At 44.5% G+C, this 576,716-nt stretch overlaps 4 protein-coding genes and 1 pseudogene across 7 annotated transcripts; all 5 read left to right on the top strand.

Annotated features, from left to right (window-relative positions):
* The first annotated feature begins 113,282 nt into the window (after positions 1 to 113,282).
* Positions 113,283 to 376,611, top strand: Pip5k1b (phosphatidylinositol-4-phosphate 5-kinase type 1 beta). Its single transcript, XM_038338361.1, has 15 exons — positions 113,283 to 113,394; positions 218,912 to 218,998; positions 222,076 to 222,144; positions 261,626 to 261,756; positions 269,188 to 269,305; positions 277,595 to 277,747; positions 283,205 to 283,504; positions 301,146 to 301,357; positions 303,415 to 303,498; positions 303,628 to 303,676; positions 306,587 to 306,671; positions 315,702 to 315,857; positions 319,091 to 319,235; positions 363,224 to 363,341; positions 376,232 to 376,611. Exons 3-15 carry the CDS (start codon positions 222,076 to 222,078, stop codon positions 376,232 to 376,234), a joined length of 1,623 nt encoding a protein of 540 aa, XP_038194289.1. The 5' UTR covers positions 113,283 to 113,394; positions 218,912 to 218,998; the 3' UTR covers positions 376,235 to 376,611.
* LOC119820259 lies at positions 172,250 to 172,598 on the top strand (annotated as a pseudogene).
* On the top strand, positions 188,536 to 195,378 carry Pabir1 (PP2A Aalpha (PPP2R1A) and B55A (PPP2R2A) interacting phosphatase regulator 1). The gene has a single exon (XM_038338374.1). It carries the CDS (start codon positions 188,651 to 188,653, stop codon positions 189,509 to 189,511), a length of 861 nt encoding a protein of 286 aa, XP_038194302.1. The 5' UTR covers positions 188,536 to 188,650; the 3' UTR covers positions 189,512 to 195,378.
* Positions 376,612 to 388,532: 11,921 nt separating the features above from the next.
* Fxn (frataxin) lies at positions 388,533 to 408,904 on the top strand. The gene is made up of 5 exons (XM_038317484.2): positions 388,533 to 388,720; positions 392,278 to 392,375; positions 395,816 to 395,936; positions 403,391 to 403,488; positions 408,610 to 408,904. The coding sequence occupies exons 1-5, from the start codon at positions 388,571 to 388,573 to the stop codon at positions 408,758 to 408,760; spliced, it is 618 nt and encodes a 205-aa protein (XP_038173412.1). The 5' UTR covers positions 388,533 to 388,570; the 3' UTR covers positions 408,761 to 408,904.
* Positions 408,905 to 437,053: 28,149 nt separating this feature from the next.
* Tjp2 (tight junction protein 2) lies at positions 437,054 to 553,069 on the top strand. 4 transcript variants are annotated; one of them, XM_038343471.1, is made up of 23 exons: positions 437,054 to 437,377; positions 513,627 to 513,680; positions 516,974 to 517,098; positions 519,160 to 519,262; positions 520,326 to 520,938; positions 525,740 to 525,843; positions 526,548 to 526,701; positions 528,926 to 529,034; positions 529,116 to 529,249; positions 530,691 to 530,757; positions 531,500 to 531,650; positions 534,251 to 534,359; positions 535,564 to 535,774; positions 536,571 to 536,758; positions 537,225 to 537,320; positions 538,562 to 538,641; positions 539,965 to 540,175; positions 545,915 to 546,015; positions 547,206 to 547,418; positions 548,572 to 548,682; positions 549,863 to 550,177; positions 551,145 to 551,230; positions 552,135 to 553,069. In XM_038343471.1, exons 2-23 carry the CDS (start codon positions 513,636 to 513,638, stop codon positions 552,292 to 552,294), a joined length of 3,486 nt encoding a protein of 1,161 aa, XP_038199399.1. In that variant the 5' UTR covers positions 437,054 to 437,377; positions 513,627 to 513,635; the 3' UTR covers positions 552,295 to 553,069. The 4 variants fall into 4 exon arrangements, with proteins under 4 accessions (XP_038199399.1, XP_038199391.1, XP_038199405.1 ...); XM_038343463.1 differs by lacking the exon at positions 437,054 to 437,377 and adding an exon at positions 463,067 to 463,186; XM_038343455.1 differs by lacking the exon at positions 437,054 to 437,377 and adding an exon at positions 479,862 to 479,990.
* The last annotated feature ends 23,647 nt before the right edge of the window (positions 553,070 to 576,716 follow it).

Below are 576,716 nucleotides of genomic sequence, written 5' to 3'. Positions count from 1 at the left end.
CGCTGAGGAACAAACTCAGGTCCTCATTTACTTGCTGTGCCATCTCCCCACTCTTCCCTCCACTCTGTTGATGCCTCAGAGGCTGTCACCTCAGGAGACGAATTTGGCTCGAATAAGATTAGATCCTTCCAGAACAACACACAACCCAACTGTTGTTCTTCATTTGTCCTCAGGTCTCTATTCCCTATAAGTTCACAAATGCTTGCAAGGCAGAGGCTGTGCCTGTCTCCGCCCTTTACCATGGTCCTCACAACACCATGCCCAGGGTCTGGCACTCAGCAGTGGCATAGTCATTGCTTTGCCACTAGACACGTGTGGTGGTTTGAATGAGAATGGCCCCCATAGGCTCATATTTTTGGATACCTAGACCCCAGCTGGTGGAAGAATTAGGCAGTGTGACCTTGTAGGAGGAGGTGTGTCAATGAGAACGAGCTTTGAGATTTCAAAAAAATCTATTTCATTCCCTGTTAGCTCTCTCTGCCTCATGCTTGTGGATCAAGATGTAAGCTCTCAGCTATCGCCTCAGAGCCATACCTACTCGCCTGCTGCCATGTGTCCCACCATAATGGCCATTGAGTCTCACGCTCTGCAGCTGTGAATCCCAAATTAAATGTCTTCTGTTCTAAGTGGCCTTGATCACCATGTTTTCTCACAGCCATAGAAAAGGAACCGAGATCTATATGAACAGCCCATCTCTCTAAATGATTCATGAACAACTAGCATTGTACTTCTTTACACAAATTCACCTGGTTTCTTGAAGGTGAACTGTTACCAGTTGAAATATTCTAGGACGTTTGGAGCTGTTTAGCAGTCCGAGTCAAGAATGTCAAGCGTGGCTGAAGTTCATGTGTCGTCTCATAAACCCTCTGACTTTGCCATTTATCTCACTGTAACATCCCGGCAAATCAGATCCTGACAAAGTCTTGTCCCTGTCTGCTTTCTCTGTTCCTCTTCAGGGATGCTCAGAATACGCTGTGATCCTCTCTCACACTCCTACCGCCATTATGGGTCTGTCTCTTCTGGTCTCAGGTCAGTGTCAGCCCTATAGACTGACAGGAGCCAGCAAAGCCATTAGCTTGGCTAATGGAGGCCTTGTTTCTTTTACATGATCTGTCCTAGAGAGGTACTATCACAGTTGCCTTGGCCCGGGCCTCTCTTTGAAGTTGAAAATTAAAATGAGGTTTCTCCAGTTGCTTTAAGTAATATAGTTAAATATTACAGCGTGGTTGACCCCTGCCTCCCGAACTGCTACTCTTATGACGTGATTCTGCCTTGTGCTGACCAGCTGCTGATTAGACAAATATGGATAAGCTGCTGAGGAGGTGGACGGAAGGGATGTATTAGACTTTAATAAAGAGCAATTGAACAGTCCCTAGTTACCCTGGGACAGACTGTGGATGGTCATGGACTGCATCCTACAAGACCAAACCACGCCATCTTTTTTTTTTTTCTAGCCAATGAAATAGGCAGTGGAAGAACAGACTCTTGCCTGCCGCCGCCAGCCCTCCTCTCCATCTTGGAAAAGTGTCAGAAATGATGAAAGCTGCAAGTCCAGCCTGAGATACAAGCAGGGTCAGGGAAGGATAAAGTTCCCCTGGAGTTGCGACTTGAGCAGCATCTTCGGTCTCTGCTGCTTGTCTCCCCCTCGCTCCTTAACCCAGAGAAAGCACCGGCCATTTTGCTGCCACCGGCCACAGAAGGCCCCTGCTGGAGGAGCAGATTCAAATCCCAGTCCCATCCAGACTTTGGCACTTTCTTCTGGGCTGTTTGTGGGGCACAGAGAAGGCTGAATGGTGTCTATGCCTTGCTGGCTTTAGGGAATGCTACACATGAGGCGTGTGGAAAAGCTTCGGGGAAGTTATTTTGCTCTTGGCCTTTTTGCTTTGGGGCACTTTTCGCTTCATATTTGTCTAATGTTTCATAGAAATTCTCTCAGCTCTTCTCTCTCTCTTTGTTCTTTCAGGCCAATTCCTCACACCATTCCCTCTTCCCAATAGAATATTTTTGAGGAAGCTAACTGTTTCCGTTTCTGTCCATACATGGCATGATATGATAGCAATGGTGAGCTACACGGAGAGCTCCAGCACCTTGGCTTACTCTGAGAGGGAGAAGGGCAGCAGCAGTGAAGGAAGACCTAGGGGCAAGGGAAGGCTGACCCTCGACAGGGCTGCAACACTAAGACTTTAGTCAGCTCTGCAGGGAGCTCTGGATATGATGTCTGTCTAGATCGGTGGTCCTCAACCTTCCTAATGCTGTGATCCTTTAACACAGTTCCTTGTGTTATGGCGATCTCCAATCATAAAATTATTTCATTGCTGCTTCATAATTGTAATTTTGCTGTATTGTAAATCATAATGTAAATATCTGGTATGCAGCATATCTAATATGTGGCCCCATGGGTTGAGCACTGCTATCTCTAGTGTTATCCCAAATTGAAGCAAGGGGATAAGATTTTTTCTTCTTGGTTAACTAGCTACTGGCCAGAGGCTCTTCCTGGGAAGGGATAGCTCTTGAGCAAGGTCATTGCCTCCATCTCCATTGGAAAGAAAGCTCTGATGGAACTGGGATGCGGCCCAGGGCCTCTGAAGGAGCGGGGAGAAGCCTTGTCGCTGCTGGTGGTTTGAAGGGGATGAGGCCTGTGTGGGAGTATGAGAGAAAGCAGTAACTGAATCCACTGTCACTACCTGGGTTACCAGGGAAATTATTGTTCCCTTCTGTGGGCTCTCAGTCAAATTTGGAAAAAGAAGAACTTAGAAACAGACTTGGGAAGGAAGCCTGAGGACACATTTTAGGGAAAAACAAGAGGACAGGCAGATGGTGAATCTTGGCAACTGCCAGAAGGAGGAGAAGGAAAAGGGGGTGAGAGAAGGTCAAGCCCTTTGAGTTAAAGTGGCAGAAAGAAGGTTTGTTCAGCAATGGAAGTCAGCCACTACTGCATAGAGGAATGGGAAATGGGCTTCAGATAAAGGGTTAAAAGGCCCAGAATATTAAAAAGTATGTGTTTCAGTTTTTGCCAGTGTCTGAAAGAAATAGAAGAAAAAGGAAAAGTTAGGCTGGCTTAGAAGAACCACACGTGAAGGTTCCACTATAATTGAGGGGTTTCCAGGATGTTAACACATTATCTCATTAAGGGAATAATTATTCCTCCCATTGCTTCAGCTTGTGTTCAGGTCAATCAGATTTCTAGGTAGGGGTGGGGTGACCAGTGAGTGACTGACAGGTCCAGCTAGACTACTTTCAAGGGAGGAAACAACAGTTTTAATGTTAGTTTAAAACATTCTAATCTTTAGAGATCAGGATACCTCCACCTAGGACTGGAGTTAGGTTCTGTTGTTTTGACCAGGAGACTGAAGGATGGTCAGTTGTGATGCTTTTCTTTCTAGTGTTACCAGGAAAATAGGAAGTAGGGCTCAAAGCCAGCTATGAGGAGAGAGGAATGGCTTTGTGAGCTCTCTGCCACCTAGTCTTCCAGCTAAGACTAGGTCTTCAAGTTACTCCAGGTCTCCAAACACTATGAATGTTTCCATTGCTTTCGGAAATCCCCATCAGCCTCTCCTGGGGACCAGTGACTTGGTGGCTCACATCCCGCCCCTTCCAAAGGGTTGTAGGCTTCCTGTTCCTGATCTGCATGTTACTTGTACAACTCAGCACTGCCTTGACTTTCCTGTATTATCCTTCCTTGAGGATACCAAGGAAGGTCACTTAGAAGAGAGTTTCTCAAGACAGGCCAAAACTCCAAATGAAGCAAACGAAATTACGATTTCTTTATCTGGAGTTGTCTCTTTGTTATAAAATCGATGTAATCGGGGCTCGGCAGGTCCATTTTTCTGAGTTTCTACAAGTACTTGATTAAAGTACATTTTAGTAGTTATTTAGTCAGTAACAATTTTGTAGACTAAGATCCTGTAGCCCAGACTGTGGAGATATGGGCTATAAGTCTCTAAAACCTGTAACGTTCTGAGCCTAGAGTGGCTGGAACAGAAGGAAGCTAACAGGGGCACCCAGAGAGAAGGCCCTGCGAACCTGACTTCCACTGCCTGTCCTTTGTCTCCTCAGCCAGGAAGGTACAGGTCCTGTAGCCCGTCAGATCCTTCAGTGTGAGGGGCTGAATGCTGTGGTGTGTCTGGTTTTTCTGCCATTCTAAACTATCCAGGTCTACAGACATTTGTGTCTCCTGACCACCCTTCGAAGATCCTCAGCCTATTCCTTCCACCTGCAGCCACCCAAAGGTCGCTAAGAAATAGGAGTTTCAACCAGCACCTCCTCCCTGCTCTTGTAGTTCTGATACTCTCAAACAAGAGTCCCCAACATTTGGCAAGAGACCCTGGCTAAAGGATCTGGCGCTCCTTTCTCTGCCCATATCATGTGACCACTGATCATAATTATCATATCATATTATATCATAACTCTCATCTATTGGGCTCTGCAGACGGCTTGTCTAAGCCTCAGAGATTGTTCTCTCTTCAGACAGAAAACTGAAGTTCAGGACCGTGAGGTGTACAAGGCGAGGCAGAGATCTTCAGGATTTGTGATGACATCCCTCCCATGATATGAAAATGACTTGTTATGAATATGTTAAAGAGCATATGTTATGAATACATGCTTTTATTTATTCCTTGGCTTTATTCTGTCACCGATGCATAATTTTGTATTAATATAGCTTGCACAACTCTCTAATACTTGCTCTTCTCTGTTTCCTCCTTCCTCATAAGGAAGACACAGCAGAGCTCTGACTGGTAGACAGAAACCCACACAAGGATTTAATCAGGTTGTTTTTCCACTCTTTGTATCCATTTTTATAGTCACTTGCTATTTATTACAAGTGATACTGAGTTTCAATTTATATTAAAGATGTGAAACTTCTTTTCACAATAAGCTTTAGGGCTGGGGGTTGTAGCTCAGTGGTATAGCACATGCTTAGCATATGTGAGGCCTTGGGTTCAACCCAGAGTACCACAGAACCCACTCAACAACCAAACAAACAAATTTTAAAAAGAAGAATCAAATTTTTAAAAAAAAAAAATAAGCCAGTAACTAATAGCCAAAGTGATACTTGGCTGGGCCAACCAGCCCAAAGAATGACCTCGCATTCCACGCTGAAGCATTTCTATGTCATGGGTTCTCCAGGATAAGAACAATACCTCCCTGCAAGGTTATTGTGCAGTTTAAATGTGTTAACCTAAGTTAAGAGCATGAGGCAGTACTTGAGACACCCTCGATGGTGGTGCTGTGCAAATGCATGCCATTTAGGAAAGATTATCATTTAGTTCTTATGTGCTTCCTGTAGGAAGGCAAGCTGCGAAAGCAAAGACAGCCAGGGACATTTAAAGATAGATTTATTTGTGAAAGCTATACTTAATTCCATACAGTTCTGTAAGATTGTAGGGTTTAGGGGAAATTTTTACTGTGATGTGTACTTATTAACAGGTGCTTTAAAAATATTCAAACTGTGTTTATTTCCTTTATAAAGAACATAAAGTCTCTGAAGTATCCTGTATGTTTCCCCAGCCGCCCCCTTCCACAGGAAACGAAGAATAGCAGTCAACCTGCAGCGAGAGCTTTTAAACTTGTTTACTAAGTACAGAATCTTATTCTTAGAAGTATAATTATGAAGAAGTAGAACTTAGGTAGCATAAGATAAAGCACCCAAATGTGTCGCGGTACAAAGTAAAAACAGTGTGCCCAGGAAAGCCTCTAAAGAGTTTGAGAGACATACTGGTCATGTGTGTGTCATGGAAACTTAATGCTTTCAACAGCTTACTGTTAAATTCCAGAGGCCAAGACTCTTTAGTGTGGGGTATTGATCATCAGAGGCAAAATATAACTCACCAGAAGACATCATGCAAACTACCAAAGGAAGGGAGGAACCAGTACTCCTATACAAATATGATGACTATGGATTACAACAACCAGCATGGCCAATTAATCCTAAGCATACAGTAGTGCCGCACACACCTTAGCTCCAACCAACAGGTCTTTCATTGGACTTATGGCCTGCTCAACAAGAAGAAAACCATGCCTGGTAATGGAAACCTAACCCAGAGTGAGTGAAATCATAGATCTTGGAGGAGATCCTACAAACACCACTTTACAAAGCCAGGACAATCCCTAACTACATTCTAATTATTTATCCTTATACCCACAGATAAATATATTTCTCATCACTTAGCAAGGACACTTCTCTTTGCAACAGATGGAGACCATTACAGAAAACTACAACTGATCAAAATACAGAGTGGTAGAGTCCAGTCCCAACTGATAGCATCTAGAACACAACTCTTGCCTCCTAGGTTCGGGGATCTTTACAAAAGAAGGGGAGGAAAGACTGTAAGAGCCAGAGGAACAAGTTTGCTGTGACATTATAACTCCTAGACATGGCAGAGAAGCAATACCCATACATTCTCACCAACGTGGCTCCCTACGCAAGACCTGAACAAAGGTGACACTAACAAATATGCTAATGTGGAAGCAGGCAAGCTCCTGAAGAAAAAAAAACACAAAAAAACCTCTATAGACAAAAAATCTATAGGCAACCAAGAAACGTGAAGAGTGGTAGAGAGTGGGCTAAAGAGTCTTCCCTGGAGAAGAGCACACCAATTGGTTATCCAACACCAAATGGAAACATATACACAGAGGTAACACAGGAACTGATTGGTAACAACAATGAAAGGAAACGAGGTGATTAATTTGAGAGAAAGTGGAAGGGATAACATGGGAGGGGTTGGAGTGAGGAAAGGGAAGAGGAGAAATGATGTAATTAAGTTGTAATCTCAAGAAGAAGGAGGAAGAGGAGAAAGAGAGGGAGGGGGAGAGAGGGGAGAGAGAGAGAGAGAGAGAGAGAGAGAGAGAGAGAGAGAGAGAGAGAGAGAGAGAGAGAGAGAGAGAGAGAAGGGAAGGAAGGAAGGAAGGAAGGAAGGAAGGAAAGAAGGAGAAAGAGAGAAGAAAAAAGGAAGGAGAAAGGGAAAAAAGAAAGGAAGAAAGGAACTCAACTTTATCTTCTCTGACTTTTGACTAAGAGCAGAAAGAAATTTTCAACTTTACAAAGGTGTTTTGACTGTTTATCTCATACACACATAGAGCTTGCTATGCTAAGGAAAGCTGTACTTCACTAACTTCGTTATCTCTTATACAACACCTTGCTGTGTATGTCTGGAGCTCTTACTGGTAAGTGTTGCCATATGAAAGAGAAAGATGTCTCTAGATAAGCTCCCAGCCGCAGGAGGCAAGCTGTGTAAGTTCAGTCTCAGCTCTGACAGCCATCATATGCCTGATAGAGGGCAGGCTATTTAACCGCTCTGCTTTATCTTCCCCACAAACAAAATGGGACGGCAAGAGCACATCATGGTACAAGTCTGGGGTTTGATGGGGCTCAGAAAGGGCTTAGAATAGTTTGTCTCCTTCCAGATGTCCAGTGGGGGTGTGCTTTTGACATCTTCTACAAATCTACTGTCCTTGTATCATCAGCTGGACCTAGTCAGCTCCCCGTTGTGATGCAGACCCCCTCCTGCACCCCCCAAGTTGCCCTCATCTGCATTACCACAGACGTCTCCCGTCCCCATGAATTCCCACAGCTGAGAAGTGTCAGCTGTCCATCAAGACCTTTAGATGGGAAAGATAAGCCAGAGCAGCCTTTCTCTCCTGTGGGTGTCTTTACCCACGGTGGGGAGCGGCTCTGAGCCACCTCATGACTTGATCCAAGCCTATTCCAGGCGTCCAGAGCTCTCCTGCCCAACCACTCACTTAGACATTGCCCATTGTTTAGAATTTGCTTACAAATGAGAGGATCATGTCCTCCTTCCCCTGGCCAAGGTAAAAGTCTCCACTGAAGCACTCATTTCCTGCCCTGGTCCAACTACTTCTGGGATGACCGAAAAGAGAATGTCCCCAAGCCCCTACACCAGGGGAGGGAATTTTCCTGCATCCTCTTCAGGAAACATGGACTAACTGATGATAAGTGTATGGGGGGGGGGGGCGAGAATGCAAATTCGTTAAAGTACAAAGGGGAAAAGCCATAGCTTAGGATGGGGACAGTCATGGATGTGGTCGTTCACTTTCCCAACAGGATTTTAAAATGTGTACATTGTGGTAGTTTGAATGTAATTGGCCCCCAGAAGCTCAGAGGAAGTGGCACTATTAGGAGGTATGGCCTGTGTGTTGGAGGAAGTGTGTCACTGTAGGGTGGGCTTCGATGTCTCCTGTGCTCAAGCTATGCTCAGAGTGACTCTGTTCACTTCCTGTTGCCTGCAGATCAAGATGTGGAACTCTCAGCTCCTTCTCCAGCACCATGTCTGTCTGCATGCTGCCATGTCCCACAGTGAGGATAAGGGACTGAACCTTTGAACTGTAAGCCAGTCATTTCAATGTTTTCCTTTATAAACGTTGCTGTGATCATAACGTCTCTCCACAGCAGTAGATTCGTAACTAAGAAATACATTATAGGAGGAGGAAGAGTATTTGTATGAACAGTTCTGAGGGGCTCTAAGGAGGGGGAGGAGTGATCTGGACAGACTCTGTTTGGAGTTCGGATGAGTGCAAGGGACAGACATTATTTAGTAAGGAACCCCCTGCAGGTGTGGTTAATCTCCTGTCCTTTTCAGCTAGCTCCTGGGGTTTTCCTGATGGAAGGCAATCGTGCTCTCTCTATAGTCTGGTCTTGATGAAGATAAAGGAACTTGTGGGGAAAATCTTGCTCTTGACTTTGGGTAAAAGAAGCCAGGAGGCTTTTAAAGTCTTCTCATTTTCTGCAGGTCAAATGGGTCAGCATGCTAAAGAAGAAAAAAAATCCACTATATTTAGGGGTTATCTTTCCCTGAGTCCCAGCACCATATTTTATCCACCAGGGTATGGAATGACTTAATCATGACAAGACAATCTCCGTTCCACTAAGGTCTGATCTAGGGACTGTCAGGAAGAGCAGGCATCACTGCCCATGGGCATCACCACTGGGTTCTTACCAACAGCCCTGGCTGATCAGCATTTCCAAACATCTTAAGGTTCAGTCTTATCCAGAGCCACTGTGAGCCAGGGGATTTTGGCGTGCTGAGAGGTCCAGGTGGTGATGTAGGAGTCAGTGTTCCTGGCCCCATCAATGACTGTTTTAGCTATCTTACAGTTTTGAAAGAATGTGACAGTCCCTCTGGGAACCGATTCTATTTATAGCATCGTTTCTATGGGAAAGTGGTCCAAGCCACAGTCGGTCTGAGACGGATAGCTAGAGGGAGCTGATAATTGTTTCTTCACATGTGGGGATTGCACTGAGGCTTTAAAAAAAATCTAGCAAAAATGAATAGAGCGAAGATAAATCAGATGTTGTGCCATGCATTTTTAGAGGAGTTTCAAAGGTCATCTTCTTAAATAAACAACTTATTTCAATGGTAATATTTATCAAGCTCTTGTTGCTCACAAGCAACTGAGTTATGGCTGTATATGTTTTACCTCATTCAGATGCCCCCAAAGATAATAAGAATCTGACCCCACTTATTCCACTTATTAATTTATATTATTTATTTATTTTCAGATTCTTATGGCCCAAGCTGACCTTGAACTCATGACCCTCCTTCTAAAGTGCTGAGACAGATGTCGACTGCCTAGTGTTCTGACCCGTTTTTGTTCTCTCACCACATATGGCTTTCAGTCTGGACAAACTAAACAAAGAATTCCTGGTTCTCCTTGGCCCTGGTGGAAATTCAAACCATGTATACATCACCTGCAGAGAGTAATCCGTATCCCCTCTTCATCCTTCTGCCACCACGAAACACCTCTACAGCTATGACAAAACACATGGAGAAGCCACTTTTAAAAAGCAAAGGTTTCCAGGCTCTAGCTATCATAAATAATGCTGCTATGAACATAATGAAACAACCTAGATGCCCCTCAACCAAAGAATGAATAAAGAGCATGTGTCACATTTACACATTAGAGTTCTACTCAGTGGTAAAAAAAAAAAAACAAACAAACAAAAAAAAAAACAATGACATCTTGAATTTTGCATGCAAATGGGTGGAATTAGAAAACACTATCTTGAGTGAGGTAACCCAGACCCCAAAAGATGAATATGGTATGTACCTCCTCATAAGTGGACACTAGCTATAAACAAAGGATATTGAGCCTATAGTTCATGATCCTAGAGAAGCTAAGTAATAAGGTGAACCGTAAGAAAAACATATATAGATCTACCTGGAAAGTCGAAATAGACAAGGTAACCTGACAAATTTGGGAGCATGGGGGTGGGGGCAGAAGGGAGGGTAGAAGGAGAAGAGGAGGGGAGAACTTGAGGGAATGGGATAGTCGAGAAGGAGGAAGGACAGAAATGAGATCAAGGAAAGAGATATCTTAATTGAGGGAGCCAATATAGAATTAGCAAGAAACCTGACTCTAGAGAAATTATCAGGAATCCACAAGGATGACCCCAGCTAAGACTCTAAGCAATAGAGGAGAGGGGGCCCAATCTCGACTTGCCCTGTAGTCAGACTGATGAATATCTTAAATATCACCATAGAGACTTCATCCAGCAACTAATGGAAACAGAGGCAGAGACCCACATTGGAGCACTGGACTGAGCTTCCAAAGTCCAGTTGAAGAGTGGAAGGAATGGGAATATGAGCAAAGAGGTCAAGACCACGATGGATTCACCCACCGAAACAGTCTACCTGAGCTAATGGAAGTTCACCAACTCCAGCTGGACTGGGAAGGAACAAGCATAGGACCAAACTAGTTCCTCTGAATGTGGTTGACAGTTGCATGGCTGGGGCAGACTGAGGGGCCACTGACAGTGGCACTAGAATTTATCCCTACTTCATGTACTGTCTTTTTGGGAACCTATTCTGTTTGGATGAATCAGCCTAGATATAATAGGGAGGGCCTTGGATCTTCCCTAAAGCAATGTGCCTTACCCTCTCTGAGAATTAGATAGGGGTGGGGTGGGAGGGTATATGGAGGAAATGGGAGGAAGGGAGGGAGTGGGGACTTGGATTGCTATGTATAATGAAAAAAAAAGATAGTTTGTTTTCTTTAAAAAATAAATAAAATAGCAAAGGTCTATGTTGGCTCTTGATTTCAGAAGTTTCTGTCCCTATCTGCTTGGTTCTATTGCCCTGTACTGTGGTAAGTTAGAAAACTGTGAGAGGCCATGGTACAGCAAGCTGCTCACATTGTGGGGTCTGAGAAGCCTTGGCTTTGGGCCCAGGGGTTCACTCTACTTACTTCTTACCTTATACAGTGTCTTCCTAGAATATACCAGTCCTTGTGTTTCCAGAAGTTCATAGAGCAGACGGGCAATAATACCCCTCTGGCCTTCTCTACCTCAGGTCAAAACTGTCTTGAACTTTAGTGAAGAGAGCTATATTGAGGGCTATTATCATTGCTAATTGTTAGTAGATACTGAGCCCAGACCCTGTTTCAAGTGCTTTCCAAACTTGGTTCATGTTGGTTGTTTTGGTTTTGTTGTGATTGTGGTTATGTGGTGGGGTACTGGGAATTGAACACAAGGATGACCTTGAATATGAAACCCTCCTGTCTTAGCCTCCTAAGTAGCTGGGATCAGAGGTGTTGGGGACTGTGGGCCCCAGACCCTGAATTTCCAGTGACCCCCTGCCTGCTGGAGTAAACAGCTTGTTTTCCTATGCTTGCAGCTACTCTGAGCAAACAACTTGTTTTGCAGCTGCTCTGAGCACAAGACCCTCAGAAGGAGTTCCTGATGGCAGAGGAGTGGTTTCTGGTGAGCTTGCAGCTGAGAGTTAGGGCGTGGCCATTAGTTAAGGAGACCTTAAGTAAGCTGCCCTGGAGCACAATAAAAGTGCGGAGCATTCTTTGCACAATCTCTCTCTCTCTCTCTCTCTCTCTCTCTCTCTCTCTCTCTCTCTCTCTCTCTCTCTCTCTCTCTCTCTCTCTCTCTCTGTGGGTGTGTGTTTCAATCTCCAGCCCCTTGCCCAACTCGCGAACCATACTGTAGTGTGTGAGCCACCAGACCAGATTTCAGTGTGTGTTAAGTTATATTGCCCTCTTAACAGCCTTGTGAGCCAAATGCCTTTGTTATTGCAATTGGTATAGATGAGGAAACTAAGAAAAGACAAAGTCAGCTAGCGTCCTCGGTCACCCCACTAAAATAACTGGCAGTTTGGGACTTGAACAGAGGCAGTCTGGTTCAGAGCCCATATCTTAGCACAAGGCTCCGATGCCTTTTCTATGGTAAACGGATAAATAGGTCAATAACTAACTCAGTCTCTAAGGATTTAATTCTTGCCACTGCTTAACTGGATGGCTGCTGTTTAAAGGCAAAAACTGTAGTAATGACAAATATGTGGGTCTCACTAAAGTGTCCGTATTATCTGCATATCCACTCAACATTCTTAGTAAGGAAAGACAACGTTGGCTGTCTTTGACACATCTGCCTCTTTCTCCAACAACCAGGTGCTTGCCTTTGGTTGCTCCAACGACCAGGAGCTTGCCTTTGCGACCACAGGGCTCCAGAGGAGACATTTGATTGGCTTGCAATCAGGAGGCATTGCTGAGTTCCCAAAAGTCCCTCCAATATCACCATTGACCTAAATACTGCACCAGCCATCACTACGCAGAGGCCCGGGTGTTCCAGCAATTGCCATGGAAACCTAGAATTCTTGTTCTCTGCCTTGTGCCATATGTCTGAATAAAGGTACAACAAGGAAAATAATGATCTATAATTTCTCATAGGTAAGTCCCTCAGATTCACAGGAACAGAAAATATATATTCCATCTGCTTTCTCTCCAAGCTTTCCAGCAACTTCTCTGTAGCTAATAAATGAAATTGTGTTACATTTTTGACAGCTGTTTTATTGTACACGATTCTTGGAAACACAACTATACAAAAAGTTAGGATTAAACCACCTCAAAAAACAAAGAGCAACAACTGTGCTTCAGCTAAGATCAGCATGGGGGGCAGTGCTCACACTGTGCATCAGCTGAGGTCAGCATGGGGTGCAGTGCACACACTGTGCATCAGCTGAGATCAGCATGGGGTGCAGTGCTCACACTGGGCATCAGCTGGGATCAGAATGGGGTGCAGTGCTCACTGCGCTCACACTGTGCATCAGCTGAGAGCAGCATGGGGTGCAGTGCTCACTGCGCTCACACTGTGCATCAGCTGAGAGCAGCATGGGGTAGAGTGCTCACAGCTGGAGAGGTGTTGAAAGTCATCTTTTATTTCAGTCTGAGTACCAGAGGCAAGATTTGCTTCTTTTAAATTGGACCCTGATCCTGTCTCCCTTAAAAGCCTTGGGCAAATAATTTGCCATTGCCCATGAACAAAGTTAGCTTAATAATGGCTTCCATGCAGAGCTGTTAGAAGATAAAAGAGCCTGGGAGGATATTTTTTGTGGGGGATAGGATCTTGTGGGACATGGTCATTCCTTTGAGGAACTAGATCAAAGCCAGGGGGGTTAAGTTTTGGACCTGGAAGGCAGTGCTCAGCTCAATGGTTTCCAGTTGGCCTGTGGAGTCCTGGGTTTCTTCTGATTTCCATTGGGAGCCACGGAGACAAGAGACAAATTGACAACTCTCATTTATTGGATATTGAACTGAATGTTTTCATAAAGCTGTGTATATTCAGAAGGCCCTGATGTCACCCAGCCATCTCATTTTATACATGAGGACGTAGACCACTGGGCTAAGGGCCTGGAGATACTCAGAGCTGTGGTTGGAACTCAGAAGGCTCCTGCTTCCTCAGCCTGCCATGGCCTTGGTGGTCATTTGTGTGTTTGAAGAAATCAGATACTATCACCTATGAGATGGGGTTCAGAGCAACGCCTCTATGCCCTCAGACTGAACTCATTCTCCTGTCTATTTGCCCCTTGCTTCTGTAACTGCTCATTGGATTTGCTGCTTAGTGCAGCTTTTGCAACAGTAATCTGTTGCTCTCCAGGGAGATAATTATTATGGACAAATGTTTATTTCTTAAAGGTTCCCAGCATTCTGAACTGGGGAATGAAGCATGCAGACACCTATCAGCAAGGTCTGGATCTTGTTAATCACAAAATAATTGTCCCTCATGTGGCCCCCTTCAAATGTGTGAGTTTCCTGTAAGGTGTGCAGCAATAATTAAAGAAAGCCTGTACCTCTGAATAGCCAGGCCACCACGGCTCTGGAGCTGGAGGGACTGTGCAGATCGTTAACCTTTTAAAGACCCCGTGGTTGCCAGAACTAAACTATAATTCTCAATCCTGCCAGCATTATCTTGAAACTAGAAAACTGTAATCCCTATAAATCCAGTTATTCTCCCTACTCCACAGAGATGGAAACCGAGGTTCACAGAGGTTACATCCGAGCCATGGTCCTGTGGAACTAAGAGAAACATCAGTCACTTTGTTCTCTTTGAAAATGGACCCATATGGAGCACAGCGCAGCAGCCTTGGGTTAAATGAATCCCGTCTTTGCAGAGCTGGTAAATGACCAAAGCTGGAATCACCCCGAGGACTAGCCAAGGCCCTTGATCTAAGCATCTGTTCCATAAGTCCGAGTCGGTATGCGGATGCTGCGAGCCTTGTAGCAGTATCAAGCCAAGAAAGGATGTAGTGGGCTGTCAAGTACCAGGCACAACTTGAACCCAAGACAAGTACCCAGGGAGACTTCATTCATATGGATGCTCCTTTCTCCTACTGAACTTCCTCACTTATGGAGGTGAATGTTAGTTTCATGGTATAACTTTAACTTTTATTCTTAAATGATTTGAAGCAAGCAAATAGAAAAGAAGTCCCATCAAGAATAAAGAACTCTTTTGAGACATTGAGATGGTTTACTGGCTAAAAGCAGCACCGTGGCAAACACACACACAAAAAAATAACAACAATAGCAATAATAATGGAAATTAAAATAAGAAACTCCCCCATCCCTGCCTTGTCTAGCCAATTAGCTACACTTTGCCACACTCGTATATTTCCCACCATCCTTCTATCTCTCCTGCTCTCCCTCCCTCCTCTTCTATTTTCAGGTATCACATTTACACACACACACACACACACACACACACACACACACACACACTTCAAGTTTGAAACAGTCTCACCCCAGTGATCCACTGAAGCATGGAGCTGAGACAGCACTCAAACTCCAACAAGCTGTATTTCGACAGTTCACCAGGTGATTATGATGCTTGCGTTCGGCGAGCCACAATCCTATGGAGCACACATGGGGTGGAGGGTGGGGATGATTGCTTCAAGAACTAGCTATTTCTTCCTCACAGAAGAGACATTGAGAAGGACTGGGAAGTGTAGCTCGGCTGTCTCTATGATTGATAATGACATACACAAACCATCGCTGGATTTTACTTCATTCAGTTGATTTAGATAAAGAGATGCTGTAGGTTCAGGTAAATTGTAGCCCTCAGTGTGATAATTAAAGATTAAATGTGACTTGTCGTGTTCATTTCTGTGTATTTAATACCTCTGCAAAGTTTTTCGATTTTTATTTTTCAAGACAAGGTTTCTCTGTGTAGTTCTTGCTGTCCTAGAACTCACTCTGTAGACTAGGCTGGCCTTAAACTTGGAGATTAAAGCAACATTTGTTGCCACCACCACCACCTGGCTTCTGAAAATACTCAAGCCAGAAAATTCAGGAATACCACTATGACAGAGAAGCTGGGTAATAGAATTTCTGGGTTTAACAAAATTGTATATGACTATAGGTAGAAGTTTTCCTGTCTTGACCACCCACTCCCAGATAAACACACTGAGTCTTATATTAATTGTAAATGCTTGGCCATTAGCTCAGGCTGTTTACAGCTAACTCTTACACTTAAACTAACTCATATTTCTTATCTATGCTTTTGCATGTGGCTTGGTACCTTTTCTCAGTACCAGCTTCTTTCTGTCTCTGCTGGGGACTCCTCTGACTCTGCCCTTTCTCTCCCCAGTATTTTCTCTGTATCGGGCTGTCCTGCCCAATCTCTTTTTGCTCTGCTATTGGTCAGTCAGCTTTTTATTAACAATGAGAGAAATAATACATATTTAAAGTGTACAAAAGTCATTCCACAGCATAGGACACTTTCCCAAGAACAAAAACTTGAAGAAAATTTCCCCTTTCTAGAAAGCAGTTCCATAAGGTCATTGACAAAATTATCATGCACACAAAACTCCCAGTCTTCACAAACACAAAATCACATCTCTCCCTTTAAATAAACGATTCAGGATTTACAACCCAAGGAGTTAAGATTCCCTGAGGAGTGGGGTGAGATGTGGGTATGAAGTGGAGCCTGAAGTTCTCTAATAGGTTGATGACAGGGTTTCTAATATTGTTTACTCTGTAATCTGTGGCCATATGAGCTGCCACAAAACAGGCTGTCCCTGGTTGTGTATACAGGGCAGGCATATTCTTCTAAAGAAGGAATATGGGAAATACTTGTCTGGGCTGTGAAAGTGTGGGCACACTGCTATGAAGCAACCCTTTTAGGGAGATTTCTTGGTAAAAAAAAAAAAAAAAAAAAAAAAAAAAAAAAAAAAAAAAGGGAAATCCAATCAATGACCAGGAACAGAATTTCAACACCTCGGTGGTACTTGGAGTTTTTCTAACTCAAGCCCTCAAGTCAATGGGAATGAGGAAGGACGAGGTGAAAGGCAATCATTTCTTGAGGCTGATAAGCTTTAAAAATTGAAAGTTTTCATGCTTATTCTAAAACAGAAAGAATTCCCTAAAGGGGGATAGTGGTGGCACACACCTTTAATCCCCGCTCTTGGGAGGCAGAAATAGGCACATCTCTGTGAATTCAAGGCCACCCTGCTCTACAGGGGGAGTTCCAGGACAGCGAAACTCTGTCTCAAAAAATATTAAAACATTCTATCTCACCAATATGCCAGACAACAAAGACGAGAGAAAAATAAAAGCCCAAACAAGTCTGAAGTTTTCCCTTCTATTGGCAAACTGCTTTTTGAAAACTCACTATATACAATAACATTCTGCTCTTGTGTGTGCACGTGTGTGTGTGCACATGTGTGTGTGTGTGCATGTATGTGTGTTCGGGTGTGCATACATATGCATTCAAAGGCCAGATATCAGGAGCAGATGTCTCCTCCTCTTCCTTCTTCTGGTTTTTTGAGACAGGGTCTCTCTGTGTAGCCCAGAAGTCACTCTGTAGACTAGGCTGGCCTTGAACTCAACAGAGATCCTTCTGCCTCTGCCTCCCAAGTGCTGGAATTAATTAATGATATATGCCACCATCACCCGCTGATTTTTCTCTCTGTTTTATAGTAGAGGTAAATCCCCGCGATTACAGTTGAAAACTGCTAAGTCAGAAGGCTACAGCTGTAGACCCCGCTAGGGTACTTGCCTTGCAGATACGAAGCCATGAATTTGATTCCCAGCCCAAGACACACACGCTCTTGCAAGTGCACATGCGTGTGCAAAGGTCTTGACTAAAAAAAGTGCCAAACCTATCAGACCTGCAGTACTTCCTGTTTATATCTAAACCCATTTACTGATGGACGAGTGTCTATGTGTTACTTTCATTATTAATAAAGATACTGCCTTGGCCCTTTAAGAAACAGAAAATTAGGTAGGCAGAGTAGACAGAACAGAATTGTGGGAACAAGGAAGCAGAGTGGGGGAGATGCTTCAGGCAGTCGCCATAGTGAGTCTCCATGCTTCTCCTCTCCGAGATGGACACAGGTTAAGATCTCTCCTGGTAAGCCACACCTCGTGGTGCTACCCAGATTACTAAATATGGGTTAAAAGAAGATGTGAGAATTAACCAATAAGAGGCTGAAACTATGGGCCAGGCAGTGTTTTAAAAGAATACAGTTTCCGTGTAATTATTTTGGGTAAAGCTAGCCGGGTGGCGGGACACAGCCCACCGTTCCTTCTACAAATTTACTCTATATTTTCAATCGTTAATAGAATTTACTAGATCTTCCACATCTTACTGTGCTGTGGTTTCGATACAGTTTGTTCTCCAAAGATTTATATGTTGGAAGCTAGTCCCCAATGTAAAGGGGCTGAGAGAGAGAGGGGGGATTTTTATGGGTGAGGTCTAGGAAGTGATTAGGTGGGGAGAGTGACAGCTTTACAAGAACTCATGCCAGACTTGAACAATGACGTGTGTCAAGCAGGGGTTGAGTGGCTCCCACCAGAACAGGGTGCTGTAAAGGAATGAAGCAACCCCTCCCCAATCTCTTGGTTTTTGCCTCACCAGGCAGTGCTGTCTTGCGTTTTATGACACAGTAGGGAGCCTGGACCACAATGCTGACATTCCGGCCACCAGAATCTCAAGCCAACTAAAACTCTTTTCTTAGTTAAAAAAACAAAACAAAACAAAACAAAACAAAAAAAAACAGGGGCTGGAGAGATGGCTCAGCGGTTAAGAGCATTGCCTGCTCTTCCAAAGGTCCTGAGTTCAATTCCCAGCAACCACATGGTGGCTCACAACCATCTGTAATGAGGTCTGGTGCCTTCTTCTGGCCTTCAGGCATACACGCAGACAGAATATTATATACATAATAAAAATAAAAAAAAAAAACAAAAAAAACAAAAAAAAACAAAAAAAAAACAGCAATCAGTACTTTGTTTTAGGAACACAAAATGGACCTTGTGCAAGTTGGCCTATATCTAAACCTCTGTATTCACAGTACTTGGTGACACAGTTAGGAAGTACAGCCAGGTGTTTTTAGTGATTAATTCAGACGGGACAAGTAGCTTGTTTAGGGATTAGCTTTCTGGTAGGCAAACCATAAAGGAAGGCATTTTTCATAAGGCCCCGCTGAGATTTCAGAAGGGGTTCAAAGATTCACAGTGGATATTAGAGAAAGCTATAAACTGTCTTCTGGGGAAACCACCAAGTGTCCGCTCTGAAGGAAGCTCTCTAAAAAAGCCTGCCTTTGTTTTAGGAATTGTATGTGTTTTGGGTGATGTGTGATTCCCACAGAAGGATATGCCAGGCACCCTGCCTGGAAACGGCAGCTCTAGAAGCCCATGTTGAAGAAAGACAAGAAAAAAAAATCTTCCTTTTCCCAAGACCTGCTTAAAGAAGCCATGCAGGTCCTGGATCCACAAGTAGAGGCCCCATCAAGGCAAGACAGTTCTAACCAGGTGGTGGTGGTACACACCTTTAATCCCAGCAGAGGCAGAGGCAGATGGATCTTTGTGAGTTCAAGGCCAGCTTGGTCTATAAAGTGAGTTCCAGAATAGTCAGAGCTGTTAGAGAAACCCTGTCTTGACAAACCAAAAAACAGCAGCAGCAGCAACAACAAAACGAAAGGAAGGGAGGGAGAGAGGGAGGGAGGGAAGGAGGGAGGGAGGGAAGGAGAGAGGGAGGGAGGGAGGGAGGGAGGGAAGGTGGAAAGGCAGTGCTGAGGGTGGTGCCCTGATGAAGGCAGGCCAGGCCAACCATAAATCTTACCTCTCCTTTCCTTTACCAGCTTCTGTGCCCTGGAGCTGGGGTACCATGGTTAGACGAGGAGGCAAGCCAACTAAAACAACTACTACAGGATGAGTAGTAGATAACCATGGGAGAGATGGATTCTGGGTACTTTCAATATCTGACTGTTGAATTATCACTGTTTATAGAGTTTTCAAGACTTAGGCTTCTGAGGTAAACCTCAGAGATTTGGGGGCATTTGGACTGCCATTTCCAACTGTTCATGTTAGGATGGTTTTGTCAACTCAATATAAGCTAGAGACACCCGGGAAAAGGGACCTCAGTTGAGAGAATGTTTCCATCAGCGTGGCTGATGGAGGAGTGTCTATGTGTTACTTTCATTATTAATAAAGAAAACTGCCTTGGCCCTTTAAGAGAACAGAAAATTAGGTAGGTGGAGTAGACAGAACAGAATTGTGGGAACAAGGAAGTAGAGTTGGGGAGACGCTTCAGGCAGTCGCCATAGGAGTCTCCATGCTGCTCCTCTCCAAGATGGACGCTGGTTAAGATCTCTCCTGGTAAGCCACACCTCGTGGTGCTACCCAAATTACTAAATATGGGTTAAAGCAAGATATGAGAATTAGCCAATAAGAGGCTGAAACTATGGGCCAGGCAGTGTTTTAAAAGAATACAGTTTTCCGTGTAATTATTTTGGGTAAAGCTAGCCGGGTGGCGGGACACAGCCCGCCGCTTCTTACTACACGTGGCCGACAGGCAAGGCTGTGGTGCATCTTCTTGATTAATGATTGATGTGGGAGGACCCAGCCCAGTGTGGGTAATACCACCACTGGGCAGGTGGGGCTGGGCTGTATAAAAGAGCAAACTGAGCAAGGCACAGAATAAGCCAGGAAGCAATGCTCCTCTGTGGCGTGCACTTCAGTTCCTCCCTCTGAGTTCTTGCTTCAAGTCCCTGTGCTGATTTCTTGGTGGAGTGTGTGTCAGGCGTAAGATGACATGAACTCCTTCTACTAGAGTTGCTTTTGGTCATGCTGTTTATCACAGCAGAGGAAAACAAACCAAGCCAGATGGACGCTAGATTCATCCTTGCCCCTACCAGTAATTTAGAGGCTTCCTGATTTAACTCATTAGTACCAAATCAACACGGCTTCCAAATCACTCTTCATTTTAGACTTTTCAAGTCCTTGTGTTTGCCACAGGCAACAGGAAGAACTTTGGGTTTCGAATAACTGCTCTCTGTGTGATCACGCTTTTATAAACACAGCAGGACAAGTCTGTTCCCTCTGCGAGAAAAGCATCAGTGCCAACAAAGACGAGGAAACAGCTTTTGTCGTTTTCCTTTCTTGTCCACGAAACTGTGGCCACAAGGGTCTAGGAAGTAAAGGAGAACAGGAATGGGGTTTGTCACCAAGAGTACAAAGTCAGAAAGAAGACTGGGGAAAAAAAAAAAATCAAAAGGTAAGTGATTGTTAGTATCAGACGCTTTATGTGACAGGGGAAGTTATTTGAGGAAAATATAATCTGAGAAAAGGCGGGATCTTGTTCCAAGGGAGGATGGGGGTGGTAAGCAAGGAGACCCTGCTGTGGAAGGGGCTGGGCCCTCAGTCCTTCTGTGTCAGAGACCAGAAAGAATACGTCAGGAAAAGGAGATCAGAGGTCAAGCTCAAGAGAGGGATCGGAGATGCCCAAACCCCAGTCAGCTCATAAAGAGGGTAGGAATGTGCTTCCAGAAACTTCTCTCTCCCACCCCCACCCCCAGAATTGAACCCAAGACCTTCTGCATGATGGACATGCACTCTGCCACTGAACTGTGAGCGATTTCCCCATTTTCTCTTGATAGTCGATGCTGTCCTGCTGTGCAGATGGCAGGTTTTAGCCACCCGACTGCAGCAGCTCTCAGTCCCTTTAGAGTTTCACTCGTGGTCCTTGGTACCACTTCTGTCTTTGCTTTTGGTTGGTAATAGGATCTCTGGCTCTTTTGCTCTCTTGGAACCCAGTTTCCTCCCATCTCAAGGGTGAACATTAAGTCATCGTTTCAGCCTGACATTCAAATTCAAGACTCTGAGGGGACTTGTCTAGCCTGGATACCTTACTAAGGGACTGCAGATGTATTACAGTTTAATAATAACTCACTTTCCGTGTTAAGATGGCAACAAATTCTATTTTGATTGGGTGACATTAATGCACAGTTCACTCTCACCATCTTTGGCTCGAAGCGGGAAGTTTTATAGTCTTGAGTTAATGGGTCAGGCTTTTCATTCCTCCATGGTTAGGCTTCTTAGTCTCCTGTTCTTTCCTTATATGACCTTCCCCACTCTTCTCTCTACTCGCCCTACTTAACACCAGTTTTCAAACAAGATTCTCTGACGTCATGAAGGGATGGGTTCCTGCCGCGATGGCGGTCAGGTCAAATCCTCAGCATTTGGGTCAGAAGGTAGATGGATGATTTAGAGGGTGATAGAAGATGGGAAGCAGTAATAGAGAATGAATGTGTAGATAAAGGTTTTCAATGTTGTGTCTAAAAGCAGCATACACCAGGTTTGGAGAAAAACCCATGTTTTGAAAGGTCTAGGTGAAGTCAAGACCTGTTAATACAGCTCTGGAGGCATCTCCCTCCACTTGCCCGAAGATGGTTGTAGCACTTTCTATTGGTTCTTCTCTGTGCCGCTTCCTCTTCTAGAGATCTAGAGAGTAGCATCAGGACGACCTGGAGATTGTGGTCCTGACTCAGACCGCTCAATGCACTCATCAGAGAAGCTTTGGGCAGATGCTGATACCCAGGCCCTTCCCTCAGAGAGGCTGTGATCATTGGCGTAGGAGAAATGGTTTATTTTTCTGATACATTTCCCAGGCAACACAAGGGCAGAGTTGAAACCTGAGAGTTCCTCCTCAAGGATGTCAGTACAACTTACTTTAAAAGCTGACCGGTGAGGGGAGAAGGGTGATCATGTCAGAACTTAAGTGATTCTTGTAGATACGCAGTAACACAGCTCTTTGTCCGCCATGTTTTCCTTTCATCATGAGACATGCTTGTATCTGGAAGTTTCTCATCCTGCCTGGTCCCACGGTCACTTTTAAAATAACCACTCAGAGGCTTAATATTAATCACATACTGTTTGGTCTATTAGCTCAGGCTTATTACTAACTAGTTCTTACAACTTAAATTAACCCACTTCTATTAATGTATATTTTACCACAAGACTTGAGGCGTGTTACCTTACATCTTGCTTCTCTTCTCCAGTGGCTGCTTGCAGGTCCCTGACTCCGCCTTCTTTCTCCCTGTATTCAGTTTGCCTTTCCCACCTAGCTATATTATGCCCTCCCATAGGCAAAGGCAGATTATTTATTAACCAATGGTAATAAAACATATTCACAGCACACAGAGGGGCATCCCACATAATATGCAATCTGAGCAGTGATCATAGAAGGTGGTTAAGAAGACACTGGGTCCCGTCAGATAATGTACCTGAAATTATAACTCCTCCCTCCAGTGAGATTCTATCCCAGTCATAGTATTTGTGCAGAGCCCTGATTACAGGGAGCTCCAGCCCACTAGGTGACAGCTATTCCCAGGAGGAGGGTGGCTCCTTTCTGAAGACATTAAGTAGACCAGGGTGCTGGGGAATGATGGGTAGAGGAACAAAGGTCTGAGCCTGCCCTAAGGAAGTCGGTCTTTGGACCTTCCTGTTTAACACAGCGACTTGAATCTGGGCAAATGGCCAAGAGAGCTCTTGATAGTAGTTGCATTGCTAACAATGAGAAACACTCCCCAAGGTCAAGGCCAGGGACTTTACCCATACGCAGAGTCAAAGGTGAAATAGACTCAAATGTTAGTGGCTTTCTTCTTTACTTTTTAAAAAAAAGATTTATTTATTTGTTATGTATACAGTGTTCTGCCTGCATGTATGTCTGCACACCAGAAGAGGGCACCAGATCTCATCATAGATGATTGTGAGCCACCATGTGGTTGCTGGAAATTGAACTCAGGACCTCTAGGAAGAGCAGCCAGTGCTCCTAACCTCTGAGCCATCTCTCCAGCCCTCTTCTTCACTTTTTAATATTCCCAAATATGTATGAAATTCCTTTCTATGAAGTTACTAACCTTTTTATCTTAAAATTTCAACAGGGAAAGGTTCTAATTCACTACTGGACCATTGCTCTGGTCTGGATGCTTGTGTCCTTCCTAAAACATATACTGAAATTCTACTTACAAATATAATGATGGTAGGAGGTGGAGTCATTGGGAAGTGATTAGATAACAGGGGCCCTTATAAAGCACTTAATACCTCTATAAAAGAGTCCCCAGAGCACTGTGTCCTTCCTCTCTTAGGGAGGAAGGACACAGCTAAGAGGCATTGTCTATGAACAAGGAAGCAGGTCCTCACTGAATACCAAATCTGCTGCCACCTTGGCTCATAAAACTCCCCAGCCCCCGAGGACATCAGAACTACAGTTCTGATGTCTATAAGCTAGCCATTTGGTGTGTTGTGATATGGCCTGAGGGGACTAATGCCACCTTTGTTTCTGCTACAGACATTCTCACATTCTCAGGATAAAAACTTCATCTAACCTGCCTTTATTGCCTCATTTCTGTCACCTTTATTCCTAATGCAGATCAAGGCATAACACAGGCTAATGGGCTAGATAGACTTGTCTGTTTGTTTTTGGTTTATGTTTTACGATAAAATCAGAAATTCCCCTGAGTACCTGCCATGAATAGTTAGAGCTTAGCAGTACTGACGGACTGGATTAGCTGTGCATTCTCAACTGCAAACACATGCAAGTTTGTGGTCAGGGCTTCTATTCCTGCTTCCGTTAGAGGGTGAGTCAAGGCTCTGGCCACTTTCTTAATCCTTTGAATCAGTGTGCACCTGTCCACAGTGAAAAGGACATTGGAACCTTCCAGATTCAAACATGGCAGGCAAAAGTATCCTGGGCTTCCTTCTGGTCCATCATGGGCTGAGATTCAGTCCATTGATCATGCACTACCCTCAGCTACTAGGAAGACAGCCGAGGCTTGGGACCTACCTTTTTTTTTCTTACTCATTTCCAAGGTAAAGGATTGAAGACACACAAGCTTTTGGTAACAAACTCTATGAACCAGGACCTTTTAAAAATATATAAATATAACAAAAAACAAACAAACAGAAATACGCCCAGGAGAACTAACCAGGTTTCCACAAAAAATAATCCTTTTTGAGGTCACACTCTTTTATCCCAAGGACTTCCTATTGAGCCCTGTATTAGTTGTTGGTGGTTTTTTTTTTGTTGTTGTTGTTGTTGTTTTGTTTTTCGAGACAGGGTTTTTCCTGTGTAGTCCTGGCTGGCCTGGAAGTCACTTTGTAGACCAGGCTGACTTCAAACTCACAGAGATTTGCCTGCCTCTGCCTCATAAGTGCTGGGATTAAAGGTTTGAGCATCCACCCCCATCTTAAAGGTCTACACCATCATCCAGAACTGCCATTTTGAGGGCCAAGCTCAAGGAACTTGTTGAATATCTTCTTTCGCATTTCCAGTCTTTTAAATCAGACAACACTGGAGACATTTATTTGCATGCGTCCCTCAGATACACACACTCCTACTATGGTTCTATTCTTATAGGATCCTTCATCAGGGACTTAAGAAGGAATAGCTTAGTATCTTCTGAACACAGCCATTTCAATACAGAAAATGTATAGACTTTCTACCAAATAGTTTAACACATGTTGACTAAAATAAACATGGATGTTTCCGATATGGTAGGTAAATAGGGCATCTGTTCTTGAGGGTACAGGACCCAGGCACCATCTTGCTTCAGATTTGAGGGTTTTAATCCACACTCCCATGCTTTCTCCTGGGGGTTAATCTTTATTGCAACTTGGCTGGATTTGAACTCACCTAGGAGACACTCTTCTGTGCAAGTTCAGGAGGGTGTTTCCAGAGAGGTGTAATTGAGAAGGGAAGACCCACCATGAATGTGAAAAGCTCCTTCCTACAGGCTGGGGTCCTAGGCTGGGCAACAGGCTGACCACACACATCCATAGCCAGAAAGCAGTCAAACATAAATGCCTTGGAACAACGTGATCAGTGGCCACTAGCTCCTCCTGCCATGACTAGAGCTGTTCTTACCACCAAGACTTCCCACTGTGATGGACTGTAATTCGGAGCTGTGAGACAGCCTTCTTTCTTTATATTGTTTTTGGTCACAGCAGTGAGGAAAATAATCAGATGGAGCACCACATGAAAACACCTTGCAAACATTTTATCACTGCCGCAGATGTCCCTAGTATTTCCGAGGCATTTGCCTTGGTACTGTCTTCCTTCCTCGTCTGCATCACACTCACTTTTCTAACCTGCCTTGGATTCGTGGAGCCCTGTGTTTTGTTTCATGCTGTTCTATCCACTTGAAGGCTAGCTTCATGACTTTACCAGGAACACAATGTTTTATTCTCTCTTTCTCAGTCTCCTCATCCTTTCTTCTCATGTCCTGGCTATTCTATCTCTTTAGATGTCAGGGACCATTTTCCTAAGGATAGATTTGACAGGGACCATCGTCCTTACAGGGATAGCAGAGGTCATTGCTATCCCTCCTCCCAAACTATCTTGAGAGCTATCCGTTAACGGAACCCACCCTTTACTCCAATGTTAATGAATCACATGCTTCGGCTTACACCAGGTGCTGGCTGATGACCTTCAGTTACCCCGGCAGAGTCCCTGCCTACCCCTACCTCCACCCCATTCAAGGGTATATAAGCTGTAACTTTCACCCCAATAAACGGAGACCTTGACAATAGAATTTTGCTTGGTCTCCATTCCTCTTCTTCAGCCCATGTCTTGCAGGTTAGCGCCCCTTCAGAGGACCCTGAATAGCTGACCCTGCCAGCGGGGTTACATTTAGAAGATTGTTGGGACCATTTGGAGTCCTGGCCTCCAGCTGCTCTTCCCGGCTAGCGATCTTTACTTTCCTTCTGATTTGAATTACTGAAAGCTGTGTCAAAATTGTTTACCAGCTCTGCTTCCTGAGCACGTGTTGCCTTGCCTTGAGGATCAGAGGATAAGGTTTTCACCTTTTGGCCCACCTGACTGTTGGGTATATAAGCCTCCATGGTGCTATTGAGTAAAGGGCCTTCTTACCAGTGACTAGAGGTCCGTGTCTCTGTCTGTCTGTCTATATGTGTTTGTGTGTTTCAACCTCCAGCCCCTTGCCTGAAGCTCGCGAACTGTATGGTAGCGCTTAGAGTGCAGACAGGCGTTGTGCGCTGCAGAAGATCTCACTCTGGCAATAGACTCAGTACTTCCATCTCAGTGACTGAGGGCATATTTCTCACTTCAGCATGATGGATAATTTTATGTGCCAACTTGACGGGAATGCAGTGCTGTACAATTTGTCCTAGGGAGATGCACAGAAATGCCTGTCTACCCCAGATAGGAGATCCTTAGTCCAAAGGAAGTATCCCATCCAACGTGAGCTTGATCAAACAATGGGTTTGTTGAGGCTGCTTACAGGAGTCATTTGCAAGGGCAGCACTGACACCATCATGGGTAACAACTCAAGTCCACAATCCTGGTTAACCTGTCATCTCCTATGTACTCATAGTGCATGCGCGTGCACACACACACACTGCTTTAGAACATAATCCAGACCAGGCCAGCAGGAAAGGCTTCCCTCTGGCTAGATAGGGAGAAAAGGGAGCAAGTGGCTGAAATGACTCCTTACTGCCACTTGAGGGAATTTTGTTTGGCTCTGAGGTTTTTTGTTATCATTTTTGGTTGTTTGGTTCGGTTTTTGTATGATGCAGGGTCTCACTTTGCAGCTGAGAATGACCTTGAACTTCTGACCCCCATGCCTTTGCTCCCAAGTGCTAGGATTTCAGGCAGGGTTCACCATCCTGGCTACGAGGGACTGTTGATAGCCCCAATCTCCTTAAAGTGTCATGTGTGTAAGAACAGCTACTGATTTCAGTCCAGCACTGGTCCCATCATGCCCAGAAGACAGAGTTTCACTGCCTTTGGATAGCCAATAAAGCATTAGTTCTGGGTGTGTCCATGTGAGGATGTTTTGGGAAGCGATTAACACTTGCATCAGCAGGCTGAGGAGGGCAGGTCCAGGCTTGGTAATCTGAGGCAGTGCATCCAAACAGCTGAGGGGCAATTAACACTTAAACGGAGAAAGAGTGAAGCTTCTCTTTCTTTTGGGGTGAGGTCATACATCTTCTTTTGCCCCTGAACATCAGAACTCCAAGTTCTTGGGCTTCTTATACCAGTGACTCCCAGGTCCTCAGGTCCTTGACATTAGATTAAATTATTTCTATATTAGCAGCTTTCCTGTTTTCCCAGCTTGCAAACAGCACACAATAGGGCTTCTTGACCTCATTTATGTTTCCCAGTTCCCATACCAACTCTTGAATGCATGCATGTATACATGCCTGCATGCACACGTGTATGTGTGTGTACAGCCATCTATCAGTACATCGACCTATTGCCATCACCTGATTGGTTCTTTTTCTCTGGAGAACACTGACAAATGCACCCAGTGTCCTGAATGCAGAGAGATTAGCTTTCTAGTTGAGCAATGTTTCTTTACCAAAATTTAGTCTGTGAACACTATGTAGTATGGATGCAACTATGTAAATATAAAATGAAAAAAGAAGACTCCTTATATGCTACAACAAGAGTTTTTAATTGAAAAAAATTTGAGAGTCTTTACTCATTTGTCAATTTGTTTCCCGGATATCTCATGAGAATTCTGGTGGAAGGTGTTGGCACACTTCCTAGATCCCTTGATCCTGCATCCACTCCCAGCTTCTGAATTCCTTGCTCCTGACTTTGCCCAGCTTTGCCCTTCTCAGAGCTTTGAAGAAGGTTTCTGAGTAGATCTTATCCATTTAGAAAGTTGAAGAGCTAGGAGTCCCCCTCTACACACACACTGACCTCTTCTACCAATGCCTAACTCCAGGTGTGGGAGGAGACCTCTGACATGGCATTTTCCTAGACTTAAGAGACACTCGCTAAGTGCACTTTCTGCCCAGAGGTCCCATCTAGTGGGGGGAGACTCTAGCTGTCCCCCAACACCATGCCATTCCTTGCCTTCTCCCTCCTCTCCATCCTCCTCCCATTCCCGAGGCAGGGCCTTCGGGAAGCATTTCCTTAATGACACACCTGCCCTTGTAATTTGGATTTAAGGTTTGTGTCTCAGAAAATCCATCAAAGTCGTTCACCCTCCATACGCGAGGCTTTGTGATTATACTCTGGAGTGAGGGATCACAGTAGAAAAACTGGTGAATCAGAATGTCAACCCTGGTAACATACAAACAAGTAATATTGTTGCGACTGAGCAGGTCATATTTAGGAATAAATATGCCTATCCATATATGCACATATTAACAATTAATGAAAAAGGAGGCCATGAATTTGAAAGAATGTAAGGAGGGGGTATAGGAAGAGTTTGGATGGAGAGATGGTGTGATTGTTTTATAACCTTTCAAATAACAGAACAACATTCTTTTTAATGAGTTGGCCAAACTGCATTAGGCTTCATGGTTCCCTAAAGAAATGTGTAGCTCAGGCATGCAGGAGGGAAGGGATGGGGCACCTGGTTCTAGGCAGCGAGAGGAGGTTGTATGTTTGTATGTCTGGGGCCGTGATGGGGATGGAATCCAGAGTCACGAGCTTGCTAGGCAAACACTCCACCGCTCCCTCGTATTGTTTTATATAGCGCTGAGGATGGCTTTGTAAAGCACTTGTCTATAAGGTGTGGGTGGACAGGTGGCAGAGCTAACGGCTGGATATTGAAAGGCCAGCTGAGGCCTAGGCATGATAGTGTATGTTATAATCCCAGTGTTCAGCAGGCTGAGGCAGGAGGATTGTGAGTTTGAAGCCAGACAGGACAACTTAGTAAGACCTTGTCTGAAAACAAATGATAACATACGGCAGTAGTCGGTGATTTGTGAATCGGGCATCTCTAGAACACAACTGCTTTAGTGCTGCACAGGGGGAATGAGAAACTAAACTTTTACAAGGTGTCTCCAAAGCAAGACAATGAAGATGGGTTTATTGGTTGATGAGAGATTGGATTTTTTTTCTTTACTGTTTACAGTGCATTTAATTTCGGCCTGTTTGCTTAGGAGCCAAGGTCATCAATAATTTTAATGAGTGTTGTTTCTTACCCAGCTGGCATGGAGCACACAGATTAAAGGGCATGCATGTGCTGGGAAGGGAAGCCGTGTGTGCGACAAAGAGAATCATTGAGACGCTCGGCTGGGATAAGTTTAGTCTGCTGCACAAGGCAGGATGCTCACAAGCGTGGTGCTTCATTTCTTAGTCTGCAGCGCTTTAGAATGCAGGCAGGCCTGAGAAGGGTTTTATAGCAAATCAGCAGGCCTGTGAGGGAGAAGGAGAAGTCCAGATAGGAATGAGGACTTAAATCCTTATAGGTTGATGGCAGCTTACATGCAGCCTTTTAGCTGCGTAGGAAACGAGAGAGCCACACTCAGACCACAGCTGCCTCTCTGAACTTAATGGTTTGATGTAAGAGTGGGAGGCAGTTTTTCCTTCCTTCCTTCCTTCCTTCCTTCCTTCCTTCCTTCCTTCCTTCCTTCCTTCCTTCCTTCCTTCCTTCCTCCTCCACTTTTATTCAGAAAAAGGCAGGTCCCCTTATGGCATATCAAGTTGCAATAAGACTAGGTACAAACCCTCATGTTAAGGCTGGACAAGGAAACCAAACAAAGACACAGAATTCAACCACCTTGGAAGAACAAACAAAACTTGGTCTTATTCTGCTTTTAGGAGTCTCTGAAGGAGAAAAATATTCACAAACGATCGTAGAGGTGATCCCATGTTTGGCAGTGGCTCTTGCAGGCCCAGGTTGTCTGCTTGGGCTTTGCAGTCAGGCAGGCTTCCTTGCAAAGGTCTCCAAGTTCAGAACGGCAGAAGCCTTCTGCTGCCCTCCGGAAGAGGGCTCCAGAGTCCCCAGACCAAGACTCAACCGGATGAAACACAGCTCGACCACTAGAGGGAGATAGTGAGGCCCTCGAGCTTCAGCGGGATTTCAAATTTGTATTTGTTTATAAAATCATCATTTTAAAGATGCTTTCATCTAAGAGTCGGGCTTTATCCAGCACTCATAAAGCCCACGAAAAGGTGCCCTCCAAACCCAGGAAGCACACTTCAGCTCAGCGCTGCTGTCTCATTAGCGTCTATCTGACGTCTGCTTACCTATTGTCTGCTAAATCAGTCACGTCTCAAGAGTCTTTCAGACCATGCAAAATATCTGCTTCTTGTTTACTCTTGAGGTAGTGGCAGTCAATACAGAATGTACAAGTGGCAGGAAGGCTTGCACTGGGCCATAAGAAAGTTGCTCACTCGGTCCCCAGGCAAGCCACTCTATACTCATTTAATAGAGCCACCTATTAATCTCTTCGGATAACTTCGGTGTGCTTTCCCAAGTGTCATGGTAAAGGACTCTGGTGCCAAACACAATGACAATGATGACAGGTGGGCTTGTTTTTTCGAGTGGCTTTGCACACACAGTGGGTCCACTAGGTTTTTATATGAGTGGCAGTGAGGGGTTGGAGAAGATTAAAGATAATCCACAATACTGAATCATTAGGCTGGCAGAAGTGCTACTTACCCAGCCCAGAAATGTTGCTATACACCCCAATAGGTGCCCTCCCTTCACCTGGAACCACAGCCCGGGTACCCACAGGTGCCCAGCGATGATGCTGTATTTCAGTGAACAGTGTCATACAATCACGTGACGGTACAGGCTGGGGTCTGGTGTCCAGGAGCTCTAGAATAATACTGGTTGAGTGGTGTAGATGTGGGCCATGGATGCATTCATAGTGCTAGCTGTAACAGGAACGACCTTGTAATGTGCTATTCTGCTGCAGCCAGTGCAGCCTGGATAGCTGAGACTGGCGGCGGGTGTTCGGGTAGAAGAACAGCAACCTTTATTTTGCCCAGCAACCTTTTATACCTCTACTCCTTCTGTGGAGACCCACAGGCCAGAAAAAAACACAAACATTTTTGTCAATTACAGACCACAAGGAAGTTCCGCTGTCAGTCAAGGGGAGTGAGGGCAGCTGGATCTCAACACTATCCGGCCGGCCTTTGAATGGAATGCGGTAGGCTCGCCCCGCAGCAGCTGAGCCCCACCTTTACAATTGTTTAAGCTGGACGCAAACAGTATGCACTCACTTGAGTGACCGTTATACAACATGGAGGGAAGGACCCCTGTCTAACTTTGCAAGCTGACCTTCTCTTTTCAGCCTGCCAGTGCCCTTTGCGTTGTTCAAGGCCTAATTCAAATGCCTCTTGAGATGTTTGTCCTGGTGCCCAGTAGCATGTGACCTCTCCAGGGTTTCAAGGAATAATGAAGCCAAATATCCACATTTCCCAGGATACAAATGTTGGGCAATCCCCTCCTCTCCTATGTAGGCACAGAGGGTATCAACAAGGCCAAGTTATATGGTTTAGCCCTAAGAACATAGAACCAACAAGAGTTGCCTCAGATCCAGGGTAACTCAGACTGTACTCTCTATGGTCCTGGCCAATGGCTGGGAAATTTCCGTGGGGCAGGTGGAAGACACCGCTGTTAATTTCCCATTCTCTCCCTGTGAAGGCCGATTCTAATGTCAGCTTGCTACAAATCCAAACCACCTGAGAGCCTCACCTGAGAAATCATCCTGATTAGTTTATTGATATGGGAAGACTCACCCCAAATGTGGGCAGCACCTTCTGCGAGCAGCCCACATCCAAAGGGCGTGGCAGAAGGAAGGTTGTTCACCTTTTGTTCCGCTGGCCTTCCCTCTCCTTGCAAGTTGATTTACCCCATCACTGCTGTGGATTTCTTTTCTGCCCTCAGAACCAGGATTTCCGGGATTCCACTGTGGACTGAGGACCAGTGACTGTCCAGGAAGCTTCCAGGTTTCCAGGGCCTGATTGAGACTCTCAGGCACCCAGCCACGTGTTCTGAGGAACTGCTAGGTTGATGGTCTTCCTGGCGAGAGACAGCTACTACGGGACCATCACCACCTCAGAGGCAGCAGGCCTCAGGGACTAAGGAACTGGGTTCTTGGCCTCTTGAGTGCAACACAGCTATACAAGTGTGAAAAACTACCCTAAAATTATATATGTAGATATTCGTTCCATTGGTTCTGCTTCTCTGGAAAACCCAGACTAATGCAAGATGTAGTACCAAGAGCGGTTCTGGAGAAGCATAATTGTAAGAATGACTTTCTCTAGTGGACTTGGCTGTGTCTGGACCTGGCTCTACTACTCAAACCTACAGTCGCTAAAGAGTCGTCTGGTAGCGTGGGATACACTGAAAATCCATGGGGTAAAGTCATTAAAGAACTAGGCAAGATAAGTTCATTTTCTACTCATGACTCTCCTTTTTTAAGGATCAAGGGATGGAGTGACTCTGTGTGTAAAATATTTGAGTAGTTATGGGGGGAAAGATTCCGACTGGTTCTTTTTATCATCTTTTCCCAAGGTAACCAAGGGGGAAAGTGAGCTGAATGGGTGATAAGCTTGACCAGCCCTAGACGCACATAGACAATCTCAAGTTTCCTAAGTGTGCCCTGGAAGAGAATCTTCTCTCTAGCAATAACAGAGCCTAGCAAGTTTCAGAAAACCCAACCCAACCCCTCATTACGCGATTAGCTGATTACAGGACAAATTTAATCCCCTGCCTCCCAGGGTGATAGCAGTCAAAGTGAAGGCACTGATTGGAATCCTGTGACTTGGGCTGGAGACGTGTAAAAGGACCCCAAGTTCCCATCAAGCTGAAAATCATGGCACAGTGTGATTCTCCAAGGCTTCCAACTTGAGGGAGAATTCAGGGGCAGCGTTAGCCCCCAACCACATGGTTGCCTAGCAACAATGACCATTTACCATCACTCCCCAGTTCCCAACACCAACTCATATGTACCACCCAGTGAGCTGGTGTCATCTGTTGGTCTTCAGCATTTAACTGGATGGTCAGCAGGGATGGAAGGTTCAAGATGGTTTCACTCATGCCTGGCATTTGGGAGCTCTTGCTTCTTCATGTGACTGCTCATCTCCAGCAGGATGAGGACTTCTTCACACCACAGTGAGTAGTTTGTGTTCTGTTTTATTCATACACACTCTGTTGTCTTGTGAAGAATGCAGTTGTGAGCATCTAGCTCATATGTCCTGGGGTCATGGCATGTGTGTCTTTCGCTTACTAGGCAAGGCTTTAGTACCATCATTGTACAAATGGTCTAGCCTCTGGAACTACCACGTTGTCTTTGCCGTGTTCTACGGATTAAAGCAAGTCTTGAGTCCAGCCCCAAATTCAAAAACAGATAGATAGCATTGCTTGATAAGAATGGCAGAGCCACACAGCAAACAAAACATAAAGCCCTGACCCACCTGGCCAGTGTAATAACCACAAACCCCACATGCCTGGGTTTGCTTAGTTATTTTATCTCATTTTATTTATTTATTTATTTATTTATTTATTGGTTTGCTTGCTTGTTTGTTTGTTTTTGAGATAGGGTTTCTCTGTGTGGCCCTGGCTGTCCTGGAACTTGCTCAGTAGACCAGGCTGGCCTCAAACTCAGGGATCCACCTGCCTCTGCCTCCCTAGTGCTGGGGTCAAAGGTGTGAGCCACCACAGCCCAGCTGCATTTACTTATTTCTTGAGTCGGCACTCTCAGTGACCTTGCTGTGCCGTGCACTGCAGTTTAACAAAAGAAGTTGCCAGAATTCCTCTGAGGCAGAGGTTACTGTCTTTGAAGTGTAGAACTGAGAGCAAAATTACACTGGTTCCTGAGAGCCACATAGCCAGTTCACAGCAGACTTGAACCTTTGTATCCATGTGACAGTTTCCCCTTCATATTGAGAGATATCTGTCATTGAAAGTGTGAAACTCAAGTATGAATGACTCAAGTCATTGTCCATGCATCTGCCCCTACACTTAGGAGGAGAGGGTAGCAGTTCCCCTACAGCTCCACCCCACCTCAGCTCCCCAGCATACACCTCCAACATACACGGCCATCCCATTCGGCATTTGGCACATCAGTGTGCAGTGGTATACATTTTTACACAGCTTATTTTCCCTCAGTGCTGGGTATCAATTCCCTGGCCTTGAGTTCATGCTAGGCAAATGTTCTACCACTAAGCCGCACCTCCAGCCCTCTACAAATTATTAATCTATGAACAACAATGACCGTGGGTTATTATTAGGCACACCAGTTTTTCACATTTTTGTACCACTGAAATCCAGATGCTCTCATAATTGATAACATTTTGCAACAGCTGTCAATCAGGTGTGCCCTGGTGTCACTGCCTGTACATGTTCCAATACCAAAAGAACCAGGGACGAAACCGTAGAATGGGTCTCAGGAGCATGGGGACATTGTGGCAATGACAGAGGACTTATCTTATACTTAGGAGTCAAATGTCTGTGTGATGAGTGTCAAGAGGCAAATTAAAAAAAAAAAAAACAGTAATGGTTCAGAAGGAGGGACCAAAGTAGGTCATTTATAGCTGCCTGCGAAGTAGGTTAAAATCCAGTTACAAGGACTTTCCCTTGGTTTGTGGATTCTTTAAAGGTGAGATTACAGCAGGAGTAGAGTATTGGAGGCAGGGTCTGTTCTGTGGGAATCACAGGTACCAGAAAAGGTCTCCGAGAAGTTAGGCTTTAAATGTGGAAGACCTTGACACATTCTCTGACTTATATTTTTCATTTTATACATGCATGATATGTGATTTTAAAAATACTTCTAGCTGAGTGCACAATTATAAATGACAGAAAACCTTTGTCAGAATTTAATTCTTGCTGTTTTCCACCTCAGTGATATGCAGTATAATGGTATACCTTGTGGTAAAGGGTGTCAAGCTATATCGGTGTTTCTGAAAACTATGCTTGTTTTCTCGGCATTATGTTTCTGAGATTTTTCAGTGGTTAGCGTGAGATTACACTGTGTAAATATACCATGGCTTATGTGCCCATGTGAATGGACATCACCCAATTCATCTGGGCCTGAACAGAGAAAAAAAGCAAAGGAGGGCAAACTTGTTGTCTGCTGGAGCTAAGACCACCCTCTGTCTGCCCCTGCCCTTGGACAGGAAGGTTCCTGGTTCAGACCAAGACTAGAACTTCACCAAGGGCCACCCACAACCACCATTTGCAAACCTTTAGACTCAGGCTACACTTCCCTTACCAGTTCCTCTGCTTCTTCAACTTGTAAAGACTTCTTCAACTTGTAAAGACATGATTTTTATTAACCAGTAACTACCACTATATAAACATGAGTGTATGTATGTATATGTGAGTGTGTGCATATATGTGTGTGTGTGTGTGTGTACTGTGTATATGTGTATGTATATATGACAGGAATCACATACACACTATCGATTATTTCTTTCGCTGGGAAATTCTAATATACCAAAGAGTTAATTTTCTTTATCCATTGGAGCATTAACATTAATTATTGATTGACTTGTCATCTCAGAAATCCAAGAGGAATTTATTAGAACGTGGGTGTGAAAGTATGCATTTTGATGAGTGGGAACGAATGAGCAACTGGTGTCTGTTGTGGACATATGAATGTTTCAGATAGTCTGACTCTAAAAAGATGAGTCTGAGTTCACTGGAAAACAGTAGATCCTGAGTTATTGATAAAACCATTTCAGCTTCTTGGATAATAGGATTTGATAAGACGTGAATGGGGTGGGGGAAGCAAAGGAAGAAACCTAACTACCTGAATTAGGGGCCTGAGCAGGTTGTCCAACTGTGTGATTCTCAACAGATGGCACATCAGTATCACCTGGGGTCATTTAGCAGCATCCCTTTCGCTGGGGGAACTGAGAAACAAATGATGGTACAGCTCTATAATGGGTTAGCGCTCATCAGAAAAGTAAAGGCCTGACCGTTGATTCAGCTGACTCTTATCAGCCGGTAGGACCATCTGAGATGCGTTCTCCTGGGCAAAAGCAGCAATGAAAGTGTACAAACCTGAGTCCACTCACCTGACATTCTGGAACAGGCAATCTTGTAAAAAGGGGGGTCAGTGATCACCTGGAGCAAGGGCTGGGCCGGTGCAGGCTGACTGCAGAGGGGCCGAGGGAATCTGGGGGAGACTGCAGAACTGCGCTATGCAAATGAGATAGTCACATGACTGTATGCACTGGACAAAATTCACAACACCGTAGTCAAATGACATGGACTGCATTCCATATAAATACAATGCTAGTAAAAATAAATAAATACAATTCCAAGGACCTTTTCCCCAAACATTGCAATTTGTTTTGTCTGAGCCAAGAGATTGTATTTTAAAGACCCTGGGGTGGGAAATATCTGCTTCTACTGCAAACATGGACTTAGAGTAGATTTCCTCCTCTCACCCGAGGCAACCAAATGACAGAAAATGTGGGGGACAGCAGATTTCAAGACACTGACATCAGGCCACCAACGATGGCAAGCCCTGTGATTTGGAGGTGAGAGAGATATGAGTTGGCTGTAGGAATGGTTTCATGGGTTTATATGTGTAATAAACTGCCTGCTTTCTTCTTAGACAAGCAGGTTATGGCACATCAATCGTGTCTTGATACAAGTTTTTTACGTAAAGTCCTTCATGTGGTTATAATCCTATTGTCAGAGCTGAGAGCCACTAGCTCTTGCAAGACTTTACTTGACCCTAGGATCTAGTATCAGAAAACTCTGGTCATTTGACTTGGTGTGATTCAACTGAGAGTCACCATCACGTGTAAAGTCTAAGGCTAGGAATACAAAGAACTCATTTTGGAAAATAAGTTTGCACTTGCAGATAATTCCTCTGGGCAGGGACTGGGCCTCCCACACGCCACAGGGCTATAACCCCAGCCTGATGCTTTTTGCTGGTTCTTTTAATAGTGATTGATGTAGCACTGCAAAGCCATAGAAGCTAAGCTTCCATAAAGGGTTTGTTTTGCTGTGATTTTGCCAGTAAAAAAGCTACTAATGATGACTAGGCATCTTGACTTGTTTATAAAATAAATCTTAAGATTGTTCATAACATTTAACCCAGGATTTGACCCAAGGACATAAGAAATGAGTGCAAATTCAGAACTGCTATAAAATAATAAGACTTGGCAGAACTGTGTCTGCTGGGGGTGGTGGCTCATACCTGGGATACTGAGGTGGGAGGATTACTATGAATTTGAAGTCAATCTGAATCATAGAGGGGGCTTTAGGCTTAGTCTCGAAAAACCATTAAGGAAAAAAGAAAGGAACTCAACATTAAAAAATAGAAGTAATTTCATGAATTGTGGTGTTTAAGCAGAATGAAAAATATAAGCCACGTGAGCTGCACAGATGTCTACTGTGAAGTAAGATGCTTTTCATGGCAAATGACAGGAAAACATTTAAGTAGCAGAGATCTTACCATTTGCCAAGATGCCCAGCTATGGTTACAAGGTCTGTGCTGGGTCCTAAATTCAAGAAGCAGTCCTGGGTCCCACAGGTTTTTAGCTGCTCGCCCCTCCTTCAAGCTGTGTCCTCTATTCTCAGCTCTGAGAAGTGCTGCCATTGTTCCAGACATGTCCACCAAATGTTCAAAGAAGTCAAGATTTCTTTTTGTAAATCTCAGTCTCTCTCTCTCTCTCTCTCTCTCTCTCTCTCTCTGTCTCTCTCCCCCCACCCCTCCCTCCTTCCTTTTTCTCTCTCTCTATTCCTCCTTCCCCTGCCCCATCCTTATAAAAGGAAGTGAATACAAAGAGAGTCTGAAGAGGAAACTTTTGAAAATGCTTATCTCTAGTGGATGGAATTATGGGAATTATTTTTTCTTATTTTTTTATATATTTAAAGAACATACCCTCAACACTACAATTGTCTTCAATGAATATATAACAAATTCTAATTCCTTCAAATATTTTTTAAAAAATTAACATAAACAATCAGGGGCTGGAGAGAAAGCTCAGTGTCTAAGAAAGAATAGGAGCTGTTCTTTCAGGGAACCGACATGGTGGCTCACAAGTGTCTGTAACCCTCGTTCTGGGGATCTGACACCCTCTTTTGACCTCCTCAGACACCGCACACATGTGGTGGACAGATGTACATGCAGGCAAAATACCCCCTCACATGTGCACACGCACGCTCACACACACACACACTTGCACACACACACATGCACGCACACACACAAATAAAACACTTATAACTCACCTAGGCCTGTTTACTTTTATTTTTTGAGTTGCCTCTGAACAGAACACATATAGACTTTTTAAATTTTGTTTTGCTTATGTATGTGGGTGTTTTTGCCTGCATGTATGTATGAGCTCTGTACACTCACAGTGCCCAAGGACGCCAGAAGAGGGCATTGTGAACCACCACGTGGGTGCTGGGAACCAAACCTGGGTCGTCTGCCAGAGCAGCCAGCCAGTCTTCTTAACTACTGAGCCATTTCCTCAGCAGCTCCACCCCCTTAAGTGAATAGTTTTCTTTTAAAAAGATGGTCACGTAAACTGAAAACAGGGATATTCACCTCAGGCTGAGCCTTGTCTGACGCAGCCTCCCAATTCCCAGCAATTCCTCTTGCAGCATGACTCACCACATTCAGTGGTGCTGCCTAGGTGGCATGCCCCTTCCGCCTTGAAGACTGTGCCCTGGCCCTCCTCTTCCCACAAGTAGAGGGTTGCCCAGTACAAATCAGGTACCATGTCAGACCTCAGCACCTAGGGGCAAGAGAATAGCATAGATTTGTCTCACGGAGCAAGGTGACCCAGGGTAGCTTGGAAGATGCTGATGGAGGAAGAGAAACAGGAAGCCTGAGAAGAGACAGCTGGAGCAGAGCCAGCTAACTCTACCCTGGACCACAGGTCACACAGAGCCCTTGCACACATTCTATGGCCTCTTTGGAGTGGAACTCTGTCGTGATGTTTGTCTTGCCACTTCCCAGCTATCCCTGGATGCAAAGGGACAAGGGAGACTCCAGTAGAGGAAAGGAAGAATTGGTTTCCCGTCCCGCAAACCTTGGCTTCACTGAACCCCAGCTGTACTGGCTCTTTGCCCGGAACTCCTAGCTCCTCTCCCATTCCAGGTCTAGACCACAGCAAGCAGTGCCCTGGAGACAGAGGAAAGACTCAAGAAAAGAGACCCCGGTTTCAGAGTAACGTGAGCCTCAGTTCCAGGTAGTCCCCATCAGCTCTTGCCCGTGAGAAGTTGAGCGAGAGCAATCTTGGCCTCTCCACCCCTCCATCTCTTCAAACCTGTTAAATGCAAATGTGACTGGCAGGTTCCCACGTGAGCCACGTGTGCAGATTGCAAACACCTGAGTGAGGGAGCCCACAAAAGCACCCGCAGCCACTGGGAAGCAGCGGGCACTTCACCTTCAAGTCTGCAGACATTAATCAAGAGCTCCGGGTTGTCAGCCTCACTTCCTGACCTGAGGTTTTAACGGAGGCAGATCACTGGAGCTTGCTCTGGTTGGAAAACAACAAAACAAAGCCGGTTCAGTGAAAATTAGACCCGGCTAACTTCACCTGCTCACTGCCTGGAGCCGGGCAAATGAGCTCTGACTCCGGGGAAGAACAAAGTGCGCCTGAGGGGCCTGTGCAGAAAGTTATGGATGAATCTCCCAAATGGCATAGTGCCTGCAGCAGGCTGTGTGGACTCAGAGCTAAGAGAACAGAGGAAGAAAGAAAATAGAGCAAGAGGAAGAACCAGCGTTTATGCTGTCTTGGGAGCAGCTTCTTTGATTGTCTTCCTTGTGAAAGACTCTTGGCTGCCCCTAGCCCGGGAGCACAGCTCCTGAAGCAGGGAATGAATTATCTTCACGGGAAAACTGCCTATCCTTCCAAATGTTCCATCCGTTCCACACAGGCAAGGGACATGCAGGAGACTCTTCAGTGGTAGAATTTCCTAGCCGATTATCTGGACATTGAATTTGGGCTTAGTAACTACTAAAGCTGTCCCAAGGAAAATATGGAATGGGTGAAAATGAGAACACTCACCATCATAGTTAATCTCCCCAAGTGGCGTTAGAAGGAAGGCGTGTTTTGTCCAAAGCTTGTCTGAGCCTTGAAAAGACGCCATGACACGATGTGCCTAGTTCATCATCATCCTCGGTTTTGTATGAGTGTGTTTTGTGGTGAGCTGGGGGGAGGGGAGGTTGTAACCCACGATGTTTTTGTTGAGTTAAACACATTATCTAGGGGGAAAGAATGTGTCTATGAAATTCAAGAGTGGTCTTTCACAAGGTATTCTACAAGTTTGTGTTTTGAGAATAGTGCCATGTCTGGTGAGTTCAGAGCTTATCTTCCAAATGAAGAAGTTGAGACCGGAAGAGGTGAAAGGATCCACCCAGGGTCACGTCCTACTACTGGGCTGGGCTGGGGCTGTGTGGAAATGTTTGCATGTTTATTGGATTTCAAATAGTAACCAATGTTTCTGTCAAAGTAATGTTCAAACAAGAGCATGTGTGCATTCACATGAACGCACACGTACACACACACCTATACATACCCACCCCAAACCCACCCCCCCACAGACACGCAGACACACACACACACAAATACACGCACACACATACACACACACTCTGACTCATATATCGCTGCAGAGTTTACAGCAGCATTGGGTCTTGTTTCCTGAACACAGACCTCGTTAGACCTACTTCTAATTTCCCATTTCCTCTGACTCGTTCCCGGCTATCGTCTAATGATCTACTGATATTTGACTTCTTGTTCCATCAGTTTTAGGTTATGTTTATTCTGTTGGTTTTTCTGATGTTGAAAGTGAAGACTTAGCACTTCCCTGACTTCGCCTTTCCTGTCCTATCTGTAATTGACAGTTTAAAGAAAAAAAATGGTTAAATCAGTAGCAGCTAAGTCATTACAGTGTCAAAGAGCTCTGGATAAGTCAAAGGGTACGTCAGATAGGATTGAATTTCCTTTCCCAGTTCCTCCTCCTCTTCCTGGAATTAACAACAGCGTTGGTTCTTCCTTCTCTGTCCACACTGATTCTTCTCAAACCCTGTGACAACATGTGTTGCCCCTGTTAACACAGCCCTCCAGTTCCAGCAGGCCTCCCTTGGCGCGTGACTCTCTACCCCAGTGGCTCACTAGGCTGTGCCCCACATCAAGCTGGGAGAGCCCTTGGTAATCCCTCTACCTTGGGCAGGGTTCATCTGTTTCTTAGACCCCACATGTTTTTCTTGCATGAACGACTCAGTTCACTGTCATGGAGTGCTGCTGCCTAAGCAATGATACGGAGGATAAAAAAGCTGTGAAGCTGATTGTGTTCTGTGTGCACACTTAGTAGACAGTTTGCCCGGATGTAGATGTTTCTGTTTAATCGATAGTGGAATATAGACTTTCCCTCATTATTATATAGCCATTGACTCTTGGTCATTTAGTCTCCAAGTCATGAAGGCTCACTTTTCAGAAACCTGGTGCCGCCATGACTCCTGGTTCCTTTGCTTGTTTAAACACAATGTTTCCAGAATGCACTCTTTATCCCTTTATGATGGGAATGTTCTAAGCACCCACTACATATTTGACAAATCCAGTGCTTCCTCTGTGATTATCTTGATGTTCTTTAAACCTACAGTAGAAATTGCTTTTTCTCCTTTCAAGGAAGGAAATGTAAGTAATCTAGCTCATGCATGGGACCTGTTGTTACAGGTGGTGTGTAGTGACAGCTCCCAGACCTCACAAACATTGTCACAAACGTTGTTGGTCCAGGCCACGTGTAGTGATAACTCCCAGGCCCCACAAACATTGCTCATACTTGTTACATGCTTCTCCTGAGTTGTTGGTCTGTTAATCACAGCCACTCCTGGCCTGAGCGCTGCAGAGTCTAACTTATTCTATCTCAGGGATTTTGTTCTGTGTTCAGCACACAGGAAAGGGGAAATGTGAAGAATAAGATGCGAGGCTGTTTTTAGTTGGAAATAGGAGTGAAAATCAAGAAAACTGGGGTGAATGGGGTCTAAATGTGACAGAGGGCTTCTGGGGTCACATTTAACAGTGTCCGCACTGAGGAAAGAATGTGAGGAGGAAGGCCTGAAAGGAGGTGATGAACTTCAAAGAGAACGATTGCCATGATGAGGCCCAAGGACCAAAAACATGAACTTTAGCTTCTGATAGTTTCCATTCAAAAGCTGGATTTGTGGTCTTGGCCAGGTTGCTGACGTGCTCAGGCCTTAGTTTGCTCATTTGCCAAATGGGAGCAGTAACCTTGAAGATTATTTTATGAGTTAAATGCCTTTACAGCTACTTAAAATAGAAACAAAACTTTTAGGAAATGTCTGGAATCCAGAGCATGATGATGATGAGATGAACAGTCTCTTCCAGAGACCTCTGGTACTCTGGAGAACTTTCCAACATGTATTGCCATAGAGATTCTGGGAGAGGTGAAAGCAGCGGCAGGCATGAGCATCAGGCACACACACGGTGCACAGACATTCATGAAGGCAAAGCACCCATACACGTAAAATAAAATAATTTAAAAATAATAAACAGATATATCTGATATATATATAGATATATACTATTTCTTCTCCTCTTTCTCCTCCTCCTCTTCCTCCTCCTCTTCCTCTTCCTCTTCCTCCCCCTCCTCCTCCTTTTCCTCCTTCTCCTTCTCCACCACCATCACCACCACTTCCTCTTCCTTCTCCTTCTTCCACTTTTTTGTTGTGGTCATCATATATCATCATCCTTGAGAAGTAACAGATATGAACTCTCTCTCCCCAGTCCTCAAGCCTGTTGTAGAGTGGTGGTGCGCCCTCTGGTGGTTCAAGTGGCTCCACCTGCCCCAAGAGCATATGTTGTGGTAGAAACCTATCTGAAAATAAGAAACCACAGTTTGGGGACATTTCCTAGAAATGGCTAGTCAGGGTGATTTCCAGGAGATTTTAAGGTATTGTTGCTTTGCATGTGCACATGTGCTATTGTTAAGGACATATTCTGGACACATGTGGCTTGCCTTGATCTGTCTGGCTTGAAATGAGGCCAATGAGAGGAGGCAGCATGAAGTGGACAGGAAGTGTTTCTGGTACAGCGGCAGAGCAGCACCCACTGTCCTGCTGCTGAGCTCAGATACCAACTCAAACCGTATAGTAGATGGGTAGAGAGTTGAGAAAGGAAGTAGTTGAAAACACTTCTTGGGTTTTTGACTTCGGCCACTGGGTACACAGGGGTAGTGTTCACTGGTTTGAACTCTACCGGGAGCAAGGATTCATGGGAGTCATGAAGAGTTCAGTTTGTGCCGTGCTTGTTCTACATGAATGTGTGGGCCCTCCAGGCTGTGAGCTCGCTGACTCTCCAACTGAGGTTCCTTCTGCTGTGGTGTGGATGCGTGACCTCCAGTCATATCTTGAACTTGAGGTGGCAGAAGGCAGGTGCTGGCAAGGATTTCCAGTCAAGGCTGCCATGTATGGGCCTAAATGGTTTGGCTGGAGCATGCCTTTTGATGTTAGATGAGGAAGAATCTCATGGAAGAAACCCAATAATCCAGTATTCCCTTTCCAGAAAACATCTCTTCAGCAGGCTAATATTATCTCTGGTGCACACATGCAAGGGCCATCCACACATGCTGAGCCATATTTTTTAAATAAATAAACTATTTGTTAGGTGGTTTTCTCCAGAATCACTTATTACAACACAAGTGGAGTTTTTGTCATAAAGGAGGCAAGATCACCACTGGTATCTCCTAGAGATGATTTATTAGGGGAAAGAATCACTTGAAGTAGGGAGCTCAACTCACAGTTTGCATCCCCACTAATGGGGCACAGTGGCATAGGCCGCTCTCCACGTGCTATACTGAGGGGGACACAGTTTGCACATATTAGAATTGCAACAGATGGAAATATCAAACAACTCCCCCCCAAGGGGAATTCTAGCAATATGCTAGTTAGCTTACATGCTTCAAATATAACAACTTCAAAGGCTTGGGCAGGCACCAGAAGTAGATGGTGAGACCTGTTGCTGGAGACACCATCCTTTAGATGAGAACACAGAGACCCAGCTAGAGCTGAACTGGAAGTTCCTTGTTGGATAGCATCCATAATGCTGGAAAGTACTATGTAGGTGGCTGGGAGGAAAGTCGTCAACAGCCTTTCTCAGCTGCGGACCCTGTAGCTACGGTTCTGACCCTCCCGACAAGAGAAGCCCATTGGTTCCATAGTGGGAAGAATGTTTGAGGGTTAAGTCACCACTACCCCGTTGGATTTGAGGTCTGCTCTGTGTGAGGGGCTACACCGCTGGGTCTGTAAGCCTGGTCGAAGCTTGTGAGTGGGAGGAGTGTACTAGCGATGATTGCTACATGGGAATGCAGCCGAACTGCCTCCTGAGCACACGGGCTTACGCCTGTAGACAGTGCTGCTATGGGCCTTGGCCAGGGGAGTGTCTTCATCCTGCAGAGAATGGTTAATGCAGAAACTCACAGCTAGTCAAAGTGCTGAGAATAGGTGACATTGAGTGCCCCGCCCTAAACAAGATATCTGTGTCACCCCTCCAGGATTGGGGGAATGTGACCGAAGAGGGAAAGGAAAGATGGTGAGAGCCAGAGCATGGAGAACACGGCCGTGAAACACTGTCTTTCCGGGTGCTGCATACTGTCAGAATCATGAACACACAGCAACCACAGCTAAGGGCAGAGGGCCTGCATCCCCATAAGATGACATGGGGGTTAAGGGGAGGACTGGTTGGAAAGGAGAAAGAAATTTGCCAGGGTGGGAGGTAGGTGAGAGAGGGCACTGGGGTTGGATATGATCACATGTTCTGCACATGTATGTATTTGTCAAAAGTAAAAGATGTGGGTGACAAGCTGTCCCGAAGTAGAAGAGGCTGAGGAAGCAGGGCCGCTAAGTGGAAATACAGGATAGTTCAGGGGCAGCGTGGAAAGACTGGTACGACTTGGATATGTGCAGTGGGGGACTCGTATCACCGTTAGGTCCCCGGATGCGGTCACTGCACTGTGTCTTTGTTCTATGGGCACGGTGGCTGTGCTTGGGTCCCTGTGTCTGCAGCTGACCTCCAGTTGCTTCGAGCAATAATGAAACTGCTAATTATCTATACATGCATACATAAATAAATACATTAAAGTGTGATAATTGGTAAGTATACACAAAATGCCTGTGTATGCAGAAGTATACAAACATTTACACTTTGTGACTTTCTGGGTTTTATATATATAACAACCATATGTACATATATTAAAATTAAAAAGGGAAGGTGCAGCTGTCCAGCCTACACACAAGCGGAGGAGTGTCTAAACACTGAAGACCTAGCCATTGTTCCTTTCTTAAGGTCAGATATTGTAATATTATCTTTTCTAGTCTCTAAATCCCATCTTGATGAAATGTCAAAATAGGAAACAGGCGAAGGCCTAACCCCCTGCTCTGATGGGCTCTTAGGAATGTACGGTATTTGCTGTAAATCCCAAACTCGCAATGTTTAGAAAGGGATTTGCGTCTTTTAAATCCGGGTACCTAAGCAGAAAGCTGCCTGCAGGCACTCCTGTCCCCTTGCCATGTCACGGTGGGCAGCTTCCATGGCCAGCTGCTCTGCTGAGAGGAGTTGGAGTCACAGACACACGTGGGTTCACAGGGTACCACCTGCAGCCTTTGTGGGTCTCAGTTGTCAGAAGCCAGGCTGTCAGAACGCTGCAGGGGGCCAAGGAAGCGCCCATTCCAGCTCTACCTGCCCTGCATCTGAAGCTCCCCTGTCTACAGCTTCCTACCTGGCTGGTCGCCAGCCAGCTGATTCAGCTCTGAGGAGTGGAAGCAACATGAGAGCCTTGTCTCATCAGACCAGGCATTAGAAGGAAATATGTTTCCTTTTCTCCGGGCATCTAGTGCATTTTTAAAGAAAAAATGTCAAAGTAAGCCAAGGGCGGTGGCATGTGTCTGTAGTTACAGATAACCAGATACCTTAACTTCTCTTTTTATTTAATGTATGTGCATATAATTATTGTATGTATAATCCAGAAACTCACAAGGAGATTAATACCTATATACTTTTGTGTAGACTTATTAACAGCTATGGTAGGGGATCACCAATGCACAGAAGTCTAGGCTAGCCTGAACAACATAGCAAGGTCTGTTCTACACACACACACACACACACACACACACACACAAAACCAAAACAAAATTAACTTTAATTAAGTACGGCAAGTAAAACATTTCATGCCTTCAGCAGAGTGTCTTCATATAGCATCAGTTAGAAGTCCTATTTACATTTGAAGGGCCTTGTGTTTATCTCCTTCTAAGATATGCCCATTTGATAGCTATACGTTTAAAATTGAAGCTGTAAGGCACACACATTAGGCATCTGTGTGTGCATAGGCTTTGCTTATGTGTACCTAAACAGTATCGAAAGATAAATGTTGCAATGCATTTCATTTGTATTTTAATAAATAAAGCTTGCCTGAAAAAAGTAAAACAGCCACACTGACTAGCCTTGCAGACCAGGCAGCAATGACACACACCTTTAGTCCCAGTAGCCACACTAGTTGCCATAGAAACCAGGAGGTAGTGGTGCACGACCTTAATCCCAGCACTAGAGAGGATTATAAAACAGGAGGAGACAGCTCTCAGCTCAGTCTCATTCTGAGGTTTCCTGGAGGCAGGATCACCATTTTCAGACTGAGGTCAAGGTAAGAGCCAGCAGCTGGCTGCTTTGCTTTTCTGGTCTTCAGACTGAACCCACTATCTGTCTCTGAGTTTTCATTAATCAAGCTACAAAATGCCAAGGGTATTTCTACAGACTGGGATTAGGTAAGGGCCCCACTAAGCAGGCATCTGCTTCTCACCTTAAAAAGTTTGTTAATGTTTGAATCCTTTTTAGAAAACACTAATACTTAAAATATTTCTCTACCAGTCATGGTGGCCCATACCTGTAATTCCGGAGGTGCTCCTGTCTCCTAGCCATGTCGCAGTGGGCAGCTTCCTGTGAATGCACCGGCTATTCCTGTTTTTGGAGGCAAGAGCCACTTAGTCCTGTGCACTCAGAGGGCTGAGGCAGGTGAATCTCCGAGTTTGAGACAGCCTGGTCTGCACAGAGCGTCCCAGGCTAGTCTGAGCTATATAATGAGACACTGCCTCAAAACAATTAAGCAAAAGAGAGAAGTCCTATATACTGAATTAAATCTGAGTGGCTGCACTGTGGGCAGCCTGGGATAAGCCTGTTCCTTGTCCTCAAAAAGAAGCACTATCCCGTACCAGCCCTTCAGTTCCTCTTGTATTTCTCCCAGCTAAATATTTCCACTTCCTTCAACTGTGTCTTAGTTGGCAGAGTGTCAGAGAATCATACATGAGAATAAAAAGGGAAGATGCAGCTGTCTAACCTACACACAAGCAGAAGAGTGTCTGAACACTGAAGACCTTTCTTTTTTTAAAAAAAAATATTTATTTATTATGTATACAATATTCTGTCTGTGTGTATGTCTACAGCCCAGAAGAGGGCACCAGACCTCATTACAGATGGTTGTGAGCCACCATGTGGTTGCTGGGAATTGAACTCAGGACCTTTGGAAGAGCAGGCAATGCTCTTAACCACTGAGCCATCTCTTCAGCCCCCTCATCGTTCCTTTCTTATGATCAGATATTGCAAGGCTATCTTTTCTAGTCTCCAAATCCTATCATGACAAAGTGTCAAATAGGAAATCGGTGAAGGCCTAACCTCCTGCTATTGGCACCCCACCACTGTCCAAGGAGACTGAGTGAGTCTGAGGCCGACAGAAAGCAACAGAGTGGCAACCAGTTGTGTGCTGAATGGTCGTAAAACCACAGTTGCTCAGGTTTATGGAGTGCCTTGTCCAGCATTTGGGGGTGCCCTACTGGAGGACTCTGTCAGGAATGACAAAGGCAGGCCAGCAGGCTGTCCACTGGGTTCTTGCCAGAACTCTGGGTGAGCTCTGACAGCACTTGACACATCTGACTGAGGAGTCAGTGGTCACCCAGGGCAAGAATGACACGGCTGTCACCTGATATCTTAACTGGGAAAAACCTGTGCTGTGGCTTGAAGATTCCAGTTCTCTCTCTGTAGCTAAGGTGACAGCTTCTCCTCAGCTACCCATCACGTCATTTGTCCTTGCGTACTTAAATGGCCCCCTCTCCTCTTAAGTGTACCGCCACTGAGATGACACAGAGTATCGTTATGTTTAGTAGTTACTTTTTTTTTTTTTTCTGTCACAGAGACCTTACAGTAGCAGCGTGAAGGAGGAGAAAGGTTTGGACTCTGAGTTTAAAGGGGACAGTCGCTCGTTGTGGGCAAAGCATGGGATCTGGAAAGACTTGATCTGTGGCAGTGGGGACTTGTGGCTAGGCTCCTTCCTATCTTAGCAGACCAGGAAGTGGAGATCTTGAGCCTGAAACATTGCTGGCCTGTAACCCTCAAGGCCCACCCTTCCTGGCTATGTCAGCCAGCTCTGCCCCTCCCCAAAGATCTAACCCTCCTAAAACAGCACTCCTGTCCTGGCAGGGGTCTAAGGGCTTTGAACCCAGAAGCCTGTGGTGGACATTTACCACCCAAACTTTAAACCTGTTGGCAATATCTTCTTCACACAGAGATATGGTCTTAGCATTCCAAAAAGAATATACTATAGCTTCACCAGAATCTAGGGCACTTCTGAGCATTTTGGAACCAAAGATGCCAAGTTTCAGAAGGTAAGGCAGTTACTAAAGTGGCTTTTCCTCTCTGAAATCACCTAGTTATCTTTGAGAGGATCCCCAGCCTCACTCTGGGAAGCCAGGTATTTGATTCCTTGAGACAGCAGCCGACTGTGCCCCCGGGGGTTAAGAGAATAGTCATGCTATATTTTCTCTTTTCCCTCCTATCAATAGGCATTTCTCTTGAAATTCCTGCCCTACCTCTCCCACCCAGGACACTTCATTCTCCGGGACCTAGGAGAACCAAGAAAGAGAGCTTTCTGGTGCATCAGTCACAGCCAAAGTGATAGCGAAGTGGTCAGAAACACTACCTCTGCCACTTGCCGGCTCTACAACTTGAGACTGTTTCTCTCCTCTGGTCCCCAGTCTCCCCATCTGTAAGAGGGAACTTGATAGTATCTTCCCTAGGGACGCTAGCAGTGGGTTTAAATGAGCTGATAAGCAGCATCTTTGATATTCAAACAATAAAAAGGCAACTTGACCCTGATTCTGTGGCTCCTGACTGGAGAGAACAGAGGAAAGAATATAACCAAGACGTGCAGGAATGCCCATTCCAATGTGACCATTGAAGGAGCCTCTGTTAGGAAACACAAAGAATAGAATTCTGTCATCTGAGGTATTCCACCCATTACCAAGGACAGGCAGCCGGCAACCATCCCTTCTTAGATGCCTATCCTGGACACCTGCCTGCCCTGCGTCTTCTTTGTCAACAGAGGCTAAAGTAGACACGCTGCGTTAGCACCAGGAGGCCAGGAGTGAGTCCAGTGGCTTCTACTCTCAATGTTATTTGAAAACAGTGACCAAGAAGGAAATAATGATACTCTTGACTACTGCCACTCTTTCATTCATTCCCATGGGGACAGGGGATCCAAAGCGCTTCTCTGGGCATGCTACGGAAGAGCATTGCCCACAATTCCTTCTGCCAGTCATCAATCTCTTATTTGATTTTTATTTTTCATAAAGCAGATGGAAAGCCTTGGGGAGCCAGAGATCTTTACTAGACTGGATCTATAAACAAAATACAAATTAGAATCGAACAGTCTCTTTTTTAAATTCCGAGTTCTTCTCTCACTTTCTTTAGCTTTCCTTCTAGTCTAAATCAAAGCCCTGGGAGTTTAACGACCTTCGCCCAGGACTGTACGGAGCACACAGTCTGCTCTGGATATGGTGTTGATTCTGACAGAAGAAAAAATGACATTGGCTCTCTAATTACTTGTGGGGGATTCCGAAAAAACCACCTTTTAGCTCTGAGCATATTTGTCAGCCTTCTCAGCGCTGATTGAAACCTGCCATCCAGTCTTTACACAGCCACCAGGAGCATTAAATGGTGTTGATGCAAGGACTTCAAACACTCAACTGGAATTCTGATCAGATGCTTGAGGCTGCCAAGCAGGTGACATCAGTGTGTTGTCTGAGTCATGTACCACACAGTAGTCAATAGTGGTGGCTGTACAAAGACATCCAAAGTCAAATACAAAAAAAAAAAGGAAAGAGATTCTGGCAGAGTGGAAGAAACTGTATTGTTGTATCAAGTAGATCTGTTCTGGTGTGGACCAGTTGAGACAAAGGCGAAAGTAAAGGCAGAAGTGGAAGCAAAGGCTGAAGCAGAATTGGAAGTAAGGGCAGAACCAGAAATAAAGGCGGAAATGGAAGTAAAGACAGAAGCAGAAGAAGAGGCAGAAGCGGAAGCAGAAGTAAAGGCGGAAGCAGTAGTAAAAAAGGCTGAAGCGGAAGCAAAGGCGAAAGTTGACCACAGGTCTGGTCTGGTATAGACCGGTTGAGACGGTTCTAGACCAATCTGGTTTGGTCTGAACCGGTCTGTTCCGGTCTGGACCGGTCTCTACTGGTCTAAACAGGTCTGGTCTGGTCTGAACCAGTTGAGACCAGACTAAACTGGTCAGGAATAGCCATATCCATAAGCATCTAAAATGCCAAAGACTTTATGTCATTTGGGTCTAGTCTGACAAATCCAAAGGCTATATATTTGACTGCATTTGAGACACCTTTGATATCCCCATACATATTGGGATAAGCTGAAATGAGAGTGCCCCAATATGTCCATATCCGGACCCCCAAAGCCTTCAAAGTTGCCTTGTAGGGCAAAAGAGACTTTATGAATATAACCAAATTAAAGACTTGACATGGGGAGGTACTTTGTTCTGGTTTATTCATGTGGTACTGATCCAATTATAAAGATATTTGTGCATGAAGAAGCAGTAGTCAGAGTTGGAGAGGGTGCTGTAATGAAGGAAACAAAGGCTGGGGTGATGGGGCCCCAAGCTGAGGAGTGCTGCCAGTCTGAAACTAGAGAGTACAGGTGAAAGGTCAGGTGACCAGCCCCGCTGACAACTGTATTCCAGCCTACTGAGCCCCAAGGCAGGCCTCTGTTTTCTAGAACCATAAGAAAATAAACTTCACAGTAATTCATTGCAAAAACAGCCATGCAGTTAGTTACAAAACTAGCATCTTCACAGAAAATTATTTTTTTTTCTGGTTTTGGCCTGCATTTATTCACAGTGTTTGAGAGAGAGAGAAAGAGAGAAAGAGAGACTAAGTTCTCACCTGGGAGAATAAAAACATGGGTTTCACAAGTCCAGTGTGTGCAGCCCCCTGTCCCGTCCTTAGGCCACCAAGCTCAGAGCGCAGAAAGATTCATACAGCCATGCTCCTTAACACTGACTCCCATGGTTGCCGGGATTGTTTCAGAGTCCTTGAAGCTCAGACCTTGGAAATCATCCTTCCTACCTAAAACCATTTTCTCAAATGCTTTGGAAAGCGTCCTACATTTCCTAATTCTGAGCCATAGACCAGCTCAGCTGAACAGAACTTTTTGTAACAATGAACATTTCACAGAAAATTCTTAACTGTACCCCCAAATCCAACCCTTTTATTTTTCCTATCTCTATCATTAAATCTTCCACACCAGAAACTGCCTTGGGTTTTCATTTTCCATTCATTGCTGGGAATTCTAGTGCTACATATTAGCTATTCAAATCAGTTCCATTGTTATCTTCCATCCAAAGGTTCTTAATGGGGATGAATTCCGCTGGTGATGAAGGTGCCGCTACTGTGTAGCATCTAGTAGTTAAAAACCACGGATGCTGCAGAACTTTCCCAGCATCCCCAAACAGACATCAATGTCCTAAGAAACCTCTGGACTCAGCTGAGTCTCTGCCCACCACGGTAGACCCCAGTCACGGTCATCACAAATGCCTGTTCCCTGGGGATCTTTTCTCATTGTTGCACCCAAAGTGCCCAGCTCCAGGGACTTTATCTTTGGCACTATGCTAGAGAGAGGGCTGAGGGATGTTGAGAAATGGGTGAGGTGCTTGCTGCCTGACATTGATTCCTGATGCCCACATGAAGGGGGAAAGAGAGAAATGACCCTACAAAGCCACCCTCTGGCCACCACATGTGTGCGGTGGCATATACACCCCCATACCTCACACACAGAATTCCTTTAGAAAAGAGAGATGGGGAGAAGGTTGGAGAGATGGCTTGGTGGTTGGATGCTTTCTGCTCCACTAGGGGATCCATGTTAAGTTCCTAGCACCCATAACTGCCTGCATTTTCAGCTCCAGGGGATCAGAGATCCACTGGACTCTGAACATACACACACACACACACACACACCAATAAATCTAAAAAAAAAAACAATGAAAATTTGGGGGGGCATCAGATTGCAAGCATGCACCACCACACCCAGGTTTATGAGGTGCTGGAGATCAAGCCTGGAGTTCCAGACCTACTAGGCAAGCACTCCAGCAACTAAAGTACACCCACAGCCCCTAGAACACCATCCCTAGTCACAGATCAGCATCATAGTGTTGGGAGCAGTGAGACCCCAGATCCTGAATTTCTTGTAATTCCCTGATCTGAGTGCCTACAGCTGCTCTGAGCACGAGACCTTCAGGAGTTCCTGATGGCTGAGTGGTTTCTGGTGGGTTTGGCTGGGGCGTGGCTATCTCTATATAATCTGCCCCTGAACACGATAAAGGGGCATTCTTGGGGAATTCAAGGATTACCTGTGTCTCTGTCTCTCTGTCTCTGTGTGTGTATTTTAACCTCCAGCCCCTTGCCCGAATCTCGCGAACTGGGTTCCAGTGCACAGAGCGCAGACACGGGGGCGCGGTGCGCGGCATCATAGCCCTGTTTTCCCCAGTCCACCAGGTCCATATGGTCAGAATGACAGCACTTGGGCGTTCTCCAATATGAAAAAGGCAATTGACTGCTTTCTCAGCCCTGCAACTGTGTAGTGATTATTGCCATGATTCTTAGACTTCTAGAGTAAATGTTCTATCAGTCCCCAGTCATTCACGAAAGAAAGCTCATTTGAGCATCCATAACTATTGTCCTCATTTCAATCTGACGAAACACCCTGACCAAATTTAGGTATCAGGGACCTCTGAGTGCCAGCGTCAGTGTCCCCGCAGGTACAGAAGAAGACTTACAGCAAGCGAGGGACTTAGATGAGGTGAAAATGAACTCCCCGCTACGTACTTTTCTGCATCCGTTTCTTTATTCCTCCTTTCTCCCGCTATGGTTCCAGGTTATATACACGCACAAAACAAAAGCAATTCTTTGAGCATGAATTTTCTCGGATCAAAAGACAGGTAAGAGCTATTCCGAGGTACACTGTTGGCATCTTTATGGCCCTGGGGAGGTGTGGCCAGAAAACAAGCCCAGGAAGCGCCAAGGAGGCTTCTAAACTCTAAAAAGGGGAGAAGGGAAATTCGTATGTTACACTGCGTTCTTAAGCGTGGTTAGTTAAACTAGAAGTTTGTAATCAAAGAATATAGAAAAATAGCGAGGGAATGCAGCAGCTCTGCACTCTCTGAGCAATCCCTCTAGCACCTGCGGAGGCCAGGAATGGTGTTTATGGTGGCCATGGAAACCAGAGTAAACTGCTGAGGCAAATGTGTGGCCTTTGATTTGCATTAGCATTTTCGGCAGCATCGCTGGCTAAAGGGGCCTTTTCAGATCTGAAAATTACATCTCTCACCCTGCCTTGTTTTAACAAGGGGGATTTAGGGTTACACAGTACAAAATTCACGATCTGAGGCCTTCTACCTGCCCAGGTCAAACAGTGGTGCTTGGCCCCCATGCTGTGCATATGAAAGGGATTTAACAGCTTTTTTTAGAGTAGGGGGGAGGAGGGATTAACATACGCTAGCACTTTTCCAAAGTCAGCTGTGGGAGAATTTAGGGCACCCATCTCTGTATCAGGAAGGACTAAGAATCAAACAAGCTGGGATGTGCCACCCCTATCTAGGAGATCTGAAAAGTGATCCATATGAAGGACTCCTCTCCTCACCAAACTTCCTGCCAAATAGAAGATAATTGCAGGGAGCTGGCTACTAAGTTTGTCTCAGGGAACGAAGAGGAGATTAGACTGTGGGAACCAAGGCTATTGACTGTATGACTAAACTTCACAATAAGGTGCCACAGAATGAGAAGAGACCTAACATACCAAATACATGGGAAAAATGTGTCAAATAATCTATAAACTGCTGAATCTTGCACCAAGGGAGAGTGCTTATGGTTTCAAAGAGATGTACTGTAAGAACAGCTGATATACAAAAGTAGTTATGTAGAAGAAGCGGCGGGCTGCGTCCCACCACCCGGCTAGCTTTACCCAAAATAATTACACGGAAACTGTATTCTTTTAAAACACTGCCTGGCCCATAGTTTCAGCCTCTTATTGGTTAATTCTCACATCTTCTTTTAACCCATATTTAGTAATCTATGTAGCACCACGAGGTGTGGTTTACCAGGAGAGATCTTAACCTGTGTCCATCTCAGAGAGGAGAAGCATGGAGACTCACTATGGCGACTGCCTGAAGCGTCTCCCCACTGCCTGCTACCCAGCATTCTGTTCTGTCTACTCCGCCTACCTAATTTTCTGTTCTCTTAAAGGGCCAAGGCAGTTTTTTATTAATAAAAGTAACACATAGACACCCCTCCATCACAGTTAGACCCAGCACCTTGCGAACTGGATTATCTCCGTCAGAAGACATTCATTCTGATGGGTCAACCTGATGGGTCAACCTTCTGCTCCATCAGCTGAAATCTCACTGAACGATTCCTGTGGACTGCAGCGTTTAGGGAAGGAAAGGATTTATTTTGCTTGCACTTCTAGGTCTAACACTGAGGGAAGTCAGGGTAGGAACTCACATGGGAGCTGAAGCAGAAACCATGGAGAAACGCAGTTTTCTGGCTCACTCATTGGCTCCTCACTGTCTCGTGTTTAGCCAGCTTTCTAAGACAGCCCAGAGACACTTGCTTAGGGATAGCAATGCCCACAGTGGACTGGACCTTCATACATCAACTAATCAGGACATTATCCCATAGCCATGTCCACGGGCCAGTCAAGGCCATTCTCCAATCAAGGCTTTCCTCTCAGATGACTCTAGCTGACAATACGGCTAACCAGCACAGGTATATCACTGTCTTTTCCATTTGTGACACCACCACTGTCCCCTTCCTCCCCCCCAAAAAACCATAACAAAACTGTGGGACCCTCTTGTAGAATGGATTCTCTGCTATGGATTGTAAAGTAGTCAAATCTGTTCCTGTCTTGCTAAGTAAGAGTCAAAATGTCCTTATTAAAGCAGCTGAGGTAACTGTTGTTTAGCTACAATATTTTGCACTCTAAGTGCATGGATATTAGGTGTCCTTTCTGCCTGGTTTCATTTAATACTTAACAAGTCTGTGGACGGCAGGGGCGAGTGGGACTTACTAAGTGGTTCTCTTTAACTCTTTAAGCATAGTCGTTGGCTCCCATGGAGCCCATGGTAACCATGAGTATCAAAATCCCACGGTCTTCACTATAGGACTGACAAACTCGCTCTGTTCCAACTGAAGCTGACCAAGCTAATTAACAAGTAAGTGTAGAACTAAGATCCAAAGGACTCTTCACTTCCAAAACCCTTGATCTTTTAAATATAGCTGCACCTCCTGCATACACAGTTTCAAACTCCGGCTTGTCATAACTATTCATGAGCCTTGCCAATGAGAAGGTGATTATCTCAAAATGTCCATGGCTTTGACCAGTTAAATGACACTGTTAGTGGCTGGAAATAAAAACTTAAGACCATAATACCTTCCATCAACAGATGGAGGAATAAGGAATATGTGAGCACCTGTGTTCACACTTCTAATCCCAGTTCTGGGGAAGCAGAGCCAGGCACTACTGGGAGCTTGTGGGCCAGAGGGAGCTTGCTGGCCAGATAGTCTAGCTTGATCAGTAAACTCTGGGCCAATAAGAGATGGGCCGGCAGAGAGAGGAGGGAAAGAAAGAGAAAGAAAGGTAGACTGCAGAACTATAGCACTAAAAGGTGGACACGATCTGAGGAGAAGCATCCAGGGTTGTCCTCTGGCCTACACACACACACACACACACACACACACACACTGACCAACCTGGAGGCTGTGATGCAAAGCAAAGGAAGACAAGCACAGAAAGATTAAACCTAAAGGAGTCGAACTCACTTTTTAAGAAGGAATATTGATTACTAAAAGCTCATGGGAGGCAGAGGACAGGCTGGTATGGAGAAGAGATTTTTGGAGAGCTATGGCACATCAGAAAGACTATAGCCAAGATCTAGTTCAATGTTTCTGTGCTGTGGGATAACCCCTCTCTATGCTGTAAATATGTTTTTATTGCCGTTGGTTAGTAATTTGGCCCATAGCCAGGCAGAATAGAGCCAGGCAGGAAATCCAAACAGAGATACAGGTAGAAAAAGGGTAGAGTCAGAGAGATGCCAGTGGCTGCCAGGGAAGCAAGATGTGAGGTAGCAAACCATGAGCCTCATGGTAAAATATACTATAGAAATGGGTTAATTTAGTTGTAAGAGTTAGTTAATAATAAGCCTAAGCTAGTATGCCAAACTGTTTGTAATTAATATTAAGTCTCTGAGTGATTATTTTTAAAGGACCCTGGGATTAGGTTGGACAGAAAAAGCCTTTATTTACGTTTCTGAAAGATTTTAATCTGTAGGTATGAAAGACCCCCAGTGTGGGGAGACTCTTACTCAAGTCTCGGGATAACATGACCCCCCTCCCCCCAGTAACTCACGAGAGACCGTCCTTGCTGCAATCACACAAGGTTTTAATGATGAGATGAGACCGGAACCAGTGCACTGGGGCCGAGATTCATAACCCACGCAGGGGAAGAGTTCGACCCCGAGTGGCCAGGAGAAGGAGTTTTTAAGGGAAGAAACCACAGCCCAGTGATCCTAAAGGGGCAGGGAGGGTGTAGAAAATTCCTAAAATACCAGTGATGATCACAAGGGGGGCAACTCCCTGCCTCTTAAGACCACTCTCAGGGTCATAATCAGCTAGGTCCTGAAACACAGTATTCCAAAATACCAATGATAATCACAAGGGGGGAACTCCCTGTTTCTCAAGATTATTCTCAAGATTACAATCTAACTTTATCTTCAGCTAGTTCCCTGAAACACAGTCACTGAACCGGCTAATCCTAGATTTCTGATTCTTCTTTTCCTGCTTAGATTTTTGGCTATTTTCTTCCTGCTGGGGGTGGGGAGGAAACCTGGATTTATCCAGGGATTTCTTTGGGGATCCAGGTCTTTCAGGTAATGAGTATGTTAACAGCTTTTATCCTTTTTTCCATGTGCACATATATTAAAAAAGTAACTTGTTCCTGTGAAGGAAAATATTTTTTTTTTTTTTGAGACAGGGTTTCTCTGTATAACAGCCCTGGCTGTCCTGGAACTCACTCTGCAGACCAGGCTGGCCTTGAACTCACAGAGACCTACTTGCCTCTGTCTCCTGAATGCTGGCATTAAAGGCATGCACCACCACCGTCTAGTGAAAATAGGTTCTTGGTACAGTCACTGTCTAAACGGCAATAGTGATACAAACATGAAATTTCCCCCACAGGTTTGCATGTGAAACACTCTGTCCCCAGCTAGTAGAAGGTGCTGGGAACTTAAGCAAGAGCAGCCTTGCTGGAGGAAGTAGAGCATGTGTGTGGGGTACTGCAGGGTAGCCTGGCCACACAAGGGGGCCCAGGCCACACAGCTGCCATAGTAGGCAGCACTGGGTTCCAGAAAAGGCTATAAGGCAGCACCACCCAGGAACAGACCACCCAAAGGAAATTCCTAACATTCCAACCATTGTAGACAGGATCACCTGCCAGCACACACCCATTGCTTTTCACCAGGATACTCCTGGGCAAAGGTCAGTCAATCAGAGGTCCTGAACCTTAGAAATATCTCACACCTCACTTCCTGTCTGCCATGTCTCTGGCTACCATGATATTCTGCGACATCTTAGGTCCAGAATTAACACAGTTAGGACCTATGATGGAGTGAACCTTTGAAACCTTAGGTTAAAGTACCTTTTCATCTCAAGTTGTTCACAGTAATGGAAAGCTAACTAACCCTCAAAACTGGCAAAGAAGTAGGGTTGTTGGTGTGACTAAATGTGACCATGAGAGCACCTGAAGGAAAGGGTTACTTTAGTTTACTACTCTGGTAAACTGAGGCACATTAGGACAAAAAAGCAGGAAGGTGGCTGGTCACACTGAGTCTAAACCAGGAAGCAAAGAACATGGATGCATGTTGGCAGAGACTGCTCGTTTATTCCTGACTGCCCAGACTCAAAATAACCACACAGAAATCTGTATCAATTGCAGAACTGTTTGACCAATAGCTTAAGCATATTTCTGGCTAACTCTTATATTTTAAATGAACCCATTTCCATTAATCTGTGTATTGCCACGTGGCTGTTGCTTACCGGCAAGATTCTGGTGTGTCTGTCTCCTGTGGGCAGCTACTTGGCTTTTCACTGGCTCTGCCTACTTTCTCTCTCTATAACTCTTCCACCCTGGCTACGTTCTGTTAAGTTGCTGGCTGAAAGCAGCCTCTTTATTAACCAATAAAAGAAACACATATACAGAAGGACTTCCCACACCAGAATGACTCTTTTAAGTCAGTCCATGACCCTAGCTCATGAGATGAACCATTTCTACTTAGGGGAGTCTTCTACCTCAATAACCTAGTTTAGAAAATCCCTCATAAACAAAAATGACCGAAGACTTGTGTCCTTGCTAAAACTGACAATATCAACAAGCAGAGAGGGAAACTTTAAAACCTGAGCATGACATTGGGGATCCTTGCAAACACTACTCTAAGGGAAATAAGCCAGGCACATAGAGACTACGTTTTTGTGGTGATTCCACTTACACTAGGTACCATCTGTCAAATCCATAGAATGAGGAAGTAGGACAGAATTTACCCCAGGCAAGCAGGAGGAGAGGCCAGGGTATCAGTGTCTACCGTGAGCAAGGCTCCTGTCTGTGATGATGACAGCTTTGGAAATGACCAGTGGTTAACAACAATTGTATGGATGTCTGCGATGCCTCTTAGCTGTGCACTTAACAAGACACTAAAATGCTAAGTTTTTTACATATATTTTGTTACATATACACAAAAAAAGCATTCAAAATTTCAGTTGTCTTTTAATATAGATTAAACCACTAATAGATAAGTTTGACTTAAAAATATACCTGACTGAAGAGGCCATGACTTTGGTCTGGTCTGTCTGCAGGCCCATCACATAGTCTATAAACCATTGTATGGTGTTGTTTGGGCTCATAATTTCGCAATTACTTTCCTTTTAATACATGTCACTATCTGTGGTGGGTACACTATCTATCAGTGAAAAGGCCTATCACGATTTATTTACCACCCCTCTGTTGTCTTTTTTTGTTAGAGACTCGTTGTATTATGAAACACAGCTATAAATTTATTTTTCCATGAATCTTAGGTTTTTTTTTTAATTGCATCAACTTTTACAGAAGGATCCAGATTTCATGGAGTAGAGGAGTCTGGGAAATAGTGGGGGAAGGAGACTGGCTGAAGGTTGCAAGGAACGGGGGGTGGGGGGAGGATGGGCACTAGAAATATAGCCAGGATGTTTCCTGGGTAAGGGGGATGCTTCATGGGAAAGGAGATGCAGGTGGAAAGTATCGGGGAGGTGGGGTGATTAAGGAGGACAGGAGTGGACTGTGGAGTTTGAGTAGGGGACAGGCACTGAAAGAAAGTACACCCAATGGTGGCCGTAGTCACAGAAAGGTAACTGATGAGGGTCATGGGAAGGTCTGGGAATCAAGTGGCAAGTAGAGCGAGTTGTAAGCCTTGAGAGCAGCAGCAGTGGCACATTTGCTGCCAGAATGTGAACTGGAAGATGACCAGCCAGCAAGTGCCTGTGACCTGCATTCGCCCTCAGCATCCCAGAAGAGGACTGGGCAAAGCGGGCCAAAGGGAAGACCACAGGCTGGGGGCAAGCCTGGTGGGCTTGGCGGGAAGCAATAACCCCCTCTGCTCCCTTTGCTAGAGTTGCCCATTCCATGCCTAATCAATACTGCTGCCATCCTGATGGCTTTGTCATTGGTTAAACACTGGTAAATGTCACCATCACCACCACCTGGGGGGAACAATCCTTACCAGTTCACCATGTGCCAACGAGTACTGTCAATGCTCTCGGGTTCTTCTGGCGTAATTTTTACAGCCTCCCTCATGTGCCTCCTCCCCTGTCGGCTGGTGATGGCTCAAGGGGGCACAGTCCCAAAGTTACACCAAGCGACCACACCTCTGTAGCCTGGGTTACACTGCTCCTTGGTAGTCTGTACCCTGGACAGCGCCACAACTCCTACGCCCCAGACCCAACTTGGGCAGCTTATTTCAACCTGAGCAACACACCCCATTTCTTCGGGGATTTTATTCCTCTATAATTACACAAGGAAGCTGAGCTGTGTGGTCTTCAATTTTTTCTCTGGGGTTAGGAAAAGGATCTGCAAGTAAGAAACTAGAATCCAGTGGGAGTAGAAAGCAAAGTATGAGCTGGCCGGGGAAGGAGGAGAGGGTGTTAGGAGGAATTGCCAGCTAAGGTGTGGAGCAAAGATGTGCTCACTAAGTCCAAAAGCACAAGGTCCTGGATTCTCCCCTTTGGAGAAGGCACAGGCTGAGCCACGTGCGGCACTATACTCCATGTCCAGCAGATGGCAGGGTCCTCACTACTGCCACTAGCCAGCATGAGCCTCCCAGTCATAACATACATCAATTTCTTTATTTGGAGTAATTCTCTATTTTCAAAATTTTATTTGGTAATTCTCTATTTAACCATTTAAATAATTACACACATAATAAATGTTTTTCAAAAGCACTTTCAGAGGTTTATGATCTCACTAGCCACCAGAAATACACAGAGATTCTAATCCCTCCATATCCTAGCCACTTTCAATATTTTCAATATTTTCTTACCCCCAACTCCTCCCAGATCGTTCCCCTTTCCCACCCATCCTACTCCACACCTTCCTTCTCTATCTTAGAAAACAAACAGTAAAAAGCAAACACATTTTGAAATTTTGTTTTTGAAAAAGAAAAATTACAAAGCAAGCGCAAGAAACACACACAGATGAGTCATACACACACATGCACATACATTTACACATGAGTCTCACATACAATCACACACACATGCACACACACACGCATGCATGAGACACACACACAGCAAGTCACACACAGGAGTGTCACACACACGAGTCTCTCTCTCATACACACACACACATACACACACACAGGAGTTGCACACACATGCATACATAAAACAAAAACCTTGAAAAATATAAAATTGGAAGTCATAATATACAAGTCACAGATCAGTAAGACCAAAAAAAAAAAAATGCTCAAACAAAGCAATTTGAAACAAAAAGTCTACAAAATTACCATGGAGTTTATTTTGTGCTAATATCCACTGTTGGCCATGCCCACCCTTAAATGTGGTTAATACCCAATGAGGCTCCACTGGGGAAAACTAAGTTTTCCTTTCCAATGGATGTCAACTGGAGGTAGCTTCTTGGCGGGGGATGGGAGGTCCTGTTTACTCTTATCTCTCAGTGCTGGGACCCTGTGTGGCTTGACCCTGTGCAGTGTTGTGCATGCTGCCCCAGTCTCTGGGTTTGTCTGTGCTCAATCCTGCTGTGCCCTGAAGATGCTCTTTCCTCAGAGTCAGCCATCCCCCCTGGCTCTTAGAATCTTTCTGTCTCCTCTTCTGCAGAGCTCCCTGAGCACTCAGAGAAGGGTTTCAATTTATTTTATTTTATCTTGTATTTTGATTTCACAACAAATATTTTAATGTTAGTTTCCTTTTATTGAAAATAGATTTTTTTTCCCCTACGTAATGTATCCTGACTACAGTTTCCCCTCTACTCCTTCCAATTCCAACCCTCCCCTCCCATCCAAATCCACCACCTTTCTGTCTCTCAGTAGAGAATAAACAAGCTGGGACAATAATAAAATATAATAATACCAAACAAAATCTAACATCAGAAAAGGACAAACAAGCAGAAGGAAAAGATTCCAGGAAAAGACACAAGGAACAGATATATACGTGTTGACCCACATTCAAACACTCAAGAACCCCATAAAAACCACTGAACTGGAAGCTATAACATATACACAAAACATCTGTAAGGGAGAGAGAGAGAGAGAGAGAGAGAGAGAGAGAGAGAGAGAGAGAGAGAGAGAGAGAGAGAGAGAGAGAGAGAGAGAGAATACACATAAAAAATAAGATTAAATTAAAAGACAGCATTATGAGACAGGGAACCTCTGAAGACATTATTGAGGTATTTTTCTGTTGGCATGTTGGCATCTCCTGCTGGGCAAGCAGCCTGCCCTTAAGAGTGGTCTGTTTCCCCAGTGAGACTCCCTTGGAGAAAACTAAATTTCCATTTGCAAATGGTTATCAATTGGAGACGGCTTCTGGGTTGGGATGTGGGCCTGTGTCCACTTCTCCTTTCAGCTCTGGGACCCCATCTTATGTGCAGTCCCTGTGCAAGGTCTACCTTTTCTCTGTGAGTTCATGTGTTCATTGGTCCTGCTGATTTCCAGAATCTTCTTTTCCCCCACCCCTCTGGCTCTTAACCTTCTTCTGCCTCCTCTTCCACAGGGTTCCCTGAGCCTCGAGGGGAGAGAGTTGATGGACACCCTGTTAAGAGCTGGCGACCTCCACCTTATTAACTCCTCAGAGAGGCAGCTGCCTCGAGCCGGTGGCATTCTTTGTTCCCACCACTAGAGGTGCTAAGTCAGATGGCACCTTTGGGTTGCGGCATTCTGCCCTGCCTGGCTCCAGTCAGCTGCCTCCCTTTGTCCTCACTCTGTCTCCTGTGGAGCTGCCCATCTCCAAGACTGGGGATGTCTCCACAACTCGGGAAGAGATGCAGGGAGGACCATTAAGGAAATGGAAAGGGAGCCGCTGTTTGCTTCCTTCTCATGTTCAAGAAGAAGAATTTTTTTTTTTTTTTTTTTTTTTTTGGTTTTTCGAGACAGGGTTTCTCTGCAGCTTTTTTAGAGCCTGGCCTGGAACTAGCTCTTGTAGACCAGGCTGGCCTTGAACTCACAGAGATCCGCCTGCCTCTGCCTCCCGAGTGCTGGGATTAAAGGCATGCGCCACCACCGCCCGGCAAGAAGAAGAAATTTTTATCTTTAAGATTAGTGTTTTGGGGGCTTGGGGAGATGGCTCAGGGGTTAAGAGCACTGGGTGCTCTTCCAGAGGTCCTGAGTTCAATTCCCAGCCACCATATGGTGGCTCACACCATCTGAGATGTGATCTTGTACCCTCTTCTGGTCTGCAGTGCAGGCATATATGCAGGCCAAACTCTGTATACATAATATATAAATAAATCTTTTTTTTTTTAAAGATGATCGATGTTTTGACTAATACCTGAGATCTAATTTTAGTTAGTGGCTTGGCCCTGGAGAATTAATTACCTAGCAGGAAAGCTGGTGTTGAGGCAGCCCACACTAGGAGGTTGGACCAGTCATTACAATACCGAGGTCTTCACGGACTCATTGGTAATCAAGGCCTTGATGTCTCTGAATGGCTGAGCTGCCATGATCCTTCTGGAACATTCTACAGTTCCCACAGTGTAACAGAAAGTGATTCCTGACCCAGCAGAAGCTGTTGGTTCCATTACTTGGGCCAGAGAAATCCCAGTTGTTAGGGGCTGCAGCCAGACCAATATATTATCAATAATCAATAATGCACCCATGTAAGATTGGCCAGGGAAATGTGAGGACCTGGACAGATTTGCTCTGGGGGCAGAGACAGAACCCTTCCACAGAATGTGTTTTAATATGCAGTGTGGTGAGGGGGGCTACTTAGACTATCTGCTACACTATTGTGCATGTGCGTTCAACCCGAACTCCATAATAACGCCTTGGAAAAGTGAGTCAAATCACGGAGCAGAGAAATCCACACAGATCAGTGCTAAGCTGGCTTAAAACATAACACAAGTTCCACTGACAACCAATAAAAAGAAAAAAAAAACACATTGATTGCTTCATAAAGTGGATTTTGTCAAGGAAGCAATTTTTAAATTCAGGGAAAAGAAAAATAAAAGCAAGGTGTGGACCAAATGGAAAAAGGACATCTGCTTAAGACACAGAACAGCGAGAGGAGCATCAGCATCAGGAGAGAGATGCGAGGCTTCATCTAAGCCACTAAGAAGGGGATGTGGGAGCTCCTACTCTCCTAGTGACCCCATTGTTGGACCTCATTCTTATAGTGACTCCTCATTTACCAGGCCTCACTCCTGCAGTGACTCCCCATTGACCAGGTCTCACCCCTGGAGTGACTCCCCATTGACCAGGTCTCACCCCTGCAGTGACTCCCCATTGACCAGGTCTCACCCAGCAGTGACTCTCCATTGACAAGGACTCACTCCTGCAGTGAGTCCCCATTGACCATGCCTCACTCCTGCAGTGACTCCCCACTGACCAGGCCTCACCCCTGCAGTGACTCCCCATTGACAAGGCCTCATCCCTACAGTGTCTCCCCATTGACCAGGCCTCACTCCTGCAGTGTCTCCCCATTGACCAGGTCTCACTATCATAGTGACCCCACTAGCTGGACTCCCTCCCAGAGTGATCCTATTGGCTGGGTCACTTACCAGCACTTAGCACCAAAGACAACAAAATGTAGTCAGTGCCTGAGGTCCCAGATGCCCATGTGGTTGCTCTGCTGTAAAAACTCTGCTCTGCTTGACACCACAGCTATCTTGCCACCAGACAAGGCTGCTACCAATTAAGATAACGCCACTAAATATGAGCGTATAAGCGATAAAGAACTATATAAAAATGCTGATTATTAAAAACGGTGTGCTCTCTTCCCTTGCTCCAGAATGCCCAGAAGTCCCTGCAGCTCCCATAAGCCTCATGTTCTCCCTTTCTTAAGTTTTAAGACATGAGCCTGGTTTGTCTGCCTTACAGCTGCCAATGCAGAGTGAGCCCCCGTGCTCAACTAAAGCCTCCATGGACAGAGGAAAACGAGAACGCGGTACTTAACGCACAGGGACAGGAGACTGAAGGCTGTGAACAACTTGTTCTATCCAGCACAGGAGCTGGTTCCTCCTCAGAGGAACCTGCTGCAGGTAGGACTCCAAATGCAGCTCCTTTAACACTTTCCTGCCCAATCCCTGCACCCCGCAAAGCAGAGGTGGTAGGAGAAACTGCACTCAGCTTTGGTAGCTCCTCAGCTGGCAGAATTTAATACCCCCCCCCCCGGGAGGGTACTGCAACTGGATGAGACCAGTTGTAGGAAGATACTGAACTACCTAGCTCCAATTTCTCTCACCAGTCACCAGTGATGTATTAGGGCTCTTTTCCAGAAGCTGGGTGCATTCCTTCCTTGCTCAAGAACAGTATTTGCCAAGCTCCTGGCTTGGGCTTTGATGTTTTAGTGGCTGCCTGGGGCGTGAATACCGAAAAGGCTTCTGAGGAGATGGCAAATTCCCTCTGATTCTTGGTGCTTTTATCCTTTCTCTCTTTCCGTAGCTTAATTTTTCAGTTTTAAAACTAAGTTTTTGTGGCGGCCGCACTTACATTTCGCCATTACAAGATGGCGCCGAGGGCTAAAGTAAACAAGTATGTGGCGCGAACTTTTCGCGCCACATCTGCCTAGCAACAGGTTTCCACCAATCCTTTTCTGCCACGTCACCTAATCAGTAGACACGCCCCGTCCTCCTGTATATAAGCCGCCACCCAGCCCGGCTCGGAGCCCCCTGCTTCCAGCTCTCCCTCAACCAAGCAGCGCTTCAATAAAGTGTGATCAGAGAAGAATCCTGTGTCGGTGGTGATCTTTCCCCGCTGGTCGGGGCTCGCTCGCCGCAGCTGGTGCCGAAACCCGGGAACTTCGGCGGACACACACGGGGGGGCCGAAGAGGATTCAGAACTCTACACACGAAGCGGTCGGCGCCGAATCGGCCAGATCCGGTGTGGATCCCTACCAGACTGACAAGGATCGTGACAACACTGGAACAGCCTGACGAAGAGCAAGGAGATGTTGCTGCTCCTGATCCTGTTGGTGAACCTGCCGGTTCCAGTTGAATCTGAAGAATCTTATTTCTGGGCTGTGGCTCGTACATGGCCCATTCCAATTCCTGTTCACAATGAGTCCACACTCAATATCTAAATGGCAATTGGACAAGGGAATTGGAACAATTGCAAGCCAATTTTAGTTTGAAGATTTTGGCTTTGAATCAAACCCAGGCGACTATGGTTTCGCTGGGGGAATTTACAGATTGGCTGGTAGATACCTTTTCATATATTAAGGAATGGGCAGGGGTTGGCGTGCTAGGATTAATATTAACTTCGGGAGTGATATTGGCGTTGTTTCTGATTCTAAGGCTGATTCGGGTAAGGAAACGGGAAAAGGTGGCCATTGCACGTGCCCTCGCAGCCTTGGAGGCCGGTAACTCCCCCCAAGCTTGGATCAGCATCTTACAGGACTCCTGACCCTGATCCCTGCTTTTGCACCTGAAGGCCATTGAGCCATTGCACTCGGAAAGAGGGATCGATGAGGTTCCCCTGAATCTGGGGATGTGTTGTCCTGGACAGGAGGTTTTGCACCTAAGAGTGCACTGAGTAGATCCACTCAGGAGATCATGACCTTATGCATATGGGTAGTCCCGCTTATTTTTCCCATCCCTGAGAAAAACGGGACATGTCTACATTTTCAGGGTAAGGTCCTCTGACCTCAGCCTTGACTGTCTTTTAAATGTCATAAAATTAAAAGGGGGGAACTGTGGCGGCCGCACTTACATTTCGCCATTACAAGATGGCGCCGAGGGCTAAAGTAAACAAGTATGTGGCGAGAACTTTTCGCGCCACATCTGCCTAGCAACAGGTTTCCACCAATCCTTTTCTGCCACGTCACCTAATCAGTAGACACGCCCCGTCCTCCTGTATATAAGCCGCCACCCAGCCCGGCTGGGGGGGCCCCCTGCTTCCAGCTCTCCCTCAACCAAGCAGCGCTTCAATAAAGTGTGATCAGAGAAGAATCCTGTGTCGGTGGTGATCTTTCCCCGCTGGTCGGGGCTCGCTCGCCGCAAGTTTTAAGATAAGTGGACAACTGGTGAGTTTCCCGATGGTGTTTTCACTCAGAAACGTGACTACACCTGGCTCTTCAAGAGACAGAAACAATCCTGCAGGAAAACGACCTCTATGGATGAAAATAGGCCACAAGATGGTGACTCTCCTGCTCCAAAAAGGATGACTGAGGGCTGGAGAGATGGCTCAGAGGTTAAGAGCACTGACTGCTCTTCCAGAGGTCCTGAGTTCAATTCCCAGCAACCACATGGTGGCTCACAGCCACCTGTAATGAGATCTAGTGCCCTCTTCTGGCCAGCAAGCATACAGACAGACAGAACATTGTATACATAATAAATAAAAAAAAAAAAAAGGATGACTGAGCTGGTGTGAGGACACAGGTTCAGAACCTCAGGATATGATCTAGAAAGACCTTCCCCACCTGGCAGAGCCAACAAGATGCAAGGAATGAGAGCAGGGACTCATGGATCAGGGTTAGAATGGGTGAACAGTCGGTGCTTGCAGGATGGAACAGAAAAACGGAGAAATGGGGCATCTCCTAGTATCAAAATACCTGTGTCCCAGCAGGTCTGGGATACACTGATCCCAGGGGCAGATATAAGCATCCTTCTGGTCTCATGGTCTACAGATGAGTCCGTAACACAGATATTTCTTTTTTTCAATTAAAAACAAAATCAATCCTTTCATGTTGGCTTTTACACGTGTGGGACAGCCCTCCCTCCCACGGTGTCACCACCACCAGATCAACAGTGCATTCAAAATAGCTCACTGAGGGAGTCAGGATGATTAGCCACACAGAATGCCCAATAGAACTTTGCTCTGGCCTTAGGTAATTATTGGAAGCAACGGAACTGGGAAGGCAGAGGAAGTTTGCCCCCTGAAGGGTGTTAAGCAGGACCAATGATTGCATCTTTGCTAGCACACATTTAAAATAACTGATGTTTAAAGGAAAAAGCACTTGGTCTTCCCTTTCACAATTCTACAGTTTTCAGCTTTTGTTCTTTATTCTTGTCTTGGATCTAGAATGTTGCATAGCCACCCGGGACAGCTTAGATGCTTAGTCAGTCTTGTAGCTCATTTCAGGGAGATGAGCCATCAGCCCTCATCTGGGCAGTCAGTCACGGTTGCACATTGAACTTGAGTTAGACCTAAATCCTTTAACTCAGGATTGCCTGAGACATGTGAGAAGACCACGTTTCCGGGGATTTGCTCTCACTCCTGACTGTTAATAAATTTAACCTTGAATCAGGAGGCAGAGTCAGTGACTAACTGACCAGAATTAACCATAAAGTAGCCAGGAATAAGGATAGGGAAGCCAACAGGGAGGAGAAGGGAGGGACTTGGAATTTGCACGTTCTTTTCAATCTGGGAAGTGTGGAGGGAGGGTAAGATGGTCGATTCTCCACCACTTTCTTGATTTATCAGGTTTTTACCCTAATATTGAACTCCCATGATTTTATTAATAATAGAACAATTTAGGCAAATGCTTCTTCACACAAGGAGGATAGCTCACTTTTCAGAGCCGCTCTTTGATCATAGATAAATGTTTAGAACTGGGGTGAATTCTGATGCTACTAGATTTAAGATTCACATGCCATTTCCAGTCTCAAGGGGACCATTAAGAATAGGCCATTATGTGGAGAGCACGAGCCAGGCTCCAGGAAGAAGGCTCTGGCCAAAGAGAAGACTGTGGTATGTAATGGGCACACCATGCATATGTTGAGAGGTTTGCGGTGAGGAGGAAGCTCATGTGTGTCCATGTGCATACTTTCTGGTGTAGCATGGTTACCGCTGCTGACTTTTCATCTGCGGAAGCTGAGTTGGGGTCATGTATGTCACCACTGGAAAAGCTGGGTCCTGTGAGGATGAGGAAATGAGGCACCAGGGTGTCTGGATGTCAGTGGCAGTGCCAGGCGCGCTCTGTCCGAGGCTCGGTGGATAGAGGGCCTTCACCATGATCAGGTAAGTTAGGAGATGGCTGACACACTTAGGAGTTGTGTTGTCCCATCCCACAAAGGATGAGGGTGTGCACACAGCAGCGCTTCTGCACATCTGGGTGACCTCTGGAACTCCACCATGATTGGGTGAAGACCTCGCCGTTACAGCTTTCCCGTGTCTAACTCTGGGATGATTTCGCGTCTTCACCTTTGCTTTGATACAAGGTCTTTGTCCTTGTTCTGCCAGTGACCACTGCCTGGCCACTCTAACAGCTGAAAGTCAAGTCGTTATTGCCAGCAGGCAGCTGCACGGAGAAGTTTCCCAAATCATTCAGGCCGGAGTCTTACAGCTCTCTGTCTTTTATGCACAGACTCCACATCCTGGCTGGGACATTTCAGATAGCAAGAAGCAGAACTACAGAAGCCAAAAATCAAGTTAGTCCATTTAGGGACTTTCCTGGATCCTGGAACTGTGGACTAGGTCTCAGATGGGTTAGGTCTGCATTCCCATTTTAGCAGGTGTTGGGGACCTGTGTGCTGGATTTTAAGGTCAGAATGGTGCTTCCAGTGCAGCATCTAAGCTGTGCTAGAGTCTGGGAGCCTTGATACAATTCTGATCTGATGGAGGCCTGCTACCCATCCTCCAGGGGCACACTGGATCAAAGGTACAAAGTTCTGTGATCTTGGACTTTTGCAAGCCTTTGTGTCCTTATAAGGTGAATGATGATGGTGCCTGCTTCCTGTGGCTGTCACAAGGACTGTGGAACTGTACTGGTTTCTTTCTTTCTTTTGGGTTACTAGATATTAAATCTGTCCACCAAGTTATATACCCAGCTCTATTTTTGTGTGTTTTTAAAAAAACAACTAGGTAGACACAACCTTGAAAAATCCTTATCAGTCTCTTGTCTTTAGACCCGGAGGAGCTCTCGGTTCCAGAAGTCCTTATTTATTTTGTGAAAAAATGACCAGACTAGAAAATTTTAATTATTTCAAGTGGAACTCTCTGGTCTAAGTACAAATAAAATTTCATATACCACTGCCTTCATTTGCCCAACATAGGATAAGTTCTGTTTAGTTTATTTAACATAAAGTATTTACACAACTTTTGTACGGACCAGACCTGGGGCTCGTGCTTTGTGGATGGTAAAGAACTCCCCCTTCATAAGATCCCATATTATGAAGCGGTGCCATCATATGAGGCTTGGTCATAGGCAGGCAGGACTCCCACCGAGGGGCCCTAGCATCAGAACCCATGTGTTTGTCACTGTGCCGTCCCCAGCAGCAGGGTGTAGTGGCTAACCCATTTCCCACCCTGTCATCTGCCTAGGAAAGTGCCTGGTCTGTGGCAGCCACTCGAATATGAGTTGAGCCTGGCTGCCTGTCACTGTCTGAAAGCCTCTCAACAAACTGTAACACACAGGCTCTGCTATCAGACTGAAGTATCATTCATCACCCAAACAAGGGCACTATTAACACTTAGAGCGGGAAAACACGTTTAATCTAGAATGTCTTGGGCAAAGCAGAGTGTATGGTGACCCATGTTATGACTGTCATACGGGAGATGGGATCAAGGCACAGGAGGTTCAGCAACCTGGCTGAGATCCCATTCTGGTAAGTGATGCCAGCAGAACTGGAAACCAGGAGGTCCCTGCAAGGCTTCCGTGGTGTCACACTGCTAAGGGGGATGAAACCTGCAGAGCTGCATAGACACCTACCCTCCTACTCCACACCACACCCACGATTCCCACCTCCCCTTCTAAGATATGTGCACCAAAGAGAGCATCAGGGTACCTCATTTGTCCCCTACTTCATCTTTGAAGAAAGGTCTCTACAGGGAATGGACAAACTCATGCAGGGATATGCTTGCTGGAAATATTCAGCATTGTTTATTAAATGTTAACTCACAAATATCTGGGGTCTACACACACACACACACACACATGCACAAGCACACACCACACAGAGTTTGCTTTTCAAGACCGGGCCTCACTATGTAGACCAGGCTGGCCTCAGATTCACAGCTCACAGAGATCCACTTGTCTCTGCCTCCCAAATGCTGGGCTCAAAGGTGTGCACCACCATGCTGGTATATCTGTAATTGACTTCTAGTTAAATTATTTTATAGTCTGAGAACATTCTTCGCCATACACACACACACACACACACACACACACACACACACACACACAGACACCGTGCCTAAGCAGAATGGAGCCTTGTTTAACCTCTGAGGAAGTACTTTTATTATTTCTGGTGAGAGCTGTAGCGCTGTCTTAAGAAGAAAGAGAAAAGGAGAAGGAGAAAGGGAGAAGCTCAAAAGCAATTGGTTGTCAGTGTTTGCGGCTTGTTTGGTATCACAGAGATTGAGAAAGACGCAAGAACATGTAGCAATTCTTCCTGGGCACTTACAAAACCTATGACAAAAATGTAATGCTCCCGATACAAGAGAAACTAATGTAAACACTCAGTGTTTTGGGAAGGGAAAAAAAAAAACGAAGAATGACGTTGTCTCTCAATGCCCTCTACGTTCACAGAAGGGCTGGCTAAATACTGTATTCAGGAGCTTGTGTGGAGCTAGGCAAATGTTATTAGCACTGAGCTTGGTCAGGGATGCCTTATATGCTGGATAGCGTGTGCGTGTGTGTGTGTGTGTGTGTGTGTGTGTGTGTGTGTGCGCGTGCGTGTGTGTGTGACTCATTGTCTACAAGGAAGATGGCCTATTAGCCTTTCCCACCCTCTTTAGAGTCTAGGAAAATTATCCAGTTTTCCCGAAGTCACACTGCTCATCACTGTCCCTGTGACCTCCAAGTTTGTGGCATTAGTCTGCTTGCTACCTTTCCCCTCAAAGTCACACACAGCTAGGGAATGGCAGGCATGCTGCTAGCTCTGGTTGGATTATTCTACTCATAAAACGGAGACAGAAGAGGGAAACTTAGCTTGCCGTGGGCCCTGGGGTAGGTGTTGAGCATCGCTAAAGCCCAATTTAGATCGGTATTGGTGTTAATGAAAAGTTCTAATCGAAAGTGTTCCTTCTGATATTTTATTGGCATTTTATCGTAAGTATGCCAAGATATTGGGGGTGAAGGCGGAACAATTTGACTTTCAATCGGCAACTGTTAGACGCCCCGCATCTTCCCCCCACCCCACCCCCCCCGGCCTGTGTGCCTTGAGGAAGCTACACAAAGATCGCAGCTGCTTGATACCTCTCCTGAAGCTGCAGCCCCTAGACAAGACTGTTGCTAACCGTTTGTCCTGACTTCTCCCGAGCGCCAGTCTTGCTGAACTCTGGTTGCCTCTGCAGCCCTTTCTGTGCGGGCCACTTCCCCTGAGGGCCTGGCAGGGCAGCTGTCGTGACTACTGTATGACTGTTTCAGACACCAGCTTTGATTTGTAGGGCAAGTTTGCTGTGATGGGTGTGAACATTTTGCAGGCTGGATCAGTTACTTTTTCTGTCGCCGTGTCAAAAATGGCTGACAAAGGCAATTGGAAGGGAGGGTTTCTTTCAGCTCATAATTTGAGGGTACAGTGAATCGTGACAAGGCAGCTGGTCACAGTGGACCCTCAGTTAGGAAGCTGGGTTTCCTGAATGAATAAATGTGCTTGGCTTTCTTACTCCATTTTATTCCTTTTCTTCTTATTTCTCATGGTGCCACCCACATTCGTGATGAACCTTCCCTGCCCCCTCGGTTAATTCTCTCTGAACGCCCTCACAATTACACCCAGAGTTGTGCCTTAGACTCCTGGGTGATTAGTAACCCAGTCAAGGAGACAATGAAGACGAATCATCTCAGGTAGTCTCTTGTCACTAGGAGAGTTTCGGAGGGTTGTCAAGTCTTTAGAGCCAAGGGTCTCAGATGTTCCAGGCTTAGGAGCTGTAACAGTCAAGAGTTGAGGAATCCCAATGCCTGGGCCCTTCTAGAGGCTTCAACACTGCCAAGGACGGAGGACCCCGACTTTATAGGCCTATATAAGAGCTGGGCCATTTGTGAAGCTAGTGTCTGGCTACTTGAGGTCTGCATGAGTTAATGCCACCGGCTGCTGTTCCCACCTGTCTGCTGACACCACCTACTTTGATGAAAGTCCGAGGACATAAAGATGCTAAAGGTTAGCTCTTGAAGAGCTTCTCCTGGCCTCCCACAATTTCTTTCAGGATAGAGCAAAAGGCCCAGCACATTAACCAGGAGCAAGGCTTTCAGGCCCTAGGTTTCCAAAAGCTAAATTCAGAGACAGGCACTGGGCATGGGAAATGACGGATGAAGGACAGCATCAGTTCTGCAGCAGGACGGGCCATTCCTGTGTCCCCAGACTTCCCCCATGTGAATCTTTTCCCTCCCTCTTGTATCCTGAAGAAAAATCTGTGTGTTGAGTTAAGAAACATTGCTTTTGAATAAAGAGACTCCCCAAGGCTTCTAAGATGTGGCGGTGAAGAGAAAGTACAGAATCGTGTTACATTGTTACAGCTCTGTAAGTTCCCTCCCTGCTGCTTTCCTCCTGCCCCGCCCGCCCCTCCTCTCTCCCTTTCCACTCTTATCGCTGACCTCATTCTTTGAAGGCCAGCTCTGGTCTCAAGAGCCTCTTCCCCTTTTCTGGAAGCAGAAGAATTTATGATTTTAGCGCTTAAATGTAATTGATTTCTTCATAAAGACTCAATCTTCACCATAACGATCGTGTGATTTCTTCGCCCAGGGGTTTGACATTGTCATGAACCCAGAAAGTAGATAAGGGCACGCCTGAGTCCTTGCTGAGAACCAGACTGACTGTACCATCCACAAGACACCCATCTGGTAGCGAAGGCCAAACTGAGAAGCTGGCAGCAAGCAAGTTTTAATCTCCATTGTATTTCATAGAGAGGGGGCGTGATGACAGACTAGCGGCGTGTATATGGAGGGGCCTGACAGCAAGATGGATCATAGCTGACTTCAGGAGCTGCTGGCCAGCCTTAAAAGGGACAATGAGAGTAAGCCTCGGGGCAGAGCCTGCCACACACTGGGAGCTCAGAGTTGTCTGCGGGTATTCTCAGGAATAAGAAAAGCAATTGCTTAAATGCGGAGTTGAAACAGCATCTCAGACTCAGGGTATTGCCTGGATGCGTTCCAGGTAGTGGAGCTGCTGTCAAGTTATTTGAAGGTGTTTGGTGATAAGCGCCTAGTTTGTAGTGACTGAGACTTTGCTGTCTATGGCCAGTCTCTGTGCAGGGAAGAGGGAGGGACCTGGAGCTGAAGCGAAAGGAAGGAACCTGCTTCGGTGCCTGGGAAGAGACTCTGGTGTCAGTCAAGGCCATTACTGCCATCTCTTAATGGAGTCACAAGAGCTGACAATCCCAGGTGGTGAACTTAAGGGGCTTTGTTGCTAAAGATTCTGCTAAGAGAGAGTGCTGAGACCTCTGAGCCATGGTGAGCTGTATGATAGACCCCATGCCAGCATCAGGTGTCCCACGTCTGAGGTGGCTCTGGGGTAAAGATGTAGGCATAGTTGATAACAGAGAATCAGGGCTGTTTGTCTCCGCATCCTGTGAGAGAGTGGACTGGCTCATGGAATAACCTGGTTAACTTTGGCATGGGAAGAGAGGGTCTGTACTCCTGGGAGTGGCTTTGGGCCACATATTTACCAAGGGAGATCCAGGTGTTCTTTACTCTTGTGTCTATTGGTTTCAGGGTTGGTGGGTCCTGGTAGAAATCACAAGCACTAAGTTATGGCTCCTGTCCCCTTTGCATTTGGTGTGTGTGTGTGTGTGTGTGTATGTCTGTGTGTGTGTGTCTGGCGGGGGGGAGCAACAAGAGGATCCATTTCAAAAGCTCCTGTTTCAAATGTAACCTAATTTCTGTGTGAATGTGGTTGGGACGTGGAGGTGGCATCTGCCAAAACTGTTTCAGATCGATTCTCGTCTATGTTCCCCGTGGTTGAGGAGGTTGCAGTGCCGAGTCCCACTTAGCTGGACTGTGACCCTGGATGTGATCATCATCCTCGCCTGAGTGGAGATGAAAGAGAGCCCCCTGGGATGGCAAAATCAACAGAAGTACAAAGGGACCTGCGGGCTAGAGAGGACAGACTGAACCTCGCTCAGGAAGGCGGTAAGGCACATATGCTAATGACGCGTGAGAGTCAGCCAGGGAAGGTTCCGTGCGTGCCTACTTTGCCAGGAACCGTACTGTGATGTTTCTCGGTGTTCTTACCTCATTACCGTGACCTTCCTTTGACTGTGGCGGTGTCAGAGGCACAGAGAAATTAGGTTCCTGCCTAGAGTCACACAACCGGCAATTTCAGACAGAGCGGAGTGCAGACTGACCTGATCCCAACATCTCGGCTCTTTCTATCAAGCTGCCACTCTCAGCCAGTGTGTGGTTGTATGCATGTGAACACAGAGAACCTTCTGGGGACAGGGCAGTTTAACATCCAACCACACTTCAGTGTAGTCCCAAACAAAACAACGAACTACCTAATAGTTATATTGAATTAGAAGAAGGGCTAGATCCCAAAGACAATAGTCGTTAAGGGGGAAGCCCTAGATAGCTTTTTAATACTTTGTTCAAAGGTCCGTGCCAAGCCAGCGCTAGGCAAATTTGTCTTGATGGTGAAGGAAGGGGTTGCCACTTCAGACTTCTGTGTGAGAGAACAAAAGTTGTTTATGTTTAAACTCCTTACAGTCTGGCTCTAGGTTTGAACTTAATTCCTAATGTATCTCTGACTCTACTGTGTACCGCACACAGTTTCCTGCCCCATTCTCAGCCCTGTGCTTCCAGCGTAGCCACTCCTGCCTGCTTACAGTGGTCCAAACACACCATGCTGCTTCCCTACACAGAACCTCTGTGCCCTCTTCCCTCGATAGCATTTCCTCCCCAGTTCCTCATTCTCTAGTCCAGCCCAAACTATCTTTACTCACCCCTCATCTTGCAGCCGGAGAACTTACGTTTCCAAGGATATTGTCTTGAAATTACATCTTTCCCTTGTCACACCCTCTCCCCAATGTAGGAAAGTTTTCTCTGCTGAGTGGAATCATCAAACTGGGCTCTTTTGCTTCAGACACTCATTTATGCAAACTAAAGTATCTCTCCTCTACTAGCAATGAAGTTCATGGATGGATGGATAGATGGATGGATGGATGCAGTCCTCTGTTCTGATTCTCATACTCTTTGTTTGCTTCTTCATTCTCTTTGGCGTCACTTGCCAAAATTTTCAACAATCCTTCTCTAACAGAATTTGCAAAGTGTTCCACAGTTTCAGAGCATCTTCACACAAATAGTGATGTTTTCATTCCCTTTCACAGGTCTCTATGTCATATAAATACCAACCAATCTTCTCCAAAGATTTTCAGCATAAAATTAGTCCCTACTACTGCAATGACTATCAGAGCTTGTGATCACATTTAAATTTGAGGACTGAGCAGTTAATTGCTGTTCTATCTTTATTGTCATTTAATATATATTAATATTTAACTTAATATATATTGTATGTATTAATATATAACATAGTACATATTTATTTTTACATTTTTATATATATTTTATACATATATATGCATATGCAAACAAACAACAAACAGGGCAGGGACGATGCCTCAATACTGCCTTTGCTCTCCCTTCCAAACATTGCTCTTAAATCCAGTGCCAGACTCCTGACTTTATTTTTATAGCAAGTGGTTCTCAGGTTTGAGCAGGTCTGAGAATCGCCCGAAGCTTTGTTACAGCACAAATTTTGGACTCACTGCCTGATTCAAAATTCAGGAAGTCTTGATTGTAATATCATACTGCCCTAGTTAGGGTCTCTATTGCTGTGATAAAAACAGCATGAGCAAAATCAATTTGGAGAGAAAAAAAGTTATTTGGCTTATACTTTTCTCTGTCCTACAGGCCTCGAAGTCTAGGCCCTGAACTCAAGCCAGGCTTTTTTCTGTCCTATAGGCCTCGAGGTACAAGCCCAGAGATAATTTTGGCCCAACAAGTGTGGAGATGACATAAAGAGCCTCATGAAAGAACTAGTTAGGAACCAGCCTAAGCTAAGGTCGAGTTTTCATAATTAATAATAAATCTCCTTGTCTTTTGTTTGTGTGTGTGTGTGAGCTGGAGGCTCAAAGAAAAATCCGACTACACATCTTCATACCTTAAGGAAAAAAATAGGTCTAGACCATGGTTATCAGTGGCTACTTATATCAAAGAGAGCAACAAGAAAACATTAGGCCCTTCCTCAGAGGAACACAACACACGCTGTGGAGTCCGCATAACACAAAACAAAAGCAAACACCCTGGAAGCTCCAGACCAACTGTAATACACAGGAAGCATGCAGGCCTATAAATCTAGATTGCAGAAAATTCTACAGAACAAACTAGGTTCTTAGCTGAAACTTTTTTAGAAAGAATAACAAAGGGAATCTATAAACTAAAAAAAAAAAAAACGTAGGGGGCCTGTGGACTAATTGCAACGAAAAATCATCTTCGGTTCTTGATCCAAAATGTTAAAGACATATATAATATAATCAGAAAGCTATAAACAGGATATGGCATGATATCATGGTCTAACTTTAGGCAGGCTGAACGGATCTGGTATGTTAAGTGCACACACGTGCACACACAGAGTCCTTAAATAAAGTGGCTTGGCTGAGCATCGTCGGCTGTCTTGTTGATTAAGAAAGTGAAGATTCCTAGGAAGCCTAGGACGGAGCAATGAGAATTGATGTTCCAGTATCCACTGGACAGAGCACAGTAGGGTGAACAATATAGTCCTCCCTGCTTATGATCAGCAGCAACAACCAAGAGCTGGTTTTCATGCTGCTTGGGAGTGCTAGTGTTATAGGAACCCTTTACTGAGAACAGCTCTCTCGAAGCTGTCAAACTGCACTTCAAAAACACGGCACTTCATGGAAAGACAGGGACCACTTGAGATGCAGCTTTACACCCTCTGCCATCATGGTGGGGGAGGAGGTAGGTGAACCGTTGCCGGGAAAATGGAGTGCACGTTTTGTTTTCAGTACTCTATAAAATCCTAACTTTAAGAGAGAAAAATGATTGACTGTAACACAAAACGGTCACATTAGAAATATCACAAAAGATAAAAGGCATTTAAAAGGTAATCAGGTAAGTACAGACAAACTGCAGAAGTCATTTGATGTAAAGGGGAAAGTTAATGAAAGATACCGGGTCACCTGACACCTCTTTGAACTGTGTTGGGATACTGTGCTAAGAGCGGAGTCCAAGGTGTTCTCTTGATTCCTTCTGAAATGCTCCTCATTTTTGTTGTTTGTTTGTTTGTTTGTTTGGGGGGACAGGCTGGCCTCAAACTCCCAGAGTTCCACCTGCCTCTGCCTCCCTACTGTTGGGACTCAAAGCATGCACCACCACGCCCAGGGAGTTCTCATCTCATATAAAGATCTTTTCCCTTTGAGAATGGGAATTAAACTATTTGGATTGTTTTTATAGCCATCAAAAAGAACATCCTCATGATGTGTTATTGTACAAAAATAACTTTTTAATCTTAAAAAGTAGACCTATAATTCATTTATAAATTATAATGGCAAGTATAATTATTTCAAATTAAACAAAATCAGTAAAATTTAAAGCCCAAAAGGAACAGCATGGCAGTTTAATGCAGCTGAAAGGAACATGAAGTAACCTTAAAAAAAAAACCAAAACAGTAGGAAACCATAATATAAGAGCACAAATTAATGGAATTAAGAACAAAAATGTTGGATCCAACAGAGCCAAAAAAAAAAAAAAAAAACCTCCTCTGATCTCCTTCAGACTCTGAGCTTACGAGAGAGAAAGTCACAGATGTGAAGGCAAAATCAGAGTGAGTGAGCAAGAGCCAAGCAGGCACAGTGGTTCCTGCTGCTCATCCTCCACTTGTGAAGCACAGAGCAACACGGTAGAGAGAAGCAGACATGTACCTCCCCCAAATTTCTATGTCTCTTAGTCTGAGAGGTAGAAAAAGGCCCCAGTTCCCTGTGCGTAGACTACTTGATGATTCACAGCTGCTCAGTCACTGGCTGAGGATCAAAGGCTTAGAGCACAGATCACGAGCTCATTACCACACAGGTGGGGAGTGATAGGCAGCCGTCAGAACAACTTAGGCAAGCTGCCCAGGGATGAGTTTCATTTTCATTTAAATACAATAAAGAGGATCAAACCAAACCAAATATTTCACATTTGATTTAAAAAAAAAGACACATTTTGGGCAAAATTTTAAAAATTAAAAAGGAGAGACGTATAATAAATATGAGATAGACAGTAAACTAAGACAAAGCAGATATTAAAATAATGAAGAGAAATGTGAATTTTATACTAATAAATGTAAATTTGGATAAAAATGGTTACTTTCCCAGGAAAGTATATTTTTGCTTAAATGAATCTAAAAGAAACAGAAACCAGCTGCACCTATAATGACTAAAGAAACTGAACTTATAATTAAACTGAAATTCTATTCCAGCCAAGTGTGGTAGCGCATGTCTTTAATCCCAGCACTCCGGAGGCAGAGGCAGGTGGATCTCTGAGTTCCAGGTCAGTCTGGTCTACAGAGAAAGTTCCAGGACAACACAGAGAAACACTGTCTCCAAAAACCAACAGCCAACCAACCAAATAAATAATATAAAAATCTATCTTCTTCCTCCTCTGCTCCAAAAAATAAGGAGAAAAAGAAGGGGGAAAGAAAGGCTACATTTAGGTCTGCCTAATATATGATGGGCCCATCCAATCTTACACAAATGTAGGTCAACAATGTGGACCATGAAGCTTTCTCTCAACAATGGGGTAAATTAATTTGCTGAAAGGGAAGATTGTCCTTGATTTATCCTCTTCGTTTTTTATCACATGTTATTTTCATACAACTTTGAAACGGAAAATAAGAGGTTGGTAAAAATTACTCCTCCATTTAACGGAGGAATGACCAACATAAAATCTGGTCTGTTGGGGGTGGGAGCTTGTTGTTTATAGTCAATATTGGTCTTTAAAAAGTACAAACACTAAACCCCCTGATAGAATGGTCAAAAACCAAAAGACTGACAACATCAAATGCTGGCAAGATAACTAATAAGGAAAAAAAACAATGGCAACTCTCATTCATTGTGTGTGCACATGAAAATGATGCAGCAACATTGAAAGACACACCGTTGGCTCTTTCTGTCTCTGTCTCTATCTCTCCCTCCCAAAGTTGAACACATGCCCTAACAACTGGACACCCTTGGTGTTTGCTCAAAGAAGCTGAAAACATATATTCACTCAAAAACTTGCACATGGGGCTGGAGAGATGGCTCAGAGATTAAGAGCATTTCCTGCTCTTCCAAAGGTCCTGAGTTCAGTTCCCAGCAACCACATGGTGGCTCACAACCATCTGTAATGGGGTCTGGTGCCCTCTTCTGGCCTGCGGGCATCCACACAGACAGAATATTGTATATATAACAAATAAATAAATATAAAATAAACTTGCACAGGCAACTCCATTAAAACTGCCAAAATGTGGAAGCACTGAGCGGTGTTTCAGTAAGCGTGTAACTGACTTTGCATGGTGGGATGTCATTCACAGCCAAGAAGAAGTGAGCCGTCGAGCCTTGACGTGACATGGAGGAAATGTAAACATAGCTTACCAACTGAAAGAAGGCATCCAGAAAAGGTAGCACACTTTGGATTGCTGAGGGACATTCTGTAAATGTCGGGGGAAGGGAGATGTGACCGGACAAACCGCCAAGGACTTTTAGAGGCGTGAAGCTATTCCGGAGAATTCTATAATGGGAGGGACATGCAATATAAAGTTTTTAAACTCATAGAACGAAAAATATTGAGCTTTCTCTAATGGTGATAATAATGAGTGGTGATGTATGTGCTAGAGGAAGGAAAATAAATTTGGTCAGAAAGTCAAGAGTGCCACCTAGGCAAAATTCCCACGAGTCTAGCTGTACAGTTCATGTCAAAGTTCTTTCTTTTTTTCTTCCTTTCTTTCTTTCTTTTTTTTTTTTTTACAGGATATAAATAGATTTTAGTATCTGGGCTCTCCTTCCCACTAAGAACTAGGTCAAATGGCAAGCAGCGTCTTGATTCTGGAGGCTGCAGATACCGTGTTGGGGGGGTGCTATTCTACTTCTCCTACTAAATTGCTCAAAGACTATCAGTCTTGAAAAGTGTCCGGTCTTCTATTCAATATGCTCCGCTGCAGGGTCATGTGACCCAGCACTTCCATGGATCCCACTGTATCTGGTACATATAGATGCTGCGAGGAGCCTTGGAAAGTCCCCTTTGAATGAGCCACAGTGAATGTCTTTAGGATTCTGGATTATAACTATAGCATCTTTTGTAGGTATTTGTTTTCTTTTTGAGAAATGGTTGTTGGCTTCGAATTGCGCTCTAGCACAGACAAAACCCTTGACCATAGATTACACATTAATATAGGCCAAGTTGCCTGCTATTGACAGGGTATTATTTGTCCCATATGTCATAGAAATAAGCATGTCCAGTGTTTTTTTTTTTAATCGCTGTGATAAAACACTATGATCAAGGCAACTTAGAAAGAATGTAATTGATCATAAGTTTCCAGAGGCTTAGAGTCTGTGCTGGTGAAGTAAGCAGGGCAGTAGGTGGCAGGAGCTGCAGGTGACAGTGTGTGAGTTCACCTGTCCTTTCTCATGTTATCTTATGGCCATCAGGACTATAGGCACAGAGATATAGATGCTGTGTCTACCACTATTGCAGTGGGTAAGACTCTGTCACCTGTAAAGTGCAGGATTCTTGTGTTTGTGAAAACAGGTGGGTGAGTTCCCTTGAGAGCTGAGTAAAAACTCAGGCTTTTCATAGGTCTTGACTGCCGGGTTGGCTGCTAGGCAGGAGGGTTTGTGCTGTGATCTAGGTATAATTTAGTCAAGTAGCTATAAAGCAGTAGGAGTGGATATTCCAGCTGAGCGGATGCTATAAACAAAGGCACGGAGATGGGAGTCTACTGTGGTCTGTCTGGGAGGTAGATAGTTTAACTTAGCTACAACAGAGGGTTTGAGCTGGCAAATACCAAAAATGTGGTTATAAAATGAAATTGGGACTAAATTACTACATTAAAATGTTTTCCAAAAGCCCAGAGCTGGTTATCGTGACATATTCCTGTAATCCTAGCCCTTTGGAGATGGAGGCAGGAAGATTCAGACTCCAAAGGCAGCTTTGCTGTGTAGTGAGTTTGAGGTTAGCCTAGGCTGCATGAGATCTTGTCTCAAAAATGGGAACAAGGGTCCGTGAGATGGTTTAGTGCAGGATGGCACTTTCCTCCAAGACTGATGGCCTGAGTTGGAGCCCCGAAATCCATGAGACAAGAAAACCAACTCCTGCAAGTTGTCCCTGATCCATTTGTTTATTTGCTTGAGTTTCTAAGCAGGGTAATGACATTGAATTGTATGTCACGAAAGAGTGAATTATTATGGGAAGAAAAGAAAATCATTGGGTTCTTATCTCGATACTGATGACCACTTCCTAGCTATGTGATCTCGGATAAGTTCCTTCTCTCAGGCCAGTGTCCTCATCTGTCATGGGAAAATAATTGTCATCTTGACCTAGTAAGGTGTTCCAAAGGTTCTAGATAATGTCCCTAAAATGCTTGGTGTGGTGCCCAGGATATTGGAGATCAATGCATTGTGATGGTTTTTATGGAGCTTTTATTTGTCTAGATGAAACAAGATCTCCTCTGTTCTGAGGTCATTACAATTGTATGGGGATAAAATAATAAGGACCTAGGCTAAGCTAGTGATGTATTGACAAAAATATACTCAGTAAATGCAAACCTTAGAGACCAGTCTGGCATAATGATCCCTAAGAGTTATTGAGTACCTTACGATTGCCAAATGTTGTTATAATCCCTTCAAATATCGATTTAATCTTCTAAGAATGCTCTGAAGATGATGTTGCCATCTCACGATTGGAAAAAAAGAAAGAAAATAAAGTTCAATGAGATAAAAATAACTGTAAGTCAAGTAACTAAGAAAATGCCAGCGAGGCCTCCCGCAGAGGCAGCAAGACCTGCATCCACATGGTGGAGTGCCCGTCTGCACTCACTCCCCAGGGGAGGAAGCTAAGGAGCAGACATACGGATGCTGTGGCCTGGGAAATGAGGAGAGCAGGAACTGCCTAACCTGGCTTTGACATTGTGATGTCCTGTCCTGTTCTGCTGAGCTGGGGGTGAAGGGGAGGAGCTTCTGAGGAAGAGTTTGAGGTTCACCATTGCAATTTGCCTCTGTATGAACACAGGTTCCCGGGCAGGAGTGTGAGAGTCCCTGCCGAAGACAGTTGAGCTGTTCACCAGCGCCACCCTCTTTGATTACTCTGAGCATGGTAGTCCTAGGTGAATACCGACTGGTGTGACTAACCAGAAGTCCATGTGGCATCTTGAGGACTTGGGTTCCAGGAGGTATGGCTATGTCAGGACATCCTGTTTTCTCAGATGGAACTCAGAGGTCTGCTGCCACCAACTTCATTATCCAAGAACAAGAAAACAAAGCTTACTCTTCCCCTTTTAACCCCATGACTCCCAGAATTTCCCCATTTGCTATGGTTGGCTGTATTTCTCTGTATAAACATCATGGTCTTGCAGACAAAGGTTAGGATTAGATGTTCATTTAACCCCAGTTGCTGTGACAGCACCATAACTCACTAGCTCAGTCATCTTGGGTGATTTCATTAGAAGTCGCTCGATCTTGAGTATATGTTCTAGGCTATAAAATGGTTTAAAAATGCTTTATATTAAGATTCTGGGGAAAGACTCATGGGAAACCTCTAGTTAGTGGATATCGGTTACCTGCCCTCAGCTTCTCATATGTTTACTTCCAGGACTGGCTTAAAGCTATGGTCGCAGACTCTTTTGTGCTTTTCCATTGAGAGGCAGGCACCAGTTCTCCTCCCTTGAAATCTGGGCAGGCTCTTGAATGTTTTAACCAATGAAAGAGGAAGAAGATTCATATGACTTCTGTGACTAGGCCGTCAAAGACAAGGACGTTCTTGTCTGGTTGCTGAATGTTTGCTCTAGGAGCCAGGAGCTGCCTCTGTTTAACTGCCCTGTAGGTGGGCACCTGCAGCCGAGTTCCCCATATGGTTGCTCCTGCCAGGCACATTCTGGATCTTTACAGTCACCGCAGTGGCAGCTGACTGCCACCAAATGATACTCATTAACACTACACAGAGTCAAAGGATTGCCTAGACCAGCCCCGCTGCAGTAGCCCACCTGCACAAGCATGAGTAGAATGGGCTGGCTGTTTCAAGCCGTGACGTTTAGGGGTGTTGTTCAGCAAACCCTCCCAGCAAAACAGCAGCCATGCTTACAAGACCAGCTGTGTCTGTTTGCAAACCGTCATCTATCTCAACTGGGTTTGTTGACTGTGGACATTCCCTCAAAGAAGGAAAGGCTGGGAGAGCCACTCCTCACCTGAGTAGCCACTCCTCCTGGATATAAGTGGTTCTGCCTTAATTGGTCTTGGGGAATGGCTTGAATATACATTATGGAGTAGACAAAGAGTGAGGGGGTTCTGTCTGTGCAGAAAGTGTAAAGCCATGTGTTGGATGAAGACTTTCCTAAGTGTCTGCTTTGAGGTTACCCACACTATACTCCCTCCACTAGGCTTTATAAGTAAGCGCAATCAGACGACCATTGGTTTCCTAGGGTAAACTGTGTGTGGAATTGTACTTTGGCTTATGGTTGGAATCTTTCTGTTTTGTTTTGTTGTTGACAGGGTAACAGTCCTAACTGACCTGGAATTAGCTCTTGTAGACCAGGCTAGCCTCGAACTCACAGAGATCCTCCTGCCTCTGCTCCCGAGTGCTGGAATTAAAGGCATGCACCACTGGCCGGCCTATGATTGGGATCTTAATAAAGGAGGATAGACATTATTCGTATCTACCCCAGGGAGGGGATTTTAGCAACAGGAAGTAATGTACTACTCAGTAATAGTCAACTAAAGCATCTCTTTTTATTCTAGTTCTTGCCCTCTCTTGTCTGTCTGTATCTTAAACAGCCTACCTGAGAGAGCTTAGTAAAAGAAGGTTCAATCTAGTCCTATCCCCTTCCCTTTCCCTGCTTTCTTCCCACCATGAAGGGAACAGCTTCCTCTTCCATTCACACTTCCCACCTTGGTGGACTCACCATGTGCCCAGAATGAACGGATCCAAGGCCCACCCAGGGACGGAAATTCTTGAGCCTGTGACCTAAATTCATCTTTCCTTCTTTGAGTGGTTCTGTTAAATACTTAGTTATAGTGACGGAAAAGTAATGGATATACTTCTACTGCCAACTGCTGGCCCTCACATAAGAAAGCATGTGATCAGGATCGTCAGTCTCATTAATAGTAGAGCATCTTATAGGTAAAAACCTACATCCTATATGTGACCCACAAATGACATCTCAGGGTCAGAACTAGTCCTGGAGCCTATCAGCTAGGGTGAAATGGACCAGTACAGGTCAGAAGAACAGTATTCAGCTCATAGGCTCCTCATGGATTTGTCTCCAGGATGCAGCTAAACACCCAAGCCCCAGTGCTAACAATGCTTTGGAACCTGCTGCTGTCTTGCATCCACTCTTATCATATGCCCACCCCTTTCTTGACTCTGAATACTTTGTCATGATTCTGTTTCTAATCATTTGTAACTGTATCTCTCTCTCTCTGGATTCTTACCCTTCTCTATTGTGATTGTCTTTCAATTGAACTTGCCACCTTTAGAATCATCTGAGTTTGGAGGCTCCATGGAAGAATTGATTGATGTGGGAAGGAACACCCTGAGAGTGGACAGCACATTTTGGTACCAACTCAGATAGATAACAGTGGGCATGGCAGAGGAAAACTATTCACCTTTTGCTCTCATGGCCTTTCTTTTTTTTTTTTTGTTTTTTTTTTTTTTTTTTCGAGACAGGGTTTCTCTGTGGCTTTGGAGCCTGTTCTGGAACTAGCTCTTGTAGACCAGGCTGGTCTCGAACTCACAGAGATCCGCCTGCCTCTGCCTCCCGAGTGCTGGGATTAAAGGCGTGCGCCACTACCGCCCGGCCTCTCATGGCCTTTCTTTAGCACGGAGTTGACTTATCCTGTTGCTGCTGCTTATTCCTTCACGGATATCAAACATCATTTCTTGGATTCCAAGGTCCAGAGGCTCCAGGATATCCTAGATTCTCAGTAGCAGAATAGGACTGCCAAGGTACCCAGCCTCAAGAATCAAGCACCTACTAGGTTCTCAGTCTCTCAACTGTTACTATTTCAATATAAGCTGATGTAATAAATTCTTCACACATATATGTATATTTATCCTGTTAGTTCTGTGCCTTGTGAGAACCCTAATTTAAGTACAGGCTTGGACTCAGGCTTACTCTGTCTGCTCACTCCATTTCATCCCACCTCTGACGTTATCCTGACCCAGCGAACCTAATAAAGGAGAAGCGTATAGGCTAAGCTGCTATAACAAAATGACCTCCACCATAGACGTGCATAAATAAACATGAACTGGGGTCTCTCTCAGGTAACATTCAGGGGCTGCCATTTCCTAAGACCAGCAAGTTGTGGCTTCTTCCTCTAGAACCAAAGTAGTTGTTCCTATGTTAAGTAACTGTGTCAGCCAGTGGGTTATGCTACAAGCAGCTTTTAGTTAGAGGCTGGGGAATGATCCACATTTGGTGGGATATAAAGTCAGTGCAATGCCTGGGGCCCTCTTTAAGATAAAGAATGCAAAATAATAATCAGGAGATTATGACTCGAGGGTCTTTGAATGTCCTATAGCCAGTGGGGGGCCAGAAAGCTTAAATTCTGTTAGTTCATGATCACTCAGCCTGTGGTTAGGTTTACTGATCAATGTTGCAATCTAAAGTTCTCTCTGTGTCTGAAAGGTATGGTTTGGACCATTTCTACAGGTTTGGGGAGCATTACAAGGCCACCGGAAAAGATGGTGGAAATTTTTTTGCTAAGTAGCAGTAAGACAAAACAGAATAAGTCTTGAATTTCTCCTTCCTGGTATTTTTTACTCTAGTTCTTCACTGTGCATCCCAGTCCATTGGTGGACTGTCTTCAGCAAGGGCTGGAGACGATCCTGCCGGGAATGGAGTCTAGGCTGGTAAAGACTCCTATGTGGTTTCCTCTTGAGTTTCCTATTGCTGCACGACCCCTGGTTGTGATTGTTCTGTATGGACAATAGAGCATGGAAACTCTGACTATGTCTTTATTTTCACACCAACACACACTGTAGGGGATAAAGAGCAGAATGTTGTCCTGCAGGCGGTCAATCAAGACCAAGCTAATTGCATTTCCCAGGTGTTGGACACTGAGGGACTGAGGTGTTTTTTTTTTTCCCTCGTGAATGCACAGATAAATGTACCTGTCCACAAGGACCAAAGAAATGCTGCAGAAGGCTGCAAAATAAGCCTTTAGGAAAAACCCGGGTTCTTTAGCGCTCCCTTCTCCCTACCCCTACCCTCCCCCTCTCTCTGCCTCTCTCACCTCTCTTTGGAAACATAATGAAACTTCAGTATAATCAAAATGCTTGGATCTGTATATTATTAATGAGTTTTACCGGGTATGGCAATGTTCCTTTAAGAAAATGAAAATTTGAAAAGACACATGCCTGAGGTTAGATTAAATCAAATATATAAATACTAACATATTAGAGCAAATATTCAAGAGCTGTTTGCCATGAGGGATAATGATTGCTATTCATATCTATGTTTATATGTCCTTGACTTCATATCCAAACTTTAAAAATAAAATCTTGTTCTTTAGCTGTTAAAGCTATAGCAGGCTTCCGGCTGTGGAAAAGCCACTGGTCTGGCAGTGAGCATATGGCTTCTGAACGGGTGCTCTCTATGACCTCAGCATGGCCTCTGGTGCACCAGTAACTGTGTGTGGTGCACCAGTGACTGTGTGCAAATGTCATGGCCTCTCGCCTTCCTTCCCTGTGAAGAAAGGCACTCCATCAGCAGCTCCTCCTCTCATCTGCTGGATATTCTTCAGGGCCAGGCTTTAGCCATGCTCCTTTTCAGTTGGCCTTCATATATTGACGACCGTTCATGCTGTCCCTCTTCCTCCTGCCTGGGCATTGAGTCATGTCTATGGTGGGTTGTCTCTATGAAAGGCGTACACACACACACACACACACACACACACACACACACCACATACTCACACCCCAGGCAGAGCCTAGAAGCTATTCTTAACTCCCTCCCCAAGGGAAACCTGCAAGCAGGCACCAGGTCTTACTATTCTCCTTTCCAGTTTAGCTCCTAATGCCCACCACTCATTCTCCACAATAGGATCTTCCTCAGAATCTCATTATCCACTTTGTGTGTGTGTGCGCGTGCGTGCATGCAGGTACGCATGTTTGTACAGCTGCGCGTAGATGTGTGTGCACATGAATGTGGAGGTCAGAGGTCAACCTCAGACGTCATTCCTTGAGAGCTATACACCTGTGTTTTTAGACAGTGTATTTCATTAGCACTTGATGTTCTGCCAAGTATAGGAGGCTGAACAGCCAGGGAGTCTTCCCATGTTGGGATTACATGCATGTGCCACCACACCCAGTTCCTTTTACAAGGGTGCTGGAGGTTAAAGGTGACTCCTCATGCTTGCACAGCAAGGACTTTACCCACTGAGCCAACTCCTCTGCTCTCTAATCCCATAACCTCATACTTCAATTAAGGACCACCATTTTTGTCTTCCCATCTTATTACCAGAGTGACAGATCAGTTAGGTTCCTCTCTGCTATAAAACCCTTTCAAACTCCCCACAAGTCTCAGAATAAAGCAGTGTCCTTGCTGTGGCATACAAAACCTTCACTTCCTGTCTCTTGTTTACTTATATAATAAACTAAAATGACATCAGAACCCAGAGAAGTCCACTGTCCCTTTGTGTTCTGCATTTAAAGGTTCCTTGCCCTCTTTCATTTGGATGGTTAACATCAGTGACTTCCTTCAGTGACTTCTATGATGCCACCACAAGTGGTTTCAGGACCTCTTTTTTGTATTGTCAAAATCCGCTGTATCTTCCTGCCCCTTGATTTCTACCATACTGCATGGGTGCTGGCCTGAGCACCCCACACTGAGACTGACCATGGGTGCTGATCTAAACGTCCCACACTGAGAGTGAGCATGGGTGCTGGTCTGAGCGCCCCACACTGAGACTGAGCAATGAGGTGCTGATGATCTGAGAATCACACGCTGCGACTGAGCCTGCCCCATGCTGAGACAGAGCCCTAAAGTGAATCTTCTCTTACCAGAAGTAGACACTGTGCCTCATTCTTCTTTGTGTTGCCTATTTCTTGGCATGGTGCCCATTCACAATAGGCATTCAAGAAGTGTCTATAAATTTTATAGAAAGGAATCATGTATTAGATGATTAGACTTGCTATTTCTAGAAATCATGCATATAAAATTTGCTGGGAAAATTCCATTCTGATCAAGCTATCACTTCTCACTCCTGAAGTTCAAGTTTCTTATCTATTAAACAATAGCTATTCTGTGAACACCTACTATGTGTCAGATATTTCACTGTGCTCCAGAGGTGTCTTAAGATATGAAATTCTTTATAGCACTCATTCTCCGTGCCTTCCAGAATGACATCCCAAGTGAAATATGGTTAATAAGTAATTATATTACAATGAGTCAAATACTATTCATGTAATTAAGGACATATGAGGAGCCACAGAATAGAACACCACTTTCAAGAAAAAGGAAATAAGGAAGAAATGAGATAGGATAATGGATTGGTGGCTACCAGCATAATAAGGGGGCTTGGCTGGCCTGGGGAGGGCTTTACAGACATGAAGAACAGTCTCTGTATTTGGAACATGGCAAAGGCCCAAACAAGAGACTTGAAGTGCTCAGCTTTAGTCAAAGACCCTGAAGGATAATTCAAATCGTGTCAATAAATTTGGGTTATGCCTTATAGGGAATGAGTCATCTTAAATGGTTCTGAACAAGTATAATATAATCAACACTGCTGAGAAGGCTTGGTATAGTTACATGGAAAGTTTTAGGGAAAAAAAAGAGGTGGCAGTAATAATAGAGGTGGAAACCATTGCTATGTTCCAGCCTGGATATCTTGGTGCTTGTGCAGGGGCCCTTAGTCAACTGGATTTCTCAGGTAGGTTGGTTCACTTGCTTGAACAAGCATCTTCCTTAGAAAATGAGATTTATAATAATTAAAGAGATTATCTAGGTAGGGTTAAATGAAACTTCATACCAAGAGCTCAGAATGGTGTTCATAAGCCCATAAAAGAATTTCTCTTTTTAACCTGTGACGGCTTAAACCAACAAGAGGACAGAAATTGATAACGAAAAGTTAGAAAACACTGGGAGCCTTTGGGTGTGGTTGGATGCTGGGGTAAGGAATGTAAGTTAGGTCAAGGAGGATCTCCAGTTCTAGACTTGAGTGACTGAGTAAATGAAGAGCATCACCTTCGTATAAAGAGCAAGGGTGTTTTGTTTGGAGGTCAGAAGTTGCTAGGAAGTGTTGAATCATAGTGTTAAGTATTTTCTGGCCAACAAGCCTCTCCACCGATGCAAGTAATCCCAATCAGACCAAATCAGACCAAATTAAAAGATACCCAGGTTTAATGGGGGCCAGCTCTCCTGAGTGGTCCTGGGAAAACACGGAGGGAGGAAATACATAGTTGCTCAGAGCACACTGAAGATGACACGGCCCAAAGTCGTAGAACATTATTTTAAGGTATATTACACTTGTTTATGTTCTGGGACATTTGTTTAACGATATAAAGGTGTGTTACTTTTGTTTATGCTGCATTGTTTAACTCTGTAAAGCTGTGATTCTTTGCGTGTCCAAAATACTTGATGATCTAATTAAGAGTTGAACGGCCAATAGTGAAGCAGGAACAAAGATAGGCGGGGCTGGCAGGCAGAGAGAAGAACTAGAAGGAGCAAGGGAGGAGGAGAACAAGATAGAACAAGGAGAGGAGGATGTCAGGGGCCAGCCACAAAGGAAGAAGGAAAGTTAAATATATGGAAGTAAGAAAAAGAAAACCCAGAGGCAAAAAGCAGATGGGATGATTTAAGTTAAGGAAAGCTGGCTAGAAACAAGACAAGCTACCACCAGGTATTTATGAGAAAGAATAAGACTCCATGTGTAATTTATTTGGGAACTGGGTGGTGGGCACCGCAAAGATCCCAAAGAGCCAAAGAGTAAGACAACCAACAGCATTTGGTGTTCCAATGTGGGGCCAGAGTAAAAGAAAATGCAACAATATTCCAAGGTTTGGGGAAACACAGATCTACAGCTCCAGAGGGATATTCTTAGACAGGGAATACAGAATTGGATCCATCTGCATCCAAATGGGGACAAAAGCCAGCTGTGCAGACGGGGAAGGTCACTGAGAGGGGAGTTCAGAGATGGTGACAAAAAGTGGTAGAGAGGCGGAAAGGCCTCAAAAGAGGACACTGAGAAAGACAAAATAGGAATCAGATAAAAATCACAGCACCATGAAAAAAAAAAGATAGGCAAAGCCACTTGTTGCTCGGCAATGGCATGAACACAGGATCATGTGCTTCATCATGAACCATGTAATTCACCAGAGAAATGGCCCCAAACCTGAAATGCTATGCAAATTTGTCTGTGGCCCGTTCTGTAGACTCCAGCTCAAATCTTTCAGGCTAGTTTGTATGGACGGTTTGAATCCCAGGGGCAAAACAAATGCATGACTTTATAGTTTTAATGCTTGAACTTTCCATTTCAAGAATCAGGTGTGTGCAACTCGGCTTTCAAGTAAATATGGATGGCTTGTTAAATCAAGAACTAAAATGCCTATACACACTAAATCTTCAACAGGGCAATTACATAAGGGATGAAAAAAGGCCTGTGCCATTCTTAGGCTTGCCTTTTGGACAGATGAAGGATTTAGAAGAAATTGCCTGGTGTGATTTATCTGAACCATCACCTAATCTACCATACATGAAAAAAATAATACCAGCAGGTCACATTAGCTCACGAGAAAATCATGATGGTATAGAATTCTCATAATTAGATCACACTGGTAAAGGTTGAATGGGAGACAGAATCAAAACTACCTTGCCCAGAAATGCATCTCTCCAGCATTTAAAGGCTTTAGAAAAATCCCAAACCAGTGTTGGAACATGCACAGTGAACCTGTGTGTGTAATTTTGAAGTTCGGGTTCTCATTATGTATTGAATCTTAGTCAGCACTGTGAAAATAATTGGGCATGCAGCAACATTTAAGGGAAATAACCCCTTCCCTTCATTGGACCTCACATCTATGCAAGGACAACTCAGAAAATAAGAGAAAAAGATAAACCAAAGTGTGTCTGAGTGCTGGCACAGCTGGCAAAAGTACTTGCTTCCAAGCCTGATCACCTGAGTTCAATCCCTGGAACCCACTGTGAATTCCACTGTGGAATGCACATGCACACATGTATGTCAAAATATACAAATAGCTTTAAAATTTGTAATAAACACTGTGACAAGAACAGGTAGCCAGGAGCATTAGAGAGAGAGGAGAGCGAGAGAGCCTGTTTTCATTAGGATGAAGAAGGCAGGTCTCCCGTAGGAGGTGATATCAAAGTGTGACATACACGACAGAATGAGCTAGTCTGTGAAAGCGAGGGAAAGCATTTGGCAAGACCTAATATTTCTCCAAGTTCAGTGGATAGAATTACCCTGGGGAGAGGTGATGTGGCTTAATATTGTCATTGCTTTTCAAAGGTGAACGGATAAATGTAACTTATTGTTGCCTTTGCTTTCCAAGGGCAAATGAAAACCGAAAGAAGACCAGAAGAGGTGGGTCAACATGGGGACTCTTGTCAGAGCCCTGGGCAAAAGATGATGGTGGCCAAGACTGAGAGGGTGACATTGGAGTACAGAGACAATTAGAGCCCAAGGAGAGTCCTCAGAGCTGTAGCTGACGTCACTCTTTTCTCGAGGAGATGTGGGGAGATAGTAGGCAGCATGGGAGAATCAAGGAATGGGGAGTGATTCCCAGGATTCTCCCCATTAACATGGTGGCTGCTGATGCCACCACGTAAGGAATGCAGCATTATGGGTAGTGATTGCTTTCAAGCTGTCCGTAACGTGTGTGTGTGTGTGTGTGTGTGTGTGTCTGTGTGTGATGTCCCAGAGGGGCAGTTGATAAAACAGACAGTGTAGTGAGTCTGTGGCTCAAGCAGAAAATAAATCTGTGAGTGCTATCCCAACCCACGCTTCTGAAGAAACCGAGTTTCTGGTGCCAGTCTCTTCCTAAATTGTTTCTGCATGTGTCCCATTTGCAGGAGCAGTTTGTCTGTAAAATAAAATCTCCCTCGGGGTTTTAGAACCACATGGATGCCCTTGGTTATGTGGAAGACGCTTGTGACGACCAGGCATGATGGTGTACATCACTGATCCCACCACTTTGAAAATACTTGTCAGGATGAGAGAACCAGTCCACTGCCAGATATATTGATAGCTGTTTCGGGAACCCACACAACGGCAAGAAACGCCCTTTCCCCAGCACACTATCCTGGCAGCTTGCCAGTGGGCATCCGAGACACCCTCCCCTCTCTGAACTTTATTTTCACTTTAGGTTCTCCCCCCTCCCTGACCATAAAGCTAGGCTTATCCTTGAGGCCCAAATTAGATTCTTTAAATATCTTGCACATTTCTGGAACTTTCCATAATTAATTTCTACTCCAGTGCCTCTTTAATTCCATTTGCACATGTAGCACCTGTTAAGATGCAGTCTCCGATTTGATTGGCCTGCAGTAGGGTCTGAGTGTCTGCATTTCTGATGCAGTCTCTAGTGACACAGAGGTGTCTGGTCCATGGACCCTAGCACCTGAGGATGGTCGCCACATACAGTGTCATTGCCATGCATTATACTAATGCAGAGTCTGTGGTTTTCCTCCTGATGGAGGCACGTGGGTGGACTGGTTAAGACAGAAGGAAAAAACACCTCACCTCAAAAGCCTATCTTTGAAGGCCTTGTCTTTATATTTGTTCTGCAAAAAGGCATGAGCCGTGAGGAATTATCTTCAAAAATTGAACTCCAGAAAGATTACATATCTGGTTCGTAAAATACTTTTCACAATTTCAAATGTCACTTGAGTTTCTCCACATGGGCCAAGACCTGGGTGATAACGCTGTGGCCATCCACATGCGTCCTCCTGCACTCTACCATAAACCATGGCAGCATTCCTATCACCAGAAGAGCTAAGATCCTTTCTTCTCATTTCCCCAGACAACAGCACCCAACATGCACTCCTTTGTTCTTGCCTTCATCTGGTGTAAGTGGAAGAGGTGACCCACCTCAGGACAGCTTTTGGATCTCACTTAGGAATCCATGCTTCAGTCGGGAGAGTTGGCCCTCCCCAGGCAGGATAGAGGATCACATTCAAATACAGCACTAACAGTCCTATAAGGAGGACTTTGAGAGAACCAATGGGTCTCAGAACGCAGATAGAGGGCTCTCTCCCCACCACTGACAAATACGTGCTGCTTCTGGCCTGCAGTTTAACAGGTAGTGGATAGTATCTGGCTGTCTGAATGAGGGAATATTCTGGCACAAATTGCGAAAGCAAACAGGTCTAACTGAAGGCAGCTGATGTTTGAAGCCAGACAGAAGAGACCACACTAGGACTCTGGGAGTCGTTGCCTTTGCCTCTCTAGTGAGGGATGAAGGATGCTTCCTTAGGAAGTTGGTATCTCTCTGGGAAGTTAGAATGGGGATTAAGGGTGAAGTATGAAAGCATCTGGCATACTAACTGGTACTGATTATTTGATTGTTTCTCAAGGATCATCCCAGGCTTCTCTCTTTATTCTTTTACCTCTTATCCACTCTGCAAATCATTCTACCGGGGCTTAATCTCGGCTCCTGTTGTCAGCTAGCCAGTCTCTGCTGGGATGGGAGTTTTCACTCATTTGTACAGGTACCTACTCAGCAGCTTCTCCAGCCTGCAGGCTCACTTCCAGCAAAGCTTCTTCCCTGTCCCGCCTTTCTTCCAGACACACAAGACTACACTGGTCTACAGCCACTTCCTCCTTTCTCTGCTGTCTTGGATATAAACAAAAAATTGAAACCCACTGAAGCCTCCTCTCCACCCCGTTTACCAAGAGTGAAGCCAGGGGCTTCTGCTTACAATGCTCTCAATATTCTCTGTATGGAGTCTAGCCTGGGGTAATTCTTCAGATCCTTTCCAATAAAGTCACACGTCAAAGCCAAGCAAGGTAAAGGTAGCTTCGGGGAAATACTGGGATGCCCTCCTCCTCGTTGGAGAAACTGGATTCTGTGAGGCACACCCTTAGCTAATCTGAGACAATAAAGACTGAATTGACTTGGTATGCACCTACATAGCATGCATGAAGAAGCAAGAATGAAACTAGGGTTTCTTGGTTTGTTTTTCAGAAAGAATGCTTGGCACTAGGAGTTACCATGTTAAGTAAAATAAGCCAGACCCACAAAGACAAGTAATAGCTGTTTCCGCTCATATATGTGATTTACTGGGGAAGACATGAACATGAGAAGACTATTAGGGCTGTGGGAGGAAGGGAGGGAGAAGAGAGTTGAGAAAGGATGAAAAAGTGAATGTGATTGAATTAAATATCCATATTAAAATGTCATGATAAAACCCCTTGCATCGTGCAAAGTGAAAGACAGAGTAACATAAAAAAAATAAGAAGAGTGAATCGTGGCTTGTTTCTGATTGTCATTGGTGGGAGGGGAGGAAGGGACGGAATTGGAACCCATACTGTATCTATAATATTTTGTTGGTTTGGTTCTTTCCATTAAGAATTCCTGAAGGAAGTGAAATATTTTTAAAAATCTTATCAAGCCTGCCCAGCATTGTAGTTATTTATTGTATTATTGTTAAGACTTGTATGCCTGTAATATTTCATAGTAGTTTTTATCATAATGATTGTTTCGCCTTTGCCTAAGTCTTAGGAGGTGTCTTAGCTTTCACAATATACATGGAACCAGAACCACAGAGACCGCCCAAGCGGTAGAGGGTTCTTCTTTTCTAAATACTGAACACCCTCCGGTGTCTATTTTGGGTTTTCTTTTCGACCCAATGTTTCAGCGAGTGAACTGCATGCAGGTCGTGGGAGTTGAGTCTGGAAAATCACAGTGGTCATCAGACTCCAATCTGCCCAGTGGAGAGCTCCGAGCTGTGTGTGAGTCATTCTCCCTGCAGCCCTGACCTTGGCTGACCTCCATGGTGGCTGGGGCCACAGCAGAACAGAACTCCGGACTGAAGGAGCTGGAGGTAAAGAGGCCTTAGCTGGTCACAGGGCACATGACCACACCCTGCGCGGAATGTAATGAGGCAGGTCAGATCTCCCTCAAGGACTTTCACTAGGTAGACCTGCATTCCAACTAGCTGTACTGCTGGACTTAACTGCTGAGAATTTGAAGGAATGTCACAGAACTTCTGGTTGAGGACCACACGTACACAGATCTGGAGATTGTGATCAGCAACCTGTCTGCCTACAGAAATTGGTCAACTGACATTTTTTGTCATTATGAGCTTTTGCCTAAGTTAAACTCTTCTGAAAATTTAAAAACCCACATTATCTTTGTAAATGAAAGTATTTATATACAAATTCATATTTATATAGAAAGTTAAAGAAAACAACAACAAACATCTTCCAAGAAGGTCACTGCTCAGCTCTCAATGGCTAGCTTCTAGTCTTTTGTTTTCCTTGTTTCGTGTGTTTTGGTCTAGTTAGTTTATCCTCTCAACAGTGGTTACTGACCAAGTATCAGGCTTTGTTCTGAGAGCTAGAGATACATACATATAGGGAGAAGCCAAAATCCTTGTTCTTATGGAATAGACCAATCAACCAATCAATGAAGAAAATAGGCATGAATGTGCAAGGTAAAGCTAGATAAACAATGATATAATGGGAACTAACACAGGAAATAAGGCAGGCTGAAGACTTCTAGGGCCCTGGTATGCGTATCTCATATAATGAGAGAGATGGAGGAAGAGACAGGGGGAGAGCGGGGGAGAGGAAAGAGGGAGGGAGGGAAGGAGAGAGAGAGAACGCTTGAATGAGACAATATAGAAGCTAAGATTTCTATGAAAAGAAGACAGCCATGAGGAAGTCCAAGTTAAGGGGATTCCTAGCAGAAAGTTTATCTGCTCTGAGCATAAAAAACAAATTCAACATGTTCATGAAACAAAAAGGAAAGACGGGTGTGTCTGGAATACTCAAGAGCAACTGAATTGTTTCTGCCTTGTGGTTAGGCCACACAGGGACTGAACTGTTTCTGTCTGGTGGAAGGCCAAAGCAAGGACTTTCATCTTTATCCTAAGACAGTGCCTTCAGAGGAGCTTAAGGAGCAGGACAGGATCTGATTATCCGTCCTTTGAAAGGTCCTGCTGGACAGGATGTGGCAGGTGGATTTTAGCAAGCATGAATTAAAGCCAGGAAACAAAGCAAGGTTGATATGGTCAGCCACAGGGAGGTGATAACTCTCAGATCAGAATTAGCAGAATAGATGAAACAAAGCAGAGTTGATTTTATGGAGGTGATATTGGTTTTGTAGTGAGATCTATCTGTCCGTCTGTCCAGACGGACACCCATCTATCTATCTATCTATCTATCTATCTATCTATCTATCTATCTATCCATCCATCTAATCCATATGTATGCCTTGCTTATTTGGCTTAATTTTATAAAATAGAAGGGAGCTAAAAATATTCTTCTAAAACACACTATAAAAACAGCCTTATCACAACTCAGAACACCAAATTGGGGCGAATATTAGAGATCAAGTCGGGGTGTCTAGGAATGCCAGCCACATCATGAGACTTTAGAAGGCTGATATCCTTGGGGCCTTGTGGGAGCAGCAGAACTCAGGGGTTCTTCCAGCTATTCCATTTCCCCCACTACACCCCTACTTCATATTCTTACTCCTGCATGAAGAAAGGGTGGCTTTTCCTCAGCTGCTCCTCATGATGCAACCTTGTGCTTGATGGACCAGCATCTTGTAAACAGAGTCTGGCTGGAAGGAGATGGCTCAGTAGTTAAGAACTTTTCCTGTTTTGTTAGAGGCCTGGAGTTTGGTTCCCAGCATCCACATTGGATATCACTCAACCACCTTCTAACTCCAGTTCCAGGGAATTCAGAGCCTCTGCTGGTACCTTTATACACACATACGCATGCATGCACACTCGTGCACATGTTCCCTACTCCCTCCAGACACACACACACACACACACATATATAATTAAAAATCACTTATTCTTTTTAAGAAAGCACAGAATCCGAAGTGGGGGCTTTATCTGCTAAAACCACCCGAGAGCCAGTCCATGCCAAGTGAGGGCAGCTGCAGCCGAGTTTGCATGAGCAGCCAGGTGCCAGCATCCTTCCTCACTTGAGAGTCCGCACCTACTATAAACAGCAATAAGGCCAGATTCCTCCTCTAATTGTAAGGTTTTGACGATTGAAGTTTTTTCACTAATAACTAGGTAATTTCCTATCTTAATTTCCTAGCTGGAGTTTTTATATTCTAAACGTTGCTGATGGATTTTTGGGGTATACTTTCACATATTTAACAGTTAAACTTAACAGTTACACCTCATGGTACAATGTATCATATTTTCTATAAAATGACGGTTGGTGTCCTCCACACACATCATCTTTTGACAAAACAGAGCCACTAATGTCCCCAAATTACAAAGCAATATACTAGTCGGGCGTGATGGTATTTGCCTTTAATCCCAGCACTCGGGAGGCAGAGGCAGGCAAATCTCTGGGAGTTCAAGACCAGCCTGGTCTACAGAGTGAGTTCTAGGATAGTCAGAGCTACACAGAGAAACCCTGTCTCAAAAAACAAAACAAAACAAAACAAAACAGTACACTGAGGGACAAAAAGATGACACATTAGAAGTTGTGTAGCTAGAAGTAGAGGAGACAGGGTTTGAGTTCAGGCAGATGCTTCTACCCACCATGGTACACACACACACACACACACACACACACACACACGCAATGCCTTTAAAATACACTTAGGCAACTGACATTATCTGGGAGCAGGTGACTGGTTGATTTCTAAGAAAAAAAATCAATGAACTCAATTAGCAAAGAACTGCTGAGCACCCTCAGTGCATGCTGGGCTAACCTCTAGGATACAAGGATGAACAAGCTGACGCTGAAGAGGCTGAAAGCCACCACGCTGGGAATGTAGCAGTGTGCCAGGTGGTGTGGCTGTGGCGGTGCTCATCACAGCTCTGTAGAGCATCACAGAGCTCTGTCTGGCAGAAGACACATGACCACCGTGTAGTAACGATGGGACCCATGCAATGGTACTAGCTACTATTTACATTAGAATTAAATAACATTAAAAATGCATTTCCCTGGTCATGTTAGCCACACGATAAGTGCTATGTTGTGTGGTGTTTTACTCTTTTGGCTTTTGGGGGGGGGGACGCGCTACCCAGATCCTAAATAAATCACACATGGAGGCTTATTCTTTGTTATGAATGCCTAGCCTTAGCTTGGCTTGTTTCTGGCCAGCTCATTTTATCTGAAATTATCCCGTCTACTTTTTGCCTCTGGGCTTTTATCTTTCTCTGTTTCTATATACCTTACTTTGCTTCTTTCTCTGTGGTTTGCTGTGTAGCTGGCTGGCTGGCCCCTGATATCTTCTCCTTCTCTTGCTCCTTCTCTTCCTCATTTCTCCTTCTATTTATACCCTCTGCCTATCATCCCTGCCTATCCTTGCTCCTGCCTTGCTATTGGCCATTCAGCTCTTTATAAGGACCATCAGATGTTTTAGACAGGCCAAGAATCACAGCTCCACAGAGTTAAACAAGTACAGCATAAACAAAAGCAACGCGCCTTGAAATAATATTCCCTAACAGTGCGGTCCGTGCTATCCTAGCACCCAGCACAGAGTAGTGTCACCACACAAGTTCTCCATCTAGAGGGTTTGGAAGCACAGAGAGGAGACTGCACATCAAGACGTGGCAGTGAGGACAAGTGCTGGGAAAGCGGCCCTGACAAGTCACGGCTGGGAGCCTGGAAGGGCGAGTGCCTTCCGTCCTGACTCTGTTCCTGTGGAGGTTTTGCATATCTCTACTTAGTGAGCCAGGAAATGGACTCAGAATTGGAGAAACTAAATTTGCCTGACATCAGGAACGATGAGCAAGGGCACATTTACTTCAGACCTGTCCGACTGCAAGACTGTGCTCAGAAGCCTAATGCTGTAATTAAGGGAACTGTGGCTAAAAGAGATTAGCACTATCTTTTGGGAGGCGTAGGTGGCAACTTCACAGTATGAACTGAATACTTTGCTGTGTTCCAGTGCATTCTGTGAAGCACTGATGGGATATGTGCAGTGTACAGAAAACTAAGATCCCTCGCCACGTGGAGACAAAGACACGAGCCTGTGAATTGCTGGCAGAACAAGCAAGTAGCCTCTAAACACTGCAGGAAATCCAAGAGGGGGCAGTAACGTCATACCATGAAGACTCGTTGAATAATGTCTTCCCATGAAGAATCATTAAATGGAGGAAAAGTCGAAGGTGAGAGGGGAGGGAGCTGTCTCGGAGTTGAGGGTGTGTGAATAGTGGAAGCATTCTGGCAGGAGCAGAGGCTTAGAGAAGTTGGGCGTGGTATCCGCATGACCAATGCTGATGAGACAGATGGGTAGGCATATCTGTGGCTGAGGCTGAGATGGATGGGTAGGCATATCTGTGGCTGAGGCTTGAGGGTTAGAAAGATGAGACGACTCAGTCCTCCAGGTAGCCATGGGCTCTCAATCAAAATCTAGAGGAGTGTTTATGGATGAGCCCTACGCAGTTCAACTCAGGAGCAGAGCAAAGAGATCAGACACCATGCTTCCATCTCAGGAAGTATTAGATACCATGAGACTCCCTCTCTTTTCAGGAAAACGCCTTGGGGAGGCTTTGGGGGTTCCACTTCTTTGTTCTTGCAGTATGCTGCATTTCTTTCACTTTTTCTCACACTTCCCTTCAAGCCCTCAATGAGACTCCAGTGCAGAGGCTTCAGAATTCCTTTCTGGAACTTGAACTCAATACATGTACACATCAGGAAAAAAAATAAATGAAGTCCTTTAGACTTGTGAATAACAAAGATAGGACATGCAAATACTGCATCATGCTGTGGCTAATTTGCCAACATTGCAATGCATTATGGATATGTTCACTGTTTACACCGTATCTGCCCTGTTCTGTTTTTGTCTAACACTAATCTATATTTTTTTTCTGCACAAGAAAATCATCCAAAAGACTCCATTCTAGTTTGAGTTTATAGTATAATCAGTCCTCAATTGTTGGGTGGTGAGTATATCTAACATATCATATAATGAACACTTTTGTACAATATTTTTGGCATGCGCTTTTAGTTTTAGAGAGCATAGCCCCAAATGGGGTGAAGAGGATACAGGTTTGGGTAATTCCACACTCCCTCGTTCTTCTCTAGGAAAAACTTTATCTAATGCATCTAATTCTCCAGAGCATATTGAGTTTGGGCATTCTTTGGGGTCATGTAATGCCCAGCTGTTCTCATACGCCCCATCTCTCCATGTGGTGTAGTGGAGACTGACATTGAACTCTTGCTCCTCGGGCCTCCACTTCCCAAATGTTAGGATTGCAGGCATATGCCACCATGTCCCCTTTACAAGATGCCAGAGATTGAACCCAGGGCCTCATGCCCTAGGTAAGCATCCTACCAACTGAGCCACATTTCCAATTTTGAACTATTATTTTGCTTTTGCTAATTTAAGGTATTTGCCATCGATGAGAGTCCCAGCTCTATTAGCTTTGGGAACATTGCCTCTCTGCCTCAGTGGCTAGCAAGATTAAATTTCAAGTTTTGAGTTGAATGAGATCACCCGGGAAAACCACCTAGCTGAGAGCATGATGCATAATGCAGAGGCAGCCAGTGCCCCTGCCGCATTCGTAAGAAGTATGTAGAGGTGCTGCAGCCCCTTCCCTTTGCAGTTTCCCTTTATTGCTAGCTTGAGTAAGCATCTGTTTCTGATAGTGCCTATTATGGTAATGTCCTATTTGGGTGCAGGCTTTTATTTTCATTTCAATTTTATTCTTTATATATTGGGTGTTTTACCTGCATGTATGTCTGTGCTCTACATATGTATGTATGTATGTATGTATATATACATATATATGTATATAGGTATGTGTGTATATACACATATATGTATATGTATGTGTACGTACATGTATATGTATATATGTGTATATGTATATTGTGCCCATGGAGGCCAGAAGAGGGCATCAGATCTCAGATCTCCTCAGACTGGGTTTACAGGTAGTTGTGAACCACATATAGGTGCAAGGCATTGAACACATGTTATCTGGAAGAGTAGCTAGTGCTCTCAACCAAGGTGCCATCTCTTCAGCCCTACTGGGGCATGTTTTAATACCACGGTTCCCTTCCTATTCTCTTCCATCTATTGTGTCTCATCCTCTACTCACCACCTGGTCCAAGATCATCACTATGGCAACCAGATTCAAAGAATAATGTTAGCAGGATACAGGCAGATGCTAGAAGGGAATAGCATCCTTCCTACAAACTTAGAGTTCAAGAATTGCCAGCGTTCCAGGTGGAAAGGACACCCCCCAGTGACTGCCTGTTTAACTCTGCAGTCACATGACTCTTTCCCATCAGCAGAACTGGTCTCTCCAGAGTGTACCAAATAACACCTATTGAATAAATACCTGGAGGTGAGGAGGCAGAGGAGAGAATTTGTTCTGTTCATTCTTGGCACCTGGGTACCAAAGTCAGCACTCTCCCCCACTACAATCAATTCCCAGGTAATTATAATATCTCTGAGCCAATTTTTGAAGCATCTTCGAGAAACATTCAATTAGGGTCTTAGCATGTAATTAGCAGGGCATGTAGCAATGTTGTGCAAGAGGACTCAAGATTTACTCTGGTGGGCTTTTCCCTTGTAGTGTTTTGCCATGAAATGCACACCCTTTACTTTCTTCTTGGTCTTTAATGGCGAACTAAGAAAAGGGGGGGCACTTAAGTATATCACTTAAAAGGATAAAAGTGAAAAGCCTTACAAAAATAAAAACTGAAATTTTGGAAGTCCAGAAGGAGAGAGGCTATGGGGAACAGTAAAACTGTTAGTGTATTTTTTTCCCTCTTTCAGAATATAATACCAAAAATAATTGTGAAAGAATGGCTACATTTTTTTTTAAAAAACTATAATTACATAATTTAATGTTAAGATTGGAAACAACAGAAAACCCAAAACAAAATAAAACTCAAAACTGCTAAAAATGATCTTATCTTAAACTTTAGATGGTAAGGTAGATAGAAAAAAATTACTTTTAACTTTAGTCTCTTCTATAGCATATTAATGTATTTTTTTTACTTTTAAAATATCTTTATTGAGGTATGTTAGATATTATTCAATTTATCCATTAAAAGAACACGATGTTCCCAGAATAGCCAGTGTTATATGTGCGATATTACGATGGGCTATCGTGTTGGGCCTCATGAGGCCTGGGCATGAGGCACAGTGTAACTTTCTGAGCCTAGCTTGACTCTGGAGACCTGTCTCTGGCTACCTGACCTAGACCTGCGTCCACCCAGCCATCTCTAGCATGGCAGAATATTATTGGCCCTTATTTCTTGCTCTGTCTTGGCCCATACCAGGCCTCTCCACCCCATCACAACACTATATAAGTCCCTGCTTGACACCATTAAATGAGATCTTGCTTTGACAGACTCCCTACTCAGTGGGTGTGTTTCTCTCTGGTGCCCAGTGGGGAGGGCTGAGTGGCTACACTCACCATCCTGTTCAGCCCCAGGGAGAGTCCAGAGGGTCCAGCTCTGCCCACCTCCCCCCAGCTCTTTCTGTCAGAGAACCCGGCAAATTGGTGCCCCGTGTGAGGACCTTTCTGCCAGAGAACCCAGCACTATAGGAGAGTGTCTCACCCTTGGCAAATCTACCTGCTAACAGTCACTCCCAGTGTCCCTAGCAAGCCCTGCCCCCATCTCTAGGCAACTGATTTCTGCCTCTCTAGATTTCACCATTCTTGATACTCTATTAAAAATGGAATCAACTCCAAAGCCACAGAGAAACCCTGTCTCGAAAAAAACCAAAAAAAAAAAAAAAATGGAATCAAATAAACAGTGTATCTGGCTTGGATCAGGTGGCTTGTTTTCAGGATTCTCCCATGTCGTGCCATTTCTGTCACTTAATTTCTGTCATTGACAATTAGCAGTCTATCGTGTGGACATAACCCATTTTGTTTACCCATTCACCAGTTAATGGACATTGGCCTGTTTTCACTCTACGCTGTTACTGACATTTGGGTACAAGCTTTCTTGTGGCTTTGCTTCCACATTTCTTGGGGAATATACCTAGGGATGGAATTGACTTTAAATTTTTAAATTTCATTTTATGTATTTAGCATGTATATATGTGTGTGTGGACACATGCATGCCTCAGCATGTTTGTGGCGGCCAGAGAACAAGCTCCAGGACTAAATTCTTCTTCTACCATTTGGGTTCCTGGAATCAAATTGGGCTCATCAAACTTGGTGACAAAAGCCTTATATTTAGCCCTCTGAGCAGCTATTGAATCATTTTCCAAAGCAATTTCACCTTTTAATATTCTCACCAGCAATAGATGAGAATACCAATTTCCTTACTTGCTTATAAGCCACTGTGGCTAGCTTCGTTTTTGTTTTATTTTAGCTATGGTAGTGGGTGTAAGGGGCAGGTGATCCTGGATTTTACAAGAAGGTGGGCTGAACAGGCCTGGGGAAGCAAGTCAGTAAGCAGCTCTCCTCCATGGCCTCTGCATCAGCTCCTGCTTCTGGGATCCTGTCTTGTGTGAGTTCCTATCCTGACTTCCTTCAGTGATCAACAGCAGTGCTGAAGTGTAAGCCAAATTAAACCGTTTTCTCCCCAGCTTGCCTCTGGGTCATGGTGTTTCATGGCAGCAATAGAAACCGTAACTAAGACTGTGTGTTACATCAGTTTGCATCTCCTGATGAACTCCTTCCCGTTAGATGGCTGTGGCAGGCTGTAGGCATGTTGGCTCTGAAGGGGGAGTCAGACTACGATACTTCACTCTGCCAGCAAAGCACTCAGATGTGGCCGAGAAGACAGCAGAGGCTTGTTAGGATCATCCTTCAACGGGCAGGAGAGTCACTACTGTGTTTTCAAAAGATGAAAAGCAGAATCCATGCTGTGTCTTACCAGTGCATTCCCAGGGGCTTGGCGGATCTTAGCACCTCACTGCAGTTCTGAAGCTAACATTCATTTCCAGGCCACAAATATTTCTTGTGTTATTAGCATCACGTGTGCCATTCTATCTCCCTTCAGAAAATGAAGCTCAAGAGACACGAGCATCGATCGTGGAAGCTGCCACTCCATCTGGGAGAAGACTCAGACTTGCTCACTGTGGTGGTGTGAATGAAAATGGCTAGCTCAGGCCCACAGGGAGTAGCACTATTAGGAGGCATGGCCTTGTTGGGATGAGGGTGGCTTTGTTAGAGGAAGTGTGTCCCTGGGGGTGGGCTCTGAGGCTTGAGATGCTCAAGGCAGGCTCAGTGTTTCACTTTCTTCCTGCCGCCCGCCTGCGGGATGTAGAGCTCTCAGCTACGTCTCCAGCACCATGTCTGCCTGCACGCTACCATGCCTCCCGCCATGATGATAATGGACTAAACCTCCGAAGTGTAAGCCAGCCCCAGTTAAATGTTTCCTCATGAGTGTTGCTGTGGGCATGGCCTCTATTCACAGCGACAGAAACCCTAGGACATTCGCTAATCAGCTGGCACTTGGGGAACTGGCTGGAGGGAGGCAGGAGCTGCAGCTTGGTGGGACAAAGATGGCTCTACCTAAGAAACATGAACGGTTCCATCAGCATCACTGTCTTCCTCTGCCTCCCAGAAGAGTCCACTATAGTCTACATATTACGGGCTGTGTTTCTGTGGATTCTACCCAAGGATGGATCAAAAATCTTAGGGAAACAAGAGCTGGGTCTGTTCTGAATATATATGGACACTTTATATTGTTATTATTTCCTAAACAAGGTACTGTAATTGTTCATAGAGAATTTACATATCATTAATCACTATAAGTAATCTAGAGATTAAATGTATGGGGCAGATTCATTTCCAGCACCACAAAAAGTATATATGAGGACCGCATGAAGCATCTGTAAATCCTCCACTGTTTTATATAGGCCCTCAGCATCTGCAGTTTCACATCTCCAAGAGCCCCAGAAATCAACCCTACAGGTATAAAGGTACAAGTTCCTGTTATTCTTTTTAGACCTGTCAGCCTTTTATTTTTAACCTATTTGATGCCAAATGTGTTCACTATCGATGAGAAAAATTTTGACATTTTAGGGAAGTAAAAAAGCCAAAGATTTTACACTTCAGTCAAAACATTTTGGCGTGGGGAACCCAAGTTCATTGAGACAACTTTGGGTACATTCAGAAGAACTCTTTTTTTTTTTTTTGTCTGAGAACAAAATGTCCTTCAAGAACTTGACCACTGATTCCCCAAATGATTTTTGTGACTTTCAGAGCAGTGTTTTAACACACTGCTTTTCAGAGGCTCCCGGAACACAGCGACTTGGAGCTCACTACAATCTCCCTCTTCTACCGCAAGTTTTCTTATTATTTTTCCCTAACTCCTATCTCAAGGGTAAATCAGTGTGTCCAGCCAAAAGAGGATTCGTTCATCCTTTATCAAGATTCTGACTTATGATGGGCGTGGTAGCGCAGGCCTTTAATCATGACATTCTGGTGGCAGAGGTAGGTGGATCTCTGTGAGTTCAAGGCCAGCCTGGTTTACAGAGAGAATTCCAGAACAGCAAAGGCTACCGTGGAGAAATGCTGTCTTAAACAAGGAAGCGCCGGGCGGTGGTGATGCACGCCTTTAATCCCAGCACTCGGGAGGCAGAGGCAGGCGGATCTCTGTGAGTTCGAGGCCAGCCTGGTCTACAAGAGCTAGTTCCAGGACAGGCTCTAAAAAAGCTGCAGAGAAACCCTGTCTCGAAAAACCAAAAAAAAAAAAAAAAAAAAAAAAAACAAAAAAAAAAAAAAAAAAAAAAAAAAAAAAGCAAGCAAACAAGATCCTGACTTGCAGGTTTTAAAACTCCAATTCAGGGGACTGCAGAGAAGGCTCCGTGATTAAGAACACTGACTCCTCTTCCAGAAGACCCAGGTTCAATTCTCAGCACCCACATGGCAGCTCACAACTGTCTGTAACTCCAGAGCCAGAGGATCTGACAGCCTCACACAGACATGGATGCAGTCAAAACTACCAGTGTACGTAAAAAATTAAATTATTATAAAACAAAACAAAAAATTTCCAATTCAGACTGGATAAAAGAAAATGTATGTGAAGGCATAATATATCTTTAGAATGTTTTCTACTTCAGTGTGGTTCTCTTGACCATCCTTGAAATTCTCTTTTTTTCTTCTTTCTCTCTTCCATTCTGATAGCTGCTACTTCTCTCCACTCTTCAAATAAATCATTTTTGGCTTATGTTGTTTTTGTAACTCATGCACAGAGTGAAAATTCACCTGGTAAGGATGTTCACGGGAGTCTGTTCCTAACAAGAAAAAGCTACTGAGGAAAAGAGGAGTAAGTGAATCTGACAGGAAATGGGTGTTACAGCTGCATGGAAATAGGAATGCTTACGGTGTATACAGTTTTAAATGCATAAAAACAATAGAGCATCAACTTACTGGAATTCCCCACTCAACATGAATACTTCAATTCTCAGTAATTTTATTTTGAGAGGTTTTTATGTACAGTTTTTGTGCACTCATAATCTTAGTGCATATGCTTTTATTTGGGCAGAAATTTGTTAGAGATACCCTTCTTAGCTCTTTTTCATATTTCTTAAGTTTTGGGGGAAGAATGTTTTAGGGTTATACTTGCATGCCTGTTAACATGGGGCCTCTAGTATTCATATTGTTTCTGACTGAAGAATGCAGACATCAGCGAGTTTTCAAGAGAGCTGGGATAATGCTAACCTTGGGCAAAGAATGATGAATTAAACAGGGCTTATAGCTGGAAAAGCTTCATGCTTTCTAATTATAAGGGAAAAACAGGAAGAAGTCTTGAGGCATTGGGAATCACACAGGGTTTTAGAGAGTTCTTGCTAGTCAAACTCCCTTTAAGCCATGCCACTGTGTACACGGCAGAAGGCAGTTAAGGATCTTATAACGTAAAAAAAATAGGAGGGACATTTCAGAGCACATCTCTGCTAACCTGGTGAGGTAGACCAGGAGTCTGAAAACAAGAGAATGCTGACTTCATCAGGGTCAGAGGCTGGATGAGACGGTCACATGCATCAGTCACTTTTCTGTTGCGGCGACAAGATGCCAGGAGTGTGAACAATTTACGGAAGAAGGTTTTATTTCAGTTCGTGTTTCCAGAGGCAAAGAGTCCTCGTGCGTGGTAGGGAAGGCAGGACCGGGCCTAAGGCATGGTGGTAGGTAGCAGGAAGCTGGTTAAGCAAGTTTCTGTCCACATACAGGAAGCAGGGCTAAAGAGCAGGAAGTGGGGTAAGACTATAAATCCTCAAAGCCCACCCTCGATGACATACTTTTTCTAGCAGTATTTTACCTCCTACAGGTTCCTTAACTTCCCCAAACAGTGGCACCAATGGGGTACCAAGTGTTTAAATATATAAGCTTACAGGAGACAGTCTTCAATCAAACACTGCACAGGTCTTATGACTCTTAGTTCCATGTTCTTTTGAAACATGATAGGAAATTGGAAGGAGGGATAAGGGGATGACGGGGATTTCAAAAGGGAAAAGGCAGAGAGCCTGCACAGGTTCAAGCCAGATGGGATCCCAGCTCTGAGAGTGGCAAACCAGACCCCATCTCCTACCCCTAACCTAGAAGCTGTTTGTAATTGATAACACTTGCAAAGGGAAAAATAAGTTTTATCCAATAAATTCTCATCGAGTATATGAGCCACACTTAGGCCCCGTGTCTGGGAATAGTTGGCCAACACAAAACCAACTTAATGGTGTTTTTGTAGACTTTTGTCTTATACTGCTTTGTCTGGGTACTTTTTGTCTTATTGACCTTTTGCTTATATATTTTAGTTTCTGGATTTGTGTATGTGTGTGTGTGTGTGTGTGTGTGTGTGTGTGCATGTATGCATGTTTCTTTTTTTCTTATTTTTTTTTAACAGAGAGAGAAAGAAAGGGGTAGAGTAGGGTTGGTGTGGTGGTAGGGAGGATCTGGGAGGATTTGGGGAAGGGGATAAGCATGATCAGAATATACTGCATAAATTAATTTCTCAATTACAAGAATCAATATATAAACTTTACAAAAGGGAAAAGACAGAGGAAGCAAGGAGGGAAGAAGGGTCGGAAGAAGAAGGGAGGAAGAGACAGCTACCAGAAGGAAGGGAAAAGAGTAAAGAACAATTAAACAAGACAGGAAAGTAGTCATGAGATTTCAGGATTTAGCTAATCTTAAGAGTGAACTTGAAGCCAGGCGGTGGTGGCGCACGCCTTTAATCCCAGCACTTGGGAGGCAGAGGCAGGCGGATCTCTGTGAGTTCGAGACCAGCCTGGTCTACAAGAGCTAGTTCCAGGACAGGCTCCAAAGCTACAGAGAAACCCTGTCTCGAAAAACCAAAAAAAAAAAAAAAAAAAAAAAAAAAAAAAGAGTGAACTTGAAATTAGAGACCATGGAGTTTTCAGGGTAAAGTTGCCCTCCACAATTAGAAAAATCAAGCTATACAAAATGTTTAAGCCCCTTTGTCTATTTAGAAATTACATTTCCATAAAAAAGAAGGCAATTCTAAGTTGTGAAAGGAAAGGATTCTGCTGTCCGATGTCAATGGCTACAATCCCAGGCTTTCCTCTGGATTCTTGTTTGTGTTTGTTTCCCCGGCTACAGCATCCACGATAGATGAACTACCCAGTTGACAATAGAATGAAGTGGAAATAACACAGAACTTCCAAGTTCTATCCTTAAAATATGGACAGTTTCTAGTTTCTCCCTTTTAGAAACGGGACGCCATGGAAGAAGTATGAACGCTTTGCGGTAGAAGCCCAACTCAGCCACATGAGAAGTCAGAAGCTGTTACATGGGGGACTGAGATATCTGAGATTCAAGTGAAGCCTCCCGGCACCTTGCAGCTCTGTCAAGCTGACAAGGGAATGAAGCCAAGTGAGTTTTTATATTAATTCATCTACAGTCCGATTAGTCAGTCATCAGCCTTTGGGGCTACTGTGTTCTAGTGTGGTTTGTTGGGCAGCAGTCGGTAACTGAAGTAGTTGCCTACAGGTAGCAGCTCCTTATTATTTGTTACAGACCTATGGTTCGGATGTATGGTCTGTTGATCTGGACCAAGCCTGATGAAGCTCGCTTGGACTTGTTTGTGCCTCTGAGAACAAATCTTTGCCTAGCAAAGATGACCTCCACTGTGATGACTCAGCTCTTGCTTGCCAGGGTCTTTGTCCAGCAGCAGACTTGGTAATGGCAGAATCCCAGGATCTGATACAGAAATGCACATTTTTCAAGACATGCCTTTTATCATGTGTGTTCTTACTCCATTGGCCAAAGTAGATCACATGGTAGGAGGAAAGACACTGAATAAAGGCAAGTTATCAATTGCAGACCATTAATATTATCAAATCTGCAATAAAAAGAGCATGCATGTCTCCTGTGTAAGGGCAGTATTAAAAAATAATAGTAAGAATTTGGGCCAAGATCTGGAATCCATGGGGAAAATATTTGAAATTAAGTAAACCATTTAAATGTGTATTTTCTGGGTTTTAAATAGGCTTCAAGTCGCTATATCAACTGGCCAAGTCGCTATTGCTAGTGACATGAATGCTTTTTCTATTTCCAGTAGAGGATGACTCTTTGAATTCCTACTGAGGTAGAACCAGGAAGAGATTGTTGTCTCACCATACAGAACTAACGCTACAGTATCAAGGCTTTTGTGTCTGGTTTCCCAGCGTTAGCTCTCTCCAGTAGGCAGTTGGCTTTGGATCTTCCCTATAGAAACTCAAGGCTGTTTGCATCTGTGACTACAGAAAGCAGTCTAGGTGCTAATGGGAAAAACAGCTTTGTGGAGAAAGCAAACGAGGATGGGGTGTCTGAGAGTAATGCATCTGACCAGTTTTGATCCACTGAGATTTTTGAGCTTTGCTGTTTTTCACATCCCCTGAGGCATTTTTACTGACACCCAACCCCAACCCCCCCCCCCCCCCCAAGCAAATTCACTTCCTACTCCTTCAGTTTCAGAGTGGAAGTCTGAGAAGCACGCAAAGAGAGACTGTGATTCCCACTCCCAGATCTCAGCTAGTCTGCCACTAAGAGCAGTGTGATGCTGCCCCCTAGACAGTAATTCACAGTAGGAGGCTGCAAGGTTCTTTGATCTTTGATCTGTTCCTCTTTGTCTGCTGCCCTCTCCTCTGGCCCCATCTTGAACTCAGTTAAGCCGGTTTTCTGTTACTTTTTGTTCAGGGACTAAGAGTAAGGAAAATTGTGCTCTGGTCTGTGTTACTGGATGTCTTTGAGCCATGGTTTTCTCATCTGAAAAGCGTGCAAGCTGGACCACACATGCTCTTACTCTGTACTTTAATAAGTTCAGGATGCCAGGTCCCAAGCAGAGGGGTCCTGAGTCAATGGTGCCCTGGATCTCCAGTAGTGGCCAGACACACCTGGAAGAAATACACTGGGAATATAGCCAAAGAACAATTCACATCTATTTGATTTGTCCGTTTCACTTCAATAAAACCTTAAATCAATTTTACAACGGATTTATTGTTCTCCATCCCAGGCTGATATCAAACCACGACAAAAAAAAAAAATCACTGGAGTTGGTGGGGGCGGTGGTAAAAGGTTTCAAAACTGCAGACAGTGTTCTTTGCAGAATCTCAAGGGAGTGTCCCCCCCTCAAGCAAGGATCATCAAATGCTGTCCTCCACCACACAGAACGGGAGCTCTATTTCCCACAACTTTTTGAGAAGGGAAAAGTGGAAGGAAGTGATGAAGCTGAAAAGCTCCAATTGCTTCGACCCAAAATGAAAGGAGTCGCTACCTTCCCGTGCCTATTTGATAAATTTAATATTAGTGTCCAGGACAGAATAACGCCAAACACATCTTTAGGTTTGGTCCCCACCCTCTTTGCAGTTATACTAACTTAGGTGAGATTCCAAGAAGCTCCAGCAGGTGTGCCCCATTGCTGCATATTTGCGCGGGACCCCTCTCTAACCTATCCCTACCTGTTGGATAGATCTACTTTCCATAATACACCTGCTATCCTTAGAAAGGGGACAGCTGTGGTCTCAGAACCTTTGCCTGTCCCTTCCTCGTGGAAGAGGGAGCCTGTACTTAAGTGCTAGCTCTCCAAGGAAGAGGAAGCAAGTCAGGCATAACCTGGTTCAGTGGCCTGGGGCAGGGACACGCTCTACCCCAAAACAGAGCTCCGCAATGGGGGCTTCAAGACTCCGAGAAGCACCTAGAAGCCCTGGAGCTTCGGAGGATCCTGCTAATTCCAGGGAGCCGCTTCACCTTGACCCCCCACCCCCAACCCCCGTTCAGGTTGCGGGCAGCGGCACAGGGTGCATAGTCCCCACGCACCGACTCCGGCACTTGTTCCGACTGCGGGCCCCGCCGCTGCCGCAAACCGGTCTGGCTTCCCTGCAGGGCGTGCGGGATAGAACAGTGGGTGGAGAGAAAAGGGGAAGAGCCTAGGCGGCCGGCGGGCGGGGCCTGCAGCCTCCTTGAGTCGCTGCCGCCGCGCAGCCTGCTCGCCGCCCGCCTCGCTCGGACTCTGGCGCGCCGTGCGGGGACCCGAGGCCGGCGGGTGCTGCCACTCCTCGGCCTCCACCCCGGATCTTGCCTCGCCTTGCGACCTCCGGTTGCCGGGTCCTTGTGGTCCGCTTGCCACTCTGCCGGCGAAGAGGAGCGGCGGGAAGGAAGGGGAACGCGGGGACACGCACACCGGCCGCGGCGCGCGCGCATTGCACACTCGCAGCCGCGCGTCCCCGTCACCGCGTGTCCGAGCCGAGTGTGGCCCCGCGGCAGGGCCCGGCACCTGCCCGCCTCCGGCGCTGCCCCGGCCCCGCCCCACCCGCTGCCCGCCGCAGCCACCCGGGAGCCCGCGACATCCCGACAACTTGCTCGCCGTGGCGCAACTGGTCTCGGCCGCTGAGGCTACAGCACGCCGGCCGGGGAAGGTAAGTTTCCTGCGCGTCCTCGGCAACCCTGCTTACACCCTCCCTAGCCGCCGCGCCTGGGGCTGTGTCTCTGCTGAGACCTGACCTCTCCACCCTGCCACTTTGACTGTCTGAGTTGTGCTGGGGGTGACATGGAGGGGGCGCCCGTGGTTCCCTAATGAGGACCTTAGTTCCTCGGGGAGCCTCAGCTGCGCATTCCCGGTGGGCATCCACCGGTTCCCTGCCCCATCCCTGGGGTGGCAATGACACCCGCCGATCACTGTGGCTCACTTAAGCCTGAGCTCCCACCCTCGTTTCAGGGCAGTCTGCTGAGTTTGGCTGCAGTGGGAGAGGTGTCCCCGTCTTTCTCCCCTGCTACTAAACACCCGCGAACTTGTTAGACGCCCCTGGGATGTCCAGAGGGGCTTGCATGAGTCAGTGTTCTGGTGATTTCTGGCTCTGGCGCTGGGTGGAACAGGTGAGGTACGGTTCCAGCCTAAAAACAGCTAGGGACTTTTATGGGGCCCCTCTCTCCACTGGCCCAGGCAACGTGAAGCTTCAACATCTGGAGCAGGGGACTGGGAGTCTGGGGCCGTGGGGTGGGAGAGTGCTGGAGTTGATTTGTCGCTTTGGTGCCAGGAGTCGTCAGCACCCAAGACAACAAACTGCTTATCTCTCATCTATGCAGATGAGCGTTCTCTCGTTGCTTACCCCCACCGCCCAAGCCGGCTCTCTGCCCTGCACTGCATGCTTGGGTAGAAACCTGTTCCTGAGAAGTTGTTTGGGTAGGTCAGTGAATTTTTTTCTTCGTGCCTACTGAAATCAGGGCTTCGAACAGGGATGTGATGCTATTTAAAGTTCTGGCCCCCAAGTAACACCCCTGACACTACCCCCCCCCCCCGTAGAGGTCCCCCGCTGTAAAATGAATGGCCCCCAAGGACCGAGAATTTGTTAATCTGACCTAAGGAGTGATCCAATGATCCAATTCCTTTCTCTTGAACTTCGGCTCGGAGGGACCCTTTTTGTCCCTCTTCCGGGAGACTTGCCTCTTGTTCTGTGGAGAGGCTGTAGTGTTTTTGCAGTTGTTGGAGTGGATCAAAGTCCAAGGATTGGTTTTCCTTCGACTCCAGTGTGATAAAAATAAATGGGGGTTCGCGGAAGCTTTTGTCAGAGGGCTACCAGCAGAAAGGAACCCTTGGAAAAATTCTTGCCCAAACAAGTTCAAGATTGAACCTAAGTGTCCCCTATGATCTCTGAGCTGAAGGAAATGCTGGTTATGAGAGCAAAGGTGGCGACCCCTGAGGACTGATGGGAAAGTCAGGCAGTCAGCTCTTGATATGTGATGTCCATCTTGGGAAGGAAAGCTGTCTGGCACTCACAAATACAGCCACATTACATCTTTGTCCAAACTAAGAAAACTGGAGGGACTGAATGCCACCTAATAGTTGCATTAGCGTTTTTCAGGTTTTAAATACTTTTCAGTATTCTCATTGATTCTCAATCGTGTCTGAGGGGGACGAGATAAAGATGACAATTGCACATTTGCAGGAGGCCTGGGACACTCAGATTCTGGGATTTATCACAGTGACAAGTGGTTGTTAGAGTCCCAGCCAGGTTTGCTGTTCCTAACTCAGAGCCAGCTCTGTACTTGAAGTCTTGGTGGTTTTTTTGTTTGTTTTGTTTTTTAATAACCAGACTTGTCTTCCCTTCGTGGTGGTCAGTACAGTCTCTTTGTGACTTGCCACTCACGTGTTGCAGATGTGAAGAAACTCAGGGTCAGACAGCCTTGGGAGTTGTGCACTGCTTCTCTGCGTGGAGGTTCTGACCAGAGAGTTCATGTAATCTCCTGGCCGCTTGGTGCTTTTGTGTTTTCTGTCATTGTCCCACTTCTGATCAGGATGAGGTCATGCTGTTCAGCGTGCTGCTTGGTGACCTGGGCTGTAACTCCAACACAGCTTTTGTGCTAGACCTACCACCTCCAAGCCTAAAATCTTTCCCATACAAAATGAAGTGCCTATGGAATTCTGTTTCTTTTGCCAGCTTTAGCATTCCGTGGTGTCTAGCAAGGCGGTATTACTTCTTTTGGGTCCTTTTCTTCTCAAGTTTAGGAGTAGAAAAATGTCCACCTCGAGTCAGCCAAGGGGTTTAGTTGATCATGGATGCCAGCTTCAATTTACTTTTTCTGACTTGGACTGTGGACCACTTGTTGGAGGGAAAGAAAATTGCAAGTGTGTTTAATTTCCCACCTAAGCTGTTCAGTGCTTCTGTTTGACGTTAAAGTACTCAGGGTGAAGTACTCTCAGGAACAAGTTGGGTCAGTACTTCAACAGTATATGTGCACATTTATTGATTTATTCATTTAATTAATTGGTTTTCTTGAGATTGGGTTTCCCTGTGTTGCTCTGGCTGTCCTGGAATTCGCTCTGTAGACCAGGCTGGCTTCAAACTCAGAGATCCACCTGCCTCTGCGTCCCTCGTGCTGGGATTAAAGGCGTGCGCCACCACCGCCAAATCATTTTTTTTAAAGTAACCCCCCCCACACACACACACGGCTGTTTGGTTACTAGAAGTGAATGAAATCATTCATAAGGAAAGCATGCTGTAAGGCATACAGCACCTCACATGTAACTTCCCAGCACGGAAGGTAATTTTCCTGTGAGAAGAAGCTGTGCCTTCTTAGGGGCCCATGGGTGATCACCCGTGTCGTCTCCTGAGCTCATCTCATGAAGCAGGTTTTCCTATCCTCATGCCATCTATGTCTTGTTCGCTTTCATGCCTGTCCACCACGAGTAGCTGGCTAAAGGATCCATCCCCAGAAACTGACTTGTGTCGTCTTATGAACGGACTTGTCTCCTTTTTACTCAAAGTTGCTGAGGTGCTTTCCAGTAACAACTAACACTGGCTCTGTGGTTTTGCAGGAGGAACCTAATTAGTGAAACCGACCTAGTGAAACCTACTCCCTTGAAGAATTGTCTTCTCTTTCCACTCCTTCCTATACACAGGAAAAGTGTTGTTTTGTTTGTTTTATGTAAGGAGGAATGAGGCAGGGAATACAATGGATCTTAAATACTGCTCATAGACCTTGCTGTTTATTAGGGGCTGGGATATTTTTTCCTTTTGATAAAGAATTCGAATGGCAGCATTAACTTGTTTGGAGACGGACCATTTACAGGTACGACAGCTGAAGAGTTAGGAAGGAAACTGACTGGCTCACGGTCACGTGGGTGTTGGGACAAGGCCAGAGCTAATGTAGCATTGTTAGGGAGGCTTACTTTCAAAGTTGTGAGGGTGCAGTTTTGACTTTTAGGAACCTTAGAGATTTTCTGAAAACTTGTTTGTTGATAATTTATGGAGCAGGTATGTTTTTAAGTGGTTTTCTATTTGTTTTTAAATATTATTGCCTAAATAAATGTCCATTCTTATGCATATGCTATTATTCTCATGAGTAAGATACATCGGCAGATTCATAATTAATACTTTGTTCCATCCAGGGATTGAAGAAAGGGATTTGTTTGACTAGAAACAAACGCAGGGTGGTTTTGTGCTGGTAACTAAAGGTGGCCCTGTCACCCAGCCAGTAAAATCATAAATATGCATACATTTCATTTGCATTTGGTTGTACTCCTGTTAAACTGTAATTCAAAGCAGAAAAATAAGTGTGTGTGTGTGTGTGTGTGTGTGTATGTGTGTGTGGCTACAGCCTTCCTCATTGTTCTCTGAAAAACATCAAGTCCTAAATGTGTTATTTGTTACAAGAGAAACCGTTTCCCTTTGTAAGGACTGCATTGACTGGAGGTGGGGGAGTCCTTTCAGTTCTTCGGAGCGGCCCTCGCTTGTGCTCTTTATCTCTGAAGCTGGACGTGTTTCTGCTGAGATCCAGGGAAAGGGCTGGAGGACCTTCACATCATTTTGTCTTACTAATTTTTCTGATTTTTTTGTTTTGTTGTTTTTGTTTTTCAAATCCACCTCAAGCGTACTTTTTAAAAATAGACGATACCATTGAGTTTTTTTTTTTCAGCCATGTCCTACTAAAATAAACACATGGGTCAGCCTCAGTTTTGTTCAATTTATTCTCAACGTTATCATCCTGTGCATGACTTCATCAGAATGGGCAAAGGTACGTCCATGGATTCTCTTCAAACTGGGTTCCTCTTGGGATGCGATATGAGTCTCAGGTGAGGATTCTAATTGCGAGTGCTGGGAGCCTGGGAGATGTAATTTACCTTGGGGTGAAGCTAAGGTTTGGAGAAAGGAACGGTAGGAAGTTCATCTGTTTTGTATAGAAGAAAGGGGGTATTTAAGCTACATCCGGCAATGCTAATGGACGAGTTTCAAACGCAGCATAAAGACATCGCTAGTCATAGACATGTATAGAAATGTTTTTCTTTGCTTCGCAGAGAGACTGGCACAAGAAATACATGGGTTGAACATGCTGCATGATGGGTTTCTTTTCTTTCTTTGTGTTTTTGGTTTTTAGACAGGGTTGCTGTGTATATAGTCCTGGCTGTCCTGGCACTCACTCTGTAGACCAGGCTGGCCTTGAACTCAGAGATCCGCCTGCTTCTGCCTACCAAATGCTGGGATAAAAGTTGTGTGCCACCACTGCCCAGCAATGTGATGGGTTTCTCATGCTTAATTCATACCTTTTTTCTTTGTTGCTGAATCTGTGCCCACCGTCATATGACCTCTTTGAAGGAGCAGGAAGCATGTCGCAGGTGTTAGGCAACTCTCCGTCAGTGGGAAAGGTTTGGCATCTGTTCTGTTTATGTTGATATTCTTGGGTTTAGGGCTATGATAAGTGGTGAGAAATTTTAAAATGTGTCAGCCACCTCCAAATTAATGTTTAAAAATCTCAGGATGTTTCTTAATTATTCAGTGATTCTATTCTTTCTGAGTCATTTTAGGAATACCAACCAGACTGGTGGGAAGCAGATCCAGGGCTTTACGGTGGCCCTTTATCACTCAAAACAGGCTTTATTCAATAGACTCCAACTTTTTAGTGTAGTTTCATTTTCTTAAAGTAACTAGAAAAACTAATATAGTTTAAGACTCCTGTTTAGTTACTTGTCTTCTTTGTCAAGAAGATTAATATAAATAAAAATTTTGCTGGATGGTGGTTGTCTTTGGAAACACCCCCAAAATACCCAGAGGTGTGTTGCCTCTAAGGTGGTTCCAAGCCAGTCAAATTAAAAATGATGATGGGCTGCCCCACGTGACCCTTGTCACTGGAGTGCATCCCTTCAAATCATGACATCGCATCTGGCCCCACAGGCTCCTGGCCATCCCATACTGCAAAATGTATTCATTTCAACCCAGAATTCCTCACAGGCTTCTGCTTCATCACTAGTCCAAAGTCCAAAGTCTCCTCCAAAACTCAAAACAGCCTCTTAACTTGTTCCCTTATAAAATGACATGTTCCACATATCCAAAATACAATGGACACTGAATAAATAACCTCATTCCATGAAGCCGTGACTGGGAGCATAGTGGGGAATGAGCAGCCCACGTGAAACTGAAAACGAGCAGGGCAAGCACCACATCCTTTAGTTTGAGGTACCGCATCTAGAGCTCCTGACAGTCTTAGCGTTCCAGCAGCCTTCAGTCACTCTATGTGCCTCCTGTTCTGCCCCCTTAAGCCAGCTCCGCACTGTGCCTACAGCTTTCCTGGTGAACCTTATGGTCCTGACATGCCCAACGTTCTGGGGTCTCCACTGCAGCTTGGGCTTTGCCTTCACAGCTTCACAGGGTGTTCTCTCAGGACCCCCTTACAAGAAATCCGACAGGCCATACATTACCTGGCCTCTGTGACCTTCTAGAACTTTGGTGCAAACTTCTGTGACGCTGTAACTCTTGCTATTTCACGCCTGTAAGTTCAGGACCATATGGACAGTGTTGCCAAGCTCTGTTGCCAGATGGTGATGTAGTGTGGCCTCCTTTATCACAGCTGTAGTGATCTCTGGGTACCTCGGTGACTAAGCCTGGGAAAACACTTCCCCAGGTGATTATTTCCCAGCAGACAACACCCCGTTGGTGGCATTTTCACCAAGTTCAGTCTTCCTCCTCTTAACTGAATTCGATTGAGCCTTCCATGGACAGGAAGAGGATCTTGCCTTCAAGACAATTTCTTTCTTGCTAGTGCAAAGTAGTAGGGTTCTCCTTAACTGGGCTACTCTCTTAGTAGACACTTTGTCAATACCAATGGTTCTCAACCTGTGGGTCGCAACCCCTTTGGTGGATCGACTGACCCTTTCACAAGGATAGCCTAAGATCATCAGAAAACACAAATATTAAGTCGGATGGTGGTGGCACACGCCTTTAATCCTAGGACTTGGAGGGCAGAGGCAGGTGGATCTCTATGAGTTCGAGGCCAGTCTGGTCTATAAGAGTGAGTTCTAGGACAAGACAGGCTACAAAACTACAGAGAAACCCTGTCTCAAAAAATAAACAAAAAACTCCCCACAAATATTTATATTATGATTGATTCATAACAGTAGCAAAGTTACAGTTATGAAGTAGTAATGAAAATAATTTTATGGTCGGGAGGTCACCACATGAGAAATGTCTTCAAGGGTCACAGCATTAGGAAGGTTGAGGACCACTGGTCTTTGCTCTTCTGGTCCATCCACTCTTTTCCATACCAGTCTTTGTGACTTGAATTCTTATTGTAAGCCTCAGTAATGTAGTGAGTAGTATCAGTACCGCTACCTGAGTATTAAGCCATCTTGAAATTTCCTCCGTTAAACAACTGATTCCATTACATTTGAATTCAGACTCGATCAAGTAATCAGGACATGGGTTAAAAGCAGGCAGTTTTTTCATTGGTTTTTTGTTTGTTTTTGTTTTTTTGAGACAAGGTTTCTCTGTAGCTTTGGTGCCTGTCCTGGAACTAGCTCTTGTAGCCAGGCTGGCCTAAAACTCACAGAGATCTGCTTGCATGTGCCTCCCGAGTGCTGGGATTAAAGGTGTGCGCCACCACTGCCTGGCTTAGTTTTTTTCATTGTCATTGTCAAGATGTAGCGTTATTTTCCTCTACTCTGCAAGAGCATTTCTGAGAACGGACTTGGTTGAAGGGCTCTGTGGAGTCCCAGCTCTGTCACTCCAGTCACTGGCTAAGCAGTCTCTTCCGAACTATTTGGTGATCAGTCCTGAGCACCAGCTCATTCCTGATCTTCCCTATAGCCCTGTGTGGCTCCGTCTGGGCGTGCCTTGCCTAGAGTAGCCATGTGTTGGGGTAGTCCTCAGGCGGCTTTGGAAGGAGGCTCTCACCACCTTTCTATTGGAGACAGGGCTGCCTGCTCCCTGGGAAGGGTTCAGTGCTGTGTCTGTTGAACTCAGTGCCCCTAGAGGCCCTCAACGTCAGAAGGGTAGACTGCACGCTGTGAGCGTCTTTCCCCTGTGATGTCCTTAGCAGCACCGTGCCCAGCATATCTAAAAGTGTCGAATAGATACAGCAAACGAATAGTGTTGCTTTCATCTCTTGAAAAACACAACAAAACTTTTGCAAAATCCCAGGAGAGAGAGAGGAAATGCACAGATGTCCCGCACGCCACTGCACATTGTTAATGCTGCCCGTGGACTTTCTCCAGCTTTCTGCTGCTTGGTAGCATAACTGTTGTGATCAGCTTTTCTGTAATGGTCCCTGCAGTAATTATCCCCAAGAAAGGTTGCCTACAGTCATTTCGAGGATGATGCTCCTGAGACAATGAATTGGCTCCCTGGGAGCAGGGATGAAGGGAAGCTTTTTATCATAGACCCTTTTAAAACTCTGAACTTGGAACCATATGAGTTAGTTAAACTAAAATTGCAACAGAGGAAAGGATGTGAAAGTCGGATGTTCTTGTGAGTCAGAGAAAAGAAGATAGAGGTGGGATCAGTGGTGGGAGGGCTGGCCTCTCATTGCGCACCAATGGGCATCAAGTGGCTCCTAGTCAAAGAGGATGCCACACTCTATAACACGACACTGAAAAGGCTTGCCTGTATGCTCCCATGACAAAATAGGACATTTATTCAAAGAGGAGAACGTCAATACACCCTGCATCCACAAAAACAAGTGGCTGTCAAGGAAAGCATTTCAGTGCTAAAGCATTCATCTTGATGATGCTCAGAGAACCGATAAGATGTCCTGACCTGCTGGGCCTGTTGGTACAGACCTGCGATCCCAGATATTGGGTTGCTGAGGCAGGAGGGTCACAGATCCCATGGCAACCTGGGCTACAGAATAAATTCACAGACAGCCAGGACATTGTAGTGAGACCCTGTGAAAGTCAATGGAAAGATAACCACCTATCTCAGTTCAGTCTGCTATTACAAAGTACTCCCAACTAGATGGCTTATACACAACAGAATTTATTTCTGATGGTTCTTTCTGGATGCTGAAAGTCCAAGATCAGAATGCTGGCATGGTTGGCTTCTGGGTTGAAGTTGTGGAGAGCTGACCTCACATTATATTTTTATTTGTCAGGAAGAGAGGTGGAGAACCATGTGAAGATTGCTTTTTTAAGATTTAACTTAAATTTTGTGTGTGTGTGTGTGTGTGTGTGTGTGTGTGCACGCGCACGTGCGTGTGTATTGTATGTCTATTGTGAGTATGTGCACATGGTGCAGTGCCCACAGAAACTAGAAACATCAGATACCCCTGGAGCTAGACCCATGGGCCACTGTGAGCTGCCTGATGTGGTACTGGGAATGGAATTTGAGTCCTCTGGAAGAACAGTATGTTCTCTTAACCACTATGATCAAAAATTCCTGAAATAAAGCTCTGTCTGGCTATGAACAGAAAACTTGTAGGACTCTGTGTCTGCAGAGATGGACTGATTGGAATTTCAGTTCTGTTGAGAGACTGGAATTTTGTAGCTTCAGAGGCTAGTTACTTTATCTTGGGCTAGTTTTAGCCTTGATTTTTTTTTTTTATCCCACTCTGTATCTGAACTGATACCTCATGATAATAAATAAAACCTCTTAGAAGCTATTATAATCTTATCAGAACACTGGCTTCCACCAATCCAAGTGCTAAGATAACATTTTAGCCCCATAGAAAAACTCCCCCATCTTGATGTACCCACCTCTCTGGTGTACTCACCAATGCATTTTTAACGTGCCTTGATTTGTGGCTCTCTGCCCTAAAAACTATAAAAACCCCATGAAACTGCTTCCACACTGCAACATGAAACTTGGGGTAACCTAAATCTCTGTTCTTGGGCTGTGGTCACTCAGAATGATTCCAGAATAGACTATCTCTTACTCCCTTTAAGATGAGAGCTGTTAGATTTCAACATAACTCTGGGGGAACACAGGATTTCAGTCTGGCATGGCAGTCAATGCCCTTAAAAAAGCACAGCCAATGATAACCATAACAAATAAAAACAAAGCTATATAAATAATACTTATAATAAAAAATGGTTTCATGAAAGAGCATGTCCACAGTATATGAAGTATACTCTTATTTTCCGGAAAATTCTCTCCTACCTCTAAGTTCTAATAAATACTGGCCTTGATACATTAGATTGGCATTATTTCCACTGTAGGGATCTGTGCTTCAGAAAGCCCGAGCCTTATCTCTTGTTACCTCTCATGCTATCTGTGGTGTGCCTCATATCTAGGACTCTTGGCCTGTTTGTGCCAACCAGAAGATGGGGAGTTAATGACCAAGTGAAGGCTCTCCCCATAAAGTTTTATTTCTGTTAGGAAGGCAAGGTGAGTCATGGAGAGTAGACACCTGTTGGAATTTGGACCTTGAGGAGAGAGGTTCATAAAGCCACCCACCCGTCTCACAGGATTCATAGGCTTCAGCAATGAACAATGACCTTTAAATTGAGCATGTCTGTATTTTTTTCACATAATGTTCACCCTCAAGTTTATGCTATGTTATTTTTAACAAGAACCTAAATCCTGTTTTTATAAAAAAAAAAAAAAAGAAGAAAAGAAAGAAAGAAGTGAAAACAAAAAACAAAACAAAAACCCTTTCTTAAAAACATGTCAAGGAGCTGGGTAGTGCTAGTGCACGCCTTTAATCACAGCATTCGGGAGGCACAGGCGAGAAGATCTGTGAGTTCGAGGCCAGCCTGGTCTACAAGAGCAAGTTCCAGGACAGGCTCCAAAGCTACTGAAACACTCTGTCTTGAAAAACCAAAGCGGGGAGAACATGTCAAGGACAATTTGAGAGTGGTTTTTTTTTTTTTTTTCCTGAATTTGAACTTCATTGTTGTATTGTCTTCCCATTTTAACTGACCACATAAAGCACAAAATGAAAAGGGATCGATTGAGCGACCCTGTGGTTGCGCAGAACCTCTGGGCAGGCTGCTTTATTTCTAGAATACATTTCCAATTTGCAGAGGGCTGTCTGTCCCTTGAAGTACAACATTGATGTTAGACATTTTTTTTCAACTAGAAAACCTCCCCAAAGTTGTCACATCTTCTTCCCCGCCTTTGGAAGATGGCACAGAGCAGAGTGTGGCCTTTGATGGGGCGTGCGGTGTTCTTTGTCCCACACCCGTTGGCCCCGTTTTGTTATTCCAAATTCCCTCTGATTTCATTCATTTATTTTAAGGACGCTCTACCCCGGTGGCTTTGAGGGTAAGCCTAGGAGATAGCTTTTCTTGTCATTGTAACAGGATACCCTATGGAAACAACTCAAAGGGGATTTCTTTTGGTTCCAGGTTCAGGAAATAAAGTTCAGCATGGCAGGGAAGTCACAGTGGATGAAGCAGGTCTGTGACAAAGGACACTTAACAGTGGCAGTGCCTCAGGTGGTCGACCCAGGAAACAGAGAAAGCTAGACCCAGATTGGAGGCCTACCCTACCATGCTATGCTGTTCAGCTAGACCGGTGCCAAAGGTTCTGCTTCCTTCCAAAACAGTGCGTTCAGCTGCAGACCAAGTGTTCAAACTTGTAACCCTGTGGGGGACATTTCCGATCTGACCGGCAACAGCTTTACTCATTGCTTGCTAGGCTGTTGAGACTGTTGTGATCTGGGGACTACATAATACCTATGTTTTCTAAAATGTGACTCTGTAAGACTCATTCATTATATGTTGAAATGTTTATTTTTCTTTTTTTTTTTTTGGTTTTTTTGAGACAGGGTTTCCCTGTAGTTTCTAGAGCCTGTCCTGGAACTAGCTCTTGTAGACCAGGCTGGCCTCGAACTCAGAGATCCGCCTGCCTCTGCCTCCCAAGTGCTGGGATTAAAGGCGTGCGCCACCACCGCCCGGCTTTTTTTTCATTTTTTAAAGACTCTTTCTCTCTGTCTCTCTGTCTCTGTCTCTGTCTCTCTCTGGCTCTGCCTCTGTCTCTCTGTATTTGTGTGTGTGTATACACATGCATACACATATGTACATTCAAGAACATGCAGGTACCCACCAAGGTCAGAAAAGAGCATCAGGTTCCCTGGATCTTGAGTTGCAGATAGTGATGAGCTGCCTGATGTGGGTACTGGGAACTGAACTCAGGTCCTTTGGAAGAGGAACAAGTGCTGTTAGCTGCTGAGCCATCTCTCCAGCGTCTGAAATTATTGTTTCTTAAAGAGAGAAAGAGTGGGGATGACCCATAAGGGGTTTTTGAGAGAGGATCTCAAGAGGTCTCTGCTCAAATCCTTTGCTTTGCACTTAGTTGAAAGGCCAATAACAGGCACATTTTCTAAAGTGCTACCTTTTAAAGCTGAGGCGGGCATCATTTCCTTTTTATTTTCTATGAAGTATTTATTACGTGTTTGCTAATTTATCTGATCTAAAGCAAGATTTCTAAACGTTTTTATTTCACTTAATTGTAGTGGTAAAAAGGATGGGCATTTTGATGGCAGTTTCATTTTCGGTTTTTATGTTCTTAGAACTATAGACGACAAGTCGCCTTTGTCTTTTCCTTGAAGAAATTGCACAGAGAAGTCTCCCAAATGTCCTGTCTCCTATCAGCAAACCTCCAGCAAAGCAAGGAAAAGGAATGATGAAAAATTCACTTTAAGAGGCTGTAAGCAGGTTTTCCTCTGGCCTAAGAATTCGTCTTTGAAAAGGAACAAGCGAGACATTGCTTTGAGGAGCTATTTTTAAATGATGCCCACTTATTGTTTTCCCCAAGATGCATGGTTTCCATGGAGTGGTGAGGGTAAAGGGAAATGGAGCAAGTGGCAGCCCTGCCTCTGGTGCCAAGAGAAACAGGACTTTCATATATGTTTGTTTATAGAAAGCAAAATGGAAATTCGGCTTATGAGGTACATGTACGGTTGGGTTTCATCATTTTGTTAAGTAACAGCTTAGAAACAGTCTCCCACCCAGTAGCTGGTAATGTAAGCATGATGCGTCACTTCCTTCTGTGCAGACTTTGTCTGAGGAATAATCGTTTCCCACACGTGGCAGAACTTCTCGCAGCAGTTTGTAGCTCAGCATTGTGCCCTCCGCCTGGTTGAGCAGCTTCAGAGTTGATGGACACTCCTCCCATGACCTTGTCCGCATCCTTCACTTAAATGTCACCTTGCGCTCACCATCTTACGCTCGCGTGTTCCCCCCCCCCCCCCCCCCCCCCCCCCCCGTGCTTAAAAACAGCATCTAGCCCAGCGAGTCTCCACTTTCCTGGTGCTGCTACCGCGTAACCCAGCTCCTCATGCTGTGCTGACCCCCAACCATAACATTATTTCATTGCTACTTCATAACTGTAATTTTGCTACTGTTATGAATTGTAGTGTAAATATCTGATACGTGACCCCAAAGGAGACATGGCCCACAGGTTAAAACCACTGGTCTGGCCCGGAGCTGGCCTGCACTTCATATTTGCCGAATCCATTCTTTTATAAAGCCGTAACTTACTTTGCTAATCTGGTTTACCCTTTCTTTTGAAAATGTGAGCCATCCATCTTCTAGCCTGAACACCTTTTCAAGTCCTTGTCCCAATAAGTGGCCTTGTGTGCTGTCAAAATTTTGGGTGGACGGCTATATCTGAGATAACTTCATGACCTCACGTGTCTCTTTTGGAGACTCATCTACTCTTAAGACCCCGAGTTTTTTCACAGTGAGGAGTAAGTGTGTGCCCAGGAACCTTTGGAAACCCCAGCCTGCCTCTTTCCCCAGGTTCAGCGTTTTCACACTAACCATCTTTGCAGATTTAGACAGTTGCGGCTGTCTGGCTTCTGCTCACCCAAGGCCTGCATAGCCGCTAAGCTTAAGAAGATATTCTCTGTCCTCACTTCTTCCCCATACGGGCCCCTCTTAACTGCCCTCCTTCAGCAGCTTCCCAAGCGCCTTAACCTCCCCCTGTTTCTTTGTTTATTTTTACTTGCTCCTGGAGCTTCAAATTTGTTGCCGCCCCCCCTCAACCCTTGTGTGTCTTGGTTTGTTCCATTGAAGCATCCACTTTCTGGTCTAACATGCCTGTTGACCATCCTTTCCCACTGTTGTCGTCATCATGAGTGTGGTGTTAGAGCGGGGACAGCAGCTGTACAGCACATACGACATTCGAGATATGGAACCGTAGATCGTAGTGCTTTATACTTGCATGCCTTGGTGGTGGGGGTGTGTGTGAGAACGGATGGGAGGACCTGCGACATGGTGTGTTGGGGCCCCACCATGGACACATTCGCTGCGCTGTGTTCAAAGCTTTCTCTCTGAAGACGGTGCGACAAGAAGAGTTGAGCCCAGGTGATGAGGTCGTGTTTTCACTCAGCCATGTGAGCAGTGTGGGGAAGTGGATTTGAAAGGAAAGAAGCCAGGGCCAGAGAGGCTAATGACGGATCTGAGACCTCGGTAAAGGGAGTGAGCGCAGCGAAAGGGGAGCAGATGGGAGACTTGGAGGTGTTGATCTACTGAGATGCGAATGTTGGGAGAACATTAGGAGTCGGAGGAAGCATGTCTTTGGTGTTTAGCTGAGCGCTTAGAAGAGTGGCAAGAAGTGCTTCTCTGAGGAAAGTGTGTGGAGAAGAGGCAGCCTGGTCTCTGGAGACAAGAAGTTTGATTGAGCCCCAGTTTGGACAGTCCAGAGGCCCACGGTCTAGGCCGGGTGGAGCTGTCGTGGGAGTGGTAGGAAATGGTGGCTGTGGTAAGGTAACAGGTTGTGGGCGCTGATCTAAGCCATGGGAGCAGATGCAGCTGAGACACCTGCAGGCTCTCCAGGTGGAGTCTAGGAGGAGGGAGGAGGGAAGGAAAGATGGTGGAGCCATAGTAGTTAGAATGCTTGTGAGCTGTCAGAGGCTTGGGATTAATAAAACTTCCCTGAAAAGGTGTGGGTAACAGAGCATACTGTCCGCTCATCTTAATTTGCAATTTAATTACCTCATACATCGGCTCAGGCTCTCTGTTTATACTGAATTGCCTTCTATTTTCTTCTCTGTTTGAGGAAATGGCATCTAATTTTCATGGTGCAATACATATTCAGTTCTAGAAGGCATCTGGGACCCCACTGATCCGAATACCTACTTCCCCCGAAGCAATTTCTCAAGCCCACTTTTTCTTTGGCATTCTTCTTCTTCTTCTTGTGACTCCTGAAGCTCTCTCCCCTGAGGCTGGCTTGTCACTGCCTTGAAGCTTATCTCTCTAAGCAGACTCAAATTCTGACGTCAGGGACCACATCTTTGCCTGCTCTCTGTTCCCACCCAACTTAACGGCTTCTGTACCTTCAACACCCTAGACACTGCTGCTGCGTTTTATCGATTATTTTGATCCCCCTTCAGAAGAACAAAGGGAAAATGGAAACTTAAACTTCTGTAGGGTTTGTAGCAGTCGATATGCCTTGAAGTAAGTTGAAAATGCCTGCTTCAAAAATATTTGCAAGCCTATTGTTCTATTTCTTACTTTTAACAAAGAAGAAAAGAAATTGAAGTACTAAGAGGTTCACAAAGGCCAGAGTAAACTTCTTGTGATTTGACTTTATTGTGACTTTAGACTCTAAAGGAAGATAATGTCTTTTGGCAGCTCCTTCCTACCTGCTTACAACAGGAGTTTATCTCTTAGTGTGTTGAAGCAAGCTTCCTGTGCTTCTAAAGGTCATTTGCTTATATTTGCCCAAGTTGAATTTGAATGCAGTGAGCACCGTGTTCAGAGAAGCACAATCCTGACTCATCCGGTCCTTATGCTGACACTTGGATGACCCCTGGTCAAGTGGCTTGACCTCGTTCCTGCTTTTTTCTTCTTGTCATCCGTAGAATGAACTTCTAAACACTGGCTCTTGAGCGCGATCAAAGGCGTGATCCATTGGAGAGGCCGAGTCGAGTGATGGCCTTTGAGGTCCTCAGAACAGAAGTGTCACATGCAGAAGAGAATGTGTTTTATAGGGATTACAGGAAGAGGTCACGCGCAGGGCATCACTTTTATAGCAAGGGTGGGGTAAGCAGATCTGGACTAAGGGTCCTTGTAAAGACTCTTCCTTTCCTAGCCCTGGAGCGCGAGGTTGGGAAGAAAGTGTCTCACTGAAGACTGCCAGGACCTTCTGAGTTGAAACACGCTCTTGATACAGGTGCCAAGGAGAAAGTAAAACGTGTTTGCTCATTAAAGCGAAGCAGTGCTGGTTAACAGCCAGTGATTGGTTGGCTAAGGCTGAGAGCAGGTGATGCTCCCGGTATTAAATAAGTATCTACTTCTTGTGTGGGTGTAACTTAGCACACTGCAGCGAGCCCAGCACCAGGCTGCACACACAGGGGTCCCTGTCTCAGTGAGTGCTGCTGTTGAGGCCAAGTGTGAGAGAGACACTCTCAGAAGCCATGCACCTGGGGAATTTTTAAGGTGTTTGAATTTAATTGGACTCCTCAAATGCCCAGTGCAAATTTCAGTAATAAAAACATTACAGCCCAGTGTTACGTGCCAGCTGTCAGAAGGACCGGACTTACAGACATGGGGAATACCTGAGATCAAGATGGGAGAAACTATTTTGGGTGACTAATAGAAAATTGGAGCTGCCATGCTTGCAAGACACGGATTCTCATGTCTCTGCACTGATACCGCTGGCAAGGGGACTTTGAGACTGGCCACTGTGTGACTCTGGCTTCAGAGATTATTGAGTTTCCAGCACTGTTGTTGAGCTTACACGTGTCTACCTGTCAGAGCTGGCCACAGGCCAGCACTCTCAAGAACATTTTGGGACTTTCAGCAGAGCCATCCTTCTGGTCTGTCAGCTGAAGGACCTCACAGTGGGCACTGGTCAAGCCTGCTCCTGACGTGTTCTCCACAGACAGGATTCCCGAGAGGAAACCTGCTGCATTTTCTGCCCATCCGTTCCCACTTAGTGAAATGTCTAATTATGGGAGACTACTTTTATGAGAGCATGACATTGTAGGGAATGTTTGTGTGAAGAAAGCAAGTATGTTTGAAAGACGTATCTTATGTGGACATCCTAATGGCTGACTGCCCCACAGCCCATTGGCTGTGCTCTCTGCCTTTAGAATTTAGCACATTGGAATAGGAATCTTTGGGTCTGTAGTCAGGGCATTGGCTCTGTTAATACAACACTAAGATCTGAATTGTTTGCTCAGCCTGGCATGAGTACGGTGGTATCATCATGTCCATAGCTGAGCTGTTTCGTGGTCCAACTGTGGACTGAGTGTGGCTCGGTTCGGACTGCAGGATATAGCACACGTTTACTTAGCAAAGTCAGAGCAGAGCTGATGGGAAGTGAGCTATGGAAGCAGAGATGAGAAGGCAGCGGTGTTCCTATCCCCAAATGCTCAACGGGGAGAAAAACTTAACTGTTAAAAGCTGCTGGATCCATACCATGGCACCTGTATCCCTGCTGGCAGCACTGGGTCCCAGATGCTCTGACTCTTCATCCATGCTTGCTATGATGAGTTTTGTTCACTGTGGTCATCTTAACAGGTCTTTCAAACAGGTACCTTGTGTTTTTAAATTGCTTTCTTTAGGAGTTAACTATGCTTACTATATAACATTGTCATCTTTAACTGCTATGCTGTCATTATTTTTCAAGTGAGTTTTTACATTGATAATCCTGCTGTATGTCTGAAGACAGTTTTACTATAGAGATAAGCAGAAACCCAGAGAGACTTGGACTTAAAACTATGAAGTCACTGAAGAAAAGAATTAAAATAGCAGTGTGTTAAACTTGGGAGAAGGCCAGGCCTGGGAAAGGGAGAGTGTACAGTGGGAATCAAGCCCTAAGGATTTAAGTCTCCACCAAGAAGTTTGAAATAATCACCAAGACCCAAAGCATAAAATTTAAGAACAGCTGTCTTAGAAGAATAGAATTGATAGGGATAGGAGAAGTTAGTTCCCATGAGGACTTTTGGTCACTGACCATGGGTTTACATCGTGAAAGTAAAGCACAGGCATATGACCAATATCAGTCATCACAGCACAGAGACACAAATGATACAAAATTGTAGGTGGTAGGAACTGAATGTTAAGAAATAAATACTGGAGAACTTGTTTGTGATTAAAGATGGGAAGGAAGAAAGAGGAGGAGAGAGGGCGGGGCTACAATGATAGCACCCTGGCAATGTGTGCCCAGACTAACTTGGGTGTCTGTTATAATCTAGGCACTTTCTAAGTGATAACCATGCTTTAACGTACTTCATATTCAGAGAAATCCTTGAGGGTAGATGATGTCATCACCATTTTACTGAAGAGGAAACTGAGGGCCAGAGGTATTGAAAGTAGATGATGAAGTCAGATTTCAAAGCCAGGTGGCAGAGCTACATAACCATCTCTGTAAGGTAGGCTGCCCAGTATATCACATGACAGGTTGATGACTGGGACACCTCAGCGCACATACAGTGGGTGTTTCTTGATCCTAAAATAGCTCAATTTGTTTTGTGAGCCCATTGTTTGAAGAAGTACTTAGCATATGTCCAAATAGAAACCAGCAAGATATTTAATGCCTATTATCACACTCCTGGGCACTAGTATTATTCTAGATGGGGAGGCCCATGAAACAGAAAAGTAAGAATCCTCAGTTGGCAGAAGGAAAGGAAGCATACTTGCTCTGTTTCTTTTACAAAGCACCAATACCCTTCATGAGGATTCCATTTTCACAATTACACTTACACACACGCACACACACACACACACACACACACACACACACACAGGGTTGGTGGGGGTTGCAACATGTAAATTTCAAGGAGAAGCAAATGTTTAAGTTATAACATAGACTCAGAGTGCAGAGGTAAGGCTATTCAGATATGAGAGAAACCTTTCCAAACAGAAGGCATAGTAAGTGCAAAGTCCTGAGGCCCAAATATAGTTTGACCCATGTAAGCTACCGTGAAGAATCGGTGTATCCCAAGGTGGGGGCAAAGAAGGGAGGCAAGCATACATGGGACAAAACAGGTAAGGCCTTATAAACGAGATCACCCCCAGATCTCGTTTTCTAGTATGATGAGAAGCCATTATGTCAGGAAAGGATGTTCAATAAGAACTTGCTGTCTTGTCTCTCATGATGAAACTTTCAGCTGGTGGGGGACACATGCTTGAATGGCAGCACTCAGGAGGCAAAGGCAGATGGCTCTCTGTGAGTTTTAGACTGCCCTGGTCTACATAGTGAGTTCCATACTACTGGGGATACAGTAAGACCCTGTCTTCAGAAAAGAAAGTCTTGAAGCTGAACACATTTTTCTGGTTGGTGAAGATCCGAAGGAATGGACCCCCAGGGAAATCAGGTCCTCTCTGAGCAAGTGAGCTTGTTTGCCTGTATGCACCTTCCCTAAAGATGGTTTAGTGCATGAGCCAATAAATCTCAGAGACCTGTACAGGCGACAGTTCATGCCACAGTTACCGATTTTCCTACATTTAATGGCATGGACATGCTCAACCATTATTTAAAAATCTTCTTAGCTATCCAGTGCTAATTGAAAGATACAGAGTGTACTGATGAGCAGCGAGGTGCATAAGGAGAGAAAGAATAAGGAAAGGTTTAATTTGAATTTGAGATGTTTGGATAAATGGAGGTAGTAATATCCAAACTAGATTCATAATATCACAATATTTTTCCCTAAGAACTCTTTTGATTCATATACTTGTTTGAAAAATTAATGATTATTAAGAGTAAGAGTAAATAGCTAATTTGGTATTTAAGGGAAAGCATACGTTGGCTTATTTTTAGGATACATTAAATATCTTGAGTCAAATTTACTTAACCTATATATAAAAGAAAGATAATTTCCTTATATGGTCAGTTGTATTGAAAATAGTGTTACATGTCACTCTTCCATGGCCTCTTTGTTAGCTCCTGCCTTCAGGTTCCTGACCTGCTTGAGTTCCTGTTCTGACCTCCTTTGTGATGTGGAAGCTCGATAAAACCTTCCCTCCACAAAAAAATAAAGAAAAAAGAAAGATTTCTTTAAAATAACTATATGGAAATAAATACAGAGAGAGGATGTCATCAAATGTATGGGAAGGGTAGTCTTCAAATTATAAAAAGTAATTATGTACAATCAATCTTTATTTGGACAAGTGGCCAAAGATTAGAAACTATAATTTTTTGTGCATTAAAAAAAGCAAGTAATCACCTATCATAATAAAGGCAACGAAGCTAATGTGATAGGTTAAAGAATAAAATTATGCTACAAGGTTGATATGACTGCAGAATTACGCGTTTACACATAATAGTTATCATTCGAGCTAGTGCAGTACTGGTTTGAACTCTAGAACTAAAAAAAAAAGATATATTGCCCTAAAGAGGCCAACAAAAGCCATTTTACTTGAACATACCCTTGGTCCAGCAATTCATTTTGTTGTTTTTTTTTTTCTTTATTTTGAGACAGGGTCTCCCTTTGTAACTCAGCCTTGCCTAAAAATCAAGAAAGTGAGATCCTTTTGCCTCGGCCTAACAAGTTCTGGGACTACAGACCATCCCACCATGCCTGGCCAGTGATGTCTGTCTGCACAGGAAAAAGTACTGGGGAAAATATTGTTAGAGCAATGTTAATAATAATGATGAGAGGCTAGAAATAATGCTAGTACCTGACATTTAGAGAATGATTAAACCGGATTAGTAGCCCTAAGGACAGAATATTATTTGAAGATAAGGTACTGTGCTAAGATCTATTTCAAATAAGTGGAAAATGCATTAGAGAAAATTGCAGTTTGTTCACTGTTTATCGTGCATTTTATTGCATATGAATGTGGTAAGAATGTAAGAAACTTTAACTTATGTTTGACTGTTGATTTCTGTTTTTGTTGTTTTGTTTGAGACAGCGCGTATCACTTTATGACCCAGCCTGGCCTTAAATTCCCTTCGTAGCCCAGCCTGGCTTCCAGTTTACAACAGGATTCCTGCCTCACCCTCCACAGGGTTAGGATTGTGGGCATGAGCCTCCATGCCCAGTGAAAAGCAAATCACTTTTAAAAAATGATATTATAGGGTATAGAAGACTGTGGACAAGGACAAGATAGAGTGTGTGCCTGCCACCAGTAGCCAGGACCTGGGATGTAGATGACTCTGCTTCCAGTGTAGGTGGGGACAATGTGCTCAGAGGAATGTCCTTCAAGGCTTACTGGAAGTAACATTGATTGCAAAAACAGTGAGCCATGTCAGCAGATGAGATTTATTTTTGGATAAAAAAATTACTTTAAAGAAACATTTTAGATCCAGGATCACAGCCTGTATCCAATTACAGCATTAAAAAACAAACCCTGCAAAAATCTTAATTCTTAGCAGATAGTGTACTTTGAGATTAGCAGGGGACTTTTGGAAAGCCCACAGGAGTGGAATCTGGACTGTGTTGAGAAATCTAACCTTTGAGCTTGTCCCACCAGGTCCTATTAGAATGGGACAATAAATTCCCTAGAATCCATTAGGCCCTTAAAATGGGTGGAGTAGCCTTTATGTAAGTGCAAGGCACAAATGCACATCGACCAGGATGGAAGCAGGAAGGGACAAAGGGATTTCACGATTGTTTTGGATTTAAATTTTGAACATGACAGCCTTATAGAGTGGCCCCCTTTTTACAAGAAAGCATTATCCTGAGATGGGGCCAGAATGGATATTGGTTTCCTTGAAATCTTATTTGAAATCTCCTCCACCTTGCTGTTCCTTCAATCATTAACAAGTAAGCAGATATGAACTCCATAGTCACCGTTGCCAAGGAAAGTCACCTTTGCCACATGCCTATGGGTCCCTTTCAAAATATATGGAATAATTTGGTTTCAAGGGTCACATGTATTGGTTGATGGCTGCTTTCGAGCCTTAAAGGCTGCTGTAGAATCATTCGTTTGTGTCTGGGAGGTGTCATATCTCAAGTTAGCGTCAGTGTATGAGTATAAATGGCATCGATATGCCTTGATATCACTGATGTCTAGATAGATGCTTGTTTTGTGGGGAACTATGAAGGAAGTAGAGTTGCTATTGCAATGGTGCACAGGGCATGTGTAAGGTAACTCCGTCCCTTTGTCTTCTCAGCCTCTAAAGTGAGGCAAATGCTGCCCATGAGATTACTTAGAAACATGGAGAGAGGTTGGAGAGATGGCTCAGTGGTTAAGAGTACATACTGCTCTTCCAGAGGATCCAAGTTTGAGTCCCAACACCCTTGTTGGGTGGCTTACTATCACCTGTAACTCCTGGTCTCTGTGGGTACCCACACTCACGTGCTCATACCTGAACACAAGCAAGCACACAGATTCCCACAGACACACACAGAGACACTTAAAAAGAAAATAAAACTTTCAAAAACAAATATGTGTAGTACAAAGCACCTCCAAGTACTTATCACGTGCAATGCTTTTGTAAGGTGCCTCAGGCAAAGGGTTGATGTTGGGAGGGAAGGGCTAGGGTAAGAGGCAATTGCGAAAACAAATACATCGCCCTCGCCCTCAAGAAAGTCACAACAGATAGGAGAGCTTGGGGAAACACATGTAATCAAAGAAAGGTAGTGCCCTTAAAGGTGAGGTGGCATGGGCGGAATGTGGCCACATCTGGGGTGAAAGCCAGATTTAAGATTCAAGATTAAGCCTTTGCGAGTGTGAAGATTTTTCTGTTTACATGTGTAGACTGGCTAGTACACAGAGCAAGTCCATGTGGAAGTTACTGAGTCACACCTTTAAAAGTGATAGAGTGCTAAAATTATGCTCTTTGCTTTTGAAAATTGCCTCCCTTTCTCTGCACTTCAGGAAATATTTATACTATGCAAACTGCAGCCCCTTGGGGATGTGGGCAGACTTGGGTGTTGCAGGCCTGGAGATAACTTGCAGCCTCTTCCTGCTGTCTATCTTCCATGGATTCCAGTGCCTCTGCCACCAGCACCCTTCCTGAGCCCCAGTGCCTAGTCCCAGGGGCAGTAACTGACTCCAGGAATCCTTCCCAGGATACTAGAGTAAGCAGTGAGGTGGGGGAGATGAGCCTTTTAGTCCCACTTGACTTGTGGGACTTAACCACCTTGCAGAATGTATTTTCTGTTATTTTGTAGGCGAGTCTTGCCTTTCTCTGCCAGGTTATATTTGTTGATTAAGGAAGGGGCTCATTTAATTTTCAATGAGTAAGATTTGAGCAAATGGGATTCCCTTCAAGCCAAAGTCTTGTTGCTGAATTATGCAGATCCCTTTGTTTAATAGCATTGCTCACAATGGTATGGAACCATTTCAGATGACGTCTTTGCTGTCTATGAGTACATTATTCAATGTGAACTATTCTACATGTTATTATAGTAGGCTCTGTGTTGGATAGGTCTGGCCAACTGTAGGGCGATGCAGATATTCTTGTGTTTTTACAGCAGGGAGACCAAGCCATGCTGTTTTGCTAGGTAAGGTATGTTAAATGCATTTTCAATGTGTTCTAGTCTCAGCTTGTACTGGGTTTAACATGTTCTCTAAGTTAAGGGTCATCTCTGCTCACATAGTCCTAGACATGTTTGGGATTTGGAGGGGATTCGTCCCCCTACCATTTCTAGTTGATGCTCTGTTGGATTACTAGAGGATTAGCCGTGGCATATTTTAAAGTTCTCACTCACCTCTCTCTATGACTGCCTGTGGTTTGGGAAAAGGAGATCAGAGGAAGAGCTACTGGACTCAAATCTGGCAGCTAAACCAGAAGCCATGAAAGCAAAAACAAAAACAAAAACAACCTATCGTGCCTAACACTATAGGAAGAGCAGGGTTTGTTCTGGGCAAAGCTCTCTGGCAGAACTTGGAGGTAAGTAGCAGCTGGTATGAGAGTGCTGGCAAGAATAGTGGGGCAGAAAGGTCTGTCTGCCCTTTAGGTGAAACTGAGAAATTCTTGGCTGGATAGGTTGGAATTCTGATGACTGGCATAGTAGGTGGGCATGTCTTGTAAAGCCCTCTGTCTCCGGAGTTGGGTGGTGGCAAAGTGAGCCTTGGGCCAGTTTTGGTGCTTTGTACTTGCAAAGAAATTTGGTCCCTCTCCAAAGTTGATTTAATTCAGGCAAGGACCACAGTGTAATTGTAAATACTCATGTAGTTGTGTAATTGAATTGGTGGTAACTTATTTTTAGAAGCTCTAAGGAGCAGACCACAGAGTTGCCTGTAGGAAACGAGAGGCAGACTGCTGAAGGGACCTTGCTGCACGTCGTCTGGGTGCTTGCGTGTCCTGTGCTGCTGCTTCAGGGTACCTGATACGCTGGCTTGTCCCTGCACAGGTACCTCAGGCATGCATATGGTGCTCATATGGAGTAGTCCCACAGCTTCTGGCTTGCTGCTACAGTTACCTGAAAAGCCTGTGATTCACCTGCCACCACAGTTCAAAAACAACCTTGCATATTTCTCTCTCTCTCTCTCTCTTTCTTTCTCTCTCTCTCTCTCTCCCCCTATCTATCTCTTGCCTCTGTCTGGGTCTTCCCCAATGTCCACCCTTGATTAATGCATCTAAAATGTTGTCAGTTTTGTTTATCTTTTCAAAATGACTCCCTTTCCTTGGTCTTTTGTATTGTTTTCCTTGTCTGTTTCTCCTCTGATCTTCGGTATGTCTTTCCTTTGCTGGTGCAGTTCCTTGAGAAGCATTGCTAGTTTGCTGATTTGAAATCTATTTACAGATATTAGTTGTATTCATTTATTGTTGTGCTGGGGATTGAACCTAAGGCCCTGGCGCTTGTCCCTGGCCTTATACCCAAAGTTTATACCCAGATCAATCTTTCTGTTTCTTTGAGGTAGGTACCTGCTGCTGTGAATGTCCCTCTTTGTATTGCTTCTTTTGTATCCCTTAATTTTTGGTCTTTTGTGTTTCCGTGTTCATCTTGTGCACGCTAGCTCATCTAACTGCTTGCTGTGTGAGTAGCGCAAAGAGCCATAGCTAAGCACGATGCTCCCTGAAGAACGTGTGGAAATGTCTCCCTTGCGTCCTGTTAATTCCATATGCAAATGCATGAGAACTGTTAGGTTTGGGGAAGAACGATCAAATACAATATTTCTCAATTACCTTAAAGCATCTGTGGATGCCTGCACTGGGTCTGCACAAGTTTGCCCCCGGCCCCACCCCATGAGCATGTGTGGAGAAGAGAGGCTCAAGAGGGCCTGCTTCTCGTTGAGGACTATTTGCTAATGGGAGATTCAGGAAGAGGGGGCACCATTGCCCTACTAGTGCCTACTAGTGACCTCACCAGGCTCCACTGCATAGTCCCAATCCAGTGGTCCCCCAGATGGTCCTGTTTTAACTAAATGCATCAGCATCACAACGCCACCCAAAAGTCATGGATCTGAGAATAGGATCAGTAGGGATGGAGGAGGGGGTAGAGGGTGGACAGAAGAGTGATTATAATCTATTATGTATACATACAAGATGTCAAAGAATAAATTTAATTAATAACAAAGTGTTTGTCCACCCTCATCTCTTTCTCAAATGCCTACATTTGAGAGGTAATTTTTGACTGCTTGTGCTGCATAGTTTTGTGTTAATTTGACACAAGCTGGAGTCATTTGGGAGGAGGGGACCTCAGCTGAGAAAATGCCTCCTTAAGATATGGCTGCAGACAAGCCTGTAGGGCATTTTCTTAATTAGCCATTGATGTGGGAGGGCCCAGACCATTGTGGGAGGGATCACTGCTGGGTCAGTTGTCCTGAGTTCTATAAGAAAGCAGGCTGAGCAAGCCATGGGGAGCAAGCCAGTAAGCAGCACCCCTCCATGGCCTCCTCATCTCCTGCCTCCAGGTTCCTGCCCTGCATGAATTTTGGTCCTCACTGCCTTGGATGATGAACAGTGACGTAGAAGTATAAACCAAATGAACCCTTTCCTCCCCATCTTGCTTTTTATCATGGTGTTTCATCACTGCAGCAGAACCCCTAACCAGGGGATTAGTAAGGACACTAGGATTAGTAAGGAGACTGGGAAGTGCATAGTGGTTCAAATTCTGGCTCTGCAACTCCCATACGACCCCAGAAAAACCACTGAACTGCTTAAGCCAATCCTTCAAGGCTTTCAGCTGCAAAACAGGATGGTCATGTTCTTCATTTAATTTCTGTGCAATAAACTTTCAGGGGCAAGTTCAAATATTTGTTGATGTTTATTGGACTCCTTGATTGATCAAAGCACAAAGTGCACGAAGAGAAGCAGATGAGGTCACTTGTAGTAAGGAGCTCACAGTGTGGTTGGGAAGATCTACTTAGGAGATAGAACAGTTTCGGGAATATAAAGTAAGACGAGTCTAAACTGGTATCACTGAGAGCAAGGTCATGCATGGCAAGGCCGCTTGTAGGTGGATGCCACACAGAATTAGAAAAATGTAGAAGGAAGTGTATCAAGGAAGACCTGGGTCTGAGGGAAGGACAAGAGCAAAGGATCACAGGTAGGTGTGGGGTGTGTGTTTAGTTAGTGCTGGTGGCCTTCAAATACGGACGGCACGTGTAGATGATCGATGAACCTCCTCCTTTTCCTATACTGCTAGTCTTCATTGTTGTGGTAACTGATACTTGGTCCCGTGGCTTCAAATGGTTCGAGATTCACAGGGATAAACATGTCCAGAGAAACATGACCGAAAAAGAAGGAAGAACATGCTTGTCTCTAAAGCCTGTCTGATGGCAAGGCCACTCTGCAGAGCATTTGGCGAGGTTAAAGGAGTGGGCAGCCCATCTGCTTGACTGTTGTGGGAATCTTCTGCCAACCAGACAGATGGTGACGAAGGCAGATACCTCATTGCTACAAACTGAAAAACTGGAAAAGGCAATAGGACGTGACCGTGTCTGCTTCCGCTGCATGAGCAATAGGGCCATTCCTCCTTACGTGTGGCTGCTTGTGGGTCACTTAGAATATAGCAGAAGAACTTGATTCGTTAGATCTTACACTGACTACTTAGGAGAAATTGCCTTATGGTTTGAAGCTTAAGAAGCCTTTGAAGACAGAGGTCATGAGTTCTTGTTTTTGTTTTGTTTTGTTTTAGCAAACTTTGTTTTAGAGCACTTTTATATTTAGAGGATGTGTTAGCTTTAGGTTGATGCGACAAAATAACTGAGGAAAAAAATCAACTTTAAGCACTGTTTTACTCACAGTTATGGAAGTGTCAGCCCGCAGTCAGGTGGCCTGTTGCTTTCGGCCTATGGTGGGATGGTGTGCCATGGTAGTAGTGTTTACAGCATCCAGGAATCCAAAGAGATAAGGGAAAAGGGCCAAGGCTCCAATGTGTTTCAAGAGCACAACCTCGATGATGTAATTTCCATCCACTTGGCACCAGCTACTAAAGATTACATTTCTTCCCAATAGTGCCATAGACTAGTGACCAGTCCTCTAACACATGGGGACACTACAGATCCATAATATAGCAGAATACTGTCATAAATAGCAATAGGGAAAATTCTTGGTATCTCAATTCCAGTTTTCTTTATCATTGTCTTACAATGATATGGTACATTTGTTTTAATTTCTGAACTGAAACGATTTTAAACTTATGTCTACAGTTGACTCCAGCTTACTGTTTTCCCAGTGTCCTTTCCTCTGAGGTCCTGACACGTGTCCTCTTGCATCCTGAGATCCTGTCACATGTTCTCTTGCATTCTGAGAACCTATCACATGTTCTCTTGCATTCTGAGAACCTATCACATGTTGTATTGCATCCTGAGATCCTATCACATGTTGACTTGCATTCTGAGAACCTATCACATGTTCTCTTGCATTCTGAGAACCTGTCACATGTCCTCTTGCATCCTGAGATCCTATCACATGTTGTCTTGCATTCTGAGAACCTATCACATGTCCTCTTGCTCTCCTCATAGTTTAGTTTTTTCCCTTATTTGAGTTGATTTCCCCTGGTTTTTCTGTCTTTAACAATTCTGAGAATTACAGTCAAGTGTTTTGTAGAAGGTTCCTCAGTGGAAATTTATCTGATGTGTTTACCATTAGGCTAGAATTATGTGTCCTGGGAAGGTAAAATGCCATGCTCACTCATCATATCAGCAAAGAGTAAGTCACGAGGACCTATCCCTCCCCATGCTGCTCTAGAGTAAGTCACGAGGACCTATCCCTCCCGATGCTGCTCTAGAGTAAGTCACGAGGACCTATCCCTCCCGATGCTGCTCTAGAGTAAGTCACGAGGACCTATCCCTCCCGATGCTGCTCTAGAGTAAGTCACGAGGACCTATCCCTCCTGATGCTGCTCTAGAGTAAGTCACGAGGACCTATCCCTCCCCATGCTGCTCTAAAGTAAGTCACGAGGACCTATCCCTCCCGATGCTGCTCTAGAGTAAGTCACGAGGACCTATCCCTCCCGATGCTGCTCTAGAGTAAGTCATGAGGACCTATCCCTCCCGATGCTGCTCTAGAGTAAGTCACGAGGACCTATCCCTCCCGATGCTGCTCTAGAGTAAGTCATGAGGACCTATCCCTCCCCATGCTGCTCTAGACTCTTTGGCTGCTCACCAGGTGTCCTAACTGTATGTTTTCTTTTTTACTTCCTGCTGTTCTTATTCTGGAGGATGTAGAGAAATCGTCTAGCCCTCAGGAAGGGAAGTGATGCACCTCTTCGCTAGGGTAGAGGTATCTACACAATTACGTGGAATACTTTGGCATAGACGATTGATTTCTCTACATTCTCCATTTCATTCAGTCGCATGTATACTTAGTGCTCACTTGTGTATGTTTTGTTTTGCTTTTCCCTTTGAGTTGCAATTGGATTTCACTTTATTCTGTAGCTCAGAACATCCCAGCCCTGGGTCCTCCTTTTCTTCCTCCTTCAGTTGCTCCTGTGCCCCTTAGCGTCCCCTCAGTGTTAGGGGGTTCATCTGTTTGCTCTTGTCTCTGGAGCTCTTGTCTCATTTTGTTGCATTCGTTATCTCGACCCTTTAGCATTTGAGAGAATAAAGAAGAAACTCAAGTCATAAGATGTGTAGCCAGAGTGGATGTGCAAAACACCGGTGGAAATGAAGCCGATCTTTGAGTGTTTCGAGGATCTGGGCTGCAGAAGAGATGAATGTTTGAGACTCTGATTACATAAATATGATGAGACTTCAGGAGAGGGAGGGAGGGAGATAAAGAGACAGAGGAAGAGAGAGAGAGAGGAAGAGAGAGAGGAGAGAGAGAGAAGAGAGAGAGAGAGAGAGAGAGAGAGAGAGCGCTAAAACAGCTCCTGTGGTTTTAGAGGACACTGTGTGATTAATTGGGATTTTAAAAAGTCATGCACAGAAAATGGATAATGGTTCTAGGTTCTATAGTTAGAGTAAGACTTCTAAAAATATCACCATCCGAAGTTACTGACTTCTGGCTTGTTAAAAGCCTTGCATGGCTCGTCTATATGAAGTGATGTGGCTCGTCCACACCCCAGCTATATTGAAATGGAAGTTGCTTTTATCTCTCTGTAGTCAGTTCCGCTCTCAGTTCACTCACTGAAGAGGCTTCGATTTAACACCCGCTGTGTGGACTCATTCCAGCCCTCAGAGCGCTTCCGTGGACAGGCCTGCTGAAGTCTGTGTTCTCGTGGAGTATACATCTAATTCAGGAAGATGGGTCTCAAAGAGGTGGCTTTAAAATACGTCAGGTGGTAATACATGCTGTGGAGAAAAGCTAGCGGACATGGCGGGTTCTGGAGTGGGGCAGTGGGAATGTTTATAGAAAGTAGTGTGGATGAAAAGTCCCCATGGGGAAGGGGGCCTGAAGTGACAGCTGGTTCTCAGTACCGGTCGTCAGTAGCAAGTGAGGACAAACACACGTGCCTGGCCAGGGGACACTGCTCACAGAAAGAATGTGTGAATGGCTGTCCCCAGAGCTCAGAGCCATTTTGGCTATGGTACCTAGGAAGCTGCTGAGGCCTGGGCTCTTGTTTCTTGTGCAGAAGAGACATGAAGACTTCTGAGCAGAGAAATAAGGTAATTGACTTCACACTTGGAAGGACTGCGCTGGCCACTGTGGTGTAGGGACTGGAGAACAGAATCAGGGTGACTACCTCAGAGAGCTTTCCACCTATTAGGATGAGCTATTCTACTTTAATTTTTAACCGATGTCACATATGAATAATTGTACGCACACCACCTGCCTTCTGTATATTGTCTGCTGTCCTCCGATGATTCTGTAGTGGTTAAGTAGCTGCATGGTAGCTTGTTTGTGTTTCCTCTCATTGCTATGAACTATGAATTCTGTATCTTTAAAGGACAGGGGTTCATTACCTTCTAGCTCTGGAGCTCCTAAGTCCTAAAACTGAAGTACTGGCAGGACAATACTTCTCCTGGAGCCCCACTCCCCAGGAGTGTGTTTCCCTTGCTAGGCTAGCTTTTGGTTTCCTGGCTCACAGATACTTCCTGTCTGTTCACAGCTCCCTCCCCTGCCCTTTCCGGTCTCTGCTGCCATGATCAGGGGCCTTTTTCTGCATCTTGCTCTCTACCCTACCTTTTCTACAGCCCTTGTGATCGCAGTGACCCTACCTCCATCATCCAGAGCTTTAGTTTAGTCACAGCTGCAGAGCGCTGCTCACCTTAGAAGGTGTCATTGACAGGTGAGCTATGGGATTCAGATTTGCATATCTCACAGAGACCATCATTCAACCTGGCTCAGGTCCTGCTTTGTACTCTGCTGTTCTGCTCCTGTGGGAGGCATCGAGTTTGGGACTGGCATGACTTTGTTATCCCTCCAATATTTCTAAACGTTGACTTTCTCTTTCTGAATGTGTCCGTTAAGATAAATGCACAGGTATAGGTTTCCTAGAACAAAGGCCATGAGCATCTTATCTATTTGCTCTCTAAATATATGGCTGTATTATCAGGAAATTTATCCTTTCCTTTCCAGCTTTTTTCCCACACTCAAAGCTCTCTCTCTCTCTCTCTCTCTCTCTCTCTCTCTCTCTCTCTCTCTCTCTCTCTTTGTGTGTGTGTGTGGGGGGGTATCAATTGTATTTTCGAGGGCAGTTTATTTTGCTTGTTAGTTGTATCTGGACCCAGAACAGCAGAGAAAGAGGTAGACCATTGCTTAAGTTGGTAAGGCTGGCATTAACAAATGATCTATACAGAATTAAACACATTGCTTTTACATCTCATCCAAGAAATGGTAGTTGAAATGGAAAGGTACTATTAAAAGGGATTCAGTAGATAGGGAAAGATTATTCCACTAATTGGAGTGAGTGCCTGTCTCTGGGGCACACATGATCAGATTGTGGTATGCTACAAGCGACATCAGGGACTGCCACTGAGCACAGAATAGACCTTGGAGGGCAGGGAGCTTTCAGAAGACGTGGGGGGAGAAGACTGAGCCTGTCAGCACCTAGTTGATGTAAACACGTGATGTAAGACCACTGGGCAAGGAGGGAAGAAGTAAAGCCTTACCCTTGGCACTGCCATGAACTCATTGTCTTCTGTAAGCCTTTGGCCTCTTGAGTCTGAGGTTTTTTTCTTTTTAATCTAAATGTTGGAGGTGGCAAGGGGTAGGGTGCAGTCCATGGCTCAGCTCCATTCTCACTGGGCTCAGTTCTCATGCTTGGGTTCTTTGTGACTGCCCAAGTTCATACTTGTGCTCTGCAGTAACTTTGGGCAAATTTCTAGATTCAATGGGTCCTCGCACATCTAAACAAACTATCCTTATTTTCACCTTAGTTATGACCCTTCCGTATGAGGTTCCCTAACCAGCTAAGGTGAGGGGTTAAAAAGTTAACTCTCTTTGATCTGAGGAAGACCTGAATGTTCTTGTGTTCAGAATCCAAGCGTACCCCTTGGGGATTTCTGGGTGAGTCTCTCCTGCCCCAAGATGGGACGGGACTGGCCTTCAGTTTCTCACTCATCTACCTGCTTTGGGCTATCTCATCTAACCCAGCCTTCAATTTTTGATTTTTCTCTCATTATCTCATTCAGCACCATGCCTTAACTTACTTATAACCACTGTGAACCCTTAATTTCAAATTTCTGTTGTTTTCTTCCCTTTGTTTCAAACAGATATTAGAGCTAATTGAGAAAAGTGTTTAGTGTAGTTTTGAGGGAGGTGTTAGGTTGGAAAAGAGGCCCTATAAGGAGGTCAGTTCTCACCCACGACCGGCACAGGCTTCTCAAAGAGTTGTCTGAAAATATACGCCCATATGCGGATGCTCACGGTTTCTGAAATGACCTGTTGAAAGCCTTTCTAAGGAGTGTTTCTCCCTAAGTGAGAGCACAATGTACACTGGACAAGAGTACAGACTGAGAAAGATAAACACAGGTCACCAGGTTCAAGGAACTGCGATGTGCTAGATCCAAGGGCGTCAAGCAACAGAGTTCACAGTCTTGTCTGTGAATTTCTCAACTTCGTGTTTTCTCTTCCCGCTTTGTATTTTCATTCTGTCCTCTGTACAGGAGTCAACAACAGTCTGCAAGCCTCAGCTTACTCTTGCCTAATCTAGTTTTCTTCTTCGACTGCTCACTCAACATAGGGTCTAGATTTTTACACACAAAATTTAGTGCTTATACATCTTCACACAGTCTCGGCTTTGTATTTTGGAGGAAGGTTTCTTCGTGTTTATTTCTACTTAGTCATTTATTTTTTCAGTGTTTCTTATGTCAGGATCTCATAGTGCTTGGGACAGGAGTGACAGCTCAGTGGTCAGGGGCACTTGCATCTATGGAAGAAGACCCAGCCCTAGCATGATCATCCTTCCAAGGCTTATTAGTCTCAGCTCCCTGCTACTGTGTCCATGCATGCGCTAGGCTTTGCCCTAAATTCTGAATCGTGGAGCTATCTTCATCTTCTTGACGTGAGTTCATTATATCTTAATCCGAGAATGATGAGCTGTCCTGTGTGCTTTCTCCCCCCATGTTGGTTTCTGGTTAGTACCTTGGGCGGGCAATAAACTACCCATTATAGCTGTGGGCTCTCTGCTTATCTGAAAGAAGCATTTCTTTCTTATCGCCACTGGCAGCCAAGCCTTTGCTGCTATGCCCTTGCTGGTCATGCCCAGAGCGGTTTCCCAACCTTAACCAACAAAGGCAAGTGACGAAAAATGAACAGGAAGCCACTTCGGCGGTGTGTTCCTCCTGGTTTTGGAAAGAGTTTTTGGTCTGACTGATAGTAGACATGTTTGGGGGTGGGTTACTGTTAATTGGCTCCCGTGCAGTGGCAGAAAATGGACCGGAAGTTAATTGACTGTGGCAGGTGCAGTAGATGACAGAAATGGCCTCTGCGGTCACAGATACACACAGCGGGAGGACCAAGGTACCTTCTGATACACGCTTATCAGGAAGGTCTCTGGAAGCAGGCTGCCGGCTGTAGTGCAGGAAGAGGAGGCTTGGAACTGGGGTTCCAGGTCAGTAGCTCTGATGAGATCACCAGGGCTCCTTCTGCAAGGGAGCTGTTTGTGTGTCATAAACTGTGGTATGACTCAAGGCAAATATTTACTTAGCGAGAAGTGTAGGTGAGCGGGGGTAAGGCCCCCTCCTTCCTTAAGGAGTATTTCCTCATGACACTCATTAGCTGGGAGCAGCTCAGATTGTAAATGTCACATGACCTAAGCGCAAGCCATCCTGTGGCTAGTTATCCCTGAGATGTAAGAGTTCAGGCTCAGGTAGGATTTGATGGGACAGAGGGGTTTTGCTTTTAAAGTGGGAGGGGTTAGTGGTAGATAAGAGCATTTCTGAGTAAATGCTGGCTTCTAAGTGGTTATTTGTTGACTTTTTTTTTTTTTTAAATTGGTTTGTGGAGTGGGCGTTTCTCTGTGTCACCCTGGTTGTCCTGGAACTCCCTCTGTAGACCATGCTACCCTTGGACTCAGAGATCTTCCTGCTTCCATTTTCTGAGTGCTGGGATTAAAGGTGTGCACCCCTGAGCCCGGCTACTCTTTAGTCTTTCTAAATGTCATTTTGCTTTCTCATTTAACCAAACTTGAAAATAACAAATTTACAAAGGAGTTAATAAGTTCCGTCTTGCCATAGCACAGAGAAAAATAATTGTTCATATTTTAAATATTTCTTTACAGCCTTCTTATCCACGGTTATGTGTACAAATAAATAAAAAACATAAATTTTAAATTTTGAACCATATTGTAGTTTTTTAAAAAAATTATGTTTCAATGGGCCCAATAGGGACATTTCAAGAATCGGTTTTCTCCCTCCACATGGGGGCTTCCAGGGATTGAACTCGGGCACCTTTCCCCTCTGAGCCATCTCAACAGCCTCAGCTCACTTGGCTCTGATGTTGTTTTGTTGTTGTTGTTTGTTTTCTTTTAAGGCCTCACTGTATAGTCCAGGCAGGCCTGGAAGTCTCTACATAGGCCACGCTGGCCTTGAACTCCCAATCCTCCTGTTTCAGCCTCTGAAGTGCTGTGATCATGGTCCCATCACACCTGGCTTGTAATTACTCCTTTTTGTTGTTGTTCACTTGTGCAGTGTCAGGCGTTAAACCCAGTGCCTTGCATGTGGTTGGCCAAGCACTTTACCTCCAAGCTACATCCCTCGCCACAGAAAGTGACTTTGGCTTTCTTTAGCAGTGTCTATTTCCTGGTTTTGGAGCAGCACTTTGGAGGTTTCATCCAAACTGGATTCCCAGTCGAGGCTTCGGTGTCTTCCAGGTTTTCCATTTGGGAGACATCACAGGCGCTTTTCAAGACATCCTTGGCTCATGCACACTCCGTTCAGTATAGGTACATGTACCATTCCAGAGAGAGATCCATAGCTGGTGTCCCTGAGCACTCCGGGTCTCCCTGGGTCAGCCCTCTGACATCACAGGGGAGGATAACTTAGTGAGTCCATTTACTAAATAACTAGATAAGGTCACTTCTAATTCTTAAATTCTCTGATTTGAAATATTGTTTCTATGGGACAATGCTTTCTGTGTCGCACACAGCTGAGATTTAATCTCCTAACTCTATGGAGAGATCTGGGGCTAGCTGCCTAGAGTCACTGACTATGCATATAAAACGGCTTGATGTGTATAAGGAGCAGCGATAAAAGTCACGGCTGTTTGAGCCTTACTGTGTTTCAACATGCTGTCTGTCTTAAGAACCTCCACACGGGCACTCGTCTTCTGCCTTACAGTGGTCCTTTGAGGTATCCCTTATTATCTCTCCTCTGCAGATGAGGAGCCTGAGGCAAGCGAGAAGAGACACAGCCCATCTGGCTCCCAACCTTGTGGCCTGTCTTTGTGCCTGGGGCCTCCCAACCCCGTGCTAGGGAGCTTTCCTCTGTCTGCTTTATCTTTCAGCCCTTCCGCAAAACAGGTGAAAAGTCAGTCTTTAAAACTATGCATTGTCAAACAGTATCATTTCCTTCACAACATCTAAGACATTGATTCCTTCTGATCTAGTCAAATCCTGGGAGGGATGTTCTGCTTCTCGGTGCTGATGAGGGGCAGTAGGCATGGTCCCATTGACTAGGGGAAAGATGATGGCAGGAAGATCTCTCTACAAAGGAGCACTGTGGTGCACAGCTGCAAGGCATGAATATACTGAACTTTCTCTAAGAAGAGGAGATGGCAGGCCTGTCTTTTAAATAGATTTCACTACAGAATTCACCTAAATTTCACTTGAGGCCTGAGCTGGGATGTTCATTCGCTCATCGTCTGGGAGGCCCTTCAGGACCCTTTCCCACATCGGTTTCTTTGTGAGGCCGAGAGGTCCCACAATCAGAAACACAGTCCTGGCCTTCAAGCTGCTTTGTGATGTTTGGATAGCTCAAATGCCAAAATGCCTTTTAAAATCACCTCAATTTCAACAGAGTTCCCTTAGTAGTAGCGTGGATACTTGAGGAGAAATCCTCTTCGTGTACCGACTTGGCAAGTGATATTCCTGATAGCAGAGAGACTTGCTCAGTGTATGCTGGTTTGCTAACGTGGAAACCAGGGCCTTGTGCCGTTGCTTGACCAAAGTGCCAGTTTACTGAAGGTTGATTCTGTTTGTCTTTTATAGCCCCATGGACTTGAAGATTGGCTTTACATGAACTAAGACAAAATGCAGTATAAATGGGGCTGGAGAGATGGCTCAGAGGTTAAGAGCATTACCTGCTCTTCCAAAGGTCCTGAGTTCAATTCCCAGCAACCACATGGTGGCTCACAACCATCTGCAGGCATACACACAGACAGAATATTGTATACATAATAAATAAATAAATATTTACAAAAAAATTCAGGATAAATGGCTGGACTTTAAGAGGCCCCTTAGCCTGTGATGGATATTTCCTGAGTTTCCTGCTGAGTAGAGACACAGACTCTGGGCTTCTCAGCCAGGCCCCAAATGACAACACCAGGAATCTTTCATGTTAAGGTGGTAATCTGAGAAGCTTGGAAGTTGAAGATTGCCAGAGCCTCCTCCTGAAGGATCGGGGTTGAGCTTGGTGGTAGGCTCTTGAGGCAGCTGTCCCTTGAGCTTCATTTGTCTCCCTGGAGTGGGAAGAAGGTATAGGAATGAGACCCAGTGACCTGGGCAAGAAGTAGGTTTAGTCTCTTCAGATACTGACAGATCTGCCTGGTGTGGTCAAAGATGGAGCACGTTACAAGATGAACCCAGGCACCGTGGTGATCTTAGTGTTTAGGTGGGTGTGACAGACCTCGGTTTTGGAAAGCACATGAGATATGCCGCCATATCTTGCAAGGTTAGGTGACTTAAATGGTGGATGGCAGGGCAGCCAAGGTTGTCTGTCCAACTGTCCCATTGAAACTTACTTCGTGGAAACTATTTCTATTTCTGGCTGACAGCAAGTCACATGCCTGGTCTCGGTCTTCACAAGTTAATGTGCAAGATCCTTAAACTATCTGTATCGTATAAGAGTCAACGTCTCCACGTTCGTTATGTTTGTAGCTGTCCCCTTCTTCCCGAGGTGGCCTGAAGCTGTGTCTGGATGCTTCTCAGAAGCTGTTACTTCTAGGTTGAGCTTACGGCCTGGGGAAGAGTAGGACTGAGCACAGGTTTGTCTCAGGGCAGCTGTCTTTGAGTTGTGGGCATCTAAAGAGGATTCTTGGTCTTGTAGAACCTTTGGGCTCTACTAGGCTCTTCAGGAACACTCTTGCTACTGCATCTAGAGGCCTCTTGCTTCCAGCTCACTGATATTGCTAATCACTCTTTTCACCCTCTTTGCTAAGTTCCATCTCAGTCTCTAATAACTTCTTGTATGGGTTCCATTACTGTTCTGATGGCCTTTGGCATTCAGAACCTAGTAGAGCCCACGTACACAGGTCAGAGTATGAACCGGAGAAAGTATACATCATTTGTTCCACATACAGCAGGAGGCAGCTGATCCTTGACAAGTCTGGGGTGGCTGAGCCGTGTGCAGTTGAGTCGAGTGTAACTGTGGGTTGTCCAGGAACATCCAAACAGGCCGCCATTTCTGGCCCTTCAGATGTCTTAGGTAGAATTGATGAACAAGATTATCGTGTTGTGTCTGCTCCATGGTCCTGTAGAGGAGCTTGCTAAACCAGAAGGGGGAGCGGGGGCAGGAATCTCTACCCATAGTCCTTTGCTAAGATCACTCTGCTTCACTAAGACCGCTTGTATCTCTACTCAGCAGAAAGACACATATGTGCGCGCGCGCACACACACACACACACTTTGTTGGAGATAAGTAGGGCAGCACAACGACCCATTTTATAGATGACTTCAAGGAGATGGTGGGTTTGAGAATATAAAATGTTACTCACAAGTACGGCCCAGAACTCAGTACTCATTCTCTCTCTCTCTCTCTCTCTCTCTCTCTCTCTCTCTCTCTCTCTTCTCTCTCTCTCTCTCTCTCTCTCTCTGTGTGTGTGTGTGTGTGTCTGCCTCTCTGTCTGTCTCTCTCTTTGTCTCTGTCTCTCTCTCTGTCTCTCTCTGTCTCTCTCTCTCTCTCTCTCTCTCTGTCTCTCTCTGTCTCTCTCTCTCTCTCTCTCTCATGGTCCTGTCTCTCCTGCTAACCTTCTTACCCAGCTGTCCTTTGAATTCGTAGCAAGACTCTGGCCTAGCTCCCTGTGCCACAGTGTACTGAGGGGTAATGTTTCAGGTTCTTAGCCAGAAGCTGCCTTCATGATGCAAAAAATAAGAGACTCTGTTCAGACCAGGAATTACTATATGTACTCATGGCAAACTCCAGTGATTGCCAGGTCTCTCCTCCAGAACCCTTCCTTCTTGTGGCCAACCCACATACTTGGGGATTCGTGGGTTCTCGGTGCCTTCTACCTAGAAGCAGAGGCTGGGTTCTCAAGGCAGGAGGTGCCCTTGAGCTCTGCATGGCTCTTGCCTTACTCCTCAGTCCTTCTGTGCCTCCTCAGAAGACTTCCCCATCCTTGGCCATGAGTCTTCCTGTAGTGAGTTTTACTCCTCATAAAGCCGCTGGAACGGTCCACATTGGACTCCCTCAGGAGGAGGCAGTCAGGTTACTTCCCGGTTCTAGTTCTTGCTTGTGCCGTGCCCTTTCTGGATAAAACCCCAGCTGTTGAGACATATTGCTTAGTTGCTGTCTATTGACTGAAATAATGGACCGTCCATTCCTCAGGGTAGTTACTGCCGGCGTGTCATTTTGAAGTGCACACGGTACCTCAGCAGCAGCATGTTGCGCGCTAGCTCTGCAGTAAACACTTTTATTTATATAAATAATGCCTTGTGTTTGAAATGTGCTTTCAGAGTTAGCACAGCACTTCATTTTATTATCTAACAGGGCTCTGTTAAGAAAATGCAAGTAAGGAGTCAAATTGAGGAGAGAGACAAAAATATGATCCTTACTGTCGCTTTTGTATAAATTATAATATAGTATAACTGTTTTTTAAAAAGAAAACAGCAAGTACTTTAGTTACAAAAATTAAAAGTAGATGGCAAAGCTGTATTGTTTACACATCTTTGAGACTTCATACCAAAATCTGAAGAGCAGAAAAAGAACTGAAAAATTCTGTCCCAGCTGTATAAAATAATAAGTCATAATAGCTTAAGTAGGAATTCCTCTATTGTATGAAAGAAACTATGTTTTAAATGCCTCATGGCAAAGAAATGAATTGTTTAAGCTGGAGTTCACTTTGCATATAGGTCATTAATTTATTTTTATTCAGATGATATTCACAGAACATAAAATCGACTGTTTTACGGTGAAAACTGGAGGCATACGTCACCTCTGTCTAGCTCCAAAACATTTTACCACTCCAGAATATAACCCAGAATGCCCCAGCTACAACCCCTTGAGCCCTGGGCAGCTGTTCAGCTGCTTTTTTTGCTACTGTGGCTATTTCTTCCGCTGGGAATCCTCTAATGGACCCTTCTGTGTCTGGCTTCTTTCACTCAGCGTGTTTTCAAGCTTCATGTTCCTTGTAATAAGTATCAGTACTTTATTTCCTGTTCTGGCTGAATAACCGGTATTTTTAGCATGCAAACATTTGGGGGGGGGTGCTGAAAGCTCTGGCACCCACCCACACATAGACCCACTATATTGGTCCCTCCGTGGGCAATAACCTCCTCTCACAGCAAGAGTGAGATCTGAGCTGATCCTACAGTACCAGCGCTAAGGGAACATGCACAGTTAAGGCTGTAATTTGTTGCATATTTAAAACTCAGGAAGGAGGTGGGCAGCTCCATGCAAGGAGTACAGGTCATTGTTTATATAATACATACCTCCCGGGAAACAAAGAAATGTTCCATAAAGGATGTTAAGAGAATTAACAAAAATATTCTTGAGGCTTTTATATCCTGGGAGCCTGTGTTGACACAAGTCTTCCGGAGAGTGCTTGGAACACATGCGTATTCATTGGTGCCCTGCAGTAGCCCCAGTGCTGAGGCTGGGCCCAGCTGATTAGAGAGCTCTCTTCAGCTTCTCTGAGTGGCTTCAAGTTGCCTCATGTAAAAACAGGAATAATGATACCAACTTGTATTCCCCAAATGAGACCCACCCACAGAGAGAGAGAGAGAGAGAGAGAGAGAGAGAGAGAGAGAGAGAGAGAGAGAGAGAGAGAGAGGAGAGAGAGAGAGAGAGAGAGAGAGAGAGAGAGAGAGAGAGAGAGAGAGAGAGAGAGAGGAGATTATTGACACCTGTATTTCAGGCAGCCCTAGCAGACAGTCTCTCTGCCTTCAACAGTGTTCCCTCACCAGCAGGCATTCTCGGCCATGGCACTGGTAACATTTAGTAATTCTTGACTGGGAAGTTGTCCCCTGCTTGTGGGATGTTGAGTAGCATTCCTGCCCCCTAGATGCCTCGTTTCTCTCCCCCATTGTGACAACCAAAAATGTCTTCCTGGATTGCCAGTATCACCTAGTGGATAAAAATTACTTTTTTTTTTTTTCTGAGAATCACTAACCTAGAGGCTTGCCTGTCACTGCAGCTTTTAGTAGCTGTGTGGTTGTGGGAAGCCTAGGTAAGCTCTCAGAACCTCGGTCTCATTATGAAAGGGCTATTCAAATGGTGCACTATATGTTAAGGTGCCAAAACTGTTCCCAGTAAAATGTAGTACATGAAGATTAGTGATACATGATTTTCCCATTTGTTTATCTGTTTGTCCCTTCTTCATTTGTTTATTCTGCGTAGTACCTATTATACAATTACCAGGCATTCGAAACCTTTTCCAAAAGTCGTTTCTCTTACAATGATCAAATGTGGGGTTGGCAAAGCAAGATGGCTCAGTGATGACAGGTGCTTGCTGTCAACCCTAATGACTCGAGGTCAACGCTCGGGACTCACGTGGTAGAAGGAGAGAACTGGCTCCTTCAAGTTGCCCTCTGACCTCCGCGTGCACGCCCTGGCACGTGTTTCTCCTCTCCTCACCAAATAAATGTATATGACAAAAATGAATAAAAAGATCAATACGCGTTTTGACGTCACATGTCCCGTCTTCATTGGTTTCTCCTCCTGTCTTGCAGCTTTCCCATCCCTGTACCTAAGAACTGAGAAAACTTGGCTTGCTGCCTCCGGGTGGACTACCTGTCAGTCAGGCGACTTCTTGAACTCGTTAGCTAATACCCTGGATAAACTGTAACAAGCAAACCCTTTCCGTGTGCCAATGGCATGTCTATTACTCCATAATTACAGCTTTCTTCACAGCGATAGAGCTGTTGAATTCACTAAGGAATTGTGTCAGTGGCCCCATTCAAATCTGTGAAATATTTAACAGCAGTTAGCAGCTTTCAGTAAAGGTTAGAGAGTGTTGTGAATAGATACTGTTGCCTATTTTTATAAGGATGAGGAATGCATGCCTGCTGGGGACTAGGCCATTGTGCCTCTGTGCCCTGGGGACAGGGCCTTGAATAAGACCAAGGTTTCTAAAGAGCCTCCGTACTAGCCTGCAGTACTGACAATATGTTCAATAACTCTGTGCAAGCTATAGCTTATTAGACGCTGATAAGACTCAAAGTAAATAATTGGGTGTGAGGAGCTGGGAGAGCTGAAGGGAACTCTGTGCCCCCGGGTTTGGCAGGGTGGAAGGACCACTAAAGTTCTTCACATGGATAAACAAAAATAACTCGGGTCCTGCCGAGCCCAGCATTCAATGCTCTGTGCACCTCTGTCCAAATGCACTGCTGGTTGGAATGCTTTCTGCGTATCAGCCTGGGAATGCCTTCCAAACTTAACCCATGTGGCTCCAGTTTATCACAGCCGCCGCGGGAATTCTTTCTAGCCATGTTTTGATGATCATTAGGGGCACTCAGACTCAGGGAAGGTGTATCCCTAGCAGGTAAGAAGCCTGGTTCAGACCTCTGTAATTCTGGATCTCCTCTTAAAAAGAAGATGACTTTGGGGAAGTCGTTAAGCCTCTCTGAGCCTTGGTAGCCTTATTACCGTTAGTCTAAAGATTAAAGTATTAGAGGCAAGTAGACTTGTGTCAAGGGTATGATATACTCAGAAAATGTTGATAGTAGGTATTTTGTGATTAACATAGAATACTGTTTCTAAGGTACCTTATAATTAGTCATTGCAATTATAATTTATTTGTGAAGCATACCTGTAATTATCAGTTTCAATAGGCAGTCACTTTTCAAATAAGCCCTCTCTAACAACGGGGCTCCACACAACCAACCTAGGGCTGGCCTCATGTGAGCTTGGGCCTAAAATAGTCTTTGCATATTTTCTGTATACTTACACAAAGGTGGGTTGAAATGAGAGAGCAGAGGCAGTGGATAATTTGGGTCATAAAAATCCAGCTTGTAAAATATGCTGAGTCAGTTCTTGTGGGTGGGTCTGTGGATCAGCTCTCCCCAGTGCTATTTGGCTCTCCTCTTTGTGAGTAGAGACTTAGGCAGACACTTGTTGAAGGGGTCTGGACTACAATGAGCTACCTACTTGTATTATCTGAATGGACTGGGACATTCCTCAGTGAGCCAAGTGTTCTCACAACCAAAGTGTCCTGCTGCCCTACAGGAAAGGGCTGGGGACTGGGAAATTGTGGCTTTACAGCAATGTGAACATTCTAAATGTTCTCTTTGAAATGTTTCCTCCTGGGACTGGGAGCATAGCTCAGTTCTGGCATGTACAAGGCCCTCAGTAAGATCACCTTGTCATAATTTTTTTTTACATTTTTTTACATTACATTATATAAATGTCTTCAGTGCCAGCACCCAAACCTATATTCTTGCTTCCCTGTAGATATTTAAAAATTGCTCAAGTTATAGTATCTGTTCTGGTTTGCTTTCTATTGCTGTGGTAAACGTCACGGGAAAGCAACTTGGGGACGAAAGGGTTTATTTGGCTTGCATCTCCAGGTCACAATCTGTGTGAGGTAAGTTAAGGCGTGAACTTGAAGCAGAAATCCAGAACCAAAACCATGAAGGAATACTGTTCACTGGCTTGCTCTCTTGCTCGGGGATGGTACAGCCCACAGTAGGTACATCAATTAGCAATCAAGCCAATGCCGCTCAGACATGTCAACTGGTCTATATGATCAAAGCAGTCCCCCAATTGAGACTCCTTAAAATAACCCTGAGCTGTTTCGAGTTGACAGCTAATGCTAACTAGGAGAATATCTTTTATATTTTATGTAGAATAAGTCCATTGGAAGTTTATTTCAGTGTGTGTAACATTCTGTGCGTATAGAGTCATTCATGATGTTATGAAGCTGTATTGGTTACATAGATGTCAACTGTGAAGATTCAGGTTATTGGGAACACCTTTACCATGATGGATGTCTGATAAAAGTCAGTTAAATTGAGTATCTGTTATTTTCTAAGTGGCCTGTAACTTTATAATGCAAAATATTATTGGCAATAGACTTGAAATGTATAATGTTGGAGCTGCTAGAGGTCGCCGTGCTCCAAGACAAGCCACCAAGTCCTGGGAGGGTTGCTTAGCCACTTAGAACAAGACCAGAACACTGCTTTTTAGCCGAACATGTGTACAAATGTGCACCGTTTGCATAGTTTGAGTTTCTCAGAATTTGTTCTCTCTCTTTGTCTTCTTCCTTCAATGGAAGCCATCTGATACTGCAGAGCATCGTACCTTTAGCGGCTATAAGATGTGTCATCCGTCCTTCCTTGACTGTGATCGCCAGTTTGTGTTTTAACTCATCCCCTGGACTTCTCATGCCTTCTCCTGTGAATGGGAGAATAGCTCTTTCTCCACTTAAAGGGCCAAGACCCAGAGTAGATCTGCTTTTGAGCCCTTTGCTCCCACTTTCCAGTTTCCTGGTTACTGGGTGTGTTCATTGTAACGGGGGGGGGGCGGATTATCGCAGGTTCTTTTTATAGATCTTCTTTTTCCTTCATCTTGTTCTGAGATGGGATAGAGGACTGGGGAAGAAGGGACAATGCTGTGGACAGATGGGACAGGTCATATCTGGAATGCAGACAGAGTTCTGTTGTATTTTAAGTTCTGTATGAGGGAGTGTGACTTTCAAGCTAGAAAGATAGAAGAGGGTTTAAGAGCAGGATCGTCAGGCATAGGACAAAGATGAGAGTGGCATTGTGTCCAAACCAAGCAAGATAGGTTTTTAATTTTCCCTTTGGTTTTGCTTTTTAGTAAAAATAGAGAAGGGTCAGGGTATCAAAGACTCTCTAAACATTAGCTCTAGTACCTGGGCTCACTGACTAAGGTGTGTGAGCCCCAAAGTAGTAGCAAATCGCATTTCCATCCTTAGGAAGTCTTCACCAAGGAAAATCTACTGTAAGTCTGCTTGTTTGTGATGAAAGGAATCCATATTCTTTCCATTGTGGAAAACATACAAAATATAAGTAACTGAGGAAGGTAACATTTTGGAATGTATCCTTCAATCCTTTCTGTTTGTGTTTGTTTCCAAATTTTCTTTAGGATAGGAGCATGGAAGACATGCTGTTTTAAAATCTGCTGGTAAAGCATTTAAGATATTGTGAATATTTTTCTGCATCTGAGTAGGACTCAAAAGCATTTTTAATGGTTATTTCTTGGTGATTAGCATAAAGAGCTTATTGACTAGCACCAGTGACTCAGAGAATCTGCAGATTCCGTTTTGTCTATTCGTAAGTCTTCCCCAGGAAAATCTGTTAAAAAATCTACTGTTTGAAATTTATAATTTTAATATTAACTATCAGAAATATGCTTTTAATATCCAGGGTCATTTCCTTAGGACAGATTCCTGGAAATGCAATTACTAGATCAGCATGGTTGTCAGACATCAGGGTATTTGTGCACTGCTCAGTTTATCCCTGGGAAGACACTGACCCAGATTTAGACCAGGGATGGGGGCGTTCTGTTCCCAGCTTGCTTGAAAGTTGCATGTAATCACTTTTTTTGGGTTTTCTGAGACAAGGTTTCTCTATATAGCTGTAGATCAGGCTGGCCTCAAACTCAGAGATCCACCTACCTCTGCCTCCTGAGTGCTGGGATTAAAGGTGTGCGCCACCACTGCCCAGCATGTTGAGCTTTTTAAGTAATTGATTTTTAAAATATTTCTTGTAATATTTCTTGATTGTACATTCTCTGGTTTGGGCACATATGCAATTTGTGGACATTTACATGACTTTTTCTCAAATTGCTTTATGTCATTTGTCCATACTTTATGTCTATCCTTTCGAGACTGTTTTGCTCTTCAGATGAATCCACAGACATCTGTGTTGACTGTAATTATTAGTACTCTTTCTGTTTTTTGTTACGGATAATTCCTTCAGCTTGTTTACCTTTTTTTTTTTTTGCTTTTCTGAGAGATTTATAATACTATGCTATCAGGTGTATTCTTTTTCCCCATTAATCTGGGCTTTATCATGATTAGATGGGTCTTTTCCATTCTGTTACTTTGTAAAGATTACCTTAATTTTTGTGGTTTATTTTTTCATGCTGAAAGTTAAATTTTAGAGGAAATGCTATTTTCTTTAAAAATTTATCTTTGCCCCTCAAAAAAAAAAAAAGTATCCTTTAAACCAGGCAGTGGTTCTGCAAACCTTTAGTCCCAACACTTAGGAGGCAGAGACAGAAAGATATGAGTTCAAGGCCAGCCTGATCTACAAAGCTAGTTCTGGGACTCCCAGGGTTATACAAAGAACCCCTGTCTTGAAAAACAAAACAAACAACAACAACAACAAAATTGCTATTGTGTAAAGCCAGAGACAGGGTTCTAACTTGATCATTTCAAAATAGATAGGCAGTCCACCATCATGATTCAAAAATCTTTTTACATTGGTTTGAAGTGCCCTGTTAATTGAGCACTAATTCCAGGCTTCTTTGTTTTGTCTTTGAAACAGGGTCTCATATAGTCCAGGCTGAGCTTTCAGGAATCTGAGACAGGCCTTCAACTCCAGATCCTCCCACCTCTACCCCCCAAGAGCTTGAGTCAGAGGCCTCTCTTCATGCTCAGTGTTCCAGGTTGTTGGGGTTTGTTTTTTGATGGTTTCCTTCTTTATTCTCTATTGTTACATATTCTTTCACGTGTTTGCTATGTTCTTTCCACTGTATGCTTTTTTCTACAGCTTATATACCCCAACGTAGTTTTCCAGGCAATATAGAAATTACAATGTAATCACATCCTGTTTTCCACAAAGCAGTCCAGGTTGTTTTTAAAGAATGGAACAGAATAGGTTTCAGTTCCTATTGCTGATAAAATAGTTCACTGTGTTCTAATGTAGGCCAAACCTGCTTGCTCATCTTTTCCCCAAAAATGTTCAGAAGAATTGTTGAAGATTAACCTTCATTGGAGTCATTTTGTCAAATTATAAAGAAAACCTCTGATGCTATATTAGTTAAAGCTACATAATATTTAAACCTTTATATTTCAATATTTAATCCTTGGGGTGAGAACCTCTTATATTTACCCTTAGCTTCAACATTTGCTAGATCACTTAATGAACACGTCATTTCATCATTTTTCTTTTATAACCTATCGTAAAAAATACACAGCCTTATGGCAATTGGGTATGCTTCTGTTTGGCTTCCCACAGCTTGTTTAGTACCTTTTGTTAGTATTTCTTTTCTTTATAAGCATGAATTTTAGCCCATCACATATGCAGAGAGCTTGACTTTTGCCTGGTGCCTTTGCTGTAGTTTCAGTGGTGCAATTACAAGTTGCCGATGGACTATCATAGTATTTCCGCATGTTAATTTTATCTTCCGGTTTCCATCATTTATATTTTTGCAGCCTTAAGTCATGCATGAGTTGTAGCTTTCTTCTAGGACTTTGGCAGTGACAGGTTGGTTTTTTTTCTCTCTCCCTCTCTCTAAAAAGATGTTCTCAGTAACACATTACTCATGTGTGACCTACTTGATGCACTGCGGTAAACGCCAGTTGCCTAGTGATCTTACCCACAGGAAGGTGACCCACCAACCCAGTAAATGATTCTATTTTAGGGAACGTCTGACAAATGTCTGACTTGCTGCTGTGCTGGTTTTGAAAGATCTATAGAGAAGAAATGTGAAGTGTAGCATATCCACGTTAGAGAAGGAGATCAGCAATACATGGACTTGCGTCCAGTCTGAATTCTCTGTGCAAAATTAGCAAGACCTTGGATGTATAGTATAACTGAATGCCTAAGCTGAAGCTGTACAATTTTACATTAAAAGATAAATGAGTGTTTGTTTAATCATGTCCTACTTTAGAGATGCCCTTTCTTAAGAATTACTCTTTGTCTAGAGTACTGATTCCATTTTGGGGTTAGCAGCATGGATATTTTCAGTCTCTTTGTGAGTAACCATTGCATAAGGATATCCGCAGTGGTTTGCAAAAAGTTATTTGGTGCCGATGTAAAAGGGGAATTCTAATTTATATTATATTTGTGTCCTTTCTTAGATATATACCTTTCTTATTTGTTGTGCTCCTTCACGCAAAAACATCTGATTTAATTAAATTATGCTGTGTGAATAGTATAGGATTTTACCTCCCTCAAAATGGGGGAACTGTGGGGGCTGGAGAGAAGGTTCAGCTTGTGGGATTGCTTCTTGTTCTTCTCCAGGAAGAGCTCACAACTACTGCAACTCCAGATCTGGGAATTCAGCATCCCCTCTGGCTCCCATAGGCACCTGTACACATGCATACACATATACACACAAGCATGCGCACATGCACCAATTTTAACAATTTAAATGTGGAGGATATTGAAGATTATAACTAAGCTAACTGTTGTGGCACTGTATCTACACGAATGTATACTATCTTTTTAGCTAAACATTATAGTCACCTGAGCTATCTAGATATGGGTCATGGAGATGGGGGGAGGGAGAGAGAGAAAGACAGAGAGAAACAGACACATAGAGACAGAGAGAACTAGATTAATTAGTGGACTGTGAATCTGGAGTGAAAGATATTCTTTTTTAATTTTTTTATTGTTTTTATTGAGCTATATGTTTTATCCCTCCCCCCATCCCGTGACATTTTACTCAGGAGATCTTGTCTTTTTTCCTTTTCTATATAGATCCATGTATGTCTCTCTTAGGGTCCTCTTTGTTGTCTAGCTTTTCTTGAGGTTGTGGACTATAGGTTGTTTTTTCATTGCTTTATGTCTAAAAGCTTCTTATGAGTGAGTACATATTATATTTGTCTTTCTGGATCTGGGTTACCTCACTCACTCACTCACTCAATATGTGAAAGATATTCTATTCAGAGCAAGAGAAAGAGATGGCCAGAGCCCTGAGGATGACCCAGGGTGACTTCATAAGGTCCACCCCACACACACCCCTGTCCTCCAATGATCATTGACCCATGCATCCTTTGCAAATCTAAAGAACAAAGCTGGGGTGATCCTGCCTGACCCCTGCTAGGCTTAAGGTCACATGAACAAATACCCCCTTTCTCTGAGCTACTGGGTGGCCTCTAAAAGCTGGCTGTGTTTCCTGAGCTGCCTGTAGACTTCACTTTGCCGTCTTTGATCAGTCATCTTGCACTGACCCCGTGGTTTTAAGAGTGTGGCTTTTTCCTGCTGTGCAGAAAGAAATCTGTGGAGAGGAGCTAGGACACATTGCTTTACTCCTAAGACTAAATTCCAGAGTTGTTTTTTTAGGGCCTTTGGCCATGTGATATTTTACATAAATACTCTTAAAGACAGGTCATTCTGTCTTCCTCCTTTGTATACTATTAGTTTCAAAAGCTCATAGTTGCTCCTTTTGCTTGTCAAAAGACAAGGGAAAGAAAGGACTCGAATTAGAAACACTGTGAAGATTTTTCCAATTCCTTATCTTCTTATTTTGTCACCTTGACACATTTGTGAGTGGGAATTATCATTTTAGAATGCATCGGTGGCTGCCCTGTGTCCTGTGTATCCAGTTTGGGTTTCATAAGGTCATCTGCAAGTTGAAAGCCAACCAACCAAAAAGGAAAGCTCAGGGAAAGGTAACTTTTAATATCTTTCTTCTGGTCATCCCTCTGTGGCAGCCACATGTAGCAATTAGCTCCGGTCTTTGGCAGACACACATCTCTGAGACTTGGACTGCCTATCTGGTATCTTAATAACTTGACATTTGTAGTGTGGAAGGAAACTTAAGAGAAAGAGCCTGGCACTGCTGCAAAGATTGTAAGACGGAGCTTCAGTAGACTCGATTCTGGTTTATCCTAATTAAAGAGAACCAGGAACTTCACGTTGGCAGAGAGATGTTGGGACATGTGAGTGCCTGTCTCTTTCCAAGAGAATCCATAGTGGAAAGTGGTCCTTTGGTTGTGTTCATTCCTGCCTTCCCTTGAAGATGCTTCGATCTGACGTTCTAATATTACTGTGTCAGTAATGTAATCTGTGGCTACATATGAATACTAAGTTCTACAGAGGGGCTATGAAATTGGCTTTTTACATAGTTAAAAATGTGTGTGTGTGTGTGTGTGTAAAATTTAGTTTAGTCCCTGGAAAACATTTAACTATGTTTGAAGCAAACAGAAATATGAGGCTACCATTTCATTTGCAAAGTTTATTAAGTCTAAATAAAGTGAAGAAATTCCAATTCCCGATAAGATGAGGTTAACATACTTCACTCTGACCCCGCCCACTGAATGCGGCGATGAAGCCTGGCTCCAATGCATGGAACCGCTATGTACAGTTTGTGAGAGATGAAGGAAAGAGCCCATAATCTGAAGTTCCCCCAGGCTGGCGAAGGAAAGAGTAAATCTGGTCCCCATCTCACTTCATTGTGCCCAAAAGTGAAAGTCTGTGCTAAGGCTCTGAAGACTCAACTCACTGAAACCACAATCCACAGAAAGGGATTGGCTGCCTGAGTCTCACCGGGACAGTCACCTGCGGAAGCCACAGTGGACCGTTCTCTCACAGATCTACAGCCTCATAACACAACGTTCCAAATGTCTGGCACGCAATGCAGAGTGGCCCAGCCTGGGGAGAAATCCTCAGATTAGATGGAGAATGAAAGTCAAGAGAAACCAATACTGAGATGGGCACAGATGTTGTGCTTCTCTGGTAAACATCAAAGCAGCTGTTATAAAGGTGTTTGACAAACCAAGGAAGAAGACGCTTTGAAACAGGTAGACAGTGGAAGACCTCAGCCTGTGCATGGGGGAAGGATATATAGAATAGCAAGGTTTAAAATGAAGCACAAAAATACAAGAACTGAAAACTTAAAACCATTAAGACTTAGGATCCAAAGGGCCATGACGAAGAGGTCAGTGGAACAATCTAAGGACAAAGAGAAAGAGAGATGTGGGGATGGGGGTACACTAAGCCTCAGGACCAGTGAAATAATGGCAGAGGAATAATGCTTCTGACGTCAGAGTTCTAGAAGAAAGGGAGTCAACCATAGCACTGGGGCTGTAAATAGGGGGTCTCTGAAACACGCCTGGTGATCCAAGATGCGCAATGTCACAGAGTAAACCCAGAGAATTATGCACTCAAGCAGATCCTTATCTAACTGCTGAAACCCAGGGACAAAAAAAGCCTTGAAGCAGAGGAAAACAAGTCCTTGCCTGCCAAGGAGCAATGATCTGGCTGCCCGAGGGATCTAAATCGTGGACGCCATCAGCAAGTGACAATGATAATAATAGAAAATTATTTGATTGTCAACCCAGAGGCCTATATCCAGCAAAAACATTCTTCCGAAACTTTCAGATTTTCTCAGATGATTGAAAACTAAGAAAATCTAGTAGACCCGACTTGAGAAAATTGCTGAATGCTGTTCTCCAGATAGGAAGAAATAATGCCAGGAGGAACGTGGACCGTATGAAGTGAAGGCAGAGAAGTAAAGGAAATACCGGCTATCTGAAGAACGCCGCTGCTCTCATTTGGTCCTTCAAATACATGTGACGGTTAGAGAGAAAATAAACTAGTGGTACCTGGTGAGGTCTTCTGTGTACATGATGTGCGATAACAGCATAAAGGAGGGCAAAGGTACATACATGTCATGGTCTTTATATTTCAACTGAAATAATAACAGTATACCTCAAGTGTGATGCCTGTATTATAATCTCAAGATGAACCACTCAAATTCCACCGAATGGGACATATGGTTAAAAACAAACAAGCAAACAAAACACACATACACACAATAAAATGAATACCACAGAAAGGTACATGAAGCAAAAACAGGGCCATAAACAACAGAAGAAGAAAAGCAGAGAGAAGAAACAATAAGATGTAAATGTTCTATGCAGACCAATTAAAGGGCACGTTATCAAATGGATAAATACAGCCACACATTTCCAATGAAAACTTAATATCTGAGGTGAGACACAATTACACAGCAAATTATGTAATAGAAAATGTGTAGTTCCTTATTTTTATTTTAACTACCTGCTAAAGTGATATTTTAATATATGGAGTTAAAGTATTAAAATTTCAGCGTTCTTTATACTTTTAAAAACTCTAAATGTCAGAAAACATCAAATTACTTATGTATTATGGATTCTACTGTTGGGTAGCAATGCCATGAGGGAAGGGTTCTGCAACACAGTAAAAGGAAATGTCTCAAGGGCCAGGCAGGCTGGACCAGGAGCTGCACTCTTTCATTTCCTTTGACAATACATTAAGAGATTTGGAAGTTCTTTCAAGGCGTGATTCCCAGCATCAGGACCAAGCATACAGCTGTCAATCAATCTGGGCACACAGAACACTTATGGCCACTAAACTATCAGCTTCACAGCACACACAGGTCCTGTGGCTCTGACATGTCCACTGCTTTCTGCAGGGATGGAGCAGCTGTTCAACTACAATGGAGAAGCAGTGCTAAGTAACCATCTTACCTAGCACCTCTCGCAAATCAGTAAGTTTTATTAACCAGGTCTGTAAGTGCTAAAGCCAGATTACTCTTTCTAAATAAATAAATAAATAAATAAATATTTGTGTGTGTGTGTATATATATATATATGAATAATTTTTATTATAAAACAAAATTGTTCCATAACTTTGAACCAACATATAACATTGTGGGATAGTAATAATTGTTATAGAACAACAAGCGGGCAAAAACAAAAGCAAAACAAGACTAGCCCAGTAATAGGCAGTGAGGTAGAGAATGGAGAGTGGGGTCTATGCACTATCTGCATCTAAGGAAGCTTTTCTTAACTGCCAAGGCCGGAGCTTTGTGGGAAGGGAAGTCATCTTCACAACCTTGGCTGATGGCCTGTCTAATTCGTAGCAGTCCAAGAACCATGGACATACTCTAAAGGTGGGCACACTCTCCTGGAATCTTCCTCCCAACTGAAGCTTAACATTCAGCTACGATCCACTCTGTTTCCCTCTCTGCCTAGAGTGTAAACTCTGTGAGCACAATAAGCCCTCCGTTTTGCTCTTAGGACTGAAGGACATACTGCCTACTTAGCTCAGAGGTGCTTACAAATATGCTCAAATCAGATGAACAAGAGTGCCAAAACCTCTTCTCAGCTTAGCCTAGCCGGCGGGCTGTGGAGAAGCATTTGGGACTCTTATGAACCGTTCTAAAGAATGCTACCCTTCAGTGTGCCTGTCGAACCATTTACCGCATCTCGGAGTGCAGATATATTTGTTGACTGAGGTCATTCTGGCCAACAATCAAATTACAGATAGCAGTTGGTTCTAGTTACTAGGAGCATAAGGAGTTGAAAGCTAACTGGAGTTGGATGCTTCTTCTATTGGTCCTACAGTGAATTAGCCATGAGACCCAGAGTGTGGTGTGGCTCAAGGCCTCTGGCCTGAATGTTGCAAATTTGAATCATTCAGATTTTCTTCTCTATGCTAGTCTGGCCCTTATGAACTTTAACAAACTTTGTATGTACAAAACTTCAGAATTCTACACAATTTTGAATGTGTTTTGCATTGTTTCTATGGACAGGCATGAAGAGTTAGGGTAAGAGAAGGAATGGCTGCCTTAGAGATTATAGAAATAATGTGTTCTTTTTTTTTTTCAGGTGAAATTTCCAGTGTTTGTTCCTTATTCCTGCTATGTAGTGACTCTGTCCTTATTTTGGCTTTCTGTTGCTATGATAAAACACTCACCAAAACCAATTCAGTGAGGGAAGAGTTAATTTGACTTACAGATTACAGTCCATTGTCCAGGAAAACCCAGGATAGGAGCTCAGAGCAGGAAGCTGGAGGCAGGAACTGAAGCAGGAATGTAGAGGCTGCCTCCTGGCTATCTTTCTTATACAGTGCAGGCTCACTGGCCTAGGTATGGCACTGCCCACAGTGGGCTGTGCGCCACTGTATCAATTGCCAATTTAGGAAAATGCCTTGCAGATATAGCCATACACCAATCTAGATTGGTGTCAAGTTGACAGCTGTGACACATTGCCCTGTAATTCTGAATATAAGTGGCCCCAACCTAGTCTCACTTATATAAATTTAAAAATGCTACAGGCCTGTCTGTTTTCTGGAGGCTCTGGTAGGAATCTACTTGCCTTTCATAGAATCTAGAAAGTAGGCCCAGAACCTCCTTTCCTTTTCAAAGCCAGCTATAACTGGTTGAGAAGTCTGCACTTGTACCTCAGGAATACAGACTCTCCTGCTTCTCTGTTCCATATAAAGAAGCCTTACAGTTATATCAAGCCTGCCGGATAATTTAGGATAATCTTATTTTAGGTCAGCCGAGTATCTGCCTCTCACGTTGCCATTCTGTATAAGACAATGATGTCAGAGCTGGTGCTTTTTGTCCCTCCATTCTCTTCTCATTCTACGTTAGTTAGCTAGAGTCAATGGAAGAAGTTAGAACAAATAGCACCCTAGGATAACTAAGGTATTTCTATTCAATGGAGCCTGCCTAATTTCTGGCTGTTTGTTAGTTTTTTAAAAAATATATATATTTAATTTAAATTATGTGTACCTCTTTCAGGGTCTGTGCACTCAAGTGCAGGTGCCCTTGGAGGTCCGAGCTTCCTGGAGCTTCAGGAAGTTAAGAGGCTTCTGACATAGGTACTGGGAGTGGCTCTTGGGCACTCTGCAAGAGGAGTAAGTGCTCCTCACTGCTGAGCCGTCTCTCCAGCCTTCTAGCTGTTTCATAAAGCTGGCAGCATGCTTTTTCTTAAATCCAGGATTGTGTTCCTGTGTGTGGAAAGACACATCCTTATAAAAGATAAGGGATGTGTTACCTCATCTTAATTTTTTTTAACTTCTAATAAAAGATGCGTCAAATATTTTCCAGAGTTCAGGAGACAGTTTTTTCCTCCTCTGATGAGCAGGTGGTTGAAAGTTGTGCAGTGCTGTTTTTCTGAATATAAAATCGTAGTGTCCTTGTGAACATGCTCATTAAAATAGAAAAATTAGACTATCCTCATTTGCATTCCAGTCCACTCTTTTGAGTAGATTTTTATATCTGGTTCTTGCTATAATTATTTACATCTCTGGTGGAAATGCCACATCCATTTGCAGATTAATTATGCAATTATCAAAAGCCTGGAGAGAGATCTCAAAATTCACTGTTAACAACTAGAGAAAACACAGGAAGCTGAGGAGCTAAAGCCGAGATTTCCTGAATGTCTTTCTACTAGGCCACAAGATTCATACATGCCTTTAGGTTGACAGTCCAAGTAAACTTCCCTTTATGAAGTGATTTGGAGGAAAAGACGTGAGTTGGGAGAGCTCAGTGTCCAAGCTCGGTGTCACATTTACTGAGATCTCTTCTGGGCCATTCTATCACCCATGAATGCTAGCGAGTGCATCTTCCTCAGTGGCAGGTGTAGTGATAAGCTGCAGGGCAGGCCTGCTTTTCATCTTGCCTGGATCCCACACAGCTAGCTTTACACCTGAAATAACAACACACAAACTGTATTCATTTAAACACTGCCTGGCCCATTAGTTTCATCCTCTTACATCTTGACTAACCCATATCTAATAATCTGTGTAACACCACGAGTGGTGTCTTACCGGGAAAGATTCAGCACGTCTGACCTGGTGGCTGGCTTCATCGTCTCTGGCTCAGGGAGGAGAGGCAGGGCAATTTACTAACTTCCCTTCTCCCAGAATTCTGTTCTTTCTACTCCACCTATCTAAATCCTGCCCTATCAAAAAGCCAAGGCAGTTCCTTTATTAACTAATGAGAGTCCTCCATCAGGCAGGACTTTGAAATGCAATGAACACTCTGTTGTTGTCATATGCTGCAGCTTGTGAGGTGAGGCTGCATCACTCCTTGGCCTGTGCAAATGGGGGTCTCCTGGAGTTGTACAGATCACCGTGCCAAGCCTTCCCCTGGAGGCCTGGCAGCAGCAGCAGACCTGCAGCTCAGTAAGGAACAGGCTCACACACTGATTCACAATGCTTGTGTCCCGTGTGACCAGATGCGTAGTGACAGGAACACAGGAGTACCTGACCTCTCCTAGGCTCTGCTGGGGTACCGGAAAAGGTTTTTAGAGGGTAAGCCCTGCCTGAACCAAGTCTGGAAGAATCAGCAAGTGATGGCTAACAAGAAACAAAAGTGAATGATTTCCTTAACCAATCTAGCAGTCTAGGAAGAGAAATAAGAGCTGCATGCAAAAGCAGCGTGTACTGCAAGAATCGTGGACACAACCTCAAATTGTGTCTTTGGGGGATTGTCTCCAGAATCCCTAGGGGACACCAAAATCAGTAGATGGTTAAGGACCTGAACATAAAATAACAAAGTTTCTGCATGTAAATCACCTACACCCTCCTGTATATTTGAAACCATCTCTAGGTTAAACATAACACCTAGCTCAATGGAAATGCTCTTGTCTTAGTTAGGGTTTCTATGGCTGTGAAGAGACGCCATGTCCACAGCAACTCTTAAGAAGGACAACATTTCATTGGGCCTGGCTTACAGTTTCAGAGGTTTAGTTCACTGTTGTCATAATGGGAAGCATGGCCGCACACAGACAGACGAGGTGCTGGAGAAGGAGCAGAGAGTTCTACAACTGAATCAACAGGCCACGGGAAGAAAGAGTGACAATGGGCCTGGCTTAAGCTCCTGGAATTTCAAAGCCTGCCCCCAGTGACACAGTTCCTCCAACAAGGCCACCCCTCCTAACAGCACCACGCCTATGAGCCTACAGGGCCGTTTTCATTCAAATCATCACAGCTGTGGAAATCATTATTGTGCTACGTTGTTTGGAAAATAGGAAGAAGAGAGAGAGGGGGGGAAGGGAGAGAGGGAGAGAGGGAGAAGGAGAGGGAGAGGGAGAGAGGCTGAAGCTATTGAGTGTGGGCTCAGCCATATATACATACACATACACATATACATACACATACACATATGTATATACATATACATATACATCATATACATATACATATACATATATGTGTGTATATATGTGTGTGTGTGTATATATATATATATATATATATATATATATATATCAGTATCAGCCCTATATATATATATAGTTTTCATCTGTAATTAGTTGAGTTCATGGCTGTGGAATCCAGAGCAGCAGGGGGCTCACTATGTGCCATTGTGACCAAGTGTGAGATTTGAATGGCTATGTGGGGTGGGGGCGGAGGACACAGAACATTGAACCTTCCTGTTTCCTGGTTCCCCATTTAGTAAAACAGTTGTTAAGAGTTTCAGATGAATTAACCTAAGTAACAAGTTTCAGACGGGGGCCTAACAGAAGTGCAGGCAGCACAGTTGGCAGGTGTTGTTGATGGGGTAATCACAATTGTATTATACAGGGGTAAAAAAAAATAGGCAAAGTCTGCACTGCCCATGCCAGTGAGTGTTGGCATAATAGTGCTGTTAAGGTTTTGTTTGTTTGAGGTTTTTTTTTCTGTGTTTTTTTTTTAAGATACAAACTGAAGCCTTGTAGCTATATAAACTTTATTTCATCGGTTTTCCAAAGTTGATGAGACTCTTGTGAATCTGTTCACACAGAACCATCAGAGACCGAGGAAGACAAATGCTCACAGGGGCACCATCAGCTGTAATGGTGATGGCAAACCGGTATGATTTCTTCTTGTGCATTGGTAAACCTTGAGCCTGTGTGTAACATTCGGTGGCTTCTTAGGGAGGGATGGGGGTGGGAGTGAATGCAGGTGAAGTGATGGGGGGCTGGTCTCATCAGGCGTTGCTGCCTCCCTCACTCATCCCTACTCCGCTACTCCCTGTCAGCTAGACACCATTTACTGCAAGCCTGGCTTTTGTCTGGGAATGCTGGTGGCCACTGTGCGTTTTTCTTCTGTCTCTTTTTACAGACGTCTCCTTTTTTTGACTTTTCAATGTCCAGGTACTTGTTTGTAAGCACTGTTTGGTTTCATCTGTTGCTTTAGCGTGCAGGGCGTGGTGTGGCTTCCTAGTTTCTTGTGATTCTCTTTAAGGTGTTGGCTGCTCTTGGAGCTATTTTAAGTTTTATTTTCATCTCAATAAGAAGTGGTCTCCATAGCATTTGTTTGTCCATTGCTTTTGGAAGCTAATTTGTGGCATGTTTCTGGGAATGGTAGGTAAGCCCACCACTGTGGGTGAATACACACATCCATTAATTATGTAAGACGCCTTTCCATTTCCAAGTACCGTCTTTCTGTAAGCTGATTTTTGTTTAGTTTTGCTTTGGAGACAGGGTCTTACTGTGTAACCTGGCTAGCCTGGAACTCACGGGGGGGGGGGGGGAGAGCGGAAGGAGGGTGAAAGAGGGAGAGACAGAGACAGAGACACAAGAAACAAAGTGAATGGTTTCCTTGGCCAATCTAGCAATCTAGGCAGAGAAACAGAGGGGTGTGCAAAAACATCATGCACTGCAAGAATTGTAGACACAGCCTCAAGTTTGAGAGACAGAGAGACAAAGAGAACAACAGAGAGATATACAAGCACATACACAGAGAGAGAGAGAGACAGAGAGAGAGACAGAGAGAGAGAGAGAGAGAGAGACAGACAGACAGACAGACAGACAGACAGATCTGCTTACCTCTGCCTCCTTAGTGCAGGATTAAAGATATGCACCAACATGCCAGGCCCTAAGCTGTTGTTCTAATTACTAATTTTTTACACTATACTTTTATATGATTGTTTAGGGGTCTGTAGTTGAATGACTAAGTTGGGAGACAAAGCCTTGTCTTGTGAAGTAGCTGTATTTCTCTAATAGTAAACAACTTTTCAAGACTGGAGGCCTCTAGAATTTGATTATCTTCTCACTGCTTTTAGGGATCTAAACATTCCCATCTCTGACTCATGGTTACCATTCAAGACTAGAATGTTACTTGTATGTTCTACCAAAGGTTATAATGGTAGATTGATTTACAACCGTTTGTCAAAACAAAAAGTAACAATGTTGACAGAGCCCAAGAATTTACCCTAGTTACTGTTGGGAAAGTTGAATCTTTCGTTCTCTCCTCTATCCTGAGGTCCTAGTCGTGTCTCTGAACTATAATCATGAAAATAGCCAGAAAGTTTGATTTTATCTTTTAAATTGTAACCATCAGCATTCCTTTAGTGATTTTCATTAAAATGCTGAAGATTTAAAATATGATGCATACATTTTAAATACAACTAGACTTTTGAAAAGTGAAAAAAAGCCATGCTACTACTCTGTCTTTGGGATATGCATTCTGGAAACTGTTTTTAAACATTTTAACCAAAGTGCTCTGATGGAATGTTACAGTTGCTGCTGGTTATCTTGAATTCACTTGCAGGTTGTTTGTTCTTACTGGTTTGCTTTTTCTTTTTAAATGAAAAAGTGAGCATTCGCCATGTGTTGCTCTAAAGGAAATCAGTCACAATTGTTCACAACAAAAGGCATGTTTTAAAATGAAAGCTCTGAGCAAAACCACTCTGGGTTTTCATACTTGCAGCAGGACAGATGTTGGCATTGTGATGAAGCAGAGCTTGCTTCTCTTTGGCGTCACTGTAATGGTCCATTCCCTGGAGCAGCTGGAGACGAGATTGTGTTGTACTGAAATGTTGATCAGATGCTTACACTGTAATGAGTGTGACTGTGTTATACTCAGCTCTGTGTTGTAACGAAACATACTCGGTCTGAATCTTTATTGATGGCATGCGGAGAAAAATGGTTGTCCTCCTTTCTCTGGGTCAGAATAAATTTAAAGTAAAACTCTAAGCAATAGGACCAGAGATGTCCTTAAAAGTAGAATGCATTCTTTTCTGTAATCCTGCAGCAAAATAGGACCTGAGATTTTGAGAAACAGATGTATTTTGGAGGCTGTCTTGTATGTAGATAGATGATGTTATGCAACACTATAAGGTGATTTGATGACTTACTGGGAAGGAATAATGAACACATTATAGAGTCAGTAATGTTTGAAAATGCACAATTTTTAAAAAAGCTAAAAAATAGAGCCCTACTTTTTGTCATTACCTCTCAGAAGAATGGGAGTACCAAGGTTGAAGCGAATGCAGTGAACGTGCCCAGGTCTTCTTTGGGATGTCACTGCTATGGCCTTTCTCAAGGACTTTTACTAGGCTGTGGAGTGCTTATCTCTGACCTAGATGTTCTGAACTAAGAAATTTAGTTTGAGAAAATAATTTGATTGGTAAGAGCCGTTCTATCAAATGCTGGGAATACTGTAAGTTTTCATCAACATATAATTAAAGTGTGGTTCTTTTATCTACTGGATGTCTTGTAGCTATATAAAATGAGGCTTGCAGAGAGATATGGCATAATGATAACAAAATATGTTTTTGTAGTCTCAGGTGAGTAAAGGAGGCACAGTGAGACTTGTGGTTATCTACTATACAATGTTATAAGAAGTCCATGATGATATAGTCATACTTCACGTACATTGAAATTGAAGGTATAAATCTCTGTTGATATAGAAAAGGTGTTCACAGTAGATAATATGGAAATGGCAAGTTAGTGAGCATTGGATGTATAAAACATCCAATAGATGTTTATATATATAATAGATAGGCATGAATACAGTAAGTGGTAAGATTATTGGTAATTTTCATGGGTTACCTCCAGTGTGTTTTTAAATTTTTATATAATTAACAAATATCTCACAGCCAAAGTCACCATGCAGGGGTACCACGGGTCCTGCAGCAAGATTGGCTTCAATGCTATTGAAGCACATGCTATAGTCAAAGAGTGTTAATGGAGTCTTCAGCAGTGAGGGTTAGTCAAAACAACCAGTGGACCGCAAGCATAGTGGGCAATCCCCAGTGCACTTGGTTAAGTTGGGAAAAGCTTATAAATACACTGTGGCTTGGGCAGTGGTCCAGAGGAGTGCATATGGCGTTCGCACGGCCAGCTCCTGTTTTCGGGATGGTAAATATGATGGAACCTGTACTGTAAGATGGGAGAACCATCTGACATGAACCACAGACTGCATCATTAATATTTTTGCAGCCTCCATTGTCCTGTAACCAGCTAAACATGTTGAGCTAGAGCCTGTAACTTAAGAGTTTGTGAGTGTATCCTTCCCTAAACCGAGTTGCTTGGTAATGGGCTAGATAGCAAGTGTGCAATATGCTTCAAAGCTATCATCATCAACAACAAAATCCTGAATATTGTAAGCAAAAGTTGGCAGATTATCTCAGTTAAAAAATACCAAAAGTCTCGTTTATATTAGAAAAAGTAAAAATAAACAAGAGTAGAAATTTTTTTTAATAGGAGGAGGCTAAAAGTGAAGGAAGGACTAAGTGGGAGAAGGAAAGAATGAGCCAGAATGAAGCAGGGGATCGAGTGGAGGGAGGGGTGGGAGACATCCGAGAACAAAGTAGCGTGCCACAGACCGGTGAAGAAGCCATGACGAAACCCATTACTTTGTACACTGTTTACACAATTAATTTTTAGTCAAAGGAGAACTAGGGTAGGGATGTAGCTCAGTGAGTATGCCCAGCATGCTCAAGACCCAGGTTTCCGGACTTCAGGAAGAAAAGAAGTTACCAAAGATACTGTGAACTACCTTGTAAACCACTGTGGGGATACCTAGTGGTCAGTGTGTCTAGAACCATTTACTTTATCAAAGTGACTTCCAAAAGAGAGAGGTGACTAATCATGAAGGAAATGAAACAGTTATCAAGAGGTAACCTTTGAACTCAAAAGGAAAGACCCAAATGGTTCAATAAATGCCCCCCGATGCTGATATTAAGGAGGACAGTGTCACTACTAATAGAAGAGGTCTTTGAGACATGGGGAATAAACTCCTAGAACCTTCCCACAAAAGTCAGTGAATGGTCATATGACTATTTCACCTTTTCAAATATAGTGTTTTTATAAATAATTTTGAGAATTTCATGCATCCATACACTATGTTTTGATCATATTCACCTTCCACTCTAGCCTCTAGCTCCTTACAGGTCCATTCTCACTCCCAACTCTTCATCTCCCTTTTTTTTCTCATTTTTTTATTAAAAATTTCCATCTCCTCCCCTCCTCCTCCCCCTTCCCTCCCCTCCCCTCCACCCATACCCCCACTCCACCCCTCTCCAAGACAAAGAGCCATCAGGGTTCCCTTGACTATGTTAAGTCCAAGGTCCTCCCAGCTCCCCCTAAGTCCAGGAAGGTGAGCAACCAAACTGACAAGGCTCACAGTGAGCCCGTCCATGCTGTAGAGTTCATGTTCATTGCCGTTGTCCTTGGTTTCTCAGTCCTCCTCCACCGTCAGCCACATTCAGAGAATCTGGTTTGGTCCCCTATAAATGGCACACCTAGTCCAATTTGTGCTACCTGTAAACTCACAAGTGTGGAGCCATCCTCCAGAGCTTAGTTGATTTACCAGAGGTCATCCATTGTCAATAGTTCCTCAGTGAGGGGCAGAGGCTCTGAACCACTCCCTGTTCCACGTGGGAATGTTAGTGGGTCTTGTACATGTCCTGTGCAGGCAGCCACAGGTGGTGTGAATGCTTGGGTGCAGTGGTCCAGAAGACACCGTTTGACTCCAGCCCCCCACCCTACCCCCGTCACCTCTGTCTCTGAAGGAAACCCTGGCCCTTCTTGCATGCCACATGATTCTGTTGCTTGGTTCCCTATGGTTCCACAAAAAAATGGGAAGAGGAGCCTACCTGTCACTGAGATGGAATTAAAAGGGGGGGAGTTCTCAATTTGGATTTGGTAAAGTGCCTCAAATGTAACCCATTTCACTGTTCTGTCAAATCTCCATCCCTACCCCTACCCTGTGGCATCCTCTCTGGCATCAAGTGGCATCTTTCTTTACAGACATCAGGTGCCCCCCAGTCTCCAGCCCCTACCCAAACCAAAATGACAGCCCTATTCCTTCAGCATTTCTGCCACATTTGACAAGAGACCTCTGTCCTTTGCATGTGACAAGCAGCACTCATGGGGGGTGTACACAGAAACCTCTTCCCTCTTTATTTTTGCTTCCCTGAAAAGTGGTCAAAAGCCTTCCTTACTTCTGAATGAACTCACAGGGACCTTTCCTTTTGTTTGCTCTTTAAAAAAAAAAAGTCTCACTATTACATCTGGTGTCCAGGACTGCTGTGATGTTGGCAAAGTCTCCACCCTCATGGTAGCCAGCCTCCTTCCTCAGTGACAATGTGTGCAGACAGGCAGTCTTCTCGCACCTCGCTGAGATCTGACCTGTGGGAGTCAAGCTGAGAATGAAGGAGAAGCAAGGGGTAGGTTTTGTCTTAGTTGTCTGGAGAAACTCTTACACAATTTGATTTCAGGAGGAAAAGTAGTTTTGGGGTAGGAAGATGTGAGTCCATTCATTATCAAGATAAGCTTGAAAACGCTGTGGAGCACACGATAGGAATGTCTGGGAGATGTGATGTGGTTTAGAGCTAGGTCAGCCTTCTCTAAGGATACAGATTTGAGTGCTGTCAGCATACTGACCTTAGCAAACACTGAAGGAGGGCGTGCTTGAAGTGAGAAAAGAATTAAGGGAACAACAGGGATAGAAAACATCCTCACTCTGCGATGGATGCCCTTTTGACTTTAAAGAAATCATTTGCCCCCGTTCAACGGTAATTTACTTGCTGACAAGCATTTGGGTAGGGGACTTCTAGTTTCTATTCCTTTGCAGGAGTCTTTATGACTGCTTTGGGATGAATAGGGAATATTAATTACTTAATTTTGTAACCTCAATAGTATCTCTTGACTCATACAATTAGATGAACTCCCTATCTTTTTCTGATGAGAAGGGTGGTTGGGTATTGTCGGATTTTTGGGGGGAGGTCACCAGTTCACAAATAATGACCTTGAAACCTATTAATTATGAAAGCTTGGCCTTAGCTTACACTTGTCCCACTAACTCTTATAACTCAACCCATATTTATATTAGTCTATATTCTATCATGTAGCTTTTATCTCTCTCCCATTCTATATGTCTGACTTATTCTGTGGGGCATCTCATGAGCTTGATTCATCTCCTACTTCCTCTGTCTCTGCCTGGAAGTCCCACCCACACCTACTGCCTAGCTATTGGTCATTCAGCTTTTTATTACACCAATCGCGGTAATACCTCAGAGCAGTACCTCTTCACAGTATACAAATATCTACATTTCCCCCTTTTGTCTAAATAAAAGGGAAAGGTTTTAACTCTAATGTAGTAAAACTAAGTACAATAAGAACAATTATCAGGTAAGAATTACATTCACAATGTCCAGTCCATTTGTATTTGACAAATTCAGAGAAAATACTGTATTATCTGTCTTATCTTCTTGAGTCCAAAGTTTTATACCTTAACTACTTTTTACCATAGCTTGTATTATCATTCTAAAAAATACCATTTTGCATCTTAAAGCATCTTCTTAGATAAACAACTTAACGTCTCTCAACCTTATACACTTTACTGATGTGGCATTCCCCTCTGTATGTTATGAATATGTTTTATTACCATTGGTTAACAAAGAAGTTGTTTTGGCCTATGGCAAGGCAGCATATAGGTAGGTAGGAAAACTAATCTGAATACAGGGAGAAAGCAGAGTTAGGTAGATGCCATATAGCCACCCAAGAAGCAAGAGGTAACAAACCACAAGCCTTGTGGTAAAATATAAAATAATAGAAAAGGGTTAATTTAAGATGTAAGAGCTAGTTAGAAATATGCATGAGCCATCAGCTAAACAGTGTTGTAACTAATATAGTTTCTGTGTGATTATTCAGGTTTGAGTGGCCAGGTAAAGAAAGAATATTCTCCATTTACAATTGGTGCCCCATATGAGGCAAGAATATCCACATAAAGCCTCTCCAATTACATTTTACCTCTTTTGTGTTTCTTTTCTGAATTTGGTAACAAGGAAGACTAACTATAACTATCTTGTAGTTAGAGTTTTTGTCAGGTCCTCTGGCTCCAAAATAAATCTCAGAGACTTAATTATAAATGCTCATCCAGTAGCTCACCTTATTACTAACTAGCTCTTACAACTTAAATTAACCAATTTCTATTAAACTACATTCTGCCATATAGTGTTACCTCTCTTTCATCTTGAACTTCCTGTTTCCTCTTCGTGTCTGACTAGTGACCCTCTGACTCTGCCCTCCTTTCCAGTGTCCTTAATCTGGTTCTCCTGCCTAACCTTGTCCTATGAATAACATCTATCTATCTAAATATATCTATTTATGAACTTGAAAATATACCTAACATGACTATAAATTTGACTATTATAGATGACTAAGTATTAATCTGTATTTCTTAATTATACATTACACTTTTAAATGAAATGCATAACTATGATACCCTAAACAAGAGTAAAAAATATATATATATAGTATAACAAAATTAACTGTAAACTTGTATCAATAAGCCAAAAACCATACCAATGTAAAATATTTTGATATTAATAGCTTCTTTTTAAAGTAGATTCAATAATCTATCCTTTTTTCTCCTATAATTTGAATATCATGTTCTCCTTTTTTCCTTTAGAAAGAGATCTTTGACTTTAGCTCCTTTGTTTAGATTTTTTTCCTATGAGCAATAACAACTTGTAACCAACCCCCATTAAATGATAACGAACACCCATAATCCATCTTTTGGAAATGTGAGCATTGTTCTCTAGACTACTTCCTGTTGTTGGGGGATGTTGGTATCTTTAGGGAAACATTGCTAAAATCAGGATAATTGTTAGGTCTTGGTTGGAGTATTTTGGGGGCTGGATCATCTCAGTCAGCAGCCTTGAATCTGTTTTGTATTCAGAATTCTGAAGGGACTATAACAAAGGCATTCTGAGAGGCTGTATCACCTGGGCCCTCTGTTTTCATTGGTGTTTGATCCCCTTGTTCTGAAAATACACAAACCTTTAAAGGTAACATACAAGTATGGGATATGTAGTATGCACAAGTCAGTTAAAGTTTTTACCTTATGTTTGAGCAGGTAAAATATACAGTATGTGTTTTGTAGTTTTTAAGGTTTATTTCTATATATCTGTAGTCAGGATTCTCAGGGGGTCTTCAATTGATCAACCTGATCATCTTTTTTTTTTTTTTTTTTTTTTTTTTTGGTTTTTCGAGACAGGGTTTCTCTGTGGCTTTGGAGCCTGTCCTGGAACTAGCTCTTGTAGACCAGGCTGGTCTCGAACTCACAGAGATCCACCTGCCTCTGCCTCCCGAGTGCTGGGATTAAAGGCGTGCGCCACCACCGCCCGGCCAACCTGATCATCTTTAACCTGAATGAATCCACAGCATCTCACTTTCTCTGGAAATAAAAGCATAACCTATCCCCCAAAGCAACACACCTTTTTACTTTCAGTTTGAAATCAAGGTATTTTTAAAATGTATAGGTTGAGTTAATCTAGCAGCTTTCATAATCCAGTGTCTTTTAGCAGCCAAAAAAGTCAAAGACAACACAATAACATACAGAATTCAGAGTCTCTGTGCATATTTACATAAATTTTTCTTTTATATTACTTTACTCGCTTTTAAGGACTTTACTATTATTTTAAAACTATTTTTATGACTGTCTATACCCTTTTTCTTTTCTCTCACATGCCTTTGTGTATTTTTAATCAGACTGTAACCCATTTAGAGGGTTCTTTTTTCCCATCTGGATCTGCCTTTGCTGAGTATCTGCATGTTTTTGTTTGTTTGTTTGTTTGTTTGCATGAGATGAATCTTCAACTGCTGTATTAGTCACTGGCATGGTTCAGCTTAGTGCATGGCATTGGTGTCTGACTCCTTACCCCCTTGGTTCCCTGAGAGCTTAGCTACATTTACCGCCCCAGTTCTGGAAAGTTGTTGGGTCCATGGTGCCACCAAGTAGCATGCCGCCTGTTGCTCATAAACCCCATTTAAGTGTTTATTAGCAGGGCCTCTTAAAAGAGCTGTGCTGACTAGCAGCTAGCACCAAGCCAAGGAAACTACCTTTTAAAGGAGCCGCACCTCTGTTAGTGGTATCAAGCTTACCCAGGTAAAGGTGGTTACCAGGAAGCTGCGTTTGACTCCATTTTCATGTATTTGGAATCTGTCTCCCCTTATTTTTAAGGTTGTATATGAATCTACGCTGGTAGATGTTTGGGCACCTTTTGTAGTTGGAGTTTCTCTGTGTCTCAACAGTAACTACCAAATAACCACATGGAAACTTATTAATTATAAATGCTTGACTGATAGATAGCTCAGGCTTATTACTAGCTAGCTCTTACAACTTAAACCATTTCTATTAATCTATATTCTGCATGATATAACATGGAGTTACCTCTCTTTTATCTTGGACCTCCTGCTTCCTCTCTGTGTCTGGCTGGTGACCCTCTGACTCCGCTCTTCTTCTTTCCAGTGACCTTAATCTGGTTCTCCCACCTAAATTTGTCCTGTGCTGCTATTGGTCAGGCAGCTTCTTTATTAAACCAATCACAGTGACATATATTCACACATGTATAAAGGAATATTCCACACTATTTTATCTTCAGCTCTATCAGAGATCTGAGAAGGATATACTATTACCTAAGTAAGCAAGAATGAAGAATGCAAAACTTTCAAAACTATAGAAATTACAGAAATAGCTGGCTGCCTGGACAGTCACCCAGGGTTCCTCTGAAACATTGGGGCATCCATCTTTGGCCTACAATTGAACACATCCAGCCTGCTAATATTTTTAAAAAAAAATTTTTGAGACACAGGAAAATAGCAAGCTTGAAAGAATCTTGGTATTTATGAGGTCAATAGCAAATGATGATTAACACCCTGCCTGAGTGTTCAATGCTTAGCTACTTACTCGGCTAAGATAACTTAGTGAACCTCTCTGAGTCTTATTTCCCACGTCTGAACAAGGAGATAATGATTCTGGCAATTATTAGCAAGGGGTTGAGGAATGTTCCCAAAATATTTACAAGATACCTGGGACAGATGCCGTTCTACATTCACAGCGACAGGGCGCTGTGTGGTGAAAACCGGCTTCATTTTGGGGGCAGACATTTTCACAAGAAGAGTGCAGGGCCAGTGAGATGACCTGAGGGGAAAGGTGCCTCCCGCCAAGCCTGAGGCCTAAGCTTGACGTCGATAACCCACAGGGTGGAAGGAGAGAAGCAACCCCTGCAAGGTGGCTCTGACCTCCACTTCTGCATGTCGCACATGCACCTGAACACAAAATAAAATGTAACTTAGAAAACGAATTGAAAGGGGTGAAGAAGAAAAATCCTCACTGCTTCCTTATACGTGGGAAATTTAGGTGACTGAACTCTGAGTGTCATAAAACTTCATTTCCTGCCTACAAACTGAGCTATGGGTTTAAAAGCCATGCCTACTAAATTTCAGCTGTATTCATTCAGTTTAACAGTTTGCATGGGACAGGCTTCAGAGCATCTAGCCCTTCCTGTTTTATATTGCATTTGGTGTTGTGTTTAGCTCAGAATACAGCTGTGTACAAAGGTGACCACAAACCACAAGCTCTCCTCTTTCTCTGTAATAAAACCTTACTATCTTCAAGTGTCTTGGAAGCTAGGAAACTCATGGCTGTGTCATCCTCTCAACCAAAAGAATTCCTAAAACGTGTTGCTTAGGAAGCTTTAGGGTGTTGGCTTCAGAGTCCTTTAGAACATTTTCCTTTTCCTTAGAATCTATTGGTTTCAGCTACTTAAAGGCTCATGCCTCAAGTAACATTGGCTGTTGACACTGGGGTCTCCAGTTTCTTCCTCTTAACTTCATATGTATATACTGAGTTCAACTTGTCAGGCACAGTGAAATGTGTGTACCCCTGTACAACGTTTTGTGTGCTGAGAAGGACAGTGACCTGTCTGTAGTAATTCAAAGCAGGGTTTTAAATGAATAAATAAGAATAAGCCTCTAGGATTAGTCGCTCTGAACGTTCAGCGCAACCAGGGAAGGGTGCATTGCTGCAGGGATTAGCAAATGGTTGGCTGTGGAGAACAGTATCCATGATCCAGCCACATTCTGAGTGATGGACAGCCTCAGCACTGTGCTACCCATCTTTCCTCCGATACACGGACTCAAAGCAGGAACCAGAAAAGCATGCTTTGGCCCATGCTTTGTTCCAGAACCCCTCTGCCTGGTTGTTAAAGGAGCCCTTTGATTCATACCTACCAAGTCACAGAAGAGCCTTGCCTTTAAAATTGCTACACTCTGAGGGAAGAAGATGAGTTGAGACTCTCCTTCCATGTATCAGCCTGGGAGTGAGAAAACAGAGGAAACCCAAGTCTAGAGCGGGATCAGCCTGTGATCAAAGCACAAAGCATGTTGACAAAGGAAACCTGTTTGTGTGGGGCCTTTGCTGTCTGCACACCTACTGATGACACCCTATTATTTGACCCTTACAACAAAGTCTTTGTCCCCATTTCACAGATAAGGAAAGTAAAGCCTAAAGAAGTTTCATGGTTGATGCAAGGCCACAGTGCTGAAAGTATAATGATCTGATTTCAGGTTTGGTCTCTTCTTTGATTATAGTCCTGCTGAGTGCTAATTTATAGAGATCGTATAGAAAATTTCTAAATACACACATGTTAATCAGCTTTTTGTTACTCTAACAAAAGACCTGAGGCAATCCACCTAAAAAGAGGAAAAGCTCATTGGGGCTGATAGTTTTGAAGGCTCCAGTCCACAGTCCTTTGGCCTTCTAGTTGGAGGCAGTGTATTATAGTGGGAGCACATGGTAGAAGAATCCTGTTCATGGAGCAAGAGATTGATGTTTCACAGCTCCTTCAAGGGTATAATCGCTAGTGGCACAAAACCTCCTTCGTTAGACTCCTCCTTCAAAGGCTTCCCCACATCACAGAACACGCATGATCTGGAAGGGACAACTATACACATGCAAACAGATTCTCAGACTTATGAACATTTTCATTTTATTAACTTTATGTGTTATGTAAAATCTACCCGTTCTTTTTTTACTTTATACATGGTTTGAAAGTGATCATGTGTTTTCCCCCTTCTTGACAAACACACTGAATCTTACAAGGGAAAGATAGTACAGGAAGAGAGAAGGTTATGCCGAAGATGGATGCTTATAATGTTGAAATATGTGAGAACAAGACATTCCAACCCTATTTTCTATTTTATCTAAAAGATATAAAGGAACAGAGAGTATGGATTAGAAAGATATTTAAACTTATAACTTAATTTCTTTACTGATATTCTGCCTTGAGAAAAAATTAGAAAGTAACTACCATCTGCATCTGTTTACATGAAGCTGGCTGAAGGCATGAACCGAGCGTAAGCCTCTCCCCTTTCTAACTTTCAACTTTTTCTATATAAGTATGGCTCCGTGCAATGGTATGATAGCTTCTAAAAGCTTATTAAAAGTATTATTTAAAATGAAAGCTGAGAAGGGTCTGAAGATCTTCATCACCTTGGTATATTTCTTACTGTCTCTTCTCCCTTTATAGTTGGGTAGATAAGAGTCCCTTGAAGGTATACACTATAGACCTCTCAATAATGTAGAGTTGGAATGCTTGGTAAATTTGTGAGACTAATAATTCTATTTAACTGCAAGTTTTTGGTAGCTAGACTTGTGACACTACACCTATATCCATTGCCCACCTGTGCTTCAACAGTCCCCAGTGAGCTCTTTAGATACTAATGAAATTGCTCCATCTTGAATTGTATTGTGGGGGTACCAAGACAACAAAGCCAACCTGGGTTGAACACAGTACACGAAGCTTGCCACGGAGATAGTAAAGATAGTGAGCTGAGCTTCTTTCCTTTCTGCTTTCTCAGAGTAGCCAGCGTTGAAGCACTATGGTAGCAGGGCCAAGGCCCACTCAGAGCTCTTTTGGTGCTGTTAAAATGGTCCCAGGAAATTTTCAGTGCTTTGTGAGGCCACTGGAGTCTGGGTGCTTGAGGCCTCAGGCAAATGTAGCTTCAGGGTGTTCCTGTTTGCTTTCTGCCTCCTCTCAAGGACTGAAAGCTGATCTTTCACCCACAGTGTCACTGGATGGAAACTTAACATTCCAGTTTAGAGTTAGAACTGAGGTTGTTTGCACAAAAGATCTTCCTTCCCCGTGAAGTGTGTTCCTACTCCTGTTCTTTCCTCTTCTATTTACATTCCAGGTCCTTGTGGACATTTTGAGACCCAATGCTATACATACTGAACCACATACATTTCAAGTATTTGTATTTGATACATATTTAATACACATATGCACACCTTGTCTCTAGTACACAAATCAGTGTGGGGCATCTTCTGTGTTCCGCCTGGCCAGTACAGCTACTATTTTGACAAGTTTGAGTTATTTTGAACACCAAAGGAATAGAACCAGAGTGGGCATGGTGGCATAGGCTGATATGGGATAAGCTTCTGTATGTTGTGAATATGTTTTATTACCATTGGTTAATAAGAATCTTATTTGGTCAATAGCCAGGCAGAATAGAGCCAGGGGGGAAATCCAAGCAGAAAGACAGAGGGAAAGAAGGTGGAGACAGAGTGATACTAGCAGCCACCGGGGAAGCCAGATGTGAGGTAACAAGCCACAAGCCTTGTGGTAAAATATAGAATAATAGAAATGGATTAATTTAAGTTGTAAGAGCTAGTTAATAAGCTTGAGGTAATAGACCAAACAGTTTACAGTTAAGTCTCAGAATGGTTATTCAATATGGTTATTGGCGGGCGGGAGAGAATATAGGTCTTTAATCCTGGCACTTTGGTATAACATGAAGGCCTACTTGTTGGGGTTTCTGTCCTCCTACCAGGTCCCACAGCCATTTGCCCCAAGGAAAATCACATGGAGGTTTACTTAATTTATAAACTGATTGGCTCATTAGCTCAGGGTTCTTAACAACTCTTATAACGTATATTAACCCATTATTCTTATCTATGTTAGCCACATGGCTCGGTAACTTTTTTGGTGGGCAGGTCACATCTTCCTTCTTCCATGTCTGGGCAGGACTGTGGAGGAATAGGCTTCTTCCTTCCCAGAATTCTCCTGTTCTCATTGACCCGCCTCTACTTCCTGTCTGGCTGTCCCGCCTATACTTCCTGCCTGGCTACTGGCCAATCAGTGTTTATTAAAAATATAATTGACAAAATATAGACAATTATCCTGCACCACTTTGAGAGTCAGGGGAAGTCTGTCAGATCTCTGTGAATTCGTAGCTAGCATGGTCTACATAGTGAGCTCCAGGCCAGCTAAGACTACACAGAGAGACCTAGAAAGACCCTGTTTCAAAATAAAACAAAATATGACCATAGAGTACATACTGTATTTGAAATCTTCTATCCAGGATTATGCTGTGATCCAAACATCTTTTTGAGTGGAAAAACGCCATTGTCTAAGTTATGTATTTGTTCCTTTGAGGGTATCTGGGTGGATTTTGACTTGGGATTATTACAAATAGTAAATGAGGAATATTCTTCTGTCTTTTATTAGAACTCAGCACTCATCTCTCTTGGGTTCTCAGTATATACAAAATTAGTGCATATATTCTTTTTTTATGCTGACATTTTTTCCTAAATTGATGTGAACATTCCTAAATTCCTGTGTTTTCAGAGTACAATTTTCTTTTCCTTTAGATTAATGATGTCAGCCAGTGTTGGAGGTTGAGACATTTGCTACTCATCTCAGATTATACTCATAAACATACATGTGTTTACATTTCCCATTTATTTGGTATAGATTGAGAGGTAGAAATTTGCCTTGCCATATGCCCAAAGGCTTACCAGTAAAAAATGAAAAATGTCACAGAAATGAAAAAAACATTCTTAAAATCAAATATTAATCACAATACCTGAAGAGACATCTAGTTTTATGGTGTAGAAGTGAACATGAATTTCAACTGTACACATATAATATTTAATTTATAGAGTGAAACCAGAAGGACTGTTCAACTAGGGCTTGGTCCTTTAGAGTCTGCCTCTCACACAATTCATTTGCAACAGTTTGAATTGCATTTTATGATCTCAATTTTCTCTAATTTGTTCTTGATTGCTTTGAGAGGAAGCAGTAACTCAATATATTAAACTGTTTAGAATCTTCAGCTCTGAGCATTTTAGTTCTGTCAAGCATGTGCCAGCAGAAGGTTGAACCACAGGGCTCTAGTTTATTGGGTTACATAATGGTTCATTCAAGTCACTTACCTGTGTGGGCTTGAGGGCAATATAACCAAGAATAATATTCCTGGCATTAGAAAGAACTCTCACAGGAAGAGGTGCCTAGTATCAATCTAGAAAAGCCTGTTAGGCTAGCTTTCCAAATAACAGTCTTCATTTCCCTTTTGGACAGACTTATATTATTTCATTCACCCACTATAATTCATTCATACAATGGCTCCAGAAACGCTGAATAGTCTCTGGCAGGCCACGCTCTTGATACTGGGCATATGGCCCAGAGCAGAACTGGTTTTGCTCATAAGGAACTTAAATTTTTAGGTGGGGAAGAGACAAGAAAGCAATGACGTAAGAATAGAGATTAGAGTGAGATGGAAGTAGGGACAGAGAGACATGTGATTCTCCCAGAGGAAATAAAAACTGGATAACAGGCTTGGGAATGCAGGCAGAATATAGGAAACTGCTTTTTATTTAAGGCAATGTCAGAGAGAACGACCAATGTCACTTCATTGTGGGAAGGACTGAGCAGTGGGGATGACCACCAGAGAAAGTCATCTATGAGGATTAGGGCAGTGTCTAGATGGGCTTCAGGGCAAGGAGGGCTCTGGGGTTGGAAGTTTAGAGAAGAGGTCAGCAGGAGGGCAGAAACTCATCAGGAAAGCCATGGCCATTAGGATGACCTTCGCCTTTTTCAAAAGAATACACAAAAATCTAAGGATTCCGAATAAGAAAGAAATAAGTCAAATTTTAAAAAATGATTATACTGAAAATTGGTTAAAGTGGACTATACGGGAAAGGCATGGAAGGAAAACAAAAAGAGACCTCTAACTGGTGCGGCATAAATGGTTTACTTTGTGGGATTATCAAAAATCACTGTACTTTAATAATTACATTAGTACCTGGACATCAGACATGGGTAAACAATGATTGGCTTATTAGCAATAATTAGTAATCTTCTACAGATACAGATATTTTAAAATACATCCTATGTCTAAAAGTCTTTCATTACCTCCTATTTTATGAACATTTTTCTTCCGCTGCTGTTTTAAGTTAATGGACCATTCCTTGTAGATGCCCATATCTGAGACTCGTCTCTCTTCATCTTCTGAGTATAAAGGTGTCCCCCAAATACATCTTCTGCTATTCCCAGCTTTTAGAACATCCTTTTGTCTTAAGAATTAATCATCAAATTCTCCCACAGTCCCTGTGAAACTCATCAAGCAGCAGCATAACAGTTTTCAAATTAGGAGCTTGATTTATATTGGTTCAGGCCTTTGTTCTTCCATATTATTGGCAACTGGGCCTTTTTTTAGATTTTTTTTTTGACAACTGACTCTTTTCAACATCAGTAACTAAAATTTATAACATATAACGTACAGACCAGTATTTAATTTATAAATCTGCAATCAGGAGAAAACAGGACTTTGCAGTGCTGAAATGACTGGGAGCAATAGACACGTAAATCATTGGTTCATTCCATCTGCCGTTATTTGCCATCACTTCATCTTTGAAACATCTGGCAGATCCTAAAGCATGGCTCTCATTGTGTCATTCTTGTCAAAATCTGAGCAGCAGCCTACTACTTCCCATGATAAATATAGAAACTTCTGCCAGGCGCTCGCATCTCCATTCTGACACCATCTTTCCCCATTTTTCTTCTCCAGGTACTTCATCTATTAGTCAAATTCACTATTCTGTAGTCATCTTGTCCTTCGATATAAAACATCACCCATTAAAATCCTACCTGTCCTTCAAATCCTCTCTCACACCACTTCCTTTACACTGCCACCAATATGCAAATGATTTCTCTGAGTCCCGAAACTCTATTGCACGTAAAGGCATCAGTAAGCATTCTAAGACTTTGTACCCACAGAGGCCAGGTTCTCTACGAGTGTTACTTAAGCTCTGGTTTTCCCTGAAAATCAGGGTCAATAATACCTACCCATGAGACTGTTGTGAGGATTTAATGAATTATGGCAACGTGCAAATTAGTTCTGTAACCGACACGAACACTTAGCATTGTCTTTATCTTCAGGACCCATATTTAGTAGACACTTCAAATAAAACCTGTTTGAAATGAAGTGGAAGACAGGAGGCTTGGAGAGCTGCGCAATGCTGAATGTCACTGATCCCTATGTCCTCCGTTTTGTTTTTTCTTTTCAGCTGAAAAAAATTACTATCCGTTCAAAGTGGCCACATTTGTATCTAAAGGACACTCCAACCCTACCAAAACTGAACTCTTAACCTCCACCCGTGTACCTTTCCTATCTATTTGATATTACCATCTAAATTACTTATTTCTTTGAACACCTAAATTTAATCTCCTGGCCAGTCTTACTGTTTGAACCTCAAATCATGCCGTGTCCATCCACTTCTCCCCACCACCTCCGCTACAACCCTAATCCCGCACTCTGCTTTCTGCTTCCTAATTTTGTGTGCCTCTTGCCCCCTTTCAGCTCATTTTCGACTGGTTTTTAAAGCATACACCAAGCTTAGTGTGATGTTGTCTGCCCTGGGTCCTGCTTCCTTGGGGGCTGAGATGCATCCTGGAGCTCAGGAGTTTGAGATTAGCCTCAGCAAAAACATAGTCTCGACTCCATCTCAAACAATAATATACAAATAAAGCACACGCCTGTTGTAACCCTGCCTAACACTCCCCAGTGGCTTCTCATTACAGAATAAGATATACTCAGCCCTCTGCCCTCTCAGGCCACAGTCCCCATCACACTTTCACCCCACCTCCCGCCCCACTCCCCCGCTTTTTCCCAGACCAGTGGATGTCTTGGCTCTTAACATTGGTTGGAACACTCAGCCCCCTGCAGTCCACAAGACTTGTTATTTACAACTTAAGTTTACCTAGTTGTCCCTTAACCTCTTCTATCGGTAGTGCCCTATCACACCATCCTACTTTTACCCCCAAAGGCTTCCAGCCAAAAGTCCCCTATTTGGTCACCTCCCCTATTTGGTCACCACCCCCATTCCCACCCAGTAGAAACCAAATGTCTTCACACAAGTCTAATTTCCAAAGCACAGTACCTGGTACACAGTACGTAGGCATGCTGGGATAGGAGGTTTGACTGAATAAATGAACAAATACAATCCCTCTTTTAATGAGATACAAAGTTAATTACATATGTGTTAATTACATATGCCAAAACCTGTTATTCTTTTAAAAATGTATCTACTTTTCCGTTCGTTTAATCCCCATGCTGAGTGAACATTAGTGGCAGAAATATGTCGATTTAGAAAGTCAGAAAGCTTCTTCCTCCCAGCCTTAAATGTGCTTATTCTCTCCCCACCACCACCACCCCCAGACTCTGCCTTCGTGTAAATTACCGTCCTCTCTGGCCTTCTCCCTGTAGGTTCTAATCTTACTCTCCAGACCGCAGCCAAAGAGCAGTTCGGCTGCTACCGTACCCTTCTGCCGTTCCTTGAGAACGCCTGGGAGCTTTCCTTGTTATCAAGAAAGCCCAGAACTTGCTCTTGTCCACCACCAGGCTAACACTTCTGGTTCCCGTCTGCCACCTAGCTGGGTAGCAGGGGCTTCCCTCTCCCAGGACGGTTTTTACAAAGCGCCGCAGTTGCCTCCTTTAGATCTCCTTTAGGGCTCCCTCCGGAAGCCCTCCCAGACTAGCCCATGCTCCATCATAAAGCCCCGTATCGCCAAGGGCCCCGTCTTTCTGAGCTCATACTTGCTTCACAAACATAGACTTCTAACCGCCGCGGCCTTTACAACCTGCCTTCCCGCTAGCCCGCGCCCAGCGACTATTTGCGGAAGGAACGAACTGACAAGCCAACCAACCACCGCTCGCCCTTCCCCCGCCGGCGCGCCGCAGCAGTGACGCGTTAAGCTGGCGCCGCGAGGACGGGCGTGTCGGGGCGCCTGCGCGACGGGGCACGCATGCGCGGAGGCGCGAGCCTGCTGACAGATTCTCGAAGGCGGCGGCGGCGGCGGCGGCGGCGGCCTTCGGCCGCGGGGAATGGGAATCTCAGGGCCCTGACTGAGCACCGCCCCCGCCTCCCTGCCGAGACATGGCTCAGGAGAAGATGGAGCTGGACCTGGAGCTGCCCGCGGGCACGGGCGCGAGCCCGGCGGAGGGCGGTGGCCCGGGCGGTGGGGGCCTCCGGAGATCTAACAGCGCCCCCCTGATCCACGGCCTCAGCGACTCCTCGCCGGTTTTCCAGGCCGAGGCGCCCAGCGCCAGGCGGAACAGCACGACGTTCCCGAGCCGCCACGGCCTGCTGCTCCCGGCCTCGCCGGTCCGCATGCACAGCAGCCGCTTGCACCAGATCAAACAGGAGGAGGGCATGGACCTGATCAACCGAGAGACGGTCCACGAGCGCGAGGTGCAGACCGCAATGCAGATAAGCCACTCCTGGGAGGAAAGTTTCAGCCTGAGTGACAACGACGTAGAGAAATCCGCCTCTCCAAAGCGCATCGATTTCATTCCGGTGTCTCCAGCACCGTCCCCCACCCGGGGAATTGGGAAGCAGTGTTTTTCACCATCCTTGCAAAGTTTTGTGAGTAGCAACGGATTGCCTCCAAGCCCTATTCCCAGCCCCACCACCCGGTTTACTACCCGGAGAAGCCAGAGTCCCATCAACTGCATCAGACCAAGTGTTCTTGGACCATTGAAAAGAAAATGTGAAATGGAAACTGATTATCAGCCAAAGAGATTTTTCCAGGGCATCACCAACATGCTGTCTTCTGACGTTGCACAGCTGTCAGACCCCGGCGTGTGCATAGCCTCCGATACCCTGGATGGAAACAGCAGCAGTGCGGGATCTTCCTGTAACTCACCAGCGAAAGTCAGCACTACCACCGACTCTCCTGTGTCGCCTGCCCAAGCAGCCTCCCCCTTTATTCCAGTAGATGAACTTTCGTCTAAGTAATTCACCCGTCTTGAACCCCCCTCCCCCAATGGAGAGAGAGACAGAATCAAGTTAGAGCAAGCACTGAACTTTGTCGATTAAGTTGAGGCTGTTTCCTATTTGACTCTTTCCCTTTTTTTTTTTTTTTTTTTTTTTGAAGTTCCTGAAATGTTATTCTAGAGAATTTCTATGTCAGGTTCCTGCGGACGCCCTTGAATTCAGTGTAGTAATATTTTCGGACTTTTTATCAATAAGTGTGTTGAAGCATACATTTTACGCTGCTAATATGTCTAAATACATATGTTATCCCTTGATTTTTTAAATAATTGAGAGCTCTATTTATTTATGGGATTATTAAGTTCTGATGAAAATATAAATGTTGAATTTCAGTTTAGTAAACTGATGTTTTAAAATTCCATAGTTCATGGCACACTAATTTTTAGTGTTTTTAGTGATTACTGTTTTCCATCTATTGAAGAACTTACCTTCTTACAGCTTTAAAGAAAAATGTTAGTCATATCAGTCCATTGGTTGTCAGTTAACTTAGGAGTCCTTGGATATTTAATGTCCTAGGCACAAAAGTAGATGAGAGGGGAAATGCCAAAAAGAAAAATAACATTTTTCAGCAAATATTTTAAAATTAAGTATATAAAAGTAAACATTTAAGAAGGACATTTTCTAACGAAATTTTAATAGTGAAGTCACACCAGTATAACTTCAGAAATGAAAAGTTTCTTTTTGAAAACATTTTTAACCAGAAAGTGCATTCTCTTGGGTATAATCCTTAAAGTTCAACGGGACTGTGCCTTGTTGTCTTAGCTCACTGTAGAAGGCGAAGGCAAGGCTCTTGTTCCATGTAAAACTTGACATTTGTGAAGTATAGATGTTTGGGAAGCCCTATTGAATGTTGGGAGAACACCCAGACAGACGGTATTCTCTCAGTCATTGATAGACTTTACTATCCAGTCATGTCTTGATTCTTAAAATTCTTGCCAATGAGAAGCCCGAGCAGCATTTGGCTGCTTTTCTGCTCTGCCCATCTGTCACCTGCTCAGGAAGGAAGCAGCTGTTTCCTTGCCAACAGGTACTTCCTACCCCCTACCAAGCTAGGACATAGACCAAGGTACCTCCGACTTGAATTCTGACGGAGTGATGCATCTCTATGGTTGGAGCTACATTAGCAACAGTGGAAATGTAACTTGAAGGCTGATGGGGTACAGGAGATCAGTGGAGAGTTGCAACGTAAATCATCACTTAGGTTTGCGTAAAGGTGCAGTTATGGAGTGCTTTTGTTTTGCGATTAAGATAAATGTCAAATGGTTTTTATATTGTACTTTATAATACTTCATCTATCCTAGATAGACAAGGCAAGCAGACAGAGACAGATGAAATGAATAACAGATCAACAGGAAAAGGTTAAAAAATAATACTTTAAGAAAGACCATGACAAAAACTCCTTTTTAAAGTTATTGCCTACAGATTTTAAGAATTATATGGAATTTTTACAACTATGAGAATAAATGGAACTGGTCAACTCTTGACAGTTGCATCAAGTTTCAGTGAAATAACATCAAGGGTAAGGTTGTGTCTGTATGTGTAACATTTCTGGGTACTAGTGTATTTTGCTGACACCCTGACTGTTCCTCAGCTTAAACTTACATCATATCCAGTTTCCTGTGGGGTGCTTGACCTACTTATAGAGGAACTTTAATAACTTCAAAACAAGATTCACCGCCACATTTAATGTGTTCTTGCAGGTTGATGCCATCGATGCCTCATTTCCTAAACTGGATGCCATGTGACATCTGACTTCTTCCTGTCAAATACAGCGTAACCACCAAGTTCTGTCAGTTTCTTCTAAAGTGTGTCTCAGTGTGTCTCATGTTCTATTCCAGCTCCCCTTGTCACCTGCCTTCCTGTGTCTCACCTACCTTATGGCTTGGTCTTCACACTGGATCCTGAGTAATCTTAATACATTATAAACTTGATTTCTTTCACTTTCATGCTCAAAACCTATATTGTTTCTGTCCTTATAGTTTAGGTAGTTCTGTATAGTTTCTGACTATAATGACCTGTAGTGGTGTAGCTGTTCCCTAAAGGAGCTCCAGTCCTCTCATCTCAGAATTCACCTCCCTCCTGCTGCTGCAGAGACTAGACTACTTGGTAATCCCTAAATAGACTACATATTCTTACATGTTTGCACTTTTAAAATGTATGTGTTTGTATATGTGTGTACATGTGTGCTGCATACACACAATGGTCAGAGGAAAATATGTAGAGTTCATTCCTTTTATCATGTGCATTCTGGGAGTCAAACTCAAGTCACCAGGGGTGTCAGCAAGTTGTCATGTCTTGCTTTTTGGTAGATTGTTCTTTCTCCCCCAATGATATTCCAGCAAATGCCTTTTTAAGTTTGTGTGTGTGTGTGTGTATACATGCGTTGTGCACATGCATACACACAAAGTCAGAAAGCAGTTTGTGTGAACTGATTCCTTTTACAGTGTTGGTTCCACTTGTCAGCAGAAGCCTAAATTTACCCACTGACCCATCTTGAACCAACCTTCCTACACTTTTTAATTCCACATGAACTTCGACTGAAAACTGTGTATATAGATTATAAAATACTTAAGTAATATATACATGTATATAGTTAAAAATATGCCATTTACTATGTAAATTTCATTGTCTCTTCCTACAGGTAACATCTGCTGACAGTTTGGTGTGCACTCTGCAAGCTGTGATGCTCTGCATTTCCCTGCATATGTATGTGCATGTAGATGCAGGGCATCAATATGCGTTGGCAGTTCTCTCCATCTCTTTCACTTCATCTTTAATCCCTCACCAGGTCTTACTGATTTTATCTCCTGGAATCTAACTCCCGGTTTCAATCTCTGCTGCCAGCAAGATCCAGGCTATTGTATCCTTCTTGGGCTTCTCTCCCAGTGGTGCTCAGCATCCTCACTCCTGTTTGCTGTCTCTTCATTTGCTCAGCGTTACCCTTTTAGTATTGCTTGTTTCTTACTTTTATGAGTGTACAGAATGCATCGGTTCTGGCTCGGGGCGCTGAAGGATTGGCCCTTGCCTCTTCCTTGTTTCTGTTCGTTTTTAGTTTCGCCCTCGCTAGTTAGCTCCTCTATATGGGTGTTTGCCTGTGTGGGTATTGTGCACCTTGTGCATGCCTGGCGCCCACGGAAACCAGAATAGAGCCTCAGATCTGGTCTTCGATAACTGGAGTTACAGACTGTTGTGAGCTTTCATGTGAGTGCTGGGAATTGAACTCGGGTCCTCTGGAAGAGCAACCAGTGCTCTCAACCTTTGAGCTGTCTCTCCAGCCCTCTCTTTCTGCTTTTTAAATGCCTGATATTCACTCTTACTGCTTCCTTTCACCAGGTTGTTTTCCTACAATGTATGAAAGCCTTTATTTTCCTAAACTGCTGCTTTTCTGTAGGTGGTAAATCTTAAGTAAGCTAAGACTCAGCATTTGTATGAGTAATTTACATCACCATGGCAACTTGGACCATTCCTCCTTAGCTCACGTGGACATTTGCTTCCAAAAACACATTTTTAAGATATTAGTGTCACCGGTTCAGTAACTCTGGCCTAAAGCAATTAACAGCACTTAGTTAAAGGGCCATTTTGTCATATCTAATGAACTTCTGCAGTACATTTTCTTTCCTTGTGGGTGTAAAATATATATCGTGAATGAACAAAATCACAAATGGTTACCAAACTGGAGGGCTGCTGGATGCTGGGCCTTTTAAGCATACTTAAAAGTGCATGCCCTCCAGAAGGACCTGGGTCAGGTTGCCTTCCAGCGAGTCACATTGATTAGTTCAACCCATTACACAACCTACCTACCTCAAGAGACCACTTGAGATAGTTGGCAGGGAAGCAAGTAGTCTGAACTTAGTGAAAGGCTGGATTTTTCCCCCTGTATTTTTTGGGGGGTGGGGTAGGGATGGGGAGAAATTGATAGAAAATTAGATAGGAAGTTGCTATAAGATGAGGCAGGGAAGGAAATGTAAACTACAGTCCTAAGTGGGTTTCAGAAAAGAAAAGACTTGCCCTTGGAAAGCAGAACTAGAAACCTGGTTTTCTTCTTCAAACCGAATGAAAAGCTGTTGGTTTGCTTCTGCAGTGGTTTGGGGGGCAGAGGTGTGGAGGAAGACTACACATAGAATCAGTAGTAAATTAGCTTCGCATCTGCTTCCTCCATCTAGTTAATGAGGAACATGGGCTATTTGAGGGCAGGGTCCGAAGTGAATTAAATGATTAATGGCCTGAGAATGTGTGAAGGAGAGGCTTAAGAATGAATAGAGGGCTAGGCCAGGCCACATTGGATTCTATTCGCATCCGCACAACGAGGTGAACCGAACTGACTAGGTTTGGGAGTGAGCTAAGTAGATACTAGTTAATGTGAGCTGTGGCACAGTTGTTCCTGGGAAAAGTGCAGTTGAGTGAGAGGCGTTGGGAATGGTCAGAGGATGAGTGGGAAGTGGTGCCCCACCTATTCATGATCTAACCTTATAACCTGTCACACCGATATGGAGAACCTGGTCTCACTGCGGCACTTTAAACTGTAATTTTCACAGTTGATCTTATTTAGCTAGAAGAACAGCCCAAGAGGCAAGCTTCCACCTGAACTCCACTTACTTGGTAGACATTTGTATCCTACTGCCCCTAAGAACCAAGACACAGTTTGTTGACAACTAAGGATTTTTTTTCTGAAAAATTAAAATAATCTTTATATAAAATGTAATAAAATGCTTTCTGTGTATCCAGCATTTTTAGGGGCTAGTTTTCAGTGTAATCATTTTACTGTTTACTGAGATGATCTTGACCCTTGTTTTTTGAATGAGGAAATAGGGGTAGGATGGTGAGGACACTTGCCTGGGAGTCCGAAGCTGGAAGCTTCGCTGCTGGTTGCAGTGGTTATGAACGGACTGCAGAGCCAGGCTGCTGTGGTTCAGGGATCATTGGATGGATGCAAGGACCTAACAACAGTACAGAACAGTGAAGGACATTGTGCTGACAGCTGTCATTATCGTGTGCTTCTGAGCAGTTCTTTCCCTCTGTAACCTCCCTTGGATTTGGGTCCAGCTCACTGGAACTGCAGAACAAGTCTTATTTCTCCTTTTTAGCTCCTTTACGAATCCAGAGCACTGATCCTTCTCTCATGGCTACTGCTTGCTCCAGATTTTAGAGACGTTGGCTACTTTCTTCAGTGAAATAAGGCCGTCAGATGACAGTTCTCTCAGGACCCTTTGCCTTACCAGGTGGGGAGGTCAGGGTCATCTAGTAACATAAATTTTTGTTGACAATAATAAAAATAAGCATCAGTATTGTATATTGTTTATATCTGGAATATCTCCATGCAGCATTCAGTATGGGCTCAGGCACCATTTTCATTAAACAGCTCCCTACACACACACATACATCACACTGTTTAACCCTTATGATAACCCTCTGAGGCAGATAGTATGAATTTACTATGACTCATATGAGAAAATCAAATTTGTCTTTTAAAATGCCATTTTTAATATTTCCCTTTTGAATTTAGTTCCTTTTTGTTTTTTCTTGGTTATTTATTTTATTCGAGAAGACCGTTTCCAAGCTAGTTAATGCACTTGCTAATTGTGTGAGTGTTACCATTCTGTTTTTAAATCAAATGATATATTTATTTTGGAATGACTGTGTTCCAGGAAATGATCAGGAAGATTATTGTCTTTCATCAGAGGTGAAATACTGATGTGTGTGTAAGGAAATCATTCTAAAGCTTCACATTTTAAACTGATTTGCTATTTGAAACCATAAGAGATACTCAAACCCTCCCTCTTTTATTGTTTGGTCTAAATAAATATAAGATTTGTTATCCTGTTGAATATGGATCCATAGATGTTGTTATATTTAATTTAAATTGATTCCATTGTTTTTATATTTACTATTTCCAGGAAATAGAGGAAGAACCAATTTGAGCCTTCTCTCCTTACTCCTCCTCTCTCTGCCCTTAAGAAAGAAAAGAAAAAAGGAAAACACCCTTTTGTACACATTTAATCCCAGCACTCAGGAGGCAGAAACAGGCACAGATCTCTCTGGGTCTAAAGCCAGCCTGGTCCGTATAGCACGGGCAATGGTATACAGTGAGACCCTGTCTCCAAAAATACCTCTGTAAGTTAAAAAGGTAAAATTTTAAAGGAAAACATAGTAGAATTTAAAAATAATCCCAAACTTCTTACTACCTAAATAATAAGTTCCACTTGTTTTACAAAAGCACCCCCACAGCCCTCCGTAAGACATTTAAATGTGGAGGAGTCAGTCTTTGAGAAACTTTTCTCATTTTTTAACTTTACTTCATAGAAGAAATATCACCTCATTGTTGAGTGGAAAGGGTTCAAACCAAGAAAATTTCCCTTTGAATATATTTTAGAATTGGTAATTAGCATTAGGGTCACATCATGTCCCTTATTGACCCCTTTGAATTCAACCCCATTTAATACATACTCCCACTTCCCTGTTTCTCAATTTTCTTAAATAGGTAGGCTGAATTCTTTTTTCTTTTTACAAGGCCTACTGAAATGTGGACACACATGTACAGACACACACAGGAACTATTGCTCTTTTTTTGTTTTGGTTTGGTTTGGTTTTCAAGACAGGGTTTCTCTGTAACTTTGGAGCCTGTCCTGGAAATAGCTTTTGTAGACCAGGCTGGCCTTGAACTCGGAGAGATCCACCTGCCTCTGCCTCTGCCTCTGTTGAGATTAAAGGTGTGCACCATCACTGCCCAGCTAACGATTGCACTTTTATAACGTTTTATATTTTGATTTTTAACATACTCCTCACACCTCAACTTCTGCCCTTCAAGGGGCAGCTATAATGGATGTGGTAGCTGTGCCACAGCCTTTTGTTCCTAATTTTTAGTTTGTCCCTTTTGAACTTCTAGAATACTGGTAGCAGTATAGAAATCACTTGTTAACAAAACTAAGTCAACATGGTTCAAAGTGGGAACCTGAGAGCCCATTTTCACATCTGTGGCAGTGAGACAGGACCACTGGGGCTCTTCTTCCAGTTGCCTACTGGGGTCCCCATGGCCTGACTGCCCTCTGAGGCCGACTAAACAGGCAGCTCTGGACCAAGACAATGGAGAAAGAGCCATGGTGCCCTAGCAAAGCAAGTTGGTTGTTTGAGGTAATTATTCTTCTCCCTCACTTAAAGGACAAAGATTTCAGTGTTGCCACGCAGGATCTCCGAAACTTGAGTGACAAATAGCTATTCAGAGTCAGTGCCTGTCCCTCTGTGTGAGATCTATGGGTGGCCACTGAAGGAGCAGGTATTTCTTTTCGCAGTAAATGTCGTCTGGAAGGAGCTGTTCCACAGGGCTCTTCTGTGAGGAGAGTGATAGTGTGACTTTCCAAACATGTACTTATTCTTTGTTTCCCTTTAAGATTCAAAGTCAGGATATGTTTAGGAATTACTTCAAGTCACTCCCTTGTTCTCTATTTTGAGTCCACTGGAGGAGGAGGTAGCAAATAAAGACAATAGTATTAAGTACCAGGTGGCTTGAGATCAAGAATTACAATTCACTCTTAGCATTTCTTTAAAAAAAAAACTCTTACAACCTGAATTAAAATATCATTTGTCCTCAAGGCCTCACTTACCACACTGCTTACTACAGAGACTTCTGAAATGAGCTTTCGTGTGTACCTCTAATGACTACCACTTAATTCTAAGATTAAATCAAAGCAAGCAGCGTGAGAGACAGCCTTCCTCCTCCACATAGCCCCTGGATCCCAGGACTTCCCACACAGTTGCCTGAAGTCCCTCTCCCACGTCTGCCTGTGCTTTCTGGCAAGGGTTTCTGTCCTCTCCTTAACATGACTTTCTCCTTTCTCCTGCACCCCAGTTGGCCCTTTAACTAACTCTTTAAAACCTACCTAAAGGGGCACAGTGGTTCTGATGGCCTCTGGTCCTCCCAGGGCTCTCTTTGAGAATTGTCTCTTAGACTTCCTTATCAAAACCATAGTGGACTATATTTTGTTTGTGTAATTCCTTGCCTTTTTCCCATGCAAGTTAGAACTCAGTCTTTTACTTTTGTTCCTAAGACCTGAGCATAACACATTAATTACCCAAGCTTTTATTAAGTAAATGAATCAATGGATAAGTGGATGAATGAGTGACATTTTTTGTTTTTGTTTTGATTTTGTAATATTTGTGGTGAGATTCTACTTCTTCCATTGATTGTGACAGCAATTGATTGAAAACCTGGTCATTAAGCACTTACTTGGGGACACTGTGTCTTTAAGTGAGAGGAATGCAGTAAGATTCTTAGCAGAAGGAGTCTAGTCACATGGCTGAGCTCTTAATAGCTTCCTAAGAGTTCATTCATTAAGCAAATTTGAAAACCTATTCTAAGCCTCCCACTGGCTAGTTTCTTGGGATATGTTCTCAGCCAACCTCCCTGGTCAGCAGAACACACATTTCATTTATTTTTGAAGAGGGGGGGATTCAGTGTGTGTGCATAATATGTAAAGTATAATTTTCTGTGTATTAAGAACAATAAGGAGGTTTAAGATTTAGAAATAGATTGCTTGAAAGGAAAAATTGGCTGTGAGCAGATTAGAGAAGTAATGGTAGAGAGTTCCAAACACGAGTGGCATGGGATTATTGGCTTTGATCTTGAGGGAGAGCCACCAGAGGGATTAAGCATAGGAACGACATGATCCATTTTAGGTTTTTGTTGAGGGACATTCTTGCAAAGTTGAGAATAGATTTAGGGAAAGGGGTAGGGTAAAAATGGGGTTCATTAGGAAGCTTTTTGGCAACCTAGGTATGAGATGATGGTGGTTTGGGCAAATTTGATAGTAGGGAACACAGTAGTAGTTAAATTCGAGATATATTTTAAGGGTAGAGCCAGCATATTTTGCTGGCAGGTTTAAGGTAGCCAGGATCAAGGGAGAGAGAAATCAAGGGCAATTCTTTGGATTTGAACCTCAGCAGCAGAACACACTGGAGCTGCCATCACCTGAGACTTGGAAATCTGTGAATGGAATGGGATTTCAGGGCTATGGTTGTGGGAACACACATTATTCATACCCACATTTTGGATATTTTGTTTTGTTCATTTAAGGCAATCTTTAATAGACATCCAAGTGGGAGTGTTGTTGACTGAGGTTTCTGGCCAGCCAGCCCAGTCCCACAGTTCAGCCCCAAAGAAACACAAAGAGGTCTACATTAATCATAAACTGATTGGCCTATTAGCTCAGGTTTCTTATTAACTATTTCTTACATCTTATATTAGCCCGTTATTTTTGTCTGTGTTAGCCACGTTTCTGGTATCTTTTTCAGCGAGGCAGTCACCTCTTGCTTCCTCTGTGTCTGGATGAGGACTGCAGACTGAAACTTTCCTCTTCCCATAGTTCTCAATGCCACACCTCTACTTCCTGTCTGGTTGCTGTTGCCCCGCCTATTCTTCCTGCCTGGCTACTGGCCAATCGGCATTTTATTAAAAATAATACAAGTGACAGGATAAAAGACCATTGTCCCACAACAGGAGTGGGGTCAAATAAGCAACTAGATGACAACGACCAAGTCTGGAGTTCAGGAAAAAGGGCTACTTTGCAAATACACAGGCATCAACTGTCTGCCAGTTCATTTAAAGTTGAAACCAGATGAGTCTGCTAAAGAGTTAGGCATTGGTAAGGAGAATAATAACTAAGCCTTGGGGTACACCGTGACCCTGAAAGGTCAGTATGAGAGATGGAGGAGCCATAAGGGAAGTAGAAAAACCAAGAGAGTGCTGCTCTCTGGAAGCCATGGAGAAATGGGCACGGTTAGTGATTGTGTGTGTCCAGTGCAGGTAGGGTGAGAACTGGTCACTGAGCTCAGGGACTTAGTGACATGGGAGCTGCAGGTCACTTTCTAAATGCAAGTTATTTCAGTGGAGCACTGGGGGTGGGACCCTGATTGGAGAGGGGTGAAGAGGATCGAAGGAGCAGAACTAGAGTTGGAAGGGAGAAAGACAGACAGAAGGAAGACGGACAGACGGAGGGAGGTCTGTCAGAAGGACTTGAATCCTTAAGGCCAGAGAGCAACTGGAGCAAAAGGTCACCTCCCCCTTCCTTCCCTAATAAGTTATTATGAAGCACGTCACAGTAAATATTCTCTTGCATGTAAATGATTGTAATTTCAGAAAGAAATTCACACAAAAAATTCAACTGACAGTTTTCTCCCCTCGCCACTTTCATTTCATAGTAGAAAAAAAATCTATAAATGAGTGTTTTTACCGCACTCGTGAGCTAACTGCTAGAATGAAAACCTTGCGATTCGTTTTCCCATGTGCTGTCTGGCTCATTTTTTCTTTTGTTATTTATTTTTCTTTAGGACTTTTTCTCCACTTATAAATTGAACCTTAGTTTCGTGGCACAATTATTTCTGTAAGTTTGGCCCAGTTTATTAGGCTAGAGACATTTTCTTTTTTGGTGGGTGCTGTGAATTTTAAAGTAGTTCATGATCTTCTCAGGTTTTATTTAGAAGCAGAGGTTTGTTTTTTTAATTCATTTTAAAATTACTGCTGAATACTGAGATAAGAGCAGAGTAGAATTTTTCCTCACAACCGCTCAGAATGTATTCTAATCATAAAGCCTCACCAGAGCATTTTCCAGGCTGTTCTGATCCTTCGTGGATGACTTAGGGACAGCTGGGCCATGTTTGTACCCCACAAGGAAGAATACCTTGTAGAATTATTGATCCTTCAGACTCTATCAAGGGCCTGCTCTGCAGAGCATCCCCTGACTCTTCTGCTATAGATAGTGTGGGTTCCCTCCGAGTCACTGAGATGCCTATTGCCTGAACCTAGTGTCTGCCTTTGTGTGAATGTGGTATGTGTGTGTGTGTGTGTGTCTGTAAATATGTATGTCTGCCTGTGAGTGTGTATATACGTGTGAATGCATGTGTCCATGTGCTGTATGTGAGTATGTCTTTGTATATGGTGTGTCTATGTGTGAGTGTGTGGATGTCTGTGTGTATAGTGTGTTTGTTTGTTGTCTGTGTGTTCCGTGTGTGGTGCGTATGGAGTGTTTCTTTGATGTGTGTGTGTGTGTGTATGTGTTTGTGTGGTATGTGTAACTGTGTGTGTGGTATGTATAACTGTCTGTGTGTATCTGTATGTAGTGTGTGTGTGTGAGTTTATGTGAATGTGTCTGAGTGTGAGGTGTCTTGTGTGAGCATGAGTGGGGGGACTATGTGAGTTGTGTAAGGTGTCTGTATGAGGATGAGTGAGGTGTCTTGTCTGTGTGTGAGATGTCTGGGTGAGCATGCATGGGGGTGAAGAGCTCAGCCTCTGCAGACTGGTAAAACTGCATTTCCTTTCCTAGTCTTAGCTTTGTCATTGTAGGCAAATTCATCTTATGGGCCTGTTTCTCACCTACAAAATGGGAGTAGTTTCTACCTTAAAATATTATAGGAATTAGCAAGGAGAAAAATATAAAAGTATTGAACAAACTAGGAACAAACAAATGGAAATCTTGGAAATCTGAACTAGATAACTATGTACGTACATATGATGTGAGTGCCCTTATCTTTGTGGTACACTTCCCGAAGAAAGGGCCATTTGTTCATTCTTTCCCTTCTGCTGACTCTCAGCTGTGGAGAAAGTGCAGTGCGTGTTTGCTGGTGGTGGCAGATGCATGTTGGGTGCCCATGGATCTGCAGTGTGTGTGTCCTGATAGCTGTGCTGTGCCCTCTGATGGCTGTGTTGACTTTAGGGAATCTTTCAGTCAAACTCACAGTACATAGTCTAGGGAATCAGTCTTTCCTATGGCCAAGATTCTGCACAGATTTTCAAACACTTGTGAAATATGTCAGTTTACCCTCTGGTCACACATCTTTTCATGGCTTAGAAACTGTGTGTGGTTTTTTTTCTAGATCCATCCATTTGCCTGCAAATTTCAAGATGTCATTATTTCTTACCACTGACTAGTACTCCATTGTATAAATGTACCACATTTTCTTTAACCATTCTTTGGTTGAGGGGCATCTAGGTTGCTTTCAAGATCTGCCTATTACAAATAATGCTGCTGTTAACATAATTGAGCACATGTTCTTGTGGTACAATTGAGCATCTTTTGGGTATATACCCAACAGTGGTATTGCTGGATCTTGAGGTAGATTGTTTCCTAATTTTCTGAGAATGGTCACACTGATTTCCAAAGCAGCTGTACAAATTTGCACTCCTACCAGCAACGGAAAAGTTCCCCTTACCCCACATCCTTTCCAGCATAAGCTGTCATCAGTATTTTTGATCTTGGCTATTCTGACAGATATAAGATGGACTCTTGAGTTGTCTTGATTTGTATTTCTTTGATGATTAAGGATGTTGAACATTTCCTTAAGTGTCTTTCACGATTGAAATTCATCTGTTGGTCTGAACCCCATTTGTTTTATTGGATTATTTGTTCTTTTGATGTCAAGTTTTCTGAGTTCATTTTTTTTTTATATTTTGGAGATCAACCCTCTGTCTGATGTGGATGAGGTAACCCAGACCCAGAAAGACAAATATAATAAGTATTTACTCATAAGTGGCTTTTAGATATATAGCAACAAAAAAACAGCCTACAGGCCACAATCCCAGAGAAACTAGACAACAAAGAGGGTCCTAAGAGAGACATACATGGATCTACATAGGAAGGTGAAAAAGACAAGATCTTCTGAGCGAATTGAGATCATGGAGATCATGGGAGAGTGTAGAAGGAGGAAGAGGAGGAAGGGAGGGGGGTGGAGAGAAATGTATAGCTCAATAAAAACAATAAAAAGGAAACATAAAAATTAAATTTAAATTAAAAAGAAGTGAATCTGTGGGTTTGTGAGGTAGCCCAGCAGGTAAAGGGGCTTGCCACCAATCCTGACTACCTGAGTTCAATCCCCAGCATCCACTCGTGGGAGGTGAGAGCCTTAAGTTATCCTCTGATTTTTACGCTGGCATAATGGCACATACATACCTACAGATAAATGAATGCAATAAAAAGGGAAAAGAAATGGTGTGTGGTATTGTTTCCTTTTAACATAATTCATCAACTTTTGAGAATTTCGGAAGGACGCTTAAATCCCATTCACTTCTGAGCAGACTTTCATGTGGTTTGCGCTTCAACAGTATGAACAGGGCTAGAAGCAGAGATGCGAAGAGGCTAAGGCCAGTTACATACCCAACGGATATAAGAGACTGGGCTTCCGTTTAAGAACTCGAAATGAAATGAACGACACATCCTTGCCTTGCCACTGTTTCCCACGTGCATCGTTCCAGACCCTCAATGACTAAACAGACAGACTTGGCTTTCACACAGACATAGCCTGCTATTGTTACCCATCAGTGGGGGCGGGGCTTTATTTTGCTCTACCTAACAGAAATCATGAGCAAATAAGGGAAGCTCTTCCAGCAGCGCAGGTCTACAGGTTCTAGTCATTAGCTGCCACGAGGACGGTGGCTACTGCCACTTCACTGCTATTCGATTTGTTTTTTAACTTAAACTATACAAATTTAAAACTTGAAGACCACAAGACTTTCTGGCTGTCTTAGTATTTTTTTTCTTTTGCTCAAGAGACATCCTGTTCAAGGCTGCCTTGAGAAGAGTTTATTGGGTTTTACAATTCCAGATGGTGAGTCTGTGACTGTTGTGGCAGGGAGTAGCCTCATGGTAGGGAGCAGCAGGCAGGCAGATACGGTGTTGGAGCAATAGCTGAGAGCTTACATTCTTATCCACAAGTAGAAAGCAGAGAGCACTAATTGGAAATGGCATGGACTTTTCAAACTTCAAAGCCCTCCTCCAATGATAGAACTCCTCCAAAAAGACACACCTCCAAACCCTTCCAAACAGTTCCACCATTATGGACCAGATAGTCCAATATAAAAGCCTACGGGGGCCATTCTCATCCTAACCCACTACATTGGCCTTGCCAATATAAAACACCAGGTATGTGAATTTGGTTTCATTTTGTTTCTTCTTAAAATATTTCTTAGTTTGGGGTGATTTATTTAGCAGTTGAGTTCAGAGTTCTTTTGTCACTGGAAAAATAAACCAAACGTTCTCTGAAAATAGTCTGTATTTTAGATTTAAAAAAAAAAAAGTCTGGGAAAGGCCTTTTTTCCCCATTGATCCAAACTAGAGATCTTTCTGTATCACCCTGAATACCCTGAATACATAAACCAGGCTGCTCTCAGACACTCACAGATCCACCTGCCTTTGCCTCCTGAGTCCTGGGATTAAAGGCATGTGACAAAGTACCCTACATTTGCTGTTTATGGCTATAAACTATGGGCACCAAGCAAGAGTCATAATGTTTGTTTTAAAATGTAAGGGTATTTTGGGTGAGGGTTTGTGTGTTTGTGTATTTTAATTTGATGTTTTTATTTCTCTATATTTCTGTTCTTTCAAAGAAGATAATTGTTATTCTGTTAGGAAATTGCTAAACCTTTTTATCCCAGAAAGCAAGTGGTATACATATGGCATAATCAGATGTTCTTGTAACTGTATCCTGTCTCAGTGGCGTACTTTTTCCCTGATTTGGATTTAATTACTTGCAAATTAAGATCCACAAAGAGATTAAGAGATAAATGCACAAAAATATGCAGTGCAGATTATCTTCTAGATATTTGTGTGTGTGTGTGTGTGTGTGTGTGTGTGTGTGTAAGATCACTGTGCATATCGCTGACTTTCCACTGAAAGGGCCTTGGGCTGCACGCTCTGAGATGCCAAATAAGACCGATTACCAGTGGAAAGAAATAGATTTAGACTAAGTAGACAGGCGGGCTGTAAAAACACTACACTGGTCTTGTTTAAGTATTTTCCACATTAAATTGGTATGTAGTAACCAATTGGTTACATTACTACCACAAGTTTTTAAATAAATGAATTTGTATCCATTATGGCTTTAATGACCTTTGGAGTGCCAGTGCCACATAATAGCCAATGTGAATATTTGACATTAAAAAAAAAAAAATCTAAACCCTGTCTCGAAAAACCAAAAAAAAAAAAAATCTATTAGAGCCCAGATTTGAATTAAACTCACTCAAAGTATAATGATTCTGTTATTAATTTTGGCCTCATTTTGTAAGGAAGAAGTTTTTTAGTTTAGAAAGCCTAATTAACAAAGGTCTGGGGAGTGATCATTAGGATGAATTTCTTATATAGTTATAAACTGTTGGCCTGCAAATATTCCTGAGTATGTACAATGGGCCAGCCATTGAGTTTAATGAAAAACTTTAGTTCACAGTGTACACACTAAGCCCTTGACTTCAAGGAGTGTGCATTGTAGCAAAGGGGAATTGCAACAGAAAGAAAGATAAAACAGTCATTTCCGGTTACATATGTTAGGAAGAAAATAAATAAAGGCTGTGAACTTGAACCATACTGAAGCACCTGCTTTGGGAAGAGTGGTTGAGGGGAAACATCATAAGCAGAATAGCGGGGGCATATGCAGGCCTAGTACAAGACCAGTCTTGGTTGGCTGAACAATTAAACTCAAGCTTTGCCGGCCAAAGCACAGTTAGAAGAGCATCCGATGATGTTGCAGCAGCACACAGTAACCGTGACTGGATAAAGCCTTGTGTAACAGCAGAAGCAGGTTGAATTTTATTCTAGTGCAAGGAAGGCATTATGGGATTAACGTAGGGGGCAAATCTAAGCCACATTTTATCATTCTTACCAAATGAAGAATGATTGTGGGCACAAAGGGGGCATGCAGGTTAAGACTGCTACATTTGTCTAGCCAAGACATGTTGGTTCCTAGACTGAAGGTCACAGCTGAAATGAAGAGGAAAAGATGGTTTTGAGGTTCTCAGAACATAGGGCAGGACATTCTGAAGGGAAAAACTGGGGGGTGATTATAATCTGGAGCAAGCCAAGCACCTGTCTAGGTAAATGGGAATGTATTGACCAGGGGAGGTAGCTTGGCAAAGGAAGTGTTGCGTTCTACTGGGAAGCCCTCAGAGGAGAGAGGCATTCAAGTTGGGCACACCAGGTCATGAAGAGGCTGGTTCAAGGAACACAAACATTGGAGGCACAAGCAAGAGGCCGCTAAGAACCTTCTAGTTTGTGAAGGAGCGAGCCCTTGTGAGTGTTGACAGGAAGCCAGAGTGCCATCTACATCTAAGCCCTGTGCCCTGAGTGGGCAGTGTAGGAGATAGAGTGGCTAGGTAGTGCAGGATACCATGCTGTTCAGAGCCTCACGTCTTGGAGCCTCACGTCTTGGAGCCTCTTGTAACTGAGGGTTTAGAAACTGTGGTGATGGGATCGCTGTTGCCTTCTGCTCATTCTCCATGTGAGTGTGGCTACAACTAGTAACAATGCTAGTTGTACAGAATACATGCTGCCTGCCGGTGTTACAGCTGGGCTGTCTATGTTGGACACTCCCTACAACTCAGGCAGAGAGCACAACGCTCTTTCCTGATGATGCAGTGGTATAGAGACGGAGCTGTTTAACCATGCCATGCAGCTTTTGCGGGGGGGAGGGCAGTGCCATCATTAAAGCTGGCAATGTGGCTTCACAGACTGTTTCTGCCCACCCAGCCAGCATAACTTGCCATTTTAGAAATAGCTGGGTGGAGAGGGAAGTAACATCCGGAGGTTAGGGTTATAAATGGAGACTATGCTTTCATTTCCCAGACACCCAGACCCAAATAATCACACAAAAATTATATTAATTACAACATTGTTTGGCCAACAGCTCAGGTGTATTCCTAGATAGCTCTTATATTTTAAATTAACTCATTTCTATTATTTTCTAGTTTTCCACAAGACTCGTGGTTTGTTACCTCATATCTTGTTTGGCTACCTGACGTCTGCCTGACTGAGCCTTCTTTCTCCCTGTATTCAGTTTAGTTTTACTGCCTAGCTATATTCTGTCCTGCCATAGGCCAAAGCAGCTTTTTGAGAAAGAAATGGTAATGAGACATATTCATAGCATATAGAGGGGCATCCCACATCATCTCCCCTTTCTGCCTTAATAAAGTGATTGTCAAATGTTGTTAAGTCAAGGAAAAACAGCCCTTCAGAATATCTTGCTTCACAGAAAAGTCTGTCAGATATGCTAGGGCTATAGACCTTTCTATAGACCGAAGAGAGATGCCCCAACATTGCTGAGGAACTTTGGGTGACTGTTCACATTTCTCACATTTTTTGGAAGTAGTTTACATTTCCTGCTTACTCAGTTAACATTATTTCCTTCTTGGGTCACTGTGGGAGTTGAAGACTAGATATTTATAGTTTTCCTTGTTTACCTGATGCAGAAAGCATGTTATGATAGAAAGTAAATTAGGTACAGGACTTTAGACTCACTAAGATAGAATAGATATGGAGTATTTTCTCTAAATTTATTAAATACAAATGAACTAGGCATTGTATAGTTTATAGTTATTGCACTTACTGTATGTGATTTTCCTTATATTAGTTATAGCCTTTTTAAAATTTTAGACAGAAAAGAGGAAATATAGTGATATTTTATTTATGTTTTAATAATAAAACTTGCCTAAAGATTGGAAGGGCAAAGCTAAGCCATAGGGGTTAGATAGTGGTGGCACACACCTTTAATCCCAGGATTTGGGAAACAGGGGCAGATGGATCCATCTGTGATCAGTGCAGAAAAAAATCCAGGTGGTGGTGCCTCACCTTTAATCCCAGTACTAGGAATCATACACCTTTAATCCCAGCACTAAAGGGGAATATAAAATGGCAGGAGAGAGGCTGAGTCTGCTTAGTCTGCAGTCATTCATCCTTTGTAGAGGTGAAACTTCTCTGTTGGCTGCTTTGCTTCTCTGGTTTTCAGAATGAACTCCCATATCTGACTCTGGGTTTTTATTATTCGTGCTACATTGGATGGTGACAGGGTCATACCAGCTCATGGAGAGTTTTTGTCCTACAAAGAGCTCTGAAGAATGGGGTGGATGCATTATAGAGATACAAGGCCCTCCAACTAGCTAGGGAGAATGGCTCGATGGAACAGTGCTGGAAGGTCATGTGGCTCTGTCTGTCTTTCTACAGTCTATTATAAATTCCCAAGTCCTGACTTCTACTCTCCTATAATCCTGTGTATGACGTGACAAAACCAGAGCCTGTGCCACTCAAAACCCCCAGTCTCCATTGTGGAGGGTCTGTAGAAATACAGACCTGCTGCCTGAACCTAAGTGGAGTGTCCCTCCTCCACTCGTCATCAGCCAGATTAGGCGGTGACAAGAGCTACCTCTGGGCAAAGGGAAAGGTTCTCGGGACTCCTATAACCTTCAGCAGTTAGTGAAGCTTGAAAACCTAGACACCTTTGACTTAACCCCAAACTCCCAGCCCCAGATGCTGAGCTGTTTCCATGGCTCACTCCTCCTGGGGTTACTTCCTTTTCATCTTCAGCCGGACTCAGAGACTTTGCATCTCACATGACACTACTGCAGAAGTTTCCATCTGCATTCTAAATCCCGTCTTCCATTGCATCTTTTCTGCTCTTACGCAGTTTTTAGCAGATGTACTTTATGTGTGGTGTATGTGGCTGCCTCCCTAGGCCATCTAGTCTGCAACCGACATTCCCTCAGCTCGGCCTACCCTGAAGATCAGGATAATCTTTGTCTCTCTCACCAGACACACCATGGTCAGCCCCCGATGGCTCTTTTTAAGCTGCTCTGACAAATTGCTTACCTTGAGATTGCACACTCTAGATCTCTCCCCCCACCCCTTACCTCCACACCTCCTTGTTTTGCCTCCTTTTAGCCTTGATTCTTCTGTTCAGTTCCTGGTTCATTGGCTCATTCAACCCCCGTGTCTTAAACCTACACAGAGCCAAGCACATGTCAAATGTTCTGTAGAATTTTATTATTTGGTGATTAGTAACTGATTTATGATCTGTTGGCCTTGAGTTTTTTGGCTTTGAGGTTTTTTTTTATTACATTTTTTATAACATTACACATGAGCCCTCTGACTGTGATGATTGAATACTTGTTAGAGGCAAAGCCAAGTGAAGGCATTAGCTCCTAATCCTGCTAAGGACAACCTCATTATTACTGCGCTTGTGTTTTGGCTTCTCATTTGGGTACCTTGACAACAGGGACTGTCTCACTCTTTCTTATAATCCCCAATGTGCCCCGTGTAAAAGAGTCCTGGAGGACGTGAGTAAACGAAATGCCCTTCTGGCTGAGAAACATATATTAAGTCATCGTTCTGATACTGTTTTCCCTCTAACTAGACACTTAGGTTTGTGTGCAGTTCAAAATCATTTTTTGTTATTTCTTACCTGTTATGCTGGTTAGTTTTATGTAAACTTGATACAAACTAGAGTTGAGAGAACCTTAAGAATGTGCTCCCACCAGATTGGCCCATTGGCTTGATTAATGATGGATGTAGGGGGCCCAGCCCATTGTGGGTGGTGCTACCCTTAGGTAGGTGGTGCCACTGCTTTCTCTAAGCTGGTGGTCCCAGATGGTATAAAGATGCAAGCTGGGCAAGCCAGTAAGCAAGCATTCCTCCAAGGCTTGTGCTTCAGTTCCTGCCTCCAGGTTCCTTCCCTGCCTGATTTCCCCTATTGATGGATGAACTGTGACCTGGAAGGGTAAGATAAAATAAACCGTTTCCTCCCCAGATTGCTTTCGGTCTTGCAGTTTTATCAGCCCAATAAAAACTCCAATAGTTAAGCGTATTGTTAGACCAGAGCCGTAGGAAAACATTACTTTTTTCCTGGTTGAACATTGCCCTCCTGCATACAGTGTCCCTTCCCTTAACTGGATTTTCCATCCTCTCCCACAAATGTCTTTAAGGTCTTTCCAACTCCCCCACTGTGTTCTTCCAGACTTCCTGACAAGCGGAGGCCCTAACACCTGCTTCTTCTGATTCTTTAGGGTCATTGACCTACTGTCCTTTATAGTAATATTTCTGACCTATGGAAGACCTGTGTTGCTTTGACTTTCTCAAAAGAAGACAGACTCATCCCATAAGTACTTTGTAGATTGCAGCAGAAGCAGAGCCACGCATACGACCAGGGTAACTTGTCTTCTGGTCATAACTGGCTTTACCTGTGTATGGTTTATATGTCATTGAGCAATTTCTGGGGCATGGACGCTTAAAATAAAGGGGGCAGCTTAGAAGACAAATGAAGATTGAAAGCAAATTATAAAGAAGAGAAAAAATGAAAACGTACATATTCCCTTTAACATTTGATACTTTGAAGTCAGCCCTTTGCCAAATGTCTTATAATCAGTGAGTAAGAGACTGTAGGAAAATTATATGGAGAGGAGAGGAGAAGTCTACTTTCTGAGGTTTGTCATGATTGTCCCCCAGTGTGACCAAAAGGATATTTTTTAATGATATTTTAATGTTAGTGGAGTCCTCTTCCACACGCCAAACTTCATGACTTTATATGTATTTAGTCTCCTGGCTGGTTTCTCCCTCCTTCTGGTGTGCCTGCCATATATCCACAAGGACGTTTGGTCTTTGTGTGTGGTGGAGTTAAAAACAAGGTGGGGACTGTCCAGCAGTGTTTCCATGAGAGACTGTGTGTGATGCGGGGCTGAAGGCTGCACGTGACTTGGAGCCGTGTTAGCCAGCAACTTCCTTCTGTCCGTTGCTTGTGGCACAACGGCCTTGAATTCTTTTGGCATAACCTTTGTTGGGAAAATGAATTACAAGTGCATTGCTTTATGCCGAGCCTTTTGTTATCACCCTATAAAGCCGTTCTGTTTGTTCACTTTGTGAGAGCCGGTCTGAGGGTTGATGCATGTCTTTTATGAGAGAATGTAAGAGCCTACAATTTGTTTTGATTGATCTCCATTTGGATTCAAAGAGAGCAGGTGCTGTCACTTGGAATTGGTTTTGGCAGTCGCTTGGTTATATAAATATTAGAAATACAGACTGGAGCCTCATTTAAATTATCCTTCTCCTTAAGAATAGGAGAGATTTATGTTGAGTATTAGATTCTGGCTCTATTTTTACAACTTCTCATATAAACATGTAACATACCATATGTCTGGACATATGTATTATGTGATTATGTGTGGCTTCCATTGTACAGACATATAGCATGCAAATTTTCTGCACTTAAGAGTTTATAGAAATACTATTTTCTTTAAAACCCTGAGGATGTGATTTCCGAATATAACAAGAGGGTTTATTTTTCCCTCTCTTGAAAGTGTCAGCATTGCTGACTTTGGAAACCAAGTCAAGAGTTCTTTTCAGTTCGGTGTGGGTTTGGTGCTTATTTTTACGCCTTTGAGAATGACCCCTTGCAGTTTAAAATCTTTTCCCCTTCTACATCTTTGTTATTGTCGTTTGTGTCCAAATGCCCCCTTGAGGGATGCTGTGCCTCTTCTCAAACTCCCTGGGAGGGTTGTGGCAGCGCTTCCTTCCCAGCAAGGCTGGCTGCCTCTCACCTTGTGTCCCCTGCAAACTGCTTGTGGTCCATTCCTGTGCTCCTCAGATATGGAAATGGAGCTTTCTGTGACCCTGCCAGACTGGACTGACCCAGTTCTCCTGCAAAACTCGGGAGCAAAGCGCATGCCACTTTGTGTGTAGCCGTTTGCATGTTCCTCCCTCCTTTGCTCCCTCCCTCCCGCTGACGTGATTTCTTTGAGAATTAGGCTCTGTCTTTGTCATTATGGCCCTGGAGCCAGGCTCACGACCTGACACGTGATACTCATTAAACGTTGATTGAATGAATGAAAGAATAGATTGATTTGTTGCTTTCATAATGAACATGAAAAAGAGAATGATTAAAGTGGAAATGATTAGCAGTGACATGCACAAATGACCAAAGGCCCTGCACTTTATCTGCTTTTTGTTTTTGAGGAATTTAGAAAATGTGAATGCCCATGTGGCCTGAATGGCGTGAAAACGTTTACGGCTTTCTCGTGGAAGCTCCGTTTCCATAGGGCAGGAGCACTCATGATTAAATAATTCATGGCCCCTTCTCATTCCAAATTCCAGGATTGAAGTGAGGCTGCCTCTGAGGTATTTGGCAGTGGCACCACATCAGAACTCCTTACTGGGTCAGCAGAACTCATGGTAGAAGAGAAGTGGACTGAGAGCCCGAGGTTGCAGAGAGTCCGCAGCAGAGACAGACAGAACACCCGGGCTGTGAAGCCTTGTTCAGCCTTAGCCCTATAGTTAGCCCACTTCCTTGGTGTTTAATGAGCTGTTTTGCTGGGGGGACCAGGAAGGGCTTCTAGTTAGCATCCCTCACCTCTGGTGTCTGTTTGTTGACCTACTTGGATAATTAACCAGTTTCCCTCCTCGTTTGACCTTTCCTCAAATTCATCTTGGCAGATTAAAAAGATTGAAGTCTGTGAACCTAGCTGGAAATCTGGGGCTGGAGGCATCTTGCTGAAGGCCTCCAGCATGGCCTTCAGCATCTAAAACATTCAGTAGCTCGGAGGTTTTAAACAGCTCCCCTACTACCTTGGAAATTAAGAATGCCCTCTAGGTTAAGACTCACTAATGTAGAACACGGTTTTTGTTTTTTTTTTTTTTTTTTTACGTGGAATAATTATAGAGACTAATATTATAAGCCAACCTTTCCGTTGCATTTACAAATTCAAAAATGCAGCATATCGTGTGTTGATCTTCCAGTCATTTTATTTAAGGAGTAGAGGGGCAGGGGTGTTACCACACTGGAAAGAGCATTAGATCTGAAGTCGGGCCTCACCCCTCCCGCCTCTGTCCTGGTCATAGCCAGGACATGCTTCCTGTCATGCTTAAGGTCAACCATGTGGTTCTGCTTTCTCTAGTAGCCTCTGATAACACTCTGGAAGTGTTCCTTTAGTAGTTAGAGTGGTTTATGTGGTCTCCAAGCCTGTAAGGCATGCTGAAAATGGTGGTTCATTATTCTTGCTATGCATGCATAGTAATTAGTTACTTGCTTTTGTGGCCCAAGAATTTGAGTTTTCAAAAATTCCCACACTGAAGTAAGGGGTCCTTGCCGTGGGGATGGGGGCCGTCACTGGGTTCATTTACGAACCATTCCTTCCTTTTTTTTCAAATCAACCTTCCAACGAGTGTACTTGCCCTAAGAAAATTAAAATGACTGTATCCCTCTTTGGGGGCTAAAGAGATGGCTTAACTATTGAAAACCTCTATGGCTCTTGCAGAGGACCTGATTTCCATTCCCATGCCCAAATCCAGTGGCTCACAACCGCCTGTAACTCCAGCTCCAGGATGTCCAACGCCTTCTATGGGCAGCTTCAACTCATGAACATATACCTCCACGTAGAAGCTTGCATACACATAATTAAAAGTAAAAATAAATATTAAAGCAATAACAAAGGCTGAATTGAGGAATGCTGAGAAGCTGTTTGCAATATTAAGTGAGATAATGTGTGTGACATCATTCCATTTGTCATAGTGACTCATATGAAATGAAAATCTCAGTCATTAGGCGTGATGGCATTTACTGGTCAACCTAAGCACTTGGTAGTCTGAGGCAGGAGAATCACTTGAGCTTGGGAATTTGTGGCCAGATTGGGTACCACATTCTCTATTAATTTTTTTTAATTTAAAAGGACAGTATACATGATTTATCCTTTCTGTACATGAGAAGGTATATGTGTGTCAGGCCAAAAGTGTGTGAGCCACACGTATGTTAGTGTACACACATGTGAAGTCAGAGGCCAACCTCAGGTGTTCCTCAGGATCCATCTACCCAGTTTTTTGAGATAGTCTCTTAGTGGACCCTGACTAACCAATTCCACTATGCTGACCGGCCAGTGAGCTCCAGAGCTCTACCTGCTGGCCTCCCCAACACTAGGATTATAAGTGTGTGCCGCCACCATGCCTGGCATTTTACATGGGCGAGGAGACCAAACCCAAATCCTGTGCTCATACAGGAAGCACTTTACCAACTGAGCCTTCTCCCCAGCCCCCAAATTATTTGTTCTTTAAGAGAACAGGATCCAGATAGTACACACCAGAAGCACAGGTACAGGATCCAGATAGTATATACCAGAAACACAGGTACAGGATCCAGATAGTACACACCAGAAGCACAGGTACAGGATCCAGAGAGTACACACCAGAAGCACACGTATAGAATCCAGATAATACACACCAGAAGCACAGGTACAGGATCCAGAGAGTACACACTAGAAGCACAGGTATAGAATCCAGAGAGTACACACCAGAAGCACAGGTATGGAATCAGTTTCACAAACGACAACAGACCTTCTCACTTCTTGGCTTGTGTTATGTTAACCAGCTTTCAATCTCAGTATCTGACTATATACAGTAGAAGATGGCTCTGTATAATTTCAGAAGTTTTTAAAATGAGTTCTAACTTGGAATCATGGGTCAGATTGCATTTCAACACATTTCCTAAGGAGATTATTTCCTTAAGCAGCCATTGGATTTTCTGCATTCTGTGCCCTTGCAGATACTGTGAATGCCACCCTGTCCACTTCTTCTCAAAAGGTTGGTTGTGACGAATGCCCTCCACACAGAGGACTGCCTGGAGTATAATGCGCTCTGTTCCTCACTGACAGAGTCTTCATTTTCCTCGTGGTTTCTGTCAGATCATCAAATAGCTGCCAGCTGGGGTCTCCACACATTAGCTTCTTGTCGATTTCACTTTACCCGGGAAGATGAATGACAAACAAAAGCCTGGTCATCGGGGAATTTGGAACTGTGTGTTGAGAAAGAAAACACACAGCTTTCCAGATGATGAAGAGAAGTAAGTCCCAACACTGGCTCACAAGGCCCTAACGTGAACGTGCTTACCTATAAACGAGCGACCCAATAGAGATGAAGGAAAAGGCTAGGGAGCTAGAACCTTCTACTGCCCAAAAGATGTTTTCATGGGGATGAAGGACAGATATTTCTGCACATGGAGTGAGTCTATGTGCCGCTCCTGGAGGAACTACAAGAAGTATTTCCGTCAAGTGAGAATTGAACCAAAAGCCTCAGGATAGGGAGGCAAAGAACCAAAGAACGTAGTAAGCAGCCAGCCTTTCAAATGTATTAGGTACTTTTTGCTTTGCTGTGACAAGCTACTGGACAAAAGCAGTCCAAGAAAGGGAGGGTTAACTTTGCTCCACAGCCCCAGAGGCTACCATCCATGAGGTAGGGAAGGCATGGAAGCAGGAATGTGGGCAGATGGTCACTGTAGCCAGAGAGCCAAGACTGATGAACACAGGTTGCTCAGCTCACTTTCTCCTTTCCCCTTTATTCTCACTCCAAACCCCAGGCCACAGGCTAGTGCCACCCACTTTCAGGATGTGTCTGTCCTTCCTCCCCCAGTTAGACCTCTCTGGAATCTCTTACAGACTCTTAAGGTACGTCTTCTAGATGAGTCTAAATCCAGCCCAGTCGACAATAACGATCAGCCGTCACCAAGTATGGTCAAGTCTAAATGATGATAATGTGACTGAGCTGTCAATCATTAAGACTCCTTGAAGCAGAAGTGGCGCTGATGATGAGAACGTGTGTGAGAGATGGAATACAGTGGGAAAAGAGAGAATGAGAAGTATCCCAAATGTGCCTTTCCGTGCTAAGGAAGAGAAAAGAGAGAATGAAAAGCAGCCCAAATGTGCCTGTCTGAAGAGAAAAAGGAGGTTAGAGAGGTTACAGGTTGGGTTCTCTAGAAGCAGGTGTATGATATTTATGTTTTGGTTATTAAATATCGAGTGCATGATATTTACGAAGAGTTAACTGTGTTGTGAGAATTGTGCTCTCCTACACACACACACACACACACACACACACACACACACACACACACACGGCCTTACTTCAAGTATTTGTGCAGGCAGTCTCAAGGGAGGATGAAGTTGTCGGGTTAGGCTCTAAGTAGGAATGCTTCAGGAAATGAGGAGGATGTCATGTGTAAAGGGGGACACCTGGTGAGCATGCTGTGGGTGAAAAAGGGCAAGACGTGGGTGATGAAGTATAAGCCAAAGGATGCAAAGATGAATGACCATCACCCAAAGTTAGGGAGAGGCAAGGCATAGGTCTCCCCAGAACCTCAGAAAGATCATGGCCCCGTGAGAGCCTTGATTCTGAACTTTCAGCCTTGAAAACTGTGGGGAAACCAAGTTGTTGCTTTAAGCTTCTGGTCCTGACTCAGACACAAAGGCCAGCTTCATCATCACACCACCACCATGGCTGATAAAACAGAATCCTCAGTCAGCCCTCTTTTAAGATTAATTAGAAATCACTGGAAATGTGGGCTTGGTGATGAAGTTTCTGCTTCTTCTGCTTCGGCCAGGTAAAGCTAAGTTGTGAAGAACTCCCTTTGGCCACTTTGGAAAATCAAGATGAGATGTGCAGACATCCATAAACTTCATGGTTGGAACCTAGACCAAAACATTCGCAAACAGCATTAGATTTAATTGTTCTTAAGTGGGTATGACCAATCCTGTTTTCCTAAGCCTGGGGGAATAGGACTTGGGGATATCTGTGGCTTTAGGGAATTGAATTGCATACAACTGCACATGACCAAGCTAATATGCTAATTAGATTTGGAGTAAGTTTAGGCTTCAGGATAAAATAAGAACTATAAATTCTAAAGACTGCTTAGCAAAAGCTCTCATTTTACTTCTAAATATATTTAGGAATTATTCTGTTGAAAATTCACGTTGAGAGTTTCTCTTAAGGGAACTAGAAAAAATAGAGTACCAGTAGCTGAGCGTGCTAGGGGTTGACCAGTAGTTGGTATTGTAGACCTAATCATCTTCATCAGTTCTCGTGGATAGTTGTTGAGATTCTGAACGAGATTTTTTTAATATTCAAAATTTTGCATTTTATGCAATCAGAAATAATTTTTAATTATATATATATATATATTCAGAACGTGGGGGAGAAGAGCTGAACACAGGCCTATTTTTAATTAAAATAATTTTAATTGAATTTTCTCCTTGAAAAAAACAGGGTCTTAGCCGGGCTGTGGTGGCGCACGCCTTTAATCCCAGCACTCGGGAGGCAGAGGCAGGCGGATCTCTGAGTTCGAGGCCAGCCTGGTCTACAAGAGCTAGCTCCAGGACAGGCTCTAGAAACTACAGGGAAACCCTGTCTCGAAAAACCAAAAAAAAAAAAAAAAGAAAAAAACAGGGTCTTAAAGTCATACAATGCTATTGATAAAAATAACTGAACAAGCCAGGGAACGGTGGTGCACACTCTTAATCCCAGCACTAGGGAGACAGAGGCAGGCAGATCTCTGAGTTCATGGCCAGCCTGGTCTGAGCTAGTTCCAGGAGAGCTAGGGCTATACAGAGAAACCCTGTCTCGTAAGCAAAAAACAAAAGTCAATAAAGCAGTGAATGAATAAGAAGTTTGTTTTCAGCTTCAGAAACTGTATACAGTTTCCAGGCTCTAATCTCATGTTAGGAGGTCTATAAAACTGAGTATTTTTGTTGTAGTTTTTCTTTCTCATATGTTTAGTTATCTGCAAATAGTTTTGGGAACTTCCCAATCCTAATTATTTCTTTTTAAAATTGTGCTTATTTATTTTCTGTGAATTACTGTGCACTCAGCCTGTGGTGGAAACCTTAGAGCCCAGGAGAGGGCTTTGGAACTGGAGTTACAGGTAGTTATGAGCTGGGAGCTGAACCTGGGTCCTCTGCAAGAGCATTAAGTGCTCTTAACCACTGAGCCATCTCTCCAGTCCCTAATTTTATTTTTTACAATATAGGTATGCATTAAATTAATGCTTTTGGAAGGTGAGATGATAGAAAATTAAATGGCTCTTCCTTTAAAAACCTACGGTGAATGGAAATGCCCACAGAATTAGAAAGAAATCCAATAATAAAAAGGCTGTCTACAATAGTTGAGTCTGTATACATACACAGGGGAAATGAGGAAGCAGATGTTTGTCAGTGTGCAAATGGTTGAAAATAATTCAATAACAGTATAATGGAAACTTTATGGCATAGAAAATTTGTTTTAGTTTTTCGAGGCAAGGTTTCTTGTGTAACAGTCCTGGCTGTCCTAGAATTTGCTTTGTAGACCAGGCTGGCCTCGAACTCAGAGAGATCCGCTTGTCTCTGCCTCCTAAGAGCTGGGATTGAAGGTGTGCACCACCACTGCTCAGCTTCTTTTATTTGTTTGTTGGGATTTTTTGGTTTGTTGTTGTTTATGGCAATAAAATTGAAAATCTAAGTAAAATGAATGACTTTCTAATAAATTGCTAATTGTTAAAATTTTATCCATAGATGTTACAATTTCCAAGAGTTGAATAAAAACTGGTTGCATATAAAGTCTTGAATTTTATGAATTGCATCCTTATACAAAAACCTGATTACAAAGCATCCAGTGTCACTCCTTTTTAAATTGTCTTGGGCAATGCACAACTGCAGTGCATTCATGATGTCATCATGATGATGTCATGTCCAGGAGACACAGGTTTGTCCAATTTCCCCCAACCTCTGACTCCTGTGCTCTCTCTGTCCCCTCTTTCATGATATCCCCTGAACTATTGCAGGTGGGTGAGCTGATGTAGATATTCCATTTAGGGATGTCCACAGTTATTTAATCTCTACTGTACAGATACTTTTAAACGGGAAGATATATATATATATCTTATAATATATAATTATATTAGATGTATCTATAATATATATACACACATATATTAATCAGTACTGCTAAAAGCAAGTGAAAGTTGTGTGTGTGTGCATGCACACGCACACACATATGTACAAGTAACAAGCATAGTGGAGATGTTTTTATAGCAATGCAGCAAATTGTCGACATTGATTATCTCTAGGGGGATATGAGTGTAAGACCTAATTTATTTCTACTTTATACCTATCTACGGTTTAAAAGTTGAGTATGATCAAGGCATAATAGTTTGTACCTGTAATTCCTGATACTCAGGGACTTGAGGTAGGAATATTGCAAATCAAGGCTACCTGGGAAACTTAGCAAGACCTTGCATGGGCATACAATAAAAAGCTGTGGGGGTGTAGGTCCATGATAAAGCGCTTGCGTGGGTTCACTCTCTAGTGCTGAAAAAAAAATGTATTACAATGAGATGATTTCTCTTCTATACTAAATATAATTATAGCCAAAAGTTTGTAAAGGTATTGTTTGGGGTATATCATCTAAGCAACTCTGATTTAAAAAATCAATTTATCATATAACTACTGCTCAAAGATTATTCACGTGTCAAGAAAAGAATCCTGTGTGAAAACTAATAGGGGAATAGCTAGTCCATCCTCTGTGTTTTATGTTACTGCTTTTACCTGCCAATCATGTTGTCCTTTGCTGAGCCAAGTAGGGACTTGGAAGTTAAATTGGATGCGACAGTTTCTTTAGTACATATTGGGTCCTGTGGTTTATCCCCTTGTTACCCACTGTATTTACTCCTTTCTGTGCACCCATTCCTGTAGTCTCACTACTCAACCCTAGAGCCACATCTCATCCTTTGGGGGAAGAAGTGAGGATGTCACTTAATATTGACCAATGATCTTTCTTCCGACAGAAACCTGGAGGGACAAAAGCAGTGTCAACAATGAATAGGCCACCTGTCACGACCAACTACAGATGACCTGCCGTTTTCTTTACAAAGGTAAGGAAATGTGTTCTGTATCCCTAATCCTGACAGATGCTCTATACAGCACTTAATTTTTCTACTGTATCTTTATTTACCTACCTAGTTCATGACGTTTACCTTGGACTGTATCTAATTTCAAACACACAGGACATGGAAAGGTTTTAATGTCTGTGTGTGAAGGGACAAAGCATGGGAAGGGAAGAACGTGATTAGACAATCATGATGCTTGGCTAATTTTTAATCACCTTAGGATTCTCCTTAATTTAAACAGATACTCTACAGCAAAGTATTAAGAATGCTGGATTCATTTGCTGTCATCTTTGGGTAAAATCACCGGTGCTTCTCAGAATATCTTCCCTCCTTTCTTTTATAGAAATAGGATGATTGTGATGTTGTCATCTTTGCTTATCTTGGCTCACACTTGCAAGTACGCATTGTACCCAGTGCAGAAACATAACAAGCCCACGTGAGAGCAGGAAGTAACCCCACTGTGCCCAGTTTAATAGTTCTTTGTAGTTTGCTATTGTGGCCCTTAGTGTTGTCATCTTGGGAGGTCTGGAGTCTCCTGGAGACTGGCCTCTGAGCTGTCTGTGGGGGATTATCTTGATTGCAGTGACTGAGGTGGGTAGACTGGCCATAGTGCATGAGAATTTTTGTGCTCCCTGAGCGATGATCCTGGACTCTATAAAGAGTGAACTGAAAACAGGCAAGTAAACCATTGCTTTCTCTGCTTGCTAGAGACATAATGTGGGTAGCTGCTTCAGGCTCCTGGGCGCTGATTTCCCCACAGTGATGAACTGTACTTTGAACTAAAATCAGACCTTTCTCCCTTAAGTGGCTTTGGTCATAGTATTATATTACAGCAACAGGGAGAGAAAAAATAACACCTTTGAACTCAGTTGACCCTTTAGGGGTGCTGAAGGGGGACTATCAATAAATATTGATCAGTGATTTTGTTTCTAACACTACCCCAGGGCGGGGAGCTGAAGCACTATCAGCGATGAATAAGGCACCCATCACTACCACAGCTCTCCTTTATCTGTTTTGTGCTTCTCAAGAGGAATTGAAATGAATTGAGTAAGCTGGTGTAGTGTCCACCTCCTCTTCCCTGTTGTTGAGTCAGGAGTGACTTACAGAGTAATGAAATGTACTTTGAGACTCTCTGCTCCCTGCCCTTCCTTCATGTCAGTGAGTCCATTTCCCAGAGGTTGTTTCTCAACTCCCTGCAGAGAGGCTATTGAAGTGTTTCCATTTTCAAAGCCAAGGGTCTGAGAAGTGCAGCTGCTCAAATGGCATTCATTGTTCAGGGAGATCCTTCTTCTCTTGGCTCTGGTGAGCCAACTGGAGGTCGGCTTTTTGTCCCAAGCTGATATTGCTAAGTCCTTCAAGCATTTTAATCTTCCTAGCATTTTATTCAGAACCCATTAAAGTACTATTCTAAGGAAATTGGGGGGGGGGGAACAGTTCCTCTTTAAACAAGTAAAGCAGACGTTTTGTGAAACAGAGGTCTTTGTAGACCCCCAGGTCTAATATTGACAGGTTGAATGGAGTCCATCTGAGAGTAAAGAGGATAAGACAGGGAGTGGAAGGATAATTGTGGTAGCAATGGGCCCGGTGGGCCTCATCTAATTCCATATATTCGTTCTCCTGAATGGTCTTAGTCAGGTTGGGCACCCTGCATCTGGGTTGAACTCAGTTATTTAGTTGAGGTGTGGAGACACGACTGGCTAATTCTTTGGCGCCACAAATATGGAACTTATTAAAGCCCAGGATTCGAAGACTTGTAGGAAAATCAGATCTGTCTCTCCCTGGGGTATTAAATGCCCTTCATGTAGTTTAAGCTCCTGAAGTATTCTTAGCGTCAATGGTAATTAGCAAAGAGTTCCAAACTAGACTGTGAACAGAGAGAGAGAGGGGGAGAGAGAGAGAGAGAGAGAGAGAGAGAGAGAGAGAGAGAGAGAGAGAGAGAGAGAGAGGCTTTGAAGCAGTCAGCCCAGATGATCTGTCTTCATCAAACCTCTCCCCTCAGGGCTCAGGGATCTTTATGAAAGAAGAGGAGAAAGGCTGTAAGGGCCAGAGGCAGTGGATGACTCCAAGGAGATAACATCTCCCAAACCCAACAGAACTAGAACACTAAGACCCTAAGAGATAGATGAGCAGACGTATGGGAAACTCCAAAGAAAACACACAAAGAGCTAACACTAGTAATTTCAAACTGAAAATTAAAATGACGAGAACCCTCATTTGACCCATCAGATTATCAAGGATATCTAAAATAGAGTTGTCGTTTCTGACAGGTTCCCAATCGCTATAAGCAGAGTTAGGAGTGGGTATAGACTTCTTGGAAGGCGATTTACTAGTATATTGGTAAAAAGTTAATATTGCGGTATGACTTAGTCATTCCACGATGGAATCCAAGGTAACAATGGTATTGGACAAAGATATAGCACACATAGTTACTATATCATTTGTGGAAGCAGAATTTTTGAGCCACCTCAACAATTCATCAATATTAGCATTATTAACTAAAGTACTGACACACAATTAGATTCACGCAGTGATGTCTCCTTGCTTCTAAAAGAAAATATTCTTTTCCCAGGGAGGATTTTTTCTTTTTATCATAAAAGGGGCATACACTTATAATATCACCAAGATGGATATTACCATTTTCCATATCACAATGCACATGTCAAAAGACAGAGACAACTGTGCTCACATGGGAATCATGAAGCTGCTTCAGGAAGTAATATTAAGAGTGGAGTTTTGTGTGCATTCTGATTCATAATTTTGGTACTTTCCAGATATTTTTACAGTGAGCTCTTACAACCTGAAGCAAAATAAATTTTAAATAGCTTTTAACAAGAAATCTATCCACATGAAAAGGCTTTAGGTTTCTACAACGTCATTCTTCAGACTTACAGAGTAAAGTATACTCCCAATAAATACTCTTTTTTCTTTTTCCTTTGTCTTTCTTTGAAACAGCGGCAGTAACAGCGAAAACAATGTGCAAAATATATCTTTTTAGCAGCATTATTATGTTGTGTTGAAAGAGTAGCATTCAGATTTCAAAGGGAAATACTTCTCCTTTGCAGATGTCGTCAACTGGTGAAAATGGAGACACCATACCTGGAAAACAAAACGAAGAAAAAACCTACAAAAAGGTGAGCGTTTCACTTTCTCCAGAAAGTAGGAGCGATCTGCTGTTTGCCAGGTGGTTGTTAGGCCTCTTCTTCCTCCAAAGCCATTATTATTACTATCTCTTGCTGCTCTACCAAATTAGCAAAAACTTGGTGGCTTAACTGACAAAAATGTATCACCGCATAGTCGTAAAGGTCAGATGTCTGATGGGGTGTCGCTGGAGTCCACAGAGCTGCGTTCCTTCCAGAGCTGGTAGGGGACAATCAAGTCCTTGTTGTGTCCAGTCACTATATGTACCCATTATCACATCTTCTTCTATCTCAATGCCAGCAGTGGCTGGAGGAGTCTTTCTTGGGCTGTATCCTTCTACTGCTACACAGACCAGTGGATAGCACCATGCCCTCTCAGATAATGCAAAAGAATTTCTTTATTTCAAAGTTAGCTGAGCAACAACCTTAACATTTACTAGCCTAAACTCTTCGTTGCCACGTAACAAATTCATAGGGTCCCAGGATTTGGGACCTATCTTTGAGGGACATCTTTCTGAGCACCCCCGTGACCTTTTGAACATAAGTCTGGGGACAGTTATTTTTCTGCCTGTCATTATTCATAAGGAAGACTCTCAGTAGCATGTGATATTCCATGTCTAGCATGTGAGTCCTTTGACTCACTGCGGCACACCAATTACTTTCTGTCACTAAGTTAGGAAAAAAGGTGTCGGTGTGCAGCTGCCACTCCTGAATCACACGTTTTGAATCCTCTAAGATTTTGTGTCTTTGGTCCATTTCCCACAGACCTCTTCTAGGCTTCCAAGTGTATCTTACCTTAACTCTTTGAATTTGATAAATTCTTGACTCTTTCAATCAAGCTATCATTGTTGGGTAAAGATGGCCCTAAGCACCACTCTTGCCCCTTGTAAGTCAACCTTACACGTTAACAGCTTTTAAAAGTCCTTGCCCTCCCGCTCTCCTGGGATTAGGAGGTTTGTTTATTGAAGTTTTAGTGTATCCTATTTTTTTGTTTCTGTGTGCTCTTCTTTGATGGACAGCCAGTGTGTGTTGCAGTTAAGGACAGCTCCTTCTCCTGTCTACTGACAAGAACAAGAAAGACCTCCAAGGAATCTGTGAAAATGTTTCAGTTGACTGACAAGGAGAAGTGAAACCTGAAAAGCAACCTGGTAGCCTCCACTGAGGTGGTGAGAGCAGCCACTGTGGACTAGCGTTAACCAGTTGTCTTGGACTCTCTGTACGGGGCTCCAGACTAGGTGGGCAGCAGCCAGCACTATGCAGCTTCGTCAGCGTAATCATCCCCACATGTTTTAAGGAACTCTCGGTGTTCATGAACTCTATGCTCTCGGCGTCTTGATCATTTGCACGTGATTGTTGAGCTGGCTGCTTTTGGTTCTTCCAGTTGCCCATTTCTCTAATGTATATTGTCAGTCCTTGGCAAGCCCAGGTGGAACTAAGCATAAACCCATAAGGTTAATGTCTTCAACTAAGGGCTAAACCAAGTCGGATTTTAGCTGTGTAAAACAAACATGTTGCCCATTAAGGCAGGCATTAATGACTGCCTCTCTGTGTTTACAGAGTCTAGGATTTCCACTCTCAGTTAATTTGCTGAAAGTCTTCCGCTAGAGTTGTAAACACGAAAGCCTAAAGGAACCAGGCAGGAAACAGGTTTTGCTATAACTATGGGAACTATGGTCAGGCGTACATGCCTTCCGTCGGGGAGGGGTGGCACTCAGCTGAGGCTAGCAGAGCCGTGCATGAATGGACACCCCAGCCTGCCATGTACTCTGATTTAATTAATTAATTAATTAATTTATAGGAAAACAGAAATACAAATCTTGATGTGAAATCTCCCAAGTTTTTAATCATCAACTAATTCAGAAGCTTGTTTTACAGTTCCCTCTGGGCACAACAACACACCAGTGGAACCTCTCTCTCCTGCAAGCTGTAGCCAGTTTGCACTCTCTGGCACATTCTTGCTGTAAGAAAATGAAGGAGGAAAGAAAGGCATGCAAAAGAAATGCCTTTGAGAACTTGCCTCTGCTTCCCAATACTGTTCAGTTCATTGGGGAGAAAAATATAGTCCCATGTGAAAAAAAATAATGATCCAAACCAGTATTAAGTATTAAATGCCAAGACAAGTAGCAGGCATTTTGTTTAATCATCCCAAGTTCCAAGGAGCTGAAAGGTCGTTGCTGTCTTCCAGGTTCTCCACAGCTTCTAAGCTGGGAGAGTATTTTGCTAGGGTAAAAATTTCCTAATGTCATCAAGAGTGGTGGCTCATGCCTTTAGTTAGTCTCAGCACTCCAGAGGCAGAGGCAGGCAGATTTATGTTTGAAGCCAGCTTGGTCTATAAAGCAAGTTCCAAGATAGCCAAGACTACACAGAGAAACCCTGTAGAGAGAGAAAGATATATATATATATATATATATATATATATATAGAGAGAGAGAGAGAGAGAGAGAGAGAGATCTCCTCATCTCCTCATGTCTCTTGCCATCTGTCACTCCTTTAGTGGCTGTGCCTTCTAATTTGCTTCCTTATCTCTGTGATGGGCATCTGATGAGCGTGGCACACAGTTGGGTGAGGGTGGCTTGCTAGAAGGACAGGAAAAGCTAACTTGAGCTCAGCCCAGTGTTGGTATCTGAGCTAACTTGAGTCAGCCCTTGGCACTGGTGTTTGAACCTTATGTTCCAGGCCAGTGTTATACAGTAGAACTTTCTGGAACAGGAGAAGTGTTCAATAATCTGCACTAAGCCCGTGGCTGTAAGATTCATGAGGTTGTCAAGTGGCAAGCATGTCTGAGGAACTACATTTTCATTGATGTAATTATTAAATTGAATTTTAAAATCAATTTTTATTGACTTTGACAGTTTTGTGCATGTATCTAATGTATTTTGGTTGTATTAACCCCCCTCGCTCCATTTTCTTACCCGTTTTTTACTCTATCTGGAACCCTTCTTTCCAACATATCTTTTTCCTAATTTCATGTCTTTAAAAAAAATTAGCCTATTGTGTTTAATTAGGATTGCCTGTGTGTGCACAGGTGTCAGGTTATTTACTGCGTCATGGGCAACTTCCCAGTGGCCACAGTATTGAAGAAAAGTCACTTCTCCCTCCCCTAACCACCATTAACTGTCAATAGCTAGCTTGTCCTGCAGGGGTGAGAGCCTCAAGTGCCCTTCCCCCATAGGTGTTGTAGTGGTGACAGCTCTACATCCTTTTCCCTCCTCTCTGAGGGGTGTGTGTGTGTGTGTGTGTGTGTGTGTGTGTGTGTGACACATAGATATCCCATTTAGGACTGAGAAGGCAACCGTCATTTATTTTCCATGCTTTGACAAGTTATGAGTCTCTGCAGTGATTACTGCCTGCTGTAAAAAAGAAGCTTCTCTGACCAGGGTCGAGGGCAGCACTAATCTATGTGTATAAACATAAATATTGAGAAGGCCATTTAACAGCTTGTTCCTTTAGCAGAACAACAGTAGAGATTCCCCTTGAGGCTTATGATGCTCTGGGCATGAGCCTTTGACCGCAATTACAATACAGGAATTCTCTCCTGTGGAGCAGGACCCAAAGCCAATCAGAAATGTGTTTAGTTATCCCTGTAAGTCATGCCACTGCTGAATCACTGGGCACATCTTGTCTGGCAGGTCAGTTGGCAGCGTGCAGAGTCAACCAATGGATAAAACCATTGGTGACTTGATGACTTTTACATACTCGAAGGCTGAGGGACTCCATTTTTAATCTGTGTTAGTAAACTTGAAGCTTGAACAGATCTGTGTTGGTTACCATGATGGATGGCGCGGTTGTAGGCACTAAGGCACTGTGACACTGTTGTGGAGAACAGCGGTAGGGTGTGATGGCTATACACACCTAGCAGTGGCACAAGGTGCCTGAGGTCAGGGGACTGTGGGACCAGTGGCTTTTCTATTCAAGAGGACAAGAATTGGGCACAAACTAACATAGGAAAAGATGGGCCAAAAAAAAATTCCAAGAAAAGTTCTCTCGTGTAGTCAGGGCGAGCCTCAAATTCACAATTCTCCTGCCTCTGGCTCTCCAGGGCTCAGATTTCAGGTGAACTTGACCATCCTATCAAGAAGAGTAATTTTGAAAAACATCACAATAAAGAATTACCTGAAAGTATGTGATCGGAGTGACTGCCAGAATTTTCCTGCTACTAGGAGAGGATATTGTGTTGCTTGGGGATTTATAACCAGATATGAGACTTAGAAGCAAGCAGAAGGCAAGGCGTCTGTAGGGATGGTCAACACTTGAATAAGAGCCAAGCCTCTGCATTTTTTTAATGGATTTTGTTTTTTTTCAAGACAGGGTCTCATTATATAGCCTGGAACCCACTAGGTAGACCAGGCTAACCTTGAATTCACAGACATCTGCCTGACTCTGCCTCCAATTGCTGGAATTAAGGATGTGTGCCACCATACCTGGCCTCTGTATTTTTCTATAAAGATTATATATATTTATGTATATATATATATTTACATATATGTATACATACATACATACACACACTAAATATTAATGTATTATATATGTATGCATTCTGATACCTGAAGAGAACAGAAAAGGGTGTTTAATCCCTTGGAACCGGTGTGATAGGCAGTCGCAACTCTCACAATGTGGGTGCTAAGAAGCAAACCCAATTTCCCCGCAAGAACAGCAAGTGCTCTTTAACCATTTAGCCATTTCTCCAGCCCCCAAGCCTCTGCATTTTAAATGTGATGAAATTGCTTAGTCCTTATTCCTCCCAAAGCAACAGATGTCAGGATGGCTGAGCAATGCATCCCCAGATCACCGACAGTTCTTTTCCAAGGAGATGGCCTCGCTTGGCTGATTTTGTGGCGTCCCGCAGTTGGAATTGCTAGTGTCCCAGCCTGCGGGGCACATGCTGGTGCAGGAAGTGTTTGTTGTTGTCCTTTGCCTTTCTGCCTCTATCACCTCACCCCTGTACCTTGTCCTTCCAGCATACTTCTCCTTTCTAGGCCTGTCCACAGCACCCTTCCTCCCCGGGAGAGTCAGTTCTGGGGGCTACAGGCTGCAGTGGGAACGGGCGAGGGAGGACTAAAGGTCCCCTGCTTCTGATCCCGTTGAGTCTCTAACCAAATCTCACCATGTCTGGTAGGAAACTGAGAGGCCCGGACACACATCGGGGAGGCCTTGACCTAAGCGCCCCTCTGCCTTCCATCCTCTATTCTATTTTTTTAAGACCTCGGTTTTGTTTCATTGCAAAGCATCAGCCAGTTCTCCTGCTGGTGGAGCAGGCAGTGATGAGGTGGGAGGAAATGGTGCCTGGCCCTCACCACGTTTACAAGGACAGATGGCTTTTATTACTTTTGAAGCCTGAGTAAGGTAATGGCCCGAAGACGCTTTGATCTAAATTGAAGCACTTGTATCAGCCTAAGCGCCTTTATGTAGTCTCTGTGAAGACATACATCTGCCTCGGGAGAATGCTGGAGTATGCATCCCAAATTGGAGGAAGACATATCTGTGTATACGTATGTGTTCATGCATACATAGCTTGGAATCATATGAATGTATTACCTATTCAAAAACTGAGTAAATCTTTTTCATCATTTGGGTAGGGAAAAGAGCTAGGCTGTGTCTCATGTCCTGGCCTCTCTTTCTCTTGATGCTAGGAAGCCAACCCCACTTCCCTCAAACCAGCCAACTTACCCCCTGTCCAGGCAGGGACTGCGCTCTTCAGCTTAGCCTAGACATCTTTGTATATGCATTGAGTAGCAGTCGCCATGAATAGCAACTCCCCTAGTCTCTAGGAAGGGGGACCCTGTGGCATTTTGAGCAGTATTCGTGTGTCATCATAATCCGTAAACTTCCTCCCACTTCTCAACCAGAAATTGTGTTGCATGGAGAGCATTTAAGGCCTGGAGACATTTTAGGTTCTCATAGCTCGAGCGATAGTGCTCTTAGCTATGTGGAGATGGGGCCAAGGACAATGTGTCTTGTAAGGCACAGGACAGGCTTGTCACAACATGGTCTAAATGTCACTAGTACCAAGACTGAAAGTCCTTGAGCACTAACCAAACTCAGCTTTTGAAGAAGAGGGAGGATATGAGTTCTTCTCTGCCTATGCCTATGTCTGTAACCTTGGGCATTACAATTACATTGGTCTGTGTCTTCATTTTCCTCATTCATAAAATGGATACATTCCCTCGCTATACCCCCGTGCTGTAAGTATCAAATGAGTTAATAGATGTGAACACAACTGGATGAAGTAGGATGCCAACGAGCAGAGTCCCAGTATTTGTTAGTGAGAGAAAGATCACTCTACCTGTGATTCTCCACATTCATCTGTAGGAACAGCAAGATGGTCAAGTGGCTGACACCTCTGGACTGGAGTCATAGAAATGGCGTCTTAGCATCCTGATGTCAGCTGCCGTTGACCTGGGCATGGGAGAGGGAATGGGGAGTGTTGGAACAGGATACTGTCCTTCCCCCAATGCAGTGGCTTATGACATAAGAAGCAAAGATGAACTTCTAATAGTGGGCTGCCACTGGGATTTTAAAATCAAGCCACGTGGAGGTGGGGAGTGTAATTAAATAATCATGTCAGATTTATAAGCATGTACAATGATAAACCATTATCTCCCTCCCTACATAGTACATACCCGACTCCAGGCATCTCAGCTTCTGGAATACATGTTTTAAAATATTCCTTTATTACTTTCTGCAAGATGTCACATATTATTGAGCAAATAAATCAGCAGCTTCAGAGAGAGCCCCCAGGGAAGCAAACCATCTTGTCAGTGTCTTTCTCCAGATGGGTCATTGCAAGGTGGCTACTTTCTGCGTCCACTGTGGAGGAGGCCTTGGGGTGACCAACTGCTCTATCTCTACCTTTCAGCCACTAAATGTCTACCTTTTGATCCGTCTACCTTTTGATCCCCAATTCCTGTAAACATTACATTGCTATCCCTAAAACACTCCCTATGGGAAATGCCATTCTAAGCTCATAACCTGTTGTAGAGCAACAGCCACTGCAATGCAGTTGTATTTGATATTAGGATAGGACAGAGTCTGGGGTGTTTCTGTTTGTGCAGCCAGACCCCAATGGAGCTGTTTTTCCTGCTCACAATGACCAATGCTGTCTTTGTTTTCTAATGTAAGGACTAACTATAAGGTGGTAAGCTGCCTGCCTCCTCCTGCACAGCGTGGCCAAGTAGTCATCCTTGTCCCAAGGCCCATGGCTGATCCACCTCTATCGTGACCTCCAGTGCTTCGTCTGTTCCCTTGCAGATTTTCTTTTAAAGAAATCACTTATGAGAAATATCAAATACTAGAATTCTGGATTTTGCAAAAAAGAACACCAGTAACATAAGTTTTCATATTATACGTACTTAATAAATACTCCTAAGCTACTCACCATAGTGTGTTTATTTGGAGTTTTGCTGTTATGTCGAGTGTTGGCTATTGAAATAATTTTTATCGAGTTCTGCTTAGTTTATGCTATCTAAAAATCCTATTCATTTGATAAATGAAAGTGTATTATAGTCAACAACAGTTTCAAGCTAATGAGAGTACTAACATTAAGTGTTTACTGTATGCCAGATATATTTCTAAGTAATTAAGAACTATTAATTTTATCTTCGTAAGAATCCAGTGAGGGCATCAGCAAGACAGCTCAGTGGGTAAAGGCACTCGCCACCAAGTCTGGAACATACATGGCAGAAGAGAACTGACTCCTGGAAGTTCCCTTTGGCTGCCACATATGCACTGTGGCATGTGTGTACACACACTAACACACTCAATGTAATTTTTAAAGAACCCAGTGAGGTGTGCCTGGCTCTCTGTTTTCATGAGTTACGAATCCATGAGTTACGAATCCATGGACTCAGCCAGCCCTGAACTGAAAATATTTAGGGTGAAATATTTCATCTGTACTGAAAACGTACAGATATTTCTTCCTTGTCATTGTTCCCTAAATAGTACAGCGCCATGACTGGCATAGCGTTTACATGGTATTGTGTGTTTTCAGTAATGTGGAGAGGATTTAGAGTATATAGAAGAATGGCTTTGGAATATAGGTAATACTCAAATTTAACATAATTTTATATAAGAGACTTTACAGTACCTATAGATTTGCATTTCTATAGGGATCAGAACCAGTTCTCCTCCATGAAAGGGAACAGCTGTCCTCTTATTCCCATTTTATGGATGAGAAAAAAATGGTATGGAGAGGTTAAATAACTTGTTTCCCAAGCACAGTAAGTGGCAGAATAGGCTGGGCATCCAACCCTGACTGTGTCCAGAGTTTGCCACACTCCCTACACTAAAGTCTGGACACTGTCCAGAGGATGGTGCTGCCGTGATGTTAGGACGGCCATTCTCAGCCATGTGTGGTGGTGGATGTCTTTATAGCTTGCCTGGGAAACTGCAGCAGGAAGAAAGCAAATTCAAATTTACCGTGGTCCTTAGAGTGAGACCCTGTCTCAGGAGGAGGTGGGAGGATATATGTGTATAGTCTTTCTGAATTATCCACTGTAATAACAAAACCAGGAACACAAATAAACCTGGCAATTTTGGATTGGGAAAAAAACATTAATACTATTGAGCAATTATGAAACAGCATTTTCCCTGCTTCGATGGTCCAAAGCCAATATTCCTAATCCAAAGTCTTACCTTAATACAGAATCCAAGCTATAGCCTGGAAGATACCTTTTTCTAGACAATAATTTCCCAGTAATCTTGAAATGAGAAAGGAATATATTTTCAGGATATTGTACTGAGTCCTGAAGAGAAAAGGAGAAAGTGACTGATTCCAAATGTTTTCTTGAGAGTGGAGCTCAGACAGTGAGGGGAGAAAATTAGGAAGAAGCCACCTTGGAAAACCTAGTCTGCTGACAGTAAGGTAGATTCTCAGGAGTCATGCTTCACTGTTAATGTGTTTATAGCTAACAAAGGTCTGATAGAGAAAGCTTTGGGCAGGAGAATGACTGTTCTGACCATTCCCCTTGGGGAATCAAGTTCTCCCAAACGAACACCTACATTTTTTGCTCAGTGCGGCCCACCATCTGTTGGTCCTGTATCAGCGACTCATATTAGAAAAGGGAAGTGAGCCTGCTTAGTCCTCTGTGGGTGAGTCATGGTCTTGGAGACATTCAGTACATCATCAAGAAGGGAAGGAAAGGGCTGGGTGCTGGGCCACACATCTTAAATTCCCATTCTCAGAGGCAGATGGATCTCAGTGAGTTTGAGGCCAGTCTACTCTACATAGTGAGTTCCAAGACAACCAGAGCTATATAGTGAGGTCCTGTCTCTGAAAAAAAATTGGGGGAGGGAGAGAAGGAGGAAGAAAGGAAGGAGGGAGGAAGGGAAGGGAAGAAGAAAGGAAGGAGGAAAGAGGGAATGTGATGGGAGGAAAAGAGAAAAGCATCTTTCTATGGAGACCTGAAAATCCTCATTTATCCCTTATTTTTTCTTGGCCCAGCTCCAATATGTGAGTACTCTCAGCCACCCCCAGATACAATGTAGATTCCATTCAAGGGAAATGCTGGAGCATCTATAGGGCATTGTTGCCTGCCTGTGGGCAGGGTGCGCTGATCCCACCCCCACCCCAGCCATGACTCCTGCTCATCAAGGAAGCTCAGCTGCCTTCTTGTGAAGCAGAGAATTAAAATATAAGTGGTCTGGGTATTCTCCTAATTCCCCTGAGGAATGTTTTCCTAGTGTGACCTTGTCATTTGTTGTGGGTGTGATCTGGGCCTGGAATATGAAGTATGTTTGGTTAACCAGTTGACAAATATTTATTTAGCTTGGCTCAGTGCTGTGCCTTAAAGGTAAAACAGAGGCCAAGAAAGTCAGAGTCCCCACCCTAAATAATGTTGTCATTGTCTTGATAAGAGACAGGCCGGAAAAAAAAAATAAGGTTAATAAAATAACAAGCTATTTTAATAGTCACCAAGATCTGCTGAGAATGAAGGAGATCTGAGTGCTGCTGTCGAGGCAAAGCATCCAGGGAACTCCTCTGAGGAGTTGACATGAAGGGGGTGGAGGCTGTGGTCACAGAGTCAGATTGAAGCAGCTGAGAGAGGAGCGGAGGAAAGAACAGCAAGCGTTCTTGTCAGAGAGAATGGCATTTGCCAGGCTCTGGAGACAGGAAGCATCTGGGTGGCTTCCAGGAACCCAGGAGAAGCCAGTGTGGTGGAGACTTCTGAGCAAGTCAGAGCAAATGGGCAAGCTAGGGAAGAGCAGCCGTTCCCAGCTGGAGCCAGTTTTGTCTGTGTAGGGTCAGCAGAGTTGTCACAACTAGGAAGAGGGTTGCCATTAGCATCTGATGAGTCCCAGGGTTTCTGGGACATATTGAAGTACACTGGACAACCCAATGTGTGGAAATAGATCATGGACTAGACTAAAACAGTAGACTGGATTGGTGGGGGTAGATCTTGACTTGGGTGTGGACTGCAAAAGTGATAGAAATAATTGATGATTCCATGATTCTAGATTAAGTTCTTGGATTGTATCACTGGTAGAGATGGAGAAGGATATCTAGGGACAGTGACATCTTCCAACTTGGACATGCTAGTTGGGTAATGCCAATGAGGTCTTGAAGAGAAGAACCAAGTAAGAGGTTGAAAATGGATTGGTAACCAACGGGACAGGTATGGAGTTCAGCTTCAATTCATCAAATTGTAGATCTACAGGAATTGATACAACATGATAAAGAGAGGGTTTGTAGCTGGGCGGTGGTGGCATATGCCTTTAATCCCAGCACTCAGAGGCAGAGACAGGCAGATATCTCTGAGTTTGAGACCAGTCTGGTCTACAGAGCGAGTTCCAGGACAGCCAGGGCTACACAGAGAAATGTTGTCTCTAAAACGAAAGGGGGAGGGAGGCTTTGTGACAGGAATGTTCTTATTTTGATATTGCCTCTGAAGAACCCTCTCTACAGAGGTATGGAGACTAAGCATCCTTAAATACTTCGAAATTCAAAACTTTTAAAAAATATTTGTATTAATCTTTGAGAATTTCATGCATGCATACAGTACATTTAGATAACATTCACCACCAAGTCCACAACCTTTTCAGTGTCTGCCTAACACCACAAGTGGAAATTTCTACTACACATGACCTATGCAACCTGTTATAATCCAAACATAGGCATGGTAAACATATTGTATAAAATTACCTTAGGCAAATGAGTCTAATGTTTCAACTCAGTCTCATACCTATAGTATCTAATCATATATGTGCAAATATCCTATAATACAAAAAATCCAAAATCTGAAACAAGTTTGGTTCTAGGCATTTAGAATAAAGGATAATCAATTCATATTACTCAAATAAACAAATCTGACCAATGTATACCTTACAACAGTGGTTTGTAACTTTCCTAATGCTGTGACCCTTCAATGCAAGTCCTCATATTGTGGTGACTCCCAACCATAAAATTATATCTTTGTTACTTAATAGCTATAGTTTTACTGTTATTATGAATCATAATGAAATATTTGATATGCAGGATCTCTGATATGTGACCCCAATGAAAGGGTCTTTTGACCCCAGGGGTTCGCTACCCACAGACTGAGAACCACCATCCTACAATCTTCCATTGGCCTTTTCCTGACTACTAAAAGTATCCATAGTCCATAGCATATGAGTCTTACATAGTTCATCTCAGTAGCAGTGTCAGGATCTATCTCCTGCCAATTGTGCACAATCGTAGGGAGCAAGGTCCTTGACCAACATTTTGACATTCACAGAGTCCACACAGCGCTTGTGTATAAGGTTTAAGAGATGGATCATTTTTTCTTCTTAATCCTAAAATTGTCATAGTCTTTCCATGGACATGTGTTCTGAAGTCTTCAATTTTGGATCTCCAACTAGAGAAAAGATGTGGTATAGATGGTCAGACAGGGTGGAATTTATACTTTGCATGATTGACTTGAGGCAAGTATACTTGAAAGAGTTCAGTTGAGATGTCCCAACAGGTAGAGGAGCTTGCTATGCAAGCCTGAAGACCTGAGTTCTGTCCCCAGAGCCCACAGTGGAGGAAGAGCACCAACTCCCGAAAGTGGTCCTCTGACATCCACATATGTGCTGTTGTACTCATGCATGCACAGGCTTCTATACATATACACACTCATGCATACAATAGGAATAATATGTGGGTGAATTCTAGGGAGCCAGGTGTAGATGGACACGCTAGTAGTCCCACACTCGCTCAGAATTGAGTATAATAAAGGGTCTTTCTTTAGCGGGAGACTCATGGATCATAGTCTTCTGCATATGCAGAAAGTGGGAACCAAATCCAGCAGCCAAGAGTGAGAGCACGAGCGTGCAAGCACGCACGTTTCTAGTACCCAAGGCCACACCCAACCGGGTCCAGCATCTCTCAAAGGTCATTGGCTGAAGGAGTTCCCCCAGCGGTAATACATTTAAAAAAAATAAAAAATAAAGAGCTAAGTATGGTTTCCCTGACTTTGTCTTAGTTAACTGCCATGGTGATGTGGGTTATATCTCTCCTGGGTCACTTCATGGGCATTTGAAAGTTGATGTTGGTGATGTGTCATCCCTCAGTCCCTTCGACTGTGCTCCATGGACTAATAGCCCTTGTAGGGGAACTTAGCAATGAATTCCTAGCTACATCACTTAAGGTTCCATTCTTTCTAGGTGTCGTCCCAAGCAAAGGCTGCCCCTTTGATAGACAATATTTGGGATTGGCTAGCAGCCCAGTTCTCCAGCTCAGCAGCTTGATAGACATCCTCATCCAGTGACAGCAGCAAGATCAGCGACTGTCTGGATTATCTGTTTGACAAGTGAGAAGGACCAGTAAGAGTTCGTAAAGCAAGTGTCGGCTCACAAAAGCATGGGAAAGGGCAGAATGCAGAGCTGGAGTTTGGATCATAGCCAAGGCAATGATGACAGCAGGCAGAGCACCTACCCTTATGCCCACTCTTCAGTGTGTAACCCTTGCCACCCCCAGGTGCTCAGTCTTGTCCAGGACACTTAACAGGAGTATGGCAGTACTGCGGTGTGGCTTGAGTCTTTCATCTAGGAAGAAGTAGATGATATTTGGTTCTACAAATCCTAAATTGCTATTGTTCTTAATGGTCTCCCCCTCTTGTACCCCAGTGGATTTTAAATCCCAGGGGAGCAGGGCCTGTTAGGTATGGATTAAGTGTGAATTTAGTACTTCAATAAGGCACAATATGACTGTCACGCTCTTCATCCCAACTCCCTCCTCACTGAATAGTCTACGGCCCTGTTTTTCATCTCCAGCAGTCTGTATTCTTGAGTACGAAGGGAACAGGTTATTTTTTTAAAAGCATTAGAAAACTATCAAAAAGTCTTTCATGCATTGCTGACATCTTTTAAAAAGCCACATCCAGAAAGGGGCAGTGTTCTTCGGCTTCTTTTGCATTCAGAAGGAAACTCTGTCGGGCGTCAAGAGCCCTTCCTTCTCCTCCATCTCTGCTTCACAGGGTCCACCTGCTCTTTGGGTGACAATGGAATTCTCCTGACAAAAACAGATGCCATTTTTTTCTCAGGACTCAGAGTGGACTGGATGAGGGTGTACGGTTAAAGACAGCAAAATTGGGAGGGGGCGGCAAATGTCCAGTTTTGCCTTGCATGTATTTTAAAGAAAACAGAGACAGGTCAGTTCCACCATCTCCCGGGAGCATATTCACGTGGGATGAAACCTAAGATCGGACTTAGCTCCAGGTTTCAGATACAAAAAGAGGTCGGAAGCAGCAAAGTTGAACTAGAGAACAAAATCAAAATGTGGAGTCTCCTGAGAATCAACCTCGTAAAAAGAAACTTTTTTCCCAGGAAATATTCCACGTAATAAAAATGTCAAAAGTTTCCATTTCCTTTTGGAATTTAGGGCATGCCAACTCAGGCTGCATCGATGTTTATCTCCATGCTTTTATCCATTCATTTATTTCTAAACAAGCTTTTTTTTTTTTAAGCATATTGCTGTGTTTTAAATGTAGGCTTTTTTGGATTGTGTGGGTCTTGAATTGTTTCTCATGCGTTCACAGATGTGTGGAAAGAAACGGTGGCGTATGCTACAGCTCCTGACTCACCTGGCCAAGGACAGGGTCTCTTCCCAGACCTAGTGGCCACACAAAGCAGAGTAGCATGTGACATCGCTTGGGTCTCAGAGTTCTTGCCAGGGAAGCACACTGGTTAGTTTACAGGGCTGGCTCTGGTCACATCTGGGCTATGCAGGCCCTCCCCTCTAGCCTGAGGGTCCACTTCTACCAAGGAAGATTGTAAACCAAGGCTTTCCCCACAAAATGCATTTATTGGCATCCTCGCCCTTCCTGCTCTCACCTAAGTTTAGCCTTGGCATTTGTGTGAGTTTTCCCAGAGAGATGTGAGCACACTTCTATTCAACCTGGATGAGGCACCAACAATAGCCCAGAGAAGCAATTCTACCTAAGTCCAGTTTAGTGAACCAGTGAGTTTGGGGAGGTTAACTACACAAGGCAAGTGAGGGGTTGCTTATAAGAATATGGGTGGCTCAAAGACAACTGAATTATCAAAAAAAATTATCCTAGTGTGGACACTGTGCTGGATAGTTGTATGTCAGCTTGACACAGGCTAGAGTCATTTGAGAGATAGGAACCTCATTTGAGAAACTGCCTCCATAGCTTGTGGCTGTAAGCAAACCTGTAGGGCATTTTCTTTTTTTTTTTTTTCCTCATGGTTTATTTTTTTTATATTTAAAAATTTCCATCTCCTTCCCTCCTCCTCCCCCCTCCCTCCCCTCCTCCTCCCCCTTCCCTCCCCTCCTTCTCCCCCTTCCCTTCCCTCCCCTCCACCCATACCTCCCCTCCCTCCCTCTCAAGGCCAAGGAGCCATCAGGGTTCCCCACTCTATGCTAAGACCAAGGTCCTCCCAACTCCCCCCAGGTCCAGGAAGGTGATCGACCAAGCTGAGAAGGCTCCCACAGAGCCCGTCCATGCAGAAGAATCAGAGCCCAGAGCCATTGTCCTTTGCTTCTCAGTCAGCCCCCGCTGTAGGGCATTTTCATAATTGGTGATTGATAGGGGAGGACTCAGTCAAATGGGGACGGGGCCACTCGGGGGCTAGTGGTCCTAGGTTCTATAAGAAAGTAGGCTGAGTAAGCCATGGGGAGCAAGCCAGTAAGCAACACTCCTCCATGGCCTCTGCATCAGTTCCTGCCTCCAGGTTCCTGCAGTGTGTGAGTTCCTGTCCTGACTTCCTTCAGTGATGATCAGTGATGTGAAAATATAAGCCAAATAAGCCAAGTTGGTTTTGGTCATGATATTTCATCACAGCGATCATTTGACTGGGACAGACACTGCTTCATAGAAGAAGCATCCCCAGAGCTCACTGCATGACTTGAAAGAGTGTCTAGTTCAGAGGGAATAGATATACAATGCACCAGATCCCAAAATCACTGGGCACCCTGGTGGTCCAGAACATCTCCAGCTTTCCAGCCCTCACCTCCAACCCCCATGCTCTCATTCAATGGATTGGGCTAGGCACCTATTTACCTTAAGCAGGGAAAGAGAAGTAGACACAAGGTCCTTGGCCCGTGACCTTCTGGAACCCAGCGAACACTATTAAACCAACCTTTTGAACCGTTATCCACTGTGGAGCCTACCCAGTTGATCAAGGGTTGATTGCCTATGTCCTCAGTTCTCACTTCCACTGTGCTTTGGTTTTGTTGATATTTGATTGAGATCAAGTTTTTCTGGTTGTCCTGGGACTCATTATGTAGACAGGCTGGGCTTTAATTCACAAAGATCCTCCTGCCTCTGCCTTGTGCGTGCCGGAATGGACGCATGCACCAACATGCCAGGTGTGTTGTGATTTTTCTGTAGCTTGGCCAACTAGAGAGGTTGAAATGCCTTAGTTAGCATTTGTGTTTGTATTTGCTTTTATTGCTCATAAAGTCTGATGTTTTTTCAAATACTTTGAACTGGCTCACATGTATTGTTTTGAGAATGACTTATGAATACTATTGCTGTTTTATTGCTAAGTTCTACTTACAAATTAAGAGCATTGTATTTTTATCACAAATGTTTTTCTGACCTATAATAAGACGTCATTTTAACTTTCTGTTTTTAAGTGAAAAACATTATTTTATTTTCCACTAGTGAAAAGAATTATGCCTATTTGTGGTTGTAGAATGAAGGTTGTCGTGTGTCAGCTTTGTGTGATAATCAAACGAGGAGATTAGCCTGCCCACCGCATCACACTTTGTCATTGCCTGTGGTGGAAACTCCCCACATCTTCTCTTCTAGCGGTTTGAAGTAATAATACAGCATTGTCACCCACAGTCACCCCTCTGTACTGGGGACACACAACTTTCTCCTTCTAACTATGGCTTCTTTCACGTGGACCAGTCACTTTCTCCCCATAGCTCCTTTGCTTCTCCCAGCAAAGCTTTCATGAAGTCAGATCTGCTGCTACTTCCCAAGGTCTACTTCTACTCTGTTTTCAACGTTATTTCTAGTAATGCCTTGTTTTAATTATAATAATTTATAAGACATACTTCTCATGATATTACTTAATTTTCAGGTTTTTTCTGAGGTTGTTTTTATATCTTCCCTCTAATTATCTAATTTTGGATAATATGGCCATTCTAAAAAGAATGCTATGTTTTGTGTTAAAGTTATATTACATCTTAGGATGGACTATCTATGTAGTTACTGTGTTTTAATCACATCAGTGCAATTTTTTTCTATATTGATTCTGTGTGTTATTTTTAGATAGATATCTTTCTGTGTAACCTATGCAGGACTTTGTTAATGTTTGGAGGAATTTTTTTTCTATTATGAATAGGATCATGCTTCTCATTACATTTTCCAACTGAATATCCTCTAAGATTTTTTTATAAGCTGCTAACAATTTATGAAAATTATTTCATTAGGTTCATGATTGACTCTTGGATACAATATCTACAACTTTATAAAGTATAAATTTTAGTTTTTCAGTTGACTTGTTTTATCATTGGTTTTTTTTTTTGCTTTGTTAATTGGATATTCAGAAATCAAAATATCAGAGGCTGTTTGTGATAAGTACCCAGCCAATACTCTTGTGCCATTTCCCAGAATACTCATTGCACATACAGGTTAATAAAAGATGTAAAAAAGACATTTATATATTTTAGGGTTGTCACTCTAGTGTTTCTCTTGGTGTGATGCTTTCTTTAGTTTGAAAATATTATTTTATTTATTAACAAGTTTTCTTTTGGGATTCTAGTTTTAGCAAAAGTTTATTATTACTTGAGTGCTATAATTTTCCTATAATTGATTTAAGTGAGCATTGGAAAGGCAATCATTGTAAACACAGCTTTGGGGAATACTAGCAAATGATAAAACTGTGTTTCTCTTAAAATATTATTCCTTTTAAAGTTTACCATCAGTCCAGCAGATTGAGTAAATGTGTTGTTTTTATAACTTGAGAAATCGCAAAATTTCCTCCCTATGGATCTACTTTATCAATGTCTCAAAGCAAAGCAATCCGTGAGTTGATTATCTTAAGTGAATGCTTTTGCAACATATTTGGAGCAGGCAAGTTGTTGAAAACAATCTTCCTAAGATTCTGGTTTGGGTGAGAAAAAAAATGTACTTTTGTTATTGTTATAACTGCTTTGGGGTTGGTTTGTTGGCTGGTTGGTTGGTTGGTTGGTTGGTTGGTTGGTTGGTTGGTTGGCTGGCTGGTTGATTGGTTGGCTGGTTGGTTGATTAGTATGTTGGTTTGTTGGCTGGTTAGTTTTTTGGTTGGTTGACTAGTTGGTTGGTTGGTTGATTGATTTTATTTTGCTTGAAATGCTGTTAATTCCTCTCTTTTCCCTTGGTTGAGACTCTTTGTTTTACTCTTTTTAAATGTATGTTCCTATAATAGTTGGCCTCTGTTTTTTTATTTGTGAAAACGGAGGAACAGGTGCAGCAAAAGGCCCTCTTGGTGGTGGTTGCTTGCTTGGGTACTGTGATGGTCTCTTCTGCACATTCTCTCTAATTGAGCCATGCAGGAGACCTTAGAAAGGTGGAAAGGTATGGGTAAAGAGTGGGGAGACTCTCTGCATTTCAAAAGATTGCTCCTCTGGGGGGAAATGGTCCCCCTCACCTTGCTCTTCTGTGGTCTAGGAAAATGAACACAAAAGAATTTCTATAATATGCCATGGCCATTCCAATACCGTTAGAAAACAGTGTGACTAAGGTATGATGTGGTGTGACCCACCAGATCTCTGTAAGCTTGGTGAATCCTGACATAACCAGAGCAAAAATGTGGAGCCCGGCCTTGCTCATCTGCAGTCTATAGAGCTCCTAGTGACCATCTTTGACCCTGAAGGCAAAATATATACTATTCCATGTGAGAAACTCATCACCAATCCCTCTGTTCATTAAATGATCTAGGGGGTCCCTTTATGACATCTGTTCGGTTCTTATACAAACCAGTCTCCTTAATTCTAGCCTGGTACAAATTATCAGTGATTTTTAAAACTAGTGGGGAAAAGAGTGAAAAACTGTGAAAAACTGGGGGTGCCTCACATAGAGAGGCCCTGAAGATTGAGTATTGTTAACGTAATATAGGTATTGACTTCCTGTTGCTACAGTGATGAATTACCATAACTTTTGCCTAAAACAACAAAAACTTATGATTTTACAGTTCTGTGGGATGGACCTCCAGCACTTACATCAATGACTAAAATCAAGGTGCTGGTGTGGCTTTGTCCCTCTCTGGGGACTAGGGAAAACAATCTTCTCCTAGCATCTAAGTCTTTCCTTTTCCAGATCCTGTGTGCCACTAACATTTCCTGCTCATGGCCCCTTCAGCCTCTTCAAGCCAACATGGAGGCTTGTGTTATGGATCACTCTCCTCTTTAGCCTCTTTCCTTTTCTCTTTGAAGGACATGTTATTACCATGTTAATATTCTAGTAATAATTTAATATTAATATTGCATATTAAAACTATGTGGGTAACCCCAGGACAGTCTTGCTATGTACAGTGAGCTGGAGAGAAACATCGTTACAAATGCATTTTGTCTCTCCAGGTAGCACATTCACTTGTTCTATAAATTAAGACATGAACATTCTTGTTCTCCATGCCTCATATCAACTGGCAGTCCGTGTCTGTGTGGACCAATAGTGCTTTGTTGTCCTGTAGTGACACTGTTGTCAGTTTGCCTGAAGCTCTTTAAACACAGACTAGGGTCCAAGATAACACATGTCTTATCTCTGCATTTCTTTCTCTTATTGTTTCCACTCTTCTGTTTAACTCCCTCCATCGAATCTAAGCTCAGGAGCTGTAACCTCTGTAGCTGAATCTCCCCTCCATGAACCTGCATGGGCGCAAGGTCTTCTCACCCTGTCCATACGGGAAGCTGGACTTCTGTGACGCTCCCCGAGATTAAAAAAGAAATGTGGCCAGTGTATCTGCTGTTAGCATAAAGCAATTCATATTTGAATTTTCAGTCAAATGTAGAGCCTGGTGCTGGAGATGGTCTGCTCTCTTTCCTTGCCTGGATCAGCTTGCCTCTCCCTCAGTCCCATTTGCCATGTGATTCCTTTGTGTTTACAGAAGCAGGGCATGTTTATGAGGCATGTCCGGAAGAAGGAAATGATATATGGAAAATATCTACCTAGGGTATAGAGGCAGCTGATCCCTCAGCTGGAGTCAGAGGCTATAAATAAACCCGTGACCTCGTATGTGCGTGGGACTGGTATGTTCCGTCTTTCAGCACACTTTCAGGAACTTAGATGAATTTATATTTTGAAAGTGGAACATTAGTTATCCACAGAGATTTTATTGTGTCGTACACACACACACACACACACACACACACACACACACACTCACACACACACAAATAGGAATAAGGTCTTTACCTCTAATATCAGAATCAATCCTTTTCCTTGGAAGTAACTTGACATTCACTGCGGTTTTTACAGTCTGCTGAGTTGAGAATAGTCACCATCATTTGAGGTAGAAATAGAGGAAATGATTAATTTAGAAAGGAGAAGGATTGTGGGGTGGGTGGAAGTGACATTTTCTGCATTGTATTCTTAGAAACTTAGACTTTCAGAGCTGGATGTGCTGCTGATAAAACTGTTCGTTAACATAAGAGGAAACAGAAGCCAAAGAAACTTTCAGTCCCTGGGACAAGTTTGTGCCAAGTGCAAAAACCCAAGCTGGAGTCAAGTTCATGCCTTTCTCAGCCCTTACACTTAGCTCAACCCCTTCATTAGTCTCAAAGAGGTGACCAGACCATGGTCTCTGCCCCAAAGATGCCCTCCATGGCCATTCCTACTTCAGGCTTGCCTGGCTAGCAAAAGCAACTGTGTTTAGTTTGTCTGCTGCTTGATACAGCACCCTTTGTGTGTACCTGTGCCCGTGGAAGGGGGATGGGTCGGCACCTAGAGTTGCCCAAACACTGCCAGAGCGCTTGCAAAGACCAGAGCAATAGGACCTGCGCTCTGGGACTTGCTGCCACTTTAGTGTTTGTGTTTCTCACATGGCTTTGAGCAACAAAACATGAATTAAACAACTACGCAGTTTCCAAATGCTGTTCTCCAGGAGCCTGTAGCAGAGGACAGTCCTTTGGTTTGGGGAGCAGGACAGCAAGCATACTGATGGTGGAACGAGCCTTCCCGGGGCATGTTCATTCACCGACAGAAATGACTTAGCTGGTGTATGCCCTGCAAGTTTTACAGTTAGAAGCGGATGTGTTCTCAACCGGGGGGGGGGGGGGGCGTTTAGCGGTGTCTACAGACATGTTGGGGGTCACATCAGAGCAAGAAGGATGACTGACATAGAGCGGATGGAGGCCACATGGGACCATTACCCACAGCATGAAACTATCCAATCCAACTAGCCACTTGAGCTAAGGCCTCCAGAGAGACCCTGACCTGTGGACATTTTTGGCTTACCTAATTCTTGACGTTAGAAGGTTGTGCAGTTTAGAAACAGAATGGCCTAGGCATATTTGTTCTAATACGGCCTGGGAAGAGGTCTGTAATCTAACAGGGTGAGGGGACGTGGGTGTTAGGTGCTCACTTGGAGAATGGGAGCCAATGAAAGCAGTTGCTGTATTAGCTGGCCTCTTTCCCAGGCCTCTGTTGTCAGTGACCAGAGTAAAAAGGCCGTTGCTCTTTGTTCTTCCTGTATGTGAAGTCAAGGATTTGGGTATATTTGGGTATATTGGTTGCTGTCATTTGAGGGAAGGGAGGGTGTCCTGAAATAGTTTAGATAACCAGATTTGAAGAGATAATTAAGAATATACAGAACAAAGGAACACTGTGACATTATCCAGTCTTTACACAAACAGCTGAAGGCAGAGAACCTGTGCCAGGTGAGGGATTGAGTCTCAGCAAACTCTATCACCCAGGACACTGAAGAGAGGAGGGCTTAGGAGGACAAGCTGGTTGGGAAAATGCCCTACCTCTTGATCTGAGCTCTGCTCAAGGACAGGTGTCCTAAGAAAGATTTGCATTTCCTTGTTCCTTTTTGAATCTTTGAAAGAAAATTTCCATATTGTTTGGGGTTCCCTGCCCCCAACACCTTCCACACAGTTTGAATCACTGAGTAAAGATGCAAGCATTTCCAATCATGCTGTTTGTTTAGGGCCCCAACCACGCTAGTGACCACACCCCTCCCCCTTCGAGCCCAGCAGCTGTGGGGCTGACCTTCTTTTCAGCCCTGGTCAGTGGTGGTTGGCAGGAGCCAAGACTGCTTGTGTTCATGTCTGTTCACATACTAAGGCATTCTCTCAAAAGCCCATGTGTTTACCCAACTGGATGGCAGAACTTTTCTCCCAAACCATATACCAAATCAGGTGTGTTTAGTTCACAAGCCTGCCTGTTGCTAAGAAACCGTCTTGGTGGACTTCTAGAGCCAGTATCAGATGCTAGTGCAGGAGTAAAGATGAAAGGATCCTGCCCAGGCACAGGTTCTATCCAACAAGGCCTTAGAAGAAGGCAAGATAGCAGCATGGTGCATGGGGTTGGATAAGCTATTAGAGGGGCAAAGTGTACACAACAGGGGTCGGGGGGGGGGAGCTATGAGCAGACCTTTTGTACAGCAGACTCATGTAAGAGAATGCAACACAGGAATCTTCAGGCTTTGAATTCCTTGTGTGTGTGCATGCTAAATGCTTACTGTCGTGGAACCTGCTCAAGGGAGAAGCCACATAGTAGGGGCTACCTACCCCATAACCTATAGAATCCAAGTGTCGAGATGATCTTTGTCCATCCATCACCTACTAAGTCACTTACTAGATAAAGGATATTTGTAGCTTCAGAACCAGATAGATAGCTTTGCCCTGTTAATTCAAAGTGGAGTGGTTTGCTGGGATAACCATCTGTACCCTTGGATTCTAACAAAATAGCTGGTTGTGATCAGAATTGTTCTCTTTAAGTGGTTGTACTCAGAGACTGCGTACATGAGGACTGAGATGAGCTCTGAGCAAAGGCTGTACTTAGATGGCAGAGGTGAGCGTAGATGGACAGAGTACAGAGTCCCAAAAGGCCAGCCTATAGAAACTTTACGGTTAACCGTGTTCCTCAGAAAAGGGGAAAGCAGCCATCGTCAACGGAGCTGCTGATTATGGACCGGACGCTTCTATTTGTGCTATCTTAACAGGTCATGCGTCTCCAGGAGCCATGAGGGATCCCTCTTAGATGGGCCAGTGGAGGAGGGCTTGTGGGGATCAACTTGAGAGGGTCTGCAAACCTTCTCAGAGTAATCCCAACCATCCAAGAAGTGAGCAGTCCCCATGGAAGAATCCTAAATAGTTTGTCGGTAGCTCAGATGTCGAAGATCTTAGACCACACCAAGAACAATTCAGTATTGCTCTTTTGGAGTTCAGGGAGAAGGACTGTGCGAGATCAGCGATACCCCTGCCTCCCTGTAGCTGGTAATGTTGGAGGTTGTGGGTGGGTGAAACTAGGCTGCTTCCTCCTTTACAACTTGGGAAAATCACCTATTTGTAACCCAAAGAAGGCACAGCACATTTGCTTCCTGTTGCATTTCTACGGGCCTGACCGTGACCGTGACCGAAGAGTGTCTCTACTGGCGTGACTATGACTGGAGAGAAAATGAAAGACACAGGTGAAAAAAATGGTGGAATGAAAAATATTAAACCATAGGAAACGAGTTGATGACCACAAATATGGAATGCAAAATGAAATCAGAAAGTAGACTTTCAACATTTAGTATGTATGAGAAACATTGCAGTCATTAGTTGACTACCTTCATTTTATAGAGGAATTATAAACCACAGGATGTCAGGACCCTTTCTCAGCATCGCAGCTCCCTCATGGCAGAAGGTGCTGGAAGTTCATACTTTTCTGTGTGTTGCTGAACCCATCAGATCAGTTTGTCCTGTTTGCAAATTACTGCAGTGGGGCTCAGGAAATGAGGACAGTGGTCACTGAATGCTTTCTCTTCTCTTCTACCCCTGCTCTTTGAGCTAGCTGGTGGAAGAGCTTGGTACTCTGCTCCCTCATCCCTGTTATCACACGAGTGCCTCCCCAGGTTCTGATGTAGCTCCTCAGACCAAGTCCTCAAGCCTCCCTTGCAGAAAAGTTGATCACCTCCTCTGGACCTAGAGCATTCAATTAAAAACGCTGTAAGAGATAGGATTCTAAGGAAGTCAGGGCAAGAGCCAACAGACTGGGTGTGAAGAGGTGAGAGAGGCCTGGAGATTGACATGGTGGTTTTGTCTAGATGGCCAAATAAAGAGATAAAATGTTTTAGAAATCATTCCATGGGCCTAAAAGAGGAGTATAGCAGGGGAATTCATGTCTTGATTGCAAGTTGAGCCTAGATCTTGGAGAGAGCATAGAGATTGCACAGGCAAAGAATGTTTCACCTAGACTTTCAAGAGTGCCCAATATTTGAAATTACCACCCGATTTTAATACTGTAACTGTGTTGTGGAGTTCTGGAAAGACAAGTGAATGGATTTCTGCTGTCAATCTATGTGCTTTCTATATTTTTATTTTTATATGTGTGTGTGGTGGTGGAGAGGTGAGTTCCTGTGGAGTTGAGGAAAGGGTGTTGGGTCCCTTGCAACTGGAGTGACAGGCAGTTGTGGATCATCTGACTTGGGTGCTGAGAAACAAACTCCAGCCCAACCTGTGAGGTTTTGAAAAAGATTCCACTCAATAGTCCCTCTGTGGAAAGTGATCAAGGGCTTATCTTTCAAACATGCAATCTTTCTGAACTTGAGTTCCTTCCTCTGTAGTGGTAAGAAGGTTGAAGGTAAGTATTACAAACAATTCAACCTTCATCTGATGAGCATTTTAAGTAATTACAATAGTATGTAAATATATAATCTCAGAAAAGTCATCACATTCAACCCTATTAACGACTTAAAACCAGTCTTCTCTGGGAATACCTGAGTCCAAATCTTAAAGCCTCATTCAGTGAAACCTTATCCTGATGTTTCATGTCTCTGTATTTAGCATTCTCTCAGCATCATTTCCCTGTAACTTCTCAGGATGCCACAGGACTAGTAGGCTGCTAATAACATAGCTGTTGAAGTGTTAAACAGTTGCTAGGACAGTCACTTCAAATAATCTAAGGGTAAAGGGGGGAAATCTTCCCATTTTTTTAAAAAGAAGCTTGCCAGTTGCTATTCAGAGAAAAACTATTAGTACTCTTTATGGTGTTTCTGCCCCATTAGAAGTCATAGCCCTTCCCTTCTTAACTTTGGCTTTATATTGCATAAGTACTCTTTATTCCTGTAATGTATCATATATTCATATAGTATATTTGATATCATATATTTAGATATATATTAAGGTATGTATTTCTTCCCATTCAGTTCAAGAGTTTATCATGAAAAGTAACTGGTAGTGATTTGAAGCGAAGGCAAAGCTGTTCTTATTTCTTCTACTGCTGCTTCTCCACTCTTACTAATGTCCTCTTCATATCTAATTTTCATAGATCAGGAAGCTTGGTTGTAAATAAGTGACTACTACAAATTGAAGCACAAATGGGGAAAATAAAACGTAATTCTTGCTTCTCCAAGATGGTTCTCTCCTGCTTTTGATCTCTCTATGGATAAATGGCTGTGGAAATCTCCTGCTTTGTACTTTATCTTCTGATGAAGGAGTTGCAAGCATGTGCCCATGGCCTTGTCGGCACTGTGTTAGAAGAACCATCTTATTCCTCTACTTAGCTGAACAAATCAGTGATGGGGTGGGGAAGTTCTGAGGCCTCTTGAGGTAGGCAATCAAGGTAAGCACAACGAAAGCTTACAAAATACTGGTGTGCCTGGAAATAAGTCCAGTTTTTCTCTGCAGGTCTTGGTCACCATAAGAGTGGTAATTGTCCTGGCTTAGCCCCCTGAAATCCAAAAGCCCCTCGTGTTCTTCCTCTCTCTTTCTTTCTCTTTCTCTCCCTCCCTCTCTCCCTCTCTCTCTTTCCGCTGGGCCCCATTGTGAGGGAAGATATATTTGTCTGCATGTATGTGTGTTTCTGTATTGTGCAACTATGTGTATATCTCTGTGTGAGTGTATCTGTGTGTATGTAAATGTACATGTGTGTATGTGCGTGTGTGTCATTCTGCAAAAGACGCGAGGCATGAAGGCCGTGGAAGGAAGAGCTAGGGCCAAGTATTCTCTCAAAGTAGGAGGAGATAATAGAAGGCCAGAGAAGATGGGTGAAAAAGTAGAAGTTGTTTAGGGTTTTTTCTTAAGGAGAGGGGTTGATTTTTACCACTATCCCACATGGAGTTGGTCAACAGCCCAAATGCTAATTAACTTTCCAAAGACCCCCCAAACTGCCACCATTACAATGACAGTCTTCTTGGGCCACTTAGTGACCAGGTCTCTGTGTACCTGAACTCAAGAGTGTTTTGTGACTGTAGAACTCTGTAAGAATGAAACTTGGCTTTGGCCTTCACCTGCTTACACACCTGTGGAAAAAAGAGTTAGCCATGGGCAATGCAAACATGAGGAGTAACTGGTGGCATTGCCGGGAGCCGGGCCCACAGGGCCACCCGCAAGTGTGATGATTAGCCGGAGGGCTGAGCTGTACCTGTGCTCCCTTGAGCGTAAGACCGACAATGCTGATGCATCCCATGACGAGCGACAACGTGGGCCAAAGTGGTCTGGATGTGAAGCTGAGGTGGAAAGGCCTGGTTTCTGGGGCCAGGGTTTCCATGTCCGTGGTTTGTGGCTCAAGATAAACTAACTGCTTTGAGTCTCAGTTTCCTCATACAGCAGTTAAAAATAACTTAGGAGAATGTGTGCATTATATTGAGCACTCCCAGAGGCCAGCTTGCCAGGAGAACGCGGAAGGGCTCCTGTGTTGTCTCAACACTCCACCCCACCCCACCTGAGAAACAGATTAATGTGAGGTTGTGACAAGAAAACTATCACTGTCATTAAAAACAAAGTCCAGCTAAAGATACAAGATTGTTGCCCACTACTTGGAAACCCATCTAAAAGGGCTTTGCTAGCCCAGGATGTAAGACTATCAACTAACAGGTAGAAACTTTGACCATATCTACGTATCTGTCGCTCCAGTCAGAAGTGTTCTGCATACATATCTCGCCCACTCCAGGATTTTGTGTTCCTGCCAAAAAGGCCCCCACTGCCTAACCAAGCCCATGGTGGAGTGCATTCCTTATGTATTATATAAAGTGTTAAACTGTGTGACTATAGATGAAGTTCTTCTAATGGACTGTTTCAGACATAGAAGACTAAAGAATTCTAAATGTTATTATAGGAATAAAGAACTTATATTGTGGATGCAATAGAATAGCTACAGTTTTTAATCCTTGGCGAATTTACAGTTTTCCACATTAAAACCTCCTAACAGAAAGCATGGAATCTTTTCTGAAGCTTCCAGGGGGAGTATTTTGCAACTGCAGTTTAGCTTCAATTAGTCTGAGGTAATTGAGCATGGTTATTAGTGTGTGACCATAAAAAATGAAATTATAAATTTGACAACTAAGCAATAAAAACACACTAGTGATTAAGAAAATGGGAATTAAAGTAGCAAGTTTTAAAAAATCAACATCGATGATGTTGGTATCAGTAAGAATATGGCAATAAGAACATTCTTATACTCTCTTTGAAAGTGTGTAAGTTGATGAAATCTCTTCTAGAAAGTTCTGGGCAGACCCTTGCACAAGTATAAACATGCTTATCCTTTAAATCAGCAATTCTTCTTGGAGCCTCTGCTGCAAGTCACTCAAAAAATAATTTAGGAATGGGTGAATGAACAAATATCAATTTTAGTTAATATACTATTAACTAAAAATAAGGGCTGAACTAGCTAAATGAGGTAGTTTTGCTTGTAATCCTAGCTACTTGGGAGGCTGAGGCAAGAGAACCACAAGCTCAAAGGCAGCCTGGAAAACATGACAAGCTCCTGTCTCAACAATAAAAGCTGGGGATGTAGGGTAAGGGTAGAGCACTTGCTTAGCATGCACAGGCCTCTGGGTTTAATCCCCATGGGAGGGAGGAGGCATAGTTTATAAGAAAGGAAAAGTGTATTAAACAACCACTCCTCATTAACTGAAAAATACTGCACTCTTAAGGTATTCATAACTCAGCGGTGGGGAATTATGCATATTCAATTGCTTCTAAGAAGATATGCCAACAATTGCAAATGAAACTCTTGATAGCATGCTATTATGAATTCTACTATATTAGTCTTTTAGAAATGTTACCATTTAAGTTAAAGACACTCATTATAAGTATGGCACAGGAGGGAGGAGGGAGAAAATGTGTATGATTACAAGAAACATAGTCTGTTGACAGGGGAGCAGTTGAACCAATTGTGCTCCATATAAGCTGTGGAAAAAAAATCTATGTAACCACTGACTATAATATATTGGTTAGATTGGCAACGCTGTGACTAAATACCTGTCATAAGCAATGTAAGGGAAGAAAGGTTTGTTGACTAAGGTTTCTGTCCTGCCTGGTTCCCGCAGTCCCAAAGAAATCATACATCTTGCTTCCTTCTGTGTCTGGGTGACTACTGCAGACTGACTTCCTTCTTCCCAGAATTCTTGTTGCCCCACCTATACTTCCTGCCTGACTACTAGCCAATTAGCATTTTATTAAAAATAATACAAGTGACAGGATAAAAGACCACAGCACTTTCCTCCCCCTACCCTTTTTTTCTTAAAAAAAAAAAAAAAAGAACTCTAAATCTAATATCCTTTATTTAGCTTTTCTCCTGACCACTATCCATAACAACTTGTAACCAACATTCTAAACAAAGGAAAATACCCATAGTCCATTTTTTGGGAATGTGGGTATAGTTTTACAGGCTACTTCCTGCTGATTGGGGGTGCTGATAATCTTATGGGGACCTAAAGAAAATTTAGAATTATGATCAAGTCATGACTGGAGTATCCTGTGAGGCTTGATCATCTCAGGGAGCAGTCTTGAATCTGTTCTGGATATAGAACTCAAACATCTGGGCCATCCACTCCTATCAGAGATTTCTGAGGGGGTCGTCCTTGATCAAACCTGATTTTTCTTAACCCGGAATAAATCCACAGCTTCTCATTTCCTGTGGAAACAAAACAAAACCTCTTCTCCAAAGTAATATACCTTTTGATCTCAATTTTGAAGTCAAGGTATTTTCAAAATACAAGTGACAGGTTAAAAGACCATTGTCCCACAGCAAAGGTTTGTTTAGTCTTTACCAGTTTTGGAGTCTCAGTCTATCTATTATGCTACAGAAAATTGCAGAGGCACTCAGTCCATGGCATTAGGACTTGTGCAGTGGTGGCTTTTCCCACATGGGGCCAGACACAAAAGAAGAGGCCATAGCTGGAGTCAGTTGTGGGGCCAGACACAAAAGAAGAGGCCATAGCTGGAGTCAGTTGTGGGGCCAGACACAAAAGAAGAGGCCATAGCTGGAGTCAGTTCTTAAAGAATCAACAGTGCCACTGACTGGGAGCCAAGTACTTAAAGCCTGAGCCTATGAAGAACATTTCAGATTCAAAACATGGCATATAAAGCCTATATAGTTGGACACAGAAGGCTATTACATGAAAGAACCAAGTTGCAACAAAGCCCACATAGTAGGAGTCCCACGTTTTACTAATTTACTTTTTGTGATACCATGGCTGTGCACATGATAAGCATGTGCTTAGCACTGAGCTACACCCTCATCTCCAGTATGCACGTGTATGTGTGTGTTTTCATGTATAGAGAGAAAAGCCTCAGGTACATAATAACTGGTTGAGTATAGCTAACCCTAGCATGCAAGGAGAGGAAATGGGGACATCTGTGCTTTGCTTTCTCTAACTGAGGGCTATGTGACTTTCCCCTCAATGAACATGGGTTACCAGTTTTTTAAGTTAAGCAATGGTGTCTATGTAAACATTTGTTTTTCAGCTTGAGAACATTTTGAATCAAGTCAAGAACATTTGAGTTTAGGATCATAAGTTATAGCACTCGGAACATGCATTCAATTATGTGTAAAACCAAAAAAGAGAATGACTATAGTTGAAGACACACTCGTGCCTAGTTCTCTCTCAGTAAGAGAACTGTAGTCCTTGCCTCTGCTGAGTCACAGGGACCCCAGGCTCAACTCATCGCTCTCTGTTCTCAATGCACAACTTCCAAACATGACCAGTAAAGACTACTTCACCTGTAGATGTCACCTCCATGCAGGCCACACTCCTTCTTAAGGCATGGTCTGGCACCTAGGCAATATCATTTCTTCTTACATACCATCACCAGAATTCATCTAACTTCAAAAAACTCAGACAAAATACCCCATTCAAATGTCAATTACTGTTTGACAGGGTTTCTCAGTATTGGCTTTGGAGTAATTCTTTGTTTGGGGGTCACCAGGATGTTGAACACACCCCTTGCCTCGAACCAACAGATGGCAACTCTCTCCAGCTAAAATCACCAAAATCATCTCCATACCCTTCCAGGTGTCACCTTGGGGGGGTTCCCCAAAGTTGCCCTACATGAAGAACTTCTGCTAAATAAGGAAGATTGGATGCTGAGGGCAAGTAGCAACATCTGTGAGAAGCACAGTCACATCTTCCCCCAAATAGAGATTAGTGTTTTTGGAATGTTTTAACTTTGTAGTCGACAGCTCCCTTTTCAGGAAACCTAACATGCTAAAATTTTGTGGGATCTAATTCTAGTTGATTTTAGAAGGTTGAAAAAAATCAGGCCCTATTTTTTTTTTTTTTGCTATTGAATCTAAATTTGTGCTTATGTCAATTAAATACTGTTTCTATTTGAATACATGAACAACTATAATTTTCTTCCCTAGTGTGTAGGAAGGATATTAAGAATATATTACACCATGTTTATGATGAATGTCTTCCGTTTAAACTGTAACATTTGTACAAGACTAATATAGTAGCATTCATAATGCCACACTGTCTTAAATCATGAGTTTCATCTGCAATTGTTGGCCTGTCTCCTTAAGGGCAATTGAGTTACAAATACCGTTGAAGTACAGCATTTTTCTCATAATGAGGAGTGCTTGTGTAACAGGCTTTTTCTTTCCGTAGAGTTCGCCTCTCTGGCAGGCGTATCAGTGAAGTGGAGCTGACTTAGATGAAACCCTGCAACGTCTTTTCTTTCTTCTACCTTTCTCTATCAACATTTGAGAAGCAGATCTCCCATCAAACACCAGAATCTTGTTTTTTTAAAAAAAGGCTTCTCGGCAAAAAGGGAAAATTAAATAGAAAGTGTGTTTGCTTTGGGCTTCTTCCAGGGTTGTTTGGTGCCCTGTGTGTCAGAATGACCCTATGCCGAGGCAGCTCCACCACACAGAATGCAGCCCAGAAAGAGGCCTCATTAGAACAGAGCGACACTATTCTTATTTTGAAAAGTGTAGATGGCTGCAAAAATTGTATCGGAAAAAGAGTTGCCTGCTGCGAAAGCAATAGAACGCAACCGAGTCATGTGTGGAACTAGTGATGGCAGGAGTCTGTCGTTTCTAGCTGTTGCCATGAACAGCCACAGTGTGGAGCGGCCTGAGGGAGAAAGGATCCAAGGGTGACGGTGGAATACTAAAAACAAACGGAGAAAGAGAAAGATAGGAACCGGCTTTCCGTGGACACGGAGACCAAGGAGCACAGAGCAGTTGTCAGCACTTTAGTTTGGCCTGTGTTGATTTGTGCAGACACAGGAGGATGTCTGGTCTGTGACCAACACAGCAAACTATATAGAGTTTGCACCTCCTCCTTCAAAATGCAGGTGGAGCTTAGAAGCAGCTGCAAAAAGCTGCTAGCCGGGAGAGGGGTGATATATTTTTTTCCTATATATGAGAAGGTAGTGGCCGTTTTTAGGGGATAATTACAGATCTTGTGAGATACCCAGCAAGAAGCAATGTGTATCTGGCAAGACTTTGAAACATCTTACAGATGAATTCCTCACAGAGGATCTCTCTCTCTCTCTCTCTCTCTCTCTCTCTCTCTCTCTCTCTCTCTCTCTCTCTCTCTCTCTCTCCATTTTTTCCTCCTTCCAGCATCCAACAGAAAAGGAAAGAAGAGCCCCTCCCCCTATTCGATGCCTGTGGATACCCAGAAAGCTGGACGAGGGATGGGGTCTCCTGAAAACATACCGAAATCTGTCTGTTAATAAGCTAGAGAAAGAGTACCAGATGTCTTTGTGAGGCTATTTTTTTTATGGCTCTGTGCCACAGTATGAACAAGGGCACCTTTATCCTGAGTCAGCAGGTCGTAGACCTGTGAATTTCGTCTGAGCAAAGGTAGATCCCACCCCAGAATACATTTAGAGAAACCGTGGGAGGCACAGCCAAGTCACTGCCATGATGTTTTCTAACAGTCTAATGGTTGCATGGGTTTATAGCCTTCTGAACGCTTAAAAGAAGAGAGAGAAATCCAGACCTACCCCATGGTACAGAGATAATGTCCGTTCAGGTGTATTTCTTTCCTCTAATTATCCTCTGTTTGTGTGCACACACGTTTGTGGGGGTTTGCATCTCCAAATTTCAATGGGTTTGTTTTGCTTGCTACTGCTTAGACATAACACAATGTTTTATTTCTCCGCATTACAGAACATTTTCTTATGCTGATGGCTTAATTACATCCCGTCACTTTGTCAAATATTCTTAATTCAGATTGAGGTTTACATGTGGAGCCCTGACTTCAGCATGAACGAGGAGAACTGAGCTCAGGATTCTTTCTGTTCTCTCATTTGTATGTGGAATGAAGGAGCTGCCGCAGTGGTCCCCTTGCCTTCAGAATCCTCTCTCCATTCCGTAAAGCCACCTTTCCTTAGTCTTCTTCCCACTGCCCTAAGTGTTGCTAATTTACATTCGACTCTCATCCTTCGTGTTCACCGGCCTTCTCTACGCCATCCCCATCCCCGTGTGAACCATGCAAGCACTGCAAGCGCCCCCAAATCACAGCCTGCCTATCATTCCTCCAGTCCGTTCTCCACAAGGCAACCAGCGATCCTATCAAATTAGACACCCCATCCCCAATAAGATTCCTCGCTCATTTTTTACCATCTGCTGACCAACACAATTGAAACCCAACAAACCCTCAGAATACTTTCAAGGAACCAAGTCTACATCTGCCTAGTCTTTCCAGCCCCCAGTGCCAACTCTTTACCCATTGCCCACGGTGGTTTGTTTCCAGGTCTCTAAAAATGTGCTTCCCTGACCCACTAATGGGACCTTTTCCCACCACATGAAAGTCCATTGCATCATTTTGTTAAGTACAAGGATTTTTTTTTTCCTTTGAGCATTGTCACTTTGGAGCCTGTCCTGGAACTAGGTCTTGTAGACCAGGCTAGCCTCGAACTCACAGAGATTCACCTGCCTCTGCCTCTCGGATGCTAAGATTAAGGGCATGCACCACCATCACCTGGCTACAAGGATCCTTTTAGGCCACTTCCAGATCCCTGAGTTCTAGAGAATTGTCCCACAGTGGTAAACACAATGCCAGTCTTCAGTGACATGACCTGCCAACTGGCCCGTGCCAGCTAGACTTGAACTATAGAAGTGAAAGTAGTAGAAATCCCCCTGCCCCAACACAGATTGCCATCTTGACATAAAGGGGTGCCCTATAACTACTTTCTATGACCAGGTAAAATAAGAGACCTTGTCAATAAGCATCTCTGGTTTAGACATCAGCTATACTCCAGGACAGACTGCCCTGTGCCATCTTTTTCACGTTGCTCGTGGATAGCCAGAAGCAGAAGAGAGGGGTTCAGATTAAAAGATGGCTTCTAGAGTCAAGCTGTCTGAGGTTTGGACTTGATCCCAGAGTGAGGACGTTGAGGACCCATTCAGGGGTTTCAAGTAAAGTAATAACATGACCACATTTGTACTTTTGAAGCAAATCTCTCCAGCAACACGTATCCAAGCTATAATCCCATAATTAGTTCAGATAGCCTTAGGGGGGAAACTGCTGTTGACATGAAATGCTTCGATACTTCCTTGCAAAGCCCATCACATCAGATACCATATTAAGTGATCCCATTTCATAGACAATGCTTTGTAGGAGGCCGTTTCCTGTAACCAATGTAAGGCTATTAAACTCTTGCTGGAGTTAGGATCATTGTTCTCCTTCTGGTGAGTCTCTGTAGGCTTTTCTTCATACTGTTAAGATGCTCATTATTATTTCATTGTTCAAGTGCTTCTCAGCATCTATGAGCTCCATCTCCAGCAGAAAAAAGTCACATGTTAAGCAAACGTGTAAACTCAGGTTCAACAAATGATCAGAACACTGAACTGGGAACCTTCCGAAAGACCGGGGATTCATTCCTCAATGTAGTATGTAGTACTAGCCTTGGGATTTAGATCAAGTTAATTACTAGATCCAGTTTATCTATGCCATGGGCATTATGCATCCCTAGCCGTCTGACAGCTCTGGTTATTAGACAGTCATTAAAGACAGTGCTTTGGGGGTTACCAAAGTAGTTCACTTGTAGAGTTATTGCCTTACATGAGCTGGGCACTGTGTTTAGTCCCCAGCACTGCTACAAATAGAGCTTTGAAAACTGCAGTTCATCACACAAATGCAAGCTGACATCCACTTTCCTTAATATTAACATCATATCTGGACAAGCCACAGAAATAAATAAATAAGTGGTTTGCCTGCGTGCTGTTTTGTGGCTCTCTCTTTCCCTAAGTATCACATGCTTAGTATCCAGGCAACATATTGCTTCCACTTATCCCTGTGAGGTCCAGAATTAAAAATAGATCGTGTTGCTGTTCCAAATCTAAGCCCACATTAAGCCTCTACTAAAGGAACCAGAGTTCCCCCCTGGAGTTAGAAGGAGGAATGGTCATGTTCCAACACTTTGGGGATGCAGCATGCAGAGCCCGCAGTGGAAACTTAAGTAGCCCAGAATGCATGAAATCTGTCAGCTCACTGAAGGCTTGCTGCTATCCCAAAGACAGGAAGGGACCCCCCGGGGTGTCTGAATTGTGGGGGAGAGAATGACTGATTGCAGGAGAGCAGCCTCCAGCATTTCCTTCTGAATCATCGTGACCTGCTGATTTGATAATCATGCACACACCAGGAAGGGTTTCAAAGTGATTTCAGTTTTACAGCATATCTTGGTGAATATGAAGCCAAAGCCGAGCCTAATGCCCTAGTGGGAAAGTGGCAAATGAAGGGACCTCTGCTGCTAGTGGCCTGTGACCAATCATGGGTCACTGAACGCAAGCAAGAATTCCCAGGAAGCGGCCAGGGCACTATAGAATTATACCCAAATGCACCCAGGTCAAAGCATTTACTTTTTACCCAGAGATCAGGAAGAGGAAGCATGTGGGGTTGTGTCTATGGAGGCAGCCAGACACCGCCTCATCGTAATAACTCCCCACATTACCAGTGATACTAGTGCTGTGGTTTACCAAGAGTTCTGGGAGCTTTTGTTTGGCTTGCCGATGGCTGGGTGTGATTATCAGCTAATTAAACATTTTTATCTCAGTTTCTCCAAAGGAATGGCTCCTTCGGGGCTCCTTCCTTTGCTGAGATCAAACATCCCGACTTAATAGAGAACCTTCAACCTTGATTCTTGGCTCTTTTTGATAAACTAGATGTGGAAGCAGCCTGCACCTGGTGGTCAGACTCTGCCAAATACCGGCAGAGAGACTTGGGGAAGTCGCCTAACCATGCTGAGCCGTAAGTGTACACCTACAAAGAGAATCATTGTCACCAAGCTCAGCTGTTTGGCTAAGCGAATTAAGGAATTCTGCTATTAGAGACCACAGAGTATGGTTGTTTCTGATACAACCACCCTTGGCTTACGTCCTGGGTCCACCTCTTCACCTTGTAGGAAGTTACTAAACATCCTGAGTCAATGAAATGGAGGAGGTAATGCAGGATGGAAATCATTTACCCAAAATCCTTGGGACATGTTTTGGATATAAGATTTGGAAACATTTGCATATGCATAACGAGGTAGCTTGTGGATGGAAGCCAAGACTGGACACAAAATTTATTTATATGTCAGCGGTGCCCTATACACTTAGCCTAAAGATGATTTCATACGGTATTCCTAAGCATCTTATGCAGGCGGTAGACTCCCTTTGATGCCAGCGGTGACTAGCTGCTGTGCTGCTGTGCTCTATGTTTTGTTTGGGTCATGACCCATGGCGGGAGCTGGGTATAGTATTTTCCACGTGTGGCAGTTGTTGGTACCCAGACACTTTGAGGTGTTCACTATATCACTGACATACACTGTTGATAGTTCCCATTTTGGATTTCAAATTTTCACATTAGGGGTGCTTACCAACTAGCACTTACCTCTCATAGAAAGGTTTAAAAAAATCAGCACAAGTCAAGGGCATTGAGAACCTTGTAAGCACTGTAGAAGTATATGTTGGGGAAGTTGCCATTATCCATGTTGTCAAGTGTCTGTCTGGCATAAATGACTTATTTCTATGACTTTATTACTATGCTATTATTTCTCTCACCCAAGCACTTAAAAATCCAAAGGTCTGAAAAGAAAAAGAAATTAATACGATTACAATTTGTTGGGTTTTTTTTTTCTTTTTGTCTTCTTCTCATTTAATTAAACATGTCAGTGGTGTCATTCCTTCAGGAACTCAAAGCTTAAACTCAACCACAGGAGAAAGATTGTTTTCAGCATTCCTTAGAGCAAGAGGACATTATTTTACCCTGTTTCTGAGGTCCTTCATATGTTCTAGGGAAGTGACCCCCCCCATCCATGTCAACAGCGTCTCTGGTGACACTCACCCCCCTGAAGCCTGAGGGTTCTGGTCAGAGTTTCAGACGACTGGCATCTGAGACTGCCCTCTGTTCCCAGGGTGGGGACAGCAAGGAATGTGGTACTTTCTGCTGACAGACTTGCACCAAGGGATGAAAGCCTGCTCCCATGGCTCTGGGAAACAGCAGGGGAGGGGGGTTAGCCCAGAAAGAAAATGCACTGGGGTGGTCTGTTTTATGACAAGACAGAACATTCCTGGGTACTGGTTCCTCTGAAAAGCATTGACATCACATCTTAGGGCATAGCACCCTGAGTGGTGAGCACGGAAAGAAGTGGCTTTTGACTCTTTAGACAGGGCTAAAATGAAAGAAATCCATTTGTGCCTTCAGAATGCAGAACAACTGGTACAAAAGGTCACGGATGCTGACTGGTGGCATCTCAGAATCCAGGGAAGGAGCATTAAAATAACAAAATTGTTTTTTCAGGCACTAGATGCACTTAAGTCTCAATCTTTTGCATCTTGCTTCCTGCAGTCCTAAGTCAAAGGACATGTGTGTGTGGTAGGGGGGACACCAAAAATTTCTCATGTTCTACATGGTCCAACATGTGGATTGTTGTCCTCAGATGAAGGATGACAGATGTTTAGAGGGGAACAAGAAAAATGCTTAAATGATAATTCAAGGAATTGTTCTTACTAATTAGATAATGAGGCTGCTGAACAGTACTGGTTGAGCGTGACCATTTCAGGCAAAACCAACAACTATTAATGTCAGACACACCCTGTATTAAATGTCTGTTTGGGGGTTCAGTCTTGGCTGCCTGGGAAAGAAGACAGTTTTTCCTTCTGAATATACTGGATAATCATTCATTTACACCAGAGTTTCTCAACCGTGGAACTGTTGACATTTGGGACTGGCTAAGGCTTTGTGCCAGAGAGCTTTCCAATACATTGCAGGATGCTTAGACCTACTCTGTGATGGTGGCACTGCAACACACCAGTGTGCTAGCTAAAACAAAAACCTCTGCAGACATTGCCAAATGCCTCTGATTAAGAATCACTGATTTAGGCCAGACTGTGGTAGTGCCGCCTTTAATCCCAGCACTCGGGAGGTAGAGGCAGGTAGATCTCTATAAGATCAAGGCCAGCCTGGGCTACAAAGCGAGTTCCAGGACAGCCAGAGCTGTTACACAGACAAACCCTGTCTCAACGCCCCCCACCCAAAAAAAAGAAACAGTCATTTAACTAACTGTTTTCTGTTGTGGTGTGTGGTGCTTCATTAGCACCGCCAGGCATGAAGAGTAAATCACGCTAACACTTAAGAGCAATGTGCTGAAGTGTTGGGGAAGCCGCTCTGTAGATAGAGTGCCTGCTGCACAAGCACAAGGACCTGGGTTCAGATCCCTGGGACTCACAGAGAAAGCCAGACTCGACACAGCCAGCTTTGGAGAGCTAGGCGGAGGAGGACCACTGGAGTCGAATCAGTGAGTTCCAATGTCGGTGTCTCAACACTGTGAAAGTGAAGAGCCAACAAGGAAGACATTCAGCATCAACCTCTGACCTCCACATACACGTGCTCACAGAGAGAGAGAGAGAGAGAGAGAGAGAGAGAGAGAGAGAGAGAGAGAGAGAGAGAGAGAGAGAGAGAGAGAGAGAGACAGAAACACAAAGAGAGGAACATATGCACACAGAAGAATGTATTCTAGGGCCAGTGATATGTATTCTGGGCCCAAACCTGATGACCTGAGTTTAATCCCTGGGACTCATGTTTTTAAAAATCCAGATGGAAAAACTTGTGACTATAGGCCCAGGGACTGCTTTGGCAAGATGGGAGGTGTGACTGTAGGCCCAGCACTGCTGTGGCAAGATGGGAGACAGAGGCAGGAGACTAAGCCAGAAGTCTGAATGTTCAGCACAGCATTAGAAACAAGAGAGAAAGACTCTGCCTCAAAATCAAGTTGGAAGGAGAGAACCGACACCAAGAAAGTTGTTTTCTGACCTCCACACAGGATATGACATGCACACATATGACTGTACATATATAGACACGCACGAATACATAAATATACAGACTCTATTCTGATTTTTCTTTTGTTTTGTTTTTTGTTGTTTTAAGAAGGGTCTCCATCTATCCCTAGCTATCATGGAACACAGTGTGTAGACCAGACTGGCCTCCAATTCATAGAGATCCACCTGCCTCTGCTTCCAGAGTGCTTGGATTAAAGCACCACCATTCCCAGATATTCTAACATTATTAAATTGAATTATTCTATTCTATTATTGTTATTTATTCTATTATTTTATTAAAATCACATATACGCATAGATTGATAGAGATTTTAAGATCCTGGGCTAATTCCCAGCACCACACATATAAAAAAGAAAACTAGCACCATGTACATGCATGCACACGTTTGTGTATACTTGTATACAAGGTAGTTATTCTCTAATTAACAGCATCTCTGGTTCATTATTAAGATATTTGAAAAGTAGCAAATTGAAAACATTTGTGTCCTGATGCTTCATCTTTTATCGCACATCAATGCTATATCGTTTATCTCAGATTAATGAAGAAAAAATTAGCTTTAGATCATTGCCAGGACCAGTAGGCAATTTTCAAAATTAAACTTTCTGTGAACTCCAAAAACTGATAATGTTTTTTTCTCTACCATGTCTATCCACAAGTATGCTGGGGAGGGGGAGGACATTTTTTTTTTTAACAAATCTAACTTTACCTTTTATCTTTGGGTAGAAACTATAGTGCTCCTTATCCAAAGTGCTCCATGGAGTTTCTCAGTTCTTAGTGTAATAATGGTAGAGATTTTAACCTCTTAAACTTAGGTGCATTTTGTATAAAAGATACCACACATACAAAGATAATCTCATGGTGTGCCATTTACTTCTCTTCATGGTGACCAAAATGCCTGGCCGAGACAACTTTACTTTGACTCCTGGTTTCAGAGGACTCATGACAGTCAGCATGGCTGTGAGAAAATGGAGGAACTGGTATGTGGTGGTAGATGTATATACTGGAACTCTTCATCTACAAGACAGGCACAGGAAAAGGGACCTGAGGCAAGGCCAAAATATGAGCCTCCTGATGACTTATGCCCACCTGTCAGGGTCCATCTTCCATAGGTTCTACATCCTTCCAAAACAGGAGTGGAGGCCAAGTGTTCAAGTGCCTGAGCCTATGGGGGACATTCTGCAGTCATCAGTATAAGATCTCATACACGGAGAAGGGTCCTGAATAGGTTCTACGAAGCCCCGGTTTCCTGCCATTTGGGAACAAGAAGGAGAAAGTAGCCTTGCCCTCCAGTTTGCTGCCTGTATCCCTGATGAAAGCCCTCGAGGCTAACATGGCACCCTGTGTTTCCTTTGTAGACCGCATCGTCGGCTATTAAAGGTGCTATTCAGCTGGGCATAGGATACACAGTGGGGAACCTCACTTCCAAGCCAGAGCGCGATGTCCTCATGCAAGACTTTTATGTGGTGGAAAGCGTGTTCCTACCCAGGTAAGAACATTTGCATTTGAAATGATTCCACGCTGAGGAAACTTCACAGTGGCATCCTTCTCTTGAAGAACTTTTCTGTCACACGCATGTCTACATGTACTGGAGAGTGTGGGGGTGGGACCTGTGGCTCCACCGTGTTATTGCTTGAGAATGTCTCCTGTGGAGACGGTGAGTGGCCTACATGGGTCAGCTATAGTTAGTTGTCATGGGTGCCTGGAAGGCTATGTGCAGAAGGATCATGGGGTTTGCTGGATGAGGGTGAAGGAATTTCCAAGTAAAGTCTGCCGTATGTTTTGAGAGAGCTTCCATTAATCAGTGCTGATACCGAGATTTTGCTATGCCTAATTTAAAAGAGTGAGCTGGGGCTGCACAAATGGCTTAGTGGTTAAGAGCACTGGTTACTTTTGCTGAAGACCTGGGTTCAGTTCCCAGCATCCCCATGGCACCTCACAGCCATCTCTATAACGCCAGTCCCAGGAGATTCAGCATCCTCTTCCAGCCTCCAAGGGCACCAAGAAAACATTCATACACATAAAATAAAACAAATAAATCTTTTTAAAATAAGTAGTTAATGAAAGAATGGACTGGAGGGACCACAAATCATCTTACATCTGAATTAAGCCAGTAAGTTGTATTTCGTGATGACTTTGATTTAAATTTCCTCCAGAAAAACATGAAATAATGCTGCTATTTTGACACCATGTATGCAAAAATCACCAAAGCCATTCATACACTTATCAGTTTGGGGAAGAAAAAACATAAATTGTTTAAAATCAGGTACATGGGCTGGTGAGATGGCTCAGTGGGCAAGGCACTTCCCGCTAAACCTGACTTCCTGAGTATGATCCCTAGGATCACTCACACTGTAGGAAGAGAAAGCCGTCTCTCACAAGTTGTTCTCTGACCTACCCTCACACCATGGTGCACATGTGTGCATACGGGTGCACATGAGCTTGTATGTGCATGCACGCACACACACACATACATACACACACACACAAAATAAAAGTAATTAAAATATTTTTAAAAACAAATATAAGTGCAAATGGAAAACAGAGATGGAATTGTATACTTGAGGTATCTCTGGGTTGTGTCTACTATGCCCTAATAAGTAAAAATATTTAAGTCGAGTCCACTATTTTAAAAGACAATCATTGTTCAGTTGAAATGTCACCAGAGCTGCAGAGTTTTTCAGAGACAATGAAATACAAATAAAGATATTTTCCCTGGGGATGCTTACTTTGTCTCTGTGACTATGAGGATTGGCTTTTCAGACTCAGTGGTTTATAAGCCATTCCGTTGTTTATGTCTGGGCTTGATCTCATCAGTCAGGTGGGAAGGGCAGTTCATGACAACCATCATCCCTCCAAGTCCATGAGCCTGTGTTCTTGCATCCCAAAGCATCAGAAAATCCATTAGTGCCAAGGTCCCTTAAATAAAATAGTACAAGCTGACATATGACTTGCACACATTCTCCTGTATACTTTTTAATTGCATTTATTTTTATGAATGTATATGAATGCATGCACATGCTCCACTATAACTGAACTTTCTTGGGACCGCCAACTCCCAAATAATGACACAGAAACTTATTAACTGTGAAAACTTGGCCTTAGCTTAGGCTTGTTCCTAACTAGCCCCTAAAACTTAAATTAACCTCTCCTCAGTTCCGTATCTGAATTCCTCCCCACCTTATTAGTGAATTCTCCCTCCCCCACACCTCTAGCTTCCCAGAGTTCCTATCTCTGCCCAAAGTTCCACCTATCCTCTCCTGCCTAGCTATTGGCCATTCAGCTTTTTATTAAACCAATCAGAAATTGCCTTAGGTAGGTGAGGAAGTACAGACACATCTTCACACAGTGTGATCAAATATCTCGCAACACCATGGATAAATCGGTTCTCTGTTTCTACCATGTGCAGCCTGGGGATCGAACTCAGGTCACTAGGTTTGTCACCCACTGAGCCATCTAACCAGCCCTCCCCCTTATTTATAACATCTCTAGATTACTCATGCTACCCACTACACTGTGAACAGTTGCTCACTGCACCATTCAGGGAATAATGATAAGAAAAACGTCTATGTTCAATACGGATAAAATTTTGAAAACTATTTTTAATCCATAATTGGTTGATTCTGTGGTTCTGAAGAGCACATATAGAGAGCCCACTATATTATGCCCCTATTGGGTGACTTGTGACAAGCCTGTGGCATCTTTGTGAGGAGGAGAAGATGGTGGCTTTTTCACCTTTTTCTTTTTGAGCGGGAAGCTAAAGTTGCAAATACTTAGATTTAGGTCTTTGTTCTTCACATTTTTTGACTCTGTGAACAGCAAACCAGACGCACCCCTGGGGAAGCAGGCTTCATCCCTTACTTAGAGAAATCTACGGTCACATTTAACATCTACCACTTTAGAGTATTGCTTTTAAATACAATAAGACATCACAGTACTGTTGTTTATTTTTAAAGACCTATGCATCCTAGATACAATTACATGAAGACAAATAAGTTTACACTGCAGGTCCCTCAGTTACCTCTCTGGACTCAGTGTCTTCATGATTTTAGCAAAGGACCGCTATAAATGAGCTTTCTGTGGACCACCAGCTTCCGAACATGGAGTCTTCTTAATGACTTCCTACTAAGTATGAAAACTTGGCCTTAGGTTAGGCTTGTTTCCAACTAGCTCTTGAAACTTACATTGACTCATTTATATTAATCTATATTCTGCCATGTGGCTTGTTACCCCTCCTCAGTACTATACATCCAACTTTCTCTGCATCTCTCTGACAAATCCCCACCTCTCAGATTCTTCCCCCAAGTCCCACCTATCCTCTCTTGCCTACCTATTGGGCATTCAGCTCTTTATTAAACCAATCAGGTGATGTCTTAGTCAGGTGGAGGAAGTGCAGACACATCTTCACGCGGTATGATCTAATATCCTGGAGCTGACTGCCCCGGGATTTCTCACAGGAGGTATTGTTTTGGGTTAGATAACTCTGTGTTGGACTCGGTGCCCCAGGCCCTACCAGTAATAATAACCTCATTACCACAACAGCCAAAATACCCCACAAACTGATGGATACATTGAGTATCTTGATTGTGACTATGGTTTCACAGTTATATATACATGTAAAAAAAATAGCAATTCATAGCCAGACATACTAGCACACATCTTTAACCCCAGCACTTGGGAGGCAGAGGCAGATGGATCGCTGAGTTGGAGGCTAGTCTATTCTACATAGTGAGTGCCAGGACAGTTAGAGCTACATAGTAAGACCCTGTCTTGAAAAAACAAACAAAAAATAGCAATTCATACATTAATTAAGCTCATTTGAGGATGTGGGTCAGGGTAAAAGACCAGCACAGGCTGTAGCTGTAAGCAGCTGAACCATTCCGCAATCTTTAGTATCTCTAAATCATGAGTTTACCTCAGTCCTACAGAACTAATTGCTTGAAGTGACATGCTTTTTAATTTATTTTTAACATGATTTTATATGTATTGCCATTTTCCTACATATATGTCTGTGTACTACTTGCATGCCTGATGCCCTCGGAGGCCAGAAGAGGAGAAAGTCAGATCCCTTGTAACTTGTGTTAGAGATGGTTGTGAGCCACCATGTTGGTGACGACAATTGAATCTGGGTCCTCTGCAAGAGCAACTAATGTTTTTAACCACTGAGCCATCTCTCCAGCCCCTGACAAGCTGTTTTAATTTACCTCCACTCTGAAGCAACAGACTCGGTTGCCCTTAGCAACCAAATGCATTGTGTTCCTTTTTATTTTGAAATTACTTAAAGCTATTTTTAGATATCATGTATTTCTTCTACGGATCATTTCATTTTGTAGATAGGAAAAGGCCTGGACATTTAAGATATGAGGGATATGTAACAGGGCCTGTCCAGTCTCTGGTTACATGGTCTTCCAAAATCAAAGACAATAAGTAAAAGAACCATGAGCATCCAGCACCTGATGGGATGCTCTAGATAAGTTTCATTGCTGGTGGGATAGAGAAGGAAGAGTTTTTATAACATTTGTACCATAAGACCATGTACCTGAGGTGGCAATGGAAAGCAAAACTTAGGTACCAGCTATAAACTAAGCATGGTTTTGTTTATTTTTAGCTGACTCTTTTATTTTTTTATTTTATTTATTTATTTTTTTTTTGAGACAGAGTCTCACTGTGTAGCTCTGGCTGTCCTGGATCTCACTCTGTAGACCAGGCCAGCCTTTAACTCACAGAGATCCGACTGCCTCTGCCTCCTGAGTGCTGGGATTAAAGGTGTGCACCACCACACTTGGCTAGTTTACTCTTATTACCTTTCACACTTATAAAAGAAAGAAGGGGGGGGGTGCTGTGGGAACTCCTCAGCCAATAGCCTTTAAGATACTGACCCACTTTGGGCGTGGCCACATAACTATGATGCTGTAGATTGCAATAAAATAGTCCCATAGAGAGGGGGAGAGAGAAGGAGGGAGAAAGGGAGGGAGGGAGAGGGTAAGAGAGAGAGGGAGGGAGGGAGAGGAAGGGAGGGAGGGAGGGAGGGAGGGAGGGAGAGAGGGAGGGAGGGAGGGAGGGAGGGAGGAAAGGCTCATGTCATATTAAGTAATTAATAACCTAAGATTGTGTCAATTAACCCACAAGTAAATGGTAAGAGCAGGACCTGAGCCCAGGTGACGGCTCCGAAGCTCTGCTCTGCTCTCTCTCAGAGTCACACTGCCCTGGGGAAGGGTTTCTGGCCTCTTTGCCCATGAAAAGCTTTGCCTCCCCTTCTTCTCCCCTATAGGACATGCTGTCACTGATGATGCTCTAGACTGACAGCTGCGTTTCCGAAGCTGAGAGTAAAGTGTAAACATCATCCCATCCTTGTGAATTACCTGGCTGAACACAGTAGCCTGCAACCCAGCAGTGGAGAGAAAGAGTCAGGGGAAATCCATGCGGTTCTGTGGCCAGCTAGCATAGCTGCTTTGACTCAGTCTTAGTAAGAGACCTTATCTCAAATAAAGGGAAAAACAGTTGAGGAAATACGCCACATGCCAGCCTTTTGGCCTCTACATCCATGTGTATGCACGCACGCACGTACACACATGTGCGCATACAAATACTCACATGCGCACACAGCCACATAAAAAGTACACATGCCACACAATGCGACACACACCTCGTCTACCTTGAGCTGCACTGCTGTGTATGCACATACATTGTCCCTGTCTGTCTCATTCCCAAGGAAATGTAAGGCTATCTATTTGATACCGTTCAGGACTTGAGCATAGTAATCAAGTTGCTGTTCCCTAGGAAACTTCTTATAATTAGCAGAAGCCCAGGTGAACAACACAAGAAGCTCAGAATCAACCAAAAGCAAAGCAAGCTAATGCAGCAGCGTAAATGCAGCATCCAGCTTCTTACATGGATGTGCTAGCCAAAGAATGAAGGGAAATAATGAAAGGAGCACAGGCGTTTCATCTTACCTCTGACTGCAGGAGGAGCCTGCCCATTAGGAATGCACTATTAAGAGTGCATAGCTTTGATGGTTGGAGCTAGAAAGTCATAAGCAGGAGACATAAGCAATAGGCCACTCTGAGCCCACTGACAGCAGCCTCCTTCCAAGCAGGCGTTGTGATTCTTTCTACTTGCTAACAGTCGAGAGGGAGGAGGTCAGAGTTCATATTGACTCTCCTGGCTTTTAACTCTTATTTCACCTTGGCTGACATTTGTAAATTATTCCATGTCACATAAATTCTGAAGTCATCCCAGGGGATGTACAGCTGAATGCATTTCCCCTCATAAATTGCAAAATGTGGACCAAGGAAGTGTTTGGCTGTGCTGGCAGGCCATCATGCGTGATTAGGGACATTCAGCCATGTTTGCTTAGGGAAACAACAACCATTCATAAGGTGAAAGTGGTGGCACACACCTGCTAAGCTCAGCATGGACGGAGCTAAAACAAGGGGATCCGCAGCTCCAGGTACTTTGTTCTACGTAGTGAATTTTAGGTCAGTTTGCATTTCAAAGTGAGTATCTGTTTCAAACCCCAAAGGGAGGGGCTAGCAAGATGGCTTCATTAGCAAAGGTGTTTGCCACACAAGCCTGTCACCTTGAGTTCAACCACTGGAACCCACATAAAGATGGAAGAAGGGAACCAACCCCATAAAATTGTCGTCTGACTGCATATATATGCTATGCTACATACATACACATATACACATCATTTGTGTGCACACAAACACACAATAATAATGATAATGATAACAATAATTGTAGAAGGAACGGCGGGGCTGTGTCCCGCCACCCGGCTAGCTTTACCCAAAATAATTACACGGAAACTGTATTCATTTAAATACTGCCTGGCCCCTGGCCCATTATCTGTAGCTTCTTATTGGTTGATTCTCATATCTTGCTTTAACCCATATTTAGTAATCTGTGTAGCACCACGAGGTGTGGCTTACCAGGAGAGATCTTAACCTGCATCCATCTTGGAGAGGAGAAGCATGGCTACTGCATATGGCGACTGCCTGAAGCGTCTCCCCACTGCCTGCTACCCAGCATTCTGTTCTGTCTACTCCGCCTACCTAATTTTCTGTTCTCTTAAAGGGCCAAGGCAGTTTTCTTTATTAATAATGAAAGTAACACATAGACACTCCTCCATCAAATAATAATGATAATAATAATAATAAATTTAAAGGTTTTTTTTTAACCTTGAAGAGAAAAACAGCCCAGTGACCATTTATAAGCAATTTCCTTTGAGATGGATATTGACAGTTCTTTTCTTCAGATCATAAGATATTTTAAAAATGATTTCACATGAGGGCTGGATAAATGGTTCAGGAGCTAAGAACCCTGACTGTTCTTCCAGAGGACCCTGGTTCAATTCCCAGCACCCACATGACAACTAGCAACTCCTTAAGTCCAGTTTCAGAGGATCTGAACTGCACCCTCTTCTGGTCTCTGAGGGCACTCTACACATATGGTGCACAAACATACATTCAAATAAAACACTCATACACATATAATTGAAATAAATAGATTCTTTTAAAAATTATTTCTAATGTTCCTAGTTATAGATACTTATCCAGTATCCCAAATTCATGGTGAAGAAGTACTTTAATTTGTCCAGATGGGGCTCGGGGTCTCATTAGAACATTATTATAATGTGATTTCATTAGAAAGTGTGATGATTTTTCCAAGGAAGAAAAAGCAGGGAGAGGAAGAATATCTACCACACCCCACGATTGGCAGGGAAGGCCTGTGTGGAGTGGCCCATCAGCATGTCAATGTGTCTACCCCAGGGCCATTGGCCATTGTGATACCCACGAGCAGATGGTCTTTGTTTTCTCTAGAGATAAAAGTAGCCCAGGACTAATAGAGCTAGAGTTTGAAGCTGGAATTGTCTTTGCTAATGTTCTTTCTCTGTGTCTTCTTTCTGACCCAACTGCAGTGAAGGTAGCAATCTCACCCCGGCACATCACTACCCAGACTTCAGGTTTAAGACCTATGCTCCACTGGCCTTCCGTTACTTCCGAGAACTCTTCGGTATCAAGCCTGATGATTACTTGGTAAGAGCCTATCATTTTCCTTTCTACAGAATGCATGGTGCTATCTTGAACAGCAGCAGTGGCAAGTGACTGTCTCTTAGAAAACTCGGGAACATAGTAGACGTTCCAAGTTTTTTAATGTTTACATTTTTGGCTTCAAAAATGCAATTTGAGGGGCTGGAGAGATGGCTCAGTGGTTAAGAGCATTGCCTGCTCTTCCAAAGGTTCTGAGTTCAATTCCCAGCAACCACATGGTGGCTCACAACCATCTGTAATGGGCTCTGGTGCCCTCTTCTGACCTGCAGATATACACACAGACAGAATATTGTATACATAATAAATTAATAAATATTTTTTAAAAAATGCAATTTGATGCCATGGTTCTTAACAGATGGCTATAAAAATCTGCCGTGTGGATAATATTTAAATAACTGAGGTATTACTATTTTGGGTAATTACCCTAACACAGATACCTTATGATTAATCTAAAAGACTTGGGAGTTTTACCGAGTAGACTGTTTGATGGTCCACAACCCTGGCCTGAAATTTTCCTAGTTTTGCTCTCTACGTCTCCCCCACAGTCCTCTCATGCTCTCCCCCTCTCTCTGCCCCTCTCCTCTAGCTTTTCAAGGCAGGGTTTTTCTGTACATCCCTGGCTGTCCTGAAACTTGCTCTGTAGACCGGGCTGGCCTCGAACTCACAGAGATCCACTTGCCTCTGCCTCCCGGGTGCTGGGATGAAAGGTGTGCGCCACCACCGCCCAGCCCTGCAGTCTCTTTCTAAGCATATTTTCACATGTACATAGGCATACTCTGGCCTCTGCTCTGTCTCTCCTCTCTGCCCTCTCTTGGGCACAGCAGCAGCAACAGACACAATGCCACCCTCAGGTTTGTCTCGTTCCCATTCAGAGGGCCGTAGCCCAGTTTTTGTTGAGAGGGGTTGGTGTATCTCATAATTTCATTGCTGTTAACACCTAGGGGCTTTTCAAAAGCTGTTTTTAAAGGAGCCATAGGAAGGGTGCCAGCTAAGACTCACTGTTTTCCCATTCTGGGTGCTCTCAGTAAGACTCTGGTGAGATCCTGGAGCAGTGCTTTGCAGGTGGTGTTTGTCACTGGTGATAGGATGTTCTGAATGTATTTTACAATATGGATAAGACATAAAGAATGAAATTCAAAACTGGTATCTGTTCCATGCTAATGAAAACCCATCTCTTTAGTTGGTACTTAAGAAAATAATGATTTTAACTATTTATTTGTGTATGTGTGTTCGTGTATGATGTTTGCAAGCATGTATTTCTGTGTGAGGCCATACACATGCCACAGTGTGTGTGTGTGTGTGTGTGTGTGTGTGTGTGTGTGTGTGATGTTTACACACACGTATTTCTGTGTGAGGCCATACACATGCTACATAGTATATGTAGCGGTCAGACAGAGAACAACCTTGAATGGAGAAGGGTCTTCTGTCTGCCTCTGTTCTATGTTCTAATTGCTCTGCACTAGTTGGCCAGTGAGCCACTGGGGTGTTCTCCAGTCTCCTTGAAGGAGTCTGGGGTTACAGACAGACACCCCTGCCTCTGGCTTTTAAATGGGTTCCAGGGAGCCAGACTCAAAGCGATATTGGCAGCTCTTTTACAGCTCAGAAAGTATTGATTTCTTCCCAATGATATAAGATGCAGGACTAAGTCTCTGCAGAGCAGTGATGGTTCTTAACAAGGCGCTGGGCATCCTGGCCTCTGCAAGTCCCAGAGGCTCTTTTTGCCTCTCTGTCCATCTAAAATACTAGCACCTGTCCCTGTCACTCCCAACTCAAGCACATGTGCCTGTTCTGGAGGCGTGTTAGGGAGCATTCTTGGGTTTCTGATCATTTGTTAATAGCTGAAGGTCACGTCTGTCAGAAAATATGTTTAGGGAACCCAGTAGGGTTTCATAATGAAAACGGCAAGGTCACTCTTGTCCCTTGGGCCGTACACTAGAAACTAGTGGCTTTTCTTTCTGGACATCTCTAAACTTTTGGTCAACCAAAGAAACACCACAGCAATTCATAGTACTATTGATGCAGGCATCTGTCACAGCCCTGGGCATGATGTCACAAGATGGGTGCTCATCTCATGCTGTGCCCATTGCCTCACAGCCTGGGAAAGCTCACTCTGCTCATTTCCAATCACACACAGTTGCTCTCTTTGGGAAAGTTCTTCTCTGAGCAACTTCCCATGTAACTTACCCACATTTCTTGAACGAGTCTTTAAACCAGAAAGTATTCTTCATAGAGTAGGAAAACTTACAAAGGCGTCTGGGAGACTATGCCAATGGTTTCACAAGTTTTCGTCTATCTACCTCGTCTCCAGATGTCCAGGAGACTCTTTCCACCAGCCCTCGCTTCCTCACCCACCAAGTCACAGACAGCAAGCATAGTCTCCAGGTAGCCTCTCTCCACCCATCACACGGCGACGGTCCATCCTGAAGAACACACCCTAAAGAAGTCCAATCCATCTCGTGAGGCACATTTTGAAGCCATTAAGCTCAAAGAAAGCACAGAAGACAAATGGGCATGTCTTAGAAAGGTCTCTGTGAGGAAACAAAGGATGTGACACAAATACCAAGTCCTGGCATCTGTCAGGTGGGGCTATTGAAACCCACACCGTGAAGATGCATGGCTGTAAGCAGGGGAAGACAGAAGAGACCGTTAATGAGTGATTGCCAGCTCCATAGATTTGAAATCGCATCCCTGTTGGTTTCGTGCTGCCATGTCTGGATTTCTGCCAGAATTATTGTGTCTGTGTTCTCAGTTTCATTAAAATTCACCATGTGCTTGCTGATTACAAGTTTCAGGTCTATGCATGTATAATTTGGCTAGGGAGGCAGCAAAATGAAGCGCTTCCAAGTGCACAGGACTGTGAACTCGTCCTCATTTGTTCCTAGGCGAGCATCTCCCACCCAAGAGGCCCTGGGCGTGTCCGTCTCTGCTGCGGGGACAAGATGCTTGCTCTTTCCTGCCCCTCCAGGTTTTCACAAATCCAATGTAACTCATAGGAATTTTTTAGGCTACCAGTAAGAGCGAAAGCTGATTGAGTGTTGTACACCATCAGGGGAGTAGGAGGCAAGTTCATCTGTGCCGTGTGGTACAACTTTACTTTGTTAGCTTGCCTTGGCAGAGCCCCATTGGAATTTGCCTTCTTTCGAGAGGGTATAGCAGGGAGGCCTTGCAGCTTTCCCAAAGGAAGCATGCCTGGAAGGCAGATAGAGCTCAGGAGTACACTCAGAGACCTGTTGATCACAGCTGGTTCAAGTCTCTGTGTTTTTTAGAATCAGCTCTCAGAAGTTGCTGAGAACATGGTAATAAATCTCTAGAGTTCTGGAGTGGAAATCATATTCTCATCTAGTGTCACAGACTCGGTCACGTACATGCTGATGATGTGTCATCCATAATGTTAATTCAAAACGTTACCAAAATAGGACAATTGCCTAGTGTTAGTCTCTTATAAATTACCTACTGAAAGAATATCTGACAAAGAATTGATCAAGTTGCCCCCATTATTAGGTCAGTGCTTATAGAGAATTTTGATATTTTACTGGGAGAGAGATTTAAGTCTGAATCTAGGTTTTTCCAGACAGATTTTTCTCTCTTTTGTTTTAAACAATAGTTTTACTGTGAATTTCACACAATGTATTGTGAATATAGTCACTTCCTCTCCATCTCCTCCCATAAGTACCTTTTTGCCCTCCCCTTCCTACTCACCCAACTTTGAGGTGTCCCCCCATACCCTGTTTAGTTTCTACTGCCCAACTCCTCTTTGGAGTGGAGTCTACCTTGCAGTGTGGTCGACCTACCAGGATGCTCATTAAAGAGAACTGAATCTCCCTCTCCTGGCAACCATCAAATGCCAATGATTCCCTAGCTAGCAGTGGGGTTTCGTGTCCATTTCCCTGTACTATGCTAAGATTTTGTTTACCTTGAGCTTGTGTGGGTCTCATGTGTACTTCTAGACAGATTTTCTAATATTACCCCATGATTTCTCTATTTCTTCTTTCTGATCTTTTCTTTTATAATCTCATAATTTTTATTTATACTCATGGGGAGATCTATGGGCAATTGAGTTGAGTGAATAAAGTCAGAATTTCTAGAGATTCTGGGATCTGACTTTGTTTTTCATAAAAGCCTGGGATATGCAGCAGGGTCTTGCATTCATTATTATATAAGACTCAGCCTTCTTCTTTCTTCTGTCAGGATGTTAGAATTGTATTTGGTGATAACATCTCTAGGTATTTATCGAAAGTGCATACTGGGTAGAGCCAGTTCTTTCTTGCCCAGAGAAAGTGTGCACTGGCTTGGTACCACATCCAACTACATATCATCATGTAATAATAATTTTAAATTATTATTAATTTTAAATTATTGTTAATGGTTATAATAAGAAGTTACTCTGCCAGGGTTCTCAGGAGCATTCACCTTAAAGTATTTCAGCTGCTTTCAAAATTAGGTTTTTTTTTTGGAGATAAGTTCTCACAGTGTAGCCTTGGCAAGCCTGGAGCTGTCTGTGTAGACCATCCGGCCTTGAACTCACCGAGACTCACCTGACTCTGCCTCTTAAGTGCTGGGATTAAAGACATGCACCACCATACCCAGTGATATCTTTATGTTCATTTTGGAGGGTTTCCTGAACCTCCAGCTTAGTCACTCAGTGTCACATGACTTATAAATAGAAGTGCCACCGGTTTACAAACACCAATTGATCCACTCATGCCCTGTCCACTGCATCCCCAATCCATGGGAATACTTTGCTTACACGCGTGACTGTGCACGCCCTTCTGCTTCCTCTTGGTTAAAGAAGTTTCTTGTCCACAGTCTGATGGCTGTTGTGTTTTCCCGTCCTCTCTTTAGCATGCATGTGAGGACTTAAGCTTTTTGGATGCTTAGCAAGAGTGTCAAGAGGCTAGGTTACCTTGGAGTGGCCAGCATTCATCCTTGGCTATATAGCAAGACTTTTTATCGAAATAAAATAAAAGCCAGTTAAGAGGGGGTGAAAGATGGGAGTTGCCAGTGGCTTAGAAATAAACACTTCTTTCTTCTTGCTTCTTCCTCTTCTTGCATAAATGTATTTCCCTTGCCCATGATGCTGTCAAAGCAAGATGATGTAAAAGGTGACATCTACAAACTATCTTAGTCATTTCTATGAGTCTTTGTCTCTCTGTCTCTTTGTGTCTCTGTTTCTCTCTCTCCAATCTTACCCCTCATTACCTGCTTTCTTTCCTGTGTTGGGAAACTAGATATTTACAAAGAGCTTTAAGGAGTTTTCAACCTTGTTTTTAGCTACCTACATCTTCAAGATATGATTCCATGTGTTATGACACTATATTAAACAGAGAAGTGTGGTCTGGGAAGAAGATGCAGACTCATGAGCCAATGGACTAAGATAATGAGTAACCAATGGAATAAGAGGTCAGAAATAAACCATCACATCTTCTGCAGGTTAATTTTTCAACAACAATGCCACACACACACACACACACACACACGGCTGTCTCTTCTATTAAATTGTGTCAGGAAAACTGGTTATTTGGGTCCTGGGAAGATAGCTTAGTGGTTAAGAACACTGGCTGTTCTTGCAGAAGACCTGAGTTCAATTCCTGGCACCCAACTTGACACCTCACAGCCGTCTGTAACACCAGTCTCAGTAGATCTGTCACCATCCTCTGGCCTCCACAGGTACTATGCGTATGCGGTGCACAGCCGTGCATTCGTGCAAAACACTCATACAAATAAAATAAAAGTAAAACAAAAATCTCATAAAGAACCTGACTATCCTCATGCAAGAAAGTAAAACCAGACCCTTATCTCAGGCTGTAGCTCAGGATGTGGCTCAATGGTAGAACATTGCATGAAGACTCAGTTTCTGCCCCCAACACTACAGAAATCCAGCAAAAAGGCCTGGAGTCTAGAGTTCATCAGTCACATCTGAGAAGATGAGAATAGCGCTTTGGGAAAGACCGATGAGTGGGACTCCTAGGAAGTAGCGCTGGGCCACTTGTGGTCACGAACATGGGAAAAGGTGATGCAGTGAAGGTCAAGATCAGATTTACATTTAGAAAGATCCCTGGTTTCCAGAAGAGAGGGCACTAGGTGGGGGTGAGAGTTGCAGTTGAGCCCAGGAGCATGCCCTAGAGGCCAAACAGAGGTTGATAAAAATCACTAAGCCTGGGGTACTGGCAGGAGATATCTTGTGAAGGAGGCAGGCAGGATCACACATCTGGATACAGACCGGGAAATAGGAAGTGTCAAGGCTAGTCGCCAAGGTTCTGGCCTGGGGAACAAGACAATAGTGTTTCACCCCAAAGATAAGGCCCCATGGTGTAGAGATGTGATGTTCTGCTCTGTGGGGTTTTACTGCTAAAGGGCCTCTCCCTGGCTGGAAGGAGGGACAGAGGCTGGAATCAAGCCCATTTTCTACTCACCACTCTCGTATTCTGGCCAAGAGCTAGATCTGCTGTGTTTAGAATTCAAAAAAGAAAAAAATCCTTCTCATTACAACAATGAAATAAAAGCCATATGATTTTTGTTAGTTTGTTCTTTGAGACATAGCCTTTCTATGTAGTGGAGCTCACTGTCCTGGAACTCACTATGTAGACCAGGCTTGCCATGAATTCCCAGAGACCCCAGAGTGCCACCATGCCCAGCAAAGCCACGTAATTTAAATCATAACAGCTTGCCATATGTAAAGTATTGAGTTATAACCAAGTAGAGATATCAATTATAATGAGACACACCTGTAGCCCCAGAGTCCTGAGATGGGGATGTCACATCATCCTCTGTAAAGTCAGTGACTGTGGAGAGTATCCCCTGGAGGAGCAGAGGAAAGAGAAGAGAGAGGTTCTGTGTTGAAGGGATGCCAATGCATGAGCGCTCGCCCTTCAGCTGGGGTTTTATGGGCATGCTGCCAACAGAGCATCTTCTGTGTGTGGTCCTGTTTAAAGATTTCACAAGACAGAACCCCCCATTCTGTCATGTGGCACTAGCGGTGGGGAGAGAGGAGAGCATACCTCTTTTCCATGGTGGAATTGTAAAAATAAATGGTGGCACACACCTTTAATCCCAGCACTTGGGAGGCAGAGGAAGGGGATATTTGAGTTCAAGTCCAACCTGGTCTCCAAAGTGCCAGGACAGCCTGGAACTACACAGGGCTACACAAAGAAACCCTGCCTGCCTCTACCCCTGCCCCCCTACCCCAAAAAGAGTACTTTAGCTAAACTAAGACGATGACTCAGTCAGTAAGGTATTTGCCTTAAAATCATGAGGACCTGGGTTCAAAACCCACTTTAAAATGATAAGCGTGATAAAATACTCTTGTAATCCCAGAACTGGGGAAGAAAAGACAGGGTCGCTGGGGCTTACTGGCCAGTTTGTCTAGCCTAATTATTTAATTTATTTTATTAATTTGTTAATTATTTTATTTAATGAGCTTCAAACCAATGAGAGACTGTCTCAAAAAAGCTGGGAAAAGCATTCTTGAGGATGGTACCCAAGGTTGTTTTTGGACTGACACACATACATATGCACACATACACACACCACACATACATACATGCGCGCACACACACATGCATACACTTAAAACAAGGGTACTTTCACCACGTATGGTGGCATAGGCCTATATTCACAGCACTGGTGAAGTGGAGGCAGGAAGAGCATCAATTTGGGATCATCTTGACCTACATAGGGAGACCCTGTCTCAAACAAAAAGCAGACTTTAATTGTGTGTGTGTGTGTGTGTGTGTGTGTGTGTGTGTGTGTGTGTGTGTGTGTGTGTGTGGTATCCATGTCTACATGTTTTTGTATACACATTTATATGTGCAGCCACATATATGGGGGATCAATGTCAGATGTTTCCCTCTGCTGTTCATCTCTGTCTATTTTAAGACAAGGCTTCTCACCAGACTGGAGTTCACTGATACTGCCTGATTCTGTAAGACTAGTTGGCTTTGGCACTCCAGGGATCTGTGTTCCTGTCTCAGCCACCCTAGTACCAGGTGCAAACCATCTCACCCCGCCTTCTACATGACTGCTGATCATCCAAATACAGATCCCCATGCTTTCAAATACTTTGCCTACTTACTTTCTTCCCGGTCCCAAAAGTTTGCTTTAAATGTTTGCCTAGGAGTGGACATTATGGCTCATCGGAGAATATCTACCAAGCCTGACAAGGTCCTGGGTTCAGTCCAGCACTGTGAATACATAAATGAGGATTTATATAAATATGCACATACATACCCAAACTGATTTTGTTGGTGTGTTTACTCATTTTTTTAACTTTTTCAGTACTCCATCTGTAGTGAACCTCTGATAGAACTGTCCAATCCTGGAGCCAGTGGGTCCTTGTTTTTTGTGACCAGCGATGATGAATTTATTATCAAAACCGTTCAGCACAAGGAAGCAGAGTTCTTGCAGAAGTTGCTGCCGGGATATTACATGGTAAGGGGCTGCTCACAGCTACAGTTTCTGCCTTGGGATTTGTTCCTTTCTTTGGAGGGCTTTGTTGCTGCAGGTTTTTCTTCCTTTGCATTTAGACTATGTTGTAGCATTCCTTGGATAGATTTTAGAAGTTATAACCAGAGGCCAGCAAGATAGCTCAGTGGGTTAAAAGCATTTATCACACAAACCTGGTAAACTGAGTTCAGACATCAGGACTCTCATGGTAGAAGGAGAAAACCAACTCTGCAAAATCGTCCTCTGATCATGGCATGTGTGTGCCCACAAATCATATACATATACATATATACATGCCAATAATAATAATAATTTTTGATTCTAAGAAGTGATAGCCAAACAGGTGGTGCACACCTGTTATCCCTGCATTTGGAAGGCCTAGATAGAAGGATCATGATTTCAAGGCCATCCTGGAATACACTGAGAGACCCTGTCTCAAAAGAGAAAATGGTGTAAATAAGAGCCGAGTCCTGAAGCATAGTTGTTGGATCACGGCCCTAGGGCTAAGTGCAGCTCAGTCATCACCTCACTGCGGCCTGGTAAGCGAAGCTGCTGCTGAACCTTTGCTCCCTTGTCCTTTAGAAGCTGGAAACAGTGTCTTTGTGGTGATCAAGGAAGGGACAGGAAGTAATCCTCTTTGTACCCAGCAGCAGTCATTGTGCCAAGGGTGACATTCGTTGACTGTCTGTGCTGGTTAATCAAGGCTTTGAGTGTCCTTCCCGTTAAGTCCTTTAATCCTTATAGCAACCTTAGACACCATAGTTGTTGCCAGAGCATAAATAAGGCAACGATAAACTGTGGGGGGGGGGGCAAGTGACAGAGAGAGAGAGAGAGAGAGAGAGAGAGAGAGAGAGAGAGAGAGAGAGAGAGAGAGAGAGAGAGCAAGAGCAAGTTGCAGGGGTCAGCTACCAGAGGCTGCATCCCAGCTCCTACACTATACACCAGCACCTGATCTATACATGCTGCATGCCAGAATTCAGGACCATAGGTTGAACAGGCTGTCTTAGTTTCTTTTCTATTGCTGTGAAGAGACACTATGACCAAGGCAACTCTTATAAAAGAAAACATTTAATTGCGAGCTGGATTACACTTGTAAAGGGTTAGTTCATGATCATCACAGTGGGAAGCAGACAGGCTTGGCACTGGGACAGTAGCTGAGAGCTTTACATTCTGATCTGCAGGCAACAGGGAGAGAAAGAGAGAGAGGGAGAAGGCCTGGCATGGGCTTTAGAAACCACAAAGCCCAGCCCTAGAGACTCGGCCTCTGCAAAAAGGCCACGTTCAAATAAATAAATAAATAAATAAATAAATAAATAAATGTGCACATAGGCTCTACGTTTATCAGTCTCTAAGGGTTCCTAGAAGCCAGGCATGATGGCTTCTAATCAATCACTTGAGGGACTGAAGCAGAATTACTCTAAGTTCAAGACCAGTAATTCCAGTCAGCTTGTTCTTCAGAATAAGACACTGTCTCAAAGGGAGATGGGGAGTGGAGACATAAAATCTGAGGGAGCAAGAGTCCTCTCTCTAGGAATAATAGAGGGGGAGCCCTGCCATTATTGGCCCTTGTCACAACTGTGTTGGAATCTCAGGGCGACTTTGTGAGAAGTCTCTGGGACACAGGAGAGCATACTCAATGCTCTTATGATACAGTTGACAACGAGAGAAGGATCTTCAAGAAGATAAGTCAGGGACTGGAGAGATGGCTCAGTGGTTAAGAGTACTTGCTGGTCTTCCAAAGGACCTAAGTTCAGTTCCCAGCAGTCAGTTGTCTATAATTCCAACTCCTAGGGATCTGACAACCTCTTCGGGCGCGCGCGCGCGCGCGCGCGCGCGCACACACACACACACATAGCATGGCATATATACTTGCACATAAATAAAAACTAAAATAAATCAGAAATTTCTTGAAATAACAAGAGTCCTTCCAAGTTGCAAAGTGTAAGATAAATTTGTGTTCAGGTAGAGTCCCATGATATTTCATTTTCTAAAAGACAGTGGAGGAGATTATGAGGGGGAAAGATCCTGCTTGTGATGACAGTAATGTATGGTGAAAATTATTAGAAAACTAAAACACATATAGGAAGACATTGGAATTCTCTTTGAGAAACAAGTTGCAGTAAGTGTAACATAGGAACAATAATCAGTTCACAAGAAATTAATGTAACAAAAATTAAAAATGAAACTCTAAAATGCTTAAATCTTTCAAAACAAATGTTCATAAATCTGTCTGACCTGAGAGTGTGGCTGGGATGGGAGTAGGAGGATCAGGAAGATGGACAGCAGAGGTGGGGAGGGGAGGGTGCAAATGTGAGCTGGTTCCGACGACATGTGTGCACGCAAGTGTTGTAGTGTGCTCTCGCTTCTGTTCTGTGCCTGTGATAAAACACTTGAACCAAAAAACAACTCGGAGGGGAAAGAATTTATTTGGTTTACACTTCCAGTCATAATCCAACTTGAGGGAAGGCTGGGAAGGAGTCGAGGCTGGAACCTGGTAACAGGAACCCAAAGATTGTTGCTTGCTTGCTTGCTTACATTTCTTTTATAGTTCAGGATCACCTACTCAGGGATGGTAACGCCCACAGTGAACTAGGTCCTTCTACATCAAGACACTTCCCCACAGACACGAAACAGGCCAATCTTCTCTAGAAAGTTCACCTGTGGAAGCTTTCCTACCTGACTCCAAGGGGTGTCAAATTTACAATTAAACCTAAAAGATCTCAGTGAAATTCATTGCTTTGTATACTATTTTAAAACATTAACAAAAAGCCCCTTGTAAAAGGAGAGTAATGTGAAGAAAACTACAGATTTTTATTTAAAGATTTTAAAAGATGTGAGACAATGACAATACATACATTTATCTTGAACTTGCTAATGTAAAGTGAGTGTAAGTGCCAAGCAGGTTTGCTGGTACATCTGTGATCCCAGCGCGTAAGAGGTGGAGGCGAGATCCCCAGAGCAAGCAGGCTGGCTAGACTAGCAGAACCCATGAGCTCTGGGTTGAAATGAGAGACCCTGCCACAAAACGTAAGGTAGAAAGTGATTGAAGAAGACACTCAGTATGAATGTATAACCTCCATCTGCATGCACACACACAGGTGCCCACATACATCAGACACATTTATACCAAGCACCAAGCACACACACACATACAAACACACACATAAAACCATACACACACGAGAAGGAAAACAGTGTACCAAAAATCTCTAAAGTGGTAGATAGTGTTACAGATGTGATCTAATGGACCAATGAGATACCTCAAAGGGTAAAGGTGGTTGCCTTACAGCCTTACAGCCTGAGTCAGATCCCTAGAACCCACACAATGGAAGGAAAGAACTCATTTCTCTAAGTTGTCTTGTGATCTCCACACATTTGTCATGGCATATACATTCCCACTACCACCCCACACACGGATAATAAATATAATGAGATTCTTTTAAAGTGGTGTGTGTTATATCTATTTCAACAGATGGATCAGTGGTTCAAGTTAAGTATCCAAAAGTAAAGCTGGGCAGTGGTGGCACATGCCTTTAATCCCAGCACTCGGGAGGCAGAGGCAGGCGGATCTCTGTGAGTTCTAGACCAACCTGGTCTACAAGAGCTAGTTCCAGGACAGGCTCTTAAAAACTGCAGAGAAACCCTGTCTCAAAAAAAACCAAAAAAAAAAAAAGTATCCAAAAGTAGACCCATATGTGTTTTGACAGTGTGATTTATTCCCCTAGGATGGTTTTTAACTCAATAGGGAAAGCCTATTAGCTATCTACTAATGGAAATTATATTCCTGTCAGATCTTTCACATACATAAAATTTACTACTTATGAAGTAAGACCAAATATAATGGCAAAAATTATTTAAAAGTTGGAGAAAATGGAAACTTAAAACCTTGAGCTACCAAAAAATACTTTGCTAAATAAAAGCATAAGAAATAGATATATGTGACATGAACAAAGGACAGAACATTTTATATAACAAAAATAATAGGCATAAAATTTATGTGATCACATAGAATGATATAAAGAATGAAAACAGTTGTTTTCCTCAAATTGGGGGATCGAAGGAAGAATTGGGGCCAAAGGGACTGTTTCTCCTTCCACTGTGTGATTCCCAGGGACCAGACCTAGGTTGACACGGCTTAGCAGCAACTGCCTTTACCCATTAAGTAAAGTGCCACCATCTTGATGATCCATTGTGTGACATTCTTTGCTATATGCCCTTTAGTAAGCTATTTAAATGTCCCACTTACTCTTAAAATGCATCAAGAATAGGTATGTGTGCTGTCTAGTTTTGTGTCAGCTTACAGAAGCTGGAGTTATCTGAAAGGAAAGAAGCTCAGTTGAGAAAATGCCTCCATAAGATCCAGCTGTAAGGCATGTTCTCGATTAGTGATTGTTGGAGAGGGCTCAGCCCGTTGTGGGTGGAGCCACCCCTGGGCTGGTGGTCCTGGGTTCTAAAGGAAGCAGGCTGAGAAAGCCATGAGGAGCAAGCAGCTTCCCTGCATGACCTCTGCTTCAGTTCCTGCCTCCAGGTTCCTGCCCTGCTTGGGTTCCTGTCCTCACTGCTTTTGACGATGAGCAGTGATACCAGAAGTGGAAGCCAAATAAAGCTCTGGTCGTGATGTTTTAGCACAGCAATCACAACCCTAACATAGACAGTCTGTATTCTCTATTTTTATAATAAAAAGACCATATTCTAGGAGAAAATATTTACGCCATATAGAAGAAGAAAATTATAGAAACCCAGGAGGGGTGGAGAACCGCAGCAGTGATGAAACGCAGGAGAATGGGCAAATACTATAAGCACAGAATTATCTTTGAGGTAGCTAAAATGTATCAAGGACAGTAACTTTCTACAGTAGCCAGTGACACTCAGCTTTTTAAAGCTGTCGTTTTCATCATCTTGCCAGATACTGGCATCTGGTAGCGTTTGGTACGGGAGAGAGTGATAGGAATGTGTGGTCTTACAAGTGTCTTGCAAATCGGTCTCACCGTTTAGGAAGACGGTTTTGCAAGCAGAATTAAATTTTAGACTGTTCACCACTTACTCCCTACCAATTAATTTTCTCCTTAGCTACCCTAGAGAATAGTCACTAGCAGTACCCATCGGGCCCTTGCTTGTGTTGAGCTGAAGTTAATTTGGAGCATTATGTCCGTGTTTGTTTCAGCTTTTACGGCCGTGAGTTTAGAATGGTTATGTTGCTATTCCAAGAGCAGATTTAGAAAAAAATTAGAGACAACAGAGAGAGACACTTGTGTATCCGTCCATTCTAGCTGTTCATCAACAGAGGAACGGGTAAAGAAAATGTGGTGCACCTATACAGTGGACATTAACAGCACATCCTATGTCGAGTCATAGTAGCTCTCAAAAACTCACTTTTAATGAAAAAAATACTTTGTGAAAATGGAACAGAGCAAATTTTTTCCTTTTTTTTCTTCATTCTAGAATTTAAACCAGAACCCAAGGACTCTTCTGCCAAAATTCTATGGGCTGTATTGCATGCAGTCAGGGGGCATCAACATCCGTATTGTAGTAATGAACAACATCTTGCCGCGTGCCATGAAGATGCACCTGACCTATGACCTGAAAGGCTCCACCTACAAGCGAAGAGCATCCCGAAAGGAGAGAGAGAAACCCAACCCCACGTTTAAGGACCTGGATTTCCTGCAGGACATGCATGAGGGGCTGTATTTCGACACAGAAACATACAATGCCCTTATGAAGACACTGCAGAGAGACTGCCGGGTAAGGAAGTGTCTCTGGATTTCCTTTGAAGTAATCTTGATCGTGAGAGCTGTGCCTGCTGTGTGCCGATAGCATAGACAAGAGGAAGGGCCACGGTGGACGTGGGAAGTCTAGTCTTTCCGTGCTGACCCAGGCTCTCCGGATCTCCAAGGAAATGGTGGATGATAGGGGAATGGCCTGGGTCTGTGAACACTTCTTTGTTGGTTCTTATAATAAGCTCTGTCGGCTTTCTTTGATAAAATGCAGTGAGAACTTTTCCTTTTCCTTCCTCCCTGGGGTGGGGAAGGTAGCTGAAAAGGAAATGAAATTTAGATTTAATGCAGAAACCAGCAAGGGAAGCCATATTCAGATCTTGGATGAAGTGGGATTTCAACTGAGGAGACACGTTTAGAGAAGATGTGCTTAGTGGGATTAACAGAGGGCACCCTGGAGCCCCGCTGTGAGCTGAGCCTTGATGGACAAACACTGCGCTTTGGCTGCAACTGCCCTGTCTGAGGGGCGAGGGGAGTGGGGGCGCCAGATAGAGCCCAGTGCTCTGTGGAAGGGCAATTATCAGAGGTGAGAAGGGGTTGCCCAGCTGTGGTGCACACACGCTATTACATCACTTTATAAATACAGGTAGCCAAAGCCCCGGGGGAATGGTTTGCATGTGGTGAAAGTGAGCAAAATCCCTTTTGGAGAAAAAAATGAAGAGATAATTGTAACTGGAGGCTGAGCTTGCGGTTCCCAGCCGCCCAGTCCTGAGTAATCACACAAATTTAAATTAATACTATAGACTGTTTAGCCTATTGGCTCAGGCGATTATTAACTAGTTCTTACAACTTAAATTAACCCATTTTTTACTAAACTGTATTTCCATGTGATGTGGCTTGCCAGTAATGTTCTGACATCTTACCCCTTTGGTTGCTACATGGTGTCTCCCCAACTCCACTTTCTTTTTCCCTATATCTGTTTGGATTCCCCCTCCCCCGGCTGTATTCTGCCTGGCTATTGACCAAAATCAGCTTCTTTATTAACCAGTGGTAATAAGACATACTCATATTATACAGAAGGGTCTCCCACATCATATAATCCTGAAAAATGATGATGATTTAATAAATATACACCCCAGAAATAATCTTGGGATGACTGATCTGGGGGACCTGGGAAAGTCTAGTCAGGCCAGTTAGCCATCTTGAGCATAGCTGGGTTGGGCAGCATGATGGTGCAGGCTGGGACCTAGGCTTTGCCAAGGCTTCCTAGGTAACCGATGACATCACTAGTCCATGCCACCAAGAAATAAGGGCTATGCTATACAGGCTGTGGCTTTCTGGCCTCCCCCCTGGGCCCGGACAGGTGACATGCATTGTTGTGCAGGAGAGAGGAGCCTTCCCCCCAAGCCTGGCCACACTGCAGGTGAGGAAGGCAGGCTGAGCACCCCACTGTGTAGAGGAGTCCCCACTGAGGAACCTCATCCAACTTCCACCGGCTTTCCTTTCCTCCTGCTGCAGGACGCATGGTAGCTCGTGACAATAACTCCTTGGGTTCATTTTCTACCTTAACACAATTGTTGTCCCATTACTTGTGATGTAGTGATGTTAGATCGGGTGCACACGGTGTGCCACGTAAGCCAGGGTTCACTAGTCATGCCTCCTTCTCCCTCTGAGCCCTTGGGATTCAGCACAGTCATGCTTCCATTTTCATTGCCCAAGGAATCCTTAAAAGAAGGTGAGAAAGGCAGGTTTGGCGGTGCATGCGTTTAATCCTACCCTTGGGAAGAGAGAAACAGGCAGGTCTATGACTCTGAAGGCAGCCCGATCTGTACTGAGTTTTCTAGGCCAGTCCACCCTACAGAGTGAGAGTCCTTCTCTTGAAGGGGGGGGGGGGGTGTAAGAAACTTGTAAACTTGTCCAGGGGTCAGATAAATAACTCAGCAGAGAAAAGCACTGGCTGTTCTTCCAAAGGACACAGTTTTGATTCTCAGCCCCAACACAGTGGCTCACAACCATCTGCAGCTCTAGTTCCAGGGGATCCAACACCCTCTCCTGGCCTCTGTGGGCAGCAGGCACACATGCAGGCAGAATGCTCATACACTACATATTTTTTCTAAGTAAAAAAACAACAAAAAAAAAAAACACACACACACACTTGTCCAGTGTTGCTTAACAAGCCGGTGACAAAGCTCACATCTGTCTGGGGGCAAAGCGTGATCTAAACAAAAAGAATTTAAAGTTCGACTCTAGGGGTCTTTTAAGATTTTTTTTAAAATATGTTTGTTTATTTATTGTTTGGTTTGGTTTTTTGAGACAGGGTTTCTCTGTGTGTACCTCTGGTTGTCCTGGAATTCACTTTGTAGACCAGGCTGGCCTCAAACTCACAGAGATCCGCCTGCCTCTGCCTCCCAAGTGCTGGGATTAAAGGAGTACACCACCACCCCCACCCAGCTACTTTTTATTTTTTATTCATGCGTGTTTGTGTGCCTGCCGTAGGGGATGGAGATGTCTGTGGAGGCTAGAGGACGGTGATGAATCTCCTGATTCTGGAGTTACAGGCTGATGGGAGCCAGCTTCCATGGGTGCTGAGAAGTGAACTCAGGTCCTTTGGAAGAGGAGAAAGCACTCTTGACTCCTGAGCCACCTCTCCGACTGCTATGAAGTTTTTACTATTACTATCTTTTAACAAGTCATATGGAAAGCAGTCAGGACCAAGGGGAAAAAATATTCTGTAGAACTCTTCTGCTATCTGAAGGATTCATGTTTTTCTTTTTTATATATAAAAAAAAGGAAAAAGAAAGAAAACGCACTCACATTTTAATGGAAACCTTTTATCTGTTTTTTCTTTGGTTTCAGGATGTGGGTGAAAAGTTACTATCAAATTCCCCAGAGTGTAGTCCAAGCCTCTCCAGTCTTAGATTTGTTTTTTCTCCTCACTCTGCCTCTGATTGTGTGTGTGTGTGTGTGTGTGTGTGTGTGTGTGTGTGTGTGTGTGTGTTTTCTCAGTAATATCGGAAACCTTTTTCTACAGTCTGTTAAGGCCACATGCTTCTGTGCCAGAAGAGTAAAGGTCAAATATAAATGCCATTGCACAGAATTTGTGCCCAATCCTGAGAGAACAGGTCAAACGTGACTTTTCAACAAAAATGAGCCCATAGAGATGTGCCTGCTTATTTTCTACGTTTTTAGCATGTTGTTCTAAAAAATACAGAATCCATGTTAAAGAATCAAATTGTATTCGAATTTGTACAAGGCGTAAGTCGTGGAACTTGCTGTTCTCATCACAAATGCTTTCGTCCCTGTGGTACGGAAACATGCAAATACTGAGCCTGACTCCAGTTGCTGACCTGCCAAGTCAGCTGTGATCAGGATCCAGTCGCTTGTCCTGGGGGCAGAGCTGCACTGTGCAGTGCAGGGTTTTGGAACCATGGGTCCTGATGTTTGTCAGGGATTGCTTTGTAGGTCTTTGATGTCTTAATTAGGGTTTCTGTTAATGTGATAAACACCATAGTAGAAAAACAACTTAAAGGGACTCATTTGGCTTACCTATCCTATTAAGGGGAGCCATGGCAGGAACTACTTCAAGTCAAGAAATGAAGCAGAGGCCATGGAGAAACCCTGCTCACTGGTTTGTCCCCCCTGCTTGACTGTCTTGCTCAGTTTTCTTATCCTACCCAAGACCACCTCGGTGCCCTGGGGTGTTACCATCCATAGTGAACTAGGTCCTCCATCATCAATTATTAATCAAGAAAATGCCCAACATACTTGCTTTCAGGCTAGTCTTAAGAAGGTGTCTTCCCAATTAAACTTCCCTCTTCCCAGAAATCTAGGTTTGTATCGCATGACAAGTTAGCGTTTTAGTTAGTGTTTGCTTTACCCGTTTTACTTTAGAGAGATACAGGAGTATATTGATTTTGTTTCCTTTTTTTCTTTTGTTTTCTTCTTTTGGTTTTTCGAGACAGGGTTTCTCTGCAGCTTTTTAGAGCCTGTCCTGGAACTAGCTCTTGTAGACCAGGCTGGCCTCGAACTCACAGAGATCCGCCTGCCTCTGCCTCCCGAGTGCTGGGATTAAAGGCGTGCGCCACCACCGCCCGGCTTGATTTTGTTTCCTTTAAACTTGTTTATTTTTCATTTTTTGTGCCTTCCCCTCTCTGCATCCCCTCTATTCTTCAGAATTGAACTCTAGTGTGACTGGGCGTATTGGGATCTAAGGTGGCTGTGGGGTCTCTCGCAGGCTGGCACTAGTACCTAGCATCTGGGGATCTCTTCTGTTAAAAACCCTACTGTCTATGGGAGGCTCCAAAAACAAGCCAACCATAGACCATTTTTCTGACAAAGCTCCAGTGGGAGGAAAGTGAACCAGGCTCATTGTGGGACATGTCCTCATTGCTGAACATGAGTGCGTGACCTTCACGTTTGAACTATTGCCAAAAAGTACAAGAGATGCGGTGATGATAGTGTATTATAGGGTCAGAGTAAGTGATGACTTAGCTTGATATTGAAGGGTGAGAGGAATTCTGGGTAGGCAAAGCAGTAAAAAAAATGTTATTTCTAAGAAGAAAAAACAATATATGTTGGATATGAAAGAGCATGGCACATTCCAGTAACTATAGTTGTTTGTCATTGCTGCAGCTAATAATTAGGGAAGGCATGTGAGGTAACAGAGATGTGCATCCAAATATTTGTCAAAACCCTTTTTCAGAGTTATGCGGGTCCTCTTGACTCAAACAACAAATCCACCAGACCTCTGGAACTCCTATGCACTGTTGATAGAAATGTAAATTAATCCAGACACTATGGAAATCAGTATAGAGTTTCCTCAAAAACTCAAACTAGAACACCATATAATCCAGCTATGCTACTCTTGAATATAGTACCCAAAGAGACCTGTCAACACACCACAGAGACATTTGCCCGTCCTTGTCTATTGCAGCACAACTCATAGTAGCCAAGGTGTGTGTAATCAGCCTGGGTGTCCATCAGCAGATGAATGGATAAAGAAAATGTGATCTGTACACACAATGGGGTTTTATTCAGTCATAAAGAATGAAATTAGGTCATTTGCAAGGAGACAGATGAAACTGACTATCATCCTGTTAAGCAGAGTAAGTCTGACTCAGGAAGACAGTATTGCCTATTTCTCTTGTGCGTGCAATCTTGATTAATACAAGTATGCATGGCATAAAATAGAAGTGGGGCTTATTTGGGGAAACAGAAAGGAATCAGCAAGAGGAGGAAAAGGAATCAGGAGAGGATGAACATGGTTGTAATGTGTGATACACCTGGATGAAAACTTCATTATTAACTCTATCCCTGTTGTGCACAATGAACTAAAAATAGACAAATACAGAATGAAGACCCCACAGCACTTGGCCCCCAGCTTCTTCTCTGTGGCTTTCTGGACAGGCATGGGAACCCTGCTTATTGTAGTCCCCAGCTTTCTGCCCACCTTCCATCCTTTCTTTCACATTTTACCATAACATCTCAGACTAGGAGATTCCATTTCCCTTAGCCTAAGTGCTTTTGGAAGATCCCCGTGTGACTCACTGAGCCAGCTTGACCTGTGGTTGTCCCCTATTCCCTGTGGATTGCTTCCCTGCTTTCAGTCCAGAGCTGCCCTGTTTGGACTCTTCTCTTGGATTGGGCTACTCACTGCACAGCAAACCCTTTAGCAAAAAAGCTCCATCTCCCTGTCTGACTTGCCCAGTGATACATAAGCCCTTGGGTATCAGCCTTTCTTTTGCGATGGCAAATTCCTCATCAACTTCATCCCGTGGTTCCTGAACCTCTTGAAACTCTTCCTGAAAACTAATCATATAATTCAAACCTGCTGCATCTGCTTCCCACACAGGATCCAAATGTGAGCATCTAGGTCCCAGAACCTCCCTGTCCCCACATTGCTCTCCTTACTGGCTGTGCATGGGGGAAATTGGATATGTAAATAACTGGTCCCCTTTCTTGAAGCATTTCCTATCCATAGGACTCTATCCGTGCACCGTGATGGCTCTCCACTTCTATCAGTGAAGTGGTTTCAGGGCAAGAGTGATGAAGGCAGCTGGTACATCATAGCTCACTTGCTGTCCCAACCAGAAAGTAGGACCCAATCTCCTCAGGCTTTGAGCATGATAGAAAAACCAAGACAGGCATCCATGCAAAAACTACTCTTCTGTGTATGTTATCTTCCCCAAGCCTGCACCTCTTCCTGGCTTTGCTGGTCCAGACAACATGGCCATCCATCAGGTAGCTAGTTGTGCAGATCAGTGCCCTGCCTCTCGATGCCTTTGCTTTCTTCCTCTCCCACTTTCTCCACACACAGTAAATCCCTGTGTCTCATTCACTCTGCCTCCTGAGTACCACATGAATCCACCTCTCTGCTCCTGCCCTAGTGGAAACTCTGGCTGTTCATCTGGAGCTTCGATGCCTCCTCACTCACTTTCAGTGCCGTTAGCTTCCAACGCCTGCCCCCCTAGTGTCCTCCCTTACTCTCTTGGCTTCCTCTGTATTTGAACAGAAGACTAATAAAGAGGATATCGGAGCACAAAGAGAGGAAGGCATGGGTACCGCTCCAAGAAATGTCTTTTCTGACTTCTGCGTCTCCAGCTACTCTTCCAGTCCCCTTGAAGGGAGCATCCAGTTTTGCTGAAATGCATGCCAAAATCGGCATTGAGAATTTGATAAAGCTGATGATTTCCACTTTGAATCACTTGGGATTAGAGCTGCACTGGATGCGCTCAGAGTCCTGACTTCAACAGAAGTGTATCTGTAGTTCAGTGAGTTTTCCCATGAAGTCATGTTGGAATGATGGCCAGACCTTTATTTAACATTGACCCTTACCTCCCTTAGGTATGGCTCTTCTCTGTCCCTGGGAGAGATTTTCAGGCCTCTTCATTGTAACATAAGAACTCTCTGGTAAACAATCTTTTTTCTTTCCTCGGGCAGATGGTTATCTACTTCAAAATTAAAATGGCCGTGAAGTTGACTGGCGTGATCAATAAACAGATTCATATCTGAATTTTACATCTAAATGACAGATCTCCCTCTGGGTTATATTTGACACTATGAAGAATTGTTCTGGATTACTTAAAGTGTATGTGGGGTGGGGGTGAAGAGGTGAAATACTTCGGAATGGGTGTTACGAGGCCGTGGAGCTTGTTTACGTTTGTCAGTGAGCAGGCTTGCTTATGGTGTAAGACTTACATGTGTGTCAGCTGCTGGGCGTTTGATTGTGGGTCGAATGAGAAAGGGGAAGATACAAGGCACTGGCTGGGAAATCTGCACAGGCTGCAGTGGGAGGCTCAGTCTTGCCCTTCCTGCGTCTGTTGGTGGACGTACAGCCTAAACTGCAGGCATCAGGGCCTGCAGGAATGGCTCGGTGGTTAAAGCACTCACTGTGCAAATGAGAAGGCTGGGAGTTTAAATCCCCACAAGTCAGACTCGAAATGCCACCGAGGCCAGCGTTCCCTCTCTGCAGCCACCGCACTCTGCTCCCTGCTGTACCCAGAGCACAGCACGAAAATAAAGCGATTGCAGTAAGATTTTGTAATTGAAATTTTGTGCATGAGTTTTGGAAGAACAATTATGAGTTGTTTTGTACTTGAGTTTAATTTACTGGGATTATTTTTTTCTCTGATGTAATTTATGTATGAAAAAAAATCTAGACACCCATGTCATTTAATGAAGTTGACAAATTATTCTATCTTGCAGTATTTTGGGGGCGCCCTGGGGAAAGTGAAGTGATGGTAAAGTCTATTACTGGGGACTTGTGTTTATAACCTAAATATTTCCCAATCCTTCACGTGGGAGTCACATTAGAGACAGTCTGGATAATTAATGGCCTAAATGAATCATTCCACATTTATTATCATTCCTTGTTAAGCACCAAAGTTATTAATTTTTCAGTAGTGTGGAATCGATTTTCTCTTTTCCCACAAATCACTGTTATCATAAATATTAATAGGCCCTGAGAATTTAATGAAACCGGCTTCTACTGGAACATCTTGATGAGCAGTGAGCTGTTCCAGCGTATGGCAAGCTCTTGATTTATGGACTGGATGCTTACACGCTTGGGCGTTTCTCAGTGGGTTGCAATATGCCTTTTTTCATGTTAATTTGGCTTTATGGTTAGCGCTTACCCTCTAGGTGTACTTCCTATTAGTTTCTTGTGTATAATTTAGACAGATTTGCAGGTGGGTTATTTTTGTTTGGGTTTTTGTTGTTGTTTTCAGCGTTTATTTGTTTGGGGCTTGGGGCATGGTTTCTTTCGGTGTACCACAGGGTAGTGCCAAATTCATGCTCCTCCAGCCTCCGCCTGGAATGCTGATATTATAGTCATGCATCACGATACCTGTTTTTATTTTTCAGAGATAACCTGGAAAATAAAGGACAAATGAATTCTTTTTCCACATAAATCTTTACAAGTACTGTAATTCCGTATGATAGTTAATTTGCTCCACGATTTTAAATTACATTGGGGTTTTGCTATCTACAATATTAGTTACTCTCGTGCTATAAAATGTAAGAATAAATCAAATTTGGAGTAGCTGGACAAATAAATGGATAAAACTAACTCCAAATAAAAGACTGTTTGAGCTGGCAAGAATCCCTTGAGTCTGTGGGAAACGGCAGCATAGTATCTTCCACTCTCCAGTCTGAGATAGAGGGAGCCAGAGATACCTAGCCAAACCAGGCTCCTAGTGAGAATGTAGAACAAAGTGTATTTGCAAGGACTCTAAATGTATCCACCTGAAAAGTCTTTCTTTTTTAATGGAGTCACTTGCAACAGTTAGGGATAGTCTTATACAGATCATATACACCCTTCACCCTGTGTCTCCAATGGTAGCATTTTGACATTAGCACAGTATCACTGCCAGGAAATAGACTCAAATGTGATCTCCTGGTAGTTTTAAGACTTCTTAATTTTTCCAGTTTTATGTGTATGTATGTGTGCTGGGAGTGACTTCCATGTAGTATATATGTAAGTAGATTTGCATATTCACCTACCAGGGTCAAGTATAGAACAGCTCCTTCCCAAAGGTACCTCAGGCTGCCCTTCCCGAGCCTCAGCCACCTCCCTCCTTCACAGTCCTTCCCCAGTCTCAAGCAACCGTGGATGCTTTTTATGTCTATAATTTGGCATTTTAAGAATATTGTATACAGAGATGAGTGTAGGGATGCACACCTGTAGTCCCAATGCTGGGGAGGTAGAGGCAGGAAGGGAATCAGGAGTTCAAGGCCAGCCTGAGCTACATAAAACAAAAACTACAAAAAATAAATAAAAAGCTATTAACAGCATGAAACTGTGCTGGCTTCTCAGCCACCGTAATGCCCTTCAGATCATTCATGTCAGATCCTATATCGATAGTTAGCTTTTTTTTTTTTTACTGCTGAGTGGTATTTTGTGATATGAATATACTAGTTTAATATTAACCTGCTAAAGGATATGGGGATGAGGAGGGGTTAGTTTTTTTGATGGTTCCAGGAAGCTACCGTGAAAACTTTTGCCCCAATTTTTACCCGGCGTAAGTTTTCATTCCTCTGAGACAAGTGCTTGCGTGCTGTTACTGCATCGTGTGACAAGTACATGTTTACATTTCTAGAAGCCGATGCCCCCTTTTCCAGCCTTGCTGCCTCCTCTCCCCTCCCACAAGCCGGTGTGAATGGTCCGGGTTCTCCCTATCCTCCCCCCCCCCCCCCCCCCCCCCCCCGTGCTTACCAACAGCATTTCCTTGTTTCGTTTCGGTCTCTATCCACGTGTATTGAAGTCTCTCGTTGAAACGTCACCTGAGTATGTACTCCAGGAAAGCAAAGGCTGCAGCCGGCGGTGAAGCAGTTCAAGGGTATTGGCAAGAGAGCGGAAAGGGGAAATGAAAACAATGTACAGTCAAGGCCGGCAGCTGATAACAGGCCTGTGGGTGCTGATGCCGTGCGGCTTAAGGTTCTGGGATTTCAGGTGTGTGTTTCTCATAATAACCATTTCCATGAGGCTAAAGTCTCACGGGGCTTCATCCAAAGCCATTGTGTAGTCATCATCATTATGTCTGCATTATACAGTGCTTATTGCTCTGATTTTAATGTCTGCACTAGACTCTTAATTGCTGTAAGAACAGAAGCCAAGTGGCTTTAGTTCCGCATCCACAGCCTGCTGGACAACTCATTCAGTGTTACCTTCTGAAGAAGCCTTGGACCTAAGGACAGCAAGTTTTGGACATAGTGGGTCTAACCTAATCATTAAGGTGACAGAAGCAGATTTTAGTAAGAGCCGACTCATGACTTTCCCTGAAAGGGAGAAAAGTCAGTTGTGTCTCCTTTACATGTTCGTTGGCTGTTGTGTTATGCAACATAACTAAAACTGCATTGCTCACTTGGCTGGTGTGCACAGATGTGCAGCTGTGTTGACTTCTCCTTCTCCTCTGTCATTGATGATGACTAACTCTCCCATGTAAGACTGCGACACATTACAGTTGTTCGTGAGCCTTAGGGAAGGGGCTGATGTTTGTCCCTGTTCTTGCCAGTTGCTGCAGGTTGGTTGCAGTATGTGTGGCTGATGGGAAAGAGTCCCCTGCTGACAGTAACAGAAGGGACAGATGGCCAGTGTGGGATGGTGACAGGGTAGCTGTAAAAAAAAAAAAAAAAAAAAAAAAAGGTATTCTTCTGTGTTGCTCATTCCTGATTTTCTACCAAGCAAAAGATACCTCAGTGTAAGCCAGACACATAATTCTCAGTATTTTGCAAAAGTTAGGAAGAAAAAAGACTCTATCTTCAATATAACCTATATATACCAAAGTAGTTTAAACCACTTAAAACACATAATACCTACTAAGAATTCATCAAATATATGTAAAATACATTATTTATGTACCTTAAAGACATGTTTCCTGGGCTCAGCTCATCCATAGGCTGCCTCAATTAACACTGATTGTGGACTTGCTTTGACTCGGGCAGTGCTCACTCTTAGAGGCAGATTTTCTCTGTCCTTACTATGCCTCTAGGAAATGAGTGGCCCGGGCTCTTTCTTGACACAGGATTAAGCTTCCTGGGTCTACTGAACTTACCAGTGCCTCATAGCCAGGTCCCTCTGAGCCCAAACCCATGGTTCTCCATCATCTCCCTTTACCTCTAGAAAGACACTGAAGTTAAAACCTTACGTCATAACCTAACTGGTTATCAGACGATAGAAGACCAGTTTGCCTGGTCCTCAGGCTCTGACGATGAGGTGCTGGGGTAGCTTCTGGAGGAATCTGGAAAAGCCTTTGCCAAAGTAGACAGGAGGTGGGAGGGGCATGAGGGGATATATCATAAGTGATGGCTCACGGAAAAAAATCAGTAGTCCAAACATTTTCATTCTTAAAGCTTAATGAAAAACCTAATGAAGCCTGTTGCCGCTTGCCAACTCTTGCAGCAGCTGTGATTAGGACATCCTATGAACATTAAAACAAGACCTCTTTCTGAGATATGAGACGGTTCCAAGGGAACAAACAGCTGGGGACTAAATCCATGACAGCGAATCCTATGCGAGCAGCTGTTGAAAATTCTCATTGGTTACAGGAGCTGCAGGGTTGTCATAGCACGGATTGTTACAGCCCTCCCTCTCATTCAAATGGAAACAAACAAAAAAAAAAGTCTACAGAGAGTAGAGAAAGGGAACCGGGAGCTGGGAACCCTGCCAGGCCTGAGAAGTAACCTCCTTGACTTAAACTTTGAAGAGCTGAAGTCGGTCCTGATTTCTACAGTGGTTGTGGCTGCCGTCGTCTTCATCGTCTGTGAAGCTGCTTGTGATTTAAATACCATGTCACACCGAAATTCACATGTGCGACTGAGGCATGTTCAAGGTCAACCTGGACTGTGGAGACTTTGTTTCAAAACAACCATGTATATGAATGATGCGTGTGTGTGTTACTGTACACATAAATATGCATGTTTGCATGTAAAATCTTGAGTGGTAGGTGATTGTTTCAAAAGCACAGAACATAATTCTGTCACTTCAAGTTTTATAAGTCAAAGGGAAATCGAAAAGTTGCCTTTGTGCTGGTCAGCTCGGCATCATCCGGAGTTAGCCTTGAACTAGACTAAGGATTTAATATTTAATCCATTCTGATTTACTAGCTAAAATTCTATGTCTGTATTTTCTCTTTATTAGATTAGCAAAGAACACTCTGAGCTTTATTGAGGAAATTAAGTTAAATGAAAAAGACAGCATTCAGCCTAACTGGACTTGCACGTACACGCAATCTAGCGCTATACTCTGAGGGGCTGCCTTAGCAAGCAATAGCAGGCCACTGGATCCATTTCTCTTCAGATCAGTTCATTCCAGGGATAGCTATTTGCATAAAATCTCCAGGATACCATTTTCAATTGACTTATCTTATTGGATTACTACAAATATTTTGTACCAGTTATTAATCCTTAATTTCGTGACTATATATAGACCAGCTAGAGAAATTGCCCAGGGACCCTGATGAATCTCTCCCATCAGCTCCATATTTTGGTGTTCGTTTGTTTGGTCTTTGGACACAGAATGGCCAGTTGAGAGGAGCAGAAGGCACAAGCCAGCCTTCTGCTCGGCCCGCTGCGTTTCTGTCCCCTATTTCTGATCTGTGTTTTCATAGGTCCCCTCGTTATCCCATCAGCTGCTGAGGCAGGGGCAAATTATCCAGCCGAAGATTAAAATGCATTTTTCTAAGCGTCTCAAAAGAGAACATGAAACTTTATTTTTGAAAAGTTCTAACGTACATAAAAGTGGGCGGAATGCTACAATTAATATACATATACACATATGTTTGTGTATGTATTTATACATACAGGTGTATGTGCATATATGTCCCGTGTTCATTTTCATCTCACAGCCAGTCTCGCTCACTCTTTCTCTATGTACAGTTGGAAGCTCATTCCACTCCTCATATCCTTTATTGATACATATATTTCAGTATAATTCTCCTAATGTTAAGGATCCCTTTTAAAATTAAAGAAAACAAGGTCATGAATTTGAGAGTACAAGGGAGAGAGACATGGAAGGGATTTGGTGAAGGGGAGGGAAGGGAAGGAGACATGGGGTAATTATATTTTAATTTTTAAAAAATAAAATACCCAAGGCATGCTGGGCGGTGGTGGCGCACGCCTTTAATCCCAGCACTCAGGAGGCAGAGGCAGGCGGATCTCTGTGGGTTCGAGACCAGCCTGTAATACAAGAGCTAGCTCCAGGACAGGCTCTAAAGCTGCAGAGAAACCCTGTCTCGAAAAACCAAAAAAAAAAAAATACCCAAGGCATTATATCATACATTTAAATTCATATCAAATTCAAATACTATATTAAAGCAATACTTGTATCCATCAAATAGGCAGTATCCAAATTTCTAATCCTTTTTAATTTTATGTGTTACACAATTCAGCCTCCATTTTAGAGCCAGTCCCTGAGTGATTAAAGAGTCCATTCGTAACCCAGCCTAGGACAGGCTTCCCAAAGAGCAATGGAACGGTCTTCCCAGCCTTGTTTACATCAAAACGGCCTCCCTTTTATCTGCCATTTAGTTGTGTGCACGCTAAACAGTAAATGGCAGTGTTTGCAAATATCGTCTTAGTTTTCCCTTTGAACGGAGTACAGAATGCCCGTAATGTAAGTCGCTTTGAAAACACAGGGAACTTTTATGTTCGTTTTTCTGACAACACAGCACACAGTCAGAGTAAATGTTTTCAGTGCTGGGATTCTTGCACAGGCCTCGTAATCAGGAGTGTAGTGTCAGAGATGCTTTGTGGCCAAACCTTCTTCTTTTTATTTGCATGGAGATATGGACCGATATAACCAATGTGCATTCCTTCCACCGCAGGAAGCACAGAGTAGAACAAGCCTTCGGTGAGCACAGCATCTTCTTTCTGATACGAAAACTGCAGCCAGAACCTGGGCTCAATCATTGTAGCACAGAGGGAATGTTTGTTCCCAACCATTTATAATATAGCTTTCATGGAATATGAGTTAGGATGTAAAAAATCCCTCCCTGAGTTGAAAAACTAAAAAGTCTGTAGAAGAAGCAGCATGAGCAAAAACATCAGGGGCTTGTATCTTCCCGGCACCCTTAGGAATAACTTAGAAATTTAAGTAGCTGGGGGGTGAATCTAAGCTGGTGTCAAACAAGAAGACATGGACTGAAGCCATGAGAGCAAAGGCCTTTGATGTGAAATTGAGACCTCGCCACAAGCAATGGCAGGTCAGGAGGCTTTGAGCCGGGGTATGATGTCACCTAGTCTTGCAAGGGGTCACTGAACGGATCTGAAAGGGAAGCTGGAATGGAATGATTAGAGAAGAGGAATGTTTTGATAACACCAGCTGCAGGACTGGGCAGCTAATGAAAGGAAAGGGCTCCTTGGAGTCTAAAATTTACATTGTAGTGACTTCAAATAAAAGAGGGAAGTCAGGGGCAAGAATTGCTTTGGGACAAAACAAGAGTTTAGGTTACAATATAAAGTGTTTAGAAGAAGCTTTAAAATACCCAGAGGCCACTGGGAATATACAGGCTATAGTTTAGGAAGGAGAACGAGCCAAAGGTAATAATTCAGGAATTTCCTACAGGAAGGGGGTGGCTAAACTTGACCTCTGAGTCGCACATACGCATAATTTAGCAAGGTCATCTCCGTTTTGCATGCCCACTGCTCTGCTGCCCCAACCTCTTTCAGTTATCATGGTCTCCCATCAAGGCAGTCGATGGACATTCTTCCCAGTACTTGCAGTGTGTGTTCCGACTGGTTCCTGAGAGAGAAGGAGCCATCCCACTTTAAAACTTCGCCACATCCTAACCTGACTCCAGTCTTTCTGTAGTTCTGAGAACTGTTCCTGTTTCCTCTCTCTCAGTGAAGGAGTCAAGTCCTGCCCAAGATAGATGGAAAGGCACCTGGGATGTGGTAGCTTGTGTTTTCAATTGCACATGTACTATATAGAACCCAGCAGTCACAGTGACATCACACAGACTTTTTTGAAATACGTGCACCTGCATGACAAACTGAAATGGGGCTACTGCTCTCTCTTAAAGTTCATGAGCGTTATATTTCTGGCAGGTAAGTCGGTTCCTTTAACGAAACGACTGGGATGATATGAGTAATAAATGTTTGGTCTGTAATTGGTGCAACTCCCCAAAACATGACTAGAGACCCACAGCTTTTAAAGAAATCTGGACTCCCCCCAAAAGCCACACCCATGAACAGGCTGGAATACTTCTGTATTTTGTTGGACTTTTTAATGAATTTTTTTGTTTTCGGAATTGGAACTCCATAGGTGTTTGCTTCTAGTGAGTGATATGTGTGTATTCTCAAACTAGTACAAGGAATAGTTTGTGATGAATTATCATAATGAATAGAGATAGCAGTTAATTTGAGTGGTTACTTTATATGAGAAAACTTCCTAAGCTCTTCATCAGGATTACCATATTTAATTTTCACAAGTACCGTATGTAATAGGCAATATTATTCTAACAATTTTACGCATAAGGATACCCACCTGAGGTCATGGGGCTTATGCTCTCTAACCCCAACTCCTTATCCACCAGTGTCTCTCAGAAAGGAAGCCCTAGGGCTGATGAATGTGCAGAAAATGCATACTCTGACCATGGCGATGATGAAGAGGCCTTGGGCTGTCTGGGTGGGGACTGTTCCCAAGCCATCATTTCTATATGATGGAGAAGTAGGACTGGGGCTATCCCTCCTTGTTTCTGTATGAAGGACGTCCTGCTTCCCTTAGTATTTCTTTTCAGAGGCTGAGTCAGTGGCACCCTGACACGAAGCAGGCTTCTTTCCCGTGGTGTCCTCTGCTTTGTGGAAGGGCATGCAGTGGCATGCCTCTGTGGAGAACTGACTGATGGGTCTGATTCTTGAGCCCTGAGCCAATGATAGTCAACATCACCCATCTTTCCAAACTTCCTCCTCCCTTTCTGGTGTGACTCCTACTTCAGTTAGTTGGGGCGGGGGGCTGCTGGTTTTCCATGGCTATAAGAGCATACACAGACCTCTGGAAACATAATTTCATTATCCCAGGCCTCTCAAATGATATGACTCTACTCACAATTGTTGTCTGTCTCCACTCTAAAAATATAACTTTAGCTTATCAAAAGTTGAAGAATATTCACCAGGCTCTGTTTCATCCCTAATGCTATTTATAAAAACAGTTGAAGAGCCGGGCGGTGGTGGTGCACGCCTTTAATCTCAGCACTCGGGAGGCAGAGGCAGGTGGATCTCTGAGTTCGAGGCCAACCTGGTCTACAAGAGCTAGTTCCAGGACAGGCTCTAGAAACTACAGGGAAACCCTGTCTCGAAAAAACAACAACAACAAAAAAAAAAAAAAACAGTTGAAGGATGAATTCTCTGGAATAACTAAAACTTGTTCTCAGCCCATTATATGTTCATCATTAATGGCAACGATGACTGAGACCTCAGGGACCAGCATATTTCAGAGACTATGCATTGTCTGACTTCATGAAGCCCCTTCTCACCTAGCCTCCCTGAAGTATTCTTGTATGCATCCACAAGTATTCTTTCTCCCATCAAACCCCGTTTCAAATAGCAAAATATCTGCTCTAAACATGTTTAGGCACAAGGAAAATGAGGCGCATGAAGAATTCTGGGATTTTGATCCTGTATTGGCCAAGGATTAATTCTGATTACGAGTGTGAAAGCCAGAGTCTCCTCATGGATCTTTCACTAATACGCTATCTGTGGCTGAACGGGTTTTCACTTGCTAAGTAGATATTGGTGGGAAATGGCAAGGAATACAACCATCTATGGTCTGGACAACTCTCTCACATCTAGTAGAAAAGGAGAATATTCATACAGGGAAAGATCTGACTTGAGGGCATGCCTCCTGAACAGGCTCTTCCCATCTAAGGCTGGTCCGGGTGTGCGAGTCCCCCTGCACTCTAACAGTCTGAGGGACAGTCGCCAAGACCTTGTGTCCCGTCCTTTTCCCTCATTTGTCGGCGACACTGAACCATTTTTGATTCCTTTCCTTCCCCACGGTCTATAGGGTAGACAATTAAGCATTCAGCTCTCTCGTTGTTGAGATCACATATATATTATTAAATTCAAAAGACCTGCTCTGGGGAAATGATTGGCAACTTTGAGAGCTAGGCTTTGAGAAAAGGTCCTCGCTAAACTTGAGATTCAGATGTGGAGAATGGAACCCAGGCAAAAGCTGAGTTCCTGCTGGGGCTGATGCACTCGGGAGTCTGGGCTGTGGTTTCTCCGTTCCTGGGCTGAGCAAGAATGTGATTGCCAGAGTCTGCCTCCTGGATCTGTCCCTGATGTGCTGTCTGGGACCAGGCAGGTTCTTGTATCTCCATGGTTTTCATCTGTGTGCCAGAGACAGCAGTAATACCAGCTCACAGCGTTGTTGCGACGGCTTAATCCAAGGGAAGTACTTGGCACCTGGTTTGTGGAACGCCATCAATAAATGCTATTAGTGAATCCGTTGTGGAAGGGAGAGGTGCTTCCTTTAGATTTGCATAAAAGTTTTGTTTTCCCACCACAATGGCAGTCCTTTCTGCCAGTAGACTAATAATAACAAGGAGGAATCGGGTTTTGATGTTTTGCCTGTCTGCCTCTCAAGTGCGGGTGTGTCATGTCTGCTGACCCCGAGCTCAGGAACTCACAGGCTCTTTGTGTGGACCAACCTCCTGGGTCTTTTCCTTCCTCAGGTGCTGGAAAGCTTCAAGATCATGGACTACAGCCTTTTGCTGGGCATCCACATCTTGGACCATTCCCTTAAAGACAAAGAAGAGGAGCCCTTACAAAATGTGCCCGACGCAAAGCGGCCAGGGATACAGAAAGTCCTCTACTCCACGGCCATGGAATCCATTCAGGGTCCAGGCAAGCCTGCAGATGGGATCATTGCGGAGAATCCAGACACGTAAGTGCAGCCACGCCCCTATCCTGGTTTCGGGTACCCCAGTCACTGAGTAGTTGCAGGCAATCACCTCCCCCAGGGATGGTACCCTGGGAATAGATTCCTGGCTGGCAGCAAATGGCTTAAACCAACTTTATCTCTCTTCATCTCTAGACAGCTAGATGAGGGGCAGTTTCTCGAGTTTGTATCAGTGTTTCACCCATGTGGCTTTTGGTCTTAAACAGTTCCTTTTTTTTTTTTTTTTTTAACAATGGCTGAAAATGTTTTCCCCTCATTTGCTACACATTCAAAACATCTACCAGAAGAGGGAAGGATGAACTCTGGATTTGAATAAACATGAGTACATGTTTATTCATGTTCATTTATTTACTTACATAAACACATGGTACGAATGATACTGGCACTTCAGAGCTTGTAATCTGTATAAGGAGATTCTGTTGGTCTCACCTCTGCAACCTAGCAGATGTTTCTCTCCTCGGCCGGATGTGTTAGTAACCGCGGGCTTCATTTGCATATGTAAAGTGCACACTCTACAGTAGAAAGCAACCAGAGAAGGTTGTTGAAAAGGTTGACTCATCATGTGAACTTGCTGAGCAAGGAGACAGAGGAAATTATTTCCCAAGGCCTGATGCCCTGCTTTCGAGGATTCGCAGGCAAAGACTAAGCCGGATGCACAATTGTCTCTCATCAAGGACACTAACACGTGGTCAGCCTTTGTTCAAATCCTTGCTGACAATTCTCTCTAAATAGCCAGTAATCCACTGAACCAGTGAGTCTGTATCCACCTTGGGAAATGCCACATGGCTATCAATCACATTGCCACTGCTGTGAGAAAGGATTCCACATTAACAAAGGGAATGCTGAAGTTACAAAACTGCTCAATCCAATAATCTCTTCAAATTAATCCATATGTCCATACATACATACACTCACCCTGCACAAGCATATCTGAGGAGTTAGTTGCACAAATTTTCTTATATGTCTTCTTCTATGGGGGGGGGGGGGTTGGGAGGATGGTGATTGGTTAGGTTTTTTTGAGACAGGAGCTCTCTATTATGTGGCTTTGACTGTCTGGGAACTCACTGTATAGACCAGGCTGGCCTTGAACATACAGATCCACCTGCCTCTGTCTTCTGAGTGCTAGGATTAATGGTGTGCTCTACCATAACAGGTCTCTATGTATTTTTCAGTCTCACGGAAAACACAGGATTCTTTAGTTCAGAAAGTAATATTATTTTAATGTAGGCTGACCTTGGCCTTTCTACGGAGACAAGAATGGCTTTGAATTCCTAATTCTCCTGCCTCTACTTCTTGTATCTGCCACCATGCTTGGGATTTTCTGCAGCTCTGGTGATCAACCTCAAGGCTTCAGGCATGCTTGGCAGGCACTACTGTAGCCCTGCTCCCGGCTGCCTGGCTAGCTTATGCCCTGAAATAACAACACACAAATTGTATTCATTTAAACACTGCCTGACCCATTAGTTTCAGCCTCTTATTGCCTAATTCTCATATCTTTAGTAATCTGTGTAGCACCATGTAGCACCACAAGAGGTGGCTTACCAGGAAGATTCTTAACCTGCGTCCATCTTGGAGAGGAGAGCTATGGCAACTGCCTATGGCGACTCCTGAAGCGTCTGCCTCACTGCCTTCTGCCCAGCATTCTGTTCTGTTTACTCCGCCTACCTAATTTTCTGTCCTATTAAAGGGCCGAGGCAGTTTCTTTATTAACCAATGAAATTAACGCAGAGACACTCCTCCATCACACTGTTCCATGATGCTAGCTAGTATTGCCTTCTTAAAAAGGGGATTTCTTATACTGCTCTAAAAATCCTCCTTCACTCATAATTTTTACAAAGAAGTGGTTTTGTAATTAGATTCCTCCCATCTGACTGCTCAGACTTGACAGCTATGAAGTTATTATCCTTTAAGCTGATGAAAACTTATGGCAATAAAGGAAGCAGTAGTCTAGAATTCTTAATGTTTTCAGTGTACAATTCGTAATGAATTTTAGCTTTCTATACTCATGTTCTAAAATCTTTTACCCTTTGCTCTATCTACAGAATGGGAGGCATTCCAGCTAAAAGCCATAAGGGAGAAAAGCTGCTTTTATTCATGGGCATTATTGATATTCTCCAGTCATATAGGTGAGAAATTTGGGGAAGTGGTCTTCCATTATTTTTAAAGTAATCAAACTTTTTTTTTTCTGAAAATTCACCAAGTGAAAGCGGTTTTGCATTCTCAGTGGTATTTCCCCCATCTGTTTATTTTTTTAGGTTGATGAAGAAGTTAGAACATTCCTGGAAAGCTCTTGTTTATGATGGGGTGAGTGACCTTTGCCTTGTTAAACGGTGGGCACTTCTAGGCCATCTGTAGCTGTCACTAGACTCAGAGGAGAGCAGAGGTCTTTGCGTGCTCAGAATCTTAGGTGGGAAGAGTGGTTCTAGTCTCAGAACAAGACCACGTAAATTTGAATAGCTGTTCAAATAAATGTGTTCTAGTCCAACAGTCAGGTACAGCCCCGGAAAATAAAACTGTGGTTGTTCCTATGGGGGTGCAGAGGTTCCCTTTGTGAGGTGATGGGTAAGGTGGAGGGGCTTTTTCAAAGGCTCTGGGAAGACTGGGGCCCTTAGAATGAAGTTTCTGGAAGCCTGGATTAAAGAAGGTTTTGAGCCCTTACTGTGATGGTGAACAGCCATGGATTGGAACCAGTTTCCTACTCGACTGGCCACGTGAGAAAGCAAATCAGTTTTCTCATCAGTAAGGGTCCAGTACCTGCCTTCTCTCGGTGTGTCGGGGGATACCGCATGTCCATGTGCAGCGCAACGTCTGACACATGGTAACGACACACAAAGTGAAAGTGTTGCCGGGGAATGCCTTTACAAATGCTAAGAGCTTTCTTAAACATTTACTTTATTATTTTTAATTATGTGTATCTGAGCATGCATGTATATGTCACCTGAGTGCCTCTGCCCATGGAGGTCGGGGGCATCAGGTCTCCCAGGGCTGGAGTTACAGCACCTACCTGGCATAGATGCTAAGAACCCATCCTGGGTCTTTTACAAGAACAGTATGTGCTGAGCCATCTCTTTAATCTCTGTTATGAACACACACACACACATACACACACACACACACACACACACATCCATATAGCCTGAGTGGCAGGAAATCACCAGGTGAAGAAAACATCAGCTAGAGAGGGCAAACTCCCTCCTCCCTTCCGTCTCACACATACATACTCCTGTCTGCTGCATGTTAGATTCGATACCTCTGCTGCTGACAGAACTGAGCCTCCCACAGTTAATGACTGGTGGTGACATGTCCACAGAGTCCATTGGCCAAAGACTTGATGGCTCGTTTCCCTTTAAGGTGTGAGTGGATGCCTTCTTTTGAAAGAGAATAGATTACAGATGCTGTTCTCGCCCTTTCTGGAAAGGCATAAGCATTTTTCAGTTCTGTGGTAGATTGTTAATAGCCTTTCATTATAAAAGAAGGACGTCTTGCTCACAGACTGACAACTGGCTTCCGTCAGGATGCACTGTTAAATATAGGCTCACAAAGTTGTTTCTAAGAATCTGCCTTAGGCTTAGTCAGATCAGGAGTTCCTCTTATGAAAAAGTCAAGGTAGGATAATTTTAGGTCTCCCAGCTGAGGAAGATAAGAACCTCACAGCTCCTTGAACACAGAAGGTAGATGCCGAATAACCCAAGGTCATTCGGTGTTTTATTAGCAGGTTTTAGTCCATTAGCAGGTCGGGGATCTGGTCTCATATTAGCAAAGGGTCTCTATCTTTGTCTGTTGAAAACATGTCCTCTGATCTTTAGCTTGGTCATAAGAAAAATCTCTCTATTTGTTATGCATTTGTGAAGCCATCAGTGATAACCAAGACTTATTTTTGTTTGTTTACAAAACGTGTTTCTTATTTAGACAGTTTTTTAGATCAAATATAACAATTATGGAGGCCCTTTCAAGGGGAGGGCTGAGTGTCAGTCAGCCATGGATTCCCCTAGCTTCTTTTTTTTTTTTTTTTTTTTTTTTTTTTTTTTTTTTTTTTTTTTTGGTTTTTCGAGACAGGGTTTCTCTGTGGCTTTGGAGCTTGTCCTGGAACTAGCTCTTGTAGACCAGGCTGGTCTCGAACTCACAGAGATCCGCCTGCCTCTGCCTCCCGAGTGCTGGGATTAAAGGCGTGCGCCACCACCGCCCGGCCTCCCCTAGCTTCTTACCAATATTTGTAAGTCATGGCACCTGCTCTGAGAAGTGGTCCACGCAGACAGAAACCGCCAGTACCATTAGAAGAGCACTTGTCCCATCAGAAACAAATGTCAGTTACATTTCCCCTCCCTGAGGGAGCTCAGCGTTCTTAATGTGACGGAAGAGTTGTGCCCTTGTAACTGCCCACTTACAGAACTGCAGCTGTTTCTAACTAGGTGTACGTAGATTCATGGAACAGTGTGTTTGTGGATAAAGGAACTGAGGTCCTGAGATTCTAGCTGCTCCCCGTATCACACAGCCCTTAAAATTAGACCTCGCACCTGGCGCAGGTCACCTAACTTCTGGCTCAACACTCCCTGAACCCCACTGCATAGTGTCTACATTTGAACTTTTAGAAACTTCATTATTGAGGTCCAGAAACTTATATTCAAAATAGAGCATCTACCAGGTGAACATAGAGAATCAGCTGCTTCGTGCAGGGTATTGTCTGGATCATAGGAAAATGACCTGTCACTCCTAAGGATTCCTGCAGAACATGAGAGGAACCTGGCCATTCAATTCAATCTGTTTCTGTTCTTTACGATGTGACTGAGGACTGCCCTTCTTAACTGCCCCTTGCGGAGTTGCAGGCAACCATAGCTATAAACGTGGATACCTTATATAAATAGTGTGTTCATTACAAGTGACAACCTTCATTCCATACAGTCCCTAGACTGCTAGTTGTCTGCTAGAAAGAAAATATATATGTCCCTATAAGCCCTGGTGGCATTATGACAGGACAGACAATTTTTGTTCATGGAGCAGTTGTTTGGCTGTCTCGCCGTCCCTTCATGCTCCATGTTATCTTGAGCACATAGACTCTCTATGATGACTAAGTCTTGCTGGCTGCCCCCAGCCCTAGCTTTCTGTTCCTTCTAGTTGTTGGCCATGTTTGATTTCAGACACTAGCTGACAGAGCCATTCTTCCAACTCGAGATGAACTCTAAGAGACAAGCCTGTCGTCTTTCTTTTTTTTTTCAGGACACTGTTTCAGTTCATAGACCAAGTTTTTATGCAGATAGATTTTTAAAGTTTATGAATTCCAGAGTTTTCAAGAAAATTCAAGGTAAGAGTCTTTAGAAAGTTTCTTGGTTTGTAGCACTTGTTACTGACGTCACCATATCTGTGTGGAAAGTTTTTGCTGGAAGAGTTGGGTGTTTTTACTGCAGTGGTAATAATGACTAATTGTGATTAAATATCACGATTTAATGATGCCATAATCAGTAGCTCATTTTATGTCAATAAAAAGTGCAGGTCAAGCTGTGGGAAATGCTCGATCAGTAATGTGATGCAAGAGCAGGAGGATCCGAATTCAGACCGAATTCAGCGGAACACAGAGCCAGGGGTGGTGGTGCACGCCTTTAATCCCAGCACTCAGGAGACAGAGGCTGGTGGACCTCTGTGAGTTCAAGGCCAGCCTGGTCTGCAGAGGGAGTTCCGGGACAACCAGGGCTACACTGAGAAACCCTGTCTGGAAAAACAAAACAGAAACCAAAAAAGCAGAACACAGAATAATCTCTGCAGTAGTGAGGTATAGACAGGTAAATGGTTAGAGCTTGTTGGCCAATTCATAAGCTCCATGTTCAATGGGGGACCCTTTCTCAATAAATAAATTAAAATAAACAAATAAACAAGCAAATAAATAAGGTGGAGAATGATTGAAGAAGACACTCAGTATCAACCTTTTGGCCTCCACATGCACACAAACATACATGCACACACGTGCACACACATACTCACGTGCACACACACTATGTACAGTTAGTTGTTGAAACATAGATTTATTTGTATGTAGCCATTGGCACCAATAGTTTAAAGAAGGAATCAAATAGAAAGAATTTAGCGACAAATGAAAGCACACACACCATCAGGCACAGTGACAAATACCTGTAATCCCAGCACTTGAGACGCTGAGACAGGAAGACCAGGAATCCCCAGGCTAGTCTGAGGACTACGGAAACATCCCACAAATGGTGGGAAACTGCAAAAGATTAAATTCCTGCATCAAAAATTGAAGAAAGCTCTTGCAGCTTTAGCTCAGAGGTGGTGCTTGCCCAGCACAATGTCCCCCACCTCTGCAAAAACCAAAAGGGAGAAAGCTCTCAAATCAGTACCATGCCTTCAAACCACAAGTAACTGAATAAATAGAACAAACTGAGCCCAAAGCTAATGATGATTATTTTGAATCAAGGTGAAATATAGCATCTTATTCATTTATCTTAATACTTAAGAGAAATTTTCTATGTGCATGCTCAAACTGTGTGGGGAAAGTGGAGAATAAGCACATTATACACATATTGTTGTCTTATCATTTAATTATTCTGTGGTCCAACTTTATAACTCAAATCATAATGAATTAGTCACCCCAAAAACATGACACTAGTCATCATAAATTTTTCTAACAATATTTGCTATAGTTTGGGAATGCAAAAGAAGCTGTGATAATTAACCTGAAAAACAATAAAATTTGGGAGGAAGGTGCCCAGAGCTACCTAGTACTTTCTCCCAATTTTTATTCTTATACTTTGTTTTCTTAAAGCTGGTATCCAACAAAGTGCAGGACTGCTGTGTGCAAGATTCAAGTTTGACTTAGCACCACACATACACACACACACACACACACACACAAAACAGAGCAGCATATTGGCAAATCGTTCTAGGCTTCTACCAGCCAATGTTTGCATATCATTATAATATAAATAGTTTCTCAAATCCTTGAATATTCTAAACACCATTTAAAACTGAAACGCAGCATGAAAATTATAGGGGTGTGCCATAGTCTGCTAGCCATTCTTTGAGCATTTGGCATTTACATCCTTTCTCCTTTGCCTAGTTCTGACTAATATTTTTATGAACATAGTTTCAGGTAAATACTCTGTCTAAATTAGGATTGTTCACTTGGGATTGAGTTCAAGATGTGGTAGTAGGGTATTAAATGCACGTAACTGCAGAGACAGATGCAGCCCTCAGCCTGCATTTGGCTTCTTCAACTATGCCACCCTGGGAAATAGAAGAATGCCAACTGGTTGTTTTATTAGGTGTTTTCAAGTACTGATTAGATTCCAGAGTTACTCAGGGTTTTTCAGCCACTTATAATTCCTTTGAGAATTAGGCTATGTAATATATTGGGTATTTTTCCAGATGACTTAAATGAATTACATCTGTATAAACCTACATCTCATTTTTCTAAGACCGGCTTTCATACACAGTGGATGATCTCAATGGCATCTTAAAAAGTATTGTCAATTGAGACTTGCTATAAATTAGATTTTTCTACCTAAGGTTTTCCTGACTGTGAAGTAATGTTTACTACTCAGATTGCAAGGCTCTGCATTCAGACTTGGAACTCATAGTTTCAAAGCTTTTCAACCACTCTTCCCCCGGAGCCTAGGTTTCTTTGAAGTTTAAATAGGACATGGGCCTTTATTGCTTCATACACATACCCAGTTCTGGAAGAGGGAGGGTCCTCCTGGGGCCTCCTTTTTTTTCCCTTAATGTAGTAACATAAACTGATGCCATAATCAACAGCTTCTTCAGTTCCAAAAATACAGCACATGTTACAGACTTTTCTAGTCTCTGACGTATCATGCTTTTAATGCAATGTCTTACTTATTTTTTAAAAGATTAATTTGTTTCTATTTTATGTGCATGCATGTTCGCTTGCATGTATACATGTGCACCATGTGCGTGCAGTGCCCACAGAAGCCAGAAGAGGGAGCCAGAACTGCAAGTGGAGTTACAGATGGTTGAGAGTTATCTTGTAGGAACTGAGAACCAAATCCAGGTCCTCTGCAAAATCGGCAAATGCCCTTAACCCTTGAGCTCACTTTCCAGGCCCAAGACTTCCTTCTTAAGTAGTAAATCGGTTAACTTTCTCTCACTTGGAGTTATTTTTTATGACCATTTTTGCTAAGATATGCATCACGTATTGCAAAGTGCACCTCTTCAAAGTGCAGTTTTGTGGGGTTTATATGCACTGACTCATCCAGCCATCACAGCTGCCGAATTTTAGAATATTTTTATTATCACCCGTTAACAATCACCATATCCCTCCTCTTCCCAGCACTTCCTTCTGTCTCCATGGTGTTACCAATTCAGGAGACTTCTTAGAAAAACCCGTAGCATCTGACTTGTATATGTGACTTTTTACATCTAATAAAGTTTTGTAGGTTGTATCGTGCATTGGAACTTTATTCTTCTACTGCTGAATAATAGTCCATGTATGCCACGTATTATTTATTCTCAGTCGATAGCTCATTCCTATCTTTCTGGCTACTGTGAAGACTATTGCCGTGAACATTCATGCGTGAGGCTTTGGATTAGTGTATATTTTCATTTCTTTTGTGTAGGTAGCTGAAAGTGAAGTTTCTGGGTCACATGATAGCTCTGCAAACCTTTCCCAAGCATCTGGTTCATTTCACTGTCCCCTGGCAACATACGAGGGAATCATTGTCTGCCTCCTCACCAGCGGCTTGCTGGCTATCTCTCTCTCAGCCATCTTGGGGTGGGGGGGGGGTTGTAGTTCACTGTGCCTTTGTATTGTGGCTCTTCAGTGACAAACGATGCTGAACATCTTCCCATGTATTCACTGGCCATTTGTATATTCTTTGGGGAATGTTTACTCAGATTCTTGGCCCATTTTTAGTTCCGTTGTCTGCCTGTTGTTGAACCTTTAAAAGTTCTTTAGATGTACTGGATAACAGTGTGTTATCAGAAACATGATGTACAAGTGTTCTGTGTTGTTAGTTGTCCGTTGATATTTTTGCTAATTTGGGTATGGTCCCTCCCTCCCTCCTTCCTTCCTTCCTTCCTTTCTTCCTCTCTTGCCCTCCACCAGCACATTTGGTGTGGTGTAAAAATGTCCCGCCTCCCCGAGGTCCTCTTTTCTTTTCACAATTTCACCTCTCACATTTAGGTCTTTGATTCATTTTTTTAAATTTTTATGCATGGTATGAGATAGGGTTCATCTTTTATTTGTGTTTCTAGTTTTCCCATCCCTGTTTGTTGAAAAGCCTGTTTTTGTCATGGTGAATTAGTCTGGAACCCTTGTGGGAAATCTGTTAACCCCGATGTAAGGGCTTATTTCTGACTCTCATTCCATCGTGCTGTTCAGTATGCCTGCCCTTATCCCAGCCCCACACGCTTGTATTTCAGCTGCTAGTTTTACATTCAAGAACCATGAGTCGTTCACCTGTTCTTCCTCAGATCATTCATGCTAATCTGGCCCTTCGGATTTTTACCTGACTTTACTAATCATCTTGTCAGCTTATGTTTTCAAAATTAAAGCAGCATTTCATTTTTTGTTGACGATATGGATCAGTCTGGGAACCTCTGCCATCTTAATAATATGGTATCTTTCCGTTCCATGAACATGGACTGTCCTTTTATTCGGGACTTCATTAATTTCTTTCTTTTTGTACTTTCAGCGTAGAGGCCTCAATTTTGTTCAGTGTATTCTCTTCCTGGGTTTAGTTGGTTGATAGTTGGTCTGGGGTTTGATTGTTCATTTGTCTGTTTATCTCTGGGTTTTTTTTTTTTTTGATGCCAAATATTGAACCCAGGGCATCATCACACATGCTGCTAGGCATGCGCTCTACTACTGAGCTACATCTCCAAGCCCAAGTATTTTGTTTCTGTTTTTAAATTTATTTTGGCTTGCCGGGCGGTGGTGGTGCACGCCTTTAATCCCAGCACTCAGGAGGCAGAGGCAGGCGGATCTCTGAGTTCGAGGCCAGCCTGGTCTACAAGAGCTAGTTCCAGGACAGACTCTAGAAACCACAGGGAAACCCTGTCTCGAAAAAAAAAGCAAAAAAAAATTTATTTTGGCTTAGTGTGCACGTGTGTTTGTGTATGGTGTATACACAAATGTGTGAACATGCACGTGCAGGTGTTTGTGAGAGACAGGGGCCATCATGTCTCTTCTATTGCTCTCCTCCTCTGTTTAATAAGGTCTCTCACTGAACCCAGAGTCGTGAGCAGGCTATATTCTGAACACATGGTTTCATGTTTGAGCAATCACTAAGACGTTTCTTCACCCCAGGACTTCGTTTTTGTCAGTGGGATTATTTATTTTTTCATCAATCTTCTTTCCTCCTCCAGAAGACCTTTCATAAGTTCTTAGCAACATACTCAAGAGCAAGGTGATGAAAGTTGCTTTCGCTTCATATGCAGAGTGAGCGCCTCATCTTGGTTGCCTGTTTCTTAGCAGCAGCATCATATTCAAAGTTCTGTCAAGGTAGAGAAGGTGACTCCCTCCTCTGACATTCAGTGAGCTAATTACTGGACTCCACATCTGCCTTGTTTATCTTGTAAGTTTCGCTTACTTTATTTGATTCCTTTGGGGGATGTAAGTTCACACTCTAGCCCCAGCACCTAGGGCAGGAATGGAGTGCTCTGCTGTGCGCATCAGAGAAGGGATGCAGGATGTCACACATGGATGCTCGTCTTCTTAATGTCTTCAGCAGGTCCCTCTAGAGAGTCCCTTCACCCCACGGTAGCTTTATCCATCCATCCTTGGCCAGCACCATCCCTAGACCTTCAAGCCACTCCTTCTCGGGTAACTGATAACTACCCTCCAGAGCAGCATCCCTCTGCCTCTCCTAGAGTGTCTTTCTCCTCTTGACTGCTGTGCTCACTTGCTGTTGTCTCCCTTCCTTGTTTCTTGTCGCTCTTCAGCGCACTCCAGTTGGATGCTGATCCCACCGCTCCACTGACACGTTCCTCTTGAGATTGCCGATTGGCATTCTTCACGCCATTTAACAGCCTTTCATCTGTAGTTGTTTGGTAAATCTCCACAGCAGCTGGGACTATTAGCTGGAGTTCTCTTTGAAGTGCATCTTCGCTGTCCTTTATGATTCTGTCCCTTCAGACTCTCGTCCTCCTCTTTGGTGACCGTAGACGTCTCTCCGATTGTGACTTACCATCATATGTGTGTGTTTTAGATCCAGGCCAGGACTTGGTCTCTTTTTTCTACAGTTCTCCCTGGGTCCCTGGGTAACTTTCCCTTCTCATCGAGGTCTGTTACCTTCTGTGGGGCTAAGGTCACTTGCCGCACCTTTGTTACATTCCTCTTAGAAGAGAGAGGGATAACAAATCCTGAGACAGCCCTAATGCATTCAGTTTTCAGCCACATGCAAGCCCTCTGAGGTTGAAAAGGGCAAGGCTCAGATGCGGAATAAGGAATTCACCATTGAAGGCAACGTTGTTACTCTTGCTCCAGGTGTTCTGTGCTCTCGACAGGGTTTGTTAACAGGACCCCTCTGCTGTCTTTCTCTTTTCACACCCCCCCCAATCGATCCTCCTGAGTGTGGTCCACCACTGTTCCTCTCTGGCCTCCTACGGTCACCTCGCACTGCCCATGTCCTCGCTGAGCACTGAGCTGGGTCTCAGTGCTGACCATCAGCACCTGCCTAAGAGTGATGGAATGGAGAAGCAGCGCTCAGACCTTCGGTCTTAGGGTGACTTCACTCTTAAAAAAGTTAGTGAGGACCCCAAAGAACTGTCTACATCTTACAGAAATCTGAATTGGAAAAAAAAATCTATTATTAATTATTGGTTCTTATCAGTTAACAACAAAAACCCATTGTGGGGTTGAGTGGGTCATTTGTCCCACAAATATATGTTCCTATTCCTAAAACCTATATAAAGCCAGATGCATGAATGAGCACCTGTAGCCCAGGCTCTCCTGCAGGGAGATGGATGTGCAGTCAGGAGAATGAAATCCCTGGGAGTGTGCAGGCCAGCTAGCCTGACCTGGTACCCAACAGCAAATAAGAGACCCTGTCTCTGTCAAGGTAGAAGGCAAGGACTGACACTTGGGGTTGTCCTCTGACCTCCACATGAATGCTGGGATACGTGCACACCTGTACTCACACATATATACATACATATGCACACAGAAAGATTTTAAGTATGTTAATGTAGATCAATTAAAAATTTATGAACGTAAAAATAATTTTGATGATAGTTATGGTTTCTAAAACAAATAGCGAGAAAGGTGACTATTTGGAAATTCTGAGTAGCTGTCTTATTCGAGACTAGTTGAAGTCTTGCATCTGCTTCTAAATTCGGCCCGTGATGACAGCATAGTTCATGCAACCTCTGATAAACTCCTAATGCCTTCATATTCTTATATCAGTAGCTCAACCTTGAAGCTCATCTGCGGGGTCAAGGACCCCAGCAGTCCCTGAACCACAGCTCACATACTCTGCATAGACATCCAAAAAGACAAGAAGCTTTCCCTTGACATCTAAAGATCCCACAGCAAAGGGCAGGAATGTATCAGAGTTCATAAGAGATTAACAAAAGCAGAGGGGGTGCTATGGCAGACCCCATGGGTAGACAATCACTCCACTCATCCATCATTGAAATCAATTGTGAGCAACCAAGGGGAATGGCAAGATCAGTTGTTTGAACATCCAAAAGGTTCACCAGACACACGCACACCCTAACCAGAAGATGAACGCTAAAGAGCTGGAAATCAACTATCAATTAAACAAGTGAAGACAGAAGAGAGCCCCCAGGGGTTCAGTCTCTAACCCTGTGACCTGGAACAAGCCCAATTTTCTGCCCTCCGTTTCTAGGCCTGTCAAAGGGCCAGCTTCCCTTAGACATTTTTGACAGTTTGAGATTCGCAGTGTGAGTGCTGGCCTCCAGACTACAGCCTAGTCCACAAACATCACTCGTCATGATGATGATGTTAATATAAAATGCTCGGGAAGCCGAGCCGAGCCTTTCCCAAAAGCTGAGAGATTGCCCTCTATTCTCCCCTCATTCGCGAATCCCAAAGTCACTCTCCACCTAATCTCTTGAACCCTGTCCACAGAGAGAGCTGATGAGCCATGCAATCCAAGCTCAGGGGAGTCCCAAAACTAACCACAGTGACTCATCCAGTCGCTGTCAGCTCACCCCTTTTAAGCAAACCTCCGGAGGACTCTTGCCAGTAACAAGTTCCAGGGGAAACATAAACAGGTCTCAGCTTCCCTCTCTCCCTCCAACGAAATTCTCTAGCCATAGTCAGCCAAGAAGAGTTACTGTGGGAAAGCATGAACTAAGTGGCTGAGATCAGACTACAGCTTAAGCAGCGCCTGCCAAGCTGTTCTCTGTGGAACCACAGGCTTCAGCATGGCTCGGGGAAGCGCCTTTTCACCGGCCTGGCTTCCCACCATACTCCTGAGGTTGGAGAATGCCCTTCAGATAGAAATGGGAGTGAATTATGCATCCGACGAGACCAAAAAGAAGGAAGTTTCAGTGGAAAATCACAAAGAAAGAAGCAACCAGAAGTTGCTTGGCTAAATTGGGCAACATGCATATACGATTAAGCACTGGCACATTTGTAAGTCCCGGTCCCCAGCTAATAAAGCTGGGGTCGTGAGAACGCTCCACCATCTGCATTTACCAGCTCACCCAGCCTCCTCCCAGCGTAAGGAAAACAAGGAGGAGGAAGGGCAATTCTTTAGCAAAAAAAAAAAAAGATTAAAAATTAAAGTTTGCCTCAACTAAGACTATTTCAAAATCCAAAGAAAGTCCAACTCAAATGTATTTTAGAATATTTTTCTTTAAACCAAGTCATTCTGAACAAATAATATAGCCAAAACACAGATTTTTAAAAAATATTTTTATGGTTTATTTAACTTTTATTTTATGTGCATTGGTGTGAAGGTGTCAGATCCCCTGGAACTAGATCTTCAGACAGTTGTGAGGTTCCATGTGGGTGCTGGGAATTGAACCCGTGTCCTCTGGAAGAGCAGTCAGTGCTCTTAACCACCGAGCCATCTCTCCAGCTCCCAAAACAGAGATATTTTAATCTCCCTTACCATACATATGAATTGAGCTCTTACCTTTCTATACCCAAATTATTTCTAAATTATTAATAATAAATAAAATAGTAAGTTTAGAAATTTGAATCTAATTTTGTAAGTTTTATTTATTATTTTAGTTCTGTGGTTGTTTTAAAATGGGATCTCACTGTGTAACTCGGGCCAGCTCCGATCCTTCCTGCCCCAGCCTCAGTGCTGGGACTGCCACTGTGCCTGGCTTTAGGGGGGGACATGCCCCACAGTCCCTCGCTTTACAGTTTCTCTTCCTTGCTGTCTAGCTCTGAAGGCCTCGCCTTCTAAGAAACGGTGCAACTCCATTGCCGCATTGAAGGCGACCTCCCAGGAGATTGTGTCCTCTGTCACTCAGGCCTGGAAGGACGAGAAGCGGGATCTGTTAACTGAAGGAACAAGTTTCAGCAGCCTGGATGAGGAAGGTAAAGGCACTTGCGACTTTCTAAAACAGAAGAGCTCTAGTAAATTCTGTGAGCAATGGAAAGCCACAGCAGAAAACATAGAAAATGCATGCTTTGAGAGATAGCCTATTAATAACATTTTATAGGATACATAGAATACAACAAATTTATATAAATATGAAATGTCATATAAACAATGCATGACATATGATTTATCATAAAATATAGTAAATATTAAGATATTTAAAGAAAACATCTATAATCTACCTCCTTCATGATAACAAATGCAAACATACTGGTATTTGTTTTCCTAGATTTTATTTATTCTGTGTGTGTAATATAGGCATGTACATGCATGTACACCTATGTGCACACATGTGGAAGTGATGAAATAAACCTGTTCAGTTTATTTAGAGCTGTTTCAGTGCATTTAAATGAATGTTAGGATTTCCTTATTTAGTATGATAGATGTGTTCCTTTGATAAACAGAGAGATTGATGTGGACTCTTTGTGCCTTTTTAAAGAATTGTGTGTTCTGGCTTTTGGTGCTACTCTGTAGACCTTGTGCTCTTTCTCTCTCTATTGCTTCCTGGGACTCTGCTGATACAGTGATGGGTGGCCTTGCCCTGTCCTGATTTTAAAGACAATGTTTCCAACAGTTCTCTGTTTAAAATGAAACTTGTCATATTTCGTACTGATTGCCAGACCAAAGAACTTCTTTTCTTGTTTCTAATTTGCCAAAAAGTTTTTTTAACCAAACTGGAGTACTGACTATTATTATTATTATTATTATTATTATTATTATTATTACTATTATTACTATTATCATTATTATTTTCTTTGGAGACTCTCCAAAGTGTCTTCTACTTTCAAGTAGAAGATTCAAGATGTCTTGTGGACACATTCTTTCCTTGGAGTCATCAGACAAATTGCTATTTCTGTCCCTTTCTATCTCAGCATCTGTTTCCTTATACTAAATTGAGTTTCTTTATCATATTCTCATGTCTAGGGTTACTTCAAAGGGACTTAGTGATTCGCCTATGATGGTTTTTATTGTCTACTTGGTAGGATCTAGAGAGACCTAGGAGACAAACCTCCGGGTATACCTAAAAAGAATTGTCTAGCTTAGTTTAACTTCTGAGCATGCCCGTGAGAGCACCTAGTTTAGATTAACTGAGGTAGAAAAGACCCACCCTAAAATTAGGTGGCACCATCCCCTGGGCTTTCATCCTGGATCACACAAGGGGAAAGCCAGCTGAGCATAAACAATCCTTCCTGTCTACTTCCTGTGCAGATGACTGGGATTGGCCGCCTCAGGCTCTCACTGTCCTGACTTCCCTGTCATAGCGGACTGCACCCTGGAACTGGAATATAACCCTTCCTTTCTCTGGTTGCCTTTGTAACAGCAATAGGGCAAGTGACCAGAACATTGCCCTTGGTCCTCTGTATTAATGACAGCAGTTCCTGGTAGATACCCAGCCCCTTCCTTCAAGCTGCCTTCTGTTGGCCTCTCCCCCAGCAGGCTGCCTGAGTTATGAGAACACACAGAAAACTATAGTTGTTCACAGCTCGAGAAACAGGACCAAATTTGTTTTCTTAAATAACTCTTGTTTAAACAGACACTTTTTATTGTTTTTGTTTTGTGTTTTAAATTGAAATCTTATTGGGTTTCTAGGCTGGCCTAGAACTCCCAGTAGTCCTGTCTCAGGCTCCCCAGTAGCTATAGTGAAATTAAATATACTCCACTGTACCCAGAATACCTGGAAACGAGGAAGTAGTACAACTGTGTGTGATGTACGCCTGTGCGTCATGTGCGTCTGTGTGTGGTGTATGCCTGTGCATGGTGTGCGCCTGCGCGGGATGTGTGCCTGTGCATGGTGTACGCCTGCGTGTGATGTACGCCTGTGCGTCATGTGCGCCTGTGCGTCGTGGCTCCTGCGCGTGATGTATCCCTGCGTGGGATGTACGCATGTATTATGCTTGGGGATTTTGTTTTCACATGAATTGGACCGTTGCTTACAGATTTGGGCATCTTTTCACATATTGTCTAAACTTGAGAACCAAAGTTCGGCATTTCCTGACCCGGCTCCACTTTCCCTCCATGCCTGTCCTTCCACCTCATCAAATATACTCCTTCAAATACAAAATTCAAGGGTTGGAATTACACTGAGGGGCACTTGCCTAGCGTATGTAGGGCCCTAGAGTCAGCCCGAATTACTACCTCCTCACCCTCCCAAAAAAACAAGCCCTCAAACTCATCTGACGACCCCTGGAATGGCTATTTTCCATTTACACAGTGAAGAAACATCATCTGGGACCCTTGTGTGTATCAGGCAATGTCAGAAACACCCAAGGCTGTACTGTATTCATTAACATCTTTTCAGCTCAATTTGGGAAAAGATAAAAATCTCACGTAAGCTAGATATGGTGGCACATGTCTTTAATCCCAACACTCAGGAGGCAGAAGCAGGCAGATATCTGTGAGTTTGAGACCAGCCTGGTCTATATAACAATGTCCTGTTCAGGGCATCCAGGGCTGTATGCAGTAAGATCCTGTCTCAAAAAGAGAGGGGAAAATCCATATGGACCCTGGATGGAGCACCCGTGTGCTCCAGGTCACTGCTAACCCTGGAGGGTTCATCCTTTCTGACCGTGGACGGCCCTGACATAAATACTTTATTGAACTCCTAAAATTTTAAAAAGAAATAAGAGCTTTCTCACTTTTATAAAGCAGCCTTGCTATTAAAATAGATGTTAAGAAGAGCCCTGAGTCATGTCCAGAAGTCTGTGTAGGCTCCAATGGGATTGAGACGTGGCAGGCTGTTGTTCTGTTAAAGGGTTTCTTTGTGCCCCTTGGAGTCCGCCTCTCATGTGGAGGGTGAAGCCTGTCCTCTCTGTTCCTGCATCTGCCAGTCATCCTTTTAATCTCTGCCACATTATCTCCCTAAACTCCTAGGAATTTTTATGCCATCATTTTGAAAGATTAAATCACTTTATTAGGTTTTTAAAAGAGCATCCCTAATGTCATTTCCATAAGCCATTTTGTAAATTAATGTCATTTCCTTTCTGTTTAACCTGTTTGCAAGCAGATATTTTACATTTCTCTTGTAGTTCAGAAGAGCACAGTTAATTCATAATTTCATTTGCAGCCTGATACGTAAAATGAATGCTCTTAGCTAAGTTAAATTATTGCAGGTCTAAGGTAACCTATATTACTGAGATTCACGAACATGTGTTTGCTTTCACTCCCCCAGCCCTGGGATCCCGACACAGGCCAGACCTGGTACCCAGCACTCCATCATTATTCGAAGCTGCTTCCTTAGCGACTACAATCTCATCATCTTCTTTATATGTCGGTGAACACTGTCCACAGGACAGGACCACGCTTTATTCAAACAGGTAACATTCATTCGATCAGCTTGCCAATCAAGCTATTCCTCTGTTAACCTCTGGCCAAAGGCAGTACCTTTGAGATTGTGTTTCTAGCAACCAGATGTGCCTGTCCCTGCCTCGTGTAGGAGAAAAGGCGTGCTTTATTTTTACTGCTGCAAAAATACATTTAAAGAAAAGCCCCTCTGTTTCCCTTTGCAATTAATTATTATGTTTTGTAGAAATGAATTACACACATGGCTCCATGCAAAAAGACAAATCTTTCCATCCTTTTATTTTAGTGAGTGCCGTGTGTGCGTGCACATGCACGTGCACGCGTGTACACATGTGACCATTCATGCATGTGAACGTGGATATGCTTGTGTCGGCGTACATATGGAGATCACAGGACGACCTCGTGTGTCGGTCGTCACCGTCCACCTTATTTGTGGCAGGGTCTCTACTTTCCTGCTGCATAAGCAAGGCTGGGTAGCCAGCCCATGAGTTGCCAGGAGTCTCCTGTCTGCCTCCGAGACTGTTGGAGTCCAGATGTTCATGCTGCATGTCAGCTTTTGTGTGGGCCTGGGGATCAAACTCTGGTACTCACATTTGTGTAGCATGTGCCTTTGACCCATTGATCTTTGTGGCCCTTTTCGTTTTCTCCCCTTCCCCACCCACCTTTTTGAGACATGAGTTCATGTAACACAAGCTAGTTTTGAATTCATGTTCAAAGTGGGCCTCATCATAGCCAATCACACTCATCAGTAATTTCTTACATTTTTTTTTTTTAAAAATTTACTGGTGGTGCTAGGGATTGAACCCAGGGCCTTAGAAGTGCTTGTCAAGCACTCTGTTACTGTGCTACATCCTAGCCCATGAGTAGATGCTTTAAAATGACCTCTCTTCGTTCACATCACTCACATAGCTACAGAGAAGTTTCATGCACTGTTTTGTACATAAGACCTTGATGACTATGGTAAGGATTGCTATAATTAGTGCCTCTCAGAACTGCCGCGTCTGTCAGTCCCGAGTTCAGCATGGTCTTTGGCCAGCTACAGTGTGGTGGTTGCATCTGCTTACCAGTTGCATTTTCTTGCTCTGCCTCTCTCCCTTGGCTACATAGAAAAGTAGGTGCAAGGGTAGTGAGTGAGGCCAACACTAGATCTGGAGAAGCCGATCAAGTGTGAGCCAGCAGGGTGTGGCATGGAGTGTTTCACCTGCAGAACCGCCAGAAAGGCTCCTCTGTGAATAACCTAAGTCACTTCAACTACGTAAAGGGCATTTGATTCGGCCAGCTTTCTCAGCTTGAAGAAATTTAAAATAACATGCACTAGCCTAATATGAATATGGACTATGAATATTCAAATTTGGCTTCTCAGTCAGTCAGCCCTTTCTATGTACAGTGCAGCAGAATGCACGGGTTGTACCCCATGAGCGTAAGCAGCAGTTCAGAGGATAGAGGGGAGGTCGGAGGGAGTTCTCAGAAAGGCTAAGAACAAGTCCATAGGATGCTATGGTGCTTTGTAATGGTTTGCTCCTGTGGTCATTCTCAAGAGCGGTAATTCAATGTGCTCCTGAACCGTTTACTGGCATTTCCAGCACTAAGGGAACAGTATTTGGGGTTGGGGTTTTGTGTTTGTTTGTTGGTGTTGTCAGAAGGGTTTTTAAGTGCCCTGTCTCTTGGTAAGGGGTATTCAACCCCTGGGCATTTTGCATGGTTTCTTCAGGCCTCGTCCTGAAACCAGTCTTTGTGTCCTGCTAGAAGCTGGCTACCTCTTCGTGCTCTTTTTGAAGTTGGATGCTTTAAGCCATTTTCCCTGGCACTCCACTGCCATGTTGCACTTTGTTATCTTCTATTGAGCTGTTGGTCAGGGTTCAGAACAAAAAGTACTCCATCCAAAGCAGATGGAGGCCGGTTACTTACCGAGTGTGTGGGAAGGCCAGTAGAGAGGCCTTGGTCAATCTTGGTTGCTCCACTGAGCCCACCCTCTTGTGGCACAGAAGTCTGAGTGGTGCTCAAGCAAGTGTTCTCCCGGTGGCACCTGAGGAAGCTTTTCAGAGGTCCCAGGACATCCTTAAAACAGGCCGGCTAGGATGCTCAAGCTGCTTTGTTGCGTGAATTCTAATCAGTCTTAATAATAAAAACCCAGGGTCAGGTAGAGGAGTAAATGCTGACAGATCAGAAAGACAAAGGAGTAAACCACAGTCACCTCTCACCTTGCCAATTCTTCAGCCAAAAAAGGGGGGCAAGCTCCTGTCACCTCCCACCTTAGTCCTCTCTCTGCCCAGCCGTATCACTTCCTGTCTATTCAGACCTCCAGATCTCTGTGGTTAACTAGTGGCTAGCTCTGCCCTCTGATCTTTAGGCAGCCTCTGTTAGAGCACAAACAGAATATCACCACACAGCTTCACCCTTCCCGGCATCTCTCTGCTAGTGAGGAGAGTTCCGGGGCCCTACAGGTTCCACCCTCTTCTTCATTTCCTTGCTGTCTGTCACCTTCTTGCTCCCTCCCACAGGTCTTTCTGCTGATAGCCTTGGTGTGTACGAAAAGCTGAAAGGCCTGCCACAGTCTTAGCTTTTCCTTAGGGAAATCATAAGGACCTGGGATTCAGAGATGCTGAAACCCCGAAGAGAACGAATGCCCCAAGAATCCCTGCGAATGAACATTCCTTAATGTTCGCCCTGCTCATTCAGCATGGAAACCTCACCAGCAAACTGTAAAGACATGTTCAGATCATGGTTCTATCATTTCCTTTAGTGCTGTACATCATATTTCTGGAAGTAATAAGTTGACATTGTCCTAAGTCTCATCTGGCTCACTAAGCTTTAAAACCAGATACAGACAGCATAAGAAGAAAAATGCACTCAGAAAGAGAAAAAAGAAAGTACATCAAATATTGACATTGCAATTTACATCTGAGGTTTTCCTGATACTCTGTGAATCATATTTCTCTTCCAGGAGGCCTGCTTTCTCATTTTAACATAATGTTATCCTTTTCTGTGCTCATATAAGCTATAAATACTTCGGGTAATGACTGTCATTCTTGTCATTCTCGGTCTCTATAGAGCCCTTAACTTTAAAGCAGTGAATAGCACCCAGATAAGTCCACACCTAAATTATATATTGCAGTGGGAAATGGCTGTCTCTAGAAATCTTTTATTTTTAAAGGATCATTCTTTGTGACTTTTAAAGTCCTGCTGTTTCTTAGAATTCATTCTGGTTTGTTATGTGTACTCTCAAAATTGACTAGGAAGCAAAGAAAGGAGTTACAGTGCCTTGAAAGTATATTTTAACTGCTGATTGAGAGTACATCCTCTCTCTCTCTCTCTCTCTCTCTCTCTCTCTCTCTCTCTCTCTCTCTCTCTCTCTCTCTCTCTCTCTCTCTCTCTCTCTCTCTCTCTCCGTGTGTGTGTGTGTGTGTGTGTGTGTTGTATGTCTATGCATATGTTCCTGTGAAAGGGCATGCACAAGTTTGTGTGGAATCCAGAGGCAGGAACCACCTGTCTTGCTTTCTGAGACATATGCTGCCCTCACCTGGCTTTTTACGTGGAGCTGGGGATCTGAACTCTGGTCCTCATGCTTGCCAACAAGTACTTTACAAACTAAGCCATCTCCCCATCTCCAGGAGTCCAGATTTAAAGGTTCTACTACATGATCTCAGATTAGAGTGCCCAGATCACAGGAATGAAGCGACGCTCCATCAGCAACCTGTTTCACAAACTAACATTGGGTATGTAAGTTCTGAATTTCTGATACTTGGATTTTTCTTTCCTACTAAGAAATCTGTTCTTTAAAGGAGGTAAATTGAGCTATCAGAACTAGAGAGGCAAATAGTTTTTAATCTCAAAACTAAGAGCAATTCAGCTTAATGACGTGAAATAAGTTACGCACATGAATATTCATTCTCTCCGTGATTTCCTGCACAGTTGGGAGCGGAGTTGCAGTTCTGATTATGCATACAGATTGAACACTCCCTTCATCCCAATGCATCTGTGCTCTCGCATCACAGAGGCCCTTGCCAGCATCACCTTGGTAGCCAGTCCCATGGTTTGCTCGTGTTCTGCTAGTGGCTGTCTCTAGCAGCTCGTCCACTTTAGAGACACGGAGTTTTATGAGATGAGCAGATGCCATAGGAGAAGCAACTGGCTTTTTCTACATGGGAAGCCAGCTGGCAGAACCTTCATAATTGATGAATCCAGCATTTAGATCTCAAGCTGACCCAGAAGATGTGGCGGCAATCCTGAGCCCTCTTCTTCCTGCCTGAGTGCTGTGAACTGGGAAGCAGAGGAGCTGATTCCTGCAGCCACAGGCCTCCTCTCTCAGATTGTTTACTGCTCAGATTAAAGCCAGGGAAGGAGAGCCAGACTAAAGTAGGTGAGAGACCCTTCTTTAGAGTAGCCTAAAAGGTCAGGAAATGGCTGTGCAGACCTCTGGTGGCATGTGTAAGTCTGCTTCTAGAGTCCAGTTGGAGCACGGATTGCCAGGCTTTTTCCTGCACCATTCTTGCATCAAGACCTATAGGCTTTTGGTCTTCTTGTCCTGTGCTGTAGGCAACGTTGGTTGACTGCCTTTTTTCCTAACATCAATTCTTCTAGCCCTGTATTTGTGCTACCTTCTTTTGCTACATAACAACTAAAAAAAAGTAATAAATGTAATAGACAAAGTGACAGGCTTGTTGCCTACCTAAGCTACTTCTGTGCTAGAGGTCATTGGTTATTTTTCTTATTAAAAACATTGTTGCTCTGGCCATCTGTCTAACATGATACCAGCCATATTTCAACTCATCAATAATTATATAACAAAAGACTCTTAAAAGTATGTCATGTTAATTTTAATTCACAAGAAAGCTGCCACGGCACTTTTATTGCCCCCTTTCCTCGATGGACTTAGAACTGCTTCTCTGCCCATTGAGCAGTGACTCTTGGTAAGAAAGTATCCACTTGGTTTACAAAGACACATCTGTGCTTGACAGGAATGGAATTCAGGGGAATCTTGACTAGGTAAAATATGACGGAGGGTGTTGCTAGAGTGAGCATTCCAAGTCTTTCCCCAACCCTGTTACAGGCAGAACATGTAACTACAGTGTTTCTGTGGTTGTTGCACCTGCTGTGCCTGGACCCCAATCCAGGACTGTTCAGCCCCCATGGCTGATACCCTTTGGATGTTACATTCTCAGTCTGGCATCTCCAGACTCTTTGGGCTTTTCTGTTTCTTCCTTTGCAGGCAGTCTGGCTCACTCCCCTGCCTCAGGTACTTCTCTTGCTTGTTCATCTTAATAAATCACCACTCAAACTGTCCCTCTGGCCTGGTCACATTGGGCAAGCTGATTTAGTGTTGGTGCGCCATGGTTTCCCCGTCTGGAAGAGGTGCCCATTCGTGTTTTTGTTTGTTTGAGATGCCCCGCTTGTAATAATTATTTGTAATAAATGTCTAAGTGAATACCCTGGCCCAAAGGCTTGCTGTAAAGAGAACTGAAATAATGATCAGAAAGCAATTGTAAGGCCTCCTGGAGCATGCCACCATCAAATCATCTGTTAACGTCAATAACCAAGCACTTCAAGGCTTGAACACCTTGCAGCTTCCTCTTACGTCCCACTGCAGGAGACCGCACGGTTTTTGGCAGAAAGCATCAGGTGGCTCTTTACTACTCAGAGAACCCAGTCAAGAAAATAGATAATCCACTTGGAATGTTAAAGGTATTTGATTTACTCAGTGCAAAGAGGCTAAAAGGGTGGGGAGGGAAAAGTGGCAGAACCCCCAAGGAATCCCCAGAGGAAGCATCTCCCATGGTGCCCTACTGCCTGGGACCTACAGCCACCTTTCCATCAGGGACAGTGGAAGGTGACCCCAGGTAAACGAGCTGAGACCGTGGCAGGAACACAGTCAATACACTGCACAGATAAGGAGGGAGACAAAAAACGAGGGCGAAGGGAGCCAGGGGCTTCTGTCCTCACCTCCTCATTGGTGTTAGCCTGTCACATCTCAACTGGCAGGACCTGGCAAGGGAGCCTGTCAGGTGCAGCTTGCCCTAGCACGGAGGCCCTAGGGTTGCAAAGTAGACTGAGGACCAGCTACAGATAGCAAAATAAAAACCAGGCTCGCGTAACATCCTTTTTAAAAAAGAAGATGAGAAAGAGGTGGATGAGGAATTCAAGGGTCAAAGATTTACAATGGAGAGTGCACACAAGGACAGGAATCCACTTCAAGTCCTATAAAACAAATCCCAGAGCCTGTTTGTTAGTATGCCAGTGTAATAAATAGGGCTATGTAAAGGAGCCACATTTTTTCTAATGATCAATGAAAGAACACAGTTTTTACCAAAGTGTCCGGCTTTCCCAGGTGCTGTGCTAGGGTGAATGCTGGTTATAAATGCCCTCTTGGCTAATTCCGGGCACATGGAATAGACAAAGCAGTCACTTAACTCAAGACTTTATCTGATGAAGCCTGGGGAACCCAGGTGAGGCTGCAGACACACTGAGGAGGGAAAAGAGCCATCCTGCACATTCTGGCTTCTGAAACTATGACCCTAACCTGTCCCTTCAACTGATTGTAATTCGGCCTGGAGCAAGTACTCATAAGCAAGGAAATACAATGCCCCTAATATAGTCTGAGAAAGTAGATCACCAAATGGAAGTTCACATTCCTGAGGATGCTGAAGGAAAGCCTTCCTAAAAATCTCTTGGTAGGAAGAGGACTACAGTGGCCATGCTGGGGTTACCAGGGTCTCCAGGGTAGGAAGGGGGAACCTCATGTGTCACTCCAGTTGTATACGTGGCTTGCAGAGCACATTAGACCCTGACAGAAACTTCACAATGTGCCTGTTAGTTTTGCTTCTCCTCTGCCCCTGGAAAGCTAAGGGAGGACCATGGGTTTCCATCACATCTTCTGCTCCTGGAATTTACCAGATGGCTGCCTTTTTCTTCTCTTTTCTTTTTTATAAACTATAGAACTGCTTCTGGAGTGATTGACTTTTCAACATGATCCTTCCACAGATTTCTGCAGGGGCAGGAAATTGAAGTGAATTTTTCAAATACATGACATATTATGAATAATTGAGGGCTCAGAGGTAATTTGGTATTATGTCCAGGCACCTTTCATATATTAGTAAGATTCTTGCATGAGTCCAATTTATAGATAAGCCATATTACCAAAAAGGAGGAGGCGTGGGTGGTGGCTGCTAGTTATTAGATATCCGAGAGAGAGAGAGAGAGAGAGAGAGAGAGAGAGAGAGAGAGAGAGAGAGAGAGAGAGAGAGAACTTGCAGATAGAGAGATGGAGCTGGATCAGTTAAGAGTACCTATTGCTCTTGCAGAGGACACAGGTTCAGTTCCCAGAATGATTTCAGCTCCAGGACCTGACACCCTTGGCCTCTCTGGGCATCTTCACTTGTATGCATGCATCCACACACAGACATCCACATACAAGTAATTAAGAGTTGTACCATCTTGCTAGATATGGTGACACACACCTTAAATCCCAAGACTTGGGAGGCAAAGGTAAGTGGATCTCTTTGAGTTCCAGACACACCTGTTCTTCATAGGCAGATCCAGGCCATCCAGCCATGCAGGGCTATAAATGAGCTGTTGCCTTTAAAAAAATAAAACAGGTTTTGTTTTCATTCTCTGTCTTTCAAATTGTGGCACTAAAAATCTACATCCTTACTGGGGCTGAGGTAGACTGATCTCTGTGATCTGAGGGACAGCCTGATCTACACAGTAAGTTCCAGGCCAGCCATAACTACACCGTAAGGTCCTGACTCGCAAAGCAAAAGCAAACAAACAAAAATTACATTCTTATTTTTCCTCAACTTCAAGGGAAATGTATCACAGTGGGCATCTCTCTCTCTTAGCTCTCCAGTTGTCTAGCCTCCTTCACTGGCCTTCTAGAGAAATGTTTCTCTTTGTGACTAGGCTCTGTGTTCCAGAGACCTGTCTGTCCAAGCAGGGTCCTCTAGAGCGTCTCATACCCAGAAGAGTTGGGGGAGGGGAGGGCCGTGTGGCTGAGGGTAACAGTGTTGTAGCTGAGGCCCTTCTGGGGTTTAATGTGTCATGCTATCTGAAATACAAAGCATAGCAAAGTGCCACTGTTTTCAGGTTATATTAAGAATAGGACCCTTAGCCGGGCGGTGGTGGCGCACGCCTTTAATCCCAGCACTCGGGAGGCAGAAGCAGGCGGATCTCTGTGAGTTCGAGGCCAGCCTGGTCTACAAGAGCTAGTTCCAGGACAGGCTCTAAAAAAGCTGCAGAGAAACCCTGTCTCAAAAAACCAAAAAAAAGAAAAAAAAATAGGACCCTGGTGCCTTTTTTCGGGTTTATTTGCAAAAACACTAAGCGCAGGAGTCCCTTTGATTCTGGCCCGTACCAAATTTGTCTCCCAGCTCAGGCCTTTGGACCTGAGGTCAAAATGCTTTTCTGCTCCCCAGCTGTTCTTGACCTCCCTGTGTCTGAAGTCCTTGGTTATAGCTAAGCAGAGAAAGCCTTTAGTCCCCTTGAGCCTCAGTGCTCCTGTTGTTCTATGTGAGGGTCACTTTGGGCCTCCTAAGCCCTTAGAAACCTCCTCTTGCCAGGCAGTGATGGCACACACATCCTCTTTGTGAGTTCAAGGCCAGCCTGGTCTACAGAGAAAGTTCCAGGACAGCCAGGACTACACAGAGAAACCCTGTCTCGAAAAACAAAAAAAAGAAAAGAAAAGAAATCCCCCTCTCAGTCCTGGCCTTTTGAATCTCCCCACTTGATTGGTCCACCTGACAGCAACTGGCTGGATCATTTGCTGAAGCTGAGTATACAATGTTAGCTTCCTATACTGGACGATTCCTGATGAAGTGGTCTTTGAGAGGCCAGCACCCAGCAAAGATAATCTCTGTCCATCCAGCAGCCGGCACGACCTTGGCATCTCTTTGACACAGTTCCCACTGGCCCACCTGCCATAGTCCCTTCGTGTAGTTCTTGTGTCCCGTGTAAATTAGTGAATTTCTGATTCACTAAGGTCAACTTGAAGGCTTGTATCAACAGTCCAGCCACTTCTCCTCCATCCAGGGGCCTTCCGGTGCAGGATGTTGCCTGAAGCCTGGGCCTCATTTTGTTTCTCTCACAAATATACAGCAAGAGGCTCGCTCCAGCATTGTTTCCCCCAACGTAAGAACAAAGTAGATCTATTTCCTGTTTAGTTTTACTTCTGCCTATGGGATGAGCTCCACAAATGTCTCTTTCATTTAGATGACTCATAGATCACTGGAATGGAAGGATTTCAGAGTCAAAGCCACCCGTGGAAGCCTGCTACCCAGAGTCACTAACCTCAGAGAGATAGCTGTGCCTGGCCCCTGGAGGCCAAATGCATTCACCATCCCTGCCTTCCTTTGGCTTTGATTTATGAGAATTACAGTGTCCAGAGACTTAGGTAAATTCAGTGTTAGAACAGGAGGTAGTGACAGACTCCTAGTCCAGAGTATAATAGTAACCAAAATGCAATTATTAATTGTCTGCTTTTGCTTTCTGTAGTTAGGAGAGGTGAAATATTTGATGATGGAAGGGGGCTCATTCTTTTTCTGTCCCATGTTGAAAGGGAGTGCTTAGAACATCACAAAAGAATGAAAACCAACCAGACTTATTTATTCAATAACTGGTTTGGCTAAAATGGAAATGTCTACCCTGGTTGCTACTTAGAAAGATGGTGACATTTCTCTTTTCTTTTTCTCATCAAACCTTTCGTGTGTTTCTGAGTCTTTAAGCACTTGATCTGCAAGCAGATGTTTTCTCTTTTATTATATGTGGGTACGTCTGGACTAGTGCCTATTACATACAACTATTGTTGCTGGATATTATCTGTCTTGCTGCCGAGTGGGCAGGAGAGTGGGCAGCATTCCAGGGTCCAGTCTAACCTTATTTGGGAAATGAGATGTCAACATCTTTGCTGTTGCTGTGCCCACCCCCAGCAGAAAAAAAAAATTTCTGATCCTAGAGTTTTGGAAATGGAGGGAACCTTTGACATCAAGCCTTCATCCGCCTTCTGTTTATATCTTTTTATATCAACCATCTGTGGAGACACACAAGTGCATACACATGTAAACACACAAAAACATGCAGTTTGGCGGTTAGATAGCGCTATAGAATTTTCAAGGAGAAAGAACAGGTCTCTGTCTGCTTCCACATGTGTTTCCCTCCTTGGATCCTGTGTCTTCAACTCTTTGGGACAATCCCTCTCTAAATAAAACCTATGTCAGTAAGCAGCATGCATAGGCTGCTGTTTCTGTAGCCTTCTCTTATGTATTAGCTGATAACTTCTCCCTGTAAAGAGCAAATTCATCTGTTTTTTCTTAACCCCACACCTGCCTCATCCACGAAATCCCCCTGCCTGCATGGCCACCCTTCCTGCCTTCCCAACTTCTAGGATAGTTCTGTCATGATTATGCTCGCCAGTCAGTTTTGAGGATTTTGTTGTAACTTTGCAGATACCATATTACACAGCCGTGTGTTGCTATCTGAGAGGGACTGGAATTCCAGGATCTGTTTCAGATACCAACATCCGTGGATGCTCAAACCCCTTATATAAAACGCTGTTCACATTTGCCCTTCCATATACTTTTTATCACCACTGGGTTGCGAATAGTACCTAACACAATGTAAATTCTGTATAAATGGCTGTTTCACTGCATTGCTTATAAAATGAAAATGCCAGTTAAGATGGGATTCTCTTCCTGAAAAAAAATTCTAACCTGTCAGTTGAGTCTGAGGGTTCCACATCTGCAGAATATAGAACCTTACTGTGCTATGGTTGTTTTGAGTTTTGTTTTGTTTTCCCTTCTCTCAAATTCCTTTTTGTTTAATCTTGCACGTGGAGGCAAGTACTTGTTCGACCACTGAGACACATCTTCAGACCTGGTTTCTTCATTTGTAATATATGTTTTTATTGTCGTGTATATCATGGACCTCTATAGAAGCTTTCCCAGGGTCTCTGATGTGTTCTGGTCTGTACTGGTAGGTCTAGGGTCATTACTTGGGGACCTTCTTTCTCCATCCTTCTGCATACCATAGGCACCTCTTGTCTGTGCTGGCCCTGTGCTGACTCCCGCTTTCTCGGTATAACCTATACCTTCTTTCTGTCCATGGCCTCTTTCCCACAGCATGCTGGCGTTTCCTGAGATAGTGCTGGCTTGTCACTTGCTACGCTGAGCTATCAGAGGCCCTCTTTAGACTGCATACCCATTGTTTTAGAGTGGGGCAAAGGGGGTCTCTAACTTTTTTCCCTGCAGGTTCTCTTTTATTTATTTATTTATTTATTTATTTATTTATAATGTATACGATATTCTGTCTGTGTGGATGCCTGCAGGTCAGAAGAGGGCACCAGACCTCATTACAGATGTTTGTGAGCTACCATGTGGTTGCTGGGAATTGAACTCAGGACCTTTGGAAGAGCAGGCAATGCTCTTAACCGCTAAGCCATCTCTCCAGCCCCTGCAGTTTCTCTTATATGTAGGAATCTTCTAGATTTATCCTCTAATTTTGTTTACTTTTTATCCTCATTTCCATTTCTCTTTCTCACTATGTCTGAGAGATTTACTCAGCTTTATCCTCTAATCCTTCCACTGAGTTTTTAATTTCCGTTCCCATATTTTCTGAGAATCCCTTTTTATTCTCTGAGGTCCCATGTTGTAAGAACCATGCCTTTGTAGCTGTGATATTTTTTCTCTTTTCTCCCTGAAGATATTAGAATGTGCCAAGAGCAAAGGCTGCATACCCCTGATAGCAGCACTCCACATCTTTGCCACAGCAAATAGTATTTCTTAATATTTCTTAAATACCTAAGTACATTTGAGGTGCCTAGGGTTGGGTAAATTAAGATAAGACCCTACAATGAAAAAAGTCACCTTATAAACACTATGGTTTGAGGAACATGTATTTGTCACTTGCCTCTGTCATTGCTTGTAACTAATGTGGCTTTTCCAGCACACATAGCTCTTGAGCTATTTATCCAAAGGCCTGAGAGGCAGAACAGTCCCCATCTTGCTTGGTTGTCATTCATTGCTTGTATTATCCTGTAATTGAGACAGCTTTTAAAATTCGTGTCCTTGCCTCCATGGCCAGAAGTGGTTCATAATAAACAAGGAATTCTGAGAAAGGCTCTCAGTAGGAATTATGACAAGCAGGGAACTGGATATTTTGTTGAAAAGCACACAACCCTGATGTAACTTGAGCCAGGCACTTCTTTGCCAACACAGGCAAGTCGGCTCCCTGAGAGCTGGCTGCAGATTGAACTCATTCCCTGACTAAGGGATGCTGTGATCTTCCTATTTCTTTAACATTTATTAATAAGGCTTATGAAATTACTGTATAGATATGGAAGATAAATTTTCAACCCTTCAGTTATGATTACCAGTAAGTAATGTTCAGTTTTTATATTCTGGTTTAAGGTAATCCTAAAATACATGTATTAGATGCCTAGTATCTATCACAAACTCTGCCAGAAACAACTCTGCCAAAAACTTTATGAATGTTATCTTATTTAATGGATCTGTCAGCTTTGTAAGATATGCATTCTATAGGTAGTAAAGGAGTGTGCTGAAAACATACATGATAGGAACATAGAAAAAAATCATTTCTTACTGAGCACCTTGTACAACCGAACCTAACACCATATAAGATACTTAATTTGTTACAGAAAATGAACCCACACACACCGCGTCTATAATTATTCAGAAACTGTAAATATGCTCTCCAAGGTCTCGCTTGGAAGTATTTCTGTTTTGGTCTCATGAGTTATGATCATCATCCATTAAAATGTGTCCCAAAGGTTGACAGAAGTGAGCATGAGTCCAATAGGAAGCAGTGCAGCCAGTGTGAGGTGCTGGGGACTCAGGACTTCGGCCTAGCTGGCTGCACAGCTGTGTGGGGCAGACTTGATGAATCGTCACTTGCACCACTGAGCAGAGGCCAGCCCATTACAGAGGCTTTCAGCCAAGCAACGGAGAAGTATGGCTGACACTGGTTCTCGCAGTGATGAGGCTTGCTGGGCAGCCACGGGAGATGCGGGTGGTCTTCCGAGTGGTAAGAAGTCCAGGATAATTCACCGATGCTGTCAGTGGTCACTCTTGTTGATATTCCCCAGAGGGTAGTACCAAGAGCATGTCCAGTGATTGTCATGACACTTAATGACACGGTGGGAGACATTGGCTTAACTTACATTGGTCACTTTCTTAACAAAGTCTGAAGGCAGGGGGACAGCCCGGTGACACCCTCAAAGATCCAGGCTGTTCCCATCACTCTGTTCTGCTAGCCTTCCCTATTATTATTATTATTATTATTATTATTATTATTATTATTATTATTATTATTTTGCCCTCTGGTTACAAGCTGGCTGCCCAAACTGCAGACATTATGTCTTCACTCCTCGGACTCTCGAAGGAGGAAAATGGAGCCAAGGAAAAAAGAGGGTGTGATGCTTAATGAGGGAATGAGACCATCAGAGCCACGTTGAGGACAAAAGGCCAAGTTCTGCGTCCTAGAGAGAGGAGAGCAGTCCTGCCAAGAGGGGAATTGGGGTTTTCTAGGGTGGTTTCAGTTGGCCAGGAAAGTGGCTGGAGAGCATCAGGGGAAGGAGAACCACTCCAAGCCAAAGTTACTATTGTAAGCAAAATCTTTATTAGGGAATTTCTGGTCTTTAAGAAGTCAGGGTGGAGCCGGGCGGTGGTGGCGCACGCCTGTAATCCCAGCACTCGGGAGGCAGAGGCAGGCAGATGTCTGTGAGTTCGAGGCCAGCCTGGTCTACAAGAGCTAGGTCCAGGACAGGCTCTAAAAAAGCTGCAGAGAAACCCTGTCTTGAAAAACCAAAAAAAAAAAAAAAAAAAAAGAAAAGAAAAGAAAAGAAAAGAAAAGAAAAAAAGAAGTCAGGGTGTGGGGCTGGAGAGATGGCTCAGGGGTTGAGAGCACTTACTGCTCTTGCAGAGGACCTGGGTTCAGTTCCCAGCACTCACAGGGTGACTCAGAATCATCTGTAAACCCAACTCCAAAGGACCCAATACCCTCTTCTAACTCTGTGGGCACTGAACACGCATGGTGCACAGACATAGGCAGGCGAAACATTTATACACATGAAATAATAAATAAAAATTTTTAAGATATTAGGATGCTGCAGTGAGGCTGCTCTGCGAGATGAGGGTCGGGTGGCTTTTGAGAAGTACAGAACATTCGATTTCCATTTCCCAAAGGGACTGGTTCCCACATAGGGTGTCCATCTCGGTGCCTTAGGTGACTTCACCTTGGGCCAACCTAACAAGCAATAACTTCTCTTTGCAAGGCCTCTGCTTCTTTATGGGGAGGGGTCATCTAGTTGTGCCTTTAACAGCAAATCATTCAGATCCAGAAATGTATCACATGACAACTAATAGCCCAAGGGAGGCTGGGAAAAATACTGCCTGACCTAAGGCTATCTTAGAAGAGGAAGACAGCTATTTTCTCCTGCTGCTACTAGGTTCACGGTTGGGGCTCCTGTCACAAGACAGATCAATGCAAAAAAACACACAGACTGATTTAGCAGAGCTTCCTGTGACAAAGAAGCCTTCTTAGATGAATTCCCCAGGGGCTTGGGGACATCTGTGCGGTTTTATACTGTCTGGCATGGGGACATCTGTGTGGTTTTATAATGTCTGACAAGTAGACTAGTGTACCCAGGGTCAATTGGGCAAAGGCAGTACAGTCCTCTAGTGACAAACCACAGGGCACTCGCTAGCAAACCTGTTGCTGGGCTTCTCTGTGCCCCTGTCTCAGAAGTACCAGCGTTCTTCTCTCTTCTCTAAAACCTTTCTCAGAAGAAACTGAGGGAGGACTTGCTTCAGGGGTTTGGGCAAGAGAAGGTCAGAGAGTAAGTGCCCTTTTTACTTTCTGAAATGTCACAGTGCTGTTTCGGAGCAATACGTCTAGATCTTCCAGTGCCTCCATTCAAGCTTGGGGACTATTAGCAAAGTCAGAGCTCCGCCTGTTCGTTTGGTGGCAACAGTTCCAAAGAGGAAGATGAAAAGACTCAGGATGTTGGGGAGGCTGTTGTTGATTGAAACAATGTCTCACTCTGTAGACCAAGCTGGCCTCACTTTCAGAGATCTGCCTGCCTCTTCCTCCCAAGTACTTGGGAGGAATACTCCCTCTGGGTCTCTCTGCCCCTCAGACTGGAGGCCTACCCTGTGAAGACGTTTTGACACTGCGCATCCTACACATCAGAGTATTCTGAAGAGCTTGAAGACATTTCAGTATTATCAGAATTCATCTTAATTGGGAGTTGTCCATGTAACATTTAGAATTTTAAAACTTTGACCCATGCAATTAGGTATGAGTATTCTGCCCTTTCCCTCCTAACTGATAGTTTATTAGGACATTAATAGTGTATGCAACTGTGTGTGTTCGTGGGTATACGGGGTGCGTGCGTGCGTGCGTGCGTGCGTGCGTGCGTGTGTGTGTGTGTGTGTGTGTGTGTGTGTAAACCAGAGAGCAGCCTCAGATACCATTCTTCCTTGGGTACTACATTCATCTTGTTTTTTGAGACAGTCTCTCACTGGGACCTGAAGCTCACCAGTTAGCCTAGGCTGGCCAGCCAGAAAGGACCAGGGATCCTAGTGTTTCTCCATCCCCAGGGCTAGAATTCTAACAGTGGATCATGGATTCTGAGAACCAAACTCAGTCCCCATGCTTGAGTGACAGACACTACCAGCTAAACAATCTCTGCAGCCCAGAACATAAATATTCTATTCGTCTCAATAAGACGGGCTCTTGGCATATTTGTGAGATGTCTCAAGAAATGACACACAGAGCCAATTGTGTCGCATTTTGTAAACATTAAACTGTTGTTGCCATAGCCCAAGTGTCTCACCCTGCAAGTTTTAAAAGATGAAGGGGTTTTTGGTTCAAGTAATATTGACTTTGGAGATTTAAAATGACCTTCCAAGATTTGTTTTTTTTTTTCCTCAGCTCAGAATTGATAACAAAACAAAGTATTCTTTTTATCGAGTTGCTGTGTCTAAAGAAAAGCTTCATGGTACCGAGGGGAGAAGCTAAGCACAATCATTAGCTTGATCGATTCATAATCCTTAGGAAGCACAATCATTAGCTTGATCAATTCATAATCCTTAGGAAGTTTAATTATAGTCATCTCAATATCAGCTTGGTGAAAAAATGGAAAGAAAATGTCTTTATGCAGGATCTTCCCTTGATATACTGGAAAGACTTGGGTTCTATTAATAGAAATAACTGTGACCTGACTTACTATAAGAAATAAAGCTGGCCAGGCCTGATGGCACATGTCTGCAATCCCAGAACATGAAGGGTAGAGGCAAAAGAGTCAACAACTCTGAGGCCTGGTCTACATATCAAGTTCCAGGCCAGCCAGGGCTACCTAGTGAGACCCTGTCTCAAAACCCAGAGAGAAGGGACAGCAAGGAAGGAAGTGGACTTCTTTGTAAATTTATTTTGTTTTTTAACTTTTAAATGTTTTTGAGAATTTCATCCATGAATACTATGTTTACATCGTTTCTATCCCTTCCCCCAACTCCTCCAATGCCTGCACTCCCCTCTCAAGTTCATGCTGTCTTCTTTAATTATTATTGTTACTTATGTATGTATGTATGTGTATGTATGTATGTATGTATGTATGTATGCATACAGATACACACAGCCTACTGATGCTGAGCACATTGAGTTTTGTAAGTATGGACGTGTGTTTAGGGCTGACCACTTGGGATTGCATCACCTGGGAGAAGTTTATCCCCGGAGAAGGCTGATTCTCTCACACAGCAGCCATTGATTGCCTGGAGCGCTCCATCTAGGGGTTGGGTCTTTGAGATTTCCCCCATTTACGCAGGCATGTCAACTGGTGTTGCCCTTGTGAAGGTCGAGTTTTGGCAGCTATGTTGTTAAGATTACAACTCTAACCAGCAGGAGGTGTCCTGGTCCTCTCTCTCTTACAATCTTCCCACCCCCTTTTTCCATAATGTTCCCTGAGCCTTAGGTCTACCGGTTGTGTTGTAGATATATCAACTGGAGTTGGGTACCCCCTGGCCACTTATTCTCTGCATTTTGGCCCATTGTGATCTCTGCAATAGACGCCATATGTCTTGAAAAGGCATTTCTTTGGTGAGAATGAGAGCTCCCCTTAGCAATGGATATAGGGGCAGGGATTTAGATACAGTTAGAGGTTATATTGGTTCATTTTCTGGTTATGAGTGTTATTTAACTGCCTTAGAGTATAGGTAATTTGGAAAATAAGGTAGTTATTCTTAATTCTACTTTTTATTGTTACTGTGTGTGTGTGTATTATGTGGGGAGGGCACACTTGCCATGTCACACATGTGGAGGTCAGAGGACAACTTCATAGAATCCATTTTCTCCTCCACTGGGAGTTCCAGAGAGCAGACTCAGGTGGTCAGGCCTGCTCAGTAAGTACTTTACCTGGTGAGCCATCTTGCCGAATTCTCTGCTTGCTTCATATAGTCACTAGTGCCTAAGTGAACCCCAGACAGGCTCTTTTCAGGATGTTTGGTTCAGTATAAGATTGTCATCAGGGGAGCTGGAGAGATGGCTCAGTGGTTAAGAACACTCACTGCTCTCTCAGAGGACCAGGGTTTGGTTCACAGCATCCATGTGACAACTCATCATGATCTGTGACTGCAGTTCCAGGGTATCCAAGGCTCTCTTCCGGCCTCCACAGACACCAGATACACATGTGGTATACATACATACATGCAAACAAAACACCCATATGCATAAAAAAATAAAAATAAGTAAATTTTTAAAAGATTATGATCGGGGCTAGGGCTATAACAGCTCAGTGGGAGAGTGCTAGCCTCCAATGCATAAAGCCTACTACTATAAAAAAAAAAAAAACGAAGGTAATCATAGTATAAATGCCATCTTATGTCATTAGTACGGCTGCTACAATCTATATCCTTCATTCATCTCTGTCTTTCTAGGTTTTATTTTTATGAAAGATACACCATTGAGCCAAAGACTTCCTCATAGACTCTTCTGCAAACCACCATCTCTCTCCAGCCTTCATTTCTTCACTAAAGGCAGTCACCTTTTGTGTCTATTTTTTTTTCCAGCGATTTCTTTCCAGCTCTGTAAGCAAAATTGTCTTGCCACTGGGGAGGGATGAATGATTTCTGGACAACTAGGGTTGTTCTCCAGTTCTCCACAGGCGTGACCACTAGCCCCCTCATCATCCCTCCCTCCGTGCTAACCAGCTCATCTCCTTGGCTCTCTTAATAGAACCATGCTGTCACTGTAGTTACGTCCCTGTTGACTCTCAAGCTCCCCAGCATGCCTGGTTGGCTCCGCTATATCATAGACTCCATCAGACCCATAGACCTGGATTCTCCTCCCAAAGACTTCTGACCTCCTCCAGCCTGCTCCCTGTGCCTGGTACCCATCATCCTGAGGGCATCATCTTATTACTCTAGGTTCTGCTTTATCTCTGATGTTGGCTCCACTGCTTCATGGTTTGTATTTTCCTCTTCTTGTCTTATTCCTTGATCTTATGGAGCACATTCTCCAGTATCTTTTTGAGAAAGGGCTCATAGGAAGTCTTGAGATTCTGGTATCTGAAATGCCTTTATGCTTGGCTGACTCATAAGGAAGGGTTTCGCAATACATTGAGTCTGACTAGGACCAGTCTTCCTTAAGGCCTTCCAGGGCGTTACGGAGCTGTTTTCAAGCTTCCTGAGCTGAAGAGGGGTTCAGAGTTACTGTTTCCTGATCCAATGCCTGTAATCTGTTTTCTCTCCCTCTTAAAGTTTAGAGATCTTCTCTTTTTTTTCTGATAAAGTGCATGAAGTTGGGTTCGTTTTTACCCATTATAAAGTACACTGTACCTTGCCAGTTTGCATACAAGACTTCCATGTTGAGACATTTTCCCTAATTCCTTCCTTCCTTCCTTCCTTCCTTCCTTCCTTCCTTCCTTTTTCTGAGTTGGTTTCTGTAGTCAGCAATTTTCTTTTGATTTTTTTGCCTATGTTTTTTCTCTTCTCTCATTCCAGTCTTATTTGAAAGCCCCAAGCACTGACCTTGTCTATGTTTCCTTTGATTTTTCCCATATGCTGGCTTATCTTTGGGGCCTATTGTTAAGTGTGATGACCTTGATTTTTCATGTAACTTGTTACTCTTTTATTTTACTTTCCAAGTCTGTTTTTCTCCCAATTATCTCTTCGTTTGGGTGCCTCCTCTCGCTTCAGAGTTTGAGTAACTTTGTTGAGGATCTAAGAGACACTGAAGCGTGGAGCTGGGGTGGCTATTTGCTTCTCCCTTATAATCCTGCCTCCTTACAATTAGCACCTTTTCTTCTGTATTTTCCCCTCTCTTACAGTGGTGGCTTTTCTTAGTTGTCTGCTGAGACTTAAAAGTGTGCCACCGTTAGTCTTCAGAGACAGAGCGTAAATTGGCTCTTTCCTGGTGCTAAGGAAGGACTTGGGAGAAATGGGGTAACTGCTAATGAGTACACTTACCTTGTGAGTGACAGTAAAATATTGTTGAATTGATTATGCAGCTGTCACATAACTCTGGGTATACAAAAAAAAAAAAAAAAAAACCACACCGAGTTACATACTTTCAATGAATCGGTTTGGGGGTGTGTGTGTAATATTTCAATAAAACTATCAAACAAAAAGTGGAACACTTACTCAAAGCTTGCAGCTGGGGCTTGTTCTTTGTGGGACTTGTTCTGGTGTGATGAGTATTAGGAGCCTCTCAGATCAGATTCTGTCTTCCAGAGTTTGCTAGTTCCCCCACCCCCACCTCCACACCCACGAAGAGACTGCCCAGTCTCTCCAGCCTGGAGGACAAAAGGCTGGTTTTATGGGCTAACCCCACCCCATGCCCACATTTGTTCCTCACCTGTGCTGTGGCTGGTGCTCTGCTCTACCCACTCCAGAGACTACGTCTTAAAAAACAGAGAGAGTTGAGGAAGGACTGTTGCGTAGTAGAAAGGCTTCTGGGAGGTGATCTGCCTGCTTACCTGAACTGTTAGCCAGAGGCACCTGTCTTAACTGCCTCCCTCTCCCCAACTAAATGTACACTTTCCTTCTCTTTACTGACTTTTTTAAAGAAGTCTGTGAATCAAAATTGAGAACAAAAAGTGAGGAGAGACGCATGTATGTGATTGTGGGGCTCAGAGGTTAGGAGCATTGACTGCCCTTCCAAAGGTCCTGAGTTCAATTCCCAGCAACCCCATGGTGGCTCACAACCATCTATAATGAGATCTGGTGCCCTTTTCTGGAGTGCAGGCAAACATGCAGACAGAACACTGTATACACAATAAATAAATCTTTTTTTTTTACAAAATAGGTAATTTGTCTTCTCCAGTTCCTTTGATCCATTGCATTGTATACTACTGAGATTTCATTTCGTTTAAAATTCTGATTTAGAAAAAAAAACCAGAATAAGTTTATGATTGGCTATTTTGAGATTTAAAAAAATAGTAAAATAAAAGCTGAAGCTCCCAGCCAGGTGCTGAAGGATTCCCGTAGCTTTGCCATGATTGAAGTTCTCAGTTCTCACTACAGAAAGGATCACCAGATTGCATGGTTGTGATAGAGAGAGGAGAGGCTTGCTGTTTTCTCTACACGTTCCTCTCATGTGGCTCTTTGGTCTTAAGGGAAGTTATTCAGTTGATCTGCACTGAAGTAGGGCCCAGAGCATTAAAATGATGCAAATGGGGTCACTAGCCAACCCCTATCCTCTGATATACTTGATCAGGCAGGGGCTTGGTTCTGTTTGCATTGCTGCTGCCTAGGATTACACCGAATATCCAGGACATATGTCTTAAGGATGTAGCCGGTGACTCATGGAGGAAGAGAAAAACCATTCACTGCTTGCAATGCCATATTGGCACAGGTACTGGCACATTCAAGGCTATTCTGAATTGCCTTGTGACGAAAGCATTTCAGTATCATAAGATGCTAGTCATGGCTGATGTCTCCCACATCACCCGTCTCTCAAGCCTTGCAATTCTTTTTCCAATCTAAATTTTGGAGAAAGAAAACTCAACTTTTATTTTCCATGCTGGGGTTTGAGTCTGGGCCTCCCACATGCTCTGTCTGCACAGCTCCATCGCTGAACTCTACCTCAAGCCTCTGAGAGAACCCTGTTCTCAATGCTTTCTATTATGATGTATGTCAATTTGACCTTCCTGAAATATCACAGCCATTTAAAAACTAACTCTATCACGTGAATGGTCTCATGAGAAATAAATACGTGAGGCCCCTTTCTCAAAGATTGTTAACAAGGGCATTGTGATGTGTTTTGATGATCCCAGAATTATATAAGTTAAGAAAAGAAGATCATAAGTTCAAGGCCAGCCTGAGCTACAGAGTATATCTGGGGCTAGCCTGCACATGATAGCAAAACACATACACACACACACACACACACACACACACACACACACACACACAATGCAGGGCATTAAACTAAGCTGGAGCTTCCCAAGTATAGATACCCCTGCAGTTGCTCAGGTCACATGTCTGTGAAGCCAGCCCTGGAAGAAAGACACTGTTAGTGTCTCTACGGATTATAATACACACATTTTAGCCATTACTAAACCATGACTAACACCTCTGCTCAAGGGGCTTTACTCCCAGATCAGCCAGAGCTAATTTATTATGAAGTCAATTCCTACATCTCCACCTCTCAAACCCTGGAGTTAAATCACTAAACTAGCACACATCTTACACTAGTTCCTTCCATGGTGTTCCCTGCCGGGACACTCACAGCTCTGTGGCAGTAACTTCAGGAACTTTCTTTCTGCTCTGACAGTGGCTTTCAGTGGGTCAGTTCTTGAAGCCAAATTAAATTAAAACCTGAGATCTGATCCGCAAGAGGATGGGGACTTAAATAAAAATATATCTCTTATTCCTAATCTCCTGGCAGTTAGTAGAGCTACCTATCCCCCCATGCACACACACACACACACACACACACACACACACACACCTCCCTTATTTTTTAGTTCAGTTCATCTGAGCACCTGCTACTCATTTAGAAGGAAATTAAATCAACGGCATTTGTCTTCCCCGTTGGCAGTCTTTGAACATCCTCTCATTTTCAGAAACACTCTATATTCAGGCCCGGCCACGTGTCCTTTAACTTATTTATTTTGAATTCTGAATCTGATCGCCACTTAGAAATTCATGTAGCTCCACCCTCCCCCACGGAGGTCCTTTTCACTCACGTGATGGACTAAAAGGTCTCTTAGGGGATTCTAAAATGATTTAAAATGCCGTTAAGAGATGTCAAGGCCCCATAAGGGAGGCAAGGGACAAATAGGTATTTATCATAAGTAAACATCCTATCTTGCTATCTCAGAACAGGGCAGTACTGATACCTTGAACTTTGAATACATTGGCATCTGTTCTATGGTTGCCTTGCTGTGAAGGCTGCTCCCTTGAGTCTGCCTCCAAACAAGCAGATCCTGCCGTGGGGCTAAACTGACTCCTTATGTAATCCAGGAAGCTGATGTGAGTGAGAGCTGAGAGCTCCTTCCTCCCAGGGGCAAAGAATCAGAAACCAAGTGTGCAAGTTACAAAGGAGCGATTGTCCTAGCAAGCCAGAGGTTGATGGTAAGGTTAAGAAAGAAATGGCTGGCTTGGAAGATGCTACATGTCTCTGTAAAGCTAAAGGGCCCTGGAAGACTGTTGCAGTAAGAAGAGAGAGAGCATGTAGCTTTTTGGTGTGGGGAGATTCAAGACAGAACTTCTCTGCATAACCCTGACTGTCCTGGAACTCTCTGTGTAGACCAGGATGGTCTCAAACGTAGAGATCCACCTGCCTCTGCTTCCCGAGTGCTGGCATTAAAGGCGTGCGCCACCACTAACAGTGCATGTAGCATTTATTTATTTATTTATTTATTTATTTATTTATTTATTTATTTATTTAATGCATTTATTTATTTATTTATTTTCTATTTTATGCATATTGGTGTCTTGCCTTGGGTCTCAGGTCCCCAGAACTAGAATTACAGACAGTTGTGAGCACCATGTGGGTGCTAGAAATTGAACTTGGGTCCTCTGGAAGAGCAGCCAGGGTGCTTAACTGCTGAGCCATCTTTCCAGCCCCTCCCATCCCCCATGTAGTTTTTTAAACTAGAACTTACTTTAGTTTCCCTGAGACCTTGCCTCCCTAGGAGTGTCTTGAATCAGCCACCCAAGAAGAGATCGCTCAATTGCAGTTAAACAGAGGAACAGGAAAAGTGTCCGTTTCGCATACAATGATGCCTCTTCTCTCTCCTCATGACCAGAGCCAAGGCAAACCATCAAGCACAAAGCCCCCATAAGGAGGTTCGAACTATAAGCTGTCCCCTGGATGCACTGTGCCTCCGTAGAGGAACTTGCAGGCTGTGTCACTGTCTTTCACAGAGGCTTGGGTTTACTCACAGTTACTAACCAGCCGTGTCAGCTAACATCGCCAGGAATGTCTCCTCATCCACCAGAGACTAAGGATATCCACCACAAAGTTATTACAGTCGTGGGCTTGGCAACTCACGCCTGCAGCTGTAGTTATAGGAGAAGCTGAGGCAAGAGGCTCACTTGAACTCAGGAGCTCGGGACAAGCCTGAGTAACACAGTGAAGCCCCATTGCTAAAGGGAACATGGAGGATCCGTTCTTGGCCCTTTGGCTGATACCAAAGGTCAAAAAGAAGGTGAGCCAGGCCCAGTGGCTCACACCTGTAACCCTAGCACTTGGGAGACTGGAGAAAAAGAATTCTTGAGAACAACCTAGATTACAGAATAAGACCCTGACTCAAAAAGAAGAGGAGGAGGAGGATCAGGGAGATGACTCAGAAAAGTGCCCACCACACAAACACGAACGAGTACCTGAGTTCAGATCCCCAGCACCCACAGAAGATGCTGGACATGCCAGCATGTGTATTGTAACCTCCATGCTGGGGGGATGGAGACAGATGGATTCCTGAGGCTTAGCTAGTCAAGATAGCCAGATCAATTAGCTTTAGGTTCAGTACTGGGCCTATCTCTAAAATAAAAAAAAAAAATAAGGTGACGAATGAGAGGAAAATACTGTCCGGCCTTGGACACATATCAGCACCTATGCATGCACACATCCACACAAACACATGCATTCACTACATGCAACAAAAAGGAGAAAAGAAAGTCACTATCACATGATCTGAAAGTCTAAAGTGAAGCTGGGGCAGAAGGGAACTGTTAGGATTCCAGTGTGCCGTGGTCCCCAGAGGCTCAGGTGTATGAACTTGGCCACCAGCTGGTGGCGCTGTTGTAAGGTAGTAGAGCCTTTAGCAGGTGAGGACCATCTGGAGAGAGTAGGTTTCGGTGGATGCCCCTTGCCAGCCGAGCCCAACTTCCTGTCCCAGCTCTGCTCCCTCGTCTTAGGAGAAATAACATGGTTTGCCACAAACTCCCAGCCCCAGGCAAAGAGCCCAGCTTGCCCTGCATTCTCCCACCAATAAACCATAGCCAGAATGAATCTTCCCTCAGCTTTTTAGCAGGTGTTCTGTTACAGCAATAGTAACAGTAACTAATCCAGCACCCCTGGGTAACTAATTCAGTGCCTCTGGAAAAACTCATGCCTGATACAGTTTGCTCCGGACAGTGCAGCTCTGCAAGCCCAACCCTTTCACAAACTAAGAGCAGCTTAGGAAACTCGTTTCCAAACCCCTCGCATACAAGAGAGATAGAAATTTTTTCCCATAGGTGAATGATGAAGCAAATTAAGTCAGTCTTAAAAGTTTGGATTAACTATGAAGTAGAATCAAAAGATGAAAGGTTTTGTTCTTTGGTTCTGTTTTGTTTTTTTTTTTTTGTTTGTTTTTTAAAAAGGGAGCAGTTAAAGGGCTGGAGAAATGGCTGAACAGTTACGAGTGCTTGCTGCTCTTGCCAAGGACCTGGGTTCGGTTCTTTGCACCCACTTCAGACAGCTCCCAACTGCCAGTAATTCCAACTCCAGGGATCAATGCCCTCTCCTGGCCTGCCAGGATACCACCACTCACATGCATATATACATGCATGTGCATGCATCCTCACACACACTTTAGATCAAAACAGATACAATTTAAAGGTAGTTAAGTATTCGGGGGGCAAACAGTGGGCACAGAGAGCACAGATGCCAACTGAAGGAACTTTCCAGGGCTGAACGGAAACCATTTAAACAATAAATGGCACTGAGTCATGACCTCCAAGATGTAAAAAGTCCAGTAGAATATGCGGATATCAATCTGTGGTTAAATAAATGAGGGAGGAGGAGAGGAAGCTCTCCCACACAGGAAAATGGCAAATGCATTGTATAGACGCCGCCCTGTCTGCTGCAGGAGGATAGACTCCATACCTTATCCCCAGACTGCAGGCTACGCTCAGCAGCTCACTGCCAAATAGCACAGTGCAGGAAGAAGGGAGGTGACTTTCTGCTCTTGAAACTTCATCTAGCATACCTTGGCAAAGCCATCAGTTACAGCAGGGTGACAGGAAGTGGAAAGAATAAAAGTCCGCCCTCATCGTCATTCTCCCAACAATGCCTACTTGTAGTGTGAAGCGGCGGGGCTGCGTCCCGCCACCCGGCAGCCGGCTAGCTTTACACCCGAAATAATTACACGGAAACTGTATTCTTTTAAAACACTGCCTGGCCCATAGTTTCAGCCTCTTATTGGTTAATTCTCACATCTTGCTTTAACCCATATTTAGTAATCTGGGTAGCACCACGAGGTGTGGCTTACCAGGAGAGATCTTAACCTGCGTCCATCTCGGAGAGGAGCAGCATGGAGACTCACTATGGCGAATGCCTGAAACGTCTCCCCAACTCTACTTCCTTGTTCCCACAATTCTGTTCTGTCTACTCCACCTCTCTTAAAGGGCCAAGGCAGTTTTCTTTATTAATTAACCAATGAAAGAAACATAGACAGATAACTCTCCTCCATCATTTCCCCTTTTTCTGTTTAAACAAAAAAGAAAGGCTTCAACTTTAACATAGCAAAATTACATATAACAAAACAGTTATCAAGTAAGTATTACAGTTACAATATTTAAATCTATTTTATCTTTTATCATAACTAAGGAAATCTATAACTATCTATTTATTCTTCAACTCCATCAAAGACTCCAGAAGGATATAATGCTACCTAAGTAAACAAGAAATAAGTAACTTATAAAACTCTAGAAATGACAGAGACAACTCGCTGCCTGGACAGTCACCCAAAGTTCCTCTGTACCTTTGGGGCATCCATCTTCAGCCTTTAGGCCCATAGTGTCCAGCAGACTTTTTCATGAAGCAGGAAATTCCAAAGACAGTTTAGTCACTTTTTGCTGTGTCCTGTAGAACGTCTCGCAGACTCTTTCATGAATCAGGAACCCCGAAAGACCATCTCACCTTTAGGCAAGTTCAGCAGTCCTCTCTCTGTGGGTTCTTTGTGTCCAGTTTATGGAACAGTCCAGCCAAGAGCAGTTTCTTGCCCAAATGGCTAACAAACTCCATAAGTAGCCTCTTCGATGCCCATCTTCCTCTCGAAGTAGATTGGTGCTGCCAGGAGCAGACGTGTCTCATTGTCATGAAAAACCCTAAGTTATTAAAACATTAAATGCCATATTCTGCAGTCTTTGAAAGATATGAAGAATGTCTATCTAACTGAAATATGTCTCTACATATCTAGAAAATCTAATAACATGACTATAAGCTTAACTATTATCAATGATTATCCATTAACAACCTATATTTCCTAATTATACATTACAATTTTTAAAATGAACTACAATCACAATAGCTTAATCAAGATCAGAAATACATATACATATAACAAAATTGACCTTAAAATCTATACCAATGCAAATTCATATCTATATCATCTCCCCCTTTAAATGTAAAAGAACATTTATAAGTAATATTTGGGAAAATGGGCGCAGTTTTTTCTCTCCAAACTGCTTCCTGCTGAATGGGGGCGCTGTTATTTAGGTCTTTCATGGTATAACCTGTCTGCTAGGTTCATCCCAGTCGGCAGTTGAGCGAAGTAATTTTTTGAAGATGTTCACAGCAACCTTTCAGGAGGGCGTGGTCTATCATACCATATTGGAATAGAAGCAATCCACAGAGTCTCGTCCTCTGTGAAAACAAAAGAAGAAACTCTTTTCCAAAGCATCATGTTCTTAGATCCAAATCCTGAAGTCATACCGTTAAGATGTCCATTCTGGTCTAGCCTGGCAGCCCATATAATGAAATGTCTCTCTGTACTTAGCTCCTTTACAGTCAAAAAAATCAAAGAAAACACAACAAAATACACAATCCAGACTCTCTGTGAATTTTCCATTTTTACGTGGCTTATTTTTACTCTATCACTTTACTTCTTTTAATCTATAACTATCTGTACTCTGTCTCTTTAAAGACTTTAGCCTTTTTTTAGGCATTAACTTTATTTTTTATATTTTCTTCTTCTCTCTCTCAAGCCTACATACATTCATCCAACACTGTGACTCATTTAAAAGTCTTTTATGTCTGAATCTTTCCTATTGTGAATCTCTAATTTTTTTACTATCCAGGAGCACTTTTGTTTTGTGCTTTTAAATCACTACACACTTAAGAATCTAAGCTGTGACATTCCTAGGTCAAAAACAGGTACTGCAGGCTTGCCACGCCCAGTCCAACATAGCTGAGCCGCTTGTGACTCTGAATCGGTTGCAGCTCTGAGCTGCAGAGCTGCGGGCTGCTCTGGATGTTGGCTCCACCTCTCTCCAATTTCAAAATGGAGGATGTACCATTTTCTACTAGCTCTGGGGCCTCCAGGTAGGAGCCACACTCAGCACTTTAATTCTGAGACTGAGTGTGCGGCACAGAAACTCATTTCATCCAAGTTACAGCCAAATCTGATGCGCAGAGTACCGCGCAGCCTGGAAACATCGGCAGAAATCTGCCATGCTCTCCCGCTCGCCTAAGCCTGATTCCGCCATCTGCCCAGGTGCAGGCGGGGAGCAGTGAGCCATTGGCATGGTCTCAGAGCACTTTCTTTACGATCCCAAGCAGGCACACAAACATCCAGTCCATAAAAGCCACTGAAATGCTTTAAAGCCAGAGTTCGCACTGGCAGCACAGCCCCAGGAAGCCGCGTTTTAAAATGACTCAGCTTTTTCTCTGCCGCTATTGCCGAAACAGAAAATCTCTCTACGGCATGTCCAGGCAAACAGCAGAAAGCTGTGTTAAACTCTCTCTCCTTTATTTAAAGCTTTATCAGGTTTTTACGTGGATTTAGTCACCACGTTGGAGCGCCAAACTGTAGTGAGAAGCGGCGGGGCTGCGTCCCGCCACCCGGCAGCCGGCTAGCTTTACACCCGAAATAATTACACGGAAACTGTATTCTTTTAAAACACTGCCTGGCCCATAGTTTCAGCCTCTTATTGGTTAATTCTCACATCTTGCTTTAACCCATATTTAGTAATCTGGGTAGCACCACGAGGTGTGGCTTACCAGGAGAGATCTTAACCTGCGTCCATCTCGGAGAGGAGCAGCATGGAGACTCACTATGGCGAATGCCTGAAACGTCTCCCCAACTCTACTTCCTTGTTCCCACAATTCTGTTCTGTCTACTCCACCTCTCTTAAAGGGCCAAGGCAGTTTTCTTTATTAATTAACCAATGAAAGAAACATAGACAGATAACTCTCCTCCATCACCTACTTACTGTCTAACAAGAGGAAACCTTCAGTCAAACCCAAATTGGAAGGCATTCCATAAGATGCCCTTCAAATGTGTCAAGGTCATAAATAAATAAAGTTCTGACAAACATCACAGTCCACAAGAGACCGAAGAGAGATGCTGACTAAATGCTGTGTTGTATCCTGCGGGGGACAGAAAGGGAAAACTGAAAAAAGCCTGGATGTGGTGTGGAGTTTGTTTTTAAAAAGAGAGTTGACACCTCCCTTGTCAAGTGGCTTCGTGAGAACCTTCTCTGGAGCCAGAGCGTACTTTCTAGGATCATTCTGTCATTCTGAGACTATTAGGCTGTCATGCTTTAAGATGCCTCTAGGGGGCCAACGACGTGACTCAGTGAATAAAGGCAGTTCCACCAAGCCCTTACCTGTGTCCAATCCTAGAGACCTACATAGTGGTGGGTCAGAACCTACTTTAGAAAGTGGTACGTGCACATGTACACACTAAATACATTACTTAATTTTTTTAAAAACTGCCTCTTGAAGTCGAGCATGGTGGTTTGTACTTAATCCCAGCACTCAGGAGACAGGCAAGTGGCTCTCTGTGAGTTCAAGGTCAGCCTGGGCCACAAAGTGAGTTCCAGGACCGCCCAAAGCTAATACACAGTGAAGCCCTGTCTTGAAAAACAAAAAAGGGGGTGGGGGGAAGAAAAGAAAAATAAAACCAAAAAGTGAACTAGATCTTCCCTCCTTTAAATAGCTTCTCTTCAGTATCAGTCGCAGCGGGAAATGCCTGGCACCTCCCATACAGCCCCCTCTTAGTCCTTCCTTTGAAAACTGCCTCTTGACCCTGTGGATGGGTGCACATGCCTTCAGTTCCAGCACAGAAGCAGAGGCAGGCAGATCTCTCTGTGTTCAAGGTCAGCCTGGTCTGCACAGCAAGTAGTAGGCCAGCCAGAGCTACGTAAGGGGACCCTGTTTGTAAAAAAACAAAACAAAACAAAAAAATCAACTAATTTTTTAAAAGCCTGCTACTTGAAACGTGAAGCAATGGGCAATTGCATATACCAAGTGTTTACACGGGGGACAAGTAAGTCACCTGTTGAGTACTGTGAGCCCTTTGGCAGATGGCTTACCTGTGATTAATGAGTGGCATGGGTTATATTTTAACCTCCTTTGGAATCCCAGCCCCTAGAAGGTTAGCTCTGTTCGGCTTTGTAACTTGTAGCTCAAATTTCCTAACTGCCAGAACTTGAGGTGAGATTAAAGACGGTTTGGGGGTTTTGTTTTTGTTGTTTGTTTGTTTGTATATGTGCCTAGTGTTAAAAAAAAGTCTCTCCTCCTCTCTAGCTGCCCATACTGGGCACACAGCAGCTGGGATTTCAGCAATGAAAGGTAGTTGTATATTCCACACAGCTGTGACTCCTCATTCTTTCTGTGCTTTCCTAAAAAAATAAAGTTTGAGTTTCAGGACAGCCAGGTCTGTTTCACAGAGAAACCCTGTCTTGAAAAACCAAAACAACAACAAAACAAAAAAAAAAAAAAAAAAAAAAAAAAAAACCTTTAGTACATTCTGCCATTCTGTTTAATCTTAGCATTAAAATGCATACTGGATGGCCAGTGTTGGGGTCTCCCAGAGGGAGTATGGATCAACTGTTGTGTTCACCCCCGCCCCAGCTCTCACTTACGCTCTCTGAGACTTCGATAGTGAGATCTGTGGCCTCTGTCTCAATCTCTGTAAGACCGTTGCCTCTTCAAAACCGTGACGTCCCAAGGTTCCGTGGAATGTGCTGGTGCTATCCAGCAGCCAGTCCAGCCTGGGCTAGAAGCTCCAGCAGCCAGTCCAGCCTGGGCTAGAAGCTCCAGCAGCCAGTCCAGCCTGAGCTAGAAGCTCCAGCAGCCAGTCCAGCCTGGGCTAGAAGCTCCAGCAGCCAGTCCAGCCTGGGCTAGAAGCTCCAGCAGCCAGTCCAGCCTGGGCTAGAAGCTCCAGCAGCCAGTCCAGCCTGGGCTAGAAGCTCCAGCAGCCAGTCCAGCCTGGGCTAGAAGCTCCAGCAGCCAGTCCAGCCTGGGCTAGACGCTCCAGCAGCCGTTCCAGCCTGGGCTAGAAGCCAGGGTCTTTGCACACTGTCCTTTGGTGCTTCTTGTGTGAAACCGTTACAGTGGTGGCCACCCTGGCAGGTTGTTAAAACTGCAAATTTGATGGTAACTGTGAAGTTTCGGACTTAGAAACTACAGAAAGGAAGGTTGTCGCTCTTTGGGGGGAGGGATGTGGTAATTTCCATGTTGTGGTCTCATCTGCAGTAGGCTTAGACCTGTAGGATTCTTTTAACTTTCTTTTTACTTATTCTTTGTTTTTTTTTCACATCATGCATCTCGATCCCATTCATTTCCCATCGCTTCGTATCTACCCTCTGCCTTTGCAACTCCTCCCCCTAAAACAGACTAAAATGTAAGAGGAAAAAGTGAAAACAGAAAAAGGAAAACTCATCATGGAAACTGTAGTGTGACTCCGTGTGCAGTCACACTTTTGTCCATGTATCTTTGCTTGCAAGTGTTCATTGCAAAGAGTCACTGGTGTGTGTTGAGGCCTCTGGTTTCTGCTACGCTCTCAATGCTGGGCCCTCACTTGGACTCCTCTTGGATATCCTATTGTTGCCCTGTGTTGTGGCGATCCTGAAGCTTTGGGTCTGAGGGTCCCTTCATAGAGATCCTGAAGCTTTTGGGTCCCTTCATATGCTCCCGCAGATCAGAGATGGAGTGGATGTCGAGGCGGGCCAACTCATAGCCCTGGTTCTGGGCCTGGGTAGTTGCGGGGTTGGTCAGCCTGCCAGCTCTCCATCCTCACCACCAGTGTGAGCTTTCCGGTTCTGCCCAGGCTAGTTCGCTCCTTGCAGCAATAAGCAAGGTGCAGGGCCGGTTCTCCTGCTTTGTTTTCCTCACGGTCAGCTCTTCCACACCTGGTCAGCTCTTCCACACCTGGACCGATAGGGCCAACTCTCCTGTGCTGCCCAGGTGAGGTGTGGGAGCTACTCTCCCAAGGGCAGCAGCTGGTGAGGGGCAGGGATAGTTTTCCCACTCTTAAGGCTTCAGGGCCAGCTCTCCCACCTGCCTCAGGCAAGGAGGGCATCTCTTCCCTGCCCATGCCACCATACGGCAGATGAGGGGCAGGGCCAGATCTCTCGGACCCTCATGTTCTCATGCTGGCTTACCTGTGCCCCCATAAACAGGGTCAGCTCTGCTGTGCTGCCCAGACTAGGAACAGGGCTTACTTTCCTAAGTGTTGCAGCTGGTAACGGGGAGGGTCAGCTCCCTCGCCAGCTGGAGGTGTTAGTGGGGGGTGGAGGGATGGGCACCTTTCCCTCACTTCTACCACCACACCAGCTATGTTCCTCGCACACACTCAGGGCTGCCTCACCTGCCCCTATCTACAGGGCCAACTCGACTGTGCTGCCCAGGTGAGGCACAGGGCCTGTTCTCCCAAGTGCTGCAGCTGCTGAGGGGCTGGGTCAGGTCTACCTGCTGCAGACGGTGAGGGGTGAGGAGAGGGAGCATCTTCCCCTCACCCACGCCATCACATTGCACACAAGAGGGACACAACACCATTCTCACACCCTCAGGGCCAGCTGGCCCATGCCCCTGCAAACAGGGTCAGCGCTATTGTGCTGCCCAGGTGAGGTGTAGGACCCTCTCTCCTGAGGGCTTCAGCCAATGAGGGGCAGGACCGGAGTTCTGCCTAGTGTTCTAGCCAGTATCCTCTCGGTCTTTAGTGGTATCAGGAGCCATGGACATCAGCAGAGACCATGCCTGCATCAGAGCCATGAACCCAGACATGGGCCCCAGCAGCAGGAAACTTGGGTGAATAAAGGTGGTATTACTCACCCCACATAATAGAAACAGATGGAGGCAGAACCAACCTGGAGTGCAAGGACCTCTCTGTTGATTTGTCCCCTATGCTGTAAGAAATGGCGCCAACTCACTGAAATCATTAACCAGCCACCTAAGCTGCTTGAAGGGACATGTGTTCTCCCTGGAACTGTTTTGTCCTCTGGAACTGTGTCACGGAGAATTACAGCCAGGGTTAATTACATGTTGTCAAAGCCAGGCCCTGTGCCAAGTCTTCTGGGTAGGTTATTCATTATGTGCTTTGTAGCAAGGCTGGCCTAAGCTCTCATTACCACGGGCGCTGGGTTGCTCCTGGCGATTGGTAGATTGCCCTACCTAAACAGCCATAGTGCACCAAGGGGAGCTATTCGAGAGCATCCTTCCCTCGACGGGAGCAAGCGCGGCTAAGACAAAGTAGGTCGTTAGCAGGAAGACAGATGAGTTCTTGTTCATCAGAATGCTGTGGGGTTTGTTTCCTTGGATGTGTTGTATTCTGCGTGTAAAGGTGCATTTTCAAATTTCAAATTTTTAGAGCTGAAGAAAGGTAAGCTATTACTTTAAAAAAAAAAAGCCAAAATACTGTCAGTGAATTCTGTTCACTGAATCATAGGTCTAACACCTGTTTATTAACCAATCCCGGATGAGCCAGTGGATTTGGGAGCCCCTTGTTCTAGAGTCCCACCAGGATCTTTGGTCCCTGACCAGCATCCCCTGTTCCATCATTTTGCCAGGAGCTGGAGTTAATTCAATGGAAGCAGCAACTTCAACAGCCCATGGTACAATCAGTCCCTAATGTTTTCTTTCGCCTTCTCTGCAATGGCATGCTGAATCTTTCTCCTTCTGACTTATGAAAATCAACTGTCAAATTCCTCAGTTCAGCCTCTGCTAGGCTCTGCCATTATTCATCATGAGATGGCGTGAACTGTCATTTAATGAGTTATGTTTTTAGAAGTTAGTACTCAAAACCGATCTCTTGCTAAGTCTCCACTGTACTTTTGAGATTATGTGTATGTGTTCATACAGTGGAAATACAATGTAATCCCCGGGCTATTATGTCTGCATTTTTTTCCTAGGATTCAGTGACATCACACTGAGAGATTACATTTTAAATGTTTATTCTATGGTAATTCCTAAGCACTCTTAAGGCAGAACTAGATTTATTGTTCTGCTATTATCTGCTCTCTTAACTCAGAGCACGCTGTAGCTATGGCTGTTCCACCGTCAACATCACACACAAATTGAGGAAATAATCTCATATTGGGAAACTAGTCACCCATACATCAGCAAAATCACTCACGTCATTAACAAATGGGTAGAGTTCTGAAAGACATCTATTTCACTTTTATCTTATTAATGTAAAGTCAAATACCAACCGGTATTGTGTCGGAACTGCATTCATCAATGGTGGGCATGGTCTGGACACAAATAGAGAAGTTCCCCAAGGTCTATACACTGGTCTGACAGTTAGGTGATTATCTGGACCTTAGAGTGAAGCTGTTGAGTAGTTCCCTGTTTCTAATTCATCACATGATCCTCCTCAGCAAAAATCTCTGTATGTAATGGTGTTTATGAAGATGCTAATAATAGCCAATACATATTGATCACAAGTGGTAGATATTAGAAGGGTCGCTTCCCTGGATCTTCACAGATGTTCTTACCTTGCTGAACCAAGGAGGCTATGATGGCGCTAACCCCGGGAACTTCCAGCCCTAGGTGGAAAAGAAAGCGTCTGTTCACTAGCTCTTTCTCACTAACAAGAAACTGGGCTTCTGTAGTTCATCTCAACCCTGTGTAAACAAAACGGATGTCTGAGCCAGCTTCCTATTACTTCAGCAAAATGCCTTATAAAGAGAAAAGATGGGGCCGGAGAGGTGGCTCCGTGGTTAAGAGAACTTGCTGCTACTCCAGAAGATTCCAGTTCCATTCCCAGAGGCCATGTCAAGTGGCTCACAGTCTCCTGGAACTCCCACACCAAGAGGCCAACACCTCTGGCCTCTGCAAGCACCTGCATTCACACGCACATACTCCCATTCAGATATGAATATCTACATTAAAAGCAATAAAAAATACATTTAAAAATTAAAAAGGTATGTTTGGGCTCACAAGTATAGAGATTCAAGTCTAAGATCTACAGTCCTGATGCTCTGGGTCTCTCTGGTGGGCCTCATACTTAGCAAAGGCAGAAAGCACGTGTGAAAGAGTTATGAATTAAGGCCTTCTAGGAAACAAAACCAACCAAACAAACAAAAGAGATGGGTCATACTGTCCCTTTCAAAGTCATGCTCCAAAAAAAAAGATAACTAAGGCCTTCCCACCAGGTTCCACCTCCCACTGGGTTCCACCCCCACCTCCCAGCACCATCCTGGGAACCAGCTCTGAACCTGTGGGCCTTCAGGAAGCATCCATCCAAACCACAACAGAGAGCGACTTTATCCCCTGTCTGTGAGGCTATGACTTCAGTGCGTGCTCCAGATGACGGAGCACCGCTCCATGTCCAGCTAACTAACCCTATGGATGGGCGCCCGGGAGGCAAGAGCCAGAGCTTCTGAGAGACATCTAAATCAACTCGTGATGAGACAGCCCCTCTGAGATCGTGCTATGCAGGGAGCCTCAGCATGAATATTTTCAGTCATTCAGAGTAATCGCCAGTAAGCTGTTTCATGCAAATAGGACCTAGGCACATATTGGATGACAGGCTGTTATTAAGACAGCTGGTGATTAGATCAGGCTCGGAGACAGAGAAGTGAGTGTTCTTCAGAGGAGGTAGAACCCAAGTGCAGGAGGGGATAATTTCAATGACAGGTTTTACACTTTAATATTTATGTTTACAAATTCCTTCGCACATTGAGACGTAGCAAGAAGCCAGGTGTGTATGAGCGGTGTTAAATGATGGTTTCAGTGTTTTGACACAACACTGCGTTGTTTACTTGCTTACGAATGGCACCTTCTGTAAGGCAGGAGTCGAGTGTGACATGGTGAGTGGCTGCATAGCTGACGTCACCAACACCCGTGCTGTCAAAGCTCACACACACCAGTGAAGTCCTAGTCCACTGGGCAGAAGACTGAGCACCCATTCTAGGTCAGGGGACACCAGCAGTGTCCCTAGGCAACCGTCTCCCATCCCATTCTTGGCCGTATCTTCCTGGCCCTCCATCATTCTCAAAGGTGTGTCACACCATTTCCAGTCTGGATGTCACTGCTTTGCCCTTCCCTCTTGCTTTAAGTCAGTGGTCCTCAGCCTTCCTAATGCTGTGACCCCCCCCCCCACAACCATAAAATTATCTTCATTGCTGCTTCATAACTGTAATTTTGCTACTGTTATGAATCGTTGTATAAAGATCTGTGTTTTTTTGATGGTCTTGGGTGACCCCTGTAAAAGGGTAATTTTGACAACCCACAGGTTGAAAACCACTGCTTAAAGTAAAGACGATTCTAGATCCAGCTGCTTCGAAACCTAGTTATTAAAAGTGCAGCTACCAGGCCTGGAGAGAGGGTTCGGTGGTGAAGAGCACTGGCTGCTCTTCCTAGAGGGCCTGGGTTTAATTCTCACCACCCACATGGCAGCTCGTGACTGCCTGTAACCAGTTTCAGGGGATCTGACACCTTCACGCAGACATTCGTGAAGACGAAACATGAATGCACATGAAATAAAAATAATTTTTAAAAAATGCAACTCCCTAGGCCTATTGGCATTTCTATGCACTTTAAAGTTTTGGCTTAAACAGAACACCTAGTTCTGACCCATAACTTGACAGCTAACACTTTGATCTATAAAGAGCTACAGCCAGAGGTAATTAATTCAGATAATTCAGAAGCCAGAGTTAAGTTCTCAGTTCTTCCCAGCATGCCCATGACGCCAGATCATCTCTGCGCCGAGGGAACCAGACAGGCGCCTCCCTTTGTGGCCACTGGAGCTCTGCTCAATTTATTTGTCCCTAAACTGTTTATGTCCCTAATGATTCAGGACACAGTGCTGACATGCACCTCGGAGACTAGCAGTTACCGCGATATTGTCTCATTATTCAAGTGGAAGCCCATAATTAATGTGGTGCTGGCCAAGCCATGTATGAGAGACCCTCCTGTCTGTTTGCTCATCTCTGACGCTAACGGTTTGGTAAAGCCCGGCCCTGCATATGGTATTCCAGCAGCAGTTAACTGTTACAGTCACACAGCGCATTTGTGAGAGCCAAGCTGCCCTTCTAATCTCTTCTCATTTATGTTTTCCAGGGGCTTTTTATTGTTGATTTTATTGTCGATTTTATTGTTGATTTTCTAAATGATGCCCTCTTTGCCAAGTGTGGACATCACATCACACAATTAGAACCAGAGTAAAGTCTGAAAAATCTAGGGCATAAGCACAAAAGAATAAAAGTTGTTGTGTTTTACTGACGAAAAGCCTTATGTTTTTAAGGACAGAAAATATAGTGTTTAACTAGGGGTAGGAGTTGTGCCTTTCTCGGGTACTTAAAAATACCCATTTTTTTCTATGAATTCATTTGGTTAGCATACAGTGTAGTGAGTTTCTTCACAGTATTTTCACACTGTGTGTCACTAAACTTTGTTCTCATTTATTCGCGTCCTCTGCCCCCCCCATTTCCTTGCCCTCCCTCCTTTCTTATTCCTTTCCTTCCCCCAGATCACCCCACTTATGTTCTCTTGTCACATTTCAATATGGATTTCTTTTCTATATGAATTCATATCAATAAGGGGTTCTTTTCCAGTCAGGCATGGTGGCATATGACTTCAGTCCTAGCCCTCAAGATGGGGACAGGTAGATCTCTGTGGGTTCAAGGCCACCCAAGACTGCATAGTGAGTTCCAGGCCAGTCAAGGCTGCATAGTGAGACCCTGTCTCAGGAGCAGGACAGACTTTCCCCACAAATGGTCTGATGAGTTACCAGAAAGCATGGAGGGTTAGTGGATCCTTCCATTTGCTGAGGCCGAGGCTTCGCATTGATCATTTAACCCACTGTGAGTCTTGTGTGAGGCTGCCATTTAAAGTACCGCTATGTGAATGCTAACACAGCAGAGATGTGTTGTATCTTAGTTCTACAAACCAGAAGTCCCTGATCAAGGTGCTGTCAGGGTCCGTAGCTTCTGGGACCATGAACAAACTTGTCCCAACTTTTGGTGTGGCTTCTGAGAGTGTGTTGGCAGTCTTTGGCATCCCTTGGGTGTGGCTTTTTGTGTTTATCATCATGTGACATTTTCCTTGTGTATATCACAAATTTCTCACTTGTATAATGACACAGGTCATGTCAGAACAGGTTACGGCTACTTCTATGACCTCATCTCCACCAATTAGACCTGTAACAGCCCTATGTCCAAATCTCAAGTGTACAATGCACTATTAGCAACTGTGACCTCTGTGCTGTGAACTGGGCATCTAAAACATGCTCATCTGGCATAGCCAAACCTAAAAAACCATCTGACCAGCATCATTCCCGCCTGTTTCCTCCTGAAAAATTCTGTACCTATGTGAACTCATTCCGTACCTATGTGAACTCATTCTGTATTTGTTCTTCTGTGCCTGTCTTATTTCACTATACGTAATATCCAGTAAATCTATTTGTGTCAATATAAATGGCATGATTCCCTTCTTTTTCAAGGCTATATAATGTTCCATAGTATATGTTTGTGTGTGTGTGTGTGTGTGTGTGTGTGTGTGGTGTGCACATGTGCGTGTATCCATCAATGACATTTAAAAAGTTCTCCCTACTTTTTTTTGAAAGTTCACTCTGTTGGTGACCTAGCCATGTTTGAACTATTTACCAACTTACCTTTTGCTTTTAATATAGTACCTGGTATGAAGTAGGCTATCAATGTATATTTGAATGGTGTATCATTTTATAAATACAAAGGTAGAATCAGGTTTTTTAGTGCTGATAGTTGTTATTAAAATATAATTTGGGGAGCGGTTGGTTGTTTTGTTATTAAGATAAGCCTCACTCTCTAGTCGTGGCCAGCCCCAAACCCAGTATGTAATCATTCTAGCCTTGAGCTCATGGCAATTCTCCTGCCTCAGCCTCAAGGGTGCTGGAATTGCAGATGTGAGCCAAGTATATAGTATATATTAGTTTATATATATGATCTATATATATATAAATTTATATATATATATTTGAAGTATTTTTTATATTATGAAATGCTGAGATCTTGTAAATCACCCCATGAGCTGTGATAGACATGTTCATGTTCACAGGTAGCTATGAAAGATCACACTGGGAGCTGTCTGCCTCCTTCTCAGGAAGTTCCCTTCTGCCTCTCCCTCCTGCTGACTCCAAGGTCATAAAACTAACAGTCTCTCTGCCTGCTTTGGGGGAGTTGGTCATTTCCTTTTGCGCATCTCGCCTATGATCTATCCCATTGAACATTTCTCTGTCAGGAGTTTATTTGCTTTCTTGTTTTAGCATCTACATGCCCACAGTGAGGTAGGTATAGAGGCCAGCGGTAGGCTGCTTACCTTGTCTGCCTGCAACCCTGGATTCAATTCCTGATATTGTCAGAAACAGAAAATATCAATTCCTGCTTCTTTTAAAAAAGTCAAATACTTAAGATGTCACTCTGGACATTTTTTGTCACGTGTCTGTTTTCCTCCTGCTCTTCCTTATTAACTGAACCATTACTGCTGGGACTCGGACTCTCTTGAAAAAGGCCGGGGGAGGGAATGCTGATTCTGCCAGAAACTGGATGGATTGAGACTGAATGTGTTCCTTGTTGCTCCAGAGCCAGGCCTGGACTTAACTCCGGGTGACCCGTGTTTAAACAAGGTAGAGTTAAAGCTGGAAAGTACAAAGCACGTAACAAGAGGCTCAGCCTTAGCAGGGCCGGCTTATTATGTGTAACATGATCATACACACATATTTACATAACTACCAGCTTTAAACGGGCGTGTGCATGTGTGCGTCCTGGCTGGGCTGGGCTGGGCTGGGCTGCTAGAAAGACGGGTGAGGGAGAGATGGTTAGGTTCCCCGCAGGTTTCTTCCAGCTTTCAGTCACACTGTGCTGGCTCCTCTCAGAGGGCAGCAGGCCCTCAGCTAGCTTGAGGCCAGCTCTCTGAGCAGCAGGCCCTTCCTGTTTCATTCTCTGTCTGTCTGTCAGTTGCAAACCCCAGCTTGGTGCTGTCTCTGCAGCAGGCTTTATGCCCGTAAACAGAGAGGTTAAGCCAAGCTCTACAGCCACAGGCAGCCATCAATCAGTACTTGAGATTGCCCACTGCGCTGCACGCTGGCTGGAAACAGGCAGTCTCCTGGCCTAAAAATAGCAGAAGTGGAGCCAAGGAAGAACAGCAGCCATACGCCTGACCACAGAGCACAAAAGACAGGAGCTCTCCGAAAGGCCATGCTCCCAGAGGCAGAAGTGGTTAGGAGTGTGGACAGCTAGTAGATAAATGTGGATGTTGCAGCCACGGTCAAAGCCTCTTACGTTTCTGGGCCTTTGGGGTCACCCTGTAGATATTCCTCCTCACTCCGCCAGAGAGCTCAGCATGCCCGGATTCAGTCATGGAGGGGGCACGAGCCTGCTGCACAGTGATATCACCCAGGCTATAAATGGGAAGTCTGGTGCCAGTTCCTAAGAAGAGCGACAGCCTCTGCCCTCCCCCATCCGAGTAGGGCTGGAGCTGGCATTTTGACCTTTGCTTCCCACCTGGGCATTGTGGGAACAAAAGCAGCGTGTGGCTCTAAGACCAAATGAGGTTTGGCATCCAGCAAGTAAGTCCCAGCTGTATTTGTGGTTTTCCCTGCAAGGAGAGCTGCTCTCTGCCCACAGTGTTATCGGTTAGTGTTCCAGTAGCAAAGCTTTGAATACCAAAACAGGCATCCTTTCCAAATAAATCCATCCATGCGAAGAGACCTCATCAAAGGGCAAGGCACAGCCCCAGAGCTGCTCTCCCCTGTTCTTAACGAAAAGCCGTCCCTCAGGTTGGTTTGACTCTCACCCACATAGTGGGGCTTGGTCCCTTGCTTGAAGCTGTGAGATGGGCTGGCCAGCCCCTCTATGGTTGAGGAGCCCCAGGGTTCTGTGCCCAGGTGATGACTTGCCCTGCATTGTGGCAGAGCATCACAGAAGCGGGGCTTTGGCTCAGACTCTGCCCTTCCTTGGTGTCCTGTCCCCACACCCTGGTGCAGTCAGCTTTAAAAGACAGAGACTTTATAACATGAGCAGCCTAAATGTGGCACGAATCTAAGCAAAAGTGAAGAGGGAGCCAGAGATCCCGCTGAGCCTGATAGCCTTGGTGCCAGGAACACAGCCCAGCAATCATGACATGGAGCCCAGAGGCGAAACTATAACACTAACTCCCCATCGGCCTGGCACTGAACGGTATTTATGTAGCCTCACTACCATAAACTCTGTGTGTTGGTTTTCTAATTTTGGAGGCAACTCATGAAGGAAACAAGAAACTTCTGGTTATCATTGTAAGATAAAATGTAAGTATTAGTAGCCATTATGAAATGGGTGCAAATCTATTTTTTTGTGTGTCCAGTACAAAGTGAGATAAGGAAGATAAAGGGAGAGAAGGCAAAGACAAGTAATGTGGGGTGCTAACGGACGTAGGCTGTGCAGACGACGGAATTAAAAGTTAAATATAATTTATAGTTAAAAAATAAAATACATATATAAAGATGAAGTAATGTGGGGTGCTAACAGATGTGCAGGTGATGGAATTAAAGCAGTTAAATATAATTTATAGTTAAAAAAAAATACATAGACGGGCTGGAGAGATGGCTCAGCGGTTAAGAGCACTGACTGCTCTTCCAGAGGTCCTGAGTTCAGTTCCCAGCAACCACATGGTGGCTCACAACCATCTATCATGAGATCTGGTGCCCTCTTCTGGCCTACAGGTAGGATACTGTACAAATAAATAAATCTAAAAAAAAAAAATACATAGAGCAGGTGTTGGAAAGGAACTCAGCGTTGGAGAGTTTGCATCCTCCCTGGGATATGCATGGGTGCGACAGCTGAATGTCTTTTCTTCCAAGGTTTATCAACAGTATAAAGAGGGCTAGGGAGACTGCCCAGGGGTGAAGAGCACTTGTTGCTCTTGCAGATTCCCAGCACCCACATGGCAGCTCACAGCTGTCTATACCTCCAGTTCCAGGGAATCTGATGCCCTCTTCTGGCCTCTGAGGGCACCGGGCATGGACATGTAAACAAAACGCTCATACACATAAAATAAAAGGAAATCTAACGAGTTCCCACCAGAAAAGCCAAGAAGAGCAATGCCTGCTGGGAACCCCTGGAAGAGAGTGGATTCGGGCGAGAGCTGTGGCTTCACACCCTGACTTCCCTATGCTGTGTGGTTCGTGATGCTATTTCTCTTTTAATCGAGGCAGTGAGAAGACAGCTTTCAAAAGACCAAAACTGTGGCTGTGGCGAGGTCCATCTGTTCCCCGAACACATGTGCCTGTGAAAATGAGCCGTAAAAGCACTCATTAGGTCAGCAAACAGAAATCAGTGTTCCGGGCTTTAATTATTGATGACGGTTTCAACAGTCCAGCCAAGCTAAGGCTCTGTGTGAAGCCAAACTGATGTCACTTGGCAGACGGTAGCCCCTGTGGCATCAAAGCGCCACGAATGTCCACTGCCAAAAGGACCAGGATGAGATGAATTCCCCTGCAGCTCACTCGTCTGTGAGAAGCTTATGACTTATCAGGAGCAGAGTGGCAGGTGGTCCCGGGACCCCCTAGGCTTCTACAAGACAAGAGCAGAACCAAGTGGATGCAGTTTCCTGTGCAGCTCATGGTACATGAGAGGTCTCCGGCCCTCAGAAGCTCTAGATGGAAGGAACATTGGCAGAAATCAGTGGTACAGAACCCAGGCAGGCTGCCAGACTCTGAAACCCAGTCACATAGCGTCTCTTCTAAAATAGATCTTCCCTCGCTGTTAGTCCACTAGATTTGGAGGGCCTTTTTCCCAAGACAGATACCTTCACTTATAAAGGACTCCTAAAACGGAACATAGGAAATTCACAGGCTGAGAAACTATAAATTGATTACAAATAAATGGATGCCTGGGAAATCAACAGTGCAGTTAAAAAAAAATAGCAATTTCCTGGTGAGCATTCTCTTACTCCACATACTCCACGCCGTTTGTGTGAAATCCTTTGGGGGCTGGATCTTCTTTTTTCTGTGTGAGGCATCTTTAAGGGATAAAACAATTTGCTATAAGCGATGGATACATTGGCTTAAGTTGGGGTTTATTCTTACATTATCTCTTTATACTTCACAATTACATTTTATTATTTTTAGCTGGCAGTTGACACTTACATATTCATACAGGTTACCCAGGAAGATTCCACAAATGGAATTTCTTACACCTGCATGATCAGACACACTATCATCCCCTTGGCTTGTTGTTTCCAATGTTCTATTCTTGAAAACCATGGGAAACTTCCGCTGGGTAAAAGCATTACCTTTTATTTCAGATGCAGAAGGATGATTGCACGTCCCTGGCTGATACCCAATTTAAATACAGTCAAAATAGGCCAGTTCAGCCAGGGATAGTAGTATATGCCTTTAATCCCAACACTCAGGAGGCATAGGCAACCAGGTCTCTATGAGTTTGAGGTCTGCCTGGTCTACATAGTAAGTTCCAGGGCAGTTGAACTACATAGAAAAACCCTGTCTCAAAAAAAGAAAAAGAAAGAAAAAGAAAAGAAAAGATGATTTTAAAAAACAAACAAACAGAGCAGCTCCTTCATCAGTGAATTCCGGATGTATAATGCCACAATAAAACAATGCCACCTATCCGTGTTGCTCGGGCTTTTATTGTTTCCCTGGGTGGTCCTCATAGGGTGTCCTTCTAGAGGACATAACAGCACTCCGTGTTGTTGTTCCAGCTGTGGTCCTTGGAGCAACCTAGCATGAGCATCCCCTGGGGCTTGGTCAGAATGTAGTTCATGGCCTCCACATTAGAGCCTCTGGTTCAGAAGTGCCAGTGGAAGGGTCCTAGAAGCTGCCTTGTGACCATCCCTCCAGGGACTTTGATATACACTGAAGCCTGAGAACCATGGAAGCCGTGGAACCTTTCAGGCCCCAAAACAGAATGAAAAGAGACGGAGGAGGGAGGAACGGTGGGAAACAGAGAGGGTTTTTGTAAACTAGCAATGCATGGATGAATGGAAGGAGCACAGCAGTCAGAAGTGAAAACCAGGCACGCAAAATCAGAGATTCCAGAGGCTTCTAGATCCACAGAACCCTTGGTTTGCAAGATGGGACCCTCAGATCACTTCCTGCAAACCCTTGGGAACTTTCACATGCGGGGGAGGGGGGAGGGTGGCAGGAGGAAAGATGTTATTAATAAAATTGTACTTAAAGTAAAAAAAAAATACTTATTACTAAAATATTTTTTTAATTTAAACCTAAATGGCCTCATTTTCAGGGTGACTCGCAAAAAAGAAAAAAAATTAACCCCAAATTCACCACCACAGCCTTTTAACCATAGCTTGGGCCACGTCCTTGGATCTGTTCTGTAGGCCACAAACTCATTATTCATCTCTGTCTTTCCAGCAAAGGGTTACCTTCCAGTTCAACCTTCACCTTGGAAGAGGGGACCATCTACCTGACTGCTGAGCCAAATGCCCTGGAGATGCAGGACGACACTGCCTCCGTGCTGGATGTCTATCTAGTGAGTGACTTTCCTCTGTCCTTCTCACAGCGCCCCTTAACAACGTACAGCAGGCCAAGTTGTGTAAAGCCAACCCTGCTTGGGGATTTTAGAGAAATGGTTGCCTCCTGTGCCTTCTCCAGACGACAAGTCTTCCCAGGCTGTTTTCCCCCCATAGTTGTTAGAATGTTGGCAAGAATTGGCAGGTTACTTGTTTTAAGTTCAGCACAGTAGCTGTGCTCTCTGCTGCTGTTTCAGCCGGCGACAGCAACTCTGCAGTTACTGGCCACCTTCTCTAGCAACAGCCTGGCTGCTCAGACCGCAGCCTGGTGGGAATTCTGTTCCCGCAGCCACAGGCTCTGTCACTGCTGCTAAAGGTAGCTTTAGCTAAATCTCTGTTGTTCTATGCATAAATAAGACTCGGGACTCAGAGGCTGGGGTGAAAACCTACTAGCTCAGAGAGGCTGAGTAGCAAAAAGCTAACCTTCTTTCCTTGCTGGGTCTCCGAAAGACCCCATGCTTCCACTCCACCAAACCAGAAAAACCTGTGCCACTCAATCTTCCCAACTACTTCCTGTGGCTCCCCATCTCTCCCAGATGCCCTCTGATGCTCTATGATTACTTTCTGTCAACCAACTGCTAGCTCAGCCTCCTGACCCAGGGCTAATTTTATTTAATTAATGCAAATGCAAATTTGGGGTTCACAGTGTGATTGACTATCCCCCAACAGTTAATACTAATTCAACAGATATAACCAGAGACCAAATCTCGTGAAGGCGAACCTAAGGGGGCCTTGATTTCATTCCAGCAAAGTAAGCTTGGCCTTTGACTCAAGCGGTTCCCTGATGCTTGAATCTTCTTTATTTTGGCATTACCTCTGTGATAAAGCAGTAGGCTGGATGGCATAGAAATGGGATGTGGGAAGAACTCCAATTCGGAACTGAAGAGTTGTCAGATGACACCGTTCAGGGTTGTCACTAACCAGCTGTGTGAGATGGGCCTCACTTCACTCCATCAGCCCGTCGGACTGTCTGTTCTACCTTTGTTGATGGTTAGACGGTACAAGAAAAGTACCTTGGCAGGCGGGAAGCAGTGTTTGCCATGCACATTCCATCCCGTGAAGCAGGGAGGGCGTTGAGGGGAATGGCAGGAATGTTGTGTTTTTAAGTTTAAATTCGAAAGGCCCAAAAGCCTGTGCTTGGGTCTCCTCTGCCTATGGGGCCCCTCTTCCCCTGGCGTTTGTGATCCAGTCACACACCTCCTCTGCTTTCCTCCCACAAACCAGGCCTTGCCTCCAGGTCTTTGCTTTGCTATTCCTGTCTGTGTACTTTTTCTCAGGGCCAACCCATGCTTGTTCCCTTGCTCCCTTCCTTCATAACTCAGCTCAGACATCTTCCCATCTTAACCAACTCTGGGAAAGAGCAGCCCCGGCAACAGCAGCCATTGGGAAAGGTGGTGCTTAGAACTCCTAAATATTATTTTTTTTTCTTTTTGAGATGGGGTCTCTCTATGCAACCCTGACTCTCCTGGAGTTTGTTCACTGTGTAGACCAGGCTGGCCTCACTCACAGACTTCTGTCTGCCTCTGCCTCCCAAGAGCTGGGGTTAAAGGCAAGTGCCACTGTAGACAGAAGTTTCTGTCCCACCCAGTCCCACAGCCACTCAATCCCAAAGAAACACACAGAGGCTTATGTTAATTATAAACTATTTGGACTGTTGTTCAGGTTTATTACTAACTACCTCTTACAACTTAAGTTAACCCATAATTCTTGTCTCTGCTTAGCCATGTGGATTGACACCTTTTCTTCTCAGTGAGCCATTCTCACCTTGCCTCTTCTGCTTCTGGATGACAACTGCATCTCTCCCTTTCCTCTTCCCAGAATTCCTAGGCTGGTTGCCCTGCCTTTACTTCCTGTCTGGCTACTGGCCAATCAGCATTTTATTAAACCAATACGGGTGACAAATCTTTACAGTGTACAAGAGCATTATCCCAAAGCATGCCACCACAACCAGATTTTTTTTCTGGTTATTCTATAATGTTCTAGTACAACAATCCTCAAATCTGATGCACTCAGGACCCCAGTACATCCTTGAAAATCACTGAGGACCCCAAAAATCACTGAGGGGGGGCAGGTTATGCCTTCAAAACTAAAATAGAAGATGTTTAAATATTCATTGACTTAAGATGATGAAGATCATGATAGCTAAGTAATACTTGTATGAATATAACATGTGACTTTATTTTATAAAACACAAATAAACAGTGAAAATAATAGCAGCATTATTTTGCTTCCTGCATATTCCTAGCATCTCTGACTTAATAGATGCTAGAGTGGAGGCTCCTGGCTTATCTGCTTTTATAGCAACTTTTTGTTTGGTATTATTGTTATTATTCCTTGAGATAAAGTCTCAGTATGTAACTCAGGCTAGCCTCAAATATGTACTCCTCCTGCCTCTGCCTCCCGGGTCCTGGGATTACAAAAGTTGCCCCACCACACTGGGATCCTGTGTATGTGAGCCTTTGCCACTGGCTCATAGTTTTACTTCCAGAAAGAATTCTCCTGTGAGTGTAGACAAGGATGAGATGGGAAGCACACAGCATGTGAGCGCTGCTGGTGGGAGAGCCTTTGACCTAGGGGCCCCGACACGGCTTTTCTAGGCTGTGAAGACAGCCTCTTCACCTGTGGCCAAACCAGATGAGCGGTAAATTAAAGAGAGCTTATTCCCTGGAGTCAGTGCCTGTCTCCGCTCCTCAGGGATCGTCCTCTTTGGGCTTCAGTTTTCTCTTCTATTAGATGGACTATTGACTGCTCTCTAAGACCCTGTGCATCTCTAACGGGCTGATTCGTTCTGGATCACACAAGTTGCACAAGGATGGCTTTCCAGACAAGCTGCGTTCTTCAAACTCGGCGGTTTCATCCCTCCTCTACCGCTAAACTTCACTTAAACTCTAGGCCAACACATCTAGAACATTCCACCCCATGAGCGTGTAGTTCTGGGAAATGTTTTCTTGCTATTTTTATGATTATTACTCTTATTTTGAACGCTCGCCTACACGTGAAAAGACTCTGCTCATTTCCTGCCCTTCGCCGCCTCCTCGTTAGGAACGATGAAAAAGAAAGCCCAGTCTGGCCTGGACAGTTTCTCTCCTTTCTTTTTGACCTAGTTCAGACGCTCTGGATCGCAGCCATTTTTATCCCAGCCATCTTTAATTGAATGACCCTTGAGGCGGCGTCTGTGATGACTTTCTGTTTAGTGTTGTGACCCAGTGAAATCTGATGTCCCGTGTGAGGTTTTTTCCCCCGTGAAGGTGCAATGCTTCTTTATTAGTCGCGACATCTTAATCCATTTTATGTTTAACTGATCCACTAAGGATCTATATCCCTGTGAAAAATGCAGGTTTAAACCACATTGATTTGTGCATGTCAGATAACATGGAATTTTTTTTTAGGGATCCACCCAAACTTGAGCCTGTGGGCTAAGGCAGCCTTGTGACTTTTCTCAGTAATTTGAACTGAAATTTAAAAAGATGGTTGACCTCTGAAGAGAGCTAACAGTTTCACCATCCATGTTCAGGCATTTGATTCAGGTCCCACCCAAGCTTCCTCCCACACTGCTTCCCAGAGGCCCTTCACCTCCTCGCTGTGTACGCCCCAGCGACTCATTTGCAAATATTCAAAGCAAGGGAGGTGGCTTTTTAAGATGGCTTTATCCAGTGACCAAAGATGTTTCCTATTGAATGCCGAGCTGATGAGATGCAGATTAGGGTATTGAAAAGAACAGAACAGAGATGAGTAGGCTGCATTGATAAAAAAAATGGGCACTTCTGCCATCTTCCTAGCGGGACAGTCCCCAGTATTGTAAGACACCAGTGCCATGGCTTCAGATCCTAACGCAGCAGCTTCTGCCTGATGCAGACCGCAATTTAATGTTGCTGGAAAGAGGAACAAAAAAAAAAAAAAAAAACCATTCCCACTGGAAAATGCAGTGGGAGAGAGTGCCCTTTCCTGGCTCCCTGGGAATGGGTTGCCAATGAGAGATGAGGGGGCCGCATTTTTAATAACACAGGAGTCTAAAGGACGGTGCCGCCCACCAGCCCCCAGCACCGTCTTTACGTGTGTCACCCATGCCCTGAGTTATGCCCTGTCACCTTTACACTTTTCGCATTAGCATCCTCTCAATAGCATAGCCTGTATCTGCGGAAGTGCTTCTGCAAAATGGCTGACGTGCAAAAATAGCTGCGTGTAAGGAAAAGAAACAGTTAAGCCATTTTTTTTTTTTTTAGCCATACCAGTATTGGAGATCAGTGCACTGACAGGCAGCCCGTGGACAGCCCGATTATTCGGTGTGTTTGGGGTGGTTGATGGTACTCTTTGATCATAGGAAGACGGGTGGCAAAGAAGTGCGAATGATTGAATTAACAGCTGCCATGCCATCATGGATGAGGCAAGACAAACACACAACAAATCAGGTCACAGGGGTCTTGGAAAATTCACAGGAGGTTTTGGCAAAAGAAGCTGCATGTCTGAGTTTGAATCCTTAGGCTTGGAGAGGAATGACCCCTGCACAGCCGCACGGCTGCACAGCCGCGGCTGGGTCTCTTTAATCATTCCTTGCTTAAGCCAGTATGGGCTGCCCCAGGGGGTGCTGATTGGAAACGGTGGTATTTCCACTGCCACTCTGGATGGAGTTGGAGTCCCAGCAACCCAGGTACAGTTCCCATAGCCAGTGGTGTTTCGTGCGCGCTTAAATGGAGGCCAGGCACACAGCCCCTCAGGTTGGAAGTGCTGCACGAAAGCCCCTTCCCGTTTGTCCCATGCTTGCACTGTGGGGAATCGAGATTTTGGGAAGAATAAAATAGGGTCCTTAGCCCAAGGCTTGACTCCTTAAGTGATTTGACTAAATATTGTTTTCAAGACTCACGAAAGAGCTGGGGTAGGGGGTGCATGCAGACGTGGTGGCGCACACCTTTGATTCCAGTGCTCAGAAGGCCGAGAGGTAGGCAAGAGCTCTCTGAGTTCGAAACCAGCCTGGTCTACATAACAAGTTCCAGGTTAGCCAAAGCTGTGTAATGAGACCGTGACTCAAAAATTAGAATCAAATAAAAACAAAACAAAGGATGTCCTTGCACGTGAGGCAGCACACTCACAGGTGACGGCTGTTCTGAGATAGGATGATGTATGATTCAGGTAAGAAGCAACCAGTCTGTCCAGATTAGGTGGGCAATCACAGGAAATTTTTTTTTTAACAGATAGCATTTAACTGCTGTGCTAAATTAGAATCGGAGCTGGAGTTACAGAGAAGCACTGGTTTTCCAGCTCTGTTAGGTTAAGTTTCAATGCCTGTTTGTAGGGCTGTGGCAAAGGGGTCTCTTTGAGACATCCTGGCCACAGTGGCCTTACAGCCCAGTTTGGCTCTTACCTTGAAACTAGCTCTGCTCCTCTGTTCACACGAGACCATCCATGGGTGGCCCAGCTGTTTTCCTCTTTTTGCCCCCCTCTTTGTCCCTGTCCCTCTGGCTGCTGCTTCTCTTTTTCAGTCTGTTCCTGTCCCCTGCCTGGTCATAGGAAGCCAGTGTTTACTTGACTCCTAAGGTTCTCCAACTGTTGAGAATGAAATGTCTGAGAGGACTTTGTTGACTCCCCAAGGGAGGCCTTATCCCCTCTGAGGAGTGGATGGGGTGAAATGGGGGGAGGTGGGGGAGTAGGAGAAGGGGAGGAAGGGAGAACCGGGGTTAGTATGTAAGATGAAAACAAAATTTTTAAATAAAAAAAAAAAAAAGAAATGTCTGAGAGGAGGCCACCACTTCTGGCATGAAGTTGATGTCTTCCAGGCTCAGAACCTGAAGATGACAGAATCATGCCAAGCTAGACCTTGTGAGCTTTTCATGTCACACCCTTGGGCCTGGTGAACTCAACTTCATTCATACAGATTTCCTCCCTGGTCTCTGGAGTGTAAGAGGAGGGTGCTTAAGGTCCATCCCTATAATAAAAAACAGGGGCTGGAGAGATGGTTCAGTGGTTAAGAGCACTGGCTGCTCTTCTAAATGACCAGGGTTCAATTCCCATCACCCACATGGCAGCTCATGCCTGATACTCCAGTTCTAGGGGATCTGGTGCCCTCTTCTGGCACCAGACATGCACGTCATGCACAGATATGCATGCAGGCAAATATGTATACATTTAAGTTAGTAAAATATATTTTTAAAATACAAACAAAGCTGATCACACATGGTAATGCACAAGGAAAGGTCAGGGGGGAGGGTGATCCTGAGGGCCTGGCTTCCTCTCATATCTGCCTATGTTAATCTCCTGATGTAAGGAGTTGCCACAAAGTGGGTGGCTTAAGCAACACAAATGTGTCATCTCCTAGAGGTCAGGGATCTGAATGAAAATTTCCCACAGTGCCTTGCTCCCAGTGAAGGTGCCAAAGAGAAATGCCTACCTGTGCTTGCAGCCTCTGATAGCTTCACATGTTTTCTGGCAGGGTTTTTCTGTTTAGTTTTGTTCTGTTTTTTATGATTTTTCAAGACAGAGTTTCTCTGTGTAGCCTTTGCTATCCTGGAACTCGCTCTGTAGACCGTGCTGGTCTCGAACTCAGAGATCTGCCTGCCTCTGCCTCCCAAGTGCTGGGATTAAAAGCGTGCGCCACCACCACCCAGCATGTTTCCTGGCATTCTTAATCCTGCACAGTGCCCTCCTCCTCAGCTCCAGGGTCACCCTGCCTTCCTTGTAACCCTGTGTGGCTTCTCTTCTTCTTAGTCATTGGATTTAGGTCTACTTCAATCCAGTGTGACCTTAACCACTTACATATGAGAAGACCCTGGGCAAGGTGACTTTCTAAGGTCACAAGTAGACAGGAAATTTTAGGGCTTTCCATTCAGCCTGATACACAGACCTTCCATCTATCCTCTTTTCCTTGGCTGATAGCTAGGAAGTTGGGTGGATGTTTCCAAGTTATTTTGGATTCCTCACAAAAAGATGTTGGATAAATGACTGTGTAAAAGGACTTGTCTTAGGGTGTGTGGTGTGTGTTTCAATAAATTCCCTGGGAGTGGCCTCCAGCATTGGTATTGTTGGAAGCTCCCTGCATCCAGAGAGCTCATTTCCAGGGTCCTTCAGCTCTGAGCAACCTGTCATTCTCCTGTGCCAGTATAAAGGAGAGCTGTGTCACTCCTAAGGACCCCCTTCCTCAGACCTAATTAGCATCAAATGCACTTTTCCTCTGATTCGGAAAGCAAACCCTATGAAAACCCTCTGCTGCCACCTACTGGTAAAAAGGCAGCTCTGCCCGTGGAGGATAGGGAATGACTGACTGAAGGTTGAGTGAGTATGGAGCTCAATGTGTAACTGCTGCACTTGAACATATCCTTCCAGCACGGTGCATGCTAGTTCAGCAGGCAGCAGAGTCTTCGGGCATCAAAGCAAGCTCGCACCAGAGACCCAGCATCTGCCACCTTTCAAGTTGGCCTGGAGGCTACCATTAGAACTATGCACCCCAGAGAGGAGAGGCTCATCCCCCCACCCCATCCAAGCGTGCCCTTCTCATCCATCAAGGCCAGTTCCCCTTGAGTCTCTTTGAAAGCCACCCCTTGGCGCTTTAATTCAGCACAGAAAATGCTGCTTCTGCAGCGCAGACATCAACTGTAACAAAGTATCAACAAACACCGAGTGCTAAAGGCTCTTCTTACTGTCTCTAAGGGACCCTGGTTTACAGGCTGCTGAAATGACAGCAGGACTCACTCTGGCACCAGAAGTCCCCTGTAGGATTATCAGGATGCTTAAATCATTGATGCCCCACAGCATCTCTCTGCCCGTTGGAAACAAATTAATGAAGCAGCAATCTGTGTTAAAATATTGCTGCTGAACTAATAGTTTTGAAATGAGAGACCTTGATCTCAGTCTGTCTTCTGAGATGCGGGACATGATGGCAGCTTCTCTGCTGTCTACCTGCTGCAGGAACAGGGCTCTTTGATGGAGCAAGAGAGGTTGGCAGGAAGCCTGACAAGCCACAAGGTTTGACTAACACTCAGGAATTCCATCAGTGGCATTCTACCAGATTAGACCCAAATGGATGTCTTCATCCAAATGGATGTCTTCATCCAAATGCATGTCTTCATCCAAATGGATGTCTTCATCCAAAATGTGCACATCCTTGCAGAACAGCAGCAATATCCCCACCTTCTGCACCAGTGTTTCCCAGATGAGGTCTGCAGGCTCTGGTCCTTGGAGAAGAACAACTGCCCTTATGGGCATGAATCCTAATAGTTATTTAAGTTTAAAGGCAGGAACCTCGTCCTCAGATCCTTTTAATGTTTTGTGCTCTCCAGTTTTCTGATTGCTATGACAAAATACTTGAAATAACCCACTTAAAAAGAAGAAAGGCAGGGCCAGCAAGATAATGTAACAGGTAAAGGCACCTGCTGCCACGCATTATGACCTCATTTTTCATCCCCTCATCCCACACAGGGGATGGAGAGAACCAACTCCAAGTTGTCCTCTGACCTCCACATGTGTGCAATGGCATGTATGCCTTGGCGTGTGTACATACACACACAGTAAATAATTTTTAAAGAAAGGGTGCTTACTTGGGGCATTGTTTTCAGCCCATAGTTGCTTGACTTTGTTGCATTGGGTCCCTGTGTAACAACCCATCATAAGAATGTATGTGTCAGGATCCCTCACCTCATGGCTCAGGGTCCCCATATCCTTTTCAAGGCCCCATGATGTTATCAACTCAAAGACAGCTCTTACCTCAAAGAGAATAAAAGATAGTTTATTCTAGAGTCAAATATGAGAGAGCAAGAGACCCCAAATTCCATGTTTCAATGTGGAAGCAATTCCCTGAGGTTTCTATAGTAACAGAAAAATGTTATGAGTCAAGACACTTTTAAAATGCATTGAAGTAACATCAGAGAGGTGAATCACAGCCAAACAGAGAAATCTCTCTCTCTGCATCTGATGCTGTCTGATGACAATCTTAGCTTTGGGGTTTGGTGGAAGTCAGTGGTCTGCCACTACATGCCAGCAGGTTATCTGGTAGTCCCAGGATGTTAGTTTAACAGGGAATTATATAAGGAATGGCTATGTAGACTAACAATACTCCGAGATGAGCTGTAATTAGACTCTGGATTTGCATCCTTCCTACCTCTCCACGTCTCTAACGGTTCTATTGAGTCTTTGCTGGTACAGTTTGTCTCATTTACAACTTCCTCCTGCTAGACCTCAGGGCTGCACTGCCCCAACAGAACCACCAGCTGGAGCACAGAGGAGGCAGAGACAGACAGAGCTCTGTGAGCCGGAGATTAGCCTGGTCTACATAGTGAGAGCCTGTCTCAGCATATACATATATACACATATACATACCCTAGACCTTCTAGCTGTGAAGTTTTACACATGTGAGATTCCATTGCCCTGTTGTGTCCTGATTTCTACAGCACTAACGTATGTATATATTATGCCTAGAAAAAATGGTGAGCCTTTGGGTTCCTGCTACTGTTAAGACCCATCACAAAGAGAATCCCAACTATACTTCAGCCCCAGGTGATCATGCCTCATGCAATAACATCTAGTGATGAAGGTATACAAGTAAAATAAAATGTACCAAGTATAAATTTTAACATAATTCCTTTATAGATTCTTTGAGAATTTTACATCATGCATCCCAATTCTGCTTCTCTCTCAGTGCCCCCTTATCTACCCTTCACCCTTGCAACATCCCCCCCAAAAGAAAAACTTTTAAAATAAAACAAAATAAAAAACCAACAACAGCAGCAAAAACCTCTTCACTTCTCCATCGTTCCTGCCTCTCTAACACACTTCAGTCATCTTAGTGGTGCTGGGAGCCATGGTGTGTCTCACAGTGTCCCATCTTGTCTAGACAGTGTTACTTGCAAATGTTCATTGCAATGATTCGTTGGTCAGGTTCAAGGCCTCTGCTTGATTGCTTGCTTGCTTGCTTGCTTGCTTGCTTGCTTGCTTGCTTGCTTGTTGCTTACTTGCTTGCTTGCTTGCTGCTTGCTTGCTTGCTTGCTTTTTCGAGACAGGGTTTCTCTGTAGCTTTGGAGCCTGTCCTGGAACTTGCTCTGTAGACTGCTGGTGTCAAACTCACAGAGATCCACCTATCTCTGTTTCCCAAGTGCTGGGTTAAAGGCATATGCCACCACTGCCCAGTGGCCTCTGGTTTCTAATACACCATAATCATTGGACCCTCGCCAAAATTGCTTCTGGATATCCAGAGTCCACCCTGAGTCATCCACCCACCCCACCTCTTGGGAATGTGGGCATTGTGTTCTCTCAACCTCTTCCTGGTCTGGGGGCGTCAGCATCTTTAGTAGGCCCTCTACTAAATTGAGACATCGTTCAAGTCCTGGGAAAACTAGTTGTACCATTGTTGTCAGTCTCAGAGCCGTTCCCATGCAGAGGGAAATATATATATATATATATATATATATATATATATATATATATATATATATATATCACCTGTCTTGTAGTCTTTCTTGATTTATCTCTTTATGTGTGTAGTCAAGATTTTCAAGATGTCTCCCCCCCCATCAAACCTGATCTCTATTATTAACCTTGAAGGAGTCTATAGCATTTCATTTCCTGTGGAAACAAAAGCACAACCTTTCCCCCAACATAATACATTTTCTGAATTCCATTTTAAAGTTAAGGCATCCCTAAAGTATCTAGGCTGGTTTAATTCAGCAGTCCCTTTTGCAGTCCAATGTTTCTCAGCAACTTTCATTCGCTCATCAAGACCCTGTCTAATTTAGGCTCATTAGAGGGAAATGACCAGGAGGTGGTGGTGCACGCCCTTAATCCTAGCACTTGGGAGGCAGAGATAGTGAGTTCAAGGCCAGCCTGGTCTACAAAATGAGTTCCAGGACAGCTAGAGCTGTTATAAAGAGAAACCCTGTCTCAAAAAAAACGAAAGAAAGAAAGAAAGAAAGAAAGAAAGAAAGAAAGAAAGAAAGAAAGAAAGAAAGAAAGAAAGGAAAGAAAGGGAAATGAAAGGAAAGGAAAAGAAAGGAAAAAGAAGAAGAAATGAACTATAAAGCCAAACAGTGAGTGCTACAGACAAAACTCAGTGTTAGAGAACTTGCTTAACATGCTTGAGTCCTTGGGTTCAAGTCCCAGTACCAGAAAAAGAAAAGAAGTAAGTGTATAAAACTTACAATAGGGATAATGTGATGAATATTGATTATTTATTGCCAAATGGTATTTCCCTTGACATACTTTTCCCTCCCAAAAAGTTACATTTCAAACTCTTTATTCCAAGTTGGGTTTTGTATTATTTTATCTTGTTTTGTCTGGGTTTTTTTTGAAAGTGTTGGATAGTACCATGTCTATGACCTCAGCTCTAACCTCTCCACTGTATTCTTTTTTTTGATTCTGAGGCTCAAATTCAAGACCTCATAAATTTATGCATATACTTTGATCACAAAGTTACATCCCCAGTCCTAATTTTATTTTTTATGTATACACATATATCATGTGTTGCTTCTATAATCAGCATATAAGCTTGCAAAATGGAATAATGCAAGAGCCTATAGGAAAGAAAATGTCCCTTCCAAGTCTAAAAGCAAAGATATGGGGAAGTAGTTTAAGTAAAATAGCTCCCACAGTGAGTGTGCAACAGTGACAGACAGGATAGTGTGTGTGTGTGTGTGTGTGTGTGTGTGTGTGTGTGTGTATGTGAGAGAGAGAGAGAGAGAGAGAGAGAGAGAGAGAGAGAGAGAGAGAGAGAGAGACTGAGGCAGGAGGCTCACTTGAGCCTGGATTTCACTGCCAACCTGGTAGCACAGTAAAAACCCCCCATCCCTAAAAAGGAAGGAGGGAGGAGGCTCCAGGAAGGAAGAAAAGTCAATCCCTCACAGCTGCCCTGTAAGAAAGGTTAGTTATTCCTCTCCTCTCATCCAAGTACTAACTGGGCCTGACTCTGCTTAGCTTCCAAGATCAGACAGACTTAGGTATCTTCAGGGTGGTTTGGCCATTGACTGTTATTCCTATTCTACAGATGAAACAGTACGTAAAGGCCGGCAGACATACATATGCTATACGACTTAAATAACTACTGAAATGGTATCCCCGCATGTGCCATTACACCCATCATGGACTGGCACGGCTGCCTCTGCTTCCTTTGCTCACTGTGTCTCTTTGTTTTGCTTTGCTTTCAGGCAGCCTTTCACGTAGCCCAGGCTGGCCTCAAATTCACTAGATAGGGGGCTGGAGAGATGGCTCAGCGGTTAAGAGCATTGCCTGCTCTTCCAAAGGTCTTGAGTTCAATTCCCAGCAACCACATGGTGGCTCACAACCATCTGTAATGGGGTCTGGTGCCCTCTTCTGGCCTTCAGGCATACATGCAGAGAGACTATTGTGTACATAATAAATAAATATTTTAAAAAAAAAATTCACTAGATAGCTGAGGATGACCTTGAATTCTTGACCTTGCCTGGCTCTGATTTTAAACAGTTAGCATTTCAGATTGGACATCCGGTGGCTTGCTTTACTGCTGGCCATGAGGATATTGATTGGAAATGAGCATTAGCATTCATGAGTAAAGGACTGCGTTCAAGTGGTTGTGCTGCTTGGCTTTGGGTCTCACATACCACACATCCTCCCTGTGCCCTGTGCCCTGAGAAGACCAAGTGGGTCTTAATACTACTTCATTCTAAGGCCCCAGCATCAGTGCTGTGATGTAACTGGGGCTTGATCTTGATGAACTTTGGGTAATTAACATGTCACCGGCCCCCAAAGAAGCATATGAAAATCTCAAACCCAATACATGTGTTCCCAGGTGCAAGTTACCGGGAGAAATAACAACTTAAGGTCCCACTTAGAGGCAGGGGTTACAAACTGATGCTAAAAGAATCTCACATCTGCTTCTTTCCTTCTATTCTTCCTCCAGTAAGTGAAAGTCGTAACCACCGAAGCAAATGGATGGGACCTCATCACAGCTGTGGGAGAGAATCTTCCCCACTGCAGAATTCTCCTGAGGAACCTAGCTGAGCCCCGGCACCCACAGTAAGACTCAGCTGGACCTTGGAGCTCGTGAGATGTCGAGGGAGCCTTGGTCCGTGGCTGATCCGCTGGTGGATGTGAGAACCCCACACTGTTCCGTGGCTGCTGCTGCTTGCTGACTGTGAAGACCTGCATGAACTCTACTTACGCTGCTTTTCTATACCATTGCCAATCACCTCTCTGGACGGGGAAGTGCTATTTTCCTAGAGGCTCTTGCATTGTTCCATTCTGCATGCACATAGTGATGACACATAGCAACATGTGGAATCTGATTCCATGTTTTTTTTTAAAAAATCCACCCATGCAAAATGATAATTAAGATATAAATCCTCTCTCTTTGTTTAAGAAAATTCTAATCATAGCCCATGTCATTGAAAGGTTCGATCTGTTTCCTTTAAAGATCAGTATAATAGGTCCGTCTTTACTTTATAGAAAGCTAGCTTCTATAAAGATTTTTTTCACTGTTTACTAGTGAAATGGGAAAAGCAAAGCTATTTATAAAAGGCCTTATGTCATGTACATACATTGTCTTTGAAATATTCGTGATTTAGTTTATTGCTTGTAAAAGAGAAATTATATAATTTATTTAGTAAATACTATTGTAAACTATAGTTTTATTGAAAGAAATAAAATATTTTGTTCTCAGTTGTGGTTATACATTGATTCTGATGACTTATAGTCTCCATCTGTGTGTGTGTGTGTGTGTGTGTATGTGTGTGTGTGTGTGTGTGTGTCTGCATGTTGGGGGTTTGGGTGATCAAAACTAGAGCTCTGTATATACTAGGCAAGGGCTTTATCCATATAATATAACCTTAGCCCACATTAATTGATTGATTAATAGAACAAAAGAGTAAATCTTTTTACTAGAAATCACCCTAGTGTGGTGGTTTAAGAATGGCCTCCATAGGCTCATATACTTAAATTCCTAGAGAGTGCCACTATTTGAAAGGATTAGGAGGTGTGGCCTTGTTGGAAGAAGTGTGTCACTGGGGGTGAGCTTTGAGATTTAAAAGCCCAAGCCAGGCCCAGTGGCTCTCTCTTCCTGCTGCCTGCGAAACTGAATGTAGAACTCTCAGCTCCTTCCCCAGCACCATGTCACCATGTCTAATCCCTCTGAAACTGTAAGCCAGCCCCAATTAAATGCCTTCCTTATAAAAGTTTCCATGCTCACGGCGTCTCTTCACATTAATAGAACATTGACCTGGCATAGATCTTCTGGAATCCTTAGTCAACTGAAGCTAATTACAGGTGGAAATGGAATAATAAAACTCCTAGTTCTAAGACAAGTTCTACCTAATGGTAGATTCTGCTCAACTAATCCAGTGGACGTTCCCAAATGTGCTGGCATATTAGTCCCTGTGTTGTGCTCTGGTAACCAACAACCCTAAAATTGCAATTGTTTTAATCAGGACAGTTTTATTTTTCATTCACACATGTGGGCCAGATACAGCTCAGCTCTGAGGGTTGTCTTTATCTGGGGGCCTGGAGCAGCTCTGAGGCGTGCCACTATAAAGGCAATGGAAGGAGAACAGGGACGAACACAGCATTTCTTCTTGCATGAAGTTCTTTTCCGTTCATGTTCCTTTGGCCAAAGCAAGTGACAGTGATGGCCTGAGCCAATGGGGTTGGGAGGGTGCTACTTCCTGCGTGGAAATGAAGCCAGCAGAGGAGAGAGTGAGTACCTTTGTGACCTACACAAGTCCAGAGACTCCAGCCCCCAAAATGGTTACACTGGCATTCGACTTAACAATGTATAGAGATCTGTGTTGGAATTCAAACCATGGCAAATGTCAACAAAAGGTCCTAAAGTTAATGAAGTTCCCCTGTCTCCTCCAGCAGACACTGTCCCTCACCACGTGTGTCTGCTTACATGACTCCCTCTGTCCCCCCTCCCATTTTTAAGTCTACTTATTCATCTCAGCTGGCTCCTCAGTGTGGGACCCACTGATTCCTCTGAGTATTGGAGATGTCATGCCTTTGTATAGATGGAATTGTTCTAGGTTTCATTTTTCACTTATTCTTGAAAAGATGCTGTAATTTCCATTAAATCCATAGTGACATTGGCCCAAGGAATGTTAAGAACTGTTATTTTAAGGCCTAACTCAAATACCATTTTAATGTCCTAAGTTTATCTCTGACCCTCACCCACCACCCCCCCTTGAATACTATATGAACATGCCATAGCTCCCTCCTACTTATTGCTGACCTGATCGGTAAGGTCATTCGCCTTCACTTAAAGACACGTGACAATAGAGTTTAACCACATATATAAAATTCTGACAGCAACAGCCTCTTGGAGAACTCGTGCCCAGGGACTTCTGCTGTTGTTGGACCCAGCCATGACAAGTTCAAGGGAGATCTGAGTCTCAGTAGTGTACCTGTACCCTAAGGCAATACCTGGTTCCAAGAAAGACCACAAACTGAGACCACTTGGGCACCACCCAAGAACAGACCATCCAAAGGAAATTCCTGCCAGCACACACCCATCGCTTTTCACCAGGACACCCCTAGACAAATGTCAACCAATCAGAGGTCCTAAACCTTAGAAATCCCTCACCCCAACCTCTGCTATTATAAAAATCCCACCCCAACTGAGCTTGGGGCTCTCCGATCACACCAATACGTTGGACACACAGAGACTCTGAGTTTGAACTTGAATAAGAATAAAGGCGCTTTGCTTTTACAAACAAGACCCGGTCTCCTAGTTTGTTTTTTTTTGGGGGGGGGGGAATCTCCATGGTCTGGGCATAACACTATAATTCTGGTTAAATGATTTCTGTGCCTTCACCTTTGCCATCTTGGGATCTCCGTTCACCAGCAGCCTGGGAATTCCCTTCATCTCCTTCCATCAGATCTTCTCCTTTCTGGACGCTGTGGCTTCCTCTTTTGGGATTTGTTATCTCCATAAAGCACATCAAGGTCAAAAGCCAGGAGTGACATAGCTCAAGGTGAGCCAAGCAGTTTCTCCTTGGCAACGTGAAACTTCAGCAGAGATACATGGGGCACATTTGTAAATGAGTCACCACAGACAGTAGTACCTCAGGAGGCCATGCATGTGATTGTATAGGTTTGGGCACATTTGTAAATGAGTCACCACAGACAGTAGTACCTCAGGAGGCCATGCATGTGATTGTATAGGTGTTAACCAACAAGTTTCCATGGTTTCCGTCTTCTGAGTCCCAAGTTCTTTTTTTTAGTTCTTCGCGCATGCGTGCGTGCGTGCGTGTGTGTGTGTGTGTGTGTGTGTGTGTGTGTGTGTGTGTGTGTGCGCGCGCGCGCTATAGGGATCAGTTCTAGGGCCTTTTGCATGCTAGGCAAGCACTCTACTACTGAGTGACACTTTCAGTTACCTTGTTTCCTTTTTGTAAGCAAAGCACACAAAAGACAGAGATGTAGAGAGGAAAAAAGGAATTTATGAAAAGAGATCATGGTGAGGGGCTGGGGTGTGGTCAGCCAGTAGAGTGCTTACCTGGCATGCAGGAAGCCCTGGGCTTGATCTCCAACACCACATAGACTCCGCAGTACGATGCATGCTCTAATCCTGACATTGGGAAGTGAGACTGTAAGATTGGGACTACAGTGCCATCCTTGGCTATATACCAAGTGTGAGGCCAATTTGGGGTGCCTCAAATGACAAAAGCAACAGCAGCGCATGATGATTGGCCTCGAACTCACAGAGCTCCACCCACCTATGACTGCTGAGATCAACGGCACTTGCCCCTATGCCCAGCTAGAGGCAGCTTTTGGAGAAAGAAAAATCACTTCAAGAACGGTAAGATGACGGCTAGTGGTTGAGGAAAACCCCAAAGCATTAGACCACACATAGTGTGCCGCCCGTTATGGTGCCTGCTCCTCCCTTTTAGAGTTTGAAGGCTTTTCCCGCGTTCTCTGCCTGTCACAAGGGACCTCAGTCTTCCTTGCAAACTGGCTTCTTTCATGCTAATCTCAGTATTTCCGTGGCCAGTTCGGATTCTCCTGTCACACAGTCACTCTCATAGAGCATACAGAGGAGCCAGGTAGCTGCAGGTAACGCGAATCTGGAAGAGGCATCTGCAGCCACTGAAAGTTTAACAACAGAAGTCTTCTGCTATTGCCACAATAACTGTACTTCCTGGTGAAGCGTGGGGGGCCCCAAGAGAAACACCAGAGCACTCCTGTTTTCCTTGAGGGAACCTACTCAGGCCACTTAGCCTCTGACTGAGCCTTTATACCTGCCAATTGATACTCAAAAAAGCTCCAGCTGGGACAAAGGCGGCACAACATCCTACTGCCAGAATAGACCCCATAAACCAGAGGTCATAGAGCATGCGCAGAACGCCCAAGGGTTCTCAGCCTTCATACACAGCAGCCACATTTGGGAACATGAAGCAATCCTGATGATTGGTCCTGCCTCCAGACAGACATGTGACTTGGTTACAGGACTCATAAAAGCTCCCCAGGTAATTCCAATCCGTGCAGGCAAGGTTTAGAGCCATGAACAGCCAGTAAACACATTTGCTGTGGATTTGACATTGGTTTGTGGCTGTCAATTGGCCTTTTTTGTTGTGTCCTTTTTCTTTTGTTTTGTTTTAATTGAAGGCCCCTTACTGGTCCTGCTTCCATGAGTGGCCAGGATCAAGGCATAGGGGAGGGCCAAAGGTGAGGCAGGGAGGGTCATTTCCATAATGTTCCATTGCCACACAGAACAAAACAGACAAGCTCAGAGTCACTACTGCTGTTAGAAATGGGCAGCATGGGTTAGGGAGAGATGGGGCGTAGGGGTGTCATTAAAAATAATACAGGCTCCCCCTAAGCTGGATGCCGGGAGGGCCTCGGTCTGCTTCAACCTAAGAGCAAATCAGAACATCAAAAGCTATTTAGAATCTGGCTTTGTTGGCGCATGCCTTTAACCCCAGAACTCAGGAGGCTTGAACTCTGAGTCTGGTCTACAGAGTTCCAGGACAGCCAGGCCTACATGGAGAACCCCTGATTTGAAAAACCAAAGTGGGGAGCACTATTAAGAAGGCCAGAACTATCAGGGATGGATAAAGAGAGGAGAAAGAGTCCAGGGGGAGGCATTTGTCAACTGGGGTGAAGGGATGGCCCACTCCCTGCTGGGAACCCCTAGCCCCTCCTATCTAGCAGAAAAGGTGCAGCCTGTAAGGCCCAAGAACAGGTCTGGGGATGCTCCATGCTCCAGGCAGGGGCTGGGTGCAGCTCACAAGGGCTTGCCCCCCCAAGGGAGATGACGACTGCCACCTAGTTTTTCTGCTAGGGTTCAGGGGCCCTTGACCTCTTCTTAGCAGTGTGCTTGTCCCCTGTCAACTCCTTCCTGATGGCATCCTTGGAGCTGGCATTCTGATCTTAAGGGGTGTGCCAGAGTGCCCTGTAGCTGGTAGAGCGAAGGGCTAAGGAGAGGGAGGCCTCAACTCAATTGTCTCAATAATCAGCTCTCCAAGACGAAAGAGAAGCAGACAAACAGCAAGTTAAGAAGGGAGCAGTCAATGGTACCCCACAGGCGGTTCTAGAAACCAGGACAACTGGACCTGGGGGGAGTTGGGAGGACCTTGGTCTTAGCATAGAGTGGGGAACCCTGATGGCTCCTTGGCCTTGAGAGGGAGGGAGGGGAGGTATGGGTGGAGGGGAGGGGAGGGAAGGGGGAGAAGGAGGGGAGAGAAAGGGGAGAAGGAGGGGAGGGAGGGGGGAGGAGGAGGGAAGGAGATGGAAATTTTTAAATATAAAAAAAAATAAACCATGAGGAAAAAAAAAAAAAAAAAAAAGTAGAAACCAGGACAAGCAAGACATCTGAGCAGTTACCATAAGAAACTGTGGGGTACAGAGCCAAACCTGGCCGGTGAGACTTAGCAAAATGTTCACCTTGGAGTTTTTACAAGGAAAACAGAGTGTTGTCACCCTTATGCCCAAGAGCTTCAGCTGGCATAGCCAAGCTTAGTTCTGCTTGAAACACCCCGTCCTCGCCTTCGAGCCCCCCAAACATTGGTGCTCTCCTCATGAGCCTCAAAGTCCACCCAAAGAAACTCAGGACAGATGCTTAAGTGTGGTCCCTATTAGCATGCCAAAGCTGATGCTGGCCCCTAGGGCCCTTGGCATAAGCCACCTTTTTGGAGTGACTTCTGCCTGGCTCCTAGCCACGGCAGATTCATACGTTCCAGGGTAGGAGTGTGAGGATTAGAATTATTAGGCAAAAGAAACATAGATATAGGAGAAATAAGAGACAGAAACATAGGATAGTATCGGGAGGGACATCCAATGAAGACTGAAAGTCGACTGTGTTTAATTTCCATTTGCTTAAATAGCCCAACACAAAAGGCAAAAGGAGGGAGTAAGACAAAAAAAAAAAAAACCTGCATTCACATTATACATGGAATGAACAGACCAGATGAAGGATTAAGGGCTACATTCTTAGTTAAACATTCTGTTGCCAGAACGAGACAAGTAATGCTCACACCCTAGACCAAAACATTCTGTATGCAAACCATTCCCTGGGTGGAAACCATAGCTAGCTATCTCCCTAAGGGAATAGGAACCTAACTGGATCCGTAGACTTTTGTTTGAGGTAGCAACAGATCTACTTCCTTGCCAAAAACAGAACAATCCTTACCATTTCTCTGTTGGTACGCAGGGCTGTGAGAACATTGCATTCACAGAAGAACCTTTTTGTGTTTATGCCAGATTGGTTTTTGTTTAAAGAATGTTATAGTAAGTAACAAATAAAATGCATTTTGAAACAATTCTACTTCTTAAAACCGGAAATACCAGGTCTGGCTATTAGCCACATCTGTTGACAATAACCTTGAGAGAGCAGAACTCTCTGATCTGTTATTTGAGCTGTTGACAATAACATTGAAGGAACAGAAGTAAGTTCCAACTCTCTGACCTTTAGTCAAGGTAGAATGGACCCATACCTGTGGGCCCTGTCGGTGCCTCCCCTCAGCTCTTCCGGCCCTGCCCCTACCCTAAGCTTCTCTAGCTCGCGAGCATCACTTCCCTTTCTCCAGCTTCTCTTTCCTTGTACAACCCTGCCGTTCCAGCCACGTGCTCTATTGATTCCCTGTACAACCCTGCCGTTCCAGCCACGTGCTCTATTGATTCCCTTGACCCTCTCTTTCTTGGCTCCCCCTTCCCTCTCTCACTCTCCCCCCCCCCCATTCCTCTCATGGTCAAATTCCATCTAGACTCTTCTAGATGCCTCTGGCTGTACTCCCTCGTATCTACAATGCAAACCTCCTCAACCATACCTTAGAGTGATCACGTCCTCATTTCATTTAGTCCCCTCTACCCACTGTGCTCTTCCTCAGCCCTCCCTTGCCTAACCAACTTTTGATCTCTTGGGCCTCAAGGAAGTGTGCCTTCATGGCCCCTCAAACTGAGACAGAGCCACTCTTCTGATTATCCCCGTCACACACGTCCACGACTCTGTGAGAGCTTTTAAATTATCTCCTTCCCACACAAGACTATAAACTCCACAGGAGGTGTTGATCAGCAGCCACAGGGCCTGGATCTGTAGGATGGACAGATGCAGCAGGATGCAGCGGGGGCGGGGGGGGGGCGAGGGAGGTGGAAAGGCAAGCATGGGTGAGCAAAGGAATGGAGATTAAAACCAGAAAGCAGATGGCACCTGCGGTTAGAAGACATCTAAGGAAGAAGACTTCAGATGACTATGAAGTCGGGAGTACAGATAGAGGTAGCATATGCGGTCTGGCCTGAAAGACAATTTGTGGTGAAAATTTCAACCAGAGATTTTAACTTATCAGTGGTCCATGGGAAAGAAGAAAGTGTGATTCTGTATTCTCAACTGAACGTCTAAGAAAAGGGATCCTCTGAGGAACGGGCCTCTTCTAAATCCTGTCCCAGGTACTCTTCCAGCATCACCATTACTAAAACAATCTGCTAGCTCCCCTGCCTTTCTCCGGCGTCAAGGAACCATTAGCCTTTGCGTTAACTCAGCTGTCAGTCGGAGCTGCAGCCGCTGGCATAAGAAGACCCATGCCCAAGCTTGTTCACTTGTTTGTTGGAAGGTCTGTTTCCTCCCGAACCTTGGTCGACTATCTCAGCCTCTACCGCACGGCCCTCATCTTCACAGCATGGAATCCAGCAGGCCCCACACTTGCCAGCATGGAAAAGGAAGTGGGAAGTGGTGTAGCCCCATCTAGCAGAGAAACAGCTGCCATTCAGCGATTACCAAGGCTAAGAAAAGGGCAATCAGCCCTTCCCCCAGCTATGGTCAAGACCACTCTATTCCTATCCTGGGGGATGAATGCCCACTTCCGGCTGCAGAGCCCAGGATTCTCAGTGATCTGCCCCAGCCTGAAGTCTGTGGCCACCAAGGAAAGAGATCTGGAGTGCTGTCCTCTGCTCTCACAGTATAGGACTGTGCCCCTTAAATGACTTGATGATTTCTCGTGTGCCGTTCCTTCTATCTTCATACAAAGCCCCGAGGCAATCCCTCTGTTTGACAGGGAGGAAACTGAAACTCGGAGAAATGAAAAATCGAGCCAGTCATGGAAGCACATGTCTATAGTCCCAGCTCTCAGGAGCTGGAGGCAAGAGAATGGGGAATTCCAAGCCAGCCTGGGCTTCCTAGCAAGACCCTGATTGAAAAATAAATAAATATAAATAAGACCCAAGTTTGAAGGGATTTGGACAATGTTATGGAAATTATCTAAAACTGTAAATAAAGAGAAGATGACTGTACATCTTTAGTTCAAATCTACACTATAACGGCGATAATGAAGGGGAACGGTTTTGCCCCAGACTCTACCCATTTTGCAGGGTCTGGATTCGGTTGACTAGAGCAAGTGTCTGGAATGGATGCTGCTGCCATCTAGTGGTTAGAATCTAGAATTGCTGCAACTCTGCAGCAAGGAAGTCAAAAGGGCTCCTATTTGAGAAATCCTATTCAAGGGCCATGTGACCCTTATTACCGATGATTAGTTAGGTCTCTGTCATATCAACATGTAGAAAGTTGGTTTCACGCTTTAGTCTTCTGTCTTGGGAGCTAACCCCCAGCCGTACAAATTGTGTAGAATCTTCAGCAATAGGTTCCAGAGGACAACCAAGAGCAAAGACAATATTGTCTGTATTGTTGCAGGGGAACAATAGAGAGAGGTTTGGACCTCTCTAAACAACAGCTTATGAGGAGATACACTACACCTGGCTTCTTGATCTTTTTTCGGGGCTTGCAATCAAACCCAGAGCTTTGTGTACTATTGTGCTATGCCCCCCCCCAACCCTACTCTCTCTTTACAAAGACAAATACATGCTAGATTTGGGTCTCATCCGTGTGCCCTCCTGGAGCCTAACCTCACATCTCTAGAGGCCTTTGGTGTAAATACAGTTTTGTTCAGAATGCACTGAGGCTTAGGGTTTTCTGGGAAGAATGTGGAGGCCCAGTTCCCCAGTATAGCTTTCTGATTCGTTTTAACTCCTGTTGGGCAGGTGGGCCTGAGTTGTAGAAAAAGCAGACTGAGCAAGCCACGTGGAGCAAGCAAGGAACCCTTGCTTGGGTTCCTGCCTCAGTTCTTGCCCTGACTTCCCTTGTGTATCCATGAGAAGTGTGTTTCTCTACTGCTGAAGGTCATGCTGTGTAGACGCAGCTGCTGGGTCGACAAAACCACGTGTGTTTCTATTACACCACAGAGCTTCCCTGAGGGACACGAGCTGTATGCATGCCAGTTCCTTATCCAACACAAGCACCCTCTAAAGCGGGTATCTCAGGGCCGAGGGTGGAGCTCAGTGATCGAGCCCTTGCCAAACATGCTGACTGTGGCGGCACACACTTAATGCCAGCATTTGAGAGGCAGAGGTAGACAGATCTCTGTGAGTTTGAGGCCACCCTGGTCTGCAGAGTGAGTTTCAGGACAGTCAGGGCTGAATAGTGAGACCTTGTCTCAGAACCAAAACCAAACAAACAAACAAAACAAATAACATGTTCTCCCAACCACACCACCTGCCTTTTTCCTCATCATCCCTCAAAGCTCCAAAAAGAGGGGTTTTTTTTCTTTTTTCTTTTTCTTTTTTCTTTCTTTCTTTTTTTTTTTTTTTTTCACACCGCTGAGTGCCATGTCCAGCAAATAAATTCCAACCTCCTTTCTTCTGGCCTTTGCAAGTTTCATAGTCGGCAAATATTTATTTAAACTAGTCCTGTTTCTTATTTATTCTCATAAACATTTCATATTGGCTGATTAATTCAAACACCTTATGAATCAGTTGGGCTTTTGCTGTTGGGTCAAGTCTGGCCTGGCACTTTCATCTGTCAAGAGACAGCAGACAGAGGGCACCCAGTAAATGCTGAGACTAGCCGGGCCTTCATTTCTCATAGCCTTTATATATCCCAGTCCAAAAAGAGAGGGGAAGGCAAAAGACTTTTTCACCAAGATACAAAGAACAAAGTAATTACCTTCTTAATACCCAAACCATCAAGTAACCATACCTTAGGTAAAACATCCTGTCGTACAACCTTGAAGGAGCAAAAATAGGTCTGAACTCTCTGACCATTAGTCAAGGTGGAACAGATCCACTCCTGTGAGCTCCCACGTAAACAACATTTGGTTTTTTTTTTTTTTTTTTTTTTTTTTTTTTTTTTTTTTTTTTTTTTTTTTTTTTTTTTTTTTTTTTTATGACCGAGTTTCTCTATGGAGCCTTCACTGTCCTGAAACTTGCTGTGTAGACCAGGTTGGCCTTGAACTCACAGAGATCCTCCTATGAGGGGTTAAAGACCTGCACCACCACAGCCCAGCATGAATCAATTCTATGTTCAGTTCATAGCAATGTATTGAAGGGCAAGCCAGTGTCTGGATACTGACTTGGGTGTTATCAGTCTCCTGGGACGGGACACAGTGAATGCTGTTCCAAGCTCCTCAGTAAACAAAGATGTAGCCTTGGAAGACGGTAGGGAAGAACACCCTAGAACCTCTCTGATCAATACAATAAGTAAATACACAGGCTTACAACTCCCCAGAAAGCCACCTCTTGGCAAGAAGCTGAGGCCTCAGGCTGGATATCAGAGGAACGAGTGAAGAACGGCTGGAGAAGGAGCGGGAGTGTGGAGAGTTGGGGGTTAATGCTCACCCTTCTGGACTGGAAGAGCTCTCCCTGGAATTTTCCCACGCCTCTTTGTCAGAATATGCCCCTCCCTGGTACTAGCTTCTGTGGTTTAAGTGATTTTGTCAACTCCGTGAATTCCTACTGGAACCCTTCACACACACACACAGAGAGAGAGAGAGAGAGAGAGAGAGAGAGAGAGAGAGAGAGAGAGAGAGAGAGAGAGAGAGAGAGAAAGAGAGAGAGAGAGAGAGAGAGAGAGCGCTTTAGGAGATGCTGCCTTTGGATGGGTCTGGGTCATGAGGGCTCCCCTCTTGCTATATGAAGGGCTTGGAGGAGGAGCCCTTTACATTGTATGAGGAACAGCATTCTTCTCCCCCCCCCCCCCCGGATTCCTTTCTGTTCTTTATAAACTAACTAGACTCAGGCCGGTAATGTTGCTGCCATTCTTGTCCAGAACATTAGCTTCAGTGAATGGGCACACGGTTTCAGCCCAATCAGTCAGAGCGATACTACTGAAACTGAGGAAATCTCCTTTTCTAAGATGTAAAGAGCCCTTGGGTCAGAAATCAGAAGGCCCGGGTTCTACCTCCCCTTCAATCAGGGGTGTGTCTCTTAAAATGTCCGGGCCTCCGATTCCGTCGGAAAATTAGCTGCAAATGTCCTTGCTCAGGTGGACAGTCCTACCTATCAAAGGTCACATCCCAGAAGACCACTGACCTTCCCTCATCCCGTAGCCATCCGCAGCCAATAGCTCCTCAGCTGGGCGTGGGGCTACACAAGGCCCTCCTCCACCCAGTCAGCCTGGAACTTCTATTGCCTATGAGAGGAGGAATTTGGAATTATTAGGCGGTTGGAGCTGTTAGAACTAAGTTTTATTTTTTGAAAGCAAGACTATCTTGTTCATCCGCGTATCTTCAGAATCGCCCACTGGCACTCGGTAAAATGGTTGTTAGTGAATAAACTCGCGGAGGTCAGTGTTTACACACTAGTGTCGCCCAAGGGATGCGTGGCACAGTGCAGGCAGGCTCTGGGTTCTGGTCAAGCGTGTGCACAGTGCTGGGCACTTCATCCTCACGGCGGACATGAGCGCGGGAGCCCAGCCGGCGCTTGCAGGGACGGCCACCAGGTGGCGCCACCGGGTCCTCGCGCAGGGGCGGAGCGGCCGCGGAACCGGAGCGGTATGTGGGCGCTCGGACGGCGCGCAGTCGCGGGCCTGGCGTCCCGGGCCTCGGTCTCGGTCGGGATCCCGCGCTGGAGGGAGCCTATCGGAGCGTGCGGCCACCGAGGCCTGCAGGTCACGATCAGCTCGGCCTCCGCCGTCCGCCACTCAGTGAGTACGCGGGCCGTACTCCCTAGCACAGGCCGTGCCCGCCCCTATGTGGAGGGCGCCTTGTGTGCGCATGCGCCTGGCCGCACTGGGCGGACACGCGGCGTTTGTGCGGACTTCGGTCCTCGCGTGGGAGGACGGCCATAACGATGAGTGTGTCTGTGCGATGAGTGTGTCTGTGCAGACTTGCACTGGTCTGTACCTTTATGAAGACTTCAGTTTCAGTAATTAGCACACGATGTACGGCGTGTGCAGTCAGGCGTGTTTATTACTGCGTGTACTCCGAAGGTAGCACGCAGAATCATGGAAGCCTGGGCTTCCGTGAATCAGTTCCCTTTTCGTGGCGTGGGACTAGCAGGTGTGGAAGAGCTTGGAGTACGGCTTTCTGTTGTTTGTCTCACTCTAGCACTGGCTAGACTAGAATTGGATGCGTACCCCAAGCTGGGTTCAAACTTGTGATCCTGCTGCCTCCTCTCGAGTGCTGGGGTGTGCCAGCAGGACCTAGACGCCGGCTTTTGGAAAATGTCAGGACCTCGGTTCCACATTCTGAGTCCACGGCTCTTAAGAGCCTTTGGGATCCTGGCTCTCTGTGGCAGGACTTGGCTTTGTAAAGGGTTAACACCCATTTTGCGATTTTGGCGGGAATGTTAAACTGTTTATTCACAAAGGCTTTAGCACTTCTGTTAAGTTCTTGGTTCCTTGAAGATGCGGCCTGAAAAGAAAACGCACAAAGAATAGCAAGCAGTGGGGTTAAGGAGGGTTTCCCATAGAGGGACGGGATAGTTGCCAAAGGAGGGGGCTGGGGAAGCATTCCAGGGAAAAGAAGAGCTGTGGAAAAGGTGGAATAAGGTGCCGGCTAGTACTGTCTGCGGGTTCAAACCCAGCCTAGGCTACATGAGATTCTGCCTTTAAAAATAAAAACAAAACAGGGCTCGTCGTGTAGGTCAGTGGTGAGGTCGTCACTTAGCGTTCGAGAGGTCCTGGGTTTATTTCTTTTTTTAAAAAAAATTATTTGTTTGTTTGTTTATTATGTATACAATATTCTGCCTACACGTATGCCTGCAGGCCAGGAGAGGGAACCAGACCTCATTACAGATGGTTGTGAGCCAATATGTGGTTGCTGGGAATTGAACTCAGGACCTTTGGAAGAGCAGGCAATGTTCTTAACCACTGAGCCATCTCTCCAGCCCCCCTGGGTTTATTTCTTAATACTGAAAGAAAATTTCAAAACAAAACAAGCAGAAGTGAGACGGTATGAGAGAGACAGCTAAGATTTGAAGAGCAAGACTTGGGACAACCCCCCCCACACACACACACGCACGCACACACACACATACACACACACACCACTCCGCTTTCTCAAACACTGTCCCAAATGTTTTCAGCCCTGTTCTGCTTCCCACCTGTCTTTCTTCCTTTGCCTGGCTCCTGACAGCTGGGCCCCAGTTCCAAATGTGCACTTTGGATCTCTGCATCCTTGTGAGCCTGAGCAACTTCCTCTTTGGCATCTCAGTTTCCTCGCCTGTAAAACACGAATACAGTCCTTCTTTATCCTCAGATTCGGTCTCACTGGCTCACTAACGTTTCTTGTCCCTAGTTGTCTACCTTGGTGCTCTGGCAGTCATCGGGAAGGCTGCAGAGCGACAAAATGCTCTAGAGTCATGGAGGGTGTTCCCAGTGGCCCCATGAGGCATTGTTCTGCTTGCTCCCACTGTCTCGGTGTGAGCAGACGTTGTCTGTTCAGTGACGTGGTTTTTTTCACTTTTATGTACTTCTTGGCGATTTTTTTGAAAGTGGTCCCCAAGCCTAGAGCCACAGTAAACACAGTGAGACTGTGACACGCATTGCAAAGAACATGTGTCGGCTCTGCTCCACTCCAGCATGAGTTGCAAGTGCTATTGCTTCAAGTTCAATATCAATAAATCAATAATATATGTTAAGTAAAATATCTTTAAACAGAAACACATGCCAAACAAGATTGAGTATCAACCATTTGATGGTCATGACCCTGAAACTTGCAGGGTCCCAACCTGAGTCCCTAGGAACAAGTGCAGCAACTTTACAGGGCTACCCCTCTTGATGATGACTGAGTAGGGGCTGGAGAGATGCTCAGCATTCAAGAACACTTGCTGTTCTTAAGAGAGGACCTGAGCCGGGCGGTGGTGGCACACGCCTTTAATCCCAGCACTCGGGAGGCAGAGGCAGGCGGATCTCTGAGTTCGAGGCCAGCCTGGTCTACAAGAGCTAGTTCCAGGACAGGCTCTAGAAACTACAGGGAAACCCTGTCCCGAAAAAAACAAAAAAACAAAAACAAAAAAAAAAAAAAAAGAGAGGACCTGAATTTGATTCCCAGTACCCATAGAAGAATTTGATTCCCAGGTGCACATACAAAATAAAAAATAAATATTTTTTTTCAATGGCTGCTGTCTATGAAGTCCTTCCCTTGTGGGGTTATAATGAGGACTCCGTGTCCGGTCAGCTAAAGATCGAGCAGTGCCGGGCAGGTAGAGAATACTGTAGAGCATGAGGTAGCTGGAGAGGTGGTTATTGATGCCATCATCACTTCTTCAAAACATGCTGCCTCCTGTGTCCTACCTCTGCTCGTTTCCAACCCTGAGTCCTTGTCTTCTCTTTCTGAGCTCACATAGTCATTGCTTGCTCAAGAGCACTATCTCTGACCCTTTTGTGGCAACCAGAGTGGCATTTTGAGATAGTTAAGTCTTAACATTAAGACTTCTTATCTTGCCAGAATGAATTCATGATGAGTATTTCAGGGGCCCTGTGGCCACCTCTGCCTCCCTCCATCACCTCTTCCCACCCCACCCCACCCTCACTCACCTGCCACATCAGCTAAGACTACACCACTTTTCTCTGGCTCTCAACTCAATCTTATCTGGTCCTAATCAACACACATGCCCGTGCCCAGTGCCCAGCAGTTAGGGACTAAGAAAAATCAACAGGTCACACCTTGCTGGTGTGGTCCGTCAAATGCAGCCAGTCAGCTCTTGTTTGAAACTTCAGCAGAATTCTGCCCCTTACCATTTTTTTTTTTTTAGTGCTTTTTTTTAAAAGTCAAATTCTAGGGATTCTGGGATGCTACCCTGTCTCTGGTGAGCCACCAAATCTGAGCACTTGCAGCAAGCACCAGCATGGGGGAGACGATCTGTCTGGTGCTGTATAGCCACTTGAGCACAGCTGAGGACCAAATTCTGTTTTATCTCAAAAAATTCAGAGTGATCTATAGCCGGGCGGTGGTGGTGCACACCTTTAATCCCAGCATTTGGGAGGCAGAGACAGGTGGATCTCTGTAAATTCAAGGCCAGCCAAGGCTTCATAAAGAGCTCCCTGTGTCTCATGACTATCCTATCAGATAGCACAGGCTTAGCAGAGAAGCTGGGAAGATCCTTAGGAAAATACTAGGGGGTGATGAAGGACAAATCTTAAGGACTGTCCCTGGGGTGCTATCTTGTGAATCTAGAAGCGCCAGTCTGTAGATCCTGTATTGCTGGACTAGAGTAGATGGAGATGCAGTCACTAATGTTCTTAACTTTGCCTTTTAGAGTTTGAACCTCCAGTACCTCAATCAGATTCTGAACATCAAAAGGAAGAGTGTCTGTGTGGTGCAGTTGAGGAACTCGGGAACTTTGAACAATCCAAGGTGAGTTGAAAACACCGTGCAACTCAGGCATCTATGTAGAAACTGTCTTCTCCCTGGGAACGACCCTTAGTGACATCGTTCCATGGCACTGAGCATCTGCCGTGTTACTTTTAGTGACTAGTGTTTCTGTGTGGGTATCCCAGACTTCCTGTTGTTCATCCCTATTGTTGAATGTTTGGGTTTTTCCCCCAGAGCTTTGTTATTTCCTCCAGCGTCCTAGTTGAGAAAAGCTGTCTTAGTTAGGGTTTCTTCTATTGCTGGGAAGAGACACCGTGACCACGACAACTCTTAAAAGGAAAAATCTTTCATTGGCGTGACTCACTTACAGTTTAGTGGTTCTGTCTATTATGATCATGAAGGGGAGCATGGCAGCGTGCAGGCAGACATGGTGCTGGAGCTGAGAGTCCTACATATTATAGGCAACAGGAAGTCAGCTCACTGTCATACTGAAGGAAGCTTGAGGAAGAGACCACAAAGCCTGCTACAGGAATGCCCTCTGTGTCTGCCTGTCTGTATTTCTCTCTCTTTCTTCTTATTCTGTCTCTCTCCCCCTTTCTCTCTGTCTATCTCTCTCTAATACACACACACACACACACACACACACATGCACGCATGCATGCGTGCACACACACACACACTCACATTTACCCTATAATGGCAAAGAGCAAGATAACCAGAATAATAACTCCCACTGAGAGAATAGCTTCATTGCAGCCCTGGGCCACAGTGTATATTTGCTGGGCAACCTGGGACAAGCTCTGCCTTGGCAAACCAGGAATCCCTGGCCCAGCCTTGGGTGAGCCCATTGCCCATTATCCTTTTCGAAGTAAGGAAGGCAGGCAGTGGGAAGCACGCTCTCCTTGAAGGCAAGCAGCCATCAGAGCCCACTGTCTGATGACAATGCTCTGCTTCCAAAAGCTGTTTTAAGGGTCCAGTGACTATTTTAGGACAGACTTTTTTTTTAATGGATTTTCTTTGAAACATCTAGAAGCTCTTGACTACTTACTCTCAGCCCAGCATGCCACGCCTTTATTCCCCGATGTCTTCCTACTTAGAAGCGGCGCATACCCTTGCTGAGGCACAGAAGCCCCCAGAAGGAAGATGTTACAGCAGTGAATTCTTTGGTTTTGTTGTTGGGGACAGAACTCAGGCCCTTATACGCGGTGCATTCATATCTAGCTTTGAGCCACTTCCCAGTGCAGCGGGAGTTTATTGTCATAACTCAGATGCCATAAAAGTCATCAGAGGTGTTAGCTGTCATAGCTGTCTAGTTCCAGGAAATGTTCATGATTCCAGACTGACTTCATTAGTCAGGGTCCACCTCTCCCTTCCTCGGCTCCCAGGACCACTAATGAGCTCATCTCATCTCTGAGGTCATAGCGCGTGCATGGAATTGGGGTGTTTTTTGTTTTGTTTGTTTTAGGCTGAATCTCGCTGTATAGACCAAGCTAGTCTTGCGCTCACAATCCTCCTGCCTCAACTTCAGGAGTGCTGGGATTACAGGTGTACAGAAAGCCCTGCTTGCCCCTCTTTCTGGGTCTTTCATGACATTTATCTGTTTTGCTTGTTTCGCTTTTTTTGTTTTGTTTTTTGTGACAGGGTTTCTCTGTGTAGCCCTGGCTGGTCTGGTACTCAAGAGATCCACCTGCCTCTACCTCCTGAGTGCTGGGACTAAGGGAATGTCACACCACCTCCTGAGTGCTGGGACTAAGGGATGTCACACCACCTCCTGAGTGCTGGGACTAAGGGATGTCACACCACTGCCTGCCTCATTTCTCATGTTTTAATCTTCCTTTTTAAACCATTAACAAAGTTCATTATCTTTTCACGTGCTCGCTGGCCATTTGGATGTCTTTTATGAAATCTGTACAAGTGTTTTGCCCATTTTTCTATTGGGTATTTTTTTACTGATTTGTAGTCTATTTTCAGTTACATGCAATATTATTTTTTCCCATGTTGTTTGTGTCTTGGCCAACAAAAATTTAGTAACAAAATCAATGAAAACCACAGCCTCAGTGTCCAGCAGAAGTGGCTGTGTGAAATAAAGGAAATATAATGAACTAGACACAGAGTACACACCTGTAATCACAGCTGCTTTGAAAGCTGAGGCAGGAGGATCAAATTCAAGGCCAATTACTTAGAATGATCTTGTCTCAAAGAAAAACAAGAAACTTCATTTTTATATTTTTTTTAATTTTAAGATAGTCTAGAAGAACACAGAAAAGACTTATCAGATGCAGTCCCCTCAGTGGGTGGTAGTCGTTTGGAAAAGAGGCTACTTCTCTAGTAACTTCTTTCATGCAGTTTGAAGTTTTTGCTCTGTACATGTTGGGTATTGTCCATCAATTTAAAAATATAAGTGAGGGGCTAGAGAGATGGTTTTGCAGTTATTAGCACTGGCTGCTAATAAGTTTTCTGTATCAAGATAATAGGTTTCTCCTCCAATGCAGTAAACCAAATCAATCCGAACTGAAAAAAGTAAAAGAACAGGTTTATTTGAGCAAAGCAACTCCCAGCCTGAGATCAAGGATCAAGGCTGGAGAAGTCACCCACCCGAACTAAAGCAGGGAGGTTATATAGCCAGTAGGGGAGGGCTGATGATGTTTCTGTGACAAGCGGGTTTATGGTCAAAACCTGAATGTTTTAGGTGGGGACTTGGGCTCCTGGCAACTTCAGGGGAGGAGCCAAGAATGCAGAACTGGGCTTTGTGGCACCTTTGTTGGAGATTCTCTGAGACAGTGGGGTTTGGAGAGAGAGAGACAGAGACAGAGACAGACAGAGACAGAGAGACAGAGAGAGACAGAATGAGAGAGAGATGGGGTTACTCATACCATGCAGGAGCAAGCTGGAAGTTCCATCTGAGCAACTATTCTTTTCAGAGGACTTAGGTTCAATGCCTAGCACCCACATGGCAGCTCACAACTGTCTGTAACTCTAGTTCCAAGGGATCTGACACCCTCACACAGACATACATGCAGGCAAAGCACCATGCAGATAAAAATAAACAAATCATTTAAAAAATAAATACACTGAATCCTCAGTTTAAAAGAAATAATAAAAATATAATCGAAAAGTAAATGACTGAGAAAAGCTAGGTGCCGTGGCTCATGACTGTAATGTCAACACTCAGGAGTCTGAGGCAAGCCCAAGTGTTGCTGTGTGCTTGAAGCCTATTAAGACTATGTATCCAGACCCTGTCTCAAGACAAGACAAAAATAAAAGTTGATACATGATCTTGGTACCAACCAGAAAAGAGGCTCAGAGCATCAGGGTGGCTGGCCCAGCAGGACTGTCATGAAATGTAGGGTTTTGGGTCTCATCCGCACTCTGCGTTGCTAACTGCTTACTTGTGCTGGAAGGCATCTTTTTCTCAGTTTGTATGTATGTATTGTGATTGTGCGGTTGGTGACCACGCTCTGGTGGTTTCTGTCCTCCTGCAGCTCTCTAGACGAGACAGCTTATGAAAGACTTGCGGGGGAGACGCTGGACGCCCTGGCGGAGTTCTTTGAAGACCTTGCAGACAAGCCCTGTACCCTGGAGGACTATGACGTCTCTTTTGGGGTACCTTTTGGCTTTTTTTAGTTTTTGTTCCCTCCTTAAAAACTATAACTTAGTGCTTAATCCTAGTACTCAGGAGGCAGAGTAAAGCTGATCGATCTCTGAGTTCCAGGCCAGCCTGGTCTGCAGAGCAAGTTCCAGGACAACCAAGGCTACACAGAAAAAAAAACGTGTTTCAAAACAAACAACCAAAAATCCTGTAACTTAGGCTGGAGATGTAGTTCAGTTGGTAGAATGCTTGCCTAGCATACACAAAGCCGTGGCTTCGGTCCCTAGCACTGCATACAACTGAGCAGGATGTAGAGGCAGGAGGATTACAAATTCAAGGTCATCTTCAGTAACAGCTGTAGCAAGCTTAGCCCTGGAAATAACAACACACAAACTGTATTATTATTATTATTATTATTATTATTATTATTATTATTATCATTATTATTATTTTGGTTTTTCGAGACAGGGTTTCCCTGTAGTTTTTAGAGCCTGTCCTGGAACTAGCTCTTGTAGACCAGGCTGGCCTCGAACTCAGAGATCCACCTGCCTCTGCCTCCCAAGTGCTGGGATTAAAGGCATGCGACACCACCGCCCGGCACAAACTGTATTCTTTTAAACACTGTCTGGCCCATTAGTTTCAGCCTCTTATTAACTAATTCTCACATCTTGCTTTAACCCATATTTAGTAATGTGTATAACACCACAAGTGGTGTCTTACCGGGAAAGATTCAGCATGTCTGACCTGGCGGCTGGCTCCATCGTGTCTGACCCAGAGAGGAGAGGCATGGCGATTGCCTGAAGCATCTGCCTCACTTCCCTCTTCCCAGCATCCTGTTCTGTCTACTCCACCCACCTAAGGGCTGGCCTGTCTAATGGGCCTGGGCCAAGGCAGTTTCTTTTTTTTTTTTTTTTTTTTTTTTTTTTTTTTTTTTTTTGGTTTTTCGAGACAGGGTTTCTCTGCAGCTTTTTTAGAGCCTGTCCTGGAACTAGCTCTTGTAGACCAGGCTGGCCTCGAACTCACAGAGATCCGCCTGCCTCTGCCTCCCGAGTGCTGGGATTAAAGGCGTGCGCCACCACCGCCCGGCTGGCAGTTTCTTTATTAACCAATGAAATCAACTCAAACAGAAGACTCTCCCACATCACAGAGCAAAGTTGAAAGGAGCCCAGGCTACATGTGAACTTGTCTCAAAAAAAAAAAGAAAAAGAAAAAAACTAAACAAACAACAAAAAAAGAAGCATCACATATATATACACAATTAAAACTAAAACAAGAGAATGCTCCCCAGGCAGGCTAGGTGGCACACAGGTATAACTACACTCTAGAGTAGATGCAGGAGGATCACTGAATGGTCAGGGCTAGCTTGGTCTGCACAGTGAGGTCCAGACCACCCAGGACTACATAGTGATACTCAGTCTCAAAAAAAACAGGGATACTAGTGGGGGGCTCAGTGGGTAAAACTGCTGCCCCCCCAACCTGATAACCTCAGCTGAAGTCTTAGAACCCACATGTAGTGGAAGAAACCCTGGCGTGCAAGTGGACACACACATTCGGAATAATACGTAAATTTATTATTATTATTTAAAAAATAATAATACAGGGTTTTAAAAAATAGCCTCCAATAGACATAACCATCTAGCAACATAGATTGTAGTTGGGGCTTAAAAACTAGGATTCGTGTGACTTTGGACAAGTCACTCTGCCTCCCTGAACCTCTTGCATTTTAATACAGATTCCTGGGCTGGAGAGATGGCTCAGAGGTTAAGAACACTGGATTAGCTGGATGGTGGTGGTAGTGGCACATACCTTTAATCCCAGCACTCGAGAGGCAAAGGCAGCCTGCCTGGTCTACAGAGCGAGTTCCAGGACAGACTCCAAAGCTACAGAGGAGCCCTGTCTTGAGAAAGCAAAACAAAAAGAGCACTGGCTGCTTTTCCAGAGGTCCTAAGTTCAATTCTCAGCACCCAATCACTGGCTCACAAACATCTATAATGAGATCTGGTACCCTCTTCTAGCATGCAAGCATACGTGTAGGCAGAACACTGTACATACATAATAAACAAATCTTAAAGAATTTTTTAAAGATTTTTTGGGGGTTTTTTGTTTGTTTGTTTTTTGAGACAGGACTTCCCAGTAGCTAAGGAGCCAGTCCTGGGGAACTGGCCTCGAACTCACAGAGATCCACCTGCTTCTGCCTCCCAAGTGCTAGGATTAAAGGTGTGCACCACCACTGCCCCGCTCAAGAATTATTACTCTTTAAAAAAAAAAAAACAGATTCCCAGGGCTGGGGTGGGTATCTTGTGGGTGCGTAGTTAGGGAAAGAGCTCTTTACCCACCATGGGTGAAGCTCTGGCTTCAGTCCCTAGTATTGAAGAATAAAAAGCAGAGGTCCAGGTTCCAAGCTTGGACAGTTGTCCTGGTAGTCCAGACTCTGCCCTGAGCTTGCTCCACTCTCCTATAAGAAGCAGCCCATACTGAGTCTTTTGGAGGTTTTTGTTTGTTTGTTGTTTGTTTGTTTTTGTTTGAGACAGGGTCTCTCTGTGTAGCCTTGGCTGTCCCAGAACTCGCTTTGTAGACCAGGCTGGCCTTGAGGATCCACTGGAACTAAACGTGCATCACCACACCCTGGCTCACCTGGAACTCTGATGTGCAGCCCTGAGTTCAATCCCTAGAAATTTTGACTTAATTAGTGTGTAGTGTGCTCAAGGCAAGGAATTGGGTTTGCAAATCATCCCAGTGATAGGCTGAGAACTTTGAATTAGATGAGCATTTACCCTGCCACTGGGTACTAGGGAAGTTTACATGCTGGCCACCAGGTGGCAGACTAAGCAAGGGTCTGCTTGGGCCTTTTACCATTGGGAGAAAAATGTTTCCTCCTCCTTTTCTTGCCCATCCCCCCCACCACCACCACCACACCACCCCAATACAGACGGAGGTTAATCCTCTTGACAGCAATTAATTAATACCAGGAAATGTCATGAGTGTGCATTTTGGAGTAAATCTTAGGATTATGTAGGGCAGATGGTTGTCAAAATGATAGGGGGAAATGGTAAAAAAATAAAAACTCAAATTTATTATTTTATTTAACTAGAAGTCGCATGCATGTGAAGGTCCCTGGCACAACATGACATCTCCCATGTGCCTATTTCTACAGACGACCAGGTGACAGCAGTCTTTGTTCCTGCAGGGGCGGCGCTAATCTTCACAGGCACAAATCAGTAATCCTGGCCAGCTGGGTCTTGTTGTGCTCTGGTTGGTTGCTTGGCGTGAGGCTCTCCTCCGATTGGTCCCTGTGCCTCAGCCATTGCTGGGTATTTTGTTTCTCTCCACTGTGGTGCCCCACAGAGACTTGGGTTGAAGGCCAGGTGCCCGGCTGGTGGTGTCACTGAGGGATTGGAGCTGAGGCCCTGACGTAACTGAAGAATTGTTTTGCTGATGGATTTGTGAGCAGCAGACTATGGTGGGGAGACTGGGAGGGGACTAAGGAAGAAGTGGTTAGCTGGAGTTGTGTCTTCAAAGACCCCTTATCCTTGGCCTCTCTCCTCTCCAATTTGCTTCCTGACTGCCTTGAGGAGCAGGTCCCCCACCACACCCTTCTGCCACCGTGGTGCTGTGCCATGCCACAGGCCAGAAACACCGCAGCAGCCGCCCGAACACTGTAAGCCAGGGTAAATCTTCCCTTGAGGTTTTATTTGTCACAGCTGGGGAAGTGTGAGTAATACAGTCCCCTCCCTGCACATAAATGTGCACACTCTTCCAAGTGGACTCTCGTTGGCTAACGGACGACAGTAGGGAGCTGGAACCTCCGTGCCATCTACTTGCAAACCGTTCTAAATGTCTTAAGACCTTTGGTAAGCCAGCACAGCCGCTGGTGCATTCCGTCCTGCCATTGTCCTCTGGAAGAGCTGGAGGCCCTGGGGAACGAGTCCAGTCACAGTAAGGAGGCTGAGAGAAGGGACCTGAGCTTTGTGATCTCTGGGAACCTTGCCCGTCACTTTGGCAGACAGTACATCAGGGTCCCCTTGGTCACTGTTTCCCCACTGGTCCATTCACCCGAAAATGTAATGAATACTTCTGCATCCATCCTGGGTTTGAGTGGAAGCGTGTAGGTGTCGTCTGAGACGCTTCTTCCTAGGGACTCAAGATAGTGGACATGGGGTCCAGGGGACAACAGGCTCCTTCGCCCACAAGTCATGCCGAAGTAGTTAAAGCAGGAGAGGTTACAGAAACTCTGCCAAGTGGAAAGCCCCAGATAACCTTCCCAGAAGCACCTGCACAGGTCCTGGAGCAAGAGGGGCCTAGAGAAAGATTCCAGAAGACAGCTAGAGCACTGTGGAGCTGGGACTCCCATGGCTGGTTTTCCCTTGGTTGTTTGGGGAACGCACATCTATTTAATTAATGTGCACTCTGGGATCCCTCCAAAGATTGGGGAGTAAACTGAGGATAAAGTGGTTGAGTGAGCTGTCCCTGGTGTGGTCCCTCATCGTAGTAGTGACCAGCTGCAGGTGTGGAGTCCTTGAGTAGAGTCCTTGAGGAGGCAACCAGATGCTGAGTGCCAGGCCAGAATGATGGGACTTCTGCGGGGCCCGGGATGGCTAGGAAGGACGGTGGACTTGGAAGTCACATCTGGAGAGTCAGTCAGCCCCTTGGCATTTCTACTAGGCCACCAAACCTCAGCATGAGGGTGGAACACACAGGGGGCATTTATCGACCACGGATAGGTGAGTCAGAGGTGTGTGGTTTTACTGAGTCTGTTAGCCCCTAGCGGGAGGCATGAAACTGTAATCTTAGATGAAGAGCCAGGAGCTGAGGGACGGCTGGGATGGGGGAATTAGCATCCAGTGTACACAGTGTCTGAATGTGTGTACCGTGTTTCAGTTTTGCCAGGTGGAGAGATTTCTGAATAGCCCTACAGCAAGAGTGCGGATATACTCAGTCAATACTGCTGTACTGTGTGACTTGGTTACAGGCAAGCGTAATGTTGTTTTTGCCAAAGATAAAAGAGAGAAAGTACATAAACTCCCAGCTAAGGATGAAGATTCAGGAGGGTGAGGGGGTTGCCTACGCCAGGAGAAGGGTGTTTCTGAGCACAAACAGCTCTGCACTTGAGAGCTCCTCCACTGGTTGTTGATCTTTTGTTGTGGTTTCGTTGCTCTGAACTTCTTTTTGTAAAACTGAGAAAGTGGTGCCTTTCTCCACAGCCATGGTCTAGTTGAAAACAGTTCCTACAAGTGTCCAAACACAGATCCTGGCACACACCAGGCTCCAAGTATAGAGGAACCAGTGCGTCTACTGAGGGTCTTGCTGTGTTTATTATACCTGCATCCCCAACTTCTCTATCAGGAACTTTTGTGTGTTTGGTTTGGTATAACTTGTTGGTTAGTTGATTGGTTGGTTGGTTTGTTTTTTTTTTTTTTTCGAGACAGGGTTTCTCTGTGGCTTTGGAGCCTGTCCTGGAACTAGCTCTTGTAGACCAGGCCGGTCTCGAACTCACAGAGATCCGCCTGCCTCTGCCTCCCGAGTGCTGGGATTAAAGGCGTGCGCCACCGCCGCCCGGCTGGTTTTTTGTTTTTTAAGGCCGGATTTTTCTGTGTAACAGTCCTGGCTGTCTTAAAACTTGCTTTTTAGACCAGGCTGGCCTCAAACTCACAGAGATTTGCCTGTCCCTGCCTCCCAAGTACTGGGATTAAAGGTGTGTGTTACCACCGCCCTGTGTGTTTTGTTTTTAGGTGGGTTTCACGTTGCCCAGACTGGCTTCAAACTGGAGTGTAGCCAAGGGTGACCTTGAATTTCTGATTTTCTATCACCTGAGACCTGAGATTACAAAGCCTGAAGCACCTTGGGATGGGACCCAGAGCCCTGTGTATCATAGCCAAGCGCTCTCCCAACTGAGCCACAGATTCGGTCCCTATTTTTTTTTCTGTTTGTTTGGGTTGTTTTGGTTTAGTTTGGCTTGGTTTTTAGTTTTTTGAGATGGGGTTTCTCAGTAGCTTTGGGGTCTGTCCTGGAATTTGCACTCATAAATAAATAAATCTTTATAAAGAAAAAAAGACACATGTTATTTTAGGAGAGAGAAGCTGGGTATAGTGGCACATGCCTATGCACTTGGGAGACTGAGGCCAAGATATTACAAGTTTGTTGCCTGCTGAGAGAGAGAGAGAGAGAGAGAGAGAGAGAGAGAGAGAGAGAGAGAGAGAACTCGCAAGCATCCCCCCATACCTATTTGTTACATTACTACGGAGCCAGCTTCTAGCGTTTATTTAAATGGCTGCCTGTGTTTGTAAGGGTACGCTACGAGAACCATGTCAAGACTCCTGGTTGGTGCACTAGGCTCCCACCTGCTTACCAGCCACAAGCGACGTAGGGAACTTTGAGAGTGTACTTAGTGCTTTGCCATTGTTTCTGTTCTAAAGACTAAGGCCTGGTGAGTGGAGGGCTCCTTTGTTGGGTGTTTTCAAATTTAAATGTTCATCTCTTGAACTGGCCAGTCTTTTGAGGATACAAGGCTTTTCGGGGGCTAATGAAGTCTTGTGGATTCTCTGAACATTTGCCAGAAGTCTGGGAAGGATCTGAAAACACAGATAGGCTAAGGCTGTCCCCGCCTGCTCTTCTAAGACAAACGAGGCAGAGCATTGATTACTTTCTTCTCTTGTCTTTTTCTGTTTTGCATCTTGTTGTGCAGCCTGCTAGCTTCAAACTCACAAGCCCCCCCCCCCGCCCCCCCAGCCTCCCAAGCACTGACATTAGAGATTTTTCCACCATGCCCGCTTTCCTTCTGTATTTTCCTAATGGACTTGTCAGGTCTGATGCCTGGGCAGACACCATTAGAGTTTAGTCTGCTTTTGCATGTGTTCTGATTGGCGGTGGAGGGCAGAAAGCTAGCGGTCCGGTTTACCATTGCTGAGTTCTCAGGCAAGTCTTAACCTTTCTTTCCTTGCTGACCACAGAGGCAGAGAGAAAGCAGTGTGAGCTCCAAGCATTATTATGCCTAACCCACTGTGGTGGCCACAGAGGCAGCTCAGTGGCTAAGAGCTTGCTACTCTCTCATGAGAATCAGGGTTTGTAACCCAGCACCCACATCACATCAGGTGGCTCATGGGTACCTTTAACTCCAGCTGCAGGGGGTCCTGTGTGTCTTCGGCCTCTGAGGGCAACAACTTATGTCTATAAGTAAAAGTAAAACAATCCACTCCGATGCTGATGATAATGTCTTTACCACACACATTCCTAATTGTGAGCCCTAATTTTTGTTTGGTTTTGGTGCCAAGCATTGAACAGGGGGCTTCCCAGCTCGTGAACACATATTGCCAGAGCGTGGCATCCCCAGATCCCTTGTTTGTTATGGTGTGTGTTACATCCTTGGGTACATGAAAGGCATTGAGACATGAACAAATATCTTTATATATTTGTTCTTGTGCTAACTAACCTTGTTTATTTTCTTCACACTTTCTTCCCCCTGACACCCTAGGGCGGCGTGCTAACCATTAAACTGGGCGGGGATCTAGGGACCTACGTGATCAACAAGCAGACCCCAAACAAGCAAATTTGGTTATCTTCTCCCTCCAGGTATGTTGGGAAGTCAAAGTCTGTAAGGGGTGAACTCATTGGAAATATGCATTGGGGACCGCTTGAAAGGGTGTCCATCACTGGCTTTGCCCTGAATTTATAACTGTCTGCCCCAGCAGGAAGGCTCGCTTCCAGTTGAATGTTTCTCCCCCTTGATAACTTGGTTGCTATCCTCAGGCATCAGGATGTTGACAAGATCTGAAACAAAGGGAACTGTTCGGAACTTCGCCCAGACAGTTTTTCTCTGTTATGTCATTGCCCAGAAAAGAAAAACCACTTGACTTGCCTTTGAAAGAGATACTTTTGCTAGGTATAGTGTTACACATCTGTAATTCAGCACTCAGGAAGTAGAGGCTAGACTGGGCTATCATGTAAGACCCTGTCACAAAAGCAAATAAGCCAACCTGGTCTATATAGTGAGTTCCAGGACAGCCAGGGTTATCCATAAGCTACTTTCGTTACATATGGCGGCACTTTTTAAAAAAATAAATAAATAAAGTTAATTAAAAAGCTACTTTGAAGGCTGGGGTGTATATCTCAGTAATAAGAATGCTTGTCTGACAATCTATAAGCCCTGGATTCAATTCCCAAAATGGAAGGGAAGGGGGGAAGAAGAAAGGGAGGAACTTTTTATGTTGTAGCATCTGAAAAACCTGCACTTTGTCCTTAAAGTTAGTTAAACTTTAACTCCCGGCCAGTTTTGAAGGTCTCAGTAATTCTGTTGTCAGAGTTGGACCCAGACTTTGTGGCAGTGGGGACAGTGATTTTTAGCGGCAGCCCAGGTCTCAGAACCGAGAGCTTACTAATGAGCATACAGCTGCCTGCTGCAGTGGTCTGAGAAGGGCTGAGAGATGCTTGCACGGAGATGGTTCCGCAGAGATGCTCACACAGAGGTGCTTGCGCACAGATGCTCACACAGAGCCTTCACACTAACCTTGTCGAAACTCAGCAGCACTATTAAAGAAGACATTTTGAAGGCAAAGTGGGAAAGCTCAGCTAGAACCAGTGTGGAATTCTTTGAAAGCCTAATGGTATTGGCAGTTTAAACAACTTAAAATGTGCCAGAGTATGGCTCAGTGGCAAAGAACTGGCCTAGCATGTGAGAGAAGGCTCTGGGTTGGATTCCTAGCACCACAATAAACACACAGGCAAGCAAAAATCATATCGAGGAGGCTGGAGAGGTGGCTCAGTGGTTGCAAGCACTTGCTCCTTAAGCACAGGCACTAGAGTTCAGATCCCGACACCCATATCAGGCAGCTCACATACACCATGGGGAAATTAATCTCTTACAGGGACTCCAAGTAAATGCTGTTTTACAGATGGTTGTGAGCCACCGTGTGGTTGCTGGGAATTGAACTCAGGACCCCTGGAAGAGCAGTCAGTGCTCTTAACCTCTGAGCCATCTCTCCAGCCCGTAAACGCTTTTTTAAAAACTGCTATTTATGCCGGGCGGTGGTGGCGCACGCCTTTAATCCCAGCACTCGGGAGGCAGAGGCAGGCGGATCTCTGTGAGTTCGAGACCAGCCTGGTCTACGAGAGCTAATTCCAGGACAGGCTCCAAAACCACAGAGAAACCCTGTCTCGAAAAACCAGAAAAAAAAAAAACAAAAAAAAACTGCTATTTATATGAGGGACTTGGAGGGGAAATGTCCTAAGTGATTCTTCCTCATGCTGCCGTGTTGCTTTCACGGGGGATGGAGAAGGGTGGAGGTATTTTTATTTATGTGTTGGTGGGTGTAGGTGTGGGTGAGTGCCCATACCCACAGCAGCCAGAAGAGGGTATCAGGTTCCCCGGAACCGAAGTCACAAGCAGTCGCAAGCAGCCCAGTGTGGTACAAGAAGTCAATCCAGTCCACTAGAAGAGCAGCTCGTTCTGAACCACTGAGCCAGCTCTCCAGACTCTCCAACCCACCCCCCCCCCGAAGTAATTTCATATTAACCAGATATCTGTCACTGGGCCATGGTTATAATTTCTTATTTCGGGAGGAAACTGCTGAGGTCCTGTGGAGAGAGGTGTTTTCTGGCCACCTTGCCATAGGATCATAGGCTGGGGTAGAAGAATGCTGTGGGGAACACCAGGACCAAAGGACATCTTACAGTATTGCTTTCCTCTGGTGTTGTTTCTTTTGTTTTTGTTTTTGTTTGTCTTGGGGGAAGAGGGGAAGACAGGGTTTCTCTGTGTAACCCTGGCTATTTTAGAACTTGCTCTGTAGACCAGGCTGTGCTCAAACTCACAGAGATCCACCTTCCTCTGCTCCCGAGTGCTGGGTTAAAGGTTGCACCGCCAGTGCCCAGCTGCTGGTTCTGTTTTGCTTTAATGTGGCCCAGGTAGTTTGTGTTTAGAGGTTTCTGTTCTTTAAGCAGAAGCTCTGCCCATTTATTCACCCTTTTTTCTGTACTGTTGGCGCATGTTTAAATTCCAACATTTCCTTGCCATTATTAAAAGGCTCCATACATTTATATCTACATAAGATACTTTACATCTTCCCCTCCTCCCCAGGAGGCTGCCTCCCCACCTCAGTCTTCTCCTGGTTTTTGTGGTGCTGGGGGTCTAACATTCGCACATTCTGGGACAGGACAAGCCCTCTACCACTGAGCTAGATCCCCACTCTTCTAGCCTGTCTTTGAAAGTTCTCTCTTGAGTGTTCTAGGTGGACTTTGGGCTCCCAGATCGTGAATTCTCAGGGTTCTCTGTGCCTTCATCAGGGCGTCCCATACACCATCATGATCTGTTGTTCTCTCTGCTCTGTTCTCCAGGCCAGGAGGAGGTAGAATTTGAGACATGGGTCATGTATGTCTGGAGTAACAAATCATGGGGGAAAAAACCCAGCTAACAGCTTTGTCCACAATACTGTGTGTTAACCAGATTCTCGTTGCTAAAACTAAATAACTGAGCTGGGCTACTTATAAAAGGGGAAAGGATTATTTGTCTCATGGTTTTGGAAGCTCAAAGTCCAAGATTGAAGGAATGTAAAGGACATTAGTTTGGCTTTTTATACAGTGGCATACCGTGGTAGGAGTATGCATAGAAGCAATATCCTATCTCATGATGAGAGACCCAGAAAGATTAGACAGGGTCCCACATTCCCATTTGTGGACACATCCCCAGTGATCTAAATCACTCCTCTTAAAGCTGACAGTATTGGGATGTTGCATAAAACCATGTCCCAAAGTCTTCCTCTTTACGGCCTGGAGAATAGCATAGACACAGCAACAGATGATGGTGGTGTATGGGGATGTATTGATGAAGCACTTGGTTTTACAGATTGAATTTTTCATAAGGAAAAATGTGTTTAGCTATAAATTATGGAGCATGCCAGGAATCCCAGCACTTGATTATCCAGGGTTATCCCTGGCTACATGAGATGTTCAAGAGGCTACATGATATATGAGACCCTATGGAAGGAAGGAAGTTTGGTTTGTTTGGTTTTTGAGGCAGGGTCTTACCTTGTATCCCTGACTGGCCTGGAACTCACTCTGTAAACCATTCCAGCCTCTGTCTACCAACTTCTGGGATTAAAGGCCTGCACCACCATGCCCAGCAAAGTTTTTAATAATAGCACAGGGATAGCCAAGGCTAGGAGAGGCAAAGGTAACTAGTTAGTAGGTACTGGGACTTCTTTCAGGGTAATAGGGGTATCTTAGACCTACACAGTTAGCAGTGACACAGTAGTATAGGTTTGGATCAAATGAGCGGCACAAAATGACCCTCATTTTCTGAACATTGCTGTAAGATAACAGGTGTCCGGAGGGGTAGGAAGTGTGCCGCAGGAGACTCACAGGGGCCAGGCTCTGCAGTGTTCCAGAGGGCAATTGCACAGTTGCCCTTAGGAAGATGCTAACTGAGGAAATCAGAAGTTCACTTCGCTGCATGTCCCTGTAAAGTCGTGGTCAGTCAGTCTCTGTGTGGCAGGCAGCTCTGTGGATCCTGTTAGCTCTCCAATGAAAAGATGGGCATTTGTTTTGGCATCTTTGGACCTATAGTACAACAGAACGGGGCAGGGAATTATGGTGGAAGGAAGCTGCTCCCCTGGCAGCTGGAAACAGGGAAATGGAAGAGGATCCCAATCACACTGCCAGTGACCTAACAAACCACCACTAGTCCCTACCTTATAAAGTTCCCACCACCTCCAATAGAGTCATGGACTGGCCACTAAGCTTTTAATCATGGGCCCCAGTGGGACCTTTAAGATCCAGTCCAGCCAGATGTTGTACTCAGACTTTCTTCATACCGCCAGCTCCCAAATAATGACACAGACTTCTTAGTAAGTATGAAAACTTGGCCTTAGCTTAGGGTTGTCCGCAGCTAGCTCTTATACCTTAAATTAACCCACTTATATTAGTCTACATTCTGCCATGTGGCTCATTACCTCTCCTCCATACTGTACTCTGACTTACTCTGCATCTTGCTGGCAAATCCCACTTCTCTTCTTCCCAGAGTTCCTATCTCTGCCAGGAAGTCCCGCCTATCCTCTCCTGCCTAGCTATTGGCCATTCAGCTCTTTATTAAATCAATTAGAATGTACCTTTCACACCGTATGATCAAATATCCCGCAACAAAATGTGGTTGCCTTAATCCTAATACTTAGGAGTCTGAGTCAGGAGTGTTGCTACAAGTTGAAAGCCAGCTTTGGCTATATAAGTAAGGTCCAGGCCACCTATATCCAGATCCAAGATATAGAATAAGACTCTATGTTCAGCCAGGTGGTGGTGATACATGCCCTTAATCCCAGCAATTGGGAGGCAGAGGCAGGCAGATGTCTACTAGTTCAAGGCCAGCCTGATCTATAAGAGCTAGTTCTAGGACAGGCTCTAAAACTACAGAGAAACCCTAACTCAGAAAAAACAAAAAACAAAACAACAACAAAAAAAACCTTTATGTTCAAAGACAGATAAGCTGAGTGGTGGTAGTATGTACCTTTGGTCCCAGCGCTCAGGAGGGCAGAGGCAGGTGGATCTCTGAGTTCAAGGACAGCCAGGGCTACACAGAGAAACCCTGTCTCAAAAAACAAAACAAACACACAAAAAATAAATAGATGGGTTGTTTGATGTAGCCCAGACACCGTGGCTCTCCTAAAGAGGGTCTGCACTGACTTAACACGTGTTTGTTTTGTTTTGCAGTGGCCCTAAGCGCTATGACTGGACTGGGAAGAACTGGGTGTACTCCCATGACGGCGTGTCCCTGCACGAGCTGCTGGCCAGGGAGCTGACTAAGGCCTTAAATACCAAACTGGACCTGTCTTCCTTGGCCTATTCTGGAAAAGGCGCTTGAGCACCCACCAGATTCAGAGACATTAAAGCTATCAGGCCAAGACCCCTGCTTTCTTCTGTAGTTGGGTGTCTGGTTTCCCATGCCTGCTTCTGAGGACAGTCACACTGTGTATGACAGCCCTGTGAAAAAAAGTGTTGTCTCCCAGCCTGTCCCCGGATCTGTCTCTTCATTGCTACAGAGGCTTGTTAGAACTGTGTCGTTTCTCCCCGTGTGACCCCCCCCCCCATCTCTTAGAATGTCTTCCACCATGTGTGCCTGCCGATGGCCTCAGGAAAAGGAAAAGGGCTCCAGGGGAGAAACAAATTTCCCCACTCTTCATTCTTTGAAGGATTTATTGTAAAAGCTTCATGAAGAAGCCAGAGTGACCTGCCATTGTGCCTGAATTGACACCGTAAGAGTAGCTTCTGAATGTTATTCCAGGTGTGAACACATCGGAGCCCTAGCTAAGTGTCAAAAGGAACTATCTTAAAACACCCATGTTTGCTTTGTGACCTGTACTGGGCACCCAGGACCTGTGCTTTGTGACCTGTACTGGGCACAAGGACCTGGGTGCTGTGTCTCTGCTTTCATAGGCAGGCGTCATTACAGAGTCAGCAGCTACAACATGGACCGGAGATGTTTTTTTAAAAATTGAATATTGGGCTGGAGTGATCTTAGTCCACAAAGCACTTACCACACAAACATGAAGGCTGCGGTTTGATCCTGGGAATCCACATTGAGAAACCAGGCATGGTGGTGGAGTTTGTAATCCCAACATTGGAGAAGTGGAGCTGAAAGCCCCTAGGACTTGCTGACCAGCCCGCTTAGCCTCATCTGTGAACCCGGGGTCTCTGAGAGGGGCACTATTCCAAAACAAGGTACATGGCTTCGGTTGGCCTCTGTGCTCCACATGTGTGCATGTGTACCAACACAGACATGTGCATACACACAAATTCATACATACTTAATAAACGCATAGATTACTACAGGAAGGAGGAAAAACCTACCATAACCCAAAGGATTAAACAGTGTCATGGAGCTGAGGGTGCAGACACAAGATGCACCTGGCCCTCCGCTTCTCATCTATTCAGTGAAAGGGTAGAATTGATTCCCGACATTCAGTGGAAGGGACCCAAGGCAGGCCACTAGGCTCTTTTGTTTCCACTAGGTAAGTGGGGTGAACAGGGTTTTTTGTCGTTGTTTTTGGGTTTTCTTAGGCCTGCAGAAACAGTATTGTTTTTGCTTTTGCTATGTTGGATTTCAGATAAATTCATATCGAACTAGCAGCTGCCCCTTGTTCTCTGTGTGCCGAGTCCAGGGCCCCATCGCACCGTTTCAAGTTTTACAGGCTGCCCTTTGTACAAGAAGCAACACTTCGGATCATCCATACCGAGCAACGCCGATGTCTTCCGACTGAAGGAGAGCTAGGGGCTGGGATTCTAGCCCAGTGGAGAAGGCTTACCTAGAATACGGAAGGCCCTAAGTTCCATCCCCACACTACAAAGGCCTGGGAGGTTTGTTAGTGGCAAGTCTATGCCAATGTGTGGCAGAGGCTATGCAGGGTGAACTGAGCGTATTACATCATAGAAAACAATGGAACAGTGTAAACAAAGCCTAAGTGGCATTTAAGATATTTCCTTCTTTACAAATATTTTTTTTTAGGTCTGGTGGAATTTTTGAATGGGGTAAGTCGGTGCTAGTGAGATAATAAGTAGAACCATTTGTGGACATGCCTACGGTGTGTCTTTGTCTTCTAGTGAAAGTCTCAACAGCCCCTGCCTGCTTGAAACAGTGAAATGGGATATTTACCCACCTGAGATTTAACGGGACTTCCGAGTATGCCCTGGCTGCTGTAGCAGATGGAAGGTGGGGGGTCTGCTGTTATGGGTACCTGATGGACTAGTCCTTCGGCTTCTTTCACTTTACGTGTCTCTGACCGGTTTCGAAGGCAGCAGAGATCTCATTTAAGGGAGGATGTGGACACCCTGCTGGGTGAGAGCATCTGCACACCAGGCTTGCTGCTGCACTTCTGCAGTCCTGGAACTGTGAACTCCAAGGCTCAAAAGTAACAGAAGTGAATCAGTCTGGGCTTGATATACTGCTTTGTCATTTGTTTTTGAGACATCGATATGTCGCCCAGACAGACCCTTGAGTTTAAAACAGTTCTTCCTTCGTCTCCCAAACATTAGGAATGCAGGTGTACCACCATGCCTGACAAGAGTTAAAATCGTGCTAGAAGGCCGCTCAGGCTTTGCACTGCACAATTCAAGACACCATTATCCAGAGATGACAGTAACTATGATGAGCTAGTTACTCACCAAGAACTGCTCAGAATATAAGGCTGCAGCAGGAGATCACAAGTTCAAGTCTAGCCTGGGCCACACAAGACCCTGTCTCAACTCATATTCTAGCCAGGTATGGTAGCATACGTCTTTAACCAAGCACTCAGGAGGCAGGGACAGAAGGATCTCTCGAGTTTGAAGCTAGCCTAGTCTACATAGTGAGTTCTAGGCCAGCCAGACCCTGCCTCAAAAAGCAAAAGGTAAACTCATATTCTGGAAGCAGGCTAGAAATAAAAACACCACATCATGAGCCACAACCGAAGCCTAAGACCCAGGAGCATAACCTCACTCTGGCTGGTCTAGTCACCACAGCGAGGCTGATACCTGTTGAGTCTAAAATTTAAAAAGCTATGTTTTTTTTTTTTTTTTTGTGGTGCTGGGAATTAAACTCAAAGATTTGTGCATGCTAGGTAAGTGCTTTGTTACTAAACTACAACTCCCAGCTTTTCCTTGTGTGTGAACTATGTTTTATAAGTTTGATGTTTTCATTAAATAATAAGTTCACAATACGTCTTCCATTACACCTGCCCCAATTTTAAACCCTGTAGCCACTGCCAAAGAAAGACGGTGTCTATAAAGATGAAGTTTGTGGAGATCCAGGATTGCCGAGGTACGCTATCTTCCATCCTCTAAGGTAAAAGCAACAGGAAGTCATATCCAGTGGCATTCTTGGAACAGATTTATCTTTCACAAGCCGAAGCAGCTACATGCCACAGAGACGAAGAAGGCACAGAGCTTTGGAGTTTCTTGTAAACATAGGCATCTTTTTAGCTGAGGATTAATCTTGGTTGGTAGAGTGCTTGCCTACTGGGCACAAAGTCCTAAGTTCAGCCCCCTAGCACTGTGTAAGTGGCATGGTGGCACATGCCTGGAATCCCAGCCCTGGGGAGGTAGAGGGGGAAAATCAGAAATTTAAGATTGTAGCAAGTTCCAGGTCTGCCTGGGCTACACACATGAGATCCTGTCTCAGTAAATCTATGCCAGCTTTCAAGAAAACCTCATGACTGTGTGCATAAGAAATTCCTTGGAGGGGCTGGAAAGATGGCAAAGTTGGTAAAGGACTTGCCACAAGAGCATGGTGCCCTGAGTTCAGACCCCTAGCACCTGCGTGGAAGAAAATGGGGCGTGGCAGCACACACGTGTAATCTTAGTGCAGATGTGGCAGGGACAGAGGGCTCCAGAGGTCCCTGGCTCTGAGCTTCAGATCCACTGAAAGACCCTGCCAAGAACAAAAGGTGGAGAGTAGCTGAGAAGACATCCGTCATCTTGTCATGAGCCAGCCACTCACCTCCACATGTGCACACATAAATAAATATTGAGAATCCTTGGTTTCACTTAGCTACTGGAGTAGATATTGGGGCCTTGATAAAGGGGCTGCAGTGTATCGGGACTTACTTTATTGTTAATTTTTTTCCCCTTCAGTACCAGAAACTTAACTTAGGGTTTCATACATGCTAGGCAGGCCTACCTCTGAGCTATACTCCCAGTCCAGAAACTCATTTTCTGAGTCTGCCTCTGCTAGAGACAGAATGCAGACTCCAATGTCCCATCTCCCCTGCTTGTGTTAAGAAATAGAATGTACCAGAACAAATTTATTGAACTGTCTGTTTGTTAGAATGTTGAGGAAAACATCTGTATCCAACAGTAACATTGCCTCTCAAAGACTTCTATCAAAGAGTCGGGCATGAGAGGCCATTGCTAGCACAGAGCTTAGTATAAGCCAGGTCTCTGAGGACCACTGGCATGGTCTGTCTTGGCATTGGGAAACTAAGGAGCCAGTCCTGGAGAGCTGGCCTCGAACTCACACAGATCCACCTGCCTCTGCCTCCCGAGTGCTGGGATTAAAAGTATGCGCCACCACCGCCCGGCTTTCACTGTTATTTTTACAAATGATAAAACTTTCAAAATGCAATTTATCTTATTTATTTTTGTGGCTAGTGTTGGCCTATTTAGAAGAGGCTGGAGGGAGTTGGAATCTATATCATCCAATGTCTAAAACCAGGGAAGAAATGAACAATTCGAAAGTCTTCATTTGCTCAGGTCCCAAGCGCAAATCACATCTACTACAGGTGTTTTCAGTCAGAAATACTGTGTTTTGTAACCGTGGGGCCCAAACTTGAACTAGACTGGTGAGGATTTCCAGGTGCTGTATGAAAAACAGGATGCTAGCAGCCAATTGGCCGATTCTAGCATGTCTACTACTTGGCTTGTGAAAATTTTATAAAGATCTCTTAAATCCAGCCTCCGGGTTCTCGGAAATCAGTTGCCTTCACCTGATTCCCATGACTTGTTTAAACAAACACGCAAGGTTTCTGCCCCAGCAAGATCACACACTCAAGTGTCAACAGCCTGTGGGCAGTAGACTACAGAGAAAGCAGGTCCTGCTGAGAATTTCCCAGCCTGGGGTTGCAGGTGTGCCTCTTGGCTAAGAAAGCCCCACCCCCATCCCCGAAGGCTCTATATGAGCCCATAGGTAACCATCACCCATCAGCTGCTGATGAAGTCATCTTTACTCTTCAAAACAGCTAGCCTCTCCCCCTCCCCACCCCCAGCAAGTTGCTGATGGTGTACCTGTTAAAGACGAACATTATGCCCTGACCGCGAGTCCTGTAAGTAAAAGCAAAGAGCCTTTATTCTTTTTCAAGTTCAAACTTGGACTCTCTCTGTGTCCGTTACGTAGGCGCGAGCAGAAAGCCCTGAGCTCAGTTGGGGTGGGGCAGAGGTTAGGCTGAGGGATTTCTCAGTTTCAGGACCCCAGGTTGGCTGACGTTTGTCTAGGGCTGTTTTAGTGAAGGCGGATAGGTGTGTTGGGCTAAGGGACGTCAGGTGATCCTATCTACAATGGTTGGAACGTTAGGAATTTCCTTTGGATGGTCTGTTTCTGGGTGGGCCTGGGCGGTCTCTTTCTTGGAACCAGGTATTGCCTTAGGGCATACTACTGAGACTCAGGTCTACTTTTCGGTTGGTCTCTATATAGAGCCTGTCTTGGCAGGTGTGGACCAAGCTGCCCTGGGCCCACTAAAAAAAAACAGCAACAACCTCAGCTGAAGACCCTCGGCCACTGAATATGCCTCTCCAGATCTTGTGGGGTAGGGAAAACAGGGCTTGGGGGACAGAGTCTGACTGACCCAGAGACAGAACTTCCGCAGGCCTCACCAGTCAAGGAGGAGAGAGGGAGGCAGCCAGAATTTGGAAGTCATCAGAAGGCCTGGGCACTTTCCCCTCTCCCAACCCCAGGGCTAGCTGGATTTACAACTAGAACTCTGTCATGACGATACCATGTCTTAAATAATAAGAGAAAGAGAAACCCTAAAATCTCTAAGATTAAAAAATAACAGAAACGGGACTGGAGAGGTTTATCAAGGGTTAAAAAAGCCCTGGCTGCTCTTCCAGAGGTCCCGAGTTAAATTCCCAGCAACCACATGATGGCTCACAACCATCTATAATGGGATCTGATGCCCTCTTCTGGCATAAACTTTTACATACAGATAGAGTACTCATATACATAAAAGAAATAAATAAACCTTGAAGAAAAATAAGTTTAGACTTAGGATTATTCTTTGTTTTTGAGACTTGCTATAGGGTCCAGACTAGCTGAATTTAAAGCAATCTTCCTGCCTCTGCCTCCCAAATGCTTGGATTGCAAGTGTGTCTCCATGCCTGGCAAGAGTTAAAATTGTGATGTAAGGGGGCTGGAGAGATGGCTCAGAGGTTAAGGGCATTGGCTGCTCTTCCAGAGGTCCCGAGTTTAATTCCTAGCAACTAAATAGTGGCTCACGACCATCCAAAACAGTATCTTGTGCCCTCTTTCAGTGTGCAGGAATACATGCAGGCAGAACACTGTATACATAATAAAAAAAATCTTTTTTTTTAAATTGTGAGGCTGCCAAAGCTTTGCATTGCACAGTTCAAGAAAGCCACCTTCCACAATGACCATAACTAGGATGAGATATAAATGCTGCCACCAAGTGCCGTACAGGCCATTTAAGCATGCCCGTCTAACCCTGCTGGGCCTTCTCTTGCTAGTTCATCCACAGTCCATCAGGTTCCACAGAAACATCCTCTATCTACCTCCTCCTGGCCCCGACTAGTCGCTTGCTGATCGGGTGCCTCTGTTAAATATCCTGAGGGCTCAGACTGGAGAAGGCCAGCCCGGCTCTCCTTAGCTCCTTTCCTGAAGCAAGAGCAGTGGAGAGATGGCTCAGGGGTTAAGGGTTGGGGACATGGCTCAGTGGTTAAGGATACTTATTGATTGCTTTGCAGAGGACCTGGATTTGGTTCCCAGCATCCACGTGGCAGCTCAAAACCATCTGCACTTCCAGTTCCAGGTGATCTGATACTCGTTTCTTCCTGGGTACCGGGCATTCACATACATATGTGTGAGCAAAGCATTCATACACATAAAATAAACTGCAAGTTATACCAAAAGGTAGAAAATGACCCAGGTCTAAAGGCCTGGGCTACTTGGGGAACAAAGTAAAGTTACACCCTGAGCAGCAAGCCTGGAGAGCAACCCAGAGCCTGGAGAGGAAGGGGAAGATTCTCCCTCCTAAAGGTGAGTCCAGTCCTTTCCTTTCTTCCAGTTCAGAGAGAGGGTAATTATTTCTTGGATCCAGTGGCTATGTGCCTTCAGAGGAAGTGGAAGGCTGCAGAAGAGGGGAGGAGGGGGGACTCTGGCTATTAATAGCTTTGGCTGTGCCTGAACATTGACACAAGGATCTCAGAGCTGGAGGGCCGGGAGCCTGTGCAGGCGCCACTTCCTTTGCTGCGCCCTGATGCCAAGGCTTTGGCATGGCAAGAGAAGGGATCCCAAGAGCAGCTCGGAAAAGAGGGAGATCCTCCAGAAACTTGGGGAAGTGAGGGTCACTTGGAGAAGGCTGAAGACTCCCAACAGGGCCCGGTCAGTGAGAAGCAATGAGGAGATTAGTTATTAACGTTTAAACACTATTAAGGCAGGTGTGGTGTTGCAAAACAGAAATGCTAGCTCTTAGGAGCCTGAAGCAGAAGGATTGCCACCAATGTAGATGCATAGTGACTTCCAGGACAGCCAGCCGGAGCTACAGAATGAGCCGCTGTCAAAAAAAAAAAAAAAAAAAAAAAAAAAAAAGCTGACCGTGGTAGTGCCTGTAATCCCAGTACCTTAGAGGTGGAGGCAGGAGAATAAAAAGTTCTGGGGGCTGGAGACAGGCCTTGGTGCTCTTCCAGAGGTTTAGACTCCGTTCCCAGCACCCACTTTGGGCAGCTTACAAGCATTGAAAACTCCAGCTCTTGGGCATCCAACACCCTCCTCCGGCCTCTGTGATCATCCAGGAATATGTCACATGCACATAGAGAGCTATATACATGCATGTAAATAAAAATTAAAATTTTTAAAAAATAAAAGTTTTAAGGCCAGTTTCAGCTACATAAGGAATTTGAGGCCAGCCTGGGCTACTTTAGACCCTGTCTCAAGAAACAAATGAAATGATCGTGGTTATGGAGAGGAAGGGATGGGGAGGTTACTTAGACCAAAATTAAAGATGCCTGAAAAACCCTCATGGAAACCAGTTTTGGCTATTGAAAAATATATTTTCATATAATATATTCTGATTACAGTTTTCCCTCTCCACACCCCTTCCAGATCCTCTGCGCCCACCCAAATCCATTCCCTTCCTGCTCTCTCTTGTTAAAAATCACAGGCATCCTAAAACAAATAAATTAATAAACTATATTTAAAAACCACAAAACAAAACAAACCTGAATAGGACAAAGCAATTAAACAGGAAAAAAACAAAACAAAGAAAAAAGCACAAGAGACACACACTCATTTACATATGTAGAAATACATAGAAATTTACATACAGGCACAGCCATTTCCAGGGCAAAGGCTTCCCATTCAGTCAGACTGAGAAAGGAAAAGCCTTCTGATCTGCGAGTGTGCAAAAACTAGCAACTGCAGCTTCCTCTTCTGGAAGTTTACAGCCTGGGGTTGCTCACCTCCAGACACCTCCAGACACCTCCAGACTACTCAGCTACTCCCCACTGCGCTGTTCAAAACAGATGTATTGAGCATCTGGGCTGTTGTGGTAGTTGGTGCCACCCATCACCATACACTCAGTCCACCTGACCCCAGCTTTTCTGTGTACACGGCTGTGGTTTCTTAAGTGCCACGTCCTTTCTTCAAAGACCAAGCCAAAAGGATGTAGCACTGTTTGAACACAGGTACCCTATAAAGGTAGACATACTTCTCTGAGAAGACATGAGTTGTTACATGCAAATCTCTTAATGCATGTGGTATTAAAAAAAAAAACTCATGCAGGCCTACTCACACACAGAGAAAAATTAAAGGGGCGGGGGGAGATAGAGAATATAGCTCAGTGCCAGGCAAGGATAACCTCCCTACTAGTAATTGGCCCTGGAGGCCACAGAGACTCCCAAAATAACAAAGCCTGCCGCCGTTCCCCTTGGTTGCCCACTATAACTACGTAGTAAGACCCTACTGCTAAAGATGCAACACACTTTGATTGTAGGATAGAGAGCAATCAAACTAGAACTCCAGAAAACGTCCTCCCTGCTGGCCAGGTTTCACAGTGCTAGAAGGTGCTAGGTAGGTCCCAGGGGAGAAGAGCCACCAATGGTGTTACACGGGTGGATGCTGCTACAAACCTGACCTGCCGGCAAGATGAAGCCACTGCTGTGATAGTGGCATAAATGTTATTGGGGGTGGGGTGACCACCTGCTTGCTGGTTGGTTTGAGGCCAATGCCACAGATCTGTAAGCCAGATCAAAAGCCCATGACTTTGGAGATCATAGTCCCGAATGGGAAGCTCTAGCTGTCGTTTTACTAAATGGACATGCTATCAAGTCTAAGTGTTTGTTTTACCTATAGATTAGGGCTGCTCTCAACCTGACCCAGAAGCTTATTTTTGCAGTAGCTAATAATTAATGGAGAAACTTAGACCTGGTCACAGTACTAAGAGCAAGTGACTGTTGAGTCCTCAGCCTTAACTAGGACATCTGCATCAAACCCCTCCCCTCAAGACGCAGGGAACACGGAAGAATGGGGGGTGGCGAGAGAATGTAAGAGCCAGAAGAAGTGGAGCAATGCTGTAAAATGCTGTCTCTTGGACATATTGTCGCTGCACTTCTGAACTCACTGCACAGGGTTAAGCCAACAAGACCAGCCAGCATTTTGGCAGGCAGTGCTAACTGAACACAGTGGATTTAAGAGAAAGAGAGAGAAAGAGAGCATGCCATAGGAGGATGGGAGGGTTGCACGTTGGTAGTGTGTGGGGTGTGTGGGAGGGGGTAATTGAGGGTGGATATGATCAAGGTACATTATGTTTATGTATGAAGTTGTTAAAGCATAGAAGAAAGCTATTTTAAAAACAATTAAAAATAATTAGTAATATTAATAGCATGGGTGTAAGTAGTGTTGAAATATATTTTAGAATGCTTTTCCAAGTTGCTTAAAGCCTAGAGAAGGAAAATGACAGCGTTCAGTAGACACAAATTATAGGATTAGCACAAGTAACTATTGAGATGATGAGTCAGAACTTACAAATTGATTTTGTTTGGGTCTTCCCAAGTAGGTGTGTGTGTATGTGTGTATGTACGTGTGTGTTTAATGGCATGATTTCTTGAGTCTTTAAATTTCTAGTCTTTACTCATTTTAAAAAATAAACTAAAAATGTTAAGATGTAGCTATCACATACATGCCAGATCTGTGTTTATATTAAAGAATAGCCACCAGGCTGTGGTGGCACACACCTTTGATTTTAGCACTTAAGAGGCAGAGGCAGATGAATCTCTGAGAGTTTGAGGCCAGCCTGGTCTATAGAGCGAGTTCTTTGACAGCCCAGGGTACACATAGAAACCCTGTCTCAAAAACAAAAAACAAAAAACAAAAGTTGCCTTGGTAGCTGTGTATGATGGTACATGCTTGCAACCCCAGCACTTGGAAGGCTGAGGCAGGAGAATTGGGAGTTCCAGACCAGCCTGAACAAGGCAAAGCTTTGTCTCCAAGAAAAGAAAAACAAACACACAAAATTATTGCTTTGGTAAATTTAACCAAGATGTTAAGCACTATATTTAGTGTTTCATCTCTTCGAGTGGCTTTTATCAGTCGTTCTTTTCTGGAGGTAGAAGGAGTTGGGATCAGCTCAGGTCTTACATTCCTAGGGGCCAAGTACTCCAGTGGACTGTACGCCAGGTTCCGACTGTTTATTTCACTTTATTTTTTTTCTGTGTGTCAGTGAGTGGGGGTGACCCAGGTACCTTGGTGTGCATGAGGTGGTCAGAGGGCAACTTTGTGGAGACAGTTGTCCCCTACCATTTTTATATCTATCCCAGGGGTCAAATTCAGGCCATATCAGGCTCGTACAGCGATCGCTTGACTCACTGAAGCCATCTTGCCAGCCAACAATTGCATGGATTTTGTGTGTGTGTGTGTGTGTACGTGTGTGTGTGTGTGTGTCTATTCAGATACCCATGGAACCAAGAGGACTGGATCCCCTGGCTCTGGAGTTACAGGTGCTGTTGAGAAAAGGTGATTAAACTCTGGAAGCCCATGGTTGTGTGTCTGACCCAAGCTACAAAAAGTGAATAAGCCCTCCTCTCAAGGAATCCATGCTCTAATGGAAGAAATAAATGACAATGGTTGTAAATAATGCTTGCCTGAAGATCACAGAGTAAAACAGCCCTACTGGTCAGCCTCACAGACCAGGCAGTGGTGGCACACACCTCTAATCCCAGCAGCCACACTAGTTTGCCATAAGAAGCCAGGCAGTAGTGGTGCATGCCTTTAATCCCAGCACTAGAGAAGAATATAAAATGGGAAGAGACAGGTCTCAGCTCAGTCTCATTCTGAGGATTTGAGGAAGCAGGATCGCCATTTCAGACTGAGGTAGAGGTAAGAGCCAGCGACTGGCTGCTTTGCTTTTCTGACCTTCAGGTTGAACCCCAATATCTGTCTCTGGGTTTTTATTATTCATGCTACAGATTGTGGAAAGAGTTATGATTTGGTGACTGGAGTTTCATGGCAAAAAAGACCTGGCTTCCAGAACCGCTCCAAGCTTGGCTCAGCCACCTGTCTGGATGTGCCAATTAAAAAGATGAGTAATGTGAGAAGTAGAGAGGAGATTTGATCAGAGCACATCGGGAAGAGGAACAAATAAAGGGGTTAATGACCCCAAGTTCATCTGTCAGGTATGGACCTGAGCTTTAGGTCCAAACAGAGAAAGAATTGAGTGTGGGGGAGGTAAGAACTGTTGATTTTTTTCTCAGCTTTGATTCTGCAAGGTGGTCCAAAGAAGTCCTTACTGCTTAAGGAGACCAATGTGTCCCTAGGAGATGGTCCTCTCCAGGTTGTAACCCTGTCATCAGAGGACAAATGACCCTGCCAGCTGGGACAGTAGCTGTTGGGTGATATTCCTGGAGTCAAGATGACCGAAGGTGTAGGAGACTGGCTGGAGAAGTTTTGGTGTCTCCTGGGGGCCTGGAACAGGACACTGTGAAGACTCACAGTAAGGCACCTCATTATTGTGATCTTTGGGTCTTTAGCTCAGAGAGAAAGGTGGGTCCGTGTCTGCACATGTTTTCTCTGGGTCTTTCTGATGTCTGTGTAGAGATAAGCGGATAGCCCCAAGTGCAGGAGTCAGACACAAAGTGAGGGCAGAGATGCCGGGCTTCCTTCCTGCTTTCAGTTACCTGCAGGCCCCAGGGAGAAGTCAAGGCTCTTTAGCAACTTCTGGTACTTGACATAATCGGCCTGTGCTCCGCGTGCAACAATCTCTACACAGGCTATGTGTGCGTGCTTTTTGTCCTTTTGTTTTCTGCCTGACTGCATTTGGGGTTTGTTTACTGCTTCGTATCTTCTTGGAGGAGTCCACCTAGTTCCTGAACTTTCTTTTGAGACAAGGTCTCTCACCATATAGCCCAGGTTGGCTTCTCACATATGGCAATTCTCCCGTCTCAGCCTCCCAAGTGCTGGGATTACAGGCATGTCCTACTATTCCTAGTTGTAACCGAATGAAATAAATTGACCTTCTGGCTACAGGTAAGCAGAGGGCAGGAAAGATGAGGAAGGGAACATATATTAGGGAGAAAGGTAGACATAGAAGCTCTCCATCGGGGCACGGTTTCTAGTATTCACTCAAGTTTTAAGGCTAAAGCCAAAGTTCTATAGGCCTAATAGCTTGGGCTGGCCAGCAGTCTTTATGTGGTAGTGAAGGAGAGGGGCCAAGGTGAAGGGTAGAGAGAGGGGCTTTAGCCAATGTGATCCCATATGCAGTTCTGTGACCTCCTGTTTCTTCAAGGGGCTGACAGGAACTGTGAGGTCTTATGGGAGAAGGAAGTGGGCACCTGCTAAGCAGGTGATCTTTGCCTGTTGATGTTCTGAGCCATCATATCTCAGTCACGGTTCTGCAAGAGTTTTCTAGAGACATTGTCATCCCGTGATCTCTTGAGAGAAGCAGTCTGGTGTCCAGGAGACGATTGCTCAACATCCCAAGCACCCACCCTTCATGGGGAACAGGCCCCTCCCTGGTAGCCATCTCATGAACAGTGATCGCTCTGTGAGGCTCACTGTTGCTGGGGGTGCTTACATTCCTCACCGTAAAAATGGTTATCACTTGGTCCCCAGCCCCACTTCCTGGAATTAAAGGTGGCTGCCGAGCAGAGTGCCTCAGGAGGAAGAGAGAGAAAGCTCAAAAGGCAGAATGACCAGAGAAGAACAGTGTAGACTGAGGTAGGTCAGCGACGGGGCAAAGTCTCCTAAATTTAGAGGCCTGGTGCTGGGGGTAGAGGGAGGCATCCAGGTGGGCCTGGTCGACAGGTTCCTTCACTGCTCCACTGCTCCCGCTTCTCCAGTAGAAGAGAAAGGGTGTGTCATTGGAGTCAGGGTACCCCTGCCTGGGGAACTGCTCTGTTTCTACCTGAGACACGGGAGTGAGGAGTTGAACATCATGTTCTGGTCTCCCTCAGCCACCGAGGCAAATTCAGCTCCTGACAAGGCTTGTATCTAGGTGTGCAAGTCCATAGAAGGGTGTTAGACACCTGTGTTCAAGATGTAGCCATCAGGGAAAAGAATGTGAAGACCGTAGACGTGGCCACTTTCAGGCCAGGTGTGGTGGTGCACGTCTGTTATCCTGGCACTCAGCAGGCTGAGGAGGCAGGATGGCCGCAAGTTCAAGTCCAGCTTGGTCCACATAGCAAGTTCCATGCTATCAAGGGCCATATAACAAGACCAGTCTCAATAATAATAGTAACAACAACAATAGCAACAGTAATGATAGCTACTTTCAGCCTTTCGTAATGAATTCAGCTCTAAGATCTTATAATCTTACTGATTCATTGAGAATAACTTTGATTTTGGCAGTGCTAAATAAATAAACACTATCAATTTGGAAGAAATTGTAAAAGTTTTAGGAGATGATGCACCCACAATGATGATGGTCATCTAGGCCATGGCACTTTCTGTAGTGATGTGCTGCGGGCCTGCTTTTCGTCCTGCCCGGATCCCACATGGTTAGCTTATGCCCCAAAATAACAACACACAAACTGTATTCTTTTAAATACTGCCTGGCCCATTATTTCCAGCCTCTTACTCACATCTTGACTAACCCATATCTAATAATCTTTGTAACACCACGAATGGTGTCTTACCGGCAAAGATTCAGCATGTCTGAACTGGCGGCTGGCTCCATCGCATCTCTCTCCCTGAGCAGAGGCATGGCAGTCTACCTAACTTAGGAGAGGCGTGGCATTTGACTGAGCCATCTACCTCACTTCCTTCTTCCTGTTCTGTCTACTCCACCCACCTAAGGGCTGGCCAAGGCAGTTTCTTTATTAGCGAATGAAATCAACACAAGCAGAACACTGTCCCACATCAGGCACTCGAGGTACGTATGTGGGGAGGGGCTAAGATTACACCCCTCTATCCCTTCTCCTTGTAGGAATATGGGAATATGCTTATCAGTTACATAACCTTATTAACTATCGTATGCGACTGCTATGTTCAAAGAAACGAAGATGTCATGCCTGCTGCTAAATCTGGATCTCTACCATGATAACAGGTCACAGCTAGTTTGGAGGATTTTTAAATTATTGTTATTCATGGTGTCATTTTGCTTATGACAAAACATCCTTATTACTTCTTATGTGAGACTCTGGGATGGAGAGAAATTATGTTAGCACTTATTTTCCTTTCTATTCTAAAAAATAGCATTTGAAGGTTTCCTTTTCCCTGAACATGGAAAAATTTAGGGCCTGGGAACAATAATAAAAGCAGGTCTGTGTTTTTAAAAGATAACCCCGATGACCTTGGGGTCAGTGTTTTGGGTGGACTGGATCAGTAAAGGAAAATGTAGGCACAGAGAAACTAATTTTGGACCTCGCTTTTTTGCTTTTTTTCATTCATTTGCTCATTCATTCAAAACTTCTTTAGGCACGTCTTTGATATGTCAGTACAGCTGTGGACACCATGTCACAACAATGAACAAATAAAGCACTTATTCGAAGATGGAGCTCACTCTTTACTGTGGAGAGACCTTCCACAGTTCGGGAATATTGTCAATAGCTTGTCAATATACAGTATTGATACTGGTAAGTGATGGGGGGAAGTTAAGTGAGATGGAGCTTGCTGGGTACATTGCGGTAAGGTGTAATTGACACTAGGATTACCATAGCAACCACTTTTTAGCATACAGTGCAGTAGCATGGAGTCTACTCGCGTTGTCGTGTGACTGTCACCACCAGCCATCCCCGTCACTTTCCCGGGTGGATCTTTTGATAGGGTGTTTGAAGGTCCTGGTAACACAGGTCATGTGAGCAGAGGCCTGAAGGACGTGAGAGAACGAGCCTTGTACATCTTAGGGAGATGTGGTCAGTCCCCACCCCTGAAACAATCTAGACTACTGCCATAGCCCAGCTACAAGTTTGGTGTTGCTGAAACCATTTCCAGAGCAGTGAGCATGGGTTGGGTATTTAGTTAGCAAGAGGCCAGTTTGGGTCCAGGCAGAAAGAGACAGTTAGTGCACTGCTGGATTAGTTAGGTTTCTGTTGCTATGATAAAACCCTGACCAAAGGGCTGGAGAGATGACTCAGAGGTTAAGAGCTATTGCCTGCTCTTCCAAAGGTCCTGAGTTCAATTCCCAGCAACCACTTGGTGGCTCACAACCATCTGTAATGGTTACAGATGTAATGGTTACACAGAGTATTGTATACATAATAAATAAATAAATATTAAAAAAAAAACCCTGACCAAAAGCAACTTGGAGAGGAAAGGGTTTATTGGGCTTATGTAACAGGTCACAGTCCATTGAGGGGAGCTAAGGCAGGAACCTGGAGACAGAAACTGAAGCAGAGGCCATTGTGAGACATCACTTACTGCCTTACTCCTCATGGCTTGCTCAGCCTCCTTTTTTTTTTTTTTTTTTTTTTTTTTTTGGTTTTTCGAGACAGGGTTTCTCTGTGGCTTTGGAGCCTGTCCTGGAACTAGCTCTTGTAGACCAGGCTGGTCTCGAACTCACAGAGATCCGCCTGCCTCTGCCTCCCGAGTGCTGGGATTAAAGGCGTGCGCCACCACCGCCCGGCTCAGCCTGCTTTCTTGTACAACTCAGGACCACCTGCCCAGGATGGCGTCACCCAAAGCGAGCTGGCTCCTCCCACATCAATCATTAATGGAGAAAATGCCCCCGCAGACTACAGGCCAATCGGATGGAGACAGTTCCTCAGTGGAGATTCCCTCTTCCCAGGTGTGTCTAGGATGCCAAGTTGACACAAACCAACGAGCCCAATTGCTAAGCACAAGACTCATGCTTTAAGCATGGAGAGGATTTTCCTGTTTGTCCTAGGATTAACATCAAAGAACACATGGTTATAGATGGAAATTTGTGAGATGGGGAACCCGGCTGTGCTCCCTTTCCACCTTTCTCCCATCACACATGAGTCAAGGCTCGGGAGCTTGTTGTGGAATATGCCCTTTAGACTGTTCATATATGTTCTGCTTCTGATAGGAGCAGTTACTCATATATCTTTAAGTACATTCCTTTTTTTCTGGGTACAGAGAGCAAGAGGGAAATGGGCACATCTGTACTTGGTACACAGAAAGATCAATCAGTCAAGCATGTCATTTCATGAAGCCTTCAGGTGTTCTGTGAGTTGTATCCGGCACCAAGTTGCACTTGGGAAAAGAATTACATCATGATTTCTGACCTGCCTGATATTTGAACGATGAACTTGCTCTGGTAATGTCCTGCAGGGGTCACAGAACCAACCGAACCAACTCAAAGCCCCCAAAGAAACTAGGAGAGTCGGAAAGGAAGTTGGGATGGTGTCTGCCTTGGTAGTCACTCTTCCGACTGTCTTTCTCCGGAGACTTGCAGAGAGACTTGAGCCTGTTTGCTTTGGGTGGCTGCTTATTTTCTTACTGATAAGAAAACCAGTAAGAGGAAATGGAGCAGCTTTGCCCACAGGGAGGGACAGCCCCTGTAAATATAGGCAGAGCAGTGTACATTCGCACTGGTGGTGTTTCCCTGGGGATGTAATGACTGTGAATGTTTTCAATAAGACTGATATGATATTAGAGTAAGGGTTGATACAGTGTAAAATGTTTGGGCCCAGAGATCAGATGTCCTTCTTACAAAAGTGCTCCATGTGCCATCTTGAGCACATTTTATAAGTGCTCACTTCCTGGAGGTCTCATATTATAGATCCACAGTCTTTTATAAGTTGTTACTAATTTTTTTGAGACAGGGTCTCATTTATTCCAGTTTGGTCTTGAACTTACTGTGTACCTGAGGATGACCTTAAACATCTGAACCTCCTGCCTCAAGTGCTGAGATTCCAGGAGTCATGCACTGTTTCTGTGGTGCTGTGATCAAGCCCTGGGCTTCCCACATGCTTAGTAAGCCCTTAACAACCAAACGTCATCCCTAGTCCTTTTTCTGAAATCCTTGAACTATGAACTGTAGAATTGCTAATTTTCTTAAAAAAATAGGGTAATCTATATTGTTATAGAATACCTTCAGGAGAGATTGAACCAGTGCTTTATAATTCAGTGGTTCTCAATCTGTGAATCATGATCCCATTGGGGGTCAAATGACCCTTTCACAGGGGTTACCTACGACCATCAAAAACACAGATATTTACATTATGATTCATAACAGTGGCAAAACTGCAGTTACGAAGTAGCAAGAAAAATAATTTTATGGTTGGGGAGGTCACCACAACATGAAGAACTATATATTAAAGGGTATTTACACTGATGGACAAAGGATTGTGATGAAGTTATATCAGTTCAGATCAGATTTTGCTGCCAAATTCATTTGAGGCATCAAATTTTTGGTTTCAGGGATAAAACACTAAAATTTCAGAATTATAGTGATGATATCCTGCACTTGTGTAAAACCTTAACTAGGGAAGCAGAGACAGGAAGCTCACTGCAAGTTTAAGGCCACCCTAATCTATGTAGTCAGAACTGTCTAAACAAAATCAAACCTGTCTCTAAGAGCTGGGCATGTAACTCCAAGGTAGAGTGGTTACCTTACATTCATCAGGCCATGGGTTTGATCTCCGGCATGACAACGTAATAAATAGAAAATAAAAAGAAGAATCTCAAAGACTCCTCCAAAAGCAAAGAACTGTGTGGGCCAGCCCCTTGAGTCGCTGTGTTGCAGTGGCTATAGACAGGGTGGATTAGCGACCTGGGTAGACTAGAGGCCGTTCCACTGTATGTCCTGCACCTACGTAATAACCACCAGGAGCAGGTGAAGGTACAGATGCGCTGTTAGCATGCACCTTCTGCCCCCAGCCTCTGCCTCTGGGTCTTGACTCTCTGAAGAATGGGGTCTCCATTAGGTAAACACAGGGATGTAACTGTGCAGGTTGAACCTCCTTAATCTGAATATCTGGAACCCAAACTGCTTCAAGATACCAAACTTTGTGAGTGGTGATGTGGGAGACCCCGTATTAAAATGCCACGTGGGGCTGGAGAGATGGTTCAGCAGTTTAGAGCATGGGTTGCTCTTTCAGAGGACCTGGTTCGATTCCCAGCATCCACATGGTGGCTCACAACCATTTAGACCTCCAGTTCCAGAGGATCTGACCCTCTTTTCTGACTAGACGTGCACATGATTCATATACATGCAGACAAGACCGTCTTCAAAAATAAAATAAATAGACATGTAAGAAAATAATGAAGCAAAATGACTTGGGGATTGGACCTAGACTAGAACTTGTATAAAGTAACTCTCAGGCTACGCATAAGGTATGTGTGGAACAAAACAAATTTGTTGTTTACACCTGAGTGTTATCCCCAAGATATCTCATGATACGTATACAACTATTCCAAAATCTGACCAAAAAAATTCAAAATCCCAGATATTCCAGTAACAGATCCTCAGCCTATGCCTTCCTGCTATTTCCTCTCAGGTCAAGCCTCACTGGTATGAGCATCCCTCCACACATAATGGAATCACCTGTAGCAGGAGGTCCTTATGTGGGGACCGTCATGTGGGGTATCTTAGGGTGCTCCAGTGGGACTTACAGGGACACAAGAACTGATCAATGTGCTTTTTCTAGCTGCCTGTGTGTTTCTTCAGAGGCAAAGCCCCATGACTCATCCCCAGCTCAGTAGTTACAGGCAACTGATATCTCCCAAGTGAGTTGGAAGGGATCTGGTTACGGAGGATCCTAGGGGGAATTGTTGCTTTGGGAACCATTAGGTGAGGATAATTAACCCAGCTACTTGTTTTGGCAACCCAAGTTTCCCACACAACCTTTTACAGATATGGCGACCTCACAGTTGCCAGACCCATCTGGGACACATTCCTTCTTTTGGGAGACTGGGAGTGCTTGTGGTAGTAGCTCTAACGAGGAGACAGTGAGGACCATGCCCTCTAAACAAGATACACACTGAGCAACCTCTGCTCTGTCTCCTGGGATTCCAATTGGCCAGTACCATGCACAGCTACCTGGACAGTGAGGTTGGGAAGATGGCATGGAAACCAGGTGAGTTTGTTTATTCTCCTTGAGGGCTTTACATACTGAAGGAACAAAAGGATGTAAACAGGATCGATGTATCATACCATATCAAGTCAAGAGATTAATATTTAATTCTGACTTATTCATCTAGGAAATTACACTACTCATGGAACCCATGCTGTGTGCTGTTTTGCCAGACATCAGCTCTGTCTGTAAAGAGTTTGGCCTTGGATCACATGTGTGGGATATCTGTGGGTGTGTGCCTATGTAACAAAGGGGACGTCTGGAGCACAAGACAAAGGACAAACCAGCAGAGAGAATCAGAAGGATGGAGTGGGTGTGAGCCAACACACATGGTGGGATCAGGGGAAGCCATAAACCGAGAGGAGTTAGACATGGGCCTTCATGGCTACACAAGGTTTTTATTGGTAGATTAGGGGGCAGGAGGGCACCTTGGGAAGAGCATCCTTCTAAAAAACAAAACAAAACAACAACAAAAAAACCCAAACAAACTGAGAGTCCAGGCTGGAAGAAATACAGTGTCAAGATAAGCAGGAGAAAGAAAAAACATAGAGCTGTTTTGTACCCTGAATGTCAGGCTAGAAGGCTCTCCTTTCACAACGGCAAAAAAGAAGCCTAACCTGGAGATCTCTGTCAAAGGAATCCAAGCTGAGCACGATATCACTGTGGGAAAGAGCCCTGTGTGGAAGCCTGAATCCCACAGGATATACTAGGGGAGCAAGGAGAATGAGAGCCGCCAAAGGGAGGAAGGTTTCAATGGAAGCCTTGTACTTAGCTGCTGAGTAGGGTCATAAGTGGGTCAGCAGGATGCCTCCGCCTGTAAGGATCAGGACATCCCTGGCTGGGTTCAGTGGGAAGGGTGTGTGCCAGCTCATGGAAATCAAAGCCCAGAAGGAAGTCTGGCTCAGCCTCTGCCTTGCCTGGGGGGTTCTGAACCTTTCCCTGAAGTTCGCTCTCAGGGACAGAGCAGGTCAGATGGTTGTGGAGGACCATGTGCCAGCTAACACAGGAAAGAACGTCTCTGGTGGCTTCTTCTCTGTTTACAGTTTATCCTGTATTGTTTTTAACTCCCCACCCCCACCACGACATAGGGTTTCTCTGTAGTTTTGGAGCCTGCCCTGGAACTAGCTCTATAGACCAGGCTAGTTTCGAACTCACAGAGATCTGCCTGCCTCTGCCTCTCAAATGTTGGGATTAAAGGACTGTGCCTTCATGGCCTGGCTGCTTTTAACTTTTTAAATTGTGAGATAGGACACGAGAAAAAAATAATAATATGTATATTTTGCAGAGTTGGGATGGGAATTGAGTCCTTACTCGTGCTAGGCAAGGACTCTACCTTCACCGCCAGCACCCACGGGGTCTCACTATGCAGCTGCCCTGGAGCTCACTATGTAGGCCAGGTTGACCTCAAAATCACAGAGATCTGCCTGCCCCCACCTCTCAAGTGCTGAGATTAAAGGCAGACACCACCATTAAACAAACACCACAAATCTATGGCTTATACATAGATTTAATTAAGGCTCAGCCCTCAGAAAGGGCATCCAATCCCTGGAACTTGACATCAAGGGCAATTATGAGTGGCTATGTAGGTGCTGGGAATTGAATGGGGTCCTTTGCAAGAGCAGCCAGTACTCTTACCCACTGAGTCATTTCTCCAGCCTCAAGACTCAATTTTTGTAAACCTACCTCCCAAGTATAGGGACAGGACAATTGCAGCGTTCCTCAGAGCCTCTTGTGCATTTGGCCCTTTCTCAAGAGGGAGAACTTTCTAGACACCACCGGGACCATCTTTCCAGTTCAGCTGGGAACCAGTTCTACCCTGAGGAATGTTGCTTGCTGAAGTGTCTGAGTCAATTCTTAGTCACAGGGTTAGGGGAAAAGGATGGGAGAAACTCAGAGCTGTTTAAAAAGTGACGTGGAGGGCTGGGCATAGTGGTGCACACCTCTAATCCCAGCAGAGGCAGAGGCAGGTGGATCAATGTGAGTTAGAGGTCAGCCTGGTCTACAGAGTGAATTCCAGGACAGTCAAGGCTACACAGGGAAACATGAGTTTAAAGAGGAGGCCTGGGCAGCAACCAGCACCGCTCAGCCATAGGAGGGGTCAGGAGATGGCTACCAAACCTGGGTTACTGAGCAAAGTCAATGCCGGTCGTAGCTGATGGATGACTGGTGGTTTTTAGAAAGGGAAGGAACGGTTTCAGAAACTCTTAGGCAACTTGTAAGGTTTTTCTGTGTAGCCCTGGCTGTCCTAGAATTCACTCTGTACACCAGGCTGACTTCAAACTCAAGAGATCCTCCTGCCTCTGTCTCCCAAGTGCTGGGGTTAAAGGTGTTCACCACCACCACCTGACAGAAGAAAAAAAAGAATGAAAAGAAAAGAAAATGAACGGTGCTGTGGCTTGAACCCAGAACCTCCCTCATGTAAAGCATCCATGTACCCTGGCTCCAGGCCAGTCCTGGAGATACTTTTGTAAATGGCTGGGGCAGTTTGGGCTATAGCTTGGTGGTTCAATTCCTAATACCAAAAACAAACAATCAAACAATACAAAATAGGATGGAACAGTTTACAAAGGCAATAGCAAGATACCTGTTTTCATACACTTTGGTTTGCCTTGGATTTTCATATTTTTAAATTGTTGTTACTGAATTGTAGTGACATTTTTGTTTGTGTTTTAACAAATAAAGCTTGCCTGAAGATCAGAATGTAAAGTTAAGGCCCTAGAGGCCAAGGGGTGGTGGCTCACACCTTTAATCTCAGTACTTGAGAGTCCAGCACTAGGGAGATAGGAACAGGAAAAGATATGGCTGGGCAGAGAGAGGAATATAAGGTGGGAGGAGACAGGAGCTTAGATGCAGTCAGAGGTTTGGTTGAGACAGCTGCAGTCTGGAGATTCAGTCTGAAGCAATGAGTCAGAAGACACAGACTGAGGACAGGATTGTCCTTTCGGTCTGAGGATTCTGTAGAGGTGAAAGGTCTCTCTAGTGGCTGGCTGCACTGCTTCTCAGATCTCTCAGCTTTCATCCCCTATTAGCTGACTCCATGTTTTTATTAAGAACAATTAGAATTCGTGCTACACTGAATAGTTTTTTTTTTTTTTCTCCTTGTTTGCTGGTTTGTTAGTTTGTTGTTTGGCATAGTATCTCACCGTCACCCACGCTGCTCTTGAACGTGAATCCTCCTGCATCAATCTCCTTAGTGGTTGGGATTACAGGAACTACAGGTTATACCGCTGAACCTGCTTGCTGTTAAACACGAGAACTTGGTCATCAGTTAGCATGCTTCTTTAAAGAAGTTTCATGTTACAGGAATAGTGTACCAATTAAACACTCATTAAACAGCGGCCATTATTTTGGTTGCATTCCTAACAGGCCCACTATTACCCAAGGATAATAAGCATGGGTGCAATTCAATTGTATCTCTGCCCCTAATTTCATTATTGGACTACAGAAAAGATTGCCAGTTGTAATTAATATCACGTAATTGTGGTATTGTTCATCAGCTTTGAGCATAACAATAAATGAGCTGGCTTTTAAATTAGATCTTACCAGAAATAATGTCTTCCTTTTCTGCAAAGGCACTCGATCACTGTACTCAGCGTTGTGTGACAAGACTTCTCCTGGGAGACATAGCTCATGGATCTATTTACCCCAGAGAGAAGCCTGCGACAGACCAAAGTACAGACACCACCAAAGTCAAACTTGGTGAACCAGTAAGTTTCGGGTGATGGATCACTTATAGGATCAGAAACAACCCAAAGGCCCACCCCAGCTCACAAAAGCAGGGAAACCTGGGGCACACTTCGCAGCCTGCAGGCAGCTCAACAAATTGAAGAGTGTCATTTCCAAGCAACTTGGTAGATCTAACCCTCTTCCAGGTATTCCCCTAGGTCCTGATTCCTCCAGGTCGCTGGGCTGGTCTGAGTCTTTTTTTTTTTTTTTTTTTTTTTTTTTTGTAGCTTGGCTGTATCTCAGAGTCTTCTTTGCAGCTTTATTGCTTACAGAGAGAGAGTTGGGGGAGGGAGGGAGAGAATCTGGTCAGTTTTAAGAACTTCCTGAAGCTGTTTTGAGTTGTTTACTTTCCTGCTTAAGGAGCCTCCCTTTAGAAGAGTGCTTTAATCTCCAGGAAACTGCTTTGCAGCACATACTTCTATGCCCCCCACCCCCCACCCCCGTATTTCCATCTGCCTCGCTGCAAATCCATAGTCAAGCCAGGCTTTAGAGAAATTATTCATTTCTATCTGAACTTAAATTAGTATCGACCAGAGGTGTAACGAAAATTATAGTGACTTTTGCACTGTTAACAAATGACTAACCACAAGACTGGCACATAGTTCAAGTCAGTCAATAAAGTGCTTGCCTTGCAAGTATGAGGACCTGAGTTCAATCCCCAGAACTCACATTTTAAGAAAATTTAAACAGTCAGCTATAATGGTGTATGCGTATACTCCCAGCCCTGGGAAGGTGCGATAAGCTGATCCCCAGGGCCTGCTGGCCTCCTAGCCTGCTTGGTGAATTCCAGATCAGTGAGAGACCTGTGTCAAAAAATGTATACTGTATGCTGGGCAATGGTGGCACATGCCTTTAATCCCAGCACTCACACAAGAAATAGCAATTGAAGTTTCTCACTGATCTCCACACGCACATGCACAGCACACGTGTGTACCTCCGCACATACCAGCACACATAGGAAAAACATGCCCATATACCAAATGACCAACACATGGTCTGGAGAGATAGTTCAGCAGTTAAGAGCACTTGTTGCTCTTGTAGAAGATTCAGTTCACAGCACCCACAAGGTAATTACCACCTCAGAGGATCTAATACCCTCCTCTAGCCTCTGTGTACACTACGTTCATGTAGTGCACAGACATACATGTGAGCAAAACACCCACATACATAAAGTAAAAAATGAATAAATCTTTAAGAATGACCAACATGGTATATTTATGAGCTGTTGATCAAAGTCCACACACACACACACACACACACACACACACACACACACATATATATACATATAAAAAACCAACAATGCCAAATGCTGTAAGACAGTCCCTGTCCACCAATTTGAACTAATATATTTAGAAAAACTTGGCCAAAGAAATGATGAACTGAGACTTAATCCTTGACTCTGAACTACTGCATAGAAGGTTTAAATTGAGGGCATAGTGCTCATAGTATACAGGTGTCCTCAAAGCACTCAGGAGGTTGAGGCAGGAGGATTGAGAGTTTGAGACTAGCCTGAGTTTTGCAGCAGAACCCTCTTTTGGAGAAAAAAAAAAGGAACCAACTGAATTAAGACAACACAGTATAATAGAGTAGATAAAAAGGTATGTTAAAAACCCAGTGGTAGCCGGGCGGTGGTGACGCACGCCTTTAACCCCAGCACTCGGGAGGCAGAGGTAGACGGATCTCTGTGAGTTCAAGGCCAGCCTGGTCTACAAGAGCTAGTTCCAGGACAGGCTCCAAAAAGCCACAGAGAAACTCTGTCTTGAAAAACAAAAAAACAAACAAACAAAAAAGGTGTGTTAAAAGGAGTCAGAGTCGCCTTTAACCCAGCGACTGCTGAGTATGGAGAAGAGAGTGTCCCTGGCTGTGGCTCTTGAATTTCTCCCCAGCACTGGCTGCTGCTGCAGGTCAGCTGTTCACAGGCCCCGTTTTGCTTCTGCTCAGAGAAAGTGGAAGGTAGGGTTTCTGCCTGCTGAGCTTCCTCCGTGAAGGAAAGATCCCAGGTTATTCCCGATCCACTATAGCCCCACCTTAAAGCCAGATAGGTACAACTGGGTAGGAAACCAGCATAAGAACATTGAAAGGGTTCTCAGCAACCACACACTCAGCAACCTTTGCACACTTGGCTGGCCTATTTCTTAAAGCCACTGCTGGCTCCATTCTGTCTTTAGGAAGTGCCAGGATCTCAGGGCCACAGCCTCTCACTGGATCCCCTTTGAGATCTCATCCACTTCACTAGGATAGCCGCATTTACAAGACAGATCCTTAGTCCATTCCATGTTTATTTTTCTTTAGATTTAAAATTTTTGTTTATTTATGTACTTCTGCCACGCTGAGGACTAAATCCTAGGACTCATCAATGCTTTGTCAGTGAGCTACATCCTGAGCCCTACTTTGGTTTTTAATTAAATCTGGAAATGTGCAGGCTCTTCTTCACTACCCATCCAACCTCCTTCCTATCCAAATTGCTGAGCTCCTTTCTAGGTTTTTTTCCTGCTCATTTAACATATATCTTATTCTGATATGAATGGAAAGGATCTCCCCCTGCTTATGTGGATGCTAGGAATAGAACTGGGTCTTCTGGAATAACAGCCAGTGCTCTTAACCATGAGCCATTTCTCCAGGCCCTCATGTGCTCATTTTACTACATCCATCCAAGCCAACTGAAAGGCTATGTGTATGATTTTTTAAGAATATTTATTTATTTATTTATTTGTTTGTTATATATATAATATTCTGTCTGTGTGTATGTCTGCAGGCCAGAAGAGGGCACCAGACCTCATTACAGATGGTTGTGAGCCACCATGTGGTTGCCGGGAATTGAACTCAGGACCTTTGGAAGAGCAGGCAATGCTCTTAACCACTGAGCCATCTCTCCAGCCCTGTGTATGAGTTTTGTATCTAGCGAATATTTTATAACACCTCTGGGGATGGTTGGGGCAGTCTCACGTAACTCAGTCTGGCCTTGAAGCAGAGGATGGCCTTGATCTCCTGATTCTCTGCTTCAGCCTCTGCTGCCTGCCTAGTACTGTGATTATAGGCATGTATCAACAAGCCTACTTATATAAGAACACTGTACATGTAAAAATGCTAGCTTTTAGAATAGAATGATAAAACAGGTAAAGTTAAAGCTTAAAAGAAACAAAAGTGTTGGGTCTGTAACTTCTGCTAACCAAATACTCATTTTGAAACAAAGCAAACCTCTGAATAGTCCATATAGAAACTATCGTGGGGCTCACATCGATGCTCGATGACCTGAGTTTGATTCCCAAGACCCATGTAGTAGAAGGATATGATTGACCTCTGACCTAAACACACCCACACATATGCCCACATATACACTAAATACATACAATAATTTTTTAAAGACCCAGGCATAGCAGTGCACACGTCTATCTTAGTACTCAGGCCTCAAACTCACAAAGATCTGCTTGCCATTTTGTCTCTTCAGTGGGAATTTAACATTATTTTATTTCTTACTATAGAAATGCGGTAACTTGGATTTTGTTTGTTTTTAAAGACACGGTTTCTCTGAGTAACAGCCCTGGCTTTCCTGGAACCTGAGTTGAGGCTGACCTCAAACTCATAGAGATCGTCCTGCTTCTGCCTCCTGAGTGCTGGGATTAAAGGCATGCACCACCATGCCCATCAACTTGGACATTTTTGATGTCATTGTTATTGCTTTCCCTTCTCTTTGGGTTTAGACTACAAAAGAAGAGTTTTAGCCAAAGGGTAAGGACATTGAATTGTTTAGGACTTCAGAGGAATCAAGTAGCAAAGTCAAAAGGAGGAACAAGGACCTGTTTTGGGGCTGCACAGGACCCCACTGCCTGATAGGGATATAGTCCCGTCAGGGTGAATGCTCTCTTTCCCCTCCTTGTCCAACCTACAGGACTGTTCTGTTCCTCAGGTGTTGGCCATGTTGGTTGCTGAGGCAGGGTCTCTCATCTTCCCGGCTTTAGTAAATTCAAATGATCTGTCTTCCCCAGCATGGGATTACAAACCTGTGCTACTACTCCAGAGACTTTTCCCTTCCTTTTCCCTCCCTCCCTCCCTCCCTCCTTCTCTTCCTAGTAGAGGGTCTCAGCTGATTCCAATACTTCTAGAGAAGGTTTTTGTGGGGAGAAAAGAATGCATTCTCACGCGAAGTTGCCTGAAGTGAACTGCAGCATCCTTAGCAGGATTACTAAAAAGCAGATGTTTGTGATGTGGATCAGGCTGGTTTCAAACTCATAGATTCTACCTCCTCCATATGGTGGGATGAAAGGCGTGCACCACCTTGCCCTGGACTCCCGACTTTTTTTCGTGGGTTTTGGAAATTGAAACCCAGTTCTCACTCTTCCTTCTTGAAATCATTTGTTAGGGATCCCCGGAAATCTACCCTAAATAAACTTGAGTTTTAGAAAAAGTACTGTTAATTGATTCCATTACTTCTGGTGAAGGTTTTTGTAGGGGGGGGGGAAGAGAATGCATTCTCACGCTAAGTTGCCTGGAATGAACCGCAGCATCTTGCACAGGATTTTTGAGAAAGCATACTAAAATACTTTAAGTGGCAACCCGTGGACAGGTCGGTATCATTGCGTGCTTCCACACCGGACAACCGTCACCACTATCCATCTCTTCCCATCTCCAGAATTTTACAATTCTAAATTGAAGCTCTGTATACCTCCCCTCCCCATCTTCCAAAGATTTTTAATAGGACTAGGTTAAATGGAAAGCGCACCTGCGCCCCAGGTGTAGCCTTGGGCACTGGGCGCATTCCTCCTTCCCAGCGGATTCGCCACGTGACTCAGCCGGCTCAGGGTTTAGCGCTCCGCCCTCACCTATTGTCCCAGGAGAGGAACCGGTATTTCCGGATTGGAGCCTCAGACCCAGTGATCCAGGGTGAGGGCGAGGTTGAAGGGGGAGGGGAGTGGAAACTGATCTTAAAACTTATCTTTCACCTGTTTCTCTTCTTCCCCAAACAAAAATCAACCCCTCCCCCCCCTTCCTTACCAAATACACACACAATGGCCCACAAACATCCATCCAGTGGTTTTGGAAGAGTGGCTGAGCTTTCCTTGCCCGCACTCGGGAAAGGACTGAGGGCAGATCTGGACACTAATAAATAAACCCCGAGAATGGCTCTCGAGACAGAAGCTCAGGGGGTTTTGCTGAGAAGAGTAGGGGCCCAAGCATCGCTCAGTCCCTGCCCCACCGCTGGGTGGCGCCGCTGAGCCCTTCCCCTCCGCCCAGTCGTACGTCCCGAAGTGGCGCGAGCCTAACGAAGTAGCGTCTTTTTTTTCCAGGTCCGGAGGAAGCAGGTGACGGCCGCCGCCCACCTACCCTCCCACCCCAACCACGCACACTTTCGATAGGCACTTTTTTTCTTTCTCCTAAACCTCCAAACAGGAAATAGGTTGAGTCACAACAATACCCAGGAGCGGCCGGTGGCCGAGGTCACTGGCTCCCGCCTGCTGGTGGCAGCCCGTGGCACTCCGCCTCCGGACAGGCGCTGCCCGCGCCGCGCCGTGCCGCCCAACGCCGGGGACCGTCGTCTGGCCGTGCGCTGACTCTGCTGGCTGCTGCCGCCCCCCTTCTCCAGGCGAGTACCTGCCGCCCTGTCTTTCCCTGGGTGCAAGATTGCCCTGGAGACCTGGTCGGCCATGGGGCAGCGTGCATGGACGCCGGCTCTTCCTGTGGGGTTTGGGGTGTGATTTGCTTTCTGTTTGCTTTCATCTCCCACCTCTGGGCAGACTCGCATCAAGGGGGTTGATTTAGGAACACCCAGGACTTGAGTGTACGTCGCTGCTACAGGTGCCTGGTTCCTCCTTGTCCTCCCAGGCGGGGACATTGTTTCACTCCTGCAGAGTCTCTTTCTACGGGATTCAGAGGGCCTTTGGGTTTCTGTTGGCAGCGATAGTATCTAAGGTGTGGGTGGCCTGGATGGACTCGGTGGAAGAAGGCTGGTGACGGGGTGCAGGTGGGGCCGATCCGAACAGCCATGGGTCTCCCCACGTCGCGTACTGGAAAACTTGTGAAACATTAAAACGTGTGTGTGTGTGTGTATATACACACACACATACACACTTGGGGTCATCCGGCCCACTTCTAAGGGAGAAGCAGAGTTGTCAACACGCAGGGCGTTGTCAGCTTTCCAGGGCTGCTTTCCCCAGCTCGTCTATGGGACTCTCAGTCAAAGTCGAGCTGGAGATCTTTATGTTGGAAAAAGGCCACCGAATGCCAAGCATTCCCCGAGCTTGAGAAGGGTGTTTTCCAGACTGCTGCAGTTTGCAAGAAGGTTTCTGAGCTACTGTCTCTTGGTTGTCAGTGGCGCCTTCCCAGGCCCACAGGTGTGCATTCTGCCAAGAGACCCCTCCGGCCTCTCAAAGTTTTCCAACTCCTCCAATTCATTTCAAAGACCAGTTTCCTGGTTAGGAGAGAGGGATTCTGGGACATTGCCTGGAGCCTATTGAAAACCCGGGTCTCAAGCCGCACCCTAGACCTGTTACCCCGGGATCTAGTTGCACTTTGACCTTTGGCTCACAGTGTCTCCAAGAAAAGTTGTGGGTGCCTAGCACAGGAATGATTCACACCACCTCCCCACCCAGTCTTAACTTTTGATGCTATTTTAAAAGTGGGACAGACAGTACAGCCACGTTGGACCTACCCACTCCACCCCAGAGCCACTGGCTCTTTGTTGAGATTGGAAAGTATCTGGCTAGCCTATATAAGCTTGCAGGTTGTTTGTTTCTGGAGTTAAAATTTTTCTAGCAGATATGCAGAACGTGAAATCGAGCGTTTTAACCTTAAATGCAGAGTTAAGGGACATCAGAGACACCCAGTTTTCTTCATGGACTGAGAATACTGACTAGGAATGGAAGGTAAAAGCGGAATCAGGTAGGCAGAATGGAAACAAACGTCCCAGTGTACCTGAGGGGACAAGGCAGGATAGTAACAGGATTCCGATGTGTGCTTTCTATTAATGAAGGTAAAGAGCCCGGAGGATTTTCTTTTTTTTTTTCCGGCTGCCATAGAATGGAGTCACCCCAGGGGTTTCAACCTGCATCAATTAACTAAATATAAATGCAGGTAATCTCTTAACTCCTCATCCCCTTGATACTGGGAAATGAATTTGCACTTAGAGGAAAAATACTTATAGTAGATCTTGGTAGTGCTCACCTGTAATCCCAGCACTTAGAAAGCAGAGGCAGGATGATCCGTATGAGGCAAGGCCAGCCTGGTCACTCCAGGTCAGCCAAGGCTACACAGTGAGACCCTGCCTCAAAGCCAAAACAAACACAATCCCCCTTTTATTTGTTTATTGGGTGTATGAGAAGGTCAGAGGGCTTGTGTGTGGTCTTCCATGCCAGGGTACTCCTGTGGAAGTTGGGATAGCTTTGTGGAGTCTGTGTTCTTCTACCTTGTGGGTCCTGGGGGTGGAACCTCTCGTCACACTTGGCTGCAAGGACCTTTACCCTCTTGAGCCTTCAGTCCAGACCTGACCCCCTTTCTGTGTGCATGAGTGCATGTGTTCATGTGTGCATGAAGGCATGCATGTGTGTGTTGGCACATGTGTATGCTGAATGCACCTGCATCTGGAAGCTAGAGGTTGACATGGCTTTCTCAGTGGCTTTCCCCTTATATATTGAGACAGTGTCTCTTACTTGAACCCAGAGCTTGAGGACTTGCTAGTCTGGCTAGCCACCTTGCTCCGAGGGTCCCTGTTTTAGCTTCCAAGCTGAGATCACAGGCTGGCCTCCACACCAGCCCAGCATTTTCTGTAACCCACAAGTGAAGTTTGAGTGGAAAGTGCTATACCCACTGAGCTGTCTCCTCAGTCCCTTCCCCATTTGCTCTTCCTTCCTTCCTTCCCGCCCTCCCGTCTTTCTTTGTTTCTTTCTTATGTGAATAGGTATTTTGCCTGTATGGAAGTCTGTGCACCATGGTCTGTGAGGTACTCATGCAGGCCTGAAGAGGGCATTGTGTCCATTGTCATTGAGTTTTGGGACTCAAACCTGGGTCTTCTAGAAAACACTACTCTTAAGCACTGGGACGTCCCGACAACACCACCTCCTTTTATCACTGACTCCAACTGAGTCTTGAAAGTAGTTCAAATGAACTTTAAGAAAAAGGTTGTCTCCATAAATATTGGAGCCACAGCAAGACTTGAGGAAGATAAAAAGGTTTGATATAAATTTTCAAAATACTTCAACCTGTTTTATTTAAAACATATATATGAGACAGGGTTTCTCTGTGTAGCCCTGGCTGCCCTGGAACTCGCTCTGTAGACCAGGTTGTCCTTGAACTTAGAAATCCACCTGCTTCTGCCTCCCAAGTGCTGGGATTAAAGGCGTGCACCATTACCACCGGGCTAAAAAACTATATATATGTATATATATGTGTGTGTGTATATATGTGTGTGTATATATATACATATATATTCTTTATTTATTTATCATGTATATCGTATTCTACTTGCATGTGTGCCTGCATACCAGAAGAGGGCACTAGATCTTATTACAGATGGTTGTGAGCCACCATGTGGTTGCTGGGAATTGAACTCAAGACCTCTGGAAGAACAGCTAATGCTCTTAACCTCTGAGCCATTTTAAAAGATTTATTTTATGTGTCTGTGTGTGGGTATATGCCTGATGAAACCAGAAGGGGGCATCGGATCCCCTAGAGCTGGAGTTTCAGGTGCTTGTGAGCTGACTGGGTGCTGGGAACCAACTTAGGCCCTCTAAGGAGCAATACAAGCCCTTAACCTCTGAGCTCCAATCCCTTTTATTTTAGTGTTCACTGTGATGCACCATCCACAGTTGTAAGAATGTTTCTATAGCTTAGAAAATCTTTGTGTTTTCAGATGTCCGGCTTGTGGTTTGAAGGCGCACTTCAGTGAGAACATAAGTGTAAGCAGGTTTCAGAAGTCGTGATAGAGCAAGAACGTGACTCTGAACACAGCAGATGAGGACTGGGGTAGTGGGTAGTTTAATAAATAACTTCACCGTGGCAGGTCCTTCATACAGGCTCTCTGCTTTCTTGAGACTGTCATCTGAAGGAGGTGACCACACGGAGGAAGGAATTTTACAGCTTCCTTTGATTGAAAAGCCCCTTTGAAATCGTTGACGATAACTCAGCCAAGGTCTAGCGAGAAAACTCCATCTGCAGAAGAATCCTGCGTTCACAGAGTTCCAAACGGCTAATTCTTTTAACTTCCAGCAAGGCTAGATGGGACAGATTTCCCTCCTTTCTTAGAATTTTTTTTTTTTTTTTGTTTTTGTTTTTCGAGACAGGGTTTCCCTGTAGTTTCTAGAGCCTGTCCTGGAACTAGCTCTTGTAGACCAGGCTGGCCTCGAACTCAGAGATCTGCCTGCCTCTGCCTCCCGAGTGCTGGGATTAAAGGCGTGCGCCACCACTGCCCGGCTCTTAGAATGTTTTTTGAGATACATTGTAGTTTCATGTTTTATCTACTGACAAGTATGATTTTGCAGCCCACAGAGAGGGGAAAATGATCCTTAGGAAACACCTGAGGAATAATTTTATTAAGAGTGAAAATTTGCCAACTATTCGACTCACTAAATCAGTCTTGAGTGTTGGAATATGTAGGGTTAGGTACCTGTCGTCGTTCTGTTACATAAACAACCTTGGGAATTATTTGGATAAATGCACACACACACACACACACACACACACACACACACACACTTGAATGGACATGCAAACTAAGATACTGGTTTTTTTAAATATTAAAACATTTTGTTTTAATTATTTATTTTTATGTATGGGTCTTTTGCCCACCTGTATGTCTGAACAACATGAGTGTAGTGCTCTAAGAGGTCAGAAGAGGGTACACGGGCACAGACACAGATTTGAATAGAACACCCACACCAGAAACACACAACAATAATTAAGATTCAGAAAAAACAATAATAAAGATTCAAAAAAATCAGTCTGAGTTTGCCAGAATCAGCACCTTTTTCCTCCTCCTCCTTCTCCTTCTTCTCTTCCTCCTCTTTTCTTTTCTTTTATTTTCTTTCTTTCTTTCTTTCTTTCTTTCTTTCTTTCTTTCTTTCTTTCTTTCTTTTTTTTTTTTTTGAGACAGGGTCTCTCCTTATAGACCTGGCTGTCCTGGAACTCACTGGTGTCAAACTCACAGATACTCTCCTGCCTCTGCCTCCCAAGTGTTGGGATTAAAGGCATCTACTATTATGCCAGGCCTTTCTCTTTCTAAATTAATGCCTCTTGATTGTGGTCTTCATAGAGATTTGGAATACTCGTTTCTCCATAGGAAAGATTAAGTACTTAACCTTGATTTAATGTCAATAAATATTTGATTCATGACCCATTGCAAGCCAGAGATTTCTGAATATATTGTTACCCAGTCTTCACAACCACCCCAAAGGGTTCTCCAGCCCTCCTTTCCTTCCTCCTGCTCTCCCTCCCTCCTGCTCTCCCTCACTCCCGCTCTCCCTCCCTCCCGCTCTCCCTTTCTCCCTCACTCCCTCCCTTCCTCCCTCCCTCTCTCCCTTTCTCCTCTCATTTGACAGAACAGAAATGAGGTCACCCTGGTCTTCTCATTTGAAACCGTGCTTCTTTGCGTCATCTATCCATATATAATTAGAAGGGCTTGGTTGCTTGTACCCACTCGCTGCTAGGAAACTAGACATCCATTTATTTTTCATTCTGAAATATCAGGTTCTGCACTAAGCATTGAAGTCAATGGGGAAAAAAAAAAAACATGAACCAAAACAGAAGTAAATTCCAAAGGAGCAGAGTGTTCTTTTGCTGGCATCCGAGACCTCTGATGGCTTAGATTATGCTTGCTTTGACAGTGGCGTTAATATAGCTAGGTTAGTGTCTGGCAAACCGACTCTGGGACACTTTTATGATTGACATGGATTAATGATGTTATTCTTTCACGCCAGCCTGAAGGTACTACCTGGTACTTCAGAACCGCAGTCTAGCTGCACGTAGCTGGATGTGATGCACACCTTAGCCCGTCATTCCCTAGCTATGCAGGAGGATGGAGAGTTCTGTGCTGTCCTGGGCTACGTAGCAGAGCTGACCTGTGCTTCCCAGCTGAATCAACAGGGGCATATATCACAAACGCAGGGCTGCTGCATACCTGTGTGTAAAATTAGAGGAATAATTATCTCCTTCCAGGACTGCACTGAGGCCTCAAAAAAAAAAAAAAAAAAAAAAAAAAAAAAAAAAAAAAAAACCTCCTATGTGTAAAAGTGCTTGTAAACTGTAAAGTGGTAACAAGAGCAGCCTCTTATCTCTATTTGGGAGGGATTTATACTGAAAAGGAGATAGAAAAGGCCACACAGCGGCCTCACACTCTTTAATTTATCTAACACTTTTCGGTTAACAAGTCTGTTTGTGATTTTCTTGGTAGATTTGTGCCAGTTAAAAAGCATTTTTTTTTTTTAGAGCTGGGCATGGTGGCACAGGCCTTTAATCCCAGAAAAAGGCAGGCAGATCTCTGAGTTTGACTCTAACCTGGTCTACATAGGACCATCAGGCCTACATAGTGAGACCCTGCAGAAAGAAGGAAAGAAAGAAAGGAAGGGAGGAAGGAAGGAAGGACAATTTTACTGAGATTATTCATGTACCATCCGCTTTACCTATTACAGTGCACAATTCAGTGTATACTCATTGTATAACTATAATGATGTTCAGTTTTTGAACACTTTGTCTACCTAAAAAGAACACCTTCTACTTGTTGACAGGCATGACTCAGTCTCCCTCCCCAAATGTCCCAAGGATAACCATTGGTCTGTCTTAGGATTCCTATTGCTGAAATTCATTACCAATACCATTACCAAACGCAAGTTGGGGAGGAAAGGATTTATTTGACTTCCACTTCTGTAACACTGCTCATCATCAAAAGCAGCGAGCGAGGGAACTCAAGCAGGGCAGGAACCTGGAGGCTGGAACTGATGCAGAGACCATGGAGGGATGCTGCTTACTAGACTGCTGTGAACATTCATAGAAGTTTCCATACGAACATTGAGTTTAATTTTTCTCGGGTATGCTCCTAGAAGTGGCAAATCTGTGGCAAATCTACGAATATCGGGATCTGCTGAGCTAGCTTCATTCTGTAGGCACTGGCTATGCATCTTGCATCTTCATCCACTTGAACTGCTAAAATTTTCTGTAGTGTGTGGTGTGTGTGTGTGTGTGTGTGTGTGTATGTGTTCCTGTAGGTGTGTACATGTGCATGTAGGGCCAGGGGGTGGTTTCAGGTTTCTTCCTCTATTACTCTCCATCTTATTTTAAAAAGGATTTATTTTTATTTTATGTATATGAGTGTTTTGCCTGGATGTTAAGTACACCACTGCATACAGTGCCGTTGGAGGCCAGAGAATGCATTGGGTTTTTGCAACTGGAATTTGTTTTGTTTTGTTTAACTTTTCATTTGCTTCAAGACTTGATGTGGTACCTGGTCTTCCAAAAGACGTGACTGAAAGATTAATAAATACACAGAGCATCTTTGCGGTGTGAATTTGCATAGGTAAGGAAGGACTTATTCTATGGGCTGACTTAATGTCTATAAAAACATTGTACACCTGTTTTAGGGTTGTTGTTGCCGTGATAAAACATAAAGACAACCGCAAGCTGCAGAGGAAAAGGTTTATTTGGTTTATACTTCATATCCCAGTTCACCATCGAAGGGAGTCAGGATGGGAACTCAAGCAGGGCTGGAGCCTGGAGGCAGAAGCTGAAGCAGAGGCCATGGAAGAGTACTGCTTACTGGCTTGCTTCCCATGGCTTGCTCAGACTATGTCCTTATAGAACTCAGGACCACCAACCCAGGGATAGCACTACCCACAAGGAGCTAAGCCCTCCTCCCCATCAATCACCAGTTAAGAAAATGCCCTACAGACTTGCTCTCCTCTCAAATGACTTTAGTTTGTGTTAAACTGACATAAAACTAGCCAGCATAACACCCATTCAAATGTTAAAAACATGACAGGTGGTGACCATTTAAAACATTTTAACAGGGGTGGGGTAGGCAATGGAAAATTTAAAAAAAAAGTAAAATGGTTTAATGAAAGTGCTTACTGATTAGCATCTGTCAATTCTATTTATTCAAATATACAGTGAGGCTGGGGCTGTAGTTCAGTGATAGGTGTGTTCTTAGCACGCTCAAGGCCTTGAGTCTTGCTGGTACACAGCTCCATCCCAGCACTTGGGAGGGTGAGGCTGGAGACTGGAGAGTCCAAGGGCCAGCGTAGACCTCAGGGTGAGATCCTATCTCAAGCAAAACAAAACAAAAACCCAACACCAAGAATAAATAAGCAACCCATGCACTGTTATACTTTAAAGTCCTGTTAGTACAATTTATTGATGGGTATCTAGAATCAAATTCCTGCAGGAGAGCAGTTAGGATATTTGTTATTTTCCAAGCTTCCTGGCAGGGTTTTCTTCTCTGCTGTGTGGAAGATTAGTTATCTTCAAGCTGTGCAATCAAAAATCAGTGTTGAATTTCCTAGTTGTCTGTTGTGTCTTATGGGAGCTTAGTTTATTGAACTCAAGTTTTGACTTCCTACTAGGAAAAATGTTGATAGTCCCAAGAGAAATAGAGGAATGAGCTGGGTTTGGTGGGAGTAAATGATTTCCTGTTGAGAACTGCCTGAGACAATGGTGGTGAACTGGCCTGTGGAGGGGAGGGCAAGGAATTCTCCAGCATTACTGTGTGTCTCCACAATGGGAGATTTGGGTAATACACGGGCCTCTGACCCTAATGCTAGAATTCTGACTGAGGGAGTCTGAGAATTGAGTCTCTTAAGAAACTCCTACCCGGGACAGATGGTGCCCCTGACGAGACAGGGGCTGCTTCTAAGCTGAGAGCCACTGGTGTGTGGCCATTTGGCAGGACAGTAGCGTGTGAGGTGGTATGGTTAGGGGATGGTTGGGCTCCTGGCATGTGGGTGTTCATGTTGTGATGGAGATAGGGCACAAAAAGGGAGGGGAGCTGGAAGGAAGAATAGGAGCCTCCAAAGTATTAGATGTAACTGACAGAGGGTGGTCACATGACCAAAGCCGTCAGAGTCTCCTTGGTCCTCTAGAGTGAGAACCTGGGTGGGACTGTTTTCAGGGGAGGGCTTGAGCTGCCAGCAGGTGGCAGGTTGGGGTATGTAGGTCCTGTCTTCCCGGCACTTCCTCTGGAAGGCATATGTTACCAAAGGGCCATTTGTGCAGCTTACAGTCACAGGTCAAGTGTGGACTTTTCCTTTATGATATAAAGGACCCTCTTGTCCTTCAGGACATGACTGAGTCCTCCCTTTTCCTGCCTATCATTACTGATTAGCCTAGACCCAAGGTGAGCTCCAGGATTCCTTCTTGTCCTTGGTGTCCACGCCACTAAAGCCCACTCCCCTCCCGGCCTGTCCAGCTTAATAGCTTTAAAGATTTGTGTAGCCCTGGGCCCAGGGTTCTTAGCATAACTGGATATAAGCCGATTCTGAGAGTGGGTGCTGACATACGCGAGTGTTTGTGACAGCCCACGTCATGAAGGTCAGAAAGTTTGCTACAGGAAAAAATTGCGAGCAGGGTGGTGGTGGCCCACGGGTTACAGCGCACACCCCTACCCTTCCTGCCGGGTTCACAATGTCCAGGCCAACATCCTCTCGTTAGCTTGTATATTCAAATTTGAAGGAATGCTTAGCATGTCTGAAGAGGTAAGAGGTTCTCTTGGGCTTGGGAAAGAGGCCCTAGTCTGTCCTAAGCACTCTCCTGTCTGAGCTAGCAGAAAGTGATCTTGAAACATCTGTGCTTTAGAAAAGTCGCCTGGCTTTGCTTGTGGCGGCTGGGCAGGGGCTGAGTAGCTGTGGCATACTTTAGACATTCCAGTTTCTTCTCCCTCCCACTCAGGCCTTTGCACACATTGATATTCCCATAATCCCCATAGAGTGTGTGTGGCTCCTGCGTAATGGACAGGGCTGGACAAGGAGGATTTCACAAGCCTGCTTCCGCGGAGTTCCAAGAACACACGCAGGTTTGGTAGGTTCAGGAGGGTCCCCCAGACTCAGCAGGTGGCTGGACTTGGGGCTAACTCATTAGATTATGAGGGCACATATCCAAACCATCCAAGGGAGAGCAAGTGGAGCAAAGGTCAGAGAAGCCAGGATCCAGATACAGTGCTGCTGGGGCACCCAGGGGAGTCGTGGCAGATGTGTTTCATCCCCACATACACTACAGGGAGCAGTCGTGACCTCACGGGTGACATGCTACCAACCAGGGAATCTCCTTTGAGGCTCAGCACCCAGGCGTTTTGTTGGGGGAATTGTTATATTGGCATCTTCTGCATACCTGTGCCAAACCCCCAAATTCATACTCCAAAAAGGAAGGCAGATATTGAGTAAAACCCACGTTATTTGTTTAAGCATTTAGAGACAGGGAGCCGACTCTAGTTAGTTCAGTTCTGGGACTGGGGAGCCCTCCCACCCATCCAAATTCTCAAGCAAGATCTGAATGGCACCCTCATACTTCCTCCTCTTCTTTCCTTCTTGGAGATGGGGGGAGGAGTGTCTTTCTATGTAGCCCAGGCTATCTCAGAACTTATGTTGTAAGCCAAACTAGCTTCATCCTTGTGATCTTCCAGGCTCGGCTTCCCGAGTGCTGAGATCTCAGGTGTTCTTTACTGCACCCGGCTTTTTGAGGGCTGTTCTTGCCAGTGGTACTCTCTAAAGGACAGCAGGTGGGTCTGTGATGTTGGCTGGCTTTTGTGTGCACAGATAGGAATGAGACCAGAGATCGAAGTCATTGGTGGAGCCCTTGAACTTGAAAAGGGGATCTGTACAGGGTCTGTGTTGCGGAGAAGACAGAAACAAACTTGTCCCTGTGCCTTTATCTTTTTTAAAAAATATTTATTTATTTATTTATTATGTATACAATATTCCATCTGTGTGGATGCCTGCAGGTCAGAAGAGGGCACCAGACCTCATTACAGATGGTTGTGAGCCACCATGTGGTTGCTGGGAATTGAACTCAGGACCTTTGGAAGAGCAGGCAATGCTCTTAACCGCTGAGCCATCTCTTCAGCCACCCCCCCCCCCACCCCGGTGCCTTTATCTTGACGGGTAGGTATGGTAACCTGGGTTCTCACTACGGAGAGGTGACAATGGTGGTGCTCTCTGGAATAGAGTGGAAAGACCTGTTCATTCATTCTTTCTTGTTTTGAAACAGTAACTCATTCTGTAGCCCAGGCTGGCCTGGAAAATGTGGCAGTTCCGTGCTTCAGCTTCCCACATGCTGAGATTATGAGTATGAGCCTCCATGCCCAGCAATTCATTCTTCATCTACTTTTTTTTTCTTTTAAGACAGACGCTCACTGTGTAGTCCTGGCTGGCCTCGAACTCACAAATCTGTCTCATAAGCACTAAGATTAAAGGCCTATGCCACCATAACCACCTCATTCTTTTTAAGTTAAGAAAAAAAAATCGTATAGCTGTTTGGCCTGTGTGCCTGATGCCTGAGGAGACCAGGAGAGTGTCAGGATCGCCTGAAACTGGAGTTATCGCATGGTTGTGAGCCGCCGTGTAGGTGCTGGGAATGGAACGTGGGTCCTCTGGAAGAGCAGCCAGTGCTCCTAACCACTGAGCCTCTCTCCAGCACTTATTTATTCTTACTGTGCTTATTCTTGTAGCTGCCCATCTACTTGCTAGTCACAGGGCCTGGTAATGGGTATGCAGCGTGAGCAGGCTCTGACCTCATGAGACCCATGTTCTAGAGAGAGAGACGGGTAAGTGCAGTGCCAATTAAATCCCCACGAGCGGCCTGTTCCAAGGTCCCCAGGGCACCCAGACTTCTGTCAGGAGGACTCTGAGGCTTTAATCAGACTAACCAGGGAAGGAGTCACATCACCGCTATTGCCTGTGAGGCCCCGTCCGAGTCACTTATTAACACGGGGCCTTTCTCCCTTTAAAGACATGAGACATTTATGGCCACTTCTGGAGGCTATTTTGAGAAGTAAACAGGAGAGTGTAACTAGGACATTTATCTTAGTGACTGGCACAATGGAAATGTTCACTAAATGATGGTTTAGAGACAGCTAGCCACGGGCAAGCTGTGTCTGCCACAGAGGCTGTCATCTGCTGAGCCCTTGCTCTGTGTAGCCCACTTAGGAGGTGTCTGCTTCCCCAACCCCCAGTCCTGACTTCATGGGCTCACAGTATATCTATGTTCTGAATTAGAACATATTTAAAAAAAAATTTTTTTTTGAGACAGGGTCTCTCCATCACAGTCCTAGCTATCGTAATACTTGGTACATAGACTAGGCTGGCCTTGAATTAAAAGAAAATCTACCTACCTCTGCCTCCTGAGTGCTGGGATTAAAGGCATGCAACATTATCAAAGTTCCCATGACTGAGTACCTGGGAAGCTGGATTCAAACCCAGGCATCTCGTTCTAGATTGCAGGGTCTTAACCTCTTTGCTGCCTTAATCGAGAGAAAGCCTTAATACTGGTCTCTGTCACATCATCTGCTGGTCCCTGAGTAAGGAGAGGTGTTGGTGATTCAAGGATGCATCAAGGTATTGGAGATTCAAAGATGCATCATGTTGTATCACACGCCTTTACAGGTCATTTCAGAATGCTCGGGGAGACAAACTTGCAAGAACATATCTCTTTTTTTAAGCCTAGACTGGTCTCGAACTTGTGATGTAGCAGACTATGTCTTTCACCTTCTGACTCTCCTGCTCTTCCCTCCCAAGTGCTTTGGTTTATGCAGCACTGGGACTTGAAGCCAGAGAGATTCATGGGATTCATAGATGGTTATGGTTGGCAAGCACTGTGCCAACTGAGCTTTTTCTGCATCCAGGAAAAAAAAACCAAACACCATTTCTTTTTTCATCTGTTGATTGTGTGTGTGTGTGTGTGTGTGTGTGTGTGTGTGTGAGGTCAGAGGACAACTTAAGAGTCAGGTCTCTTTTTTCTGTATGTGACGTGGAGGTTGAACCCAAGTTGTCAGGTGGAAGAGCCCCTCGCTTGGTCTTGAGGCTCTGGCCCCAGGGTGTCTTCTCTATTGTGACTTGGAGTAGACTGTCTTTGTCCTGCTGCGCAGAGAGCACAGGCTCCTGACACATCCCCAGTGTAAAAGGCTAAGCCCTTCTTGCCTTAAAGTGGCTCCTGTGGTGTTCTGACTCTGGGGTCAGGCTTGGTCACCCAAGAGACAGCCTGAACCCCCATGACAACAGATACAGGATAAGCGCATTCTGTCTGCCAGTTGTCATGGCTTCCTCAAGGTTTTGGAAGCTTTCTAATTCCTACAAATGAGGGTACTTGAGGGTTCACAACTTAGTTTTGGATTTAAAATATTTAGTACAGAGGTTCAGACTCTGGAATGAACAAAAGGCAGGCCCTACTTTCAGCTGGGACATGCAAACTGGCTACTCCCCTCCCATGGCTGAGACCAAACATTCTCCTTGGTAGAGTCTGCTACCATACACTCCATCCCCAGGATTCCCAGACAACCTGGTTGTCAGTATCCCCGAATTTCACATAAAGACTCCTCTGCCTTGGGCTTTCTGGATCCCTAAAGTGGTGTTAGGGGGGAGTTGTGGCTGCAGGTGGGGGTGATAAGTGTGTAAGAGAACCTGTTCTTGACAGCTGAGAAATGTAAATCAACGTCATTGACTCATGCATCCCAGGCTGCGTAGTTGGGGATGACCTGAAACTTCTGCTCCCTCTGTTCCCACCTCCTGAATGCTGGGATTATAGGCGTGTGCCCAAACCAGTTTATGCCATATGGGGAATCGAACCCGAGCTTTGTGCATGCTAGGCAAGTGCTCTACTAACTGTGATACATTCTAAGCTGGTTCTCTTTCCTTCTCCCCTCTCTCTTCTTCCATCCTCCTCCCCTTCCACCCTCCCTTCCCCCTCCTGCTCTGGTAGGTTCTCTGTAGCCCCTGCTGACCTAGACCTCACAGAGATCATGCCTCATCTGCTGAGTTTTGGGATTATAAACATAAACCAAGCCTGGCTGAGGAAGGTTTGTTTTTTGAGTTGCTGTGTTGCTTTAATAATAATAATAATAAAAAACATCCCAGTTCTTGCTCTGAAGGGACTAAAGGATAGTTTATTTGGAACCAGTGTGAGTGACCAAGGCCCAGGAACATAGATTTGGGTTGTTGTGAATAATGTATTCCTCTATAAGAAAGGTTACATAGACTTTTATAGTCACCAAACAAAAGAAAGTTGTAAACCAATAATGGGTTTACCAAATATGTTGGGGATCTTATCTAACAATACATTTAAAAAATTCTTCTAGTGGTTACAAAGATAACAGGTCAGACATAGAGGTTGGGGGTAGATGTCTATTATAACTCTGGCTCTTGCCTTGCCACCTTCTGCCTTACGGTCTCCGTATGATAGTCAGTCCATCTGCAGGGTCTTCTACGTGGAGTTTCAGTTCACTTGCCCAAACCATTCTCTATCTCCTGGGCTTTTGTGATCCTCCTGCGTCAGCCTCCTGAGTAGCTGGGAGCACAAGGAGCAGCTGGGTCTATAGTGGGTGTCGCCACACCAAGCTTAGAGGAAAGTTTCTTAAGTCAGAACTTTGCCTTAGAAAAGATGGACAGTGGGGGGCGGGGGAGGGCCCTGGATGAGCCGACAGTGGTGGAGGGGGCGGGAAGGGGAGGCCCCTGGGTGAGCCGACAGTGGAGGGGGGGGAGGGCCTTGGGTGAGCCTCTAGGATGAATGTGCCCCGAGGATGGAAGCCTCTGGAGAAGGAAGGTGAAGCTGAGCGGAGCCTGAGAGTTCAGAAGGCAAGCCATAGCTTACATTTTTTAAACAAACAAACAAACAAACAAACCAACCAACCTCTCTGACTCTTCTACTTTGAGTTGAGGCTTTTTCCAGCTCCCTGAAGGCAGACCACGGCCAGAGAAAGAGGCTGTTTTGGGGAATTTCCAGTTTCATGCTTTAAAAGCATAGAAATGGTTAAAGTGCTCACTGAGGAAGGATGTCCACTCTTTTCCTCCAGGAAGGGAAAGAGAGAAATAGTTCAAAGGAATGCCAGCCTGATCTGGGATTCTTTTTCCTCCCTTTGAGACAAGGTCATGACATGTAGCCCCGGTCTGGCCTGGCACTCACTGGATGGACTGAGCAGGCCTAGAATTTGCAGTGATTTTGTGGTCTCTGCCCACCCCCAACTGTTGGGGATACAGGTGTGCACTCTGACTGATGTGTGAATTTTGTTTTATATTCAGGTTTGTTGTTGTAGTTGCTATGGTTTGCTTTTGGTTTTTCAAGACAGGGTTTCTCTGTGTAGCCCTGGAACTCATAGAGATGCATCTACCTCTGCCTCCTGAGTGCTGGGATTAAAGGTGTGCATCACCATTGCCCAGTTTATAATCAGTTTCTAAAAGATATATTTTTATTTATGTGTATTTTCTTTGTGTGAGTGGAGGCCACGTGTATACAGCTGCCCTTGGAGGCTGGAGGAGGGCATTGGATCAACTGGTGTTGCAGGTAGATGTGAGTCCTGAGAATTGAACTCAAGTCCTTCAGAGGAACAGCAAGGGCTTATAATTGCTGAGCCATCTCTCCAGCCTCTACATTCAGTTTTAATCTTCTGGAAAGAGAACTTGAACATCTTGATCCTAAGGCTTATTTGGGATCAGGTATATTCTAAAATTTAAATAGCTACTGACGAATACCTGTAATCCCAGCACTTGTGAAGCAAAGACAGGAGGAGCAGCTGGAGTTGTGAGCTAGCCTGGGCTACGTACTGAACCAGGTCAGCCTGGTCTACATATCAAGACCCTATCTCAACAAACAAAGGAACATACAAACTAAAACAAACAAACAACAAACAAGACATTCAGTGGTAATGAATTCACTCACCCACTTGCCTAGTCCCAACCTCTGTAATTCAGTGAACTTCTTTGCAGACAGGATGGCCATTCTGAAACAATGGAGCTTCATGGAAGGTTTTTATTTTGTTTGCGTTAGGTGACTTTAAAACAGTGGTTGTAGGTGTAAGGAATTTCTAGAACTCAAAGCCTGTCTTGGCACACACCTTTAATCCCGGCACTGGGGAGGCAGAGGCAGAGGCAGAGGCAGATGGGTCTCTGAATTTGATGCCAGTCTGGTCTACAGGATAGATTCAGCCAGGGCTACACAGAGAAATCCAGCTGAGGAGTGGGGAGAAGAACCTCTAGAGCTCTAAGGGAATTAGCCACATAAATACGTATTTCTAAAGATCCTTCAGAAGGATAAAGAACACACCACATATATGGGAGGGGTATTTTGTCCAGATTAAGTTTTTCTGTGTTATTGTCCATATTACAGAGGATTTCACACAAAGATGAATGTAAGAGAAATGAATAAATACAGAAGAAAGCCGGAGAATCTCATTTGTAATTTCCTCATTTGTAAGAGGAAAGTTAATTCATTATCATATTTCCTAATGCATAATTATTTTCCTAAAGAAAGGCCCAATTTTGATTTCGTGTGAGGTCATCGTGGATGAGAATCATTTTGTAAGAGCCCTGTGTTAAATGTCAGAGTCCAAAAATTCCAGTAGCAGATGACACTCGGTGACACGCCACTTCCAAAGCGTCCTGCCCCTTTCACTGTGGTAAAACGGCTTCCACTGGCAGCCAGTGCCACTGGAAGTTGCTGTGGTTAGTTAGCTCAGGCCTCTTATTTGGGAGGGCTACACAGTAATTTTTATCACACTCATTAGAAACACAATTTGTCAGAACAAAGTCTGATGCCCAAGTGTAATTACATCTTCCTGTGTGATTAAATGCGGGCTGTATGGAACTTTTTCTCAGGGGCGGCAGCTGTAGTCAGCCAAACTCAAGTTCACCCTACAATAGGATTCTTGTGACTAACTGGCGCTAATTGTTTGCAAAGCAACCAGTGGGAGTGGCAGTCAGGCACACTGGAAATGAGCTGTTTCAGTGTGGAATGGCTCTTCCCTTGTTTTTCTGCCCCGTATTGTGGTTAGAGGATGTTAATTGCTTAATCAGATAGAGTGAAATGAGCTCTTGGTCTTTTATAGCTGTTAGCAGAAATCATACCTTGTATCTCCTCAACCTTCTCATCTTAAAAATATGAGAATGAGCCAAGCTTCGTGGCACACACCTATAGTCCCAACACTCGGCAGGCAGATCTCCGTGAGTTTGAGGCCAGCCTCGTCTACAGAGTGAGTCCCAGGACAGCCAGAGCTACATAGAAAAACCTCATCTTGAAAAAAGAAACTATATATTTCTCAGGGTAAATATTGTAAATATATAAAGTCATAAACACTCGGATTTTGACTATCTTTTATTTTTTTGACAAGCTTATGCATATGTATACATTGTATCTTGATCCTCCCCACCCCTAACTGTCCCTCTCCTGCCCCCTTGGGACACCTCCCAACAAAGTTCCTGCCAACTTCACTTCTTCTCTGTAACCTGCGGGATCAAATTAGTGCAGCCTCCTGGAATGCCGACCGATGTTTCTGGCTTACATCTGGTCATCATAGCTGTCGTGAGTCTGAGTGCAACAGTAGTGTCAGAGGACAGTGTTTCACAGCCTTCTTCCCCATCCTCTGACTCTCACGTTCTTGCTGCACCCTGTTCTTCAGTGTTTGCTGAGCCATGGTGGGGAAGGGGTTTGATTTAAGGCTGAATGCTCAACAGTCACTTATTATTATTAATTATTATTATTGTGAGTGTTTATATTGCATCCTACCCAAGGCAAATAGAAGCTTCTCTGACCAGAGTTGGGACTAGAACTACTTTTCAGGTATAAACATATTTGAACTCTAGAGCCTATAACCTCTTGAGCCAGGAGCTTTTGGCCGGGTTTATAGTACCAGGCATGAGTTTCCCCTGTGGAGCAGGCCTCAGATCAATCAGAACGCTACTGGTTGCTCCCGTAGCCTTCACGCTGCTGCACCAGCGGGCATATCTTGCCTGATGGGTCACTTTTGTAGTGCTGAGGGTTCATTGCTGGGTAATTCTAGTGATACCCCGCCTCCCAGCAGCTTGCACCACCACATGCATCCCCTTCTAGCACTGTGAAACCTAACTAGCAAATCAAGGCTAGCTTGATTTTCTCTGTGTTCTGCAACTGTGTTGTCTTCAGCAACGGGGTCTTCCCATCTAGTTCTGGCAGGCAAGCAACAGAAATGGCAGTAGCATGTGTTGTTCTGAGGGACTTCTGGGGCCTCCCTGAGCAATAATTCATAAGGAGGTATCCCTCACCTGGCACTGAGCTTTTCATTTAATAATCCATAAACATTCAAAGTTGTAAGGAAATATGTGAGGAATGGCAAGCTTCAGTTGTCAGCTTGACTGTATTAAGGAGATGCACCTTTGGGTGTGTCGGTGATGGTGTTTCCAGAGAGGCCTAACTGAGGAGGCACGACTCACCCTGAATGTGTGCAGCATCATCCCATGCACTGGGGTCCTGGATTGAAGCAAAAAGCGGAAAAGAAAAAGGACTGCTGAGTACTGGCTTTCTCTCTGTTCTGTAAGCCACCGCCATGTTCCTCTTGCCAGGACGGACTCTAACCTCCGAACCATGGACCAGAATTAACCCTTCCTCTTTCAGGTTGGTTCTCGTCAGGTGTCTGGTCACAGTATCAGGAAAAAGATTAAGAAATACACAGTTTAATGTTATCTTACTGAATCCCAAAGAATTTGAGAGACTACAGAGAGAGAGAGAGAGAGAGAGAGAGAGAGAGAGAGAGAGAGAGAGAGAGAGAGAGAGAGAGAGATTCAAAGACTGGCTGTTGAGCCGAGAACATTTACAGAAGTGGTTCAAGAAGTGCGGATTGGGGGCTGGAGAGATGGCTCAGCGGTTAAGAGCATTGCCTGCTCTTCCAGAGGTCCTGAGTTCAATTCCCAGCAACCACACGGTGGCTCACAACCATCTGTAATGGGGTCTGGTGCCCTCTTCTGGCATGCAGGCGTACACACAGACAGAATATTGTACACATAATAAATAAATATTAAAAAAAAGGAGCTTTAAAAAAAAGAAGTGCGGCTTGGGAAGCCTGGGACTCCTTCTGGACATCTGTGCTGTTCAGAATTGCTGCGTGATGGCTCCTCCGGTTCCTCTTTGTATGATTTGCTTAGACAATGACAGCATGGTTCCTGTATGCTGCTCAAGCACATTAAATGACGGTGGGGGGGACACCCCACAACTTGAAAAAGTTGGTGAGGGAGGAGTGTGTGAGTCAACTCCTTCAGAGCGACAGGACACAACTAGGATGAGAGCCAGTGCAGGTCAGCTTGCTCGCTTTGACATAAGTCCCGTCTCCTGGAACGGCGGTTGCCTTAGACATAGCTGAATCTAGAAGCCCAAAGGATGACATTTCTTTTGGTGCTGTGTTTCTCGGCGTCTTGTGAAGAGCTGACATTATGAGGTGGGACGTGTGAACGGCTAAACAGTCTTGCCCGCCTGCCAGCCTTGGTTACTGACTCCAGTGCAAGAAGGCATTCCCCCTTTCTTATTTTATTTTAATTTTCTCTAAAAAGGATTTGTTTATTTATTTTCTTGCATGAGTCTTTTGCTTACATGTGTCTATGTGGACCACATGGATGCTTGGTGCTCGTGGAGATCGCAAGAAGGTATCAGGTCCCCTGGAACTGGAGTTCTGGACGGTTCTGAGCCACCATGGGGGTCCTGAGACCCAGTCCCAGGTCCTCTGAAAGAGCAATAGCAAGTCTCTTAACCGCTGAGCCACTTCCCCAGTTCTAGCACGCCTCTTTTACAGTCATATTCATCTTAGAAAAAAACCCAGTGGTCTATCCTGGATCGTGTGTACCGTGCCCACCAGGGAGGGGGACCACCAGGTTGGATGGGGTTCACTTTACCGTGTGAACGAGTCGAGAGTGAAGAGGGTCCTTAAAAGGGGGAGAAGGAGAGAGGTAGATTCTAAGTCTCTCTGGTCCAGATATTTTCACACTAACAGAACTCTCCTGTCTTGACCTTTCAGATACTTCAAAAGATACTAAAAAGGAATAGAGCAAAATGTGGCACACAGACCAGTCATCTCATCACTTAGGAAGCTGAGGTGGGAGACTCACCATGAGTCTGAGGCCAGCCTGGGCTACCTAGGGAGACCCTCTCTCAAAACAAAACAATAATCATAAAAGAAACAGTATGAAAATACCATGATGAAACACATTATTTTGTACAATCAATATACATTAGTTTTTTTTTTTAAAGAAAAACATAAAATAGTCATTCAATTAAGAAAAAAATCCAACCAACCAACCAGAATTGTTTGTAATTAATTAGACTTCGCTGTTGGCCCAAGCAGGTTGTTCACAGCAGAGGGGGCATTGCTCTAAGATGGCAGCTGGAATTCCTTTCTCATTTGCTAAAGCACAGCTTTCCAGGAGGGATTTGCAGGAAGAGCAAATCTGTCTCTGATTTTAATACATTCAACGGCGAGTAGGCTTTTGACCAGTTACTACCAGGTCCTGAGATCAATCACCTCCTACGCCATTAGTGCGTGAAGGATTAGTGGCCCCAAAGATTTATGCATGGATTAATCGGGGAGTGTACATTAGATGCTGTGTTTAAAGCCACCCTCAGCCCTGCAGATCATTTCCGGTCGTGCTTTATGCAGAGTTCTTTAGCTTTACCTAATGCGCACATCGTGAGATCTGAAAGACCTCTTTTCGTCCTCCCTGGCTTGGCTTCCCCCCACCCCTACACCCACTGTAGGACAGGTCTAGCTAAGGAGACCGAGCGCTGGAAAGAAAGGAGCAGTAGTCTCGAGTAGAGCAAATGTTAACTGAGTTGTTCTAGCTGAACAGTGACCAAAATCTACAGGCCCGTGTACTGAGAGAGACAAGATGAGGTACAAGAAATACATGGCTATTCTGGAAGCGGCGGTGGGCATTACCCCACTTAACAAAAGAGAACTTCTGCCTGAGAGCCGGAGACACGTAAACCTTTGGCAGCGTCCTGGGTAAGCAGAGGAGGTCCTCGCTTCTCTCCTGGTGATGGGAACAAGTTTTGGCTGTTTGGGGGACCAGAGAGAGAAATGGGCTGCTCTCTCATGGGGTAACAGCATGGGCGTCATCATTGAAAATGTTTTGTTCTTTCTTGGTATATATAGTGCTTTCAAACAGATTTAAAAATATCGAAAGCCGGACACTGAACTTCTGAGAAGTGAAGTGATGGCATGTTAAGAACATACTTTTAATACTTAGATTTTCAGTGCTCTCTCTCTCTCTCTCTCTCTCTCTCTCTCTCTCTCTCTCTCTCTCTCTCTTGTCTCTGTCTCTCTGTGTGTCTCTGTCTCTGTTTCTCTGTGTGTGTGTGTGTGTTGGTGGCATCCGTGCCATAGCACACATGTGGAGGTCAGAAGACAACTCTCAAGGATATGCTCTCCCCTTCCACCTTTACACAGGTTCAGGGGATTTGAACTCAGGGTGCCAGGCTTGCATGACAAGGACTTTTACCTGCTGAGCCATCTCCCCAGTCCTGTTTTTGGGGAAAAAAAAATCTACAGATGTAGCAATGCTTACGGATAAAGACAATGTTGTATGTACCCTTCTTTCTTTTCTGTATAGTGCAAATGTCTTTCATTATGGTGCATGTTATGGGCTGTAGCTCTGTATTTCAGCGCTTGGTGAGGGCCGTTTCTAGCACTGGTGTGTGTGTGTGATGTGTATGCGTGCGCACATGTGCATGTGTGATACTATGTTTCAGTGATATTTGCCCTGACATAGTTTTCCATCACCATTCTTTGTGAAGCTGCTGATTTGCCACACTGGAGAAAGTTTAGTTCTCTTTTTGCAGGTTTGTGGTCTCAGTGCAAACACGTCTAAAGTCCTCCCCTTGTTTCTTTGTCCAGTGAGCAGCTGTTCTTTAAGACACCTGCATGGTAGACAATATTTTCTGGGCCTGAATTTTATTTTATTTTTTTTAAATATTCATTTTATTTATTATGTATACAATATTCTATCTACGTGTATGCTTTCAGACCAGAAGAGGGCACCAGACCTTATTACAGATGGTTGTGAGCCACCATGTGGTTGCTGGGATTTGAACTCAGGACCTTTGGAAGAGCAGGCAATGCTCTTAACCGCTGAGCCATCTCTCCAGCCCCCCTGAATTTTATTTTTAAGTGGCATGAGTTACCCAGGAGCGGTCACCAGCAATGTGAGACATCTTTAATAAGTGGGATTTCTTTTTAAAACTTAAATACTGGCTTCCTTATATATTCATTATGGGAGATGTAGAAAATACAGAGAAACGAGTGGATTTATTTATAGTTCCATTTCCCTATGAGAATCACTAGAATCACGAGAGCCAGTGCTTTTCCATGTAGGAAGAGAATTTTGCCCTCTGCTGCCAAGGGACATTTTATAATGTCTTGGGGGCATTCTTTTGTTGTTAGAATTCAAGGCTGGTGCTGGCATTGAGTGGGAAAGGCTAGGGCATCACCACATCCTACCGTGCACAGGACAGCCCCTCCACAGCACAGTGCCTTAGCTACAAATGCCGGCGTCATTGTTCTCTAGACGTTTGGTTGAGGTAGACTCCCTCCCCTGTCTGTAAAAGGGTATATGTATGTGTGTGTGTATATATATATATATATATATATAAAACTTTGTCATATATATATATATATATGACAAAGTTTTTTTCTTTGATAAGTCTTAGGTCTGTGATAGAATTTGGAGATATTGCTATTTATTATTATTATATCATTTACTGTCTTCTTCTGAAAGTGAAGTATGACGATGTCATGCTGTAATGAGCGGATGTTTTTGTTGTTGTTGTTTGCTTTTTGTTTTTTGAGACCAGGTCTCTCTATGTAGCGTGGCTGTCCCAGAACTAATTATGTAGTTGAGGCTAGCCTCAAACTCATAGATATCTGTCTGCTTCAGTCTATTGAGTGCTGGGATAAAAGGCATGTACTATCACTTCTAGCATCTTTTTAAAAGAATATTTTTATTATTGTTGTTTTCTTTCTAATAAAATATAGCTTTAGTGGAGTCCTATCAAATTTTCTTCCTTCCTTCCTCCCCCCCTCTCTTTTTCTTTCTTTCTTTTTCCAACATAGGATTTTTCTGTGTTTTTCAGTTTCAGCTGTCTTGGAACTCACTCTGTGGAGCAGGCTGGCCTTGAACTCAGAGAGATCTGCCTGCCTCTGCCTCCTGAGTGTTGGGATTACAGGTGTAGGCACCACTGCCCAGCTTACTTTCTTTAAATTTTAAAAGTTGCTGTTATGTGTATGGGTGTTTTGCCCATGTGTGTTTCTGTATATGACATGCATGCCTGGTGCTCACAGCAGCCAGAAGAGGATGTTGTTGTATTCCTTAGAACTGGAGTTACACAGGGTTGTGAACAGCATGTGGGTGCTGGGAATCAAACTTGGATCCTCTGGAAGAGCAGCCAGTGCTCTTAACCACTGAACCATCTCTCCAGTCCTGAAGTTATTATCATTATTTTTCTTATTTTTCAAAATAAAAATATAATTACATCACTACCCTCTACCCCTCGAACTCTCGGCAGTCCTTCAATCTATTATTCTGCATTTCCAACACACAGATGATACTGAGGGTACAGATGATGCTGCGGGTTTGGTGCAAGGACCACACAGGAAGCAGCATCCAGAGACTCATTTTCCATTGCTCTTGCTGTCTTGAGACCTGGCACATTCAGATTATTTTGTTGGCTGTTTGTCTCAATTCCTCCTCTCCCAGAAGCTGTTCAACATCTCAGTGGGAGGAAGGGAGATTGTTGGCTGTACTTCTTCGAGGGAAAATTTCCCCTGAGCCTTCCCCATGAACTGGGCATGCTGGTCCGTGCCAGTAATCTCAGCAGTGGGGAAGTGGGGGCCAGAGGATCATTTATTCCAAAAGCTACAGAATAAATTTGAGGCTAGCCTGGACTACACGAGATTGTTTCCCTCTGCCCGCCCCCCAAAAGTAAGAAAGTTAAATCCAGGATGTTATAGACACACAAAAAGCTTTGCTAAAAAGCAAACTTTTCAATAAAAGAAACTGTTTAGACCTGATACCTGCAGAAGAATCCCACATTCAGGCCAAAGGCACAACCAAGCTCATCGTGATTTGCTTGCCGTTTATTTATCTTTGGAAGTAATAATAGAAACTGCCAATGGGCTGGGCTTGGTCCGCCACTTGCTTTGTAGGAAGTCCAGATGACCTTGGGTTAGCCTCGGTCTACACTTCCTGCTGGTCCTTGGAGAGGGGAAACGGGCCTCTTGCCTGAACAAATAAAATCGACACCGTCCCTGACTTCTGGTTCGGTGGCTTGGGAAGGAGAGGGTTAACGCAGAGAGTCAGTATCTTTTTGTGTGGGTCTGGAAGTCTCACGAGGGCACATTCTTCCTCCCACTGCAGGATTCCCTGCTATGGTCTCAGCAGAGCCCGCACGGCCCAGGTTTGAGCTTGCCCCCTTGTGGTAGTGGGCAGGAATGTGGAGGGTTAAATGTTCGGAACTGAGTGAGGGAAAGAAACCATGCCCCTTGGGTTGATAGTGGTCAAGTAACACAAAGCTGTAAGCCAGTTTTCCTGAAACTGTATAAAGGAAATCCCTTTGTAGTTTGAAGTGCTTTGTCTTTGTTCACTTTAATATACTAAATATTATGGACATTTTACCATATTAAAAATTTCTTACCAGGCCTGGGGGACACATCTGTAATCCCTGCACTTGATGGGAAGAGATAGAGTTACAAGTTTAAGGCCAGGCTAGGCTATATATTGACACCCTGTGTTAAAGGGGGAAAAGTTTTCTCTGTTTCTCAGTTGTTTTCTCACCTGCTAAAGTTTTCCCCCTACACACAGAAGGTAAATTTTCTGAAATTCTTGAACTTGGGGATTATCCTTGGGTGAGCTGGGCCTAGCCCAATTCCTATCAGTTGATAAGTAGATTAGTAGATTGTGGTACGTCTATACAGTGGGATATTATTTCATTCATGGCTGTTAGAAGTAATGGAGTATTGAGGGCTGGAAGGACAGCTCAGTGGTTAAGAATGCATATTGTACCAGGCGGTGATGGTGCATGCTTCGAATCCTAGCTCTCAGGAGGCAGAGGCTGGCAGATCTTTGTGAGTTCGAGGCCAGTCTGGTCTACAGAGCTAGCTCCAGGGCAGCCAGACCTACGCGGAGAAAAACCAACCCCAAATCCCAAACCCAAACCCTGTCTTGAAAAGCCTGATAAACAGATAGATAGATGATATATACATACATACAGACAAACATACAGACAAAACAGAGAGAGAGAGAGAGAGAGAGAGAGAGAGAGAGAGAGAGAGAGAGAGAGAAAAGGAAGAAGAAAGAAAGAAAGAAAGAAAGAAAGAAAGAAAGAAAGAAAGAAAGACAGACTGAGCCTACTGCTCTTGTAGAAGATTGGAGTCAGTTCCCAGCACTCAGCACCCATGTACGGATCCCTGCAACCTCCTGTAACTGTAGTTCCAGGGGACCCAATACCCCTTTCTGGCCTCCAAGGGGTCTTTCATGCACAAGCACACACATGTGCATGTAAATCATTTTAAAAAGGTGCTGCATCCCTGGAAATGGAGTTACAGTGGATTATTAACTGCTATATGGGTATTGGAGACCAAAACCTGGGTCCTCTGCAAGAGTACTTGAACCGCAAGGGCAATTCTCCAGCCATCACACACACACACACACACACACAATGGGTTTCTGATATATGCTAAGGATTTACCTCAAATATGGGATGCTAAGTTAAAGAGAAGCTGTCATATAGCTGTCATTACTGTAGTGGACATTTACAGAAAATACACAAATTAGGTAATCCTAGGCGGCTGGAGAGACAGCTCAGCAATTGAAAGCACTTGTTACTCTTGCTGAAGACCTGGGTTTAACTCCCAGCACTTGCCTGGTGGCTAACAACTGCCCATAAACTAGTTCCAGGTGCTCCAAATCACTCTTCTGGCCCCTGCATACACTGCATACACATGGTACCCAGACATACAAGCAACAGACTAATACACATAAAAGAAAAATAAATACTTTTTAAAAAAGAAATGACTTATAAAAATAGGTAAATTGCTAGAAACAAATGAGATTGGTAATTGCCTAGGGTCAGAGGGCAGGGAGAGAATTGTGGGGCCGGGGGAGGGGGTGTGATTGCTAATGGATGTTGGGTTTCTTTTGGAGGATAATAGGTGTTGTGAAATGGATTTATACAGCCTGCTGTATAAGTCTGTGTATATTTAACAGCTATACTACAGGGTGAGCTGTGATAGTTGAATGTCACTGTAATCCCTGGAATGTCATCAAACCGAGGACAAGCACTTAGTAACCGTTCTGTCTCCTCCAGGGTGCGGAGTACTACCTTACTGTCCTCTCCCTGTGAGTGGGACTGGCACCCAGGCTACAGCGCCAGGCCCAAGCACCCAGAGGACCACAGAGCAGTGTCCACATACAGCCTGTTCTCCCAGGTACTTGCTTACTTGTCTCTTATTAACCTAGTCACTGGCTCACATCAGAAATTTGATATATTATTTCACATCATCGATAAAGATAAGGTCACTATTTTCAAGGATGCCCGTATGTTTATGTATGTTTCCTAAAAGAAATTTGATGATACTATCTTATTTACTGAGTGAGGAGCTGAAGGATCATGTTTGGACTGTAGACATAGCTCAGGCCTTAAGTTCAATCTCCGTTCTTGCATAAAAAGCAAAAGAGAAGGAATGATGACTTAGCTAGGAGAAGCACTTGTTGCATCCTGCCAAGGTCGGATGCTGTAATTTCTTGGCTGAAGCATACATGTAGCTCTCTTGTGGTTCAAAATAAACTCATAGCTGGTGGGAGTAGCATTTGGTGTGCTTGGTGTCTGAAGTTGGAGATCATTTTTGTAGGTCACAAATGTAGTTCATCGTCATTGACATGGCAGTGTGTAACAGTGGGAGGCACTTGGGAGACTCTTAAAAAAAAGAGCACTCTAGCTTCTAAAGATAGATTTTGTGCTCAATTTTAGTGAGGAGCTCAGAGCAAGTATTACTGTTACTGACTCACTTTTAAGGATGAATTAGACAAGTTTTACAAGGTATTAGGTTTTATTTCAACAGACGCTTGGGTTTATTTATTCTTAGGGTTTACCCTCTGCTGTAGTCCATTTGTGGCCGGCCTGGATGGGGTTGGACTTAGGGTTTAGCCTCTGCTGTAGTCCGTCTGTGACTGCCCGGATGGGCTTGGACTTAGGGCTTAGTCTCTGCTGTAGCCTGTCTGTGTCTAGCCTGGGGTTAGACTTAGGGTTTAGCCTCTGTTCTAGCCCATCTGTGGCTGGCCCAAATGGGGTTAGCCTTTTCTTCATGTACTTAGTTCATAATTCCATCCGCTTCCGCTGGCATCTCTTGCTCATTTGGAGAACTAGAATTGACTGGTGTGTGAACTGAATACTCCCAAATGACAGGTAGCTGTTCAGGGCTCAGGCTGTGGCTTTCTTATTGTGTAGTCTTAGATACAGGTCTAATGCCTATGAACCTCAGATTCAAGGCAAAGTCAGCTTGAAGTTGATGGCTTAACCATCAGCAAGGGCCAGGCACATCCCAAGGCCTTTCTTAGAGTCTGGTTGCCTGAGATCATTTCAGTCAGATGACAAGAAGTCTGACATAAACCACTAAAGAAGAGAAAGAGACTGATTTCGGCTTCCATGCTCGCCATGTTCTGTGTCTCTGCGTCTGTGGTGGAGTGGCGTGTCACGACACAGAGGCTCTTCACAGCCGCCAGGAAGCAGAGAGGGAGAGGACGGACACAGGAGGACATGCCCCATCACCAACTGCCTGCAGCCAGGCCCTGCGTCCTGAAGCTTCTAGCAGCTCTCAAATCTAGAGACCTAGTCTTTAATACATGAAACTGTAGTGAACATTTTATATTTAGACCCAATGAGCATGCTTGAATGGGGGTAGGTCTCATGCACTGACTCCATGCGGTTAAGAGTAGGTTTTTGGTTTGTGGAGATGTTCTGTTTAGAGTTCTGAAAGGTCTCAAATGTGAGGGAATTTGCTTCTCCAGACTGCAGAAGTGCGTTTTCTGAAACCAGAGTGCTAGGTTGGATCTGCTAGCTTAGTCAAATCAATTGGGAGGACAGCATAGAATGTCTGTCTTAGTCCTCTGAGATGCTGTAACGAAAGAACTTGAGCATGGTGTAACTTTAAAAACATCAAAACGTAGCGCACGCCTTTAATCCCAGCACTCGGGAGGCAGAGGCAGACAGATCTCTGTGAGTTCGAGGCCAGCCTGGTCTACAAGAGCTAGTTCCAGGACAGGCTCCAAAGCCACAGAGAAACTCTGTCTCGAAAAACCAAAAAAAAAAAAAAAAAAAAAAAAAAAACAAAACGTGTGTGTGTGTGTGTGTGTCTGTCTGTCTGTCTGTCTGTCTGTCTGTCTGTCAGGACTGGCCCCAGGGTCCTGTGACTATTAGGCAAGCACTCCGACCCACAGAACCACTATAAAGCCACCTGGATATTTAGCATCTGATGCAGGACCACTTCCTCATACACGCCATCTTCCCACTGTTCTGGTGAGAGCCTTTTTTGTTTTGTTGTTTTGTTTTTTGAAACAGGGGTCTCACCATATCCTCTCATACCCACCAAAATCAGCCTGCTTCTGCCTCCTGAACACTGGAACTGAAGGGTTTGTCACCAAACATTTTTTTTTTTTTTTTTTGAGACAGGGTCTCATACTGTACTCTTGGCTGATCTGAGACTCTGTGTTGTAGAACAGGCTGGCCTTGAACTGCTAGTGGTCCCCCTGTTTCTGTCTCCTTAGTGCTGGGATTGATAGGTGTGTGCTGCCACAGCCAGCTTGGAACCTCTTTGATAAGAAAATTAGTTTTGCAGGCAGAGTCGCCAAAACCGAATCACCCCTGAAATGCCACCTCCTAGCACCATCACTCCTGATGGTTAAAATGTGTGTGTGTGTGTGTGTGTGTGTGTGTGTGTGTTTGGTCACGAACAAGCGTACTGTGGTTGAGGGATCCAAGCTTGCACTGTGTGCTGTAGAGATGCTCTTTTGGCTTCAGCAGGTCCCTCCTGGGAAGTCCTTTGTACTGAGTTTTGTGACTGTGACTGGCAAGTCTTCCTCACAGCAGCCAGGCTTGAAGTTGAGGCAGCTCCTGCTTTTTAATGTGTTAATACCAAGCCAGACAGGGAGGAGAAAGGCAATATAGGAAACAGACTGTTGGGGTCATAGCTAGACTTGTTCCTGATAAAAGTGCCAAGGTACTGGTTTGGGGATTTGGTGTTTCAAATGTAAATCTCAAGGAACTTGGGGATGTCTTGGAGGTCACCCTTGGCTAGTTCGTTTAAAACACAGATCTGTCAGGCATGATGGCGCACACCTTTAATCCCAGTGCTTGGGAGGCAGAGGCAGGTGGATCCCTGAGTTTGAAATTAGCCTGGTCTACAGAATTCCAGGACAGCCAGGGCTGTTATACAGAGAAACCCTGCCTCAAATAAACAAATAAATAAATAATAAAGCAACAACAACAAAAACACAAATCGAGGACTTTCCCTTGATTAGCTAACACCTATACTTGGGTTTGTCTTATTTTCTCACCTCTCTTAGAGATGCTCTTGGTTACATCATATTACTTCATATCTGACTTCCCCAGCACCTTTCTCAAGTCTTGTGCTGAAGCCTGTGCAAGACATATTTATTGCATCCCAAACTGCTTTACAAACAAACAGCTAGATCATAGCTTGGGAGGCAGGAAAGGTCACATGTGTCCCGGAACTTGAATAAATTTTCATTACTGAAGTCAGTGTGATGATACATGCCTGCAAGGTCATCATGCAGGGGGAGGGTTGCTGTGAGTCTGAGGCCAGCCTGGGGTACATAATGAGACCCCCGTCTGGAAGAGATAAGCTTTATTTGTTTGTTTTAGCCTAGGCCACACATCTCTGTTTGGAAAGGTTTTGATTTGCCTTCTTTCACGCCTTTCTTAGGACGCTCCCCCTGCTTACCAGGAGTGTGGGAGTAGCTTGGTGCAGTCAGTCTCTGAGAACGTGAGAACGCGGCTGAGCCAGCTCTCCCAGACATCCTGGGGCAGAGGCACCCAAACCAGGCACCCAGTCATCATTTATTCCACTTTAATATACATGGGAGAAGCAGGGAGAGAGATGGGACACACTTCTGTCTACAAAAGGGTTAGCTTCCCTAGCTGGTGTGTGGTCACTAAAACGAGCAGATGAGAGCCACAGGAGGGCCCAGCAGAGGGCAGGTGTCTGAGGCCCCCTTTGGTTACTCTGCTGTGAGGACACAGGGTAGCCTTGTCATAGCTATAAATTAATAATCAGTAAGAATCTCTGTAAGAATCAGTGCTTGCCTGCAGTTCAGGGAAGTCTACATGTGTGCCCTCACTGGTGACCATGGTAGGGATGGCAGCAGTCAATCTGAAGGTAATATGAGTTTGGGTTTATTATGATGCTAATGTTTATGAAATATATTAACAAGTTAAATAGCAAATCATGAGATATTATAATTATATAAAAATATAGTTATGGGCTGGAGAAATGTCTCAGCAGCTAGGAAGAGCACTGGCTGCTTTTCCAGAGGACCCAGGTTTTATTCACAGCACCCACACGGTGGCTCATTGCCATCTATAACCCCAGTTCCAGGGCATCTGATGTCTTCTGCTGACCTCTGTGGCAGCAGGCAAACACGCAATACGCGGATATATACATGCTGCTAAAGCCCCTGTGCACATAGACTTTCACAACTATGATTATAAGGGAAATAGCTAGTGAATTACTTAAGCTTATTAAATAAATATTGTAAGATTTGAGATTTATTTTCTTGCTTCGTCCCTTCAGTGTGTTTGTTTGGTTTTGATTTTTTGAGACACAGCTTCTCTGTGTAACGGTTCTGACTGTCTTGGGACTTGCTTTGTAGACTGAACTGGTTTCGAACTCACAGAGATCTGCCTGCCTCCGCCTCCGGGTCACCAAAGAGCTTCTGTACATCTGGTGTGTAGAGCTGGGCTCAGTATGCTTCTCTAGTCAGAGATACCTGGGTGGAGAGTGCTCTTCCAGTGACCTGGATTGGCTCAGAAGTGACATTTTGTTACTTTTCCCCCCTATTACTGAGCTGTACCTCTGAGCTGTGTTCCCAGTCCCAGGCCTATATTTTTTGTTTGTTTGCTTGTTGATTTTTATTTTGTTTCCTTTTTAACTGGTTCTTTTAAGATTTATGTCAATTGATTTTATATAATGCATCGGACGTTCTTGGTACACACTGTTCGTTTAATCTATTGATTGGGGTTTCTACTTTCTTCCTCAGGATGAAGCTAACAGGTAACATTTGTCCTTGAGAAGAGATATATAGTAGACACTGGTGGCGCAGAGTGCAGTGCCTGCTCCCTGCCAGGGAGGAAGCAGTCCTTCACTGAAAGAGCATCTTAGTTCCTTTTCTGTTGCTGGGAAGAGACATTATGACCAAGGCAGCTCACAGAGATTTTTTTTTTTTTGTGCCTTACAGTTCTAGAGGTTTAGACTATGACCATCATGGTGGGGAGTGTGGCAGCAGGCAGGCAGGCAGGCAGGCATGCATGGTGCTGGAGCAGGAGCTGAGGGTTTACAGCCTTATCCACAGGCTAACCAGGAATGACACCAGTCTTTTGGAACCTCACAGGCCACCCTAGGGGCACACTTTCTTCAACAAGGCCACATCTCCTAATCCTTCCCTAATGGATTCCATTAACTAGAGACCAAGCACTCAAATACATAAGCCTATGGGAAACCTTCTCGTTCAAACCACCATAGCTACCCATCACTGGAGTTGGGTCAAGCTTGATCCATCACTTTATTGACAAGGTTGAGTACTTTCTTGACTTCTGCCTCTGGCCTGGACAAACCTGACACTTGGCTGTGGAAGTCAAAGCCAGGGCTTATATAGAACTGTAGCTGCCTCTTTCCAGCTTAAGATTTCTTCCCAAATAGCACTGCAGGCCTCCCAAGAGGGTTTAAAAATATGTATGTATGTATGTATGTATGTATGTATGCATGTGTGAGAGAAAACACATGTGTGCCGCACACATGTGTGGTCAGAGGACAGCTTTTGGGAATCTGTTCTCTCCCGTCATGTAGGTCCTGGGGATGGAATTCAGGTTGTCAGGCTTGGCAGCAGGGCATGCCTTGCCCACTGAGCCATCCTTGTCGACCAAGCCATCTTGCTGGCTCCCTTCCCAGACTCTGAAGTCATCCAGGTCAAAGCTGAATCTGAACTCTAGAGCCAATTCTTTGGCCAACTAAATCCACCATACTCAGAAATGTTACTAATCCTTAACATCAAGCAGAGGATGCTGTGGCTGGGGCGGGGGTGGGGATGTTTGCTCTGGGAAGGCAGAGGAGAAGGCAGCGGGAGGGTACCATCTGCCAAGAAGTTATCCCTGTGTGTCCGACTCCTTTGTACTTACAGTGACGTCTTTCATCGCAGCAATAACATCCATGGCGCTGCATTGCCAGTGATAACAATGAAGTTCCAAAGAGGGAGACATGGATAATCAGCTCCTTTGCTTTCTTTGGCCCCGGCCTTCCTATCGTACTCCTTTAACTGAGCTTTCCCTAGCCAGACCATCCAGGGCCTTTTCATCCCAGTCCTATGTTCCTGAAAGGCTTGTTTCTTGGATTCCGTTTCCCTGCTGTATCTGTGACATAGATCATTTCTCTGGGCATCGCTTCCTGGTAGCCACTCAAGTGAGTGCTTCCTACTTCAGGCTTAGAAAGGAATCTAAGCAGGAAGCCCATGCCCACCTGTAAACGTGGGACTTAGGAAGAGAGGTTGCAAGGGGTAAGCCTGTCTGGGATACAAGTACCCTGTTCCTCGAACACAAAGCAAAAGAAGAAAAGGACAAAAGAAACAAACAAACACCCGAAGCAGGAGAGCTCCACTGAAGAGCCTGGGACAGGAATGACAGGGACAGGGTCTCAGAAGCCACGGTCACATAGAAAGCCAGTGTGACTGCTGGCAGTGAGCTTGTAAGATTGCAGAGCTGGTGAGGTCAGAGAAGGTAGGGTCCCCTCGGCAGACCTTGGAGGTCTCTAGGAAAACCCTATACGCTGGGGGCGGGGGACTCTAAGCGCAGATGCTCATTTCTCAGCGTTCTAGAGACTAGGCAGTCCAAGATCAACATGCTGGACAATTCAGTTCTTTTGTTTTAATGTTTTAACTTAATTTTATTAGTTTGTGTGTTCCTGTGTTTTGCTTGCATGTATGCCTTCACATCCTGTGTGTGGTACCCTTGGAGGCTAGAGGAGGGTTAGATCCCCAGCAGCAGGAGTTACAGGTGATTGTGAGCCATCATGTGGGTGCTGGGGATTGAAACCAGGTCCCCTGGAAGAGCAGCCAGTGCTCATAACTGCTCAGCCATCACGTCAGGCCTCCAGATTCAGTTCTCAATGAAGACCTTCGCCTTTGGCTGGCTGGAAGAGACTTCATTTCTTAGCATAGTGTTTCCCAAAGGTATGGGGACAGTGTGGGATGGGGGGAAAGGGAAACGGCAACGAATCCATTCAGTCCATTATGAGGATCTTACTCTTTCCCCCCATTGTCCATGTGTATGCATGTGTGTATGTGTTTGTATGCAGGTGTATATCTGTATGCATACAGGTGTGTATGTGTGCAGGTGTATATCTGCATGTATTTAGATGAATATGTATATGTATGCATTTGTGCATTTGTATGTTTTGTGTGTATGTGTATGTGTGCAGGTGTATATCTGCATGTATTTAGGTGAGTACGTATATGTATGCATAGGTGCATTTGTATGTTTTGTGTGTATGTGTATGTGTGCAGGTGTATATCTGCATGTATTCAGGTGAATATGTATATATATGCATATGTGTATTTGTATGTATTATGTGTATGTGTATTATGCAGGTGTATATGTATCATGTGTATATGTGTATTTGTGTGTATGCATACACATGTATATTTGTATGTATATGTATGCAGGTATGTGTAGGACATAGGTTGCTGTCAGGTATCATCCTTGACTGTTTTCTACTTTACTTACTGAGATGTTTCAGGTTGGTCTCAGAGCTTGCTGATTCAGCCTGGTTAGCCAGCTAGCCCAGGGGATCCCCTCTCCACTTCTGTGCTGGGATTCTGGTTGGCCACCACACCCGGCTGGCATTTACGTGGCTATAGGGTTCTGAATTCCTGTCTTCATGCTTGTGTGGCAAGCACTTTTCCCCATCCCCCAAGGGGACCACCTTTAAATCTAAGTTTAGATTGGTGACCTTTTGAATGCGTGGTGGCCTCTCAAGAGTTTAGTCACAAAAAGCAACAGGATCTCGTTTTCCTGATAAAAAGATCATCTTGGCTGCTGGGAGAACTGGATGGGAGGGAGACAGTGGGGCTGGACTCAGGGAGACAGTGGGGCTGGACTCAGGGAGACAGTGGGGCTGGACTCAGGGAGACAGTGGGGCTGGACTCAGGGAGACAGTGGGGCTGGACTCAGGCAGACAGTGGGGCTGGACTCAGGCAGACAGTGGGGCTGGACTCAGGGAGACAGTGGGGCTGGGTCCAGAGAGACAGTGGGGCTTGACTCAGGGAGACAGTGGGGCTGGACTCAGGGAGACAGTGGGGCTGGACTCAGGGAAACAGTGGGGCTGGACTCAGGGAAACAGTGGGGCTGGGTCCAGGGAGACAGTGGGGCTGGACTCAGGGAGACAGTGGGGCTGGACTCAGGCAAACAGTGGGGCTGGACTCAGGGAGACAGTGGGGCTGGACTCAGGGAGACAGTGGGGCTTGACTCAGGGAGACAGTGGGGCTGGACTCAGGCAGACATTGAGGCTGGACTCAGGGAGACAGTGGGGCTGGACTCAGGCAGACAGTGGGGCTGGACTCAGAGAGACAGAGGAGAGGCAGGTTTTGAGAAGGAATACTTTCTACAATAAAACCATGTAATCTCATAATGCTTTCCATTTTGATTTTACCATTGCAAAGCTTCGCATGTATGTGTGTGGGGTGGGGGAATCCCTTTCTTTACTCTTTTAATAATATTTTTTGGGGGGATTCTTCAGCATGCTGAAGAAGCATTTATTTTTGCTATTGTTCAAATTTGGTTATGGTGGAGGTGATGGTGGGTGGTGGTTGTGTGTTGTGTGGGTCCCATGCCCACCCTCCTGCCATCCCCGCCCCACCCCCCACACGTGCCTGCTGCTGCTGCCGCCACCTGCAGCGGTAGAGACCGAACCCAGGGCCTCAGACAAGACTTCTAGTGAGCTAAACCGCGGCCCTCACTTAGGTTTCTTTTTTCTATCAGCATCAAATAAAGCTTTTATTTACTAGGTTTTATTTTTTTCTTCTGGTTTTTCAAGACAGGGTTTCTCAGTAAGTATGGAGCCAGTCCTTGGAACTCGCTCTATAGAGCAGGCTGGCCTTGAAACAGGATCCCCCTGCCTCTGCCTCGGAGTGCTGGGCTTAAAGGCGTGCACCACCACCGCCCAGCTTATTTACTAGTTTTAAGTAAAACAGTATGATTTAATTTTTGTTAAAATTATTCTTCTCTCTGGGTAGTCATCCATATAACCTTCTGTTTGGGTTTATGTCTGGAATATTTATCTAATTTCAGAGGTGGCTGTTAGGTAGGTCTTAGATGATCTTTAAGTGTCTTGGGCTAGTAAGATGGTTCTTCTGGTCAAGATCTGGTGACGAAGCCTGACAGCCTGGCTAGAATTCTAGGACCCACACGGTAGATGAAGAGAACTGGCTCCTGCAAGTTGTCCTCTGACCTCCTCCACAGGTGTGCATGCATAAGCATGCCATGGCATGCATAAGCATGTGTGCACACACACACACACACATACAGATCAATTCATTAAAAAAAAAAAGACCGTGCTTTTCTGAACAGTTAGCTTTATAGTATTACTCAATCATTTTCACAGAACTCACCAGTTTGAAAATTTAACAAAAATGCAAGTGGTCCATGCCAACTATTACACACTGTGATGCTCTAACTTACTGGTCAGAAAAGTGTTCCCGGGTGAAAACTGCACTGCTGTTTGAGACTCTGAAATATCTGGACAGCCTTCTGCTCTTTCCCTCTATGATGGCATGAGAGCAGTCTGGAAGGCAGCAGCTGCAAGCCGCTTTCCGGCCAACCAGAGACACTATTTGCAAAGGTAAACCAATGGTTTTTAATCGGTGAAAAGATGGAAGTCCGTCTGAGAGCTTCCTAGTGGTTTCTAATGTGCTCACGTTTAGCTTACTTGCTTCTAAGTGCTGCACTGAGAGCCTGTAAATGACTTGCTGTCTGCAGTCTCTATAGACTCAGAGTGAGCTTGTCCCACTGTCATATTTCTAGAGCCATTCTGTTTAATTGTGCTATTTATAATCATGTTAGATGACTTAATGACCATAAAATTGATTTTGTGTAATGAAAGAATATATGAGCACAAGAAATTCTAAGTAACTTTGGGACCTTCAGTGACTTGTATAGCTAGACACATGGGTGACATTTTTCTTCCTCCCCCCCACCTCTCTCTCTGCTTCTCCTTTTCCCTTCTTTTTTTGAGATAGGATTTCTCTGTGTAGCCTTGGCTGTTCTGGAACTCACTGAGGATGGCCTCAATCTCACAGAGATCCACTTGCCTCTGCCTCTTTTAGTGCTGGAATTAAAGGCATGTACTACCACACGCAGCTGCACTTTTCTTTCTTTAAATGTTTTTAAATTTTATTTTATGTGTATGAGTGTTTTGCCTGTATGCATATATGTGTACCGTGTGCCTGCCTTTGGAGATTGGAAGAGGGCATCAGGTCCCTTGGAACTGTACTTATGGTGGTTCTGAGTCACCATGTAGGTACTAGGAGTTGAACTCGGGTCCTCTGAAAGAGCAGCAAGTGCTCTTAACCACTGAGCCCTCTCTCCAGTCCGTGGACAGCTTTTTCACCACTTATAGATACTATAGTTTTAGATTCTAGGAGTAATTCCTTAAAATTGCAAGGCTTGGGGCTCAGCAGTTAAGAATGTTTACCGCTCTTCCAGAGGGTGTGTCAGAGGGCTCGCAGGGCCTTTATCTCCAGCTCCAGGGGTTCTGATGCCGCTTTCTGGCCTCTGAGGGCACTGTAGTCACATCACACACATGCAAGTTAAAATAAAAGCTAAAAATTTTGGTTTTTTTTTTCCAATCATGATATCATCTAAGTGGAAACCCTAACAGCTGTGAAATCACATCAGTTAAACTAGAGCCACCACGTATTTTCCAGCCATGCACCTTGCAATTTTTTTGTTAAAGGTAGACCATTATGAATGATACAATGGCACGGCTTTGGGAATTAGACTATCACCCTCCCTTTGTTTTTTTGCCTGGATTATATTAGCATCGATTATAATTTCTAAGTTTATTTACTTTATTTACTATTTTTAAATTTTTACTAAATGTCTGATAGTATGTGAAATAATGGGTATCACTGATGCGTATAACTGTATCGTGCTCCTATTTGCAGAAATGTAAAATACTTCATGATTCGTTGTGCTGGGGCCGTGCCCATCTCTTCTCCGCTGTACGTATGAATGAGGACCACACAATTCTAAAGTCTGTTACTAGGGCCTGAGGATGGAGCGCTGTGTTCATTGTATGTTTGGTGTGCATGTGCTTGTGAGGCTCTGTCTCCAGCACAGCAGAGACGGGAGGGGAGAAATAAGTCATTTTTCCACCAGGCAGACAGGTTGGGCAGGAATGCATGGCACTAGAAGTTCCACACTGAAGTAAGAAGCCCTTCAGTAATGTAGGATTTGGAGAGCTAGATAGCCAGTCACCAGCCCCTGCTCCCCCAAGAAGAAAAAAAAAACAAAAAGGAACAGAAGAAGAGTAGTTTAACTGCCTTTGAGGGTGAAAGGACCAATATGTGATAACCAGATGTGAAGTCAAGGATTGAGCAGAAGTGGAGGTGCCCCTCCCCCCTCCTGAAGTAGTTTTTGGGGAGGGGGGTGGAAGTGGTGTTGTTGAAGCGGTCTTGCAAGGCAAGAGGGTGGTGATCTAGAACTAGTGTTTGGAGTGTGGAGGTGCAGGGAGGGGCCAGGAGAGATGCGGTCACCAGGAAGGCAAGGGAGGCACCTCTTCCTTTGGAGAAGTGTCTCGGGTCACCTGGGGCTTCTTGTCATCTTTTGTGTGTGTGTCTGTGTCTATCTTTTCATCGTACTAGTTATTCTCTCTCTCTCTCTCTCTCTCTCTCTCTCTCTCTCTCTCTCTCTCTCTCTCTCTCTCTCTCTCTCTCCTTCTCTCCCTCTCTCCCTCTCTCCCTCTCTCCCCGAGGGAAAAAGGTAGGCATTCGAGAATGTTTGTGGAGGGGGTGGGTCCATTTGATTCCAGTCCGCCTTGGGTGTAGAAAGTAGCCTGGAGACTTTGTGAATTTACATTGCTCCCAACTGAAGAAACTATGTGTAACCATGTTGCAAATAAATGCACACAGATACATATTTATCTAAATATATTCTGTATGTGGTGGGGAGGATGGGGTAGGGGAGAGAATATCTCTTAATATAGGTCTCAAATCCTAACTTTTTTTCTTTAACGGCTGGGATAGCTGCTCAGACATACTAGGCCAGCGCTTAGTCCTGTCCCCACCGGCTTCTTTTTTCTGTTGAGGCTGTCCTGGAACTGGCCGCATAGTTGAGGCAGAGCTTGAATTGGAAAGGCTCCTACTTCAGCTAGTATGCCCTGGTTTCCTGATTAGGTTCTCTCTCTTGCTGAGTATATCTTAGCATTCTGCAGGAAATCTGGCTAAAGGCATTGAGTTTATCTAAATGCCTTTGTTTGAGTTGTTTTATTTTCTTTACTTATGTGAGACGGAGACTGACAGTGTAGTTCTGGCTGGATTGGAACTCACTGAGTAGACTAGGCTGGCCTGGAATACAGAGAGATCCACCTGCTCCGCCTCCAGAGTGCTGAGACTGAGTTGTTTCAACTAATCGATTTCAGAAACCTTAGACATTGTAATTTACAAATTGCAGAAACATTGACTATAATTTTAAGAGGAAAGTTCTATTCACAATGCTATCATCAAGACATTCGCCCCGTATACTTTCTGATTCTTTTATGTATTTTCATGCTTCATTGTTCACAGGTTAGATAAAAACTTGTGTTTGTTTTCATTGACCGTTAACATTGTCATTCTCCTTGCTATCTAAGTTTTCTCATATTGTAGCTAACAGTTTGCAGTTGTCTGTATGAAGATTGAACTTGACCTCACACAGGGTAGGCAAGCATTATTTAGCACGGGACTATCTTTCTTGTCCTTTTCTTAGTTTTTTTATTTTGAGACAGGGCCTTAGTAAATTACTCAAGCTAGCCTTGAAGTAGCTCTATTGTCCAGGCAGGTCATGACCTTAAGCAGCCCTTCCGTCAAGCAGATGAGTAGCTGGGATTCTAGACCTGACTTGTTTCTTTATTTTGTCTTTTTCATTGAGACAGTTCTTCCCAGGGAAGTTGAGGCTGGCCTTTAACTCAAGATTGTCCTGCCTTAGTCCTGGGATTATAGACATAGGTCACTAATGCTAGACCTGCTTTCCGTTAAGTAGGACTTAATAGCACTTTATCACTGAACATAGATGATGTCCATCTCCCATGATTGGGAACAGGTAACTAGCTAAGCAATGGAACTTCAGAGTGGAACAGCTTTGACCAATATTAGCAGCAGTGGGTCTCTGTGAAGCAATTAGGTTCCGAGTCAGATTGTTTTGTTTTGTTTGTTTGAAAGAGAGATGATGTCATATGGCCCAGGCCTGGCTTCAACTCTCTTTGGAGCTGAGTGGACTTCTGATTCTCTTGCCCTCCCCTTCCAAGTGTGCCACCATATTGTTACATTGTGCCGGGGCTCCAATTTAGGACTTGCGCGCCTGCTAAGCACACTAGCAAGCTAGCAAGGGAGCTCCAGCTCCAGCCCTAGTTCGCAACTGACTTCCTCACAGTGCTGTGTTATTGGCTATGCTCCCTTTCCTAAACCTCACTCTTCCCATGACTTTCTGACCATTCTCCCCCAGAAAGCTGCTTCTGCCCTTTCGGGCTTGCTCTGCTCTCTGTCCTGCAGAGTTCATAAAATTCCCTGCACACTGGCGTTCTCATAAGCAGGTCCTGTCTTTGGTCCACCTTTGCCTCTAACTACATCTTTGTCTAAACAGACTCATCCCTTCTCATGACGTCAACTTCTACAACTCATTGATGAGTCCCAGTCCTCTCTATGCAGGTGCTCCTTAATCCCTCCTGCAGTTGACACTTGGTCCGTGGTGAATTACCGAGCATCTCCACCTGGATGACACATCTCCCTTGACTCTTGTGTTTCCCTAAACTCATTCATTATCCTTCCTCAGGCCCCTCCCAAGGTACACTCCCTCTCCTGAATTCTCCACTTCGGTCAAAGGAATGTCTATGGAAGTGCGCCACAAACCCGAGAGTCATTCTGGGCTCACTTCCCTCTTGTCTCTCACTACTGCTCAGTTGCCAGTCTACTGAGCCACCTCCTCAGTCTCTTTTGAATCTGACTTCCTTTTGTCTAAGCTGTCTGACTTCAGACCCACGTCATATTTTGCCTGCTTTCCCACAGTACAGATTAAATTCTTACCACCGTTCCCCAGATCCTCACTGCCAAACCTATCATCCAGGAAGACAGATATCTATATAAAATGCTCAACCCCCCTTTGTAAGGGTGTCAGCACCTGCCGTCCATGGTACCCTCAGGGAAAGGCCGCTAGGGCCAGATTCTTTGTTTCTACTTGTTCTTATTTTCACCTCGAAGACCTTTTCCTTTAATTCTGTTTCACAAGCGCATCCTTACTTCTAGCTTGTATTAGCAAGTTATCTCTGGAAGCTCTCTCTGAACTCCACCCTCCCCATATCAGTAGGGATGAACTTCCATTTTCCCCTTGCTTGCTGACCCTCTGTTGTAAAGGGCTCCCTGAGGCAGGAGGAAGGTTAGCCTGATCTGGGTGGTGAGACCTTGTCACAAAAGAGAAAACAAAACAAAACAAAACAAAAAAGCAGAGGTTAAACAAATTCCAAGAGTGGGTTTGAAATATTGTATCACTGTGAAATACACTGCTTCTCGGAAGAGTGGAATTGATTTAGGGCCAGATATGGTGGTTGTATGCCTTGTAATCTCAGCATTTTAACGCTTCAGACAAACAGATTTCTAGGTTGAAGGGTGCCTGGGCTACATAGCAGGAGCTTGTTGCACAGACTCGGGTTGTAAGAGTTGTACGGCTTACACCGCCCTCACAAAGCCCATGTAGCAGCTGGGAGGTGGTAGCTCACGCCTTTAACCCCAGCACTCCAGAGGCAGGCAGATCTCTGTGAGTTCGTGGCCAGCCTGCTCTACAAAGTGAGTTCTAGGGCAGCCAGGGTTACACAGAGAATCCCTGTCTTGAAAAAAAAAAAAAAAAACAAAAACAAAATCCAATACAAAAGAAAGAAAAAGAAAAGAAAAAAAGTGTAGCAATTGAATTAAGCTTATAGAATGCTTACTTTCAGGTGTTGTGTCAGAAGAACTGGTAGGTATTATGGCAGATAAACCTGTCATCATTTGCCACGATGGGAATAGTCTGTGTCTGGGCTGCCCAGTTGCTGTCGTTAGGCACACGTGGCTGTCAGTCCTGGAAATGTACTTAGTATGTTCATCGCTTCTCATTTCAGTTAACTGAAAGTGAATGTAAATACAGGCCGGCGGCAAGGGCTGCTCAGATTGGACAGCCCCAGTCACAGAGGAGAAGGAAACCATTAAACAGGTGTAATTGCTATGTTCTGGACCCTTTCTTCCTTTGTGGATGCTTTGTTGACGTAATGAACTCATGAAAGTAAGGTGTGACCGGCTGGCAAGTGCTGTCATTACCACTGTAAGCCAGCAGCACTACCTAATTTGGGGAACCATTTTTAAATAGGTGCTTAGATCAGGAGGGCAATACATGGCGCAGGTCAGGAAGACTAGCCCGTGTCCCAGTGGAGACTGGAGATGAAGAGGGAAATGTTACTCACAGCGCTTACTCAAAGGCGTGGACTTCCTACTCCAAAGGAGGCCAGCAGCGTAATGCTTTGAGGGCAGCATCTGCAAGACTTGTTTTTCCACATATACTGCCAAACTTGTTCTGATTAGACAGGAAGTGAAGCCATTCTCAGAGAGGCCGCCGGCATCTGGATCTCGTCATGCGGCTCTCCAGACCTTTCTACCTCTTACGTATCAATTTATGGGCCTAGGCTGGGGTTTGTTCTCCAATTTAAGGGCAGAACAGCGGTGAGCACGCTTTCTCTTCTAACTCCAAATCATGTGTTTAATCAGTGTATCAGTTTTTGACTCTCTAAATACTTTATGTGCTCCTGTAATAGGACAGTTTATTTAAATCTCACGACTCTTGCACAAGGGGAACTCTGAAGAAATCCTGTCGGATCAGCCTTGACCTACTGTCTTTTATACACTGGCGAAGGAGACGGATTTCAATCTCTTTATTAGAGTTGCTGGCGGTCTGCCAAGGAGGGTAACCTGGTTGGCATTGCCTTAAAAAGTCCCGCTTTACTATTTAACCCTAACACCTTTGTACCCTTGGAATCTGGGTCAGCAATGGAGCTGCGAAATTTGGGGTGCAACACTTATCTGTGCCGGCTGGCCCCGCGGGTCACTTCCGACGCAAAGCTTTGGGGTTTTCCCAGCTGTTCTCTGGAAGAGAACCCAAGCGCTGCTTGTGGGAAGCCCCACGATGCACTCTCTAAAAGGTATCCGTCAGGACGCCGCGCGACCTCCAGGAATCAGGGGACACGGGCCAGCCTTGCCACCGCGCAGCGCTTCCCCGGGCGCGCGCTCGGCCGGACCTGCTGGCTACTAAGCGCGCGGGCGGAGCGAACCATCCGGCCAGCGAGGCGGGGGTGCAAGCCGGACGCACGAACTCGGGGACCTCCTACCGCCCCAAGTCTTCTGTCGCCGGCCGGGAGTCGGGGCGCATGACTCTGTTCGCCGCGGGGTCTCGGGCGCGGCGCCGGCGAGCCATCCCCCGGCTGCGAGGGTGGTAGCGGCCGTTGGAGTTTCCCCGGCCGGGCAGCCGGCGTGGGCGCAGCTAAGCGCGGGGCGGGCCGGCTGCGCCGCGGGAGGAGGGACAAAGGGGAGGCTCCCCGTGGTGGCGTACGGGCGGCCACTGCAGTTTGTAGTTCTGAGTCGCGGAGAGGAGGACGTGAGGGAAGAAGAGCGCGCGAGATGCCGGTGCGGGGAGACCGCGGGTTCCCACCGCGGCGGGAGCTGTCGGGCTGGCTGCGCGTAAGTTTTCTCCCGGGCCGAGCGGCGAGCGGCTGCGTGGGAGCGGGTGGGCTCCGCGTGGCTCCCCTCTATGCCAGGGCTTGGTCTCTCTGGGCTGTAGAGAGCTAGGGTCCTCCGCAGGGGAACCGGGTGCTGGAAAGTCGAGGACTGCTAGGATGGCGCTGATGGCTTGTGGTCTCTCTGAAGTCACTTGGCTTTGAGATGAAATCGCAAGTAGGGGAAAGTGTGGAACCCAGCGCCCTGGTGTTGGTTCTCAAGACTTTCTGTCCTGTGGTCGCTGCCGACTGGACGCTTGTGTGTGCTCTTTCCAGCTTAAAGCAGAGGTTCTAGCCATGTACTGAGAGAAACTGAGGACTCTTTGGGTGCCCAAATCCACACTTTCCTTTTCGGTCAGCTGCTTCTGCGGTATAACTTCTTTTGCAGTAGGGAATGGAGATGGGGTTTCAGAGGAAGCCCCAGAAAGGAGTGATGATGGATGGTTTGTATTCTGGGAGTACCTTACCTGTCATCAGTCCCTTTTATTTTATGTCTCCATTTGTCAGGTTTCCGCTTTTACACAGTAGTTTATTTTAAGGTATAAATAATCAGGGATTTCGACCTCGGGCTTTTTCACATTCTTGAGATGTGAAGAACTTGGGAGGGAACCTGCCAGGACTCGGTAATGGAATACAGCCTTCCCTTCTATTTTAGCTTTAGGTCGCAGGCTGAGTTGCTTCTTTGGCCACTGTCTGACCTGAGTAATAATGGTTGTGGCTTTCCTGGGGTTCCCAGTGAGGAGTCATCCCCTCCAGAAACTGCCCTGTCCTGCACACTCCCTTGCCTCCGCAGCCTGCCGAATCCCAGCAGAGAGGGAGAGATGTCCTCGCAGCTTCCTAGGTGGTCTGTTGGCTGTGACCATGATCCCTTAACAAAAAACAGGTCCACTTGTCCCAGGAGAGCCGCCCTGCCAGGTTCACTTGGGACGAGGTAGTTTTAGCTGAGAAATGAGTAAGTAGTAATTGCATTTGTGGAAGAGTGCCATTTTACTATCCTGCTTACGTTAAGAATGTGTTAGCTAACTCAATACATTTTCTTGAATAATGCCGCTTCAGCGTGGGGAATGCAAAGATAAGTAAAAGTCGTGTAGTTTCATCCACAGTTTTGTGAGGGAAACGCCCAAGGAATAAAGAGACCAATGGTGCCATTAAAGAAGTGTGGACAGGGTGCTGGTCTTGGGAAGATGAGAGAAGGGACGGGAGCTTTAATCAAGGTAACAGTGACTTTTGAGTTTTATTTTTACCCTTGACAGAGCTTCTTGGAAAGATTGATAAAAGGAAGGGTTTTTTTTTTCTTTTGAAAATTTACTACAACTCTGTGTGTGTGTGTGTGTGTGTGTGTGTGTGTGAGAGAGAGAGAGAGAGAGAGAGAGAGAGAGAGAGAGAGAGAGAGAGAGAGAGAATATGATTGCCTCTGGGTGTGTGTAGTACTGGGGACTGAATCCAGGATCTCAGGTATATTGTTGAGTGGCATCCCCAGTGGCAGCTTTTCAGTACCACCGAGCTAACGTTTAATGAGCACCTAGTTAGTACCAGTCACTTTGAGGAGATAAATCGGCTAAGACTGGATTTCTGCTTGCAGGAGTCCAGTGACCCCAGCATGGTAGACTGCTTTAGATGGAACTGGCTTTACGTGATTCCTGGCACCGAGGGAGGGGATGTTTAATACTGATGCATGCTTGTTCTGCTATTTAGAATTGCAACAAAGGGTGGGATTGTCCTCTCTGCATGCATCCCTTAGGGGATTCTTTCAGGGAAGAAAGAACATATGTGCAGACACTTTCTGATGTCAGCCTCTGTAGAGAATGGCTGGGCATGCACCCACCTCACAGTGCAGTGGCATATAGAATGGGTGCTAGGTACACAGTGGTCATTAGTTCCAAAATTTAAGTGTGGGATTTTAAATGGAGGATTTGGCATTGATACAGGAGGTAAGGCCTAGCTGTGTAGGTAGGAGGTGCCGGATAGTTGCCAATGAAAAATCTGAGACGCGGAAAGTGTTGTAGAAACCTCTTCGGAAGGCCTTGGGTGTCAATAACAGAACTTACTAATAGTGGCCTGACTCTGCTAACCTGCCTGGGAGCTGCCTGCATAGTTAATACCCCGCTCTGCTCCCAGCATAGGAAGTGGTACTGTTTCTGAGGCTTGCTTAGGAACATGACCAGATTCATCTCATTGCCCTCTGGGGAATTCATTTACAGCGACTTCTGCCTAAATTTACTTAACCCTTGATCTGGTTCCTTGTACACTGACAGCAGATCACAGCTAACCAGCCATCTCCTGGGTGCCGAGTGAGCACTGTTTGTCCAAATACATCGGAGCACTTGGGGGAATGACATGTTTCCCACCATTGTTTCTTTTCAAAGGATTGTCTCTCCTAAGAAGGCTGTCTCTGAAGGAGACGGATTCTTGAAACTAGGTGGGGGTCGCTTTAGGTCACTGCGGCTCTGTGTACATCAGAAGTTGTTTTAAGAAGCCATCCCGATTTGGTTGGGCCTTGGTTGAAGGTGTGGGTGCCACAGGGCAACTGTGGAATTGGGAAGGACCAATAACCATGCAACCTTTCAACATCTCCCAAGATTAATTAAGCCATTAGGGAATTCCTTGCCTAATCCCTAAAACAAATCCCATTAAGCAGCCTGGCCATATTAAAGATTTCTCTCAATTGAGAGAAGACTCCCAATAAAACGCCCCATTGATTATACCCTAAGCAACAACCAAGGATGCAAAGACTTCTGACCACAGTGACCTTGGGCCAGCAGTTTTGATGTTGAGAGGTAGAGGTGATTTTTGGTTTGGTGCTGTTCTTTGCATGGTTTCCACAGTCTTGGATGGAGGGAAGCAGAATTGGCACCTTAGCTGGTCCAGTTATAGATTCAGAGGCCCAGCTTAACACCAGTTTGGTGAGCTAAGCTTGTCAAAGTTTATACAAATTGGATAAGAATAGAAAACCATTTAGTGCCCTTATTTAACCTACACAGAAAATTTTGTGATGCCCCCTCCTGCCTTGTTAGTAGCAGTCCACGCCCCTGCAACCTTTGCAAGGGACTAAGGAGGCATTAGCTATAAATTATAAAGAACTGTGTAATGTGGTGGAAAAGCCGTGAAGCACAGATTGCCTGGCAGCTGTGATCACAATGGCCAGTGCTGATTTGGGATGGTACCCAGGAAAGCAATCAAGGAAGCTTGCAGCGTTTGGGGTCACGCAGAACTGTGGGTTGGAATTCTGTGCTCTTTCTTACCTGGTTTAGACTTGTACTTCTCAGAATTTAAAGCTAACTTCCAGAGAACTGGGAAGTCAGTGTATCCCTGGGCAGTGACGTTGTTGATCAGAGGAGGGAACTTAGGCTAGGGTCTTACATGCACTGGGCAAGCACTCAGATACAGAGTTGCTTCCTCAGGCCTCTATCCTGTTTTTTGTTTTGTTTCTGTCTTATGATTGGTGCCTGTTATTTTGGCCATTTATCCCCAAGCTTCTTCTAGGTGATTTACCTGTGAGCTCAGAAAAAACAAACAAACAAAAAACTATAAGGACTTTAACTCTCCTAAATACTTTTTTTTCTAGCATATTTACCCAGTTGTGGTGCATACAAACTTGTAGGTAGAAAATTGTTTATTTACTTGTAATGCAGAGATCCTCCTGCCTCTGCCTCCTGAGTGCTGGGATTAAAGGTGCACCACCACGCTTGGTTTAGAAAATTATTTTTTAAAATTAATTAATTTATGTATATGGTGCTGTGTTTGCATGGATGTATTGCCTGGTGCCAGAAGGGGACATTGGGTTCCCTGGGACTGTAGTTAAAGATGGTTGTGAGTGTCTATGTTGGGGCTGGGAATCAAACCTGGGTCCTCTTCAAGAGCAGCAAGGACTCAGCTTCTGAGCCATCTCTCCAACGTTATTTTTTTTTTTTTTGACAGAGTTTCTCTGCGTAGCACCTGCTGTCTGGGAATAATCTGTAGACCAGGTTGGCCTTGACTTTAGAGATCCACGTGTTTCTGCCTCCCCAGTGCTGGGATTAAAGGAGTGAGCTACCACCTGGCCCTATATTTTTAAGTAATAAGACAACAACAGCAAACGAACCCAGCCAGGTGTGGTAACACATGCTGTTAGCCCTAGCACTCTGGAAGCAGAAGCAGGTATGCCTCTGTGAATTCTAGGCCAGCCAGGGCAACCTAATAAGACCCTGTACCATAATAAACGCAATCACCAACACCACCAAAACCAAGCCAAGAATTGTCTTCCACAGGGATTAAATTCTGTCTTTTTAATTAGTTTGTTGGAAGGGATGTACTCTGTGTTTTCAGTTCTATGTTAATGTCATGTGAGGGATTAAAAAAAAAAAACAAAACCAGCCACCAGTGCCACTTATTTCAAGATTAGCTAGCTTACTTAGGACGAGGCAAAAATAATTGTCAAGCAGAACTGAGTCTGTATTAAGAAGATGTGTAAACCAGGTGGTGGTGGTGCACACCTTTAATCCCAGCATGTAGGTGGATCTCTGTGAGTTCGAGTCCAGCCTGGTCCACAGAGTGAGTTCCAGGACAGCCAGGGCTACACAGAGAAACCATGTCTCAAAAAAAACAAAACAAAACAAAACAAAACAAAAACAAAAAAGGTGTGTAAACTTAACCATGCTAAGTAGTGTTAGGATGAAGGCCTGGGAGTGTGGTGGCTACTTTTGCTATGTGAGATTTGGCAGAGCTGTGTAAAACACCGGTGACTTGGTTCTGGAGAACTCTGAGTATAGCCCCATAGCACCTTCAGGAGCAGAACATGCAGAATCATCCTGGGCGGCCAGGAGGCCAGGAGCGTTGAGCACTGTGGACTCTGTCTTTAGCATGGGTATATCCCCCAGTTTCTGCTCCGTTCTTTGTCTTTGTCCATGGTGTGCCTGGTGAGACTCTCTTAACATCTGGCCCAATTCTCGTCCCCTTTTCTGCTTTCTACAAGGAGGTGTCGCTTTGCCAAATGTTGGGTCACCAAATGTTGTCCATTCTTTTGTGATAAAGCCGAGTGACAGTGAGGAAGGACTTTGGCTTTTCTGGGGAGTATCACTTTGTTATCAAGAGAGGCTTAAAGAATGCAGATCCCCAGACGGCTTGGCGTGTGGACGGCTTTACCTTCTCAGCGTCTTTCAAAAGTGTGTTGAATGGAGGAGTTTTGGTTTTTAGTTAATGAATTCACTTTATGGTGCTGGGGATGGGACGCATTTTTATGCTTTTGGTGCATGTATTGAGCTGTGAAAAGGGCTCTAACAAGGATGTCAGAGGAACTAGAAAGCTTGAGGTAGCAAACCATCCCCTGCTTGGGCTTAGCAGTTGAGATGCATATTGATGGTTGGTGGATAAAAATGAAGAGGGGACCCCTCTGCTTGCATCACAAAGCTCTCTCCGAGTGTCCTGGTGGTGCCAGTTCCGTTTGTGAGAAGCCCCAAGCCGTTGGCTAGTGACTTGGATCTAGTCAGGTATTTGTTGAGGGTACCTGCCAAATGGTTAAAGTCAGGTCTTTGACACCATGCAGGCTGGCATCGTTCCGTAGTAGGATGTGTTTTGTAATAATGCTTATTTAAACTTTAGACCAATGTTTAGCCTAACTAGACTTTCAAGGGTGTGGCGTCTATGTATGTTTCTCCTCCCGTTCTGTATAAGGGAGCAGTAGATAGAGTTAATGATGAAAATGCAATCTCGACACATCTATGAATGAATGCCACCCATCCCTTTTGTTGTCTCGGGACGCTGGGGGTGGCAGCCAGGGCCTGGAATATGCTAAGTACCTGCTGTGCCAGGTACTTATTAAAATATTTCTTTATTATTTATGTCTGCATGCATATTGTGCAACACATGGGTACCTGCTACCTTTGGAGGCCCGAAGAGGGTGTCATGTCCTCTGGGTCAGGACTTAGAAGTGGTTGTGAGCCGAGAAATAAGTGCTGGGAACCAAACCCTGGTCTTCCGCAAGAGCAACCAGTGCTGAGACACCTGGCGGTACCAGGGCTTTGGTTTTTGTTGGTTGTAACAGTTTTTAGTCTATCGTTGGTTACTGATGATGAAAGTCCAGTTACATTTTTGCCATGATAGAACAGAAAGTTTTGATAATGTTGCAGATTCTTTAGTCCCTGGAGTTGAAGGTGACCACAACAAAACTTTCCCCAGAGAAATGAAACATACTCAGCTACTCACCCCAAATAGTTGACAGTCTGGCTTTTAGTGGTACAGACAACACCAAAGTCCAGTTTGGTGACCCAGTGAGCTTTATTGGTGTTACTTACAGGAATATGGGTGAGGGGTTACTTATAGGAGCAGAAATAACTCCAAGACAACTGCATCACCAAGGACCACCTCAGCTTGGGTGACAGCTCACAGAAGCTGGGAATGCGGAACACACTGCACAGCCTGCAGGCAGCTCAGCAGGTTGAAGTCTCCTTTGCAGGTGCCACAACTGGTCTAAAGGTCTTCCAGGCAGCTCTTGTCTGAGAGACTTCTTTGCCACAGGGCAGGGAGGGGCCTAGTCAATCTTGTCAGTTTTAGGGAGTTCTTGAAGCTTTTTTGTTGTTGTTTACCTCCTCTCTTCTAAGGAGCTCCCCTGCTGGATGGAATGTTTTCGGTCTTTGAGGAGATTGGCACAATACAGGGAGATAATGCTTTCTAGTAGCAATTAGTACTTACAGGGCGTGGACCTTCTAGGGGCTTTGTTCTCTGGAGGAAGGAGAAGGAAATTTGTCAGATTGCCCCAGCTTGCTTTTTGACGTCCAGCTGTAGCAATTTGTTCCCAGGGAGTGAGAGCTGTTCCTAGCCAAGCCCTAAGGAACTAGTTCTGTTCAGCTCTCTGTTTCTTCACGTTGCCTTACAAGGATAGCAGTAGCACCTGAGAACTTGGCTGGGTGGAGTTTCACCGCCGAGGAGTCATAAATGTTTCCCTGAGAAGTCATCTGCCGCTCTCAAGTCTTTGGAGGAGCCAGCCTAGCAGAGTGAGGAGATTATTTGAGGGAGTTTCTTAGTAAAACCGAAGGACTTCCCGATGAGCTCAGTTTCGGGAGCGTGTTTCCTCCTTAGCCCTTTGCAGTCTGTAGTCAGCTGCTCCACTGTTTGGGATTGGCTGGTGTGCACCTGTCCCTGTTTACTCCGGCCCTTATCACCCTCCATGCATACCAACAGTCGCTTCTCATCAGCCGGGAGCCCTGCCCTCCTGTGAGTCACAGTGGACACGGCTCAGGGCATCAGTCATACTCGCTGTGTATTTATCATATTGACTTGATGTGGGGAGGCATGAGCTAGCATAGCTTAGCTAGTGGAAAAGAGCCTAGGAGAGAGAATTCCTTATATTACACGCAGTGAGTGGATGATAGTTTGTGGGCAAAAAAAGTCTTACCGGAAATTGTAGAATTGTGCCCGGACTTCTCTTTCTGTTGTTGTTGAGATGGGGCTGTGTGTAGCTCAGGCTGGCCTGAAACTTGTTACTGTGTTGCTTCGACTTCCTGAGTCCTGGGATGAGAGGCGTGGGATACTATGGCACCTTAAGCTGCAGAACTCTTGACTTAGGTAGGCATGGATGCAGCATCTGCTGCAGTGCTAATTAGCTGGCCCCTTGATGTCTACCTAGTTTTGATGGCTAACAATTTTCTGTGGTCCTTAGCTTTTGAGGGCTCCCAGTGCTTGGGTGTAGAGCCTAGAGGCCATGCTGAGTGACCGGGACTTCCTTGTTCCGGATCACTTGCTCTTTCAACTGTATTTTTTTTTTTTTCTGGGTGAGTTTATTTTCTTTTAAAAAGAGATCCGTTGGGTCTTTTCCTTCTTTTCTTCCTGAAAGACATTTTAAGGAATACTGTTTAAAGGCAAGCTTCCCAGGGTGCCTGGTAGTTGCTTAGCCCACTGGGCCGTGGAAAGAGCTGTTACTAAGTTGCAGCTTGAATAATGTACTAGCCCAGAACCTGCAGGTTCCCTTGCCTCTGCAGGCTAGTAGGCTGCCCTTTCCTCCCCTTTCCAGATTTTAATTGTTTATTTCTGAAATTGATTTTGTTTCGTATGTATGAGTGTTTGCTTTCTTGTATATCTGTGTACTACATTTGTGCCTGGTACTTTCAGAGGCCAGAAGAGAATGTCACATCCCTTGGAACTGGAGTTAGAGACTTTTTTTTGGTTTTTCGAGACAGGGTTTCTCTGTGGCTTTGGAGCCTGTCCTGGAACTAGCTCTTGTAGACCAGGCTGGCCTCGAATTCACCGAGATCCGCCTTCCGAGTGCTGGGATTAAAGGCGTGTGCCACCACCGCCTCATGAGATTTTCTTTTTGTCGAGACAGGTTTTCTGTGTTGCGTAGTTATGGCTGTTCTGGACCAGACTGGCTTTGAACTCACAGAGATCCTCCTGACTCTAACTCTGGAGTGCTGGGATTAAAGTTTACAAAGATAGTTGTGAGCTGCCTTGTGGGTGCTAGAAAATGAAGCCAGATTCTCTGTAAGAGCAGCAAGTGCCCTTAACCACTGAGCAGTATTTCCAGCCCTTATTATTTAAAAAAATACGTTTGACTTATTTTATTTTTAATGTGGATGTGTGTGGGTGCCCCTGGAGGCAGGGAGAGGTACCTGATAGGGGTGTTGGGAACTGAACTCAGGTCCTCTGGAAGAGCAGGAAACACTTTTAATCACTGAGCCTTCTCTCCAGCTTCCAGATTTTATCTTGATTTTAATTATGTGTGTGTCTGTGTGGGGGTGTATGCATGTGAGTTAGGTAACCATATGGAGGCCAGGAGCATTAAATCCCCCTAAAGCTGGCAGTTAGGAGCTGCTTGATGTGGGTTCGGGGACCTCAACTTGGGTCCTGTCCACTACAGCCTTTCTACAGGGCTTCTAGAGAATCTCTCTTCATTGTTTTCTCCATCCTTCCCAGGCTACATACACGGAGCTTTCCACATCCTTGTCCTTTGCCATAGACTTTTTCCCAAAGTGAACTTTTGCCGGGATGAGCACAGCAGGGGCTGCAGACTTGTTCTGGTCTGCTTCCTGCCAGGCCAAAGACCAGACTCCTCTGGGGCTTGAGAAGGGGACTTCCTTTTGCCTTGACTACTGTGAAAGGCCAGCTCTCTGTAGCTTTAGCCTGGAGTCAAGCACACCAGAGTGTTTGAGCATGGCTTCAGGGGAAGCGCTTTGCACCCTCTGGCTGCTCTGGTTAGTGTCTGGGTGAGTTTTAAGAGGGGAGAGAGATTTGTGGCCTCTTCGACACTCTCTGAAACTTCCCAGGTATGGAACTGAAAACTTCTGTTGCTGTCCTCCTCATGTTACTGTTACCAGGGCAAAACAGATAGCAGGAGACTTGGAGAGTAGGAGGCCCCCAGAGCTGCACACAGCCTCTGTGGGGAGAAGTTTTCTTTCCTTTCTGGGTGGCTGGAAAAGAACCCAGGGCTCTGCTCCTGTAAGGCAAGTGCACTCCATCAGAGCGACACCCGTAGCCCTAAATTAAGATTTTAATCTGAGGTCTGGGAGAAATACTAGTTAGATACACTGCTCAAATGACTCTGGGAGGGAAGGGTTGGGAAGGGGGAAGACAAGGTACTCTCAGCCCCCACCCCTACCTCCCCACTCCCCACTCCTGAGGTAGGGTTTCTCTGTGTAGCACTGGCTATCCTGGAACTCCCTCTGTAGACCAGGCTGGCCTCCAACTCACAGAGATCCACCTGCCTCTGCCGCTCGAGTGCTGGGATTGAAGGCCTGTGCCACCACCGCCTGGCTGACTCTCAGCTTTCTTAAGAACTGGAGTGTTTAAAGATTTGTTTCTGGACTATTTCCATACAGAAAGACATCCAAAAGGGGAGCAGTAGAACCCAGGAAAGGTCCTGCCCTCTATAGTGGGCATCGTCATTGTCGAACACGTTCTGTGTGGTCATGTTTATGGTGTTTTGTTGAAGTGTAATTTATATACAGATATATGTTTAAATTTCAAATGAAGGGTTTAATTTTCTTGTTCTTATTTGGTTTGGGGTTTCTTGGTGCTAAGATTAAAGTTTTCTAGATTGAGGTAAAATATAATATTAAATTATCCATTTAAGCTGTTTTTAGATACACTATTCAGCGAGTTCTGTGTTGTGCCATCTAATCACAAAATCCCATGAAGTCACTGGTGTGATCACAATTTGGATAGAAAGATGGACACTTTGTATTACCATAGAACTGGCCCCACCAAGGACTCTTCTTTGATTCCCCTCTCCAGGCACTTGCTTTGCTTGACCTGAGGAAGGTTTTTATAAATGAAGTCAGCATTTATGTCTTACTTCTTTCCGGGGAATCTCCGTGACATCCATCTGTGTTTCTGTGTTGTTGTATGAAACTTACCAGTCCTTTTTGTTGCTTAGTAGCATTCTGTGTGTGTACACTCAACATCATTCCATGTGTATGCACGTCCTGTGTTTTATTCTTTTGATGGATTTTTTTTTCTTTAATTTTGCTCTTATGAATAAAGATGTTTTTAAAAAGTCCATCCACATCGTTCTGGGCACATAAACATACTTGCATGAATTCCAAGTAGTAGAAGTCTTATGTTGTGAACTGTCTGTCTGTAACTCTGATGTCACACAGACCTGACTCTGGATTATTTTGTCTTGCTACTTCTTTGCTTTATCTCTTATCATGTGCTGTCTTTGCATCTGTGAACCGGGCATTGAATGCTCACCCTGTGAGTCAGGGTATATTTAGTCAGGCAGACAGGTTCTTCCAGTGATTTCTAGGAGTGAGAGAGAGACAATGTAGAATATTGGATGCCTGCCTCCCTCAACAATGGGAGGCTCTTGGAGTAACAACCCAAATCCCATCACCGGTGTTCAGATTTGCCCCACAGACCCCACGATCACCTCCTCAGCTTTGGCTGCTCTGAGGCTGGTGGGAGACGGGGAGCTGGCAGGGCAGATTGGCTTGCTGCTGGTGGTGCGGGAAGGGGAACACTGGCGACTTCTGCTATCCTTCATGCTTTCAGATCGTCCTACGTGCTCCTCGTGCCAGAGGCTCCTGAGCCAGGGATTTCAAGGTGTCTGGCCTCTGGTAGAACAGGTCCGTGCCAGAAGGGCCTGGGTGCCCTCTGGGATTGCCATGAGGCACTCAGGCAGTGGAAGTGGCTGTCATTTCTTATTTCCGTCATTTTGTAGGACGACTGTTTCTGTAATGCATGCTTCCAGGTCTCTCCTTTGACTTTATAGTCAGTCACCTGATACAGTCTGGGTGACCTGTAACAGCTACCTCCCTCGTAAGGTGTCCTACCTTTGGGAGGGCCTGCCTTCTGTGGCTCTAGAGCTTGCCAAGGCTGGTCTCAAATTCTGTATTTGGGGCTACAGACATGTGCCACCCCTTCTGGCTCTGGGTACTCCCTGTAGGAGTAAGCTTGGGAAGTTATAACATTAAGGTCTGAGGGTGTAGCTCAGTGGTGGAGCACTTGTTTGGCATGGACTAGGCCCTAGGTTCATCCCCAGAACTAGAAAAGAAAACTGGATGGTTGTGGTATCAAGCCTGCAGTCTCAGCACTTGGGAATTGAGAGCCTGAGGTTGGCCTGGGCTGTCTGCAGTTTCAAGCTATCAAGCAAGACCAAAGAAATAATGGTTTTCAAGTTTGCAAGTTAAAGAAGTAGACGATGGCTTAATTCTGTTAACTTACTTAAGGATGCCAGTGAGTACATTGTCTTTGAAGTCCTAATTTGATAGTATAAAGTACAAGGTAGTATATAAATCAGATTTATTATAATGGACTCCACCCATCCTTAACTCCTTTAGGAATTTGTCAGATGAAATGGAAAGAGATTGCATTTTTATCCCAGTTAGTGCTTCGGCTCTCATGCTGATAGAATAGTCTATGAAAAATGCGGGCAGTAATAGCCCCAGTCATTTGAGCTTGTTTATACGATGTAAGTGTATTGGATTGCTTGAAATATCCTTAGTCCCTTTGGCAATGTCCTCTTTCACTGCTGGAGAAGACTTGTTCATTTCTTTCTTCCCCTTTCAAATTATCTTCTCTGCCACTCTTGCCTCCTTTACCCCTTATTGTCCATTACTCATTTAAGGTTGGTGGGAAACAGTGGTCACATGACTCACCAAATACCGTCTGAGGCTTCTGTCCACAGTACTGCTTCTTCCGAGGAACTGGAAGTGATCCATGGAGATCAGACAATCTAAGTTCAGCGGTAAGCCAGGGTCCGTAACTTTGCTCCAGCCCTGGGCTGAGCAGAACAAGCTGGCTATTTGCAGAGCTTGTGTGGATCTGAAAGTGCCAGCACTATATTGACAGAGTCCCATTTTATCTCTCTTTCTCTCTTTTTCTCCCTCCAGACTTTGAGTCAGCCAGAGCTCACAATGGATGCCCAAACAGTTTACAGTGCCCGGAACAATGAACAAAGGGGCTCAGTGTGTGGAGAGTGGAGGGAAACTTCTGGGCAGTGACCTCATTCCCTCCCCTCTGCACCCCCTCCCCATGCGGGAGCTTAAATACATATTGGCATTTTATTTCCATATTTGCTGTGCATGAGACTCTAGGCCTCGTGCATGCTAGGGAAGTGTTCTACTACTGTGCTGTGTCTCTAGCTTGCTTATGCGCTCTCTCTCTCTCTCTCTCTCTCTCTCTCTCTCTCTCTCTCTCTCTCTCTCTCTCTCTCTCTCTCTCTCTCTCTCTCTCTCTCTCTCTGTGTGTGTGTGTATGTGTGTTGACCTAGAACATATCTATAAATATTTAGGCTCAGTGTTATAAATTGAAGAGGGATTTGTCCTGTTGTTTTATATATTTTTTGTGTAGCACAGTATTTATTTATTTATAATAAATAAATTGCCTGTTTGACTGGTACTCACTGTCCAAAAGTCAGGAACTTAAGAAAGGCAGCTGAGACTCTGTCCTTAGGTCCTACAACTTGTTCTCTGTTGGGAACTACGCATCTGCTGTTCAAAGATAAGTTTCTCGCAGGGCTTTTCTGCTGAAAAAATGTGAGCAAACAGAACTGAGTTAAAAATAAATTAGACTTGGTCAGTGCCAAATTTCTACATGTCATGTTTATGCTCAGTTGTCCAGAAAACATACGTAGGCCATGCTTGTGTGCCACCTGTAACATAGAGGACACTGTCATCTGTGTAACACCCAGAAGACTCTCAGGTGTCTAAATAGGAAGGAGCTAAAGAACATCCATTTATTCTGCGTTCATCCCCTCACTAAAAACACTCGGCTCTGGGTCTGGATCACCGGGCTGGAGAGATGGCATTTTAGTTAAGAGGATTGGCTGTGTGGGGAACTCTGCCAGCTCCAGGTCACCGCTCACAGCCACCTGCATCATCTGGAGTGTGATTTGAAGGATAAATGTCAGGGCTGGCCCAGTTGGATCACGTCCCAGCAATGAACTGTCCTAAGAAAACAGCGTAGCACATCCTTCCCGACAGTTCTCAGGCTTATGCTTTTGGCTTTGGACTTAGTGTAGTGATTTATGGGTTGACATGTTACAGAGTGGGAAGCTGTCATCCCTGTCTGCCTCTTGGTCTCGACTGTTCCCACCTGGCTATTGCATTCACAGTGTAAGCAACAGAAGCCCTTTGATTGGGGGAGAGGTTGACTATATATAACCAGCTCTTCGAAGTGGTAGATTACAAAAATGTCCTCAAAGCATAAACGTTAAGTGTCCTTGGAAATGTGTGCATATGTCAGATCAGAGAGGTTTCTTAAAAATATATTTGAGGTGTATGCGTGTGTGCTTGAGTGTATGTGTGTGTGTATCACATGTGTCTAGGAGTCTGTGGCATTCAGAAGAGGGTGCTGGATCCCCTGGCACTGAAGATATAGGGGGTTGTAAGCTGCCAGGTGGGTGTCGGGAACCCACAAGAGCAGGTTCTTCTCTGTCAGAGGAGCCAGTCCTTTCAACTCTCTCTCCAGTACTCTTTTCCATTCCTGAGCCGGGTGATTTAAGTGAGGGTCTGACGCCCCACTGGATCCACTTAATATCGGAGGTTTGCTTTTACATTAGGAGGGATTGTGGGTGTGTCGGGGGAGGGTAGATGTAGCATAGCTACTGCTCAGGAAATGAAGGAAGAGAAAGGAGAACCCAGATGCTAAGGACTGGGGCCTCTCCCCCTCCCCCACTGCTCTCCTTCCCCAACTTCTCTTCCCTTCTCTCTCTTTAAAAAAAATTGACCAATAAGAATGCATCTTTCTGGCCTATTACGTGGTGGTGCTTGGATCTAGGTCAACCCCCACTCCCACCCCACAAACCTTCTCTCCCCAGTTCCTAAGAAGCACCTTGCAGGAGGCTCAGGGATTGTTTGTCCTGGCATCTCTGGGGTGTCAAATCTAAAATGCGCAAGAGTGAAGCTCGCAGACAGGTCCGAGTCCTGGTTTCCACAGATGCTGCAGTGTTCATTGGAGACAGGTTCATTTCAGCTCGGTGACCAAGCCTTGGACAGAACTCTGCATAAGATGTCTCCTCAGATACCTGCAGGACGGTGAGTCACTCGCTGTTCGTGCTTGGTGCTGACACTGCATTTGGTTGCGTGTTTCTGCTGGTGAAGCTGGGGCAGGAGATCTTGGGGCTTAGATCTTGGTTCAGACCTCACTGAATTCTCCCAGATGATTGGGAAGGAGGGGTTGAGTGTGTTTTATAGGCCTGGAAGCTGAGGCTCAGGAACAGCGAACACTTGGTTGACGCGTATTACCGGAAGGAATGTGAGCCGGGCTTCATTTGAAACCTGCAGGTCAACTCGATTCCACCAGCTTCTGCTGCTTCTCACTCTCAGGCTGGAAGGAGGTGGGGGCGGGGAGAAGCTCCACTTGGCACATTCAGCCTTCAGCCCAGTGTACCTGTGAATGCAGCCCCTCATAAATTGTAGACATATTTAATACATTATAAGATGCCCTCCTTGCATCTCTGTCTCAGGAGGGCTTCTAACTTTGTAGCTGAGAATGACCCAGAACTTCCTGTGTGCTGGGATGACAGGCCCTGACCACACATTAGGTTTAATTGGTACTGGGAGTGGAACCTGGGGCTCTGTGCATGCCCAGTGACTAACCTACCAAGATCTGTTTTTACTTACTGTTATTATTTTTGGTAATACAGTTGTATAGTATTCAGGTAGGCATTTTATAAATAAGAGTTCTGTGTGTCAATGTCAAAAGGATGCATATTCTCTGTTGATTTCTAGGAGTGTGGGTATTACGTCTGAATGCATATAGAAGTAATTTGTTTGTTTGTTTTGTTTTTCTAGACAGGGTTTCTCTGTAGCTTTGGAGCCTGTCCTGGAACTAGTTCTTGTAGACCAGGCTGGCCTCGAACTCATAAAGACCTGCCTGCCTCTGTGTGCTGGGATTAAAGGCGTGCATCACCACTGCCCGGCTAGAAAAATTTTTAGGACAGTTTTTTTTTTTTTTTAAATTCTTCCACAGCTCAGTGTGTCTTGCCCAACTCCTGTGTAGTTACTACTGCTCCTGACCATAGTTAATGATCTACTTGGAGGATTGTCTAAAGGAAGATTTTGATCCCAGTCAGCCTTCCCTTGCTGTATGTGTTTAGAAGCCGTAAATAGTTTAGATTTTAGTTTATGGGCAAAATAACCCAAAACTTGCATTGTCACCCAAAGTGAGCTCACCTAATTTCAGTGGATTATCCACCCACTGAGACTTTATCTCTTGATAATTAGACAGGTGCATAAACAAAACCTTTGAGGACAGGATTATCACTTAGGCTGCCCCCTCGAACAGATGTTTGTTGAAGGTGGAAGAGAGAGAGAGGAGGCAGGAAGGCAGCTGGGGACTTGAGGCAGGGAGAGGGGCCTGTGCGGTCCTCTTAAAGGTGAGCTCTTACTGAGTCACATAGATAGATGTCTCCCAGGAACTCCAAACCATAGCCTGCCACTTGTCTTTCTTCTGTTTTCTCTTTCTCTCTTCTTTTTTTGTTTTGTTTTTGTTTTGAGACAGAGACAGGGTTTCTCTGTGTAACAGCTCTGACTATCTTGAAACTCACTTTGTAGACCAGGCTATACACCACTACTACCTGGCCAAATTAATCAAGTCCAATGATTTGATTTTATATTTATTTATTTGATGCAGAGTGTCTTTGTGTAGCCCTGGCTTAAGAATGGATTTGGTTTTGTTTTTCAAGACAGGGTTTCTCTGTGTAGTCCCAGCTGTCCTAGAACTCACTTTGTAGGCCAAGCTGGCCTCATACTCAAAGATTCACCTGCCTCTGCTTCCTGAGTCCTGGTATCAAAGATGTGTACCACGCTGGACTCATCTGCTTTATTTTCCTGTCCACTGCGTAAGAAACATTCTCCTGTTTTTGCATGATTAAATTCTAATTTAATTTTAATTTTTAAAAAATGTGTATGCTTGCATGTGTGTGCTAGTATGCATGCCACAGTGTGTTCCTGGAGATCAGGGCTAGTGTGGACACGTGTGTGGTCGTGCTCATGCCACAGCGTGTTCCTGGAGATCAGGGCTGGTGTGGACACATGTGTGCTCGTACACATGCCACAGTGTGTTCCTGGAGATCAGGGCTGGTGTGGACACGTGTGTGCTCGTGCTCATGCCACAGCGTGTTCCTGGAGATCAGGGCTGGCGTGGACACGTGTGTGCTCGTGCACATGCCATGGCGTGTTCCTGGAGATCAGGGCTGGCATGGACATGTGTGTGCTTGTGCGCATGCCGCAGTGTGTTCCCGGAGATTAGAGGGCAGCCGTGGGCGTCGGTCTTCACCTTCCACCTGCTTTTGATTTGAGGTAGGGTCTCACTTGCTCAATGCTGTACACACCAGGTTAGCTGACTCACGGGCTTCTGGGAGTTCTCACACCTCTGCCTCTCACCTAGGAGCTCTGGGATTGTAAACACACACTCCCACATCTGGCTTTGTGTGGCTTCTAGGGATCCAGACATAGGTCCTAAATTTCTGCCACAAGTGCTTTACCCATTGAGCCGCTTCTCTTTCCCTAAATGGTTAAATTTGAAGTGGTCATGTTTGAGACGCTCATCTGTTCCTTGGAGTAGCGTACACTCTGTGTGTCTGGCTTTCTCTGGTTTCAGTTACCTGAAGTCTGGTATCTGAAAGTATGTAATGGAAAATTCAGGAAAGAAATTAGTCTTGAATAAAATCTTTATTGCAGTGTACTTATTATTATTATTATTATATTTTAAATAGTTCCATTTGATTATTAGGAGTTGTAATTTCTTGCTGTTCCTTAATTTAGAAATTATATTTTATCATCAATGTTCACTGTGGCTGGAGAGGAAGAAACATTATTTTTAAATTTAGTGCTGTCGGGAGTTTCAGGCATCCACCTGGAGTCTTGGAACACATACCCTAAGGATGAGGAAGGTCAGCTGCTCCAAGGCCTTTTCTGCCAGGACAGAACGGATGTGTCTCAATCTCAATTCCAAGCCATAGCATAAGGATAGAAGGGAGAGTTCAGGGCTCAGCTGCTGGAGTGATGGGTTTTGCCACCACTTCCTGATAGCCAGTTACACGCTCTTGTATCTCCTCCACACTGTGTCTGATATCATGACAAGCCCTGGTTCCTGCACCCTAAGTTCTCATAGGCCGTCAGTGCAATAGTCCGCAGGCTGGGGATGTTCTTGCTCACATTGTTCTTGCAGTGGCCTTATCTCCAGTGCGGCCAGACCCTGGGGACCAGCTGCGTTTGTGGGCATTTCCAACCATAGCGTTGACAGGAGAGGCCAGGCAGCCACTCTCCACTGGGGAGTGCTTGCTTACAGCCCACAGCACAGCGTCAAGTCTGATCTTCCCAGCGGGTCATTCAAGGATCTTGTATTCACGTTTCCTCCAATTTTGGAAGGTTGCACATCTGTACCTCTTCAGCAGCTGGATGTCTCGCTTCTGCTCTGACAGATGGTGCTTTGTGTTCTGCTGATGCTCTTTTCAGCTCTGCAATGCATGTCTGTTGCTGCTGTACCAGGGACTGCAGGTACTTAATGCAGTTGTGGTTTGGTAGCTCGTCCAGGCTTTCCTGGCTCCTCTAAGACTGTACTGCAAGATGAAGTTTTCATCAACATACCCCATGCCCCTGGAAACGGGTTACATCATACCTCATCTCTAAGACCCAGGTCCTTCCAAGTGATGGGGGTAGGTTCCCTTTTACAAGGTTCCAGCCCCCTGACACCACCACTCAGTGCCACTCAGAGATGTTCCAAGTATCCCATTTTGTTGATTATTCCCCGACTGAATCATTCTTAGTGACGAATTTCACGACAAGGGATGGGTATGATGTCCCAATCAGAAGCACTCGCCTAGTATGAAGTCTGGGTTCTCCTGGTTGAGCGTCCTGACTGGAGCTGAGATCAGGTGGCCACAGGGTAGGGTGGGTGCTGGGTCTCGGCCTTGCCCTGTAGAGGAAGAGAAGGATGGGGCTGAAGAGTCTGATCACTCCTGATTGTCTTGGAGGAACCCTTGTAATAACTCTTATTCTACTGGAATACTTTTTGCGTGGATGTGCATGGACAACAGTCATTCTCATTTTCCTCTTACTATTTGGGAATCTGACCTTGGATCTTGTGAGATCTTTTAGTGTACTCATTTCTAATTTCTAATTATTTTCGAACTTGTGTTTGGTACTGCATTACCGCGCCCCCTAGTGGATTTTACAGCAGTGACCCGGCAGTGGCCCTTGCCAGGTTTCTGATAAATGGCGAATTCCACAAAAAGGAGAGGTTTCTTCTTAGGCTCTAAAGGTCATGTGCTCTTTCTGTCTGATTTTTGTTGCCAGCCCTGAAGGGTCTCGATAATAAAATGTAACTTAGAATGGGAAAACAAAAAACAAAAACGATGGCACCTGTCTGTAAAATCTCTCAGGCAAAGACTGTCTGGGTGACCAGATGCTAGACTTATTTTATTCTATGTGTATGATTGTTTTGTCTGCATTATATGTGTGTACCACATGTGTGGGGCATGGTGAGAATCCGTTCACTCTAGGATATGTTACATTTTTGCACAGGTTGGCTTTCTATGCATGTGTATTTGACTGCATGTATATGTGTGTACTTTGTGTCTGCCCGGTGCCTCTGGAGGCCCAAAGAGGGTGTCGGATGCCCTGGAACTGGAGTTATAGATAGTTGTGAGCTGCTGGCAGCTGAAACCGAGTCTTCTGGAGGAGCAGAAGACTGCTCCTTCCGAGTCTGAGTGCTTCCAGTGCTGAGCCACCTTTCCAGCCTTCGTAGTGTATGTTTTAATAGTAAAGCATGAGAAACCACTTAAGCCACTGTTAGGGGTATGGTCAACACTTTGCAGTAAGCATAGCTTTCTAACGTTTTTTTAACTAATTAAAATTAAATAAAATTAGACTTTCAGTCTCCTGGTCATAGTGGTCCCATGAGGTCAGTGGTCTCCATGGTGACAATACAACTCTGGAATGTTGACAAAGCAGAGAATTATTGGGTGCAAAGACTGTTGAGCACTGAGTTCCCCAGTGTTAGCATGCTGTGCAGGGGCACTGATGGCCCTCCATCAGCCCAGGGCAGGTTGGGGATTCTGCATGTCTGGCAGCTTCCAGCTGTTGGTGCTGCAGTCTAAGGATGGGCTCTCAAGGTTCCTGGCTCTCTTCTCCAGTAGGGAAGGTATGTCTGTTGCGGGCATCAGCCTTGCAGCCTTAGCCAGGCTCACCGGTAAAGGGCAGAAGCACACGGTGTCTCTTTTCTGTGTGAGCCATCCTCTGATGGTGCCGCAGATCTGGGAAGATCAGTTTACCTTGTGTGTGTCATACCAGGCCAGCCCTGCAAAGCAGTTCCCATGGGTAGTGTTTGAACCTGCCTTTTGACAAAGCAGTTTATAATTTTCTTTATCTTTTATATCTATTATGGGGTGGCGGTTTGTATGTGTGTTTGCTGTTTTTTAAAGCGAAGCTGTGTTTCGATAAATGGCCTGAGTCAGACTGAAAATCACAGGTTAGACAGGGCTGTGTCTTTGTTGCCAAATTAGCACCTTCCTTTGGGGCTCATTAATGGCTTCTTTGTAATTACAAATAAAGGCGGTCTGTTTAAATTATGCCTTGCAGCTTAGTGTAGGAGAGCTGTGAACACAGAGGTCTTAAATGTATTTCTCTCTCTCTCTCTCTCTCTCTCTCTCTCTCTCTCTCTCTCTCTCTCTCTCTCTTGATTAAAATGGGATATTTGCTGATGTGGATCTAGACTGTCACCAGTTTCCTATTATGGGGCCTCACCCTAAACAGTCATGGGACTCCTGGGTCTGAAGGCCAGGAACTGGTCACCAGTAGAATTTTTAGGCCATAGTGGGCATTTGGTAGAAGCGGTAGCTTCTTTAGGGGAAAACAGACAGGCCGTGTGGCCCCTTGACCTGGGTTCCGTCCCTTCCATCTTTTATATACACGCCTGCCACCAAGTCCCTTTACTTGTGTGTGTGTGGGGTGTGTGTGTGTGTGTGTGTGTGTGTGTGTGTGTTTGGGGAGGAGTGTGTATGTGCATACGCCAGAAGACAACTCTGACCGAGAATGGCTCATGAGGAGCTTTCTACCTTGTTTCTTGAGCCCCGGTCTCACCTGGAGCTCGTTGAGCAGGCTAGATTGCCTGGTCTCCACTTTCCTAGTCCTGGGTTACAGACTATGCCACCACACCTGACTTTCTTATATGGGGTCTGAGGATGGCACTTGGGTCCTCGAGCTTACGTGGCAAGCGCTTTACTGATTGAACACAGGCTCCTGGATTAGGTGTCCTTTCTGTACAACCCATTGGATATCCTGAATCCAGTCCACGCCCCGTCTAATGAGTGTCTCACGACAACTTTAGAGGAGGGGGATTGGATGATGCCAAAACAGGCAAAGGAACGGTGAGAGCCTGGCTCAGGGCACATCAGAGCCTGGGTTGAGACCCTGCTTTCCAGTTGTGCAATCTAGGAGACATAGTTGTTTTGCTTCGGGACAGAGTCTCATGTAGATAAGACTGGCCTCAGATGTGCTGTGTAGCTGAGGCTGGCCTTGAACTCCTGATCTCTTGTCTCTAGCTCCCAAGTGCTAGAATTACAGCTGTGCACAACCATACCTTGTGATTTCTTGTTGAATAAAAGCCATTTTTTGTGATATAGTTAATTCACCTGATAATCCAAATTACACAGTTAACAGCTCCTATTACATTCACAGTTGTATAGCCATCACACCACACACACACACACACACACACACACACACACACACACACACACACACACGGCCCATTAATAGTCACTCTTTAGGCAGCAGCTGTTCTTGACTTCTGATGCAAATGGAATCATATGGTTCATCCTTTTGCATGCTCTACTTATTATTGAAAGTTTCTTGCCTGGCAGTGGTGGCGCACACCTTTAATCCCAGCACTCGGGAGGCAGAGGCAGGCAGATCTCTGTGAGTTTGAGGCCAGCCTGGTCTACAAGAGCTAGTTCCAGGATAGGCTCCAAAGCTACAAAGAAACCCTGTCTCGAAAAAAAGTACAAAAAAAAAAAAAAAGAGAAAAGAACAAGAAAAAAAGGAAAAGAAAGTTTTTCTGCATTGTAGCATGTGGTTATGTCCTTACTTCCTATGCCCAGGGAGCGGTTTGTGATAAGAGTGTAATACTTGTGTGTCTGGCCATTACTTGTGCACATTTTGGTAGTGTCCACTAGTCTGTTTCTAGATATAATGCTTTTAGGAACATCATTTCTATATGCGTGCATGCGTGCGTGTGCTTATTTCAGTTCTTTTGTGTTCCTGATTAATCATAGTACTCTTACGAGAAGAATCAGGCAGACTTTTCTAGCCTGGTTGTAGTTGCCACACACAGCTGTGCAGTGCTGTGTGTGATGGGGTTGTTATGGAGGTCACTTCCTATGCAGTGGGCATCGAGCAAACTTTGCCCAAGCACCGTCTCATCCAGTCTCAGCTGTGCAAGGGTCAGGATCTTGAGCCTCATCTGAAAGTGGAGCACCCGTGCCACTGTGTGTGGGCTCTGGGTCGGTCATAGCCTAAAGATGGAGCAGCCAGGTGCGTGCGATGCCTGCAGAGTGCACAGCACTGTCGTGTGCGGGCACTAAGTTTACAGGTGTCTGAAGGAGAAGTCCTGGCTGGAAGTCTGGGGGAGGTTTGTTTGCTGTTGATGTTGTTTGGGAGACAGAGTCTCATGTGACCCAGCTGACCTCAAACTTAACACACATCCCAGCCACATCTTGGACTTCTGATCCTTTTGCCTTAGCTGCCCAGGTGTTGGGAGTATAAGCCTGAACCATCGTGGATGGCTTTAGAAGTCTGTTCTGGAATCTAAGTTAATAGCTCTCCCTCCATGCATCTAATTTTATTTATTTTTGTGTATGTGTCTGTGCATGTGCACTCAGTGATCAGAAGAGGGCATTGGGTCCCCTGTAGCTGAAGTTGTGAACCCTCCAGGAGGATTCTGGGAACTGAACTTGGCTCCTTTGAAGAAACAGAAGCACTCTTAGCCCCTAACCTTTTAAAAAAGTGTGCTATGTTAAAACTTAGTAATTGGGCCCCAGTGTGTCCTCAAACCTTCTGTCATCTTGTCCTAATTCTTTGTTACTTAAATGTACCCCAAAATGTTTACCTGAGGTAAATATATGTTTGGGTTAAAAACAAAAAGTTCAGCTGGGAGGTGGTGGTGCATGCTTTTAATCCCAGCTCTTGGGAGGAAGAAGCAGGCAGATCTCTGGGCCAGCCTGGTCTACACAGTAAGTTTCTGGACAGCTAGGGTTACACAGAGAAACCCTGTCTCCAAACAAACAAACAAGCTGGGTTGTGGTGGCGCACACCTTTAATCCCAGCACTCAGGAGGCAGAGGCAGACAGATCTCTGTGAGTTCCAGGCCAGTGTCTGGTCTACAAGAGCTAGTTCCAGGACAGACTCCATAGCCACAGAGAAACCCTGTCTCGAAAAACCAAAAAAAAAAAAAAAAAAAAAAAAAAAAACAACAGCAAAAAACCCCAAAAATACAAAAAAACAAAAACTTCATAACTAGTGTGTCTTAGCAGTTGGTTAGAAATGCCCATTCATGCTAGGAACCCATCAGAAACCCTTCTTTAATGTTATTATTAGAAATAGAACTTGCTGTCTTCTTGAGACTGGCTTTGAAGACTTTGCTCCACTTGGCCAGCTGCCATCTTCCGTGTGCCCCTTTATATACTCTGCTCCTCTATGAAAACATGGAATTGGTCCTTTGGCCACACATGCAGTTCTCCAAAAAGGCTGTTCCTGTGGCCATGGAGGGACTGGGCATTGTTCAGAGAGTGACACCCTACAGAGGTCACTGTGGCAAAATTGGAAGAGTCTACAGTGTCACCCACTCCACTCTTGACATTGTAAACAAACCAAGTTAAGGGCACGATTCTGGCCAAGAACATTAAGGTGCAGACTAAGCATAGGAAGCACTCAGAATTGCAATAGCTTCTAAAAATGGGTGAAGGAAAATAACAAGAGGAAGAAGGAAGGAACGAGAAAGGGCCTGCAGCAGCAGCTGGCTCACCCCAAGCCCGGAGAAGCTCATCCTGAGGTCCAGTGGGAAGGCACCTGAGGGGGGAAGCCATGTTCCCTGTGAACTGCTGTCTAAGAGATACAGAAGAAAAGAGTTAAATACTGTGTTTTCCTTATTAAATGGAACTAGTTTGTTCTTCCTCTTCAGCCCCCCCAAAAAAACCCTCATGGTAGGATGAAAAGTAGTTGAAGATTTTATCTTGTGTGTGTGTGTGTGTGTGTGTGTGTTGATTTATTTGACAAGTGTTTCGAAATTGTATCTTGTCAACAGAGGGTTTATTTTCGAGACGATCTCATTTTGTAGGCCTTGAGCCCTCAGAAGCCTTGCTGCCCCAACCTCCTGAGTCCTGGGATGATGGTCTGTGAGGTGCCGTGCCCTGCGTGTGAGCAGAGCCTTAGCAGTACTTGTCACTGAGACTGGTGGCCTTGGGTTCTAGGAAACCGCAAGTGTCCCCGTTAGAGGGTGGTGGACTGTGGCAGCAGGCTGTTGACAAGCTCCCCTCCTGGGATTGCGGTTGGCTTCCTGATGATCTTCATGCACAAAGCTATGGCCACCGCCACTTAATGGATGCTTCAGACCGACTGCCCTGAGCTCCTGTTCCCTCCCACCTTATATTCCTCTCTCCACCCAGCCATATCACGCCTGTCTCCACCTCCCTAGTGCTGGGATTAAAGGTGTGTGATCCCAAGTGCTGGGATCGACCACCTTTGTGTGAGCTCTGCTTCTCTTTTAGACACATTCAATCTTAATGTAGCCCAGGGTGGTCTTGAACTCACAGATCCACCTACCTCTGCCTCCTGCGTGCTGGCATTAAAGGTGTGTGCCACCACTGCCTGGCCTCGTGGCTAGCTAGTTGGCTAGTTCTATATGCTCTGATCCTCAGATTTAAACAAAATGTCTGAGACATTCATTTCATTTAACTCCTGCCAATGCTTAACCATGCATGGGCAGCCCGTTTATGGCAGTTCTCCAGTTGTTCCTAACCTGGGTAGTCCTAGATGTTTGTGCTATTGTCATACCCAAGGTTCCACAGTCTTCCTTTATGTTGTCTATTCAGCGTTTTGGGGGGGCCTTCCTCTTTGCCTTATCCCGTGCACTCCTCCAAGCAGTGCTATCTTCGGGTATCTGCCGTCATCACTCATTCTCATAACAAGGTCCAAAGTCTCTCAAGCACCACTGTCATATTCTGTAGTTTACTTCCTTCTGCAGATGGAGATGCTGTTTCTTAATGTCCTCATTGCACAGCCTGTCTCTTCATGAGTCTCCTAGAATCCTCCTGAGACATGCTATCTCAAACACATTCAGCCGCTATTCTGAGAAGTGTTTTATTGTCCAGGTTTTGGAGTTACAAAGAAGGCAGCTCAAGACAAGTGTCTCGTATACTTGTGATTTTGTTGTCGTTATGTCTCTTGCTGACCAAACCTTTCCTAGTACCTGGAATGCAGCCCTCGCTGTTCTATCCGCCTCTTGACGTCTGAAACAGATCCCTCCTTCGAACTGAGGTTTCCTCCCAGGTAGACAAAGTTGACTGTTTGTTTGAGGTTCTGATTCTTGACACTCCCCGCAAAGAAAAAGTGTACCATGAAAAGCCTTCTGCCTCAGCTTTCCTGACTATGGAAGGGGTACAGGTGCAGCTAACCCACGGGGCAAAGCCATTTGTTGAGAGTCTGTGTAAAAGCCCTCAGGTGTGGTGCTTTGCTCAGTACCGGTGCCCGCCTTCCCTCCCAGCCTTTGTAACCACCTCATGGCCTGTTCCCATGGGTAGATACATATTCTTGAGGCTCCCAAGCAGAGAACATGTATTAAACAGTGTGCTCCCCAGCATCTTGAACACACCCTTACAGGTTCATGCGCCTGGACCAGAACGTGATGTTCCCTCCACGTAGAATGCTTTTCTGCTGGACTGGTTTGTCCTCCTTCAGCCAGGAGCTCCTGTAAACTTGGGGGAGAGGGTGCCTCCTGTGCTTGGTACATGCCTCCCTCTGCTCCAGCTCCCTCCCATAACACGCGAGCCTGCTTGTTGTCAGAGGTTTCTGTCCCAAAGAAACACACAGAGGCCTGCATTAATTATAAACGGATTGGCCTATTAGCTCAGGATTCTTATTAATCAACTCTTACATCTTACATTAACAAAGGCCATTGGCTGGAGGAGGTTCCCATCACCTGTTCTCCTGGTTCACTTATGTACCTGCTCTTATGGTGGTCTACCTCCCACAGCCAATCACGGAGCTGATTTTCTACCTCAGAGTCTTTGTACCCACCTGCTGGTCTTTCTGTGGACAGCTATTCAGACTTACTTATGATTAATTCTTTCCACTTCCATATCTGTAGCATTCCTGGCACTTGGTGGCCATGCATATGATTCCAGCTTGTGGGAAAGAAGCAGGTGCAGGAACATAGTTCTAAACCAGCCTGGGGATACATATTCAAATCCTGTCTCAAAATAAAATCCAGATGCCAGTAGAGAGCAAGAGAGAGTTGCATTGCTTCCTGTGCTAAAGCCTTCCTCCCCTCCGAGGGAAGGACATTTGGTGCATATCCCTCAGTGTTCTGGAAGACTCTGCCATCCGGCTGGTACTGGGAGAGTGTATGTTGAATGAATGAGCGTTGTGTTTCCCTCGTTTTTTTTTTTTGCACTTACACTGGGTTAGAATAATTTGCTCACACTTCCCACTGCCCCACTGACTGGGACTGCCTTAGGGGAATGACTCAAGAGTTGTTTATCTAGCAGTGTACGGCTGCTGTGTAGCGAGTGTTTCTTGACTATAAATGTGGACATTAGGAATCTATGGAAGGTGCTTCTGAGACTCAGGACCTTTGCCTGGAGGCAGCCTTCCTGTCAGTGTCCTTCTGGTGTGCCAGTGGGAATAGGCTGTGGCTGTTCTGCTGTTTCCAAAGCTGGTCTCTGCAGTTCTCCCCGGCTGCGGGACTTGCTTCATTTGTGACTGCTGCTAGCCCTCGGGGTTAGAGGTGGGAAAGAGCATAGCACATCCAATGCTTACGAATTGTACTCAGGTTTATGACTTTACAGCCAACCTCTTGGAGCCTGGAGAGATGGCTCGGCTAATGCGAGCACTGGCTGCTCTTCCATAGGACCTGACTTCAGTTCCCAGCACCCACCCAGTAGCTGACAAAGGTCTGTAGCTCTGGTTCTTATGCCCCTTTCTAGCCTTCACGGGCATGGCCAGGCATATATCTGGTGCACAGATATGGATGCAGATGAAACATTCTACTACACATCAAAAATAATATAAATAAATCTTTACAGAGATTAAAAATAAAGAGACAAAACCGAACCCTTAAACTAACTTTTTGGCATTCCAATCGTCTCCTGTATTGTAACCATGATGTGGTCCAAATTTAGATCTGTCCCAGTGTCAAACAACCCATGTGGCACATTCTTCTCTTGCCAACAGCTCAGCCTGTTGACAAGACCCTCAGCGGTGACAGCACACTCCTGAAAATCTGCCTCGGGTTGCAAGCCCGGGCATCCTTCTGTTCGGAATCCAAAACTACACAAAGAAGCAAGGACAGAGAGCCCTTTGTCATGTCTTTATCTGAGTTTATGGTAAGACTGGAAGAGAGGAAAGAAAGAACTTTGCTGAGCACGGTCTCTGTCCCCGAGGCAGTTCTGACCTGTACCAGCTGCCCTTGTACGCAAGAATGTATGCCATTTCTCTGGGGGCCTCTCCGTCAGTTAACACAGCAGGCCAGTTTAGCTGTGCATTTCCTGCTGGTTTACGTGTCCTGGATGGAGAGTGTCTGTGAACTTCTCTTTTCCTTTCCATAGCCCTGCTCTTCTCTGCAGCCATTCCTGGATCCCCTGACTCCAGGAGACTCTTACACACTGAAACACGGAGAAGCTCAAGTCCCTTTGTATGAAGGGGACAGTGCTCATGGGGCTCGGGTAGAACTTCACGCTCCTCCAGCCATCTCTAGGTTCCTCATGACACCTAATGCGACAGAATGCTACTTAAGTAGTTAGATTATTTAGGGAATAATTGCCCAAAAAAGGCTGTATATTTGTTTTGTCTTGTCTTGCTTTTTTTTTTTTTTTTTTTTTGTGCTGAGACAGTATCTCACCATAGAGTACAAACTAGCCTTGAACTGTTGATCTACCTGTTCCCACTGTCTCAGCCTCCCCAGAGCCAGGAGGTTTTTGTTTGTGTCTTAAAATTTTAAAGATTATTTATATTTTTCTTCATGTGTCTGTCTGTCTGTGTGTGTATACACATATGTCATGTGTGTGCAGGAGCTCATGGAGACTCTGGGTTCCCAGGACTAGAGTTTATAGGCTGTCGTGACCCACTTTGTATGAGTTTCTGGAAATCAGACTCAGGTCTCTTAACCACTGAGCCATCTCTCTAGCTCCTAAAGCTATTTTTGGCTCACCCTCCTAGGATCCGTGGGTATGAAAGGCTAGCACTACTTAACAAGATTCAAGTAACCCCCAATGATTTTCCGTGGCCGGAAGAAGTACGTACCCTGTGCCGTCCTCCTTGTGTGGGAGAGAGGCAGGAAGAGAAAGCGGCTGAAGTGGTCTGAGTCCAGACTGCTTTCTTTGTGCCCCACAAGTCGTGCTTTCCAAAGCGCTTGGCGTCCCTGCTGTATGGATGTGTCACTGTGAGATGACAACAGGATTTGCTGGGAATGTGGGCCACTATTGTATCCGCCTTACGTAACCACGTGGAGTGGTGGGAATGGGTGAGCGGCCTGGGAGGTAGGCAGTGGCCAGCCCTGACTCTGCGGAACCATGAAGGCTGCCCAGGTATTCCAGAGGATGTGGATCCAGGCAATTAAAAAGTTGGAGAGATGGAAAGGCCACGTGAGTCCTTGGGCTTTCGCCCTTCTTTCCCATGCTTTCTCTGCCGGAGGGGAGGGGGGCAAGCCCTTCTTCACACAGTGGCACAGTGACTCCTTTATCCTCGGATTTATTTGTGTCTTGGCAGCTTTCAGGAACAAATTGTGAGATTGCATGCAGAATGTGGCTTGCAGTCAGTGGTAGAATTTTAAATACTTGTCTTGTTTTGAGCAGACCTAGGTGAAACTGATAGCCGCTCACTGGGTTTGTGAGTCAGACTGCTGATTCCCATGTGTTGGCAATCTCAGTGAGCTTGGCTTCTTGGGTACAGATTAGCATACTGCTTTGTGTGTGTTTTGAGAATTTTGTATTTGGCAGCAAGTATTTAACCTTCTTGTCCTGTAGAAGCCTGCATCCCGATGGTGGGGCATTCCACGTTTCTGACAATAGTTTTAGTACACAGAGCACTGTAACATGGATGTTTGCTGTGGTTTGGACTTTGATTTTGTGTGTACTTAAAGCAGCTTGGGGTGAAGTTTTGTTCTTAGTGGTCTCTCTCACTGAGAAGTAGCAATATATGGACCCAGAGCTTAAAAGTTGGCTGTTCAGGGTTATTACAGGTCATCAAGACTTAGTTATCTCCTTGTGGCTGGTTGTAAATGTTTTCTTTGGTGTGTTTTGGGAGGCGGAGTGCTCAGATATGTAAAAGGGGCTCGTATGTGAGTCCAGGGGTCAGTTTCAGGAGTCGTTCTTCAGGAGCTGGTTTTTCAGACAAGGTCTCATGGAGCCTGGCGCTTGCTAAGTCTGCAAGACTGGCTGCCCATCAGGTTCCCTCCTGTCGTCACCTCCCCAGTGCTGGGATTACCAGGTGGTTTTTGCCTCGGTTCAAGGGACTGGACTCGGGTCCTCCTGCTAGTGCAGCAAGCACTTTTACCAACGGAACTATCTTCCCAGCCTTAAAGGCTAGTTATCTGTTTGATCAAGGTTTTCCCGAGCTCTATAAAAGGCCTAAAAATAACAGATTGGATAACTCTTTCTTTAAATAGTCTCATTCTTTAAATAACCTACACACAGTGCTTCTTATTTGCCATAGGCCACGTACTCCTAAGTATCCATGGAATGGCTTCTAGGAATGACTTGTTCTAATCTGGAGGATGCTACTGTTTGTGTTCCTTATATGGAAAGTAAAGTAATCAGAGACGCTCATGGGGACCATGTGAAGCTGCTGGTGGCTGAAATCTCATCCCCGAGGTTGAGAAGGTGCCCTGGGCCCATAGGTGGAGCCCTGATCTCCGAGGAGGTCCATCTGTGACTTTACCTGTTCAAGATTCTATGCCACCTTCATTTTCCTAATAAAGTTATTTTTTGACCTTTAGAAAAGGAAAGCTAGGTGCTGAGGAGTCTGAAGCACCCTGGGCTCTCCCACACAGTGCCCATCTCCGTCTGTACCCATTGCACTTGCCGTTCCTTTTGGCCTTGTACCCCCCCACACTGCTAACACTGCCCCCATCCGCCCTCCCCCAGCGGAAGTTGCCATGCTCTCCTTTTTCCTTGCAAAATTGAAACTGGACTAAAACTTCCGGAACTAGAAACGGCCTTGGGTGTTAGGTCCTCAGTCCGAAGTCAAGCGCCCCTTGACGGCCTCCTTGCCTCCCCGCTTTGATCTCACAAAACGATTGGTGCCTACAAACTGCTTAAACATGGAAAGTCTGGTACTTAACAGATACCAAGCGTTCATTACGTTTCCCCTTCCCCACCAAGGTACAGAACTCAGCTTCCCTTGTGTCTCACTGATGTGGGAGGGTCTACATCTCACCTCTGCCTCCTTCCCAGGCTTCCTCATCTTCAGTGCTATGTGCTTTGTCCTTTGCACTTTTACCATGTATGACTTACGTGCATGTGCACATGGACCACTAACAAAAGATGAGTGTTGTCAGCATTTCGAATAAGCTCCTGTCTGTCGGGGTGTGGGTCTGTGTGGGTGTGGATGTGGACACGAAGCCTATTTTCTCCTTCAACCTTTATGTCCGTCCAGGGATTGACTTTAGGTCCCCTGACAGTATCTCACTCGCCCTTGTCGCTTTTTGAGGGAGGGAGTGTCGGTTTTCTTCAGAGATATTGCCCCCGAGAAGCTGTGCGTGTGCTAGTCCTATATTCATGCGCACACTGTCCCCAAATGGGCTCAGTGGGAAGAGTCGGGTGGGCTGTGTGTGTGTGGGGGGGGCAGCAAGGAGGAGGATTGTATCAAAATGCATGCATTGTATGCATGTATGAAATTCTATTTTTTTTTTTTTTTTTTTTTTTGGACACAGGATTTCTCTGTAGCTTTGGTGCCTGTCCTGAAGCCAGCTCTTGTAGACCAGGCTGGCCTCGAACTCACAGAGATCTGCCTGCCTTTGCCTCCCGAGTGCTAGGATTAAAGGCATGTGCCACCACTGCCCAGTTTGAAATTCTAAATCAATTTTAAACATATTTGATGTTATATTAAACCCCTAACATTTGTCATTTTAAGCATTTCTAATTTCAGCAGTGTTAAATATGTTCATGTTGTAGTGAGGCATTGTTTCTTTTTTCAAATTATGTGAAAACCGATGTCACACTCTTCAAATCCTCCTGGAGTGCTTCCCCCTTGAATTGTGTTTTGAGGGTTTGTGTTGTGTGGTGTGTTTGGTACCTGTTCATTTCCTAGAAAGCCGGACTGGAAAGCTGGATCACAGGCATCTCAGATGCCAGCCTGCCTACCCTCCGGGTGTAGAGGTTACAGATTTGCCAATAACAACCCTAGAACCTGTGAACAGTGACTGTATTAGTTACCAATAGTCCCCAGAACCTATGAACAGTGTATTAGTTACCAATAGTCCCCAGAACCTATGAACAGTGACTGTATTAGCTACTGATAGTCCCTAGAACCTGTGAACAGTGACTGTATTAGTTATACAGATGTCTGCCTGCCTCTGCCTCATGAGTGCTGTGATTAAAGGTATATGCCATCATGACTGGCCAATAGTCATTTATTAAAGTAGAAAAATTGGACTAGGGATGTAACTCGTGGTAGAATATCTGTCTCATGCATGTAAGACTCTGGGTTTGATCCCCAGCATGACAAAAGAAGGATCCCCCCAAGAAGCACCAAACAAGAACAAAAACAGTAGTCATGGTAAAGAAACAATTGGGAGTTCCATAATTTCTTTTTCTTAATCCTTTCAGGATGCTTGTGTATTGCTTTGGATGGATGCATGGACTTTCTTCAGCACCTTGCTACCCCCACCAGCCCGTCCAGCCCCCCCTCCCCCATAGCCAAGACTTTGCCTACCCCTCCTATACCTTTATATCTTTTTGACCCTGGATATAATATGAATTGTAGTTTTTTAATCTTTGAGAATTCTGATCTCTTGGAGCCAGATGGCATTTGCCGTGGGAATGTCCCAGAATTGAGCACAAGGGGAGGAGGAGAGCAAGAGTCCCAAATGCCTCTCAGTCTGTGTAGTCAATAATCAGTTAAGTCACAACAGGCGATGACTTCATGTTTCTTCTGTGCAAACAGAACTGTGATTTCCTAGCCCTCCAGAGGGAGTGGGTTATCTGGTCAAGTGTATCAGTTGGCATCGTCTTTAGCTCTGATCGTCTCTTTCCCAATCTTAAGGGCTTGTGAACAGGGAGGAAATGCCACATTATCTGAATATTTTTTTTCAGTACCTCCTAGTCGCTCTAATTATCAGTGCAGTATTAGCTCCCTGAAGCTTCTTGCTCTTACTTGGTCTTCTGTGTGACAGACACCTCCTACCTTTCAGGCCTTGTGCTGTGTCCTAAGATGTCCCTTTGTGTCTGTTTTATCTATAATTGTCTTCTTCAGCTGCGTCTCGTAGGAGACACTAGTCCATCTTTTGTGTCATTTCAGTTCTTTTCCTTTCTCAAAATCCTTTCAGATTTGTTGGCTTGGCCCTTCTGATGGTTCATGGATAACTGTACTTTCAGTGAGGTGTTCTGATGTCTTAAAACACGATCTATGTTTTGTATACTTTTTGGTTTGTTATTGATGTTTCCAATACAGCCATTGATCCCTAAATTTGTTTCTTGTAACTGTCACTTTGTGTGTGTGTGTGTGTGTGTGTGTGTGTGTACACACACGTATGACTGTATGTGTAAGTACCTGTGAGCTTGAGTACCTGTGAACTATGCACTCAGGTTTCTTACATATCCGGGAATTCTGTGATACCTTCATTTAAACATGTCCCTTAGAGAGAAGAACCCTGCATTTCCTATATGGTGTCATTACCAGTGCCACTTTGGTGTGCTTGGGGAGAATGTACAGACACCTTCCATAGTAGAACTGCAGACCTGAATGCAGGCTCCTCGATAGGGATTCTCTGGAGTGGTAATTTCTAGCTACTCCACTATCCTCATGAGTTGGACAAGAGGGTCCTTCTGTGGACGCACCATTTCCCTCTCCTGTATCCACTCTGGTCTCCTGCTCTGTTAGATCTTGTGCTTTTCTCTGTGTGTCTTCCTGTTTCAGTGCTTGCTGAAGCCAACCTGTCTGTAGCTGTGTGCTTTCTTGACACTTCTAGCCTTTTAAAAGGCATTTAGCCGATCATTTCATCTTAAAGTAACACTACCATATTAAAGGTCTCCCTAGACCTCTCTTAGAATTGTGTTAGCAGAGGATGTTAGTCTGTTTTTCATGAAGTACTACTGAGAAGAAGCCAGAAGGTCCTATAGTTTACTCAGTTTGACACATCCTGCTGATTACAGGGTCAAGGGTTTCTTTAGGTTTAAGATATGGAAAATTTGTCAAAAGGTCATTTTTTTTTTGACAGGCGAGAGAAATGGGAGAATATTTTTCAATTAAATTAAAATTTTTGTTGTATTTTCTTGAGAGAGAGTGTGTGTGCTTGTGTGTGTTCATGAGTCCATGCTCACTATGTACATGTATGAAGGTCAGAGGACAACTTTTAGGACTTGGCTGTCTTTTTGCACTATCCGGGTCCTAGGGATTGAACCCGGGTTGTGCTTGCCAACAAGCACCTTTACTGCTGCTGAGCCATCCCCCAAATAAGTTAAAGAAGCTCCCTAACAGTGCTGTTTCCTAACAATGGTTATCAAAAGGCTCCAGCACTGTTCATTCCTTTTTTTCCATTGTTAGGGCCTCTCACTATATCTTTCACGTAATGCCTTAGTATCAAGAAAGTTTTATCTGGATATAAGCACCGCAACATTGTGAGCAAACACCTGCTCTTTTTCATGTATGGGAGTGTGACCTGGGTTTGCGTCAACGAGTGCAGAGTTAAACAGTTTTATTTCTGGCACTGGGGTATTTGGTGTGTAATCAAGTTGACTTTGTTTGTTGCCACACAGGGCCCAGGCATGGAGGAGTTGATCTGGGAGCAGTACACCGTGACCCTGCAGAAGGTGAGTTCTGCATGTTTTGTTCCGTGCGTCCTCCTCTTGGCTTGCTGCTTCTCAGTTCATGGCTCTTTATTTTTTGCCTGCGCAGTTTTGTTGTTGATCTCGCTGAGGTGGGCAATGCATCATTGGAATTCGCTGGCAATAATGAACTTGTTGGCAGAAGTCACATGCTCTTGTGCTTTTGATTAGATTTTTTTTTTTTTTTTTACTGTGTAGCATTTTAGGGGATGTTTAGTCTGATCTCTTCTCTCTGGACAGAACAGACTGTAAAACGGAGGAGGGAATGAAAGTAGCCCATATTTGCTTGAGGATACAGAGTAACATTTCCCAACATGCACAGCCCAGGTACCCTCCTTACCGTCTCTATCTCCCTTTCCCTTCTGATTTTTGAGCTGGGAACTGAATTTATACATCTCACACGCTAAGAATGCAAGAGGCCCTTGGGTCAGTCCACTGAGCTATACTCTCTCCACCTCTTCCATAATTATCTACCTTACAAAGTTGTAACTCCCAAATCAATTTGAAAAGGCTGTGTGTGTGTGTCTGGGTATCTGTTGATCTATGTGTCCGTCTGTCGATCTCTGTGTTTGTCTGTTTGCTAGTGGAGATCGGAAGTCAACCTTGGGTGTTTTCCCTAAGGTGTCTGTTATGTTACTTTTTGAGACGGAATCCCAAAATCATGGGGACCTAAGTTTGGTGCCTGGCACCCTTGTAAAAAGCTGGCTTTGGAGGTATATGCTTACAGTTCCAGGGTTGAGTAGGCAGACATAGAGAGACAGGCGAAGCCCTGGGGTTTCCTGGCTAACCAGTCAAGCCCACTTAGCAAGCTCCAGGGCAGTGAGGGACTAAAGAACCAAGGTGGCTGGTTCTTGAAGGACACCTAAGACTTTCCTTTGGCTTCCATGTGCAACTGCTCATACCCCCCCCCCCCCAATGTACACCCGCCCCTACCCCGTCTACACAAAACGTTTTTTGTTTACCCTTCCCTTGGGGTTGGAGGTAGAACACTACATAGCTTTTATTTGCTTTTTTTTTTTTTTTTTAAAAAAAAGATTTATTTATTTATTATGTATACAACATTCTGCCTTGATGTATGCCCGCATGCGAGAGGAGGGCGCCAGATCTCAGTACAGATGGTTGTGAGCCACCATATGGTTGCTGGGAATTGAACTCTGGACCTCTGGAAGAGCAGCCAGTGCTCTTAACCTCTGAGCCATCTCTCCAGCCCTATTTGCTTTTTTTTTTAAAGTCACTTCACCAATGCTACTGTTCTTGTTTAAAGAGGAAATACGTATAGCTTCTATTCATTCCATAGATGCTGATGCATAATTGATGCTTAATAAGTACGTGTTATTTCCAGTTCTTTCTACCCTGACAATAAAGGTGTGATGTGTTAGCTTACTCTAACACTACTCTAGAGCTGCGCTTACTCTCCAGCCTCACGCTCCAAGCAAGCCTGCTACCACCTCGCCCCGTCTGCGGTCAGCTCGCGGTCTCTAGTCCTTATCCCAGCAGCCTGCCCTCCTGTTGACATCAGTGCACATTTTCTGGGCTCCACAGAGGCCACCCTGCTCCGAATCTCTCTAGGTTCTTCCACTTTCTAGAAAGATTGTCAGTTCCTCGGAGGGAAGATTTTCCTTGATCCTCAGAACTCCATCACTGGGTCAGAGTCCAGGTATCCTGACTTCCGGATCAGTCATCACAAATTCTTCAGTTGAGGCTTGCCCATTAACTTCAGACATCTTTCTGATTCCTGCCTGTGCCCCTTTTACCAGCATATAATATATCCCTATAAGTAAGGTCCTCAGATTGCAGAGTAAGGGTCCGAGGCTTGGTTTAGGAGACGGTGCCACCTCTGTTTAAAACCCGGTGTTGGTGCTGGTGCCAACAAGAGCCATGTGGAGGCAGCATGGGCTGTTGGCGTTTGTAAGCAGTCTGGGCCCCCCACAAACTGCCCTTGGATAAAGATTTCTCTTATTCTGAGTGTAGTTTTGTATCATCAGCCCTGATTTGGGATTATAACGTCAGTGTCCCTATTGTGTGGTTTAGCCTTTTAAGCAAACGCTGAAGTAAGATAGCGTGCTAACAGGTCCACTGGTATGCATCGCTGAATCAATGATGGAGAGAGAATAAACCTTTATTTCCCATCTTGTATGCACATTGGGAAGGGTTTAATGCTTTGCTCTTTCAAAATCACAATAATAGCTTTTTAGTTATTTATCTTATTAAATTTTTCATTCATGTATGTGCATCCATGTGCATATGCATACACTCTTGTACCTGCATGCCACAGTACTGTGTGGGGTCGGAGGACGTGTATGAGTGGTTTATTTTCACCATAGCCGAAAGTTCCTTTATCCTCCGAGCCATTTCCCCAGCCCCATAATACCAGCTTTCTGTTTAGATTTTATTTTTAAAGGCCATGTAGTTCTTAAATTAAAATGCAGCTGCCATCTCTTCTAACTCGAATTTGAAGATATACCACAGTGCTGTTGTTTGTTTTTTGAGTAAGGGTCTCATGTAGTCCAGGCTAGCCTTCACTTCTGCCATGTAGTCATGGCTAGCCTTGGATTCCTGATTCTGTTGCCTCTACCTCCCAAGTGCTATAATTATAGGTATGTACCATATTCAGCTAAGATTCATTTTGAAAATACATTTTTCAGGGGCTGGAGAGATGGCTCAGTGGTTAAGAGCACTGGCTGCTCTTCCAGAGGTCCTGAGTTCAATTCCCAGCAACCACAAGGTGGCTCACAGCCATCTATAATGAGATCTGGTGTCGTCTTCTGGCCTGCAGGCACACATGGAAGGAATGCTGTATACATAATAAATATATAAATCTTAAAATAAAAAAAAAACTAATGTGCATAAAATAAAAATAAATAAAAAGAAAATACATTTCTCACAAAGAATCAATTTTTATTAAAGTTGTTCCAGTTTGGGTCAAGTGATCCTGTGAACAGGTCTACCTGGCCTTAGGACAGCACAGTCCTGTTTACACAGAAGACAGCCTTCCTTCTCCTGCCTCTTGGGATAATGTTGGCCTGGACTGTCAATCATTTCCGCCTCACAAGGCTGCTCCCTGTAGATAAGCAATTTCCCTTTAGGACCCTGTCAGCTGACCGCAGTGTGACTTTATTTTGTTTTTCATTTGTCTCTGTAAGCCCATCTGTTCTCAGATTGTCTCTGGTTATTGGTTTGACCTTTATTTTATTGAGTGCTTGTAATAAATCCCGAAAGCCACTTATGGAAGGATTTTTTTCATTTTTTTTTCTCTCTCTCTTAATTCTAATGAACAGGATTCCAAAAGAGGATTTGGAATCGCAGTGTCGGGAGGTAGAGACAACCCACACTTTGAAAATGGGGAAACGTCTATTGTCATTTCTGATGTGCTCCCGGGTGGACCTGCTGATGGCTTGCTCCAGTAAGTGTTCTCGCTCCCCTCTCCAGTCCCTGCCGGCCCTGCAGGTTGGCCCTAGACAGGGTGTTATGATGGCTGTGTGCCTTTTAATGTATGTTTATGTTACATCTGAAGTCTTTAAGAGAGAGTTAGGATCACATTATATTTTAACAGTCACCAAACTTTGGGGACCATCCAGACATGGAGGGAGAGGGAAATCCTGTGTGGGGCCCTCCTACCCCCATAGGTAGGTAGTGGAAATGATCAGTTGTTGGTTTAGAAACCTTCTAGCTTTTCTGTGTTTCCCCTTCCCCCTTTACTTTGGTGACAGTGTCTGTAGCTTAGGTTGGTTCTCCATTTCCCCCACACAGACGAGGATGACTTTGAATTCTAATTCCCTATTTCCCATGTGCTGGGTTTATGCACCCAGTTTATGCAGGGCTGGGGATCAGGCCCAGGGCTTCACGCATGCCAGAGAAGCAGAGCCCCTGAGCTACATTCCCAGTCCTTGGGAACCATTTCTGAACATGCAGCTCATGACACTGTGGCAAAGTGGTTGGGAAAATAACTTAGGGGAGGCACTTATTTATTTTGGCTCACGTTTTTGGAGGCTTTCATCTGTCGTGGTGGGAAGAACGTGGTAGAACAGGGCAGCCAACACATAGGCAGCATTCCTAGCCTATGTGCTAGGAAGCAGAGAGAGGAAGTCGGAGACAGTACCTGCCCTTCCTGGCTTTCTCTTTTACTTCCTCAAGCACATGAGCTGCCTCCCCACCCCTTAATTCTCTTAAAAACATCCCCACAGATACAAAGAGTGAGCTTTACTGATCTTCTCAGTGTTTGTCAATCTAAGCATGTTGACAGAACTGATCACTTCCAGTTTCCACATTCCGCAGTGTCTACCAGGAGTTTTCCATAGTGTCTTGGAATTTAATGAAGATGGCTAGGAATGTGCCTCAGGAGTAGAGCACTTGGCACAGGTTAGGCCTTGGGTTAAACTTTAGCAGTACACCCACCCCATGTCAAAACCCAACTAACAACCCCCCAACAGAATTTAATAGTGGAAAAAGTCATGATAGTCAAACTCAAGTTCTCCAGTTCTGTTCTGAAGAGGGAACTCCACTTTAGGAGATGGATCCTGAATCCTTTCAGGGAAGAATCTGAAGATACCTGTGTGGCTTTATTAGCTAGATCATTCAAAAGTTGAATTTGTGTGAGATTTAAAAATCTCTGTGCTCCTATCCTGTTAGTTGGCAGTCTTATCAAAGTTAGTTTTATTTAGATTAGTATAAAATTTTAACTTTGGATGAGCCTAAGTGATAGGATTCTGTGTTCTTAAAGTTTCTTCGAGAATCAGGGAAGCTGGATGGTGGTGGTGCTTGCCTTTAATCCCAGGACTCGGAAGGTAGAAACAGGCAAATCTCTTGAGTGTGAGGCCAGCCTGGTCTATAGCATGAGTTCCAGGACAACCAGGGCTACACAGAGAAACGCTGTCTCAAAACAAACAAAAAAGAAGCTGAGGCAAAGAAGCCAGGCCTGATTGTGCTCATTTATAATCTAAGCATTTAGGCGATGGAGCCAGACACAGAAGGATCAGCAGTTTAAGGCCTTGGTTACCTAAACAATGAGTTCAAGGCCAGCTTGGGCTACACAGACCTTTCTCAAAACAAACAAACAAAAGAATCCTAGGCAGGTTTTTGACCTCTTTCCCTCCAGACATTGCACAAAGGGGAGTACATGTGGGCTTTATGCAGCTCACTGTACTTGAGTACATAGGACTGCCCTTGAATTCCTCTTGCCTTCCAGACTGCTCTTTGCGGGGTGCCTTCTGGTGTGAGCCTGAGGTCTGGACAGGTCTTTTACACATACATGGTGGTTCTTAGTAAACACCCAGAAGTTGAATATGTGGGTTTGTGTTTCTTAACTCTGAAGAAGCTCAGACGAAGTTGGCCTGACTTGGGGTCTGCCACACACTGAGCCCCTTAATCAGCTTCTTGGGGCTCATTTACTGCTTCTGTTCTCTCTTAAGTGTTCTAGAGGACTCACCATGCGTTTTTATGACTGATGTTTATTTCTTGTTTACAGAGAAAATGACAGGGTGGTCATGGTCAATGGCACCCCCATGGAGGATGTGCTCCATTCGTTTGCAGTTCAGCAGCTTAGGAAAAGTGGGAAGATCGCAGCCATTGTAAGTCCTGTGATGGCATAGGCGCACACACACACACACACACACACACACATATGTACCTATATATGTATATATACACACACATGGCATAAGGGTGTATGTGTGTGTGTACATGTAAGCCAAATGTCCTTGCACTTAAACTGTACATACATTTAAAAAAATCTTTTAAAAATTAAGAATATTTTTTTTATCAGAACATAAAGAAGGGCTGGAGAGATGGCTCTGTGGTTCGGAGCCCATATTGTTCTTGTAGAGAGCCTGATTTTAATTTAAGAACATGTTTTCTGTGGCCAAAGAAAATGACCGTTTGGCAGAGTTATATGACCTAGGGCTAGTGTACTTCTTGGAGCCTTGATATTTTTTTAGGATGATGCCACAGATGTGCCGAAGCTGTGTCCAAGTCAGCCTCCTGAGGAAGGTTGCAAGCATCCTACTTAAATAACTGCTGCATGCTTCTCCCAAGAATAGGGCCACCCTGTTAACAAAGCTAAGAAAACCAGTAGCCGCAGAGCCGCCTAATTCCCAGTCAAGATGGCTTGGGATAAGTGTGTGCGTAATTGACTATCTCTTTAGTCCTTTTTCCTCTAGAAGGGAGACCTCTTCCCCTGAACTTCCTGGAACATGTGCAGGAGTGTCAGCAATTATATACAAAGTGTCTCACGTGTTTCTGGGTTTTCATCTGACTTGGATGAACTGCCCGAAGCCTTTGGGGCTCTTCCTACTTGGTCAGAAGCGTTCAAAAGCACTATGCTCACAGCTGTAGTCGCTTTTCTGGCTTATTATTCTAACTTTGTGAAGTTTTTTTATTGTCCTTGGTTCTGGACGGGAACTTGGGGAGGGGGCCTTGCAGGGTTGTCAGGGATACGGATGTTTAAGGGATTTGTGTGTATGTATGACCCTCCCACTCCTTCCCACACACTGAGTTTAGAAGGGGGATGTTTCATTGAATCTGGAGCCAGAGCCATTGCGGCCACCCCCCCCCTCCCCCCCCCCCCCCCCCCCCCCCCCCCCGGTTCTCTCTGTTTGCACTGTCGTGCATTGCATCTGCTGTTTTTCTGGACAGGTGGTCAAGAGGCCCCGGAAGGTCCAGGTGGCCCCTCTGCAGGGCAGCCCTCCCCTCAGTCATGATGACCGGGGTTTTGAGGTGATAGATGAGTTTGATGGCAGAAGTTTCCGCAGCGGCTACAGTGAGAGGAGCCGGCACAGCAGCCACGATATGCTCAGCCAGAGCTGGGAGGACAGCAGGGAGAGGGGGCGTTCCCAGCAGCGCCCGCAGAGCCGGGAACGCGAGCGCAGCCGTGGCCGGAGCCTGGAACGTGGCCTGGACCACGAAGACTCAGGGCGCAGCCGGGAGCGCAGCCGTGGTCGGAGCCTGGAGCGCAGCCTGGACCTCGATTATGTGCCCCGGGACCGTAGCCGTGGCCGCAGCATCGACAGGGACTACGACCGAGACTATGAGCGCATCTATCACCAATCCTATGAGCATGACTATGAGGGGGGCTATAGCCCCTCATACGACCGAAGAGCCCAGCCTGAGACCCGCTATGAGCGTAGCCACAGCCGCGAACACTTACGCTCCCGCAGCCCCAGCCCTGAGCCTAAGTCCCGGCAGGAGCGCAAGCATGATCCCGACAGACCCATTGGGGTCCTTCTGACCAAAAGTAAAGCAAATGAAGGTAGGCACACAGGATGTGGGAATGCGGGCAGTGATGCCAGCATCACCTGGTGCTCACCCGGTGCTGGTGTTTAGCGTCCACCTGAAACCGCAGACACCCGTGGGCTCATTTATCCCCCAGAGCCACATTATTGAGACATTACTCTTGGTTCCTAGTCTGTGATAACGAGACGTAGACGCAGAAGGGTCCACTAATGGGGACGCGGGTGTCTCACTGGCTTTGGTTCCGAGAAGTACCTCACCCGCACACTTGTTAACAGTGAAGATTCGCAGTCTCTCACCTGCTCTGGGAACCAAAAACTGTGGGGTCTGTTCTGTGTGTGAACCTTCTGCTGGTGAGCCTGGCACATCTCTGTGTGGGAAAACAAGGCTCTTCTTGATGGAGTTCTATTCTAGGCCAGGGTTGGTGTTGAGTACTCTTAGATAATCTCCCCAAAGACCTTGGTGGTAGGAGACCCCACAGGTCAGAGCATTCCGTACGCATATGGAAGCTGGCTCTGGCCTAGTCTGCTTGCCTCGCACTGCATTCCTGGAGATGTGGGCACACTTCATCCTGCCAGGGTTCATTCACTTCTGCGCAGGGAAGGCGCTGGTAGTGTTCACAGGGAGGACTCAGAAGCACAGGGAGAGAGGCACCTAGAACTCACCCTTAGCTGATCTGAAGCGAGGAGACGAACAGGAGTCGAGCCACTTCCCATCTTGGGTCTTGTCTTCCTACTTGTAAATTTTCTTATAGCTTTTGTCTTGTCTCGTTGGTTCTCGTACTGTTCTAAGAAGAGAACGGTGACGAGCCTCTGATAATACAAGGTGAAAGGTTCGTTTTTTGGTAGCTTGGGGATTTCTATTTTTGAGGGGATTTCAGACAAAAGAGTCCATTTCCTAAGATTTTCCAACTTAGATAACTGGAGTCATGTGAGGTCAGGAAGCGGGTACCTGGAGCACGGGGTCTGTTTAAGCTGAAGTTGCACCATTCCTGAAGAGAGGGGTCTCCTTGTCAGCAACTTTGGAAGCATGAAGATTTCACAGTTTCCTCTTTGCTATGTGTGAGGAGATGGCCCTTCACTGGTCCCCAAGCCACATCCATATGTGGAGGCCACAGATGTTTTGAGAGTGAGCCCCTGGCAGGGACCTCGTTCCGAGAGGTCTGACCCATCCTGAGGGATATTGCTTTTCCATCTTTTCCTCCTCTTTCCCTGTTTCCACCCTTGCCTCTTCTTCTGTGTCCTCCTGCCAAAGGAACAACCATGTATGTCCTGCAGTCACGGGGGTACCCTGTATTAGTCAGGGCTCTCTAAAGGAATAGAACTGATGGATTATGCATGTGTGTATGTGTCAGTGTATGTTGTCTGTGTAAGTATGTCTGTGTGTCACCATGTGTGTGCCACTGCATGTCTGTGTGTGTATATGCACACACATGGGTATAAGGAGGATTTCTTAGAGTGGTTACAGGCTGTGGTCCTGACAGTGTGACAGTACTGTGTACTTACAGAAAGGCGGAGAAACCGGTAGTTGTTCACCCCATGAGACTGGATGTCTGTCTGAGAAGTCACTGTCTGGTGCTGGAGTCTGGGAGGTATTCAGTCTACCTTGGAGTCTGGCTGTAGCCGCAGGTGAAAATGAACTTGCCAGGGAGAGGGAGGGCAAGGAGGCACAAAGCAAGGGCTCGCTCTTTCATGGCCTTTCATGTGGGCTGCCTCCAGAAGACGAAGCTCAGCTTTAGGGTGGGTCTTCCCACCTCAAGCAAGCCGATGGACAAAAATCCCTCACTGGTGTGCCCAGCAGCTTGGGTTTTGGTTGATTCCAGACGCAGTCAAGTTGACATGCAAGATTAGCTACCATGTAACTCCATATAAGAAACTTAAACAAAGGCTGGAGAGATGGTTCAGTGGTTATGAGCACTGACTGTTCTTTCAGAGGTCCGGACTTCAATTCCTAGCAACCCTATGGTGGCTCACAACTATTTGTAATGAGATCTGGAACCTTCTTCTGGCCTGCAGGCATAGATACAGACAGAACACTGTCTACATAATAAACAAATAAATCCTTATAAAGCAAAAACTTAACAGAAATCTCATGGAATATTATTTATTCTGTGTGATGTACTGAGTTCCCATTGCATCAAAATTCTGAAACACTGTTAGAAATTCATTAACCCAGTTTAAGACCTCTTAATGAATTGTGATCCATAATTTAAGATCTGTTGGGCTAGAGAGGTGGTGACTCGGTGCTTAAGAGTGCTCGATGTTGCCGGGCGGTGGTGGCGCACGCCTTTAATCCCAGCACTCGGGAGGCAGAGGCAGGTGGATCTTTGTGAGTTCGAGACCAGCCTGGTCTACAAGAGCTAGTTCCAGGACAGGCTTCAAAACTATAGAGAAACCCTGTCTCAAAAAAAAAAGAGTTCTCGATGTTTGGTTCCCAGCACCCATGTCAGGAAGCTACAACTCCCCGTAATGCTAGCTCCAAGGACAACGATGCCCTCTTCTGACCTCCCGAGGCACCCACACATGTGACATGTATATGTATATACACACACACACACAGACACACACACACAGAAGTGAATAAAAATAAAACTTAAAAAGCAAGTCTTTAATTAAAATGAAGACATTGTCTGCAATAGCAGGCTGCTGTTCATCCCGGCCACCCAGAACCAAAATAATAAGATTGCCCAGTTCATAGCTGGTCTTAAGTGCAGAAATAAAATGATTATGTTTTCCTTTTAACTATTTTGTTCCCCACATTTGAAAACGTTTAAACAACTTGGTGGCGATGAAGATCAGACCAGGGCCTCGTGTATGCCAGACAAGTGCTCTCACCTGATTCTGCTTTAAAAAATAACAGCAAAAACCCCTCTTTAAAAAATGATTTTATTTATTTGTATTTTTTGTGCATGAGTGTTTGTTTTGTTTGCATGTATAAAAGTAGAACTGGCGTGCTGGATAGCTGTGAGCCACCATGTAGGTGCTGGGAATTGAACCTGGGTCCTCTGGAAGAGCAGTCTGTGTTCTTATCCTCTGAGCCATCTCTCCAACCCCTCCACTTAAAAAATATTTTATGATCTTATTGATGGGGAGGAGCATGCGTACCATGATGTTTGCATGGAGCTCAGAGGACAACCCCATGAGAGCTTGTTCTCTCCTGATACTTTTGGGATTTCAGGGACTGAACAACTTTATCACTAAACTGTCTCACTGGCCCCCAATATTACATTTTTAGAAAAAGATGTATTTACTTTTACTTTGTGTATGAATGTTTTACCTGCATGTGAGTGTGTGTACCACATGCATGCTTGGTGCCTAAGCAGGTCAGAAGAGGACATCAGATCCCCTGGAACTGGAATTACAGATGGTTGTGAGCCACCATGTGGGTGCTAGAAACTGAACCAGCTAGAGTAGCAAGTGCTCTTAACTGCTGGGCCTTCTCTCCAGCCCATGATTCCACTTTTTAAAAGAAGAAAAATTGCTAAGTGTACCCTATAACTTAGCTATTTCTGGCTAAAGTTACATGAAAATGAATCTTCTGAGAAACTGAGTAGTAGGCGGGAGTTGCTACTGATTAAGAAGGAATGCTATCAGCAGCTGTCGCCAGACACCTTGCTATGTATCAGAAGCTGGTTAACTGTTTTTTGTTTTGTTTTGTTTTGTTTTGTTTTTTATAACTTAAGAGAAATTTACACATATGCCTGTGAAACTATTTGCACACACCCGTGTGTTACAATAGGAGCATTAGGCTTTTAGGGGGCAAGGTAAAGTATTGATGGGGAAGAAAAGTTAGACTTTCTCAGCCCTCTCTCTGTCCTGGGCTGTGTGATCTAACCACAGGGGCTTTCCATCCATAGAAAGAGATGTGGTATCCCTAGGAGGGTGTGGGGTATACCCCAGTACTTATTTTTAGCTGTTGGTGTGTGGTGCTAACGAGGAACCTAGTGTCTTACAAATATCAGACCCACAGTCCTTACTGTTCCACAGAGGACTATACCAACAAAGCACTTTGTAATAAGATCAGATGCTAATAAGTTTACTGTAGCTTACTAAAACCGATTTTAAAATAGCTTCTTTTGTGATCCCAAGAAGGTATGTAGTATTTTTTCTTGAAGAAAGCCATTGTTTTCTAAGCATACAGTTTTCAGTCAGAACACTAGTGATAACTTAACAAATTGAATGTGTTCGCTTTCAAGCTTGCTTATGATGGCTTTCAAAGCCACTATAGTCACCTCTAAAATGTGCCTTTTTTATAGGCTTAGCAAATAACATCAGGATAGTCTGTAGAAGGCTTAAAATATTGAAAAATGTGCATGGCTCCTAGATGGGGTGTTGCTTTTCTCTTGAACAGTTCAAAGTGCTGCTGACTGCCGGTAGGGCACTTCAGGGATGGCTCTGCCTCAGCTCCCAAACCCTGGGCAGTGTGAATTGTTACAGATGGCATATGCTGTGTCCGCAGCTTCCTGTGTGCAACCTCAGAGTCAGCACAATTTCCTATTAAGATGGATGGAGCAGGTTGTCATGACCAGTCTTTTCCTTGAAAAGTGTCCCTTTTTACCTCCGCCATCTACAGCTGCTAACATTTTGCAACATTGTCTTCCCTTCCCTTCCTTTGTTTCCTTTTTTTCTATTTTTCTTCACCCACTTCATCCTCTGCCTCCAGTCCCTTCTCTCCTCTCCCCTCCACTTAAAGATTCCAGGCCAGTTTGAGTATCCCATACAAAAATTAAATTTTCACGACTGTTCGAAGTAGTCTTCAAAGCCAGCCTTAAGTTTTCTGGACAGGTTGAGAATGTGTGTGTTCCTGTGTTTGTCTTCTAGAGTATGGTCTCCGGCTGGGGAGTCAGATCTTCATCAAGGAAATGACCAGGACAGGGCTGGCGACCAAAGATGGCAACCTTCACGAGGGGGATATAATTCTCAAGGTGAGAAGACGAGGACAGGGAGCGGGTGTGTGCTGGCACGTATTCTTAGTCTGCGCGTTCACATCCACACACCACGACAGGTTATCTGGGTCCAGTGGCCAGGAGTGAGGTAGAGACAGGAAGAGCAGCTCAATGAGATGATCTATGCCCAAAGAACAAAATAAACTGGGACACTAGGGATGGGTGAGCCTTGCTCCCTCTCTAGCGCCCCCTCCCCCCAATAATTTAAAAAGGAAAAGGAAAAATAAGATGTAGAGGCGGGACTAATTTAATAACAAAGGGAAAATCTTTCCCCTTCTCCCTGTTGGTGTAGAGTTTAGGCTCCTGTTCTTGTACCAAAGGAAGGTGAATCTGAGAACCGTCAGTCTGTGATTGCTGAACGCTTCATAGTGTTTACAAACCTCTCCGGTTAGGAAGCCTGTTCCGGCAGTAAACCAAGCCGTAGTCTTGAATTTGGAAGTTAAATAGATGAGCAGGGTGAACGAAATATACACTTGACTCTTTTGTGACTGTCCTGGGCTTGTGTGGTTACATTTCATTTAAGGGATAATTCATTTTCATTCAGTCCTCTGAAGTCAGCAGATTCTTTCCAATTCTGCAAAGGAGAATGGAAGGTGTTTTGGCTTTTTTTTTTTTTTTTTTTAAACATAGCCGTGAATAGTTTCCCCTCCCGTGAATAACACCGACATTCTTCCTATACACAGATCAATGGGACTGTTACTGAGAACATGTCTTTAAGTGATGCTCGGAAGCTGATAGAAAAGTCTAGAGGGAAACTGCAGCTTGTGGTGCTGAGGGACAGCAGGCAGACCCTCATCAACGTCCCGTCCCTCAATGACAGTGACTCTGAGGTAGAAGGTAAGAAGGGGGGCAGTGTGCTTTCTGGGGTGTCAGGAGGGCCATGCCTGAAGGCAGGAGGGGCAAGGAAGTCTTCTTCTCAACTTTGATTCAAAAAGAGAAGTATTCTTGATTTGTTTGTTTGTTTGTTTGTTTAAGTGTCTTTTGAAAGTAGATTTCTAGTAGGGAATTCTAGCACACTGGGAAGGACTCTCAATTAGGCCACTGAGAGTAGAACTCATTAGTAACATCTCAGTTTGCTAAGTGCTCATGCACACACCAATGAAGCATAGACTTTACTGCTTTAAGAATGGCAGAAGCCAGGCGTGGTAGTGCCAACGTCAGACTGATCTACCTGGCAAGTTCCAGACCAGCCTCAAAGAAAGAAAGAAAAAAGGAAACCAAACTACAACAAAAAGTGTACTACTTCTTCTCTTCCTGAGGCCTTTTTTTAAAATCTTAAATTAACTCTAGTGCTTAAAAATCTGTATTAAAAATCTCTTCATAAATTCCAACTCTGCTTAAGGAAAAAAGGCTGTTAGTATTTTCACCTTTAGAAGGTAGTGTGGAACACAAAGCCACACTAAATGGTAAACTAAACTAAAACAGTTGTGTTTTGGTACACGTTGCTTCCTAATATATGTCCCAGTTCCTGCTTGTTGTTACTGTTCTGTTTAAAACTTGGACAAATGCATTTATTCCATTTTCACAGGCTACTAGGAAGGGAGGGAATCAAGTCCACTAAGTGCCCTTTTAATACTCGTAAGCACTTACATTGGGCTCTAAGGACCAGCTCTAAGTGTTTGTTCCCGGTCAGAGTAGGTGTGGTGTCTTCAAACTGTAGAGTGCAGACGGCTGCCTTAGCTTCTGAGGATGTTTTAGAAAGCTGATGTGCAGTGAAGGGTTGCCGATTCTCCCTCGCCTGCGTCAGTGTCAGTGAGGAGATGAGCTCTTGTCTTGTACTACTTCCAGCCTGGGGATATAGCTCAGGAGAGGGTCCCCGTCTCGTGTGCATGCTCCCGGAGGTGTGATGCCAACCCAGACCCACAGTTGGCTTTTCCACTGGCCCCTTGTTCAGACCACTGGGTGAAAATAGCATTGTGGGCTGGCAAGATGACTCAGAAGGGAAAGGCGCTTCCCTGAGATGGCTGGTGTGAACCAGCGTGCCTGGTATTGAAAAGTTGTGAGTTTCCTGCCCAGTGTGTCAGAAGTCTGTCCAGTTCTTCTGGACTATGAGTGTAGGACAGGAAAGCAGAGAGATCATGGCAACTGACCGTAGTTTACAGTTTATTTCCCCCGTCCCTCTGTGTAGTATCAGTATCGGAGAGCTTGGTTCCAGCAAGATCCCTAAATGGTTTGAATATACGTTCAAATTGAAGGTGCGCTGGTCTGTTTGGCAAAAACGTTTTCTCTAGCCTCAGGTTCAGGCAATCACGGGTTGAAAATACGTGAGGAAAAGTGCCGTGCACCTTGCCCCCGTGTCTGCGTTCAGTGCACTGGAACCCTGTTCGCGGGCTTCGGGCAAGGGGCAGGAGGTTAAAATACACAGACACACACACAGACAGAGAGACAGAGACACGGGTCATCCCTGAATTCCCCAAGAATGCCCCCTTTATTGTGTTCAGGGGCAGATTATATAGAGATAGCCACGCCCCAGCCAAACCCACCAGAAACCACTTTCCTGCCATCAGGAACTCCTGAAGGTCTTGTGCTCAGAACAGCTGTAAGCACTCAGATCAGGGGATTACAAGAAATTCAAGATCTGGGGTCTCACTGCTCCCAACAGAAAAGAGTCCAGAAAGTCAAGGTTTCTTTTTCTTATTATCCTATCAAGAATATGGCATAACCACCGTCGATGGTGCAGGCGAGTATGGATAGGCTGCGTGCTAACGTTTAGCGTTTTATACAAAGTACTTAATCATCTGCTGAGTTTGGTTGGGGAAATGGTTCTGGAACCAGTTTCTACAGCAGACTTAGAGGGACTCTATGCTGTAGCTGGATCGTGGCCCCCTGAAAACAGCTCTGAAAGCATTTGGGATAAGAGAAATGTTCTGTCTCAATTAGACGGTCTCCTCATTAAATAATGTCTCTCTCTGAAAATTAGCAAGTCCCCCCCCTTAGTAAAATCAAAAACCTTCCAAACTGATGGCCTTTCCTCATGCTTCCCGCTCAGAGAATAGTGTAATTTTGGGTATGTATGTATTTTGCTGAAAAGGATTTTTTTTTTTTTTATTTTTGAAACCAGATATCTCAGAAATAGAGTCCAACCGATCTTTTTCTCCAGAGGAGAAGCGCCAGCAGTATTCTGATCAGGATTATCATTCCTCCAGTGAGAAGCTGAAGGAGAGGCCGAGGTAAGGCCGGGTGGTCCTTCGTTCTGAGTGTGAATTGTGAATGTGTTATCTGCTGAGACATGATCGTGGCGTGTGCTTCAGTTCCAGAGAGGAAACCTCAGGCAGACTGTCCAGGATGGGCGCCACACCCACGCCATTCAAGTCCACCGGGGACATCACAGCTGCAAGTGTCGCAGAGGCCAACAAAGAGCCCAGGTACCAGGAAGAAACTCCAGGTAAGCCTTTTAAAGCGTGTGTGTGTGTGTGTGTGTGTGTGTGTGTGTGTGTGTGTGTTAGTTATACATAAGTGTGTGTGTGTGTGTATGTATGTGTGTGTGTGTGTGTGTTAGTTATACACAAGCCAGGTCATGCTAACCATGCACTACCAGCCCAGTACACTGATTTGAAGAATCGCGTTCAGAAATATGTGCTTGATATTTCCAGAATGTAGATGAAAAAAGGCAAAATTACTTTTAAAATTTGTGACGTATAAGAGGCCCTCTTTTTATTTTTTATTTTATTTTATTTTTTGTTTTTTCAAGAGAGGGTTTCTCGGTATAGCTTTGGTGCCTGTCCTGGAACTAGCTCTCGTGGATCAGGCCGGCCTTGAACTCACAGAGATCTACCTGCCTCTGCTTTCCCAAGTGCTGGCATTAAAGGCGTGTGCCACCACCACCTGACTATTTTTTCTCTTTTAATGTGGTAGGTAACCTTTTTAATATATCATCAGAATTGGTCACCGTTTTGACATATTTGAGGTATAATCCTCTTGCCCTCTGTCTGCAAACCCAACATTATCTCCCTGATCTTTCCTGCCAGTCTGAAATTATCATCATAACTCTAGGTACATAACTATTTTGTGTGGGCAAACATGGCCTTGTTCTCAGGGTGTAGAGAGCACTGCCTTGTGCATCTGGACCTTGTGTTTTGGATGTTTCTTTTCTCTGACTTTGAGAAACCATGGTGACTGCTAATTTCTTAACAGTTAAACTTCATCTTTAAGTCTTTTTTTTTTTTTTAAGGAAATAAAAATGGGAGTGGGCTGGTGAGCAGGGAAAGGTGTGTGCTGTTGTTTGGGATGGTGCAAGTGTGACATAAGACACACTTGAAGCCTGTGGATTTTGCTATCTGTATAAAGAAACAAGCTCCTGCCGGTCCGGATGATAAATAAGAAGGATTTTGTCTTGTTTCATTATGATTTAGTTTCACAGTATGGGGCTTGAATCCATAACATTGGGATTCGTATTTTATTGGGGCATGTAAGACAAAGCTCACACATATAATCACACGTATGTGATTATATAATCTGTGATTATTTTGAGATTCATTATATTGGGGCATGTGAGGCAAAGCTCACATATATAATCACACATGTGTGATTATATAATCTGTGATTATATTGAGATTTATATTGGGGCATGTGAGGCAAAGCTACACACAAGCTTCAATCCACACTAAACTTTTTTTAAAAATACATAGTGCCTCGGGACCAGAGAGATGGTTCAAGGACTAAGAGTTTCTCATCATCCTTATGGTAGCTCACAATCCTCTGTAGCTCTAATTCCAGGGGATCTGATGCCCTCTTCTGGCCTCAGCAAACATTAGACACTCACATAGTACATATATGTATGTGAAGAAAAGTCTCATATGCATAAAATAAAATCTTTAAATCCACAGTTCCTCAACCCAGAGCAGCCTCGAGAACTTTTCTTCGTCCTAGTCCTGAGGATGAAGCCATATATGGGTATGTACTTCCATTGCTCTCTCCCCCACCCATTTCTCTTCCACTCAGCAGATCTGCTTAGCTAAAATCCACAGCAGTGGTTCTTCTTCCTGCCCCGCCCTGGATGGTGAGTTTGCCATCTTTCATACACTCTTATTCCTAACGTTCGTAAGAAATGAGAGAAGCAGAATCTGGGATTGGGTGAGCTCTGTGGCTCTGTAATCTGTTTACCCTCCCATCTACTTGTCTGGAATGCTTTCCTGAATATTTGCTTTGGCTGGATGCCTGACTCCCAGCGAGGTGAAGCATCGCCAGACTGCAATGCTTCAGTAGAGACTGCAGGGGTGTGGTGGTCTCAGCGGGGTGGGGAATGTTGAGTGGTGTCTAGACATCAGCCGTTGGGTTAGGACCAGCTTCCTTGGATCTGAACTGTCTGTATTTGACTAGACTTGTGGTGGGATAACTCGGGAGGACAGCCTCCTGTCAGATAGCTAGAGTGAACCCCTAATTCCATACTCTCATCTGAGATGAGCTAATGTGGTAAATTCTGTATTTTTGTACCTTTGTGGGCTGGCAGACGTTCCTTTCACTGTTCCAGGGAGATAAAATTATAGGACAGATGAGAAAATTGAGAGGGGACTTTCGTAAGCTATGATGTCCCTTCCGAGCTAGAAAATAGTAAAGTCTTCAGTATCTTGACGTGAACCCTTCACTTTAAACAGTCTCCTTTCCTCTTTCCTTTCTGAAATCGGACCTACTACAGCCCTAACACCAAAATGGTGAGGTTTAAGAAGGGAGACAGCGTGGGCCTCCGGTTGGCTGGTGGAAATGACGTTGGGATATTTGTCGCTGGCATTCAGGAGGGCACCTCTGCAGAGCAGGAGGGCCTACAAGAAGGAGACCAGATTCTGAAGGTAGGTAAGGAAGCCTGCCTTCTAGCAGTCTCTTGGGAAGGTGCCTTTCTGGATGTTTTTCAGTGAAGGCGTTCTGAGAACAACGGGTGCCTGGTTGCTGCTTGGCATGCTGGGAGCTGTCATTGGATTCTCCCTCTCCTGTTGTTTGTTTTGTTTTACTTTTTGCTTTTTGTCGGGTTTCTCGGTGTCGTCCTGACTGTCCTGGAACTGGCTCTATAAACCAAACTGGCCTCAAACTCTTATTTCTTTCTATTTCTTTGTGCACACACACACACACACACACACACACACACACACACACACACACAAACTTCGGTGGAAAATCCACATGATCTAGTGAGGTCCAAAAGAGAGGGGAGAAGTGGCAGAATCACTCAGAGTCATGCTTCAGGGCACAGGGCATACCTTCCCTCTGCACTGATGTTCAGATTGCGCCTCTGGCGTGGGGGTTGCCAGACCCTGCGTGTGCACAAGCTTTCCAGCAAGAGTCCAGGTGAACCTCAAGGCAACACACGGTCCTAGGACATCCCTTCACTCCCAGCCTATGGTGAAAGTCTTTTAAATGCCAGCACATGTTAATTTGTTCTTGGTAAATATGCTGATGAAGAGGAAGCTTGTTTCCTGCTAGTGGGAAGCTAGAGGTTTAGAGTTTGCTTATTAAAGTTGAAGAATAAAATCGACTCGTTTTGTGGACTATCCATATGAATTTTTATCAAGAGAAGTAGAGAATTCACATAGGACTTCAGGCTCCCAATTTCTCTATAAAACTTGTTTAAAGACAAGGAGAATTGCTTCCATGCTGAGAACTTTTCTAGAAAGTTTTTTGGTTCCTGGCATCGCAGTGGTGACCAGGGAGATACTGGTGGGTTCTGACTTCTCTTGCCTTGTCCTCCTGGTGGAGGCCAGGTAGCAGGTTCATCACTCAAGCAGACTACAAGATCTCTTTTCTTGTAAAAGGCTGAGAAAGAGTGAGTTCACTGAGCTAAGCAGAGAGGCAGCCACAGCACAATTGGAGCTGATACCCAATCCTCCCCAGGCTCCCAGCACACCCAGCCGGGCCCTGCACTGCTCACAGATAATGAAAGACGATATTTGTCTGTTGGAAAGGACCGCACAGTGCGACCTTGAAGTACAGAAGGCTGTCTAACTCTTCACTGTAGTGTGCTCCACATTTCGTGGTCAGCCTGAAGATTGACAGGAAGTGCGTGCATAGCCTGGCCTTTTGTTGTTGGTGGTATTGTTGGTAGGTTAAGAATGGCTCTGTCTTTGTTAGGTAAGACTTGCCATGTGCACTGTGCTGTGCTTTAGCTGAACACAGGTCTTACAGACAACAGAAATATAGCTGCATTCATTCATTCATTCATTCATTTTTCTACTTGGTTTAACTGTCCCTTTGTTGTTCATTTGGTGTGACCGGTGTTTCTCTTTCAAAAACTCTTATGGAATGGAAAAGACAAAAAGAAAACCAAAGATATTTGCAGGAGGGGGAGTGATGGTGTTGGTGGTGGTGATGGTGGTGGTGGTGATTGTTAATCACATGAATTTCTAAAAGCCACATTGTATATGTGTGTGTGTGTTGTGGGGGACACACGACATGCTTGTGCCTGTCATGCATGTGGAGATCAGAAGATACCTTTTGGGAGTCATTTCTCCCCTTCCTTGGGCAGCAGGCACACATATAGTGCAGAGTTATAGACAAAGCATTCTTACAACATAAAATAAAATTTTATACATTGGGTCATGGGACTAGATAGAACCTTCAAATGAAGAAATACAAATGGACAAGAAATTTTTTTTCAGATGTTCGACATCCATACGCATCAAGGAAGGGCAAATTAAAATTACTCACTGGCTTTCTATGTTACCTTGCAGAATCTTTCTGTGGTGTTCCCTTAGGGACGTATAGTCCAGCAGCTTAATGATATGGGGGCCAGTGGTCTTCCATGTAAGACTCATGCATCCTGTTTCATGAATTTCACTGACCCTGAACTCCCAGTCGTCCTGCCTCGGCCAGAAGCACCGGGATTACAGCTGTGCATCTCTGTGTCTAGTGTTAGATCGCCTGTCAGAGACTGGGGGAAGAGGGGAACGGTTGAGACGATCTGTGGATGTATATTCAAGATTTTACTTGAGTTGATTTTTAAAAAGTGTAGTGCCAGATCTGTTTATCACAGACCCCTCCACTCAGTATTGATGATAGTTATCTGTTTATTACCCTAATAGTTTACCTTTCTGGTTGCCTCTTTGGGAGACTTGAAGAAAGGGAGACAGACAGAATGACAAGAAATTCTAATCAGTTCAGAGATAAAATCTTTTTTTTTTTTTTTGAATTAGGAAGGTGCTGGGCAGGGGACAGGAAAGACTTGTGCACATCCTACTTTTGCCCTGGGCAGGCCCTAGTGGAAGCAGAAACTTGGGAGTCGCCATTTTAAGTTTTCAGTCCTGCTAGGGATTAATCTTGGAGTTTTCCACATGCCAAGCATGTACTTGACCACTGAGGCATTTCCCCAGCCCCATCAGAACCTTACTATACCCCCCCGACACGCACACACGCACACATACACATTCATTTATTCTATCTGGTCTTTGCTTCCTTCCAGGTGAACACACAGGACTTCAGAGGGTTGGTTCGGGAAGATGCGGTTCTCTACCTGTTAGAAATCCCCAAAGGTGAAACTGTGACCATTTTGGCTCAGAGCCGAGCAGACGGTGAGCAAGTTTGACCATCTGTTTTCTTTGAGGGAAGTGGGAGGGAAGAATGAGGTGTCTTGGGACCAGAAGAAGCAACATTGGGTCACAGGGTATGGAGAAAATTTGGGTGCTGTTCATTTTGTATGAAAATGTTTTCTCTCCATCTACTGAAACAATTTTGCCAGTTGTGCATCATTTTCTAAACAGTGGCGCATCCTCGGCTATGATGGAATTGTTGAGTCCCGATATGATGGGCAGCATTGACTCCTCTTAGCTCTCTCCAGTCTGCTAAGTTGATTCACCTCTCCAGGTCCTCCCCTGTGCAGTGGCAGACAAGAATAGTCCCCTCCTGTTTGTGTCAAGAGATTGATGAGCAACTCTGTTAGGCAGGGGTCCTCAGAGAAACAGAACCAACAAGAGATAAAGACACATTGCTAAGGACTTGGTTAATGTGACTGTTGGTGTGTCTCGCATTGGGCAGGGTGAGCTAGCAAGTTGCAGACCTGGCAGAATCACAAGATTGGGTTTTAGTTTTAGCCTGAAGGCCAAATTCACTTCTAGGAGAATTGATGGTGTAGATACAGTTGAAAGGTGTGAGGGAACAGATGTGCCAGCTGGAAGTAGGAAGAGGGCTTCCTCTGATGTGACAGGGTATTCTACTCAGACTTTCAACTGGGTGAGACCCTATCCTTATTATTATTATAAAGAACAGTTTGCTTTACTCAATCTACATTTGAACAGTGGTTCTCAGCCTTCTCAACACTGTGACCCTTTAATATAGTTCCCCTTGCTGTGGTGACCCCAACCATAAAATTATTTCATTGCTGCTTTGTAACTGTAATTTTGCTACTGTTATGAATCATAATGTAAATATCTGATATGTGGGGTATCTGATATGTGACCCCCACAGGGATCCTGACCCACATGGTTGAGAACCACTGCATTTGAATGTTAATTCCACCCCCCCCCCCCCATCACCCACTGTGGCCTCTCCCAAAGGCCTAGGATAATGTTGAATCAATTGCCTAGGCACCCCATACACTGTCAGGTCGACATAAAATCTACCATCAGGGCACTTCAGGAAGTTGATAATTCTTGCTTCTTCCTGTTGGAGTCTGATTCCCGTAGGCCCATGTGCTGGGAGTGGAGGGACCGGGAAGGGGCGACCCAGGAAAGGGTTTCAGTGAGGAGCAGCCCAGCCACCCGTGCTTTTGTTTCCCAGTGTACAGAGACATCCTGGCGTGTGGCAGAGGAGATTCGTTTTTCATAAGAAGTCACTTTGAATGTGAGAAGGAAACCCCGCAGAGCCTGGCCTTCACCAGGGGTGAGGTCTTCCGAGTGGTGGACACGCTGTACGATGGCAAGCTGGGCCACTGGCTGGCTGTGAGGATTGGGAATGAGCTGGAGAAAGGCTTAATCCCTAACAAGAGCAGGTAACTCAGATAGTACTTCCCTAAACATACCTTTAATCCCTTTCCCATGCCTCTGAGGAAATCCCGTGTGACGCCATCATCTGCCATAATCATGGGTTACGGGTATAGAGCTGGAACCTCTGGAGTCGTGAGCACCTCAGCCTTGGTTGTTGCCATTGGTTTATTTGAGGATTGCCTGCTACCTTGCCTGAGGGAAACACCATGTGGCCTTAGCACCCCCAGCACACTTGGTCTCCCACCTTAGGGGAGGCTGGCATGTCCTAGGAAACACTCGCTGGTGTGTGGCTGTGTAGAAACATAAGAAAGGTGATCTATTTACTACATGCATTCATGCTACATATGAGCCACACATGGCATGTTCTGTACCCAGCTACTTCTTGTGCAGCTCAGAGACCTGTTGGGCTCCTCTTGTTGCTGTGACAAAAGTGTGTGTGTGTGTGTGTGTGAGAGAGAGAGAGAGAGGGGGGGGGCGGAGAGAGTCTTCAGCTTGCTTTATCCCTTGTATTCAGTCTGGACCCCAGCCCGTGGGAAGGTGCAGTCTATTCAGGGTGGATTTTCCCTTTCTGGAAACACCCTCCTAGACTGACCCACAGGTTGTTTCCATAGTGACTCTAAATCCTAGTCAGGTTGACAGTAAAGCTATACACCACACTGCCTTTTCTGCCTCCATGGGCCCCCTTCATTGTCTTCATTGTCAGGCGAGTCAGCCATGGGTTCTTCCCTGGTACTGGCTAGGTCTTCATAATAACCTGTTCCCATGCTGTGGAGAGTGACTTCTCCTGGTTTCTTCTCTCAGAGCTGAGCAAATGGCTAGCGTCCAGAACGCCCAGAGAGAGACTGCTGGGGACAGAGCAGACTTCTGGAGGACGCGTGGCCAGAGATCTGGGGTCAAGAAGAACATCCGCAAGAGCAGGGAAGACCTGACGGCGGCCGTGTCAGTTAGCACCAAGTTCCCAGCCTACGAGAAGGTTCTGCTACGGGAAGGTGAGGCAGCTCCACGGCTGTGGAAGAGATCTGCTGAGCTCTGAGCCGCTTCCTCCACTGTGGCTGTAACCATCGAGTTCCAGCTGCCACTTACACCAAGATTTGTGGTGAGGGAATCCTATTTAGCAAGGAGCCTGAGTGGTTCTGGTTCCTCAGTGGAGGCGCATTCTCGAGATTCAGAACATACTTTTAATCCTGACTCTCAAGTATCTGTATACTAACCACTGAGTGGGGGTGCAAAGCAATAGAGCATCAGAGAAAGACAAGTGAAGTTTGTATTGAACTCGACTTTGCGGGCTTCTTGTGAAGGCTTCTTGTTCAGGAAAGACTGGAGTCCAGCTAGAGGGGGAGAGGAGAATTCAGTTCCTTTTGCTGAGTTTGCCTGAGTGTAGATGGCACATTTGCCTCCCGTCGGGACATTATGATTGCAGTTACGTGTCTGATGGCCTTTCTCGTTTCTTTTCAGCTGGCTTCAAGAGGCCTGTGGTCTTATTCGGCCCCATAGCAGATATTGCAATGGAAAAGTTGGCCAACGAGTTGCCTGATTGGTTTCAAACTGCAAGTAAGTCCGCTCATGGGGTTTTGCTCCCTAAGTGTTCATTTTGAAAGTTTTCTGGCACACAAAGGTTGGAAGAATAATGGATATCCACACCCTCTGCCTGGAGTCATGTTGCCAGATACATTTTCTTTCCTCCACCTGCACCAAGACAGACACACACGCCCCCTTTTGAAATTGTCTGTTGAGCCAGTTCAGTGTTTAAATTGCCAAGTTATGATGCTTTATCCTTGAGTATACGTGTGTGTCTCCTTGTAACAGGATTATTCTTTTACATAATGACAATATCATTGTCCCCTCAGTAACAAAGAGGTTTAATGTTGTAGTCTGAACATTGCTAATCTTAAATATTTCACAAATTGAAGCTTTCTGAGTGTCAACATGGTAGCACAAGTGGGAAATTCCACACTTGCTCTCATGTGAGTGGTCAGCATCTAAATCCAGATGCACTAAAAATGCGCCATAAAATTACCCTCTATGTGTATAAAATAGGGATGACAGAAATGATTTTTTTTAACATCAGGGTCCTTCAGATAGCCCAGGTTGACCCTAAAATTACTGTGTAGCTGGGGATGACCCTGCATGTCTGATCTTCCTGCCTCCACCTTCCAAGTCCTGGTATACAGGAATACACCTGTGCACTTGGTTAAGTATATACCTGTGCACTTGGTTAAGCCGTGAATGGGTCTACTATGTAGATGTGGGTCTCCTTTTTTTCAATTATTTTAATTCTGCATATGTTAATATTGAAAAAACAGGTAGCATTTTTGGTCCCAAACATTTTCTTTTTTTTAAATTCAGGCTCATCCATTACAGTTGATATTTAGAACTTTTTTTTATTTCTATATCTATCCCAAGAGTTTCTTGGGATATTGATACTTGGAGAATACACGCCAGTCAGAGCTTAAGTACTCCCTATTAGGTTAACCTAGCAATTCCCTCGTGGTTAGATTTCCATTTAATAATTCTGGTTTGCAGCTCAGTGGTATGACGCTTGCCTCATATGAGTGAAACTCTGGTGTTTGGTATGTAAAACACATGCACACAAGCACTTACATGTGTACACTTAGGTATACACACACACACACACACACAAGAACATGCACACAGTTTCAGTTCAGCTGGTGGTGTGATCCCATCTCACTGCCTGCCACGAGGTGATGGCTCATGCCAGGTGTCCCACTGTGCTGGTGTTTGGTTGTCACTGGTTTTTATCAGCGTTACATAGCCCTCTTTTTCTTTTGCAGAAACTGAACCCAAAGATGCTGGATCTGAGCGATCCAGTGGAGTAGTCCGGTTGAACACTGTGAGACAAATTATTGAGCAGGTGAGAAAATCATCAGAAGCCCCACTGTCAGAGAACTGGATCCTGGTTTGGAGTAGAATGTGTGTTTTAATAAAATACTAACGAGGGGTTGGAGAGATGGCTCAAAGGTTAAGAGCACTGGCTGCTCTTCCAGAGTACCCAAGTTCAGTTTCCAGCACCTACATGACAGCTCACAACTGTCTGTAACTTCAGTTCTAGGGTATCCAGCACCCTCACATAGACATACATACAACCAAAACATCAGTGCACATATAAATAAAAAGAAAGCATAAATTTTTTAAAAAAATACTAATGATAAACGCTTATGTAATTGGCGCCATTAAAAATACTAATGATAAAAGCTTATGTAAATTGGAGCCATTAAAATACTAATGATAAAAGCTTATGTAAATTGAAGCCATTTCACTATATAAGCCAGATGCTAATTCTGCAGTAGAGTTCCTATAATTAAACCAAGTAACATTTATTAGTGATCCCTCTTTATTAGAGAGGAATTTATCTCAGGACCCCTGTTGGGTGTCTGAAACCATGGAGAGTACCAACACTCTGTGTACACATATGTATGTACACACACACATACATACATACACACACGCAGAGGTACTTTTTAGTCACATGTATATCTGTGATAAGTTAATTTATAAATTGGCATGGTGGGAGATAAACAGCAATAACCAAAAACAAAATAGACCAATCATGAAAATACACTCTAATAAAACTTGTGCAAATGTGGCCTGTCCCCTCCTTCTCACTTAGACTCCTATACTGCCCTCCCTTTTACACTCACTGTTGGCCCCAGGAGACACTGGAGGACAAAGCCATGGACTAAGAGGGTTCTACAGTCATTCTATAAGAAATTTTTATCTCAGCCAGGAAGTGGTGGCGTATACCTTTAATCCCATCACTTGGGAGACAGAGGCAGGCGGATCTCTGTGAGTCTGATGCCAGCCTGGTCTACAGAGCGAGTTCCAGGACAGCCAAGGCTATGCAGAGAAACCCTTTCTCAAAAAACCTGGGGAAAGGGAGTTTTATCTGATAATATGGAAGTGGATGTATATGGAAAGGGAGATTTTTAGTTTTTTTAAGTACATGCCTTTAATCCTAATATTAGGAGGCAGAAGGAAGCAGGTCCATGAGATCAAGGCCAGCCTGGTATACATAGTGACTTCCAGCCAAAGCTACACAGTGTGTACTCTGTGTGTCCCCCACATCCACCCAAAATTAATACACATTTCATCGGATACAGTATTTATCTGGTAAGACAAAGCCCTTGATAATGTTTCTTCGTGTCACCATGTACCATCCTTTCTCCACTTGTAACAGGACAAACATGCCCTGCTCGATGTCACCCCCAAAGCTGTGGACCTGCTCAATTATACTCAATGGTTCCCAATCGTGATTTTTTTCAACCTGGATTCGAGACAAGCTGTTAAAACCATAAGACAGAGGCTGAGTCCAACATCCAATAAAAGTTCCCGGAAGTTATTTGATCAAGCCAACAAGCTCAAAAAAACCTGTTCTCATCTCTTTACAGGTAAGTGAGATGTAGAAGGTGCTCAAAATGAAAAATAAGATAATCTGAGTGTGGGATATGGAAGCGTGCTCAGGACTCATTCAAGAATAGCACGGTGGGGTGGATATTTAGACCGATGGCGTTTGTGTTTTAAGCCTTGTGATTCTGACCTCCAGAAATGATTGTAAAGATCCACGAAATGGTAATAACCTGTCATTTTAATGACATTAGATTTTTGTGGTAGACTCAAGGCTAATGACTGACCCTAGCTTATCCCCAGGCTCCCGTGTCTGTGGTATTGCGTGTTACTGTTCTTGACTTACTGTCAGTGATCCGTTAACTGACTGTGTGATAGCAGCTTTCTTGTAGGGGTGGGTAGTGTCTCCCAAGTCGAAACCTGAGCACTCTGAATGGGGAAGACCTAAGCGTTTGTTCCCTCTACATTTCAGGTGTACTAATGCTGTGGGTGGACTTTCTTTTCTTAAAGGTTACCTTTATGTTTTAGAGATGCATGCTAAGTAAAATCTTCATATGTTTTCTAGTAGGCACACTAGAATCTGCAGTGAGAAAGATAGGAGGGTGGATAGACTGGCCAGGCACCGTGACACGGATGTGGGTGCCGCACACACGCGAGTTTATAGCCTGGCCACTACTTTATCTATGTATAAAATCTTCCGTAACGAGGTATTTTTAAAACGCCAAAAACAGACCCATTGCCGCTATTACTCACGATGGCATATTTAATGTACTGTCTTCATAAAGAAGTGGCATGGGTATGCTGTACTCAAGAGCTTAAGAGTTACAGTTTTTGTTTGTGCCATGCTTTCTCTTGTGGGGACACCATAAGGATACTACATAGATGCCACCTTTTTACCCTGGTGACTTTAGAGGTCCGTGACAGTTGTCATCAACCATGGATATTTTGGGAAGAACAAGATGAATGGATATGTATCCACATTCGACCACTGTTTACTGTAGTTGAGCTCTTCTTGTTAGAGATGTAGGTCTTAACGCCGTGGTGAAGGCTGTAACTAAGAGACAGTGTAACCAGATGTGTTCCATGATTGGCTAAAGCCTTATCTGTTGGGCCGCTAGGATTTTTAGTAAACCTCTAAACTGAATGCTGTAAATATATCATCGTAGCTTATGATTTTTTTCTTTTTTTCCCTCCCCCCCCCCCTCTCTCTCTCTCTCTCTCTCTCCTTCATACCTTGTCTTGTATCTTCCTTAATTATTACCACTAGCAGTACTGACTTGCTTTGTAGTGGCACGGACAGTCATGTTAGTCAGTCCGGTAGGAGCTTGTACAGGACACACATCCTAGTGCGACTGAGCCCAGACGAAAGCTGCCTTTTCTGACTACTTCTCCTGTACCTTAAAACCCAGCTAGATGAGTCAGACGCCAGAAACGGTGATGTGTTGGTTGGTTATCCCTTGTCTGAAGTGCTTATGACCAGAAGTGTTTCATATTTGGATTTTGGAGTGCTTTTATAAACACAATTAAACATTTTAGTGACGAGTCTGGACATCACATTCACTTCCTCATCATGTGTTCTAGCCACAGAGCCTGCAGATGGTTTGCTGTGATCATTTTAATAATAGTTCGCAGTATGGGTTTTACACTTGGGCATTGTGTGCTTTCTCAGTCTCAGACATTGAAGCCTTTTTCTATTTGAGATTTTGAACTAACTAGTATACTATGTTAATAGTTCTGCATTTTAACCGATGAGAAGTGGAACCCCACGTGATTATGAATATGAAACTGGGAGACTCATTTCATCTCCCCCACCCCTATACTTTTCAAGTCCACTGAATGACTGGCAGCTTCCTCTAGAGAGTAAGGTTTTGAGTTTCATGCAAGGATATGAGAAATCAGGAAGGAGAATCCAGGGTTATGAGAGAAGAACCAAACTTCTGGAGATGGACAAGGAGGAGGGCTGGCTGAAGGTAGCTGGTATCTGTGGGTACTCCGTGTCCTAGCTGGGAGTGACCATTGTTCGTTCTGGAGCACAGCCTACAGTCACTGGAGGGATCGTATATGTAGGAGGGTTTGCCATGGATTACAAGATGCTTGAAGGGAGAAGCATGACTGAGGGCCGCATCAGGCCTCAGAAATAGGGCACTAAGATGGGGTCTGGTACAATACAGCACTACCTCCCTCCCTCCCATTTTTAGAAATTTACTCATTTTATGTGTATGGTGTTTTATTTACATGTATGTATGTACATATGTATATGTGTATGTATGTATGTACCACATGCAAGCAGTACCTGAGTAGGCCAGAAGAAGGTATTGGATCCTCTAGAACTGGAGTTTAGTTCGCCACCATGTGGGTGCTGGGAATTGAACATGGGTCCTCTGGGAGAGCAGCCAGTGCTCTTAACCACTGAGCCATGCCCGTGGCTCCAAGTGCATCCTTTCTAATGTAAGATAACTGGGAGCAGGAACTTCAGAACTGAAGCTAGAGGTGGGGATAGATGTATGCTGAGTGTTGAAGTCTATCTAGAAAGGCGGTTCTCAACCTTCCTAACGCTGCAACCTTTAGTACAGGTCTCATATCATGCTGACTCCCAATCATATCATTATTCTCATTGCTACTTCATAACTATAATTTGACTGTTATAAATCATAATGTAAATATCTGATATTCAGGATACCTGATATGTAACCCCAGTGAAAGGGTCATTTGACCCCTAATGGTTTGTGACCCACAGGTTGAGAACCGCTGATCTAGAACTTCTAAGAATCTGGATCTCACAGTACGTTGTCCGTCTATTTCAGTGAGTCGTATTGTCTTCAGGACAAAGGGTGCAGGGTTATAGATAGCTTGGCTCAAGAAGCCCCTGTTTTCATTCAACTGTCTTCATACAGTTGCTCCAGGCCTCTAAGCTTGACTCCTGAAAGCTGTGTGGTGACTACACCAAGTATTTTATTGCCCATTTCACCCTGTGTCCATTCACAGACTGGGATTGGTGGTGTGTGCTATGACTCAAACAGTGTTGTTTTTTTTGTTTTGTTGTGTGTGTTTTCTCAGAAAGCATGCCCATCTTGCTTCTCTAGGTGTCTGCTGGTGACACTTGACTCCACCCTTCTTCCTCCCAGCATTCTTGGTTTGGCTCTCCCTCCCAACCTTACTTACGCAGCTGTTGGCCAATCGGCTTCTTTATTAACCAATGACAGTAATCCGTACTCACAGGGCACAGCCAATGACAGTAATCCGTACTCACAGGGCACAGAAGGATTACCCCACAGCAGTACCCAGCGTTACAGTAACTTTTAGACAGAAACCCCATCCTTTAGCAACCACTTTCAATTTTTTTCCCAACCCTTCCATCTCACACGTTGCTGTTTGGTGCCCCTGCCACTAGAGGTGGGAAGGTATTGCCCACACGTGCCAGGGCTGGGAGTGGCTGCCCTGCACAGGAGAATGCTAGCAGGGACATTTGGCAGCCAGAGGAGCCTCTGAGAATTTCAGTTCCTTGAGTTTGAAAGTCACAGTTTGCCTCTTTAAAAAGAGCGTCGGAATCGGATACCACCTCTGAGTGGGCCTGGGAAATTGGCTTCTGTGCAGCTTTTCTGTCAGTGTCTCCAGCACTTGGTTCTCACTGAAATGCAGGGGAGCATTCATATTGGGGGGAGGGGAGCACAAATGTGTTCTCTGCATTTCTTAGAGAGCACCCTTAACTTTAGGCTTTCATTGTGATGAATTCATACTGTGTCAGGCAGCTCCTGATAGAAACCTGTAAAGGGCCACTTAACATTCCTTATACATCTATTACAAGTTACTTGTTCCGTCCCTGGGGCGTACAGTCTCACTTCTATATTTACATCTTGGGTCATATTTTAGCTATGATTACAATAATCTCTGTGAAGGACCATGATAAGGACACACAAAAAAAAATCCATGGCATCAAGGTTAATTTCCTTGGGCTGCCCAATGTATCAGTTTAGTCTGATGCTGTAAGTAATTAATAAGTAAGGAAATCGTGAGCTCATTCACAATTTCCCAAGGTCAGAGGTAGAACTTTTTTAAATTTTCAAGCCAGAGTCTCATGTGTTCCCCAGGCTGGCCTCAAACTTACTTTGTAGCCGGTAATGATCTTGAACTTTCGATTCCCCTGCCTCTACCTCCAAAATAGGTACAGATGTACGTCTGATTACAAACGTACATCACCATACCTGATTTCAAGATTAGAATTTCTTAAATGAAAGAAAGTCAAATTTAATTAAAGGAAAACTTGAAGCATAGTTACCTAGAAATTTTGTGTGACCATTAATGGTTTGCTTGGCTTTAGAAATTATCTATGCCACCATGCCCTCTAATAAAGAGCCATAGAAGCATCATTTCAAAAGCAATTGTGGGGCCGGGTGGTGGTGGCGCACGCCTTTAATCCCAGCACTCGGGAGGCAGAGGCAGGCGGATCTCTGTGAGTTCGAGACCACCCTGGTCTACAAGAGCTAGTTCCAGGACAGGCTCTAGAAACTACAGGGAAACCCTGTCTCGAAAAACCAAAAAAAAAAAAGCAATTGTGGTGGAGTGGTGGTGGCTCACGCCTTTAATCCCAGCACTCAGGAAGCAGAGGCAGGTAGAGCTCTCTGAGTTCTAGGCCAGCATAATCTACAGAGAGAGTTCCAGATCAGCTAACATCTGTGCAGAGAAACCCTGTCTTGAAACCCCGCCCCCAAAGAAAAAAATCAGTTGTAGGTTATCTACAACCTGATCATTTGCATTTTAGGTCATTTTTATATTAATATAATGGTTGTGTTATGCCCATCAGGCTAGTTGACCATTGAGCGCCTAGGATCCACATGTCTCCCCTTCCGGTGCTGGGGTTATAGGCACACACAGCCATGCCCAGCTTTTTATACAGGGGATTTGGATCTGTGTCCTCCAGCCTTCACAGAAGGTCCTCTTACCCGGTGGACTCTCTCTCCAGCGCTGTTTCGATCATTCAGATCCGGCTTACTGTTTTGGAGCAGTCTTGCTTGCTCAGTTTATCCTCACCACGTGTGTAGATATAGATTGTGAGGAACAGATGCGTGCTGTGTGTCCATTAGCGTCTGCGGTCTGTGCTACATGGGCTGTGTAGAGCAATGGCCCAGGCTGCAGACTCAGAAAATAATTTCCCACATTTGCACCCAAGTTTCTTTATTTGCTTAGGGTGAAGTATATGGCTCGTTCATCTCAGCTCTTAACTTGATTTTTGTTTTGTTTTTTTTTTTTCCTTTTTTCTCTGATTAAAAATACCTTGACAAAAGCAGCTCCAGGGAAGAATAGGCTTATTTTAGCCCACAGTTCAAAGTACAGTCCAATTTACTTGTGCTCCTGAAAATGTATTTTTTTAGGGCTTGTGGCTCTGACTCAGTGGTAGAATGCATATGTGGCATTTGAGATGACCTGAATTCTGTTCCTAGCATTGAAAAATAAAACGCGCGCGCACACACACACACACACACACACACACACACACAGAGTAGCTCTTCTGAAGACATATTTATATATGTAATGTATAAATACATATAATGAAAAAATATATATCATGAAAGTCAGCCTGTACAAGTTTTACAACATCTGTAATGTAAACTAAAGCAGCTTTAGTTGCACTCAGCTAAAAAGATTTTGTGTTTAAATGACACACAGCACTCTGAATTTGGCAAGTCTTTCTTCAGATATGGTATAAAGAGAAATAATGTGAATAGCTTCTAGAATAAAGGATGCTCTGGAAACTGATGCTGACCTTTTCATTCACATTCCTGCAGCTACGATCAACGTGAATTCAGCCAATGATGGCTGGTTTGGCAGCTTGAAGGACAGCATTCAGCAGCAGCAGGGCGAAGCAGTCTGGGTCTCTGAAGGAAAGGTATGTGGCCTAGATTTGCTGCTGCGAGGTGAGAGTCTGTGTTCCCTGATGCTTCCGCCAGAGGGCAGTGAATGTAGTGAACCATGGGACAAGAGGGATTCAATGTGTTCTTCCAGTCGGGAGCTCTCTAATTCTCCAACAAAGCAATAAAATGAAGGGACTTTGCAAGGCAGAGCGTGATGAGTGCTGACCTACATTCACTTCCCCTCTACTTTTAATGTAGCGACTAGAACTGCATTCCAAGTCTCTAATCAGAGCTTACAAGTTCTCATTCCTAATGCCACACCGCACTAAGGACATGGGAAACTCGGAGTGGAGATGAGAGGCAGGGTTGAGAACCATGGGGAATAGAGTTTCAAAGGATACCAAGAGAAACAGCTAGAATTATGGGCTTAGTAAAGAGGTTACTGGAAAATTCATTCTGACTCTGAGTTTGAAGACAATAGTGATCTTTCCTAGCCCTCTCAGGTTGGATAGCATCTAAATCTATAGAGATACTGAACACACAGGTGTGCTGTGGGAATGAGAGTCGAGAACCTGGGGTCCCCTTCATTCTAGGAACCTTTATTCCAGCTCGATTGAAGGAGCTGGTGATCCTTATAGCAATTTTTTTTTTTTTTTTTTTTTTTTTTGTGAAATGGACTGTCTCACTCCTTGAGACCTAGATGTTTACTTAACAAATCTAGCATCTGCCAAATGCTTGTAGTCTCCACAGCCCTCTGGAGAAGACAAGTTGAGAAGGATATAGTTTTTGTTTGTAAGGTTCTGAGAATATTTTTCTCTGGTCCTGGGGATTGAACCCAGCTACCTCTGAGAAACATCCAAACCTGGATTGGAGAGTCTTGGAAATGAGTAGAAACGCGTATAGCATGAGATGGGGACAGGAACCAGCAGGAAAGCTGGAGAGATGCTGATCCTGGAAGATCAGCCAGACAAGCTTGGCTCAGCAGCCTGCAAGGATGGACCGCAGTAAGGACAGACCCGAGGGTCTTCAGTGTTTGTTGTCCCGTGCAGAAATTAACCCAGCATCAGTATCTCAAAGCCAAGCGACAGCAGGAGACGAAAGGTCCCTTCCCCTGCTAACATGTCAAGGTTTCCAGCACTTGGCTCAGCACTCGGGACTTTTCTCGAGTCCCCACTCCCAGGATCCATGCCAGATCCCACTCACCCTTCAAAACAAATTCCTCTAGATGGAAGGGCTGGATGATGACCCTGAAGACCGCATGTCCTACTTAACCGCCATGGGCGCGGACTATCTGAGTTGTGACAGCCGTCTCATCAGTGACTTTGAAGATACCGACGGCGAGGGAGGCGCCTACACTGACAATGAGCTGGATGAGCCAGCTGAGGAGCCGCTGGTGTCTTCCATCACCCGCTCCTCGGAGCCGGTGCAGCACGAGGAGGTGAGGCAAGGCACCACTTGCTGCAGGCTGTGCAGCCACGCACAGGAACAGTCTTAACTGAGGGTGCTGGAGAACGCATCCTTTAGGATCATAGCAGAGGGTTGCTAGGAAGGCCCACTGTGAGCCAGGGCCTCCATAATTGTGGCTGTGGTCCACGGAAAGTGGAGCTGGCACGTGGCATTGGAAAAGGTTGAGCGGTGTCATTCGCCACTCTATTGCCCTCGGGGGCAATGCATAAGTATCGGCTTTATGTGCCAACTGTCCAAATTACAGATGGAACTGGATGAATACATTATTGCTGCATTTGCTTGTAACCTTTGATTAGGCCTCTCACTGTACTCTTAGGAGCCCTGCTTTTCTTCTCCCCTTGACCTTTAACCTCCTAATGTTATCAGAGTTCCTAAGTGTTTCCCCATCAGTTTCCTTCTCTCCGTAGTTCACTTTTTAAATGGACTTTATACATCCGATCAGATGCACTGTGTATCCTCTAGCTTAGCTTACACAGTCCTACAAACTATCAGTGGGCACTCATTTAGGCTGGAGCGATTATTAATTGCACTTCAGAGAATTGGAATGATGATCTTTGTGGACAAGATTGTCTAAGCACATTTGTTGTAGGATGATTGTTATGGGTTACCCTTTAGCAGGTTAACTCATTCCAGTAAATGATAAATGAGATTGTAGTACCCCAAAATAACTAGCTTAAAGCTTAACACACACACACACACACACACACACACACACACACACACACACTCGACTATTAAGATACAGTAGACAAATAGGAGAGAGAGAGAGAGAGAGAGAGAGAGAGAGACTTAATATACAATAGACAAGTGGTAAAGAGCGAGTTACTGCCTATAGATACAGAAAGAGCTAATGCTTAGGAATACTGGTAGTGACACAGACCTTTAGACTTGAAGAGTATTTTGTTTGTTTTTCTTTCTTCCTTTTTATTTAGCCAGTTTACTGAAGTGTGTCCTGCGCTTTCTCTAGCAAAGGATGGCGGTTGGCATCTCTTTGCAGTAGGAGAGGGCTGCATTGGTTAGTCAGGGTCTCTGGTTCCTCAAGTGTTCAGAAATCCAGCAGAGCCGAGTGCTGCCTTCTCTCTGCGTGGATGCTCTTGGTGTGAATGAACCTTTATGTTTTGTAGAGCATGAGGAAATCCAGCCCAGAGCCACGAGCTCAGATGAGGCGGGCTGCTAGCAGAGACCAACTTAGGGATGGTAGTCCGCCCCCAGCATTCAAGCCAGAGCCGCCCAAGGTATGTGGCTGGGAAGCCCAGGATGGGAAGGAGGAGGACACAGGTGCTTTGGAGCCTCCGCGGGCAGCCAGGGGACACGCACAATGAGACGATGTTGGAGTTACCATGTGCTCTGTGAAAACCTGTCCTTCAGGCCACTGACTGGGCCTAAAAAGCAGGACTGTGTGAGAGACAGGCCCGAAAAACAACAAAAAGTGTGTGATTTTAGGGGTCACAGAGAATAAGAGTTATTTCATTTATTTACTTATTACTTATTTATTTGATTTTTGGGTTTTGTTTTTATTTTTAATTTTTTTGTAAAAAAGTGAACTGTAGTCAAGGGCTACATCCTACAATCAGGATGATTTCCATTTTCTATCCAGCGAAAGTTTCCGACCCACAGTCTATTTTGGATGCCCCAGAGGAGGTGGTCTGCTGAGCAGAACAGGCACTGCAGTGGTGCAGAACGCCTCTCACTACAAATAAAAGCATCTAATTTATTGAATTAATAAAGTATTATCTAGAATAGAATCAACCTAAGGGCCCCACGGTGTGTGGTTTATTGTCCCAGATCACAATAGTCCTCTAACAGTGGACTTTTCCGTATAGCTCAGTGAATTTTTTTTGTAACTCAGTCATTTAGATGAGAAGAAAATGGCGACTGTGTACACTGTCAGCCGTAATTAGTGACTTTGCATAACGTGACGCTGCAGGCCTGCAGCAGGGCTAGGATTGACCGTGAAGGAGCAGTGGTTCCTCACGTGGTGCTCTGCCTACCTCACCCCACCTGAGCTCGGTCACTCACTGCCCCACAGCCAAGCTCAGGTCTCACTTTTTGGCCCAGGCTCCTACTTTCCATGTAGCTTGACCTCAGAAAAACCTAATTTTTCATTTCCAAAACTGATTTCTTCTGAGGTCTTCTGTGAGATTCCAGTCATCTCTACTATGAAATTAGGTGGGCCTGTTCTACCTCTAGCTCTCGCTGGCTGCCCCACCTCTGCCAGCACCTCTGTCATCCTCAGGCAGGGCTCAAGGTGCCTCATCAGTGGCTGTTGACCCCGTCATATTTGGTTCTTTGGAAAGATGGTTATGTTGCCCACCTTTGGAAACTGATCAGGAAACACGATATATTAAATCACTAATGTAGTTCTGAAAATAAACTGAAAGCCCACGGTTTAAGGCGTGGTACTGCTCTTTCCAGGCCAGAAGCCAGAGCAGAGAAGAATCCTATGACTACGCCAAGGCGAACCCCTCTGCCGTGGCTGGCAGTGAAATCTCGGGGGGATCTACCAAAGGGTGCCCTCCGCCTGTCGCAGTGAAACCTGCTTTCGGGCGATCCATCCTGAAGCCTTCCACTCCTGTCCCCGCGCCCGAGAGCGAAGAGGTGGGGGAGATCACCGAGGAGCAGGAAGATGCTCCCAGGTCAGTCCTGGGCAGAGTGAAAATATTCGAGAAGATGGACCACAAGGCAAAATTACAGAGGATGCAGGAGCTGCAAGAAGCGCAGAACGCGAGGGTAAGTGTTCTAAACAACCAGAGCGTCTTAGCGTCCCCCAGGGAGAGTTTTCAAAACATCCGTGCTCAGTGTAGCGGCACATAGCCCTTTCCCAGCGCCGGAGTCACGCCAGGCAGTCATCTGCACAGTTCTGTGTGCCGCTTCCAGATTGCCTGCCGACAGCATTTGCTTTTTGCTTCCAATCAAGAAAGCCTAACAGAGCCAGGTGTGGTGGCGCACGCTTTTAATCCCAGCACTTGGGAGGCAGAGGCAAATGGATCTCTGTGAGCTTGAGGCCAACATGAGTATAATCTACAAAGTGAGTTCCGAGAGACAGTCAGGGATATACAGAGATACCCTGTCTTAGAAAACAAACACAAGCCAAAAAAAAAAAAAAAAGGAGAAAAGAAAAGGAAACCCCATTTCTTGAGACCTTGCTGATGTTGCCCAGGGTGACCCAGGCACAGGGCATGCTCCAGCTTCAGTCTCCTGAACTGTACATAAAAGTTATCATTTTGGCCTTTTGTAGGCAGGCGGCTCAGTGGCGTAAAGTACATTTGTATCACTGTGCAGCCATCACCACCACGTGCTCGGGAACTTTCTCAGGTCCCAAGGAAACTGCACTGCGGTGACAGGGATTCCCCATTCCCCCCTCCAGCCACTGCCACACCATTCTCTGTCTGCCTCTCTGAATCTGATGGTTTAGGGGCCTCACATACGCGGAGTCAGACAGTATTGGTTCCTTTCGTCAAACTACTTACCTTAGTGTACTACTCAGGCCTTGCCCATGCTTTGGTCCTCTCCATTTGGCATGTCCCATGGGACCCCACCCAGCCATGGAAACAGGCTCCCATCTAATTTTCTTTGTCTGGAAATGGACTTGGAGAGAAAAGGGGGTAGGATGTGGGGCTAGGGTAGGATCTGCAGGTGACCCGCGAGAGAACCATACGGTCACCCGTTCTCTCCTTCTGTGTCCTAACTACCACAGATTGAAATTGCTCAGAAGCACCCTGACATCTATGCGGTTCCTATCAAACCCCCCAAGCCAGATGCCGGCCTGCCCCCACACAGGAGGTAAGGGCTGTTCCGTGGCTGGAGGCCGAGGAGGAGGCTTCTCCAGCATTTGGATTGGAAGAGTTTGCCCTACCCAGACGACAGAGCCCTGAGAGAATTCCCTTCCCAGGCTGCCAGTCAAAACTTAACTATTAAGATTACAGAAACCAAAACCCAGGCAGAGGCAGGTGGATCTCTCTCTGAGTGCCAGGACAGCCAGCAGGGCTATATAGAGAGATATATGTCTCAAGATATCAGAAGTGCCTAGTCACTTGCCGTGTGTGTCCAAAGCTTTCTGGCACATTGGAGCCTTATATTGTGTTAGGAGGGCACATGAGCATAATTTTTAGGGCTTAGGCTTCTTTTGTCACTAGTGTTTACTTTTTGTTACCAATGTTTACTGGCTCTTAGCCAAACTCCTTAATTCCTTTGTATCACCATACACAGTCAGGCCACTTGTGCCCAACTAGGTCTGAAGGACTCTAACGGGCAGTCTCCTTCTCCGTTGTTTCCTACTTCCGGAAGCTGGAGTCTTGTTTTAAAGCCCTGAAAAGCGGAGGGCACGAAGATCACTATTGGAATGCCAACACGGTTGACCAAGTTGATCTTGACAGAGGAAGCTTGGTGTAATTGGTTTGACTCAGAGAACTCTACTGACTGGGGTTGGAGTGGGGAGCACGGAAATGCAACGGGTACAGCCTTCTATGTTAGTTCAGACAATGTATAGCTGCACAGATTAGTCCTCGGCCTTGACCTATACCCTGAACCTGAAGAGACTAACAGTGGCCTACCTGAAGTGATTAGCAGTGGCCTGGCTGGTGGTAGAAGGCGTTCAGGAAATGACCAGCCTTCTAGGCTCCTAGCTTCAGTGGCCCTGTAGGCAGCTGGTCGATGCGGGCTGTGTGTGATACCCCCATTTTGTTAGTTCTAGACCTCCAGAGCCACAGAAAGCTCCGTCCAGACTTTACCAGGACACCAGCTATGGCAGTGACCAGGAGGAAGAGGAATACCGCCAGCAGTTGGCGGCACACTCAAAGCGGGGTTACTACAGCCAGCCCTCCCGGTACCGAGACACGGAATTGTAGGTGGCTGCGCATGGACTCCTGGGAGGCCAGTCTGGAGATCTCCAGCTCAAGTGCACTGCAGAGATACGGTGGGGACCCAGGCGACAGACAGCACGGATTATCAACTGGAGGCTCTGTGTGTGGGACTGGGGGAGAGCCGATTATGACTTTTTGCTCAGAATGAAGAGAAACACTACAGTCTTGACACTGTTACTTGCTTTGGTGTGGACCAAAATCTGTATTAATCTCTCTGTATTTTTAATATGTATATTAAGGAGCAATAACTATTTTTCTTCATTCATAGATGCCTTCCAACATTGCTTCAGTGTGAGGCAAGTATGAAAAAGGAGTAAAAAAAAAAGTACTCTGCCTCAAACAAAATTCAGAAGTATTTTATTACAACTCTCGAAGTGCCTTTGACAAGATGTGTCTTAAGTTTTCTTTCCTGAAGCTTATGCAAAGCTAAACTTTATTTTGACTAAATTTTTATACCAGTTTTGCAGCTCTAACTGTCCCTCTGCGTTATGCTATCTTTTCAGGGCATTGTCTTTATAGTATTTCCCAGAAATTCTGACTGTACATAGGACGGCTACACTTGGGAGTTTGTCAGCTACATAGCTCGGAGGCCAGGAAGTTAGTCTAGAGTTTTTTTCCTGTTGTTTGTTTGTTTAAAACCATGTGCTCCACAGGCAGATACTTGAGAAAAGGGTATTTTATTTCCTTTATATCAGTGTATGTACTGACATCAAGCGATTTTATAATTTAATAAAAAGGAGTACATTATAGTCAAGAATGAGATTTGTGGTGAATTTCTATACACCTTCCTTTTGGGGCAGTGTTCAGATGGAGCCCAAGGTCCTCGTGCGTGCAGAGGGGTGCTCCACCTCTGAGCCCTTGGCCTTGCTGGTTTATTTTAGTTAAAATTTTTTAAAATACTTAAAAAAAATGTGTGTGAATGCTTTTGCTGTGTGTATCTATGTGCACTGTATGTGTGCCTGGTGCCTACAGAGGTCAAAGGCCACCGAATCCCCCTGGAACTGGAGTTAGGGATGGGTTGTGAGCCGCCATGTGCATGCTGGGACTCAGCACTGGGTTCTTTACAAGAACAAGTGCTCGAAGGCACTGAGCTAACTGTAGAACTTGCTCATCTTTGAACATTGGGAAATGGAGTCACATGAAGAATAAAATAAGTTACTCCATCACAGCCCTGATCATTTTTTGGGTGTTTCCTCTGGTTACTTATTCGTACATGTCTGTTGTGTGTCTGTGAGATGTTGGAGACCAGCCTCGATGAAATTCATACATTCCAGGGTAGTAGCGTGAGATTAGAATTACGAAGCAAAAGGAACAGAGATGTGAGAGAGATAAGAGACAGAAACACAGAACAGCATTGGGAGGGACATTCAGTGAACACTGAATGCCACTGCGTTTATTTTCCACATGCTTATATGCTTCACTCGAAAGGGATCGGGGCAGCAACAGGCCTCGTTAACATGATACGAGGAATAGACTTGAATTCTCCCACCTTTGGTCCAGGTGGAGCCCATCCACCTATATACCCAAAATACTAATTAACCACACACCCTAGGTCAGAAGCTCTTGATTGTAGCCACGTCTGTTGTCTGAAACGTTGAAAGAGCAAGAATCAGCTCACCCTCTCTGACTGCCAGTCAAAGTGGGACAGGACTCAGCGTCTGTGGGCACCACAGGTAGAGATCCCTGAAGCTGCGCTGGCTTTGCACTTCTCTCCTCTAGTCTCTCTGCTTCCCGTCTTATCAAGAGTGGTCCTCCCACACAGGGAAGCACGCCACACGCCCATCGTGACCAACCACGGCAGCCTAATCTTGCCCGTGCGTCATAAGTGAACCCTTGCCCACTGACTGTTTTGATGATGTCCATTCTTTCCCCTCTTACATTAGCTGACCCTCTTTTATCTCCGCCGTGCCCTGTGCGCCAGCCACCATCGCCTCAGCCCTCTCCTGTGGGTAGATTCTCGGAAGTGGAATTGGCAAGAGGAAGGAGTGGGGCATTTTTAGGCTTATGTTGACTGCTAAGTTGCTTCCTAGAAAGGCTCATCTGTGTTCACATTCTCTCTTGAAAGAGTAAAATAGGTGTGAAATATAAATGCAGCAGTTTAGGAACTTGAGCTCGGATGGATCAAAGGCACACTGGGTTTGGGAGAGAAGACTGGAGAGAGCAGGCTCCGTCAAGCATCCTTTGCGTTGGGGTAGACGTGTCAGTGGTGAGCTTAAGTATCAGTGGAGTTACAACTGGGGCTTAGTGGGTTATGCTCTAAACGTGGCCTTTTTCATGCCTGTCAGCCCCCGCGACTCCAAGCCGTTGATTGTTGCAGCTTGAATTCTGAGCAGCCTCAAGTCCTCGGCACTGACTAAAAGCTGCTCATTCCATTAATAAAAGCCACCGTCTGTGAACAGGTGAAAATGTACACTGCTTAAATCCGGGATGACTCATTGTTCCTTCCTCCTTTAAATACAGGAACAAGCTGTTCGGGAAACCCATTTTGAGGTGGTGAGGAGGTTTCCGTATAGGCACTGGCACAGGCTAGCATCAGATGCGTTAGGTAGTGTAGACAGTGTGTCTGGTCCCCGCAATGGCCATCAGTGCCCAGTGACCACCAGTGTTCCTCCACTACTTCCTATCCAGCTCCTGCTTTGTTCTGGGGTGGACACAAAGCTCCCTACAGTCTCCTGGAGTCGTGAAAAAGCGGCGCTAGGCAGATGTAGAAAGGAGAGAGGAATAGGAGAGATTAGGGAAGGGAACTTTGAATGAGGATGGCGGTCACCCTGCTGTAGCTCTATAGGTCTCAGGGACAGAGGTGGGGATTGGGGGAGCAGGTGAGGAATTTTCTTCACTGTTTATTCTGTGAGTTCCCATGTGTCCACTATGTTCAAGGATGAGTGGGTAGATGGGGCTTCTTCTTTTTTTTTTTTTAAGTCATTTTGTCTTTTGAAACTAATTTCACCATGTAGTCCAAGCTGTTCTAAAATGTCAACCCTTCTGCCTCAGCCTCCTGAGTGCTGGGGTTCAAGGCACGTACCACTGTGGCTGGCTTGGGAGGTCAGTTTCTCACTATGTTCTTTTATGGGGAACAGTAGCACAATTTCCAAAGACCACTCCGAAGTTCTTGGAGAAAGGACCTTAAATGTGTAAAACAGCACTCTTGTAGTCTGGCTCTGGCCTGAGATAACTGTCCTGAGCTTGCATCTGGCTGGGAAGGAAGATCTCTACTGGAATAAATGATCCTAGAAGGTAGGGGTTGAGTTCTGAGATCAGATGTCTCTCTGAGAAGAGAGTGGGGGGTGATTCTGTTCCGGAGGAAACTTGGTGAGGGCTGGTTCTTGGCAGGCAATTCCTGTAATCCTTCCTTAATTCATGTCAGGCTGTTCCTTCCTGCCTTAATTGCCTGCTCTCTGTGTCCCTGCCATTCTAAACAGTTCCATTAGGGACCACAAGATGGGTAGAAGGGCGTTGCTAAAGATCTGTGGGAAACACTGACACATGGTCCACCCCCATTAGCAGCTGGGGAGAAAAGAAATTACTGCAGGTCAGAGTGGTCGGCTGTCAATGGGAGATGCTGGGCTCAGAACGTTTCCCGGAGGACAGCCAGTGTGTCTTTAAGTCCAACCGAAGTGTATGATTCTCTGAGCAACTCTAGCTTGTAGGTGATTCTACCTAAGGGTATTTAAAAATAGCAGGGGGCTGGGTAAAGTGGGTGTGGTGGTTAGTGTGGGCATCTTGACAGAATCTAGAATTACTGGGGAGATGGGCTACTGGGTGTTCCTGTGGGGGCCATATCTTGATTGTGTTAATCAAGGTAGGAAAGTCTGCCCACTGTGGGTGGTCCCACTACCTGACTGGGATCCTGGGCTCTATGGAGGCCAGCTGAATGCTCTCAGAATTTCTGTTTTCTGGTTGTGGGTGTCATGTGATCAGCTGCTACAAGCTTCTGTTGCCTTGAAGTCACCTCCGCAATGGACCTGTGAGCCAGAATAAACCTTTCTCCCTAAGGTACATTTGTCTGAACATTTTACCACAACGACAGGATAAGAAACTGAAGTGGAGACATAGGCTTGTGATCCTGAGCACCCGGAGACAGAGGAGAGGATGACCCGAGTCTAAGGCCACTGTGGGCTACATGGAGGGCCAGGATTCCTAGAGTTGCATAGTGAGACCCTGTCTTGAAACAGAAAGAAAAGAAGTTTCTTTTACACCAATACATATATGGGTGTTTATTCTGTGTAAGGTGGCAGATTCCAAGTTTTCTCACTGAAGCTCAGTGAGAGGAACAAAGTCATACACAATATGCTCCTTTTCCCGCAAGAGATGGGTCTGTAAATGAATCGATAAAGCCAGGGAAATCTCAGCAGGATCTGGCACTACAAGCCCTCTGGTGTCAGCACCACACTGGATCAAGCAGGCTGAGTAGTAGGAACTGTGGGGGAAGTGTTGCTCATACCCAGACCTGCAGGACCAGAAAGAGGTCAAGGTGAAGGGTGGGGGAGAGGGCTGGTGAGAGGCAACTACCAGGAAAGGACTTTCAACTTTAACTCTTCTGCTTATCAGAGCCACAGAGAAGAGAGACCGGCAGCAGCCATTCCCCACATCCCACCGTACCCTACGGCACCAGGTGGGGACTGCCAGAGAAAAACAGCCCTGCATCCTGCACAGCCAAGCAAGGAATTCATTTCTTAAGTTAATGCTGCTTTTGGAGAAGCTCATTTTCCCCCCAATGGGCAGCCATGCCTGAAGAGACTCATAGCTGGTCAAAGTATAAGACTGACTGCGGCGTGCTCATCCCTAAATGGGGTCCACCACCGCCGGGGTTCAGGGACGGTTACAGAAGGCGAGGGTGTGGGGGTGGGTGGGAGGTGGAGGGGGTGAAATGTAAGAGCTGGAGGATGGGGAGGATGGCTGGAAATGCTGTACTCTGGACATGACACGGCCATCGTCGCAATCATGAACTCACAGCAGCCCGAGTTAGCTGCTCGTGATCAAGCCGAGCAGTGGATAGCAGAAGGGCTCATGAGGCCTTATCCCTCCATATGGAACTATTGACTAATGCTGGTGTGTGTGTGTGTGTGTGTGTGTGTGTGTGTGTGTGTGTGACTTCAGTGGTATCGAGGAGCACTTGGCAGTTAATGGAGACTGTGTGTATCAGTTTCTTCAGTGGTAATAGGTAAGCTGCTCCTACTCCAGTAAATAACCCTGCACCCGTGCTCAAACAAGCAACCCTAATTAAACTCAGTGGGCCATTAACCTGTGTGTATGGAAAAATAACAAGCTGTTTTAAAGCCTCTGAGTTCTGTGGTGGTATGCAACAATAGCCCACAAGATTCCCCAGATTTTTTCCTACAAAACTCTTATATGTTAAGATGCATAAGAATGCTGAAGCCCAATACACTCCTGGATGCCTGTTTTTCTATCTTCTGTGAAAATCTTTCTTCTTTGCCATTTTTAAAAGCCCCTGTGATGGCTAATCTTGGCCATCAACTTGACAGACTTGGGAAGAGGGAATCTCAATTAAAGAATTGCCTCTACCAGATTTGCCTGTGCACGTGGTCTTGATTGACAAGTCGTGTGGGAGGATCCAGCTTGCTGTGGGCGCTCCCACTCCTGGGCAGGTGTTCCTGGGTTGTATGAGCAAGCTGGCTTATCCACAAGGAAGCACAAAGGAAGCAGAAGATCCTTCATGGACTCGGCCTCAATTCCTGCTTCCAGGTTCCTGCCCTGAGCTCCTGCCCTGGCTTCCTGCAGCGATGGCCGGTGACAGGTAAGCTGAAATTAACCCTTTCCTCCCTAAGGTGCTTTTGGTTAGTGTGTTCATCACAGTAATTGAAAGCAAAGTAAGACATCAATGTTTACCCTTCTAGGTTTAGCACATTCTAGCACAGCTTCTCTGATTTCCCCAATCAAACTGACCATCAGCTCTTCCAGCAATCTCCACGGCTCTTCATCTCTGCCCATCTATGCACACTAGAATACTACATATTTGTGGCATTCACTCCAACAGACATACTGTATATATAAATAAAAAATTTAAATCAGAACTTTAAGAAGGGAGAGGGGCTGGAGAGACGGTTCAGCACTTAAGAGCATGCACTGCCTTCAGAGGACCTGAGTTCAGGTCCCGGAACCTACATTGCGTGGCTCACAACTGCCTGTAACTCCAGCTCCAGTGGTTATAGACATTCATACAATTCAGCATTTATTTGCACAGACACACAAATAAATATAATAAAGATTAGTCAAAATGAAATAAATTCTCTTCTCATCAATCACAGATCCATTCCCTACCTGTTTATGTTTCCGCTGAGGACAGTGCCCCTGTATTTGCTTTCATGATTGACCCGTTTGAGGGAAAGATGCATGAGTAATTAGGAAGTGTCTTTGCGTTTTGAACACTTGTTCCCCAGTCGGTGGCAGTATTCGGGGAGGTGGACATTTTAGGAGGTAAGATCCAGCTGGAGTTAGTAGGTCACTGTGGATACTCTTAGGAGCTGTATCCATCCTGATCTCTTTCTGCATCCTACCTTTTCTCTTCCTCCAGTCTGCCCTGGAGAGGTTCCTCTAACACCCACTCACAGAAGGCGAAGAGCTGAGCCCTCCGAAACGACGAGTCAAAATACATAATTCTTCCATTATGTTATCTCTGTCCAGTCTTTGGTCAAAAAAACTAATCCAGAGATTTATTCTAACATTGTGTTCACGTCAAGGTCAACAGTGACACTGTAATGATCCATGCAAGACAGTAATTGACAGCCATGCTGATTAAGTCAATTCAAAGTTTTAAGTCCTTTTCATTGATAGCCAGACCTAGAGTGGACGTGTGCCTATGAAGTCTCTTGGTTCCCAAGCTCAGAGACACAGTTTTAAAAGGCAAAAGCCACAAAGACCACAATTTACATCAAAGTTAGATGCGGGTCAGAGTAACCTTGACATGTTCATTCTTGGCAGAGAATCGTAATTACTTTAGACATAAGATGCCAACAGGTTTTTACTTGTATTTTTTTCTAGTTATTTTAATTATTTTGGTTGATACATCTGGTCCTTGGTCAAGGCCGTGAAAATGTCAAATATGCTGTGAAGGCAGATGCGACCATGGCAGGGAGGGGAGAGGCCTGAGAACCGTCTAACCAAACACAAAGTTGAGTCACAATAGGACCCTGTTACCATAGTCATTTCAACGCCGGTGAACGAACTGGAAAGAGTTTGATGAAATGTGGAGGAGAACTCGTGTTCTGGGAGAGGTGGTGCGTGCCAGAATCCCCGTCCTGGGGAGGCTGCCAGCAAGATTGCTTGTTTTAGACCAGCCTGGGCTATAACATGACCCTATAAAAAAATAAATAACTGCTGTAAACTTAGTATGACCAAGGAAAGACTGGTTAGTGTGTAGGGTTAGAATTCTCTTTCAGCAATAAACTGGACACATCTAAGATTCTTTTACTCGGTTTATTATGAGGAGAACTGTGATATGTTAAGATAGTAGAACGAACACCAGAAGAACTAAATAATATAAGCCATTTAGTTAGGATTATTGGCATTTTGGGTGTGGGAGAGATGGCTCAGCAGTAAAGAAGAATTGCTGTTCTTGTGGAGGACCCAGGTTCCATTCCCAGCACCCATGCGGCAGCTCATAAATACCCATAATGCAGTCCCAGGGGATCTGTCTGACCTCTTCTGCCCTCTGTCAACATCAGGTACTCTTGAGTTAGTGCACATACATACATGTAGGCAAAACACTGAGACACAAGATAAATCTTTAAAAAGAGAACAGAAAAATATTGGCATATGAACTCTGAGGTACATACAACATTGCTTAATGTCCTGCGGTGCAGCAAATGAAGACCTTTGTAAGTATCTTTCCCACCAGATAGAAATCTGAACAAAAGAAATCAGACAAAAGTCTGCACATGAGTGTGTAGGTGTAGGAACGTGGATCAATATTTTTAGTATCAGTCGATCATTATGGGGGTTATTATACTGAATATTCTCATATACTCTTCTGTGGCCATTAAAAAATCAATTCTTTACATTTGGATTATAGTAGGAAGTAATGCCAATTAAACATATTTACTGGGTGTCTCTGTCGATAGACCCAGACATTGTAGACTGACGATGACGTATTCTCCACTTTGGAGAAGTTCACATTGGAGATGCTCTTGTTTGCCTGATTCTTTAGAGTCTGAGATTTTCTCAATGAAGAATTGCCTTGCCGGGCGGTGGTGGCGCACGCCTTTAATCCCAGCACTCGGGAGGCAGAGGCAGGCGGATCTCTGTGAGTTCGAGACCAGCCTGGTCTACAGAGCTAGTTCCAGGACAGGCTCCAAAGCCACAGAGAAACCCTGTCTTGAAAAACCAAGAAAAAAAAAATTGCCTTGTTCTTAGAGCAGCCATGCATCCTAGGATTCAATCTCCGGCTTCTGAGTCCAATTTCCTCTCTCTCCATCTAGAGTGTTTTCTAGAGGGTTTCTTAAGATGCTTTGGAACCTATTGTATAGTTTCATTTTTAAAAAACTGTAAAGCATTAATGTGCTTTAAACAACCTAGTTTACAAAATGGCAAAAAGTAATTTTTAACAGTCATGGAACAAATCTAGTTCATGACCATGTATTTCTCGGCCTACATGGACCAATGAAGTTTATAATGGAGGCTGGTGAGATGCCTCAGTATTTAACAATGCCTGCTGCTGAATCTGATAATCCAGGTTCTATCCCTGGATCCCATATGGTGGAAGAATAGAGAACTAGCTCTCACAAATTGTCCTCTGACCTGCACATCTGCACTAAAGCTCACATGCATGCTCGCATATATACACAAAATAAATACAAAAAATTTTTAAAGATTTATTTTGATTTTTAGCATATGGGTGTTTTGCCTGTACATGTCTGTGCACCACAGGCATACAGTATCTGAAGAGACTAGTAGAGAATGTCAAACCTTTGAAATTAGAGTTACAGATAGTGTTGGTTCTGGGAATCGAACCTGGGTCCTCTGAAAGAGCAACAAAGTGCTCTTAGACACAGAGCCATCTCTTCAGCCCTTACAAAACATTTTTTTACCGGAAAATCAGATTTTAGATAATAGCCCAGACTTTTTTTCTTTTTAAAATGGTTGATAGCTTAGGTACATCTGGGCATGTGCCTTTTCATAGTAACAGCTGACTCGAGCTGTGTGGGAACTGTTACAAACCAGGGCTCGGCCAGCCTCCTTTACAAAGCTGTGTAGATGGGATGAGGTGAGGCTTGGTCACAGTTGTTCACCTCTTCCTGCTTCCTTGCATTGTCTTCTAGTGGCAAGCAGTGTACAGCATCTGTACAGTCCCAGGGAAGCCAGCATTCTGAACACACACAGAAGCAACTGTACAGCTCCCTGGGAAAGTCCCCAGCTCACTCACTCACTACACAAGCCATTATCTTTCAAGGTTCTGATTCCTGTGAGCTTTGTGGTTTAGATGGGTGAGAAAGAGAAACTGAGCTAGGGCGGAAGAAGCAGTTGATCCTCTGTAGCTATGGGTTCCACACCTTGGGATTCAACAAACCACAGCTTAAAAATACTTGGGGATTTTTTTTCAAATTTTGGGGACTAAAAAGATGGCTCTGTGGTTACAAGTATTTGCTGCTCTTTCATGGGACCTGAGTTCAGCTTCCAGTACCCACATGGTGACAACTAACTGTCTGTAATGCTAGTTCCAGGAGATCCAACACCCTCTTCTGACCTCCTTTGGTATCAGGCACACATATGACACACATACTAATATACAAGCAAAATACATACTTAAAAGTAAATAACTAAAAAATAATAACACAAATTTTAAAGCAATGCAGGTTTAGTAGTGTTTGCCAGAAATACAAGCGGTTGGGAGGTGAAAGCAGAAAGATTGCAAAGGTTCAGGCCAACCTGGGCTCCATAATGAAATCTACTTCCAAAAACTGAAACTGAAAAACAAAGCCAAACAAAACAAAGACAGCAATTTCATGCAGCAAATATTTACATAGCATTATTATGTTATGTAGGAATTCTAAGTCCTCTAGTGTAACCCCCGCTTGGCGGGATCAGCTATTCAGGGTCCTCTGAAGGGGTGCTAACCTGCAAGAACATGGGCTGGAGAGAGAAATGGAGACCAAGCAAGATTCTATTGTCAAGGTCTCCATTTATTGGGGTGAAAGTTACAGCTTATATACCCCTTGAATGGGGTGGAGGTAGGGGTAGGCAGGAACTCTGCCGGGGTAACTGAAGGTCATCAGCCAGCACCTGGTGTAAGCCGAAGCATGTGATCCATTAGCATTGGAGTAAGGGGTGGGTTTCGTTAACAGATAGCTCTCAAGATAGTTGGGATGAGGGGTGGGTTCTCCGTAAACATCCTTAGGGCAATGACCTCTGCTATCCCTGTAAGGATGATGGTCCCTGCCAAATCCATCCTTAGGAAAATGGTCCCTGATACTCTAGAGATAGTTTAGTGAAGAGAGAAAGCAGTACATAGGTGTGGCAATCGCTGTATCTGTTTCCTATAAGGGACTTTAGTATTTGCAGCCTCGGGTATGCATGGGGAGTCATGAAGCCACTCTCCCAGAGAAATCAGGGCATACCGAGGGACAGTTGTGGACTGCTGTGCATGCATTAGTTTCTTTTCTATGATTAAACACCATGACCAAAGGCAACTTAAGCAAGGGAGAGTTTATTTTGTCTTATAGGCAATTATGGCCGAGGCGTGGTAGCAATTGGCAGGCATGGCAGCGGGAACAAGAATCTGAGAGTTCACATCCTTAAAGGCAAGATCAAAGCAGAGGAAGCAAACTGGAGGTAGGTCAAGGCTGTTTTACTAGTTACTTTGTTGTTGCTGTGACAAAACACCATGACCAAGGCAAGGCTCTGTAGATGGAAGTGTTTATTTGGGACTTACAGTTCCAGAGGGATAGGAGTCCATCACCATGACGTCATCACCATCCTGAAGGAGCGCATGACAGCAGGCAAGCAGACATGGCTCTGCAGCAGCAAATCAGAGCTCACATCCAGATTCACATAGAGGAAGGAGAGAGTGCACTAGGGATCTTAGGAGGGTCTAAAGCCCCAAAACCCACCCCCATGCCTCCTCCCAAAAAGCCATACCTCCTAATCCTTCCCAAACAGTTCCACCAACTGGGGACCAAGTATTTAAACATATGAGCCTATTGGGACCATTCTCCTTTAAACCACAGCAGTGATGGAATGTCAAAGCCCTTAGTGATATATTTTCTTCAGCAGGACTGTGATTCTGAACTGTTCCACCAACAGTGCAACCAACTGAGAACCAAGTGTTAAAATACCAGAGTCTGTGGGGAACATTTCTCATTCAAGCTACCACAAATAGTTTTGAAAATTATTTCTCAATTATTCTTCAATAATAAGAAAATTATTTCTTATTTAAATAATAAAGACTTATTCTTTAGTCTGTGATGTCTAAAGACTGAATGAGACTTTCATTTTTTTGAATCTATGTGGGTCATTGGGATGTGAACCCAGGATGTCACTAGACAGATTTCCTGAAGGCTTGTGGTCCACCCTCAGTAGCAAAGTTGTTGCAAGGAGGGCTTCTTGTTAGTCTTGGCTGCTCAACCACAAAATAACCACCCTGAAACTCTATTAATTAAATCACTGTTTGGCCCATTAGCTCTAGCTTCTTATTGGCTAACTCTTACATCTTAATTTAACCCATTTCCATTAATCTGTGTATCACCACGAGGTCATGGCCTACCAGCAAAGTTTCAGCATGTCTATCTCTGGCGGCAGATCCATGGCATCTCTCTGACTCCACCCTTCCTCTTCCCAGCATTCAGCCTAGATTTCCCTGCCTACCTAAGTTCTGCCTTGCTGTAGGTCCAAAGCAGTGTTTTTGTTCATTAATGGTAGTCACAGCAACAGAGGGGACTCCCCCATAACCTCCCCTTTTCTGTTTTAATGAAAAGGAAGGTTTTAACTTTTTTTCTTTTTTGTTTTTTTGAGACAGAGTTTTTCTGTGGCTTTGGAGCCTGTCTTGGAACTAGCTAGCTCTTGTAGACCAGGCTGGCCTCGAACTCACAGAGATCCGTCTGCCTCTGCCTCCCAAGTGCTGGGATTAAAGGCGTGCACCACCACCGCCCATCTGGAAGGTTTTAACTTTAACATAGTAAAATTACATATAATAAAACAGGTATCAAGCAAGAATTACATCTACAATATTTATATCTACTTTATCTTTTATCATAACTAAGGAAAACTATAACTATAAATTCTTCACTCCATCAAAGACTCCAAATATTACCAAAGTAAACAGGAAGTGCCTTGTAAGGAACTTCCGAAGCTCTAGAAATAACAGAGACTTCTCACTGCCTGGACAGTCATCCATCTTACAGGCCCATAGTATCCAGCAGACTTTTTTACAAAGCTGGAAATTTCAAAGACAGTACCACCTATATGGTAGTTAGTTTGTCACATTCTTTTGTGTATCCTGCAGAATGTCTAGCTGACTCTTTCATGAAGCAGGAACCCCGAAAGATCATTTCTTCTTCATGCAAGTTTAAAAGTCATTTCTCTGTGGGTCCTGCATGTCCAGTTAAGCAATCCAGACAAGAGCAGTTTCTTAACCAAATGGCTAACCAAATCCATAAAGAGCCTCTTCTATGCCCATCTTCCTCTTGAAGTAATTGGTGCTGCCAAGAGCAGATGTGTCTCTGTCATGAAAAGTTCTAACTTCTTAAAACATTTTAAATGCCATATTCTGTAATCTTTGAAAGATTTGAAGAATGCCTATCTATCTGAAATATATTTCTATATATCTAGAAAATCCTACTAACATGACTACAAGCTTGACTATTATAGATGATTATTTATTAACCTATATTTCTTAATTATACATTATATTTTTAAATGAACTACACAATCACAATACCTTAATCAAGAGCAGAAGTATACATATAGCAAAATTGACCTTAAGTTTGTATCAATAAATTAAGATTCATACCAATGCAAATCTCTATAGCATATTCCCCTTTAAATGTAAACAGTTATAAACAATATTTGGGAATATGGGTGTAGTTCTGTCCGTACTACTTCCTGCTGTTTTGGGGCACTGTTAATTAGGTCTTTCATGGTGTATCCTGTGTGCTAGGTTCATCTCAGTCAGCAGTTGACTGAAGTATTTTCTTTGTGGGTGTGTTCACAGCAACCTTTCAGGGGGTCTTGTTCCATGAAACCATATTGGTCTGGAAGCTATCCACAGGTTCTTATCTTCTGTGGAAACAAAGCAACATATCCTTAGACCTAAATTTGGAAGTCATGATACCTTTATAATATACACACTGGTTTAGCTTAGCGGCCCATACAATGAAATGTTTCTCTGTACTTAGCTCCTTCACAGTCAAAAAATTCAAAGAAAACACAATAATATACATAATCCAGACTCTCTCTATATAGTCCATATTTTGTGGCTTACTTTTCTTTGCTCCTTTTAATCTATGACTGTCTGTACTCTGTCTCTTTAAAGACTTTTTTTTTTATCCAACACTGTGACCCACTTAGAGTTCTTTTATGTCTGAATCTGTCCTTATTGCATTATCTGTAATTCTTTACTGTCCTGAAGAGTTTTTAAAATGGTAAGCAGCTGCTCTGAATGCTGGCTTCGCCCCTCTACACTTTTAAAATGGTAGAAGCACCACCATTGTTATCTCTGGGGCCGCCAGGCAGGAGCCACACTCAGCACTCCAACCCCGAGAATGAGCTTGCATCACATAAACCCTTTTTATCTGAGGAACAGCCAAATCTGCCACGCAGAGCACTGCACAGCCTGGAAACATCTCTGTGTATGGCGGCGGGAATCCGCCATGCTCTCCTGCCTGTGCAAGCATAGTAGACCTGATTCCCCCCTTCTCTCTCTCTGGAAATCCCACCTATGCCTCCGGCCTAGCTATTGGCCATTCGACTTTTTGTTACACCAGTCACATCAAATACACCTTCACACAGTGCGCAAATATCCCGCAATAGAGTCAGATTGAATTTTCTGGATAATGTTATAAAAGTGTGGCTAAGACCCTCAGTCTATTCTTGTGTATGTGTTTGTGTGTTTGTGAGAAGGGGCATGTGGGTCTGTGGGGTGTGCATCTGTGTATGTATACATGGGGAGGCCAGAGGACAACCTCGGCTCTCATCCCTTGGGTGCCATCTCTTCCTTCCTTCCTTTTTTCTTTTCTTGTTGCTGGGACTCGGCACTTAGATTAACCCGACTCGCTCAGTGCCCTAGAGACCGTGGCTTCCTCCCGTCTCTCTCATCTGCATCCTATGAGCTCCTTTCTTACTCATGACCTCTGTTTCCGTTAAAAACCATTCCTGGGACTGTTTTTCCACGTCACTGTCCCAGAAAAATGAGGTAAACGACACTGACTCAGTTGGCCGGGATCACATGACTGCCTGGATCAATATTTTCATCCAGACCGTGGTCAGTATTGGTTAGCACAGGTCACTGAGGACCCGATGGCCCCCTTACCCACTGGATGAGAACTAGAGGGGTCGAGGGTACATGTTACTTAGGAAGTTTAGGGGGAGCTTCGCCTAGAGGAAGAGGAAAGTCATAGAAAATACCAGCTCCGAGTTAGAAAAACACCAAAATCGTGGAATTAGTGGAGATTCCTGCTTTGCTTGTCTGTGAGTTGCCAGATCTTGAATGTTTAGCGTGGAGAAATATATTGGCTTCACAACTGCAAGACTCCATAGCCACCTCTGCTTGTTAAATTCAATGAATAGGACATACAGTATATAGAGCAAGGATTTTTTTTCTGTTTTTTGTGTTTGTTTGTTTGTTTTTGGCTTTGAGTCCCCTGTTCCCCTAAAGCATTTTCCACAGATCTGTCTGGCATCTTCTTGGAGTGAAAAGAAAGGCCCTGTTGCAGGCAGGCTGGCAGGATCCTCGGTACTGAAGACTTCCTACTGCCCACCCTGGCTCAGCCAGGCTTGTCTGGCTTGTCCTTCCCTGTTTCAAATGTGCTATTCTGGGTCATGGTAATTATTCAGCCAGTGAGCATGCTCTTCGGTGACAACTGAGATACCTCAAACTAAGAATAGGATTCTGACTGATGGGGGAAGGTGACAAGCACAGGCTGGGAGACACTCTGCTCTCTGCCAGAGCTTCTGGAAAAGAACCGAGACTCCGATTTCCTCCTTGCTAATGAACTGGCCGCTGCTCTGTGCTTTTTCTATTCCAAATTTTTTGTGAGCTCTCATCAGCTGTATAATTATTAAGATTTTGTCCCGGGCTGGAAGCTTCTCAGGGGTCCTAGGGAATTTCTCCAACAACTTTAGCTGGATCTCCTGGGCTAACTGTTGCCAGACCTTGCTCAGTGACACACTTGGGGCTCTTGCCTCAGTAGAGACATTCTACTCTGAAGCCAAATGGATAACTTCTTGCATTTTCTAAGCAGTTGTAAGGGAAATCAGGGCAACTCTATCCCCTTTTCAGGCATAAAATGAGCAAAGATTTGAAAGTGAGAGGGTGGCACACACTCGTTTAAAATGCTCGGGCCTCTGATCTCATCTATCTAGCACAGAGGAAACTGAGGACAAAGCTCAGTGTGTCAGTGCCTACCATGTAGAAGAACCTGGGTTCAACATCCAACACAGCAAAATAAAATGGGGAAGCTAATAAAGCTCAGCTCTCGATGTAACAGTGACCTGAATTTGGAAAGTACCCGGCACAAGTATTTGACAGAAGTCAGCACTTATTTTCCTCAGGAAGTCCCATGGAGTCAAGTTCCAAGACCCTGAATAGTAACAGAAAGTATACACTGACATTGGAGTTTTCCTTCTTCTGGTCCTGCTTCCCGAGTCGCCTCACACAGAGATCACCTTGCACAGAGGTCACTGTGTTGGCCTCTGCCTTGGGGAACCCAGGATAAGATGTCTTTAAATGAGCAACACCAAGAGTGCCTCAAGCTGATTCTAATCAGGCTTTCATGATCTTAGATACCCGATGCCTCTGTGAGATTGTGACCACAGCAGTTTGGGATTATTGGGGGCGGGGTTGGTGATGGTGCTGCTACTACGAGTGTTCGGTTTGTTGGTCGCTACAGATTTTGTTTCTTAACAATTTAAGTAGTGAAGATGGGATGTCTACAAACTGGAGAGACAGCTCAAAGAAAGGCAGAAAACTGGAGGTGATGATAAGGTAGAGGGGTATGGACTGATTCAAATCACCATTCCCTGTGCACCTTCTATTCTTTTTTTAAGAAGCAGGGAAGGAGCTTTGAAATGCCAGTGATAACAGAGCCAGAGAGGTGCCTCAGCAACCAAGAATGTAAAACGATGGGTTTGATTTTTAAGCGTGTGTATCACTGAACTTTGCTCATCCTCATATCCACAGTATCCTCTCCTGTCCTTCTCCTCCTCCCATGGTCCTCACTGTTGCAGGAGCTCCTTCCGCTCCTTCAGCCAATAGCCGCTGAGATACCAGCCCATTGGGGCGTGGTCTCTCTCTTTAAAAATGCCGCCACTTCCCTCCACTAGCTCTCTGGCTTCCAGCTCTGCTTCCGGCTACTAGGCTCCCTTCCTGATTGTGCAGAGGGCTGTTGTCTGGGACGGTGATCTGTAAGTTTTTCCCCTTCAAATAAATAACCATTCTATTAATCATAATTCCAAACTGGTGTGGGATTGTTTGTGACTTATGCCTTCACCTCATCTTCCTTAAACAGCCCCCCTTCTGCTTTCATTCACAAATGTTTAAATCCAGGTTCTACATATAAGAAGAAACACGCAATGTTTTTCTGAGTCTGACTTACTTTGCTTAACACGATACTCTGCAGTGCCATCCACTTTCCTGTAAGAGACATACTTTTCTTCTTATCCCTGAATGCGATTCCATCACAATCCACACAGACAGCACCCATATGTTTGCCACATTGTTTTAAAATCCATCCATCCGCTGGTGGGGACCTAGGCTGATTCCATTTGATGTTAAAATTCTCAGCACCACTGAAAATAATCTTAAGTCTGCCATCTCACTGGTAATATTCATGATGGTATTTATGGGATGTTGATGTTGTAGAATAATCTTTCTGTGCATGGAATAGTGTTACTTGGATTGGTTTAATAAAAAGCTGAACACCTAATAGCTAGACAGGATTTTCAGAGCAGAGAGGACACAGGGAAGAAGAAGGGAGAAGTCACAAGGAGATGCCAGGACTCAGAGGTAGCAGCACGAGCAGCTCAGAGTAAAGGTAATATAGCCCCGTGGCATCTAACTTAATAGAAATGGGTTAATGTATAAGAGCTAATTAGAAGCAAGCCTAAGATATCGGCTGAGCTTTCATAAGTAATATGCAGTCTCCATGTGGTTATTTGGGAGATGGCAGGCAGGACAGAAAAAGTCCAACTACATGTTGAATTTTATCAAAGTTTTTTTCTTTTCCTGAAACTATCACCATCATCATGTGATTTTTTTTTTTCAAGACAGGGTTTCTCTGTATAGCCCTTGCTGTCCTGAAAGCAACTCTGTAGACCAGCCTGGCCTCAAACTCACATGTATCTGCTTGCCTCTGCCTCCCAAGTACTGAGATTAAAAGCAGGCACCACCACTGCCTAGCTATTAAGTACTTTTTAAAATTCTTGTTTTTTGATCCTTGATTCTATTTATGTCATTTTTACTTATTTGCATATGTAATGCCATCTTTGCATTCTTTTAATAAAACCAAATTGATCATGATGTATGATCTGTATCAGAGGATTTTATTGAGGATATTTTTATCTGTTTTTATCAAGTGAATTGTTATTTAGTTTCTTTTTGTTGAATCATCTGGTTTTTGTATCAGGGTAATACTGGTTTAGTAGGTTGGGTTTAGAAACATTCCTTCCTTTTTTATTTAATGAACTAGGTTGAGGAACATTAGTTTTCATTCTTATTTAAAGATCTTCAGAGTTTGTCTGTGAATTTATTTGATACTGTGCTTTTCTTTATTGGAAAATAATTACTGCCTCCCTCTTACTGTTCCCTATAGAATTATGATTTATTGATCCTTTAGGTTGTTATTTTAGTCTCCATTTTATTATTTTCTGATCTGATTCTTACCATTTCTGTCTGTTAATTTAGGTTTAATTTTTACTGTTTTTCTTAAACCTTGAAGTATATTATTAGATTATTTATTTCAAATGTGATTTTTAAAAAATAGAAAATAAAAACCAAGACAAAACAAAACCTCAAATGCCTTCAATGTTCTGGAAGTAAACAAAATACTGAAAACAGGCTGGCCAGCCAGTCTCTAAACTGCCTTTAGAGATAAGCCCGGTCTACAGAGCGAGATCCAGGACAGCCAGGGCTATTACATGGAGAAACCCTGTCTCGAACAAACAAACAAACAAACAAACAACTCTTTGCTTCCAGGAGTTTTTTGTTCCCTTCCAAGAAACAGCTTCATTTCAGTAATTTTTGTTTAGATTTCTTATCATGTTTGTTCTTCTATGTGAGCACCCTGCCTGGAAGACTGTTTGTGACTATCACTCCAGTTCAGACCTAAACTCTTCTGATGGAAAGCTTTGGAGCTGGATCTCTAGATGTTCATGGTGGGAATGGGCTCTATCTACCCCCAGTACCAACTCTCAGGAGGGGAGGGAATGTTAGACAGCTAGACTATCAGGCTTGGACACCACTGAGGTTGGATCCCGTCCCTCAGGGAGATTGCTTAGCTGCCGTTTTCAAAGGAAGTCTCCACGCGTTTTTAAGATTTAGTATTTCAGTGTCTGTGGAAACTAGGAAGTTACTTGAAACGCCACACAAAGATCATAAGATTTAAAAGCAATCTTTTAGGGCTGGGGGTAGAGCTCAGTTGGTGGAACATTTGCCTTAGAAGCCTGATTCCCTAAACAACATAAGTCAGGCGTGGTGGCACATGCTTGTTATCCCAGAATGTAGGAGGTAGAGGCAGAAGGACTAAGAATTTAGTGTCAAAACAAACAAGTAGACAGACAAACAAACAAAATCTTTCTCTTGAAAGCCTAAATTTAAGAGGAACTCACTGGGAATTACATAGTATTGAGAACTTTTAGATGACTATAAGAATAGTATACATAAGATGGGCATGGTGGCACATGTCTTTAATCCCAGCACTCGGGAGGTAGATTTAGGTGGCTCTCTGTGAGTTTGAGGCCAGCCTTATCTACAAAGTTAGTTCCAGGACAGCCAGAACTGTTACACAGAGAAATCCTGTCTCAAAAAACCCAGAAAGTAAAAACCAAAATAAGAAGAATATTATTATACATAAACCTTGCTTTCTCAAAAAGCAGTATATATTATTTGTTTTTGTTCTTTTTTTTTTTGAGACAGGGTGGCACTATGTAGACCAGGATGGTGAACTCATAGAGATTCTGCCTCCTGAGTGCTAGGATTAAAAATTTTTGTCACCATGCTTGATTATGTTGTTTAAGATAGGAAAATGACCCCTTGTTCTCCCTCTCCAGATAACGGTACAGACTTCACTCTCTCCTTTTATTTATATTCTGCCTTTCTGTCATATTCCTGGATTCTTCACCAATGTTACATGAGGAAAAAATAAATAAAGCAAAATAAGTGGAAAACTGAAATCAGAATCACAAATGTTATCAAGGAGGGAAACAAATAAACCTAAACACCAGCAGCCATCAGCAAGAGAGCAAGGAGAATGCTGTGAGCCGAAACAAGGTTACAAGGTTGCTAGAAAACTGCTCAGACTCTCAAAACACCAGCAAGAGCCTCTCCTGTGCAGCACAGACATCTTTTCATTTGGTCTTCCCTGTGAGTACCAAATGCATGGCACAAGGTTCAGAAGCTCCAGGGCTCAGTCCTACATGGCTGCCAACACTCGAGTCAGCCAAGAGTTAAAGGAACTAACTGGTGGCAAATTGGGCTTTCCCATGATTCCCCCGACTTGGGTTCCATTAATTTGATTAGAGAAACACATGACTTCTATCACTCACTTAGGTAAAGCCCGTGACAAAGGCTAATGATGAACAGGTAGGTTGGAGATTCGCAGGAGGCAATGCATGTACAGAGAGATGAGGAGCAGCCCCGCAGGCACTTCCATGTGTTCTGGATACCACTCCCTCAGGGATCCTTTTGCTGACTTCAGGATGTTGGCACAATTGCAAGCCGGCCCTGTCCTCCATCGGCTCCTCTTTCTGGAGGATGAAGAGTAGGGCCAAGAGGACAGGGCCTCACCTTTCCTTGTGAACAGCGTCTATCTGGGAGCTCACCATGACCCACTGCATCAGAGCAAAAGAGGCCCCTGTCCACCAGGATATCACCAATAGGTTAGGGGCTCAGTGCTGGGGGATGGGGAAGAGATATTTCACCATGTTATCATAACAGTAAAATTCATTTTTCCTCTTGAAACCAAACCAAGTTTTAAAAAAGTGAGTTGTGGTTAAAACCTACAAAGCTAAGAAAAGAGCAAGAGTAACCTAAAGTAAGTAAATGGCATGAAATAAGAAAGAAAATACATTTTTAAAAATCAGAAAAAAGATAGACAGAAATGAGTGCTATTATTATTTAGTTATTTTATTTTTTTGCTTTTTTGAGACAGGGTTTCTCTGTGTAGCCTTGGCTATTCTAGAACAAGCTCAGTAGACCAGACTGGTTTCAAACTCACAGAGATCTGCCTGCCTCTTCCTTCTGAGTACTATTAAAGGTGTGTGCCACTACAGCCTGGCTTTAGTGTACTGGTTTTTAAAAAGAAAAGAAGCAAAACTCTTGCCTGACTTATCAAGAAAAAAGAGTAGTAAAAACACAAATGTGAAATGTTAGAGGACAATTGCAGTAAAAATGTTTCATACAATTGAGAGTTTTGTTATTATTATCCTGGGAACTGAACCCAGCATCTTACACATGCAAGGCAAGCTCTGCCATTGAACTATATTCCCAGCCCTGCAACTGAGTTTTTAAAATACGGGAATCTGGGGGTAGAGAAATGATTCAGCAGTTAAGAATATATATTGCTCTTCCAGAGAACCCAAATTCAATTGTACCTCCAGCTCTAGGGGACCCAACGGCCTCTCTGCCATCTGTGGGTGTGTACACGTGTCATACGTTCAAACACACAAACACACATAAATAATAAAGCTTTTTAAATCTTAAAAATCAAGAAATCTTGTAGATAGTTTAACACCAATGAATTTGACAACCTTGATGTAGTCAAGACTGCCATTTCCCCTAAATCCAGTCTTTTTATTTTTCTCAGTGGTGGAACCTCTGGTTTTTAGTTGACTGCTTGAATCAAGGAGGCACTATTGGGGGCTCAGGGGTTAAGAGCACTGGCTGCTCTTCCAGAAGACCTGGGTTTGATTCTCCCTACTCACATGACTGTCTATGTAATAGTCCTCTTCTGTCCTCTGTGGGCATTGTACACACTTGGGACATAGGCATCCATGCATACATAATACACATACACATAAATAAACTGAAAGAAAAATGTTTTAAGAAGACATCAGCATTTCTTTTTTTTTTTTTTTTTTTTTTGGTTTTTTCGAGACAGGGTTTCCCTGTAGTTTCTAGAGCCTGTCCTGGAACTAGCTCTCGTAGACCAGGCTGGCCTCGAACTCAGAGATTCGCCTGTCTCTGCCTCCCGAGTGCTGGGATTAATTAAAGGTGTGCGCCACCACCGCCCGGCTGACATCAGCATTTCTTGCACATGTCAACGCCTCCATGACTATGCTGGAACCGATTTGCTTTTCCTTTCCCTTTCTTTAATCAGATAGATAGAATGTGGCTATCTGCATCTGAAGCACATACACACACATATGTGTGTATACTTATACATACATAGATAAATACATACACACATAAATATATGTGTGTGCATGTATAAGATATATATGTATATAGTGTGTATAGGTGTGTATATATAAGTTATATATTAGGTTGTGAGGTAGGCGTCATGTATGGAGCAGCAAGAGAAAAGAAATCCCATTCCTGACAACTTTTGAAGCTATCTAGCAGTCCTGTGTAGGCTGCCTTCAGCTGTACTTTGCATGTCAGAGAAGCAAGCAGAGAGCTTTTTAGGGCAATGTTATTTTGGGTTTCCTCAGGGGAGTACTCGGCGATTGCTGTGTGTTGTTTAGTCATGCTTCTGACATTCGCGTTGAGAAATTTCTTGGCATGTGACGTGCAATTCTTTTGCATGCATCTAAGTGGCAAACTGGTGTCATTTAATCCTTTCTTGGACAGTTCTGCAAGGACATCTGTATTCAAATAAAGCCATTTTCCCGGCAGTTAAAATTGGTTTTACTAGCACTTTTTACACAACCAATCTGTTTTTAGCACCTTTGGAGATACCCCAATAGCTTCTTTCCATGACAAGTATGGAGTAAGCTTTGTGAGAGCCACTTAGCATACACATCTGTCCACACAACTCAACTGAAATGGTAATATGAACACACATGGCCAAGTTCAGCTTGTGAAGGCAGCGACAGCTATGTCATGACCGCTGTGGAAGATCAAAGTGTACAGCGTCAGAGGCTGTTAGATTTCTAATTTCACAGGTAATAAAATGCTAAGGCTCAATGAAAGAGAAAACATTATTTTGGGGGATGATTTGGGATATGAGCAGGGTCAAGTGATGAACTCATTTATAAAAATCACTGGGAAATGCTCCTGTCTCCAAAATTCAACCAGTTCCTTAGTAAAGAGCTGTTGGACCCCTGCACGAGATCACTGCATGACTCTGCATATTGTCTCTACTTACGGCCGAGGGAGAAGCAGTGTCTGAGCCACTGCCTTTAATATTACATGGCCTGTCCCTTCTGTAAATAGCTACCTAGGCTGGGAAAGCTCAAACTCACCCAGACAGTGGCCAGACATGGAAGACAAGGGAGCTAGAGAAACCACAGTCGCATTTGTGGCTGAGGTTTGAGGCTGGGGATGATGAACACTTACAGCAAGTTCTCAGCCATCTGAAAAGATGTGCACTCACTGATGGGTCAGAGCCTTTCCGGAAAGGACAGGCTTCCTCTTGTCCCACTCCACTGTCTGTCTTCTCTAGAGCACTGGGAGTATCAGAATGTCACCAGAGTCATCTGTCCACACATTTTTTTTAAAATTAAGTTTTTTTGTATGTATGTATGTATGTGTGTGTGTGTGTGTGTATGTGTAGATGTTGGCCTTGGGAGCCTTTCTCAATTGTTCTCCACTGTATTTTTTGAGACAGGGTTTCTCAATGGGCTTGGAGTCACCAGTTTCTCTGGGCTGCCTGGCAAGTGTGCTTCAGGGATTCTCCTGGTTTTGCTTCCCTAGTGTTGGGATTACAAGTATGTGCCACCATGCTTAGCTTTTTACATTGCGTCTGGGGCTCAAGCCCAGGGCTTCATGTTTGCATAGCAAATACTTCACCAACTGATCCATCTTCCTACCTCCATGGTCCCCATTTTTATAAGTACAAAGCCATTTGCTTAGTCACCGTCGGTGAAGTTAGATGTAGGCACTTGTTGATTCTTTGCTTAATTCTCTAGCCTGTAGTGTGCTTCCGTGTTTTTGTAATTAGCATGTTGCTTTGAAAGGCTGCCACATTAACTATCGGTTAACTATCGGTTATCTAGTGAGTAATAACCCACACTAGTATTTGGTAGTTAGGTTTTCACAATGTATGCTGCTCCCTAAGAGATCGTTTCTAGCAGACTCTGAAACACACAGAAATGTGGCCATGCTGCTTGCTCCAGTGGTGGAGGAAGCAGAGTCTAGATGTAACAAGTTTGCTTGCCAAGGCCAGCAGCGTACAGATGTGGGTTCTTGAGTAACTATTCTCTCTGCTCTTGTGGATGTAAAACATTCTTGTATAAAAGAATTTTAAACATTTTATTTAAAATTTTTTTGAGTTATTTTTAATGTGTATGGGTGTTTTTTGCCTGCTTGGCTGTGCAGTGCATACATGCAGTGCCTGTGGAAGCCAGAAGAGGGCGCTGGATCCCTTGGAGTTGCAGTTACAGACAGGTGTGAGCCTCCACATGGTGCTGGGAACCAAAACTGGATCCTCTGCAAGAGGCGTTTCTGAAGCCTCAGAAAAGGGGCATTATTATTATTATTATTATTATTATTATTATTATTATTTTTAAGTTTGTCTAAGGGAGCTGGGTGTGATGGTGTACACCTTTAGTCCCAGCACTGGGGAGACAGAGGCAGGTGGAGCTTTGTGAGTCTGGGGTCAGCCTGGTCTACAGAATGACAGTAGGGTTACATACTGAGACCTTGTCAAAACAAAACAAAAACCAAAAGATTTGTCTAATGTCTAGAAAGTTTGTGTTTAGATATACATCTCTGGCAACTGAAACCAGGGCTCCAGATATTTGTGCACTTTCATTTTTTAAAAGATTTATTTATTTGTATGTCTATGAGTGTTTTCCTACCTGTGTATGTGCGCCCTGTGTGTGCCTGGTACCTGCAGGGCTCAGAAGACAGTGTCAGACCC

This window comes from Arvicola amphibius, chromosome 1 (assembly GCF_903992535.2).
Source record: "Arvicola amphibius chromosome 1, mArvAmp1.2, whole genome shotgun sequence".
In the NCBI taxonomy this organism is placed as follows: Eukaryota; Metazoa; Chordata; class Mammalia; order Rodentia; family Cricetidae; genus Arvicola; species Arvicola amphibius.
The sequence above is the reverse complement of the archived record's forward strand: the minus strand, read 5'-3'. Positions and strand labels throughout refer to the sequence as shown.

Bases quoted from the DNA above. Each gene is read 5' to 3' on its own strand.
- Pabir1 (XM_038338374.1), top strand. From the start codon at position 188,651: ATGGCTCAGGAGAAGATGGAGCTGGACCTGGAGCTGCCCGCGGGCACG.
- Pip5k1b (XM_038338361.1), top strand. From the start codon at position 222,076: ATGTCGTCAACTGGTGAAAATGGAGACACCATACCTGGAAAACAAAAC. The intron at 269,306-277,594 runs GTAAGAGCCTAT...TAACTTTTTCAG, and splicing joins TCAAGCCTGATGATTACTTG to TACTCCATCTGTAGTGAACC. The intron at 303,677-306,586 runs GTGAGTGACCTT...TTTTTTTTTCAG, and splicing joins AAGCTCTTGTTTATGATGGG to GACACTGTTTCAGTTCATAG.
- Fxn (XM_038317484.2), top strand. From the start codon at position 388,571: ATGTGGGCGCTCGGACGGCGCGCAGTCGCGGGCCTGGCGTCCCGGGCC. The intron at 388,721-392,277 runs GTGAGTACGCGG...TTTGCCTTTTAG, and splicing joins CCTCCGCCGTCCGCCACTCA to AGTTTGAACCTCCAGTACCT. The intron at 392,376-395,815 runs GTGAGTTGAAAA...GTCCTCCTGCAG, and splicing joins GGAACTTTGAACAATCCAAG to CTCTCTAGACGAGACAGCTT.
- Tjp2 (XM_038343455.1), top strand. From the start codon at position 479,931: ATGCCGGTGCGGGGAGACCGCGGGTTCCCACCGCGGCGGGAGCTGTCG. The intron at 530,758-531,499 runs GTATGTACTTCC...GACCTACTACAG, and splicing joins GAGGATGAAGCCATATATGG to CCCTAACACCAAAATGGTGA. The intron at 547,419-548,571 runs GTGAGGCAAGGC...TATGTTTTGTAG, and splicing joins AGCCGGTGCAGCACGAGGAG to AGCATGAGGAAATCCAGCCC.